Source organism: Elephas maximus, chromosome 24, assembly GCF_024166365.1.
Source record: "Elephas maximus indicus isolate mEleMax1 chromosome 24, mEleMax1 primary haplotype, whole genome shotgun sequence".
NCBI lineage: Eukaryota > Metazoa > Chordata > Mammalia > Proboscidea > Elephantidae > Elephas > Elephas maximus.
In genome coordinates, this window is record NC_064842.1 from 3858407 (window position 1) to 4435122 (window position 576716).

General features: G+C 40.2%; 1 protein-coding gene across 4 annotated transcripts; it reads left to right on the forward strand.

Moving 5' to 3' along the window:
• The first annotated feature begins 99487 nt into the window (after positions 1-99487).
• KCNK2 (potassium two pore domain channel subfamily K member 2) lies at positions 99488-336659 on the forward strand. 4 transcript variants are annotated; one of them, XM_049868568.1, is made up of 8 exons: positions 199470-199579; positions 202916-203226; positions 238077-238194; positions 281372-281532; positions 284503-284689; positions 294614-294753; positions 332962-333313; positions 334408-336659. In XM_049868568.1, exons 1-7 carry the CDS (start codon positions 199534-199536, stop codon positions 333277-333279), a joined length of 1281 nt encoding a protein of 426 aa, XP_049724525.1. In that variant the 5' UTR covers positions 199470-199533; the 3' UTR covers positions 333280-333313; positions 334408-336659. The 4 variants fall into 4 exon arrangements, with proteins under 4 accessions (XP_049724526.1, XP_049724527.1, XP_049724525.1 ...); XM_049868569.1 differs by lacking the exons at positions 199470-199579; positions 334408-336659 and adding an exon at positions 99488-99586 and having other exon boundaries at positions 332962-333381; XM_049868570.1 differs by lacking the exons at positions 199470-199579; positions 334408-336659 and adding an exon at positions 199270-199457 and having other exon boundaries at positions 332962-333381.
• Positions 336660-576716: the final 240057 nt, after the last annotated feature.

Consider the following 576716-nt stretch of genomic DNA (forward strand, 5'->3'; position numbering starts at 1 on the left):
ACCGACCAATGGAAGAGAAGAGAAGTATCTAAAAAAGAGTATTACAGAAGAGTAAGACTTGTTTACCGTCTCCAACAAAGAGAAATTAGAGATGGGTTTAAATTGCAGGTTTTGATTAGTAGTAGGAGTGTCTGGATGGCACAAATGTTAAGTTCTCTGCTATTAACCAAAAACGTTGGCGGTTTGAATCCACTCAGAGGTGCCTTGAAGTCAAGTCCTAGTGGTCTGCTTCCAAAACCGCTGAAAACTCGACGGAATGCACTTCTACTCTGAAACACACGGGGTCGCCTTAACCGCAGCTGGCTTGGTTTTAAACAGTAGTAGAGAGTTTTTCCAACTTTGAAGTTGCAAAATACAGATACAGATTCACCAGAGAAGATTGCATGCTGATTCATTTACTCCATGTTTGTTGGGTGTTATGGGTGAGGCACTGGGTAGGCACTGGGGACGCAGGAATGGAGGAGAGACAGGGCCACTGGCTTTATTCACCTTACAGTCTTGCAGGGGTGACACGATCTTCCTGGATGTCCTAATGACTAGGACGGAGGAGGTCTCCAAGGAATTATTACTTGAGGTTCTGAGGCCTCACCTGGTTAAATCTAGAAGAGGAATTGCCTTGTTCCCTGAGGAACAAGGCAGTATTTTTAAAGTGTAGGCAAGGACAACCATTTTTTCTAGGTACATCAAGGTCTGTGGGCAGCACTCCCCTTCCTGCTGCCTCAGACTCTTAGGAAAGTTTTAAAAGGGAGCTCAACATCAGCGTTAGGACGAAAAACTTGCCTTCTGGGGTGATTAGACAGAAGTTTCACTTCTCCTGCATCCACGTGCCCCTGGGCTGAGGAAATTTAGCGAAGATCTGAGAAAGGGGATGGCAGAGAAGAAAAGGGGTCAAAGCTTGAGAGAGGTGAAGGGCCAAGGAGGGAGGGCTCTCTGCAGAGGTCCATGTGCGGGAGGGTGTATTTTGCAAGCGGACGGGTGTGTGCTCTGAATCTGCCTGTGACGTTTAGCCCTTGGCGAGACAGGAACACTCATCGTGAGTGCTCTTCCACATTCCCGATTTCAGGGAGGTGTCTACTGGCAAGTTGTTCATTTCATGCTTCTCAAATCATAACGCTTGGGAGGCTGCAGTGACTTTGTAAGCTCGCTCCTGTCCACTTGCTGGGCCTCCTGAACGCTCACGTGCAGACTGAGTCCAACTCAAGTCCTCAAACCCTGTCTTCCTGCTCAGGGACTAAGTCTGCTCTCACTCGGTGCACATTTTCAATTCACTGGGCTCCTTCCTCGTCTCTTGTGACCAGACCCTTACTTGTAATGGGGTCCCTGTCTTAATACTTGCCTAGTACCTTCGTTCCTTCGCTCCTGAGTTCCTTTCCTCCTGTCCTTTTAGAGAGACAGTTCCCGAGACTGGTCATTATTTTCTCCTGCTAGGTCTCCTTGATGCTAACTGTATCTCGCTGGAGGTTTATCTGTTGGGGCAGCCCCCAACCTCCTACTCAGTCTCACCGATCTGCAGTGCACCCTGTATTTCTCAGTCTCACCGATCTGCAGTGCACCCTGTATTTCTCAGTCTCACCGATCTGCAATGCACCCTGTATTTCTGTCCTTGTTTGGTAATGGTGGATGTAGAGGATCATCTTTAACTCATCAGAGCCCCTTCGTTTTTTATACTCAGTTGGTAATGCCACCGTTTGTGGCGTGTTGGTGTCCTGGGAATATTGCCTATGATTGGTGCTTGCTGCCTATGTAAATCCTGACATTGGAAGTTGTTGGTACTGGTCTGATGAGCTGTTTCCTAAGCTTACCTCTTACAGCCGCAGAAGACAATGGGAGAGAGGAATGCTAGTTGCACATGTTAGGTATAAATTGGGAGATGACATACTGTCCTTAGTATTAAGAACAGTGTGATGGCAGGGGACACTGCTGGACCCCATGGTCTGCTCCCCCCTGAACTCTGTGAGGAGAGAGTCTTCCATCCCCCATCTGCCTGGAGTCCTGAGGCTGCTGTCCTGAGACTTAGCCTGCCCCTGGGAGTCCCCGCCCTTACACAATTCGAAGGTCCAATCTTCTTCTTTTATTGTTTTGCTCCCAGTAATTAGAGGTGAAAGGAAGATGCCCAAGGATGCAGGTTTTTGTTCTCTGCTCCCCTAACTGGTCTTGGGGGCAAACTTTCTCTTTTGGAAGAAGGAGAAAGAAACTTTATAGTTTTGAAATGCAAACCCAATTTACTTCGCTTGCTGAAAAACTGCTGTAATACTTCTCTTTCCTGTCCCAACACGCCCTCCTGTGGCCTCCTGATGGCAGTTTTCTTGCTTGTATTTTGGACAGTGATATATCAGCGTAGGTGTTTTATGTTATTCATCCATTCATTCGTTTAAAACCCTAAGGCACTTCAGAAGTCACTTGCAATGTTACTTGCATTGTGAATGTGAACAGCGAAATAAGATACAGTCCTTGGTTTGAAGGGGGGCAACTGACCGATGACCTAGTAGGTGGTGTAGCGTGACACGGAACCTATGGCAAAAATACCTATAGAATGCGGTCCAGGCAAAAAGAGGAGGGGCAAATGCCGTCACTGAATTTCCCCTCAGGTGAGTCTGGAAAGTCCCCTAAGTCCACCCCAAACCATTGAACCCTGGCTCCAACACTGGGGCTTGGGCAGGCTTGCTTTTCCTAGTGAAGCCCCTGGGTGCCTCTTGGACTTATCATTCTCGTCCACAAAACTGCAAAGAAACAATGACTCCAAAGTGTTTAGTTATCTTCAGCTTGAAGCTTTACTTAATTACTCAGTGCCATCGAGTCGATATTAGGTTTTGTCAATTTATCGTAATCTCAAGCAAATGCCGGTAAACATCATGTTGTTGTTGTTGGGCGCCTCGGCGTCTGTTCCGACTCACGGCCACTCCGTGTGTTACAGAGGGGGCTGCCTGTGCTGTTGTTGTTGTTGGGCGCCTTGGCGTCTGTTCCGACTCACGGCCACTCCGTGTGTTACAGAGGGGCCTGCCTGTGCTGTTGCTGTCGTTGGGCGCCTCGGCGTCTGTTCTAATTCAGGGCCACCCCGTGTGTTACACAGGGGCTGCCTGTGCTGTTGTTGTTGTTGGACCTGCCTGTGCTGTTGTTGTTGTTGGGCCTGCCTGTGCTGTTGTTGTTGTTGGGCCTGCCTGTGCTGTTGTTGTTGTTGGGTGCCTCGGTGTCTGTTCCGACTCACGGCCACTCCGTGTGTTACAGAGGGGGCTGCCTGTGCTGTTGTTGTTGTTGGGCCTGCCTGTGCTGTTGTTGTTGTTGGGTGCCTCGGTGTCTGTTCCGACTCACGGCCACTCCGTGTGTTACAGAGGGGGCTGCCTGTGCTGTTGTTGTTGTTGGACCTGCCTGTGCTGTTGTTGTTGTTGGGCCTGCCTGTGCTGTTGTTGTTGTTGGGTGCCTCGGCATCTGTTCCGACTCACGGCCACTCTGTGTGTTACAGAGGGGGCTGCCTGTGCAGGCGCTTCTTGGCTGTGGTCTTTGGGGGTGCAGATCACCAGGTCTTTCTCTCGCGGAGCCGCTGGGTGTGTTTGAACTGCCCACCCTTCAGTTATCAGCTGAGTGCTTAATCACTGTGCTACCAGAGCTCCTTAGAAAACATCATAGTAAACTGGATAAGCAAATTTTGTTTTTTTTTTTTTTTTGCTCTGAACTAACGAAAAATTGAAAGCTGTAAAGAGGAAGCTTAGAAGTTTAAAACTGGGCGTTGCTGCGTACTTAGACTTCATCAGTTTGAAAACAAGTATGCTTCACTGCTATTTAAAAGCAGAAATAAAAACCTTAATTTTAAGAAACTAGCACTGAGTATGTTTTGAGACTGGACATATGGCTTCGTTTCCAGCATCTCGGCAATCGGGCCTCTAAGGGCTGGCTGGAGATGCAGGCAGTGACAGCTACTCTACCGCAATGAATTTTCAAGCATTGACTACGGTGCTACATGATGTTATTAGTCATCAGAAAGAAAGCCCCACTCCGAGACTGGAAAATGGGTCATATTTTCAAACATCTAATGCATTTGGCCTCATATTTTTCTGTGAGTTAGAACCTTTAGAAAGATAAAACTAAGGTAGTCATAAATGACTGTCAGTGACCCCACGATAAAACATTGTCGATTAAGAGCAAACTCACCTTGAAGAAATTTCACAGTGTTTGTCAGCAGCCCAGTTGCCCAAAGAGAGGCACTGTTGACTGATTTGGAAGAGTGGTTTGGTAGAGAAGTTTAATACTGTTATTAAAATGCTATCATCTCATTTAATTGTCACACCATCTATGTAGCACAGGTTGTCTTATCCTGTTTAGTAAATGAAGAACTCAAGAGAAAATGATATCAGGTGTCTTGTAGTCTCAGACAACTGGCCAGGGGCAGAACTGGGATTTGAACTTACCAACTCCATGCAGTTCCATTAGACCTCACTACGGTCATACCAAAAATACTGTAGGGTCTTTGAGAACAATGATTATTTTTAGCATTGATGTTCCGTCTTGTACCAAATACTATTCTGGGAGTGGATGGTTTGATTTTCCCAACTGTTAGCACTACTTTCTAGAGAAGTGTAAGTTATTATACCAAACCAAAGCCAAAATATGAAACTATCACAACCCACTCTTTGGCATTCTGTGCTCTTAGACTAAAGTGCTCTCGAGAACTGCGAAGTGTCAAGTCAACCCTCCACAGTTTCATGGAGGCTGGTAGAAGATACAAGACTCCTAGTCCAGGGACAAAGGATGGTTTATTACTCAAGGCAGTAGCAGTAGCAGTAGCCAGAGTATTGGCATTTTTGGTGCCCAAGCTACAATTCCTACAGTTAATGGAAAGAGGGATAGATAACTCCTTTACACGTAGTGGGCTGCATTCCAGGAGGGAACCCTGAGCTTAGAAAACTCAAATCTTTTGGAGTGGGCAGTAGGCATGCCTGCCCTTTGCTCTGGAGGGAGGCACTATTTCTATCTTCCAAAGTTGTTCACTGTACGTACAGACATCCTTGAAAAGATAGTACAGGACAAAGGGCAGTTCGGTAGCTTGTAAGACATGCTGAAAAAATAAGAGGTCCATGGGGAATTGTCTCCTAATACATGTAGTTCTTTACATGTTTACATGATAAGGTCATTCTAACTTCTGCAGCTTCATTACACCAACCTCACTCGCTATGCCTCAGGTACTCTGGTCCTTTGTCAGTTCCTGAGGCAGAATTGACTTGATGGCAATGGGTTTGAGTTGTGCCATGCTTCTTTCCTTCACAGTCCTTTCACATGGTTTCTGTTTGCCCTGAAATGACCAACCTCCACCCTCAACTCCTTATTTTCCAGGTCTCAATTTTAAGCCTCATTTTCTCATGGAAACCTCTGTCCTCTCACCAGCCCCCCAATGCCTTGAATGGCCTAAGATTTTATGTCACTTGTTTGGAAACCCTGGTGGCGTAGTGATTAAGTGCTGCGGCTGCTAACCAAAGGGTCGGCAGTTTGAATCCGCCAGGTGCTTCTTGGAAACTATGTGGGGCAGTTCTGCTCTGTCCTATAGGGTCACTATGAGTTGGAATCAACTCAATGGTGCTGGGTTTGCTGTTTTGTTTTTCGTAAACAGCTGCCTTCTCAAAGTAGAGTCAACCTTAGTGAGACAGATGTAGTAATGTCTTCAGGGCCTTCACTTGCTGATGTGGTATGACTCAAAATGAAAAGTAACAGCAGCAAATATCCATTAGTAACTGGAATGTAAAATGAACAAAGTATGAATCAAGAAAAATTGGAGCCTATAAACCCTCAATGCAATGGATTGGCACAATAGCCGTGAGAATGGATTCAAACATACTAACAATCTTGAATATGGCACAGGGCCAGGAAACATTTCATTCTGTTATACATACAGTCACAGCTGGCTCAATGGCAACAACAGCAACAACAACAAAGCTAACAGGTAATCCTGGCACAGCTTCATAGATGCTGGCGGAAGACAAGAGATTCCCGGGTCAGAGAGGTCTTTATTACTCTCGACCCCACAGACACCAGAGCTTCATGTTCTCATCAGTTGCCCACGTTCTTAAAGTCTCACAGGGGTGAAGCACAGAAGCTCAGATGGATGCTGCACATACAGTGGTCTGCATCACAGCTGAGGAACACCAAGCTTGAGAAAACCCAATCATCTAAAGAAGATGGTTAACAAAGCTTTACCCTGGAGGGAGATGGTATCTTTATTGTACTGGCCAGGAAACAAATCTTCCCTACGCCCCAGACGGATGTATTATCTCCATCATCCGAGGTTGTTTCTTATGTAAACATCCTTGAAAAGATATCCTGGAACAAAAACAGATGCAAGAGGTGCAGAAACATAGCAGGCCCTCAGAGAACGGTCTCCCAACACACCATGCCCCCAAAACTCATCTAGGTTATGGTAGTTCTCCTTGTTAAAAATTTTTATGAAATTCTGTTCTTTTTGATAGCAGTTGTTAGAATTATATTTAATGGACTATTAGTGTAATTATTCATTCAATTTCTGCCTTTCCCACCAGATTTTAAGTTCCATGTGACCAGAGACTATATTTTGTATCCTGAACACCCAACTGTATAAAGCATGTAAGAGGTGTTCCTCAGAAGCTTGCTGAATGATGAGTGAACATGATCAGGTCCTCCCTAGTGACTTGAAGCCTCCTTCAGGAAGCCTTCCCAGATTTGCTGGTTATGAGTGGTGTCCTGTAAGCTCCTGCCGTAGCCTGTGTGTGCTCCTATTCTAGCACTCACAGCACAGTTGAAATGTTGTCCCTGTTTCTCTGAGTTGTTAGACCCTGAGTTTCTCCACAGCAGAATCCGGTTTATCCCCTGCGGCTGGAGCCATTCTTTGCACAGAGTGGCCGCTTAATGAATCCGTCCTTATGACTATGCAGACCTCATTCCACATTAGGACCACCTCTTCGAGCAAACTTCTGCGGCTCATTCACTAACATCCTGAGAGAGAAGGGATAAAAGAGTCAATGTCTAAAATTACACCATTGTGATTCAGGGTTGGGACCAAAGTGGAGAAGTGGGTAGTTTATTTGGACAGCAGCAATTACTGAGATTGGGGTTATCAAACCTTTAACCAAATAAACACGATCAATGGTTTCAGCTGTTTTATTTTTCTTTTATATATGATACTTTTAGAGAAAAGATTACCACTGTGATATTCAGGATGTTAAATTGAAACTGCTTTTGTTTAACTGGGTGGTAGCATAGCTTAGTTGAAAGTGCTTGGCTTTTGAATCAGAAAAACCAGGTAGCAGTCCCTGGATGGGACAGCTGCTGACCAAAAGGTTGGAGGTTTTAGCCCTCCCAGAGACACCTTGGAAGAAAGGCCTGGCAATCTACTTCCAAAAAAATCAGCCATTGAAAGCCCTGTGGAGTATAATTCTACTCTCACGGGCCATGCATCAAAATTGACTTGACAGCAACAGGTTTTTTCGTTGTTTTTTTTGCTTCATCTTGGCTTCTTGTTGTGTGTCATTGAGTCAATGCTGACTCAAAGCGAGCCTATAGGATGAGTCGAACTGCCCCATAGGGTTTCCTAGGCTGTAATCTTGTGGAAGCAGATTGCCACATCTTTCTCCTATGGAGAGGCTGGTGATTTCAAGCTGTCAACTTTTTGGTTAGCAGCCCAGGACTTAACCACTGCACCACCAGGGCTCCTTAATCGTGGCTTAGTCATTATGAATTCAGACTATAACTCTTCTGTTTTCTCAGTTCAGAAATGGTGATTATTATATCCATGTCATTGTGCCAAGAAATGGACTTTTGTTAATTGTTTTGTAAACTCAAAATCTATGACTTTTTTTGTTTTTTAATGTTTGGTGAATTCTCCGTTCCATAAGGGTTTTTTTTTTTTTTTTTTTTTTTTTTGATGAGGGGGAAATGACAAGACCTTCTTCCCCTAAAGAGCTGGAGGTGGCCTTTACACTATGGCTCAGGCACATGGCAAAGGGTCTGCAGTCAGGCTCATGTACTCCAGTTTTGAGTCTGCAGACAATGACACAACAGAGGAGCTCATGCCCTCTCTGCCTCTCCTCCCCCTTTCTGTCAACATGGGCAGCAGCCATGATTGCAAGGCTTAGTTCTTGGCATAGAAATGACAGCAAGCATAGGGTTCAGCACCCGATGGTGGCTCGTCACGTCACTCCTGCAGCATGGTTTGGGCATTGCTCCTGGAAACTCGGCCTCGAGCCCAGCTCACCAGCATACCCAGTGACTCTGGGAACTGCCCGTTATCTTTAATTGCACACCCTGCCTAGTCCTCAGAGTCAGCTTCTGTTGCTTAGATCTGAAATCCTCAAGTGGTATAGTTCCTAGTGGATGTACAGGGCCCAGCATGTGTCCAACGGGTTTGGCAAATGACAGTCAGGCCGAGAAGCTCAGGTCAAGGCTGGGTAGAGAGGCTTCATCAAGTCCTGAGTCTGCACCCTTCAGCGCCCGATGCTGTGAGCGCTGCACACAACTCTAGGTTCAGAAAGTGAGAACAAGACAATCTTCTATGATTCGGGCAAACATATATGTCCCTCCCTTTGACTTCGTTGCTTCAGGTATTTGATCTGGCTTAAATGCAGAGAAGTAACTCTTTATTGTTCACTTGCCAGTGGAGCTTCAGCTAAGGGTGCTCGGTAAGCATGCAATGCTGCTCCCTACAAAGCCAGGTGTAGCCGGTTTGGGGGACACACCAGTCACCCATCGAAATGGAAGCATTTACAAAGCCCTTGAATTACCAAACATTTGGCACCAGATTCTGGCATTATTTTGCCATCCTGCATTTTTTGACGGAAATGTTTATGTTCTTTGGTCATAGCATTAAAACTTTATATGCAGAGTTAACCTTTAATCTTGCTTTTAAAGACTTTTTAAATTCCCTAATACCACAAAGAATAATAAACTATAAAAACATCCTATACAAATGGGTTGCAGAGAAGTAGAGGTGTAAAAAATGAGGGACAACGTGTCTTTTAAAGGAGCCCTGGTGGTCCAGTGGTTAAGCACTTGGCTGATAACTACAAGGTTGGTGGTTCGAACTCATTAGCCACTCCACAGAAGAAAGATGTAGCAGCCTGCTTCAGCAAAGATTACAACCCAGGGAACCCTACAGGACAGTTCTACTCTGTCCTATAGGGCTGTCATGATTAGGAATTCACTCAATGGCCGTGGGTTTGGTTTTCTGTTTTTGTCTTTTAATGCACTGGGCTTGGAGTTATGGGGCACTGATTTCTCTTCCCTCAACTCACCCCCTTCCCAGGGGTCTGATGGCTAGCAGGAGGCTTGCAGCCTTCAGGCCTTAGTTTCCCCATCTGTGAGAGCTGGTGATAATAGCTATGTCACGGGGCTGCAGTGAGGACAGCACAGCCCAGGGTGTCCTCTGAATCTGAAACTATTTTGACATCATTGAGAGTGAATTATTGGCCAAATACTTCGCATGATGAAGGAGAAATGCCAGGTTCTTCTGAAGGGCAATTAATGTAGACCCTCAGGAATTTGCTTTTTTTGCTTTTGGTATTTTCTCATTATCTTAAAGAATGTACCAAAAGCTATTGTTTCCCGTTATTATGGAGAGAGGTCTTTTCTCACAGGGGTGGCAGGATCAGCTCAAAAGAGAGAGAAAATTCAGACTGTGATGAGCTGGGGCTGTACAGGCCAGGTTTTTATTTAGGGGGAGGAGAAGATGGCTTGGGGATTGTGGTCCTGGAAGGGGGAGGAACTGCTAGTTACTTAGGTCTCTGTTTCCTGCTCCCGACAGGCAACCTACAAATGCAGTATACAGGGTGCTTGGCTTGCGTTTCCCCAGGCACACATGAGGGAACAATTTGCTACTGTCCTTATGATCACTGAGGGTCTAAACCTACACGTGCATGGGCTGAGAGGAAGCATTAAAGGGATGAGAGCAGTTTTAAAGACCTGCCCCTTTGAGTCTGAACGGTTGATAGACGTGAGTGCCAAGCAGAATGTCTTGCAGTCGGGGATTCGTACGTGCTTTGATGTATTGCCAGAGCTGTTTGTAGGGTTCATCACTGTTGTGGCGTTGGCCTGAAGCCTTTGCTTGACATGGGTCAGTTGCCAGGCCCTCCTGCCAGGCGGCTTGGGTGGTTAGTGCTGTCTCCCAGCATTGAGGCAGCTTTGTCACGGCAGTGCCTTAATGCGCCCTTAAGTCATTGCTTTGCCTGCCACGATTTTGCTCAGGCTCTTTCAATTTTCCTGACAATACTTTGTCAAAGCTATTCTATTGCTGGGGAGCGAGGTTCTTCTCCTTCTGCCTGGAATTTTAATAAAAGCAAAAGTTGTTTAAAAGAACATCAAGGGAAGCCTTGCTCAACAGAACCTGGCATAAATCTTCAGGTATGTAGTTAGTACCTCAGGTGGAAGTATTGCAAAATACTGTCTACTATTTGTTGTTAGGTGTCATCGAGTCGGTTCCGACTCATAGCGACCCTATGCACAACAGAATGAAACACTGCCCGGTCCTGTGCCATCCTTACAATCGTTGTTATGCTTGAGCTGATCGTTGCAGCCCCTGTGTCAATCTACCTCATTGAGGGTCTTCCTCTTTTCTGCTGACCCTGTACTCTGCCAAGCATGATGTCCTCCTCCAGGGACTCATCCCTCCTAACAACATGTCCAAAGTATGTAAGATGCAGCCTCGCCATCCTTGCCTCTAAGGAGCATTCTGGCTGCACTTCTTGTAAGACATATTTGTTCTTTCTTTTGGCAGTCCATGGTATATTCAATATTCTTCACGAACACCACAATTCAAAGGCGTCAACTCTTCTCCGGTCTTCCTTATTCATTGTCCAGCTTTCACATGCATATGATGTGATTGAAAATACCATGGCTTGGGTCAGGCGCGCCTTAGTCTTCAGGGTGACATCTTTGCTTTTGAGCACTTTAAAGAGGTCCTTTGCAGCAGATTTGCCCAATGCAATGCGTCTTTTGATTTCTTGACTGCTGCTTTCCTTTCTGTTGATTGTGGATCCAAGTGAAATGAAATCCTTGACAGCTTCAATCTTTTTTCCGTTTATCATGATGTTGCTCATTGGTCCAGTTGTGAGGATTTTTGTTTTCTTTATGTTGAGGTGTAATCCATACTGAGGGCTGTGGTCTTTGATCTTCATTATTAAGTGCTTCAAGTCCTCTTCACTTTCACAAGCAAGGTTGTATTATGTGCATAACGCAGGTTGTTAATGTGTCTTCCTCCAATCCTGATGTCCCATTCTTCTTCATATAGTCCAGCTTCTCGGATTATTTGTTCAGCATACAGATTAAATAGGCATGGTGAAAGAATACAACCCTGACGCACATCTTTCCTGACTTGAAACCAACCAGTATCCCCTTGTTCTGTCCGAACAATTGCCTCTTGATCTATGTAAAGGTCCCTCATTAGCACAACTAAGTATTCTGGAATTCCCATTCTTCGCAATGTTATCCATAGTTTGTTATGATCCACACAGTGAAATGCCTTTGCGTGCTCAATAAAACACAGGTAAACATCCTTCTGGTATTCTCTGCTTTCAGCCAGGATCCATCTGACATCAGCAATGATATCCCTGGTTCCACGTCCTCTTCTGGAACCAGCCTGAATTTCTGGCAGTTCCCTGTCGATATACTGCTTCAGCCATTTTTGAATGATCTTCAGCAAAAGTTTGCTTGCCTGTGATATTAATGATATTGTTCTATAATTTCCACATTTGGTTGGATCACCTTTCTTGCGAATAGGCATAAATATGGATCTCTTCCAGTCAGTTAGCCAGGAAGCTGTCTTCCATATTTCTTGGGATAGATGAGTGAGTACCCCCAGTGCTGCATCTGTTTGTTGAAACATCTCAATTGATATTCCATCAATTCCTGGACCCTTGTTTTTCACCAATGCCTTCAGAGCAGCTTGGACTTCTTCCTTCAGCACCATCGGTTCCTGATCACATGCCACCTCTTGAAATGGTTGAATATCAACTAATTCTTTTTGGTATAATGACTCTGTGTATTCCTTCCATCTTCTTTTTTTTTTTTTCAAATGTTCTTTTTTTTTTTTTAATTAACTTTTATTAAGCTTCAAGTGAACGTTTACAAATCCAATCAGTCTGTCACATATAAGTTTACATACATCTCACTCCCTACTCCCACTTGCTCTCCCCCTCTTGAGTCAGCCCTTTCAGTCTCTCCTTTCCTGACAATTTTGCCGGCTTCTCTCTCTCTCTATCCTTCCATCCCCCCTCCAGACAAGAGCTGCCAACACACTCTCAAGTGACCACCTGATTTAATTAGCTCACTCTTCATCAGTGTCTCTCTCCCACCCGCTGACCAGTCCCTTTCATGTCTGATGAGTTGTCTTCGGGGATGGTTCCTGTCCTGTGCCAACAGAAGGTCTGGGGAGCATGGCCGCCGGGATTCCTCTAGTCTCAGTCAGACCATTAAGTATGGTCTTTTTATGAGAATTTGGGGTCTGCATCCCACTGATCTCCTGCTCCCTCAGGGGTCCTCTGCTGTGCTCCCTGACAGGGCAGTCATCGATTGTGGCCGGGCACCAACTAGTTCTTCTGGTCTCAGGATGATGTAGGTCTCTGGTTCATGTGGCCCTTTCTGTTTCTTGGGCTCTTAGTTGTCGTGTGGCCTTGGTGTTCTTCATTTTCCTTTGCTCCAGGTGGGTTGAGACCAATGGATGCATCTTAGATGGCCGCTTGTTAGCATTTAAGACCCCAGACGCCACATTTCAAAGTGGGATGCAGAATGATTTCATAATAGAATTATTTTGCCAATTGACTTAGAAGTCCCCGCAAACCATGTTCCCCAGACCCCCGCCCTTGCTCCGCTGACCTTTGAAGCATTCATTTTATCCCGGAAACTTCTTTGCTTTTGGTCCAGTCCAACTGAGCTGACCTTCCATGTATTGAGTGTTGTCTTTCCCTTCACCTAAAGCAGTTCTTGTCTACTGATTAATCAATAAAAAACCCTCTCCCACCCTCCCTATCTCCCCTCCTCGTAACCACAAAAGTATGTGTTCTTCTCAGGTTTACTATTCCTCAAGATCTTATAATAGTGGTCTTATACAATATTTGTCCTTTTGCCTCTGACTAATTTCGCTCAGCATAATGCCTTCCAGGTTTCTCCATGTTATGAAATGTTTCACAGATTCGTCACTGTTCTTTATCGATGCGTAGTATTCCATTGTGTGAATATACCACAATTTTTTTACCCATTCATCCGTTGATGGACACCGTGGTTGCTTCCAACTTTTTGCTATTGTAAACAGAGCTGCAATAAACACGGGTGTGCATATATCTGTTTGTATGAAGGCTCTTGTATCTCTAGGGTATATTCCCAGGAGTGGGATTTCTGGGTTGTATGGTAGTTCTATTTCTAACTGTTTAAGATAACGCCAGATAGATTTCCAAAGTGGTTGTATCATTTTACAATCCCACCAGCAGTGTATGAGAGTTCCAATCTCTCCGCAGCCTCTCCAACATTTATTATTTTGTGTTTTTTGCATTAATGCCAGCCTTGCTGGTGTGAGATGGAATCTCATAGTAGTTTTAATTTGCATTTCTCTAATGGCTAATGATCGTGAGCATTTTCTCATGTATCTGCTGGCTGCCTGAATATCTTCTTTAGTGAAATGTGTGTTCATATCCTTTGCCCACTTTTTGATTGGGTTGTTTGTCTTTTTGTGGTTGAGTTTTGACAGAATCATGTAGATTTTAGAGATCAGGCGCTGGTCGGAGATGTCATAGCCGAAAATTCTTTCCCAATCTGTAGGTGGTCTTTTTACTCTTTTGGTGAAGTCTTTAGATGAGCATAGGTGTTTGATTTTTAGGAGCTCCCAGTTATCTGGTTTCTCTTCATCATTTTTGGTCATGTTTTGTATTCTGTTTATACCTTGTATTAGGGCTCCTAGGGTTGTCCCAATTTTTTCTTCCATGATCTTTATCGTTTTAGTCTTTATATTTAGGTCTTTGATCCACTTGGAGTTAGTTTTTGTGCATGGTGTAAGGTATGGGTCCTGTTTTTCGTTTTTTTGCAAATGGATATCCAGTTATGCCAGCACCATTTGTTAAAAAGACTATCTTTTCCCCAATTAATTGACACTGGTCCTTTGTCAAACATCAGCTGCTCATACGTGGATGGATCTATGTCTGGGTTCTCAATTCTGTTCCATTGGTCTATGTGCCTGTTGTTGTACCAGTACCAGGCTGTTTTGACTACTGTGGCTGTATAATAGGTTCTGAAATCAGGTAAAGTGAGGCCTCCCACTTTCTTCTTCTTTTTCAGTAGTGCTTTGCTTATCCGGGGCTTCTTTTCCTTCCATATGAAATTGGTGATTTGTTTCTCTATCCCTGTAAAATATGACATTGGAATTTGGATCGGAAGTGCGTTAAATGTATAGATGGCTTTTGGTAGAATAGACATTTTTACTATGCTAAGTCTTCCTATCCATGAGCAAGGTATGTTTTTCCACTTAAGTATGTCCTTTTGAATTTCTTGTAGTAGAGCTTTGTAGTTTTCTTTGTATAGGTCTTTTACATCCTTGGTAAGATTTATTCCTAAGTATCTTATCTTCTTGGGGGCTACTGTGAATGGTATTGATTTGGTTATTTCTTCTTCGGTGTTCTTTTTGTTGATGTAGAGGAATCCAAGTGATTTTTGTATGTTTATTTTATAACCTGAGACTCTGCCAAACTCTTCTATTAGTTTCAGTAGTTTTCTGGAGGATTCCTTAGGGTTTTCTGTGTATATAATCATGTCATCTGCAAATAGTGATAACTTTACTTCTTCCTTGCCAATCCGGATACCTTTTATTTCTTTGTCTAGCCTAATTGCCCTGGCTAGGACTTCCAGCACGATGTTGAATAAGAGCGGTGATAAAGGGCATCCTTGTCTGGTTCCCGTTCTCAGTGGAAATGCTTTCAGGTTCTCTCCATTTAGAGTGATATTGGCTGTTGGCTTTGCATAGATGCCCTTTATTATGTTGAGGAATTTTCCTTCAATTCCTATTTTGGTAAGAGTTTTTATCATAAATGGGTGTTGAACTTTGTCAAATGCCTTTTCTGCATCAATTGATAAGATCATGTGGTTTTTGTCTTTTGTTTTATTTATGTGATGGATTACATTAATGGTTTTTCTGATATTAAACCAGCCTTGCATACCTGGTATAAATCCCACTTGATCAGGGTGAATTATTTTTTTGATGTGTTGTTGGATTCTATTGGCTAGAATTTAGTTGAGGATTTTTGCATCAATGTTCATGAGGGATATAGGTCTATAATTTTCTTTTTTTGTAATGTCTTTACCTGGTTTTGGTATCAGGGAGATGGTGGCTTCATAGAATGAGTTGGGTAGTATTCCGTCTTTTTCTATGCTTTGGAATACCTTCAGAGGTAGTGGTGTTAACTCTTCTCTGAAAGTTTGGTAGAACTCTGCAGTGAAGCCGTCTGGGCCAGGGCTTTTTTTTTTGTTGGGAGTTTTTTGATTACCGTTTCAATCTCTTTTTTTGTTATGGGTCTATTTAGTTGTTCTACTTCTGAATGTGTTAGTTTAGGTAGGTAGTGTTTTTCCAGGAATTCATCCATTTCTTCTAGGTTTTCAAATTTGTTAGAGTACAATTTTTCATAATAATCTGAAATGATTCTTTTAATTTCATTTGGTTCTGTTGTGATGTGGTCCTTCTCGTTTCTTATTCGGGTTATTTGTTTCCTTTCCTGTATTTCTTTAGTCAGTCTAGCCAATGGTTTATCAATTTTGTTAATTTTTTCAAAGAACCAGCTTTTGGCTTTGTTAATTCTTTCAATTGTTTTTCTGTTCTCTAATTCATTTAGTTCAGCTCTAATTTTTATTATTTGTTTTCTTCTGGTGCCTGATGGATTCTTTTGTTGCTCACTTTCTATTTGTTCAAGTTGTAGGGACAGTTCTCTGATTTTGGCTCTTTCTTCTTTTTGTATGTGTGCATTTATCGATACAAATTGGCCTCTGAGCACTGCTTTTGCTGTGTCCCAGAGGTTTTGATAGGAAGTATTTTCATTCTCGTTGCTTTCTATGAATTTCCTTATTCCCTCCTTGATGTCTTCTATAACCCAGTCTTTTTTCAGGAGGGTATTGTTCATTTTCCAAGTATTTGATTTCTTTTCCCTAGTTTTTCTGTTATTGATCTCTAGTTTTATTGCCTTGTGGTCTGAGAAGATGCTTTGTAATATTTTGATGTTTTGGATTCTGCAAAGGTTTGTTTTATGACCTAATATGTGGTCTTTTCTAGAGAATGTTCCATGTGCACTAGAAAAAAAAGTATATTTTGTAGCAGTTGGGTGGAGAGTTCTGTATAAGTCAATGAGGTCAAGGTGGTTGATTGTTGTAATTAGATCTTCTGTGTCTCTATTGAGCTTCTTACTGGATGTCCTGTCCTTCTCCGAAAGTGGTGTGTTGAAGTCTCCTACTATATTTGTGGAGGTATCTATCTCACTTTTCAATTCTGTTAAAATTTGATTTATGTATCTTGCAGCCCTGTCATTGGGTGCATAAATATTTAATATGGTTATGTCTTCCTGATCAATTGTCCCTTTTGTCATTATATAGTGTCCTTCTTTATCCTTTGTGGCGGATTTACGTCTAAAGTCTATTTTGTCAGAAATTAATATTGCTACTCCTCTTCTTTTTTGCTTATTGTTTGCTTGATATATTTTTTCCATACTTTGAGTTTTAGTTTGTTTGTGTCTCTAAGTCTAAGGTGTGTCTCTTGTAGGCAGCATATAGATGGATCGTGTTTCTTTATCCAGTCTGTGACTCTCTGTCTCTTTATTGGTGCATTTAGTCCATTTACATTCAGCGTAATTATAGATAAATAAGTTTTTAGTGCTGTCATTTTGATGCCTTTTTATGTGTGTTGTTGACAATTTCATTTTTCCATATACTTTTTTGTGCTGAGGCATTTTTCTTAGTAAATTGTGAGATCCCCATTTTCATAGTGTTTGACTTTGTGTTAGTTGAGTCGTTACGTTTTTCTTGGCTTTTATCTTGAGTTATAGAGTTGTTATACCTTTTTGTGGTTACCTTATCATTTACCCCTATTTTTCTAAGTAAAAACCTAACTTGTGTTGCTCTATATCGCCTTGTATCACTCTCCATATGGCAGTTCAATGCCTCCTGTATTTAGTCCCTCTTTTTGATTATTGTGATCTTTTACCTATTGACTTCCATGATTCCCTGTTATGTGTATTTTTTTTTTAATTAATCTTAATTTGTTTGTTTTTGTGATTTCCCTATTTGAGTTGATATCAGGACGTTCTGTTTTGTGACCTTGTGTTGTGCTGATATCTGATATTATTGGTTCTCTGACCAAACAATATCCTTTAGTATTTCTGGTAGCTTTGGTTTGGTTTTTGCAAATTCTCTAAACTTGTGTTTGTCTGTAAATATCTTAATTTCGCCTTCATATTTCAGAGAGAGTTTTGCTGGATATATGATCCTTGGTTGGCAGTTTTTCTCCTTCAGTGTTGTGTATATGTCGTCCCATTCCCTTCTCGCCTGCATGGTTTCTGCTGAGTAGTCTGAACTTATTCTTATTGATTCTCCCTTGAAGGAAACCTTTCTTTTCTTCCTGGCTGCTTTTAAAATTTTCTGTTTATCTTTGGTTTTGGTGAGTTTGATGATAATATGTCTTGGTGTTTTTCTTTTTGGATCAATCTTAAATGGGGTTCGATGAGCATCCTGGATAGATATCCTTCCGTCTTTCATGATGTCAGGGAAGTTTTCTGTCAGGAGTTCTTCAACTATTTTCTCTGTGTTTTCTGTCCCCCCTCCCTGTTCTGGGACTCCAATCACGCGCAAGTTATCCTTCTTGATAGAGTCCCACATGATTCTTAGGGTTTCTTCATTTTTTTTAATTCTTTTATCTGATTTTTTTTCAGCTATGTTGGTATTGATTCCCTGGTCCTCCAGATGTCCCAGTCTGCATTCTAATTGCTCGAGTCTGCTCCTCTGACTTCCTATTGCGTTGTCTAATTCTGTAATTTTATTGTTAATCTTTTGGATTTCTACATGCTGTCTCTCTATGGATTCTTGCAACTTATTAATTTTTCCACTATGTTCCTGAATAATCTTTTTGAGTTCTTCAACAGTTTTATCAGTGTGTTCCTTGGCTTTTTCTGCAGTTTGCCTTATTTCGTTTGTGATGTCTCGAAGCATTCTGTAAATTAGTTTTTTATATTCTGTATCTGATAATTCCAGGATTGTATCTTCATTTGGAGAAGATTTTGATTCTTTTGTTTGGGGGGTTGGAGAAGCTGTCATGGTCTGCTTCTTTAAGTGGTTTGATATGGATTGTTGTCTCCGAGCCATCACTGGGAAACTAGTTTTTCCAGAAAATCCACTAAAAAAAAAATGCAGTCAGATCCCTATCAGAGTTCTCCCTCTGGCTCAGGCTATTCGGATGTTAATGATGCTGCCTGGGGAGGGTGGGGGAGGGAACAGAGAGATAGGAGAGTAGCACCTTAGAATATATCCAGAGTTGCTTGTCTTGCTTGGAATGACTATTATATCTGAGATTCCCGCAGGGCGCGTCGCCTATGTGTGCTGGGTGTGTGGAGGTTGCCCCCGGGGGGTCTGGCCCGCTGGAGTCAAGGTCAGATCCTCCGCTTCCAGCCCCACGCCCAGCGTCAAGGCTCCCCTACTGGGACGGTGCACTCTCGACTCCAAAATCAGTCGCTGCCTCCCGGGGACTTCTCGTCCCTCCAGCCGCGTTGCCGTGCCGCCTCTATAAACCCGTTGGGCCGTCTCCCGGGGTTAGTTCAGGTGGGTGGAGCAGCTCCCCGTGCTTGTGCCGTGACCAAGTGTCACGGCTGGGACGCTGTTCTCCCCGCTCCAATACCATTCGCTGCCTCCCGGGGACTTCTCCTACCGGCTGCGTCCCACGCCGCCCGCGCGGCACAACTGGGCCCCCTCCCGGGGTTAGTCCAGGGGGGTGGAGCTGCTCTCCGTGTTTATGCCGTACCTGCGTCCAGTCCAAATCCCGGCGGGATGGTTCCCTGGCTGGGACGCTGCTCTCCCCGTTCCAAGACCAGTCACTGCCTCCCGGGGACTTCTCCCACTGGCTGCATCCCATGCCGCCCGCGGAACCGGCTGGTCCCACTCCTGGGGTTAGTTCAGGCGGGTGGAGCAGGTCTCTGTGCTTGTGCTATACCTGACTGGTACGCTGGCTCCAGGCTCTGAAAACAATTGCTGCTTCCCCGTATTAGTTCGTTCTCCGTCTCTCAATCTGTGTTTGTTGTTCAGGGTTCGTAGATTGTTATGTATGTGATCGATTCACTTGTTTTTCCGTGTCTTTGTTGTAAGAGGGATCCGAGGTAGCGTCTGCCTAGTCCGCCATCTTGGCTCCGCCTCCCCTTCCATCTTCTTTTGATGCTTCCTGCGTCACTTAATATCTTCCCCATGGAATCCTTCACTATTGCAACTCGAGGCTTGAATTTTTTCTTCAGTTCTTTCAGCTTGAGAAATGCTGAATGTGTTTTTCTCTTTTGGTTTTCCATCTCCAGCTCTTTGCACATGTCATTATAATACTTTACTTTGTCTTCTCGAGATGGTCTTTGAAATCTTCTGTTCAGTTGTTTTGCTTCATCAATTCTTCCTCTTGCTTTAGCTGCTCGATGCTCAAGACCAAGTTTCAGAGTCTCCTCTGACATCCATCTTGGTCTTTTCTTTCTTTCCTGTCTTTTCAGTGACCTCTTGCTTTCTTCATGGATGACGTCCTTGATGTCATTCCACAACTCGTCTGGTCTGTGGTCACTAGTGTTCAATGCATCAAATCTATTCTTGAGATGGTCTCTAAATTCAGGTGGGATATACTCAGGGTCATATTTTGGCTCTTGTGGACTTGCTCTGATTTTCTTCATTTTCAGCTTGAACTTGCATATGAGCAATTGATGGTCTGTTCCACAGTCTACCATTTACAGACCCCTAATTTGATTAACAAGGGAGCCCTGGTGGCGCAGTGGTTAAGAGCTCATCTGCTCACCACTAGGTCAGCAGTTTGAATCCACCAACCTCTCCTTGGAAACCCTATGGGACAACTCTACTCTGTCGTATAGGGTCGCTATGAGTAAGAATCATCTGGACGACAAGGATTTTGTTTTTTTCTTAACTTGATTAGTTGAGTCCCTGGGTGGTGCAAACAGCTGATGTGCTCGGCTAATAGCCAAAAGTTTGGAGGTTTGAGTCCACTGACAGGCACCTCAGAAGAAAGGTCTGGTGATCTTTTTCTGAAAAATCAGCTTCTGAAAACCCTAGGGAACACAGTTCTACTCTGACACATATGCCGTTGCCATGAGTTGGAATTGACTTGTTGGCAGCTGGTATTGGTTGGGTCACCCAACTAGCATGGGTGCCTTCTTTTGCTTGTGAAGCAGGGGCTCCTCTAGGAGCCCTCCATCAACGTCAGGCTCCCTGAGAATGTCTTCTGGTTCCTGGGCCTTCAGATATAGTTTAGATACTTCTATCCAGATGCTCAGTCATGGACAACACACCTGCTTAAAGATCTTATTCTTACACTCCTTTCTTATGGCTGTAACACTGGACTACCAACTTCCTCTGTCCCTTCTGGAAAACTTGTATCTCCTACTCCTTCAACCAAATTTCCTTGTCCTAATCAGCAGAACTTCTTGCATACAAGGTCATAAAATTTAACTGGGTGTTTGAAACTTATTTTACAAGCAGATATTGATTCTAATTTAGCTGCAAGTAAGTTCCTACCCATTTCTCCCCCAAATTTTATTGTTGTTTCCCTGAAAGAGATGGCTGGGATTTAAGAGAAGACTACAGGCTTTGGAATCAGACAACCTGGATTTGATTCCCAGATGTGTTTCTTATGAGCTTGCCAACATGGGCCTGATGAATTTCTCTGAGCCTCAGTTTTTTCACACCAAAAAATGGGGATAATATTTTCTATCCCACGGGATTGCTTTGAGGATTAAATGGAAAAAAATGATTGGAAATCACTCAACATGTCATAGGCACTCAAGAAATACGAGTTTCTTTCTCATCATGTTTGAAATGATTGCCTCAATCTGTCATCCTTAGGGATGACTCTACCATCTATTTTCTGTAGGTCATGCCAAACAAGATAGCTCTAAATTATATACAGAACACTCCAGCAGTACTGTTCAGTGAGAAGCTAACAAGTCTTGTTAATTAACTAGATTCCCTGTTAACCCTGTGTGTTTGCAGAACACAACAAGTGACAGAAATTAGGAAACCATTGTCATAATACCTGAAATGAAAAGGTAATTACAGGGCCTGCACTGTGGCCCTGTGTGTGGAATGTTCTCAGTCACAGGTACCTCATTTTCCTGTGATCACTAGTGAATGGTTTGCATATTTTCTCTGAACACACCTAGACACTTAATTACCAAAGAGAGATTAAATGATTAGATCTCTTGTTTGAATGAGCTGGAAGATTCTAAAGATCAGAAGATTCCAAATTTTTGAACTTCCTGTTAATGAAGCTTTTGTTAAATAAACATCCATTTAGCAATTGTAGCCACTGCTTCGTTTAGAACATGGCGATCAGTGTCCAAAGGTGGCCTTTGACTCTTTGATAATTAATTTCAGGGCCACATTAGAAAACACCCAGAAGCTTCTAATCAGGGAGTAACAACTAATTACATCCAAGAATTGATAAAAACTTCTAGCCTCATTGAACCTCAAACTATATATCTTTCTGATTTAAATTAGAACCTTAACTATTTGGTTATAATTTCCAGTAACTTGGGATTAAAATATGAGTGAGAGGAAGGTAATTGGTGACGAAACAAAGCTGAGTCAGGACAATCAGTGATGCGTCGATACGCCATCATTTTTGATTCCGAAGAGAGTCAACTTACACGTATAGTCACGAGTTTTCTTCTTTCTGAAATGGCTTCATTGGGGTTTGTTTATTATCCTTCCAGTCGATTGGAAAAGACATTAGAAGACACCAAAGTTGTGCCTCAAGATTTAACGTAGTGACAATTACACTTTATGTGGAGTCTCGGTGGAAAACATCCATTCCTCTGATCCTTTTATTAGGCTGGTTCTGGAGTATGTTTCTTAATTCTGCATCCTGCTGCTTTTACCTGGTGGATCCTGCTGCTTTTACCTGGTGGATCCTGGGGAGACTGATTCACTTACAGCTCATTCTTGACTGTCTAGATCCAAGCATCTTACTTACTAACTTTAGTAAAGATACCAATTCTTAATTTGGTTGGCTGTCACTTCTGTGGTTTTCTTTGTGTTTTGCAGAGTTTCTTGTGTTAGATCCAATAACAGCTAACATTGTTGTTAGACGCAGTTGAGTTGATTCCGACTCATAGAGACCCCATGTACAACAGAATGAAACATGTCCAGTCTTGTGCCATCCTCACAATCGTGGAGGGTCTCATTGAGGGGCTTCCTCTTTTTCCCTGACTCTCTACTTTACCTAGCATGCAGTCTTTCTCCAGGGACCAATCCCTACTGACAACATGTGCAAAGTATGTGAGACATAGTTTCGCCATCCTCACTTCTAAGGAACATTGTGGTTGTACTTCCAAGACAGATTTGTTCTTTCTTTTGGCACATGGTGTATTCAATATTCTTTGCCAACACCACAATTCAAAGGTGTCAATTCTTCTTCAGTCTTCCTTATTCATTGTCGAGCTTTCACATGCATATGAGGTGATTGAAAACACCATGGCTTGGGTCAGGCACACCTTAGTCTTCAAGGTGACAGCTTTGCTTTTCAACATTTTCCCTGGCCCCAATATTTGAAGACCAGAGTTAGTAAAAATGATAAGTGTTGGTATAGGACTCAGAAGCCTAGTAGAGACTCTACAAAGAATAATTTCATTTCCTGTTTGACTACTTTTCATTCCTCCTCCTCCTCTGGTGGAGATAGTAGTGCCTGTATCAGGCCAAGGGAGGAAGGAGGAGAATAAGAAAATGACCAGGGCTGTGTGTGCATTGAACAATCAATGTCTAAAGGGTGGAGGGTTAACTAGCAATTATATGCACCTTGGGTCCTCAAGCCAAATTTTGCCCAGGAGATTCTACCAGCCTTTCACATAGCAATGACTTTGCCACCAACCCTCAAGTACTACAAAAGCTATTTGGACTTAGGGTGTCTTAGAAATGATTGGAGACAGCGAACATGGCTGTACAAGGATGGCTGAATTAAAGCACCTTGAAAACAATCTTGTGACTTGCTTAAACACTTGTGCCAAGAAGGAGTCTGGAGGCTCTGGACTGACTGCTACCGGTATCGAGATAGACTCCAGAGAATTAGTTTAACTAAATGTTTCGGATGACTAGGCCTTTTTGGCTCTTAAGCACCCAGCTAGGGTCTTATTTTTGTGAAAGTCTCATCCCAAATGCAGTCAGGCAATGAGTAACTGGAAATAGAGTCTTAATGAAGAAGCTAATCCTGAAAAGCTACCTTCTTGAAAAGTAGCAAATTAGATCCAAGCTGGGCAGCAGAATAGAAGCACTGGTGATGCAGTGGTTAAGTGCTCAGAAGCTAACCAAAATGTCAGTGGTTTGAACCTACCAGTTGCTCCTCGGGAGAAAGATGTGGCAGTCGGCTTCCACATCTCCGAGATTACAGCCCTGGAAACCCTATGGGACAGTCCTACTCTGTCCTATAGGGTCACTATGAGTCAAAATTGATTTGATGGCAATGGACTTGTGTATTTTTTGGGCAGCAGAAAGCAAAAATTGCCTGTGTCAATTTAACTTTAATTATAGAGTCTTATGCCATGATTCTGAAAGTCAGGAATCTTTCTGTGGAATTCATAGCAGTGGGAAACTTTAAGCATCTCAGATGTACTGAAGAGAACTAAGACATGGATAATGAAAAAAGGAGCTGGAAGACCTGATTTATGGGGGAAGATGAAAGGAATTTAACATGGATGACTTGGCTAAGTGAAGAACATAGCTCCTTTGATTAATAACTATGCTTTTTTGAAGTGCGTAAGAACTGAGAAAAAAATCAGTAAGTTTTTGGGTGTGGAAACATGAATAATGGAATGAATTAAGTACAGGAAAAGAGGCTGAATATAAAGTGTAAAACATCTCTTTCTGGGTTTTTCAGAGGTAACTCTTGGGGTACTTTTAATATATTGTCTTATAAAATGAGTAAGTTGTTAATATTTCCAAGATTTTTCCTTCAAACAAAAGAGACAAAAGCTCCAAAGGGCTTTAAAAGGTGAATTTTGTTTGCCTGTAGGGAAGCAGAGAAAGACAGTGGCCAGGGTGTTGATCCCTGCTTGTTCAGAATGGCCTGAACACACATGATTACATCTTACAAGGCAACTAGTTTCTTTTGGAAGTTGGAAAAGTCTGGAGTTAAAAAAAACTAATCTAATGTCAGCAAGATTACGTTAGGGGCTCGGCTGTCAAGGCAGAGACCATAACTACACCTGAGGTGGGGGAAGGGGGCCTCGGGGATTCTAGGCAGGATGGTACAGTGGTTAAATACATGGACTTGGGTGCTGGTCAACCGCGGTTTGAAATTCAGGGTGAGTGTTTACCACTTGTTTAACCTGGGGCAAATGCCTAATCTTCCTAAGCCTCAGTTTTCTTTTCTGTGACATGGGGCAGCTCCTAGGGTTATTGCGAGGGTTATAGCAAAGACCATATCTACAGGTCACATCCTGATGCATAGTAAGTACCCAGAAAATCTTAGTAATTACTGTTATTGTTCCCTCTGCCCTCTGCCCCGACCCCTTCGCCAGCACTTTGGCTCCTTCCACAGGGGATGGTCAGTGACGGGTCACTACAGGGAGAGGTGAAGGAGGACGGGGGAGATACGGTTATTGTCCCCGAGAAGGCACGGGTTGTTTCGCATCTCTGTATATTTTAAACCATGTCTTACACTAAAATTTGAAAACTCTGAAATGTCTAAATCATAATATTTTAATACACGTTCAATTTTATTATATTTTCCTATGTGCAATAGCTACTTCGTTCCTCTTTTTTCCCGTGTCTTAATTTTCTAGTTTTATTTGTATTCTTCCTCTGACTGATTTTTAAAATTCTAACTGATATTTATTACAATATTGTGGTTCCTGGTCTCCTGATAAAAACCAGTTGCTGTCAAGTGGATTCTGACTCATGATGACCACAGATGTGTCAGGGTGGTTGTGCCTCATAGCTTTTTTAAAAAATAATTTTTATTGTGCTTTAAGTGAAACTTTACAAATCAAGTCAGTCTCTCCCACAAAAACTTACATACACCTTCCTACATACTCCCAATTGCTCTCTGCCTAATGAGACAGCCCGCTCTCTCCCTCCACTCTCTTTTCGTGTCCATTTCGCCACCTTCTAACCCCCTCCACCCCCTCATCTCCCCTCCAGGCAGGAGAGGCCAACATAGTCTCAAGTGTCCACCTGATCCAAGAAGCTCACTCCTCACCAGCATCCCTCTCCAACCCACCATCCAGTCCAATCCATGTCTGAAGAGTTGGCTTCGGGAATGGTTTCTGTCCTGGGCCAACAGAAGGTGTGGGGGCCATGACCACCTGGGTCCTTCCAGTCTCAGTCAGACCATTAAGTCTGGTCTTTTTATGAGAATTTGGGGTCTGCATCCCACTGCCCTCCTGCTCCCTCAGGGGTTCTCTGTTGTATTCCCTGTCAGGGCAGTCATCGGCTGTAGCCTGGCACCATCTAGCTCTTCTGGTCTCAGACCGATGTGGTCTCTGGTTTATGTGGTCCTTTCTGTCTCTTGGGCTCGTAATTACCTTGTGTCCTGGGTGTTCTTCACTCTCCTTTGATCCAGGTGGGTTGATACCAACTGATCCATCTTAGACGGCCACTTGCTAATGTTTAAGACCCCAGATGCCACTCTCCAAGGTGGGATGCAGAGTGTTGTCTTAATAGATTTTATTATGCCAATTGACTTAGATGTCCCCTGAAACCATGGTCCCCAAACACCCGCCCCTGCTAAGCTGGCCTTGGAAGCATTCATTTTATTCTGGAAAATTCTTTGCTTTTGGTTTAGTCTAGTTGTGCTGACCTCGCCTGTATTGTGTGTTGCCTTTCCCGTCACCTAAAGTAGTTCTTATCTACTATCTAATTAGTGAATACCCATCTCCCACTCTCCCTCCCTCCCCCATCTCGTAACCATCAAAGAATATTTTCTTCTCTGTTTAAACTATTTCTTGAGTTCTTATAATAGTGGTCTTATACAATATTTGTCCTTTTGCAACTGACTAATTTCACTCTGCATAATGCCTTCCAGATTCCTCCATGTTATGAAATGTTGCACAGATTTATCCCTGTTTTAATCGATGCGTAGTATTCCATTGTGTGAATATACCATAATTTATTTATTCTTTCACGTGTTGATGGGCACCTTGGTTGCTTCCATCTTTTTGCTATTGTAAACAGTGCTGCAATGAATATGGGTGTGCATATATCTGTTTGTGTAAAGGCTCTTATCTGTCTAGGATATATCCCAAGGAGTGGGATTGCTGGATCCTACGGTAGTTCTATTTCTAGCTTTTGAAGGAACCGCCAAATTGATTTCCAAAGTGGTCGTACCATTTTACATTCCCACCAGCAGTATATAAGTGTTCCTGTCTCTCACAGACTCTCCAACATTTATTGCTTTGTGTTTTTTGGAATAATGCCAGCCTTGTCGGAGTGAGATGAAATCTCATTGTAGTTTTGATTTGCATTTCTCTAATGGCTAATGATCGTGAGCATTTCCTCATGTATCTGTTAGGTACCTGAATGTCTTCTTTAGTGAAGTGCCTGTTCATATCTTTTGCCCATTTTTTAAGTGGGTTATTTGTCTTTTTGTAGTTGAATTTTTTCAGTATCATGTAGATTTTAGAGATCAGGGACTATCGGAAATGTCATAGCTAAAAACTTTTTCCCAGTCTATAGGTAATCTTTTTACTCTTTTGGTGACGTCTTTGGATGAGCATAGGTGTTTGATTTTAGGAGCTCCCAGTGATCTAGTTTTTCTTCTGCATTGTTAGTAATATTTTATGTACTGTTTATGCCATATATTAGGGCTCCTAACGTTGTCCCTATTTTTTCTTCCATGATCTTTATTGTTTTAGATTTTATGTTTAGGTCTTTGATCCATTTTGAGCTCATTTTTGTGCATGGAGGGAGGTACGGGTCTTGTTTCATTTTTTTTGCAGATGGATATCCAGTTATGCAAGCACCATTTGTTAAAAAGACTGTCTTTTCCCCCATTTAACTGCATTGGGGCCTTTGTCAAAGATCAACTGCTCATATGTGGATGGATTTATGTTTGGATTCTCAATTCTGTTCCATTGATCTATGTATCTGTTGTTGTACCAGTACCAGGCTGTTTTGACTACTGTGGCAGTATAATAGGTTCTAAAATCAGGTAGAGTAAGGTCTTCCACTTTGTTCTTCTTTTTCAGTAATGCTTTACTTAAATCCAGGGCCTCTTTCCCTTCTATTTGAAGTTGGTAATTTGTTTCTCCATCTCATTAAAGAATGTTGTTGGAATTTGAATTGGAATGGCATTAAATGTATAGATTGCTTTTGGTAGAATAGACATTTTTATAATGTTAAGTCTTCCTACCCTTGAGCAAGGTATGTTTTTCTACTTATGTAGGTCTCTTTTGGCTTCTTGCAGAAGTGTTTTGTAGTTTTCTTTGTATAAGTCTTTTACATCTCTGGTAAGATTTATTTCTGAGTATTTTATCTTCTTGGGGGCTACTGTAAATGGTATTGATTTGGTGATTTCCTCTTCAATGTTCTTAGTGTAGGGGAATCCAACTGATTATCGTATGTTTATCTTGTATCCCGGTACTCTGCTGTACTATTAGTTTCAGTAGTTTTCTTGAAGATTCCTTCGGGTTTTCTGTGTATGAGATCATGTCATCTGCAAATAGAGATAATTTTACTTCTTCCTTGTCAATCTGGATGTCTTTTATTTCTTTGTCTACCCTAAATGGTCTGCCTAGGACCTCCAGCACAATGTTGAATAAGAGCGGTGATAAAGGGAATCCTTGTCTGGTTCCCAGTCTCAAGGGGAATGCTTTCAGCCTCTCTCCATTTAAGATGATGTTGTCTATTGGCTTTGTATAAATGACCTTTATTATGTTGAGGAATTTTCCTTCTATTCCTATTTTGCTGAGAGTTTTTATCATGAATGGGTGTTGAACTTTGTCAAATGCCTTTTCTGCATCCATTGATAAAATCATGTGATTCTTGTCTTTTTTTTATTTATGTGATGGATTACATTAATTGTTTTTCTAATGTTAACCATCCGTGCATACCTGCTATGAATTCCACTTGGTCATGGTGAATTATTTTTTTGATATGTTGTTGAGTTCTATTGGCTAGAATTTTGTTGAGGATTTTTGCACTTAAGTTCATGAGGGATATAGGTCTGTAATTTTCTATTTTGTGGTGTCTTTACCTGGTTTTGGTATCCGGGATATGGTGGCTTCACAGAATGAGTTTGGTAGTATTTCGTCCTTTTCTATCCTCTGAAATACCTTGAATAGTGGTGGTGTTAAATTCTCTCTGAAAGTTTTGTAGAACTCTGCAGTGAAGCTGTCCGGGCCAGGGCTTTTTTTTTTGTTGTTGTTGGAAGTTTTTTGATTACATTTTCAATCTCTTCTTTTGTTATGGGTCTATTTATTCGTTCTACTTCTGTTTGTGTTAGTTTAGGTAAGTAGCGTGTTTGTAGGAATTCATCCATTTCTTCTAGGTTTTCAAATTTGCTAGAGTACAATTTTTCATAGTAATCTGACATGATTCTTTTAATTTCAGTTGGGTCTTTTGTAATATTGCCCATCTCATTTCTTATTTGGGTTATTTGCTTCCTGTCCTGTTTTTCTTTTGTCAGTTTGTCCAACGGTTTATCAATTTTGTTGATTTTTTCAAAGAACCAGCTTTTGGTCTCATTAATTCCTTCAATTGTTTTTCTGTTTTCTTTTTCATTTAGTTCGGCTTTATTTCATTGTTTTCTTCTGATGCCTGAGGGCCTCTTTTGTTGCTTTCTTTCTATTGTTCAAGATGCAGGGATAATTCTTTGATTTTGGCCCTTTCTTTTTTTTGTATGTGTGCATTTATTGATATAAATTGACCTCTGAGCACTGCTTTCACTGTGGCCCAAAGTTTCTGATAGCGAGTGTTTTCATTCTCATTGGATTCTATGAATTTCTTTATTCCATCCTTAATGTCTTCTATAATCCAGTCTTTTTTGAACAGGGTATTGTTCAGTTTCCAAGTGTTTGATTTCTTTTCCCTGCTTATTCTGTCATTGATTTCCACCTTTATGGCCTTATGGTCAGAGAGGATGCTTTGAAATATTTCAATGTTTTGGATTCTGCTCAGACTTGCTTTATGATCTAATATGTGGTCTGTTCTAGAGAATGTTCAATGTGCACTAGAAAAGAAAGTATACTTGGCTGCAGTTGAGTGAAGTGTTCTGAATATGTCTATGAGGTCAAGTTGGTTTACAGTGGCATTTAGATCTTCTGTGTCTTTATTGAGCTTCTTTCTGGATGTCCTGTCCTTCACTGAAAGTGGTGTGTTGAAGTCTCCTACTATTATTGTGGAGCTGTCTGTCTCACTTTTCAATGCTGATAGAGTTTGTTTTATGTATCTTGCAGCCCTGTCATTGGGTGCATAAATATTTAATACATGAGGATATAATATATATATCCTCATGGTATACCCGTTAAAAAAATCCGTTGCCGTCGAGTCCGACTCATAGCAACCTCATGGTATATTGTCCCTTTAATCATTATATAGTGTCCTTCCTTATCCTTTATGATGGATTTAACTTTAAAGTCTGTTTTGTCAGAAATTAATATTGCCACTCCTGCTCTTTTTTGGTTGTTGTTTGCTTGATATATTTTTTTTCATCCTTTGAGTTTTAGTTTGTTTGTGTCTCTAAATCTAAGGTGTGTCTCTTGTAGGCAGCCTATAGACGGATCGTGTTTTTTAATCCATTCTGCCACTCTCTGTCTCTTTATTGGTGCATTTAGTCCATTTACATTCAGGGTAATTATGGATAGGTATGAATTTAGTGCTATCATTTTGATGTCTTTTTTTGTGTGTTGTTGACAGTTTCTTTTTTGCCACTTAATTTTATGTGTTGAGTAGATTATCTTTATATATTGTCCTTTCCTCATATATGTTGTTGTTGATTTTTCTGCTGAGTCTCTATTTTTTTCTTGTATTTTATTTTGATGAGTAGGATAGTTTGTCTCCTTTGTGGTTACTTTATTATTTACTCCTATTTTTCTAAATTTAAACCTAACTTTTATTTCTTTGTATTTCCTTATCTTCCTCTCCATATGGAAGATCTATGACTACATTTCTTAGTCCCTCTTTTTTATTTTAATGTTGTCTTCTGGTACATAATAACATCACTTTTACCCTGTTTTGAGCGTGTTTTTATCTTGCTTTGTTTTTTTGATTTCCCTGCCTGTGTTGACTTCTGATTGCTCTGCCTAGTGTTCTAGTCTTGAGTTGATATGTAATATTATTGATTTGCTAACCAAAGAACTCTTTTTAGTATTTCTTGTAGTTTTGGTTTTTACAAATTCCGTAAACTTCTGTTATCTGGAAATGTCCTGATTTCACCTTCATATTTAAGAGACAGTTTTGCTCTATATATGACTCTTGGCTGGCAATTTTTTTCCTTCAATTTTTTAAACATGTCATCCCATTGCCTTCTTGCTTGCATGGTTTCTGGCGAGAAGTCCGAGTTTATTCTTATTGGCTCTCCATTGTAGGTGACTTTTTGTTTGTCGCTACTTGCTCTTAAAATTCTCTCTTTATCTTTAGTTTTGGCAAGTTTGATTATAATATGTCTTGGTGACTTTTTTTTAAATCTACCTTATGTGGAGTTCGATGAGCATCTTGGACAGATATCTTCTCATCTTTCACAATATCAGGGAGGTTTTCTGCCAAGAAATTCTCACCAATTCTCTCTGAATTTTCTGTTATCCCTCCCTGTTCTGGTACTCCTATCACTCGTAGGTTATTTCTCTTGATAGAATCCCACATGATTCTTAAGGTTTCTTCATTTTTTTTAATTCTTTTGTCTGATTTTTCTTCAAATATATTAGTGCCAAGTAATTTATCTTCAAGTTCAGAAATTCTAGCTTCCACTTGCTCAATTCTGCTCCTCTGACTTTCTCTTCAGTTGTATAGTCCTATAATTTTATTGTTAATCTTATGAATTTCTGAAAGCTGTCTGTCTATGAATTTTTCCAGCTTATTAAATTTTTCATTATGTTCCTGAATAATCTTTCTAATTTCTTCAATTGCTTCATCTGTGTGTTCCTTGTCTTGTTCTGCATATTGCTTCTTTTCCTTCCTGATGTCTTGAAAAGTTCTGCATATAACCTTTTGTCTTCTGCTTCTGCTAATTCCAGGAATGCACTTTCATCTAAAAGATCCCTGGATTCTCTGTTATGAGAGCTTATTGAGGTGATCATGGTCTGTTTCTTTATGTGACTTGATATTGACTGTTGTCTCCAAGCCATGTATAAGTTATTGTATTAGTTTATTTTATGTTTGCTTACTGTGTCATAGCTTCTTGCTTTGTTTTGTTTTGATATGCCCAGATGGGTTGCTTGAGTGAGCTATCGTGATTATTTTCACCTTTGGTGCTCTGGTGCCCTGTCCCCCGCTGGCTAGAGCTATTATCAGGTATATCAATCTAGGAGTCCATTCACTTTTCTTGTATGAATTTGGCTCAGGTGTCCAGGTAGCTGATCATCAAGTGTGTGGTATAGGCTGTGTCTTAGAGGGGCAGGGGTGATTGGTGTATGTACCATATCTGGTTGCAGCAGGGAGTCACTCTCTGTACAAAGCAGGGGGCTGAGAATCATCCCCCACGTGTCTCTGAGGAAAGCGTGTCCCTGATCCCTAGAGTGTACATGTGGGTGGGTTCTGCAGACAGACCATGGGCACCCAATGTTTTTGGTTATAAGGACTGGGAAGTATCAGTTATCCTTGGACCCCTGTCGCAAGTGGCTGGGTGACCTGAGTGGAGCTACCAGTCCTCAGGCCCCTGATGTGGGTAGGTGAGGACCCTGTTTAATAGACAAAGTAATGTCAAACATCAAACACCCAACTCTTTGCCACACTGCTGAAACAGTTGAGGTCTGCTAACAAGGGCCTCTTCTCCTGAGATAGGCCCGCACAGGTCCATGTGGAGGGGAATGGTACTCAAAGTCCACGACTGTTTATGCCTGGACAGGGGCCGCTTCCGTCCTGAGCTCCCCTGGTTAGTGGAGCAGGCAAATTATCTTTTCCCCCAACTGCAAATTTTTCCATTCTCCAAGTCCAGGAGGATGGCTCTAGGTGCTCAACATGGCCTATCTCAGGCCCAGGGAATTCAGCTGCTGAAGCCAGCTTGGGGGTGGGGATGGGGCTCAGTAAAATATACGCACGTACTTAGCTTTTGCCGAAAGCGCTGTTCTTCTCAGGTTCCGGAGGTGTGAGTAGTCTGTGTGGCTGGCTGCTTCTCCCTGAGGAAACTGTGGCTGAACACTAGTATCAGCCCACTGCCGCTGCTCCAGGAATGGTGCCTGAGGGCTCCCCACGATTCAGGTCCAGTAACTCCTCCCCACTTCTGAACTGTCTCTTCTGCCCCCCACCCCTCAGATCCTTTTCTAAGCTTGTCTTTGATGCTCAGGGCTCCTAGCTTGTCATAAATATACTTGTTTCACTTATTTTTTTCAGGTCTTTTTTGTAAAGAGTGCTCACCGGCAGCACCTGTCTGTTCCGCCATCTTGGGTCTGCCTCCCGCTTCATAGGATTTTCAATGGCTGATTTTTTTTTTTCAGAAGTAGATCACCAGGCCTTTCTTCTGAGGTGCCTCTGGGTAGACTCCAACCTCCAACCATTTGGTTACCAACTGAGGGTTTTAACCATTTGCACCCCCCAAGGACTCCATTATAAGCTATCTCAAATCCTTTGTGGAAGAAGACAGGATATAACCAAATTAAATATATATATATAGTTGAAAAACTTATGAAACAGAAATTATATATGTTATTTAGGAATATATACTCATATTGTTAAAGAAATTCATGTCAATGAAAAATTACAAAGTATGGTTGCTGATTACCCCTGGGTTCGAGAGAGAGGAGAGTTTGAGAAGGATAATCAAGAGGGCTTTGGCTCTCCTGGTAACCTTTGGAATGGATATAGGGAAATCAGTAGGGTGCAAGCTTGTGTAAAATGACATAATCTCCACTCTGCTTGATCCTGAGAAAATGGGAGTAAAGATTGAATAATAGGACCGATATGATAAATCAAGGTGCTGAGAATTCTACACACAGTTGGCTTCACTGCATGTGTCGCTCGTGACTTGGTTCTCTTCTCCTGAGTTTGTACCTTCTGTTTCTTGCTGGTCTGAATATTTTCTGTCATCATTTTATTTTCTGCGAACTGGTTATATATACAAGGGTTCTATTAACAGCTTTGGCGTCTAAAGTTCTCCATACCCCATGCTTTACAAGCATCGTCTGATCCAGTCATTCCTTAAATTTCTTTATTTCCTCATCCTAAAATCTTCATGGATTCTTTACTCACAATCAGAACAGAATCAGCTAAATTGAAAGCCCAGCCTCTCCAGGAAGGCTATGAGGTCAAAGAATGGACTGGCTGAGCTGTCCTGCCTGGGTTGTAAGGTCATGACTCTGGGTGAGGAAAGCCTAGAAGAGGAACAATTGGAAATTAGAAAATAAAGATCTTGGGTGAAGCAGATACAGAACAGGAAGAGATATCAAGAACACAAGATGGAAGCAGTTTGCCAAGCCAAATGGGATACGTGGGCCAAAGGAATTAAGTTTGGTAAACCAGTAAACGTTAGAAGTCTAAGTGATGTGAGGAAGTCAGATGAGAGGCCGAAGCTTAGAGAGCAGACATTATGTGTCACATAGACAGTGACTGGCAGAGCTGGCCTCCACTCTAGGTGCCTCTTATACCATAGCTCCTGTCCATGACCACTGTGTTATGAACCTGTGTGCGGCTTTCATAAGTAGCCCTGGTGGCACAACACTTAAATGCTTGTCTGTTAACGGAAAGCCTGGCTGTTTGAACCCACCCAGTGGCTTTGCTGGAGAAAGACCTAGCAATCTGCTTGTGTAAAGATTACAGCCAAGAAAACCCTGTGGGGCAGTTCTATGAGTCAAATTTGACTCAGTGACGCCCAACACCAATTTCGTGGCTACTTTTATTAAGGTGTGCTCAGGTGTACATTCCTTCACCTGTCTATAGAAATCTAGTTTTTATCTCAAGCTTCTATTGTGTTGATGCAGACATTTTAATTTAGTCATTACCAGGGAAACTCAGTCACATGGAAGTTTGCTGTCTGTCACGTCAGGATTGAGGCTCTATGTGCCCTTCTTTTCCCTGGAATTCAGGCTGTACCTGGAAGACTGTGAAAATACTGGAGAGATGTTTATTTCATGCTTTGGATTTGTCTTGGTCACCTGCTGGAGTCCATTCATCTGACCCTCTGGCTTGTCGCCACCATAGTGGCACCTGTGGTATTACAATAGCATTCTCAGTGGAACCCCTGCTGGCCTGGCCACTCCGCAGTCTCTGCCACGGTGCACGCTGGAATTCCCCTGCAGCCCACCCACCTGCACTGCCACTTTCAGCCCACTGCTGTGCCCAGCCTGGGGAGGGCCTCTGGGGCTCAAGGACTCTCCTGGGTGGCCCCCTTTCTGCTCCCTGGTGGTCCCATCACGTGGGCATAGTGAACTGCTTTTCAGGAACTCCGCCTTAAAATTGAGGCCCCTGTCTCCCCAACTTTGGGTGCAAAAACTACATTAGACAGCTGGGGCATTGTAGAGTCCCATGGTTGCTGAGCCTGAGGAAGTTAGTGGGTGGAACACAGCCTTCCTAAGTGCCTGTTCATAGTTAGCTCTCGTGGTTGGTCTCTGCTGTTGTCTTCAGGGTCTTGTCTTCTCCAGCCCACGTCGTTCTCCACCGAAACTGCTGCGGGGGTGGAGAACTGAATCAGGGTGACAGCATCTACCTCCTAATCCTTCCGTCTTATTTGTGGATCTGAGATTTGTGAACGTACTTGTCCAGTTTTCCCTTTATGAAACTCCCCTCATGCAAAACGGCCTTCTGGTGGAGGGAGGAGGTGGTGAAAGAACAAACCAATTAGAGCTGGCTTATTATTTCCTAACTTCTGTGAAATCATTACACCTTGTCAGAGGCATCTTTTTGAGGGACATTTTCCGGGGATTTAGACTGTTATTTTGTAGAGGTGGTGTTGAAAAGTTGCCCGAAATACTTAGGACATCACATGTTTAGCAAAAGTTACTTAATTTGCTATTCTGCTATTGCTTCAGGAATCCTGACATTTTAGGCAGATTAAAAGGAGTAATTATGTAACTTATAAAATTACCAAGTACTGTGGCAGTTCATGAAACACCTAAGCTAAGCACATCTCAGGGCAGGTGTTGCAAATTCAAGGGTAAGGGTAATTTGGCGTTGGCGTGGGTTCCTAGTTAGATGGGCTTTTGCAATTCACACCATCAGTCATTCCTGTTTGCACAGGAAAATGTCCTGTTACAACAATCTTCAAGGAATTGTCCAGATTCTTTTGTTATGCTAAACTGTTTCTATCCTGGACTCTCTCCTCATGGCTACATCTAAGCGGGAACCAAACTGTATCTCCGGAATATTTGTCATGGCTTTCCATCCTCATTATTACTGCCTTAATCCGGACCTTAATTCTCTCTTTTCTGGAATACTGTAAAAGCCTCCAGGTTTCTTCTGCGTCATTCAGTCTATCCTGCTTACACCGGGTATTTATGAAACACCAACCTGATCTTTATTCTCCGCGTTAAAGTTTTTGCTCCCTGCCTGCTGCTTACAGAGGAAACTACCAAGCCCTGAGCAAGGTGCACAGGGCACTGTGCAACCTGCCTCCAGTCCAGGTAAGCATTCATTCGCTTGCTCATTCAACAGATTTTTATCGAATGTTTTGTGGAAATACGTACAATATAAACCTGCAGTTTTTACTCTGGCGTGGCTTGGGGTGTGAGTGAGGAGTAGGCAAGAAGGAGAAAGACAAGAACAGCAACTATTACACACGCTGTCATTGACGCCACAGCAACAGGGTCTGGGTAGTGGACCACACAGAAGGTGCGATGGAAGTGTTGGCCACGTCCTGCCGGGAACCCAGGAAATGCCCGTCTTCTGTTACCGCTTCTCTCCTTCCCCAGCCCACCCTTTAATTCAGCCATTACACAAGCCCAGTCTTTCGCCTGTGCCAGATTATGAGATTTTTTCTTTTATTGTGGTAAAATATATATAACAAAACATTTTCACATGTACAATTCAGTGACTATTCACGTTCCTGGCATTGTGCAACCATCACCAACATCGGTTTCCAAACTGTTTCACCATTATTAACAGAAACTCAGTGGCCCCTAAGCAATGCCTTCCCCGTTCCCCGTCCTCCCGTGCTTGCTAACCACTAATACTTTGGCCTCTATGTATTCGTCCATTACGTTGTTGTTAGGTGCCTTTGACTCGGTTCCGACTCATAACGACCCTACACACAACAGAATGAAACACTGCCTGGTCTTGCGACTTCCTCATAATCGTTGCTGTTTGAGCCAGTTGTTGCAGCCACTGTATCAGGCCATTCTGTTGAAGGTCTTCTTCTTTTTCGCTGACCCTCTTCCTTACCAAGCATGATGTCCTTCACCTACACCACAATTCAAACGCATTAATTCTTCTTCGGTCTTCCTAATTCACTGTCCAGCTTTCACAGGCATATGAGGCGATTGAAAACACCGTGGCTTCAGTCAGGCACACCTTGGTTTTCAAGGGGACATCTTTGCTTTTCAACACTTTAAAGAGGTCCTTTGCAGCAGATTTGCCCAATGCAATGTGTCATTTGATTTCTCGACTGCTGCTTCCATGGGTGTTGATTGTGGATCCAAGTAAAATGAAATCCTTTACAATGTCAATCTTTTCTCCGTTTATCATGATGTTGCTTATTGGTCCAGCTGTGAGCATTTTTGTTTTCTTTATGTTGAGGCGTAATCCATACTGAAGGCTGTGATCCTTGATCTTCATCAGTAAGTGCTTCAAGTCCTCTTCACTTTCAGCAAGCAATGTTGTGTCATCTGCATAACTGCGTAATGAGTCTTCCTCTACTCCTGATGCCTTGTAGTCCATTTTCATGGATTACTTGCTCAGCATACAGATTGAAGAGGTATGGTGAAAGGATACAACCCTGACACACATCTTTTCTGACTTTAACCCATGCAGTGTCCCCTTGTTCTGTTCAAACAACTGTCTCTTGATCTATGTAGAAGTTCCTCATGAACACAAGTGTTCTGGAATTCCCATTCTTTGCAATGTTATCCATAATTTGTTATGATCTACACAGTTGAATGCCTTTGCCTAGTCAATAAAACACAGGTAAACATCCTTCTGGTATTCTTTGCTTTCAGCCAGGATCCATCTGACATCAGCAATGATATCCTTGGTTCCACGTCCTCTTCTGAATCTGGCTTGAACTTCTGGCAATTCCCTGTCGATATACTGTTGCAGCCACTTTTGAATGATCTTCAGCAAAATTTTACTTGGATGTGACATTAATGATATTGTTTGATAATTTCTGCATTAGTTTGGATCACCTTTCTTGGGAATAGGCAAAAGTATGCATATCTTTCAGTTAGTTGGCCAGGTAGCTGTCTTCTATATTTCTTGGCCTAGGCAAGTACGCACTTCGAGTGCTGCATCCGTTAGTTGACACATCTCAATTGGTATTCTGTCAATTCCTGGAGGCTTATTTTTTGCCAGTGCCTTCAGTACAGTTTGGACTTCTTCCTTCAGCACCATCAGTTCCTGATCATACGCTACCTCCTGAAATTGTTGAACATCGACTAATTCTTTTTGGTGTAAGACCCTGTGTATTCCTTCCACCTTCTTTTGAAGCTTCCTGCATCATTTAATATTTTCCCCAGAGAATCCTTCAATATTACAACTTGAGGCTTGGATTTTTTCTTCAGTTCTTTCAACTTGAGAAATGCCAAATATGTTCTTCCCTTTTGGTTTTCTATCTCCAGCTCTTTGCACGTCATTATAATACTTTACTTGTCTATTCTAGATTATTTTGTATAAGTGGGATCATATAATATTTGTCCTTTTGTGTTTGACTTATTTCACTGAGCATGATATTCTAGAGGCTCACCCATGTTAAGGCATGTATCAGAACTTCATTTCTCTTTGTGGCTGAATAATCCATTCTATGCATATACCATGGTTCCTGGATGGTGCAAAAGTCTGCAGTTGTCTACTGATCTAAATGTCAGCTGTTCAGATCCACCAGATGGTGCCGTGGGAGAAAGGCCTGGTGATCTGCTTCTGTAAAGATGCAGCCCTATGGAGTAGTTCTACTCTGTAACACATGGGGTCATCATGAGTTGTAGCCAACTTGATGACAACGAGTTTGGTTTGGGTTTGTATGCATATACCACATTTTGTTTATGCAGTCATCTATTGGTGGACGTTAGCGTGTCTAGATTATGAGTTTCGGAATGAGCAGGCTCATCTTTCTCATCTCTCTATTCCCAGAGTTGCCTAACACAATACTTGGCACATTGTGACACCCAGTAACTCTTGGTTGAATTAGGACATTGCATTGAAATTTACTAGAAATATACTGAAGTTTGGAACTATATTGTTATTGAACAGTGTTCACTGCAATGGCATTTGTTAAGGCAATAATAAATTTATCATTTGTCTGTAGTCCACCCTTGGGTTTTGGTTTAGTCCACCCTTGGGTTTTTGGTTTAGAATCTTTTTTCCCCCTCCATTTTGAAGCATTGGTGAAAAAAAAAAAAAAATGTATAATTCAGCTATTCATACTCAATACCCAGACTCTGTACTTAGCCCTCTCAAGACGTGGGCTTCTGAAATTCTTAGAAGACACACCTAGTTATAAGAGTGAACTTAAGGTGATAGAGCAAACGCGGTCACTTAAAGCACTGAGGAGCTATGAATTAAGAAGTCAGACTGGTCATAGAAAGCTTTATGGAGAGGGTAAGCTTCAAGCCTGATTTTGGAAGACAGGATAGGTGAAGACTGATGCATAGAAGCAAGAGAGAGAATATTCGGGAAGGCAGCCTGTGTGGAAAGGCAAGAGCTGAGTATACCTAAAGCCAAACCAAACCCATTGCCAGGGACTACATCCCGACTCATGGCGACCCTACAGGACAGAGTAGAACTACTCCGTAGGTTCTCTAAGGAGCTGCTGGTGGATTTGAGCTGCTGACCTTTTGGTTAGCTGCTGAGCTCTTAACCACCGAGCCACCAGGGCTTTGAGAACTGAGTATAGGACATGAGAAATGGCTTGATTAGAATATAGTGAGGAGAACGTTTACTATAAAAACTAAGTGCTTAGGGTGCTTGCTTATTTATTTTTTTAAGATTCTACTTTGTGTGTATTTCTTGATTGCCTGGATTAATGGCAGGAGGTTAAAAAGAAAGCAAGAAAGCTGAAGTTCAGAGAGAATCCCCTTGAATAGTACATTAAATTCATTTTAATTGCATAACATTCCTTGTTTTGAAGCAGACTTTTATTATAAGGTGGTACCAAACCCACTGCCGTCGAGTCGATTTCCATTCATAGCGACCCTATAGGACAGAGTAGAACTGCCCCATAGAGTTTCCAAGGAGCGTCTGGCGGATTTGAACTGCCGACCTCTTGGTTAGCAGCTGTAGCACTTAACCACTACGCTACCGGGGTACAGTGGGCCGTTATTTTTATTTTTTTTTAAATAATTAATTTTATTTTTTTAGTTGTTGCTGAAAATATACTCAGCAAAACATACACAGCTGCAACAATTTCTGCTTGTACAGTACAGTGACATTGATTACATTCTTCAAATTGTGCAGCCATTCTCCTCCTCCTTTTCTGAACTATTTCCCACCTGTTAAGACCAGCTCACCGCCCCTAAGCTTCCTATCTCATCTTTGGGGTTGGCATTTCAGTTTAATCCCATACTTGACAGCGTTGGGTTTTTGGGTTTTAGATCTTCAAAAGAGCACAATGCTCAGGTAGACGTTCTTTACCGCTTAGGTTAAAATATTGTTCTTTGACTGCCCAGCTGCCCTCCCTTCTTCAGTCCCCTAGCAGTCCCCTTTCTCTTGGCAACTTCTCCAGTCTCCATTCCCACCACATGTTCCTGGCTGACATTTCACCTCATTGGTAGCTCATCCATCTGGGCAAAGGAGTGAGTGTCTGACCAAGCTGGGCTAGTCCTTCCCAAGGTCTTTTCAAGTTGGACTAAGGGAAGATGGGAATCCCTTTGGTGATGAGTGAAGCTGTGAGAGAGAAGGCAAGGATAAGTAAAGGGTCATTTCCCATCTTCTAAGGAAAGCGGCCCTGAAAGGAGGAAGCTGGAACTCCAGAGAGAGGCAGATGTAAGGCAGAGGGGAGTTCTGCTAATGTTCTAGGCCCTCTGCAGTTTTCTCTAAGTCCGGCTGTGGCCTCGAGTTTGCTGTATGCATCCTGACTCCTTGGCCAGAAAATCTCCCTTTGCCGTTTGAGGTTCTTTTGGGTTTCTGTAAGTTGCAGAAGCTGATCTGGCGAGTTTAATGAGTTAAGATGCAGAAAATCATAAAGCGCTCTCATGTCACTGTGAGGACACTCTCACGGGAGCTAGCTGACTTCCACTCTCCACTACCCTCACTATTGATTCAGAAGAACCCCTGTTTTTCGAATAGTCTAGATTAGAACACCACTCCCTCAGCTTCTGAGAATGAAGTGTCCTTGAGGGTCACCTTCTCCTGCCGAGCTCTGAGTGTCCAGCCTCCAACTTTCTCAGGGTGGTGAAGAAGGCTTTACCCAGTAACCAGGTATTCACGTGCATCAGAGTAGAACCGCACGCCATAGAGTTTTCAATGGCAGATTTTTCAAAACTAGATTGCCAGGTCTTTCTTCGGAGGTGTCTCTGGGTATACTCGAACCTCCAAACTTTAGGCTAGCAGCCCAGCACATCAGGTGCTTGCACCACCCAGGGATTCTGAAGGCTTTGGGGGGGATAAAAGGATCTTTTTCCTGAGCTCAGAGTCTGATAGTGTCTTGTTCCTTTTGGTGCATCTGGCGTTCTCCTGGGGGAGATGGGCCCTGTAGTGGTCAGATTGTTGTCATATTTCATCTGTTTTCTTTTGGGAAAGGTTGAGCCCTCTCCTTTGTTTTGTGATGTCTGGGGGCACTGTGTTCATGTGATTTTTGGCAAGTTAGTTTGACCACGGATTCCTCAAAGTGTCTTTCTCTGAGGCAATAGAATGTGTGCTGAAGACTCATTTTAAAAATTAATAAAAGTTTTTTTGGGGGGGGCCTATATTGGTTAAGATATAATTATTTATCAGAATGATTATATTATTGCTGGACTCTTTTGAAGCAGAAGCAAAACACTAAAAAAAAAAAAAAATCTGCAACTGTAAATATTGCCATTTAAGAAAACAAAGATTTTGAGAATCTCTTTAAGATTCGAATCACTTACCATCTTTGCAGTCAAACCTTTTGTTTAGTAGGGTCTAATGCAGAGCATCTTTTTTTTTTTTTTTTAATTTTTATTGTGCTTTAAGTGAAAGTTTACAGACCAAGTCAGTCTCTCATACAAAAACTTATATACACCTTGCTATTTGCTCCTAGGTGCTCTCGTTCTAATGGGACAGGACACACCTTCCCTCCACTCTCTATTTTTGTGTCCATTCGGCCAGCTTCTGACCCCCTCTGCCCTCTCATCTCTTCTCCAGACAGGAGATGCCAACATAGTCTCATGTGTCTACTTGATCCAAGAATCTACTTGATCCACTCTTTCCCAGTATCATTTTCTATCCCATAGTCCAGTCCAATCCCTCTCTGAAGAGTTGGCTTTGGGAATGGTTCCTGTCTTGGGCCAATGGAAGGTCTGGGGACAATGACCTTTGGAGTCCTTCTAGTCTCAGACCATTAAGTCTGGTCTTTTTATGAGAATTTGGGGTCTGCATCCTACTGCTCTCCTGCTCCCTCAGGGGTTCTTTTCTGTGTTCCCTGTCAGGGCAGTTATCGGTTGTAGCCAGGCACCATCTTGTTCTTCTGGTCTCAGGCTGATGTAGTCTCTGGTTTATGTGGCTCTTTCTGTCTCTTGGGTTCATAATTACCTTGTGTCTCCGGTGTTCTTCATTCTCCTTTGGTCCAGATGGGTTGAGACCAATTGACGCATCTTGGATGGCCGCTTGCTAGCGTTTAAGACCCCAGATGCCACTCACCAAAGTGGGATGCAGAATGTTTTCTTAATAGATTTTATTATGCCAATTGACTTAGATGTCCCCTGAAACCATGGTCCCTAAACCCCTGCCCCTGCTATGCTGGCTTTCGAAGTGTTCAGTTTATTCAGGCAACTTCTTTGCTTTTGGTTTAGTCCAGTTGTGCTGACCTGTCCTGTATTGTGTGTTGTTTTTCCCTTCACCTAAAATAGTTCTTAACTACTATCTAATTAGTAAATACCCCTCCCCCCCATTCCCTCCCTACTCTCGTAACCATCAAAGAATATTTTCTTCTTTGTCTAAACTATTTTTTGAGTTCTTATAATAGTGGTCTCATATGATATTTGTCCTCTTTAGTGCAGAGCATCTTGCTGGGATTTGGGGAGACCAAGATGAACATATTTCTCAATTTCTAGGGAATTAGAATTGTGGACAGATATCAGGGCACATACTGGTATAGCTAGACTGTCCCCAGGCTAGACAGAGATGGGGAGGGGAAAAGAAAAGGTTCACAAACATGATAAAAAACAAACACCAAAAGCAGCAAAATTTCTCTGGCTTATCTACTATGTATGGTCTGACTTACCATTCCCACCTCAGATCTCTCCCGAGTGCCGGAAGCTCTGAGGGAGCACTGCACTTGTGTTAACCCACGTGGATCTTTTGTCTACTGAGTGTCCAGAGTCCTTCATCATGCTTTTCCAGGGAAGGTCTCCTGGCCACCCTGGCAGCCCACCATGATCTCTCTCTTGCTTTAGCTTCTTCGGGGTGTCTCTTGCCAGCATGGATCCGAAATGTCCTCCTCTCTACACGTAGGTGGGCCTGGCTTCCTAAACAGCCTTTGCACTTCTCATGGGCCCTTTCCTCCTGGGTGGCAGCTGTGTCCACTTGCTGCAATGGCCTACTGACTGGGCTGTATAGCAGCATCATTGTGTGATCAGCGTCTCACAGAGAGCTAAAGGAAGCAGCCCTTTTATTTATTTACCTTATAAGCTTCAAGTTCTGAGGCTTTCTGTCGAGTTCTGCTGGAGTTACTGGGTAGGGATGGTGATGGGCCAGCAGACTATGGAAACAGCACACGTTATATGGAACTTAAAACTACCCTCCTCCCACAGGTTGACCCACTGGGCTTGGATCAAGCGTGTGAACATTCAATCTTTCTTTGCCAACAATGAATTATTTCCATAAGGTGTTCCTTTGTTTTCTATGCAAATAGAAATGTATTTAAAGCACAAAGAACAGTGCCTGGAAAGTCATACGTGCTCAAAAACTGATAGGAATTGAAAGTTTAAATAGAGTGGATGAGGCATGTAGGGTGAAGGAAGTATTCCGGTAGTTCTTTTTTGGAGCTTCCCACTGCTGCTGAGTGGGTGAAAATGACTGAGGACCACTTTTTGCTTTGTGCCTCACAAGGGGAGGAAAAAATTCAGATGGAAAAATAAATGAGGAAAATGGATTCTTGTACTCCTTACAACCTCTTATCTGATGTATTGAGCACTTTAATTTCTCAGCATGATGCTGTCACACACAGGACGTGGCCAGACCAGCTCAGGGCTGGGAGAGAAGACTCCATTGCTCTCATCCAAGGCTCTTATATGTTCTAAGATAATCTGACCATATAACGGTAATGCCAGAACATCTAGTTGAGCTATTTGAGTTTAAAAAGCTATTAATAAACAAAGGAGCCCTGGTGGTGCAGCGGTTAAAGTGCTGGGCTGCTAACTGAAAGGTTGGCGGTTTGAACCCACCAGCCACTCTGAGGGAGAAAAGACCTGGCAATCTGCTCTCGTAAAGGTTACGGCCTCGGAAACCCTATGGGGCAGTTCTACCCTGCCCTACAGGATTGCTGTGAGTCGGAATGGACTGGACGGCAATGGGTGTTAATAAACAGGGCTCTTATGCTCCCCCACCATAAAACACCCCACCATAAAACACCAGTTTGTAAATGCCGAGCTTTATTTGCTCCAGGTTTGTCTCGTTACTTATTTGTGGCAGGAGAGACTTCACTGACTGACCTGACTCTGGCTTTGGATCTGTTTCCCTTCTAATCGGTTTAAACTCAAAATCGATTGTGGTACCCTATAAACCATGTCTCTGAAGCAAAGCCGCCGATTTACCCCGGGAGGACAAAACAAAGCAACACCTGCAGTTCTCTCCAGTTGAGCTTCCTCACACAGAAGCCTTCAGACAAGCCCCAGGCGCGGTCTCACCTGAGTTGTCTTTGGAGCCATGACAAAGTCAAATGAGCAGGATCGGAAATATGTCTGGTATTTGTCTGAATCTGTTTGGTTCTGAGCGTCTCTTGGCTGAGAATGCAAACTCATCACGGAAAGTCTATGGCAGACAAGCAGAGAACTACCAGTGGGCCTGGGGTACTGAGTTACAGTTGAAACAACCAAACCCTTGATGAAAGCGTGGGTATCCTGTAAACGCCAAAAGGGTTAAAAACAAGAAGTGGGAAAAAGAATTATTCAGGATAGGTTAACCATCTGCAAATGAGATAAATTGCAAAGATGGTTAAAAAGAAGAACAGTACACAAATATTGGGCAATGATCCAGGCAGTTATCTTGTCTGACCTGCATGAGGTAGAAGCAGTGGGGTTTGATTATAGGAGGAGGCTTGATGGATTCCCTGCCAGTGGGTCCCTTTCCCTCTGAATTACCAGCAAATAAATAAACTAGCTCCGATAATGACGAAATGCAGCAAGGAGTCGCTGAATTTGTATGCCTTCTGGTTTGTAATGTGGCTTCTTGACCTTTTTCCTGAGGTGAACACCTGAGTACCATTGTATTCTGGTTCATGGATTAAACGTCTCTTTGCAGCTTAATCTCATAATCTCATTGCAGTTGAAAGACCCCAATGAGTACCTGGAGGGCGTGGCCCACATTGTGCTCCTCACAGAGCCTCCAGTGCCCGGCCAAGGCTGGGACACAAAAGGTGCTCCATGAATACAGTGACGGGAATGGGAACTAACCAATGTCCCTTCTTTTTGCCCAGACATGCTTTCAGCCCATTTCCCCGAGTCTCCTTTAGGTCATTTCCTCTTCCACCACAATGAACTACCTGTGACACCCAGGAAACACAAAGTGAGGAGACACAAAGCCAAGGACTTTGATTCCCAAAAGCACTCCCCTGCTAACACGAGCTATTTCACGTATCTGATGAGAGACCCCAAATCAGTCTGGCACCGCCGTGACGGTAATTGGCAGGCTAATAAACGGCGTTTCGCCTGGTAAATCACAGAGGGCTGGGCGTGTTTTTCACACCCTGACAGCTTTAAGTTCCTACCTGACAGCGGTCTGTCAGACTGCAGCAAGAAAGGGCCTCAGGGAGGCTCAATGCTACTCTGTGCAATTGCAGCTGAATGTAAAAAGTGGTCTCGATTTTATTGCTTGAAAGTGGTCTTTCTCACTGGGCCTGGAACCTGAGATATCGTCATTGTCCCAGTGTGTTGGAAAGGCAGATGTCTGGGATTTAGTCCCTTTCAGTTACAGTTTTCACTCAGCTACTAATCCAAAGGTTGGTGGTTTGAATCCCCTCAGCAGCACCAGGGAGGAAAGGCCTGGCAATCTACTTCCCTAAGATCACAGCCATTGAAAAGCCTGTGGAATGAAGTTCTATTCTGACACACGCGGGGCCGCCGTGAGTCAGAATCAGCTCGATGGCAATGGGCTGTTGGGTCAGTTGCAGGAAGCTGGATTGTCCCTAAACATTTTCGAGCACCGGGAAAACCTTCCAAAAATGCACAGACCTAAGGATCAGAAAGACAGTTTCCGGGTGTTTGAAAGCAAGCGATTATCAGTGAGTCAATGAGCCTTCATTGATAAAAAGTGAGGGTAACACTGTTTCACAGGAGTGTTGTGAGAGTGGAGACAATACATGCGACTGGAATTTATGAAAAGGGACTTATTACTGCAGAGAAGTGGCTCTCAGCTGGGGTCATTTTGTACCCTTCCCGCTGCCTACCCCAGGACATCTGACAATGTCTAGAGACATTTTGGGTTGTCATGTCACCTCTACCATTGAAAGCTGTCTGTGCTGGGATGTGTAAGGGACCTGCTCTCAGGCTTGCTGTGCTTATGGGGTCAACTTGTTGGCAGGGTTTGCTCATGACTACCACTTTACTGGCATACATACCCCAAACAACACCCTTCAAGGAGAGTGGCTGTGAGTCTTCTGATTTACTCAGTCACTTTTTTTATTCTGACCCCATCCCTTCCTCCCTCTCTCCCTCCCTTCCTTTCCTGCACTGGACTGAGCTCTCCACATACAGCAGGGTACAGGAGAGATTAGAGAGGAAGCTTTGGAGAAATGTCTGTCTTCTCTAGATTCTCACCCCTTCAGCACTACCCAGTGTTCTAGGACGTTGTTGTTGCTGTTGGCTGCCATCGTGTTGTTTCTGACTCACAGCGACCTTATGCATAACAGAAGGAAACATTGCCCAGTCCTGTGCCATCTTCATGATCGTTGGCAGGTTTGAGTCCATTGCTGTGGCTCTGGTGCCAATCTATCTCATTGAGAGGAGCCCTGGTGGCGCAGTGATTGAGTGCTGGAATCCTAACCAAAAGGTCGGTGGTTTGAACCCACCAGCCGCTCTTTGGGAGAAAGATGTGGCAGTCTGCTCCCATAAAGATTGTTGCCGACAGCCTTGGCGACCCGGTGGAGCAGTTCTGCTCTGATGGTCGCTGTGAGTCAGAATAGACTTGACAGCAGTTGGCTTGGTTACCGGTTTCGGTATCTCACCGAGGGTTTCCCTCACTTTCACTGACCTGCTGCTTTACCCCCATGGTCTCCTTTTCTGGTGATTGGGGTTTCCTGATCATGTGTCCGGAGTAAGCAAGACAAAGCCTCCCGGTCATTGCTTCTAAGGTGCGCTCTGGCTGTATTTCTTCTAAGACTGTTGTAGTGTGGCTCCTGCCAGCAGCATCGGCATTGCCTGGAAACTTGTTAGAACAGTGAGCTCTCAGGCCCCATCCCAGACCTCCTGAATCAGAAACTCTGGGAACAGGACTCAGCAATGTGTGCCCTTAGCAAGCCCTCCAGGGGATTTGACGCATGCTCCAGAGTGAGGCTGTACCGACAGTGTCTTCAGTTCTCTTTTTTGCTGTCAGCATAGTCACTTATGTCCACAGGGACTCTCCAGTATCTCAGTCTTCGAGTCCTGCCACAGGGTGACAGAGCTATCATTTCACTAAAACGCCCTTCAGCTTCTTCACTATGGAGAATTCCGCAATAGTTTCACAGATAGGGTGATGGAAGCTGGATTCTCTAATTATCCTTTTGTTGTGGATTGAATTGTGTCTCCTGAAAATGGGTGTCAACTTCATTAAGCCATAATTCCCTGTATTGAGTGGTTGTCCACCATTTTGTGATCTGATGTCATTATCCTGTGTGTTGTAAATCCTCACCTTTATGATGTTAATGAGGTGGGACACAATCTTCAGGATTAGGTTGTATCTTGAGTCAATGTCTTTTGAGATATAGAAGATAGAAGGGAGCAGAGAGGAAACGGACCTCATGCCACCAAACAAGAACAGCCAGGAGCATAGCACATCCTTGGGACCTGCAGTCTCTGCTCAGAAAAGCCCCTAGATCCAGGGGAAGATTGATAACAAGGACCTTCCCCTAGAGCCATCAGAGAAAGAAAGCCTTCTCTTGGAGCTGGCACCCTGATTTCAGAGTTCTAGATGGTGAGAAATAAACTTGTTTGTTAAAGCCACCCACGTGTGGTATTTCTGTTATAGCAGCACTAGATAACTAAGACACCTTTCGTCTCATTGAGAGCATTGGCTATTTCTTCCCCCGGAAATTATTTTTCTCTGGTTGAGATAGGAGCATCCAGTTGCAATGATAAATGTCCTATTGTGTTCTGGTTAGACTCTAAGTTCCAAATTCTTGTAGTTGCAGACAAAAGGAAGAGGGGTGGAGCCTTCTTAGCTGCTTTAGATAAACAATGATCCTTATAACTTAGACTCGTAAAATATTTTCAGTGTACAGAACCCTTTTTACATCCTGAAACATTATTTTCCTCACCTGTAACGTGGTGATAAGTATACTTAGCTAATTTTTGGGAGTCCCTGGGTGGTGCAAAGAGTTAATGTGCCCAGATACTAACTGAAAGGTTGGAGGTTTGCATCTCTCCAGAGGCAGCTCTGAAGAAAGGCCTCGTGATTGACTTCCAAAAAATCAACCATTGATAACCCTATGGAACGCAGTTCTACCCTGACCCACGTGGGGTCACTGTGAGTCAGAATTGACTCTATGGCAGCTGGTTTTAATACGGTTTTTAAAACAACCCTGTGAGTTTGGTTTCCCATTCCTCAAATGGGAAACTGAGGTTCAAGTCATGTGATGCAAGACGTCAGTGCCGGAAAGAGTAGCTATCAGAGGTAACTTGGGCCTGGTTCTCTCTACCTGATTGTCGTTTCGTTGGGTGCTGTCGAGCTGGCTCTGATTCATGGCGACCTCATGTGTTACAGAGTGGAACTGCTCCATAGGCTGTGATCTTAATGGAAGCAGATTGCCAGGCCTTTTCTTCCGTGGTACTGCTGGGTGGGTTTGAACTGCCAACCTTTAGGTTAGCAGTCGAGGGCAAACTGTTTGTGCCACCTGTTATCATTAAAAAACTAAGACAAGGAGGCGGGGCCAAGATGGCGGACTAGGTGGACGCTACCGCGGATCCCTCTTGCAACAAAGACTCGGAAAAACAAGTGAATCGATCACATACATAATCTACGAACTCTGAACAACAAACACAGACTTAGAGATGGAAAACGAACAAATACGGGCAGACAGCGATCGTTTGCAGAACTAGGAGCCAGTGTACCAGGCAGGTGACTTTTGGAGCCCGATCTGGGGCAGAGCCCAGGGGGGCAGACGGCACAGACAAGGGGCCCAGCCCTACCCCCCGAACCCATCCTGGGAGGGAGTCTAGCTGGTTGGCGCGGGCGGCGGAGCGGCACAGCCAGAGGGAGAAGCACCCGGGAGGCAGTGATTGATCTTGGAGCGGGGAGAGCAGCGTCCCAGCTGGGGAGCCGTCCGCCGGGAGTTTGGCAGGAAGCGGGCGTGGCGCAAGCGTGGGGATCAGCTATATTTCCCTAAAGCGACCCCGGGGCGGGGCCCGCATGTTCGTGAGGGGGACGGCCACCCAGTTCGCGCATGCGGCGCGGTGCACCAGAGGGAGAAATCCCCGGGAGGAAGTGACTGGTCTTGGAGCGGGGAGAGCAGTGTCCCAGCCGGGGAGCCATCTGCTGGGATTTTGGTGAAAGCAGGCGGGGTGGGAGCGCGGGGATCAGTTATATTCCCCTGAATTGACCCAGGGGGCGTGCCCACCTGGTCGTGCGGGCGACGCCCACCCAGTTCGCGCGAGCAGTGTGGTGCACTGGAGGGAGAAGTCCCTGGGAGGAAATGACTGGTCTTGGAGCAGGGAAAGCAGCGTCCCAGCCGGGGAGCCATCCCGCCGGGATTTTGGCGGACGGGGGCGGAACGTGAACGCGGAAATCAGCTCTATATTCTGTGGTGCTACACTCCTAGCTGTCTGATCCCTCCCCCATGCTCCCCAGGCGGCTCCATTAACATCCGAATACCTTGAGCCAGAGGGAGAATTCAGATAGGGATCTGACTGCATTTTTTTTTTAGCTGACTACTTGGAAAATCTAGTTTCCCAGTGATGGCTCGGAGACAGCAGTCCATATCAAACCACATAAAGAAACAGACCATGACAGCTTCTCCAACCCCCCAAACAAAAGAATCAAAATCTTTCCCAAATGAAGATACAATCCTGGAATTATCAGATACAGAATATAAAAAACTAATTTACAGAATGCTTAAAGATATCACAAATGAAATTAGGATAAATGCAGAAAAAGCCAAGGAACACACTGATAAAACTGTTGAAGAACTCAAAAAGATTATTCAAGAACATAGTGGAAAAATTAATAAGTTGCAAGAATCCATAGAGAGACAGCATGTAGAAATCCAAAAGATAAACAATAAAATTACAGAATTAGACAATGCAATAGAAAGTCAGAGGAGCAGACTCGAGCAATTAGAATGTAGACTGGGACTTCTGGAGGATCAGGGAATCAACACCAACATAGCTGAAAAAAAAAATCAGATAAAAGAATTTAAAAAAATGAAGAAACCCTAAGAATCATGTGGGACTCTATCAAGAAGGATAACCTGCGGGTGATTGGAGTCCCAGAACAGGGAGGGGGGACAGAAAACACAGAGAAAATAGTTGAAGAACTCCTGACAGAAAACTTCCCTGACATCATGAAAGACGAAAGGATATCTATCCAAGATGCTCATCGAACCCCATTTAAGATTGATCCAAAAAGAAAAACACCAAGACATATCATCATCAAACTTGCCAAAACCAAAGACAAACAGAAAATTTTAAAAGCAGCCAGGGAGAAAAGAAAGGTTTCCTTCAAGGGAGAATCAATAAGAATAAGTTCAGACTACTCAGCAGAAACCATGCAGGCAAGAAGGGAATGGGACGACATATACAGAACACTGAAGGAGAAAAACTGCCAACCAAGGATCATATATCCAGCAAAACTCTCTCTGAAATATGAAGGCGAAATTAAGATATTTACAGACAAACACAAGTTTAGAGAATTTGCAAAAACTAAACCAAGACTGCAAGAAATGCTAAAGGAGATTGTTTGGCCTGATGACCAATAATATCAGGTACCAGCACAATACAAGGTCACAAAACAGAACGTCCTGATATCAACGCAACTCAAATAGGGAAATCAGAAAAACAAACAAATTAAGATTAATTCTAAAAAATAAATAAACAAAATAATACACATAACAGGGAATCATGGAAATCAATAGATAAACGATCACAATAATCAAAAAGAGGGACTAAATATAGGAGGCATTGAACTGACAGATGGAGAGTGATACAAAGCGATATGGAATGATACAAGTTAGGTTTTTACTTAGAAAAATAGGGGTAAATAATAAGGTAACCACAAAAAGGAATATCAATTCCATAACTCAAGAAAAAAGCCAAGAAAAACGTAACGACTCAACAAACATAAAGTTAAACATTATGAAAATGAGGATCTCACAATCTACTAAGAAAAATGTCTCAGCACAAAAAAGCATGTGGAAAAATGAAATTGTCAACAACACACATGAAAAGGCATCAAAATGACAGCACTAAAAACTTACTTATCTATAATTACGCTGAATGTAAATGGACTAAATGCACCAATAAAGAGACAGAGAGTCACAGACTGGATAAAGAAACACGATCCATCTATATGCTGCCTACAAGAGACACACCTTAGACTTAGAGACACAAACAAACTAAAACTCAAAGGATGGAAAAAAATATATCAAGCAAACAATAAGCAAAAAAGAAGAGGAGTAGCAATATTAATTTCTGACAAAATAGACTTTAGACTTAAATCCACCACAAAGGATAAAGAAGGACACTATATAATGATAAAAGGGACAATTGATCAGGAAAACATAACCATATTAAATATTTATGCACCCAATGACAGGGCTGCAAGATACATAAATCAAATTTTAACAGAATTGAAAAGTGAGATAGACACCTCCACATTTATAGTAGGAGACTTCAACACACCACTTTGGAGAAGGACAGGACATCCAGTAAGAAGCTCAACAGAGACAGGGAAGACCTACTTACAACAATCAACCAACTTGACCTCATTGACTTATACAGAACTCTCCACCCAACTGCTGCAAAATATACTTTTTTTTCTAGTGCACATGGAACATTCTCTAGAATAGACCACATATTAGGTCATAAAACAAATCTTTCCAGAATCCAAAACATCGAAATATTACAAAGCATCTTCTCAGACCACAAGGCAATGAAGCTAGAAATCAATAACAGAAAAACTAGGGAAAAGAAATCAAATACTTGGAAAATGAACAATACCCTCCTGAAAAAAGACTGGGTTATAGAAGACATCAAGGAGGGAATAAGGAAATTCTTAGAAAGCAACGAGAATGAAAATACTTCCTATCAAAACCTCTGGGACACAGCAAAAGCAGTGCTCAGAGGCCAATTTGTATTGATAAATGCACACATACAAAAAGAAGAAAGAGCCAAAATCAGAGAACTGTCCCTACAACTTGAACAAATAGAAAGTGAGCAACAAAAGAACCCATCAGGCACCAGAAGCAAACAAATAATAAAAATTAGAGCTGAACTAAGTGAATTAGAGAACAGAAAAACAACTGAAAGAATTAACAAAGCCAAAAGCTGGTTCTTTGAAAAAATTAACAAAATTGATAAACCATTGGCTAGACTGACTAAAGAAAAACAGGAAAGGAAACAAATAACCCGAATAAGAAACGAGAAGGACCACATCACAACAGAGCCAAATGAAATTAAAAGAATCATTTCAGATTACTACGTAAAATTGTACTCTAACAAATTTGAAAAGCTAGAAGAAATGGATAAATTCTTGGAAAAATACTACCTACCTAAACTAACACATTCAGAAGTAGAACAACTAAATAGACCCATAACAAAAAAAGAGATTGAAACGGTAATCAAAAAACTCCCAACAAAAAAAAGCCCTGGCCCAGACGGCTTCACTGCAGAGTTCTACCAAACCTTCAGAGAAGACTTAACACCATTACTACCGAAGGTATTTCAAAGCATAGGAAAAGACGGAATACTACCCAATACATTCTATGAAGCTACCACCTCCCTGATACCAAAACCAGGTAAAGACATTACAAAAAAAGAAAATTTTAGACCTATATCCTTCATGAACATAGATGCAAAAATCCTCAACAAAATTCTAGCCAATAGAATCCAACAACACATCAAAAAAATAATTCACCCTGATCAAGTGGGATTTATACCAGGTATGCAAGGCTGGTTTGAATATCAGAAAAACCATTAATGTAATCCATCACATAAATAAAACAAAAGACAAAAACCACATGATCTTATCAATAGATGCAGAAAAGGCATTTGACAAAGTTCAACACCCATTTATGATAAAAACTCTTACCAAAATAGGAATTGAAGGAAAATTCCTCAACATAATAAAGGGCATCTATGCAAAGCCAACAGCCAATGGAGAGAACCTGAAAGCATTTCCCTTGAGAACGGGAACCAGACAAGGATGCCCTTTATCACCGCTCTTATTCAACATCGTACTTGAAGTCCTAGCCAGGGCAATTATGCTAGACAAAGAAATAAAGGGTATCCAGATTGGCAAGGAGGAAGTAAAGCTATCACTATTTGCAGATGACATGATCGTATACATGGAAAACCCTAAGGAATCCTCCAGAAAACTACTGAAACTAATAGAAGACTTTGGAAGAGTCTCAGGTTATAAAATAAACATACAAAAATCACTTGGATTCCTCTCCATCAACAAAAAGAACACCGAAGAGGAAATAACCAAATCAATACCATTCACAGTAGCCCCCAAGAAGATAAGATACTTAGGAATAAATCTTACCAAGGATGTAAAAGACCTATACAAAGAAAACTACAAAGCTCTGCTACAAGAAATTCAAAAGGACATACTTAAGTGGAAAAACATACCCTGCTCATGGATAGGAAGACTTAACATAGTAAAAATGTCTATTCTACCAAAAGCCATCTATACATATAACGTACTTCCAATCCAAATACCAATGTCATATTTTAAGGGGATAGAGAAACAAATCACTAATTTCATGTGGAAGGGAAAGAACCCCCGGATAAGCAAAGCATTACTGAAAAAGAAGAAGAAAGTGGGAGGCCTCACTCTACCTGATTTCAGAACCTATTATACAGCCACAGTAGTCAAAACAGCCTGGTACTGGTACAACAACAGGCACATAGACCAATGGAACAGAATTGAGAACCCAGATATAAATCCATCCACGTACGAGCAGCTGATATTTGACAAAGGACCAGTGTCAGTCAATTGGGAAATGATAGTCTTTTTAACAAATGGTGCTGGCATAACTGGATATCCATTTGCAAAAGAATGAAACAGGACCCATACCTCACACCATGCACAAAAACTAACTCCAAGGGGATCAAAGACCTAAACATAAAGACCAAAACGATAAAGATCATGGAAGAAAAAATAGGGACATCCCTAGGAGCCCTAATACAGGGCATAAACAGAATACAAAACATTACCAAAAATGATGAAGAGAAACCAGATAACTGGGAGCTCCTAAAAATCAAACACCTATGCTCATCTAAAGACTTCACCAAAAGAGTAAAAAGACCACCTACAGACTGGGAAAGAATTTTCAGCTATGACATCTCCGACCAGCGCCTGATCTCTAAAATCTACATGATTCTGTCAAAACTCAACCACAAAAAGACAAACAACCCAATCAAGAAGTGGGCAAAGGATATGAACACACATTTCACTAAAGAAGATATTCAGGCAGCCAACAGATACATGAGAAAATGCTCCCGATCATTAGCCATTAGAGAAATGCAAATTAAAACTACTATGAACTTCCATCTCACACCAACTAGGCTGGCATTAATGCAAAAAACACAAAATAATAAATGTTGGAGAGGCTGCGGAGAGATTGGAACTCTCATACACTGCTGGTGGGAATGTAAAATGGTACAACCACTTTGGAAATCCATCTGGCGTTATCTTAAACAGTTAGAAATAGAACCACCATACAACCCAGAAATCCCACTCCTCGGAATATACCCTAGAGATACAAGAGCCTTCACACAAACAGATATATGCACACCCATGTTTATTGCAGCTCTGTTTACAATAGCAAAAAGTTGGAAGCAACCAAGATGTCCGTCAACGGATGAATGGGTAAATAAATTGTGGTATATTCACACAATGGAATACTACGCATTAATAAAGAACAGTGACGAATCTCTGAAACATTTCATAACATGGAGGAATCTGGAAGACATTATGCTGAGCGAAATTAGTCAGAGGCAAAAGGACAAATATTGTATAAGACCACTATTATAAGATCTTGAGAAATAGAAAAAACGGAGAAGAACACATACTTTTGTGGTTACAAAGGGGGGCGGGAGGGAGGGAGGGAGGGAGAGGGGTTTTTTTTGATCAATCAGTAGATAAGAACTGCTTTGGGTGAAGGGAAAGACAACACTCAACACAAGGAAGGTCAGCCTAATTGGACTGGACTAAAAGCAAAGAGGTTTCCGGGATAAAATGAAAGCTTCAAAGGTCAGCGGAGCAGGGGCCGGGGTCTGGGGAAATTGGTTTGAGGGGACTTCTAAGTCAATGGGCAAAATAATTCTATTATGAAAACATTCTGCATCCCACTTTGAATTGTGGCACCTGGGGTCCTAAATGCCAACAAGCGGCCATCTAAGATACATCAGTTGGTCTCAACCCACTTGGAGCAAAGGCAAAGGAAGAACACCAAGGTCACATGACAACTAAGAACCCAAGAGACAGAAAGGGACACATGAACCAGAGACCTACATTATCCTGAGACCAGAAGAACTAGTTGGTGCCCGGCCACAATCGATGTCTGCCCTGTCAGGGAGCACAACAGACAACTCCTGAGGGAGCAGGAGACCAATGGGATACAGACTCCAAATTCTCATAAAAAGACCAGACCTAATGGTATGACTGCGACTAGAGGAATCCCAGAGACAATGCTCCCCAGAACTTCTGATGGCACAGGACAGGAACCATCCCTGAAGACAACTCATCAGGCATGAAAAGGACTGGTCAGTGTGGGGGAGAGAGATGCTGATGAAGAGTGAGCTAATTAAATCAGGTGGACACTGGAGAGTGTGTTGGCAACTCTTGACTGGAGGGGGGATGGGAAGATAGAGAGAGAGGGAAGATGGCAAAATTGGCACGAAACGAGAGACTGAAAGGGCTGACTCAATAGGGGGAGAGCAAGTGGGAGAAGGGAGTAAGATGTATGTAAACCTACACGTGACAGACTGATTGGAATGGTAAATGTTCACTTGAAGCTTAATAAAAACTAAAAAAAAAAAAAAAAAAACTAAGACAAAACCCCATTCATCCCTGCGATTTAGTTTTTAATGCTGACTCGGGCCTGTCTGGTCATCCAGTGCTCTCCCCGATGACCTGTTTGGGAAGCAGAGTGTGCCTCTTTCCTGTTCCCTCTGCTGATCTCCGGTGCACTCTGAAGGGGCCCCGCCTTCCATTCTCTTCTGCAGACGTGTAGACGGGAGAAGACAGAATTCTCTCTCTGCCTCACTACGGCTTAAACCAAACCAAACCAGTTGCCCTGAGCTGATTCTGCCTCATGACAACCCCAGGTGTGTGGAGTCAAACTGTTCTGTGGGGGTTTTCATAGCTGTGACCTTTTGGGAGCAGGTTGCCAGGCCTTTCTTCTGAGGCACCCCTGGATCAGTTCAAACTGCCAATCTTTTGGCTAACTGTCAAGCACTTAGTTGTTTGTGCATATAAAAGAAGAGTTGTGACCAGAAAAAAACAAAACACCAACGGCATAGTCCGAGCCACCAGTGGTAGGACTTTGGAGACTGGAGATACACAGCTCCTCAAGACCCTGGAGAAGGTGACTCTTTCTGTAATGGCTGAGTGTCTTCATAAAAGAGCCTGAGGACCTTCTAGGGAAGACGGGCTTTGTCCACAGTTTGGACCAGGGTTCCTATATTCGAATGATGAACACCGCCTGCTGCAAAAACTGCGGATGACGCTCCCAACAATTACAAAAAATGTACCAAGATACACTCATTTACAAGACTTCGCAGGACACCAGAAAGTGACTGAAACTTCTGTGGAGCAGTTGAGTAGGAAAGAGTGATGTTGTGGTAAGGGGTTTACTTTTGTGTGTGTGTGTGTGCCTTTGTAAAGCCCCACAAATGTAGCAGGGAGAGGATTTTGAATGATGTGTAGGCATGTCAGGTCGTCTTGGAGAAAACATAAACTTCTGGGAGGCTTGGAAATAGAGATGGAATTTTCCTAGGCTCTCTTAAGGAGAAATGGGTGCCAAGATATAGGGTATAATTAGAATTTGTTAAAGTGTATTCCCGGCAACCACCTATTTAATTAGGTCTTTTGTGTCTTATTTTTTCCTCCTTTTCAAGGTGAGAGTCAATTGTTTGGCATCTTTTAGCTTTACTTTAAGGCAAATCTTTCTAAAATAAACATGTGTCCTTGGCTGATACAACGAAATATGAGATGAAATTCACAGCAATACCTGAAAACCACATTAAGTCTATATAGATTCGTGCTTTCTCTCGGGGACCACTCCGAATGCACGCATACTGTGTTCTCAGAGAAATGAATTAGATTGTCATTTGTGACTGACAACAATTTGTCTCTGTTCTTTAAAATGACTTCTCTCTCTATAAGAGGAATTTACTCAAAATACCATATTGACTCCATTCGCATGAAAAGCACAGTGACGAGGACCCTACAGACTGGAAGTGACATTTATGTGAATGAAATTAAATTGAACTTTTAGAAGATTTTTTATGTATTTTAATCATTGACTATGAAGTGAATAAAGTTTTTGAAATGTTCAAACCATTCTATTGTTGCTAAATTAAAATACGGCACTAAAGGTGTGAGCTGGTTTCTGTCCTTCTTCCAGGGCCAGCTAGGCAAAGAAAGGACCAGGTCCTGCCAACTGAAGTAAGCTTGAATAGACCTAGCAGGTGTGAGTTTCACAGCTAGACCTGGACTCTCGGGTTAGCTTTGATTGAAGATGTCAACCAGCGTGGCTCCCAAGCAGAAGGTTTGCAGTCTTGACTCATTAATGACTGCTTGAGTAGCAGTCCATGGTCACTTCCAGGGAGACAGGGGGAGGGGATATTGGACAAGACTGACCACCCTCCTGCCTTGGATTATGGGACCAGTGTCTCTAAATTTCTTTCATGACACCCTTCCCCACAATGATGTCAATTTGAGATAATTATATACCCTTCTGTCTACTTATGGGAACCCTGGTGGCATAGTAGATAAGTGCTATGGCTGCTAACCAAAAGGTTGACAGTTTGAATCCACCAGGCACTCCTTGGGAACTCTATGGGGCAGGTTTACTCTGTCCTGTAGGGTTGGTATGAGTTGGAATCAACTCGAAGGCAACGGGTTTGGTTTTTTGGGTTTTCTACTTATATTGTCAATTTCTACTATAAACACAGAGAGAATCCTATGGTATGAATTATATGCAAATTAATTGGAACTTATTTTCATCCTACCTTGCACTTTCCAACCTCCCTGAATTAATCCTGTGTTTTCAGTCACTTTAACTCAGGGACCCCAAGCTCACATCCTATAATAAAATAAAAAAAAAACTTCCTCGCTGGAGTGAACCTCGGTTATCCACGTCTGTCCTTGTCATGCTAAGAATGTCTTCCTGTTTTGATTTCTTATAGTTGACAGTTGGCCTGTTTTTTTAAGAGTGTTTAATGATTTAATTCCTGCTGCATTCTCAACACTTGATTTTCTGCTTCTCTGGCAATGATTCTTCCCTCTGCCCATTAGGATTTGATCTCTTAGGTTTTTCAGCCTTAAAGTCATCTCACTAGGGTGCTGTTTGTTTCCAGATCCCAGGTGGATGAACGACTTGGACACCGTAGTTTCCTCTGACCTCTGAGAACTGCCACCTGGCCCTGCCGTGTTTGGTTCTGAAAGCATAAGTTCTTGTTGTCTTTGTGGCAGTATGGTGATGTAACTCAAGCCCCAAATAAATCACGACAGTAACAAAAGAGATGGGCTAGGATTTTACAGGTAATATCCGATTTAACTTTCACTGTTTGGAGGCAGACTGGGCACCTGTGCTTGTTTCCCCTCTTTTCTGTGAGCCCATTATGATGAGAGCAGAGAATTCAAAAAAAAAAAAAAGGTATAAATCAAAGATTGAAAATTAGAAAACCAAAGGCTGGATCTTGCTTGGGGATATATCTCGATTGGCCTATAGAATATTAAAAACTATTATTTGCTAATGTTTGAAAACTGACTAATTCTCATTAAAGTTCTTACTTCTGGCTTATTTTGGAAAAATCAAAGATTTGGCAACCCTTGTACTGCCTTGCTCACAGGTCAGCAATTGGCTGGGGGTAAATAATGGTTGCCCATTTAGATGGATAATAAGTCTTCAACATTCTGCTACACAGTTATTTTTTCTACCTGATTCTGGTAGTCTTTGATTTTGTATTCTTTATAAAAAATCCATAACAGAAAGGGAAAAGCAGAGGGGAATCAACCGATTTGAGATTTCAACACATTCCTAGAAGATTGAAAGTGAACAGAAGGAAGCCACATGCTAAAATGCTCAGGAATGGAACCAGCAGGACCCTTGTGAGACTTTGGAGTCCGGTCAGCAGGTAAAGGAATGTGGAAGGGAGCCTGGAGATGAGAACAAAGGGTGGATTTGAATGTCTGTTTTGGGGCAGTCAACCTCTCTCCCCAAAACCATTACAGTAAGTAGATGTCTTCACTCAGGTCCCAAACTGGGCTTCTCTTCAATTTTTCCTCAAAAAAAGTTAAATGCACTACTCAGGGGGAATTGGAGTAGCTTCTATGTATGCCTAGGCTCCAGGGCAATGCCCCCCTCTTCTGGCATAAGGAACGGGAAGGCCAGCCTGAGAACCAGCTCTGGGCTCTCAGCTGCTCACAGTCACAGAACTTCAAGGCAGCCATTTTTGGCCTTGCTCTTAAATATGAATCAACAGTCAAGGATCGCCACCTACTTTTAAAAAGCTTACAAAATGAAGGAGATATAAAGGTAAATGTGTGAAACCTAGTCTGAGAATAAGTAGATAATTCATGGTAAAAACAAACAAAAAACCCAAAACACAGCATTAGTATTATCAAAGAGATTAATGAATAATGCATTCTTTAAAAAAAAAAAGGAAAATCAAAGAGCAAGAAAAACAACTTAAAAATTAAACGTGATTTATACAAAAGTAAAAAACAGCATCAGTAGATAGATTTTTTAAAAAAATCGACAAAAAAGTAAAAAGCATACAGAGATTAAAAATATAGTAAAAAAGAAAAGATACACGGTACAAAGAACAGTCTTGAGCTTTAATATCAAACTCACTGGAATTCCAGTAAAGCGGAACAGAGCAAAGTAGAGGAAATTATGAAAGAAAGAATGTTGTTGTTGTTAGGTGCCGTTGAGTTGGTTCCGAGTCATAGCGACCTTATGTATAACAGAATGAAATACCGCCCGGTTCTGTGCCACCTTCACAATCATTGGTATGCTTGAGCCCATTGTTGCAGCCACCATGTCAATCCGTCTCGTCCAGGGTCTTCCTCTTTTTAGCTGGCTATCTGTCTTACAGAGCGTAATGTTCTTCTCCAGGGACGGGTCCCTCTTGATAACATGTTCAAAGTATGCGAGATGAAGTCTCGTCATCCTTGCTTCTAGGGAGTGTTCTGGCTGTACTTCTTCCAAGATAGACTCGTTAGTTCTTCTGGCAGTCCATGGTTGTTATGGATTGAATTATGTCCCCTCTAAATGTGTGTATCAACTTGGTTAGGCCATAATTCCCAGTTTTGTGGGGCTGTCCTCCATTTTGTGCTTGTAATGTTTTGTTGAGAGGATTAGGGTGGGATTGTAACACCACCCTTACTCAGGTCACCTCCCTGATCCAAAGTAAAGGGAGCTTCCCTGGGGTGTGGCTTGTACCACCTTTTATTTCTCAAGAGATAAAAGGAAAGGGAAGCAAGCAGAGAGTTGGGGACCTCATACCACCAAAAAAGAAGAACGGGGAGCGGAGCATGTCTTTTAGACTCAGGGTTCTTGTGCAAAGATGCTCCTAGTCCAGGGGAAAGTCGATGAGAAAGACTTCCCTCCAGAGCTGACAGAGAAAGAAAGCCTTCCCCTGGAGCTGACACCCTGAATTTGGACTTTCAGTCTACTTTACTGGGAAAAAATAAACTTCTCTTTGTTAAAACCATCCACTTGTGGTATTTCTGTTATCACAGCACTAGATGACGAAGACAATGGTACATTCAATATTCTTCACCAACACCATAATTCAAAGGCATCAATTCTTCTTTGGTCTTCCATATTCATTGTCCAACTTTGGCAATGCATATGAGGCAAATGGAAAGACCATGGTCTGGGTCAGATGCACTTTAGACCTCAAAGTGACATCTTTGCTTTTCAACGGTTTAAAGAGATCTTTTGCAGCAGATTTGCCCAGTTGATATATGTCGTTTGATTTCTTGACTACTGTTTCCATGGATGTTGATTATAGATCCAAGTAAAATGAAATCCTTCATAACTGGAACCTTTTCTCCCTTTATTATGATGTTGTTTATTGGTCCAGTTGTGAGGATTTTTGTTTTATGTTGAGGTGTAATCCATACTGAAGGCTGTAGTCTTCGATCTTCATCAGTCCTCTTCACTTCAAGTCCTGTTCACTTTCAGCAAGGAAGGTTGTATTATCTGTGTATTGCAGGTTGTTAATGATTCTTCCTCCAATCCTGATGACCCGTTCTTCATTTTATAGTCTAGTTTCTCAGATCACTTGCTCAGTGTATTGACTGAATAATTAAGGTGAAAGGATATAATCCTGCTGCACACCTTTCCTGACTTTAAATCACACGATATACCTGTTGTGTTCAAACAACTGCCTCATGGCCCATGTACAGGTTCTTCATGAGCACAATTAAGTGTTCTAGAATTCCCATTCTTCAAAATGTCATCCATAATTTGTTATGATCCTCGTAGTCAAATGCCTTTGCATAGTCAATAAAACACGGGTAAACATCTTTCTGGTATTCTTTGCTTTCAGCCAGGATCCATATGACATCAGCAATGATATCCCCAGTTCCACGTCCTCTTCTGAATCCAGCACAAATTTCCAGCAGTTTCTTGTTGATATTCTGCTACAACCGTTTTTGAATTATCTTCAACAAAAATGTGACACCATTGCGCTTCAATTTGCCATTTCCAGCATAGCTGACCATACGATTATCTGATTCAAAATGGTCAATACAAGTCCATTTCAGCTCACTCGTACTTAGAACATTGATCTGTATGTGTTTCATTTCATTTTTGACGACTTCCAATTTCCCTAGATTCACACTTTATACGGGAAACCCTGGTGGTGTAGTGGTTAAGTGCTATGGCTGCTAACCAAAAGGTCGGCAGTTCAAATCCACCAGGTGCTCCTTGGAAACTCTACAGGGCAGTTCTACTCTGTCCTATAGGGTCGCTATGAGTCAGAATCGACTTGACGGCAGTGGGTTTGGTTTTGGTTTTTTTGACACTTTATACATTCCACATTCTGATTATTAAAGGATGTTTGTAGCTGTTTCTTCTCATTTTGAGTCTTGCTACATCAGCAAATGAAGGTCCTGAAAGTTTTTCTCCATCCACGCCATTAACGTCAACTCTATTTTGAGAGGCAGCTCTTCCCTAGTCATATTTTGAGTGTCTTCCAACCTAAGGGTCTCATCTTCTGGCACCATACCAGACAATGTTCCACTGCTATTCATAAGACTGTCACTGGCCAGTTTTTTTCAGACATAGACTGCCTGGTCCTTCTTACTTGTCTTAGTGTGGAAGCTCTGCTGTAACCTGTCCACCATGTGTGGCCCTGCTGACATTTGAATACTGGTGACATAGCTTCCAGCATAACAGCAACAAGCACGCCACCGTAGCACTACAAGCCGAAAGGTGCATAGTGGAAAAGAAATAATAGAAGGCAATTTCTCAGGACTAAAGAATGACATGAGTCATTAAATTGAAAGGGGCCCATTGAGGGCCATATATAGTGAATGTCTCTTCAATATAGGTGTGAGGGGCAGTTAGGAAGTGAAAGCTGCTTGAGCTTTACGGAATTCCTCACTTTTGTGTCTAGTCGGTTGGATACCAGGTAAATTATACTATCTTATCTCTTGCATGCTTTTACACACTCTCTGATATACTTGGAACCCTTGCAGTGCAGTGGTTAAGAGCTCAGCTGCTAATCAAAATGTTGGCAGTTCGAATCTACCAGCCGTTCCTTGGAAACCCTATGGGGCAGTTCTACTCTCTCCTATAGGTCTTCTATGAGTTGGAATCGACTCTGCGGCAATGGATTTTTGGTTATGCTATAATGTGATCCTATATTTTGTGTGATAGTATATTTTTTGGGCCCCAGTCTTTGTGTTATGGTGTGTTATACTGTTAATTTCAGAAAAACATATGTGCAATAGGTCTAAGAACAAAACTGGGCAATGTTTTGTTCTGTTTTACATTAAGTTCCCATGAGTCGGGGCCACTTCAATGGCAACTAACAACAGCAATAAATGTTCTAGAAAGCCATCCAAACACTTTGAGGGACAGGGTAGCTGAGACTGGGGCCTGAGGACTATAGTTTCGGGGGCCATCTAGGTCAATTGGCATAACAAAGTTTAAGAAAATGTTCTTCATTCCTCTTTGGTGAATGGCATCTGGGATTTTAAAAGCTTGGAAGTGGCTATCTAAGGTGCATCAATTGGTCCCAACCCACTTGGAGCAAAAGGGAATGAAGAAAACCAAAGACATTAGGAAAATATTAGCCCAGAAGACTTAAGGACCACATAAACGAGAGACTCTACCAGCCTGAGACCAGAAGAACTACATGGTGCCTGGCTACCACCAATGACCACCCTGACAGGGAACACAACAGACAGTCCCAGATGGAGCGAGAGAAAAGTGTGGAGGAGAACTCGAATTCACTTAAAAAGTTGAGACTTAATGGTCTGACAGAGACAGGTGGAACCCTTGAAGCCATGGCCTCCAGATGCTCTGTTAAACAAGAAGTGAAACGAGTCCTGAAGACCACACTTCAGACAAAGAGTAGACTGGACTGTAAAAGAAAATAATACATGTGAGGAGTGTGCTTGTTAGTTCAATCAGACACACAAGACTAAATGTGTGACTCCTGTCCGGAGGCAGGGTGAGAAGGCAGGAAGGGACAGGAGCTGGTTGAATAAACACAGGGAACCCGGAGTAGAAAGGGGGAGTGTGTTGTCACATTGTAGGAATTGCAACTAATGTCACAAAACAATGTGCGTAGACATTTTTTTTAAAAAAATTATTGTGCCTTAAGTGCAACTTTACAAATCAAGTCAGTCTCTCACACAAAAAATTATATACACCTTGCTACATACTCCCAATTTCTGAGACAGCCCACTCCCCCCTCCACTTTCTCTTTTCGTGTCCATTTCACCAGCTTCTAACCCCGTTTACGTGCTCATCTCCGCTCCAGGCAGGAGATGCCAACATAGTCTCAAGTGTCCACCTGATCCAAGAAGCTCACTCCTCACCAGCATCCCTCTCCAACCCATTGTCCAGTCCAAACCCTGTCTGAAGAGTTGGCTTTGGGAATGGTTCCTGTCCTGGGCCAACAGAAGGTGGGGGGGCCATGACCACCAGGGTCCTTCCAGTCTCAGTCAGACCATTAAGTCTGGTCTTTTTAGGAGAATTTGGGGTCTGCATCCTGCTCCCTCAGGGGTTCTGTGTTGTGTTCCCTGTCAGGGCAGTCATTGGTTGTAGCTGGGCACCATCCAGCTCTTCTGGTCTCAGGCTGATGTAGTCTCTGGTTTATGTGGCCCTTTCTGTCTCTTGGGCTCGTAATTACCTTGCATCCTTGGTGCTCTTCATTCTCCTTTGATCCAGGTGGGTTGAGACCAATTGATGCATCTTAGATGGCCGCTTGCTAGCGTTTAAGACCCCAGATGCCTCTTTCCAAGGTGGGATGCAGAATGTTTTCTTAATAGATTTTATTATGCCAATTGACTAAGATGTCCCTGAAACCATGGTCCCCAAACCCCTGCCCCTGCTACGCTGGCCTTCAAAGCATTGAGTTTAATCAGGAAACTTCTTTGCTTTTGGTTTAGTCTAGTTGTGCTGACCTCGCCTGTATTGTGTGTAGTCTTTCCCGTCACCTAAAGTAGTTCTTATCTGCTATCTAATTAGTAAATACCCCCTCCCACCCTCCTCTCTCTCGTAACCATCAAAGAATATTTTCTTCTCTGTTTAAACTATTTCTTGAGTTCTTATAATAGTGGTCTTATACAATATTTGTCCTTTTGCAACTGACTAATTTCACTCAGCATAATGCCTTCCAGGTTCCTCCATGTTATGAAATGTTGCACAGATTCATCATTGTTCTTTATCGATGCATAGTATTCCATTGTGTGAATATACCATAATTTGTTTATCCATTCATCCATTGATGGGCACTTTGGTTGCTTCCATCTTTTTGCTATTGTGAACAGTGCTGCAATGAGCATGGGTGTGCATGTATCTGTTAGTGTTAAGGCTCTTATTTCTCTAGGATATAATCCGAGGAGTGGGATTTCTGGGTTGTATGGTAGTTCTATTTCTAACTGTTTAAGATAACGCCAGATAGATTTCCAAAGTGGTTGTACCATTTTACATTCCCACCAGCAGTGTAGAAGTGTTTCAATCTCTCCGCAGCCTCTCCAACATTTATTGTTTTGTGTTTTTTGGATTAATGCCAGCCTTGTTAGAGTGAGATGAAATCTCATTGTGGTTTTGATTTGCATTTCTCTAATGGCTAAGTATCCTGAGCATTTCCTCATGTGTCTGTTAGCTACCTGAATGTCTTCTTTACTGAAGTGTCTGTTCATATCTTTTGCCCATTTTTTAATTGGGTTGTTTGTCTTTTTGTAGTTGAGTTTTTGCAGTATTATGTAGATTTTAGAGATCAGGCGCTGATCAGAAATGTCATAGCTAAAAACTTCTTCCCAGTCTGTAGGTAGTCTTTTTAGTCTTTTGGTGAAGTCTTTGGATGAGCATAGGTGTTTGATTTTTAGGAGCTCCCAGTTATCTAGTTTTTCTTCTGCATTCTTTATAATGTTTTATATACTGTTTATGCCATGTATTATGGCTCCTAATGTTGTCCCTATTTTTTCTTCCATGATCTTTATTGTTTTGGATTTTTTATTTAGGTCTTTGATCCATTTTAAGCTCATTTTTGTGCATGGAGTGAGGTGTGGGTCTTGTTTCATTTTTTTTGCAGATAGATATCCAGTTAAGCCAGCACCATTTGTTAAAAAGACTGTCTTTTCCCCCTTTTAACTGTTTTGGGGCCTTTGTCAAATATCAACCGCTCATATGTGGATGGATTTATGTCTGGATTCTCAATTCTCTTCCATTGGTCTATGTACCTGTTATTGTACCTGTACCAGGCTGTTTTGACTACTATGGTGGTATAACAGGTTCTAAAATCAGGTAGAGTAAGGCCTCCCACTTTATTTTTCTTTTTCAGTAATGCTTTTCTTATCCAGGGCCTCTTTCTCTTCCCTATGAAGTTGGTGATTTGTTTCTCCATCTCATTAAAGAACGTTGTTGGAATTTGGATCGGAGTTGCATTAAATGTATAGATTGCTTTTGGTAGAATAGACATTTTTAATGTTATGTCTTCCTATCCATGAGCAAGGTATGTTTTTCTACTTATGTAGGTCTCTTTTGGTTTCTTGCAGAAATGTATTGTGGTTTTCTTTGTATAAGCCTTTTACATCTCTGGTAAGATTTATTCCTGAGTATTTTATCTTCTTGGGGGCTACTGTAATTGGTATTGATTTGGTGATTTCCTCTTCAATGTTTTTGTTAGTGTAGAGGAATCCAACTGATTTTTGTATGTTTATCTTGTATCCCGATATTCTGCTGAACTCTTCTATTAGTTTCAGTAGTTTTCTTGAGGATTCCTTTGGGTTTTCTGTGTATAAGATCATGTCGTCTGCAAACAGAGATAATTTTACCTCTTCCTTACCAATTTAGATGCCTTTTATTTCTTTAGCCTAATTGCTGTGGCTAGAACCTCCTGGTGGCATAGTGGTTAAGTGCTATGGTTGCTGACCAAAGGGTCAGCAGTTCGAATCTGCCAGGTGCTACTTGAAAACTCGATGGGGCAGTTCTACTCTGTCCTATAGTGTCGCTATGAGTAAGAATCAACTTGACACCACTGGGTGGGTTTTAGGGCCTCCAGCACACTGTGGAATAAGAGCGGTGATAAAGGGCGTCCTTGTCTGGTTCCTGAGCTCAAGGGAAATGCTTTCAGCCTCTCTCCATATAAGCTGATGTTGGCTATCGGCTTTATATAAATGCCCTTTATTATGTTGAGGAATTTTCCTTCTATTCCTATTTTGCTGAGAGCTTTTTTTTTTTTTATCATGAATGAGTGTTAGACTTTGTCAAATGCCTTTTCTTCATCAATTGATAAAATCATGTGATTCTTGTCTTTTTTTTAATTTATGTAATGGATTACATTAATTGCTTTTCTAATGTTGAACCATCCCTGCATACCTGGTATGAATCCCACTTGGTCATGGTCAATTATTTTTTTGATATGTTCTTGAATTCTATCGGCTAGAATTTTGTTGAGGATTTTTGCATCTAAGTTCTTGAGGGATATAGGTCTGTAATTTTCTTTCTTCTTTTTTTTTTTTTAATAACTTTTATTAAGCTTCAAGTGAACGTTTACAAATCCAATCAGTCTGTCACATATAAGTTTACATACATCTCACTCCCTACTCCCACTTGCTCTCCCCTTCTTGAGTCAGCCCTTTCAGTCTCTCCTTTCTTGACAATTTTGCCGGCTTCCCTCTCTCTCTATCCTCCCATCCCCCTTCCAGACAAGAGTTGCCAACACAATCTCAAGTGTCCACCTTATATAATTAGCTCACTCTTCATCAGCGTCTCTCTCCCACCCGCTGACCAGTCCCTTTCATGTCTGATGAGTTGTCTTCGGGGATAGTTCCTGTCCTGTGCCAACAGAAGGTCTGGGGAGCATGGCCGCCGGGATTCCTCTAGTCTCAGTCAGACCATTAAGTTTGGTCTTTTTATGAGAATTTGGGGTCTGTATCCCACTGATCTCCTGCTCCCTCAGGGGTCCTCTGCTGTGCTCCCTGTCAGGGCAGTCATCGATTGTGGCCGGGCACCAACTAGTTCTTCTGGTCTCAGGATGATGTAGGTCTCTGGTTCATGTGGCCCTTTCTGTTTCTTGGGCTCTTAGTTGTCGTGTGGCCTTGGTGTTCTTCATTTCCCTTTGCTCCAGGTGGGTTGAGACCAATTGATGCATCTTAGATGGCCGCTTGTTAACATTTAAGACCCCAGATGCCACATTTCAAAGTGGGATGCAGAATGATTTCATAATAGAATTATTTTGCCAATTGACTTAGAAGTCCCCGCAAACCATGTTCCCCAGACCCCCGCCCTTGCTCCGCTGACCTTTGAAGCATTCATTTTATCCCGGAAACTTCTTTGCTTTTGGTCCAGTCCAATTGAGCTGACCTTCCATGTATTGAGTGTTGTCTTTCCCTTCACCTAAAGCAGTTCTTATCTACTGATTAATCAATAAAAAACCCTCTCCCACTCTCCCTCCCTCCCCCCCTCGTAACCACAAAAGTATGTGTTCTTCTCAGGTTTACTATTTCTCAAGATCTTATAATAGTGGTCTTATACAATATTTGTCCTTTTGCCTCTGACTAATTTCGCTCAGCATAATGCCTTCCAGATTCCTCCATGTTATGAAATGTTTCAGAGATTCGTCACTGTTCTTTATCGATGCGTAGTATTCCATTGTGTGAATATACCACAATTTATTTACCCATTCATCCGTTGATGGACACCTTGGTTGCTTCCAACTTTTTGCTATTGTAAACAGAGCTGCAATAAACATGGGTGTGCATATATCTGTTTGTGTGAAGGCTCTTATTTCTCTAGGGTATATTCCGAGGAGTGGGATTTCTGGGTTGTATGGTAGTTCTATTTCTAACTGTTTAAGATAACGCCAGATAGATTTCCAAAGTGGTTGTACCATTTTACATTCCCACCAGCAGTGTATGAGAGTTCCAATCTCTCCGCAGCCTCTCCAACATTTATTATTTTGTGTTTTTTGCATTAATGCCAGTCTTGCTGGTGTGAGATGGAATCTCATCGTAGTTTTAATTTGCATTTCTCTAATGGCTAATGATCGGGAGCATTTTCTCATGTATCTGTTGGCTGCCTGAATATCTTCTTTAGTGAAATGTGTGTTCATATCCTTTGCCCACTTCTTGATTGGGTTGTTTGTCTTTTTGTGGTTGAGTTTTGACAGAATCATGTAGATTTTAGAGATCAGGCGCTGGTCGGAGATGTCATACCTGAAAATTCTTTCCCAATCTGTAGGTGGTCTTTTTACTCTTTTGGAGAAGTCTTTAGATGAGCATAGGTGTTTGATTTTTAGGAGCTCCCAGTTATCGGGTTTCTCTTCATCATTTTTGGTAATGTTTTGTATTCTGTTTATACCTTGTATTAGGGCTCCTAGGGTTGTCCCAATTTTTTCTTCCATGATCTTTATTGTTTTAGTCTTTGATCCACTTGGAGTTAGTTTTTGTGCATGGTGTGAGGTATGGGTCCTGTTTCATTTTTTTGCAAATGGATATCCAGTTATGCCAGCACCATTTGTTAAAAAGGCTGTCTTTTCCCCAGTTAATTGACACTGGTCCTTTGTCAAATATCAGCTGCTCATACGTGGATGGATCTATGTCTGGGTTCTCAATTCTGTTCCATTGGTCTATGTGTCTGTTGTTGTACCAATACCAGGCTGTTTTGACTACTGTGGCTGTATAATAGGTTCTGAAGTCAGGTAAGGTGAGGCCTCCCACTTTCTTCTTCTTTTTCAGTAGTGCTTTGCTTATCCGGGGCTTTTTTCCCTTCCATATGAAATTGGTGATTTGTTTCTCTATCCCCTTAAAATATGACATTGGAATTTGGATCGGAAGTGCGTTAAATGTATAGATGGCTTTTGGTAGAATAGACATTTTTACTATGTTAAGTCTTCCTATCCATGAGCAAGGTATGTTTTTCCACTTAAGTATGTCCTTTTGAATTTCTTGTAGTAGAGCTTTGTAGTTTTCTTTGTATAGGTCTTTTACATCCTTGGTAAGATTTATTCCTAAGTATCTTATCTTCTTGGGGGCTACCGTGAATGGTATTGATTTGGTTATTTCCTCTTCGGTGTTCTTTTTGTTGATGTAGAGGAATCCAAGTGATTTTTGTATGTTTATTTTATAACCTGAGACTCTGCCAAACTCTTCTATTAGTTTCAGTAGTTTTCTGGAGGATTCCTTAGGGTTTTCTGTGTATATAATCATGTCATCTGCAAATAGTGATAACTTTACTTCTTCCTTGCCAATCCGGATACCTTTTATTTCTTTGTCTAGCCTAATTGCCCTGGCTAGGACTTCTAGCACGATGTTGAATAAGAGCGGTGATAAAGGGCATCCTTGTCTGGTTCCCGTTCTCAAGGGAAATGCTTTCAGGTTCTCTCCATTTAGAGTGATATTGGCTGTTGGCTTTGCATAGATGCCCTTTATTATGTTAAGGAATTTTCCTTCAATTCCTATTTTGGTAAGAGTTTTTATCATAAATGGGTGTTGAACTTTGTCAAATGCCTTTTCTGCATCAATTGATAAGATCATGTGGTTTTTGTCTTTTGTTTTATTTATGTGATGGATTACATTAATGGTTTTTCTGATATTAAACCAGCCTTGCATACCTGGTATAAATCCCACTTGATCAGGGTGAATTATTTTTTTGATGTGTTGTTGGATTCTATTGGCTAGAATTTAGTTGAGGATTTTTGCATCAATGTTCATGAGGGATATAGGTCTATAATTTTCTTTTTTTGTAATGTCTTTACCTGGTTTTGGTATCAGGGAGATGGTGGCTTCATAGAATGAGTTGGGTAGTATTTCGTCATTTTCTATGCCTTGAAATACCTTCAGAAGTAGTGGTGTTAACTCTTCTCTGAAAGTTTGGTAGAACTCTGCAGTGAAGCCGTCCGGGCCAGGGCTTTTTTTTTTGTTGGGAGTTTTTTGATTACCGTTTCAATCTCTTTTTTTGTTATGGGTCTATTTAGTTGTTCTACTTCTGAATGTGTTAGTTTAGGTAGGTAGTGTTTTTCCAGGAATTCATCCATTTCTTCTAGGTTTTCAAATTTGTTAGAGTACAATTTTTCATAATAATCTGAAATGATTCTTTTAATTTCATTTGGTTCTGTTGTGATGTGGTCCTTCTCGTTTCTTATTCGGGTTATTTGTTTCCTTTCCTGTATTTCTTTAGTCAGTCTAGCCAATGGTTTATCAATTTTGTTAATTTTTTCAAAGAACCAGCTTTTGGCTTTGTTAATTCTTTCAATTGTTTTTCTGTTCTCTAATTCATTTAGTTCAGCTCTAATTTTTATTGTTTGTTTGCTTCTGGTGCCTGATGGATTCTTTTGTTGCTCACTTTCTATTTGTTCAAGTTGTAGGGACAGTTCTCTGATTTTGGCTCTTTCTTCTTTTTGTATGTGTGCATTTATCGATACAAATTGGCCTCTGAGCACTGCTTTTGCTGTGTCCCAGAGGTTTTGATAGGAAGTATTTTCATTCTCGTTGCTTTCTATGAATTTCCTTATTCCCTCCTTGATGTCTTCTATAACCCAGTCTTTTTTCAGGAGGGTATTGTTCATTTTCCAAGTATTTGATTTCTTTTCCCTAGTTTTTCTGTTATTGATTTCTAGCTTCATTGCCTTGTGGTCTGAGAAGATGCTTTGTAATATTTCGATGTTTTGGATTCTGGAAAGATTTGTTTTATGCCCTAATATGTGGTCTAGTCTAGAGAATGTTCTATGTGCGCTAGAAAAAAAGTATATTTTGCAGCAGTTGGGTGGAGAGTTCTGTATAAGTCAATGAGGTCAAGTTGGTTGATTGTTGTAAGTAGGTCTTCCCTGTCTCTGTTGAGCTTCTTACTGGATGTCCTGTCCTTCTCTGAAAGTGGTGTGTTGAAGTCTCCTACTATATATGTGGAGGTGTCTATCTCACTTTTCAATTCTGTTAAAATTTGATTTATGTATCTTGCAGCCCTGTCATTAGGTGCATAAATATTTAATATGGTTATGTCTTCCTGATCAATTGTCCCTTTTATCATTATATAGTGTCCTTCTTTATCCTTTGTGGCGGATTTAAGTCTAAAGTCTATTTTGTCAGAAATTAATATTGCTACTCCTCTTCTTTTTTGCTTATTGTTTGCTTGATATATTTTTTTCCATCCTTTGAGTTTTAGTTTGTTTGTATCTCTAAGTCTAAGGTGTGTCTCTTGTAGGCAGCATATAGATGGATCGTGTTTTTTTTATCCAGTCCGTGACTCTCTGTCTCTTTATTGGTGCATTTAGTCCATTTACACTCAGCGTAATTATAGATAAGTAAGTTTTTAGTGCTGTCATTTTGATGCCTTTTCATGTGTGTTGTTGGCCATTTCATTTTTCCACATGCTTTTTTGTGCTGAGACGTTTTTCTTAGTAGCTTGTGAGATCCTCATTTTCATAATGTTTAACTTTATGTTTGTTGAGTCGTTACGTTTTTCTTGGCTTTTTTCTTGAGTTATGGAATTGATATTCCTTTTTGTGGTTACCTTTTTATTTACCCCTATTTTTCTAAGTAAAAACCTAACTTGTATCCTTCTATTTCGCCTGTATCACTCTCCATCTGTCAGTTCAATGCCTCCTATATTTAGTCCCTCTTTTTGATTATTTTGATCGTTTATCTATTGATTTCCATGATTTCCTATTGTGTGTATTATTTTGTTTATTTATTTATTTTTTAGAATTAGTCTTAATTTGTTTGTTTTTGTGCTTTCCCTGTTTGAGTTGCGTTGATATCAGGACGTTCTGTTTTGTGACCTTGTATTGTGCTGGTACCTGATATTATTGGTCATCCGGCCAAACAATCTCCTTTAGCATTTCTTGCAGTCTTGGTTTAGTTTTTGCAAATTCTCTAAACTTGTGTTTATCTGTAAACATCTTAATTTCTCCTTCATATTTCAGAGAGAGTTTTGCTGGATATATGATCCTTGGTTGGCAGTTTTTCTCGTTCAGTGCTCTGTATATGTCGTCCCATTCCCTTCTTGCCTGCATGGTTTCTGCTGAGTAGTCTGAACTTATTCTTATTGATTCTCCCTTGAAGGAAACCTTTCTTTTCTCCCTGGCTGCTTTTAAAATTTTCTGTTTGTCTTTGGTTTTGGCAAGTTTGATGATGATATGTCTTGGTGTTTTTCTTTTTGGATCAATCTTAAATGGGGTTCGATGAGCATCTTGGATAGATATCCTTTCGTCTTTCATGATGTCAGGGAAGTTTTGTGTCAGGAGTTCTTCAACTATTTTCTCTGTGTTTTCTGTCCCCCCTCCCTGTTCTGGGACTCCAATCACTCGCAAGTTATCCTTCTTGATAGAGTCCCACATGATTCTTAGGGTTTCTTCATTTTTTTTAATTCTTTTATCTGATTTTTTTTCAGCTATGTTGGTGTTGTTTCCCTGGTCCTCCAGAAGTCCCAGTCTACATTCTAATTGCTCGAGTCTGCTCCTCTGACTTTCTATTGCGTTGTCTAATTCTGTAATTTTATTGTTAATCTTTTGGATTTCTACATGCTGTCTCTCTATGGATTCTTGCAACTTGTTAATTTTTCCACTATGTTCTTGAATAATCTTTTTGAGTTCTTCAACAGTTTTATCAGTGTGTTCCTTGGCTTTTTCTGCATTTATCCTAATTTCATTTGTGATATCTTTAAGCACTCTGTAAATTAGTTTTTTATATTCTGTATCTGATAATTCCAGGATTGTATCTTCATTTGGGAAAGATTTTGATTCTTTTGTTTGGGGGGTTGGAGAAGCTGTCATGGTCTGTTTCTTTATGTGGTTTGATATGGACTGCTGTCTCCGAGCCATCACTGGGAAACTAGATTTTCCAAGTAGTCAGCTAAAAAAAAAATGCAGTCAGATCCCTATCTGAATTCTCCCTCTGGCTCCAGGTATTCGGATGTTAATGGGGTCGCCTGGGGAGGGTGGGGGAGGGATCTGAGAGCTAGGAGTGTAGCACCACAGAATATAGAGCTGAACACCACGTTCACGCTCCGCCCCCGTTCACCAAAATCCGGGCTGGACAGGTCCCTGGCTAGGACACTGCTTTCCTTGCTCGGAAACCAGTCACTTCCTCCTGGGGACTTCCTCCGGTGCGCGGCACCGCTTGTGGGCACTGGGTGGGCGTTTCCCGCACGAACGGGTGGGCCCGCCCCCAGGGTCTATTCAGGTGATTATAATTGGGTCCCGCGGTCACGCCCCGCCTGTGCGCGCGCCCAAATCCCAGCGGGATGACTTCCGGGTTGAGACGCTGCTTTCCCCGTTCGGGAACCAGTCACTTCCTCCCGGGGACTTCTCCTTCCGGAATGCCACACCTCTCGCGCGAACTGGGTTGGCGTCACCTGCACGGCCAGGTGGGCCCGCCCCCTGGGTCAATTCAGGGCAATAAAAATGGACTCCGCGCTCACGCCCCGCTCGTGCACGCGCCCAAGTCCCGGCAGGACGGCACCCCGTCTGGGACGCTACTTTCTGCGCTTCGGGACCAATCACTTCCTCCCGGGGACTTCTCCTTCCGGTGTGCCACACCTCTCGTGCAAACTGGGAGGGCTTCACTCGCACGACCAGGTGGTCCCGCCCCCTGGGTCAATTCAGGGTAATAAAAATGGACCCTGCGCTCATGCCCCGCCCGCGCGTGCGCGCGCGCCCAGATCCCAGCGGAATGGCTCCCCGTCTGGGATGCTGCTTTCCCTGCTTTGAGACCAGACACTTCCGGGGATTTCTCCCTCTGGTGTGCCATGCCACACGCGCGGACTGGGTGTGCGTCCTCCCGCACGAACGTGTGGGCCCCGCCCTGGGGTCACTTTAGGGAAATATAGTTGACCCCCCCCCCGCTCGCGCCCCGTCGGCTTCTCGCCTAACTCCCGGCCAGACGGCACCCCAGCTGGGACGCTGTTCTCCCCCCTCCCAGATCAGTCACTGCCTCCTGGGTGCTTCTCCCTCCGGCTGCGCCCCTACGCCGCCCGCGCCAACCTGCTAGACTTCCTCCCGGGATGGGTTCGGGGGGGAAGGGGTGGGCCCCCTTTCTGTGCCGTCTGCCCCCCTGGGCTCTGCCCCAGATCGGGCTCCGAAGGTCACCTGCCTGGTGCGCTGGCTCCTGGTTCTGAAAACAGTCGCTGTCTGCCCGTATTTGTTTGTTTTCCGTCTCTAAGTCTGTGCTTATTGTTCAGAGTTCGTAGATTGTTATGTATGTGATCGATTCCCTTGTTTTTCCGAGTCTTTGTTGCAAGAGGGATCCGCGGTAGCGTCCACCTAGTCCGCCATCTTGGCCCCGGATCCTCTATTCTAGTGATTAATTTTTAAACATTATTTTAAAAATTCTGTAAAATTGGTGTCAATTTGGCATAGACCAGGCTTTAGTTGATTTCAAATTTTAAAAGCCACAAGCTTAACGCACCCTTTTTGAGAACATTAATTCCACCTTGCACTACTCAGTGGTTTGCTTCTCTCAGGATGAGCAGCATCAACATCACTTGGAAACTTGTTAAAAACCCTGCATTCTTAGACCCCACCCTGATCTGCCCAAACACAAGTTCTGGGGATAAGGTCTAGGAATGTGTCTTAACAAGTCCTCCAGGTAATTATGATGCAGGCTAAGGTTTGGGTGCCACTGTTGTAACCAAGAGGTCCCTACAGCCAAGAAAACCATATGGAGCTCAGTTCTACTCTGTAACACATGGGTCTTCATGAGTTGGAATCAACTCAATGGCAACTTGTGAGCCTTGTAGGCCTCCCCATTGGTAGCTGTTTCCTCATTTGCATCCCTAAGTCCTTGGCTTGGGGTAGGGATGAAGGGTTGTTCTCCTCACTCCTTGTTGCCTCTTACAGGCCATTTACTTTCCTTTCTTAAAGCACTCACACACAAACACACACACATGCATGCACACAAATGTGCCATCAAACCAGATTTACCACCCATTACACCTTCTTATCACCATCATCCTTTATCTTCTGCCCTATGTACAGACAAGGTGAGAGTTTTCACATCTTAAAGCACAAAAGATAAATAAAAATCCTCTCTTGAACTCTCTTCCTCTTCTAGCCACTGCTCCATTTCTCACCTTCTTTTTACAGCAGAACTTAAAATAATTCTCTAAATATTCTCCTTCCTTTCTCTTTTAAATCCACTAAATCAGGCTTTGGCTGACACCACTCCCCTAAAACTGCTCATATCAAGGTCACCTTCACTTTGCTAAATCCAATGAGCAATTTTAGTCCTCGTCAACCTAACCTGTCAACAGCATTTGACAGCTCAGCACACCTACCTCCTCAAAATACTTTCTTTGCTCAGTTTCAGGTCACCACACTCTCTTGCTTTTTTTTCTCCGCTTCTTTTCCTTTGCTAATTTTATTTCATATATCCAACTGTTGAACAGTTGCCTATTCCATCTATGCACATTCCTGCACTTTTTTTTCTAGTCTCATGGCTTTAAATACCATCTATATTCTTATTCTAGACCCAACTGCTACCCTGAACTCTAGAGTTCAAACCTATATCCAGATGTCTTCTCACCAAATCCATTTTTCTGATTAACAGACATCTCAGGTAAAGATGTCCAAAACTTAGCTACTAATATTGCCTCCCAGATCTCCTTCTTTACAGGCTTTCCTATTCCAGCTGGTAGAAACCCTATTCTCTGAATTTCTTTAGTCAAAAACTTTGCGTTATCCTTGACAAATCTTTCTTATTCCACATCTAATGCAACAGCAAACTTCGTTGGCTTTACTTTCAATATCCATCCATCATTTGACTACTTACCACCCCTTCTCCATCACCTATCTGTCAGTTTGTCCTACTGTGGTGGCCTACATGTTGATGTTGCTGTGATGCTGGAAGCTATGTCATGGTATTTCAAATATCAGCAAGGTCATCCACAGTGGGCAGGCTTCAGCGGAGCTTCCAGAGTAAGACAGACTGGGAAGAAAGGCCTGGTGATGTACTTCCAAAAATTAACCAACGAAAACCCTATGGATCACAACAGAATATTGTCTGATATAATGCTAGAAGATGAGCCCCCTAAGTTGGAAGTCATTCGCAATACACAGTGACCCAACAATGGATTTGAGCATACCAATGATCTTGAAGATAGAACAGGGCTGGGCAATGTTTAGGTCTGCTGTACATGAGGTTTGCCATGAATCAGAGCCAAATCAATGGCAACCGACAATTACAACATCCCCTTTCCTGCTACCATCTTGGTATTCGTGCCCTTAAGTCATTAATCAAGGTGACAATTACCCCACCTCACATTTTAATTTTCTCCTCTACGGTTTCTATCTCTCTTCCATACTTTATTTTCCTCTCCTTATAACTGAGCGATATAACATATGGTCTCTTATATTTATTTGGGTTGTTTATTGCCTCTCCTCTGCACTAGAATACAAACTATGAAAGTGGGAATCTGTGTCTCTTTTGCCATGTCCCAGCAACCACAGCAGTGCCTGGCACGTGGTAGGTGCTTCATACCTATTTAAAAGTCAATGTTATTGGAAAAATCCATGATGAATAAAACACTAAAATTTTAAATAAAGACAAGATCAGTATTACTGATTTTCACTTGCCCAGGCTCTAATATGGCTCTGCTCAGAACTGGTTGTATCTTTTGGCACCGGGTAGCTGTACGTTAAGTGAATGAGTAAATGAAGACTAGCAAAGGTGGTGGGGTAAGAGGTGCCTGTTATCTCAGAGACCTTGCTCATTGTCTGGCCTCCATCGCAGCAGCAGCCAATGTGCACTGAGTTGTGCCAAGCACTGATCGAAGTGTATCCTGTATATATGAGCTCATATAAGCCTTTCAGAAACCCTGGTGTGTAGTGGTTAAGTGCTACAGCTGCTAACCAAAGGGTTGGCAGCTTGAATTCGCCAGGCGCTCCTTGGAAACTCTATGGGGCTGTTCTACTCTGTCCTATAGGGTTGCTATGAGTTGGAACCGACTCGATGGCAGTGGGTTTTTTTTTTTTTTTGGTATAAGCATTTCACAAACCCTAGGAGTAGGTATCATTGCTATCACTCCCATTTTACAGTTGAGGAAAAGGAGGTCCTGAGAGATCAAATGACTTGTCTGAATTCACGTGCTAGTCAGTGATAGTGGCTTCACCAGTTCTTCTGTGGATAAGTCTGATGCATCTACAAGGCACCGGGAGAAATTCCAGGAAAAGTGAATCTAAGCAAATTCCTTTGACTGTTATAGAGCAAGTTCACACGGACACCAAAATAAATCATGAAAACATAGGAAAAAACAGATGTCACGATCCAAACATTGAGCTGGAGAAACTAATGTGGAATTATTTTATGAAGCATGTCAAACATATGGAACAAGTTATAAAGCAGGGCCATTACAGTTAAAAAAAAAAAAAAGTACCATTGGCTTCAGGAACCAGGGTGTAAGTAGACTTAGTGGAGGTGAGAAGAAAATGAAGAAAAGGGAGGAATCATCCTGCCCTCTGCAACATCAGAGAGTGCTTACTCTGCTGGTTTTCTTATCATTATGAACCTTTTAAAATGATCCTTCCCAGTAAGAACTGAATTATGACCCCCTTAAGGGACCCCCTTAGCAATTCACTAAGCTCTAAATGGCTTTGTACAGAAAGGAGAGAATCACAGGTGGATCACTTGCTAGAGGTTATTTGCAAGTCTATTTATAGCGAATGCCATTGGCTGCAGACTCCCTAATTTGGAATTTACACTAAATGGGCTTCGTTGAGGTTTATTCTCTGAATAAAGATTTGCCATTCAAAATGTAAAGGAAGTTTTCAGGGACTAACGTTAAGTTGTTTAATAGACTATAATCTCTGTACCCTTTATAGGAACATGGGCTTCCCTTGTTTTGTGAAATAGTGGAAGTTTATTGCATTTTATGAATGTTCGTAATAACATATGTAAAGGTCTTTCAGAAACACTTTAAGAGTTGAGCAAAGGTAAGAGGACTTTCATATGTGGAGTCTATATTTTAAAAACAAATTACTTGAGTAGTGACATAAATTTGGCCAGGCCTTCTGGCGAAAATTTTCAATTTCCCTCTTCCCATCTCAAACATTGCCCACAGAAGCATTCTCAACTTGAACCGTGGATCCACAGACTTGCCTTCCAGGGCACCCTAGCTATCAGACCTGGCAGCTCAACCTTTTTTTTTTTTTTTTTTTAAATTAGACTAGAAAATAGATGTGTTCTTTCCTGGGCTTCTGGTGGAGATTTGTATTCTAACGTGACTTTCTTTAAAATGTGTTACAGTCAAGTCAGATTTTCCTTTATTCTCCTTTTACTTTTACATGAATTTCTGGAACCCTTCAAAATTCCAGAGAGGACTGACTGACAGCCCTGCTTAGTAGTTTTTACAAGACCTTATGACTGCTTTTCCACTGGCACCATTTTGTTCTGTGTGTTCTTGAGAAGTGGAAACTCGGCTCATGTGATTTTGGGGTGTGCAAGGAGCAACCCCTGAGACCCAAGTCCCTAAAAGCACACGTGTAAATAACTGAGGCATTTTAAAGTGTTCATTTACAAAGGGTGCATGGACCCCCAAATGCCATTTTCTCAGTATAACAAGCAAACTGATTTGGTATCTCTCAACAGGAAAATAAGAACCGAACCAGGGAGAGCTGAGACTTGTAAATTAATACCAGGTTTCTTTGGTATTTCTTCAACTAGGCATATGACTCCAAGACAAAGCGCTGGATTTATAATACTGGCTCTGGTAGGCAAGATCATATAAATTACCATCTTAAGTTATGGGCTATAAGATAAGAGGGCCGGGGAATTTTCATGGCAAAGTCACTAAAATCCCCCTGCTATAAATGAGTGGTGTGACCTTCTTGGAGTGGCTCCTGCCCCGGAGGGTCAAAGGGCCAGTCTCTTTACCCCAGACATATCACGTTAGCCTTTATTCCAGTCTTTACCCTCGTGGCTTTCTCAGCTGGACAGCCCTTGACCAACAATTCTAAGATGACTCCTCTGCAAAAATATTGTCGTGGTGGCTTTCTTCTCTAATCCTTCTGCTTGACAAGTGCTGAAAGGTTGTGATCGAGATTAGATTACAGGCTTCAACCAAAGGCTGCGTAGGTCATGGGTCACTCTTCATTGTTTTGAAAGGCTATGAGTGGATATTAAATTATTCCTCACCCACCAGCAGGGATCATCCAAGGAGAAATGGTCTGATTTCTGAAAATGATCCATAGATCTGATAAATCAAATGATACTGATCTGACTCAGTGGTATGGGACTGTTGTTATGGTTAGCTCTGTTGAGTTGGCACCACCTCGTAGCAACTTTATGTCCAACAGAACGAATGTTTGTCTGGCCTGCGCCATCTCCATGATTGTTGGTATGTTCTAGTCCATTTTTGGAACCACTGTGTGTTTAGACTGCCTTCCAACCCAGGGGCTTATCTTCCAGTACTATGTCATGCCATATTCTGTTGTGATCCATAGTGTTTTGTTTATATATATACATAAAAACCAAACCATACCCATTGCCATCGAGTCAATTCCTACTCATAGGTGACCCTATAGGACAGAGTAGAATGGACCCATAGAGTTTCCAAGGAGCTCCTGGTAGATTCGAACTGCTGACCTTTTGGTTAGCATAGCTCTTCACTACACCACCAAGGTTTCCATGTACATATATAATTTATTTTTGTTGTTGTTACTGAGAATACACACAGCAGAGCATACATCATTCAATAATTTCTACACATACGATTCAATGACACTGATTACATTCTTCAAGTTGTGCAACCATTATTACCCTTCTTTTCTGAGTAGTTCCTCCCCCATTAAAATAAACATGACTGCCCTCTAAGGCTCCTATCTAATCTTTCAAGTTGCTGTTGTCAATTTGATCCCATATAGACAGTTCTTAAAAGAGCATAAGGCTCAAGGCAGACCTTTTTTACTAGTCAAGCTAAAATATTGTTTGGTTTTAAAAAGACTTCAGGGAATATTTTTGATTTAAGGTTTAAAGATGATCTCAGGGCAATATTTTGAGGGGTTCATCCACCACCCATGGATCCAGAAAATCTGGATTTCATGAGAATTTGAATTTCTTTTCTGCATTTTCCCCCATTTGATAAGGATTCTTCTGTGGAATCTTAGATCAAAATGTTCAGTAACGGTAGTTGGGCACTACCCAGTTCTTCTGGTTTCTTAGCAAAGGAGGCAGTTGTTCATGAAGGCAATTAGCCACACATTCCCTGCCCTCCTCCTAGTCCTAACTTTCCTTCTTCCTCTGTTGCTCCAGGTGAATAGATACCAATTGTTGTGCCTTGGATGGCCACTTGCAAGCTTTTAAGATCCTAGGCACTACGCAACGAAGTAGGAGGTAGAACAGAAGCACTAAACATGTCATTAGTCCGATTAACTGGAATGCCCCATGAAAACATGACATTAAGCCCACAAACCAAGGATCCGAATCCCATGAGGGGTTTGGTTTTACATAGGTAGCCTCAGCAGCTACTCTTTTTTAAAATTTTTGCCATTTTTTAAAATATATCACACAACTTTTGCCAATTCGGCTATTTATAGGTGTACAACTTATTGGCATCTCTTACAATAATTGACTGTACAACCCTACCCCTTTATCAATGTGATTTTTTCATCATCATAAACCAAAACTCAGTACTCCGTGAGAAATAACACCCACTTTCCCTCTCCCTCCCGCCCCAGGTATCTCAAATCAACTTTGATCTCTATGCTTTTGCCTGTTATTGTCTTTTTATGTAAGTGAGGTCATACAATATTTGTCCTTTTGTGATTGACTTATTTCACTTAACATAACGTCTTCAAACTCCATCCATACTGTAGCATGTATCAGGACTTCATTTCTCCTGCTGGGTGAGTAGTATTCCACTGTATGTATGCACCAGGTTTTGTTTATCCATTCTTGATGGGCATTTAGGTTGTTTCCACCTTTTGGCTGTTGTGAATTGTGCTGCAATAAAGATTGGTGTACAAGTCTCTATTTGAGTCTTTGTTTTCAAGCCTTTTGGGTGTATACCGGGGAGTGGAATTGCTGGGTCATGTGATAGTTTTACTTGTAGTTTTTCGAGGAGCCACCACACTATTTACCACAACAGCTGCACCATTTTGCATTCCAAGCAATGGTTAAGGGTTCCAATTTCCCCAGATCCTCGCCAACATTTGTTATTGTTGTTTTTCTTTTTTTTTTAAATCTTCCCATCCTGTTCTTGTTGTTAGGTGTCATTGAGTTGGTTCTGACTCATAATGACCCTATGTACAACAGAATGAAACACTGCCTGGTCTTGTGCCATCCTCACCATTTTTGCTATGTATGAGCTCATTGGTTTAGCTGCTGTGTCAATCCATCTCATCGAGGGTCTTCCTCTTTTTCCCTGAGCCTCTACATAAACAAGCATGATGTCCTTCTCCAGGAACTAGTCACTCCTGATGACAGGTCTAAAGTATGTGAGATGAAGTCTCTCTCCAAGGAGCACTCTGGCTGTACTTCTTCCAAGACAGACTTGTTCGTTCTTCTGGCAGCCCATGGTATATTCAATATTCTTTGCCAACACCATAAATCAAAGGCATCAATTCATCTTTGGTCTTCCTTATTCATTGTTCAGATTTTGAATGCATATGATACTATTGCAAATACCACGGCTTGGGTCAGGTGCACCTTAGTTCTCAAAGTGGTATCTTTGGTCTTTAGCACTTTAAAAGGTCTTTTGTAGCAGATTTGCCCAAGGTAATATGCCCTTTGATTTTTTGACTGCACTTCCATGGGCTTTGGTTGTGGATCCAAGTAAAATGAAATCCTTGACAAATTTAATCTTTTCTTCGTTTATCGTAATGTTGCTTGCTGGTCCAGTTGTGAGGGTTTTTGTTTTCTTTATGTTGAGGTGTAATCCATGCTTCATCAGTAAGTTCTTCAAGTCCTCTTTGCTTCCCACAAGTAAGGCTGTGTCATCTGTATATCCCAGATTGTTAATGAGTCTTCCTCCAACCCTGTTGTTGAGTTCTTCTTCATATAGTCCAGCTACTCGGATTATTTGTTCAGCATACAGATCAAGTAAGTATGGTGAAAGGATACAACCCTGATGTAAACCTTTCCTAATTTTAAATCATACAGTACGAATTGTTCTGTTTGAATGACTGCCTCTTGTTCTATGTACAGATTCCATAAGAGCACAATTAGGTGTTCTGAAATTCCCATTCTTTGCAATGTTATCCATAATTTGTTATGATCCACAAAGTTGATTGCCTTTGCATAGTCAATAAAACACAGGTAAACATCTTTCGGGTTTTTAAACATCTTTCTGGTATTCTCTGCTGTGATCCAAGATTCATCTGACATCAGCAATGATATCCCCCATTCCATGTTCTCTTCTGAATCTGGCTTGAATTTCTGGCAGTTCCCTATCAATATGCTGCTGCAACCACTTTTGAATGATCTTTAGCAAAATTTTACTTGCGTGTGTTATGAATGATATTGTTTGATAATTTCCATATTCTATTGAGTCATTTTCTTTGGAATGGGCATAAATATGGATCTCAGCCAGGTAGCCATCTTCCAAATTTCTTGGCATAGACAAGCAGCACCCCCAGTGCTGCATCTGTTTGTTGAAGCATCTCAGTTGGTATTCTGTCAATTCCTGGAGTCTAGTTTTTTGCCAATGCCTTCAGGGGCAGCTTGAATTTCTTTCTTCAGTACCATCAGTTCTTGATCAAATACTACCTCCTGAAATGGTTGAATGTGTCGACCCGTGATTTTTAGTACAGTGACTCTGTATTTTCCTTCCATTTTCTTTTCCTGCTTCGTTCAATGTTCTTCCATCTTTTTCTTCTGCTTTCTTTGTCATTCAATATTTTGCCCATAGAATCCTTCAAAATTGTAACTCAAGGTTTAAATTTTTTCTTTAGTTCTTTCCTCTTGAGAAATGTCAAGTGTGTTCCTCCCTTTTGGTTTTCTGTTTCTGTGTCCAGGTCTTTGCACATGTAATTCTAATACTTTGTCTTCTCTAGCCGCCCTTTGAAATCTTTTGCTCAGCTCTTTTACTTCATCATTTCTTTTGTTTTCTTTAGCTATTCTATGTTTAAAACCAAGTTTCAGAGTTTCTCCTGACATTCATTTTGGTCTTTTCTTCCTTCCCTGTCTTTTTAATGTTCTTTTTGCTTTCTTCATGTATGATGTCCTTGATATCATTCCATATCTCGTCTGGTCTTTGGTCTTCAGTGTGTCAAATCTATTTTTGAGGTGGTCTCTAAATTCAGGTGGGATATACTCAAGGTTGTATTTTGGTTCTTGTGGACTTGTTTTAATTTTCTTCAGCTTCAGCTTGAACTTGCATATGAACGATTTATGGTTTGTTCCACAGTCAGCCCCTGGCTTTGTTCTGACTGATCATACTGAGCTTCTCCATTGTTTCCTTCCACAGAGGTAGTTGATTTCATTTATGTGTATTCCATACATAGAGGTCTGTGTTTATAGTCGCTGTTTATGCTGTTGAAAAAAGGTATTTGCAATGAATAAGTCATTGGTCTTGCAAAATTCTATCATGCAATCTCCATTGTTGTTTCTATCACCGTATTTTCCAACTACTGATCCTTCTTTGTTTCCAGCTTTCCTATTCCAATCACCAGTAATTATCAATGCATCTTGATTGCATCTTTGATCGATTTCAGACTGCCAAAGTTGGTAAGAATCTTCAATATCTTCATCTTTGCATTAGTGTTTTGTGCATAAATTTGAATAGTAGTCATATTAACTGGTCTTTCTTTTTTAAAAAATAATTTTTATTGTGCTTTAAGTGAAAGTTTACAAATCAAGTCAGCCTCTCATACAAAAACCCATATACACCTTGCTACACACTCCCAATTACTCTCCCCCTAATGAGACAGCCCGCTCTCTCCCTCCACTCTGTCTTTTTGCATCCATTTTGCCAGCTTCTAACCCCCTCCACTCTCTCATCTCCCCTCCAGGCAAGAGATGCCAACATAGTCTCAAGTGTCCACCTGATCCAAGAAGCTCACTCCTCACCAGCATCCCTCTCCAACCTATTGTCCAGTCCAATCCATGTCTGAAGAGTTGGCTTTGGGAATGGTTCCTGTCCTGGACCAACAGAAGGTCTGGGGGCCATGGCCACTGGGGTCCTTCTAGTCTCAGTCAGACCATTAAGTCTGGTCTTTTTATGAGAATTTGAGGTCTGCATCCCACTGCTCTCCTGCACCATCAGGGGTTCTCTGTTGTGTTCCCTGTCAGGGCAGTCATTGGTTGTAGCCGGGTGCCATCTAGTTCTTCTGGTCTCAGGATGATGTAGTCACTGGTTCATGTGGCCCTTTCTGTCTCTTGGGCTCATAACCACCTTGTGTCCTTGGTGTTCTTCATTCTCCTTTGATCCAGGTGGGTTGAGACCAATTGATGCATCTTAGATAGCTTCTTGCTAGCGTTTAAGACCCCAGATGCCACTCTTCAAAGTGGGATGCAGAATGTTTTCTTAATACATTTTATTATGCCAATTGACCTCCAGCACAGTGTTGAATAAGAGTAGTGATAAAGGGCATCCTTGACAGGTTCCTGATCTCATTGGGAATGCTTTCAGGCTCTCTCCATTTAGGGTGATGTTGGCTGTTGGCTTTGTATAAATGCCCTTTATTATGCTGAGGACTTTTCCTTCTATTCTTATTTTGCTGAGAGTTTTTATCACGAATGAGTGTTGAACTTTGTCAAATGCCTCTTCTGCGTCAATTGATAAAATCATGTGATTCTTGTCTTTTGTTTTATTTATGTGGTGGATTACATTAATTGTTTTTCTTATGTTGAACCATCCCTGCATAATACCTGGTATGAATCCCACTTGATCATGGTGAATTATTTTTTTGATATGTTGTTGAATTCTATTGGCTAGAATTTTGTTGAGGATTTTTGCACCTAAGTTCATGAGGGATATAGGTCTATAATTTTCTTTTCTTGTGGTGTCTTTACCTGGTTTTGGTATCAGTGATATGGTGGCTTCATTGAATGATTTTGATAGTATCCCGTCCTTTTCTATGCTCTGAATTACCTTTAGTAGTAGTGATGTTAACTCTTCTCTGAAAGGTTGGTAGAACTCTGCAGTGAAGCCCTCTGGGCCAGGGCTTTTTTTTTGTTGGGAGTTTTTTGATTACCTTTTCAATCTCTTCTTTTGTTATGGGTCTATTTCATTGTTCTACCTCTGTTTGTGTTAGTTTAGGAAGGTAGTGTGTTTCTAGGAATTCATCCATTTCTTCTAGGTTTTCAAATTTGTTTGAGTATAGTTTTTCATAGTAATCTGATATGAGTCTTTTAATTTCAGTTGGTTCTGTTGTAATATCACCCCTCTCATTTCTTACTCAGTTTATTTGCTTCCTGTCCTGTTTTTCTTTTGTCTGTTTGGCCAGTGGTTTATCAATTTTGTTGATTTTTCCAAAAAACCAGCTTTTGGTCTTGTTAATTCTTTCAATTGTTTTTCTGTTTTTTATTTCATTTAGTTTGGCACTAATTTTGATTTTTTGTTTTCTTCTGGTGCCTGCGGGTTTCTTTTGTTGCTCTCTTTCTATTTGTTCAAGTTGTAGGGATAATTCTTTGATTTTGGCCCTTTCTTCTTTTTGGATGTGTGCATTTATTGAAATAAATTGGCCTCTGAGCACCGCTTTTGCTGTGTCCCAAAGGTTCTGATAGGAAGTGTTTTTATTCTCATTGGATTCTATGCATTTCTTTATTCCATCCTTAATGTCTCCTATAATCCAGTCTTTTTCTGAGCAGGGTATTGTTCAGTTTCCAAGTGTTTGATTTCTTTTCCCTGCTTTTCCTGTTATTGATTTCCACGTTTATGGCCTTATGGTCAGAGAAGGTGCTTTCTAATATTTCAATGTTTTGGATTCTGCTAAGGCTTGCTTTATGACCTAATATGTGATCTATTCTAGAGAATGTTCCATGTGCACTAGAAAAGAAAGTATACTTGGTTTCTGTTGGGTGGAGTGTTCTGTATATGTCTATGAGGTCAAGTTGGTTGATTTTGGCATTTAGATCTTCCGTGTCTTTACTGAGTTTTTTCTGGATGTCCTGTCCTTCACTAAAAGCGGTGTGCTGAAGTCTCCTACTATTATTGTGGAGCTATTTCACTTTTCAATGCTGACAGAGTTTGTTTTATGTATCTTGCAGCCCTGCCATTGGGTGCATAAATATTTAATATGGCTATATCTTCTTGGTGTATCGTCCCTTTAATGATTATATAATGTCCTTTCTTATCCTTTCTGATGGAATTAACTTTAAAGTCTATGTTGTCAGAAGTTAATATTGCCACTCCCTGCTCTGTTTTAATTGTTGTTTGCTTGATATATTTTTTTCCATCCTTTGAGTTTTAGTTTGTGTCTCTAAGTCTAACATGTGTCTTTTGTAGGCAGCATATAGATGGATCTTGTTTTTTAATCCATTCTGCCACTCTCTGTCTCTTTTTTGGTGTATTTAGTCCTTTTACATTCAGCATCATTATGGGTAGGTATGAATTTAGTGCTATCATTTTGATGTCTTTTTTTGTGTGTTGACAGTTTCTTTTTCCCACTTGATTTTACGCGCTGAATAGGTTTTCTTTATATATTGCCCTTTCCTCATATTTGTTGTTGTTGATTTTGTTTCTGCTGAGTCTGTATTTTTCCCTTGTATTTTATTTTGATGAGTAGCCTAGTTTGCCTCCTTTGTGGTTACCTTATTATTTACCCCTATTTTTCTAAATTTAAAACTATTATTTCTTTGTATAGCCGTATCTTTCTCTCCATATGGAAGTTGTATGATTACATTTCTTTGTCCCACTTTATTTTTTTAATGTCGTCTTCTGTTATATAATAATATCGCCGTTACCCCATGTTCAGCTTTTTGTTTTGTTTTGTTTTTAAATCTTGCTTTGTTTTTTTTGATTTCCCTGCCTGGGTTGACTTTTGGTTCCTCTGCCCAGTGTTCTCGTCTTAGGTTGATATCTGATATTATTGATTTTCTAACCAGAGAACTCCCTTTAGTATTTCTTGTAGTTTTGGTTTGGTTTTTACGAATTCCCTCAACTTGTGTTTATCTGGAAATGTCTTAATTTCACCTTCATATTTAAGAGACAGTTTTGATGCATATATGATTCTTGGCAGGCAATTTTTTTCCTTCAGTTTTTTAAATATATCATCCCATTGCCTTCTTGCCTGCATGGTTTCTGCCGAGTAGTCTGAGCTTATTCTTATTGGCTCTCCTTTGTAGGTGACTTTTCATTTATCCCTCTCTGCTCTTATAATTCTCTCTTTAACTTTGGTTTTGACAAGCTTGATTATAATATGTCTTGGTGACTTTCTTTTAAGATCTACCTTATGTGGAGTTCAATGAGGATCTTGGATAGATATCTTCTCATCTTTCACAATATCAGGGAAGTTTTCTGCCAACAAATCTTCAACACTTTTCTCTGTATTTTCTGTTATCCCTCCCTGTTCTGGTACTCCAATCCCTTGTAGGTTATTTCTCTTGATAGACTCCCACATGATTCTTAAGGTTTCTTCATTTTTTAAAATTCTTTTATCTGATTTTTTTTTCAAATATATTAGTGCCAAGTGATTTATCTTCGACTTCAGAAATTCTAGCTTCTACTTGCTCAATTCTGCTCCTCTGACTTTCTATTGAGTTATTAATTCTGTAATTTTGTTGTTAATCTTCTGTATTTCTGATTGCTGTCTGTCTATGGATTTTTCCAGCTTATTAAACTTTTCATTTTACTTGGGTCCACAATCAACAGCCATGGAAGCAGGAGTCAAGAAATCAAAAGACACATTGCATTGGGCAAATCTGCTGCAAAGGGCCTCTTTAAAGTGTTGAAGAGCAAAGATGTCACCCTGAAGGCTAAGGTGCACCTGACCCAAGCCATGGTTTTTTCAATGACATCATATGCATGTGAAAGCTGGACAATCAATAAGGAAGACCGAAAAAGAGTTGACGCCTTTGAATTGTGGTGTTGGCGAAGAATATTGAATATACCACGGACTGCCAAAAGAACGAACAAATCTGTCTTGGAGGAAGTGGGCCAGAATGCTCCTTAGAGGCAAGGATGGCGAGACTGCGTCTTACATACTTTGGACATCTTGTCAGGAGGGGTGAGTCCCTCGAGAAGGACATCCTGCTTGGCAAAGTACAGGATCAGCGGAAAAGAGGAAGACACTCAACGAGGTGGATTGACACAGTGGCTGCACCAATGAGCTCAAGCATAAAAACGATTGTAAGGATGGCACAGGACTGGGTGGTGTTTCGTTCTATTGTGCATAGGGTTGCTATGAGTTGGAACCGACTCAACGGCACCTAACAACAACATTAAACTTTTCATTATGTTCCTGAATAATCTTTCTAATTACTTCAATTGCTTTATCCGTATGTTCCTTGGCTTATTCTGCGTATTACCTCATTTCCTTCCTGATGTCTTGAAGGGTTTTGTATATTAAACTTTTGTATTCTGCATCTGGTAATTCCAGGAATGCACTTTCTTCTAGAAGATCCCTGGATTGTTTGTTTTGAGAGCCTGTTGACGTGATCATGATCTGTTTCTTTATGTGACATGATATTGACTATTCTCTCTGAGCCATCTATAAGTTATTGTATTAGTTTATGCTTGCTTACACATAGCTGCTTGCTTTGTTTTGTTTTGGTATACCCCTATGGGTTGCTTGAGTGAGCTAGCTTGATTATTTTCGCCTTTGGAGCTCTGGTGTCCTGTCCCCAGCTGGCTAGAGCTATTACCAGGTATATCAGTCTAGGAGTTCATTCAGTTTTCTTGTATGAATTCAGCTCAGGTTTCCAGGTAGCTGATATCAAGTGTGTGGTACAGGCTCTGTCCTACAGTCTTAGAGGGGCAGGGGTGATAGGCGTGTATACTGGTATCTGATTGCAGTAGGGGGTCGTGCTCTGAATAAGGCAGGGGGCTGAGAACTGACCCCCAAGTATCTTTGAGGGAAACACGTCTCTGTTCTCTAAAGCATGCTGGTGGATGAGTTCTGCAGAGGGACCATGGGCACCCAAAGTTTTTGGTTGTAAGGACTGGGAGGTACTAGTTATCTTTGGACCCCTGTTGTGGGTGGCTATGTGCCTTGAGTGGAGCTACCAGTCCTTAGGCCCCTGATGTGGGTGGGTGGGGACCTTGTTTAATAGGCCAAGCAATGTCAAACGTCCAACACCCACCTCTGCACTGCACAGCTGAAATGGCTGGAGTTTGCCAACAAGGGCTTATTCTCCCAAAATAGGCCCACACATGTCCGTGCAGAAGGGAAAGGTGCTCAAAGTCAATGGACGTTTATGCCTGGACAGGAGCCGCTTCTGTCCTGAGCTCCCCCAGATTATGGAGTCAGCAAATTATCTTTTCCCCCCCAGTTGCAAATTTTTTCCTTCCCCAAGGCCAGGAGAACGGCTCCAGGTGCTCACCAGGGTCTTTCTCAGGCCCAGGGATTCAGCCACTGAAGCTGGCTTGGGGGTGGGGGGGGCGGTGCGGTAAAATTTACGCAAGTACTTAGCTTTTGCCGAGAGTGCCCTTCTCCTTGGGTGAGTGGGCTGTGGCTGGCTGCTTCTCCCTGAGGAAACTGTGGCCGAATGCTGGGACCAGCCTGCTGTCTCCACCGCCGCTCCGGGGAATGGTGCCTGAGGGCTCCCCTTGATTCAGGGCCGGTAACTCCTCTCCACTTCTGAATGGCCTCTTCCTCCCCCTACCCCTCAGTTTGTTGTCTAAGCTTGCCTTTGATGCTCAGGGCTCCCAGCTTGTCACAAATATACTCATTTCACTTGTTTTTTTGGGTCTTTGTTGTAAAGAGGGCTCAACGGAAGCGTCTGTCTATTCCGCCATCTTGGCTCTGCCTCTAACTGGCCTTTCTTGCAGGCATGTGGATATTATCCTATCACTGACAGCGTTGTACTATTTGTGCCAGCCATACTAGTGGAAGTAAAATGGTATATCATTGTGGTTTTGATTTGCATCTCTCTGATGGCTAATGACGTTGAATCGCTTTTCATGTGTTTGGTGGCCATTAGAATGTCCTCTTTGGTGAAATGTCTATTCAAGTCCTTTGCCCATTTTATGTTTGGGTTATTTTTTGTTGTTGTTCAGTTGTTGAAGTTTTAGATGTATTTTGACTATTGGATTCTTAACAGATACATGGTTTCCAAAGATATTTTCCCAGTTAGTATCTTGTCTTTTCACTTTTTGGGGAAAGTCTTTTAATGAACAAAAGTTTTCCATTTTATTAGGTCCCATTTATTTATTTTCATTTCATGTTGTTTGTGCTTTTGTTATTTTATTAGATAATCCATTGTTAAAAGCTAGGCCCAACAGCATTACCCCTGCTTGTTCTTCAAAGAATTATATGGTTTTAGTTTTCACATTTAGGTCTTTAATCCATTTTTAATTTGCTTTTGTATACGGTGGAGGCAGATATGCTATTTCATTTTTCAGCATGTAGAAATCCAATTTTCCAAACACCATTTACAGAAGGGACTCTTCTTTCATTGTTGAATGGAATTAGCACCCTTGTCAAAAAATCATTTGACCATAGATGTGTGGGTTTATTTCTGGACTCTCAATTCTATTCCATTTGTCTGTGTGGCTATTGTTATACCAGTATCAGGCTATATGATTACGGTAGCTGTATAATATGTTTTAAAATTTGGAAGTGTGAGCTCTCCTACTTTGTTCTTCTTTTTCAATATTGCATAGGGTTTTCATGGCTAATTTTCAGAGGTACACCTGTATTGGTCTGGAAGCTCTGCTGAAAGCTGTCTACCAGAGATGAATCTCCTGATATTTGAAATATCAGTGACATAGCTTCCATAATCATAGCAACATTCAAGCCACTACAGTATGACAAATTGACGGTGGCAGAATACTTGTCTACCATTCCATAAATTAATATGCATGTCTTTATTTAGAACCAAGCAATGAGATTGATGAAACAAATTCATTAAATAAGTCTGCTGTGCTTTGCTAGGTTAAGAGTGTATACTACATATGCCATTAAAAATTTACCTTATCATCTACCCAATATTTCATAAAATAGCACACATAAAAAGAGCTGTCAAGTTGACATTTATTTAAAAATATCTCTGCTGTTAGCAACCCAACTGAAGCAGAGCTTCAGTTTCAGGCCACGCAACATTTAAGAGAAAAAATATTTGAAGTTAAAAGTTATATGTCTTCAAAGTATTCACCATACAGTCATTCACCACATAATGACCACTCATGCAATGTCCAACTGCATATATGTCCATGGTCCCATAAAGGTTATAATAGTGCTCAGAAATCCCCATTGGACAAGGGACATAGGGGAAGTAACCAGACATAGCAAATGCAACAGTTTCCCACTCACATGTGTATCTCATGTTTCTTGTATACAAAACAGTTTTGCTGCCAGGCTTACAATGGCACAGTATGTGTATAACCTATAATACATATGTCTTGATAGTCATAGTAAATGCCTGTGTTACTGGCTTATGGATGTACTGTACTGTACTTTCTATTGTTAATTTAATGTGAATGTTTCCTACTTACAAATAAAAAGTTTACTGTATAACAGTGTATGCTTTCACTCATAGGCTGCAGTATCCAATCTCATATATCATGCATCTCTTGAGTGTTGTAACGTTATCCCTCTGTTTAATTTTCTTTTGAAAATATTACCATCAAGTGCACTATGGCTCCCAAACAGCAAAACCAGTGCTAGTGATAGAAGTAGCAAGAGGCAAGGGAGAAGTAGCAATTTGGAAGTGAAATAAAAGGTTATTAAGCAACACGAAGGTGGAAAATCAGTGAATGCTATTGCTCAAGGTTTAGGGATGTCCGTTTGCTGAGTATATGATGGGGGTTCGCATGATGACCAAATCACATAACGTCTTTACTTTGCAGAACGTATCGTGGATGTTAAACGACGCATGACTGTATATGTACACACACATGCACACATGCACAAATAGGTAGGTAGGTAGGTAGATAGGTAGATAGATAGAGAGAAAGGGAGAAAGGAGGGAATACGAAATTCTGCTTTCCTAAAAGATCAGTGTTCTTACTGTTCATTTCCCAAAGTTTATGGCTGATATTTTACAAAGTACATACTTATTAGTTTGTGTAAAGCTTTTTTTCACTAGCAAAGAACAAAACCATATTTAAAATATTAACAAAACAAACTTCTGTGGTTTCTGTCATTCATAAATTGTTTATATTTAAGATCTTGTTTCATAATGTCACCATATAGTAGTTAAGGGTATAATGTGGTATGATGTTTTGTAAGGGACAGCAATGGAAAATAAATTATTACAGATATCATATATAATATATATTGATACATAACTCTAACTCTAAAACTCTATCTATCTATCTATCTATCTATCTATCTGTCTGTCTGTCTGTCTGTCTGTCTGTCTGTCTGTCTGTCTATCTATCTATCTATCTATCATCTTTCTATCTATCTATCTAATCTATCTATCTACCATGTTGTTTGTTGTTAGGTGCTGTTGAGTCCATTCCAACTCATAGCGACTCCATGCACAGCAGAACAAAACACTGCCCAGTCCTGCACCATCCTTACAATGATTGTTATTCTTGAGCCCATTGTTGCAGCCATTGTGTCAGTCCATCTCGTTGAGGCTGTTCCTCTTTTTTGCTGACCCTCCACTTTAGCAAGCCTGATGTCCTTCTCCAGGGACTGATGCCTCCTGACAACATGTCCAAAGTATGTAAGACACAGTCTCACCATTCTTGCTTCTAAGGAGCATTCTGGTTGTGCTTCTTCCAAGACAGATTTGTTCATTCTTTTGGCAGTCCATGGTATATTCAGTATTCTTCACCAATACCACAATTCAAAGGCGTCAATTCTTTGGTCTTCCTTATTCATTGTCCAGCTTTCACATGCATATGAGGTGATTGAAAACACCATGGCTTGGGTCAGGCGCACCTTAGTCCTCAAGGTGATAACTTTGCTTTTTAACACTTTAAAGAGGTCTTCTGCAGCAGATTTGTCCAATGCAATGTGTCTTCTGATCTCTTGACCGCAGCTTCCATGGGTGTTAATTGTGAATCCAAGTAAAATGAAATCTTTAATAATCTCAATCTTTTCTCCGTTTATCATGATGTTATATAAAACTGCATATATATATATATATATATATATATATATATATATATATATATATATATATATATTTAGCTTTGGAAACCCTGGTGGCATAGTAGTTAAGAGCTATGGCTGCTAACCAAAAGGTCGGCAGTTCAAATCCACCAGGCACTCCTTGGAAACCCTATGCGGAAGTTCTACTCTGTCCTATAGGGTCGCTATGAGTCAGAATCGACTCAACGGCAACGGGTTCAGTTTTTTTTATATTTAGCTATATATAAAACTCTCTATATATGTATAGGAACCCTGGTGGTGCAGTGGTTAAAGAGCTTGGCTGCTAACCAGAAGGTAGGTAGCTCAAATCCACCAGCTGCTTCTTGGAAACCCTATGGGGCAATTCTATTCAATAGTAATGGGTTTGACTTTGTTTTTTTACATATGTGTGTAATTATTCACACACATATACATACGTGGATCATGGATGTCTTGCCATGGGTTCCCTTGAAAAGAGAACTTGGCACAAGGCTTAAGTGCTAATGCTTCACTGGGAGGAGAATCCCAGGGTAACAAGCGTGAGGGAAAAAGGAAATAAGGCAGGGAGAAACAGGGAGCAAATGCAGATAATGTGTTATCCTCTGGTCACTGCTTCACAAACAGCCACAAAGAGACAAAACCATTCTCTTAGCTGTGCACCTGCTTGGCTGTGTGCAGTGCTGTTTGGACAGATGTTATGGCAAAATACAGCCCACACAAGGGAGAGTGAGGTGAAATTTATTTCCCAGCACCCTCTGAGAGGTAAGAGTCCTAGTGGTACAGTAGTTAAGCAGTCGACTGCTAACCAAAAGCTTTGTGGTTTGAACCCACCAGGTGCTCCTCTGGAGAAAGATGTGGCAGCCTGCTTCTGTAAAGATTGCGACATTGGAAACCCTGTGGGACAGTTCTACTCTGTCCTATACAGTCCTTTTTAGTCCAAATTGACTTGATGGCATTGAATTTTTATACACAGATCCTTTGTAGTGCTCCTACCCCCCACTGACTGGGCTTGACCTTGTATCTTGCATTGGCCAATGTGATTTTAACAAATTAACCCAAGTAGAGGCTTTAAAAAGCACTTATACTTTTCCACGTCTTCCCTTGTTTCTTCTCTGATTGCCTTTAGAACACGCTCAAGCTAGCTGAGAACACGTCTGGGCTACTCTGTTAGAAGGATATGAAAGACATGTACAAGTGAGAGACACAAGGAAGAGAACTTGATTATTCCCACTGAGGCTATCCCATACCAGGCTATAGTCACCTGCCCCCTAAACATGCCAAAGAGCTCAGCCAAGATCAGTAGAGCCACCTACCCAACACACAGCTGATTACATGAATGAGCCCAGCTGAGACCAGAACCGCCACTGAGTTCTTGAGTAGGCTAATGATACGGTGTCCAATTAGTGAGATTTTGGAGGTATTTATGACATATTTTTCTCACGAGAAATGAACCTATAGGAAGGGCTTCAGCAGTCACTCACTTAATGATATGCCAAGAAAATGTTATTATATTTGCAAGTTGCTCAGGAGTAAAGGAAAGAAAATAATTGAAGGGTTGCTTCGGGGTAGGTTGTGTCGATTTGGGAGAATGTAAACATGTCTCATCTAAAAATTGAACATGTTCTGGGGACATTCAAGCCCAATGTTTGTTTTCAAACCTGTGATGCCTTTGGATTACGGTACCGGTGAAGAATATTGAATGTACCATGGACTGCCAAAAGAACGAGCAAATTTGTCTTGAAAGAAGTACAGCCAGAGTGCTCCTTGGAAGCGAGGATGGCAAGGCTTCATCTCATATACTTTGGACATGTTATCAGAAGGGACCAGTCCTGGAGAAGGACTTCATGCTTGTTAAAGTGGAGGGTCAGCGAAAGGGAAGAAAACCCTCAACGAGATGAATGGACACAGTGGCTGAAACAATGGGCTCAGGCATAACGATGATCATGCGGATGGTGCAGGACCACGCAGTGTTTCGTTCTGTTGCACCCAGGGTCACTGTGAGTTGGAGCCGACTCGATGGCACCTAACAACAACAAGGGGGATCTTGGGCTGGCATACAGAAAATTTTCACAACAAACAATTGCATTCACTGTTACTCTGAGATCTCTGTGCAGAAATACGTGTGAAAATAAGTGCATCAGGGACCTCAGAAAGTTGGGCAGGGCATTTTAGTTGCTTATCTGAGCCACGCAACTTCAAAATCTGGGATGGAAACCTCCTAAGAATAACCATCCTCACGAAATTTCTGATCCCTCTTGTTTCTGGCAGAATTTAAAATTCTGAGGAAATGGTTCATGTCGCAAGACTTCTGTGTGGTGCTAGCCAGCACCAGGAAGGAGAGTGATCCAGGAAGGGAACACCAACCCAGTGTGGCTGCATGTTTTCACGCCTTTGAAAAGGTTTTGGTTTGGCTCAAACCAAGGAGGAGCACTTGGGGTTTTTATTTTGTGCCAACTCATTCAAATACCATTCACCTGACTCACGCAGTTTCGAATGTCAGGAGGCAACAAGGGAGGGAAGAAATCTGAAATATTCCTGATGTTCAAACATATTTTGAACAAGACTCCTGCTTGCTGGGAGAAAGAGCAGAATACGAAATACACCCCTGAGCAAGACGCACTTCCACAGCCTTTGCTGGTGAGGGGCGGAGGGGGGAGTGGCAGTGCTATTGGTTTAACAGTCCATTCGTGGTGTGTCAGTAACACAGGTGACACTGAGTGAACAAGACGCAGTTCTTCCCTTTAGAGAGCTCACCAGGTCAAGGCAGGCAGACACACCTGGACCAAATGACTGCCTGTCAGAGCTAAGTAACGCACGTCACCGGTGTTTTGGGGGATGACCTTGCCGTTGCACTCCATCTCACCATTGCTGACAGCACTGCCTGGGATGACCTGCCACCTGTTGTCTGCTTGGCAAATTCCAATTTCTCCCTCAAAAACTGGCTCAGACACCACCTTCCCTTGATCTTGCCAAATCCGATTAACTCTGCTCATCCCTGCTATGTCTCTACTTTGTACACATTTATATTATTTCATTTAACACTAAAAATGTGTGCTTAGGATAGTGCCTGGTTTACAGTAGGTGTTCCTAAGTGAAAAGGGATTGTACATACCCTTCTCTATTGACTCTTCCCTTTCTGAAACACTTGAGTCTTCAGTCATTGTTAACCTCGGCCTCACCTCTCAGCCCCTGCTAAGCAAGCCTGTGCCATTTCCAGAGCAACTCTGGTTCTGGCAGCTTTTGCACACCTACCACCTCCTCTAGGGCCCTCTCTTAGCCCTCTCACATGCAAATATCAGAGTCAGCAAAGACTCAAGTGTTGGTACTTTTCCATCGACTGGTCTAATCCTGAGATGCTAATTTAAAGGGTTTTTTTCTGTCAACTTCTGGACTTCAGCACCATTTACAGAACGGAAATACTTGAGGTCTGACCTTATGGTCATTTCAAGGTGACATGCCTGTATTTATCCATATTTAGACTTGAAATACAGAATCTGCTCCATGAAGTAAAACAGGATAAGGATAATCGGATTTAGTTTATTTTTCAGGTTGTCAGTGGTGGGGTCCTTCCCCAGATTCTAGTATGAGAAGGTACTGATGAGGCAAAGGCCCGGGTTCACATCTCCGTCTTGTTCAGTTGGCATTATTCTTCTTCATGGACCTGGTTTTTCATTCCCCTTAATTTCGGCCAAGTCTCCTACAAATTAGTGCAATTGTGCAAAGGGGTGTCCAAGAAAAAGGGCGTAGGAAGGGTTCTGTGAAACCCACTTCTGCTTCTGGAAAAGAAAGCGACAGTTTGTGTGCTATTGCTGTGGTGTGTGTGCACGTGCATGAGTGTGTGCACCTGTGTGTGCATGTGTGTGTGTGTGTGTGTGCATTTGTGCGTGCATGGCAGGGACATCACGGCCAGTTTTTGCATATGCACAGATACATATGTCTGTCTAGTTGTCCAGCGTTCACCGTTTCAGTAAGATGGAAGGATTATGTTACTTAAACACTGGTATTTAATGCACGTTATCACATTTATTATCATAGCAAGACCAGATGTTTAAAATTTGGGCTAGAAATTCCATAATACGGATTGCATTAGCTCAGGGTCACCCTCCCACCTAACACTCGCTGCTCAGCTGTGTTTTGTTATGGCTCTAATAGAGCAATAATGTGTTTCCACAAGCCTCAGTCTGGGATTAGATGACATGTGGGCTAATTCTGGTGAGTTGAGCAGACTGGTAGGGGGTTACACAAATCAGAGCAATTTGCTTTCCCAACACTAAGGGAATATGTGAAGAATTATTGCTGATAGTTAAGGCATCTCCGTTGCCCTCTCACTGGCTCTCACTCGCTCTCATTCTTGCCTGCTCTCTCTCCTTCCCTCTCCTCTTCTCTTACTCTCTCATTCATTCTTTCTCATTTGCTCCTTTATTTAAAATCTGTTGTCATTTTACTATCTCCAAATGTTCCCCAAACTTCTTCCAGAAACCGAATCTACCCTTCTAATCACTTTCTTATCTCAGCAAAAGCCTTTCTTACATTGCTCCTGTGCTGATAAAGTTAAAACAATCAAGCTAAGAAAACCGATAGCATTCCTGATTTTAAAAATCATCGTCAATGCAATTTAGACAAGATTGAAGAAAAAAAAAAAAGGCAGACAGAAAGAAAAGCCTGGGTGGAACCATGCCAGCAATTCATCTGTTTGCATTAATAGGTTCCAGCAATGGTACTGCAGGCACGGAAAGCATGTGTACCCCTGCACTTAGCAAGCACGTGAGCTTAAAAATAAACTTTGACAATGGAGAGCTCCTCGTCCTCTTAGGAATGGAAAACATTAGGTACTTCAAAGCGTACTAAGCCTGATTTTCCAGTATAGTTGGGATACTGTTACTGTGGCAATTGGGAGCATCTTTAGGCTGCACACAGCACGTAGATGCTTCGTGGGTAGATAGTCCTGGAGCCACAAACCAGAGAGGATGAATGATGCTGGTAATTTCGATGTGCTCATTCATAAGGAAGAAACTTCCGTCCTAGGTTTCCTGGAGCAGCTGGGATATGGCACCTCACTTTAATTCGGGGGTTTCTTCCTGACCCCAAAACGAAGAATCGGAGTGGAGAACTCACTTGCACGCAGCAGCGTTTGTTCATTTTTAGTGTTTCTGGACAGGAAATTGATCTACAGGGTAACCTTTCCCACAAAAAAGGAAAAAGTATGGGACGATGGCTTGTTAGTACAAGTGACTCTGTCTCGGAAATTACGGACAAGAAACTGTGGAAGAAGAAGGGCATTAAAGATCAAAGGCACGATGACTCCTGATGAACACATCACCGAATGATGAACCCACGAGCAAAGAGAAACTTCTACTGTAAGTACCTTCGCAGTAATCAAGTATCTTATTTGCTTTTGAAATTTCTGGAGTGTGCTGAGTAGATTTCCAAGCGTAAGTTTGAAGTACGAGGTCTTCATTATAGACAAGTCTATAATTAAACTCACTGGGTGGCTCCAACAGGGGATTAGTTCCTGGAATTTCTTCCGTGACCTCGCAACACTGAGATAACTGCACGTTAACTCAGGCACGTTTTATGCAATAGGTTTGTTATGTCAGGCTTTTCTTGTGTAATATATTATCCTGACAATGCAACGTATGCATCTATCAAGTCCAGCGCGTTTGGATTCTGGTAATTTAAACTACATTCACTTTGGTTTCCTATTGCGGTTAATCTTGCAATTTGTTCAGATATAGATTCACATATATTATTTAGAACTTACTGAGAGAATATTAGCGACTTCCTGGGTGAATCACGGGAGAAAGATGTGGCAGCCTGCTTCTGTAAATATTTATAGCCTTGGAAACCCCATGCGGCAATTCTACTCTGTCCTTTAGGGTCGCTATGAGTCAGAATCAACTCTACAGCAGTGAGTTTTTTTTTTTTTTTTGGTTAGGGAAGAGATGGGTAAGAATCCTAAAAATGGGGGGGGGGGGGGAAGGTATGATAGTTTATATCTTGGGAACTAAGACCTAGACTCTTTTTACATTTCCATAGTTTATTTGGTAAATGGTTTTGCTTGAAAATTATTTAGATGTTTCTATATGACTGGCCACCCCATAGAAATATTGTTGTGGTCTTGGACGTGTAAATCAAGCTCATCAAAACATAACCCTATTTAAATACTGAATATAGTGTAATCCACCTGTAATGCCTGGCACGTAGCACACATTTAATAGATATATTCTGAGTGTTGGAATAAATGCTGGTGTTGTGTAATGGGGCAGATATCCTGATTGCACATTAGTCATTTTACATCAGGATTTTACTCTATGAATTTATCCATAAGTTCCTTTAAATTCTGTTTAACAAAGAACAGTATAGTAATGGGGTTACCTTAAATATTTTTTCTCCATTAGAAATTAAAAAACAAAAAGCAAAATTTCTAATTAATTGCTATTCTTGGTTGTTCTTCTCTTCAAATACAGAAGCTTGTGCAACTTACTATTTATTTGCAGGGGTATCTTCAAGTTTTTGGAGCAGTAGAGTATGTAAGTAATAGATGTCACCTTATTGTCAATAAAATATGGAATGTCTAGGTGCTAGCATGTGGCATTGGGACTTAGAATTTGCATTTTTGGGACCCCCCTCCACTGAGGATTGAAGGGTAGGCCAAGACATTGGCCAAGTGGTCAGTAGGGGAGGTTGTTTTTCAAGTGTAAGGGGCATAAAAATAAGCTAAGAGGCCAGTAGATGAAGAGACACTTGGAGTCAAATTCAGTGCGTCTGGAGTGACAGAGAAGCAGTAGAAGAAAGGGGGATTGAAGTGGAGTGGGAGAGAGCTGGAGAGGCAGGACAACTCACTATGGGTGGACCTCCATCTGATGTGATGCCAGATAGCACTGTTGCAGCATTCTTTATTGATTTATTTTTCTAGACCACTTGGGATAGCTAGTAATTAAACTGGTTATGCATACTTCTGCTAGAACAAGTAGGAATCAAGAATGTTGTCATGAGATTTCATTGCATTAAACATGGTAATGGGATCCATTGGGTAGGACCTGACAGAAGCTGTAACTAAGCAATGATCATCATTAATGTAAAATAGTTCTGAAGGATCATATAAAAACATTTAAGTGGCTAATCTTAAATGATTCCATTAACAGTTCAGCGCAGGCTTCTACGTAAAGGTGTATTTTACAGGTAAATTATCCAGCCAGATCTATCAGAATGCAATGCTAATTAAAGTAGGATATGCCATAGGAATCATTTGGAAGTTCTTTTAAGAATCAGAAGGGTGGTTGGTAGCATTGGCATGAACACGTTTTCAGGCTAACGTCATCTGGGTTTATTATGCAGAATTCTGGGACTTCAGTCAAGAAGTGCTGCAGCATTACAGAAGCCTTAAGTCTTTCTTTTTAAAGAAAGGAGAGACATTTGATTATAATAATGGGGCTAAGTAAATAATATAGGGTACAGTTGTTTAGATTTTGAAGGGTAATCTTAAAAAAGGAAACCCTGGTGTCATAGTGGTTAAGTTCTACAACTGCTAACCAAAGGGTCGGCAGTTCAGATCCACCAGGTGCTCCTTGGAAACTCTATGGGGCAGTTCTACTCTGTCCTATAGGGTCGCCGTGAGTTGGAATCGACTCGACGGCGCTGGGTCTGGGTTAATCTTAAAAGTGAAAAATATAGGTTTAGGCCCTCAGCATGTAGTTATTGATGACTAATGATAGCCCTGGTGACTCAACAATTAAGTGCTCAGCTGCTGACTAAAAGGTCAGCAGTTCAAATCCACCAGCAACTCCTTGAAAACCCTATGGGGCAGTTCTACTCTGTTATATAGTGCCTCTATTAGTCGGAATCGACTCGATGGCAATAAGTTTGGCTTGTTTTTTTAAAATTATAAGTAGAATTTTTATGACACATTACGTAGGTTTTATCTAGTTAGTTGTTGATCATCAGAAAATATTATAGCCAGAGCTGTTCAAAGATTTGCTGCACCGAGAGGAATGGGTTTTCGGTCACTGGTGGTGTGATGCAGATGAGGGGCTTCAGCAGAGAGCCAAAGGCAAGCCATTTGAGCCAGATAGACCTGTGTTGGGATCCCAGGTTCCCCACATGACCTTGAGCAAATTACTTAAGCTCTAAGCCTTTGGTTCCTCATCTATAAAATGGGCTTAATAATTCTTTCCTCTTAGAATTGTCGTAAAGATGAAATGAGACAGTTTACATCAGCTTCATGACATACAGCAAGTTTGTGATAAGATGGTTGAAAGACATGGCCTCTAGGGACCTTTCTAACTTTGAGATTCTAATATTTCTAGCTGTGTACTGCAATTTAAATTTCTCTACTGTGCTGAATGCTACCCAAATATATAACTAAATAGAAATTCTATGTTCCACCCAGTGAGCTCCTAATTGTAAAGCAAAGCTACAATAAATACAAGAAAAGAATGAGTAAGATCATCAGGGTGAGTGAATGGAAAATAATGGTGGGTTGATTTTTAAGATGTCTTAGATGTCTTCACCACCACACACCATTAGTTGCCCTTGTGTTGACTCTCACTCATGGTGACACTGTGTGTTATAGGGTAGAACTTCTTCATAAGGCTTTCTGGGCTGTAGTCTTTATGGAAGCAGATTGCCAGGACCAACGGGTGTGTTCAAACTGCCAACTTTTTGGTTAGTCATTGTCGTTAGTTGCCGTCAAGTCGATTCCAACTAATGCTGACCTCATGTGAGCAGAATAGAACTGCTCTATAGAAGTGCTCAGAAACCCTGGTGGAGTAGTGGTTAAGTGCCAGGGCTGCTAAGAGGCCAGCACTTCAATCCACCAGGTGCTCCTTGGAAACCCTATGGGACAATTCTACTCTGTACTATAGAGTCTCTATGAGTCAGAATCAACTCCACTGCAAAGAGTTATAGAAGTGCTGTGGTTGAGTATTAACTGTTTGCATCATTTAGATTGAGCACAAACCATTTCTGCTTCCCAAGGACCTTACCTGTTAACCCGTTGCCGTTGAGTCGATTCTGACTCATAGTGACCCTATAGGACAGAGTAGCACTGCCCTACAGAGTTTCTGAGGAGTGCCTGGTGGATTCGAACTGCCGACGTTTTGATTAGCAGCCATACCTCTTAACCACTATGCCACCAGGGTTTCCAAAAAAATACGGAATGGACCTTAGGTGGTCTAAATCAATTTTATTGAGCATTCTACAGTCCGTGATTATTAAGACACTGGGAACCTTGGTTTGGCCATTGTCAATCATGTCGTCCTTTCATCTTTCATATATATCCTTTCTCTAATTGTCTTTGGTAACGCACTGTAGCCAGGAAAGTCATTCTCAGTAGAATTTTTTTTTTTAAGCTTTAGGGCTGAAAGTGTTCATCTTCTAAGTGTTCTCTATGCTTTCTTTCTATGGCATCTGCCAAAGTCAAAGTTTTACATGGGTGGTGTATTTTGACACAGTCACTTGTGCCTAGCACAGGTCCAAACCACTTGGACAGGACCATCACTCTTATGCTACTGCTTCAACTGACTTCAGTGCTGTTTACACACCACAGACATGAAATAACAATCTACCTGTTAGATTTCCTATCTGGAAAATCACTATGTCTTTGGGAGAGTTTTGATGGTGGCTATTAAAGAAAATATTATCATGGATTGAATTGTGTCCCTCCAAAATATGTGTTTACTTGGTTAGGCCACGATTCCCAGTATTGTGTGGTTGTCCTCCATTTTGAGATTTTCTTATGTGTTATAAATCATAATCTCTGCCTGTGGTTAAAGAGGATTAGGGTGGGATGTAACACCCTTGCTCAGGTCACATCCCTGATCCAATGTAAAGGGAGTTTCCCTGGGGTGTGGCCTGTACCACCTTTTATCTCTCAAGAGATAAAAACAAAAAGGAAGGGACTTCATACCACCAAGGAAGCAGTACTGGGAGCGGAGTGTCCTTTGGACCCGGGGTCCCTGCATGGAGAAGCTCCTAGTCCAGGGGAAGATTGATGAGAAGGCCGACAAAGAGAAAAAGCCTTCTCCTGGGCCTGCTGCTCTGAATTTGGACTTTTAGCCTACTTTACTGTGAGGAAATAAACTTCTCTTTGTTAAAGCCATCCACTTGTGGTATTTCTGTTATAGCAGCACTAGATGACTAAGACAATGATCTTGTATTTATATCATGCTTTGTCCTTTTCAAAACATTTCCACATATATTATTTCATTTTTCTCTCCCTTGAAGTAGAGAGAGAAACTACATTCACCCCACTTGCCGCGTAATACTGATGATAATCCCAGAAGTTAAGCAGACTTGTCTAACGAGAAGACTGGGTATGAATACTTTGAGTCTAGTACAACTTGCCTGCCAGTTTTATGACCATCTTAGATTTTTATCCAGAAATATGATTCGTCTGCTTCTCTCATGCTTTAAGAGGGACTTTAATCTTGAACACTAATTAATACTTTCTTGGTATTGTGCCATCCACAGAGGTTGGACCAACAGGGCACACACACACACACACACACACACACACAAAATAGAATGCCACTGGGTTCAACCTCAGTTGAGAACACAGGAAAACTTGACTTTCTGGAATGATCTTCCTGGGTGCTGCGAACGGTTAAGTATTCAGGTGCTAACTGCAAGGCTGGCTATTCAAATCCACCCAGAGGGACTTTGGAAGAAAATTCTGGTGATCTCCTTCCAAAAAATCAGCCACTGAAAACCCTGTGGAGCACAGTTCTACTCTGACACGCATGGGGTGGCCATGAGTAGGAATCAACTCAGCTGGATGGCAATTTTTTTTCTTTCGTCTTCTCTAAACTCCAAGAAACTAAAGGGGTCCATATTTACTCACTTATTTATTTTACAAAGGAATCATGGCCACAAATGTGTTCTTGGCTACCTCCCTGGCTGCAACGGCATGCAGCCAGACAACTGTATTTTCTGCTGCTGTGAAATCTCCCTGCAGACTTGAGATTTACGAGGCTCATTATTGACTAGGGGTTCTCAAAATTGAGGCACAGAAACTAAGTCATGCAGGAGCCAGGCAGGGGCAGTGTATAAGCCAGTCTGGGTGCAAAGTAATAGGGACAGGCAAGTGTAATGGTCAACAAGACAGTGCATGACCAATCCACAGGGTGCATTGCTTGGCCCAGCCTCCCGTTACCTGTGGGAACATGGGCTCAGTGTAGCCGCATATACTCATTTTGCACAGACACTGGAGATCCATATTTTCAAATAAAATCTCTGAATTTCAAAGTCTTGCAAAGTGATTATAAAATAAATGAATGAGTGTGTAGTCCAAATTAAGTTCATCTGTAGCTGGATCTGGCTTGTGAGCTGTTTGGATGCTATGCTAGAAATACTCAACAAAATAGTTGGATGAACCTCACTGAGGTGTATTCACCTAATAGGTTAACATAGAATGTTTGAGAATCATCAGTCTACAACTATATACAAACATGGTTGAATCTCACAGAGTAGTTACTGAAATTAGCAAGATTCAAAAGACTATATGATTCCACTTCTATAAATTCTCCAACAAGCACAGCTCATCTGTGCAGTTTAAAGTCAAGATAGTGGAGACCCTTGGGAAAGGTGAAAGGCTGAGAGGAGGAAGGTGGAGGCTGTTTGGGGGCTGCTTATATTGAGTTTCTTGACATGGTTGCTGGTCACAGTTTGTGAAAATTCATCAAGTTGTAGCTTGGTATGTGAGATTTTTTGAATGTATCATTCTTCCATGTAAAGTTTAAGAAGAAGTTGGACCACCACCTGGCAAGGGAACTGTTTCAGTTATAACGGTATTTTGTTGTTTTCGTTACGTGCTGTTGAGTCAGCTCCAACGCATGGTGACCTTATGCATAAGAGAAAAAAATGTTGCCATGATCACTGGTATGTTTGAGTCCATTGTTGCAGCTACTGTGTCAATCCATCTCATTAAGGGTCTCCCTTGTTTTCACTGTGACTCTACCAAAGATACGGGAGCTTTATATACATATATATGTACATATATACAGTCTTTGGCATAAGCCTAGAAACATTTGATTAAAGTCTATCTAATAATACACGTACATCTGGGGAGAGAACTGAATAGCAGGAAATTCTTATTTAACAAGTGGCCCTGCCATTGGGTGCTGCAAACAGTATGTCCTTAACTGGGCTGTATTTCTCCCAGGCAGGTGGAGGCAGAGCATGGGAGGGGCATGCAGAGTGGCTAATTCTAGCGACTGTGCATCACAGCGTGCATTGACTCCTGCAGTTGCAGCTCTCTCCTGGATGTCTCCCAGAACAAGCAGGGGCTGAAACCTGTCATAGAGAACACCTGGAATTCTGGGGCAGGAGGGCTTCATTCTGGGGTGCTTGGCTGCCACGTTCACCACAGCATGAGCAGCAGCTTTTCTCGGATGCCATGTTTCCGCTGGCTAGCCCCTTGGAATTTCTTGGACCTACCTTCTTACCCCTTTTTAAGCCTAGCCTTTGGTTTATTCTGTGGGCCTCTTTTTTTTTTTTTTTTTTTTAAAGTTCCCTTTTGCTTAAAACTGTCATAATCTTTGTTGCTTGGGAATAAAATTCCAATATAGAAATGGGTTCTGGAGGTAAGAAGAGGGAGGCTTTTATCCCTTAGCATTCCATAATGGGGAGTGACACCCATTTTAAGATTATATATGATGGGTGATACCTCCAAATATGGGTGCTAACAGGACAGCATGTGTATGGTTTCAAGACAGCCACAACATAGAGGATATCCACTACTGTTGGCTAGCAGGCCAAATGCAGCAAGGGTCGTCCTGGAGACAAACCTGCAGCGGGATCTGAAGATGAAGGTTTGCTTTCATCCACGATGAGGAGGATGTAAATCAATCCAGAGGCTGCAAAGGTGCATAGATGTAATCAGGGATGGATTATCCAGTGGGCAAGGTAAGCATGGTGCTTACCTGCACACCAGGTCCTCTATAGTGTGAAATTGCTCAGTACAGATTAGTCAGTAAGCACAAGTAAGCCCATGCTTCCCTTGCTTACTGAGTCATCTGCACCTGTCAGGGACTGTAAATTTGAAAAGAGGCTTTGATTCTGTAGGAAGGTGCTGTGGGATTGGGAGAGAGACAGATGCCAGCCATACCTCGTAGCAGAATCTTTGATGTGGTGAAACCATGTGAAGTTGTTCACTACAAATGATCTGGTGAGCAAGAAGAGGAGTGTGCTTGCCTGGCCTGTTGGAAAATCTGCCCCTGGATACAGTCATTGTTGCCGTTGTTGGGTGCCGGTGATCCTGACTCACAGTGACCCCATGTCACAGAGCAGAACTGCCCTATAAGGCTTTCTCGGCTATTATGTTTATGGAAGCTGATTACCAGGTCTTTCTCCCACAAAGCTGCTGGGTGAGTCTGAAACACCAATCTTTTGGTTAACAGTCAATTACTCAACTGTTTGTACCACCAGGGCTCCTTGATACAATCATTATATCTAGATACCCAATGACTACATAAATCAACAAAGTTGCAGAAGGTAAAACTAGCTGGACCATTCCTCAAAGGCTGGTAAACTAACTGTTACAGGTACAGGGTTTGAAGTTCAGGGTATGGTATTTTTTATTTCGGTCTAGTAAATAGGGCGTCTTTCTTAGTTTGACTGAAGGCTTTATCCAGCAGGAACCACAGTTCACAGGTGCAGGAGAAACAGGGAAAACCATATAGCAGCAAGGTCCATATATCTCACATAAGTTGTCCACTAAGCGATTTAGAAATGAAATATGTTGATGCTTTTTATATCAGTTGCTTCATACGTGCAATATTGTTTTAGCTCAATTCCTAAGTTTTTTTTTGTTTGTTTGTTTCCCATTCACAAGCTTAATATTGCCACACATTCCATACAATGCTTCTGTTTGGTGGCATCTCATGAAAATGTAAGGTTAAAGAGGAGCTCATTGAATAGAGGACTCAGATGCATTTTGAATTTAACAGACAGCATCTTAGAGAAGACTTTGCTCTGCAAAAGCATTGCTCAGACTATGATGCTTGTCATTTCTCTCTCCTGTGAGAGAAAAAAGACTCTCAGGTTAGATTAAACACAGCAGAGCTAACACAGGGGCTATTAGGGGAAAGAAGAATAGCAAGTCAATTCTGACCTACGGCAAACCCATGTGCAGAGGAGAGCTGTGCTCCATAGGGTTTTCAAGGCTGTGACCGTTCAGAATGAGGTTGCCAGGACTTTCTTCCAAGGTGCCTTGGGGTGAATTTGAACCACCAACCTTTTGGTTAGTAGTCGAGTGCTTAACCTTTTGTGCCACCCAGGGACTCCCAGAGGTGCTATTACAAGGCATTAAATACTGTGATACCTGAGTATTTTTTTTCCATTATGCTGTTTTTATTCTTTTGAAACCCGAGATAAGAGGTCAAGGTGAATTGAACAGCAATGTGCAAAAACAACCAGCAGCTTTTCAGGCTCTGGCTTTTTCACGTTCTGAACAGTGCAAGCCTGAAAAAGTTCTGGTTCCTTTTTCTTCAATTTTAAAGGTTTGTTTTATATTTGAGAAAGGTATGCAATCCTCACTTCTGCAGGGTTAGATAGTCTGCTCAAGGAAAGGAGAGTTCATGTTTTTAAAAATGTGTTTTAGAGGAGGCGGGGCCAAGATGGCTGACTAGGTAGCAGCTACCTCGGATCCCTCTTGCAACAAAGACTCGGATAAACAAGTGAATCAATCACATACATGACAATCTACGAACCCTGACCATCAAACACAGATCTAAGGAGTTGACCTGAGTGACAGAGACTGAGAATGAGCAAACACAGGGAAGCAATGACTGTTTTTGGAGCCTGGAGCCAGCATCCCAGTCAGAAAACCTTGGCGCCGGGCTTTGGACTGGGCACAGGGGAGCTAAGCACGGCATCCTGAAACGGTGCAAACACGGGACGCAGCCCTAGCCCCCAGAAGTGACCTTGGGGAAAGCCCAGCCAGTGCATGCAGGCAGCGCAGCGACGCTGCTGACAGGAGAAGTCACCTGGAGGCAGCGACTGGTTTTGGAGCCCGGAGTGCAGCGTCCCAGCCGGGGAACCTTGGCGCTGGGGTTTGGACTGGGAGCGGAGGAAACGACCACAGCTTCTGAGACAGCACAAGCACAGGACGCGGGCCTCACCCTCAGGGGCAATCTTGATCCAGCCAACGCACACAGGCTACATGCCCCTCGGGAATCTCAGATAAAACAGTCATCACCAAGCAAGATAAGTAACTTTGTCTATATTCCTGGGTGCTACTCTCTCCTATCTATCTGATCCCCCACCTTTCCCAGGCAGCGACATTAACATTGGAATTTCCTGGGCCAGGGAGTGAAGTGCTCTGCATTTTTTTTTTTTTTTGTCTTTTCCTAACCCATTCTCCTGGCCTGAGAGAAGCAGCTACAAAAAACCCAGGGACCAAAAATCCTTCCCTGACTTCCCGAAATTGGACTAAAAATACAGAACCAGCTCCAGCCAAGCATATGAGATCCACAGTCTTGGGCTTTCATCCCTACAGGGAACAAGGTGGCTATTATAATGCAAAGGCAATTCTGATAGGGATCTGACTGTAATTCTTTTAGTGGATTACTGGAAAGACAAGTTTCCCAGGTCTGATATCTCTACCTATTAAACAGAGCCCTCACTGACCCACAACGGGGAACTGAGGGCTGACGCTCCACCCAAACAACCTAGCCTCCTGCCATAGGGTTCTAAAGATAGTGACATCTACCAATCTGTAGAGGTACGTGCATTGGGTGCCTAAGGTACAGCTGCAGAGCCCACCCACCAAAGTGCTTTAGGAATAGAGACACACCTAACTCACTGGCACTTGGGAAAGCCTGTCAGCATCCTGACCCACCTGGAATGTAAACCCCAGCTGCTACTAGAATCTGGTGCACACAACTATCACGACTACTCCTCTAAGTGAATAGATGACAGTCTACACCACACACTTGGTGACCTCAAATCAGATTCTACTCAAGAATAGTGAATGGACTCTTAGGCTTATATATCTGGTAACAGCCCAAACCACCTGGTAATAGGACATAAGTGATTCAAAGGCAACAACGATCAAGACAGCGTAATCTAGTAGCCCATCTACGTACATTGAAAGAAAACAAAACAAGATAAGACTCAGTGAGCAAATATAAAATAAATCATTACAATAATTTATAGATGCCTTGGAGACAGCAGTCGATATCAAACCACATAAAGAAGCAGACCATGATTGCTTCTACAACTCCCCAAATTAAAGAATCAAAATCTTTCCCAAATGAAGATACAATCCTGGAATTGCCAGATGCAGAATATAAAAAACTAATTTACAGAATGCTTCAAGACATCAGGGATGACCTCAAAAATGAAGTAAGGCAATCTACAGAAAAAGCCAAGGAACACACTGATAAAGCAGTTGAAGAAATCAAAAAGATTATTCAAGAGCATAGTGGAAAAATTAATAAGCTACAAGAATCCATAGAGAGACAGCATTCAGAAATCCAAAAGATTAACAGTAAAATTACAGAATTAGACAACTCAGTAGGAAGTCAGAGGAGCAGAATCGAGCAATGGGAATTGCAGAGTGGGGGAGGGGGAGGATAAGGCAATTGACACCAATATAGCTGAAGAAAATTCAGATAAAAGAATTAAAAAAATGAAGGAACCCTAAGAATCATGTGGGACTCCATCAAGAAGAATAACTTGCATGTGATTGGAGTTCCAGAACACGGAGGGATAACAGAAAATACAGAGAGAATAGTTGAAGATCTTTTGGCAGAAAACTTCCCTGACATCATGAAAGATGAAAGGATATCCATCCAAGATGCTCATCGAACTCCATATAAGACTGATCCAAAAAGAAAATCACCAAGACATATTATCATCAAACTTGCCAAAACCAAAGATAAAGAGAAAATTTTAAAAGCAGCCAGGGATAAAAGAAAGGTCTCCTACAAAGGAGAATCAATAAGTTCAGACTACTCAGCAGAAACCATGCAGGCAAGAAGGCAATGGGATGACATATATAGAGCACTGAAGGAGAAAAAATGCCAGCCAAGGATCATATATCCAGCAAAACTCTCTCTCAAATATGAAGGTGAAATTAAAACATTTACAGATAAACACAAACTTAGAGAATTTGCAAAAACCAAACCAAAGCTATAAGAAATACTAAAGGAAATTGTTTGATCAGAAAATCAATAACATCAGATACCAACACAACACAAGGTCACAGAACAGAACATCCTGATATCAACTCAAATAAGGAAATCACAAAAACAAATTAAGATTAATTTTAAAAAGAACAAAAAGTTCAAAACAGGGAATCATTGAAGACATTACGTAAAAGATCACAATAATCAAAAAGAGGGACTAAATACAGGAGGCATAGAACTGCCATATGGAGAGGAAAACAAGGCAATATAGGACGATACAAGTTAGGTTTTTACTTAGAAAAATAGGGGTAAATATTAAGGTAACCACAAAGAGGTCTAACAATTCCATAACTCAAAATAAAAACCAAGAAAAACATAATGACTCAACAACCATAATTTCAACTACTATGAAAATGAGGAACACACAATTTACGAAGAAAAACATCTCAGCACAAAAAAGTAAGTGGAAAAATGAAATTGTCAACAACACACACAAAAAGGCATCAAAATGACAGCACTAAACACATACTTATCTATAATTACACTGAATGTAAGTGGACTAAATGCACCAATAAAGAGACAGAGAGTCTCAGACTGGATAAAGAAACATGATCCGTCTATATGCTGCCTCCAAGAGACACACCTTAGACTTAGAGACACAAAAAAACTAAAACTCAAAGGATGGAAAAAAATATATCAAGCAAACAACAATCAAAAAGGGGCAGGAGTAGCAATATTAATTTCTGACAAAATAGAATTTAAAGTTAAATCCACCACAAAGGATAAAGAAAGACACTACATAATGATTAAAGGAACAATTGACCAGGAAGATATAACCATATTAAATATTTATGCACCCAATGACAGGGCTGCAAGATACATAAAACAAACCTTAACAGAACTGAAAAGTGAGATAGACACCTCCACAATTATAGTAGGAGACTTCAATACACCACTTTTGGAGAAAGATAGGACTTCCAGTAAGAAGCTCAATAGAGACACGGAAGACCTAATTGCTACAATCAACCAACTTGACCTCATAGACTTATACAGAACACTCCACCCAACAGCTGCAAAGTATACTTTTTTTTCTAGTGCACATGGAACATTCTCTAGATCACATATTAGGTCATAAAACAAACCTTTGCAGAATCCAAAACATTGAAATATTACAAAGCATCTTCTCAGACCACAAGGCCATAAAAGTAGAAATCAGTAAGAGAAAAATCAGGGAAAAGAAATCAAATACGTGGAAACTGAACAATGCCCTGCTAAAAAAAGACTGGGTTATAGAAGACATTGGGGAGGGAATAAAGAAATTCATAGAATGCAACGAGAATGAAAACACTTCCTATCAAAACCTCTGGGACACAGGAAAAGCAGTGCTCAGAGGTCAATTTATATCAATAAATGCACACATACATAAAGAAGAAAGAGCCAAAATCAGAGAACTGTCCCTACAACTTGAACAAATAGAAAGCGAGCAACAAAAGAATCCATCAGGCACCAGAAGAAAACAAATAATAAAAATTAGAGCTGAACTAAATGAATTAGAGAACAGAAAAACAATTGAAAGAATTAACAAAGCCAAAAGCTGGTTCTTTGAAAAAATTAACAAAATTGATAAACCATTGGCCAGACTGACTGAAGAAATACAGGAAAGGAAACAAATAACCCAAATAAGAAACAAGATGGGCCATATCACAACAGACCCAACTGAAATTAAAAGAATTGTATCAGATTATTATGAAAAATTGTACTCTAACAAATTTGCAAACCTAGAAGAAATGGATGAATTCCTAGAAAAACACTACCTACCTAAACTAACACAATCAGAAGTAGAACTAAATAGACCCATAACAAAAAAAGAGATTGAAAAGGTAATCAAAAAACTCTCAACAAAAAAAAAACCCTGGCCCGGATGGCTTCACTGCAGAGTTCTAAAAAACTTTCAGAGAAGAGTTAACACCACTACTACTAAAGGTATTTCAAAGCATAGAAAATGATGGAATACTACCTAACTCATTCTATGAAGCAACCATATCCCTGATACCAAAACCAGGTAAAAAAAAAAAAAAAAAGGTAAAGACATCACAAAAAAAGAAAATTACAGACCTATATCCCTCATGAATATAGATGCAAAAATCCTCAACAAAATTCAAGCCAATAGAATTCAACAACATATCAAAAAAAATAATCCACCATGACCAAGTGGGATTTATACCAGGTATGCAAGGTTTTTATGCAAGGTTGGTTTAATATTAGAAAAACCATTAATGTAATCCACCATATAAATAAAACAAAAGACAAAAACCACATGATCTTATCAATTGATGCAGAAAAGGCATTTGACAAAGTCCAACACCCATTCATGATAAAAACTCTCAGCAAAATAGGAATTGAAGGAAAATTCCTCAACATAATAAAGGGCATCTATACAAAGCCACCAGCCAACATCACCCTAAATGGAGAGAGCCTGAAAGCATTTCCCCTGAGAACGGGAACCAGACAAGGATGCCCTGTATCACTGCTCTTATTCAACATTGTGCTAGAGGTCCTAGCCAGAGCAATTAGGCTAGACAAAGAAATAAAGGGCATCCAGATTGGCAAGGAAGAAGTAAAATTATCTCTATTTGCAGATGACATGATCTTATACACAGAAAACCCTAAGGAATCCTCCAGAAAACTACTGAAACTAATAGAAGAGTTTGGCAGAGTCTCAGGTTACAAGGTAAACATACAAAAATCACTTGGATTCCTCTACATCAACAAAAAGAACATTGAAGAGGAAATAACCAAATCAATACCATTCACAGTAGCCCCCAAGAAGATAAAATACTTAGGAATAAATCTTACCAAAGACTTAAAAGACCTATACAAAGAAAACTACACAGTACTAGTGCAAGAAACTAAAAGTGACCTACGTAAGTGGAAAAACATACCTTCCTCATGGATAGGAAGACTTAACATAGTAAAAATGTCTATTCTACCAAAAGCCATCTATACATACAATGCATTTCTCATCCAAATTCCAATGACATTTTTTAAAGTGATGGAGAAACAAATCACCAACTTCATATGCAAGGGAAAGAAGCCCTGGATAAGTAAAGCATTACTGAAAAAGAAGAATAAAGTGGGAGGCCTCACTCTACCTGATTTTAGAACCTATTATACAGCCACAGTAGTCAAAACAGCCTGGTACTGGTACAACAACAGGCACATAGACCAATGGAACAGAATTGGGAACCCAGGTATAAATCCATCCACATATGAGCAGCTGATATTTGACAAAGGCCCAGTGTCAGTTAATTGGGGAAAAGATAGTCTCTTTAACAAATGGTGCTGGCATAACTGGATATCCATTTGCAAAAAAATGAAACAGGACCCATACCTCACACCATGCACAAAAACTAACTCCAAGTGGATCAAAGACCTAAACATAAAGGCTAAAACGATAAAGATCATGGAAGAAAAAATAGGGACAACCCTAGGAGCCCTAATACAAGGCATAAACAGAATACAAAACATTACTAAAAATGACGAAGAGAAACCAGATAACTGGGAGCTTCTAAAAATCAAACACTTATGCTCATCTAAGGACTTCACCAAAAGAGTAAAAAGAACACCTACAGACTGGGAAAAAATTTTCAGCTATGACATCTCTGACCAGCGCCTGATCTCTAAAATCTATATGATTCTGTTAAAACTCAACCACAAAAAGACAAACAACCCAATCAAAAAGTAGGCAAAGGATATGAACATGCACTTTACTAATGAAGATATTCAGGCAGCTAACATACAGATACATGAGAAAATGCTCTCGATCATTAGCCATTAGAGAAATGCAAATTAAAACTACGATGAGATTCCATCTCACTCCAACAAGGCTGGCATTAATCCAGAAACACAAAATAATAAATGTTGGAGAGGCTGTGGAGAGACTGGAACTCTTATACACTGCTGGTGGGAATATAAAATGGTACAACCACTTTGGAAATCTATCTGGCGTTTCCTTAAAAGTTTAGAAATAGAACTACCATACAACCTAGAAATCCCACTCCTCGGAATATATCCTAGAGAAATAAGAGCCTTTACATGAACAGATATATGCATACCCATGTTTATTGCAGCTCTGTTTACAATAGCAAAAAGCTGGAAGCAACCAAGGTGTCCATCAATGGATGAATGGTTAAATAAATTATGGTATATTCACACAATGGAATACTACGCATCGATAAAGAACAGTGACGAATCTGTGAAACATTTCATAACATGGAGGAACCTGGAAGGCGTTATGCTGAGTGAAATTAGTCAGAGGCAAAAGGACAAATATTGTATAAGACCACTATTATAAGATCTTGAGAAATAGTATAAACTGAGAAGAACACATTCTTTTGTGGTTACGAGGGGGGGAGGAAGGGAGGGTGGGAGACGGTTATTTACTGATTAGTTAGTAGATAAGAACTACTTTAGGTAAAGGGAAGGACAATACTCAATACAGGGAAGGGCAGCTCAACTGGACTGGACCAAAAGCAAAGAAGTTTCTGGGATAAACTGAATGCTTCGAAGGTCAGCGAAGCAAGGGCGGGGGTTTGGGGACTATGGCTTAAGGGGACTTCTAAGTCAATTGGCAAAATAATTCTATTATGAAAACATTCTGCATCCCACTTTGAAGTGTTGTGTCTGGGGTCTTAAATGCTAACAAGCGGCCATCTAAGATGCATCAATTGGTCTCAACCCACCTGGATCAAAGGAGAATGAAGAACACCAAGGTCACACGATAACTATGACCCCAAAACAGAAAGGGCCACATGAACTAGAGACTTACATCATCCTGAGACCAGAAGAACTAGATGGTGCCTGGCCACAACCGATGACTGCCCTAACAGGGAGCACAACAGAGAACCCCTGAGGGAGCAGGAGAACAGTGGGATGCAGACCCCAAATTCTCATAAAAAGACCAGACTTAATGGTCTGACTGAGACTAGAAGAATCCCGGAGGTCATGGTCCCCAAACCTTCTGTTGGCCCAGGACAGGAACCATTCCCGAAGATAACTCATCAGACATGGAAGGGACTGGACAATGGGTTGGAGAGAGATGGTGATGAAGAGTGAGCTACTTGTATCCGGTGGACACTTGAGACTGTATTGGCATCTCCTGTCTGGAGGGGAGATGGGAGGGTAGAGAGGGTTAGAAACTGGCAAAACCGTCATGAAAGGAGAGACTGGAAGGAGGGAGTGCGCTGACTCATTAGGGGGAGAGTAAATGGGAGTATGTAGTAAGGTGTACATAAGCTTATATGTGACAGACTGACTTGATTTGTAAACTTTCACTTAAATCACAATAAAAATTATTTTAAAACAATGTGTTTTAAATTATCTTTACATCTACATCAAGTAAAATTCACTAATTTTTGTGTGTATAGTTGTGTGTCACCACCAGTCTACCAGTTTGTTGTGTTGTGGTGACTTGCATGTTGCTATGATGCTGGAAGCTATGCCACTGGTATTTCAAATACTAGCAGGGTCACCCGTGGTGGACAGGTTTTAGCAGAGCTTCCAGACTGAGATGAGGAAGAAAGGCCTGGCAATCTGTTTCCAAAATTAGCCAATGTAAACCCAGTGGATCAAAACAGAATATTATATCTGATATAGTGCTGGAAGATGAGCCCCCCTAGGTTAGAAGGCAACATGAATTTAAGCACACTGGTAATTATGAGAATGATGCAGGGCTGGGCAGCATCTTCTGTTGTAGGTGGGGTTAGCCTGAGTCAGAGCCAACTTGATGGCAATTAACAACAACATAGTTTTGTGAGTGTTGATAAATGTATAGAATCTTGTAACCACCACCACAATCAGGTTACAGAGGAGTCCCTTCACCTCCCAAAATTTTCTCATGCTGACCCTTTATAGTCAAAACCTCCCCCATCCCTAATTGCTGGGGCTATTGACCTGTTCTCTATTCCTAAAGGTTTGCATTTTCCATAATACCGTATGGATTAAATCAAATGATTTCCAACTTCTAAATTTTCGTTTCTTTCGCTTAGCAGACTGCTTTTGCAATTGGCCCCCGTTGTTGCATGTTGTCAGTAGTCTGTTTGTGTCCATTGCTGAGCAGAACTTCACTGTAATGACGTACCAGCGTTTGTTTACCCACCTACCGTTGGAGAACACTCGTCTCTGTAATGGCGTACCAGCATTTGTTTACCCACCTACCGTTGGAGAACACTCGTCTCTGTAATGGCGTACCAGCATTTGTTTACCTACCTACCTTTGGAGAACACTCGTTTCTTCACGGTGTCTTGGCGATTACAAATAATGCTGCTTAAATACACTGTAATGTACACACTTTTTTTTTTTTTTAACGTGTTTTTATTTCTCCAGCATAAATACCTAGTAGGGGGTTGACAGATCATAAGGTAAATTGTTGTTTAGCTTTATAAAAAACTGCCAGACTGCTTCTCAGAGTGGCTTTGCGTTTTCACCAGCCATGTTTGAAAGTTCTAGTTACTCCATGTCCTTGCCAGCACTTGGTATTTTCAGGTTATTTATTTATTTTTGGTTTTGTTTTTGGTTTTTAGCTGATCTAATAGGTGTGTAATGGTAGCTCATTGTCTCACATGTGGAGCATCTTTACATGTGCTTATTAGCAATCTGTGTATTGTCCCTTGTGACATGTTCATTCAAATCTCTTGTCCTTTTTTTTTCTTTTAAAATACTGGATGTTTGTTGACTTTTTTTTTTTTTTTTTTATAATAACTTTTATTAAGCTTCAAGTGAACGTTTACAAATCCAATCAGTCTGTCACATATAAGTTTACATACATCTCACTCCCTACTCCCACTTACTCTCCCCGTCTTGAGTCAGCCCTTTCAGTCTCTCCTTTCTTGACAATTTTGCCGGCTTCCCTCTCTCTCTATCCTCCCATCCCCCCTCCAGACAAGAGTTGCCAACACAATCTCAAGTGTACACCTGATATAATTAGCTCACTCTTCATCAGCGTCTCTCTCCCACCCGCTGACCAGTCCCTTTCATGTCTGATGAGTTGTCTTCAGGGATGGTTCCTGTCCTGTGTCAACAGAAGGTCTGGAGAGCATGACCGCCGGGATTCCTCCAGTCTCAGTCAGACCATTAAGTTTGGTCTTCTTATGAGAATTTGGGGTCTGCATCCCACTGCTCTCCTGCTCCCTCAGGGGTCCTCTGCTGAGCTCCCTGTCAGGGCAGTCATCGATTGTGGCCGGGCACCAACTAGTTCTTCTGGTCTCAGGATGATGTAGGTCTCTGGTTCATGTGGCCCTTTCTGTCTCTTGGGCTCTTAGTTGTCATGTGGGCTTGGTGTTCTTCATTTTCCTTTGCTCCAGGTGGGTTGAGACCAATTGCTGCATCTTAGATGGCTGCTTGTTAGCATTTAAGACCCCTGACGCCACATTTCAAAGTGGGATGCAGAATGATTTCATAATAGAATTATTTTGCCAATTGACTTAGAAGTCCCCGCAAACCATGTTCCCCAGACCCCCGCGCTTGCTCCGCTGAGCTTTGAAGCATTCATTTTATCCCGGAAACTTCTTTGCTTTTGGTCCAGTCCAATTGAGCTGACCTTCCATGTATTGAGTGTTGTCTTTCCCTTCACCTAAAGCAGTTCTTATCTACTGATTAATCAATAAAAAAACCCTCTCCCACCCTCCCTCCCTCCCCCCCTCGTAACCACAAAAGTATGTGTTCTTCTCAGGTTTACTATTTCTCAAGATCTTATAATAGTGGTCTTATACAGTATTTGTCCTTTTGCCTCTGACTCATTTCGCTCAGCATAATGCCTTCCAGGTTCCTCCATGTTATGAAATGTTTCAGAGATTCGTCACTGTTCTTTATCGATGCGTAGTATTCCATTGTGTGAATATACCACAATTTATTTACCCATTCATCCGTTGATGGACACCTTGGTTGCTTCCAACTTTTTGCTATTGTAAACAGAGCTGCAATAAACATGGGTGTGCATATATCTGTTTGTATGAAGGCTCTTGTATCTCTAGGGTATATTCCGAGGAGTGGGATTTCTGGGTTGTATGGTAGTTCTATTTCTAACTGTTTAAGATAACGCCAGATAGATTTCCAAAGTGGTTGTACCATTTTACATTCCCACCAGCAGTGTATGAGAGTTCCAATCTCTCCGCAGCCTCTCCAACATTTATTATTTTGTGTTTTTTGGATTAATGCCAGCCTTGCTGGTGTGAGATGGAATCTCATCGTAGTTTTAATTTGCATTTCTCTAATGGCTAATGATCGAGAGCATTTTCTCATGTATCTGTTGGCTGCCTGAATATCTTCTTTAGAGAAATGTGTGTTCATATCCTTTGCCCACTTCTTGATTGGGTTGTTTGTCTTTTTGTGGTTGAGTTTTGACAGAATCATGTAGATTTTAGAGATCAGGCGCTGGTCGGAGATGTCATAGCTGAAAATTCTTTCCCAATCTGTAGGTGGTCTTTTTACTCTTTTGGTGAAGTCTTTAGATGAGCATAGGTGTTTGATTTTTAGGAGCTCCCAATTATCGGGTTTCTCTTCATCATTTTTGGTAATGTTTTGTATTCTGTTTATACCTTGTATTAGGGCTCCTAGGGTTGTCCCAATTTTTTCTTCCATGATCTTTATCGTTTTAGTCTTTATGTTTAGGTCTTTGATCCACTTGGAGTTAGTTTTTGTGCATGGTGTGAGGTATGGGTCCTGTTTCATTTTTTTGCAAATGGATATCCAGTTATGCCAGCACCATTTGTTAAAAAGGCTGTCTTTTCCCCAGTTAATTGACACTGGTCCTTTGTCAAATATCAGCTGCTCATACGTGGATGGATCTATGTCTGGGTTCTCAATTCTGTTCCATTGGTCTATGTGTCTGTTGTTGTACCAATACCAGGCTGTTTTGACTACTGTGGCTGTATAATAGGTTCTGAAGTCAGGTAAGGTGAGGCCTCCCACTTTCTTCTTCTTTTTCAGTAGTGCTTTGCTTATCCGGGGCTTTTTTCCCTTCCATATGAAATTGGTGATTTGTTTCTCTATCCCCTTAAAATATGACATTGGAATTTGGATCGGAAGTGCGTTAAATGTATAGATGGCTTTTGGTAGAATAGACATTTTTACTATGTTAAGTCTTCCTATCCATGAGCAAGGTATGTTTTTCCACTTAAGTATGTCCTTTTGAATTTCTTGTAGTAGAGCTTTGTAGTTTTCTTTGTATAGGTCTTTTACATCCTTGGTAAGATTTATTCCTAAGTATCTTATCTTCTTGGGGGCTACCGTGAATGGTATTGATTTGGTTATTTCCTCTTCGGTGTTCTTTTTGTTGATGTAGAGGAATCCAAGTGATTTTTGTATGTTTATTTTATAACCTGAGACTCTGCCAAACTCTTCTATTAGTTTCAGTAGTTTTCTGGAGGATTCCTTAGGGTTTTCTGTGTATATAATCATGTCATCTGCAAATAGTGATAACTTTACTTCTTCCTTGCCAATCCGGATACCTTTTATTTCTTTGTCTAGCCTGATTGCCCTGGCTAAGACTTCCAACACGATGTTGAATAAGAGCGGTGATAAAGGGCATCCTTGTCTGGTTCCCGTTCTCAAGGGAAATGCTTTCAGGTTCTCTCCATTTAGAGTGATATTGGCTGTTGGCTTTGCATAGATGCCCTTTATTATGTTGAGGAATTTTCCTTCAATTCCTATTTTGGTAAGAGTTTTTATCATAAATGGGTGTTGGACTTTGTCAAATGCCTTTTCTGCATCAATTGATAAGATCATGTGGTTTTTGTCTTTTGTTTTATTTATGTGATGGATTACATTAATGGTTTTTCTGATATTAAACCAGCCTTGCATACCTGGTATAAATCCCACTTGATCAGGGTGAATTATTTTTTTGATGTGTTGTTGGATTCTATTGGCTAGAATTTTGTTGAGGATTTTTGCATCAATGTTCATGAGGGATATAGGTCTATAATTTTCTTTTTTTGTAATGTCTTTACCTGGTTTTGGTATCAGGGAGATGGTGGCTTCATAGAATGAGTTGGGTAGTATTCCGTCATTTTCTATGCTTTGGAATACCTTTAGTAGTAGTGGTGTTAACTCTTCTCTGAAAATTTGGTAGAACTCTGCAGTGAAGCCGTCCGGGCCAGGACTTTTTTTTGTTGGGAGTTTTTTGATTACCGTTTCAATCTCTTTTTTTGTTATGGGTCTATTTAGTTGTTCTGCTTCTGAATGTGTTAGTTTAGGTAGGTAGTGTTTTTCCAGGAATTCATCCATTTCTTCTAGGTTTTCAAATTTGTTAGAGTACAATTTTTCATAATAATCTGAAATGATTCTTTTAATTTCATTTGGTTCTGTTGTGATGTGGTCCTTCTCATTTCTTATTCGGGTTATTTGTTTCCTTTCCTGTATTTCTTTAGTCAGTCTAGCCAATGGTTTATCAATTTTGTTAATTTTTTCAAAGAACCAGCTTTTGGCTTTGTTAATTCTTTCAATTGTTTTTCTGTTCTCTAATTCATTTAGTTCAGCTCTAATTTTTATTATTTGTTTTCTTCTGGTGCCTGATGGATTCTTTTGTTGCTCACTTTCCATTTGTTCAAGTTGTAGGGACAGTTCTCTGATTTTGGCTCTTTCTTCTTTTTGTATGTGTGCATTTATTGATATAAATTGACCTCTGAGCACTGCTTTTGCTGTGTCCCAGAGGTTTTGATAGGAAGTATTTTCATTCTCGTTGCTGTCTATGAATTTCCTTATTCCCTCCTTGATGTCTTCTATAACCCAGTCTTTTTTCAGGAGGGTATTGTTCATTTTCCAAGTATTTGATTTCTTTTCCCTCGTTCTTCTGTTATTGATCTCTAGTTTTATTGCCTTGTGGTCTGAGAAGATGCTTTGTAATATTTCGATGTTTTGGACTCTGCAAAGGTTTGTTTTATGACCTAATATGTGGTCTATTCTAGAGAATGTTCCATGTGCGCTAGAAAAAAAAGTATATTTTGTAGCAGTTGGGTGGAGAGTTCTGTATAAGTCAATGAGGTCAAGTTGGTTGATTGTTGTAATTAGATCTTCCGTGTCTCTGTTGAGCTTCTTACTGGATGTCCTGTCCTTCTCCGAAAGGGGTGTGTTGAAGTCTCCTACTATAATTGTGGAGGTATCTATCTCGCTTTTCAGTTCTGTTAAAATTTGATTTATATATCTTGCAGCCCTGTCATTGGGTGCGTAAATATTTAATATGGTTATGTCTTCCTGATCAATTGTCCCTTTTATCATTATATAGTGTCCTTCTTTATCCTTTGTGGTGGATTTAAGTCTAAAGTCTATTTTGTCAGAAATTAATATTGCTACTCCTCTTCTTTTTTGCTTATTGTTTGCTTGATATACTTTTTTCCCTCCTTTGAGTTTTAGTTTGTTTGTGTCTCTAAGTCTAAGGTGTGTCTCTTGTAGGCAGCATATAGATGGATCGTGTTTCTTTATCCAGTCTGTGACTCTCTGTCTCTTTATTGGTGCATTTAGTCCATTTACATTCAGGGTAATTATAGATAAATAAGTTTTTAGTGCTGTCATTTTGATGCCTTTTTATGTGTGTTGTTGACAATTTCATTTTTCCACATACTTGTTTGTGCTGAGGCGTTTTTCTTAGTAAATTGTGAGATCCTCACTTTCATAGTGTTTGACTTTATGTTAGTTGAGTCGTTACGTTTTTCTTGGTTTTTGTCTTGAGTTATAGAGTTGTTATACCTTTTTGTGGTTACCTCATTATATACCCCTATTTTTCTAAGTAAAAACCTAACTTGTATTGTTCTATATCGCCTTGTATCACTCTCCATATGGCAGTTCAATGCCTCCTGTATTTAGTCCCTCTTTTTGATTATTGTGATCTTTTACCTATTGACTTCCATGATTCCCTGTTATGTGTATTTTTTTTTTAATTAATCTTAATTTGTTTGTTTTTGTGATTTCCCTATTTGAGTTGATATCAGGACGTTCTGTTTTGTGACCTTGTGTTGTGCTGATATCTGCTATTATTGGTTCTCTGACCAAACAATATCCTTTAGTATTTCTTGTAGCTTTGGTTTGGTTTTTGCAAATTCTCTAAACTTGTGTTTGTCTGTAAATATCTTAATTTCGCCTTCATATTTCAGAGAGAGTTTTGCTGGATATATGATCCTTGGTTGGCAGTTCTTCTCCTTCAGTGTTCTGTATATGTCGTCCCATTCCCTTCTTGCCTGCATGGTTTCTGCTGAGTAGTCAGAACATATTCTTATTGATTCTCCCTTGAAGGAAACCTTTCTTTTCTCCCTGGCTGCTTTTAAAATTTTCTGTTTATCTTTGGTTTTGGTGAGTTTGATGATAATATGTCTTGGTGTTTTTCTTTTTGGATCAATCTTAAATGGGGTTCGATGAGCATCTTGGATAGATATCCTTTCGTTTTTCATGATGTCAGGGAAGTTTTCTGTCAGAAGTTCTTCAACTATTTTCTCTGTGTTTTCTGTCCCCCCTCCCTGTTCTGGGACTCCAATCACCCGCAGGTTATCCTTCTTGATAGAGTCCCACATGATTCTTAGGGTTTCTTCATTTTTTTTAATTCTTTTATCTGATTTTTTTTCAGCTATGTTGGTGTTGATTCCCTGGTCCTCCAGATGTCCCAGTCTGCATTCTAATTGCTCGAGTCTGCTCCTCTGACTTCCTAGTGTGTTGTCTAATTCTGTTATTTTATTGTTAATCTTTTGGATTTCTACATGTTGTCTCTCTATGGATTCTTGCAACTTATTAATTTTTCCAGTATGTTCTTGAATAATCTTTTTGAGTTCTTCAACAGTTTTATCAGTGTGTTCCTTGGCTTTTTCTGCAGATATCCTAATTTCATTTGTGATATCATTAAGCATTCTGTAAATTAGTTTTTTATATTCTGTATCTGATAATTCCAAAATTGTATCTTCATTTGGGAAAGATTTTGATTCTTTTGTTTGGGGAGTTGGAGAAGCTGTCACGGTCTGCTTCTTTAAGTGGTTTGATATGGATTGTTGTCTCCGAGCCATCACTGGGAAACTAGTTTTTCCAGAAAATCCGCTAAAAAAAAAACTGCAGTCAGATCCCTATCAGAGTTCTCCCTCTGGCTCAGGCTATTCAGATGTTAATGAAGCCGCCTGGGGAGGGTGGGGGAGGGAACAGAGAGATAGGAGAGTAGCACCTCAGAATATAGCCAGAGTTGCTTGTCTTGCTTGGAAAGACTATTATATCTGAGATTCCCGCGGGCGCGTCGCCTATGTGTGCTGTCTGTGTGGAGATTGCCCCCGGGGGGTCTGGCCCGCTGGAGTCACGGTCAGATCCTCCGCTTCCAGCCCCACGCCCAGCGTCAAGGCTCCCCTACTGGGACGGTGCACTCTCGACTCCAAAATCAGTCGCTGCCTCCCGGGGACTTCTCGTCCCTCCAGCCGCGTGGCCGTGCCGCCCCCGTGAACCAGGTGGGCCCCCTCCCGGGGTTAGTTCAGATGGGTGGAGTAGCTCCCCGTGCTTGTGCCGCGACCGAGTGTCCCGGCTGGAACGCTGTTCTCCCCGCTCCAATACCAGTCGCTGCCTCCCGGGGACTTCTACCGGCTGCGTCCCACGCCGCCCGCGCGACCCGGATGGTCACCTTCCCGGGGTTAGTTCAGGGGGTGGAGCAACTCTCCGTGTTTATGGCGTACCTGCGTGCAGTCCAAATCCCTGTGGGACGGTTCCCCGGCTCGGGTGCTGCTCTTTCTGCTCCAAGATCAGTCACTGCCTCCCGGGGACTTCTCCTAACGGCTGCGTCCCACGCCGCCCGTGGAACCGGCTAGTCCCCCTCCCGGGGTTAGTTCAGGGGGGTGGAGCAGGTCTCTGTGCTTGTGCCGTACCTGACTGGTATGCTGGCTCCAGGCTCTGGAAACAATCGCTGCTTCCCCGTATTAGTTCGTTCTCCGTCTCTAAATCTGTGTTTGTTGTTCAGGGTTCGTAGATTGTTATGTATGTGATCGATTCACTTGTTTTTCCGTGTCTTTGTTGTAAGAGGGATCCGAGGTAGCGTCTGCCTAGTCCGCCATCTTGGCTCCGCCTCCGTTTGTTGACTTTTGAGAGTTCTTTTAAAACTATGGATACAAGTCTTTTGTTGGATTTATGATTTGCAAATGTTTTCTGTAGCTTTTTTTGTTTTTCATTCTCATAACATCTTTTATAGAGTTAGAATTTTACTTCTGAAGAAGTACAATTGACCAGTATTTCTTTATGAACCACATTCTTGGTGTCCTTTTTAAGGATTATTTCCTTAACCCCAAATCATAAAGATTTTCTCCTATATTTCCTATTTCCAGAAGATTGATAATTTTATGTTTTACATCCAATATCCACTTTGAGTTATTTTTACATAATGTGTGAGGTGTGGATCAAGATATATATATTTTTTGCATATGAATGTTCAATTGTTTCAGTGTCGTTTGTTGAAAAGAATATCCTTACCTATAGAATTGCCTTTGAACTTCTGTTAAAAATCAGTTGACTGTAATTCTATAGGTCTATTTCAAGACTTTACTTCATTCCATTAATTTATGTGTGTATACTTGACTGAGGGAGCCCTAGCAGGGAAATCGTTAAGTGCTTGGCTGTTAACTGGAACGTTGGCGGTTCCAACCCTCCAGTGGCTCCTGGGAAGAAAAAAACTGGCAATCTGCTCCAATGAAGATTAACCAAAAACCAAACCTGTTTCCACTGAGTCGATTTTGACTCATAGTGACCCTGTAGGGCAGAGTAGAACTGCCCCATACGGTTTCCAAGGAGCACCTGGTGAATTTGAACTGCCAGGCCTTTGCTTGGCAGCCGTAACTCTTAACCACTGAGTTGCTACCAGGGTTTCCCCAATGAAGGTTAGAGCCTAGGGCAGTGATGAGTTGGAATTGACTTGATGGCATGTAACAATAACGTACTTTCACTAATACCATACTGACTGCTGATTAGTATAGCTTTATAGTAAGTCATGAAATCAGGTATTGTGAGTCCTTTTTGAAAGTTGTTTTCGATATCATATGCCTTTACATATAAGCTTTGGAATCAGTTTGACAGTACCTACAAAAATTGTGCTTAAATTTTGATTAGGGTAGTGCTAAAACTATAGATTAATTTGGGGCACATTGACATCTTAAAAATATCAAGCCTTCTAATCCACTTATTTAGCTGTCCTTTGTTTTTTCTCACCAGTGTTTTGTAGTGTTCAGCATACAGATTCCACACATTTTTTTGTTAGATTTATACCTAAATATTGCATTGTTTTGGAGCTATTGTAAATGATTCTTTAAAAAAGTTATATTTCCAATTTCTCATTGTTAGTATCTAGATATGTAAGAGTTTAAAAATATGTGTATGTGGGGAAATTTGTTAAGCTCATTTCTTAGTTCTAGGATTTTTTTTCTGTAAAAGCTTTAGGTTTTCTAGGTGCATAATCATGTCGTCTGTGAATAATGACTGTTTTATTTCTTCATTTCCAATCTGTGTGCCTTTTATTTCCTTTTCTTGCTTTATTGCACTGGCTAAGGCTTTCAGTACATGTTGCATAGGACTGGTGAGAGTAAATATCTTTGCCTTGTTCCTAGTTTTAGGCAGAAAGTATTTATTCTTCATCATTGAAGATAATGTTAGCGATAGCTTTTTGTAGATGTCCTTTATTAGGTTATGAAAAACCAAACCAAATCAAACCTGTTGCCGTCGAGTTGATTCTGACTCAGCGACCCTATAGGAGGACATCAGGTTATGAAAGTTCCCTTCTATTCTTAGTTTGATGAGAGTTGTTATCATGAGTAGATTTGAATTTTTTAAAATGCTTTTTCTGCATCTACTGTTGTGATTGTATGTATGTGTGTGTGTGTTTTTCTTTAGTCTGTTAATAGGGTGAATTTTAATGGATGAATTTTGAATGTTGAACCAGTCTTGCATTTCTGGGATGAACTCCACTTGGCTGTGAGGTATTACCTTTTTTATGCATTGTCGGGTTCAATATGCTAATATTTTGTAGAGGACTTTTGCGTATATGTTCATGAGAAATATTGCTTTGGCTTCAGAGCAATGCTAGCCTCGTAAAATAACAAAAGTGCTCCTTTCTTAGCCTCTCAGACGGTGCTGATGTTAATTATAAACTGTTATTTTAAAATTAACACACAGGAAGGAGTTGATCAGGTAGCCATGATGCTGCTCCGTGTAAAGAGTGAGAATCCAGAAATGTGTAATAAATAAAACAACTGGAACACACAGCTAATAAAATTTAATAAGTCTGTCTCATAAAATTGACTGTTCAGACTTGTAATGCAAATATGATGTGAGTTAGTAAACCACATCCAGCCAGGAACACCATTCATTCCCACATCCCTGTCATGAGGTTATATTTATACAAGGAGCCCATCTGGTAATTTTTCCATGAACTGATAAGAGCGTGTTCCCTTGTTCTTTCTATGGCCATCCTGAACAGTGTAATAGACAAGTTCTCAGAGAGATAAAATTTCCAGGGCTGGCGGAAACCCACAATTATCTCCCTGCCCTGCTAATGATACAGATGTAGGTGGCTTTGATGGTATTGTGATACCAAGTGTAAGAATATCAGCTAAAGAAAGAGTTGTAAACTCTGAAACTAGAGCAATGTGGACTAATATAGTCATCTTCAACCTTTGTCTTTCAGCCACAATGTGAGAAGTCAGTAGGGCGTGCTGTGGCGGTTATAGTGCCTGGTTTGCGCTTGCCAGTTGGCAATCTTAGATTAGTCAGTAAATTTCTCATTGTATACTGTAAACGTAATTAAAGTTCCTTTCCAATTTCCTTCTTATCTCTAGTTTCCCAAGTGTGAATTCTCTGGTTTGTTGGGATTTGAGTTTCTGGGATGTCTTTAATATATCGAACTCCCTCATGGTATGTCCTCAAATTTCTCTTTGCCAGGGATAATTTCTTGCAGCAGTCTTTTGTGTGCTCTGGACTCTGGTGGTGTCTTTATGGGCTGTTTTCTTTGGTGGACTAAGTTCATGTCCTATGGGACTCACTGGTTCTGAACTGCTTTTCATGTCTTCTTCTCAGCTTGAGATTTCTAAGAATGCAGACTCACACTTAAACCACACAGACTCCAGGAATCTTTGGAAGGTAACTCTGAATCCATTCATGACCTGGGGTTGGGTTGTTCATTTCTTGATGATGCATCCCATGGTTACATGGTGGAAATTTTTTCCTCTCTGTTAAAAGTCCTAGCAACAGAGGGCTGTGCTCCCATTGGCATTTTACTCAAGGAGCTTCAATCATTTCTCACCACCATAGGTTTTTTCTTAATTTATATCACCTGGAGATTTAGCTTTGTTGCTTTAGAACTTAGTAAATTCCAACAGAGATACTTAATGTACTGCTGGATTACCAGAAATTAGGAGAGATCCAAAGGGAAAACATTAAAGCAAAGAAAAGTAAGACTGTAAGATGAACCCAGAATTCTGAGCAAATATAAACATGAAGGTTGTCCTGGAGGCAAATACAAACACCAGTGCTAGAAGGGTAAATCCTCATCTCCCTCTGAACCGGAAACTCCTTCATTAAACTGAGACATTGAAAGACCTAAGCACCCTGACTTCTCTGTGCAGGAAAACATTGCTAGTTTAGGCCCTCAGGATTAAGTGTAAACAAGTGTGAGCTTCCAATCAAAATCTACCAAATGCCAAAGGAAACAAACCGTATGATCAAGAGTCAATAGGGGAAACAATGAGGAACCAACAGAACATCAAAGGACTTGAGACCTTGGAATGAGACAATATTTAAAATAATTCTATATGAAATATTTCACAATATAAAATGGAATAAAAATGAGTAAGGATTAAAAGTCTATGAAAAATTAACAGACACGTTTGAAAAAGAATCAAAACATATTTTAGCAATTAAAAAATATGATCATTGAAACACAAAACTCAAAGGACCACTCAAACACTGAATAGAAGACCAATGAACAGGAAGATAAGTATAAGGAAATTGTTCATAGAGCGTTCAGCACAGGGAGACAAAGGGATGAAAAATACAAGAGATAAAAGATACGGAGAGTACAATAAGAACTCACAACATGTATCTAACTGGAGCTTTATTTTGGGGGAATAAAGAAAAGGTACGATTCAAAGAAATGATGACAGAGAATTTTCCACAAATAATGAATGCCATGAAACAGAGGTATGTAAAACATCAAGCAGGTTTGTAAAAAGGAAACTACATTTGCCTATATCGTATGTAAAACATCAAAGGTAAATTAAATAGAAGATCTTAAAAGCAGCCAGAGTAAAAAGACAGATTACTTACAAAGGATTGATAATTAGTCTGATAGCTAGTTTCTATATAAATAAATTTAAGAACTTCAATGAAATGAATGATAAATGTATAAAACTAACTATACAAAAGGCACATCGCCTTGGGCAAATTGGCAGCAGGGGGTCTCTTTAAAGTGTTAAAAAGCAAAGATGTCACCTTGAGAACTAAGGTGTGCCTGACTGAAGCCATGGTGTTTTCAGTCACCTCACACATATGTGAAACCTGGACAATGAATAAGGAAGACCAAGAAGAACTGATGCCTTTGAATTGGGGTGTTGGTGAAGAATATTGAATATACCATGGATCGCCAAAGGAACAAACAGATCTGTCTTGGAAGAATTACAACCAGAATGCTCGTTAGAAGCAAGGATGGCGAGACTGCGTCTCACATACTTTGGACATGTTATCGGGAGGGACCAGTTGCTGGAGAAGGACATCATGCTTGGCAGAGTACAGGGTCAGGGAAAAAGGGAAGACCCTCAAGGAGATGGACTGACACAGTGGTTGCAACGATGGGCTCGAGCAGAGCATGTAAATTCTACCAGTACCTTAAGGAAGAGAAACAATTCTGACAAAATATAATATATTCAAAATACTTTTTATGAAGTGAGATCACAGGGATACCAGTCACATAAATTAAAAAAAAAAAAGAAAAACCTACAGAAAAATCTTACTTACAGACTTAAAAGTCCTAAATAAAATATCAGCAAAGAGAATATAGCAGCAAAGAAAGAAAATAGAATAAATGGAATTTGTTATAGGGATGCAAAGATTGTTCAAAATTAGGAAAGCTATTTAATATAATTTACCATATCAGTACATGAAAGGAGAAAAACAACATAGTTATGTCAAAAGCCGTTGATAATAATTACATCCATTCTTGATTTAAAAACATAAACTCTTAATAAAATCAGGTTGGATGTATATGTCTTGAGTATTTAAAAATATATCTCAAATCAAAAGTCAACATCATGCTTAATGGGAAACATTGAAGCATTACCATGAAGGGTGGGACTAAGACAAGATGTCACCATCACCACTATAATTTAGTGTCCATCTTAACGTCCGGGTAAATTTGATACTGGTCTGAATGTAGCAGCCAATGCGCCTAGATAAAAAAAAAAGAAATGAAAGGCATACAAATGGGAAGGAGGCAGTAAAATTTTTGTTACTTTATGATGATATTATTATGTACATAGAAACCTTAAGAGAATTAATCAAATAACTGTAGCAAATAAAAAGAAAAAACCACCAAGGTGGCTGGATACAAAATTAAGGTATCAAAATCAGCAGCCTTCAAGTATATGTAAAATCACCAATTATAAGATATAGTGAGAAAAAAGACTGTGTTTATAACAACAACAAAAGGGATAAAATCTGTAGTAAAAAAATGTAACTATCAGTGTGCAAAATTCATATTAAGAAAATTGTTCAGAATAACCAAGGGACATAAAAGAACATTTGAACAAATGGAAAGGAAAGTCATTTTCTTGGGTAGATACCATCTTTCTATGTTAACATATAAATTTATCATACTCCTCATAAAAATAGCAAAAAGATTTTTTAAAATCTAGGCACTTTTTTTTTTTTAGGCACACTGATTCTAACATTCTTATAGAAAAAAAAAAAATAAGCACAAAATAATAGCCAGGAAATTATTTAAAAATATGACAAAAAAGATAATAAAACATTCTATAAAGCTATAGTAATTAAAACAATGATGTATAACTGCCTGAATAGACCTATGAATAGTACAGGCTATAAAATCCAGAAATAGATCCAAATACGCGTGAGAACTTAGTATATAATAAAAGTGTCATTTCAAATCCGTGAGAAGAGATGGAGGATTAATAGATGTCTGTGATAACTGAGCAACAATTTAAAAAAATGAAAGACTATTCCCTGCATTATGGCTTCTACCACATAAACACAGACGGATGAAAGATTTAGGCAAATAAAAAATAACACCCAAGGTGGGGAGTTTTTCTAAGCATGAATCGAAAACCACAAACAAAACTGCAAAGATTAATAAATTTGATTACCTGAAAATATTTTGGAAGACAACACCATAAAAAGACAAATGACAAAATGGGCTATGTATTTACAAATTATATCATGGAACACGAAGCTAATTTCTGTATATAATTATGTATATAAATTAGCTAAATATATAATACATATGAATATATCCAGAGTGCCCACAAATTGACGTTAAAATGCCTGGCCTAAGTAGAAGAATGCACAAAGGATGCACCTAAACACACACACATGAAGTCAAAGTAAAAGTAAATACGAATGGCTTTTGAACATAACACCAGAAGAAAGATAAAGTACATAATGGATCACGTGTGGAAGGTTATTATGAACAAAGCCTAAAAATAACTTAGAACACTTCCATTTACATCCTGTAAACCAGCACTCTGTTCTACGGTGAGCTAACTGCAAGTGAGAGCAGGAGGTGTAATAGGTCCCAGTAGAAAGTGGAAACGGGTCAGAAGAATTAATACATTTGAACTGTAGTTATGGTGAAGAATATCGAATATATCATGGACTGTCAAAAGAATGAACAAATCAATTTTAGAAGAAATGCAACCAGTGTTTGTTACAAGTGAGAATGGTGAGACTTCGACTTGCTTACTTTGGCCATATCATCAGGAAAGACCAATCACTAGAAAAGGACACCATGTTTGGTAAGGTTGTTGTTAGGTGCCATCGAGTTGGTTCCGACTCATAGCGAACCTATGCACAAAAGAACGAAACACTGCCTGGTCCTGCGCCATCCTTATAATCGTTGTTAGGCTTGAGCTCATTGTTGCAGCCACTGTGTCAATCCACCTCGTTGAGGGTCTTCCTCTTTTTCGCTGACCCTGTACTGTGCCAAGCATGATGTCCTTCTCCAGGGACTGATCCCTCCTGACGACATGTCCAAAGTATGTAAGACGCAGTTTCGCCATCCTTGCCTCTAAGGAGCATTCTGGCCGCACTTCTTCCAAGACAGATTTATTTGTTCTTTTAGCAGTCCGTGGTATATTCAATATTCTTCGTCAACACCACAGTTCAAAGGCATCAATTCTTCTTCAGTCTTCCTTATTCATTGTCCAGCTTTCACACGTGTATGATGCGATTGAAAATACCATGGCTTGGGTCAGGCACACCTTAGTCTTTAAGGTGACATCTTTGCTCTTCAACACTTTAAAGAGGTCCTTTGCAGATTTGCCTAATGCAATGGGTCTTTTGATTTCTTGACTGCTGCTTCCATGGCCGTTGATTGTGGATCCAAGTAAAATGAAATCCCTGACAACCTCAATCTTTTCTCCGTTTATCATGATGTTGCTCATTGGTCCCGTTGTGAGGATTTTTGTTTTCTTTATGTTGAGATGCAAACCATACTGAAGGCTATGGTCTTTGATCTTCGCTAATAAGTGCTTCAAGTTCTCTTCACTTTCAGCAAGCAAGGTTGTGTCATCTGCATAATGCAGGTTGTTAATGAGTCTTCCTCCAATCCTGATGCCCTGTTCTTCTTCATATGATCCAGCTTCTCGGATTATTTGCTCAGCATAGAGATTGAATAGGTGTGGTGAAAGAATACAACCCTGGCACACACCTTTCCTGACTTTAAACCATTCAGTATCCCCTTGTTCAGTCCGAACAACTGCCTCTTAATCTATGTAAAGGTTCCTCACGAGCACAATTAACTGTTCTGGAAATCCCATGCTTTGCAATGTTATCTATAATTCGTTATGACCCACACAGTCAAATGCCTTTGCATAGTCAATAGAACACAGGTAAACATCCTTCTGGTATTCTCTGCTTTCAACCAGGATCCATCTGACATCAGCAATAATATCCCTGGTTCCACGCCCTCTTCTGAAACTGGCCTGAATTTCTGGCAGTTCCCTGTCGATATACTGCTGAAGCCATTTTTGAATGACCTTCAGCAAAATTTTGCTTGCGTGTGATATGAATAATATTGTTCCATAGTTTCCACATTCAGTTGGATCACCTTTCTTGGGAATAGGCATAAATATGGATCTCTTCCAGTCAGTTGGCCAGGGCAAGAAAAATGAGGGAAACCATCCATGAGAGGCACTCATGCAGTAGCCACAAAAACAGACTCACCACTGATCATGAAGATAACGCAGGACTGGGCAACATTCTTTTCTTTGTAAACCATAAAAAAACAAAAACCCATTGCTGTTGAGTTGATTCCAATTCATAGTGACCCTATAAGACAGAGTAGAACAGCCCCGTAGCGCTTCCTCGTGGATTTGAACTGCCGACATTTTGGTCAGCAGCCATAGCTCTTTGGTCACCATAAATCAGAGCAAACTTGACAACAACCAATGACAAAAGCAATAGCACCTGGCACAAAGCTCTAACCTTTGGAAGAGATGGAACAGAAGGGGAAAATAACATTCCAGGCAGGGAAAAGAGCAAGAAAAGCAAAATATTGTAGGTACTAGCTTTCATAGCATACTTTAATTTTCCTTTATAGTGAAAAAAGTAGTTATATAATTTTATTTATGAGACTTGTTTTTGTAATCTAAGGTCTCTGTTGGGTATCAGATATTTAGTGGGTTTAAAAAATACAAAGTCTGTGTTGGATAAAGCAAAGGGAAGAAATGGCTCATCTGATTGTTCTGTAAACACCACAAACCCCAAATAGTTAACAGTATTTCCTGAAAAGCATGGCAGACCAATCTGAGAACAGTAGATGAAACTGGGAGGGGTTTTACCCAATCCAGGAGTGCAAGGGGCTCTTGGTGAGGTCTTAAGGAACTAGAGCAATCTAGACCCAAAGAACTCACCAAACCAATGAGCCAGGAACCATATTGTTCGTAATGCTGTTATCTTGAGATTCTTTTGCGTGTAATGTGGGATAAAGCAAATGAGTAATTATGGCTTATCCTATCATTCCCTGTGACCTCGGGACTCAAGATTCTTGAAAGAGAGAAAAATGAGATACAGATGAATGTAGAAGTTAACTCAAAACTTTTCAGTTCTGAATTTTAATTGGAACTATTGATATTAACTTGTGAAGTATTTTATATACGTAATATATTTCTACATAATCCATATAGAGACAAATTGTGTATATGTGATCAAAAACATATATGATAGAGTAGGTGTGTAATACATTGTATATGATGTAGATATATTCCCTAGCAGTGTCCACTGGAAAGGCCTAGAAAAAATTACCAATCGCCCAGTAGCAATGACAATCCTTAGCACCCAAACTATGGTTTTCCCACTTAAAAAAAAAAAGGCATCTTTGAGAAATGGATGATTCCAGGTGTGGGGAAGGAAATATACAAGATGAACATGGAGTACCTTATCGTGCCAGATGGTGAGGAAGGTGCCAAGACTAGTAATGTCGTGTCAGAAGGATTATGGAACCAAAAAGAAAGTCTACTATTAGCTAAAAATGGGACCATTTGGGCAGCATAATAATTACAATGAACTGAAACCCAACAAATACTTAAATCCTTGAGTTTCTAATAATACGAAAGAAATTAAGTGGAGATTCAGGGAAGGCCTCTCTAAAAGTGAAATTTAAGGTGAGATTTAAAGTAGCAAAGAGCCAGTGAAGAAGAGCGGAGCAGATACACGCACTGGCCCAGTGACTGGGAGTGCTCAGCCCTGTGGCTGGGAAACAGTGAGTAAAACACAGAAGAGCTCAAGATGAGGCTGGAGAAATAAGCAGGGCCCATCACTCAGGACTGTATAGTCATACTGAGGGCTTGGTCTTTCATTCTACAAGCCACGGGAACTTATTGAAAATTTTTATGCAGGCAAGGGACATGACCAGGCTTTTGTTTTCAAAAGATCATTCTGGTTGCTACATGGACGATGGGTTGGCGGAGTCAAGAGCAGACTCAGAAAGAGTTAAGAGGCTGCTGCAGGTGACAGAAGATGCTAGTGTGGTCTGGGAAGCACACGTGGCGTGCAATTCCCTCTTAACATGTTTTTTTTCTCTTTTTTAAAGCCATCTAAGAAATTCCTTGTGATTTCTCGAGTAATTTTTATAACCTGCTATGTCCTATGTCTCTGTGAGCCGGAATTGACTTGCTGGTAACGGGTTTGGTGTTTGGTTTACGCCCTAAGTACCCGATAAAATGAGCCCTCTTGTCCTTAGTCCACTGATATCAGTAACTGCATGTGGTATACTTTTCCATAACAGAACCAGACTCCATGTAATCTTCATATTTATACTCAAGCAATTAGGACGCCCTTTTCATAGACTATCTGTACAGTAGAGTGACATCTCTTTGCTTCATAAATCTTGTGAATGGATAAAATTACTTCATTAGAAAATTACTTACTCTAAGGGTTTATTTTACCATTTCTGAAGCAAAGCAAAACCTTCCAAAAAGAAAGGGTGGGGGGAGGTTGCAATAATGGACTTTATACTTCTTAACTAGAGTGGCCCAAACAGTTAAGTACTTGACTGCTAGCAAAACGGTTGGTGGTTCAAACCCACCCAGAGGCACCTTGGAAGACAGGCTTGGTGAGCTACCTCTGAAAGGTCACAGCCTTGAAAACCTTACGGAGCAGTTATACTCTGCACACATGAGATCACCGTGAGTTGGAAGTGACTCGATGGCAACTAATAACAGCATATATAAAGAAAAACAACAAGTATTTGTATGTAAAAAGGAGCTATTTCTTCCCTTGAAAAACACTCAGAAACTAAGATGTCCAGTATGACAAAGTCATTTTTTTTAATAGCTGGTGCCAATTAGTTGCTGCACCTGCTCTGATATTCAGTGCCAATATGCTAAAGTTTGTTAAATATTTAAAAATCACTCTGCTCGTAAGTATTAAAATAATATTTCCAATTCTCATTTGGAATATGTTTTAATTAACACATCTTCTATATGGTTGGAATCAGATGAGGATAGGTAGCATTCAGAGACACCACATAAAATTATTTTTGTTTTTGAGGGAAGATTGTTAAAGAGACTTACAGGTATCTCCTAGGGTGTCTCTTCTTGCGTTCTTTATTATTCAGTATGTTTGGTTATTCCCCACGGAGAACGCTCCAGCTGGCTTGCCTCTCGTATTTGCTTGTCTTCCTTTTTTGAGACAATATTATTGTATCATTTTTTAAAAAAAGAGACCACAATTTCTTCACCATATCATATCAAGAAAAAAAAAATCAGGAGAATTTAGTTCAGGGGTCATCAGGGATTTATTGGTCAAATTTCATAGTATTGAACGTCCCTTGTTGAATGTGTGTGCCTTTACCTTTTCTGCCAACCCTTGGGTAGTTTGCTAGGTACCCTTCGGAGCTGTGATGTTTTAGATAACTTTGACGGAGATATGACTTCATTCTTTAAGGGCTAGTTTTGTGCTGTGACCTCAATAATGTTTGGGACCACATCTACCGAAAAAGTATCAAACTTGGAAATATTGTCAATAATGAAAGATAAGGTGTGATTACAAAGAAGTTGAGACTGCTTTTCTTGACTGGCTTGAAAATTGGTTAAAATCTACTGACAACACTTATTTTCACGTGGGTCCCATATACCTCCTCAGAAGCCAACCTTAAAAGAGGGATTCCAAAATATTTTCCGTATCAGAATCTTGACATCTCAGTGGTTTTCCGATGTGATTATTGAAGGCTAGTACTCATTTGAGTTTGTGTATTCTAGAAAATTTTCTTTGTGCTTTATTCTATAATTCCACTACATATTCTCAGGAAAAATTATTAGGATTAAAGAATCTGCAATTTACATGTCATATATGGGATTGTTGCTGTTGTGTGCTGCCAAGTCAATTCTCACTCATAATGATCCTATAGGATAGAGGAGAAATGCCCCACAGGGTTTTCTAAGCTGTGAACTTATACCGGAACAGATCACCAGGTTTCTTCTTCTGTGGTTGGGGGGTTGGAACCAAATACCTTTTCGGTTAGCAACCAAGCCCTTAATCATTGTGCAACCAGGCCTCCTTATATGTGTGGTACTATCTTCTAATTTCATTTTATAAGTCTCCTGGTCTGTCTAATTCTTATCTTCTAATTTAATCAAATGCTTCAGTAGTTATGGGAAGATTTAATCATAAACAATTTAAATGATTCCAACTTTTTTTTTTAATCACAGAATGTGTGATCATTAATGTGTGTCAACTTGGCTGGGCCATGATTCTCAGGGACTTGGCACTTATGATGTAGTTTGGCAGTCGTTTGATGATGTGATCACATCTGTGAAGAGATTTGATATAATGTGATCACTTCCATGATGGGATCTGCTGTGACTAGCCAGTCAGTTGAAAGGGAGTTTCCTTGGGAGTGTGGCCTGCATCAAATATAAGTGGAATTTCTGGCAAGGTTCCTGGGCTTCTGCTCACTCTGGATCCTGCAGCTGGCTCCTGTTCATCTGACCTCTGGTTCTTGGGACCTGAGCCAGCAGCTTACCTGCCGTCTTGCCTGCCCATCTTGGGATTCATCGCTCTTTGCAGCCTGTGAGCAAGATCCCTGCTGATCTTGGCTTCGCCAGCCCTGGGGCTATGTGAATCAGGAGAAGCCGCCAGCCTGACCCATGGATTTGGGACGTTCCAGCGTCTACAACTGTGTGAGCCATTTCCTTGATATAATTCTGTCTCTGTATAATTTATATGCTTTACTGGTTTTGCTTCTCTAGAGAACCCAGCCTGAGACAGAATGTATATTTTTATTGATGGATGATAGTTGGATATTGGATTTTAAGAACTTTTTTTTTTAACAGTCATCTATCTTCGGACAGTGAAAAATTATGCTTGCAGCAATTTTATGAATGCTTACAATTCTCACACTCCAAACTCATATGTTTAAGAATATAATTTGATTTTCCTGTAATGAACTTGACTTGACCTAGGGTGGAAACAGGGTATAGGGCCCCTTCTTAGGAATTCAGGAGGATCTAATCTCTCTTTCACTCCCTGATGTTCCTTGTATTTTTCAGGGCAGATAATCTTTATCTTTTCTGAAATGGAAAAGCAAAGGACAAAAAAAAAAAAAACCTGATTTCACACATTGTAATTTTTCTGACTTTAATGTTTATATGAGGAGTTTGGCTTTTGAAACTCAAAAGCAAGTGATTTACTTTTGTTCTTCCCCTTTTCTCCCCTGAGGCTGTAAGTCTGAAAGTGGCTTTCTCCACTGTTGTACAGTCGCTTGAATAAAATAAGATTGCTAGGAGTGAAAAGAGAAACAACTCAATTACAGCATCTAAGCACTGATAGTATGCCTGTGAACACAAAGCTTCCCACAGTTTACAGATTCTGAAATTAAAGGAGGTGACCCTAAAATATAACTCTTCACTTTTAATGGTCCCATTACTACTGTAAAACAGCCTTATAAATCCTTTCCGAATTAACGATCTTGCGTTTTAGGAACTTTAAGATTTAGTTCGTTTTTTGTTGTTGTTGTTTTTCCTTGTATGGTTGATGAGGAAGGAAATTTATTCCTGGACATAAACCAGCTCTTTGCGTCCAGACAGCCATCTATTACACAGACATCTTCCTGTGTCCTGCTATCTGACAGAGGACGACTGTTAGATTCTCTAGCAACAACATGCCAGCTCAGCGACCCTGGAATGAACTGCCTTTTGAAATCTCCCCTCCAGCCACAAGTATGTCACTTCAGTATTATTTTATAGCTTGAATCAGGTTACACTGAAGCATTTAGAGAATGGAAAGATGACAAGATTTTACTTTAAATGACTTCACAGCAATCATTATCTGTAGTTGAGTACCCTGGTTAGGGGGCTGCCACGTTATAAACAGATTTGACATCTAGGAATGCTCTAGCTGAAGTCTGCTAGGCCAGCGAGTGTCTTTTAATAAGCAATGAATTCCTAGATTTGTTTTGACATCTATTCTTCCTAATAATGGGAGTGACACAGAGAAACTGTAAATTTAAGAAATACATTTTAGTGTGCTAAACCCTCTATTTCCAGGTGAGAACATTTGGATAAGAGAGGCGGCTCAAAGCTCTGTGATTCAGGTGCAGTGGTTACATTTGACCGCAGATATCTCTACTCTAAATTTTACATTATGTTTGTTTTGTTTTGTCTCCCCTTCACTGTACCACACTCTTCCATCTTTATTCTTTTAAAGAACAATTTATTGTCTCACAGTTTTGGAGGCTAAGAGTCCTAATTCAGGGTGCCAGCAGGGCGATGTTCTCTTTTCTAGGAGAAGACCATTCTATTTCCCTTTCAGCTTCAAGAAGCTCTAGGCGTTTCTTGGCACTCCTTGGCTCGTAGACTGATTCTCACATGGTGTCTTGCGCCTGTTACACCATGCTCTTTTGATGTTCTTGTCATTCAGATCCAAAGAGAAGAAGGGCTCAATTTACACCCCAGCTCTAGGGATTTTCTCAATCAGTTCCAGGAAAATCCAGCAGGGTGGAGAAATAAGGCTGCTGCAAGAAGAAGGGAGGGGAAAGGAAAAATGGCTCCACTGTAGATGAGGGTATTAATTTTGCTCCTGGCAGAGTAGATGGGGCACGAGCTTCTTGAGTCAGGGATGGCATCCTGAATGGGACCAGTGCTTCTGACAGGCACAGCCCTGCCCTGACATTCTGTTGACTCACTGGAACCACCAGGCATCTGTGGAACAGAAGTGACAAGAGCTACACGCACTACAAAAATCTGTGGGGTGGGGCAGTGTTTGGTCTAGCAAGTCCAGACTGGAACCAAGGCCAGGATGTGTCAGCTCTCCACACTGCATCCATCGCAGCTTCTCATAGCATTAGCTCACAATTTTAAGTTCGCAGATTTGCTCAGTGTTGCAAGTGCCCAGCCCACTTGCCCAGTGAACAGTATGCTCCTTCTTCCGGCATTCAAGCTACCCAGGCCTATGTAATCTTCCAGGTTTGTCAACACTGCTTCCATACACAGCTGTTGCTCTAGCCCAGATTCCTTAACCAAGGTGCTTTGAAGATGTCTTGCATTTTCTACTTCAAGCTTTTCTCATGCTAGTTCTCTGAGCTCTCAGATTCTTACCTATGTATTAAAGGCCGCCTCCTTCATAAAGCTTTTCATGCCTGGAATTCCCACTGAACAAATATTGCTTCAATATGCAAAGATCCCCAGATGAGAAACACACACACAAAATTCAGTGATTCATAATTGATAAGCAGCCTGGCTGCCTATCAAAAATGATCGATAAAAACAAAGCTAATTGCCCTCACCGTTGCCTTCATGTTCATCCCTGCCCCCATAGCTAACGAACTTAATAACCTACAGACTAGACTTCCACACCTTTCTTTTTCCTCAAATAAACATACATATCCATTGGAGTTTACTTATTTATTTTTACTGAAATAGGATCATATTACACACATTACATTTCAACTTGTGTATTTAGCTTAATGATATATCCTGGATATAAACTGGTTAGAGCCAATATGTCTAGTGACTCAGAGCCAGGGCTTCAAGACCACACTGCCTGGATTCAACTCCTAGCCCTGAAGCAAAATAATCGTGTAACTTTAGGAAAGTTAGTTAACCCTTAGTTTTCTTACTTGTTCAATAGATATAATAATAGTGTCTACCTCATGGGGTTTTGTGAAGGTTAAAGAAGTTAATATATAGAAAGTACTTAGGACACCAAACTCAACAAATGTGATTTACTATACATTCTTGTATAAATACATAACAATTCACGTGACATAATTTAGTATATATTTTGAATATATAGGTAAGGATAACATATGTGTATTATTGTATATTGCCTATGCAAGCTAGAAGATAGTAATCTACTGGTTTCTATGAATATGCACATAAACTTATATATTACACTCATAATGCTTTCCTTCAGTGTAATCCTTTCTTTCCTTGTATTGCCCTCTCCCTTTCTTCTCCCTTCCATATTTGCCTCTCCTATCCCAACTTAAGGAGTATAAACATTAGTGAGTGTAAGCTCTTTCAACCAGTGTAGCCTTACATGTATTCTTCTCTCTCGTTCCTCATGATTGCCTAAGCACGTCTCACGTATATACATATAATACACTTGTCTGTATATGTGAGTGAGTGTTCTACATGTGACAAGGACATGAATTTTGGGGGGCCAAAGGATGGAATGTCATGAGTTGAATTGCGTCCCCAAAAATACGTGTCAACTTGGCTAGGTCATGATTCCCGGTATTGTGTGATTGTCCATTTTGTCATCTGACATGATTTTCTTGTGTGTGATAAATTTTACCTCTATGATGTTGATAAGATGGAATTAGCGGTAGTTACATTAATGAGACAGGACTCAATCTATAAGATTGGATTTTGTCTTGAGACAATCTCTTTTGAAATATTAAAGAGAGGAGCAAGCAGAGAGACATGAGGACCTCATACCACCAAGAAATAAGAGCCAGGAGAATAGCATGTCCTTTGGACCTGGGGTCCTTGTGCTGAGAAGCTCTTCAACCAGGGAAGGATTGATGACAAGGACCTTCGCCCAGAGCTGACAGAGAGAGAAAGCCTTCCTATGCTTTACAAACATGGAACCATATTCAGCACTCTGTTAAAAAAAAATTGCGTCTTATTTTTCTCACTCAGTAACACTCTTAGAAATCCTTCTAGGTCAGCAGGTGTGGCTGAATAATATTATGTTCTGTGAATTACTATAATTTAATCCTTTGTGTATACATTTTTGCCACTACAAACGAATGCTACTATAAACATTGGAAGACGTATTTCCTTGCTTACTGGTGGACGAACTTTATAGGATATATGTTCAGGACAGGAATTGCTAGGTCAAAGGTTTATATATTTTTAATTTTATTAAATGTTGCCAGCTGGCTTCTAAAGAAACGGTAACAATTTACACATCTACCAGCAATGTGTGAAGTACCTTTTCCGTGTACGCCACCAGCAGAATCATCACTATTTAAAATTGTTGCCAGTTTGATAATTGTGAAGTGACGGTTCACTGTGACTTCCGTTACCATTTCTCTATTAGTGAATTTGAAAAAAGCATTTACACTTATTTTTTGGCCATTTGGATTGATTTGCTAGTCTGTGAATTGTCTATTTATATCTTTTGCTCATTTTTCTATTAGGTTGTTATCTGTTTCTTGTCAATTTTTAAAGCTCTTTTCATGTAATTACAACTTTAAACCATTATCTGTCATCTGCACTGCAAACATGTTTTCTAAATCTACTGTCTGTTTACTCTCTTTATTTATAGTGTCCGCTGCCACGCAAAAATTCTTTATTAGATTTCATCTAGGCCTTTCGGGGAAGACCTAGTAAAATATTGATATTATATTTAACACTTTATCCACCTGAAATTTATTTTAGATGGAATTATTTCTTTATGTTTTTTTCCCGATTGGACAGTTTGGGGAGAACTTTTGTTAAATAGATCATTTTTTTTCCTCCCTATTATGGACTGCATTGTGTGCTCCCAAAATATGTGTTGAAATCCTAACCCCTGTACCTGTAAATCGGGCTTTCCTCTTGTTATGCTAATGAGGCAGTACCGGAGTAGGGTGGAACCAAGATCTAATTAGCTCTGAGAAGAGCAGGATAGGCACCGCCAGACACACATGGGGAAGACAGAGCCCAAGTAATGCCAGGGAACTCATGGGGCTACTGACAAGGAAGGATGTCTCTCTAGAGCCCTACTCTGCGTGTACACGTTTTGTTTTGGAATAAATATTGATTTACAGATAAGTTGCCAAGATAGTACAAAGAGTTCTCCTATTGCCTATATCTGTTGTTCAGCTTCCTACTGTTAACATCTTACATAACCACGTGTTATGGATTGAATTGTGTCCCCCCAAAATATCTGTCAACTTAGCTGAGCCATGAGTTCCAGTATTGTGTGATTGTCCACCATTTTATGTGATTTCCCTATATGTTGTAAAGCCTATCACTATGATGAAATGAGATGGATTAGTGGCAGTTATATTGATGAGATATACAAGATTAGATAGCGTCTCTTAAGCCAATCTGTTTTGAGATATAAAAGAGAGAAGTGAACATAGAGACATGAGGACTTCATACCACCAAGAAAGCAGTGCTGGGAGCAGAGCGCATCCTTTGGACCTGAGGTTTCTGCACTGAGATGCTCCCAGACCAAGTGAAGACTGATAACAAGGACCTTCCTCCAGAGCTGACAGAGAGAGAAAGCCTTCGCCTGGATCTGGCACCCTGAATTCGGACTTCTAGCCTACTGGACTGTGAGAGAATAAATGTCTCTTTGTTAAAGCCATCCACTTGTGGTATTTCTGTTATAGCAGCACTAGATGAGTAAGACACCATGGTATACTTGTTAAAACAAAAAAATAACGTTGGTACAATACTATTAACTAAATTGCTGACTTTTTCAGATTTTATCATTTATTCCCACCAGCAGTGTTACCGCCAACATTGATACGTTATTATATCAACAATTGACCCAACATTGATATATTATTATAAGCTGAAGTCCATATTTTGTTAGGTTTCTTTAGTTTTTATCTAATGTCCTTTTTCTGTCCCAGGATCAAATCCAAGGGACCACATCTTCATTTAGTCTCTATGTCTCCACCATCTTCTGTGATGTGTGGCAGTTTCTTAGTCTTTTCTTGTTTTGCACGACCCTGATGGCTTTGAAGAATATTACTGGTCAAGTGTTCCATAGGATATTTCTGAATCTGAGTTTGTCTGATGTTTGCTTATGATTAGGCTGGAGTTTGGGGGAAGAGTATCACATAGGTGCTGTTTCTTTCCTGTCACATGGTATCTGAGGGCACATGATATTAATATGACGTATCATTGGTGATGTTAACCTTGTTGACCATGCTTATCACATGGTTTTTCACCATGAAGTTACTGTTTTCCCTTTCAATACTCTATTTTTTTTTTGGTAGCAATTCACTAAGTTGATCTCACACTCGATGGGAGGAGAATTGAGCTCAATCTCCTGGGTGGAAAACTATCTATGTATATTATTCAAAATTTTCTGTAAGATTTTGTTCCTTAGCCCTCAATTATTTATTTGTTTAATCATTTAATTATGTCTATATGGACTCATGGATATTTTCTGTTGATTATAACCCAATAATACTATTCTTATTATTATCATCCTGGTTTGGTTTAGTTTACTTTTGCTCAAATTGCTACAGCTTTTGCTAGTAGGAGCTTTTCCAGCTTGGCTCCTGTGTTCTTTTGACGAACTCCATTCTTCTCCTGTATGTTTTTTTTTTTTTTTTTTCCTTTTCTTTCTTTCTTTTCACTTTCTCTCTGGTACTGCCAGATGCTCAAGGCTCGTCTTATATTTTTCCTGATCTAACTGTAGAATCTGCCATTTCTGTAAGGAGTTCTGGTTCATTTTATTGGAAAACAGTATTAGATACCAAGATTTGGGAATTGGGAATGTGCTTTGCTATGGGGTTGTCACTGCTCCTTGGCAGAGCAAGGATATGTATGTATGTATGTATGTAGTGCTCAGCTGCTAACCAAAAGGTCAGCAGTTTGAATCCACCAGGCGCTCCTTGGAAACTGTATGGGGCAGTTCTCTCTCCTATAGGGTCGCTATGAATTGGAATTGACTTGACGGCAAGGGGTTTGGTGTGTATGTATGTATACTAACTCATGTGTAAACATATATCAATTTTTATATCTGTACCTTTCTGAAAGGAGTCCTGGTAGTGTAGTGGTTAAGCACTCGGCTGCTAACCAGAAGGTCAGTGGTTCAAACCCACCAGCTGCTCTGTAGGAGAAAGGTGTGGTGGTCTGCTTCTGTAAAGATTGCCAGCCTTGGAAACCCTATGGGACAGTTCTTCTCTGTCCTATAGAATCGCTGTGATTTGGAATCAACTCAACAGCTACTGGTTTGATTTTATACCTTTCTGTATATTTTTTCCCTAAATTTTATTTATTTCATTGTTCTTTTGAGAATAAACACAGCAAAACACACACCAATTCAACAGCTTCTACGTGTACAATTTAGTGACATTGATTGATCACATTCTTAGAGTTATACAATTCTCACCCTTCTTTTCTGAGTTGTTCCTCCCTCATTAACATAAACTCTCTGCCCCTAAAGTTCCCATCTAATCTTTTGAGTTGCTGTTGTCAATTTTACCCCATATAGATAGTTCTTATATTTCTTGGAAACCCTGGTGGCATAGTGGTTAAGTGCTACAGCTGCTAACCAAGAGGTCAGCAGTTCGAATCCACCAGGTTCTCCTTGGAAACTCTATGGTGCAGTTCTACTCTATCCTACAGGGTTGCTATGAGTCGGAATTGACTCGACAGCAGTGGGTTTGGTTTTATAGATAGTTCTTAAAAGAGCATAATGTGCAAGGTGGGCCCCCCCCCCCTTTTTTTAACTAATTATGCTAAACTATTGTTTGGGTTTAAGATGACTTCAGGGGATATTTTTGGTTTAAGGTTTAAAGATTATCTGTCTCAAGACAATAGTTTCAGGGGTTCATCCACCCTCCATGGCTCCAGAAAATCTAGAGTCCATGAGAATTTAAAATTCTGTTCTGCATTTTATTCCTTTTGACCAAGATTCTTTTATGGGCTTTTTTATCAAAATGTCGAGTAATGGTAACCAGGCACCATCAAGTTCTGGTCTCTTGGCAAAGGAGGCAGTTGTTCATGGATGCAATTAGCCACACATTCCATATCCTCCTTCTATTCCTGGCTTTTCTTCTTCCTCTGTGGCTCCAGGTGAGTAGAGAGCAGTTGTTGTGCCTTGGGTGGCTGCTTGCAAGCTTTTAAGACCCCAGGCATAACACAATGAACTAGGAGGCAGAACAGAAGCACTGAACACATTATTAGGTCAGTTAACAGGGAATCTCATGAAACCATGACCCGAAACCTCCAAACCAAGGAACCAACTCCCATGAGATGTTTGGTTGTATATGAGCAGCCTCAGCAGCTACTCTTTTTTTTTTTTGTCAATGTTACAAATATACCTATCACACAACTTTTGCCAATTCAACTTTTTACAGGTGTACAACTTATTGTCAGTAGTTACAATAATTAACCGTGGAACCCTTAGTCAATGCAAATATTCCATCACTATTAACCCGCCTTTCCCCCCTCCCTCCAGCCCCCGTTAACCACTGATAAACTTTGCTCTCTATACATTTGCCTGTTCTTGTCTTTTTGTGTAAGTGAGGTCATACAATAGTTGTCCTTTGTGATTGGCTTATTTCACTCGGCATAATGTTTTCAAACTCCATTCATACTGTAGCATGTGTCAGGACTTTGTTTCTCCTGTTGGCTGAATAGTATTCCATTTCATGTTTGTACCGGATTTTGTTCATCCATTCATCTATGGATGAGCATTTAGGCTGTTTCTGGCTTTTGGCTATTGTTAACAGAGCTGCAGTGCACATTGGAGTACAAGTCTCTTTTTGAGTCTCTGCTTTCAAGTCATTTGGGTCAATGCCTAGGGGTGGAATTGGTAGTTCTATTTTTCGTTTTTTGTGGAATCAGCACACTGTTATATATATGTTCTGTATGTGTTTTAAACATGCACAAATTCACACTGACACTTCTGATTCTAATCCAATGTCTTGGGGGCTCAGTTTAGTCTCCCCAACCACTTACTTATTTGTAACTTCTTTCTCTGTTAGTGAGAAATCTGGTTCTGATCATCTACAATTTATACTTATTTGTTCAGCTCTCTAATATATATGACTCGATGGCAGTGGGTTAATATATATGTAGTTATAGAGTTGCTACCCTCTACCCCTTTGAGAAACAAATTACCAAGACTTCTCCTCTATTTTCTGAAAGAGCTATGTAAGGCTAAATTATTTCCTCTTTAAAGAGATTTAAATCTCTGATAGAATTCACCAGTGTCTAGAGCTTTCTTTATTGGAATGTTTTAAATTAGAAATTCAATCATTCAACTGTTAATTATTAGTACTATCAATAAATTTGATTACTGTTATCAATAATTCATAACAAATATTAATATCATAACATGATTAAGATTTTAATGTAATTAATATGGACAGAGTCTATTTTTCCTTAGTCACTTTTATTAATTTGTGTCATTCAAAGAATTTGTCAAATTTCATCTAAGTTATCAGATTTTTTTTTTTTATCATATTTATGGTTGTTAAGTTTTTCATAATGCCCTTGTCTTTTTAGGATTTGTAGAATCCATATTCATCTCTTTCATTCCTAATATTGTTCATTTGTGTTTTCTCTCTCCTTGTGAGGAATTCTAGTTCCCCAGTCTCCTGTGTTCTAATCTGGGCAAGTGGGGGTTGTAAAGAAAATTCAGCCCACTTGTTTATCTCCACCTTATCTCCTTAGAGGCCAGAGACTGTGGATCTCACTAAGGACATGAGAGACCCACCCACCCCCTCCAGGGATCCAAGGACCTCCGAAGGCCAAGCCTTTCCCAGGACCCACCTCATTCAGTTCCTTGCTCTAGGACTTGTCTGTGTTGCCCATGTGCTTCGGCCAGCCCCACGTGGAGGAGGCTGACAGCTCTTTGCTCGTGTCCTCCAGGTATACTTTGTCAGTTGGCTCCAGCAGCTGCTGAGCCTCATGAGATGAATAGTTGCATTAAGAGTTGAGAACAGATAGAGGTGGGATGTGCTGAGATGACTGTTGTTTTTCTGTGCCATCGAGTGGATTCCAACTCTTAAAGAACCTGTATAACAGAGTAGAACTGCCCCTTAGGGTCTCCCAGGCTGCAATCTTTACACAAGCAGATCACCAGGTCTTTTCTCCTGCAGAGCTGCTAGTGGGTTTGAACCTCCAGCCTTTTAGTTAGCAGCCAGCACTTAATCATTGCCCCACCAGGGCGCCTTGCTAAAATGATAACCCCTTTCATTTCAGTTGGAAACCCTGGTGGTGTAGTGGTTAAAGAGCTACGGCTGCTAACCCAAGGTCAGCAGTTTGAATCTACCAGGCGCTCCTTGGAAACTCTATGGGGCAGTTCTACTATGTTCTATAGGGTTGCTGTGAATTGGAATCGACTTGATGGCAACAGGTTTTTTTTTTTTTGGCTCATTTTGGGGAGACCTGGTGGCATAGTGGTTAAGATCTTGGCTGCTAACCAAAAAGTCAGCAGTTGGAATTCACCAGCCACTCCTTGGAAATCATATGGGGCAGTTTTACCCTGCCCTATAGGGTTAGTATGAGTCAGAATTGACTTGATGGTAAAGAGTTTTTTTTTTTTTTCCATGCAGGGTTCAAACTGTATTCTTTAAATTTAAACCAGTGAGCATTACCTATACAGCTTTTTCTAAAGATTCACACAGTGTTTCTAATAGGGCAGACAAGCCCCAGAGTCATTTCTGATATTTATTATGCTTATTCCACATATCTGATTTTTTTTCTAAAGAGTTTGCAAGGGGCACTGAAACACAGTCAGTGGATTGCCTGTACTCCTGAAACAGGGAACTCTCTTCCGTCATCTTTCAGTAAATTTTCGGGAAATGTTCTTCATTTACAATGTTTAATCAAGAGGCTTGGTTATCTGAAATCCTCTCTATTTGACCCTTCTTTAAACGACATTGAATCCACTGAAAATTATTCTCTTCCATGTACTTCTGCTTTCTGAATGCCACTTTATTTCCTTCTGTTTCTCTTCTCTCTCTTCTGTTATAGGGTCATTTACATGAAAATGCCATTTTAAGATGGTTTATCAATATGTTATGATTATTTTCACCTGCTGCAGAGAATACACTACTACATCTTTTGTTGTTGCCATGGAAACAATTATGCTATGAAAAGGAGAGAATAAAGATTTCCGTTTAAGGTAGAACTTAGTTTGGGCAGATAATGCTGAACAAATGAAAGATGCTCGCTATCTGTACCTGAGGGAGAAGATATAAGTTAGATAGTAATTAGTTGCTTTGTTTTAAGAATATCAGTAAGAATATGAAATCCAGTTTACAGTCGTTTGTGTGAGTTTTGCCTGTACAATCACAAAGCTAAAAAGAACGTCTTCTGTGTCTTATTGGTCTTTCACCTTTGTCAACTGTGTCAGGCCACAAAAATACCCTAACATGGATATACTCCTATTTTAACCAGATAATCCCTAACTTAGAATGCAGTTCTTCCAGAAAGAAACTCCATCTGTTCATAAAGCTTCTCCAGGGCTCCTAAGAACAAAATTAGTAATCTTGAAAGATGAAGGGAGAGCGTGACGAGCTATTTATTACAGAAGTCACTGACTTACATCGTAGTTTCCCTAGTGTTTCCACTTGGGAGGTTCTTTTTTTCAGTTTTCCGATAAAACTCATTCATAGATGTTATGTTTCTAAGTAGAAATAAATCATCGTCAAAGACTGTGGTATTGGATATTGAAGAGAAGTAATTCGAAGGTAAACTATTTTGTAAATGGATAGAGGAACTCAATTTAAAAATGAATGCAAATAAAGAAAATCTAATCTGAAGAGGAGGCAGGGTAGGGGAAATTTATGACTTCAGAATATTTGTTAAAATTATTGTTGGAAAAAGAAACACAATGCTATCTCATGGACTATTTAAAAAATCTCTATACGTTCTCTTGCTGCAAATGTTTTTCTCATTTTAGGCTGTGGATAGTTCAGTGCTTGGATCTTTGCCATCACATACAATTTGCTTTCTAATAATTTATTATTTACCCTTTGGAGAACTCATCTACTCTAAGCCTCCTGAGATCTGGGTGATTTGATCAAAGGAGGAATGAACGAAGGTTTTTTCTACTATTGTTTATTGCCTTTCAGGACAGTTGATTTTCTGCAGTGTATTGCAATTAACTGGGGACAGCAATCTGGCTGGGCCATTTTGAAGAACCTGTGCAATGTCATTCTGTGGGCAGTTTTGGAAATGGGGGAGCAGAAACACGGTGTGATGGAAGGAGCTCTGAGCCGAGTGTTTAATATATTCCAGTTCCTGTGCTAAGTATTTTCAATTACAGAACAGTAACGCGTTGGTGAACGTCATAAATTTTGGAGCCAGACTGCCTGGGGCTGAATGTGAACTCCCTACTTACTGCTATGGGATGTTGGTCCAGTTGTTTAATCTGTCTCTGCCTTAATATGTCCATAAGTATTAAGAAAATAATAATCTCTCCACTTTAGAGGCTTGCTTCAAGGCAGAGAATCAGTGCTATGACCTTTAATTCTTTAAAAAAAAAGTCTATAAAAGTTATTATTACTTTCATTTTACAGATGATGGAAGAGATAGTTTGAGAGGTTGCATAAGTTGCCCTAGGTCACACTTAGTTCAATGGAGATATTGGAATCTGAGCCTAGGCCTGTTTGACTGTAAAGAGGAGATTCTTTATGGTATCAGATGTGGCTCTGCTTGTAAGTAACTGTGTGATATTGGGAAAGATAGTTCACCCCTCAGAGCCTCAATTCACACAACCACATGATTGATGAGGGTGCCGGGCTTAATATAAACAATGAGATCTACTCAATTAATGGAAGGAACTACTTTATGAAGTAGGGAAGTCGCTGTCACTAGAAGTGAAGACTACCTCATTGAACTGGCATGATAGAGCGTTGAAGCACTTTGGGACTTTAGCTACAGCATGGCCCCTTGCCAGCTATGACAACTTGGTCAAACCAGTTCTTTTTTTTTTTTTTAATCTCTAATTGAGATTTAGCTATCTGTCAAAGTTTCTGTGTTCACCAGCACTACACCAAACCTGTTTCCATAAAGCTGACCGCATCTGTTACAGAGTAGAACTGAGCTCCATAGGGTTTCCTTGGCTTTAAGCTTTACAGAAGCAGATTGTCACACCTTTTTTTCTGTGTTGCCGCTGGGAGGGCTTGAACTGCCAACCTTTAGGTGAGTAGTCAAATGCAAACAGTTCATGCCACCCAGGGACCTCAGCACTATACCAAGTGATAATAATATCCATCAGACATGCCAACCTCTCAGGGCTGTTTGGGGTTCAAATACAACATGCTACATGAATGCTGAGTGAACAGCGCCTGTGCTTTGCAGACCTGAAGGATTGGTGTTCTGTGGGGACCACGCCCAATCTCTCCCTGACTCAGGCAGCCAAGCAAAACAGGCTCAAGGAGGCCGCTACAGTCTGCAACCTCTGACCCAGGGCTCCGTTTCCCTTTAAGATTTGCATTCTTGTGTTTTACTCCTTCACTTCATCTACCATCTCACTTCTAGCTGAAGTAAGAAAAACCATCAAATTTTCAATGGCAGTTCTCAGTGTTTCAGAAACCAAATATTCCTTTAGCAGAACACACCTGCCTTTACTCAGTCCATGCTGTTACACTTGTGAAGCTTAAGGAACTCATTCTGCCACTGCCTGGAGGTTTACTTTAGGTAAATCACTTTTGCTCACTAAGCTGTAGCTTCTGACCTGTAAACTGAGGCTAATAGGGGCCACTTCCAGAAGCTGTAACAGGAATTAAGTGTGGTAGCATACCTAAAGTGCTCAGCAGAGTGCCTGGCTTGTTGTATGGGCTTGGAAATTTTCTGTGGTTCATGCTGTCTCTACCGTTAACTGGAAACTCAAGAAAATCATACGGAGTTAGATTTTGATATGGTTATTTTGCTGAAAATATTGAGTTTTTAAACTCATATTTGCTCTCAAAACTGTGTGTATACATGCCTGGAGAGATACTCAGAATTAAGACATTATTCCTGCCATTGATGATTTTTAGATGAATCAAGATGTTTACAAACTCTATTTTAAGGTATATAACTTAATCCTGAAGGAGCACAGCCTGGTAAATATGGATTTGTCATAGTGCATCAATTGGGGGCTATGCAGAGGTATGCAACACAAAAGGCCCTTGTTCTGCAGGAGTTCATGGTTCCACAGACATTCAGGCAGAGAGCTATGGACAGGACACGGGGCAAGGGAACAGTACTGATCAAAATCATCTAATTACATTTATGGGCTTGTCTTGTCCAACTGAAAATGAAACCTGTTGCATTGAGTCTATTTCGACTCTCAGAGACCCTGTAGGGCAGAGTAGAACTGCTCTATAGGGTTTCCAAGACTGTAAACTTTAAGGAAGCAGGCTGCTGCATCTTTCTCCCACAGAGTGGCTGGTGGGTCCAAACTGCTGACCTTTCGATTAGCAGTCAAACACTTTAACCATTGTACCACCAGGGCTCCTTGCGGCTTGCCCATAGTCGGTGTTTTCATTGGAGGTGCTGAGTTAGGAAACTGGGTGGGGAAAGAAACTTGAGAAGGTTTCCATAGGAGCTGAGGTTTCATAAAATGGGTTAGTAATGGAGTCAAAAGGGCCTGTTGTTTTGTAGAGACAAAGACCACATCTGGTCTAAAATATCACCTTGGGAAGGGGCATCAGCCCAAATGAACTGAGCAGACAAAGGGAAGTTAGAGTAAGTTTGCCAAAGAGTAAGACCAGGAGAGTAGAAAGTACAAGCACATTATCTTTACATTGCATTTTTTAAAAAGTTTCTCTCACTAGCACTATTGTTTGACAGTTACTCATGGTGCTAAACTTAGTCACTGTTTACTTCTCCCTCTTTTATCAGATTCTGCCTCTTCTTTCAAATGCTCTTGGATCTTAAATAGATTTTACTCAATATTATTCTCTCATGAATTCATGACTCATTTTGTCCTTTGCTATATGGACTAACCTATAGAAAAAATTTCCCAAAACAACTGTTTTTAAATCCCATTTACTTTCTCTGAATTTACAATGGCTCCCACTGACCTACTGGACAAAATACAGACCTCCTTCACTCTAGGGTCCCTCCTTGAAGATAATCTTATTTCTCACTGTGTAACAAGTACTTACCAAGCACCCACGAAGTATCACATACTCCCCTAGATATGGAGGATCGTGCCGTAAAGCAGTATGTGTTCTCACAGGGCTAACTAACCATCAGTATTTGCATCAAAACGTGTTTCAGTGCAGTGTTTCTCAGAGAACAGTCAGCAAAGCACCAGTCCCATGAGATGATTTAGGGGAGGATAAAGGGTACTATATATTAATAAATTCCAGAAATAACATAAACATTATTCTCTTAGTAGTTTCTAAAACTTATTAGCTCTGAGAATTCTTATGATAAAGAAATCTGTTAATCATCATTTAACCTAGAATTTCCCAGATTTATTTGAACAATGCCTGTTAATATCCTAAAACACACACTGGAAAGGCTCGTTGTTGTCAGCTGCCATCGAGTTGGCTCCAACTCATAACGACCTCGTGTATAACAGAAGGAAACATTGCCCAGTGGTCCTGAGCCATTTTCATGATTGCCGCCATGTCTGAGTCCACTGTTTTGGCCACTGTGTCAATCTGTCTCACTGAGGGCCTCTGTTGACCCTCCACTTTCCCTACCATGATGTCCTTTTCTAGCAATTGGTCTAGAACTGGTCTAAAACCATTTCCAATTGGTCAATTCTAAGACCAATTGGAAAGTGTACATGGGATTTTTTTAGTCAGGAGATCTGAGTTTAAATGCCAGTTTGCGGAGTCTCAACTTTCTTAATTATAAAATGTGGATAATAATATCTACATCATAAGGTTGAACATTAGAAGTAATAATTTCTTGGGAAAATTAACCCACCAGTTGATTTAATTAATTGATTAAATGATTACCACCTATTGCCATGATCACACAGTGACACATTTCAGGATGGAACACTGGGACTAAAAATGGACAAAATTTGATGTGGAGATATGAAAATCATAAGCGTGGGGGAATGCCTTAGGCCATAATTAGGGTTCCTAATCGGCAAAAATGATGTTCTATTGTTAGGTATTGGGGGTGAGTTAGTGTGTGTTTGTGAGAGTGCATGTGTGAATGATGATTATGGTTTGGGAAGAGTTTCTTACTCGGCAGCTAAAAATAAACCTGGGATTAGCCAAAGTATGAGGCAGTAATTACTCCTACCAATAAAATAACCCTTAGTGGTCTCATGAAACCCAGCAATGGTCTGCAGAAGTAATTCGTTTGGGCCTTTGTGCCATTAATTATGTCCCTGTATGAGCTGCTGGAGGGATCTAATCTCTTTTCTGAATGTGACGATTTTTCTTTGCAAACTAAAATTCAAAGAGAACTGTAATCTTGCTTGTTGCTCTTCATCAAAGGATGACCTTGTGAGTAATGCTTGAGATAAGGATTTTTAAGGATTATGCATATCTTGGCTTTTTCTAAATGCATATAAAACAACTCAAAATATGCACATAACCTTTGCTTAATTTGCTAGACAGCATTTGAAAATTCTGTCCTTGAATTATCTGAAAGCTCTGTACTTCAGTTATTGTGTACGGTTTGCCCTTGAATAATTCTTTTTTAATTAAAAAAAATGCCCTTGAATAGTTATCCAAGGTAGTCTATGTATTCCCAATACGTTTTCCTAGTACTCACTTCACCTATAAATAAACTTTTCCATTGCATTGTCCCTGTTTTTACCACACTAACATGTGTGACTTCTGCAAATGTGCTCATGTGTGTTCTATGAATATGTCCCTGTATGCTAATATTGGTACAGTTGGTAATTACCCTGCTAAAGGACCCACCACTGGCAAAACAGGACATCTATGATTTTATAAAAACATTTCCAGAATGAATTAAGTGGAATTCTACACTTTTTTTGTGGGATGAATTATTCATATTAGTAGTTCAAATAATCATGAGAAAACCTGGTGTAGCAATGAATTGGTTACAAGACAAGAGTGATTTAAAAATATTTAGATCTTAAGCCATACTCAGGCTTATAAATCCTAGGCTATAGGCAGGAAAATAGAACTTAATGAAATTGTCTTCTGGGATGAATAGAAATCCCTGTTGGAACAAATGGTCTTGATCTGGAAAATATGATTTGAGAAATACAACAGCTCTGTATTTTAGACAGAATGGTGTCTTAGTCATCTAAGATAAGAAAATTATAAGCACAGGGAAATACTTATAATTGAAATATCACAAGTGGATGCCTTCAACAAACAGGAGTTTATTTCCTCACAGTCTAGGAGGCTAGAAGTCTGAATTCAGGGCATCAGCTCCAGGAAAAGGCTTTTTCTCTCTGTTGGCTCTGGAGGAAGTTCCTTGTTATCAATCGTCCCCTGGTCTAGGAGCTTCTCAGCACAAGGATCACAGGTTCAAAGGACACGCTCTGTTCCTGGTGCTTCTTTCTTGGTGGTACGAGGTCCCCCACTGTCTGCTCCCTTCATTCACCTTTTATCTTTTGTAAGATAAAAGGTGATGTAGGCCACACCCCAGGGAAACTCCCTTCACATTGGATCAGGGATGTGACCTGAGTAAGGGTGTTACATCCCACCCTAATCCTCTTTAACATAACCCAATCTTGCCTCATTAACTACAGGCAGAGATTAGGGTTTACAACACTTAGGAAAATTACTTCAATCACGAAATGGAGGACAACACAATACCAGGAATCATGGCCTAAGGAAGTTGACACATATTTTTGGGGGACACAATTAAATCCTTAACAGATGGCTATTAGCATAAAAAGTATGCTTAAAGGATGAAATATATACATATTCATGGATTTTAATTTTTAGTGTTAGATTAATACTTTCCAGGTGTATGGATTTGGTTGGGGACTATATTCGACTAAGGTCAAATTTGATCTTAGTATGTAAGAATATGGAACTTAAGGAGACTACATTCTTTGATGTTAGAATATGCATTCTGATGCTTGTGCTTTCGACTTTGAAAGATCACAGGTAAGTCACCAGGTGTCCAATGGTCAGGAGAAGGCTGTCCGTATGGTAAACAGATGCAGGTTTGGTTGAATTACTATCACATTTATAGGCTCAGATACCTTTTTTCCATCTGTTTAAACTTGTATCCTCTTATACAAACAAAATTTTATGTCCTTCTTTTATATTTCTAAAAATTTAGAAGTAACATGACTTTGAGTAATGGTAATATTAAAAGAAAAATATTTTACATTGAAGGAAATATTTCTTGACATTACCATGTGATATAAATTTGAGCACTGACTTTACTTGCTTGTCACAAGCTTTTTTATCCAAGAAAGTATTGACATTTCAGAGAAGGTAGGTCAATTTCAGTGTTAAGCTTGCACAAAAGAGAAATTAATATCTATGAATATGGAATAATAACTTAAGTATACCCCTTGTTTGGACAGGCTAAACTATTCTTACAGTTATTTGCTAGAAATTGTCTAAGATAATCAAGTCCAGCCTAATTTAAAAACCTCTTTTTAGACAGTGCCTGGAAAAGATTGAAAATCATTAAGGACATGGTTCCTTTTAAGATTCAAAGAGGGAAATTGTAGCATCTCAAAAGGAAAATATTGCCTGAGTTCATCCTGAGGAAAGATTAAATGTAATTTAACGATCTCCTAGTAAATATTTTTCACAGAAGATGGCAAATATGGTAGCCCCAATTCTCCAAATAATAGTGGGTTTTATATAATATTAATAAAAATAATAACCTTATTGAACATTTACCATTATCGTGATTGTGTAACCTTTGTACTAAGAATTTAGCATTAATTTTGAAAGATACAGAACTTTGGCTTTTTTGAATTTTCTAATTTCATTCCCCCCAAATTTGAATGAAGTAGTTAGGATTATTATTCTTATTTTAGAGATGAGACTTTGAGAGGCTTGGGAAATGAGACTTAGATTAAGTGACTTGCCCAAGGTTATGGATCTAGAAAATGATAGACCCTAGACTGAATCCCTAAGTCCTTAATATCAAGCAAAACTTCCTGCTATACAGTCTCAATCCTGCTTAAAAACGATGTTGGATTTTGCTCCCTCTGTGCATTAAAATTTCAAGTATCTTTGGAAAGTTTGCCAATCTCCTCTGAACAGTATTTTTTATGTTTTGAAATTATGCAACTTTTCCCTTTGCCTCAACAAGGAAGAAACTACAGTATATATCTCACAAATCTGATCTCATGTCTTCTTTAACAATCTCCACGTAAAGTGAAGCACCAATTGAGATGTTTCAACAAATGAACGCAGGGCTGGAAGTGCTCACTTGTCTATGCCAAGAAATTTGGAAGACAACTACCTGGCCAACCTACTGAAAGAGATCCATATTTATGCCTATTCCCAAGAAAGGTGATCCAACCAAATGTGGAAATTATTGAACAATATCATTAATATCACACTCAAGTACACTTTTTCTGAAGACCATTCAAAAGTGGCTGCAGCAGTATATGGACAGGGAACTGCCAGAAATTCAAGCAAGATTCAGAAGGGGATGTGGAACCAGGGATATCATTGCTGATATCAGATGGATCCTGGCTGAAAGCAGAGAATACCAAAAGGATGTTTACCAGTGTTTTATGGGCTATGCAAAGGCATTTGACTGTGTGGATCATAACAAATTATGGACAACACTGTGAAGAATGAGAATTCCAGAACAATTAATCGTGTTCATGAGAAACCTGTACATAAAGCAAGAGACAGTCATTTGAACAGAACAAGGGGATACTGCACGGTTTAAAGTCAGGAAAGGTGTGTGTCAGGGTTGTATCTTTTCACTATACTGATTCAATCTCTATGCTGAGCAGATAATCTGAGAAGCTGGACTATATGAAGAAGAACCAGCACTGGAGGAATGGGTAATACCCTGTGCTATGTAGATGACACAACCTTGTTTGCTGAAAGTGAAGAGGACTTGAAGCACTTACTGGTGAAGATCAAAGACTGCAGGCTTCAGTATGGATTATACCTTAACATAAAGAAAACAAACAAACAAAAAAGTGCATTGCATTGGTCAAATCTACTGCAAAAAGACCTCTTTAAAGTGTTGAAAAGCAAAGCTGTCACTCTGAGGGCTAAGGTGTGCCTGACCCAAGCCATGGTATTTTCAATTGCCTCACAAGCATGCGAAAGCTGGACAATGAATAAGGAAGACAGAAGAACTGATGCCTTTGAATTGTGGTGTTGGTGAAGAATATTGAATATACCATGGACTGCCAGAAGAATGAACAAACCTGTCTTGGAGGAAGTACAACTAGAATGCCCTTAGAAGCAAAGATGGTGAGACTACGTCTTGCATACTTTGGACATGTTATCAGGAGGGCTCAGTCCCTGGAGAAGGACATCATGCTTGGTAAAGTAGAGGGTCAGTGAAAAAGAGGAAGACCTCAATGAGATGGACTGACACAGTGGCTGCAACAACGGGCTCAAGCATAACAAGGACTGTGAGGATGGCACAGGACAGGGCAGTGTTTCGTTGTTGTACAGAGGATCACTATGAGTTGGAACCGACTTGACGGCATCTAACAAAAACAACAGAGGTTGGGTCATCTCTCAATCTCAGCGTAAAACAACTCTGTGAACACTGATACTGAGAAGTGAACATGGGAGATGTCAGCCAATGGATGGGAGAAATGTCAATCATGCCATAGTCCTGTAAGCAAAATTTTAATTTTGTTTCTTTAAATATCTACTTCTTAGACTTGGTACTCATCATCACTTGACATTGCTTGAGGTCAGACCTAAATGAATACACTTTGATGATATTTTTTATTTTCTGCTTCCAGGAATAGGGGGATCTCCCACACTAGGATAGATAAAAATAAAAGTTTTATGTTTTAACTAAACCTTTTATTTTGAAATAATCATAGATTCACATTCAATGTAACAGGTAAGATTTTTCCGCCTAATGGTAACATCCTGCAAAACTAATAGTACAATATCACAGTTGGGGTATTGGTGTTGATATGATCCACCCATCTTACTCAGATTTCCCCAGTTTTACTTAAATTTGTGTGTGTGTGTGTACTAAGTTCTGTACAATTTTGTTGCCTTTGTAGCTTAGTGTATCCATGACCAAAGTCAAGGATCTTTAGTATTACCCTTTTATAACTCCACCAGTACCAACCTTCCTCCTACTGAACCATTCCCCTGTCTTCCTTCCCTCTGGCCCCAGGCTTCTGTCCCTAACCCCTGGTAACCTCTAATCTGCTTTCCTGCTGTAAATTTTAATCTTTTCAAAATGTTGTATAAATGGACTCATGCTGTATGTAAACTGTTGGGGCATCTTTCACTCAGCATAATTCCCTGGAGATCCGTCCAAATGTTCATATATGAATACTCCATTCTGTTTTATTGCTGGTAATAGTTCATGGTGGATGTACCAGTTTGTTTAGCCATTCACTCATTGAAGAGCATCTGGGTTATTTCCAGTTCCTGTTTATTACTAATAAATCTTTGGAGCCTTTGGGTGATACAAAAGGTTAACAGGCTTTGATGCTAACTGAAAAGTTGGGAGTTTGAGTGCACTCAGAGACACCTCAGAAGGGAGAACCGGTGACTATTTCTGAAAAATCAGCTGCTGAAAATTCTAAGGAGCTCAGTTGTACTCTGATGCACATGGGGTCTCCATGAGTCAGAATCAACTAGATGGCAACTGGATTTAATAAAGGTGCTATGAACATTCACATATAGGTTTTTGTGTGCAAGTATGTTTTCGTTTCTCTGATGTTCAAGAGTGCAATTGATGGGTCATATGATAATTGCATGCTTTGTTTTATACGAAACTGTCAAACTGTTTTCCAGAGTGGTTGTACCACTTTACATCCCACCAGCAGTGATCCATTTTTCTCCACTTCCTAGCCAGCATTTGATGTTGTCACTAATTTTTATTTTAGCCATTCTAATAAGTGTGTCACTGTGATTCAGTGATGATGGCAATGAGTTTGATTTTTTTTTTTTAATTTGGTAGTAAGTGCGTAGTGATGTCTCACTGTAGTTTTAATTGGCATTTCCCTCACGGTTAATAACATGAAACGTCTTTTCCTGTACTTCTTTGCCATCTGTATATCCTCTTTGGTTTGCTCATCTTCTAATTGGATTTTTTTTACTGTTGAATTTTGGGAGATTTTTAAATATTCTATGTACTAGTCTGTTGTTGGGTGTGTGGTTTGCAAATACTTTTTTCCCACGCTCTAGGTTGTCTTCTCATCCTCTTGGCAGGGTTTTTTGTTTTTCTTTTTTGGAGTGAAAATTTTTAATTTTGATGAGGCCAAACTTATTAATTTTACTTTTTATGGATTATGTTTTTGGTGCAAGTCTAAGAACTTTGCCTTAGCCCAAGGTCATGAAGATTTCTCCTATTTTCTAATTTTACTTTTAAATCCATGATTCATTTTGAGTTTGTGTTTTTTTAAGGTGTGAGTTTTAGGTCAAGATTTTTTTTTTTTTGGCCTCTAGATACCCAATTGCTCCAGCACCAGTTGATAAAATGTCCATACTTCCTCCATTGAATCGCTTTTAACCCCTTCATCAAACATCACGTTTGGTACATTTACATGGGTCTATTTCTGGGTCCTCTGTTCTATTCTATTGATCTCTACGTGTTTATTCTGCCAATGTCTTCATTACTATAGCTATACTGTTGTTGTTGTGTGCAGTCCAGTAGATTCTGACTCATAGCAACCCTACATGACAGAGCAGAACTGCCCCATAGGGTTTCCAAGGCTGTAATCTTTACAGGAGCAGATCACCAGGTCTTTCCTCCCAGGAAGCCACTGGGTAGGTTTGAACCACTGGCCTTTCAGTTAGCAGCTGAGTACTTAACCATTGTGCCACCAGGGCTCCTTATAGCTAGATATGTAATAGATTCCTGAGATAGCTTTAGCTATTCTAGAGCCTGTGCCTTTCCGTATGAATTTTAGAATAAGCTTGTCTGTATCCACCGAAATCTTGTTGGGGGGTTTTATAGAAATTTTAGATCAATTTGGGGACAAGTAACATCTTTACAATGTTGAGTCTTCTCATCCATGAACATCCATTTTTGAAGCCTTTTTTTTTCATGTTTTTAATCAGCATTTTTTACTTTTCCACATAGAGATCCTATATATAATTTAAAAATTTTAACCCAAATATTTCATTTTCTTTGGAGCAATTATAAACGGTACTTTCATTTCAGTTTTTACATGTTAATATATAGAAATATGGTTGATATTTGTGTGTTGGGGAGTTTTTTTTTTGAAGTTGTTCATAGCTCGAAAATCCCTTAGTACTACATTGTAGCTAGGCATTAATTAGTTCATTCAACACATATTTTTGGGGAGTCTTTTATGTGCCAAGAATTTTTCTAGTTGATGGGGACCTAACAGTGAACAAAATAAAGTTCCTATACTTCTCGAACTTACATTCTAGTGGAAAGGGGTGAAGGGGAGAGAAGACAGAAAGAGACAACAGGTCAATTAAAAAATATATATATTTATAATGTGTCAGATGGTGGTAAGTATAAATTGTGAATAGTACTGCAGATTGAGGATACGATGACCATATAATTTATCTTCCAACTGAGCACTTTTGAGGATGAAAGATGGCACTAACCAAACGGCATACAAGAACAAAAGATGTAAACTGGACTCTGCCCAGCAAACTGAGATGTATGTCCATGGAGAGTGCTGATTTGGGCTGGGGGTTGCTGTCATTAATGCCCCCTAGACAAAATCCACCAGGAACACACCAGTAGTTGAACAAAGTTGAATTTATCAGCTTGTTGCAATGAGGGAGCACACACACTGTAGGAAACTGTGGGATGTCTCAGTAAGAGTCTGTGAAGAGGGGCTCATTATTGGACTTGAGGTCGTGTTAGTGATTTTGGGAAAGTTTCTTGGTAACACGGTTTTGCTCTTAACTTGGTATTGCCTGGAAGTCAAGACAATTCTACGATTGCCTGAATAATCTTAATAATTTCTGTGGAGAAGGTGGGGGAGGTGAAATGAGGCTAAAACTGTAATTGGTAAGGAAAGGGCAGTCACTTCTATTAGCAGAAGCAACGAGAATCCTTACTCATTTTGCAGTTTCAACAGCGCTCTCATTTCATTTTTTGTCGATATGCAGACACGATTACAGAGTGGTATTCTTTTTGTCTTCACCTATCACATCGCAGAGTAGCCTTACCTGGTGTTGGTGGTCTAAGAAATTGTGTATACTCCGAAGGAGAATACCATGTGCTCCTTGTTAGAGCCAGGACAGTTCCATGCTGGGGGCAGCTTTTTCTTCCTTAGTCTTTTACCTTAAGTGGTCAGGGACAGGCCTTCTGACAAGAGAACACTTGACCAGAGGGCTGAAGGAAGTAAGGCACGAGCCCTGGGGAATCGGGCCAGTGTTCAGGTTCCAGAAGCAGCAGGGGCAAGTGCTCTGACATGGGCATGTGCTTGGCATGCTTGGGAACAGAAGGAAGGCCAGCGTGTGGTTGGAGGGAAGTGTGTTTGAGACGCAAGTGTTAGGAAATCATGTGGAGAAGGCAATAGTAGCCCAGGTCATAGGGGTCTTGCAGGCAATTGTTATGGCTTTTGCTTTATCTCTGAGTAAGAAGAGAAACCTTTGGATGGTTTTGAGTAAATTTAGTAATATAGAGATCCTACCCTATTTTAAAATAAGGGATATGCTCACCTTCAAACAGAAACCCCTTATTATTTATAATGTTGAGTTATTCATTCATTCAACAAATATTTATTAAGTACCTACTATGTTCCAGGCCGTGGTGGTATAGGAGTAAACTAGACAGACAAGGTACCTCCTACTTATATTTCAGTATGTGGTACAGGGAAAAATGAATAAGTAATATGATTTTAAAAAGAGATGATAGATATACCCACACTGAAATTAATGCAGTGTAATGCTGGTGGCACAGTGGTTAAGAGCTACAGTGAGTTATGGCTGTTAACCAAAAGATTGGCAGTTCCAATCCACCAGCCACTCCTTGGAAACCCTATGGGGCAGTTCTACTCTGTCCTATAGGGTCACTATGAGTCCAGGCAACTTAACGGCAACAGGTTTAATGAAATGTAGAATGCTGAGGTAGAGGAATTACTGACAAAGGGTGGTCTGGGAAGAACTCCCTGAGAAATAATATTTGAACAAACCCTTAGATACTATAAAGGAGGCAGCATTCCAAGGAGGGTATGTATAATGAACCTGCCATGTTTGAAAAATGGTGTAAAAACCAGTGAAACCAGAGAATTATAAGGGGGGCATGCTAGAAGGTGAGATGGTGAGCAGTTCTTGGTGTAAAGAGAAGCCATTGGTGGGTTTTAAGAAGAGGAATGGTATAATCTGACTGAGGTTTTCAAAAATCACACAGACTATAGAGTGGAAAATGGACTGAAGGCAATTGGAGTGACCCAGGTGAGACATGATGGAGCTTGAGCTGGGCCACGTGGTGGGTGTGTAGGAGGTGTTTAAATTCAGGATAAATTTTGGAATTTTTCCTGGAATTTCCAAGCTTTAAGGACTTGTTAGACTCAGTGATTCTCAACAAGGACCAAGTTTTCCCTCCAGGGGACTTTGACAATATATGGTGATATTTTGGGTTGTCACAACTCAGGGGAGGGAGAATGCTAAGGGTAAAACCAAAAACCGAACCCGTTGCCATCTAGTCAATTCTGACTCATAGCAACCCTATAGGGATTCTAAGGAGTGGCTGGTGGATTCGAACTGCCCACCTTTGGGTTGGCAGTTGGTCTCTTAACCACTGTGCCACCAGGGCTCCATGCTAAGGGTATCTAGGGGTAAATTCTAGAGATCCTGCTAAGCCTACATGCCTACATTGCATCCTACAATGCCCAGGGCTACTCCCACAGCAAGAAATTCTGCCATTATGGTGGTTAAGGTTGTATGTCAACTTGGCTGGGCCGCGATTCTCTGTAGTTTGGCAGTTATGTAATGATGTAATCACTTCTATGATGAGATCTAATATTATGTATTCCCCTCCATGATAAGATCTGCTATGAGCAGCCAATTCACTGAAAGGGAGTTGGCTTGGGGGTGTGGACTGAATCCGATATATATGGACTTTCTGGCAAAGCTCTCTGGCTTTTGCTCTGCTCTGGATCCTGCATTTGGCTCATTATCATCTGACCTCCAGTTCTTGGAACCTGAACCAGCAGCCTGTCATCTTACCTGCTGATCTTGGATTCATCAGACTCCGCAGCCTGTGAGCCAGAATCCTGCCATCTGATCTGCCAATCTTGTGTTGGTCAATGCCTGCAGCTACATGAATCAAGAGAAGCTTCCATTTGATGCCTGACCCATGGACTTGGGACTTCCCAGCCTCTACAACTTCATGACCCATTTCGTTGATACAAAGCTCTTTCTTTCTCTCTCTCTCTTTATACACACTCTTCACCAATTTTGCTTCCCCAAAAAAAAAAAAAAAAATTTTTTTTTTTTTTAGAGAACCCAGCCTAAGACACCTGTCCAAAATGTCAATAACCTTGGATTGGATGCTTGGGAGAGGGATCAATAATGATTCCTAGGTTTTTGGCAACAGCAATAGGAGAGTGGTGTTTATTAGCCTTTGATTTTGTGTTCTGAGAGAATGGCAGAGGAGGAGTTTTGCATAGTGACTATGGCTTATAATTAATTAACATACTATAAATATGATGCTAATTGTATTGCTCTGGTTTTTTGCAGGTACTAGATTCCCGTTTTCTCCTTTTTGTGAGTGGTAGTTATGTCAAAGTCTGCGAGTAGATGCAGGAGATGAGCAATAGGTGACGTGTTTCTCCCAAACCCAGAGGGATGCAGCCTTCTCACGTCTTTATCTGCAGAGTTTTCTGGTGTTTGTATTTCTAGGTTCAGCCATTTAACAATGGACTTGAGTCTCCCATCTATAAAATGGTAGCAAGTTGAGGAACCATTCTTAAAGCCAACCCTTCAGACAGGGATTGGACTGGATTATAAGACAGAAGATGATGCTGATGAGGAGTGAGCTTTTTGGCTCAAGTAGACACATGAGGCTATGTGGGAAGCTCCTGTCTGGAGGGAAGCTGAGAAGGCAGAGGGGGACAGGAGCTGGCTGAAAGGACATGGAGAATACAGGGTGGAGAGGAGGAGTGTGCTGTCTTATTAGGGGGAGAGCAGCTAGGAGTACATAGCAAGGTGTATAAAGTTTTTGTACGAGAGACTGACTTGATTTGTAAGCTTTCACTTAAACCACAATAATTTTTTTTTAAAAATGGTAGCAAGTTGAGCAAATCTGTGGCAAGACATGAAAACTAAACTCCTCTCAGGCAAATGGATGTTACCTGGACTTCTCCTGGGGTATAGTGACAACTAAGATCTTTCCTGGACATTCTGGGTTGCAGACGGGGGAGTATTAAATGTCAGTTACTCAAATAACAAATAAGTGAGAGCCTGGTAGGACATGAGGTGGACACTGGAAAATTTTTTGAATGAATGATGAATGAATGAATGAACAAGTGATAAGAAAGAAAGTAGAAAAGGCAGGTTATACCAGACTGTGGAACACGCTAAAGATACGAGTTATCGAAGGTTTTTGCGAACAGATAATTTACCTGAAAAAGTGGTATTTCTATGTTTGAACTCAAATCACAATAGTAGTAGGGAAATTTTAGAAAACAGAAAATTTTAAAAAATAAGAAAGAATGTTTTCTGTGTTGTATTTCTAGTTTATAAAGTTAGGAAAAGCATTAGATGTTTGTGAGCTAAGCATAAGCCTTAGCCGTTGTACTTTGATTTTGTTGTACTGTGATTTCTCAAAGCTGCCTTTTCTCACTTAATCAAAAAGCCCTCTGCCTTAAATAAATGATAGCATGGACTGAGAGCTGCAAGTATATTTTCTGAGCTTTGCTATTTCTGTAAGTAACAATTCTATGATTAAAGAAATCTCTGGTGGCTGAGATTTTCTTTAAACCTGAGTTGTACATGTCGTTTCTTGGTAGAGAGAGATTGGATAGTTAAAAACCAAAAAATCAAAGCCGTTGCCATCGAGTCGATTCTGACTCGTAGTGACCCTAGAGGACAGAGTAGAACAGCCCCTAAAGTTTCCAAGGAGCACCTGGCAGGTTTGAACTGCTGACCTTTTGGTTAGCAGCCATAGCTTTTAGCCACTGCTCTACCAGGGCTTCCACCAGATAGTTAGGAGGCTATTAAAGGGAGTTTTGAGTTTTTCTCCTTCAAGTCAGACACACAGCTCCTTTTAAACCTTAGCCCTGAGGGTCGAAGTCCCCAGGCAAATTTGAAAAACTGTGGAGAGGTCTCAAAGGCAGCTTTGTTTTCGACAGCATCCCGGCACCAGGAACGCATAATTCATTACATGAGTATAAAGGTGCTATATTCTGTTGAGTGTGACTTAGCTTCCCCAGACAGGTACCAAATGCATGTTTGAAATGGTCGATTCTCCTTGAGGCCAGATGGCAGGCTTACCAGTGTTGTGGGACTTGCTGGGGACAGGGGGGCACCAACATGAACTTATAGTGCTCCCCCCGCCCCACTGGAAGGCAAAGCCTGCAAGTTCTGTGTCAAGGTAGCCAGTGGGTCTTTCTATAAATAGCAAGTGATAATGCAAACCATAGAAATATGTGGAGACAAGGGAAGTGCCTGACTGGGCATATTTTTCAAGGCGTAAGAGAGGGTTTTTGACATTTTCCCACACAAACCTATCAAGACTTGCCCAGAAAGACTATTCTCAGTGCACATGGAATTTAAATTGCTTTTCGTTTTCTCCTAACATGTTCTTGCCACAAGGTCCATTTTCACTTGTCTTTACCAAATACTATCAATGTCCCTAAAACCCTATCTTAAAGCACTAATATGAATAACGGTCATAGAATTAAAATTCCGTGGTAATTTGATTGGATGAATTGCTTATTTAAGTATATTACATGAATATCATAATTCATCATGAAATATGGAATATGTGAGAATTCTCAAAAGCTTTGACCTTGAATAATTACTTCATGTTTGTTATAAAATATGGCACACCATCTCCTAATATGTGTTACCATTATTTCTGAGTAAACAGCAGATCAAGAGCTGAGACTGTCAGCGTATGGGTGTCCCTACACCACCTCAGACAAGTGTCCTATATTCCCAGTCGCTAGGTATCCTTGGGCCCTGGTGGCGCAGTGGTTAACCTTTTGGCTGCTAACCAGAAGGTTGGCAGTTGGAATCCACCAGCCGCTCCTTGGGAACTCTATTGGGCAGTTCTACTCTATCCTATAGGGTCACTATGAGTCTGAATCGATTAGAAGGCAATGGGTTTAGATATCCTCACTACATTCCAGAGAGAATAAGGCACATGTCTCTTCCTCAGGAATATGAGCTAAGAAGCTATGAAGAAGGATTTAAAAGTGAATACTCCACTGTTGGTTGGTTTTAAGTAAGACGCCACAAGGCATTCCCAAAGAACCCTTCTGTGTTTACAAGTATGCTCTCAGGAGCTTGCAGGCAGCAGAGAAAAAAGACATGGTCTTCTAGTTGCTATTTGAAAAGCTTTGATTTTATTCTGAGGATGTAAAATAGGCCCCCAAATTCCCTCTGCAGTTTCCTGTCTTCTTTTGAGTTTCATTTTTCCCCCACTTGAAAGAACAGAGACAAGCTTTCTAGCCTTCCTTCTTTTCAAACTTTCCTCCCGCCTTTCAGTCATTGCAGTCTAAACCCATTACCTTCTGGCTGGATCTCCGTATCTGGCAGGAGTGTGTGTTGGGCCTATAGTAGGAACTCTTGTTACTTGCCACTGATCTTCTGATCTGTACGAAGAATAGTTAAAATCAGTTAATATGGAAATCTAAATTCAGTGATCATGAATTGCACCATCCCTGAAGGACTCCTGTCTGCGAACCACTGCAGACTTTTCTTTCATGTACAATGACTTGCAGTTTGCAAATCCTAAAGCATACATTTAAAGCCAAAGGCCACCTCAAAGATGAATTGTTCTGTGTTTTACTGTCTTTAAATGGGTCATGTTACCTGAAGGAGTGGCTTGTAATGTAAAGATACTAAGAAACGCAGGAAGCTAGGCCCGTAAAGATATCTAGAATGGCTTGTTATATAGCAGCTGTATTTACTACTTGTGTTTATCAAAAGTGCTGGCTAAAGATGAAGTTTTAATGCAATGACTTTCCAAAGGTCTGCTTTGAAAGAAGCAGCAGAGGGGATAAGGCAATGCTACCTGGCAGTTATGTCAATATTTTAATGTATAAAACATTTGCACAGAAGCAGCACCCACACTGTGCTTGTCACACAGAAGTACTGGGAGCAGAAGCTCAGACAGCTGCCGAGTCCAAGAGGCTCAGGTCTGACTCCTGGAGACATATTATCTATTCCAAAGGCTTAACTGCCTCACCAACAGAATAGGAATAATATTAGTAATTATCTCAAATGTTTTTTGCAAAGCTTAGCACACGCCTAGTTCATAGTGCTGGGGCACTGGTGGTTCAGTGGAAGAACTCTTGCCTTCCATACCAGAGACCCCAGTTTGATCCTTGGCCAGTGCACTTCACGGGCAGCCACTACCCATCTGTTAGTGGAGGCTTGTGTTCTGCTATGATACTTAGAGCAGGTTTCAGCAGAGCTTCCAGACCAAGACAGACAAGGAAGAAAGGCCTGGCAATCTACATCCGAAAATCAGCCAATGAAAACCATATAGATTGCAATGTTCTGATCCACAGTTGATGACAGAAATGGCACAGGACCAGAGAGCATTTCATTCTGTTGTGCATGGGGTCGCCATGAGTCGGGCCAACTCTCCAGCAGCCAAAAGCAATAGCTCGGAGTAAGAGCTATATTAAGCTACTACTTACCTCTATCATTTCTTTTTAATTTTTTTACACAGCTGCTCATTTCCCAGCCTGCCCTTAAGCATTCTCTAGCTATATATATATTATGTAGTTGGATCATCCAATAGCCAGATTAAGCCCATGCTTGGTGGACAAGCAAACCAGAGGCACAATTGTTTTTGGAGCGAAGTTGAAATATGCATATTTAAGCAAAGAAGCAATTATGAAATAATCATAATTTTCTTGGACTTTCTCCCTTTCTGTGACTATCTAGCCTGAGTCATCACCAGCGAGCAGCCAGATTTCTATAAAAACGTCTGCTTCCTCCGTGGCCTCCTTCCATTTGTTTCCAAACGTAAAACCGCTCCCCTATTAACCACCTCCACGGGCTTAGCTTTGCGCTGGGAATAAAATCCACCCCCCCTTTCCTTGTTTACAAAGCCCTCCATCATCTCCCACATCCACCTCTTCAACTGCAGGCCAGTTTTCTTCTCACCACCTCCCTCCAGCCACACCGAGGAGGGTCCATCTCTGTTCCTGGCTGTGCCATCGAGTCGCCTCCGGCTCAGAGCGATCCTGTTACCACAGAACAAAACACCGCCCGGCCTTGTGCCATGGTTTCTTGAACTTGCGAAATTTTGTTTTTTCACCTTTAGGGCTTTTCAAACGGCTATTTCTTTCTTTTCTTATCTTCGCATGCCAGGCTCCTTCTTGTCATTCTGATTTTAGCTTAAAATCACTCCTCTGAGAGGCTTTCTCTCGCCACTCTACTAAAAGTCACCCAATATCTGGGACCTCTTTACACTGCTTTATTTCACTGCCTGAGCACTTCTTGCTTCCTCTTTTCTGGCTGGTGTGTGTGTATGTGTGTGTTTAAGTATATGTGTCTCCTTCTTCGCCCCTAGAATGTCAGCTCCAGGAGAGCCAAGGCCCTCTCTGCTGGCTTCCCAAATCTTTCCCAGTGCTGAGAGCTGTGTTCAGCACACAGGAGGAAATCAATGAATACTTTGGTAAATGCTGTTGAATTAAGACTCAGCCTCTGAATACAGAAACTTTGCTAATGTCTGAAATAGTTAACAGGTCATCAGCATTCGCATTCTAGTCAGGCCAAAATTTCAGAAAGCTTCCCCACCTCTCTCCTAATTTGATAAATTAATAAAAAGCACAATACGCCACACCGATGGTGATAAAAATAATGTGTGATACTATTTAGAAAAAAGATTAGTATGATTTTCTTTTCTTTTTTTATTCTCAATGTACAAACAGCTCTCCCGAGTCAGTCTGAGGCATCCATCTGCCTTGAGAAGCAGTAGGGATCAGGATAGTTACGAAAAGAAAAAACAGGGCTTCACCAGCCAGGCCTGGTGAAGCTAGATCACCAAATTTTATATATGGGATTTTATATATATATAATGTTCACTGTCCAGTTTTTACATGCATATGAGGTGACTGAAAATACCATGGCTCACTCAGCCCTCAAAATAATACCTTTGCTTTTTTTTTTTTTAAGAGATCTTTGGTAGCAGATTTGCCCAATGCAATGCATCTTTTGATTTCCTGACTGCTGCTTCCATGGGTCTTGATTGTGGATCCAAGTAAAATAAAATGCTTGACAACTTCAATCTTTTCTCCATTTATCATGATGTTGCTCATTGGTCCAGTTGTGAGGATTTTTGTTTTCTTTATGTTGAGGTGTAATCCATACTGAAGGCTGTCGTCTTTGAACTTCATCAGGAAGTTCTTCAAGTCCTCTTCACTTTCAGCAAGCAAGGTTGTGTCATCTGCATATCGCAGGTTGTTAAAGAGTCTTCCTTCAATCCTGATGCCCCGTTCTTCTTCGTATAGTCCAGCTTCTCGGATTATTTGTTCAGCATACAGATTGAATAAGTGTGGTGAAAGGATACAACTCTGATGCACACCTTTCCTGATTTTAGACCACACAGTATCTTCTTATATAAGTATACACAGATATAGGTATAAATATATGCATTTATTTATTTCTGAATAGGTTTACTAATTATAGAGGTTATAAATACTCAGAAGTTTTGGACCTCACAGCAGCACAACAGTATATTAAAATAAATAAGTTTAATACAGAATTGGGACCATGTTGTGTATTGTTTTAACCTTCCTTTTAAAATTTGACATTCTTCTGCCTAAGTTGAATATTTTGTGCATAATTTTACTCTGTCCCATGCTCAGTTTCTAAACACTTTCAAATTCATTTCATCGTCCTGAGAACATTTTCAAAAACAGCTTTTAATGTATGCATAGTATTCAACAACGAATATATATTATGCTTTATTTGTGCACTGCCCTAATAATGGACAATAAACTTATGAAAACATTTTTTCTATCATAAATAATTCTGTTTATACATAGCAGTTTGTATAAATTACCCAGTTCGTCAACAAATGGTGACATATTAACTAGTGCATGTGAGACGGTAAGTTCAGTATTGAGTCGTCGTCTGTCACTGCCTATTACCATCTTCAAAAACATGGCCTTTATTTTTTGTCAAAATGTTTTCAAGCCTCTGTATTCAGCTTCCATGTAAAAAGACTGAGTTTTGGTGTCCCTTAAATTTTGAAAATAATTAGGTAGAAATATGAGTCTCTCCAGCACTTACATAGTTTACTTTTCAAATTAAGTTTCAACACCCCTGACGTAATGGTCATATATGTTCAGAAACACTTCATATGACCATTAAATGTTCGTATGTTTAAAAAGGAAAAGAAAAAATCTTTAACCAAAGAACGAGTATTTTCATCGTTTTATTTGTGTGGAATTTTTGTGATTCAAAAATCATTCATGCAGCTTCTAAAAAACTTAATACAGTCTGTCACATATGCAAACGCTGTTGTGTGTTTAAAATTAATCAATTTACCAGCACGTGATCTTGGGGCCTTCATATAAAAATATTTTGAATTTGTTTGGGTAACTCAATGGGATTTAAAAGGAAAGTGAATTTCTTTAAAAATATTCCACAAGTATTATTTCTCTCTAATAGAAACTGTGTGGTCCTTTCAATCAGTCCTGGGACTACTGTGGCTAAGCCTGAGACACCATGGCGCAGGCTGCTTCTCGGAGAGAGGATTACTTAGGAAATAGTCAGCGGGGAGACAGGATAGAGAAGGAATTATTAGGGGCTTTTATTTGTTTTATTTTAAACAGGAAACAATCTTGAAGTTGTAGAAGCTTTAGTTAAACACTGACTTTACACTCTCAAAGTTATTGGTACGTTAGACAGTTTAAGTAATTTTTCAGCATAATGATAGACGCCTCCAACCTGTGGCACCATATTATGATCGTAACGGTAGCATTCTCCCTTTCTGCTCTAGCCAGTGCATGGCTTTCATTCAATACTACACAGGTCTCTGACAGAGTTAATTGTCTAGGCCTGTTCTGAAGGCTAGAAATTACTCTCAGGGAATAAAAGCAATATGTTGGAAGCCAAAGACACAGATAAGAGTATGGGCTTAAATTTAAAAATAAGAGATGAATATTGGGTAACAAAGACAGCCAGTATTGATTTGAATATCTACAATTTTTTTTTTTTTTAAAGTACCACTTCAGATCAGCTTAAACTCCTTGAAATCTACACAAGACATATGGTCAACTCATAAGCCAAGCTTGCTGAACCATGTGGCCAATACCTTAGTTATTCTACAACATCAGGTATTCACGTGTTGGTAGAATGCACCAGAAAATGAACATGGTGTCCGGTTTCAAAAACCAGGGAAGACCAATTGCTAGAAAAGGACATCATGGTTGGTAAAGTAGAGGATCAGGGAAACCCTCAATGAGATGGATTGACACAATAGCCTGAACAGGGGACTCACACAAAAACATCACAAAGGTCATGAAGAAGGCTCAGGACCAGGCAGCGTTTCATGCTGTTATACCTAAAGTCGCCCTGACTTAACAGCAACTAGCAACAAGAGGAAGGCAGGACAAACCTTGAAAATCAACAAGAACCCTAAGTCTGAAATATGTAATAAAATCATTAAATCAGCATTTACGATAACTAGAGGTGGAATGGGCTGGTGTTTATTTTATCAGTGTTAAGAAATATTTTGCTGGGCAAATTCGTTGTACAAATAAAATCCCAGAAGGTTTGTCTAAACCAAAGGTCTACTTTAGAACTTTTTGGTATTTTTAAAAAATAAATTTCACTGATTCCGAGTGCATTTTTTTACTCTTCAAACATTCATTAGGACATCTACTATTGAACAGTTGGGCACCGATCAGATGTTTTTGGATATAAGATATGCAAGATATAGGCCCTGATTTCCAGGGAGGATGGGCACACTAGAAAACCAGTGAGTACAGTACAGTTGGGACATGAATCAGAAAAGGAGGAACACAGTACAGAAGAATCAGGAGTTGGGAAAGGCCCTATGAGAGGAGAAGCGTGAAGGAAGGTAATGCTAAATCTTGGGAGGAGTCTTGAAGGATGAACGGAAGTGAATCAGATGCATTTGGGTCAAGGAGCAAGAACATGTGCAAAGGAGTGGAAGCATAGGGGAGCTTGCCTGGTTAGGGGAACTGTTAGCTGTAGAAAGGCTGAGACTTGGGAAGCTGGAGTGGCCAGGTAGAATATGGGCATGCATTTGACCATGCAATTGAAGAGTTATATTTCTTGCTAACAGCCTGAATTTTATCCTGAAGCCTATGGGAAGCCATTAGAAGGGTTTCAGCAGATTGTGCTATTATCAGATTCGTATTCTGACCATACATGGGGTGGAGATTGGAAATACACATGGCCCAAGGAAGGGCACTGTCTAGGAGACTCCTTCAGTAATCCAGGTGAAAAATGACTAGGTAACTGGTCCATCCTGCTTAGCCAATCCCCATCCACATCTCCAGGTATGCTTGCATCTTGGATTTTCTACTTGATGTATCATGAAGGCTACTTTTTCTGCCTCTTCAGAGATTAACTGTGCTAATGATAACTTTTTTTTTTTTAATGATAACTACTATCTATTGAGCTCCTTATAATGTGCCAGATACAATTCTCAACGCTTTACGTGTAATAACTTATGTAATCCTAATAACAGCCCTGTGAGGAAAGTGCTATTATTATCTCCATTTTACAGAAAGGAAAGACAGGATCAAAAAGGTCACAAAGCCAGAAAGTAACAGAAACTGGATTCAAAGTCAGTTTTTAACAAATTTGCCATACTGTCTCTTTGCTCACACTACTGTCTTCAATAACAAAATGCTTTGGATAATTACTTTCCCTCTCCTTTTTCCTGATTACTGCTCACAGCTTTACTTTGATTTTGTTTTGTCCTGAGATTTTATTCACCCAAACTCAATAGTGTTCCAGTTTCTGCTCCTATCCTCCACTCTGGCCCAGTCCTGGATTGACCCCTCATTGTTATTGTTGTGATTAGTTGCAGTAGAGTTAGCTCCAACTCACGGTGACCCCCCCTCACACACAACAGAACAAAACTCTGCCCAGTCCCGCGTCGTCCTCACCCTCGCTGCTATGTTCAACTCCATTGTTGCTGGCACTGTGTATTTTGAGTGCCTTCCAACCTAGGGGGCTCATCTCCTAGCACTATATCAGACAATGTTCTGTTGTGATTTCCACTGGCTGATTTTCAGAAGGAGACCACCAGTTGTTTCCTCCTACTCTGTTTTAGTCTGGAAGCTCTGCCAAAACCAGTCTACCGTAGGTGACCTTGCTGCTATTTGAAACACTGATGGCATAACTTCCAGCATTGTAATCAATACACAAGCCACGTAAGTATGACCAACTGAGATACGAACGACAGCCTAGTGGTGGGACTGGCCTCTCAGCTGGTGTTTGTCCTTTTTTCCCTCTGCCTCCAATCTAAGTAGTAGGATGGAGAAGAAAGGCTGATGTTTACAACTATTTAGGAGTGAGGATTTGTGGAATTCATTGACCACATGCATGTATTGGGTTAGGGAGAGGACAGGCACAAGGCTGAATTTAAGATTTTAGATTTCTGTCTTTGGCAACTCATTGTCGCTGCCACCATTACCTGAGACAGAGAATCAGAAGCAGGTGTGCATTATGGCTATTTGCAGAGGGAAAAAAGGGAATGGAGGGTTTCTCTTTCACATATTTTATCTTACAAAACTTGCTGGATTTCTAAATGGTTATTATATAAATGAAGGCATAGATCTGGAATACAGTTACATAACACAGTTCAGTGATTTAGGGAGTCTTCTGTGTGAACACGCTCTGTGGTTAGTGTCAGTTGTTTAATATATTTGAAGACAATGCGTGTGTGTTTTTTGTTGTTTGATTTTTATTCTAGTCAAAGTAATTAAAGAGCATGATTTTAAGTCACATAATTCTAAAGTCCTGTAATAAAACTCTAGCTCACCTGCCTCAATTCTGTTCCTCTGAATTGGGTCACTGACAACACTAACTTCTAAAGAATATGTTTATATAGCTATCTTGATTTTTATGTTTTAGATATTATTTACTGACTTCCTACTGTAGAACATAAAAATTCTTTATAGTTCTCTCTCTCCACCACTTCCATTGCTCATACTCAAAATGTAGTTACATTACAATTATTGGTTGAGCTGATATATACAGTGTTTACATTATTATGATTAAAAAATATTCATAGCAGACTCGATGTGAGCCAGTACTTCCCATCTAGTACTACTTTGCCTTTTCCTTGAAATTAATAATTGCCTCATACTTTTATTTGCTCAGTTTTCTATGTGCCTATCACTAAGTTGGAAACCCTGGTGGCATAGCGGTTAAGCGCTACAGCTGCTAACCAAAGGGTCGGCAGTTCAAATCCGCCAGATGCTCCTTGGAAACTCTATGGGGCAGTTCTACTCTGTTCTATAGGGTCGCTATGAGTTGGAATCGACTCAACGGCACTGGGTTTGGTTTGGTTTTTTGGTATCACTAATTTGTCTTTCAAGTCTTCGATGGAAACATAAATCTTCTCTCAGTGCATCACCCGTGAGGTAATCTGTCAAGTTCATTTTGATGGGCAGGCATTTCTCCAGCCCTCTTTACACTGGCTCTGACTCAGACCGTTTGTTCTCTAAGCCTGCCAGATATCTGAAGTCCTTTTACCTTATCCTGTGAATTGTTTTTGCCTCACTTCTGTATCCTGGGTCCCATGGCTTCCAATATCTTGTTCTGCTTCATAGCTTTGCTGGAGCAGATCATCCAGCAGCCATCTGAAAAAAAGTCCGTAAGACTGGGCAGTCTGCAGTGTGCCCTGAATGCTAATGACAGGCATGCTTTCTGATGTCCATCTTCTGACTTGATCAGAAGAGCCCATGATGATTGTTAAATGTTTTCAACGTCATTTCAGCATGGAACGTAACTATTTTGAGAATTTGCATGTCTAAAAATAACTCAAACATACCAACGATCATGAAAGATGTTGTAGGACTGGACAACGTTTCATTCTTTTATACACAAGGTATAAATCAGAGCCGACTTAACCACAACTAACAACAACAGAAATAACCCTATTCTATACTTGCATTTGATTAATAGTTTGGCTAGGTATAGAATTCTAAATGTGGACATCATTTTTTACTCAGTATTTTGAAATCATTGCTAAATTGCCTTCAATTTCTAGTGCTAGTATCTGGGGCCCAGTATCATTCTAAGTCCTAGTTTTTTGTATGTGAGCTGTATTTTGTCTCCTGAAATTTTATGGATCTTCTTTTTATCTTCACTGTTCGGACCACTTTTGTCTTTTTCAACTTTTGGGCTGTATACTCTGTGGGTCTTTTTAGTTTGGTGACTCTTAGTCTTTAGTCTTGGACATTTTTCATGTATTATTTCTCTGATAATTTTCTCTGTTAAAATGTTATGTATTTTCTTTTTCTGGAACTACTATTATTTTATCACTAGAACGTCTCAACTAGTCCTTTACCTTATATTTTCTTCCTAGTCTTTAAAAAAAAATTTTTTTTTTCTTTGTGGTAAGTTTGTTGTTGTTACGTTTTCTGTATTAGATCCTCCAATTTATCTGCTTAAACTTCTCTTCAATTTTTTTTTATTTCTGTTACCCAAATTGTAATTTTCAACAGTTTCTTTTTGTTCTCTGAATGTTCCTCTTTTATAACCTCCTGTTCCTTTGTTTATGCAGTATCTTCTCTTATCTCTGAGCATAACAGATAACTGTTTATTATATAGTTTCTTTTAAGTTTTATTTTGTTCCCTGAATTGTCTGTGTTTGTCTGAGATTTTTGCTTTTCTATTATTTTGATCTTTCTTGAGTTAAAGGCTACCACTTTTGACTAATGACCCCTAAAAAAAAAACCATTGCTGTCAAGTCGACTCATAGTGACCCTATAGGACAGAATAGAACTGCTCCATAGAGTTCCCAAGGAGTGCCTGGTGGATTCAAACTGCCAACCTTTTGCTTAGCAGCCATAGCTCTTAACCACTATGCCACCATGGTTTCCAATGACCCCTGGTGGTCCATTTATATTTAACAGAACTAAGTAGCAGTGTGGGTGTATATGGTGGGGAGATCTTGTTGAGCGGTGGATTTCTGAGTGGTAGATTTACTATAGGTGATCAGGCAGGCAGTAAGCTATAGAGCTTTTATCTTGGGTCTATCATCTTCTGCAGAGAGGAATTATCTAAATCCTATGGAGGCAGCTTAAGCCTGGATGTCAGCACTCTGGAAGCCAAGCAAAGGAAGAGATCATTTCTTTAAACTACCTTAAAAGTAGAACTGAGTCTTCTTTAACTTGATTTCAATTTCCTCCCACTTGTTTAGATTAGTGAGACTTCTCTTCATGAACAGTTACTAAACATCTGGACCAGTCCTATAAATTATCTGGTTGTCACTGAATATGTTAACATGTATATAGGGTTCTAAAAATCTTCCTTGCACATGATTATATTACTTAACTTGCCACAATAACTGAAATTTATACCATTAGAATCAATGAAGGAAGCCTCCCTTCAACCCACTTACACTGCCTGAAAGAGCAATTATCAGATGGTATCAGCTCTTCATCTCTCACCCTTTGAAAATTCTGTTCTGTGTGGGCAGAGCAAATCACTTTTGATTGGGAGAAGAATTGTTTGTTGTTCTTAGGTGCCGTCGAGTTGCTTCTGACTTGTAGCAACCCTATGTACTATAGAACTAAACACTTTCCAGTCATGCGCCATCCTCACAATCCTTGTTATACTTGAGCCCATTGTTGCAGCCACTGTGTCAATCCATTTCGTTGAGGGTCTTCCTCTTTTCCACTGACCCTGTACTTTGCCAAGCATGATGTCCTTCTCCAGAGGCTGATCCCTCCTGATAACATGTCCAAAGTATGTAAGACTCAATCTCACCATCCTTGCTTGTAAGGAACATTCTGGTTGCACTTCGTCCAAGACAGGTTTGTTTGTTCTTTTGGCAGTCCATGGTATCTTCGATATTCTTCTCCAACAGGACAGTTCAAAGGTGTCTTCCTCTGCTTCTTTATTCATTGTCCAGCTTTCACATGCATATGAGGTGATTGAAAATACCATGGCTTTGGTCAGGTGACAGTCTTCAAGGTGACATCTTTGCTTTTCAACACGTTAAAGAGGTCTTTTGCAGCAGATTTTCCTAATGCAAGAAAAGGCTGGAAGACTTTTCAATATTTTAAAAGTTGCATGTGCAGCTAGTAAAGGTGATTGTGATAAAGGATTTGTTGTGTTGCAAGTAGGGGTTGGTCAATGGTTTTGAAGTAAGGGAAAATTTACATAACATTCAAAGACAAGTATGAGTTGTCCTTAAGTCAGACATTCATAAACCGGTGACTTACTGAAATTAACTAGCAAGTCTCTCGTTCTAAGTTGCGGCTTCGTTTTCATAGGGTTATGCCACTTTATTGGGTGGCAAAATGTGGACATTTATCAGCAGTCTGTGGACTCAATTGGTCTAGCTATTAACAGGTTCTATGTCTTTGCAAGAAAAGTTGGGAGGAAAAGAGGCAAGGATTCCTCCTCGGAAATGTCAAAAGAGAAATTCACTTCTCCTTCCTTGCCAGTGTTCTAAACTGAGGTTGCAATCGATGACCATAGGACTGTTTTTAATGTGGATATTTATATTAGCGTGCATGGCTCAAGCCTTGCCTGTTATTTCTGACCCCTGCCTCTTATTAAGCTCAGATTTTTTCTTTGACAGTGGAGAGGGCTGACCAGAGTAGTCTGACAAAGTGTAAAAAGGCATGAAAGAGACTCTTTGCCCATCTCTCTTTGCCTCATCTTCATTTGCGCAATTTCAGGCCAAGTATTAGATTTTGGAGAATAAATATTCTGACTCTAAATTAGATCAGGGAAAATTGTTCAGTCTGAAAAATCTCTGCATGTGTCAACTCAGATAAACCTTGATAACATCACATCGAGTAAAAAAAAAAAAGATGAGAAGTATTCATATGATACCATTGATGTAAATTGTAAAATATTTATGGCTACATACGTATATTGGAAAGATATATTCACAAGCAGGATGAACACCATCTGCAGAAGAATGGTCATTTGTGGGGAGAGAGGAAGAGGGAGGGAATGGGGGTGGGCTGGGATGAATTGGGACTGTGACTGTATAGACTTTTCCGTAAAAAGGAGAATATATGTCTGAACTACATATAACAAATGTTCAACCCATTTAAAGTCTGGGTTTATATTACTTTCAGTTTTTTTAATGTACTTTCGAAATATTTAATAATTAAATACCCCCACGCATGTCAATTTGTCGTACTGTGGGAATTTGTGTTTTGCTGTGATGCTGGAAGCTATGCCACCGGTATTCAAATACCATCAGGGCCACCCACGGCAGACAGGCTTTAGCTAAGCTTCCAGACTAAGACAGAATAGGAAGAAGGACCTCGTGATCTATATCTGAAGAGAATTAGCCAATGAAAACCTAATGAATAGCAGCAAAACACTGTCCGATACAGTACCAGAAGACGAGCCCCTCAGGTTGAAAGGCACTCAAAAGATGACTGGGGAAGAGCTGCCTCCTCAAAGTAGAGTCAATCTTAATGACATGAATGGAATCAAGCTTTCAGGACCTTCATTTGCTGATGTGGCAAAACTCAAAATGAGAAGAAACAGCTGCAAACATCCATTAATAATCAGAACATGGAATGTACGAAGTATGAACCTAGGAAAGCTGGATATCATTAAAAATGAAATGGAATGTATAAAGATCAATATCCTAGGCATTAGTGAGCTGAAATGGACTGGTATTTGTCATTTTGAATCGGACAATCAAATGGTCTGCTGGGATTGACAACTTGAAGAGAAATGGCATTCTATTCATCCTCGAAAAGAACATTTCAAGATCTATCCTGAAGTACAATGCTGTCAGTGATAGGATAATATCCATATGCCTACAAGGAAGATCAGTTAATACAGCTATTATTCAAATTTACATACCAAACACTAAGACCAAAGATGAAGAAATTGAATATTTTTACCAACTTCTGCAGTTCTGAAATTCATCAAACATGCAATCAGGATGAATTAATAATTATTGGTGATTGGAATGTGAAAGTCAGAAACAAAGAATAAGGATTGGTAGATGGAAAAAATGGCCTGGGTGATAGAAACGATGCCAGAGATCTCATGATTCAATTTTGCAAGACCAACAGCTTCTTCATTGCAAATACCTTTTTTCACCAACATAAACAGTGACTATACACACTGACCTCGCCAGATGGAACACACAGGAATAAAATTGACTACATCTGTGGAAAGAGATGATGGAAAAGCTCAATATCATCAGCCAGAACAAGTCCAGCGGCCAACTGCAGATCAGACCATCAATCACTCATATGCAAGTTCAAGTTGGATCTGAAGTAAATTGGAACAAGTCCATGAGAGCCAATGTACTACCTTGAGTATATCCCACCTGAATTTAGAAACCACCTTGAAGAATAGATCTGATGCGTTGAACACTAATGACTGAAGACCAGATGACTTGTGGAATGACATCAAGGACATCGTACGTGAAGAAAGCAAGAGGTCATTTAAAAGACAGGAGATAAAGACAAGACCTAAAAAGATGTCAGAAGAGACTCTGAGAGTTGCTCTTGAACATCGAATAGCTAAAGCAAAAGTAAAAAAAAAAAGATGAAGTAAAAAACTGAACAGAAGATTTCAAAGGGCAGCTGGAAAAGATAAAGTATAATGATGACATATGCAAAGACCTGGAGATGGAAAACCGAAAGGGAAGAACACACTTGGCATGTATCAAGCTGAAAGAACTGAAGAAAAAATTCAAGCCTTGAGTTTCAATAGTGAAGGAGTCTATGGGGAAAATATTAAATGATATGGGAAGCATCAAAGGAAGATGGATGGAATACACAGAGTCACTGTACCAAAAAGAATCTGTTGATGTTCAGCCATTTCAGGAGGCAGCATATGATCAGGAACCAAGGGTACCAAAAGAAGAAGTCCAAGCTGTACTGAAGGCACTGGAGAAAAGCAAGGCTCTGGGAACTGACAGAATACTAGTTGGGATGTTTCAAGAAACACATGCAGCACTGGAAGTGCTGACTCATCCATGCCAAGAAATCTGGAAGACAGCTACCTGGCCTACTGACTGGAAGAGATCCATATTTATGCCTATTACAAAAAAAGGTGATCCAACTGAATGAAGAAATTATCAAGCAGTTTATCATTAATATCACATGCGAGCAAAATTTTCCTGAAGATCATCCAGAAGTGGCTGCAGCAGTATATTGACAGGGAACTGTCAGAAATTCAAGTCGGATTTAGAAGAGGATGTGGAACCACGGATATCATTGCTGATGTCAGATGGATCCTGGCTGAAAGCAAAGAACTACCAGAAAGATGTTTACCTGTTTTTTTTTTTTTTTCTTTGACTGTGCTAAGGCATTCAACTGTGTGGATCATAACAAATTACAGATAATGTTTTGGAGAACGGGAATTCCAGAACACTTAATTGTGCTCATGAGGAATCTGCACATGGATCAAGAGGCAGTTGTTCAAACGGAACGAAGGGATACTGAGTGGATTAAAGTCAGGAAAGTTGTGCATTTTCAGGGTTGCAACCTTTTACCATACCTATTCAATTTGTATGCTGAGCAAATAATCCAAGAAGCTGGACTATATGAAGAAGAACAGGGCATCAGGATTGGAGGAAGGCTCATTAACAACCTTCATTATGCAGATGACACAACTTTGCTTGCTGAAAGTGAAGAGGACTTGAAGCACTTACTGATGAAGATCAAAGACCACAGCCTTTGGTATGGACTACACCTCAGCATAAAGAAAACAAAAATCCTCACAACTGGACCAATAAACAGCATCATGATAAACGGAGAGAAGATTCAGGTTGTCAAGGATTTCATTTTATTGGATGCACAATCAACGCCCATAGAAGCAGCAGTCAAGAAATCAAAAGAGGTGTTGCATTGGGCAAATTGGCTTCAAAAGACGTCTTTAAAGTTTTGAAAAGCAAAGATGTCACCTTGAGGACTAAAGTGCACCTGACCCAAGCCATGGTGTTTTTAATCGCCTCAAATGGATCAGAAAGCTGGACAATGAATAAGGAAGACCAAAAAAGAATTGATGCCTTTGAATTGTGGTGTTGGCAAAGAATACTGAGTATACTATGGACTGCGAAAAGAATGCACAAATCTGTCTTGGAAGAAGTACAAACAGAATGCTCCTCAGAAGCAAGGATGGCGAGACTGAGTCTTACATACTTTGGGCATGTTATCAGGAGGGATCAGTCTCTGGAGAAGGACATCATGCCTGTAAAGTGGAGGGTCAGTGAAAGAGAGGAAGACCCTTAACGAGATGGACTGACACAGTGGCTGCAACAATGGGCTCAAGCATAACAACGATTGTGAGGATGGCACAGGATTGGGCAATGTTTTGTTCTGTCGTACATGGGGTTGCTATGAGTTGGAACTGACTTGAGGGCACCTAACAACAACAATAATTAAACGTTTACAAAATCTGTGTATACAAATCAATATATAAGAAAAGTCTTGAGGCTCCTGAAACAGTTCAGCTCATTTCGATGGCATGCTACCTACCTCAAGGAACTTGCAGTTAAGAAGAAAAGGAGGATTTGACAAATACCCTCAACAAAATGTAGATATCACAATCATGATATATTAACAGTTATGTTAACATGCTTTGTTGTTGTTGTTAGGTGTCCTCGAGTCAGTTCCGACTCACAGTGATCCTATGCACAACAGAGCTAAACGCTGCCTGGTCCTGAGCCATCCTTACAATCATTGTTAGGCTTGAGCTCATTGTTGCAGCCACTGTGTCAATCCACCTCGTTGAGGGTCTTCCTCTTTTTCGCTGACCCTGTACTGTGCCAAGCATGATGTCCTTCTCCAGGGACTGATCCCTCCTGACAACATGTCCAAAGTATGTAAGATGCAGTTTCACCATCCTTGCTTCTAAGGAGCATTTTGATTGTACTTCTTTCAAGACAGATTTGTTCATTCTTCTGGCAGTCCATGGTATATTCAATATTCTTCGCCAGCACCACAATTCAAAGGCATCAATTCTTCTTCGGTCTTCCTTATTCATTGTCCAGCTTTCACATGCATATGATGTGATTGAAAATACCATAGCCTGGGTCAGGCACACCTTAGTCTTCAAGGTGACATCTTTGCTCTTCAACACTTTAAAGAGGTCCTTTGCAGCAGATTTACCCAATGCAATGCATTTTTTGGCTTCTTGACTGCTGCTTCCATGGGTCTTGACTGTGGATCCAAGTAAAATGAAATCCTTGACAACTTCAATCTTTTCTCCGTTTATCATGATGTTGCTCATTGGTCCAGTTGTGAGGATTTTTGTTTTCTTTATGTTGAGGTGCAAGCCATACTGAAGGCTGTGGTCTTTGATCTTCATCAGTAAGTGCTTCAAGTCCTCTTCACTTTCAGCAAGCAAGGTTGTGTCATCTGCATAATGCAGGTTGTTAAAGAGTCTTCCTCCAATCCTGATGCCCCTTCTTCTTCGTATAGTCCAGCTTCTCGGATTATTTGCTCAGCATACAGATTGAATAGGTATGGTGAAAGGATACAACCCTGACGCACACCTTTCCTGACTTTAAAGCAGTCAGTATCCCCTATGCTAACAGTTCCTAAATAAAATGATTGACTCTATTTCCTAGATAAATTTTGAGGAAATCTAGGTCAGATTGAAACCCATTGCCTTCCAGTCATTCAGACTCCTAGCATCCCTATAGAACAGAGTAGAACTGCCCCCACAGGGTTTCCAAGGAGTGGCTGGTGGATTTGAACTGCCCACCTTTCGATTAGCTGCTGAGCTCTTAACCACTGCACCACCAGACAAAAAATTTATACTTATCAAATTAAAAAACAATTTACTTTCATATGTATTTACTATCTTGAAGTAATTGCTAACAAAATATTCTCAAAGAGAGGTCCTCACAATGTAATTGGTAAATGCTCCCATGTTGTTTATTTAAATAAATGTCTGTCGTATACCTTAGAAGATGTTTCCTATATGGTCCCTTCCCAGCTGTCTTTATAATTACTTTGTTTTTTCAAGGAAAGTTTGCTTTTCCAGATAGATAATGAACTCTTTACCAAGAGGGTTGTCTAGTTTTCACATTTTTATCTCCCACTCTCTGAAAATTTTTGCAGTCTTAGATAAATAATAATGATGGTTAATATTTATTGAATGCCTTCTATGTGTTATGGAAACATAGTAAATGGGTACATAATGCCAGACTCAGTATTTGGGGCCAGGGTAATGGGGGCACCAGGGAATATGTCCTGGAGTTGGAGAAGAACTGCACTTCCCAAAATATGCGAATACCGTATATGAAGAAGAAAATATATGAAAAGAGTGGAGACGACATCCATCACATCAGGCAAAAACCCCAACTACAGTTAATTACCAAGAAGTTTGGCAGTAAGGCATTTTGAAATTTGCAGAATGTGCCACTGGCTTACTCTCTTGAGAAAATATCAATGGAAAAACACTAATCAATTTTTTTTCCCCCCACCCAACCTTCATCCAAAGAAAACCAACACAAAGCTTAGCATTCCGCTCTTGGGGTTGATGGAGAAACAGAAAAGAAAGCAGGTTTATTCTATTCATAGTTGTGCTTGGTGGCTACAGATTTCCATTAACAACTGTTGAAAATAGAACAGTAAATATTTGACATCTCCATTTTAATTAAAGTGAGTATAATACGATACTGGGATGATAGGGACAAGAGAGATTGCCGATAAATCTGCAGAGGAGACAGGTACAATATGGGTCACAGCAGCAAACACACATCACACCTGCTAGCTCAATCGAAATCTCCCTTCCCGGGACCACTGTTGTTTTTTCCTGTTATTGGCATACATTGGTCGTCTTAGCAGCCAACAATTCAGGGTTAACAAAAGTTTTACTTTAACTCAAACTCGTTTATGAAAAAGAAGACTCTTACCTGTTTCCAGAAAACAATGTTGACAACAACTGAAAGAGGGGAAGAAAGTCCAGAAGCAGGTAAAGCTATGCGGCTGCTGAGGATGTAGACAGTATGGTCAACACAATGAGTTTAAGGGAAACAGTCAAAAATGTCAGCTCACAGCCAAGGGGAAACCTGAGTCTGTGCACGCTAAAGGGTACGGCATCACATCTGTAATGGAGAGGACATACCTTAGGTCTGTATCTGGGCTCCCAATGCAGCCAGGTGAACCCACTGACTGTCTTCCTTCCCAGCCAAACTGGCTCACACCCATAGGCTGTTTGTTGGCTGCATTGTTCTAAGGACTTCTCCCATAGAAAGGAGTGTGGGAAAGGCTTCCCACCCGGGGAAGGAGCTGCCTGAGTTGTACAGTCTTCTTCTTTCTGGAATAGCATGGCTGAAATCTGACTCTCTCTTTTGCAGACTTGATTGCTTGATTACTTCCTGGATCTCAATTGCTCATTTGGATCCTAGGAGCCAACTTCCAGGTGTCTGCTAAGCAAAACTCCAGAAGGCAATAGGTCCCTTCGCTTTTGTTTTCATTTCTTATCTCAGACCCAGTTTCCCTCCCTCTTTCCATGGTTCAGTGCTGTTGCTGGTAATAATAATAATAATAGCAACTCATTTATTGAGTTCTCACTCATAATTCAGGCACTGTTTTAAGCATTTTTCATGTATTAACTCTTTAAGTCTCATTCAGAAGTTGAAGTTGCTGTTGTTTTCATCACCATTTTATAGATAAGAAAAGTAAGGCACTACTGGTAAGCGGATGGGCAAGGATTTAAATCTAGGCATCCCATAATCTTCACCAACAGAATATGCTATCTCTCTTGTGTGAATCTGCTTGATACTAGAACTGCTTTAGATATTGGAGAACATGGAAGAAATACAGTGACTCTTAATGTACCGAAAAGTATCTTGATGTGAATTAAATGTTTTTTGATGATAAATGCCACAGTTGCAATGAATCCCTTCTTTGATCATAAGAACTGGTGATTTTGTGTGTGTGGGGTAGTGGTCTTTTCTTCATACCCATTCGAGAAACACTTGAATACTTACTATGTGTTCTATGGAATTAAATTTAAAAAATTCAGATGAGATTCTGTCCTCTGGGAGCTTTTATCTAGTAGAGGAAGACAGACATATGGACAAATACACACAAGGCTAAAAGGTGCTACCAATGCTCATCGGGGCACACAGACAATTGTGATCACATTAATCAGAGATAAAGAACAGGGTACAACAGGGAACAAATGAATTAGGTTAAAGAACAGGGAGAGTCAGAGAACAGGGAGAGTGAAAAGGAGAGAAAACCTCAATGAGATGGATTGACACCGTAGCTGGAACAATGAACTCAAACATACCGACCGTCATGAAGATGTCACGGGACTGGGCAACATGTTGTTCTGTCACATAAGGTCATCAGGAGTCAGAGCAGACGCAACGGCAACAACAATAAAGAACAGCAAAGGCGTCACAGAGGAGGACACGCAGAAGTCAACTGACCAGATTAAATTAGTTTTCTAATTATAATTTTTATCTTCTAGTGTGTGAAGAAGCAGATTTCACAGGGATTTGGGGGCCAGCCTTAGCTTTCCTCATCATGTCTTGTTCTTATTCAAACGATAGTTGAATGGATTATGTAGAACTGAAGTTTTTATTCCACTTCCCGTGGGTCCTCTGACAGCCCGGAAGTACCTGTGCATAATTGGCTATGTTGGCCCCAGTGTTCTGTCGACATGTCTTTGATTCTCGAGGTCTGAGCAAACTTGTGGAGATTGTGACAATCCTGAATCAACGTTTTGCCCTCAGTCGTTACCTAATAATGCACATTATCTCCTGGAAGGCTTTGTAGACATGATGGATGGGACAGTCTGTGTCTTCTTAGGCAAGGTCAGAAGTGTCCTCTATAACAGCAACCCTTAGAACAATTCGGATGTGATCTCCAAGCTGAAAGCTGAACCAACCTAAGAGCGTTCCTTGGTAGCTAACCTGTATCTCTTGGGCTATAGCTGTGGGCTGTTGCAAGGGTAGAGACAGACCCCCACATGAAACACGTAGCCATGTGGCAGAAGTAAGCAGGTGCAAACCTGAAGCCTGACAGAAAGGTGTAATTGAGGCAATTCCATCAGAAGTGAGTAGCACCATCTTATAGGAGAATAAATGACAACTTTCCAGATTTATTCTTCCCATGGAGGGAGATAAGCTGGGGAATCCTCAGAAAGAGTGAGGTACTTCATCAAATTTGCAGACTGGTGGGTGTTTGGGCACCCAATCTTGGGTGGATGAGGGTTGCTTCTTCTGTAATATAGCACAGTCCCTGAGCTCCAGGAAGGAGGAGCTAATGCAGTAGAAGGTAGTTCCCATGCATGGCCTAGCAGGGGAGTAAGCATCGGTGAAGGGTGACAGCAGAATCAGGATTAAACCCCAAAAAACCAAATCTGTTGCCATTGAATCCATTCCGAGTCATAGCGACCTCCGTAGGACAGAGTAGAAGTGCCCAATAAGGTTTCCAAGGCGTGGCTGGTGGATTTGGACTGCCAATCCTTTGATTGGCAGCTGAGCTCTTAACCACTGTGCCACTAGGGTTCCAGAATCAGGATTAGGGTGGCTGTAACTGAAATGAGATCTTTCCACACTTAGGCCAGTCCAGTGAATAGAATCATTGCATCTTATTGCAGACGTGGCCTCACAGAGCATCCGATGTTACCTTAACACACGGCTTGCAGTCAGGTGGTCCCAGGACCATGTGCTGTCTGCAGGTGCATTTTGCTTGCCTCGCACATTGTTTATTTTAGAAAGTTGAATTAATTGCCCCATTTTAAAACAAGAAAATTTCTTCTAAAACTATTTGGACAGCTGGCTTCTCTTGAAAACCTGGATAAGCTAATACTATGTCCTGTCAGGGCAGTATCAGCTAAAGCTGACTAGACTATCTTCTTCAGCTCAATGGACCCAAATCGCACATGTATGTTACCTGCCAGGCATGCAGACATTTGAGATTCAGAGCCCTGATTTACTGCAGGATTCTTGCAATAACACCTCTTAAAAACGGGGCTTTCATTCATTTAACAAGTATCAACTTTGGGCCTACTGTGTACAAGATAGCTGAGGAACAAGATGACAAGGCCCCTTCACTCTTGGAACTCGTTTAGACCCACAGGCAGTTATTAACTGTTTGAACAAGTAGTTTAATGACAACTGTGATGGGGTGATGAAGGGGGAGCACGAAGTGAGAGCACGTGTGTGTGGGTGGTCTGGTCCTGTTTGGAGTCAGGAAGGTTTGAGGGTGAACAGACGTTACTTCCCAGTGATGAAGAGACAGGTGCAGTCTAGGCTGGAAGCACTGGTCAATATGAAGGCGAGAAGAAGTAGGGTGCATTCAAGAAACTGGAAGAACCTAGCTCGTGGCTGAACACAGAGAGGCAATTGCAGGCCTGGTGAGGTGGTCCCTGTATGTTGTTCCTGTGTGCTGTCAAGTCCATTCCGACTCATAGCGACCCTATAAGACAGAGTAGAACTGCTCCATAGGACTTCTTAATCTTTATGGGAGCAGACTGCCAAGTCTTTTCACCCAAGGGGCCTGTTATGGATTGAACTGTGTCACCCCAAAATGTGTTGTCAATTTGGCTAGGCCATGACTCCCAATGTTGTGTGGATGTCCTCTATTTTGTGATCTGATGTAATCTTCCTATGTGTGGTAAATCCTAATCTCTGCCTGTGGTTAATGAGGCAAGATTAGGTTATGTTAAAGAGGATTAGGGTGGGATGCAACACCCTTACTCAGGTCACAGCCCTGATCTGCTGTAAGGAGAGTTTTCCTGGGGTGTGGCCTGCATCAGTTCTTATTTTGCAAGAGATGAAAGGAGAAAGAAGCAAGCAGAGAGATGGGGGCCTCATGCCATCAAGAAAGACATGCCAGGAGCAGAGAGCATCCTTTGGACTTGGGGTGCTGAGAAGCTCTTAGACCAGGGGGAGATTGATGACAAGGACTTTCCTCCAGAACTGACAGAGAAAGAAAGCATTCCTCAGGAGCAGGCACCCTGAATTTGGACTTCTAGGCTCCTAGACTGGGAGAGAGTAAATTTCTGTTAAAGCCACCTGCACATGGTATTTCTGTTATAGCAGCACTAGACTGCTAAGACGAGGCCCTGTGTTGCTCTGTATTCACTTACTTGAGTCCCTGGGTAGTGCAAACAGTAATGCTAACTGAAAACTGGGAAGTTTGAGTTCATCCAGAGGAGCCTTGGAAGAAATGCCTGGCAGTCTACTTCCAAAACATCAGCCAGTGAAAACCCTATGGAGCTCAGTTCTACTCTGACATACATGCGGTCTCCATGGATCCGAAGCAACTCCACGGCAACTGGAAAAAAACCTACTACTAGCTAAGTTATTTAGGGAAGTTACTTAGATTCTCTGAGGGTAATAACAGTACTTACCTCATAAGGTTGCTACGAGGATTAAATGTGATAATAAGTGAAATATTACATACATATTATTAATATTAGTATGTCAATGCCTGGCATATAGTAAGCACTCCGTATACTTTACCTATTGTTCTAATTCCTTTTGTTATTACTACCATTGACAGGGAAAGTAGAACAGAGCCTGGGATGCCCTTAGTATTTTGGTCTCAGTCCTGAAGGTGACAGGAAGCTAGTGCATGGTTTTAGTCAAGGCATTGACATAAGCAGATTTTCTTTTAAAAGGGCCCATCTGGCTGACGTGTAAAGGATGGACTGGAGACCTGTCACGGTGGGTGAGAGGACACTGGGGATTGCTGACGAAGGCAGCGGTAGTCACAACCCTGTCTTGACCACTTTGGAGAATTTGGAGAGATCACTCAACCATTCTAACAGATTTGGAAAAATCCACAAAAAGCTGTTTCCTTCTAGATTTAGGGTCTCTTTCTAGACAAACATGGCCTAGGGTGATACATGGGTTTTTAACTCAATTATTCCATAAATTTACTGAGTGGCCTTGGGGAAGCTTTATATGTACTCATTTAATCATAGAAACAAACAAAAAAAATGTGTAAGAAAAAGTTAGATTCTGTACATGATGCAATCAACGTCTTTACTTACTGAACACGCTCAGGAATATGTTTACAAGGTCCCTAATACATTCTCTATTTGCTTTTTTATTACATTTATTCTTTCAACTTCACTTTGGAAAATAAATTGGATGACTCGTTCTTTGCAGAGCTATACTTATTGCTATCAGAATTTGGTGGCCTCAGGTGAAGGTAAAATGCTGGGCTGGCAAATGTTCACAGCGAATGTAAACTTTAAATGAAGTACTGGTCGTGCTGAGAATTCATTAGATGATGAGAACTACCAAAATCATTGCAAGGGTTTATGGCCAATTTTAATAAAAAGCATAACACTTGATATAATTAGTTTGCTTAAATTTGGAAGACTTAAAAAATTATCGAATGAATTCATCGTCAGTAGAGGGTTTACCTGTGATGCCAGAGGGGAAAAGGTAAAAGTCTAGATTCATATGAGCTACCTGCTCATTTTTCTGTGATAGTTTATGATACCCAGGGAAAACGGACTCCTGGAGCCGAATTTCCTGTCTATAAACCAAACAAATTCTAACGTTTTCTGAATTCACTCTCTCAGAGTACCATTTTGTAAGAATTTCTTTCCTTTATAGTGCCCTTATTCAATATCTTACTCCCAGCTGGGCAAAAAGCTGTATATAAATATTAGCTTATTTTTAATCAATGACATTTGTTGCGTATATACTGATTAAACACCCATGCAAGAGACAGGTGTTTTGATTTAAATGAAATTTTCCAAACTAAAAAGAAATTGTGTGGGTTTAAGAACTACCACTGTAAAAAAGAAATTTTGTTTACGTTAAAAAAACTTATCTTTATATTTTTTGTGAGTATGTGTGTTACAAAGTAAGCAAATCCACAAAGCTATTAATAAAAATATTGCTGAATGTTATACATTTAAGGTAACTTTTATTTTATGAAATGAATCTGTTGATTTTGACGAATTTTGCAGAGTTTTTTTTTTTTTGGCAAAATAACATTTTACATTTTTCATGGTGAGATGATTTAATCTGAAAACCTCTCAGTAACTCAATGGCATACTGAACAGACAAGGTGGCGAGTCTTTCTTTCTTTAGCACCCTAGCTCCGTGATGACAGGGATTCGGTGCATCGTCTTCTCTGTATTGTCAAATACCAGAAAAAATGCCTTCCTGGGACACAATGGTGCTTAATAAATATTGTTTGAATGAATGAATCAATGTATTAATTGAACTGTAAATGGCATAAAACGTTTAGCTGGTGTGTTGAGTTGAATTGTGTCCCCCAGAAAGTTATGCTGCAGTACTAACCCCTGGTACCTGGGAATGTGCCCTTCCTTGGAAATAGGCTGTTTGCAGGTGTGATCAAATTACGATGAGGTCACGGTGGAGTAAGGTGGGACCTAATCCAATGATTGGTGTTCTTATAAGAAGAGGGAAATTTCAGCTCAGGGCAAGGAGGGAGAACGCCACGTGGCAACGGAGACAGAGATTAGAGTGATCAATTTACAACAGAGGAATGGCAAGGGTTGCTGGCATCCACCAGAAGCTGGGAAGAGGCAAGAGAGAAGACTCCACTAGAGCCTGCAGAGAGAGCATGCCCTTGCCAACAACGTGATTTTGGACTTCCGGTCTCCAGAACTTTGAGATAATCAATACACTTACAATAAATTTCTGTGGTTTTAATCCACGATGTCTGTTGTCACAGCCGTCAAAGGAAAACCAATACAGGTTGTGTTGCAAATAGAAAGACTTCTCACTGAGCAGTTTTGAGACTGAGAGCAGACGTTGAGTAGAGGTTAATATGTGCCAGGACCTGCCATGATCTACCAGCTGTGTTGGCAGAGGACCCAAGGAGTCATCTAGCCCAGCTTCTCACCATTGTATAAACCGCCTCCCTGACGGCGTGCTATCAGCACCAGGTGCCTGATGGTGGAACACATTGCCTCAATTCAAGACTCTGCATTGGTTTTGGATAATAATATGTCGTTGGGCAAGTTTGCCTTTCAGTTCCTCAGTCTTCGTATCTTAAAGTAGGGCTAAAAATAGTATTTAGTTTTGGGGGAGAACTAAATTAGTTAATACATATAATGTGTCTAGACAGTTCCTGGCACATAAAACCCACTCAATAAATGTTAATTATTTTTCTAACAAGTCATTAATTAATTTGAACGTTGTCAGTTTATTATCTCTCAAAGAGGCAACTTCATTTTTAAGAAGTCTGATTGATAGAAAATGTTTTTTACATTAAGCTTAAGTCTGCTTGCTATGATCTACCAGTTGTTCCTAGTTCTGCCTTCCATTTACAATAAGTTTAATGTTTTTTCCATTAAGCCTCCTACTACTCAAATATTTTAAAACAGTTCATCTCCCTGACCCTGAATCCTTCTCGCTTCCTCACTTACCCCTTCTCCTAAACATGTCTTCTCTTTTTGGCCAAATTCCCAATTGTGCTCAACCACTTCTTCCGTGTCATCCTTCCTTGTATTGGGTATCCGTCTCTGAGCAATCACCTCTTTATCAAAATTATTCTTGCAACATAGCACTCAGAACTGGCCGCAGTTGTCCAGTTGTGTTTTAGCCAGCTGCGGGGCTATCGTTGTTGCTAGCTGCCATCAGGTAGTCCCCTGACTAATCACAGCCCCACGCACATCTGAATGAAACACCGCACAGTCCTGTGCCATCCCCGTGATCAGTATAGATCAGACGGTTGTGATCCATAGGTTTTCATTGGCCGATTTTCAGAGGTAAATTGCCAGACCTTTCTTCCTAGTCTGTCTTAGTCTGGTAACTCAACTGAAACCTGTTCAGTATCATAGCAACATGCCCGCCTCCAGCGGCTGTGCATGACGTACATTGGCCAGGAATCGAACCTGTGTCTCCCACGTGGAAGGCAAGGACTTTACTCCTGAACCACAGTGCCTCACTTTGTAGGGCTATTAGCACTTGCATTTTAGAGATTTCTTAAAGTAGTCTAAGGCATGGCTGATATTCAACATAACAACAACTTGTGGGGTGGGGGGAGTGGGACGATGTCCCACAAGAAAGAATGCAGGGATGCTGGCCCTAGTGCTGAAGTAGCGGCCTGGAGGCCCATTGCTGTGCCAGGTGTTAATCTTACATTTCTTGATGATGGGGAGTTGGGGGAGTTACCCCAAATGGGAGGAGCCGGACCATTGAGGGGCACTGGAGATAGGCAGGGCCTGGGGATATAGCTATTTACTAGACTATAGAAAAAAAAAAAGAAGTAGTGTAGAATTTTAATGAGCTATACAGCCTGATCTTAGCCGTCCTTAGCTTTTGTAGCTTTTTTTTTTTTTTTTTTCAATTGCTTTGTATTTAGACATAATTGGGGACTTCAGTCGAGTTACCTGTGGAAGCTGACTGGCTGAGGCTGTAGTCTCAAATTAGTTCTCTGACCTTACAGGTTTCTCTAGTCAATCTACTTTAATTTAATTAGTTCAACCCAATTACTCAACACAATGTGAAGATCCTTATAGACCTTTATTAACCAATTTCATGAGCCTTGTGTACCCAACTATAATTCTACTTAGGAAATTTAGTGAGAAATATAACTGTCAAACAAAGTAGAAATTTATATTTGTTAATCAATTTAGCTTCACCTCATTTGAAAATCCATATGGGGGCCAAAATTTAATCAGAAGTTTGCTTGGCAAGCATGTAATTGGATGACCTTAATTGCTTGTACTGTTAGGCTTGATGATCCATGCACCCTACTCCAACAGAGGCCTGTATCCAAATCTTGAACCAGTATACTTCCTCTGGTCCAGTGGTTCTTATCTTCTGAGTCCAATTTTAATGTTACATCTTTAGACGGGCCTTCTCTGACCCTTGGAAGAGCCCTGGTGGCACAGTGGTTAAGTGCTACAGCTGTTAACTAAAAGGTCAGCTGTTTGAATTTACCAGCTGCTCCTTAAAAACCCTATGGGGCAGTTCTACTCTGCCCTATAGGGTCACTACGAGTCAGAATCAGCTCCATGGCAATGGGTTCTCTGACCCCCCAGGATTGAATACTCTTATAGTAATCAATACCTTCTCTTTACGGCACTTATCAAAATTCTAATTTTATATTTGTTAAATACCTTCCCTTTCTAGACCATAAACTTCATGAAGACAGTAACCTTGCTATAGCCATAGATCACATGTTAGGCATCTAGTAGGCACTCAGTAAATATTCAGTGAATGTAATTCATTCTTTCTGATCTTATATCATGCCCTTATATTACTCAGATGATTAAATAGACATCACAATTCATTATAGACTTGAGTGTTTTGGGTGGTGTTGTTTGGTCAGGAGTCTACTGGTTCATATGATTAGGTCAAAGGAAGCCCAGGAGAGTACAAAATTATTTCAAGGACCTACAATGTTGAACACACCTATGTTCTCTCATTTTGATTCTTACAAAAGTCTCCGGTGAGTTAGGTGTATTACCCCTGCTTTGCAGCTGAGGAAACAGATGGCTAGAGAGATCAAGTGACTCTGTAAACACATGGTTCAGAAATGGTAGAGACAGGATACGTGCAGAGGTCTCTGTGACTCCAAAATTCCAGGTCCTGATGGAATTATGGGAAAAGACAGTGATGTGCTGTGGCATTTTGAGTAGGCCAAGGTCAAAAAGCAAAATAAACATGAAAGTGAAGCCTCATATATGTCATGCTGCTAGTTGGAGTAGAACAACAGTTCTGAAAATGTAAGAAGGACAGCATTATAGAATTTGGGGGAGCTAAATCTTTTTACTGTATATTTCAGATTTTCCTGCCCACTAAAATAAAGCTAAGGGCCATTGAGCAATCTTGCAGCATGAAAGAAACAGACCCAACCTAACCTTCCTATTATACTGTGATGGGACTTAAATGACTTATAAGAGCCGCCTCCTCAAAGTAGATTTGACCTTAATGACATGGACAGAGTCAAGCTTTCAGGATCTTCATTTGCTGATGTGGCACGACTCAAAATGAGAAGAAACAGCTGCAAACATCCATTAATAATCGGAACCTAGAATGCACGAAGTATGAATCCAGGAAAATCGGAAATCATCAAAAATGAAATGGAATGCATAAACATCGATATCCTAGGCATTAGTGAGCTGAAATGGACTGGTATTGGCCATTTTGAATTGGACAATCATATGGTCTACTATGCTGGGAATGACAACTTGAAGAGGAATAGCGTTACGTTCATTGTCAAAAAGAACATTTCAAGGTCTATCCTGAAGTACAGCACTGTTAGTGATAGGATAATATCCATACCCCTACAAAGAAGACCAGTTAATATGACTATTATTCAAATTTACACACCAACCTCTAGGGCCAAAGATGAAGAAATTGAAGATCTTTACCAGCTTCTGCAGTCTGAAATTCATCAAACATGCAATCAAGAGGCATTAATGATTACTGGTGACTGGAATGTGAAAGTTGGAAACAAAGAAGGATCAGTAGTTGGAAAATATGGCCTTGGTGATAGAAATGATGCTGGAAATTGCATGGTAGAATTTTGTAAGACTAACCACTTGATTGCAAATAGCTTTTTTCAATGACATAAATGGCGAGTATACATGTGGACCTCACTGGATGGAATACATAGGAATCAAATTGGCTACATCCGCAGAAAGAGATGATGGAGGAGCTAAATATCATCATCAGTCAGAACAAGGCCAAGGACTGACTGCTGAACAGACCATCGACTGTTCATATGCAAGTTCAAGTTGAAGCTTAAGAAATTCAGCCTTGAGTTGCAATATTGAAGGATTCTTTTTTTTTTTTTTTATGGGCAACATATTGAACGACACAGGAAGCATCAAAAGAAGATGGAAGGAATACACAGAGTTACTATACCAAAAGGAATTGGTCGACGTTCAACCATTTCAGGAGGTAGCATATGATCAAGAACCGACAGTATTGAAAGAAGTCCAAGCTGCACTGAAGACATTGGCGACAAACAAGGCTCCAAGAATTGACGTAATATCAATTAAGATGTTTCAACAAACGGATGCAATGCTGGAAGCACTCACTCATTTACGCCAAGAAATTTGGAAGACAGCTACCTGGCCAGCTGACTGGAAGAGATTCATATTTGTACAAAGAAAGGTGACCCAACAGAATGTGGAAATTATTAAACAACATCATTAATATCACACACAAGTAAAATTTTGCTAAAAATAATTCAAAAATGGCTGCAGCCATATCTCAGCAGGGAACTGCCAGAAATTCAAGCCAGATTTAGAAGAGGACGTGGAATAAGGGGTATCACTGCTGATGTCAGATGGATCCTGGCTGAAAGCAGAGAACACCAGAAAGATGTTTACCTGTGTTTTATTGACTATGCAAAGGCATTTGACTGGGTGGATCATAACAAATAAGAGATAACATTCAGAAGAATGGAAATTCCGGATTAGAACTGACTTGACAGCACCTAACAACAACCTGTGACCTGGTTCTTGCCAATGAGACATAAGAAGGGTCTTCTGAGTGGGCTTCTGATAAGGATTTTCCAACTCCCCTTTCTGCCTCAAGACTAGATCATCAACTCTTAACTCCCGCCTGAGTTTCCAGCCTGCTGGCCTGTCTTACGGATTTTGGACTTGCCACCTCCACAGTGGATTGAGCCAATTTACTAAACTAAATCTCTTTATTTATAATCGGTTCTTTTTCTCTAGAGAACCCTGACTGACGCACTGCCTCAGCAGGTGAAGTTGAGGGAGGGTTGGGGAATGTCTGTGAGGCAAAGTGATAGCACCCAGGATGTTCTGGAATGAAAAAGAGAGGCCAGGTCATCAAGCACACTGTTTGAGAGCTAGAAGTTTGAGGGGGCAGCAATGGGGGCTGGCTTGGGTGTTGGGTCTAGGAAGAAAGGCTGGTGATCTACTTCCGGAAATCAGCCCAGGAAATCTCTACGGATCACAGTGGTCAGATTCCCAACAAATCATGGCGATGGCACAGGGCTGTGTGATGGCAGCTAATAACCAGGTTGTTCAGAAAGGAGTTAAGATGGGGAATGAGTCAGTTTCCTATTTTAGAAAGAATATCCAACTGCACTATTGTTAAGACCAGAAGTTGAGGAAAATGTGTTTAAATTCCAGCAGGGAGGCTGTTAGGAAGATATTTTTAATGGGGGAAAGAGGTGCCTAATCTATTCTGGAATTAAAAAAGTAATTTGGTACTTTTATCATCGATGGTCACTGTCTTGCAAAAGGTTTACAACGTTGTTTTTACAATCAGGAAGCTTTCTGCTGTCAATTACCTCCTTAGGTCCTCACCTCTATAGCTTTCATTAGAAGTTCTCTCTGTAACTGGAAAAATACTCCAATTTGGCCAAGCAGCAGTTATGAAAGCAAGCTCTCTCAGACAGTGGTGGGCTGGAAGGGTGGACCAGGTCAGCAGGGCAGTCCTGCTGCGAAAAAGAGAAGAGAGAGTTCACTCTGGGAGAAGGGACTGAAGTTCTGATACCTCAAGGGTGTCCTGAGAGGACTTGCCTATTATAACAGCAGCTTCGAATCTACTTGCTTTCTTCCCCTCCTGTTCCCTTCATGCTGTCATAGCAACGCCGTCTTAGGGCTTGGGCGGATCTGGTATCGCCAAGAGAGGATCTCGATGGTGCGGAAGAAGGAACAGGGGCAGGGCGTCAAGTCCAGACTGAGGTCCCAGGTCTTCCACCCCACTGCTCCTACCAAGAACACTTTTCAGCTTTTGTCCCCAGCAAAGGGGGCTGGCCCCGAGAGCCCAACCGGTTTTTCTTTCAGTCCTTCTGTATTTCTTGAATTTCTTCACGTTGGCCCCGTGTACGCTCCCCATCCTTCTGGTATTGGACGTTTGGCTGACCAGAGCTCCCCGCCCAGGTCAAGCACCCCTGGAGCTGGTGTAGGGTTGCCGGGGGCTCCATAACCCGGTCCCAGGCGTGGTAGGAGCCAGCGTTCTCCTTACCTCCCCAGGGGTCTCAGTACACCAACGGGGGCATTTCCCTCTACAACCCTGGGGGATCACGAGGGAGGGGAGGACGCCCAAGTGCAGGGGTCCGGGACCTGCGTCCCGGCTCCGGGTTCCACACCCCTTAGGTCCACCAGGCAGAGCAGGGATGGAGCTCAGTGCGGTAGGCACGTCCGATAGAGAGGGTGAGGACACGGGGGCTGGTGGCGGCAGGCTGAGCGAGGAAGAGCGGCAGCAGGCGAGCCCAAAGGGCTGTGCCCCCCGGGGGAGGCGGACCCGGAGGAACTTTGGGGGCCGCCGGCGAAGCCTGGGCTAGAAGGGGTGCGGAGAGGCGAGCCGGGCGACGCGGCCGGGAGCGGGGAGGAGGCGGGAGGAGGGAGTTCCGAGACGAGGGGCAGCCGCCGGCGGAGGAGCCAGAGGGGCGAGCCCGCAGGGAGAGGCGCGGCGGGCGGGCGGGCGGACGGCCGCAGGCAGGAGGGCGCGGGGCGCGCGGACCGTGCCACCCACCCGCGCGGCGCGGATCGCTGAGCGAGGGGAGACACAAAGACATGCGAAGAGGGGCTGAGCCAGCCTCGCGCACAAAGACGCCGGGGCGCACGGCCGCTCGGGCTGCACCCACCGCCCCCGCGCCGCGCCGGGGCCCGGCGACCGAGGAGCCCGGGGCCGAGCGCGCGGCGGCGGCGGCGGCGGCGGCGGGCGGGACCCCGGGCGCCCCAGCTCTCCGGGTGACCCGGGCCCGGCCGCAGGCGCGCGCGGGGGCGGCGGCGCCGGAGCCCGACTTGGCCTCGGCCTCGCCCTCTGCCCGGCCCGCCGGTGTCCCCTCCTTCCCGCGATCTCGTTTCTTCTCACGCTCCCCCCACCGCCCGCGTCCGGCCCCGCTCTCCCCACCTTGTAAAACAAAGCCGGGGAAAATGCCTGCCCGTGCACTTCGGAGCGCGCAGCCGGTCTCCGAATAAGAAGTGAGTACAATGGCGTGTCTGTAAAAAGAGCTTCAAGTCCGTCCTTTTCCAAAACATTGTGAATGCTGCATGCCTCATGCTTCCCAGCGCCTCGCGGGAGAGACCTGGCTGTAGAGCAGGAGGTGAGACCCCCGGCTCCCCCTGCGGTTCCCGCTCCGCGCCCTCCCGCCGCAGCCTGTCCCCGGAGGGCTGCAAACTCTCCGCTCCAAGCCAGCCGGCGTTTTCCACCTTCGCTTCCCATCTAAGGTGTTGGCTTAAAATCTGCGTTTGGAGGCAAACCCATCCCCCGATCCTCTCCTGGCCGCTTCGTCTCTTTTCCGCCCTGCTTGGGGTTTTTGCATCTGCCTTGGGTATGTGTTTGGAACACCTGGGGCGAGTTTCCCACAGAGGAGGAGGGCCAGCCCTGAGGAGTAGCCGACACAGGACGCACGGTGACCCTGATCACACTTGTTGCCCGTGGTGAGCTAGGACGGGCAGTGGTGCTGAAAAAAGCTCCTTGCTTTCTCCCGGACCCGGTCGCCAGGCGCGGCTCGGAGCCGGCGAGGTTGGGAGGCCAGAATTAAGAAACTGATGTGCTTGCTGCCTGGAGCTCTGGTGGCGCAGTGGTTAAGCGCTTGTCTGAGAGCCTAAAGGCTGGCAGTTGGAACCCACCGGCTGCTCCACGGGCGCAAGATGTGGCAGTCTGCTTCCTTAACGATTTACAGTCTTGGAAACCCTAGGGGGGCAGTTCTGTTCTGCCCTATAGGGTCACTATGAGTCGACATTGACTCCAGGGCAGTGGGGTTGGTGTCTTGGTTTTTTGTGGTGTGCTGGGGGCGGCGGGGGGTGGGTAGTTGTGGGTAGTGAAGGTGTACAGTGTGTGTGGAAGAGACCAATCTTCAGTCCTTTTTCTAAGGAGCTCTCTCCGTGATCATACCTCAAACGAGGTGGAGATGGAAACCCAGAGGGTTCCCGTATTAGACTGAGAGGAAAGGCTGTAGTGTTTTTATTTTGTTATTTCACTAGACTTTTTTTTTTTTTTGCCCACTCTGCCTGCCAAACGTGCATTATGTGTATTTCAGTGAGTTAAAAAACTAAGGTAATATTTTAAAAGAATTAAATCTTGCCAGGAAATGCAATATAGATTACATGATGGAAATGTATATATATAAACCTGTCCTCTTTTCCCCAAAGCATATAATATACAATGATAATACCTTAGCTTGGGATTAGGATTTGGGCGCATCGGGGCAAACCGTTTGGGGTTTCCTGTTCTACAGACTAGAAACCACCGATGTGGAAAATCAGAAACGTAAGAGCAGGGAGGTGCAGATGAGAGATGTGAAAGCTTTCCTCAGAGAGAGAACTTGGAGCTTCTATGTCGTTTTCTCTTATTCATTCCAAACATGGCTTGTTTTTAGATTATGACTTTAATTTTTCCCTCAGATTCACTCAGCAGCTTGGGGTGGGGTGGGGGAGTCTGCAGATGACAGTGAGTTAAGGGTTATCAGCACTTCTGTTATGAAAGGGCAAAACAACAGCAACAACAAAAGGCTGATGTTAGCATTGCGCACGGTGCTACTTCTGAGTGAGGTTGCTTCATAAACCTTGTGTTTTAAAGGTGGCTGCCAGCTTCGGCTTTCTCCGGAGCAGATGGCTGTGTATCAGGAGGGCACTGTGTGCATACCTGTGTGTCCTAGGCTGAACCATAAGAAACTGCTGTCACGAGCAACACTTGTGCGGAATCTCCACTAAAGCCATGGGAACGCTAAGCTCATCAGAGCTCTGACTTCATCTCTTCAGTCAAACCCCTTTGCTGTGAGGAGCCCCCTGTCATCTGCTATCATGTGGCAGCACTGTTAGGTCTAGGGCTTCAAAGAGCTTTGTTTGCAAAGCTTCATTTTCATGGCTAACCAGAGATTTATAAACTGAAATCGTGGTAGTCCTGCACTTAGCTCACGTGGGAGTCAGGAGGGCAGAGGAGGTAGCCATGTGAAAATTAACACACTTTATTCTCTTCTCGTCCTCAAGCAATCTCAGGAGTCCTGGTGGCACAATGGTTAAGAGCTCAGGCTGATAGCCAAAAGGTCAGCAGTTTGAATCCAGCAGCTGCTCCTTGGAAACCCTATGGGGCAGCTCTACTCTGTCCTGTAAGGTTGCTATGAGTTGGCATTGACTCGACGGCAATGGGTTTTTTTTTTTTTTTTTTTGGCAGGGTATTTGGGTGCAATTCCACGGGTATTTCTTACATAGTTACCTAACAGTGTCTTTTTTATCAGGTTATTATTTGATAAAACCTATACTATATGCTACAGTAATTTTACTTGTATTTATAGCAGTTACTGGACTTTAGACTGACTGTACTTGGTTGAGCTGTTGGTTTTGTGGTGGCCTATTTTTTGGTCATTCTCTAAACCCTTTCGGTTCAATATTGTCATTGCAGTAGAACGTTCTGTAGTAGATGGCTTATTTTTTCCTTAGCGGATGGAGTCCAGCATCTCTTATATTTTCTAAAAAGAAATCCATTAATGGTATTTTTGAACAGTTGAGATGAATAATAAATGGATTTCGAGTCACCTCAGAGTATATGGGGATTTGTAAGAGAACATATAAAACCACCCTAAAGGAGCAATTTGCTTTGCACAGAGCACGCAGGGTCTAAGGTGTGAGCCAAGGTTTCACGTTTTGTTTTATTTGTAATTGTTCATTGTCGAAATGGAAGGACTTGTCTGTTGTTGGCTGTACCTAGGACTGTTGTCACAATGTGTAGCAATAACTTTTATTTTTTAAACATATCAGAGATTGAATAATGAAATATAATGAAGCGTTAATCACAAACCCACTATGGAGGATAAGCAAAAAGAAATGATTTGGCCATTTGGTGGTGTATTTATCCTTCATGCTTTATCAGAGAATTACTGCGGAGTTCTTTTATGTAACAATATTTGGATCACAAATTCATGTATAATACAATTCCCTTTTTTTAATGAATTTTTAAGCAAAAATAGAGAATCTTTATATTGGTTGCTTGTGGTGTAAAGTGTAAAGTTCCTGAGAACAGGGTAAACCCTGAGCATTCTTCATGAGTATTCGAATATCTAGTTTAGTGCCATCAACTCTTAGAAGTTTAGTAAGTATTTATTGACTAGCATGGTGGACAGATATAAAAAGAGTGACCCATTTTTTAGAAATTAGGAAAACCTCAGGCATTTTTTTTTTTTTTTTAAGTTTCTTGGTCCGCCTCCTGTTTTCCTCTTCCCATCTGGAACCCAACTAGCAGCAGAGAGTCAAGTCCCAGCCCTCTCTGCCTTCATTCCATATATGTGGTCCTGGGTGAGATCCAGAAAGAGCTGGCTTAGCTTCTGGAGCTTCATTCAGGAGAGCAGGAGAGCAAGTGGTGTTAAGGCAGCCTTTGCTGACCTCCAACCAGTGCCTCTCTCATCTCGTCCAACCTAACCCTCCTTCTCTTTTGTTGCCAGTGGCGGCACCCGACTTGTTGGATCCTAAATCTGCTGCTCAGAACTCCAAACCAAGGCTCTCATTTTCCACGAAACCCACAGTGCTTGCTTCCCGGGTGGAGAGTGACACGACCATTAATGTCATGAAATGGAAGACGGTCTCCACGATTTTCCTGGTGGTTGTTCTCTATCTAATCATTGGAGCCACCGTGTTCAAAGCATTGGAGCAACCTCATGAGATTTCGCAGAGAACCACCATCGTGATCCAGAAACAAACGTTCATATCCGAACACTCCTGTGTCAACTCCACCGAGCTGGACGAGCTCATCCAGGTAATGGCACAGGTGGAGTTGTTACTCCATTTCCTCTTGGGAGAAAGAGTAAATGTAGGAGCCAGCTTGAACATAGCGCAGCTCTCGTGTGCTGCTAGGGTTCGACTCCATCTCCCCTCTCAGCAAACACCTGCTTATCCCTGGTTTCTTTGTCTCCTGCTTTTGTTCCCCCTTTTCTCACTTTTGCCATCTTTTCTTTTCTTTCTCTTTTACTTCTCTCTGCTCCTGCTCCTTCTCACCTTCTTCTGCTCCTGCCTGACTGTTTTACTGTAGCCAGGTACACTCATGGGCATGGGCTTACCTTGCTGGACGCCCTCATGGGTAGGATGACTATGGCCCCCTGAGAAGACCTTCGCTGTAGGAAATGGGAGGAGAACGAGAGGCAGGAAAGTGTGTTCACCTGGGCAGTGGGCATCATAAGACAGGAAAGATGACCTTGCAGCAGTGGGTACTTCTTATAATTAAGAAGTTGTAGCTCACTTAATTTGTATAACGAAGGAATAACTGTTGTAAATGCCTTTTTTGAGGTCTAGAGTGAAGTGATTAAGTTTTGCTCCTCTAAACTCCAACTAAAAGCAATTTACTACGACACAGAAAAATAAAGCTTTTGAATAAAAACTAATTTAGTTTTAATTTACTCTATAATAGCAAAATAGTAAGCTTCTGGAAAAATATTTTGCTGTAAAAGTTGAGCCAAAAATGATTTAAAGTTTCAGTTAGGCTCTTTAGAGAGGCTATATTTTTGTTGTAGATTTTCTTTGCCTGAGACTGTTCATTGGCCAAACCAAGAACCTTGTTCGAGAAGAAAGCCCAGAATTTTCTTACAGGGAGAGATTTATTTGGTTGTTTAAAATGTTTTACTCATATTTTCCTGTAGATCCTACTTTTCTTACCTGGTTTAAGTCAAATTGGATTGAAAAATTATCTGCAGGTTATCTTTTGAGCATGTCCTTCCTCATTTCATATATATTTTTACAGCATTTGAAGAAGTTGGGATACTAGATGGAAGGAAGAGCTTATTATTAGTTTTGATCCAATTTCTTGTTCTGATACCTTTACTGTTTTTCTTGTCATCAGTCCCCAAATGCTACCTCTGTCCTTTCTAGTCCTCAGTCTGTTCTCTGAGTCCCACTTAGTTCTTACCCCATTCAGAGACTTCTGCATCTCACCCATTTGACTTACATTTTGAAAAGGGTCCTTGCGTACTTACAGACTGATCTCTCTACCACTCTTAGATGATAGTGGTATTCGTGGTATTGACAGTGGAACTGTCAGCTATTATTGTCGTCCCAGCCACCCTACTCCCCATTGCAACATAAGATCGCTCTTACTCTTTCTTAGTGCCACGTGATCCTAAGAGGAACTAAAAACGCTGCAGAATCTCCACTTCCCTTGAGTTTTAGAAGAAGAACTCTTGGCTGCCTTGGTGGAGGCAGCCTGGCATAGAGCAAATGCAGAAATTTTGGAATCAGATCAAACGTATTTCAAACTCCACCGGAGTACTTTACTAGAGGTGTCATCTGGAACAAGTAATTTTTTCTCTCTAAGACTTAAACGATCTATCTGGATGAGGAAGGAATAACTATCAGTGGGGCTGTTAAGTGCTTGACCACTAACCGAAAGGTTGGAGGTTCAAACCCATCCAGAGGTGCCTTGGAAGAAATGCCTGGTGATATGCTTCCAAAGGTTACAGCCCTGAAAACCCTGTGGAGCCCCGTACTACTGTGCAATCCGTGGGGTCGCCGTGACAGCAGCTGGCTTGGTTTTTTTGTTTGGGGTTGTTGTGACGAGTAAAGAGATATTACATGTTAGGCAATTAGGTGCTCAAAAAGTGTTAGGTTTTTTTTTTTCCCCCTCCCTTACCCCTTTATTAGATCCCTCGTGGTGCAGTAGCTAAGAGCTATGGCTGCTAACCAAGAGGTCAGCAGCTCGAGTCCACCAGCTGCTCCTTGGAAACCCTATGGAGCAGCTCTCCTCTCTCATATAGGCTAGCTGTAAGTCAGAATTGACTCGACGGCAGCTTTTTTTTTTTTTTTTTTTTTGTAAATCCTTTTATTAGGTTGTAGCCTCTGCGGCAGGTAGTAGCGTTCTTATTATCTACAGTGAGACGGTTGGTCTTGGGCAGGAAGAAAAAACAAAGCAAAGCAAAGCCAAGCAAAAATCAATACACAACCTGCAGGGTCAGGATAATACTGGAGGAAACCTGTGTGAATTATGGAAATGGTCTCCCTGTTCAGCACTACCAGATTTATTCAGATCTCTGAAAACAACTTGCAGGTCAAGGCAGGTGGGAGGAACCTGGAGGTGAATACTGATCATTTTTGCTACGTTGTTTTTGGAGTGCACACAACAGCACTCGAATGTGACGTAGCTTTTCTTCTCTCTGGTCCGCAGGGCAAAATCCTCTTCAACTTTATCAGTGTTCACTGCTGACTGAGTGTGTTTGCTTCTTAAACACCGTTTTTATGCTCATTCAGTATTTTTCAATGCAGAGTTTGCCCATTATTTATTGTGATATCCCTCATGTTCAGAACACTATGGTTTTAGTAATTATTTTTTTCTCCTTGAATTTAATTTTTCTTGATAAGAGAAATCTTTATATGGCATGACTTCAAGGATCAAGATGAGTGTATAAACAGGGAGGAAGGACAGTGAGCCCATCATCATGTGTTAGAATTACATTTCGGCCATATGACGCAGAAATTTCCAAGGGTCTCCTCCAGATTTATTTTCCCATTGACTCTCTCTTTGCAACCTTGTGGATCTGCACACTGGGCAGTAATGTCACATTATTAGGGTAAGGAAATGAAGACACAGGAAGTCCCAATGACTTACCCCATACACAGCACCGTGAGAATGAGAATTCAGGTCTTCGACGTCTTAGTCTGACTTTGTTCCCAGGAGTCTCTGCTGTTTCAGGGCTCAGCTTCTTTAGAGTACAGTCTTAGTCTTGGTGGAAAAGGAAATCCAGATTCCTTCCTTGAAGGGTGGGGAAGGAGAAGAGTGTGGGTGGTCAGAACATGAGGCCCCGTGGCAGGTGCAGTTAATCAAATCGGCTCCAGGCCCCAGATTATTAATTACACCTCTGGGTGGGCTATGGTAACCTGATTCCATGCTGTGGTTGCGTCAGAGGGTGGATGGGGACAAGAAGAAAGGTGGAGAAAGGAGTATTAAGACACATGAGAGCAATGACTTCCTCTGTTATAGACTCACAGCTTGTGTGTAGGCTGGGAGTGCTCTTTCTGATACCAGCTTTGCAGGATGAGATTAATGAAGGGCAGAGTATCAAGACAGAGAGACCTTGACGGGGTGTGGGTGTTTTGAGCTGTATGATTTTCAACTCCCGTTACATTTAATTTAGTGTGATGTCATGCAGAAAAGATACATAAACACTTTTAAGTTTTAAGATTTATGAATACTATTAACAATAAATCCAAAACTAAACCCACTGCCGTTGAGTCAATTCCAACCCATAACGACTCTGTAGGGCAGAGTGGAACTGCTCTATAGGGCCTCTAAGGCCATAAATCTTTAGAGAACCAGACTATCAAATCTTTCTCCCATGGAGCAGGTGGTGGGTTCCAACTGCCAACGTTTCAGTTAGCAGCCGAGCTCTTAACCACCGTGCCACCAGGGCTCCTTTACCATTAACAATATATAAAAAAAATAGTTAATATTTATTGAAGAAGCCCTGGTGGTATGATGGTTGAGCGCTCAGCTGCTAACTGAAAGGTTGGCAGTTCAAACGTACCAGCCGCTTCTCAGGAGAACAGACCTGATGATTTGCTCCTATAAAGATTAAACCCAAACCCAAACCACTGCCATTGAGTTGATTGCCCATGAAACCCAGTGGTAGTTCTGCTGTGTCCTATAGGATTGCTATGAGTCAGAATTGACCCAATGGCACATAACAGTAGCAACAAGATTTACTGAGTGCTTATTATGTGCAAATTGATGCCTTTGAATTACGGTGTTGGTGAAGAATATTGAATATACCATGGACTGCCAAAAGGATGAACAAATCTGTCTTGGAAGAAGTCCAGCCAGAGTACTCCTTACAAGTGAGGATGGTGAGACTTCATTTCACATACTTTGGACATGTTATCAGGAGGGACCAGTCACTGGAGAAGGACAACACCTTTGGTAAAGTAGAGGATCAGTGAAAAAGACAAAGACCCTCAACGAGATGGATTGACACAGTGGGTGCAACAGTGGGCTCAAACATAGCAACAATTGTGAGCATGGCGTAGCACCAGTCAGCATTTCATTCTCATTGTATATAGGGTCGCTATGAGTTGGAACCGACTCTACGATACCTAACAATACTATGTGCAAGGCACTTTTCTAACCGTTTGCATGTATTAGCTCCTCTAATTCTCTTTAAATAACCCTCTGAGGTAGGTGTCTGTCTTATCTGTATTTAACTTAAGTGGAAATTGGGGCAGAGGGAAGTTACATGCAGTAGTAGGTCTGTTATTCAAATTCCAGAGTTTATACTCTGAGCTCCTACATATACTGCCTCTATAAAATTGGTAATAAACACTTTCTGTAAAGTTCCTCACCATTCTATGCATTAGGATATACGAAATATTAAATTCCATTCCTCCGTACATGGTGATATATTTAATGTACTTCTCTCTCCAACATGGAGGGTATATAACCTGAATTCTAATATTCTTCCTGGAGATTAGGATCTTAGAGGTGTTCTGTGAGTCGGCAGAGAGGCAGAGTTAGATTAGACACACCTGGTTATTTCTGTGTTTGCTGGACAATTAAAAAGATAGGACAAAATTTATGATTTCACCATTGATAATGAAAATACCTTTCTAGCATTTGACATTTGTTTTCTAAATCAAGCCACATGCCAACATGACGTAGACACAGAAGGCATTCTTTCTGTTTTTGGAGTGAAGAAACTGACACATGTTTGTACAAGGTCATCCTGTGGCCTTTGATCTAGATCCTTTGTGGTTTTTGCTAAGGGCGTTATTTTCTTTTTGCACTGTTCCTTCTTCTCACTTTGATTTTTACCAGTTCATTCAGTGGTGGTTATTGAGCACCTCCGATTGTTGCCTTCTGTGCCTGAGTCCCTGGGTGGTGCAGACAGCTAACATGCTTGGCTGCTAGTTGAAAAGTTAGAGGTTCGAGTCCACCCAGAGGTGCCTCGAAAGAAACGTCTGGTGATCCACTTCCAAAAAATCGGCCAGTGAAAACTCAGTGGAGCTGACACACGTGGGGTCACCGTGAGTCGGAGTCGACCCAGCAGCCACTGGTGGTGGCAGTGTTGGTGCTCTGTACTCAGCTAAATAAGATGGTGAAAAAAGCACGGCTTATCCTACGTGCTTCGAGTCAACCGGAGCTATGTGCGTAGTTACTACACGGCTATACTACGGTTACAGTACGGTTACACTACAGTTACACTACGGTTACGGTACGGTTATACTACGGTCACACTACGGTTACGGTACGGTTACAGTACGGTTACACTACGGTTACGGTACAGTTACAATACGGTTACGGTACGGTTACACTACGGTCACACTACGGTCACGGTATGGTTACACTATGGTCACACTACGGTCACACTACGGTCACAGTACGGTCACACTACGGTCACACTGCGGTCACAGTACGGTTATAATATGGTTACAATATGGCTACAACGTGGTTACAATGTGGTTACAACATGGTTACAACGTGGTTACACTATGGTTGCAATATGGTTACACTACAGTTACACTATTGTTCCAATACAGTCACACTATGATTACAGTACGGTAACACTGCAGTTACACCATGGTTACAATATAATTACTGTAGAAGTGCTTAAATGTTAGAAGAAGAAAGTTAATTCCTTATTGAGAATTGGGAAGACACAGCAGAAGTGACAGAAAAATTGGATTTTAAGGGCTGAATCAGAATGCTCTAGGGGGAGATAAGGGGTCAGCAGACATTCCAGGCAGAACTGGTGTGGCGTGGACCAGCCACTGGAATTGTCCGGGTGCGAGGGGTAGACCATGGCCTGTTCCACACCTGGGAAGGTGGCCTTTACGCTGGCCCTGTTCTCTTCCACCTGGAGTGGATGTGCCTTTAAGGGCACTCGGCAATATATCAGTGATACCTGGAGCTACAGGATAAATACATAAACATACCTTCCAAGGGTGCCAATGATAGTAGAGTTTTTTTTTTCCCAAAAGCATTATTTTATATTAATAATCATTCATTCATTAGTAATCATTCTAATAATCATTAATTCAAGAAATTATTTATTGAGTGTCTTCTGTGTGTCATTGTCCTGGGCACCTCGATAATGGGAGAATAATAAAAAAGATGAAAATTCTTGCCCTCGGAGAGCATACATTCTACCAGGGGAAGACAGTGTGTTAGAGAGTAAGAGGTCTGAGGAGAAAGAACAAAGCAGTGAAGTGCGAGAGGCTGTGTCTGGTGGTGGTGGTGATTCAGTGTAGACAAGACCACTAGGAAAGCTTCACTGATGCGGTGCGTTTCCAGTAAAGGGAGTGGGGGGACTAGCTAAGTGACTGTTTTGGGGGTAACACTCAGGCAGCAAGTTGTTCTACCTGGCTTGTAGAAGAAAACAAGGATGCTGGGAGGGAGTGAAGGAGATGATATCAGGCAGGTAAAGGGGCAGGTCATGTAGGGCCTTGTCAGTCAGAGTAAGGAGTTTGGTTCAGAAGCATGTCCTGCTCCAACTTAAGTCTCAACGGGATCACTCTGACTCTGATGGAAATAGACTTCAGGAGGCCCCAGGCAGACACAGAGCACATCTAGGAGGCTGTTGAGATAACTGTGACGAGAGACGGTGGCTTGAACCAGGATGGGGGCAGTGGCGTTGTGCAATATGGTCAGATTCTGGATATATTTCAGAAGGAGAGTCAATGGGATTTATTGATGGACAAGATGTGCTGTGTAAGGGAGACGAGTCAAGGATAACACCAGGGTTTTTGTCCTAAGGAGCTAAGAGAATAGAGCTCCCTTTTTCCAAGATGGGGAGGAGTAGGGGAGGGACTGGTTTTAGAAGATATTGTCAAGAGCCTCATTTTGAATATTGCACTAATAGTGGCAGCCTGTGTTAAATTCCTAAGGAAGATTCACGGTACCCATTCCGATAGTGCTTACAAACCTACAGTTTATTGCAAGAACGTGAGGCAGTGTAGGAACAGCAGTCTTGTAAGCTTAGACATCACAGGCAAGACTGCACAGACATGGGTCCGGAGAAGCCAAGCCCACATTCCAGTTGTCCACCTTCTCCAAGGCAATAGTGGGACACATTTCTCTCTTGGATCAAGAACTACCTCTGAACCAGGGAGCTTCAAATGGGGGTTTGGCTGGGATTTCTTACACCCTGCTAGTCACATAGGCGTAGTTTTGCTGCATAAGCAGTCCCAGTGACAGAGCTCTCTGCACGTCTCAGGAGAACAAGTGCAGATCACCAGTCCCACTGTTATCAACAAACAATGCTGACAAGCTGGTACTAACCTCCTGGAACTCCTAAGGTCATGGCTACGAAGCGGCATTCTTAATCAGTATGCTGCCTACCTTTACGTGGGAACAGTGCTGTTCAAGTACTTCAGCAGAACAGGTTAGGCCAATTCCTAGACTCTGTAATTAACCTTTACAGCAGAGACTTAGTAAATTGGAGATACTTGTCAGATCATTTAAGTAGAAACTTTAAGTAGGAAGCTGGAAATGTGAGTTTGGAGTTCTGGAGAGGGGCCCAGGCTGATACATTTGGAAGTCATCATTACACAAAACCTAAACCAGGTGCCATTTAGTTGATTCTGACGCATGACGACCCTGCGTGTATTAGAGTAGAACTGTGCTTCCTAGGGTTTTCAGTGGCGAATTTTTTGGAAGTAGACCACCAGGACTGTCTTCTGAGGGGCCTCTGGGTGGATTCAAACTTCCAACCTTTCAGTTAGCAGCAGAGCACATTAACTGTTTGCACCACACAGGGACTCCTGTCGTTACAGAGAAGATGTTTCAGGCCAAGAGACTGGATGAGGTCACCCTGGGAGTGAGCGTGGACTGAGAAGAACAGAGATTTACGCAAGATGCCATGAGCACTTGCATGTAGAGGTCAATAAGGAATAGAATCCAGAATTCTTGGGAATATTTGATTTACTATTTTGAGGGTATTTCTTGTGTTTTAGTGAGCAGCATGGCTATGCCTCTAGACCTCCTAAGGTTTCCTCTTTCTTTGCCTTTAGCTGCACTTTAAAATAAATGTGTAAGAAGTGTGTGTTCAGCCGTGGGAAACCATCGAAGGTATTGGGGAGACCATTTGTGTTCAGATTATGACTCTTTTAATGGTGAATGCAATGGTTTACCTTGTGAAGAGGTGGCTTAGAGCTGACTGTATGTGATAGTGATATTGTCGTTGTTGTTTCTGTGTGCCATCGAGCCGGTTCTGACCTGTAGTGAGCCTGTAGGACAGAGCAGAACTGCCCCATAGGGTTTCCAAGGAGTGGCTGGTGGATTCAAACTGCTGACCTTTTCATTAGCAGCCTGAGCTCTAGAGAGTGATACCACATGATCCTATTAACAATGTTTTGGTGGCTTTCTTTTTAATTTGTATGAACACCCAGGTATATAAGTATTTGGCCTCAGTCTTAGAAAGAGTATAATCATCTCCTATCTGTTTAATTATGGATGTGATAACATGTTATCCAGAAAGCATCTAAGGGAGGCTGCTTTTCTGACAAATGGTTTTACTCTTCTTGTTCAACTTGTGCAACTTTTGGGATCTACTGTCGATTCTAGGGACACAGCTTTGACAAAAAATAGCTTACTAAGTGTCCAAACTTTCCATAAGTACATTATATACTTTTGGTTAAGGTATTGTGCCTGAAAAAAACACTTTTAAGCAGTATAGTGTGTAAACTTCTTGGACGAATATTAACCTGTTAGTTGGGATTATTTTACTGGATTATATAGCTGCTACCCAAAAGGCAGAATCCTTGGATGGTGCAAAGGATTAAGCGCTCAACTACCTGCCAAAAGGTTGGTGGTTCAAATCCACCTAGAAGTGCCTCAGAAGACGAACCTGGTGATCTGCTTCCAAAAAGGACACAGCCTTGAAAACCCTATGGAGCAGTTCTACTCTCTACACATGGGGTCGCCATGAGTCAGAAAGACCTCGATAACAACTAACAACCACAACCTAAAAGGCTGGATTTTGACGGTGAGGATTACTTGGGAGCTCTGTCTTGAGAGTTACAAGAAGGAATTAGGCTACTGAAGGGGGAAATAGAAGTCCTAAAGAAAACCTTGTGAATTTCCAGTTTTCCTAGGACTCTTCTGTGCCCATTTTTCCTAGTGGACTAACCCATGATTGACTCCACTTCTCACCCATACTTTTATACTATCTTGGCTTTCAGAACGAAAGGGTTGAAAGGGAAATGCTTGGTCAGGTTTCAGTCCATCAACTAACAATTGAGATGTTTTCATGTACTGTTTCCAAATAATGTTACGGCTTTAAACAGTACAACAGGTCGTCAGAAAATCACATCACCTCCAAAGGACTTATGAGGATTCACTAGTTAATACTAGCTAAAAAATTCAGAAAAGAAGTGCTATGTATCAATAAAATATCACTCAAATTGATGTGATTAAAAAAGAATGTTATTTAAAAATAATAGCTAGGAAGATAGTTTGTAGCTAGAATGGTTATTCTGCATATACATTGTAATACATTTTAAAATAATTTTTGACTGACAATTTATTCTAAGCTAAAACAAGCCTTGAATATTAAGCTCTGTCAAATAGAAGGTGTTAGACTGAGGTCTGACCCAGGTGGCTTGGTTGGTAGTAATTATCAGAATGGCTCTCAAGCTGTTAGAGCTGTACGTTCCATGTTTGTATTTTATCACGTTTTATGAAGTTTTATACTTTAATGTTGTCGAATCGGTGCCAACTCATAGTGCCCCTATGTGAGTCAGAGTAGAACTGTGCTCCATAGGGTTTTCAGTAACTGATTTCTCAGAAGTAGATTGTTTTTGTTGTTGTTAGACGTTGTCGAGTCAGTTCCGACTCATAGCGACCTTATGTACAATATGTACAATAGAACAAAACACTGCCCTGTCCTGTACCATCTTCACCGTCATTGCTATGTTTGAGCCCATTGTTGCAGCCACTGTGTCAATCCATCTCTTCGAGGGTCTTCCTCTTTGTTGCTGACCCTCTGCTTTACCAAGCATGATGTCCTTCTCCAGGGACTGGTCCCTCTTGATAAGATGTCCAAAGTATGTGAGACGAAGTCTCGCCATCCTCACTTCCAAGGAGCGTTCTGGCGGGATTTCTTCCAAGACAGATTGTGATTCTTCTGGCAGTCCGTGGTATATTCAATATTCTTTACTAACACCGTAATTCAAAGACATCAGTTCTTCTTTGGGCTTCCCTATTCATTGTCCAGCTTTCCCATGTACATAAGGTGATTGAGAATACCATGGCTTGGGTCGGGTGCACTCTTGTCCTCAAGGTGACATCTTTGCTTTTCAACACTTTAAAGAGGTCTTTTGCAGCGGATTTGCCCAACACAATGCGTCATTTGATTTCTTGACTGTTGCTTGCATGGGTACATTAAATGTATATTATACACTTTAAGGTACATTATATTTTTTTAATTCCTACATCCCTTAGACATGGATATTTTAATTCACATTTGTAAAGTGAGGAAACTAGAACACAGATAGGTTCACTGCCTTACAGGTCAGAAAAAGGCCACATGCACCTCAATCAGGTTCTTCCTTGTGACCCCAGCTACAGTGGCCGCCTCTCAAACGTACAGGAATGCGTGCGCCACAATACCTGGTGACGGGATTGTCAGTAAATACTGGGTCATAGCTGCACCTGCTTAGAAGCACTTTTATATATAGTCTCTGTTTGCTCATATTAAAAAAAAAAAACCATTGACTGTGGAGTTGACTCTGACTCACGGTGACCCCGTGTGCGTCAGAGTAGAACTGGGCTCCATATTGTTTCCAGTGGCTGATTTTTTGGAATTTGATTGCCAGGCCTTTCTTCTGAGGCAACTCTGAGTGGGCTGAAACCTCCAACTTTTTGGTTAGCAGCCGGGTGTGTTAAGCTGTAGGGTCACTATGAGTCAGAATCAACTCAACTGTAACGGGTTTGGTTTTTTGGTTTTTAGGGACTCCTTGGTCAGGAGACAGACAGGCTATTCACCGTAGAATCACCCTTTTGCAAATGAGGAAAGTGAGGCCCAGTGTGGTTAACCCAAGGCCACTCAGCCATTTTTTAGCGAGAGGTGCAGAAAGGGCTTTAGAACCGTGCGACTGCAGTTCAGGTGACTCTAGAGCTTGTCTCTGCTCTACCAGAATGCCACTTTGGGAGCTACATTGTTTTGTGTTTTCTTGCTCTGGGCTTCTCTTTTCTCCAACTCTGTAAACCAAACCAGATTATGACCTTTGCATGTAGGACACACACTCTAAATTTTATGTTGCTGATGGATTAGAAACCCAGTAAACCCTGCTTAAGGTGTCTGTGTGCTCTGTGGTGTGCTAGCAAAGACCAGCCCCAGAAGACACGGCAGGTCTGTAGATGCATGGTAACAATACTGGAGCACAGTTACAAGGCCACAAATGGGAGACTCAAGTAGTATGCTAAAGCTCACGTGGCTGGGTGCTGGTCGTGCTGAGGCTTACCAAGGTGAGGTAGGACAGGGAGGGCTGTTACAGCCAGAGGACTCTTACCCAGAAGGAACAGGCCGGCCTGCATGGAAAGAGGAAGAACACAGGAGGGAAACAGTTGCAAGACCACACTCATTTGTTGCTCGGCCTGTAGGATTATACTTTTACCCTTGTCTTGTTTTCTAACATTAACAAAGATAATAGTAGTTGCCTGTTGTGCAAAATTCAAATTGATGTATAAAGAAGAAGGAAAGCGTCTGAATTCTTTCACCCAGAGATGTCCAAGGCCTCATATATATATGTGTATATATACATATATAGATATGGCAAGGGGCGTGTGTATTTTCATACATAAGTTAATCACACACTCACACACACTGTTTTTATATATACATATACACATATACATAAACACAGACAGTAAAACCTGTGAAAACCGGAACCTGTGTAAGGCAGAAACCTGTCAGAGAAGGAAGACTCAAAATATTTTCCGCTAATAGAGAGGATAGAAAAGTGGTAAGACTGCACCCTGTCAAAGACGGAACACTTTTGAGACCCAGAAAAACAAAGCAGTCCTGTCGAATTTGGCTCTCACAGATTTCACTGTGTATATATATATATATATATATGCTCACAGTCGTTATGTTTGAGCCCATTGTTGCAGCCACTGTGTCAACTCATCTGGTTGAGGGTCTGCCTCTTTTTCGCTGACCTTCTACAAAGAATGACGTCCTTCTCCAGGGACTGGTCCCTCCTGAGAACATGTCCAAAGTAAGTGAGATGAAGTCTTGCCATCCTTGCTTCTAAGGAGCATTCTGGCTGTACTTCTTCAGAACAGATTTGTTCATTCTTCCGGCAGTCCACAGCATATTCACTATTCTTTGCCAACACCATAATTCAAAGGCATCAATTCTTCTTTGTTCTTCCTTATCCTATATATATATATATATAATATATGTATATATTTCCACCTGTAATTTTACACACGTGGGATCACACGTTTATGCCATTTTGTTGTCTCCATTTTTCACTCACCACTGTAGAGCATGTTGCGGGAGTATTCCAAGTCTTGGGTTTAGATATGCTTTATAAGCGTTTTGATGTAGGGGATCTGGCAGAGTTTCTAACTCAGATCCCATTGTGGGGACTGCGGTTTGGACTGGAGCTTGGAAAATCTCACCCAGCGACTCTATGGATCCATATACAACAAGGGCCATTTTAAATTCACATAGGTTTTGATAGACAATACAGACAAACTGATTTAACCAAATTTTTAAGGAAATGGGATATGCATCGTAACCAAAGTATTGACCAGAGTTCCTTCAAAGAGACAGGTTCCCCGTTAGATTTGTGATGCCGTTGGATACAGAAACCCTTGATTTCACAGTGTTAGTACTGCATAAAGTGGGGCCTATTTGCGTCATTCTAGGCCATCCTTTCTTTACCATACAATTTCTAATCTAAAATTTCATCGTCACAGCTAGTGCTTTGCTGCGTGTACTTTTGAGGATGGTTCCTGGATCAGTAGAGGAATTGGTAACAAGATAGAAAGCTCAGTGCCTGAATGGAATACAAGGCTGTTTTCACATGAATAACAAACCCAAGATCAGCTGGGAAGGGAGGGGCTTCTACCTAAAAGTGCGTTTATAGAGAATTATATCAGCATTACTGAGAATGGTTATCTCACCCTGTGGATAATAGTAAAATTTAATCCATCGCATTCGTATATAAACTAAAAATATGATTACTGGAAGAACAATGGCTTAGTGAGGTATACGAGAAGACTGTAGACACGTTTGGTTGTGGAGAAGTAACGGTCGTTACGCTGACGGCCACAGCTTTCTTTTCAGGCTCGGCTTCACAGACTGTTCCTTTCCTCGCTCTCTCTCCCCCTCCACCTCCCCCCTGTCCTCCCTTCCCCTCCTTTCCTCTTTTCCTTCATTTGGTTTTTCTTTTTCTTATTCTGAAACAGCTATTCCGTTATTGGCCATCTCTTCCCTGTCAGGGTGAATGTTAATCAAGATAAGTTTTTTTTTTTTTTTGGCAGCATCTGAAATTACATAACTTTATTGCCCTCTGCTACCTTTCTGACTTCTTTCCTTACAGTTTTAGTTCTGGATTTAAAACCAAGACTGTGATTTTTTTTAACTTCAGACAGTGTTCGCTAATGGATGGTGGCAGATGAACTTAAGGAAAGTTCTCTAGAAGTTATCTTTTCCTTTGTGATATTTGTTGGAACTGTGAAGGTTATTCTGTAATTCTTTTAAAGTGAAACTTAGAGTTTGAGGGCAAGTAAAACAGATTTAAATTTCCTTATGATCCTTTGGTCAAATTGGTTCATTTTCTCGACCAGTAAAGAACAGAGAAAGAGAATACTCTTGTCCCAGCCATAGCACTGCATAAGAGAGGAACTTCTGGGAAATGAATGGTGAATCCATTCAACCGTTCAACTGGGGCCCTCTACTCTGAACTGGTAGGCATGGCCTATGGCCCCGTTCACTCGTATGTTATCATTGATTAAATATCCACATAGGCAAGGCCATACCCATAAGTAAGGGAGGGGGACGATCTTCTTCATCCCCTTCAGCTGTTTCCCTGCCTTTCGCTTGTGTGAACATCTGAATAAGTTGGCTCCATCGAGAACAGGAGTGCACGTAGCTGACTCAGATTTCTACTGTTAACAGTGAGTGGTACCAACGGGCATTTCAAACAGCCATAGTTCCCTTCATAAAAGCAGCCTTAACACGGAGGATCCATCCTGAGCATCGTGACATGGTGAAAAATCTGCTGTGCTTCTAGTATTTATAAACTTAATTTATCTAAACTGTGTGAATTTAACTGCCTTTCAGCCTATCCCTTCTTTTGAGATAAATGGTTCACTTTCCACTGAATAAAGTTATTCTTTTCATTTGATCTTTTATAAAATTATCTCCTTTAAATTTTAAGCCATTTATCTAGTGAATTTTGCGAACAGAGCCATGTAATTCCCTGCTAAAGGTAGAGATACTGTCTTTCTTGTCTTTGTATCTTCTGCAGCATTTAGAGTTCCTTCTTGCTCAATCCTTTATGCTTTTGTAATCCACAGTCTTCGTGTCTTGGGTCTTTGCCTTTCTAGTACTCTGGTTTTCTAATCTATTCCTTGGCAGTTCTAGTGTCCCTTGATTATTTTAGTTGTCCATTTCTGAGCTACATACAACTCAGTGAAAACTTTGAAAAGTGCCAGTTAGAGCTGTGGGAAGCTTTCCATAAGAGGAGGGGTCATAATTTAGTAAACGAGTGGATTTCTGTTTTTTTTTTTTTTTCCAGTTTTATTTCTGCTACCCCTCTGGTGATGTCTAGTGTTTTGAAGGTTGGCATTGTTGAATGAAGTCCTCAGGTGAAGATTGCTGGTGGCTTTTGAACCTTCGTTGAGGTTACTGAAGTCACTGTTTGAAAAGTGTAGCATGGGTGATTTTCTCCCGAATTCATTAGTTTTCACTTGACGAGAATGAATCTCAACTCTCATTTGTGTGCCTGTTCACCCTGGTTTGTGAAATTTTTTAAATTTAATTGAACTGTTGGATATTTCACAGTCTTAAAGATCATGCTGGTATTTCCAGACTTTGATATTTCTCTGGTCAGTGTTAAAACATCCCAGAACAGATATCTAGATTTACAATGATTCTTTGAGATATGTATTTATTAGATCTACATTTTTAAATGATAAAATGCTTTCTTTTATATCTCTGTCTCTTACAACTAGTCAGTTTTTTTTCAACCTTTAGTCACAATCTTCTTTTATATTCTTTTTATATTTTGTGAATTTATTTTTCTCTGTGTCTTTAGTTACCCCCTTATAATCGCTATTTGATCGATGAAGCTTAGAGAATAGGTCTCTATTGTAGTGCTATTTTATTTTTCCTTGTGATTAGTTAGACTTGTGTATGAGTTCAGTCATGTTATACCATTTATACTTTGTATGATTTTACTCTGTTTTGCACTGGTTTTTTCTCAGAAAAACTCAGGCTTATGTAGAATTCCACTGTTATGTGTAAGCTCCAGAGATCAGGCTAGTGTGGCGCAGTGGCTAAGCACTTGGCTGCTGACCAAAAGGTCGGCAGTTCAGATCCACCAGCTGCTCCCTGGAAACCCTATGGGAGAGTTCTCCTCTGTCCCATGGAGTCGCTATGACTCAGCATTGACTTGATGGCATCGGGTTTTTGGGTAGTGTAAAGGGTTAATGCACTTGGCTGGTGGCTGAAAGGTTGATGGTTCAAGTCCACCCAGAGTCTCCTTCGAAGAAAGGCCAGGCAAAGTGTTTCCAAAACATCAGCCATTGAAAACCCTGTGGAGCAGAGCTCTACTCTGCTACATATGGGGTCGCCATGAGTTGAAATTGACTCAATGGGAACTGTTTTAGCTTTTTGCATATTTTGTTTTGTACTGGGAATAAAGAAGGTCTTATTTGCCTTCATGTAGCCATGAAGGTGCTTAAAATTATGTTCTTTAATAGGAATGATTATTTTATGCACGTTAAAAGACCAAGACCTATGTTTCGTTCCTTTGGCAAGGAAGAAGCCAGTGAATGTGGCAGAGGTCTCGTTAGCCTTGCCTTTAAGCTCATTTTGGTGATTTTTCTTTTTTTTAGATAAAATAAAATATACAGTGCCAATTGCATGACAACCCATAAAGAAACTGGAAGATTTCTGGGTGCCGTTCTTACCTTCCTAGAGAATAGTGCACTGGAGATTGGTAGTGGTTCTTAGAACATCTGTTTTTGTACCGCCTCTCAGAAGGGGGTTGAGGATGCTGCTGCTTTCCATTACTCCCAGCCCACACACAGATCACCAACTGCGTAACAAAGAGGGAGATCAGTATTCCCAGTTGTTGTTAGGTGCCATGGAGTCCATTGCCATATATAGCGACCCTATTTATAGGATGGAGTAGAACTGTCCCATAAGATTTCCTAGGCTGAAATCTTTATGAGAGCAGATTGCCAGGTTTTTCTCCCGCAGAGCTGCTGAATGAGTGTGAGCTGTCAACCTTTCACTTAGTAGCTGAGCGCCTAACTGTTTGGTCTACCAGAGCATCTTCCCAGTTATTACCAAGTAAAATTTTGGTAGACAAACTTACATTGAGTCATCAGTCAAAAGAACTATCACTCATATATATGAAAAAAACATTGATTTTCAGTATAGTTTTGTGAATATAAATTTCTTAGACATTTCAATACAAACTGAATATCCTGAATTCTCTTTCTGAGTTCTGATTCAGAAACATCTTTGCATTTATCATGTTCAGGTAGCATGCTAGCTGTGGTAGAGACCTGCAGTAAGATAGTTGGTGTGAAGATCTACTTATGTAAAGCGAACTGTAGTTAAAATGCACATTCATTTATTCATCCTGCATTTAATAGTTTTTGAATGGCGTTTTTCTAAGTGTGGGACATGGCACCAAACTGAGAGAGCCCTGCTGACGTGGAGCTGCTAATCTAGTGGGGAGGGATGAAAAGTAAATAAATAAGCACATGACCAAGATAGTTCTGGGAAATGCTGATGTTCTCTGAGACAGAACAATGGCCTTGTGAGAGGGAATGATGGCGGCGGGCTACTCTAGTTGAGCTGTGGACAGAAACGTTTACATGACATTTGAGATGAGATTTGAGTGCAGAAAAGTCAGTCATGTCAAGATCTGTGGGAAAGTATTCCAGGCAGAGAAAATAGCAAATCAAAGGTTAGAACATACTTGGTGCGTTCTAAATCAAAAGAAAAACCAAACCCATTCCTGCCAAGTCAATTCCTACTCGTAGCAACCCTACAGGACAGAGGAGAACTGCCTTGTAGGGTTTTCAAGGAGCAGCTGGTGGATTCAGAGTACCGACCTTTTGGTTAGGAGCCACAGCTCTTAACCACTAGGACCCATAAAAAGGCTGATGTAGCTGGAATGTTATGGGTCAGGACACCTGTACAGGATGCAGTGAGAGAGGTGGCAGGCTAAGGCCTTATAGGGCACGTAGTGAAAGGAATTCCTTTGTGTGGCCTTTTGTCTTGGTTCTTTGGAAAAACAGCTTTAGAGATTTTCCCCCTAAGTCCTGAGGAGTTACCTTTGCCCTAGTTTCCACCCCAGAGGGTTTGTTTCTTTTGTCCAGGTTGATTCCACATTTTCTGGGTAAGCTGTAAACAACATGGTTTGATACTTTTTGTCTGGTCCTGGGCTACAGCCTGCCTTGTGATTGCTATGCTCCTTGCGGGAATTGGTCAATATACTGTGTAAATTAAGTGACTATAGGGTATGCAAATGAAGTTACTATGGCTTACTATGCAAATCAGGTGTCTGTGGCCTACTGAGAGGAGATTGGTCAGTTCTAGGAAAGCCATGCCTTGAAATTGACAAGAAGTTTTTGTATGTATGCAGTCAACCCCACAGATGTTTTTTCAGACAAAAGGCAAGAAGAAGCAGGAAGGAGAAAAGGCAAGAGAGGAGAAGGGGAGAGAAAGAAGGCAAAGAACCTCCGAAAAGAGCTGTAACATGGGTTAAGGGCTATAATACCAAAGACAGTGAGTGGCCCAGAAGGAATCCAGCATCAGAGCGGGCAACCACAGGTCTGGAATGGGTCCTATGGCAGAATCAGTGGTAACAGACAATAGGGCTGAGAGGAGGCCTGTCCTGAGGGGGCCAAGAGGAGTCCTGCTTGGCCAAGAGGAGCTAAGAGAGCTGTCCTGCACTGGAGAAGGGAGACTTTGCCTACAAGATTCCTGATCTTGATCCCAAGTTGTACCCTGTTGCTACTTTAATAAACCACGTAACTGTAAATATGGTCTGTGAGTTCCTTGTGGCCACCGCAATGGATTACTGAACCCAGAAGAGAAGTAGAGAGTGCCGTGGGAGGAAAGGCTGGTGTCAGAATTGGAAAGCAGAAGTATGTTCGACCACTACCTCATGGGAATCAGCTTTTTGCTGATGGTGATTTTTATTATCTTCCATGAATTTAGACAAGTTCTGATGTTACTACTAGTTGGCATTTTACAGGGTGTGATAATGGTCTAGATTTTAAGTGCAATGGAAGCCAACAAATAGAAAATTGTAGAAGGATACAAACAATTACATCATAATTGTGTTAGGGAAATAATGGTAAATTGTTAGAGGGATTAGAGTGAATGCAATTGGAAAGATTAGGTGAAAAAATTTTAATGACAGTTGGTTTTGAGAAGAATTTTGAGAAGGAAACCCAGGAGGGGATATGGTGAGATGGGGCTACCTCGGAGAGGAGAGGACACAGTGTTTCAGGAGGAGATACTAAAGAATGATGATACAGGTAATGTGTGTCCATCTGGGAAAGATGGAAGAGAGGAGATGGCAGGATGGCGGGTGATGGGTCTCAAGCCTGAACTAGATACGAATTCAATTCAATGAGTCTAAGACACCTTACAAAAAAGCTTAGTTTTATGAGCGTAGATATCACTAGATGGTTTTTTGCATGGGATCTGTGTAGCAGAAACCTTTATTTTTATTTCCTTACAGTAAATTCTGATAACATGTTTTAGGTTAGAAGATGTATATTTCACTGTCTTTCTGAAGTGATTTTTTCTTTGAAATCCTCCACAAGATTAGTGTTTGTGGGCATGTTACAGGTCACACGGTACCAAAAATGATTGTGTAATTGCTTTTTTCTTAATATAGGTTTCCCTTTTCCTTCTGGTTAACAAGTTCCGAAGCTTCACACAACTTTTCATTTCTGGAAGACGTTTTATTAGATGATGATATTTGGCTCTTGGTTTGAGCAGGCCTAAAAATCTATTTCATGATGTTAATTTTAAATAATTTGGCTTAATTAAAATTTTAAATGATGCTATTTTATAATGATGATATAATCCCTGAGGCATATTTTTCTTGGACATCTGTACAGTGCTATTATGCAAATAAGCATCTTTTGACAGGATGGGAACACCTTTATTCTCCATTACTCAGTGTGTCATGACCTTGTTATTTTCTGATCTAGACAGAGAGAGAGTGTGTGTATCTGTGTGTGTTTTCCCTGAGATTCTTCCCTGATGCAGGATTAAATTGCTTCACATAACCTTCTTGATAGGGAACTAATGAGGTGTCCTTCTTCTTGAGGAGGAAGAAAAAATAAGTTGATTTTATATATAAACCAAACTAGGACGTGCCTCTTCAAGTCTAAAAGAAAATGCAAAGAACAAGCAAAACGGTAACTGTATCTGAAAGGCTGGCAGTTATACAAAAAAAAAAGCGTCAACAAATTTTTATGTAATGTATTTTAAATTGATTGGATATAGCATCTTTAGAAGTAATCTTGCTGAATTTTGGACTTGGAATCTCTAACAGATATTGCCTAGTCAAACTCTTTCATCGTAGAACTAAGAAAATAAATAGTCCAATCATTCTCCTAAGAGCATGCTACTCTTTAGTGAAGAGCATCTACTAGTGACAGACAAAGACTGGATCTCTGACTATCAACTCTTCAAATTTTTCCCACTAGTTTCTCCTTTTTCCTTTTTGTTGTTTCTTTCCCTTGTAAGTATCAATGTCTTTCTAGAATCAGAGCCAGCCGTTCTAACACTTTTTATTTTTTTGAAGTAAGTAATCAATGTGTGTTATGCTTTAGCTGCTAGAGCTACCATTTGCCTTGAACTCTGTAGAGAATGTGACCCGTTGGTTTGCATTGATCATCTTGGTTTTCTCGCTGCCATTGCTTGCTGCCTCTCTTGTATTGCTGAATGAACCTCTCAGAATTTCAGTATTACAGGGCGTTCTGTTGACACAGGTTGGCCTGTGGGAAATAGGACACAGGAGGACAAAAGCAGAAACTTCCAATGGAGAAGCCAGGTAGGAGACAGTGATGGCCTGATTCAGAACAGAAACAGTGGACGTGAAGAGATGTGGTCAGATTTGGGATATTCTGAAGGTCAAGCTAACCAGATTTGATATGAGTTGTGAGAGAAAGAAGTCAGGGCTGATACATGAGGAACTGGGAAAATAAAATTGTCACTCAGTGAAATGGAAACACCTCTAGGGGAGCGGGTTTTGGGAGATCAGGAGCTTCATTTTGGCATGTGGTTGATTTGAGTTGCCTTTAAGACATCCAAGAAGAGGAGAGGTCCAGGATGAAGATACAAACCTAGGAATTATCAGCATGTTTGTTGTTGTTGAGTTGGTCCCCAATACATGGCAATCCCATGCGTAAGGGAACAAAATGTTTCTCAGTCCTGCACTGTCCCCAGGATCAGTTATGGATAAGACTGTTGTGATCCATAGGGTTTTCACTGGCTGATTATTGGTAGTAGATCACGAGGCCTTTCTTTCTTGTCCGTCTTAGTGTGGAATCATCACAGAAGCCAGTTTGGCATCACAGTAACATGCCAGCCTCCACTGATAAATGAGTGGTGGCTGCGCATAAGGTGCGTTGGTTGGGAACTGAACCTGGGTCTCCCACGTGGAAGGCAAAAATTCTACCACGGAACCACCCATGACTCTGTTCTTCTCCGTACATCCTCTCTCCTAGGAGATTTCATTCTGCACTTTAATCTCCTGGGAATGAGGATGGATGGAGAAGTGCCATGGGCTCAGAGGTGAGGGGGATAAGAAGGAGCAGTCGGGGGGTGGGGGTGGAGAGTTAGAGAGCTTGGTGTGCTATGAGCCAAGCGAAGAAAGTGTTGCAAGTAAAGAGAGCTCGGCTGCTTAAGGAGTCAAACACTGTTTAAGAAGCTTAACTCCCTATTCCTTGGCTTGTAACATACAATTAGTACTCTATTCTCCGAAGCCATGATAATGATCTTATGCATACTTAGAAAACAGTGAACACAGAATATACCACAAATAATTATTGACCAGTCAACCTTATATTAGACACATAACTGGCTGCATCTGACACAAATGTGTAAGACAAAGCCTGATTAATATTTGGGATACATTGTAATCACGTGGGTGAGATAAACAAGATGTTCACGCATCTTCAAACTTATGAATGTATTCCTTTAAAAAATTCATTTTTAAATAGATTTATCATTTGGAACTTTCAAACTGTTCTCAAGTAGGAATAAAATTGTAGATGATAACTATGTCCATAGCCAGGCACCTACAACTATAATACAGCTAAACTATAACCCCAAGATCCAAAACTAGTCTGCCGGATTAGTTTATTATTGTTTTTACTTATTTTGACCTAGTGATCCCCTTAACCTCTCTAGGCCTCAGCTTTCGTGAAAAAAAAAAATACTCTGCATCAGATGCCTGTTCAGTGACACCGAATGGGTAGTGGTCACTAGGTTAATTTTGGCAGTGGTGAAGCACCTCAGGCCTTGCCCTGCTGGTTCCAAATAGTGACTTAAAGGGAGGTGGCTGTCCAGAGAGCACTCAACAGATGCACCAAACCACAACCAAACCAGTTGATGTCAAGTTGACTCTGGCTCGTGGCGACCCCATGTGTGTCAGAGTAGAACTGTATTTTGTAGAGTTTTCAATGGCTGATGTTTTGGGAAGTAGATCCCTAGTCTTTTCTTCCAAGGTACATCTGGGTGGGTTTGAGCAGCCAAGTGTATTAACCATTTGCACCATCCGGCAGGTGATTAAAAATGAAAAAGTGAGTGCGATTCAGGTGTGCTCAGTCATCGCCAAATGCTGGCATTCTTCTCCTTCCACGCCTCCCGCGGACCCCCCAGAACCGCACGCCCCCCGTGGACCCCAAGGAACCGCATACCTCCCATGGACCCCCCCCCCATGAACTTCAGGCTACTTTACTGACTTGTCCTTCTTTCCCCTCATCCAGTCTAAACATTCCTCCCTCCTTCCACCAGCATAGACGTGCTCTGGGGTTGTCGGCTTTAGGGGACAGGTGGAGTGGTGGTCACTAAGAATCCTTGACCCAACTTGGTGTCCCTCCAGGCATCAGACCCCACCCTCCACTGGAGACTGCCCTGGCCACCACACCTTCACATTCCTGCCCTGTGAGCAGCGAAGACAGTCTTGTCCCACGCGTATCACCTGCCCTTTGGGGGCTTCCTCCATTTCCTAGGTTGCTGCACTCTGATCTGCTCTTGGGATTGGTGTTCTTGTGTGACTGAAGAAGTACAATGCACTGTATGAGTGACCGATGTGGACATCACCGGAGCAGGTGCCTGTCTTGCCGGCAGTGCTGATGGCTGCGGAGTGACGCTCTCAGGTCAGCCTGAGAGAAGCCCGAGGGAAGGGTTTAATTGCGTTTTTGTAGAGTAACTGCTGGACAGATGTCAGAGGGTAGCTATGTCGTTCCATTTGGCTTAAAAACTGCAAGAAACCCTATTAGGTTCTTGTTTCTCAAAAGAAAAAAAAAAAAAAAGATGGATTTCAACTAGTTTAATATTTGCTTTACCTGGTGAGTGCATGGGTGTGTAATTGAGAAAGGGGAGCACTTAGGGAAAAGCTAAGCAGCTAAGACATGGTGAGTATGAATCACTACATTTTGGGAAATTATTCATAGATTATTTTTGCCGCCTTGATTTTGTGACATTGAGCCAAGAAATATAAACATACTAAGCAGTTTTGCAAGGCTTCCCTTTTTCTGCATAATGTTAGCAAGTCATCAGTAAACTCACTGCGCACCGTGTGAAGGAATCTTACCCGGAACCTGAAAGCAGAGGCATGGCTTGTAGGCTCGTTCACGGCAGGGAGCCAGCTCAGTTGAAGAGAGAGGGATGCACACGTTTCACAGGGCCTAGAACGAAGGGCTGTCTAGCGGAACAGTGTCCGAAGGTCTTGGTGTGTGACGTTTCACCTTGTCGACGACTGATTGGTGTCGCAGGGAGTTTTATGTGTTCGAAATACAAATTGCGTCAGTGGCTGTTTAGTTGACTGTACGTGTGCGTAGAGTTGAGATTTCCAATCCTTGCAGGGATTTTTTTAGTTACATATTCATGAAGGGCAGGAAAAAAATTTGTTTATAAAACCTATAATAATAAAAAGAAGTTAGCTTTCTGTGGGAACTTGAATCATTTCCTTAACTTTTTCCCTCTGATTACTTTTTTATGGGTATATATAAGGCATTGCTTTGCTTTAAACTTCTATCTGTTATGGAAATACAGGCTTAAGTGGACTAGAAAATCAAATGAATAGGCATCAATGACATCCTACTGGAAAAATCTAAAAGAATTTCCAAATTGGGGAACTTTATGGATTAAGATAATTGAGAGGAATATACCCTTTGGTCCTTTTTGACCTATTTCTTCTCATCGGGTTTAGAATAGCAGGCCTTAAAAACACAGCGCGTGCATAAACGTTGTTTAGCCTGGTATGCCTTAGGGAAAACGGTGTAAAAATATTGTCTTAGGTGCTGTGTCTCCCTGATCTCAGTCTTCTGCCTACTCAAATCTATTTTAAGGATAACCTCTTTTTAGAAGAACTTAGATAAATGGAGTGACTGTAGCTTGTATTAAGTGCCTGTCTTCTTCTTCTAGAACTGTCTCTTCTTTTTAGAAGAACTTCTTAGATAAATAGAGTGACTGTAGCTTGTATGAACTGCCTATCTTACTCTGCTAGAGCTAGCTCTTCTTTTTAGGGAAACAGCCTTCACCTTCTACCCTTCTACTTGCCCTTTTTCTTCTCTCTGACTTCTCCCTCTATCTTTTTGTTTTCTTTTATTAATCTTTTCCCCAACTTATACTAAGATAGGAGTCCCTGGGTGGTCCAGTTAACTCCCTCAGTTGCTAACTGAGAGGTTGGAGGTTCAAGTCCACCCCGAGGGTCCTCAGAAGAAAGACCTAGTGATCTACTTTTGACAAATCGGCCACTGAAAACCCTGTGGTGGACAGTTCCACTCTGACACACGTGGGGTCACCATGAGTCTGCGTTGACTTGACGGCAGTTGGTTTTTATGCTGAAATGGGGTGAAAGGAAACCAGAAAGATAGAGACTGACATTCCCATAGAATAATAACACCCCATACAATAATATAGACTCTAGGAAAAGTCATGGAAAAGTGCACAATGAGGGGTGGACAAGTTTCAGTGGGCTTCTCTCATGTCTGCTTTTTTCTGGCTCCTTCAGAGTTACGAGGACCCTAGGGTCTTGACCATGTCTCATCTTTTGTAAGCACCACAGTGCTCACTTCTCCTATGGCTCAAAGTAACATAGAATTTGAACGTTTCAAGTTCAGTCCTTGTTTGAGGTGTAACTCTTCTCTATAACAACTTTGCTGATGGACATTTAGCCTCTGCTTGGATGTCATTATACAAAAGCATTCAGTGATAGAGGAACCATTATGTAAACTATGGTACATGTAGCTACTCTGTGAGAGATGGTGGTAATTTGAAGTGATGGTTATAAAGACTTCAAAATGCCTTGGAATGTGCTTACGTGGCGTGAAAATATTGGAAGGCAGATTTTATGATTGTTGTTGTTGTGTGCTGTTGAGTCAGTTCTGACTCATAGCTATCCTACAGAGCAGGGTAGAACTGCTCCATAGGGTTTCCTAGGCTGTGATTTTTATGGGGGCAGATTGCCAGGTCTTTTCTCCCGCAGGGCTGCTGGGTAGCTTTGAACCACCAACCTCTGGGTTAGCTTTCAAGTGCTTAACGCTCGATCCACCAGGGCTCCTGATTTTATGATTACAACTACTAATGAAGATTGAATATACTAATGTTACTAAAAGATAGTTTTAGGGACTGTGAGTGATTTTTGTCTCTTTTTTAGTCTTCATTTTCCAAATGTATGATATGTGTATTACTTTCATGATTTAAAAAGTCTTCCTAAATGGAAATAACCAGGAAAGGCAACCTAATACCCAGCAGAATGTCTCTTGCTTCCTGCCATTGTTGATAACATCCACCTCCAACCCCTCTCTGTTCTTCCTTGCTTGAGATTTTAAGCGTTTGTTTCCACCAATAGGAAATAAATTTACACTTTCAAAAGAGCAAGAAAAACCTATACACTTCATTAGTCTGTATAAAAATAGCTGTGGCATGCTGTGCCAAATCTCTAAATAGAAGGAAAGGAGTGGAAAGGCAAGCCAGATACTTACTTTTAGATTTGTTCACTCAAGTCTGATGCATGGAATAAGAATTGTTTTGATCTTTCAAAAAAGGATGCACCTTTATGAAAAATTTCTAATGTGTGCTCACATCTTGGTTGTGCATTACTTAGAAAGACACTCGAGGGTTTTGAAAGCCTTTTAAGAAAACATGAAATGCATTTTGACTCAAACTGGTTCCAACAAAAACAATAGACTAAAAACATTATTGCATATTAACTTTCTCACTTAAAAGATATGCTCTGGGGAAATCTTGAAAGCATACTTCTTTACCAGAGTCTAAATATAGTATAATTTAATCATCTGTGTTCTGTATAAAATATGCGAATGTATCACTTAATTTTTTCCCCTCCATATGAAATCAGAAATATATTTAAACAATTAAAAAATATGATTTATGTTAGGAAAAGAAGACAATCTGCCTCGGCTGTGTGATTTAAAAAGCTCAGGTAACAAATAAACAGGATTATCTCATCAAGACATATCAATATCATTTAATTGTGGATTTCCATCTTCATATGCTATAGAATCTCTGCAAAACTAAGTTACATTTAATATCCCAAGTTCACTTACCAAACTGGAAGCTAGACTGTAAATAAGGAATATTGGATATCGAATGACGAGTATAAATTTACTCTAATAAAATTTAATTGTTTTAAATATTAGCTGATATACTTAGATTTCTCAAATATATGCAAAAATTGAACTCAAGTTTCCATGTTTTCTCAGAATGATGTTCTCAGCAGGTATTGAGTTTAACTTAATCTAAAAAAGACTGTATGCTTCACAGTAGAAGAGAATCAAGATCATAAGTTTAGTTTGCTATTAATACTTGCCTGCTTATTGGAATTACTTTTAATTCTGCGGTAATAAATATCACACTGCAATGAAATTTAGCATGCAATTATACATTGCTTTGTCGTTAGGTGCCATGGAGTCGGTTCCAACTCATAGCGACCCTATGCACAACAGAACGAAACACTGCCTGGTCCTGCGCCATCCTTACAATCATTGTTATGCTTGAGCCCATTGTTGCAGCCACTGTGTCAATCCACCTCGTTGAGGGTCTTCCTCTTTTCCACTGGCCCTGTACTTTGCCAAGCGTATGTCCTTCTCCAGGGACTGATCCCTCCTGACAACATGTCCAAAGTATGTAAGATGCAGTCTTGCCATCCTTGCTCCTAAGGAGCATTCTGGTTGTACTTCTTGTAAGACAGATTTATTCGTTCTTCTGGCAGTCCATGGTATATTCAATATTCTTCCCCAACGCCACAATTCAAAGGCATCAATTCTTTGATCTTCCTTATTCATTGTCCAGCTTTGACATGCATATGATGTGATTGAAAATAACATGGCTTGGGTCAGGCGCACCGTAGTCTTCAAGGTCACATCTTTGCTCTTCAACACCTTAAAGAGGTCCTTTGCAGCAGATTTACCCAATGCAATGAGCCTTTTGATTTCTTGACTGCTGCTTCCATGGCTGTTGATTGTGGATCCAAGTAAAATGCAATCCTTGACAACTTCAGCCTTTTCTCCATTTATCATGATGTTGCTCATTGGTCCAGTTGTGAGGATTTTTGTTTTTCTTTATGTTGAAGTGTAATCCATACCGAAGACTGTGGTTTTTAATCTTCATTAATAAGTGGTTCAAGTCCTCTTCACTTTCAGCAAGCAAGGTTGTGTTATCTGCATAATGCAGGTTGTTAACGAGTCTTCCTCCAATCCTGATGCCCCGTTCTTCTTCATATAGTCCGTTTTCTCGGATTATTGGCTCAGCATACAGATTGAATAGGTATGGTGAAAGAATACAACCCTGACGCACACCTTTCCGGATTTTAAACCAATCAATATCCCCTTGTTCTGTCCGAACAACCACCTCTTGATCTATGTAAAGGTTCCTCATGAGCACAATTAAGTGCTCTGGAATTCTCATTCTTTGCAACATTATCCATAATTTGTTATGTCAATAAAACACAGGTAAACATCCTTCTGGTGTTCTCTGCTTTCAGCCAGGATCCATCTGACATCAGCAGTGATATCCCTGGTTCCATGTCCTCTTCTGAAACCAGCCTGAATTTCTGGCAGTTCCCTGTTGATATACTGCTGCAGCCGTTTTTGAATGATCTTCAGCAAAATTTTGCTTGCATGTGATATTAATGATATTGTTCCATGATTTCCACATTTGGTTGGATCACCTTTCTTGGAATAGGCATAAATATGGATCTCTTCCAGTCAGTTGGCCAGGAAGTTGTCTTCCATATTTCTTGGCATAGATGAAACCCTGCTGGTGTAGTGGTTAAGTGCTACGACTGTTAACCAAAGGGTTGGCAGTTCGAATCCGCCAGGTGCTCCTTGGAAACTCTATGGGACAGTTCTACTGTCTTATGGGGCCGCCATGAGTTGGAATCGACTCGACGGCACTGGGTTTGGTTTATACATTGCTTATGGAAACACAAATGCCGTTCTTTTGTACATTGCTATGAAATTGCAATTTTTGTAGGCCAAAATTGCTCGAATATTGGCAATTTTTTATGGTTTAACCTAGTGTGACCATTAGCCGAGAGCTACTTTGGAATGTTCTTGAGGAGTACGTAACAAACTGCTTGCTCCTTTGTGGATTATCAGCAGTACCAAATTGTACTCTGACAGAAATGTCATTTCATGAGAGGAGAGGAAGCCAGTGGCACTGAAGTTTTTCCGGAATACCAAGAAAGGAAAAAAAGTGAGGAAGAGGAGTCCAGTTCCTGGTTCTTACTCTCAGTGGTGTGAAGGACGTGCTTTTTAAATTCACAATAAATCTCTATGCTCCTACTGCTTGGATGAAACTAATTTAGCAATTATAATGGCCCAAGAAGTAGCCCCAGTGATTGACTCCTAACCTTACAGCAGTGACTAACATCTTACTAAAGTTAGAGGAGGGGTTTCTTATGTAAATAATGCCCATAAATAACATTTCATATTTGTATATGGCCAGTAAAGTTAAAAAAAAAAAATTCAGATCCACAGCTGTTCCTGTTGACTCAGACATACCCACCGAGGCTGCCGAGGCTCCACCAGCGCTGTGTGAATTCTGGGCCTGAGTTACAGCCATCTTGAGGTACTGGTTTTATTAGTAGAACCTTCCAAGGCAATGTGCATCCACCCTCCGATATTAGGTAGTCGTGACACTGACACGTAGCCAGAGTGGTAAGAATGGGATGCATCAGCCTTTGACAACAATACTCATAAATGAGGGCATTTTTGTGAAGCAGTGATAAATGATCATGACACATACCAGGATATTTTCTCAAAAGGTACTTTGGCAATAAGAGCACTATTTATTATTTTGCCTTCCTTATTATGCATTCTTCAGGCTTTTCAAACTGATCCTGCTTACATGGTTTACGTGTTCAGATGCAGCGTTATGAAGGTGTAATTAGGTTCCTTCTTTAATTAAAGACTAGCCTCTCTCAGGATAAAACTAGTCCCCCCGCAAGGGAATAGTGTCAAATAAAGAACTATAATTGTACCTAACAGAAATTTGGCAAGAGAATACTTAGGTTACTCCTTGAGAAACTATAATTTTACAGATGTCAGTATAATTATAAGTGGATTTGGCCATTGTGTCAATTTATTGGAAATAATGTCCTTTTCAAAAGGAGAAAAAATGAGAGCCATTTGAATTATCCAGTTAACAAAAGTTGTCATTGAACCAGTTATACATACATCATTCGTGTACCAGCAGTTCAGGACTTTTTTATATCACTTAAATTTTTTCAAGTTAGCAATGTGTGCTTAGTTTTAGGATTATAGATGTGGTGACATATTTTAAAAGAAATCCCGATTATAGTATTAGAATTCCTGGGTGGTACTAAACATTAAACATCGAGCACCCGACTACTAGCAGAAAGGTTGGCGGATCAAACCTGCCCAGAGGTGCTTTGGAGGAGTGCCCTGGCGATCTGCTTCTGAAAGGTCACAGCCACTGAAAACCCCATGGAGCAATTCCGCTCTGCACACCTGGAGTCACGGGAGTCAGAATCGACTCGAAGGCAACTAATGACAACAAGGAAGCATATTTTAATAAAATCCTGATGCTGATATTAACAGAAGGGTAATTGGGGAAAACATTCAGAACGTTCTGTATTGTTCTGATGAACGCGAGCATGTGGCCTCTGAGTAGAGGGGGAACAACGTGAAATCAGAACTTCTGGTGTCACTTGTATTTTGCCATCCACAATTTTATCTACTCCGAAAATGATACTTTTAGGCCCTGCTGAGGTTGTTCCATGTCTAATATCTTTTCCTTCAAAAAAAAAAAAATTCAAGTACGTTATACACATGAAAAAGTCGTCCTCTGGCATTAGACCCAAGAGAACATTTTTTGATTGTCGGTTTTTGCCTTGAATTCCAAGTCTGTGCAAGTCTAATACGACTACAAGCAAGTGTGTCGTATCAGTGTTTGATGTTAAAGCTGAATATAATTCCAAATTCACAGTAGGACTCTGTGAACTTTGGTTCTAAAGCCATTGTCATGGAAACCAAGATTTTCCATAATTTCCTTAATGTGTAATTACCCTTATCACTTCTAAGAGCACAAGCCTACTTGGGATCTGTTTCTTAAGTTTAAGCCCATGGCCTTTAATTGAACCACATATCCAACTTCTTTTCCTTAGCATTCATTCTATGCTTGTCTATAAACTGAAGAGAAAAATTGAGGTGAATCCAACTAAGATTATCTTTTACTAGTTCTTCGTGTGTTTTAAGTTTGGAAGCCCTTCCTAATCAACACTTTAGGTTATCGAATATTAAGATGAAAGCCATAGGATTCCCACATTCTCTTTATCTTATGTTTTTAAACAATTCAGCTTATTTCATAAGTTGTCAACGCAAGGTAATTGTCCACAGAAGTTGCCTTTAGTGTGAAAAGTGATTTTTTATTATGGATGAGATGGTACTTTAGGTACATAATATGGTGCGTTCAGGAGCGTTTCTCGTGAAGGTATTGGTTAAGGGCTCTGATGGCTGAATTGGTGTTGAAATTGCAGAGATTCTTAGATGCTATGCCAGTGCATTGACAGAGCATATCAAGGACATCCAGTTTCCTGCGGATGTTAACCAAAAAATCTTGCACAGAAATATAAAACGAATTTACAAGAATATCCCAGAGAAAGGACCTCATGGTAGACTCATTCTCATAGTGATGTGACATGCTTCTAGCTCCATCTCAAGCCTCTGTTGCAATAATCACAGCTCTGTGATAACTATTTACAGCCCACACATTGCCAGACACTACTGTTTTCTGATTATAGGTCTGTATTTGCTTTTTTCAAATTTAAATAATTTGTGTATCTTATCCAAATGTCTGGGTAACAGTGTACTTCACATTGACAAGCAAAGAACAGGCTGAAATGATGGTGGAGGACAGACTGTTAGAGGAAGTAGATTGCTTCTAGTCAGTATAATAAAACCTTACTTAATGGGGTGGACTCTAAAGACTCGTTTTTATCTTTTCCCATCTATAACTATATCACTCATGTTTTTACTTTGCTGTTGTCTGCCTATTGCCTAGCACCATAGGCCCTTGGTAAATATTTTTCGAATAAATGAATGTGTTGAAGAAATGTTTGGAAAATATACAAGTATACTTCGGATGTAGTTATAGTCTGTCTAAATCCCTCCTCCGATTTTACCTGGATGCATTGATTTTTTTCCTGAGAGTTATGAAGCTGGGGATTACTGGGTCTGTGCCTACAACATTCATGTGGACATGGGCCAGCGTGGTGTCTCCATGTTTGTTAACAGTGAAGTTGATCCTCCCAGAGTAACTAGATAAGAGCAGAATTATTATAATATCGATCTTTGAGATTTATGTGGCATTGATTTGTTTTCCAGCTATATAGCCTATGAATTCACTAGAGTTATTGGAAACCGATAACTTTTTATTTGCTTTATGCTAAAAGTGTCATTTTGTATTTCTTTACTTATTACATCTTTTGCATGCTTACTGCTCTCAAACTATTTCCAAAGACATTTTTACAATTTTAGTTTTTTAAAATTTTATTTATAGTCCTTTCTGTTTGTTGGTTCTCTTAATTTATTTAACTAAAAACCATTTTCTTGCAAACAGTCAATATATTTAATGATAAAATACTCAAGCTATTGAGGATTTTATGTGGCAAAAATGAAGACATTGGCTATCATTAGTTTTTTTTAATATTGCTCTAGGAATACTGGCCAGTACAATAAGACGGAAACCCTTGTGGCGTAGCGGCTAAGTGCTATGGCAGCTAACCAAATGGTCGGCAGTTCAAGTCCACCAGGTGCTCCTCGGAAACCCTATGGGGTGTTGCATAGGGTCGCTATGAGTCGGAATCGACTCGATAGCACGGTTTTTTTTTTTTTTTTTTTTTTACAATAAGATATGAAAAGTAGTAAAACACGGCTATTGGGAGATGTGGCAATAAAATGTCATCATTTTAAACCATAAGCTTGCTTACCTCAGTTTTTCGGGTGGAGAACACAGTCAAACAAGACAATATAAATAGAGTTCAGATTAGCGCAGTGTTTCTGTAAATGTGGTTCCCAAGACCCTTTCAGAGATTTGATGAGGTCAGAGCTATCTTCTTAACAATACTAAGATGTTCTTGCCTTTTGCACTCTAGTTGTCCCCTGAGTGTACAGTGGAGTTTTCGAGAGGCCACATGATATGATATTGCAGTAGATTGAATGCACTAGTGTGTGTGAGAATCTAGCTATCTTGTATTAAGCCAGACGTTACAGATATTTACAAAATTATAAAACAGTGCCTCTCCTCTCACTAAATATTTTGTTTATTTTGGAAAACATAATTATTTTCCATAAAAGTAGATTATTTATGTTAAAACATAATAGATTTATTTTTTTACATGAATTATTCACTAATCATTAAAAATGTTTATAAATTCAAACAAATATAATAAATTTAGGTAGTTATAACCTACATAGGAACCCTGATGGCACAGCGGTTAATAGCTCAGGCTGTTAACCAAAAGGTCGGCAGTTCAAATCTACCACCTGCTTCTTGGAAACCCCATGGGGCAGTTCTACTCTGTGGTATAGGGTCTCTGTGAGTCAAAATCAAGTTGACGGCATCAAGTTTATAGGTAATAACCTCCATAAACAAAAACTTTTTGAGGTCTTCGATAATTTTTAAGACTATGAAGAGGTTTTGAGATCAAAAGTTTGAGAAATGCTGGTACAGAGAATGGGCAGTATACATGGTTAAGAGCTACAGCTGCGAACCAAAAGGTCAGCAGTTTGAATCCACCAGGCACTCCTTGGAAACCCTATGGGGCAGTTCTACTTTGTCTTATAGCGTCGCTATGAGTTGAATGGACTCAATGGCAATGGGTTTGGTTTTGGTAAACCATAATGATAACCAGTTATAATTGAAAATGGAAGAAATACTTTACGTAACATAGCCTCACAGACCTATATAAAATGTATAATAATACTCTATTTTGGGATATAAAAGAGGACCCAACACATGGAGATTTATACAGTGTTCTTTCATGGGAAGTTTGACAGTTGTAATGGTGTCCATTTTTCTTAATGAATGTATAGATTTCACATATTTTCCACCAATGGGAATATATTAAACCTATGGAAATGAAAATTTCCATAACATTTAACTAAGCAGCAGTAATGGCTTCTCTTCCATGGCTCCTTGGTGATCTTCATGTGGCATGGCATCTGTCTTCCCCTACCTCTGCTTGGTTGCTTCCTTGCTTAATCTGCCCCGTTTATATCTCAAAAGAGATTGACTCGAGACACACCCTACACTAATACTGTCTCATTAACCTAACAAAGAAAACTCATTCTCAAATGGAATTTTATAGGGGTTAGGATTTACAGCACATATTTTTGGGGGACACAATTCAATTCGTAACAATGCTTTTCTATAGGTTTCCAACTTTTTTTGCAGTGAGCATGTATCACTGGCAATGTAAGTAAAATCAATACAGTTCAATGAACTTTATGCACAGCTATTAAAGATTTAATTTCTAGATTAAGACAAACATACCGTAATAGCTTAGAAATGAGATTTTGATATAACTCTTCAACTCGGATTGCCTCTCTTTCAACCTGACAGTTACTTCCTGGGGAAGTACCTCTTCTTCAGAGTATAGTCAGCTACCCTTTGCCAATGAGCTGTGTCACTTTAAACAAGCCACTTTGCCTCTCCGGATCTTTAATTTTCTCATCTATCAAATGAAGTTCCTTCCAATAATAAAATCTGAAAACTAAGTGATAAAGAATCCTAAAACTCTGTTTTCAAAAGAAACATCTCCTCCCACAATCTGTATCTCTCTTTTTTACTACACATTTTTTTTTTCCTAGCATATTCTCTTCTTATGCTTTTTTGCTTCCCAGTATCCCTCCACCCACCCCAAAGTCTGATGATCTCACCCCCTTGGTAAAATTGTATAATCCTCAAAGAAGAGATTATAAGGTCATCTTCTGTCCATTTCCCAGAACCTCCTGAGGCAGCGTCCAGATCCTAGTGGTCCCTAGATAAATATTGCTTACTGATTGTCATCTAAAAGTCTTGGGAGATTCTTATCATCATAGAATATGTAGAGGACTGTAGAGAGTCCAAGAATCTAGACAGAAATGGGCTGAGTTAATCTTGATACTGAACTTCAGTTGCTCTTGCCTCTTCATCCTAGCCCAGTTTACTAGACCTTATTGATATATGGTCTTTACAGTTAGATACAACCCAGACATAGATGCATATGTTTTTAAAATTTGAAATCATACTTTTTTTTTTGATGAAGGTACTATTTATTATTTAAAATGTTGTGTGTTATCTGCAATTTTAACTCCGTGGTACTGACTAGAGAATAATTACTGTATTTAGCTGTTAATTCAGTAAAAAAAAAATAAATAAATATGTTAGTGGATGGTGATATGAATGCATATTGGTACAACACTGTGAGATTTATGTGGATCCATCCATTGATGTAAAATACGATTTTCTTATAATTTAACTGTTACTAAATCATTGGTATAAAATCCTAATGTATAATGTATACTTTAAATGGAAAAGCTAAGCTTTAGAGCCAGTTCTCTTAGTCTGAGCAGTCACTTCTGGGGTGGAATGAAAGCTGTTTGATGCCTCCGTGTGATTCATGTGTACTGATGATTTCTTTTTAAACTTGCAGCAAATAGTGGCAGCAATAAATGCAGGGATTATACCTTTAGGAAACACCTCCAATCAAATCAGTCACTGGGATTTGGGAAGTTCCTTCTTCTTTGCTGGCACTGTTATTACAACCATCGGTAGGAGACAACTTATTTTGTTTTTTATTTTAGTAAAGTTTGTGAGCTAAAATTCATTTGTTTGATTTTTTTTTAACAGTTGGTCAAAATGGTCTACTTAAGCTAGAAAACTAGATTTTAGTAAATTAGTTTTGAAGTGGGGTTTTAAAGGCATGAACAAAGGGATGATGGAAATGAACTTGTTATTGTTTCAGAATATTTACTTAAATTTAAGATATATGTGAAGCTCTAGAGCAGTGCAGTTGAGCTATCTGATTAATGATAGGAATGTCAAGAAATGGGTTGAAGTAGACGCTTTACTGGGCAAGTGGCTTTTAATTTTGCTTTTTTTTTTTGATTCTTTATTGTAGCAGGAAAGAGTTTGAGTACAATTTTAATATTCCTTTCATGAAGTTTTCATTTGATGTCATTTCTTTTCCAATTTGTGAATTTTAACTCTACATTTCAACAGGCTGTGCCTCTTCTTAATGTGCTTGTCTGCTGTGATTATTTCAGGTCTTGGCTTTTATACACTGTATTTTTCTAGTAATGTGTGAAAATGTTAACACTGAAATGTGAGGATGAAAACAAAAAGGAATAAAACTTTAGGCCCTTGCTGTTTTGCCTTTTAATCATTTCATTTGTTATAAAGTTAGCAAGGGTCACAGATGGGACACGGTCTTGTTTTCCAGCCACACATACGCTCAGCACCTCTTAGGCAGCAGAATGCCCAAGAGCTCTCCAGACGATATAAATGCAGCTCCTTAGTTGAAAACCATGCTTGCAGTGCCGTGGGGGTTGGGAAGGGTTCCAGCTGTCCTCAGGAGCCCTGGTGGGCATGGTGGTGTAAACGGTTATGCGCTGGACTGCTAGCTGAAAGGTTGGCAGTTTGAGCCCACCCAACCACTCTGCAGGAGAAAGACCTGGCGATCTGCTCCCATAAAGATTACAGCCTAGAAAGCTCCACGGGGCGGTTCTGCTCTGTCACACGGGGTCGCTATGAGTCGGAACTGACTCAGTAGCTCCTGATAACAACACACAGCTGCCCTGCCCCATGAAAGGAGGTGACTTTAAAGTATTTCTCTTGAGCAAGGAAAGGAAACTGGCCCATCACAGTTGGGGAGGAATTTCAGGAGGCAGAAAGATACGTGTAAAGGGAAGCTCTTCTCCACGAAAGCTCAGGATGAGATTTCCTCTCATGGGTCTAATTTCTGGTTATGGGAAATGAATCAGTGTCCTACAAGTTTCAATTTTATTCTCCAGTGTCCCTGATATATTATGAAATGTGTAGTTTTCAAATCCGTACTTTATATCAAAGTCTTAAGTAAGAGAACATGAACAATATATGGATGGAATATTATTTGAAAGTCTTCCTGTGAAAGAAATTTTAGGGTCCTGTCATTATATGAATTTGCTGTGGTGCTTCTTTGTGCTGGGTCACTTACCAGTGAAATACCTTAGCTTGTTGATTTTGCCTCAATTAAGAGGTCAAGGAATTGTGTTTACTCTTCCATTTCCTTCAGCTGCGTCAAAAATTTTTGTGTGGCTGTGAATATTTGGAAGAATGGCAGCCTTGATTTCTAACCATAATAACAGGTTAACTTGGAGGCTTAGACATCTTGGTCATTTCTACTATGGAAATAACTATTTATTGTGTAAACTACTTAGAGCCTGAATGGAAAAAAAAGCTCACAGACTAAGCGAGAATGGTTTGTTTCTGCCTGAAGAAAACTCAGAAGTCCAAGTTATAACTCATCGTGACCACCACTAAATTGTTTTGCAAGGGACTCAGTCATTATACAGACTTACCGTTGCATCGTATGTTTATAAACAGTCTCATTTTTTGAATCCCCAAATTCAGTAAGTTTTGCAGACATATACTTCAATGCGTGAAAAAAACTAAACCATTATTACCAGCTTTACCCCAAATTATAGCCATTAAGCACAGTGGCAGATGATTTAGGTTCTTAGGTAGCTGCCCGAAAGCCCAAATCTCTTACTGTTGCATCTCTGGCTTCAGCCTTTGGTGGATTCAGTCATTCTGGGTCACCCCCATGGGGACCTTTTACTCTGTGGTCTTCTGCTCCTGTATCAAGGCCATCTCCTGACTTTGGACTAGATCATGGTCTAGGACAGGGTAAAATATCTATCCTCTTTCATAAATGTGTATTTGACATCCTAATAATTTTTCTATGAAATACAAAATATAATATCACTACTACTAATCATTATATAAGCTTTGAAGTGGTTTTTAGCAATCATAGAAATTGAAAGTTCCAGCACTAGCTGCATTGCATGAGTCATTTAAAAATAGAACTTGAGAGAGTTTCGGAAAAATAATTGCAGTGGCTTTTATAGGGTGTCTGGTACAGGCAGTGCTTCACGGAGTAGGATTGGTTGCAGTTGTTCGAGACTTGTCTGTTCAGTTTTATAGATTTGTCTTTGAAGCCAAAGCAGCCCTTACATTCATTGTAAATAGGCCCAAGGTAAATTTGGTTAGGCAAAATAGTCAGAAAATTAAAATTTAAGACCTAATTTCAGAGAATCCCTTCATAGCCCTACAAATTCTTCCCCAAATCATGCCCTCCACACGCTTCCCAAATCCCGTTCTCCACTGGCACAGACTGACACTCATCCTTGACTGTTCTCTTTCTCTTGAGAACACCTAATTTCTAGTCCATCAGCCAATCCTGTTGACTCTGCCTTTAAAATAGACCCGGGGCTTAACCACTGCTCGCCCATTTGAACTGCTGCCATTTTGGTTCACGTCAGCATCATCTCATGTCAGGATCATTGCACAAATCTTCTGTTCAGAACTCTGAGCAGGACTTGGAGCAAAAGCCATGGTCCACCACCTGTCTCTCCTAGTAAGATACACATTCTGTGAGGTTTGGGTTTTTGCAATATTCCCAATGCTGGCAGGTGCTTAATAAACATTTTTTTTTAATTAAAAATAAATAGGCATTCTAAATGGTATGGACTGTGGCTTATTGGAAATTACATAACACTAAATTGATACCTGTGATACCTTAGCTTTTTCAGCAGATTACATTACTAAATTTTTTGGTTTGGTTTCACTTATTTATTCAACAAGTAATACAACACTATGTACCTGCCAATGCAATGGTAAGAGATGTATACCTTGACCCTAAGTTGCTCACAGACCAACCCAGGAGACTAATGGGCAAGTAACTATTTACAACACACTGTGCCATGCACTATGGGTTAAGAGTAGTTAATGGGAACAAATAGGAGGGACAGTTAATATAGATATCGAGGTAGTGGTGGGTGAGGAAGGGGCAAAGAATATGTCCTTTTCCTTAGCAGGTGTCATCCCAGTGGAGACTGGAAAGAGAGTTAGGAATTTAGCAGGTGGATGAAGGTGGAAAGGAAGCATACTGGGCATCAGGAGCACATGTGGGAAAACTAAAGGGTAAGAGGCAGAATGGCCTGTTTGGGAATTATAAGTTGTCTAGACAGTTGTTTGTAGTTGAAGGCATTCACCCGCAGGACCTTGTAAATCTAGCCAACAGAAGTGGCTTCTGGTGGATCAGCACTAGTTCTAATGGCTGCCAGGAATATAAAGGAAATAAGGACACAGATCCTGATTGCAGTCAAATTTGGGAGACAGAATTTACACATATGAAATAACTACAGAATAACAGGAAAATGTCTCATATGATCACATGTTATATGGAACAATGAACGTTTAAGTGCTGTAAGAATACAGAAAACGGAAAGAGCAGTATGGGCTGGAACAGGGAGGAAAGGGTTAACTGGAGAAGTTGAATTTGAACTGTATTTTAAAGAAAATGTATTGATTTAGATTGGTGGGGGTGAGGTAGTAAGCCGTCCAGTCTGTGGCATGGATAAGCAACAGTACAGAGAGGAGTGAGCTTGATTAATCTGGGGGCCAGAAAGTAAGTATTTGAGTATTTGATTAGACCAGAGGAATTGTTTAAGGAAGTCGTGGGAAATATCGCTGACTGATGTAGATGGGAAGAATGCAGTGTAACGTAATACGATCTTAGAGGATTTGGAACTACTATAATGGGATAGAACGTGGGTTTTTGGAAAGTGAAGTGACAGGTTAAGGTGACATTAGAGGATACATGTCTCAGTGAGAGGTAAGTAGGGGCTGGCAGCTGTGAGAGCAGTTAGGAGGACACTGTAGCCATTGGCGGTGGAGCGTGCGGGGCAAGAGGGATGGGAGTATTGACGGGGATTATTGGAGTTGGTGTTGAAAGACGAATTTAAGAAAAAATGTTGAAATGTTTAGATGGAAAAATCCACAGGCCTTGGCAACGAATGAGTTCCCTGGGTGGTATAAATGGTTTGCAATCAGCTACTAACCTAAAAGTTGGCGATTGGAATCCACCCAGCAGGGCCATGGAAGGAAGTCCTGGTGATTAGGGCCAAGAGGGCCCTACGGAGCAGTTCTGCGCTGTGACTCGTGGGATCCCAGGAGTTGGAATCGACTCGACGGCAACGGGATTTTTTTTTGGTTTGGTGACTAATAGAATGAAGAGGGAGGAGCCACATGTTGAAAGAAAAGTGAACGTTTCTGCAGCAGCTTGTCGTTCGTAGACCACGCTAGCAGAGCTTGTGAAGAAGAGGAAGTTACAAAATGGCCAAGATTTTATCCATTGTGTCGCATTAGGACCACCACTTATCCGTCAGTTTGTCCCACTGTGGTAGCTGGCACGTTGCTGTGATGCTGGAAGCTCCACCACCAGTAGCTCAAACACCAACAAGGTCACCGATAGTGGAGAGATTTCAGCAGGGCTTCTAAAAAAATCAAAAAAAAAACAAAACAAAAAAAATTTTTTTTTAGTTTTTCCAGACTAAGGTAGACGGGGAAGAAAGGCCTGGTCATCTACTTTTGCAAATGAGTGAATGAAAACCCTATGAGACCTCGTCAAAACGCTATCACAACAGAACACCATCTGCTATAGTGCTGGAAGCCACTCATAATGCACCGTGGCTGCGACAATGGCCTCGAGTACACCAATGATCACGAAGATGGTAGAGGACCGGGAAGGATTTTGTTCTGTCTGCGCCACCTAGACAGCAACTAACAATATTAGGAAATTTCCTCTTGGTAGCATTTTTTCCTTCAGTGTTTGTTGGTTCACTCTTTCCTTCAGTGAGACTAGAGACACGAGCCGAATAGTCTCCTCCGGGAAGTCACACTGGGATCCAAGAGAATGACGACAAATCAGCACATTAATAAATGAGAACGTTGAAGACTGTAACAAATGCTGCAAAAGAAGTTCACGGAGTGTGATGATAAGGTAGATGATGAAGCCAGAGCAAAGGGTGGGAGGCGTTCCTTAGAAGGCTAATTTGAGAAGAACTCTCTCAGGAGGTGATGCTTAAGCTGAAACCACGGAGAAAAAGAATTCAGCTGTGTAAAGAAGGGCGGAAAGAGGGCTTCAGGCAGAGGGCACTGCAATGGCAAAGATTCTGGCATGTTCAAGGAATCCTGGAGGAAGGGGGGCTGGAGGAAGAGGTGAGGTCGGCCAGACGGAGCACGTAGGACTTAGTGACGTCTCTAAGTTCACGGGAAGCCACTGGAAGGTTGAAGCGGAAGAGAGGCATGGTCTGACTCTAGCTGCCGTTGGGAGGGCAGAAGTGGACGCAGGAAGACCAGTGAAGGGGTCCGTGCGTTAATCCATGTGAGAGAAGACTTTGGCTTGAGCTAGGGAGGTTAAGAAGTGGTCGGGTCTGTGATTAAAAAAAAAAAAAAAAATTTTACGGATGGAGTTATACTTATCTCTTAGAAGAGTGCCATAGGAGGGTAGTGTTTTAAATTTTAAGTTACTTTAAAGTTAATAAAAAATCATTTAAACTCTAAGTAAGGCCATGGGCAAAACTGGCCTCATGAACAACTCTATTCTGTTTTGAGTTTAAAGACTAGGATAAAATGAAAGATCGTTTTATTACCCAAAGGCATTAAAATATAATAAAGTTTTTCCCAATGTAGAGTAAGCTGGAATGCCAGGGTCTGGATCTGCCTAGCTTTGTTACTCATTCATCATGATTTCTGAGCGTCAGACTGTGAATAACAAGGACTTCACGATGCTGTGTAGTGAGTAAGAGTTAAACTCCGTGTTCACTCTAACAGAAGCTCTTACGGAAGACGTTTCTTTGGAGTAACATTTCTTACACTTACAAAGGATTGTTTTGTTTATTTGTTTGTTTTGCTTTTTACCACTTGGGTGTAGAGACTGAATTCGGTTATTTAGTTAGTGTGCTTAGTTTTTCTATATTTTGAACCAGCCATAAAACCCATTGCCTCTGAGTCAATACCAACTCTTAGTGACCCTACAGGACAGAGTAGAACTGCCCCATAGGGTTTCCAAGGAGCAGCTGTTGGATTTGAACTGCCGACCTTTTGGTTAGCAGCCGAGCTCTCAACCATTGAGCCACCAGGGCTCGGAACGAGCCATAGGAGCTTTGGATTTGTTTTTACCTAGATGGAATTGCTAAAGGTGTTATGATAATGATCTCAGATTTACTCCAGACAGTATTTCACCCATTCGGCATGATGTCTAATTAAATGGTTAGGAAAACAACAAAATGCCAAAAAAAAAAAAAAAGAGAAAGGTTTGGAGTAATTTCAGGAAGCAGTTCCAGATAAAAGGGTGAGGGGGACCTTGGCAACATAGAGGGTTTCCTGAAGCCTGTAACCCTGTTATGCGTTTGCAGCAGGAATCTAGTACGTATTTGTTGGATGTGTTAGGAAACTTTAACTTAAAGGGTGAGGGAAAATTGTAAAAGAGTATTTTCTGTTCAACTTTGTGACCTCATGAAGCTACCTCCTGATCTTGGAAATAACGGACTTGAAGCCATGATGTAGAATTTGACAATAAGCATTTTCCCAGGGGATGATGTCCTTCCAGCTTTGGGTGTTGGGTATTATTAATTTACTCCACTCATAACTCCGTAGCATTTCACTAGTCCCTTGGCTGCTCCCAGGGAACTGTGTATTGAATTTTCGAAGCCCATTTCCAAGGAAAGTTATGGTGCTTTCAGGCAGCTGAAAAGGCAGATGATCTCACAAGGTGACTTCCAGCTCCAAGTCTACAATCTCATTGCATTTTTCATTATGCCACCTTGTTAAAGTGGATGATTATTTTTCCAAAATATGTAATTCTGCTATTGTTATAGCATTGGAAGTTGAAATTGAAAAAAATTATTTTGGATCTTTGATTCTCTGTTACTCTCCAATCCATTAAATTAATGAAAATAAGACCCATCTCAAGTTATTAGCATCCATTTCCTATCCTTCAAAATCTTCATGTAGGCTTTGCTTATTTTCTAAATTAAAGTGCATTTTCTCCGAGAAAATATCTTATTAATGATAATGGTATTTAAGGAAGCAGTCTGAAGTACAGAATTATATTTGATTGGTAATAAAGCTGAATTGCTGAGCAAATAGTGGTACGGACTCCAGGACAATGGTGAAACACATTAGTCACCTTCTCTTCTTACATGTGCTACATCAGCCCAGAACAGGTTCAGTGGAGTGTACCTTGTTTTCACAGCCCTGTGCTGGTTGGGAGGAGATTCGGGAGCTATAGGGGTGTGATCTTTGCAGGAGTGAGACAGGCTGTTGTTTTGGCAGGAGGAGAACAGAGAGGGAGATAACAGCTCTAAGAGGAACTGGCGGCTCAGCGAGAGGAGGCCTGGATGTTGGGTAGCGGGTTGAGTACTAACACGCCAGTCACACATATCTCAGATGTGTTCAAGTCAAGAATTGCTTGTACTCTGAAACAAAACACACTTGCACGTATTTGAGCATACTTCAAAAAGTTTCCGATAACATATTTTTAATCTTCTGAAAAGCAATCACTGTTGTGATCTTGAAATTGCCCAAAAATTGGAAGTAAAGAATTGACATGAAATCCAGGCCCTGAATAAAGACAGAATGTACTTTTTCTTTTCTTTCTTCCCTGCCAACCGCTGAAATCCAGTGCTCTTGCCCTAGATTACAGATTTTATAGAGCATCTGACCCACCACCAGAAATACCAAGTACTGCTCTGAATGTGATTAAAGCTAAGTGAGATGATTATCAGAGAAAATAGTTTTTATAAGTGTCACAGGTATTTCATTTGATAAGGAAGGAATGTACTAACATTTGTCTGGGCTCGTCTACCTTCAGCTAGTAATTATGCTACATATTTGTTTTCCTCCCAATCCCTTTAAAGGAATTTCTTTAAGGCTTGTGCAGTTTTACTGTTGGAAACTTGGCGTTGTTATTTCTGTGGTGCTGTAAATATAGCATGATGTTTACCAAAGAATCCCTGCCCCAGACGAGGTTCATGCTTAAGGATTGTCATTTCTGTGCACACGAAGTACAATGCAGGCGTGACTCATTTTACATGGAAAGGAATTTCACGCAGCCAGCTCTTGGTTCTAACATAGCAATGGGGAGGGCTAGTGACAATTTGAACAACGGAAAGTCACAGGTCATCAAAATAAATGAACATTAATTACTATTCTTAAACTTCTTCCCCGTCCAATTTATTTTTACAACAAAAACAATAAACATGTGGCCAGGCTTACTGGATGTGTTGTGTCTGTATCCTGGAAGCTTCTGTTTCCCTTGATTGGAAATGCTAACCAAGAGTGAAATTCCCAAAGGCAAACACAAGAGAAGGAAAAAGGAAAGAAGGGATATGCAATAAGTCAGAATCTGCCTAACTACTGTTTGAAGAATGTATGTTTTAGTGGCTAATTTCAGTGCCTTTCAGTAACTTAATGAATGCAAAAATATCGATGTTTAAGTGTAACAGACTGTTCATATGGCCTCTTAATTAGTATTATACTGTAGCTATCATGTGCTGTACGTATTCAAGTAGACACTTAGCCTGGTTTTACTTACGCAGCTTAGAATGAAAACATTTCTACCTTTTCTTTTCTTTTTCTCCTAAGGAATGATAAATAGAAGGAACTTCATACTTTGTTTCAGAGAATCGAAGTTCAGGTATTGTCTTTGACACTAGCTGGGGTTGTGATTGACCAAATCACAGTTCTTCCATAATCCTTAATTTTCTCATTGGCCAAAAGGACTAGTATTTCCCATAATCAGAGCTGGCATGAAGTTCTAATAAAATTACTTTATTTAAAATAGTTTGTGCACTGAACAACAGTATTCTAATTTAAATTAAGCCAATATTCTTTTTTTTTTTCACCCGTTTCTTTACGTAATTAATGTTTACAAAGAAAGGAAATCCATCGTTTCTTAAAACTTGAACCCAGACTTTTTAATTCTTATAATATATGCAATGCTTACCTTCATGCGCCTTATTCTGTCTAGCAGAATTTGAATGTATAACATTAAGTCCCAAACCCCTTACTCCCGCAATACTGTCTCAGACTTCATTAATTTCTTTATCTAATTAATTTTCATTTTTATTTAATGAAATGGATTGGTTATTTTAATGCTATATAGATAATCCAAATATGATCATCATATTATACAGCCTCGAGGTGTTAACATTAGATACCGAGTATGAAGAATTAATATTTGTACAGACCTGTTTTCTATATAATTTTTTAAATCTATGCCTCTGTGTTCGTTTGGATGTGCTAAGAGATGTTCTGTAACAAGCAAACCCCAACTCTTGGTTGCTTTACAGAATAAAAAGCCATTTCTTGTTCACACCGCATGCTCAGTGTGGATAGACAGCAGGCCTCTGCTCGCTCGGCCTGCTCAGAGACCTCCACAGAGCTCAGGTCTCCTCCAAGTCCTTCCACGATCATGCGGCTCAGGGAGGGAGCGTGGCTGATGGAGCTTTCTGAAAAGCTTTATTATTTTCATTTGCGTGACATCGGCTACGTCAACTTCAGGAGTATTTAGTGATAGCCCTACTGGCTGCTGTAGTCTCTTTTTACATAAACATAATGATGAATAACCAAAAAAAAAAAAAAACCCAATTGCCGTTCTGACTCATGGTGACCCTGTGTGTGTCAGAGTAGAACTGTGCTCCACAGGGTTTTCAGTGGCTGATTTTGGGGAAGTAGATTTTTTTAGATTGCCAAGCCTTTCTTCTGAGGGACCTCTGGGTGGACTTGAGCCACCAACCGTTTGGTTTGCAGCTGAGCACGTTAACCGTTTGCACCATCCCAACCAAAAAAACCAAACCAGTTGGCGGTGGAGTCGATTCTGCCTCATGGCCCCCCATACGCGGCAGAGTAGACTGTGCTCTACCCCGGGAATCCGCGATAGTGGATACCCTTCCTTAACGTTATTCAAAATCCAAGATGAACGTTATGATAAAAAATCGATTTTATATTTTAGCTTGCTTTTCCAAACTATGTCTCCCAAGCTCCCTCACTGCAGTAAGATTTTGTATTTTTCACGTGTAATACAGGCACCTGAAGTGCTTTCGAAGGGGTTTTTTGTTTCAGAAAGACTTCCAAATAAGAGTTTGAAGTGCAAATGTCTCTAAATAAAAATATATAAGGTCCTAAACATAGTTTTTTTGGGCAGAGATTTTGCTGTTATTGGTGACATTGTTTAGGGATTCCATAGCTTTTAGGGCATTGTAGCAGTTGCTACTTAATAAGATCAAAGCTGTGATGATAAAAAAAAAATTCAAATTGTTTAGGAAAATAAATGGAAAGACACAATTTGCATGTGGCATGTTGGCCGAACAATGAAGGGTCAGCAAACTGCTTGTCTGTGTCACAGTTGTTTGTGTGTTGCCTTTAGCTGCCTTTGCAGACTAATGACAGAGCTGAGTAGTTGCAGCAAAGACCCTGTGGTCTGCAAAGCTGAATGTATTTACTATCTGACCCTTTACAGAAAAAGATTGCCAACCACTGGCCTAATAGAGCATAAGGCAAGGAAAAAGAATACAGTTTATACACAGAAGACCTGGATTTCAGTTTTGATCCTAACACTGACTCCACTGTGTGATTCTGAACAGACCATTTAACTTTTCTGAGTTAATTTTGCTCCTTATGTGAGCAGTCTAAATGACTTCATAATAAGTGAGCAATAATAATTATGGTTGGTGTAATGGAAAAGACCCAATTGTAAATCTTATTTCATAAATGCTGTGTGTTTTGCCTTTCTGTGATGTTTCCTGGTTGTCTTTTAGAAGTATTTGCTGGAAGTCAGAAGGTGTGCAGTGCAAATTGCCTTTCAGAATTCATGGGAACTGTAAGGGCAGTTGAATCAAGACAGCTTAAAAGAGATGTTTTGCTTTTGTCAATATAAAAAGGAAATCATTTGCTTTTACATGGTTACAGCGGACATGCAAATAGTGAAGAATTAATGGTATGCTCACTTAAAATCAAATGCTATACATTTCCATTGAAAAACTTTAATAAGGAGATCTCTTACCCTGTACAGAATCAACCCCTGCTACCATTCTCTTGTTATCATTCTAGCATGAATGTGTGTGTGTGTGTAGTATAAATAGGCAGATAGATATGCCAATATGTATGTGTATTATTTGTGTATATACATTCCTGTATTACAGAAATGAGAGCTGTTCAGGACCTGGCTAACTCCAGATAGTAACAGGTCTTGGGAATTTTTTTCTTATCATTTTCTGAAGATTCGTTTTATTATTTTAGCAGCTACGTAGTATTACATTTTAAGGATATGTTATAATTTTTGAATCCTCTCTTGATGATCATTAATTATTTCCCATTACAAACAGTGCTGCATTGAGTATTAAATGTTGTGTGTATGTGTTTCCAGGATTTCATTCATCCAATACCACTTCTTAGCCGTCCTTTTGCTATGCATTTTTTAAAAATCATGATTGTGATTCTGTTTGACTTATAAAATTGTATGAATAAGATGAATCTTTTCTCACATATGTTAATATGTGATTAATGTAATAGGAAAATGCAGAATGTATACAAAGGCAAATAACCAGATATAATAACCATGTTCCCTTATGCTGATTTTCCTATGTATGCTTGACATAGATGATATATTATAATCACTTTTTTTTTTTTTTAAGGATATTTGACAAACTGGTATCCATGGTTCTTATAGATAGATGTTTTGAGTTTTATGGCATATGATATATGCCATCGAACGACATATTAGTTTTTCAGATCAGAATATAAAAATAAAATAATGACTAAGACCTTTTTGATATGAATTTTGAGAAAATCATTACTTAGTTTCTTTGTCATTTATAATGGCTACTGATTACACTGTGCCACTTCTATAAAGAAAAAAAAAGTTTCATTTACTTATTCTCTGGGCAGGTTGATCTAGCCATTAAATTATTGTGTCATTCAAACATAAGATCCAAAATGTGCCACTTAAACTGAGGGGAAAAAAATATGAAATGTGTAATACCATATAAATGTCCTGTTATGCTGAGGATTTATCTCAGATTAGCATAGGTAATCCTCATGTCACTTTTTTCAGTAAAGATATAGGGCTGGAATAAATATTTGCATATTCGTGAGTGCTTTTCCCTTGCTTGCACACATGAAAAGATAGTTTGGTTGGGTATAAAATTCTGGGATCACGATTTTTTCTCATCAAAACTCTATAGCTATTTCTTTATTGTCTTTTGCCATGTACTGCTACACAGGAGAAATTTGATACTAGCCTGATTTTCCTTCCTTTATAAGTAACCTCTTCTCCTTAACTGGCTTTTTAAGAGATTTTCTTTTATTCTTTTTCTTCTTTCATTTATTTTGTTTGGAAGTTGTTGAGTTCTTCTGTTGTGCATACTCAGTTCTTGTTAAAACCAAAACCAAACCCATTACCATCGAGTTGATTCTGACTTATAGTGATCCTACTGGACAGAGTAGAACTGTCCCATAGGGTTTCCAAGGAGTGTCTGGTGGATTCAAACTCTCAACCTTTTGGTTAGCAGCTGTAGCACTTAACCACTATACCACCAGGGTGAAAGTTTTATTTAATTATTATAGCTTTGATTATCTAGTGATTCTGTTTTCCCACCTTCAGGGAGATTGACAATTTTTGGTGTTGTTTTTCTATTCTCTGTTCTCTATCCACTTTGTCTCCCTTTACTTTTCCTGTAATCCTGGGAAATCTTTTGTGTTCTATAAGCTGCATCATTGATTTGAATTCTATTATTTCAGTTCTTGTCCTTAATTATCTTGAATGCCATTTTAATTTTGCAGTTGCACATTTAATTTCTTTTCAATCTTATGTATCCATCTTTTTTTTTTCTTTATTTACATTTGTCTCTTGATCCCAATCAGTGCATTCTTTGTTGGCTTTGGCCTCCAAATTCATAGATACATTGTTTTATTCTCTCCTGTTCTGGTTGCCAGACATCTCCTGGGTCCAGCAGTGTACCATTTTCAGAGACATGCTCTTCCTTTTTATTTATGCATTCATTCACTTAGAAAATATTTACTAAACTCCTGTTGAGTGGTTTCTAGATACTGGGAATACATCATAATAAAATGTATAAAAAAATCTGGTGAGAGATTTCAAATAATATAGAAATTAATTATATAACATGTTAGATGTTAATTATATACCCTTGGGGGAAAAATAGGCCAAGAAAATAGGCTAGACTTGGGAATTACAAATTTTAAAAGTCTAAAAGATGACATTTTCCAGTTTTCTATATTGTTTGTTTGCACTTTGGATTTGTGCTTTTAGCCTGTGGACATAGAGTAGGTGTGGGAGCCTTAAAATTTCCTCCTGCTTATTCTCTAAGAGGCTAAACACAGTAGCAGAATAGCACAGGTGGTCCACCAGTTAGTACAACGCAGTCTACCTTCTTCTGCTGAGTGGGAAATCCTCCCCTCCTCTCTCTGTATAAGCACTGAATTGTTATAGAAACAACGAAATACATTTTCTAGCCATGGTTTGGAGCTTTTTTTTTTTTTTTTAAATTGTACTTTAGATGAAGGTTTACAGAACAAACTAGTTTCTCATTCATTAAACAGGACACATACTGTTTTGTGACATTGGTTAACAACCCCCCAACATGTCAACACTCTCCCTTCTCATCCTTGGGTTCCCTATTACCAGCTTTCCTGTCCCCTCTTGGCTTCTAGTCCTTGCCCCTGGGCTGGTGTGCCCCATTAGTCTCTTTATGTTTTATGGGCCTGTCCAATCTTTGGGTAAAGGGTGAACCTCAGGAATGACTTCATTACTGAGCTGTAAGTGTGTCCAGGGGCCCATACTCTCAGGATTTCTCCAGTCTCTGTCAGGTCAGCAAGTCTAGTCTTTCTTTTTGAGTTAGAAATTTATTCTCCATTTTTCTCCAGCTCTGTCCGGGACCCTCTATTGTGATCCCTGTCAGAGCAGTCGGTGGTCATAGCCAGGCACCATCTAGTTGTACTGGACTCAGTCTGGTGGAGACCGTGGTAGATGGGGTCCATTAGTCCTTTGGACTACTCTTTCCCTTTTGTCTTTAGTTTTCTTCATTCTCCCTTGCTCCCAAAGGGTTGAGACCAGGGGCGTAGCCTAGATGGCTGCTCAGTGGCTTTTAGGGCCTGCTCTTGGGGGTAGTTTTATTAATTTCTTGATAAAGTCCTGAATTCCTGGATTAAAGTTTTGTAATAGACTAAATTTAGCGTAAAGGGCTTAATCTGAGGTAGTCTTGATATCTGGTTACAGAATAGAGAAAAACGAAATATTGAATCAAGGGCAAGGGCAGGCCTTATCATAATTGTCTGTTTTTTTTTTTTTTTTAGTGCTTCAAGATCAAATGAGATTGGGTATAAGTAATTAAATTGTAAGAATGTAGCATGGTATGCAATCGTTTTTCACACTTCCCTTTAAAAAAAAAAAAAAGGAATACTTCCTTTAAATTAAAAGACGAATTTGTAGCATATAAACTGGGTGAGTGGGTCTGTTTTTGCATGCACATGTCTGTGTGTGCTGAGGTTTTGTTAAAATACTTATTCCAGAGTATTACTTTGAGGATTAAATGAGAAAATAGATCCAAAGTGCTTAGCGTACCACAGTCCTCTGCTCAGAGTAGATTTTCCATCAGTGTTAAGTGCCTTTTACACATCTTTTCAGTTCAGATTGAGTGATGGACCTTCTCCTAACCATCTTCTTCCAACCCTAAACTTAGAGCACAGACTCTGCAATCTGTGGGGAATCGGGGAAAATTAACTCTAGGCGACAAAGCAAATTGCCCTCACAAAGCAGCATTATCCATTACGTAGGACAGAACCAATAAGAAGATTAAGAATGTCTGATCAATAAATTGCCAACAGTTATTGGATAGATTAGTTGTGGTTTTAGGTGCTTCTTTGCTTGACAGAAATAAATAAGAGGTTTAGATTGGTAAAATCTATAAAATTTAAGAGACTTTGAGAGGCCAGGAAAATTATGGCATCAGACTGAAAGATTTATCTTTTGTATGGTCTCTTGTGTAATAGTAGAATAATAGCAAACAAATATAGTATTTAGTATGTGTCAGGTGCTGTTTTAAGTATATTCGTGCATATTAACAAATTGCATCCTTACAGCAACTCTATAAGGTAATGGCTGTTAGTATCCCCATTTTTGGGTAAGCTAACTTAGGTACGGAGAGGTTAAACAATACCTCTAAGTCACATATCTAGTACAAGGCATGGCAGGGGTCTTAAACCCAAAGGACCTGGCTGTGGTGTAAGTAGTCATAACCTTCGAACTTTCTTCCAGGTGAGGCAGACCTATATTGCAGAGTATGTGTTCAGGTCTGTCTTACCGGGCCGAAAAGTAAGTACAGTGAACTGAGGAGGCCTGTACATCTCTCCCTCCTAATGTTTAGAAAACTTCATTCTAGGATCCCACCTTCCTAGGTGCAGGGGCTAGACCACTGCCTTTGGAAAATTTAAAAGTAATTTGCATAAAATCTGGAGAGAGAAAGCCATAGGAATGTATTACCGAAGTATTCTCCAACGCTGTTTTTACTTGTAAATATTGAATTAAGCAAAGTATCCCCTCCTTTACCATGTGTGAGAAAAGCCTGTATGATATTTCCGCTGAAATGGCATTGCTTCTTTGATATTGAGGGTATAGTTTTTAAACATGGAAGTGTATACCCTATGGTGTATCTAAAAAAAAAAGATACAGAAATAATTAAATTACCTCAAAGATATTTGTCTGCATCGAAGAATGCATGGAAATCTAATTTTGTATCAGAGACTAGATGTTGGTAGATGTTATGTTTAAACTGAGTTTAACGGATGCCCCTTAATGCTCTGGGTGTTGTGTCCATTTGTCTGACGGCCCAGTCTCAGCTCTCATCGCTCAAGCTTGTACCTGCAGTGTCATGTATCTTTCGGGTAGTTTGGCTGTCACAGGCCCCCTCTCTCTCCTGTCTGAAGCTGTCGGTAGTTGATGATTTGAATTACTGCCCCAAGGTAATAGCCAAGGCAAGGATAGTTCCTTACGCACTAATTTAAAATAAAATTATATTGAATACAGTCAACAGGTGAAAACTTTGCATTTTTCTCTTCAGTCTGTGCTGCCTAATTGCTACCAGTGCCTCTGTGTTATGCTGGCCTCAGTTTTCACATTTGTATGGTAACGATGGGGTTAGAATTCTCTAGGCCAGTTCAACTCTTACATTTCATGGTTTGTTTAAAAACATTTAAGTGTCTTTTTCCCTCTATTCCTGGCACTTCCAGTAGAATACAGAAAAATAACAGAGCGTCACAGACGAGACACTGCTTGGCAGCCCCATGAGAGATGTCAGGGCAGTTTTTCCCGAATCACAGGCTTTGCTGTAATAAGATTACTGTGTTTGCCACTTGCTAATGAAGGGTGGCCGACTCTGACAGCCATCAGGGCCTGCTCGGCTGTGATAATGAGAGGTGAGCGGCAGCAATTTACAGCATTTGATACCAGGGATTATCCAATTGGATATCAAGTGGCTGCATTTGTACTGTCGTATAATCTGGAAAGTAAAGATCGTGAAAAGAAAATGTGGGCTCAAAACACGTCTCATGGGACGAAGGGCCATCAGCAGTAGCATTGCCGTCATTACCACTGTTGTTTTGTCAGCAGCAGGCATTTATCAAGGCCAGTGGCAGCGCCCGAGTCGTGCTCTGTGACTTTAGCTGACGTTTTGCAGTGCTTCATGTGCGTTATCTCACATGACCTTTTACGGATGGGGAAACTGAGGCAAGGGGTGGTGTAGTCACTTTCTCAGTGACAGAGCAGTATTGCTAGGATGCAGACTCAGACGTCTGGGCGCTAGAGCCTGCTACGCTGCCTTCAGAATATGGGAAAATAAATTTCAGTGACTCTCTTTGCAGTTGAGGAAAATCATTTCAAATCACAGGCTTCCTTGGCAATTCAGATTTTAATGTCCACCAAGACCCAACTTTCTAAAACTAATTTTTTTTTACATTTTGCATTTATTTTTGTCCAGGATTAGTTTTAGAGCAGTTTGATAACAGAAATTGTGTAGTTTTATCATTTTACTGCTTATGTGTAGTTTTATTTGTGTTTTATGGTTTACTGTTTGATGCCAAGCCTTGATCAGAAGTCGATTGTACTGAAGTTCCTGTAGCAAAATTCCTTTAACAATAATCTTTCAAATGTGGTTTCCAGGAAATGCATTTTAATACAACTTTGGATTCCCTTTCAATCTGGTGAAAATTATTCAAATTCAAAGATTCCCATTTCTTTGATGCTATTGGATCAATTTTTCCCTCTTGGAATAAGAGAAGAGAGAACCAGATTATATGAGCACATGAATTTACAGCCGTTTACAGAAATATTATGTCTTTGCACCTTGAACAGATCTCTGTTTGTTAGCTTGAGCTTCAGAGAGAAAGCTGGCAGAAACTTGGTGGCCATGCTGTAGCAGAAATTCACACCTTTGAACTCAAATCCAGAGCAGTGAGATACTCTCACTGTGGAAGGCATGTGGGGACCGAGAAGGACTTCTCCCACGTCATGCTCACTCCGGGCCATGCTCAGGAGGGAAATGGTGGGAGAAGCACTGTTGTTACTTGCCATTCCGACTCATGGCAACCGTGTGTGTGCAGAGTAGAACTGTGCTTCGTAGGGCTTTCAAGGGCTGATTTTTCACTACTAGATCTCCCGGCCTTTCTTTTGAGGTGCCTCTGGGTGGTTTTAAACCACCAACCTTTCAGTTATTAGTTTAACACTTAACCATGGGTGGTAACCAGGGACCCTGGAAGAATCACTAGTGCTATTTAAATCTGCTGTCTGACCTGTGTTCTCTCTTGCACAGTCTCTCTCCTGCCCCCTGTACCAAGCACATATTCCCATAAGTGAAGAGAGGCTAGGAGGCAGTTCTAATGTGTTAAAGAACAACTAGGGAAGTGAGAAAACACAATGCACAGAGATTATTAGTATTTTGTTGTTGCTGTTGCTGGCAGAATTCCTCTGTAAGGGAAATTCTGCTCAACTCTGGCTGCGGTTGTAAGTTACAAAGGTGTATCTTGTAGTAAAAAGTGTTTGGTAGAAGTTAGCTCAAAAAGCAACTTAAAAATACTTCCTATAAATTTGCACACTTACAACTGTAATATAAAATTTTATGTAAGTTGCAACTAAAAATAGCAAGGGAGCCATCTTGTGAAATACTATTTGAACTGCAGGCTCAGGGTTTCTGGGCCAAGAGGGAGTTAAAATAAAAATAAAAACAGCCCTTTGATTTAGTGACTTTACTTGATGCGTCTAATTTGACACACTCTGCATTCTTCCATGTCTGAATAAACCCACGGCCATCGAGTTGGTCCTGGATCATAGCGACCTTGTAGGACAGAGTAGAACTGCCCCATAGGGTTTCCAGGCCTGTAAATCTTTACGGAAACAGACTGCCAGGTCTTTCTCTCACAGAGCGGCTGGTAGTTTCCAGCTGCCACAGTCTGAATAGATAAAACGGTAATTATTTGGAGAATGGCATACCCAGGTATGGATCTATACTCTGGTTATATAATGGAGGGGAACTCTGGTTCGTGGAAAAGTGTAGCGTTGGTCCCAAATACTTGCTCTGACCAACTGAGTTCATGGTTTAAATTTCAGTCTTAGCATTTAGTAACTGTTTCACCATTGGCTCACTTCAGCAAAGCTCAGTTTCCGCCTTCAAGGAATGGGGATGATTAGCTGTACTTAATCGTCATAGGGTTGTTGTGGAGGTTGAGTCAGGTACACGTATAAAGGGATTAGCCCCGCACCTGGCATGTGTAGAGAAAGTTTTCAATAGAAATAACGTTAGCTATTTTTTTCACTGTTGTTGATGAAAATAAGAGATGGCTCTGTAGTAAGGCCACAGCCGGCCTGGAAGATACGCTGATCCGGGAAGCTCTGAGCACGAAGGCGTGGAGGCCGCTCTACCCTGACGCTGATGACGCCTAAGCTTCACGGCTGCCCATCTGCATGTCCTGCTTCCTAACTGTGTATTCTTTTTCCTAAAGAAGCTCCCCAAGTACGTAGCTTTAGACTGACTTGTTTCTGTCACAGGAATCTACAGCAGACTCACTTCTATTGATTTTTAAAAAATGTGTATGTGCAGCCCTCTTCCCTGTTCCCTTTCTCCACGTGGGGAACAATAATTTAGTTGTTCTGGGATGGAACCCGAGCATGTGTAATTTTTTATGTTTCATACAAATTCTGATGTGCACTCATGGTTTGAACCAATGATATAGAACAGTGTAGAGCTTTGGGAAAGTTCTGAAATGAATATAGTTTTTATCAACCAACCAAGCAACCAAGCAACCAACCAGTCAATCAACCAACCAATCAACCAGTTGCCTTCAAGTTGATATCAGGACACTGTTTAATTTTCTCTTAATTAGACTCAGAATTTTCTGAAACCATGTTCTTTCTTTGGTGTTTGGTTAGGTTCTTACTTTATACTGCATAGTTATGCTTTTGACTAGCTTTTTGTAGACAACAAAATAGATGTGATTGTCTTCTCACTTTGATTTCTGAAACCTTGCTGTTTTTCTCAGGTTGCTAATTGAGCGCACCTTGAATTTAGTTGTTCTGTTTCTCCCCATCCCACCTATAGCCTTCTACTCCCACACCCTACAATATTAATGTTGTTTTTCTGCATCTAAAATAATTTAAATTGTTTTACTATTAAATAATATTTTAATTGTCACTTTTAGGGGTTATTTTACTTTATTTTATTACAATTTTGTATGAATCAGGGATTCCACTGTCTCTATCCTGAATAAAATTAAAAGCAGCATAAAGAATCAGAACAGCAGAACTGTCTGCATTTAATCATGTCTGTTTAATTTTATTTTAAATAATTTAAAGGAAACCCTGGTGGCATAGTGGTTAAATGCTACAGCTGCTAACCCAAAGGTCAGTAGTTCAAATCCGCCAGGTGCTCCTTGGAAACTCTATGGGGGCAGTTCTACTCTGTCCTATAGGGTCGCTGTGCGTCGGAATCGCCTCGACGGCAGTGGGTTTGGTTGGGTTTTGGTTTTATTTAATTAAAATATGATGTATTAATAAATATTCACAGAAAATTATTCCCAATTGAATATATTTTCTTGAACATAGCTGTGAGCAAGATACCTAAATTTTTGTTTCAAAAATGATTCAACCATATTTCTGCTCCCAAGAAATTTATGATCAGGAAGAGAGACAAGAGCATGTAACTAAAAGTCAAGAATTCATGTTAGAATAGCCCACACTTTGCCCCAGGAAGCACACAGTGCTGTGTATGTCAGGAGGAGCCCTGGTGGCACAGTGCTTAAGAGCTACAGCTGCTAACCAAAAGGTTGGCAGTTCGAATCTACCAGCTACTCCTTGGAAACCCTGTGGGGCAGTTTCTACTCCATCCTGTATGTTCGCTTTGAGTACAAATTGCCATGATGGTGATGGGTTTATATGTTAAGCAGCCCTGGTTGCACAGTGGTTAAGCACTCAGCTGCTAACCCAAAGGTTGGAGGTTTGAACCCTCCAGCCACTCCGTGTGAGAAAGCTGTCAGCTTCTGCAAAGATTATTGTTGTTGTTAGGTAAATATTACAGCCTTGGAAACCCTATAGGGAAGTCTTCTCTGTCACATTTGGTCACTGTGAGCGGAAATCAACTCAACAGCACACAACGACAGCAACATGTATGCTGAAAGAAGACAAGAGTGCACAGCTGGTTGAAAGGGCTCGCAAGGGCTGTGTGCTGGAAGCAGTATGTGGGAGCCCGTAAAGAACACAGAGGATTTGAACATCACAACTGAGGGGCCACGGTTGTTCCAGGCAGTAAGAACAAAGAGCATAACAAGTGTAAGGCATCAGAAAGTTCACATTATTGTTTTCAACAGGTAGCGATGAGCCTGGTGTTAGTGAGATGCAGGGCCAGGGACATAAGGACTGGTGGTTTGTACTTAAGGAGCTCTCACTTAGTCTGCAAGCTGCAGGTGTCAGATGGAAGCTGTGCGTTAGGGACAGTCGGCTCTGATGAGATGAATTTGAATGAGAAGAGACCACAATCAGGTTAGCATGCTTCATCGTCCCTCCAAAAGAGTAACCAATTTGAGGTCTTGCTGTAGTGGCCAAGAGACTGGTAAGAAGCAGGAAAAGAGAGGAGAAAGGTTGTGATGATGATGGGGGTCTGCCTCACTGCCTACAAAGCCATATGGCTTTTAAGAAATGGAGACATGGAGACTGGGGAGCTCTGGTCTTGTGGGGGAGCCCTGGTGGTGCAGTGGTTAAAGGCTCACCTTCTAACCAAGAGGTCAGCAGTTTGAATCTACCAGCTGCTCCATGGAAACCCTAGGGGCCAGCTCTACTCTGTCCTGTAGGATCGCTATGAGTTGAAATCAGCTCAACAGCATTGGGTTCAATGGGTTTGACCTTGTGGTGACTGTTGATGTTTTAAACATGGTGGTGGTGAGGCATGGGTGTTGGGCTGATGAAAAGGTTGAAGTGTTGTGCAGAGGACTCAGGGTTCAGACCCTCCTCAGCGCCGCTGTCAGTGGGGACGTGGAGGCTGGAGAAGGCACAGTCTTCTATAAAAAGATGCTCCATGAAGAAAATGTTTGTAAGACAATCCATGAGCTATAAAGAAAAGGGTGGCCAAAAGAGAAGGGCAGGGCAGAGTGGTTACCACCATAGCCCTTTTTTAGCACATGTTTTCTCCTTAATTTTTTTTTAGTGTCATGTGTTTTCAGTATTGGAATGTGTGCTAATTGAGCGTGTTTAAATTTTTGGTTGGTACTATGGACTTTGAGAAATAGGATCTGGTAATACAAGCCACCAATGAGGTGAGTGGCACTGTGGCTCCACCAATCTGTGATGAGACAGTATACAATGAGAGCTATGTGGATAACTTAGTGTGGCGCCTTTCTGTTAGGTTACAAGGGGAACCTCTGGTTTTCCAAATATGACACAGGAAAACCAAAACAAACCCGTGAGGGCTCCCTAACAATCACCCAGGAAAGCCATAATTATGTTTACAAGCCTTATCCTGCAGAAATAAAAGGAAAAAAGGCAAAAGTTGACAAAACTAACACATCCAGGAAGCATCACCTGATAGAATTCTCAACCTACACAACAACGAGGCTCCAACTCTGGTCTCCTGAGCTTCATGCATGTCAAAAGGGGCCCACCTGGACACTAAATGCATTAGAACCATAATAACGCCTTACCTCTGAGGTCCAAAGGCATAAAAAAGTGGCTCGTATACCATTAATCCAGTAGTAACGAGAGAGATAACTATCTACTAGTCATTCCGTAAACACAAACTCTGCATTACTGTAGGGAGGAATATTACCAAGAGGGAATTAGGAGACGTACTATTCAGGAGTCAAATCAATAAATAGAACCAAAAAAACCCAGTTGTCGTTGAGCTTATTCTGACTCATGGTGACCCCTGAGTTTCAGACTAGAACTGTGCTCCATAGGGTTTTCATGGCTGTGACCTTTCAGAAGGACATCACCACGCCTTTCTTCTGAGATGCCTCTGGGGGGATTTGAACCACCAACCCTTCAGTCAGCAGCTGAGCACTTAACCATTTGTGCCACCCAGTTACTCCCAATAAACAGGAACTGCAGGTGAAACCTATGTGCAGAAGAGACTTCAAGGGATACAAGCAAGTCAGGAGAGGCAGACCTTCAGGGAGCATGTTTTCATAACCCATCAAACTAAACAGCAGCTGGAGAACTTTTCAGGTCCAAGCTCTGACATGTTCGTTACCAGGTACTTAGGAAAACCTCAACACTCAGAATGACGAACTGCCAGTGTAGAGTTAGAGAGATTAGGATGAAGGAAAGAAGCTGCAGTAGCACAATGGTTGGAGCGCTCAGCTGCTAACCAGAAGGTCAGTGGCTCTAACCCACCAGCTGCTCTGCAAGGAAAGATGCGGCAGTCTGTTTCCATAAAGGTTTACAGCCTTGGAAACCTTGTAGGACAGTCCCTCTGTCTACTCCGTAGACTGTCCTAGAGGGTCACTATGAGCTGGGGTTGACTCAACAGCAGTGGCTTTGGTTTTTTACGGGTTTAATCTAAGTGGTGATGGATCCTCAGAGATAAGCCGGGTGAAGAGTGGTGGGGTAGGGGAGCATACATTTGAGACCAAGGAAGAAACGTAATCCGACAGGACCAAGAGAGAAGTAGTTTAGTTCAGCTAACTTGTTTGTATCTTTTATCTGCCTAGTACTTATTCTCACGTAATGTATAGGGCAGATTTTTTTCCATCCAAAATAGTAACCAATTTCCTCAGCACTGTTCGTTGAATAATCATTCTATTTCCAAATTACCTGTGATGCTCCTTTTAATAAGAATTAAAAAATGTGCTATTCTTGACCTTATCCTATTTTCTGTTCTGTTTCTTTCTGTTCCGTTTCATCCCACCCTATACTAGCCCAAGCCATTCTCCAAAGTTCCTGCATATGTCTTGACAAGATTATTTCCAGGTGTTTTATGTTTCTTTTAATCATGTTGGAGCCTGGTGGCACTGTGGTTAAGGAATTGGCTGCTAACCAAAACCCTGGCAGTTTGAATCCACTAGCTGCTCCTTAGAAACCCCACAGGGGGGTTCTCTGTCCTGTAGGGTCACTATGAATTGGAATCAACACGAAGGCAATGGAGTTTTAATATTGTTCGTAGGGTATTTTTCCATTGTACATTTCCAATTAGTGCTCACACATTGTAAGACTGTTGGTTTCTGCATGTTTGTCATACATTCAGGTAGTTACTGGGCTTTTCTGAATCCTACGATTATCAGTGTTCTCTTGTATTTGCTGGGTGTTTAGTTATTTTCCACAAGTAATGTATTTGTCTTCTCCTTTATAGTAAATACACCTCTTATTTGTCTTGGCATCGCATTTGCTGGAACTTTCAGAATAATATTAAACAGTAGTATTAAAATAGATAGTCCTTTTTTTTTTCAAGGGAATTCTTCCAGTTGTATTTTTATGTTAGCATGATATTAAATGTTTTGAGAAAGATACTCTTTGTCATGATAAGACAATAATTTTTATTTCTAGCTTTTTAAAGGGCTATCACTGGTACAGAACATTGTCCAATATCTTGTCGATGCATAAATTTAATGTAATTATAGAATTTCTTACTCTTTTTTTTTTTACTATTGTGCAATATCTCAAACCTGTCGAATTGTCTGGAGAGAGTGTTATTGCACACAGTCACCGACCCACGCACCTTTATCAAATCTTAGCACTGCCTTAGGGTGTTTTCATTGTTTTATTGTTAAGTAAAACACAGTACAGAAGGGTGAAGCCACTTCATCACCCCCAATCCCATTGGGTAGCTAAATGTGCGCTCCCTTCACTGACTCCTTGACCTTCTCCTCAACTTGGGCGGATACCCATGTTTCCAGAAATGTTTGGGTCTCTTTTGTTTTTGTTGGTCTGGCCCTCCTTCTACACTACCAAAACCACAGAAACAAAAACCAACTCTGTCAATTCCAACTCATGGTGACCCCATGTATTACAGAGTAGACTCTGCTTCATAGGGTTTTCTCAGCTGTAAGCTTTACAGAAGCAGATTGCCAGGCCTTTCTCCCTCAACACTGCTAGGTAGATTCAAACAGTCAACCTTTCAGTTATTTGTCCAACATAAACCATTTGCTCCACCCAGGGACCTTTTCCAATACCACGTTGTCTTAATCATGTCACTTTAAAATAGGTATAAAAAACCCAAACCCAAACCCATTGCTGTCGAGTCGATTCCGACTCATAGTGACCCTGTGGGACAGAGTAGAACTGCCCCATCGGGTTTCCAAGGAGCGCCAGGTGGATTTGAACTGCATACCTTTCGGTTAGCAGCTGAATCCTTAACCACTGCACCACCTGGGTTTCCACAGTAAGTGTAGTCAGTCTTTACATGACGTAGGCAAATTCTCTCGTCATATTCTTTTTTTATTTTTCCCAAAAATTTCTTAGCTATTACTGGTCTTTTACCTTTTTATATAGTTTTTAGTAATAAGTTCATCAAGTTTCACTGAAAACCCTTTGGAAAGATTTATTGAAATTGTATTAGATTTAGGTATTAATTTGTTAAAAATTGATGCCTTTACATCTCTTCAGGTCTTCTATGTCATTCAATAATATTTTCTAATTTTATCTATAAAGTGTGTATTATTTATGATATTTATTCTCAGATGCCTTAATTGTTATTGAGTTTTTGTGTTCTTTTTTTTGATAACATTTTCTAATTGTTTATTTCTGGGATATAGAAATGTGATGTGACCAAACACTGGCCCAAAGTGCCTGGTTCGAATCCCAGCTCTGCCACTTTACTAGCTGTGTGATCTTGGGAAAATTATTTAACCTCTCTGTGCCTCAGTTTCCTGACCTGAAAAATGAAGAAAATAGTACCTGCCTCATTATGATTATTGTGAGAATTAAGTGAATTAATATGTTTCAAAAGATCCCTGGTGATGCAGTGGTTAAGCACTGGGTTACTAATCAAAAAATTGGTGGTTCGAACCCACCAGCCACTCTGAGAGAAGAAGATGTAACAATCTACTTCTGTAAAGATTATAGCCTTGGAAACCCTATGGAGCCGTTCTGCCCTGTCCTACAGGGTCGCTATGAGTTGAAATCGACTTGATGGCAACCACAACAGGATTAAGCACCAAACCAAAACCACTGCCATCAAGCCAATTCGTAGCAACCCTATAGGACAGAGTAGAACTGCCCTGTAGGGTTTCCAAGGAACATCTGATGGATTTGAATTGCCGACCTTTTGGTTAGCAGCTGTGGTTCTTAACCACTATGCCACCAGGGTTTCATTGGTGCTTAATAAGCACATATAAATATTTGTTATTATTATTGTTGTTTTCTTGACTTTGAATCCAGAAAACTTTTTCTTAACTTTATTATATAGACAAGCATCTCATCCCCAAAATAATAATAGCTTTAACATTTACTATCTTGTTTTATACCTTTCTTTTTCTAATCCTATAGCATTGACCCCCATTACAATATTATAGAGAAGCCATGATGATGGATTTATTTGTTTTGTCCCTCATTTTAATGACGGCACTCAGAAATTTCACCATTAAGTATATGTTAAAAAAAGTATATATATGTTAGCTATTAATTTTTTGATAAAACCAAGTTAATAAAATTTTCTTTCACTTTTAATTTGCGAAATGTTCTCTCATCAATGAGTGATCGATTTTGTTGAATTATTTTTCTGCACCCTTGTAACCATTCATAGGTTCTAATAGGCCTTGCGTCTTGGCTGCTAACCTAAAAGTTGGTGGTTTGAACCCACCCAGCCACACTGCAGAAGGAAATGCCTGGCGATCTACTTCTGTTAAGATTATAGCCAAGACAACCCTGTGCAGCAGTTCTACTCTGTGACACGTGGGGTCCCGTTGGTCCGAGTTGACTCAACGGCAGCTAACAAAAACAGGCCTGGCGTGGTCAGGCTTCCTCAGGTTCCACAACTCTCCCCATGTCACCAAAGCTACACTGTCTTCCTCAATCTTCCTCAACACATGCTGGGCCTGCTGCCTCAGTGCCTTTGCACGGGCTGATCCCTCTCATCCCCCAGGTATTTTCATGGCCCACTTCCTCATCTCTTTTACATCTTTGCTCAAGTATCTCCTTCTCAGTGAAGTCCGTGCTGACTAGTCATTTAAAATTATAATCCTTACCTCCTATATTCCTAACCTTACTCCTCCTTCTCTGTTTTTCTCTTATAGAATATATTGATTTCTAATTATTATAATTTATTTATTTTCTTTACTCTCACCTTCTTCACCAAAAAGAATGTTAAAAGCCAAAACCAAACCTGTTGCTGTCAAGTCGATTCAGACTCATCATAGTGACCCTGTAGGACAGAGTAGAACTGCTCCACAGAGTTTCCAAGGAGCACCCGGTAGATTTGAACTGCCGACCTTTTGGTTAGCAGCGGTAGCACTTAACCACTACACCACCAGGGTTTCCAAAAGAATATTAGCTCCATTCAGAGAAGACTTTTATATTTTCTTTACTTTTTGTATCTATATTGGTTAGCTCATTGTAGGTGTTCAAAAAATATATCAGAAATAAATTGGATGAATGAATCTATTGGGATAATAATGGTGATCGTTTTTGTTCTGTGAATGTAATATGTCATACTAACTGATTTTCTAATGTTCAATAGATATAGATATGCCATTTAAAAAAATAATTTTGTCAATTTTTGCTTAATATTTTACAAAGTTATGGTGCTGCATAGATTATTATTATATCATTTTTTTAATTACTTATTTTACTATTAGCCATTCTCATTTGAGTATGAATGTATTTAACCTTAAATTTTGATTGCTATTAATATTATCAAACTGACCTTCTTTGGGTTAGAACTTACTGACAAATCTTTTTCCAGCACTTTATTTTCAATATATGTGTGATTTTTATATACCTTAATAATCTCTTTGTCTTTAATCTATTTACATTAATTATGATTATTGATATATTTGAACTATTTGCTACCATTTTTTAGAGGTTTTCCTTATTTTTTAACTTATATTTTAGCTAATAATTTTTATTTCTGGCATTTTAGCTAAACAATACTTATTAAATAGTCTGACTTTTTTCTTTTTCTGTGCCCACTTCTATTTCTTCTGTGCTGTGTTTTCTTTCTGGGTTCTCTTCTTACTAAAGTACACATTTCCAAAGCACATCAGTCTAGTGATTTTAGTGAGAGTTCCCTGAGCGATAAGGTTTCTTGGACTTTGTACGACTGAAAATTGCTAACGTGTAACCCTCGCTCTTCTTTGATAATTTAGCTAATTATAAAATTCCAGGATAGTGGTTTTGTTGCCTCAGCACTTTGAAGATGTTAATTGCTCTGTTATTGTTCTGTGACTGTTGTAGCTCATGTGCTGTTCCTTTCTACGTAATCTCTTCTCTCCTTCTATTCAACTACTTTTTAGATTTTATCTTTATCCTTATGTTCTTCAGTTTCTCTACGATGTGTCTTCATATGGATTTATATTTATTTCAGTATGAGTCCTCAAGTGTTTAGTTCTGGAAAATGCACAGCTAACAGTATTTCAAATATTGTTTCCCTGCTCTTCAGTCCGTATTCTTCTTCCGGAACTCACATGATTGTTGGAGCCTCATCCTCCAGGTCTCTTAAGTAGTCCTGCATGTTTTTATTTTAAGTCCCTTTTCCTTTCTGCATTGGGCTTTGTGTGAATTTGTCAGTACTGTCTTCAGATTCACTAATTCTTCCTTCATTTTTATCAGTCAAAAAAGTTTTTTTTTTTTTATTTCATCTGTTTCTTAAAAAATTTTTTATTATGTTTCATTTCAAATATTTTTTCCTCTGATTTTTATGCCTTTTCATTGCATAATTTTAGTAAAAATTTTGGTTTTTTCTCTGAATATTCTAATATACCTCTTAAAATTTCATTGAGGTTGTCCCATGAAATTATTTTCATTTGGAGTAATTTCCTATTCTAGAAGTTGTGTTTAACTATCTTTCTTAGCATTTGATTTATTCATGAACTTTTTGTTTACAGACTCATGTTCAGTGGAAAGTTCTTAGATTCACTGTCTCCTTCACTCTTATTTTCCTCCTCACTCCTCATTTATCCTGGAATCCATGCAGAATTTCCTGATAGAGTCCACTCAAACATTTTTGTCCCGCGGTGGAGTCATTTCTAGGCCATCCTTGGGTCTGTTCTACCGTCCATGCATACATGCTACGTGTTAAGAGCAGCCGTGTTCTCTGCGTAGCCGTGGCTTTTGCATAGACCTGACTTCATGATAAATGATGGCAGAGGTTGAGGAGATGAGACAGATGACACTGCCAGAAGATGTGAGACTCATACACCAGGACTGACAGTCAAGAAATGCAAAATTATCTTCCCCTCTGCTTCCCAGTTGGCTTGCTCTTCTGTTTTAGAGATCAAAGTAAATATGGGTAGCGTAGGAGGAACAATTTGAAAAAAGGGGAAGAGAGTGGTTGCACAACTTGAAGAATGTAGTCAGTGTCACTGAATTGTATATGCAGACATTATTGAATTGGTATATGTTCTGCTGTGTATGTTTTCAACAGCAACGACAACAAAATAAATTATTTAAAAAAGAAAAAGGAAACACAGACCCAACATTATGCTAACCCAGCTTTTTAAGTCAGTGGTTTAATGGGAATGTTTCTCATATATATTCTGTCTTCCTCAATTTTGGGGGTAGCAAATCTTTGTCCAGATGTGTGCCTTCACTACTGTTTTAAAGAAAAGTTAGTGGATAGCATATTTAGCTGATTTTCTTTATAATTTCGAAGTTTTTGGAGTAGTGTTTCCTTCATCCCTTTGTGCAGTTTCTGGAGCAGTGTTTGGCAAACGGTATTCACTGAACATATTTACTTGAACGGAAATAATAATAACTCTTTGTTGTGATGATATTTCAGTTATTTTTTCCAGTGTATAGTTTGGTACTTTATGAATTAGAATTCGTCAGAGTAAACTAGTATGCATTCTTTTTCTTATTAAATTTTCTCTCTATGGAATTGGGGTAATAGAGTCCTCCCTTCTAAATCTGTGGTCAGACTTACTCAGGTGGTTTTTAAATGCATTTTACTCTAGAAGGGTCTATATAAATGCAATATATATATATTATTGCTTGTATCATTCCTTTTGTCAGTAAACGTAATCATAAACTGCTGCCTCTACTTTGAAAGCTGGCTAAAAGATTCAACATTTTCATGAACTGTCTATTGTCAAGTAGAACTCTTAATTCCAAAGTAAGTAAGCTGAAGCCAAAATGTCCAAATAGCTTAACTGTGTTACTTAATCTCAGTAAGTCTAATACAAAGGGTAGGAAGGCTGCTCTTATCCAGAAGTGTTGCTTGTTACAAGCGTAGCCTGCCATTTTTCCACAGAAGTGAATTTGTATGTAAAAGTTAGCCATTCGACAAGCTTTCAGTAAATATCCCATGCGCACATAACTGATATATTTTGGATTTACAGGTTTATAATTATGGATACTTGAAATTTCCAAGTAACTACTTGTGCTATGCAGGTGACACAACTTTGCTTGCTGAAAGTGAAAAGGACTTGAAGCACTTACTGATGAAGGCAAAGACCACAGCCTTCAGTATGGATTACACCTCGACATAAAGAAAACAAAAATCCTCACAACTGGACCAATGAGCAACATCATGAGAAACAGAGAAAAGATTGAAGTTGTCAAGGACCTCATTTTACTTGGATCCACAATCAACACCCATGGAAGCAGCAGTCAAGAAATCAAAAGATGCATTGCGTTGGGCAGATCTGCTGCAAAGGACCTCTTTAAAGTGTTGAAAAGCAAAGATGTCACCTTGAAGACTAAGGTGTGCCTGACCTAAGCCATGGTATTTTCACTAGCATCATATGCATGTCAAAGCTGGACAATGAATAAGGAAGACCGAAGAAGAATTGATGCCTCTGAATTGTGTTGTTGGCGAAGAATATTGAATATATCATGGACTGCCAAACGGACGAACAAATCTGTCTTGGAAGAAGTACAACCAGAATGCTCCTTAGAAGCAAGGTTGGAGAGACTGCATCTTACATACTTTGGACATGTTGTCAGGAGGAATCAGTCCCTGGAGAAGGACATCATGCTTGGTAAAGTACAGGGTCAGCGGAAAAGAGGAAGACCCTCAACGAGGTGGATTGACTCAGTGGCTGCAATAATGAGCTCAACCGTAGCAATGATTGTAAGGATGGCGAAGGACCGAGCAGTGTTTAATTCTGTTGTGCATAGGGTCGCTATGAGTTGGAACTGACTGGACAGCACCTAATAACAACAACAATGTATATTCTTAAGCAACAATCCAACCTTTAAATAACTGTGGTTTGAGGCTAAATTAGGAGAACATCTCTAGGAAGCAAATGCAAATGTATAATGGACTCAGGTCATCTTCAGCTTTGAATAACTCAAAAATGAAAGGGAATTTTTGCTCTTTGATTAAGAAGAGGTATGATGGGACCAGAAACAAGGGTGTCTGGATCTTTACTCACAACAAAGTGTTTGCTTTTTGCTTAATGTTTGTACTATTCTTTTGACATACTGCATCATTGTCTATCTTTGTGCAGCCATATTTATCCTTCTTTTTTTTTGATGGTTCTGTCCCAGGAGTATGCTAGAAAATTATTATCCTGTCTTTTCTTCATGTTTTATGATCCTATTTTTTAAATACGTATTTAATTATTTGATCCATCTGATACTATTTAATGTAAATTATGAGATTAGGGACATGATTTAGTTCCGAGTAGCTTGCTACTTATCCCATCGCCATATATTAAATAACCAACTCCTTTCATATTTACGTGTCATATTTATCAAATATTAAATTCATTTACATGCCTGAGTCCCTTTCTGTGCTTTCTATTTTTTTATTAATATGATCGATTTTTTTACATAGTGTTAATTATTAAAACTATAAAATATTTATTGACTATTTTTATTCATTTTATTCCAGATGAGTTTTAGAACCATTTCATTAAGTTATTTTTAAAAACCTATGGAATTTTGATTGCAAACATAGTATATTAATTATCTTGTAGATAATTTTATAAAAATAAGACTTTTCCACATAGGAACTTATTATTTCTCTATATGTTTTTCTTTTTCTTTATTGTCTTTCTAAAGTACTGTTAAGTTTTTTGGGATCAAATGCCAGTCAGTCAGTCAAAAAATATTTATTGATTGCCAGGTATGCATCAATTAATAATGTAGAACTTATGCAAGGTTCTGAAGTTATAATAGTAAAAAGAAATTAAAAAAATAATAATAATAGACTAGGCTCTACACTCATGAAACTCATAGCCAAGAGGGGAAGGTAGGCATGAAGTGGGTTGTAGCAAATAATTAAGTACAAGTATGTACAGTGCTTTCAGGGGTTGTTATTTGTTTAAAGGAGCCTTGGTAAAGGAACGCTGGGCCAGCATACAGATTACAGCCTTGGAAACCCTGTGGGGCAGTTCTGTCCTACACTGTCTCTATGAGTTGAATAAACTTGACTGCACACGGCAACATTATTATTTATTTAAGGTCCCTAGGTGGCACAAATGGTTTGTGCTCAATCCTAACCTAAAGCTTGGTGGTTTGAACCCACTTAGCAGTATTGTGGAAGAAGAGGCCTGGTGATCTACTTCCCTGAATATTATAGCCAAGAGAAAAAAAAAACCCTATGGAGAAGTTCTACACAGTAACACATGAGTCAGAATCAACTTGATGGCAACTAACAACAACACCATTATTTATTTAGCATAATAATTTGTGATTTAAAAAAAATTGCCTGTCTACTTAGGACTGTTCAGATTGGGGTGATATATGGGTGTCCTTCTGCTATATGATTCACAGAGAGGCTTACAGTGACCATCCATGGAGGGTCCTTGCCTGGAAGTGAAGCCAAGAAGAGATGGTCGTTCTTCCTGGTGATGCAAGTGGCAAGGTCTGGCCCACCAGCATTGGCTTCCATCTAGCCCTGTGGTACAGACCACCTATAGTCTTTCAAACCTTGTGTCTAATCAGTGGTGTGTTGCTAAATGTTTAGCAGTTAGCTGGTTGGAGGAAAAATAAATAAAAGCCCTACCTTGTAGCGTTTGCTGATATTCTGTGGTGTAAACATTCCCACTGTAGCTGATTTCAAGCTACCAATGTGAAGTCAGTCAACTTTCAAAATTCCTGCAAATTTAACAATCAGCCTCAGAACCAACTTCAGTATACCATCAAACCCCTTTACTCCCACCCCTCCAGGTCCTGTCCTTTGGCCTCTGCCCTACCCCACCTCCTCCAAGGTCATGCCCCATCGGTCTTCTCTATTCTCCCAAGCTCCTTGGAAGCTGGTTTGGCTGCCTCTCCTCTCACTCTCTTGTTAACGCATACGTTATGCCATAAACTGAAAGCTTTGCTTTCCTCGGGGGAGGCATTTTGAGCGAGAACACCTTCGTTTAAGAGGCCAAGAACAACGGCTTAATGCTGCTCCTTTTTCATCTTGCTGTTAAAGTCCTATTTCACCTTGAGGCAATGGAGATGTTGTTGACCAACTAAGGAAAGAGTCAGGAAGTCCAGACAATCCAAAGATTAATACTTCAAAAGCCTAGCATGCTGTATGCTTGTTAGTCAGCAGATGCTTTTCATCTGAGGTCCATAGATCCATTAACAATATCGAGCCATTTAACCAGTGTCTGTCTTCATTGGTTAGAACACGTGATAAATCTGTGGAGGGAAGTCTAGTTTTATAGAGGAGAGAGGAAAAAAACATGAGGGGCCGTCCCTTAAACAGCCCCTTGATTCTCTCACCCTGGGAAATTTTTGGGGGAGCTCGGGGCACACCTTCCATGTCAGAATACTGCCAGGTCACTTTTTTGTGCACTGGGGGCTGGTACTCAGTGAGGGATGCCATCTTTGAGGCACGTATTCTGCCTTGGAGTTCAGCATAATGGCAGATGCGGAAATATCTGAAAGGTGAAGCAGCGGATATTCAGAGAAGAATTATACCAGGATTCCTCATTCCTGCTCCGTTCGGTCTCCTTTGTGTTAACTCTGTCATGAAGATAATGAAAAAGGGTGCAGAGATGCCCCAGGGACTTGCCTCCACTTTGTGACCAATGACAGGTGGATTGGCTTTCCTTCCATCTAGAATTCTCTTTGGACTTTGGGCCATTTCTTGGGTGATGTAAACAAGGTTGCCTGAGGAAATCCTCTGTCGATTTTTCCGAAGGTGTTTCAGAGCGGCCTGTAGGCTGAATCTGAATCACTGATTGATGAAAACTTAGAGCTTTGTTTCTTATGCCCTTTGAACTTGCATGAGGTAGATATCGTGAGCCCTCACGATAGCTAGGCTTTTTTTTTTCCTCTGTCTTTTTGTCATTTAAAGAAAAAGCCTTTTTCATAACAGTGCTACAGTCAGAATTAAAAAAAAAAAAAGTAAAAGCTGTATCTTTTATTTCTCTTCCTTGCTCTTTTCTGGAGGCAGGTTACTTCTTAAACATGTGACTTTAAAGACATTTGCCCTCTTATGCAAACGCAGAGAATGGGATGCAGTAGGTTAACTCTAAGGAGTCCCTGGGCCATGTAATAGTTAAGCATTGGACTGCTAACTGAAAGGTTGGCAGTTCACACCCTGAGGTGCCTTGGAAGACAGGCCTGGCAATCTGCTTCTGAAAGGTCACAGCCTTGAAAACCCTGTGAAACAGTTCCATTCTGTACACATGTGGTCGCCATGAGTCGGAATGAACTTGATGGCAACTAACAACAATAAGTATAACTTAGATGCCTGTGCTATCTCAGGCCATGTAGCTACTCATCTGGAGAAGGCAATGATGGAGAGTATTAAATCTTAGCAAGACTCCCTGGGGAAATCAGAAAGCCCACGTCAAAATAGCCCGCCTTGCTGACTTGGCAAGGCTGGTCCTCTGCTTACTAATGTAAGGACAAATGGGCTTGAAGCTGGTAAGCTCCATTCTTGAATGGTGTGTAGAAATGGCGCACCATCCCCAATAGGTCAACCTAAACATTCTCCAACTTTTTAACCTTGGAATGTTCTTTTACTTCTTCAGATTGCCTTGATACAAGACTTCTGGGCCTTTATCATGTTTGCCCTGGATGGATCCTTTCTATCCATTGCTCTGACATGTAGCATTCCAAGCATTAGTAGATAAGTTCATTGATTCTTTACATCAGACCACATGGTCTCCTTAGTCTTGGAGTGTTAGCCGTGAAGGCTCTAGGTCCTGATTTGAGGCTCTTTCCCTTCCCCAGGGCTCTCAGCCCCTCCTCATCATCTGAGCAGAACATGTAAAAACTTCTGTGTCCCTTACAACCCATGGAGGTTTCTGAATCCACGTCCCACTGAGAGGACAGTGGGTGGACAAGACGTGCTCTCTCGTCCTCTGATACTTTGTTCCCCACCAGAATCTGCTGGGGACAGAAGGAGCTGATTATGGCTTTTTAATTTTTTTTACTTCTTCTTTGTGAAATGGAAAGACAAGTTTATTTATATATCTATATATAAATATATATAGTGTATTAGATGAAAGTTTACAGAGCAAATTAGTTTCTCTTTAAACAGTTAATAAACGAATTGTTTTATGACATTGATTGCCAACCCTGTGATGTGTCTACACTCTCCCCTTCTTTGCCCCAGTTTTCCTGTTTCCATTTGTCTGGTTTTCCTGTCTCTTCCTGCCTTCTCTTCTTTGCTTTTGGGCTGGTGTGCCCATGAGTCTCATATGCATGAATTGAACTACAAAGCCCATTCCTCACGTGTGTTATTGTTGGCCCTATAGACCTGTCTAATCTTAGGCTGAAGGGTGAATCTCAAGAGGGACTTCAGTACTGAGTTAAAAGGGTGCCCAGAGGCTATACACTCAGGGTTAATATATTTTTTAAAAGAGTATTACTCTTTTAAAAAATACACTTTTAGTGTATTTTTAAATTAATGTTATGTCATTTGCTATTCTATTATTTAATCTGCTTTCATGTTTTCTGTCATTATTTTGTTATTTTACAGATACCACAACTAGTGGCTTATGTAGGTTTGATTATCAGAATATTCGTATACTCTCCAAGTGTCTCCCTATAAATGTCTTATTAATTAAAAAAGAAGAAAGAGTAACTGGAGAAACCTAGTGGACATGCCTTAACCAAGTACCATATTTTTATGCAAAGAATGCATTTCTTCTGTTTGTTTGCCAACCACACCCTCCCCCTGCGAGGTATTTTCATAAGCGTGCTGTGCTAATTTAGCCAGTATCATTTATGTGATATTCCTGACCGAAAAGAACAACTTGAATGTAGTCGTAAGGACATATTATACAATTCAAATTGAGGAACATTTTACAAAACAACTGACCTGTATATTTCAAAAAGAAGTCCCTGGGTGACACACATAGTTAACGCGGTTGACTGCTAACTGAAAGAAAGGTTGGATGTTCGAATCCGCCCAAAGTTGCCTCAGATGAAAGACCTGGTAATCCACTTCCGAAAGATCACAACCACTGAAAACCCTGTGGAGCACAGCCTACTCTGATATGCATGGCGCGACCATGAGTGAGTTGGAGTCAACTTGATGGCAGCTGGGACTAGCATTCTTCAGAATTGTCAAAGTCAAGAAGCACAAAGAAAGGCTTAGGAACTATTCCAGATTACAGGGGACTAAAGAGATATGCCAATGAAATGCAGCGTATAATTTTAGTTTGGATCTTGGAACAGGAAAAAAGTGTTATAGTGGACACTAACAGGGCAATTGGCAAAATTTGAAAATAGACTAAAGATGAGATGATAGTACTTTATCAATGTTAACTTTTCTGAATTTGGTAATCGTAAGGTGGTTATTTAAAGGAATGTCACTTTTTCTTAGGAAATACACACCCAAGAGTTTAGGAATAAAAGGGCAAGATGTCTGCAGTTTACTCTCAAATAGTCAGAAAAAAAAAATATGTATGTGTAGAGAGAATTATGAAGTAAAGAGGAAGCAAAACCTATTGCCATCAAGTTGCTTCGGACTCATAGTGACCCTATAGGACAGAGTAGAACTCATTCATAGGGTTTCCAAGGCTGTAAACCTTTATGGAAGCAGACTGCCACATCTGTCTCCCGCTGAGCAGCTGGTGGGTTCAAACTGCTGACCTTTCAGTTAGCAGCTGAGTGCTTTAACCACTGTGCCACCAGAGCTCCTTCACAGTGGAACGATGTTAACAATTAGTGAACCTGGGAGAAGCACATACATGAGTTCTTTGTACAATTCTTGTAACCTTTCTGTAAGTTTAAAATGGTTTGAAAATATAAGGTTAACAAAAGAAAAAAAGGAAAGGAAAACAAAGAAAAGGAAAAACCAAACACGCTCCAGAGCTCAGGCCTAGCGTGTGTCTTCTCCTCTCATTAATCCACTAAACAGTTATCGCTGGTATACGTTGGTGACCAATCTGTTGTTGTATCAGTGGAGATTTTTCAGTGGTTATCTTATTTAACTTCATCAGTCTCTGCTCTATGAAGCACGCTTCTCTTGTGATCTTCCTGAAAACACACTGCATGGTAAGGATCAGCATGAATCCAATCCCCAAAATGTGGATATCGATCCAGTCCTCACATTACCACTTCTCCATCCTCGTCACCAGCTGCCCCTATGGCACACTCTCTCTGTCTGACCCTTTCCATCTGGAGCTACGTCAGAGCTCATAAATTAAAAGGACACCATCCTTCAGACTGCCAGGAAGGCAGACCACAGCTGCAAGTTGGACGTCAACCCTCTGACCTGCTGAACACAAATTAGGGACTGGTTTCCCACTACCCATTCAGGATGCCAGCCACAAGCTCAGGAGTCCACATGACATCCTTAATTTCTGACTTGCTGGCTCCTACTACCTTTTCAGGTTCGATAATTCACTGGCAAGACTCACAGAATTTATGAAGAGTGTACTATACTTTGGATACTATGCTTATGACTACAGATTTATCATAGCCAAAAAGGATTGAAATGAATAGACGCACAGGGCAAGATCTGGGAGGGCTCCCAATGCTAAGCTTCCATGTTCCCAGAGGCACGCTGCCCTCCTGGGAGGGGATGTTCTCGTCAACCAGGAAGCTCTTTGAGCCTCCGTGTTCAGGGCTTTTATTAGCCAGCCCTGCATGATAGGCTAAATCATGCCTCCTAGGGCTAATTGATGTTGACGTTCTAAGCGAGTCTTTTCTGGTCTGGCCAGCCTCCACTCACCAGCACAAATTCTCAGGTGTGGCCTGCAAGCCCCAGACCAAGGCATCTCAATTACAGAGTTATTTCTCCAAAGCCAAGGATAAAGGCTACCTTACTATAGGGTCGCTATGAGTTGGAATTGACTCGACAGCAGAGGATTTGGTTTAGTTTGGTTTACTTAGGGGAAAACTAGGTCGTTTACCCCCCCACACCATCCTTTATCCTTTCACAGCATGTCCTTGAGGGCTGTCCTTCTCTCCTCACTTTAAATGTTGGTGATCCTTGAGGTTTTATACTAAATTCTCTTCTCTTTTGAGTCCACACATCTTCCCGAGTTTTCATCCACTGTCTAATTTGTATTTCCAGTGCAGGTTACTGTTTGGGGTTTCAGATCCATACATGCAACATGCAGTAGATTTCTTCTTGGGTTCCCCCATTGGCATACATCATTATGATCCTTACCTCCTTCTGCCCCAACCTTGCTCCCTAACTCTGCTCTTTTTATGAGTCAGGTGACAGCACCTAACAAAAACAAGAACATCTCAAAGAAGTTCTGCCACGATCTACCACATTGCCCTTGCCAGAACCTGGGCATCATCCTCGATACTGCTGCTTCTTGACTCTGACAAGCATCCTCCTCTCTGTGGCCAGAGTGAACATCCAAATTGCCAAATGTGTTCCTGTCATCCCAGCTCGAAAGTCCTGTAGTGTCTCACTTAGCTGGCACGAGGCCCTCACTCTTTAGCATGGACGTGATTCTTCACCACGCACCCTCAGTTTACCTTTCCTCCTTTATCTGCTGCCACTCTCACGCACCCTCTTCTCCATTCATCTGAAATACTTTTAGTTTCCCAAAGGTGCTAAGTTCTCTTTTTTCCTCCAAGACTTTACACCTGTGGTCCTGCAGTCTTGTTACAAACCCTGCTTCTCCTTTACATGGCCAACCCCTACTCAGTCTCCAGATCACAGTGTGGGTTTCCTACATGGAGCCTATCTCACCTTCCGAAATCCATATGCACCACAAGCATCCTGTGCTTTCTGTAACGAGCATACAGACGGATGGGTCAGTGTCAAGTCTGTGTTCCTCACTGCGTTGTAAGCTCTGTGAGAGCCTGGGTGAGACCTGTTGTCTTAGTTATCTAGTGCTGCTATGACAGAAATACCACAAGTGAATGGCTTCAACAAACAGAAGTTTGTTCTCTCACAGTCTAGTAGGCTAGAAGTCCAAAATCAGGGTGCCATCTCCAGGTGAAGGCTTTGTCTCTCTGTCAGGTCTGGAGGAAGGTTCTTGTCATCAATCTTCCTCTGGTTGAGGAGCTTCTCAGTGCAAGGACCCCAGGTCTAAAGGACGTGGGATTCTACTGGCTCTTGTTTATTGGTGGTATGAGGTCCCCATGTCTCTCTGCTTGTTCCTCTGTTTTATATTTTAGAAGTGATTGGCTGAAGACACAATCCAATCTTGTAGATTGAGTCCTGTCTCATTAACATAATTGCTGCTAATCCCATCTCATCAACGTCGTAGAGATAGGATTTACAACACATAGGAAAATCACATCAGATGACAAAATGGTGGACCATCACACATACAATCATGGCCTAGCCAAGTTGACACACATATTTTTGGGGGACATGACTCAATCCATGACACCTACCTACTTCACAGTTGCATCCCCAGTGCTTAGCATCAAAACCAAAACCAAACCCATTGCCATCAAGTTGATTCCAACTCATAGCAACTTTATAGGACAGAGTAGAACTGCCTCATAAGGTTTCCAAGGAGTGACTGGTGGATTCAAACTGCTGACCTTTTGGCTAGCAGCCAAACTCCTAACCATACCTGGCAAATAGTATATGCTCAATCAACATTTTTGAATACATGAATGCGTACTGAAACCTGTGGTAAATCATTACATGTATGATTCGTGTGTTGAGTCATTCCTAAGAACTTGTCATTTTAAGGAATCCTAGAAGACAGATGTTCCAAAATTTTAAGTACTACAGGTGATTATATGGCCTCTGCCTGCTTCTTGCAGACATTTACTCTGTTTTGGCTGTAGTTATTTTAGCATGAGCGTACTTCTTATAGCTTGCATCTTCTACTTCTGTTCTTTGCCTTGAATCAAACTAAGTCTGTTCCCTATTCCATGTTTTAATCATCTGGATGGATGAAATCCATTAGTTTGCCTCCCTCCACTCTCAGTTCTTTCTTTTTTTTTAGCATAAATACCCCTGAGCCTTCCAAGTTGCATTCCTCTGTAAGTGCTATTTTGCCAATGTCCCTTTAAAAATGGCACCCACAATTTGACAGAGCGTTTCGAATATAGTGCAGAGCATAGAGTACCCATGACCTCATTACTGTCTCATTATTAGTTTGTGCATTGATAGGGCTCAACACATTGCTCCTGTAATCATTGCTCCTGCCATTATTGCTACCAGTAGTAGTTATAATAATTACCATTGCACCAAACATGTCGAGCACATATAGTAAAATAGAATTGTGTTAAGAACCTTCCTGTAGTTCTACTGTCATAAGCCCATTGCCATTGAGTTGAAGTCCAACTCACAGCGATCCTATAGGACATAGGGATCCCAAGGCTATAATCTTTACTGAAGCAGACTCCCACATCTTTCTCCCATGGAGCGGCTGATGAGTTCAAACCACTGGTGTTTTGGTTGACAGCCGAGCACTTAACCATTGTGCCATGAGGGCTCCTTTCTGCATCACATAGGATCGTTATGAGTCAGAATCGTCTAAACGGCACGTAACAACAATGAATGTGTAGTGATATCTGGTTGTTACTTTAATTTGCAATTCCCTAATGATATATGATCTCCATATCTGCTTTGGTGAAGTATCTGTTCATACCTTTTGTCCATTTTGTATTTGGGCTGTTTGTTGGCTGTTGGCTTTCTTGTTGTTGAGTTTTAAGAGCTGTTTGTTATTTTGGATACAAGTCCTTTATCAGAAGTGCATTTTACAAATATTTTCTCCCCGTCTATGGCTTGTCATTCCATTCTCTTGAAGAGTGTCTTTTGCAGAACAGAAGTTTAAATTTTAATGAAGTTCACCTGACCGATTTTTTCTTTTGTGAAGCTCTTACTGTTTTTTTTTTTTTTTGTCCTGACTGAGACCACTTTCAATCAGAGAATTTTAGATTTTAAGTGAAATGCTTTTAAAAATTATAATGTTTATATGTCTTACTGTAATTCTGGAAGTTTTTATTAGACAATCAGTATAACAAACTAAAAAAAGTTGGTAAATCCACAGATTTTAAAGGCTCTAAAGTTAGAAGCAGAAGTGGGCTGCGGACACTCAGCCTGTAAATTAATCCCAGTTCTGTGGACCACTAATTGTAACATTCACAGTAGTTGTCTCTAGTGTTTGCCGTCAGAAAAAGCTGTGAATACAAGCTTTTCAAACACAGAGTTATGTTACAGATATTCCCAAAATGGGCAGTGGGCCTGAGATACAGGGAACACTACGGTTAACTGTTGGCTGCTATGAGGAATTGAGGATCCTGCTCTCAGACACTATGTGAAATACACACATACACAAAGACCCTATCGAATGTCAGTCCCCTTTTGCCTTGCAACACAACTGCTTCAATCAGGTCTCCTTTAACCAGAATCTGCATACGTTGTCAGAGAAACCACGATTCTCGTTGAGGCTAGAAAGATGTATTTCAGATGCAAGTATTTATCAATCTAGTATTTTATTGTGCATTCAAATATAAAAATATGGCCAGGAGCCATCAAACACTTGAAGAATTCACTAAAAATCCTGAATAGATGAATTGACAAGCAGTGCACAGCAAACTGACTACATGTTTGAAGAGAAGGAGAAGGAGAAAAGCGGAAATGTCATGGGAAGAAAAATCTGAGGGTTAAAAGAAATATTGTCCCACCGCACACACACACACACACACACACACCACATACATATATATGCTCTCTTTGTATCTAACAGAGTAACTGTGTTCTTTTCAAACAACCAGGAAACAAATGCAAAAATTGGCCTTCAGAAAGTCACAAAGAAAATCTCAATAGATTCTAAAAAGTAAAATTTGTACAGGTCATAGTCTTTGCCTTTAATAATCATAAACTGAAAAGTAACAACAAAAACCTAATCCCAAAATATCTATCTGCATTCTTGACTAAGAGAAGAAATTAAAACTAAAATTCAGAAATACTTTAGTATGAAGGACAGAGGAAGGATTATACGTCAAAAGAGGGGCTCTGTGCCCTTCTGGAAGGCATGCATTCTCTACCCCATGTATGTGTGTTGATATCACTTCTGTTATCAAAAAAAAAATAAAGTCAGTGAAGTTGTACTGGTAGAATCGTAACTAGTATATATCCTTACATAAATATCCTCACATGAAACTGGAAGACCTTCAAAACCTTCTGAACTTTAAAAATAATTCACTTAATGATTTTTAAGTTTTTAACAGTTTTTTTATTTGTTTTGTTAAATAGTTGAATAAAGTCAAGAATTAAAAGTTACTACTAAAATTTAATCTTTAAATAACTTAAGCGTATTTGAATACTTTTAAAATAAGGCAATCTGCTCTTCTAACTAAATGGCAGTAAAAGCTTTCTAAGTCAACAGGATCATCAGTACAGAGATAGAAGTGTACTTATTGAAAACATTGATTTTATTGTGTGTGTTAGCTCCTCTGTTTTCATTATCTTATCAAACTGTGATTGGAACATTACCTATTCTTTGTGTCTTACTGAAACTTTTTCTTAAATATTAACATTTTATATCAAAATATATTAACCCCCCCAAAACAAAAAAAAAGTTACCTTTGAGTTGATTCCGACTCATAGCAACCCTGTAGGACAGCGTAGAGCTGCCCCATAGGGTTTCCAAGAAGTGGTTGGTGGATTCGAACTGCTGACATTTTTGGTTAGCAGCCGAATGCTTAACTACCGTGCCACCAAGCTTCCCAAAATACATTGAAAAAAAAAAAAATTTTTTTTTTGTAAGAGGCTACATAATACAAAAGCAATCTTAACTAGTTGAAAATTGTAATTGATATCTTATGATATTTGGGAATTTCTGAATCAGACTTGAGGTTGCATCCTTCAAGCTATTATTCATCGTTGCTCAACTGATTGTTTTTTGTGTGTGTGCTAGGGTTTGGAAACATCTCACCACGTACAGAAGGAGGAAAAATATTCTGTATCATCTATGCCTTACTGGGAATACCCCTCTTTGGCTTTTTGTTGGCCGGAGTTGGAGACCAACTAGGGACCATATTTGGAAAAGGAATTGCAAAAGTAGAAGATACATTTATTGTGAGTATGAGAAAATTTGAACAGCATATGTTTATGGGTTAATTTTTAGAAATATTAAAACTTTTATATAAGCTCAGGTACAGTTAGAGATTCACTTCTTGGGTTTCATAACAATTTATAGATACCTCTAGTTAAAAAAAAAAATTTTTTCTAGTATGTAACTCACTGTATCATAATTATTTTTATATTTATCTCAATAAATATGTCAATGCATTAGAAAACTCCACAAAAATGTGGGAAAAAAACACACAAATCAGACAGTCTTAAGTTCAAATTCCAGGTATATTGTCTACTAGGTATTTTCTCTTGTTTTCCTCTCAAACCTCCATTGTTTTCATTTATAAAACCAGAATAATGATACTGACTGTGAGGACTTCCTCTGAAGGTGAGACGTGATCTAAGTCAAAGCTTAACATAGTAAATGACAGACAAAATTTTATTATTTAAAAAAATCGCTTTGCTCCTCTTGTTTGTTGCTTGTGGCATTGTAAATTTATGTCGCCTTTTTGGAAAGGATGTAATAGTACACAGCAAGCACAACATAGGTGATCATATAACTCAATTCAGTAATGACAATGATAGGAATTAATCTATAAGGATGTATGTAATTCAGCAGAACCAGAAGTAGTTTCAATGAAGATGTTCATGGTTGTACTGTATTAACACTCAATAGCAAAAATAAATGAAAAGACAATGCTTTTATTAGAGTTTTAAGTGAAATAAAAAAATAATAATACCACCATGATTACAAGCTTGTGTTGTTAAAGAAAACTATGGGGGAAAAATGATTGTGTTAGGGGGTGGATTATGAATGACTTAGTACTACAATCACCACTATTACAAATAGATTTTATTTATTATTCAGTATTTTATTTTTTTACAAAAATCAACAGAATGTTTTACACTTTTTTGATAAAATAAGACCATTGAATATTGTTTCTTCAATTTAAATTAAATCCCTGCTTTACCATTAATTATGTTTCAGATTTCAGATCAAAGTTAGCTCTCAAATATTTTTACTATAGACTGGTGTAAGGCACGGTTAGTCCAAAATGGGAGATTTTTGGTTTCTTTTGTTATTATGCTTGTCTTACATTGGTATTAAAATTATCTTGCATTGTTATCAGTTGAGAGGGTGGATTAGCGGTAGGAACGTGGTAACTGAATTGTTCATTCATTCCACACGTTGAGTGCCTGCTGCGTGCTGGGTATGTTTCTCGTGTTACATATATGTCAGTACATGAAACAGACAAGCTCCATGCTCTTGGGGAGATTACATTCCAGCGGCCAAGATTCAGCCCTCCTTACCGAGCGCTATCCTGTGAACTTAACAAACATGCCCTCATTTAACTCTCATGTACCTGGGAAGGACAGTGGAGTCGTGGAACTCTTATTTTTGCTTCCTACAACCCATGTTTTCATTTATGCAAACCAAGCTGAGTGGCAGTGTAAACAAAGGGCTGGGGTGGGAAGCCTATGTTTCCATAGACCTTTATCTCTAAAAATGTTCAGGCACTAAGATTCAGTGATGTTGATGTGGTGGGGAATATGCCCTATGATTTTCACAATAGTCCAGTCAGAGATTAAACTATATGGCTGCTAACTCTATGGGCAGTTCTACGGTCATCTAGGATCGCTATGAGTCAGAATCCCCTCGACAGCACACAACAACAACCTCAAATAAAACAATTGCCATTGAGTTATTTCAGCTCATGACGACCCCATGTGTGTCAGAGTAGAACTATGCCCCATAGTGTTTTCAGTGGCTGATCACCAGGCCCTTATTGAAGTATCTCTGGGTAGACTTCAACCTCTCCAGCCTTTTGGTTAGCAGCCAAACACATTAACCATTTGCTCCAGCCAGGGACTTCTAACCCCAAAGAAAGAACTGGAAATAAAGTGCAGTGTACACAAACTTCACTTAATACTTTACACCATGGAGATTCCTGATTGGTAAAGGAGGTGGGAAAGTATGGATAAGCTGATGAGAGCTGAAGTTCTGGGTTTTGAAGATGTGTCATTGCCTATGTATCTTGTAGCTTCCTTGGTCCTTGGTGTATACCTTAAGGCCACAGAACAGAGTGACAATATATTTGGCTCATACGGGAATCAAATTATGGGTGTGAAATCTGTTAGCGTTGTACTCTAGTCAGTTGAATTAATGATAGGAAAAAGTCTTCATGAAATTTATAATTTTATGAGTATCAAAGGTAAATATTTAGTCCTTGATTCAATCTTGGAAACCCTGGTGGCATAGTGGTTAAGAGCTGCGGCTGCTAACCAAAAGGTCAGCAGTTCAAATCCACCAGGCACACCTTGGAAACCCTATGAGGCAGTTCTCCTCTGTCCTACAGGGTTGCTGTGAGTTGAAATCCACTTGTCGGCAACGGGTTTGGATTCCATCTTGTCTATTTTTAAATATTTCTAGATTGTGTTTGGCCCACAATCCATTTTATGCCTATCCCATACCACTGCCGTCAAGTCGATTCTGACTCATAGTGACCCTATAGGGCAGAGTAGAACTGCCCCATAGAATTTTCAAGGAGCTCCTTGTGGATTCGAACTGCTGACCTCTTGGTTAGAAGCTGTAGCATTTAAACATTACGCCACCAGGGTTTCTTTTATGCCTATAATAGAATAGAAATATTTCAAAAGCAGTGCAGTCAGCAAATAATGGTTCTGTAAGTCTGAAGGAGCATTCTTAGCAAATGTAATTTACTTTTGGAAGTGTTAAGGCTATGTAAGGACGGAGTTTCATCATTATTAGTGTGGATTGTGTTGAGTAATTTATGTTATACCCAGTTTTTTTGTAAGCAAAGACAATTAAAAATTAAACATAAAAAGGAATAAAATACACAAAGTAAATTAACTTGCTAATTTACTGGTAACAGTGTAGGTTAGTTTTTAGGCACACCAGCAGTCAATGAATCTCTGTTTCTCTCTGCCTGTCTCTCTCTGTCTCATGCCTAGAAGTGGAACGTTAGTCAGACCAAGATTCGCATCATCTCAACCATCATATTTATACTGTTCGGCTGCGTGCTCTTTGTTGCTCTGCCCGCGATCATATTCAAGCATATAGAAGGCTGGAGTGCCCTGGACGCCATTTACTTTGTGGTTATTACTTTAACAACCATCGGATTTGGTGACTACGTTGCAGGTAAGGCTTTCCTGGCACTGGCGCTGCTCTCCTGACCCATGTTCCTGGGTTTGCAGCACGACACAGCTGCGGAGGCAAAAACACTTATCCTGGGATAGTGGAGGCGGGCAAAAGGGTAGAGCTGGGCATTTATTTTTTATTCTTTGCAAGAAATTTCAATTGCTGTTTGTGCAGAATTTTGCATTCCCACTCTGATTTCAGAAACCAAATATCTACCTCTTGATTCCCCTCTCTTCCACCACCTAACAATGATACAAGAATTCAGGTTCAGCTTACCCTTGCTCTTTCTGCTTAGGTCCTTCCATACCTTAGTGGTGAAAAACAGCTGGAAACTTCTGAAAGTTTTCTTGGCTACCCAAAACCTTCTTCTGTCCATGCTGTTCACCTCATTTACTTTTCAGTTCTCAGGATGGTGTCTTCGACCTTACCTAGAGTATCGACTCGACGGCACTGGGTCACTCACTGGGTCAGAGTATCTACATTGTTCTGTTCACATTTTTTGCTTTTTTTTCTACAAATGTTATTTCAACTGCTTTTTGCTTTATTGTTATATCTCCTAGGTCTTAGGTCCATTTATCATTTCAACACTCTCTCACGGTTGTATTATCCAACTATCATTATTGTTGAAACTATAATTATAAATAAATTACAATAACTGTGGTGCAGGTGAGTATGGTAATGCCCCATCATGGACCATTTGGGCTAGCTTTATAAAATCTAAATCGTTATTAAAAAAAATTTTTTTTTGACGTATTGGAAAAACCTGCTAAACATTATGGTAGTTATTAGTTGCTGTCAAGTCAATTTTGATTCCTGGGGACCCCACATGTTACAGAGTAGAACTGCTTCATACAGTTTTTTGGATGTAATCTTAATGGAAGCAAATGGCCAGGCCTTTTTGTCCGTGGTACCTTCAAAGACTTTGAACCTTCGACCTTTAGGTTAGCAGTTGAGTGCCAGCCTAGACATTATAGTAGGATTGTGGTATTAAACTCTTAGAATAAACTTGCAAGCGTAATTCAGTTTTACACTTTCTGAACGTTAACTGTTCTTCCTTGACCCAGATTTCTGATTTGAATATTTTCAGAAAGGAAAATGAGATGTACAATTGCTTAAGATCTCAGAGAAAGCTGATAATCCCTCTTTATTAAGTTGTCAATTCCATTTTAACTCGGCAAGCCCTCCTACGTGCTATCCTTGAAGATGAGGATGTGTTCGTGAGAAAAGTTTTGCTTTATGTAAAAAGTCCTCTGCGCACATCTGTGTATGGGACAGAGGACCTGGACAGAGGGGGGATCCTTTGCTGGAGGTCTTTGGAGTGAGAATGCGGACGAGGCGGCAGATGTGGCAAAGCCTGGCCAGGAAATGTGTGCCCTTTGCAAGGTTCTTTGGAAAAGTAGAAATTTAAAAGAATCTTGGAAAATAATTGCCTTTTAAAGTTCCATGGAGAACACAAATTAGCCTTTGCTTCTGTGTGCTTTGTGATTTTGACTCTAAAACCAAATGAAACCCATTGCCATCAAGTCGATTTCGACTCATACATAGTAAAGTACTTTTTACTTTTCATGGGTCATAATGTTCGTGACGCAACATATTCGGGCATAATGAACTTCGAGTTCATAAGTAAATACCCATTTAGGTTTGCCTGCACAGAACTGTTTTACCACCGGTAATGTGGAATCTAAAACATTTCAGAGACCACTGTCCTGGACAAACAGGCACAATGCTCAGGCCTCTCTGTCAGTGAGACTGAATATAGGGGCTCAGCCTTCAGTAATTTCTCCCCAGGAAGATATCGCTTAGAACATTTTAATTTTGTATGTATATTTATGGAAGGGACATTTCTGAGTGGCTGGTTGGTTACCTCAGTGATGGGGTCAGCTCCTCTCTCTACCTTTTTTCCTGTTGGCCCATTTTGTCCTTTCCCTAGTCCTCCATGTGCTAGGGCTGAAAGGACCTGGGAAGTCAGAGGTCAGAGGCTAGCTCAGCCAGTGCATCTCACCTGCAAATAAACAGGCCTCTTGGCTAGGAGTGCAGCTCACAGAGTGACACCTTCCTTACAGGGTGGGAAGAGAGAAAGGACATTATTTCCCAAATTGGCACTTACTTGATTTTTATCAATGCCTATTTTTTTTTTTTTTTTATAATATAGGAGTCCCTGGGTGGCACAGAAGGTTAAACACTAGACTACTGGTTCCAAGGTTGGTGGTTCAAACCCACCTAGCAGCACCTCAGGAGACAGGCCTGACGATCTGCTTCCAAAAGGTCACAGCCTTGAAAACCCTATGGACCAGGTTCTACTGTGCACACATAGGGTCGCCATGAGTCCACATCTACCAGACGGCAACCGACAACAACAACAACAATGATTTGTAATGTAGATAATATAATATGATGTGGATACGGAGCCCTGGGTGCACAGTGGCTAAGAGCTACGGCTGCAGACCAAAAGACCGGCAGTTCAAGTCCGCCAGCTGCTCCTTGGAAACGCTGTGGGGCAGTTCTACTCTTGAATATAATTTGGATATAATGTGATATAATGTGGAGTCCCTGTGTGGTGCAAACGGTTAAAAGGCTGTGCTGCTAACTGAAAGATCGGCGGTACGAACCCACCCAGAGACTCCTCAGAAGACAGACCTGGCAGTCTACTTCCAAAAACTCAGCCATTGAAAACCCTATAGAGCATACTTCTACTCTGACACACATGAGGTCGCCATGAGTCAGAATCAACTCGATGACAACTGTTTTTTTTAAAAAATAATGATTTATATTCAGATTTGTAGAGTTAATGGCAGTGTTGCGTTTGAGACTTAATTGTTGATTGCCTATGTTCTGTTTCTCACCCTCTGTCACTTTATTTTCCCTTTGACAAGAAGTCCAGGGTGACGTCATTAAACCATGCCTGTCGCACAGACTGAGAGCTAAAGCATCCCTTCCTCGTTAAAATCTAAGAAATAGTATTAGTTACACAGAAAGGAGGGAAAGACTGCCTTCTAGTACTTACGCAGGCTTGGTTTTAGAACTTGCCTTCCAGGTCCGTGACTTTAAAAAATAAAAAATCATTTGGTGATTCTTCAAAATTGAGAAAAGTCAAATAATTGTCCAATTTAACACAAGTAAAAAAAAAATTTTTTTTCAAGTTTGGTGGCTCCTCCCGCACGTAATGTTATGGTTATGGTTAGAGCGGGTCAGAAAAGCCAAGCACCGCATTTCCATTGCTTGTTTTGAAGCTGCCCATATAAGTCCTTAAAAAACTCCTTTTCATAAGGCAGATTAGTTCATGAGAGGTAACATAAGCACGTGAAAGCCAGATGAAAATTTATGGTTTCACAGAGCAGTGTCCTCAGATTACCTAGGTTTATAATAATAAAAAAAAAATAGCCCAAATTTCAAATGTTCTGAGAAATCCTCATGGTTGATCTTATGAAAACACATTTTCCATATGAATGTAAGTTTATTCAGCCATCCAAATACATCTTCTTGGAATTTTGATTAGTGAAATTTAGTGTATTTGGATGAATAGTGAAATTCCTTCATCTCCCATGTAGTTATTGAATGCTCCTGGGTTAATCAGGCTTCATGCTTCGTGTCTTGTGACCCCTCTGTATAGAAAATGTAATTTGGGACTTTCCCAGGTCAAATTCCTCTTCATCTGGTACATTTACTGTCACAAAAATTTTTATAACTTTTCATAGCCCTATGTTCATTTGCCATCATATTTTTTTCTTTCGATTTGGCAAAAATATCTGTAGATCTCATTTTGAGAATTAAGTTTTCTTGGAACTGTGTTTAAAAAGCCATTAATGGAAATGCAATATTTAATAACCAAACTATTGCTTTCCCTAATCCCTGAAAATATGACTCATGCAGTGAAGTGCTCAGAGCCTGCTTAACTAAAAAGAATTCTGTCATGAGAACATATAAATCTCTATGTAAGAACCAGGGCAAATTTTTTGTTCAAAACAGGTTGTTCTAGTAGGGAACTTCTAGAAAACGGTTCCTGATATTGCCTAAGAGCTTTATAACTATGTCGGAGGCCAGTTATTAAAATCCCTGTCTTGAGTTGATCACTGAGTCCAATTTTGCCAGGAATTACACAGATGACAGGGAGAACACCTGAAGCGGAGTGAGCTGTACTGTGGAACAGCCTCTGCTACCACTTCCACCTCAAGGGCCCAGAAAAATGGCTGCTTTTGGAAAGGGAGGGTTTGAGTGATTGGTAACGAGATGTGTTGGAGTCATCCATCATTCATTCATTTACTCACTCACATGTTTAGTGAGCACATAGTGTATGTTCAGTAGTGTGCTTAGCACCTAGTGATAATAATTGCCCTACTTCCTCTTCCTGTGGGACCAGGTACCCAGTTGCCGTTAAGTCGAACCTGACTCGTGGTGGCCCCATGTGTGTCGGAGCAGAACTGTGCTCTGTAGGGTTTTCAGTGGCTGGTTTTTCAGAAGTAGGTCACCAGGCCTTTCTTCTGAGGCACCTCTGGGTGGACTCTAACCTCCAACGTTTCTGTTAGCAGCTGAGCATGTTAACTATTTGCACCACCCAGGGATTCCACGAAACCCAGGAGCAACAATTCTTTTTCTCTTTTTGGTGGTGGTTCTCTTGTTTTGTAATATGGGAAGAATCAAGGGACCTGGTCACCCCTTACAGTGGTTAAGAAATTAGCTGCTAACAAAAAGGTTGGCAGTTTGAATCCACTGGCTGCTCCTCGGAAACCCTATGTGGCAGTTCTGCTCTGTCCTGTAGGGTCACTATGAGTTGGAATCAACTCAACGGCAATGGGTTTGATTTTTTGGTTGGTCACCCCTTAATTTAGCCAGTGACTCTCAGAGAACTCACAAAGCAGTTGACAATTCTCTGTGTGATTAATTAAATGGAATTGCACTCAGTTTGTTGCAGAGTCCTAGAGACTGTGGACAAATCGAGAATGTATTTAACTTCTAGGGTTCAGGATGGAAATAAAGAAGCATTGTAGAAACACACTGAGAAAAAAATGAGGAGGAAAACATTCAGTGATTGATAGTTAGGCCTAGTGAGGCAGGCACTAAATTGCATTACAACTAGTGAAAAAGGCTCTAAATTGCTCTGTATTGAGATTTGAAAGTAATTTTTTGGGAAAACAATTTTGTGCATCTTATGTACTGTAGATTTCTGTCTTTCTTTGACCATGAGACTATGTTTGCTCCAATGACACCTTTCCTAATTGTAGACTAAGGACCGAGAAGGAAATGGTCAATGCCTTGAATATCAAAATAAAAACTTCCCAAATATGGGTCCAAACGCAAAAAGTTTTAGTTATAATTTTTGGCCTTGTATTTTTTCTGACTTGGTTGCATATACATGAGAAGTTCAGTGAGCTCTTGCTTAGTACTAAAATCATATTTCCATTTGCAAAAAAGAAAACAGGGTTGACAGCATCGTTGGAAGAACCTGTCTGTTCCTGAAGCACTGAGACAACATCTCCCTCAGTTAAATTACTTTACTATAAAAAAAAAAAAGAAAAATATTCTAAAGCAGATGATAAGGATTTTTTTTTCTTTTATATTAAGGCAAGATATTTTTAATTAGTAAAAGTAAGGTCAAAAGAACAAAATTTAAAAAATTGAAACCAATATTTGAGATCTAAACTAAAATGTTTATAAACCAATGCAAAGAACATTTTTTTTAAGAACAAAATTTTATGTCTAGATCTATAGTCTATAATAATTTATTATAGAAAACCAGAGAAGGTGCATGGATTTGATAACCTTAGTCCAGAATGGCCAGGAGTTAAAAACTGAACTTCCGTGGGGGAGGCAGGAGAAGCCTAGACTCAAGCTCTTTAGTGCAGGAAGAGGGACAACTGCTGGGTGAGGGCAGAAGCAGGGTGGGGAGGCTACTGTTAAAACAGGGGTCACTAGTAGTTGGAAGCAACTTGACAGCAATGGGTTTTTTTGGTTTTAGGCCTATATGGCTTCTAGGCAAGAACCTTGTGGGTAAGAGGCCCTCCTTGTTTGACTCCAGTCCCCAGTTAAATATCTACCATGCTCTCTCTCCAGTTACCATCAAGTTGACTCAGACTCATGGTGACCCCACCTGTGTCAGAACAGAGTTGTGTTCCATAGGATGTATCAGTGGCTGATTTTTCAGAAGTAAAATACCAGGCCTTTCTAAACAGAGGCGCCTCTCGGTGGACTGAAACCTCCAACCTTTCCGTTAGCAGCCGTTAACCGTTTGTGTGTACCGGGGACTCCGAAATAAGCATAGAGGCCAGGTTATGTAGGGCAACCAGGGCCAGAATGAAAGAGCCTTCCAGGACGTAAATAAGGTGCCTGCCATGGTCTCACAGCTGTTCTGGTTGCCCTCCTCCACCTCCAGGAAGGACTATTTGGGACCAGATAAGAACTTCCTTAATGCCAGGTAAAGGGATCCTTACCATCCGAACACTCAGAAAACCCATCTGGGGAGAGAATGGAATCCTAGCCATAATGCCAGCCTGAACCTTCTCCAAGTGACATTTTTAGTAGCTTACTCTGCTGGATTGGATCAGGCCAGCTGATGTCCTCAGAGGTCCAAGAGAGATGGCAGCTTGTAAGAGAGGCTGTCACAGAGCATATAAGAACAAGAGTCAAGACAATTAGACTTAAGTTAACTACTCGGAAGTATTTATAATTTCCTGCAGCCTTGCCGTCTCCACCCCTCTTTGCTGTTTTCATTACCACCTGTCTGCTCTCCTGTAATGATGAGCTGGGAAGCTCTTAAAGGACTTGTGTGCCTATTTTCAGTGGTGACAAAGGAACAAAGCAGTGGGGTGACTATTGGTGCCAGGTCAGTAAGGACCCCTGCGGAGGGAGTGGGTGGTAGCACCCTGCAAGCAATATCTGTGGTGTCTGTGGAAAGAGAAAGTGGGTGGTGGGGTGGAGGTGGGGGAGGGGTGTGTAGGGAGTCCATCCAGCACAGAGAGACCACCCTAGGTCCTCAGTAAGCAAGAGGCCATATACGTGTTCTCTAAATATACTTAGACTGAAATTAATGCTTATAATGGCAAAATTTTTAAAAATGTTTCTTAATTTAAAAATAAAACTAACAGCTCTTTTTAGCAAGTTACCCTAACATTGCAGGGATTTTAATTTGGATAAAATTCATGAATCAAGCGAATTGACTAATGTGGAAATTAATTCATTAATCTTAGATTTCAAAGAGTAAATAGGATCTGTGAGTTGTTTGATGATGTTCTTGTTTGCATTAATTTTTCCTACATCCTTTGACTGGGGATATTTCATCTCAAGGGCTGCAATTAAGAATGGGAAAACACTTTTTTTCCTGGGCTTGGAATCCACTAACACTTGTGGTTTGAACATTTTACCCACATATAGACCTTTTAGTGATTAAGCTAATTTTCTCTTTTCAAACTGTGACATTCTGTTTATAAGAAGGAAGACTTAGAAAAAGTCATCTTGAGCATGAACTAACTCTTCTAAAATCAACATCTTGGTGAACTTATGCGTTAAGTGAGTCACAGTTACTTGGATGAAGATTTTCTGGTTTTGAAAGAAAAAGTACTTGGACAAAAATGTCATTTTAGTTTCATGGAAATGGAAACATTTGAAAAATGGAATTTGCCAGCAAGCCTATCATATGACAGGTTTCCGCAGACGTTTCTTAAGTCACTTCTGTGAATTTGTAGAGCCACGTCTTACCCGTCACGGGATACGTTAGCTTCCATACCCCTTCCCCGAAGTGACTCTTTAAAATGTTGCATGAGGTAAAATATTGTTACAATAACATTGAAAATAATATGATTCATTTTGTAAACTGTATTCTTAAAATTATTGTTTTTCCCCAAAGAAAGCTGCATTTGTTCCTATTTATATTATTAACCTGATAGAAAAATGTTCTCTTTTTACTCTGATCCTTTCATATTTGAAAATATGGTAACTCAAAGTCTAATGGAGCAATGGAGAAAGTTGTGGCAGACGGCTTCCGTAAAGATTTGCTGTGAGTCAGAATCAACCTGATGGCAGTGGGCTTTTTTTTTTTTCTTTTTTTGAATGTTGTACTCAGTCCCTGAATGGGGGAAGCAGTTAGAGCACTCACTGTCTAATCAAAAGGTTGGAGTTTCAAACCACCTAGAGGTGCCTTGGAAGAAAGGCCTGGTGGTCTGCATCTGAAAAATCAGCCCCTGAAAACCCGATGGAGCACAGTTCTACTTTGACATATGTGGGGACGCCATGAGTTGGAATTGACTCCGTAGCAACTGGACTGGATAAGGTTACACTCAAAATTTTATGTTTGAGTTTTAATACATACTTGCTACTTTTTGTTTTGCGTTACTTACTAACGGCTAGTCTGAACACATGGATTGAATTTTTGTGAACTGAGTGATGCCATGACTCCTGTCTGAGTCCTACCATCTGTACGCTGTTGACTGTGAAACCTTCATCTCCTGCTCTGCCTTGTTGTTAGCTCTGTGTTTCAGGATCCTGCTGGGATCTCCACCTCTTCTTATCTGAGGCACTTCAAAACTGTCGTGTCTCGCTTTGAACTACTTTTTCTTAGTCACTGTTCTTCTTCTGAGTACCCTCTTCAGTTATTGGCATCATCTCCCAGACGAGGGTCTGTGGCCACCATAGAGCTCTTTCTTACACTTATCACACCAACTGTTTGGGCTTCAATCCCTGATGATTCTGCCTCTGAAATGTCTTCTTTCCATTCTTGTCCTAACTTGACCCAATAATTTCTTAGCTAATTCAGCTAGGGTCTGAACTGAAAAGGGAAGCTGAGATTTCCAAAGGATTCAGTTGGTCTGTGGAGTGAGATTTGTCATCCACCACACACGTTGGCATCAGAAGGGAGCGATCTTAGTTTCCCTGGCCTGTTATCCACAATCAGCGCAGTGAGCAGGGTCAGCTAGATGGAACCCGAACAATGCAGTACCCCATTATGGTTCATTGTCTACGCAAGGGGGTCTTTCAGGCTACATTTTGAATTTCTTAAGAGAGGGACTCAATAGCGACACTATAGGATAGAGTAGAACTGCCCCATAGAGTTTCCAAGGAGCAACTGATGGATTCAAATTGCCGACCTTTTGGTTAGCAGCTGAGCTCTTAACCACTGCGCCACCAGTGCCCTGGGACTTAGTAAGTGCCCCATAAATATGTGCAGGATATAGGTTGTATTGGAATGTATACAGATCCTCATTGGTGTACTTACTGTACCAAATAGGTGGAGACGTAACTCAGGGAATAAAGAAAAAGAGCTTTTTTGTGAATTTTTTTTCTTGAAGCTAAGAATTTTAACTTATGACAAACATGGGAATTTTTCTGCGAAATCAGAGAACAATGGCAGTGTCATCTGTAAATTACTCTTTGTTCTGAGTTAGACTAATCGAGACATAATCTCTGGCACTTGTTATCAATTCTTTACATTGATACCTTTAAAATAGGAACTGGATCTAGGGTTGCCCACTTTCTGTTCAGTTTGGCATGGAATCGATTGGTTGCGATGTATTTTTGACAGTAAGGTGAATATAGCAAGTTAAATGCATACCTAAAAGGTGTAGTCTCTACCTTCTGCCTGTTAAAATAGAGGCAGAAAAAAAGACTGGTACAGGTGGAATAGTTAATGTACCAGAGTATTGAAACAGATTAAAATAAATGAAAAAGACACACAGTGAGGAAAAATCACTGTCACCTGAGGAAATAAAGAAAAGCTTTATTAAGAAGAACTTATTTAACTGTTTCTTGAAAACCAGGAAACCAATTACGTGAGTGGAAAGGCAGGAATTCTCTATGAAGAAAATAACATGGATCGGTTAACGAGAATATTAGATTTCTGTGTTCTGCAAGTCAATATTCCGTTGATAATTTTAGCAAATACCTATATTGTCTACTTTTATAAATGTGAAGTTATTTTACTTTTTCTTTTCCTTACAGGTGGATCAGATATTGAATATCTAGACTTCTACAAGCCGGTGGTGTGGTTTTGGATCCTTGTCGGGCTTGCCTACTTTGCTGCTGTTCTGAGCATGATTGGTGACTGGCTCCGAGTGATATCCAAAAAGACGAAGGAAGAGGTGAGCATTAAGAAGGTTCAGAAACACTTCTATTCAGATAATTCAGTAACGGTTATTTTTAACCACTCATATTTACCTTTGGCTATGAATTTGCCCTATGAGGCTATGGGAAGATAATGAGTTATAAATTCATTCACTTAACAAATATTTACTAAGCAGCTTTTATGTGCCGGAGGCTGTGGTAATCCTGAAGATTATTTGTAACTAAAAAGGATCAAATTAAAATATTTTCTTCAGTTTTTCCCATTTTTTTTTTGTCAAGAGTACAAAGCGAATTTTATTCTGTAAAGAAAAATATAATAGAAAACATTTGTATCACGATATCAGTAGCATCATATAAAGGATGTCCTACTATTGTTTTTTGCTTACTATATTCACTTTGTTTTTTTATATCCACTTATTTCCATTTTACATATGTCTCATGTCTCATGTATGTATAACTGCATATACACATACGTAAGCACACACATACATGTTCTGTGTATGCATTGTGGCTAATTTCCCAGTGTACAGATTTTAGCTTTTTCACAGAGATGTCCTTCAACTTAACAGATGTAGACATGAACGCTAGAATTTGGTACATTAAATTATGGACCTTTTGAAAATTAATCTTCATTTTTAATTTTCATAGTTTGAAAATTAAATTTTCATTTCATAACTACAGGTCCAGAAGAATTATTAATTTGAGTGTGATAGAGTAGTGTTTTATTATAAATTCCTTTGTTTTTTCCTTCTGGATTTTACCTTACTTTACTAATTGTCTCAGAGAAGAACATATCTCTGAAACCTGCTGCTATATTGCCCCACGGTCTCCCTTTAAATATTCCTGCCATTTCATTTTCTGCTGTTCGTGGCCAGGAGATACTAGTGTTAAAATATTTGATTGCAACGATGAGCATATACCCAAGTGAAATAAGACAGGAAATGATCAAATTTAAATTTCTCTCTACAAGCAAATATTGATTTTTTTTTTAGTTTTATTTGAACTCTTCAGGTCATATAATTTTTTATCACCATCTGAGGTACCTATGATAACTAGGAAGAGCGTAAGTTATCCAACGCTTCCCTTCACAGCTACCGTAGTTCTCAATTGGGAATTCACCTGTTGAATCTGTACACATTAATCTGCATCTTAGTTGCACAGTAGAACCAAAATATTTTTATTATAAACAAATCAGCAATATAATATGCTTTAAGATTCTAGTTTAAATATTGTGAAACACTTTGCTTTGAACAGGTCTTCAGCTCTTTCACCTGAATCTCAGGCTCCTTTTGTGTGTGTCTGTGAATTACCGTTATTCCAACCTCATGTACACCTTTAAGGATCTTGAAATGCTATATTCCTTTCCTAGGGCTTCCATAACACATTACCACGAACTTGGTTATTTAAAATGGTAGAAACGCATTCTCTCACGGTTCTAGAGGCCAGAAATTTGGAATCAAGGGGTCAGCAAGGTACACCCCCTCCAGAGGCTCTAGGGGAGAACCCTGCCTCCTCTTCCAACTTCCCGTGGCTCCAGGCATTCCTTGGCTTGTGACTTCATAACTCTAGTATTTGCCTCCATCTTCCCGTAGTTTTCTCATCTTATCCCTGTCTCCCCTCTCCATGTCTCTAATAAGGACATTTGTCATCCTGGGGCTACTTGGATAATCTAGGATGATCTCAGCTAGAAGTCATTAAGTCAGTCACATCACAAAGACCTGTTCTTCTTAATGAGATTATATCCACAGGTTCCGGAGGCCAGAACGTGGAGACACTGTTGAGGGTGCAGGGCTATTATTTAAACCACCTTGGATGCTAAGAGAAAAAAGGACACAGTGGCTAGGAAACATTTTGGGTAACATAGTTAAAAGTAAAAGCTCGAACACTGAACCATAAACAAATTAAAAAAAAAAAAAACACAAGCATTTATTTCTTATATAAAATAAAATGTAACAGAATATATCTCATATATTTAAGAAAATTATTGTTTTGTAAAACTTTATATGTATATATATGTGTGTGTGTGTGTGTGTGTGTGTGTGTGTGTGTGTGTACAGATATACACACACACATCAAGCCAAAACCAAACCGGTAGCTGCGGAGTAGATTCCAACTCATAGCAACCCTACAGGACAGAGTAGAACTGCCCCATAGGGTTTCCAGGGCTGTAAATCTTTATGGGAACAGAGTGCCACACGTTTCTCCCGCTGAGTGGCTGGTGGGTTCCAGTTGCCGACCTTTCCATTAGCAACAGAGTGGTTAACCACTGCGCCACCAGGGCTCCTTTTCATACACACACAAACGCATATGTATATTAAATATAAGATACATATGTGGACACACACACACGACCATTTCAATGTGGATCGTAGTAAGACTTTAATGTGGGTCACTAAGGCCCACAGAGAGCATGGGACAGTTTTCTCTCTTTAGGAAATTGGTATAAAAAATTAAAGTGTAAACATCTTTATTATTAAGAGCCAGAACTTTTTGTGATAGGACTAGCTGATACAACGCATTGGCACGTTATTTCCAGATTAATCACCAATTTTTTCAAATAAATTTAAATTTCTACGTTAACTGACTCATTTAATACGAAAAACCAGCTCAGGTGCCTACTCACGGGTGATCTTGATGACTCCCAACCAAAAGCATGAAATGCGTTACTGTTTTTGTGCTAATTAAGCACTGAAAAGTGATAAACTTTTTTTTTCCACCACGAGTTTTTTGGCTTCTACATAGTATTTTGGATGACACATACTGTCTAGTGACTGTGTGTAGGAAATTGACATACTCACGATTCTGTGAACAAAGATTTATATAAACCCACTGGAGCCGCAGCTGCTCCGAACGGTTGAGCCCATTGAAATGTGACTGTCAGCTTGAGCAGACCTGTGTTTTCTGATTTACAATGCAATTTAGGGAAATAACAACATGGGGTCACAAATTCAAAAAAGAATATGAAGAAAGGGAACAGTAATTTATAGTTTATCTACATAGTACCAGGGCCAAGTTTTTACAAAAGAAGTACTGCCAAAATTTGTACAAAAACCCAAACCGTTGCCATCTAGTCAGCTCCAACTCATAGCGACCTTACAGGGCAGAGTAGAACTGCCCCACAGAGTTTCCGAGCAGTGCCTGGTAGATTCGAATTGCTGCCCTTTTGGATAGCAGCTGTAGCTCTTAACCATTCATTATGCTACCAGGGTTTCCAAAATTTGTATAGCAGTAGAAGAAAGGCTATTAGATCATTTTGGTTTTGAAGTAACTCACCGAAGGCTATAATTAGACAAAAACCGACTAAATATATTCTAGTTGTCATCTTCTTTAGATTAACCAATGGTGGGTGACTGTATAATTCGTATTCCTTACCCTTCTGTACCATAACTAATCCAGATATTCCAAGTTTTAAAAACTCAGAGTTCAGAAGCAAAGAGATTATTTCTAGTTTTCATTTTAAATGATTGAAAATGCTAACTATTTTTTACAACTGAGAATCCTTGCTGTTCAAAAATGTAACTAGTACCACCCCCCCCCCAAAAAAAAAACAAAACCCAGTGTCGTTGAGTCGATTCCGACTCATAGAGACCCTATAGGACAGAGCAGAACTACCCAATAGAGTTTCCAAGGAGCACCTGGTGGATTCAAATTGCCGACCTCTTGGTTAGCAGCCGTAGCACTTAACCACTACGCCACCAGGGTTTCCATAACTAGTACTGAGTATCAAAAACTGCAAAATAAAATATAGCTTCAAATTTCTAAATGATAATACTAGAACACATGCTTTCCCTCAATGGGGAGATTTCGGCTGTTACTAAATCCAAGTCTTATACTATTTTTCAAAAACAAATCTTCTTAAACCATGTTGTTCAAGTATGAATTCATGTTGTTGTTGTTGTTAGGTGCTGTCGAGTTGATCCAACTCATAGCGACCCTATGCACAACACAACAAAACACTGCCTGGTCCTGCACCATCCTTACCATGGTTGTTATGCTTGAGCCCATTGTTGCAGCCACTGTGTCAGTCCCCCTCATCGAGGGTCATCCTCTTTTCTGCTGACCCTCTACTTTACCAAGCGTGAGGTCCTTCTTGAGGGACTGATCCCTCCTGACAACATGTCCAAAGTATGTAAGACGCAGTCTCGCCATCCTTGCTTCTAAGGAGCATTCTGGTTGTACTTCTTCTGAGACAGATTTGTTCTTTTGGCAGCCCATGGTATATGCAGTGTTCGTCTCCAACACCACAATTTAAAGGCATCAGTTCTTCTTTCTTCCTTCTTCCTTATTCATTGTCAAGCTTTCACATGCATGTGATGCAATTGAAAATACCATGGCTTGGGTCAGGCACACCTTAGTCATCAAGGTGACATCATTGCTTTTCGACACTTTAAAGAGGTCCTTTGCAGCAGATTTGCCCAATGAAATGCATCTTTTGATTTCTTGACTGCTGCTTCCATGGCTGTTGACTGTGGATCCAAGTAAAATGAAATCCTTGACAACTTCAATCTTTTCTCCATTTATCATGATGTTGCTCATTGGTCCAGTTGTGAGGATTTTTCTTTTCTTTATGTTGAGGTGCAATCCATACTGAGGGCTGTGGTCTTTGATCTTCAATAGTAAGTGCTTCAAGTCCTCTTCACTTTCAGCAAGCAAGGTTGTGTCATCTGCATAACACAGGTTGTTAATGAGTCTTCCTCCAATCCTGATGCCCCATTCTTCTTCATATAGTCCAGCTTCTCGAATTATTTGCTCAGCATACAGATTGAATAGGTATGGCGAAAGAATACAACCCTGACGCACACCTTTCCTGACTTTAAACCAATCAGTATCCCCTTGTTCTGTCCAAACAACTGCCTCTTGATCTATGTAAAGATTCCTCATGAGCACAATTAAGTGTTCTGGAATTCCCATTCTTTGCAGTGTTATCCATAGTTTGTTACAATCCACACAGTCGAATGCCTTTGCATAGCCAATAAAACACAGGTAAACATCCTTCTGGTATTCTCTGCTTTCAGCCAGGATCCATCTGACATCAGCAATGATATCCCTGGTTCCACGTCCTCTTCTGAAACCAGCTTGAATTTCTGGCAGTTCCCTGTCGATATACTGCTGCAGCCTTTTTTGAATGATCTTCAGCAAAATTTTGCTTGAGTGTGATATTAACGATATTGTTCAATAATTTCTGCTTTCAGTTGAATCACCTTTTTTGGGAATAGGCATAAATATGGATCTCTTCCAGTCAGTTGGCCAGGAAGCTGTCTTCCATATTTCTTGGCATAGACGAGTGAATGCTTGAGCACTGCATCCATTTGTTGAAACATCTCAATTGATATTCCATCAATTCCTGGAGCCTTGTTTTTCGCCAATGCCTTCAGTGCAGCTTGGACTTTTCCGTCAGTACCATCAGTTCCTGATCATATGCTACCTCTTGAAGTGGTTGAATGTCAACTAAGTCTTTTTGGTATAATGACTCTGTGTATTCCTTCCATCTTCTTTTGATACTTCCTGTGTCATTTAATATATTCCCCATAAAATCCTTCACTATTGCAACTCAAGGCTTGAATTTTTTCTTCAGTTCTTTCAGCTTGAGAAGCACCGAGCGTGTTCTTCCCTTTTGGTTTTCCATCTCCAGCTCTTTACACGTGTCATTATGATACTTAATCTTCTTGCGCTGCCCTTTGAAATCTTCTGTTCAGTTCTTTTACTTCATCGTTTCTTCCTTTTGCTTTAGCTGCTCGACATTGGAGAGCAAGTTTCAGAGTCTGCTCTGACATCCGTCTTGGTCTTTTGTTTCTTTCCTGTCTTTTCAATGACCTCTTGCTTTCTTTATGTATGATGTCCTTGATGTCATTCCACTACTTGTCTGGTCTTTGGTCATTAGTGTTCAGCGCATCAAATCCATTCTTGAGATGGTCTCTAAATTCAGGTGGGATATACTGAAAGTCATATTTTGGCTCTTGTGGACTTGCCCTGATTTTCTTCAGTTTCAGCTTGAACTCGCATAGGAGCAATTGATGGTCTGTTCCACAGTCGGCCCTTGGCCTTGTTCTGACTAATGATATTGAGCTTTTTCACAGATGTAGTCAATTTGATTCCTGTATGTTCCATCTTGTGAGGTCCATGCGTATAGTCGCCATTTATATTGGTGAGAAAAGGTATTTGCAATGAAGAAGTTGTTGGTGGTGCAAAATTCTATCATTCAATCTGCAGCATTTTTTCTGTTACCAAAGCCATATTTTCCAACTGCTGATCCTTCTTGGTTGTTTCCAACTTTCGCATTCCAATCACCAGTAATTATCGATGCATCCTGATTGCATGTTCAGTCAATTTCAGAGTGCAGCAGCTGATAAAAATCTTCGGTGTCTAATCTTTGGCCTTAATGATTGGTGGGTAAATTTGAGTACTAATCATATTAACTGGTCTTCCTTGTAGGTTTATGGATATTATCCTATCACTGACAGCGTTGTACTTCAGGATACATGTTGAAATGTTTTGACGATGAGTGCAACACCATTCCTCTTCAACTTGTCATTCCCAGCATAGTAGACTATATGATTGTCCAATTCAAAATGGCCAATACCAGTCCATTTCAGCTCACTAATGCCTAGAATATCGATGTTTATGTGTTCCATTTCATTTTTGACGATTTCTAATTTTCCTAGATTCGAATTTTGTACATTCCAGGTTCTGATTATTAATGGATGTTTGCAATCTGTTTCTTCTCATTTTGAGTCATGCCACATCAGCAAACGAAGGTCCTGAAAGCTTGACTCCATCCAATTCATTAATATCGACTCTACTTTGAGAAGGCAGCTCTTTCCCTGTTATCTTTTGAGTGCCTTCCAACCTGGGGGGCTCATCTTCCAACACTATATCAGACAATATGAACATATAGATGTGATCATATGTGGCCTTATGTCCTTCCTGTTTTTTTATGTTAAAGCATATTCTGGTTCCAATGAAGAATAATTTGAATGGAAATATTATGTTTGGAAGTAAGGTAAAATAGATTGTTTTTCATGAACGTGCTGAAATAAAACATCTTGGTATAGCTCATCCCTCTGAAATATTTGAAGAGGGAATCGTTCGTGGAAACAACACTGTACTGTTTCAGAAGTACCATGTATAATTTCAGTTGATCTGCATTCCTCAAGGAAGACAATAATGAACTCAGTAATTTTTCCCTGGAGACGTAAGATTTTCTGTGGTAGTGTTTTATTTGTTTCATGGTTTTTGTAAACTGAAAGAGAGCAGACACGTGTCTAGCAGTAAGGAGTGGTGTGACTACTTTTTCAATGAAAAACATTTTTTCTATATATTCTGTCTTGAGGAGATGATGTTTTCATTTAGAAAATAAAGATTATTTACATATTATGCATAACATGACAATACTCATTTCTGAGGCTGGTGCAGTAAAAATAAGAAGTGACCCCAAATTCAGAAGGTGAAATCCATGCCTACTTGGTAAACAAACAGAATAGTATGTCCCCCGTTACACACAGGTGGAATTTAGTTTCTTACTCTTTACAGTTCTTGCATCTAAAAGACCCCACGGTCTCATTGACAACATTTGGAATGTCCCTGTCCCCGGTGGCAGATAAACATTGCTGCAGTCCCCACCGTCACATGCCAGTGTAGCTGGCCACCGTGAGTGGAGGCCAAGCAAAGCTTCTTTCCCACTGTTGTTTCTTTCAACTCTGGGGATGTTAATGCATGTAGTGAAGCTTACTTCAGTAAGCTGGCATTGTACCGTATCAAGAAAATGCACTTTGATTGGGAAGTTCTGATACCAAGACCCTTTGAAAGACTATCCCTGGAACTTATATTTGGCCCCGGCATTGTGAAGGGACCTGAGAATATCGAAGGACACAGTTTTCTTCTGCTGGCCACCAGTGGCAGCATTTGGTCTCCTCCCAACCTCACTCGGGTGGCAATGCCTCCCTTCAGTGAAAGAGCTGTGACTTGAAGACTTTACCTTGACCATGTTGTTGTTTTTGGTAATGTTGACTCAGTTTTCAACTCATAGCGGCTGCATGTGACAGAATAGAACTGCCCCACAGGGCTTTCTAGGCTTTAATCTGTATAGGGAAACCCTGGTGACATAGTGGTTAAGAGCTATGGCTGCTTACCAAAAGTTCAGCAGTTCAAATCCCCCAGGTGCTCCTTGGAAACCCTATGGGGCAGTTCTACTCTGGCCTATTAGGTTGCTATGAGTTGGCATTGACTCGATGGCAAAGAGTTTGGTTTTGGTTTTGGTTAATCTTTACAGGAGCAAACCACCAGCTCTTTCTCCCATGGAGCCACTGGGTGGATTTGAACCACCAACCTTTCAGTTGGTACTTGTGTGCTTAACTGTTAAGGCATCAGGACTTCTGACCTTGACTATACATGGACAAGTAAAGAGCAGTACAGCCTGGGCCCTGGAGATATTGCAGTACTTTATCATTATTTTTTATGGGAAAAGTGCTTTTAATATGAAGAGTTCCATATGCCATTTGAAATAGTTTGGACTTTATTCTGAAAAGCTTAGGGAACTATTGAAGAATTTTAAGTAAGTAGAGTGACATGGCGAAGGTGGATTAGAAGCAAGCAAAACTGGGTGCAGGGGAATCAGCTATGAGAAATTATTGCAGGATTCCAGGTAATGTAGAATGAAGGCCCTATGATGACAGTGGGCTAGAGGTGAAAGTATGGGCTTCAGAAGTATTTGCGAGAGAGAATGGATAGGATTTGGCATTCCATCAGCTGTGGGTAGTAAAGGAAAGGAAAGGGAGCAAGACATCCATGATTTGAGCTTTGGATGGGATTAAGGAACACAGGAAAACAAGAGATTTTGACTAGGTGGCAGGAACGAGATCGTTTCATTTTGGACATGTGATCTGTGGGCCTGTTGGACATGTAGGTGGTAAACTCACATCTAGATTATTGGGTATACAAGCATGGAACGTAGGAAGGATGGAAGATGGAGAGAGACTTTGGGGCATCACGATTACGTAAACGGTGAGGAAAGTTGTCAGTACAGATGAATTCACCTAATGAAGATTTGTTGAGTAAGTAAACAATAGAGCTAAAAACGGAACCCTGAGTAGCACCTTAATTTCAAAGGCTGAATGTAGATATTATAAAGGACCATTTAGCAAAAAAGGAAACAAAAGTTGCCATCTTGTTGATTCCAACTCATAGCAACCCTGTAGGACAGAGTAGAACAGACAGTCACATCTTCCTTCTGCAGGGCGTGGCTGGTGGGTTCAAACTTCTGACCTTTTAGTTAGCAGCCTGTCACTTAACCACTGTGCTGCTAGCTCTCCTATTCAGCAAATAATGCCAACAAATTGATTCATGGCTGGGTCTAGAGGAAGGACAATGGAGTTGAGGGTTTGGAGAGAGGATAATTAAAGTGATGGATCAGATTGGTTAAAGATGATAAAAAAAAGTGAAGAAAAAGACCCTAATAAAAGGCTGACCCAATAACATAAAATAGACAAATTAAGTGACTATATTTCCCTGTGAGGTTGTGCTCCAGGGGTGCCACTCCTACAGAAAACATTGTAAATATCGCCTCCTGGAATGGTACCACACAGTAGGTATATACTAGGATTGTTCTTTGGGGACATCAAGTGCAATCCCAAAGGACGGCATTCACATTGTATTTTATGAAAATGGGAGCCTCTGGAGCATAACTGGGGCTCTGGTGGCACAGTGCTTAAGCGATTGGCTGCTAACCAAAAGGTCAGCAGTTCAAATGCACTAGCTGCTCCTGGGAAACCCTGTGGGGCTGTTCCACTCTGTCCTGTAGGGTCGCTATGAGTCAGAATTGACTTGACAGCAATGGGTTTGGTTTGGTTTATGGAGCACAACTAATGGAAAACTACATGAACTGTGTTCTTTGGTGTTGAGCAAAGTAGCAGCAGCCCCGATTACTAGGCAGGTATTTTTGGGGATACATATGCAGTAAATACACACAAATTTGTGTGAATGAGTGCACACACGTGTATATATGTTGAGTGTATAGATATATGTTTAAATATATATATATACACATATCTATATCCATGTACATATATACATGTTGATATCATATATGTGTGTATACATGTAGATAGCCATGTATGTATATACATATAGATATACATGTACGTATATGAATGTAGATATCCATGTTCATATATACATGTAGATAACCATGTATATATGTACATATAGATATCCATGTAGGTATATACATGCAGATATCCATGTATGTGTATACATGTAGATATCCAGGTACCTGTATACATGTAGCTATCCATGTACGTGTACACGTATAGATATCCATGTACCTGTATACATGTAGATATCCATGTATGTATATACAGGTAGATATCCATGTACCTATATACATATATGTACACATATAAATGTATAGAGAGACAGAATGGGAGATGGGAAGAGGGAAAGGGAGGGCAGAGAGAGGGAGAGTTGAATTACATACCTGCTTTCCTTTCCAAAGAAAAGATGGAGAGCTGTCACGTACTCTGTCCATCTTAAAATTGCTTAAATATTAATTGCCAGAGGTGCTAGGAGGAGGTGCAAATAATTCATAAGCTAAGGGGTCAGAAAAGTCTTTGCAAAAGAAATAAGTAAAATTTTAAAAGGTAGGGGGTTGGGATGGAGGGGTGATGTTCTGTGTCAGTAGAACAGCTTGTCAAAAGCAGAGAAGTACGAAAGCACAGAGTACTGGAAGGGGGGCAGAATTTAATCCATAGACTGGCAAAGAGGATTTTTGCAGAGGCATACTGAAAACTAAGCTGTGTACATGGGTTTGTAGGATTGTGGAGAGCCTTAAACGTGAGATTGCAGATTTGGGGTTTCCCTACACTATAGATGGCGGTGGGGTGGGCATGAGCTGTGGAATGATGATGTTAGAGTGGCAGGGAAGGGACAGGACTGGAGAAAAAGGAGAAAAGCATGGAGACCGGCTAGGAGATTATTTAAACAAACAATTCATTACTAAATCAAACGTTCGTTCATTCCACAGCATTTTCTGATCTTTACTATGGGCTCTGGCTACTGGCTAAAGAGTCAGCCTTCGTCTGTGGTAGTTTAAGGCCGATGTCTTTATAGAGAGTATTCCATGGGTGATAGGTTCCCTTAATAATCTTTGTAATTGTTTGCTTTTACTTTTCTTCTTCTAGGGATGGGAAAAAAGGAGTAGTTTTTTACAATAAACCACTTAGTCTTTGTTACAGATCAATTCTCTTCTGTTTTTTCTCCACTTTCTTCCATCCGTCCCTCTGCTCTTCCTTTCTCCCTCCCATCCCCTTCCCTCCCCTTCCTTTCTCTTTCCTTCCTCTCCCTTCCTTTTTGTTACCTTCCCTTCCATTCCATTCCCTTCCTTTCTCTTCCCTCTTTCTTTCTCTCTTTCTTCAGACTGTTATCAGACTTTGTAGTTATTTTAATTTCTAACATAATAGGGGTATGGTACTCTTTAGTACAATTTTTTTTTTGTATTGATTTTCTTATACTTTTGTTGAGTTACTGAAGTAATTATAAATTACTACTTGAATTTGGACTGTGGGTATACAGTGATCTTAAGACTTCTCGGGTTCCCATTTTAATGCATATGACTCCTCTTAGGCTAAGGAGTAACTAAAATAGAGATATGCAGTGTCATGATGGGCTATTAAACATTGGGAAAAGATAAAGAGTCCATCTCTTCTACCTTATGGCAGAGTGTCCCTCACTATACTGTGGGCAGAAGATCAGAGAAATCAGACTTTGGAACTCATCTGCTGGTCCATAGTTGGCTTTACCAAGTGATATCCAAGGAGAAAATCCCTTCTCTTTACAGCCCAGCATCAGCTCCCCACGTTATCTGTGTTTTCAACAGGCCTTTGGAAAGGGGAAGAAAAATAAAAGAATAACAGTGTAAGAACTAAATTATGCTTTCTGGCAACAGTGACTGTCACGAGACAGAATGTGTCTAATTCATAAATGAATTTTATGGACAGTAATTTCTGTAGATCCAGGACCCCTAATTATATCTCCTCCCCTTCCTTCTCTACCACCACGGTCACTACCACCTTTTCCTCTCATACGTGGGCAATTTCGACATATTAAAAATAAGTTCCCGAATCAGACCCATCTGTTACTACCCAGCAACAGAAAAGGGCTTTGTGAACTTAGCTTTTTCACTGACTGTTATAGTACAGATAAGTGAAATCTGGAAACTGAAAGTTTCCATGTTCTTTTAAATGAATAGAAAAAATTTGTATGACTTCTAAAAAAATGTGTGGGCTTTGGAGTCACATAAAACTGAGATTTGATTCTATCTCAAATATTCAGTGGCTCTGAAAACTTCATCAAGATAACGAATCTCTCCAAGTCTCCACTTTCTTGTAAAGTGAAGGTCACAGCACCCTCGTCGTGAGGTGCCTGTGATGATTCCAGGCATAGAGTTATGCTAAAAGGCCTGCTGAATCCTAGTTCTTTTCCTCGTGAGTTTCCAACAAAATTGGTATCAAGTTGTCACCCTAAGTGAAATAATCACGTAAAGCTCTAAGACGAGCTTCTATATATCATCCATGTTCTGTATAAAGCTTAAAATGCCATGAATACTTACATGTCCAAATATCTTACCTGGTTGAAATAATAAGTAAACACAAAGGGTAAACAAGAAAATATCAAGGGTATGTGTATTTGCATATTGCTAGAATTTACTCACAAAACAAGAAAATCAGAATAGTTACCAAATAAAAAACCAAATCCACTGCTCTTGAGTCGATTCTGACTCACGGTGACTCCATGTGTTACACAGTAGAATTGCTCCATGGGATTTCCTTAGGTATAATCTTTTCAGAAGCAGACTGCCAGGCCTTTCTTCAGTGGTGCGCCTGGGTGGGTTCAGATCACCAACCTTAGGTCAGTAGTTGAGGGCAAACCATTTGCATCACTCAGGACCTTATAGAATAGCTGAACCCGAACCTGCTGCCGTCAAGTTGATTTTGACTCATAGGACCCTATAGAATAGCAAGAGGGAGGAAAAAACTGGTATAGGAATTTCCAGTATGTATTGTGTTCTATGAACTCAAAAGCTAGCTCCTACATAAATGTTTCTTAAATCTGCTCATCGATCACTATTATCTTCATTCTTTTCTTGAATTTGAGCAACAGATTTTCCAGTTTTCTGCTAGAATTCTTTTGGAGTCTCCTTTTATTAAACTGAGAGGCAGTAGCTCAGTTGTTACCTGAAAAAAGGAAAAATCATGCAGGAAGATCCCTTTGCTTGCTTTTTGTTTATTTTAGGTTAACCCTCACTATTTATAAATTGTAACTTCTTTGTGCTTCAAGCATTTCCAGACTGTCATCTGATAATGGAAATTCAGGGTAATTTTTTCTGTTCATTTGGACATAACAGGAAAATAAGTCACTAGTTTTTGGCCTCACGGCACTCCACAAGCAATTTTGTCTTCCTTAGCTAGAGAGCACATTACGGGGTTTAGTGCATCGAGCTATAATGGTGCCTGTCTTTTTGTTTTAAGGCTGCCTGTTTTAAGACTGTCCTTTTGTTCTGAGGATTTGTGTTAGGAAAAGTGGCCACCGTGAACTCTGCTTTCAGAATTGGTTTTTGGACTTCCTCCGTCAAAGCAAAGTATTGTGCTTGCCCATATTCGAAGCTAAAATCAATCACATTTCACATACAAAAAATCAAACCTGTGTTTGCTGAGAACAAAAGCGAGTGTGTTTTCAAAGATGGACCAACAAAATGAATTTGTTTTTAATTCCTCATTATATATGGCCCTTTCCAAATAAATATTGGTTCATACGTGGCCTGTTAGGGTTAGAGTACAGGGGATACTTTGAAATTTAATTAGAGATTTGATCAACTTTTTTCCCCATCTTTTATTATTATTATTATTATTGTGCTTTAGGTGAAAGTTTACAGAACAAACTACTTTTTCATCAAACAGTTAGTACCCACATTGTTGTATGACATTGGTTAACAACCCCACGACATGTCAACAGTCTCCCCTTCTCAGCCCTAGGTTCGCTATTACCAGCTTTCCTGTTCCCCCTGCCTTCCAGTCTCTGCCCCAGGGCTGGTGCACCCCTTTAGTCTTGTTTTGTTCAAGGGGCCTGTTCAGTCTTTGGCTGAAGGGTGAACCTCAGGAGTGACCTCATTACTGAGCTGAAAGAGTGCCTGGCCATACTCTCAGGGTTTCTCCAGTCTCTGTCAGGTCAGCATGTCTGCTATTTCTTCTTGAGTTAGAATTTTGCTCTCCATTTTTCTCCAGCTCTGTCCAGGACCCTCTATTGTGATCCCTGTCAGAGTAGTCAGTGGTGGTAGCCAGGCACCATCTAATTATACTGGACTCAGTCTGGTGGAGGCCGTGGTAGATGTGGTCTATTAGTGTTTTGGACTAATCTTTCCCTTGTATCTTTAGTTTTCTTCATTATTCCTTACTCCCAAAGGGATGAGACCAGTGGAATATTCTAGATGGCTGCTCATAGGCTTTTAAGGCCCCAGACGCTACTCACCAAAGTAGAACCTAGAACATTTTCTTTATAAACTATGTCAGCCCAGCAGTTCGGTCCCTCAGGGAGTTTGGATGTCTATGGAGCTACGAACTTGCCTTGTACAGGTTGTGCTGGCTTCCCTGGTACTGTGTAGTGTCTGACCCTTCAGAGATCAACTTTTGCAACAAAACACGGTGATCTGTTTAGTGATCGGTGCGTGGCACCCTAATTGTAGCAAGTGAATTTAGCCCTTCCTGCCCCAAACTTGATTTAAAGCAAAAGAATGGGTTCCAATTAATGGTGTGTGTGTGTGTATGTGTGTGTGTGTGTACTCTCTCATTTCAGAACAAGGAAGAACCCTTGTTCTTCCTCCAGAAAATACGGTCATCATCAGTGCTATTCGTGACATATTTTCGTTTTTCTCCGCACCCAGACACCTGTTAGGATGACTCTTCCTCTGCTCCCTGTGACTAGCGAGTCACCTGAACAGCTCTGGCCAATGCGTGTGGGCAGAACTGATGTGGGCAGAACAGGTAGAGGGTTCAGCTGCGACTGTAAGCCCCTTCCGAGCTTCCTTGCTCTGGCATGTGGACCATAAATCATGGGTGCTGTGTCAGCCGGGATCCCTGAATAAGTATAGGAACAGAGGCTCCTGGCCGACTTGTGGACATGCAGCAGGAGCCACGTGCTTTAAGCTACTCGGATAAAGGGACTGTTTGTTCTATTTTACAATCTCTTCTATGCTAAGTCAGTAAGGCACTATCTTAGGCTGTTATAGTCTTAGTCTTAGTGCTGCTATAACAGAAATACCATAAGTGGCTGGCTCTAACAAAGAGAAGTGTATTTTCTCACAGTCTACTAAGCTAGAAGTCCAAATTCGGGGCGTCAGCTCCAGGGGAAGGCTTTCTCTCGCTGCCGGCTGTGGAGGAAGGTCCTTGTGGTCAACCTTCCCCTGGACTAGAAGCTTCTCTGCACAGGAACCCCGGGCCCAAAGCACATGCTCTCCTCCTGGTGCATCTTGCTTGGTGGTGTGACATCCCCAACTCTCTGCTAGCTTCCCTTTCCTTTATCTCTTGTAAGATAAAGGGGGACGTGGCCTGAGCAAGAAGGGTGTTACGTCCCACACTAATCCTCTTTAACCACAGCAGAGATTATGATTTAGAGGACATAGAAAAATCAGAAAATGGGGGACAACCACACATGGCCTAACCAAGTTGATACATATTTTGGGGGGGGGACAGAATTCAACCCATTACAGGCACCGTAAACATTGTTGGTTTAATTTAAATAAAAGGATAAAGATAATAATAATCTGGGAGATTTAAACTTTCTGTGCCATGCTCACGTTGGGTGAGTTGCATATTAGTTTCCAAACCCCTGACAGCCTGAGGTCTATCGTCCGCACTTGCCTTATTTAGGGTTTTCTAGTGGTTTTGCCAGGGAGGCGGTGGGAGAATTCTTGCCTTCCGTGCAGGAGACCCTGAGTCCCGCCCGGCACACCTCCTGCGCAGCCACCGCTGGTCTGTCAGTGGACCCTTGTGTGTTGCCATGACGCTGAACAGGTTTCAGCGGAGCTTCCAGACTAAGGTGGACTAGGAAGGAAGGTCTCGTGATCTACTTCTGAACAGTAGTCAGTGGAAACCCTAAGAATCACAATGGCCCAATCTACAACCGATCATGAGGCTGAAGCAAGACTGGGAAGTATTTAGTTCTGTTGTCATGCGGTAGCCAGGAGTTGGGAGCAGACTCCAGGGCAGCTTATAACCAGGGTTTTGTTAGAAGCATCGGGGTAAAAGTTGAAGTAAAATAGAACAACCTGCTTTGTTTTAGGAAATGGTAAGTGGGCTGGCTTTAAATTCCATGGAGACTAGATATTCATGTTCCTATAAAAGGGTAGTTTCTGCTCCAGGCCTCACTGTATCTGTGTCTCTGATTCTATACACTCATTCAGGATTAGGCCCAATGATATTGAATCTGTTTATTTTTAGACTTCCTGTAGGAAGGAATCCTAAACTGAACTTAGGTTTCATAAAACCAATGCATAATACCAAAGTAATTACAAATGTAAAAGAGCAGGATATCCTTATATATAATATTATTTTGAGATTTTTAGGTTTAATTTTATGAAATAATTTATATTAAACTATTTCTGAACTTAAAAAATCACAGTTCCATATGTTTCAACCTAACATTCTAAGGATTTGTTGTTGTTGTTAGGCGCCATTAAGTCCATTCCCAGTCATAGCAATCCTTTATACAACAGAATGAAACACTGCGCAGTCCTGCACCATCCTCGCGATCATTGTTACACTTGAGCCCTTTGTTGCAGCCACTGTGTCAGTCCATCTTATTTAAGGTCTTCTTCTTTTTCATTGGCCCTCTACTTCTCCAGGGACTGATCCCTCCTGATAACATCTCCAAAGTATGTGACAGGTAGTTTCGCCATCCTTGCTTCTAAGGAGCATTCTGGTTGTACTTCTTCCAAGACAGATTTGTTCATTCTTTTGGCAGTCCATGGTATATTCAGGGTTCTTTGCCAACACCACAATTCAAAGGCACCACTTCTTTTTTGGTCTTCCTTGTTCATTGTCCAGCTTTCTCATGCATATGAGGCTATTAAAAACACCATGGCTTGGGTCGGGTGCACTTTAGTCCTCAAGGTGACATCTTTGCTTTCCAATACTTTAAAGAGGTCTTTTGAAGCCAATTTGCCCAATGCAACATGCCTTTTGATTTCTTGACTGCTGCTTCTGTGGCGGTTGATTGTGGATCCAAGTAAAATGAAATGCTTGACAACCTGAATCTTTTCTCCATTTATCATGATGTTGCTTATTGATCCAGTTGTGAGGATTTTTACTTTCTTTATGTTCAGGTGTAATCCATACTGAAGGCTGTAGTCTCTGATCTTCATCAAATCCTCTTCACTTTCAGCAAGCAAGGTTGTGTCATCTGCATATCACAGGTTATTAATGAGTCTTCTTCCAATTCTGATGCCCCATTCTTCTTCATATAGTCCAGCTTCTCCGATTACTTGTTCGGCATATAGACTGAATAGGTACGGTGAAAGAATACAACCTCGATGCACACCTTTCCTGACTTTAAACCATGCGGTATCCCCTTGTTCTGTTCCATCTCTGATGGAGCCCCAGTAGCACAGTGGTTAAAGTGTTCAGCTGCTGACCAAAAGGTCTGCGGTCCAAACCCACCAGCGGCTTCCTGCAGAAAGATGCGGCAGTCTGCTTCTGTAAAGACTTACAGCCTTGGAAACCCGTGGGGCAGTTCTCCTCTGTCCTGTAGGGTCGCTAAGAGTCAGAATCAACTCGGCAGCAGTGAGTTTGGGTTTTTTTTGATCATTCCGGGTGAGTTTATTCTATTGTGCCTTCCCTGTCTCGAGTGCAGAGAACAAACCAGCACAAGACCAGCTGATATAATAATAACATCTATGAATGTATAAGGAGTCCTGGTGGCTTGGCTGCTTACTGAAAGGTTGGCAGTTCGAACCCACTAGCCGATCTGTGGGAGAAAAGACCTGGTGATCTGCCCCTGTAAATATTATGACCTAGGAAACCCTATAGCGCAGTTCTACTCTGATATAGGGTCCCTGTAAGTCAGAAAGGATCCCTGGTGATGCAGTGGCTAAAGTACTCAGCTGCTGACCTAGAGGTTGGTGGTTCGAACCTACCAGCTTCTCTGCAGGAGAAAGATGTGGCAGCCTGCGTCCACAAAAATCTACAGCGTTGGAAACCCCGTGGGGAAGTTTTACTCTGTCCTGTAAGGTCGCTATGAGTCAGAATTTACTCCATGGGAGTGAGTTTGTTTTTGTCTTGTTTTGTTTTTTAATGAGTCGAAATCAACTCAACAGCACACGACAATAGCGTAAACGTATAACCAGTAACTGACCAGTTGCCATCGAATCGATTCCGACTCCTGGCAACCCCCCATGTGTCTGAGCAGAACTGTGCTCCACAGGGTTTTCAATGGCTGATTTTTCAGAAGTAGATCACCAGTCCTTTCTTCTGAGGTGCCTCTGGGTGTACTTGATCCTCCAGCCTTTTGGTTAGCAGCCAAGTGTGTTAACTGGTTTCATCACCCGGAGACTATACATATATACTCTCTCCCCAGTGGAGATAACCTTTTAAATTATTTAACGTGACATTAGATATATAAATCTGAAGCAGTACACTTCAGTTACTTCCTCAGGTACAGGTGTCCCCAGGAACGATGAATAGGCACTTGACTTGTATGCCTGTGGTTAAACAAACAGAAATACTTGCCAAAGTAGTCGCTTTCCTAATGCAGGAGGTATTACTGTAGAGATAAACTCTAGTTCCCATTCAGAATATCAGGGGGCTTACAATCACTGAAATGTTTATTTTTTTCATCTTGTATCTGTTTATCCCTGCTACATACACTTCATAACCACTCTGGTTCTTCTGTTTTCATAACCTCTGTACATCAAAAAGGACTTAAGTATCTTCCGAGCAAAATGTTTTGTGTGGACTATTGACCTAAAAAAAAAAAAAAAAAAAGCTATGAAGAAAAGCAAGCTTATTGGCAAATCTTACCATACAAAGGAATCCATCTCCACAATTGGAGACTATGGGTATAAATATGGTGATATTTTTCATGAGATTTTTCACGAATGCCAAAGATTGTGATGTGTTGGTGGCTTCTTCAATTTTTGTGATGCACATCACTGAGAAGCTAAGTCCATTATTGAGTGAATTTTGTGCCATCTCTGTATATGTTCATGTTGTACATATTCGTGTGTGTGTGTGTATGTGTGTGTATTCCCAACTTTACTCCTATTTGTGTCACTTCTAGGAGCCCTGTGGCGCGGTAGTTAAAGCACTTGGTTGCTAATGAAACGGTTGGTGGTTTGAACCCACCAGCTCTTCCACGGGAGAAAGATCTGGCAGCCTGCTTCCGTAAAAATTAGAGCCTTGGGAACCCTGTGGGGCAGTTCTCTTCTGTCTGTAAGGTTGCTATGAGTCAGAATCAACTCAACAGCAATGGGTGTGGTTTTGGTTTGGTTTGTACTATGCTTTCAGAACCTGTTAGACAGACTTTGGCTAAATACAAGCTCAGTTTAGAGACTACTGTGTGTGATCGATTCATAATTCTGAATGAACAAGCAGGGCAGCAAGGACATAGATCAGCAGAGCAGGCTAAGACTTGCTTTGCAATTGAAGCCACATGGACTGCAGACTTTGTCATAAGTGTGAATTCACCAAAAGGCAGTGTAGTGTAAGGCTGAGTATGGGAGAAACAAGGATTTAGCTGCAAAGAGTTTCTGATCTGCAAACTGGGGACTATTATGCCACACAAAAGATGTTTGCCAACCCAGAGCACAAATGGCTTCCCTTTCCAAGAAAACTCATTTATTTATTTGTTCATCAAGCATGCGTTGGTTGCCTGTGGTGTGTCAGACATCTTACCAGGTATTGGGAATACATATATGCAAAAAGTCAGCGTGCCTTCAAAAACAGTTAATTTCAAAAAGAACATATTTCTTCTCCTTTGGAACTTAGCAGGAAGGTTCTTTTTGGAGATGGTGTGTCTGAGATTCTGTTGGATCCACTTAGGGGTTCTGCATAGTGGCTTTGGGAAAGGAGTACTTCCATTCCCTCTCCTACAACAGTTTTACGTAGGAGAAGAGCCTTGGGAAGCATGGCACTTAAATGCTAACCTAGATGTTTTATCTTCGTGCTCCATTAATGACTACATGTAAAATAAAATCTGTGTGCTTCTTTTTTTGGGGGCGGGGGGAAGTTTGGGGGTGGTTGTGCCTGATTGGAATAAAAGTTTTTTTTTTTTTTATTGTGCTGTGTAGAGGCTATGAAAAATGAAAAATTTTATGTGGTTTTACATCCCAGATAGGTAAAGATTTTGTTATCTTGCATTTCACCAGTGGGAAAGCCCGGGAGGTTCAGGCAGGTTTTGTTTTTCTTTTTGTGGTGGGAAAAGGAGACCATCATTCATCGTTTTTTGAAGGAAGCCTGATGAAAAATTGCCAAGTTAGCACACTCTTCTAATTTTAAATAAGTAGATTAAGTCTTACAAAAAACTTCCTCCTATTTTACAAGCATTGTAAGCTATGGGATTATTACCCTCAGTGAGATGGACTGACACAGTGGCTGCAATAATGGGCTCAAACATCGCAATGATTGTGAGGATGGCACAGAACCAGGCAGTATTTCATTGTATTGTACATCGGGTCACTGTGAGTCGGAACTGACTCGATGGCACCTAACAACAGAGTTATTAGAAATGATAATTATTTTAAAATGGAAATAAGCTAAACCTGAATTTCATAAAATAGTACTTCCTTCAAATAAACAGAAAAAGTATTAGAAATTTAAATTTGAAATTGCCTCTAGATTCCTTACTATGCTAAACAGACTCTAAGCTCCTATTATCAAGTGTAGGTTCTGTAAGTTGAAAGCACTTAATGAAAGTGTCTTTCAAAAAGTTCTTGGGAGATGTTGAAGTGCTAGAAGTTGATAATTTGACATTCTGTTTTTAACCCATTTAACTCCTGTTGTCTATGTATGGGGTCTTTGCATAAATACATCCAGAGACAATTTTAGGTTTCATATTCCTGTATCATTGCCTTTTTGAAACTGGTCACAGTTACAAATATTTTCCATTTGTCCACACTTAGGGTCTATGAATAGCATCATATTTTTGTGTTTACTAAGGTTCTCAGGTATTTTGTCTCATGAAGCAATATAGGTATGGATTTTACACTTAGGCAAACTAGCAGTTTGAAGAGCTTTGTAAACTAGACAAAAAGAAATTGGTTAGTTCTTTCGTCTTTTCTCCTTTTTTTCCCCCTCTGGAAGTTCCCACCTTCTATTACTCAAAAGTTACAAGCAACGAACTTTTATATCTGAACAAAAGGAAGACAAGAAGGCTAGTGAGAACTTTGCTATGGTGCCCAAAGATGTTAAAATCAGACCTAGGGAAAGGTTCCATCTCACTTCACCCTCTCTAAGCATTGGTTTAATGTCAGAGACAATGAAGTCGAGTTTACTTCCCAGACTTCAGTCGATATCAAATCAATAACAAAAGATAATCCCAGCAAGGTACCCAGAGAGGCATTTGGCCTGATCCTTGCTTCTCCACTGCCTTTTCTCTCCTTCCTGGTTATTCCTCCTCCTCTAGCACTTGATGTAACATCAGTTAACCAGTTGCTATCTGGTCAGTTCTAACTCATGGCAACCCCACGCATTACCCAAGTGGTGCAAACGCTTAACAAGTTCAGCTGCTAACTGAAAGGTTCACAGTTCGAGTCCACCCAGAGGTGCCTAGAAGAAAGAGCTGGTGATCTACTTCCAAAAAGTCAGTCATGGAAAACCCTGTGGAGCAGTTCAAGTCTGACACGTGTGGGTCGCCATGATGTAATACAGGCTTCATAAAATGGCCAGACCCAGGCTATAATAGAAACTCATTATGACACAGCTCTCTGTTAAATGGATACAGACAAAAATAGCTCAGTCATGTTCTCCAAAGCATACCGTGATGTAATCCGTTCCATGTATGAAAGCCGGCCCGCCCGAGAAGATCAGCACTGGGCACGAAGGGATGCCCTCGCATTGTCTTCCTTGGCAGAGACCTTTTCTTTTCATGTAGTATAAGCGGATGCACTGGGCAGCGCCGATTGCCACAGGCGAGGGGGCGTGTGTCCACCAAGCTCCCTTCCTGGTACCGAGTAGAAGCATTCGTTGAAGCTGTGCTGACGTACAGCTCCTTGACTCCCTTTCACAAAGGAGTCTTCCTGTGTTTTATCCTTGCAGTCAGGGGTATGTTCTCCACTAAATTCTGCATTCACAAGCCCTCAGTGGACACAGCTGGGGAGACTGAGCACTGCAGACCTCAGGGCTAGCCTTGGCACTCCACTAGGGTGGGGGCTACCCACGCCTTGCTGTCACATTCTCAGCATTTCTGTTCCCTCTTTATTTTCTGTCTGCTCTGTTTCTTAGGCAGCCTCACTACACTTCAACCAGGCTAACTGAAATACAGAGGCACACCTATAAGACAGCATGTCACCACACAGCGAGCAGCATCTCTGTGGAGCTCATTTGGCGGCGCTAAACTCAGCCGGGGAAAGGCAGCTGTGAACACTTGCTCAGTGTGCAGCGAACACTTCGTCGAGTCGGTTCCCACTCGCGGCAACCCTATGTACAACAAAACAAACACTTTCCAGTTCTGCTCCATCCTCATAATTGTTGCTGTGTCACTGTGCAGCCACTGTGTCAGTCCATCTCACTGAGGGTCCTCCTCTTTTTCACTGACCCTCTACTTTACCAAGCATAATGTCCTTCTACAGGGACTGGTCCCTCCAGATAACATGTCCAAAGTATGTGAGAGGAAGTCTTGCCATCCTTGCTCTGAGGAGAATTCTGGCTCTACTTCTTCTAAGACAGATCTGTTTGTTCTTCTGGCAGTCCGTGGTATAGTCAGTATTCTTTGCCAAAACTACAATTCAAAAGTGTCAGTTCTTCAGTCTTCCTTATTCATTGTCCAGCTTTTGCATGCATATGAGGCAATTGAAAATATCATTTTTCTTACACATTCAAAAAAGGATGAGAGCACGATTCTTTTTCATTGTATTTAAAGATGGTGATCAAAGGGCATTCTCCGTCCAATAGAAATATTATATATATAACATATTTTATATATGCATATATAATAGAAATATAAGGCACAAATGCAAGGCACATATGTAATTTAAAGTTTTCTAGTGGCCTCATTAAAAAAAAAAAAAAAGGAAAATCTGATGGCATAGAGGTTAAGTGCTATGGCTGCTAACTAAAAGGTTGACAGTTTGAATCCACCGGGCCCTCCTTGGAAACTCTATGAGGCAGTTCTCCTCTGTCCTAGAGGGTCACTATGAGTTGGAATCAACTTGATGGCAACAGGGTTTGGTTTGGGTTTTTCATTTAAAAAGTGAAAAAGAAAAAACAGGTAAAATTAATTTTAGTAATATATTTTATTTAACCCAATATATCAAAATTATTGTCATTTTGAAATGTAAATATTGGATCATGTAAAAAGTATTATGAATGAGACACTTTACATCTTATTTCTTATTATGTTTTCATAATCTGGTATATAGAGACCAAATGAGCAACACCTGCCCAAAAGCAAAGAAGAGAAGGCAGGAAGGGGCAAGAAAACTAGACGAGCCAGGGTGGAAAGGGGGAGAGTACTGACACATCCCGGGGATTGCAACAAATGTCACAAAATAATTCGTATAAATTTTTGAATGAGAAATTAATTTGTGCTATGAACTTTTACCTAAAGCATAATAAAGTTAAAAAAAAAATCTATATACATAGTATACTGGAGCACATCTCGGATCGAACCAGCCACATTTTAAGTGCTCAGCAGCCACAATGGCCGGTGGCCCCTGGCATGGACTGCACACCTGTACTAGCACCGGGGCTGGTGGTCACCTGTCTTTACAAAAGAGCCGCTGCTTTTGTGCAAATGATGGAGATTGTGCTTGTCCTCCTAGATGTTTTACTGTCCTTAGATGATATTATCTTAAGGAGTTAGGAGAAAAAGACAAACTGCAAAAACAGTAACGTAGTATGTGCAAATTCGCATTGCTTACTCTTTCCCCAATCTGAAGCAATTCTTAGGGAATATCTGTGGGCTTCGTATTTCTGTTGCTGCCTCTGCCTCTCATCCAGTGTCAGAGTGAACAGCCATGCGTGGGTCTTCAGTGACTTTAGAGGATTTTTGCAAAAGCTGAACCACACCCACACCCGTGCAATTGTACATGAGAAAGTTTACAAGAGAAGAATTGGGAGTTTTCCTTGATCTTCTTAGACCTATGGGATATTTTTCCCGTATACCATTATGCCAAGTTTAAATTTTTTAACTTTTTTTTTAAACCAATAAAGCCTATATTCAGTGATCAATGTGTTAACCCAGAAAACAGCAGCAACAAAGAACAAAGTGAAAACTTGTTTTCTCATGTCTTTATTGCTCACGTCTCACCTTTTTCACTCTCAAACTCTCCAGCAGCTCATGTCTAACTCGCACTGACACAGATCTGACAAAGCATCCGAAAACAGACCGGTTGGACCCTGGAAGCCTAAATAATGTTTCCCTTGACTTTCATAGAAAAAAGAGTACTTTCCAACATGCTTACATTTCATGAATACAAACTGAATTGAATGGGTTCAAGTTTTAAAATAATCACCTCCAGTTTACCTACTTAACTGGATTTTTGACCATTGGTATATTTGATTTAACTATTACTATAGGTTTAGGGCATATAGGCTTTTGTTTTTAAGCAGTTAATTTTATCTACACAATTTAGTTTTTTTAAAACTCTGTTGGGTGGCCTTGCGATGGGTGCCAGAGTGCAAATGTGAAGAAGGCACACGTCCAGCCCTGGCCTGGCGGTGGCCCGTATTCCTGGAGTGCACATAAAGTGCCCTTTTGGGGTAAGTTAGCTACTGCTAAATATAGGCTTCCTGAATAAGTTTTGAAACATGATTGAATGTTTGATTTTATCGAAGTATACAACGGTCACACTTTATAGGGAAAGCCTTTAAGGTTAGAACCTACCCCCTCATTCAGGCGTTACTTTAGACTTGGTATTTTATGCACAGCTACACACCTTAAGAACTTAAACTAACAAATGATTACTACCCATCACTATAGCCCTCCTCACCAGACAGTAGTATTCACAGTGTTTCCACATTAAATAGCTGGTTACTATAACTCAATCATATTAAGGACCCCTGGTGGCACCATGGTTAAGAGCTCGGCTGCTAACCAAAAGGTCAGCAGTTCGAATCTACCAGTCGCTCCTTGGAAACCTTACGGAGCAGCTGTACTTTATCCTATAGAGTTTCTATGAGTTGCGATGGCAACTGGCTTGGTTTTCTTTTTTTCGGCGGGGGGGGGGGGAATCATATTAAAGTGTGTGGAATTTTATTAAAAGTACATAAATTATTTTATATTGTTCTATATTTTTCCATGCCCCCATTTTTACAACAAGGAAAATGATATTGTGTAAGAATTTCCCCCTCAAAAAGAAAAATGTTACAGAGTCGGGTGAGCCCCATAAAATGGATTGTTAAAGGAATCCAAACACCAGGCCAGTAAGGAGAATTCCCAGCACATCCAGCCGCTCTTCGACAGGGACAAAAACGAGAAGTTGCGCTCACTCCACCACAAGTGTCTGTCTGGCTTTGCAGCCCCACCTCATCACGAAGGCAGTCAGCATTGTATGTAACACTTTGAAAATTTTAGAAGATTCTATTTAAGCTTATGGTGTTAGTATTTTTCTTGACATTGTTTTTATTAAAAACTGTTGTATGTAGTCCTCACACAAAGATGTTAATGTGTGTGCTATTAAGAATTGTGGAGAAATTGTTCACTAAAAAAAGCAGCTTAGATAAAGGAAACCATATGAATATTACATATACTTTCCTGAAAACCAGGAAAAAAAAAAAATCATGTACTGTTTTGTCAAGATAATGGGGCATGCAAGTAATCCTTTTAGTTTTTTTTTAAGTGGTAAAGAGAGTAATTTGAATTGTTCTTTTAACAGCACAGTTCAACAATGCAATGAAATGTCAATACTTCAGAAAATGAATTAATGATAATTGTTAGGAATTATAGTCCAGGCAACCTCAGAAATTGGAATGCAAAGTAAGCTTACCATTCTCTGTACCGATTTAACCACAGGGATGTTCTCAACCCAGCTCGCTTCTTTTAGTATTTAACTTTCCTCAAAACATTAAGGTGTATGAGCATCTGAGGACTGAGAACCATAAATTAAAACCCCACTGTCGTAAGGAACAGGAAAGTGCATTGGTCAAAGGTGAGAAAAACCTTTTTAGTTTTATTCTTGGTGGAGAAGATGACTCAGTGGTCATCAAATCCTAAATGTTTAGCTTTGCTTCGGGTGCTTTTGAAGGCGTCCCTTGGGGCCAAGTTTCTCTGCTTGTTACTCTGCCCACATCCAAACAATGATGATATCCACACATAAATAGAATTATTTTAAGAAATGTTGAAGCTCTTGCAAGTATTATCCAATACTTAAGTTGACTGTTGGCCATTGGAAAAACCTCGCAAGATACAAAGTTTCAGAGAAACATTCCCAACCAGTTATGAGTCTGGGAAAGGAACTGGGTTACCTATAAAAGTGACTGTTAGTCCTCGTTAGTAAAATGAGAAAAGAAAGTGAAGTCACTTAGGTAGGATAAGATCTGGAAGGAGGAAAATGACTAGAATATGATTGTAGGATGCAAAAAAAATGGTCTTTTACCTGAAATGAAAGTCCCTGGGTGGTGCAGGCAGTTAAGTGCTTAGCCACTCGTTGAGAAGTTAGCAGTTTGTATCCACCCAGAGGCACCTTGGGAGAAAGCCCTGACAATCTCCTTTGAAAAGGTCACAGTCATTGAAAACCCTACTGAGCACAGTTCTACCCTGAAACACGTGGGGTCGCCATGGATAGGAGTCAGCCTGATTGCAGCTGGTTTGGTTTGGGGTTGGTACCTGACTTAAGAACCATAAGGGAGTAATTCAGAGGATAAGACTGGTGGACGGGGCTTTAAGAGAAACAAAGTTTGAATTCTCTCTCACCACAGAAGGCTGGCAGAGCTGCTGTCACTGAGTGTTCAAATCATACCACGAATTTCCACTCTAAGGTAGCTAACCACAAATAATTGGAACAATGCTGCTGCCGTTTGTTTTTAGAAATGGACAATATAAAATATTAGAAAATTTAGATTTTTATTCCTCTCTTCATGTCTAGACACCAAAACTCCATAAAAAGAATAGAGAAGTCTCAAAGATAACAGGTAGTTGACAAACGTAAAAGCGATGCTGTCGGGTGTGTAGCTCAATCAGAGAACCTAAACTGGAGAGACAGAGGAGGGTTTAAGAGATGTTCAGGGGACCAAGCTTTGGGTGGCTCTGAATGTAAAAGTGAAATAGAGAGTTATGGTCAATGAACAAATAATTTAGGTCAGAGTTATTCTAAATTTGGGGGTGTCTTTGGCTGGAATCTCTAGAGAGGCAAAACTAGTAAAGCATATAACTATATATACAGATTTATATTAAGGAAATTGCTCACGTGGTTGCAGAGGCTGGAACATCCCAAATCCATAGGTCAGGCTGGAAGCTTCACCTGATTCATGTAGCCTCAGGGGCTGGCAAACCCAAGGCAGACAGCAAGGCTGTAGCTCACAGACTGCGAAGATCGACAGATCCCAAGATTGGTAGGCAGGATGCCAGGTAAGCTGCTAGCTCCAGTCCCAAGAACCGGAGGTCAGATGAACAGGAGCCAGCTGCAGGATGCAGTGCCCACAAGCCTTGCCAGAGAGTTCACTTATATTCAAGGTAGGCCACACCCCCAAGAAAACTCCCTTTCAGCTGATTTGCTGCTCACAGCAGATCCCATCATGGAGGTAATCAGGTTATTATATGTGACTACCAGAGTACACCATAACTGCCAAACCACTGAGAATCATGGCCCAGCCAAGTTGACACATAACCTTAATGATCACAGGGGGATTTTTCCAGGTTCATATAGACAAATTACATAGCAGATTTAAAATTCTTAAAAAATGGCCTACCTTTTGATAATTATTTGTTTTACTTTATGGAAAACAGAACTGACGCGATAGCCTTACCTTTTAATTGTGGAATCTACTTTGCAGTAGCTAAGATTCAACAGTGACATTCCAGGTAACCATGGCTGGTGGGGGCAGTTACTTCTGCCATGGAGAGAAAACGTATGTAGGTGGAAGTCACCCTGGAAGCCATATCTCTTATCAAAAGTAGAGTAAGATCATATGTCTTCCTGCCACAGAAGCCTGGCTCAGAAACGGATCAGAGGACAAATGAAAGTATAAGAAAGTTTGCTCCTCACAAATTAGCTTTGCTTTCTGAGAAAAACATTTTGCAAAACTGTTGAGAGGAAAACGATCTCCTTAGAAACGGCAGTTGACAAAGACCATGCATTTAAAAACTGATTTTGTTTAATTTTTCAAGCTAAGAAAACTGAACATTGTCTTGAGGTTATGTTACACTGTTAGAAGAAATGACTGTTCCAATGAAGATTACCCCAGGCTAGAGATAACGAGAGTTTCAGAAGATAAATAATTAAAAATATAAGAAAATCAAGACAGGGAATTGCCCTTTCTTCACACCTAGGTATTCAGTAAAGTAGAATGAATTATAGTTTGGTAAAGTGTAGCCAGGCAGCCTTTGGTTCTGTTGTACATAGGGTTTGTCTGAGTCGGAACCAACTCAATGACATCTAACAACAGCAACAAACGGTGTAGAGCTCTGATTCGGCAAGATAGACTCATTCTCAATTAATCTTTTTTTTTTTTTAAATAATGTTAAAGAATCCTTCAAGGTATTATTTTACTTTGAAATCTGGAAGAGAAAGACTCTGGGTGACCACCACAGCCAGCGCTGACACGTAGATGGTACTGGGTAAATGAATAGCAGTAAGTAGATCTCACCCTCCCCAGGTCTCTTCAGAGCTGAGTGTGCCATACACTGCATCTGGGCAGCTAGTGTAATGACACCAGAAAGGCAAGTTTTAAACGGAAAAACAAAAACTCCTCAATTTTCGTACCTCATAAAAGCTGGGTCCAAGCCCAAGGCCTTGTATGTAGTAGATAATCAATGGGTGATTGTTGAAATTCAGTTTCCATTTTTACATACTTTTAATATCTTTATGTTGTTGTTGTTAGTTGCTGTCAAGTTGATTCTAATTCATGGCAGCCACATGTGTTACAGAGAAGAACTACTTCACAGAGTTTTCTTGCCTGTAATCTTAACAGAAGTGGATTTCCAGGCCTTTTCTCCAAATTACCACTGGGTGGGTTTGAACTCACAACCTTTAGGCTAGTAGTCGAGCACAAACCATTTGTGCCACCAAGGGACCTATCTTTGCCTACACCCATTCATTATTTTGGGTGTAATCAGAACGTAGACCAGGATGTAGATATAATTTTGTTTTCTTTTTCGATTTGCCTACTAGAATCATAATAGTAAACAATAGTCTCTATGGCTGATTTGTGGAGTGCTGATGGTTTGGTGGAAGAATTATTGTCTTCCATGCAGAAGACCTGGGCTTGACTCCTGGCCAAGGAACCTCACGCACAGCCATCAGCCATCTGTCAGTGAAGGTTGTGTGTTGCTGTGGTGCTGAAGAGGTTTCAGTGGAACTTCCAGACACAGCTGGACTGGGAAGAACGGCCTGGGGATCTACTTCCAAAAATCAGCCAGTGGAAACCCTAGGGACCACAGCAGTCTGATCTGCAGCCAATCACGGGGATGACACAGGACTGGACATTGTTTAGTCCTCATGCTATTAAAAAGTAGTGCTCAGAGAATATCTCATTACAGACTTACTTTTTCCTTTGGTGGAAATTTTTGCCCAGAATAAATTAGTATTAGTTATTGAGTTTATCTAAGAATGTAAATATTTTAGTGATTATTAAAATTGCTTTACAAGGTGCTTTCTCTTCAGTCTGTACCAGCACACACTGAGATAGAATTTATGCAAGATCAGCTTCAAATGAGAACTCCCGAGTGTGTTTGTGCGGGAAGAGGGCAGTGCCAGGCAGATGTCCCCAGTTAGAAACCACGCGGTTGTCTAGTTTATTCAGATTACCGTGCTGTGTAACTTCATGCGGAGAAGACATAAACAGAATGCACCGTCTCTGTCATTAAGCTTGCCATCGAGTTTGGGAGACTAAACTTGTTTCATTAAATTACTATTCTCAGAGCAGAGCCTGCGATGCAGCAACGTGGAGTTGGTGGGAAGGAAAGGGAGCATGATGGGAAATAGGACAGTGATCCTTACCCTCAAGGAGTCAGCCATATAGTTGGTTGATTGGAGTCAGTGGAGTGATAAGTACTCCATGTGGTTACAAATGAGCTTACTGTAAGTGTTGTAAATTGCAAGCTTCTAGAACAGTGAACTTTCACACTATATAGGCCATCTTATCGGTCTTATGTGATTTAGCAAAATTGTCCTGAAAGAGCTGGAGTACAGTGAGTTCTTTTTTTTTTAAACCATATTGCTACAATTTCAAGGACCTTCTTGGCATTATCTGAGGTACTTTAGAGACCCTGAGGACCGTAGGTTTGGAACCACTATTGGTGGGAAGGGTGAATATTGGGCCTCTGTAATCAAAGGGAACTCGTTACCTTGAAAATCTATTAGGTGCTTGTCTTAGTCTTCTAGTGCTACTATAACAGAAATACCACATGTGGATGGCTTTAACAAAGAGAAGTTGATTGTCTCACAATCCAGTAGGCTAGAAGTCCAAGTTCAGGGTGCCGGCTCCAGGGGAAGACTTTCTCTCTCTGTCGGCTCTGGAGGAAGGTCCTTGTCATCAGTCTTCCTTTGGTCTGGGAGCAGCTCAGCTCAGGACCCTCGAGTCCAAAGGACACGCTCTGCTCCCGACACTGCTTTCTTGGTGGTAAGAGGTCCCCATGTCTCTCTGCTCGCATCTCTCTTTTATATCTCAAAAGAGATTGGCTTAAGACACTACCTAATCTTGTAGACCTCATCAATATAATTGGTGATAGTCCATTTTATTACACCATAGTGATAGGATTTACAGCACACAGGAAAATCACACAATACTGAGAATCATGGCCCAGCTAAGTTGACAGATATTTGGGGGGAACACAATTCAATCCATGACAGTGCTTAGTTGGGGAACACAATTCAATCCATGACAGTGCTTAGTTGGGGAACACAATTCAATCCATGACAGTGCTTAGTTGGGGAACACAATTCAATCCATGACAGTGCTTAATAAATGTTTTGAGTTGGTGATGGAGATGTTAGCAGTTCTCCGAAAGTGCAATTCCGCTAGCCCTTCTCTAGCTTTAAAGGTTGAAAATTCCATCAAGGACGTGAAGAGCAGGTTCTGGAACACCTGTGGACAGGTATTTCCTGCAAGTGGTGGGAGGGGCCAAAACGGCTTCATAGTCCTCAGGGTTAGGAGACTGGTAAGTGGAAGAATATGGCAGGGAGAAGGGAGAGAAAAGGAAAGCTGACTTAAAGGAGCTGTGCAACAGGTATCCGGTCCTTCCCATTGAGGCCAAGATTCAATAGCATCAGAGGCTTCTTGGAATAAAGAGGAGGCTCTACATAGACTAAAAAGTTTGTGGAAATATATTCTGAACTTTTCCTATGAATAGACCTAGCTGTGAATAAATTTTATTCATTGGCTACATCTTCCTGCTGAGAGGAACGGGATTAATCCAACAGAGTTGGTCAGGAAGCAGATCTTTTTACTTGAGCACGCAGTGAAAACATGATTGATTTTCTGGCATTCATTCATTCATTTGTTTAGCAAGTACTTATTGAATGCCCAGTCTGTATACTCCTCTAGGTGCTGGGAATACTGAGCAGAAGGTGGCAGATATTTTCCCTCTACTGCCAGGAAGCCAGGATAGCAATGAAGCCAGTAATTATAATACATGGGGATGAGAGTGATACTAGGGAAGTAGAGAGTGCGATAGGTAAAAATAACAGATGATCCTTGTGTTAGTTTCCTAGAACTGCCATAACAAGTACCCAAAAATGGGTGGCTTAAAACAACACAGTTCTGGAGGAAAGAAGTCCAAATTTAGGGTGTCAGCAGAGCCATTCCCTCTCCAAAGGCTCTAGGATAAGGTCTTTCTTTGTCTTTCCCAGCTTCTGGTAGCCTCAGGCTACAGCAGTGTAACTCCAATCTCTGCCTCCATCTTCATAGGCTGTCCTCTCTGTGTCTCTACACTTGTGCCTCTTCTCCGCTTTCTATAAAGACACCACTTATGTTGGATTAGGACCTACCCCACTCCAGTACGGCCTTACGTTAATTTAACTGATAACATCTTTAAAGACCCTATTTCCAAACAAGATCATGTACACAGGTACTCGGGCCTAGGACTTCAACATGTCTTTTGCGGGGAATACAACTCAATCCATTACAACCCTAATGTAGCCCAAGAGAATTTCTAATTTAATATAAGTAGTTACTATCTCAGGGTTGGCAGTTCCAATCCACCAGGCGTTCCTTGGAAACTCTATGGGGCAGTTCTACTCTGTCCTATGAGGTCGCTATGAGTCGGAATCAACTCAACGGCACTGGGTTCTGGGATCTCAGGTGTTGTTAGGTGCCATTGAGTTGGCCATGGAATATGCATGTTGCTTCCTGCCCTTGCTCGTGATATACTGGTTAAACCAGCCTGCCTCTTCCTGTCTCTTCTCTCTCTCACTCATGCATAGGTACAGTTCCTGCAGTGCTTCTTCCATCTGTCCTCCTTCATTAGTTCCTTATCCTTCTGCAGCCCCCCTTCTCTTTTAACATTAATAAACTACTACTAATGTTATTCACTGATGTTTCCAACCACTAGATCACCAAAATCTTTTTGTTTGTTTTAGTCACTTCTAATGAAAACCTTCCTAAACTGAAAACCATACCTTTCCTTCTCTCTTATACCCTTGTCTGCAGTTTCACTTGAGTTGAGGGCCGGTGAACATCTTTGTGAATAGAAGTGGTTTACCCACCTTTCTTGTCTATGGGACTCTCGGTGACTCTACTAAATGACCCAGACGAGGTGTCGTTTCATTTTTTTGTTTCTTTATTGACGGTGATGGGGATGAGTTCTTGTGTAAATCTGAAAAATGACTTTTCTTTCTCGTTTCTTACTATCCTGTCAGCTCTCATGCCACGTGATTATCGGTCTATCTTTTCATAGTTCTGCATTCCTTTCCTTCTTTACAAATCAGATCACCTGGGCTGCAAGGACTGTGTGAAAGTTGAGATAGTTGGAATCCCAGTGAAGGGCTCTTCCTTGAGTCAACTGCATGAGCTGCAGAAACACCCATTGTGATCCTTTAGGAGCTGATTTTGCTCATGTTTTGGTTCTTAGCTTTGCTCCTCTTAAGTGAAGTAGGTTGCTAGGTGCTATCGAGTTGGTTCCAACTCATAGTGACCCTGTGTACAACAGAACAAAACACTGCCCAGTCCTGCACTATCCTCACAATTGTTGTTGTGCTTGAGCCCATTATTGTGGCCACTGTGTCAATTCATCTCATTGAGGGTCTTTGCCTTTTTCACTGACCCTCTGCTTTACAAAGCGTGATGTCCTCCAGGGACTGGTGATAACATGTCCAAAGTATGTGAGACATAGTCTCACCATCCTTGCTTCTAAGGAGCATTCTGGCTGTACTTCTTCCAAGACATATTTGTTCATTCTTCTGGCAGTCCATGGTGTATTCAGTATTCTTCCAAGGAGCACTCTGGCTGTGCTAAGTTATAAGGAACAAATATTATATTTGACTAAAGTGCAGAAATTTTTTTTAATAAAAACCCAGTGAAACAGACTTTTTAATCTGGAAGGAGTCGTTTTAATTGTCTAGATCATTACAAGCATTAACATTTCAATGCAGAGAAATTTTACTTATATAAATGAGATATTCTTAGAATCTTAGCTTTGAATTTCTTTGAAAAGAAAAAGCACCTTCTGGGTTCAAATATACACTTTCATCACCACTAAAAGATAAATGTCTGTACTTTAGGACACTGTGTGTTATTTGAAGAATAAGAAATACATCATCATAAACAATTCTATACGGTTAAAATAGTTTTTAAAAAGGAATGGGAGTAATTCTTCTTTGTTTGATTGCCTTAGTTTGATTGTATTTGTATCTGTGTGTATCTGTGTGAAAGACAGATTCTTTTTTCCTTTTTTTTTGTTCTTATTGTCAAGCTTTGAACGAGCAGTTTTGTCCCTAAGTCTAATAGCATCAAGTGTACTAGAAAGTAGAGGGCACAGGAAAGAGGAAAAAGATACCATTATTGGTTTAGATGAGTCAACCTAGTACATATTTATGAGTCAGCTTTCATTTTTTCCAGCATGTTTGTATAATTAAGGCAATGGACCCTCAACCTAATGTACTCTGCCATCCGGTGGGTTTTCATGTAATATGGATTTGCCTGGCAGCCCTTCAGAGATGTTTAGTTCTTACAAAGCTAAGATTTTCCTGGGGAGGCAGAATAATGTGCTAGACCTGACCAGCCACATTGGAATCCCAACTCTCCCACACGATCACTGTCTGTGTTAAGGCAATTTTTTTTTTTTTTTTACCTCTCTGTCCTCAGTTTCTTTTTTGTAAAATGGAGGTGTAATAGGATCCTCCTCATAGAGTTGTCATAAGCATTAAATAAGTTAAAAGTTTTTACAGAGCAATGCCTAGCACGTGGTAACTACTGTACACTCACAGAAAATGGTACGCAATCCCATGATACAGACCTGTGTTAACAGCGAGAGCCCTTTTTATCATGATAAATGTTTTTGGAGTTCTACTATGAATTCATTATTGTATTTTACTGTATTACTCTAACTTTTAATAATCATAATTTTTTAGCAATTTAACTGTAAGTGTAACTAATAAGTTCCATTTGTCTGATAATAAATGTAAACGTGAGTACTTTCTTGCCTTGGCCTTCTTCTGGCTGATGCAATGCAGCAGTGTACCTAGCCAGGGTGACTGTTCAGCCCGTGTTTATTATGTTTGCCTTCAAGGTGCTCAAAGCACACGCTGCCTTAAACATGTCTATAACTTAGGGTTTGGGCAAACCACGGCCCTTCTGCTGAGATGTACAGAACTGAGCAGTGCTGCTGTTGGATGCTTGCTTAGAGAATGTGAACTGTATTTCGGGGAGACTACTCTATTTGGTGATTTTTCTACCACTTATTCCTATATGTGGTAGTCTCCTTTAAGCTCTCAAAGTACCCTTGGCTGGTGCTCTTGAGTTGATTCTGACTCACAGCAACCCCATGTGACAGAGTAGAACTGCCCCATAGGGTTTTCTTGGCTGTAATTTTATGGGAACAGATCTCCAGGTCTTTCTTCTGTGGAGCCGCTGTGGGAGTTCCAACCACCAACCTTTTGGTTAGCATCCAAGGGCTTCGCCTTTGAGTCTGCAGAGTTTCTTCTCTTGGAATTAGCAACTGCTAATTTGTAATTGTATAGTCCTTTATAGTTTAATAATATTTATGCCTATATCTATTAATTTCACTTCTTTCTCTTGTAAAATAGGTTATTATTACCTATTTTATAGATAAGTAATGGGAAGCTCAAAAAGATTAAATATAAATGATACAGCTAGAATGCAAGCCTTCTCCCACCCCCAACCCCCAGTTTCCTGACAATTTCCATTGGTTACTGTAGCCCTTGCTATCTCCAGAGGTTACCTTTCACCCTTTGGGATGCACTAGAGAAATTTGACAAAAAATATGTCCACAACATTGGGTAAGAATCCCAGCCTCTGGGAGAGATGTAGTGTAATTAAAGATTAGAAATTAAAGAAGTTTATGGACTCAGATAAGTCAGAGCTTTTCTTGCATTTTGCCTTTGCCTAACTTGTAGGAATCACTAATTTGTAGAAGCCCGTGCCTAGACAGAAAGCTTTGTGTGTGTGCCATTAGGCAACCCGAGAGATCATGGTGACTTTGTGCAACTTACTTCTCAAGAAACTTCAGATTGAGTCCAAGGGAGGTTTCCAGTCTTTGCTGAATTTATCATAACCACTTAAGTTTCAAATTTCAATAGAGAGACGATTAGAATGTTTGAAGAACTTTCTACCCGGGTGTCAATACTCAGGTGCTTCTTTGCCATGAAAAGGCAGAGATTACCTGAATGTGCAGAAAGAGCAAACAGTGTGGCTACTGGGAACCCTACTGAGTCTGAAAACCATGGGGATCAGAGAAAAATTTCGGTGTCTACAAAAACTGAAAATGTTCACTCATTTGACTCAATGGCTCCATTTTTGATAACATTTATACTTTTGCAAAGATACAGTTATAAGAATATTCACAGAAGTATTATTTTAATAGCAAAAAAAAAAGGAACCTACCCAAATATCTATCAATAGGAGAATATTTAAATTATTTCATGTCCATACATCCTGTGGAATGTTCATCAGCTGATACAAACTACAAGGTAGGATAATGGAAACTAACATGGAAAGACAGCTAAACCTGGTTAAGTGGAAAAAGCAATTTGCAAAACTATGTTTAATATAAAACCACTTTTACAAAAATATTAATGATGATCATAATGAAGGAGGAAGAAAATCAGTTGAGTCTCCGTAGAGAGAGATAAAAAATGATTGGAGGTGTATGTGCTGTCCTATTGCTGACGGCCACTATTGAGGTCTGAGATGACAGTGAACATGCATTTTCAATAATACATATATTCATTTAGCAGGTATTTATTGAAAGACTTCTACATGGCAGGTACTGTTCTAGGTGCTGAGGATACTCAAAAAGTTTACCTTCTAGTTGGAGGGGATAGGAAATAGATTTTTCTTTAATAGATAGAAATTAAGAATTTCTATCTACTAAAAATGGAGCCCTGGTTGCGCAGTAGTTAAGAGCTTGGCTGCTAACCAAAATTTCAGCAGTTCGAATCCATCAGCCCCTCCTTGGAAACCCTATGGGGCAGTTCTACTCTGTCCTATGGCGTCACTGAGTCAGAATAGACTCGACAGCAATGCGTTTTGTTGTTGTTGTTAATGAATAAAGTATGGGCCCTTCTCCCAAAAACTTAGTTTAAACAGTAAGACAGACAAGTAAACAGAAAACATAAACTGTGGAAGCGTTTATTTATAATAAAAGAGTGTATGGAATTTGTAGGGAGTCAATTCTCAGTAACCCCATGTTTGTTACCACTGATCAGCACTGCCTATGCTTTTTAATCTGAGAGTCTACCCCGCTCCCCCTCAAAAAAAAAAAAAAAAACCCACAGAATTTAGCATTGAACAATCACTTTTATGTCTAAGTATAGTTGAACATTGTCCCTTACAGGAATAAGTGTCTCCAAGTTAAATTGCTATAAATTTAGCACCTCCTTCTCTGCAGGTTTCCTCTCAGTTGCCTCATGGCTAAGGAATGCTTGATCTTGCCAGTTATGTGTGCCACAACGTTCTCATTTTTCCAGCTTTACTTTTTTCAGAGCCAGACTCAGATAACAAGCAATTATTTTTTGTTAGGGCGATATAAATAAATAAAAGAACTTTTAAAATGAAAAGTAGATCATCCGATGTGTGTGTATGCATGACCATGGATGCGTGAGGAAGCGTTGACCTGCTGTGTGTCACCCTCCAAAGATCCTTAAACAGTGGCCATTCTGTGTTTATGTAAACACACACGTGTGCACGCGTGCACAGCTGGTATCTATGGCTACCCACGTATTTGTAAGAAGCTGTTTAAACATGCATACATACATGTACCCTCTTCTGGTTCTAATCTTCAGTGTAAAAATTTAGACAACATTAGTTATATTTCCACATCAGAGTTGAAAACAGCAATCAGCAGAGCTGTGGTTTTTTGCTTGCCTGGGAAGGGATTATAGCTGCACCATCCTGCGTGTATCCCTTGGGGAAGAGGCCTGTTTCACAGCTGAGGAAATGGCCACTCAGAGAGTTGTGTGCCTTAATTGATTCTTATAAACAGTAATTAAGAAACTATGCCTTGGACTCATTCGCTCCCCAGCTGACCTCAGAATAGACTTTCCAGTTCTCATTTCTTTGCTCTCCCTGAAAATAGAAACAAAATATTTTATTGTTTATTCAGGACACAAATGAAATGAACGAAAGATAAGCCACAGAGAACATTCACCGCCGTGTTGGTGTCTCTTTCTTTCCTCTGCATGTGTGCTCCAGGTGGGAGAATTCAGGGCTCATGCCGCTGAGTGGACAGCCAATGTCACAGCCGAATTCAAAGAGACCAGGAGGCGGCTAAGCGTGGAGATTTATGACAAATTCCAGCGTGCCACCTCCATTAAACGGAAACTCTCAGCAGAACTAGCCGGAAACAACAATCAAGAGCTGACTCCTTGTAGGAGGACCCTGTCCGTGAACCACCTGACCAGCGAGAGGGATGTCTTGCCTCCCTTACTGAAGACTGAAAGTATTTATCTGAATGGTTTGACACCACATTGTGCTGGTGAAGAGATTGCTGTTATTGAGAACATTAAATAGCTCTGTCTTTGAAGAGCCTTAGGCATAGCCATAGGTGAGGACTTCCTTATGTTCTTTATGACTGTTGCTGGTAGCATTTCTTAAACTGTGCATGAGCTCAAAGCGGGGGGGGCGGGGGGGAAACAAATAGATAACACCCATCATGGTCATCTACCATCAAGAGAATTTGGAATTCTGAGCCAGCACTCTCTTTTCCATGATGCTTGTTGAATGGCCCACTGCCTTGGACAAGTGGGAAACAAGCAACGTCTGATGCCTTTTCGTGCCCAGACTGTTTTCCCCTCTTTTTTCCTAATGTGCCAAAAGGCCTCCGAATGAGTTATAATTGTTTCTGGTAATGATGTAGCTTTGAGGGATCAGCCCTTAACTTTTCAGGGTCTACCTAACTGAGCCTAGATGTATGGACCATTTATGGACCATTTATGGATGACAACATTTCTTTTTGTGAATGGCAAGAAATTCTTATGCATCCTTTTACCTAAGAAATTTCTGTCAGTGCCTTATTTTATGAAGAAACAGAACCTCCCTAGCTAATGTGTGGTTCTCCTTCCCCACTCCACCCCTAGGCTCACTTCTGCAGTCCCAGTACTCCCATTTCAGTACCACACCCTGTAGGAAAGAGTGTGTAAAATGACTGAAGTGAGGATGCCTGAAGAACGAATAGATGCCAGGTTAGAGGGACATTGAAGCAGCCCTCAGAAACCATAGCGTTAAAGGCACTGCAGAGAAACGAGGTGCAATGATGGCCCCTCTGAGTATTTACTTGACTCAGGTACCAATGGTACATAAATACCGTGTAATTATTACCAGGCCTGTTACATTGGCTGCTCCCCAGTTTTTCCTGGCAGTAGTTGGAATTTATTTACCATTTAGTAATAAAGATACATTTTTTTAAAAGACGGAAGAAGAAAATCCATGCATATAAATGATCTGACAGAAGAAAGCTGTTAAAAATGGTTGTTACTGAAGATGATTTGTGACAGTTGGTATAAATGGCCATGCTGATGAAAAGAAGATAGCAAACGATGTTACAAGCACTTGCTAATAAACATTCTACTGCCAGCATCTATTTGCTTTTTGATGTACAAGAGGCTGATGTGACTTTTTTCCTTGTGTGACTTTTGCCAGAGAAGGGAGGTGAGGCGGCCTTGGCCTTCTGCAGTCGTTCCTCTGGATTTGGGACTGAGTGTGAGAGCAGTTGAAACTGGGATCACTGTGACTTTGTACATGGAGGAGAAATGCGGATTGCGGGCGAAACTCATCTCTGCCGTTAGAGAAAAAATTAGAGAAAAAGAGGTTATAGCACAATTTAAACCTGGAGAGGTTTTGTTTTTCTTTTTAGATAGAAAAGGCTGACGAGCATTTTTAGTTTAATTTTATAGCCTGTAATTCTTTGGATGTTTCCAAGATTCAGAAGAAATTCAGTAAAAGCACCCAGTAGATTGCTGCCTTTTCCTTTATTTTCATACTTAGGTCTGTTGAACATTGTATGTATGATTTTTAAAATATGGAAAGAAAAATGATTTCCCAAAATATAATTGTAAAACTGATTTCTCTCTCTTTCTTTTGGTATCTGAATAAGCAGCATTCAGATTAAAGTCCTAAAAAGCAAGCCCATGAGTATCATATAAATAAATAAATAAATAAATAAATGCTTATTTTCCAAAATTTAAATTTAAGCTAGAAATGTAAATATTCAGTTAACTTGTTGAAGGTACTTTTATAAATTAAAAAAAAAAAAAATCTAACCAAAATTTTAGAAAGCCAGGCTCTTTTAGAAAGAAAGCTACACCCATTTCCTCAGCACCTGCTCTGAAAGCTCACATGGTGGGCTGCACCATGCGTAAACTGTGAATTGTATTGACGAATAAAGTTTGTACTTAAAGCCAGCATTTTCTGAGTCTCCTGCTTGTTGCCGAGAATTTAGATCTGACTCTGACTAAACAGAGCGCCAGGATGTCATTTTCATTCTGTGCTTTTTATGGCTTCTTCGTTAGCAATTTCAAGGAAGATTTTGATGCGCTATTCCTGCCCTCTTGATAAACGTGTGGAATGTTCTTAATGGTGGCTGCTAATCAAAAGCAAACATCCTACAATTCTGTTTTGAAATATGACCTTTAAAATAGCGTATAAACATAAGATTGTGTCTAGTAAATTATATCTATATCCAGTTTTATCACTGTTAGATTTGTCTTGACAATGAAGTGGACTGAATGCTGAACACAGGCACCTGAAGGTTATCTGTCGTAAGAAGAAAATCAGGCATTTCAGTAATATTGAAGCCTAAAGAAGGAAATTGCAAACCCGTCTTCTAAACCCCATATTGCAAATATTTGGACAATATACCTTGTCAGTAACCAAAACCAAACCAAATCCACTGCCATCGAGTCGATTCCGACTCATAGCGACCCTATAGGACAGAGTAGAGCTGCCCCATAGTGTTTCCAAGGAGCAGCTGGTGGATTTGAACTGCCGACCTTTTGGTAAGCAGCCATAGCTTTCAGCCACAGTGCCACCAGAGCTCCACCTTGTCAGTAGCTTACGTAAATTTATTTATTCATCTCTAAGCACCTCAGTAAGGAGTCCTGGTGGCACGGTGGTTAAGCATTCGGCTGCTAACAAAAAGGTCAGCAGTTCAAATCCACCAGCTGAGCCTTGGAAACCCTATAGGGCAGTTCTACTCTGTCCTATAGCATCACTATGATTCAGAATTTACTCAACAGCAGTGGGTTTGGTTTTGTTTTCTCAAGCTTTATTTAATTTTTGCAGAGAGAATATGGATAAAAAATTTTATATAGTCTACAATTTTCTAGTGAGTTTATTTCTTCATTGGACCAGTTTAAAAGTGAGTAGCTTTACCCGGAAGTATATTGGGAGGAAAATTAAGTGCTAGAACTAGCAAGGATCAGGAATAACCTGATATGTGTTCTTAGACAAGGATCCTAGGCAATGCTCTCTATCCACCTTACAACTACTAAATATTAACGTGGATCCTCGGAGTTCTTTCACTTTTTTATGTAAATCCATATACTTAGCTACATAGTTCATTTCATGCACTTTTCCCCCTACATTTTACTTCTCCAATACAGAAAAAGGTAAAACTGCTGAAGCGAAGAAGGAGTTGAATAAGTTGCCGTTTCCCCTTCAAAAAATAAAATGAGATTAGCGTGTTGGGCTTTGTTTATTTCTCAAGTTGTAAGGGATGCCTGGCGTATAAGAAAGAGTAAATTACACCTACCTGTGTCAAAAATAGGTAGAATTCGTTGATTCTTGAAGCTAGAAATCCAAAGAAACTAAAAGAAATTTTAGATATAACACCAAAAAAAAAAAAAAAAAGTTTAGACATTCTGAAGACTTGAGATAATTGTTTATGCCTAAGAACTGGAGGTCTAGGTCAAATTTTGTTTTTGTTTCTTAATTTTTTTCCCTTTTAGTAAAATAATAACTTTTTAGTGGTGTGAGTTCCTTATTAAAGTGTGATTCTAAAATTGCTTTTGTATAAAGTGTAAGATGTCTCTGAATACTCAACCCTATTAAAATTATGGTTCATTATCGTATGAATTTTGCTACAGCTTGTGTTTACTCAATGTCTTATTATTGACAAACATACCAGCTTGCACATCCTCATGTGGCCAGTGCCATGGTGGCATGGTGTAAAGATGATAACTTTTGATAGAAACTTTTGGGGTCACTTTTTGTGGTTAAACTAATAAGGGGGAAACTTTCACAAGCGCTGGGCGATTCCTTTAATCCCACGCCAATTCAATGATTTATACCCCTTTTGTTTCACATATGGTGACTTTCTCATCCATGTTTTAACTGTCGTTGTTAGTTGTCTTGGGTCAGCTCCAACTCATGGCGACCTTCTGTATAACAGAATGAAATGTTGCCTGGTTCTGTGCCACGTTCATGATCATTGGTATATTTCAATTTCTCTTCCCTAAAAAACAGGGATCAGTTCAATGGACCAGGAATTTTGACTCCCCTCTTTTGTTTTAACTCAGTACCATTTCTTTACTAAACTCCCTATTTTACTGTTTCTAAAGCCATTTATTATTTTCCTAGTATTAGTACTATACAGTACTTTTCTGTATCATGCTTGTCTCAATTTATAGGTATTTTTTTTTCTTTTTATTGGGCGTTCCTTTCCAGAGTATTTTTGTACATTTACCAAAATCTCACCGCCTAGTCTTTAGTCTGTTTCCACTGTCCCTTAGACTTGAATTTCTCTCTGTGCCCTAGATCCATCTAGCCGTCATTGAACATCTCCACTTCTCAGAGGCATCTCAACATATCCAAGACCAGTTGCATAACCTTTCCTCAGATCTGGCCCTCTTCATCACAAGGCTTTGCTATCTGGAATGCTCACTCTTCTCTTGTTCCTCAAGCTTTTTCTGCCTAACAAACTCCTACTTAACCTTTAGAACCCACCTCGGGTATCACTTTTTCTGATAAGCTTTCCCTGACACTAGGTCAAGTGCCTCAGTAATATGACCTCATAAAGCCTTGTTAATTCCCCTCAGTTCATGGTTGGTATTTGTCACTATTCTTATTTGATTAATATCTACCTTTCCTGTTAGAATGTAATTCATTTGTTTTAGCTGACTGTTTTATTCCCAGAGCCTAGGAAAGTACATATAGTAGGTGCTCAATACATATATGATGAATAAATGTGTGCAGATAAAAACATAGGTTTAACTGTTACAACCATCTGAAGAGGAGCCCTTGTGGCCCAACAGTTAAGTGCTCAGCTGCTAACCAAAAGGCTGATGGTTCGAACCCACCAGCTGCTCTGTGAGACAAAGACCTGGCGATCGACCTAGTGATCTGCTTCCATAAGAAAGAAAACACTACGGGTCAGTTGTACTGTGTCACATGAGGTCTCTGTGAGTCGGAATCAATTCGATGGCACCTATCAACAACAACCGTCTGAAGTATCCTTGTGAGTAAGTATCCTAAATTTTCTCAGCTCCACAAATAAATTTACCAGTCCTACTGGCTTAGTAGTAAATGTGATACAAAGAGCAGTTATTTCCCCTATTAACTAAATAACAAGCTGGTACTAGTGTGTGTGTATATATATATATATATATCGTTTATATTTATATATAAATGTATATATGTATTTTCAACTTGAGGGACTGATAGTTTCTCATTATACATACACAGTTATGCCTTATAAGCAAGGGTTCCGTTTTAATTTCCAAATTTTGACTTGTGAGAGATGCTAGCAAAGCTTTTCAATTATAATTTATTTAAAAATTTACTTTAAAACTTATTTTCTAATTCTGTTAAACAGATGCCTTTTACTACTAGAAAGCTAAAGGCACATTTACTATCTTTCAGACTTAAGAAAATTGATGATGAGTCTTTGAAGAAATCCTTTATTTAGCACACCTTGTACCGTATCCAGGAGTGAATGTTAGCTACTTACGTGGCATAATTTTAAAATTATCCCATAGAATAAACCTTAGTTTCTGTTTAGTTGATGCCTGACTTTGGTGGATGATGCTGCTTTTCACACTATACAATTAGAAGAGTTTCTGGGTGATTTTTATTATTCTATACACTATGTTTAAAAAACACTTAGATTTTTAAAATTGTTGACATTAGACTGGATATTTCTGGATTTTTTCTTTAAAAAAATTTAAGCAAGCATCACTAAGTGGTGCTATCTGATCCAGATTCAGTTTTTGCCATCACCTAAGTCCTTCAGGGTTGGGAAGATCCGGTATCAAGACATCTAACTAATCTATTTTGTTTCTCAGTCAATCGGGCACAGCAATTCAGTTTACACACGTACTCAAAAAGATTAATATTGCCAAGGTCTAGATACATACAAAGGAGCCCTGGTAGGGCATTGGTTAAGCTCTAGGCTGCTAACCAAAAGGTCAGTGGTTCAAACCCACCAGTGACTCCACTGGAGAAAGATGTGACGGTCTGCTTCTGTAGAGATTACAGCCTTGGAAACCCTATGGTACAGTTCTACTCTGTCCTATAGGACCACTATAAGTCCAAATCGACTCGAAGGCCATGGGTTTAGATATATACAAGGGTAGCCAAGTGTATGAATCTCTTCAGTGACTAGATGGTATGAATAAACAAAACACTATTGCTCTGCTCATGGTTTACATTAAAAAAAAAATGCTGTCAAGTTGGTACCAACACACAGTGACCTTACAGGACAGAGCAGAACTGCCCCGTAGGGCTTCCGAGGCTGTAATCTCTATGGAAGCAGACTGCCACATCCTTCTCCCACAGAGCGATTGGTGGGTTTGAACCACCGACCTTTCCATTAACAGCCAAGTGCTTAACCACTGCACTACCAGGGCTCCTTATGGTTTACCTAGCCAACAATTATCAAGAGCCTTTTATACGCCAAACACTAGAAAACTGAGTTAGAAAAACGTCTGCTTTCTAGAAGATGGCAAGCCATTAGAAAAACAAAAACAACTAAAATATAATTGATATATATTACAAAGGGGCATGCAAAGTACTGAGAGTACTGTGAGTACCGTGAGGAAGGAAGAACTATCGCCTTGACTTGCAAAAGGCTTTATAAAGAAACTCACATTGAATTGCATCCTGGAGGACCTGTAAAATTTCATCAGATTTAAGAGATAAGAATGAGCCAAAACATGGCGCAATTAGACACCATACAGTAATTTTGTGTGGGTTGAAAAGGAAGTACACAGTGTTACTCCAAAATGGTGAGGAACACAAAGGCTGGAGTCATCGGATCTGGGTCTGTACCTCTGCCCTGCCACGTCCTTGGTATGTGACTTCAGGCAAGGCCTTTGTTTTTCAACATCTCTGTCTCACTTCCCTCCTATTAAAACGGGCAGAACAGTGCTTTCCAATCCTTAGGATTGTTTTGGGGTTTAATGAACTCGTCCGTGTAAATCGTTTAGTGCAACCCCTGGAACATTCCAAGGGCTCAATAAATATTTGCTAATTATGGTATAAATACTACAACTAATAACAATAAAAAGCAAAATAAGCAAACCAGTTGCCATAGACTCGATTCCAACTCCTAGCAGCCCTCTGGGACAGGGTGGATCTGTCCCGTAGGGTTTCCAGGTAGCAGCTCGTGGATTTGAACTGCGGACCTCGTGGCCAGCAGCCAAGCTCCTAACCAGTTCTCCACCATGGCTCCGGATAGGGAACGGGTAAACAACAGTAGAGGAGGCTGGAAGGATTGATTGGTGCCAGACAGTGACGGGTTTGAGCTGCCAGGTGTTGAGGTGGTCAATTAAGACAATGAGCCAAACTGGAAGTCCCAGTCAAGGCTTGATGCACTTACTGTGACAGTGCAGTCAGGAAGAGGAAGAGAAAGGCACCAGCTCCCCAGTGTTCCATTTTCCCCATGGAATGGCACTGAGTGAGGGCCAGATGACAGGAAGTGCAGATGGGGAGAACTGTCTCGGTGCTGAGAGCCCTGCACAAGCGCACCTGCCTTTTTATAGACCCAGGGACCCTGGAGGAGGGAGAGGGGAAGGGATGGAAGTGGAAAAGTACTGGATCAGGATGGCTAAAAGCACCACTCCCGAGGCATTTCCGAGCCACGTCAATAAGGAGATATAGGTGGAGGTGCCTCGGGAGTGCCTCAACCTACAACCCCAACGAGGAGGTCTAGAATGGAGGCGCATGGCCTAGGGATGCAGATGTGCATATAAGCATGGCTGGCCACTGGGGCAAGGGGGCCCGAATCCTTGACTGCAACTCCCTTCAGAGAACAACAGCGCACTGGCTGTGCACCAATGCTAGTGTTGGAGGGCAGCTCCCTAATGAGGTCTGCTAAGGAAGCCTTGTGATTCCCTATGGTTGGGCCTAAGAGATCATATATAGGATTCATCCTGAAGCCGGGCTCCTCAGAAGGAACCGTTATGCCTTTCTGAGAAGGCTGGAGTTCTCAATGGAAAGTCATATCATTTTAATAGGGAGAAGTGTGAATAGATTTACTCTGGCAGTCAGGTGGGATAGATGCTCAGGGAGGAGATGATGCACATGTGAGGAAGTCAGAGAAACCCTACAGCAGTCCCTGAAAGAGGGATTCAGGTCCGAACCAGGCCAGGGGTGCTGGGTGGATGCTGGTGCCTTCAGTGAGGATTAGGAACACAGGGGTAGGAAGAAGAGGGAGAAGATTTGAGGATGAGACTGATGTTTTTGAATCCAAGATGCCTGTGGGACCACCATGATGAAAGTCCTCAACTAGAAGTTAGAATATTCCAGTGTGTTCAGGTCAGGGACCCAAGGCAGAGAAAAGAACGTGGGACTGGCTGACATCAGGAGGGTTTCACATCACTAATGAAAACTTGAAGTCCCCATAGTCAATATCATGAAATAAAAAGCTTCTTTTAAACACTAACCCAATTCTGAATGACATTTAGGTAAGGTGCCCTTTACTCTAAATAGCAGCCCGCTCGTGCATGGTGTGTGTACGTTAAGCCTTATTTCATTCTAAAATTAACCCACTTTGAATTGTCTATGTAGGTTACATGTGTTTCATTGAAAGTAAAAAAATAAATAAATTAAAAAAAAACCTCATGAATTAAATAAGGAAGTCTTAAAACCTAAATGCTAATTAAGCATTACTTGTGGGCTGACGTTACATTAATTACTGTATACACTTTCTTTGTGGTAAATAGTTTTCATCAGCAAAGCATGTATATGTACGTGTGTGTGTGTGTGTGTACTTTTCCTCAGCCCTGAGCTATTTCATTTTATTGTTGTTGTTGTTAAGTGCCGTCGAGTTGGTTCCGACTCATAGCAACCCCTATGCACAACAGAACGAAACACTGCCTGGTCTTGCACCATCCTTACAATCGTTGTTATGCTTGACCCCATTGTTGCAGCCACTGTGTCAATCCACCTCTTTGAGGGTCTTCCTCTTTTCCACTGACCCTGTACTTTGCCAAGCATGATGTCCTTCTCCAGAGACTGATCCCTCCTGACAACATTTCCAAAGTGTGTAAGACGCAGTCTCACCATCCTTCTAAGGAGCATTCTGGTTGTACTTCTTCTAAGACAGATTTGTTCGTTCTTTTGGCAGTCCATGATATATTCAATATTCTTTACAACACCACAATTCAAAGGCATCAACTCTTCTTCGGTCTTCCTTATTCATTGTCCAGCTTCCACATGCATATGATGTGATTGAAAATACCATGGCTTGGGTCAGGCACACCTTAGCCTTCAAGGTGACATCTTTGCTCTTCAACACTTTAAAGAGGCCCTTTGCAGCAGATTTACCCAAAGCAATGCATCTTTTGATTTTTTGACTGCTGCTTCCATGGCTGTTGATTGCGGATCCAAGTAAAATGAAATCCTTGACAACTTCAGTCTTTTCTCCATTTATCATGATGTTGCTCATTGGTCCAGTTGTGAGGATTTTTCTTTTCTTTATGTTGAGGTGCAACCCATACTGAAGGCTGTGGTCTTTGATCTTCAATAGTAAGTGCTTCAAGTCCTCTTCACTTTCAACAAGTGAGGTTGTGTCATCTGCATAATGCAGGTTGTTAGTGAGTCTTCCTCCAATCCTGATGCCCTGTTCTTCTGCATATAGTCCAGCTTCTCAGATTATTTGCTCAGCATACCGATTGAATAGGTGTGGTGAAAGAAGACAACCCTGATGCACACCTTTCCTGGCTTTAAACCAATCAGTGTCCCCTTGTTCTGTCCGAACAACTGCCTCTTGATCTATGTAAAGACTCCTTATGAGCACAATTAAGTGTTCTGGAATTCCCATTATTCACAATGTTACCCATAATTTGTTATGATCCACACAGTTGAATGCCTTTGCATAGTCAATAAAACACAGGTAAACATCCTTCTGGTATTCTCTGCTTTCAGCCAGGATCCATCTAACATTAATAAAAAGGTTCTGTTAATTTTAATGTATGTTCTCAGGACATCTTCTCTTCCTGAAAAGAAGAGAAATAGAATTAATTCATGTATTTAAAAAAAAAGGAAAATAGAAAAGAAAACATACATGACAACCCTGGGGGACACTGATGGTTCCTGAGTCAGATGCCCTCTGCTGTCTCCATCTAGTAGACCAGCGTCCCTGTCCCCATCTGCTCTGAGTGTTGAATGCTAACAGTTCATAGCTGCCTCTTCTCTGGAGACCTTCCCTCTGCAGAACAGGCACCGCCTCACTGGGAGGTTGCCTGCTGCCGCCCTATTGTGAGCACAGCCCACAGCCAATGACTGATGCGGGGGTAACAACAGGCAAACCTTTTTAGCTCCAGGGGGCACTAATTCTGTGGTATAACTGATGCTCCAGGGCTCCCTGTGGGATCAGGATGAGGCTAGACTCCAGCTAAGACAGCCTGCTTACTTAGTGTCTTCTCCACCTTTTCCTGTTTCCCTCACTCTCTTTCTCCTGAACGCACCCACCCTCCAACATCGTAAGCACCTAAATCCTTGTCTCAGGCTCTGCTTTGAAGATAACTTTAGAAGCTCCATATGTGAACAGAAGGTCAAGTTCAGGGTGGGCAGAAACAAACAAAAAAAATTGTTTTATACCAAGCTGATGAGCCGCTTACATGGCCTTTAGTCCCTGGGAGACCAAAGTGAAAAGAGAAATTTTGTCAGTGACTCAGTTCTCATTGTGCATGATCAGAAAGTGTATCCATGTCTTACGGAAACAAAGCCTCTCCAGGATCAAGTTCTAAATATAATATTTCATTAGAAGTAAACAAAAAAATTCTTAAGAATTAAATAAATAAGTCTTAAAACCTAGATGTTAATTACTTGTATATTAATTAATTGTATATGGGGTTTCATACAGGTGACAGAGAGTGGTACAAGGGAAATATCCACAATGTCTGTATGAAAAATATACAGTGGTTTTCACAAGACTGATCTTTATATTATTTCTAGATAGAAAATAATGGTATAATATCAATTTTAGCTTAGTGAAAATACTTCTTTTCCATTGGTCAAAATAATATGGTCTAAGTGCATATCTTTCTTGTATCTGGCTTCATAAAGTTTTGAATTTCTTTAGCAGGGTTTTACAAATTTCAGTGTTTGTGAGAATAACCAGGAGTTTATTTATGACAATATGGCTTCTGGCTAGATGTGAGTTTCTCAACCTCTGCACTATTGACATTTTGGACCAAATAATACTTTGTTGTTGGGGGTTCACCTGTGCATCGTAAGGTTTTTGTCAGCATCATTACCCAGTACATGCCAGTCGGCGTTGTTAGTTGCTGTCAAGTCATTCTGACACATAGCCACCCTGCATAGAACAGAACGGAACACTGCCCCATCTTGCACCATCCTCACAATCTTTGCTATGTTTGAGTCCATCGTTGCAGCCCACTGTGTCAGTCCATCTCATTGAGGGTTTTCCTCTTTTTCAGTGACCCTCTACTTTACCAAGCGTGATGTCCTTCTCCAGGGACTGGTCCCTCCTGATAACATGCCCAAGGTACATAAGATGAAGTCTTGCCATCCTCACTTACAAGGAGCACTCTTCTTCCAAGACAGATTTGTCCATTCTTCTGGCAGTCCATGGTATATTCAGTAGCACCCCCTAAGTTCTGACAAACAAAAATACCTCCAGACATTTCCAAATGTCCCCCAGGGGGATGAAATTATTCCTCATCCAAACCACTGAATAAATAATTATATGTGTTATAGTGAAGAGTACCATAATATGTACCAAAGGGAAATAACACACTCCAGGAAAAGAACTAAGTGGACACCTAATTAAGCATATGCAGCTGAGAGATACTCAAAAACTAGGCAACACTGTTAGAGATACAGAATTTGTTCAGGTCCAATAGTTGTATAGGACGAGGAAGTGAAACCAGATGAACAAGGAGAGCCAGCTAAGTTGCCTGCCGTTCCTTCTGCGTTAACTGACTCAATTCAAGTGCTGCACAGGGAGCTCCCTTGATTCGGTTTAGGTTAACTGGATTTAAAGCCTTTCTTGACAGCGTAGTGAATTCTTACACTGCCCCATCCGTGGGCAGCCATTATAACTAAGCGAAGTGGTCAGATAGTAAGCAATTCTGTCGACTATGCTTGCTGTAAGCCTGCCTTAGCTAAATCTGCATTTCAGAGCTTAGCGGCTGTCAAGGATTGAATTGTATCCCTCAAAATTATCTGTCAACTTGGCCAGGATAATTCCCAGTATTGCATGATTATCTGAAACTTTTGTCATCTGATGTGATTTTCCTATGGGCTTTAAATCCTATCTCTGTGATGTCAATGAGATGGACTGAGTGGCAGTTATGTTAATGAGGCAGGGCTCAGTCTACAAGATTAGATTGTGTTTTTAGCCAGTCTGTTTTGAGATATAAAAGAGAGAAGTGAGCAGACAGACTTGGGGACCTCAAACCACCAAGAAACAAGAGCCAGGAGAATGGTGCATCCTTTGGATCTGGGCCGAGAAGCTCCTAGTCCTGGGAAGCTTGATGACAAGGACCTTCCTCCAGAGCCAACAGAGAAAGAAAGACTTCCCTGGAGCTGACACCCTGAATTTGGACTTCTAGCTTACTAGACTATGAGAGAATAAATTTCTCTTTGTTAAAGCCATGTATTTGTGGTATTTCTGTTACAGCAACACTAGATAACTAAGACAGTGGCCTAGGAATAAGCCTTTCTTAAAACTTCCTTTTACCTGTAACCTAAAATTTTTGAGAGTACTGTAATTCCTTGGTAGGTCTTTCCTCACCCACTTCATCTCTGAATAAGAAGCCTGCCGCAATGGTATAGTTTTCCTTGAGAAGGTCTTACTATCATCTGAGCAGCAAATTCCTTCAGCGAAAGAAGGCTCTTTGAGTTTCAGCGGAGGAAACAAAATACTTGTTTTCTGCTAATTTGTGAATATTTTCCCCATTAAAAAAAAAAAAAAAAAATGGCAAGGCTGAATTATAGAGGCTTAATGTTTACAAATGGATAATTCCTTATAACCAGCCATGGAACACAACCAACATCACAACGAGGGATCCTAATTTCATTAATTATTTTGGCAGTGGCTCTTAGCAGAAAAATATCTACTTAATTAGGTCCTGATAATTTTCTGCCAATTAGGTTTAGAAATTCCCTTTGTTCAATGCAAGAAATACACTGATGATCAAAGATTGAGAATGCTTTTGACATCTACACCCTGTTTATCCAAGGACTTTTCCCAATTTCTGTAAATTGATGGCTCTGAAGTTTTGACTTAACTAGGTCAATCTGACTTTTTGTTGGTCTCACTGTAAAGTATCAAAGCTCTATGTCAGCCTTTCCTGAAATTGTTCAGTAGAACGCTACCCTTCATGATGCTTTGGGAAAAAAGGAATGTTCTGTAGTCAAACAAATTTGGGATACTGTGAATCGACTCGACGGCACTGGGTTTTTTTTGGGTGTAGTATATGAACAAAACCAAACCCATATAGAGTTGATTCCAACTCAAAGTGACCCTATAGGAAAGAGTAGAATACCCCATGGGGTTTCCAAGGCTTTAATCTTTACAGATGCAGACTACACCTTAAAGATTCACAAAAAAACAATAGCAAGCTAGAAGGCTTTGAGAAGTCCTACACTAAAGAATCTGTATTAGTTAAATTGCAGCTGAAAACAACAAACATTGACTATGTCACAAAGTGTCTAAGAATGAGGAATCAGGGAACTGCTTGGCTGGATGGCTCTGTTTCAGGGTTTCTCATGAGGTTGCAGTCAAGATGTTGGCCAGAGCTGCAGTCATATGAAGGCTTGACTAGGGCAGGAGGATCTACTTCAACGATGGCTCACCCAGATGGCTGTTGGCAGGAGGCCTCAGTTCTTTACCACATACACCTCTCCACAGCACTGGCTGAGTATCCTCAGGGCATGCCAGCTGGCTTCCCCAGCTGAGAGACAAACAGCAAGCAGGAAGCCACAGGGCTTTTTATGATCTAATATCTAAAGTCAAGCACTGTTACTTCCATTTTTAATTCAATTCATTAGAAGCGAATCACTAAGCCAAGCCGACACTCAAAGAGAAAGGCATTAAGCTCCACATTTCAGAGGGAGTGTCGAAGAGTTTGTGGACATATTTTAAAACACTACAAAATCCAATTATTTAACCCATCATTAAAAAATGCTTTTGACCCCAGAAGCCTTTCCCACATAATACATATTAATATAGTTAATAGTCTTGTAGAATGGAACTTAATTGGGGAAATGCTGTTTTTTTCACTCAAGGAAATGCAGTCAATGAAACAGTATAAAATTTGTATGTTGTTGTTGTTAGGTGCTGTCGAGTCAGTTCTGAACAAAACACTGCCCAGTCCTGCACCATCCTCACAATCTTTGTTATGCTTGAGCCCATTGTTGCAGCCGCGGTGTCAATCCATCTTCTTGAGGGTCTTCCTCTTTTTCACTGACCCGCTACTTTATCAAGCATGATGTCGTTCTCCAGGGACTGGCCTCTCCTGATAACATGTCCAAAGTGTGAGACACAGTCTCGCCATCCTTGCTTCTAAAGAGCATTCTGGCTGTACTTCTTCCAATACAGGTTTGTTCATTCTTCTGGTAGTCCATGGTATATTCAATATTCTTCACCAACATCATAATTCAAAGGCATAAATTCTTTGGTCTTCCAAAATTTGTATATATATTGGTAATTTTACAAAGTATCATCCTTGGTTTCTTCATTCTAAATTTTATACCTTGCATTTTTTTTATATATTTCCATAGAGAAATTAGTTAATTCTAATCCTGAAAAATAGTTATATAAATATAAAAAGCTCTACTCATTCCTCGAATAACACTTATAATGCTTATTTTATGTATACGCTATGTACAGCATGCTATAGTTGAAGGCACTCTTGTTGTTTAAATACCATCCTAGACCAAAAGATTTATCCCACTTCACATAGAATGATAACAACTTCCATAAGGATAAAGTGATGATAATGGCCTCTGGGAACATTCCCTTAGACAGTTGTCGAGAATTTGTAAGTATAAGGATCAAGACAGAAGTAGACATAGACACAGAATTGTTAGATACTGAGAGCCTCAATTAAATGAACTAAACCTTATTCTACATTTTTGGCTTCAGATGGGAGTTCAAACTTTTTAACATGTGAGCTAATAAAAATAATTTTTAGGCAGATTATTTCTTCTCAGATAGTGCATAACCCATTCTGCATACTTACATGAGTAAATCTTATAAAACAAAGAAAAAATACATTACTATAATTATAGGTTATATTGGTTTTTTTTTTAATAACTTTTATTAAGCTTCAAGTGAACGTTTACAAATCCAATCAGTCTGTCACATATAAGTTTACATACATCTCACTCCCTACTCCCACTTGCTGTCCCCCTCTTGAGTCAGCCCTTTCAGTCTCTCCTTTCTTGACAATTTTGCCTGCTTCCCTCTCTCTCTATCCTCCCATCCCCCCTCCAGACAAGAGTTGCCAACACAATCTCAAGTGTCCACCTGATATAATTACCTCACTCTTCATCAGCGTCTCTCTCCCACCTGCTGACCAGTCCCTTTCATTTCTGATGAGTTGTCTTCGGGGATGGTTCCTGTCCTGTGCCAACAGAAGGTCTGGGGAGCATGGCCGCCGGGATTCCTCCAGTCTCAGTCAGACCATTAAGTTTGGTCTTTTTATGAGAATTTGGGGTCTGTATCCCACTGATCTCCTGCTCCCTCAGGGGTCCTCTGCTGTGCTCCCTGTCAGAGCAGTCATCGATTGTGGCTGGGCACCAACTACTTCTTCTGGTCTCAGGATGATGTAGGTCTCTGGTTCATGTGGCCCTTTCTGTCTCTTGGGCTCTTAGTTGTCGTGTGGCCTTGGTGTTCTTCATTCTCCTTTGCTCCAGGTGGGTTGAGACCAATTGCTGCATCTTAGATGGCCGCTTGTTAGCATTTAAGACCCCAGACGCCACATTTCAAAGTGGGATGCAGAATGATTTCATAATAGAATTATTTTGCCAATTGACTTAGAAGTCCCCTTAAACCATGTTCCCCAGACCCCCGCCCTTGCTCCGCTGACCTTTGAAGCATTCATTTTATCCCGGAAACTTCTTTGCTTTTGGTCCAGTCCAATTGAGCTGACCTTCCATGTATTGAGTGTTGTCTTTCCCTTCACCTAAAGCAGTTCTTGTCTACTGATTAATCAATAAAAAACCCTCTCCCACCCTCCCTCCCTCCCCCCCTCGTAACCACAAAAGTATGTGTTCTTCTCAGGTTTACTATTTCTCAAGATCTTATAATAGTGGTCTTATACAATATTTGTCCTTTTGCCTCTGACTAATTTCTCTCAGCATAATGCCTTCCAGGTTCCTCCATGTTATGAAATGTTTCACAGATTGGTCACTGTTCTTTATCGATGCGTAGTATTCCATTGTGTGAATATACCACAATTTATTTACCCATTCATCCGTTGATGGACACCTTGGTTGCTTCCAACTTTTTGCTATTGTAAACAGAGCTGCAATAAACATGGGTGTGCATATATCTGTTTGTGTGAAGGCTCTTGTATCTCTAGGGTATATTCCGAGGAGTGGGATTTCTGGGTTGTATGGTAGTTCTATTTCTAACTGTTTAAGATAACGCCAGATAGATTTCCAAAGTGGTTGTACCATTTTACATTCCCACCAGCAGTGTATGAGAGTTCCAATCTCTCCACAGCCTCTCCAACATTTATTATTTTGTTTTTTTTGGATTAATGCCAGTCTTGCTGGTGTGAGATGGAATCTCATAGTAGTTTTAATTTGCATTTCTCTAATGGCTAATGATCGGGAGCATTTTCTCATGTATCTGTTGGCTGCCTGAATATCTTCTTTAGTGAAATGTGTGTTCATATCCTTTGCCCACTTCTTGATTGGGTTGTTTGTCTTTTTGTGGTTGAGTTTTGACAGAATCATGTAGATTTTAGAGATCAGGCGCTGGTCGGAGATGTCATACCTGAAAATTCTTTCCCAATCTGTAGGTGGTCTTTTTACTCTTTTGGAGAAGTCTTTAGATGAGCATAGGTGTTTGATTTTTAGGAGCTCCCAGTTATCGGGTTTCTCTTCATCATTTTTGGTAATGTTTTGTATTCTGTTTATACCTTGTATTAGGGCTCCTAGGGTTGTCCCAATTTTTTCTTCCATGATCTTTATCGTTTTAGTCTTTATGTTTAGGTCTTTGATCCACTTGGAGTTAGTTTTTGTGCATGGTGTGAGGTATGGGTCCTGTTTCATTTTTTTGCAAAGGGATATCCAGTTATGCCAGCACCATTTGTTAAAAAGGCTATCTTTTCCCCAGTTAATTGACACTGGTCCTTTGTCAAATATCAGCTGCTCATACGTGGATGGATCTATGTCTGGGTTCTCGACTCTGTTCCATTGGTCTATGTGTCTGTTGTTGTACCAATACCAGGCTGTTTTGACTACTGTGGCTGTATAATAGGTTCTGAAGTCAGGTAAGGTGAGGCCTCCCACTTTCTTCTTCTTTTTCAGTAATGCTTTGCTTATCCGGGGCTTCTTTCCCTTCCATATGAAATTGGTGATTTGTTTCTCTATCCCCTTAAAATATGACATCGGAATTTGGATCGGAAGTGCGTTAAATGTATAGATGGCTTTTGGTAGAATAGACATTTTTACTATGTTAAGTCTTCCTATCCATGAGCAGGGTATGTTTTTCCACTTAAGCATGTCCTTTTGAATTTTTTGTAGTAGAGCTTTGTAGTTTTCTTTGTATAGGTCTTTTACATCCTTGGTAAGATTTATTCCTAAGTATCTTATCTTCTTGGGGGCTACTGTGAATGGTATTGATTTGGTTATTTCCTCTTCGGTGTTCTTTTCGTTGATGTAGAGGAATCCAAGTGATTTTTGTATGTTTATTTTATAACCTGAGACTCTGCCAAACTCTTCTATTAGTTTCAGTAGTTTTCTTGAGGATTCCTTAGGGTTTTCTGTGTATATAATCATGTCATCTGCAAATAGTGATAACTTTACTTCTTCCTTGCCAATCCGGATACCTTTTATTTCTTTGTCTAGCCTAATTGCCCTGGCTAAGACTTCCAACACGATGTTGAATAAGAGCGGTGATAAAGGGCATCCTTGTCTGGTTCCCGTTCTCAAGGGAAATGCTTTCAGGTTCTCTCCATTTAGAGTGATATTGGCTGTTGGCTTTGCATAGATGCCCTTTATTATGTTGAGGAATTTTCCTTCAATTCCTATTTTGGTAAGAGTTTTTATCATGAATGGGTGTTGGACTTTGTCAAATGCCTTTTCTGCATCAATTGGTAAGATCATGTGGTTTTTGTCTTTTGTTTTATTAATGTGATGGATTACATTAATGGTTTTTCTGATATTAAACCAGCCTTGCATACCTGGTATAAATCCCACTTGATCAGGGTGAATTATTTTTTTGATGTGTTGTTGGATTCTATTGGCTAGAATTTTGTTGAGGATTTTTGCATCAATGTTCATGAGGGATATAGGTCTATAATTTTCTTTTTTTGTAATGTCTTTACCTGATTTTGGTATCAGGGAGATGGTGGCTTCATAGAGTGAGTTGGGTAGTATTCCGTCATTTTCTATGCTTTGGCATACCTTTAGTAGTTAGTAGTGGTGTTAACTCTTCTCTGAAAGTTTGGTAGAACTCTGCAGTGAAGCCGTCCGGGCCAGGGCTTTTTTTTGTTGGGAGTTTTTTGATTACCGTTTCAATCTCTTTTTTTGTTATGGGTCTATTTAGTTGTTCTACTTCTGAATGTGTTAGTTTAGGTAGGTAGTGTTTTTCCAGGAATTCATCCATTTCTTCTAGGTTTTCAAATTTGTTAGAGTACAATTTTTCATAATAATCTGAAATGATTCTTTTAATTTCATTTGGTTCTGTTGTGATGTGGTCCTTCTCATTTCTTATTCGGGTTATTTGTTTCCTTTCCTGTATTTCTTTAGTCAGTCTAGCCAATGGTTTATCAATTTTGTTAATTTTTTCAAAGAACCAGCTTTTGGCTTTGTTAATTCTTTCAATTGTTTTTCTGTTCTCTAATTCATTTAGTTCAGCTCTAATTTTTATTATTTGTTTTCTTCTGGTGCCTGATGGATTCTTTTGTTCCTCAGTTTCTATTTGTTCAAGTTGTAGGGACAGTTCTCTGATTTTGGCTCTTTCTTCTTTTTGTATGTGTGCATTTATTGATATAAATTGGCCTCTGAGCACTGCTTTTGCTGTGTCCCAGAGGTTTTGATAGGAAGTATTTTCATTCTCGTTGCTTTCTATGAATTTCCTTATTCCCTCCTTGATGTCTTCTATAACCCAGTCTTTTTTCAGGAGGGTATTGTTCATTTTCCAAGTATTTGATTTCTTTTCCCTAGTTTTTCTGTTATTGATCTCTAGTTTTATTGCCTTGTGGTCTGAGAAGATGCTTTGTAATATTTCGATGTTTTGGACTCTGCAAAGGTTTGTTTTATGACCTAATATGTGGTCTATTCTAGAGAATGTTCCATGTGCGCTAGAAAAAAAAGTATATTTTGTAGCAGTTGGGTGGAGAGTTCTGTATAAGTCAATGAGGTCAAGTTGGTTGATTGTTGTAATTAGATCTTCCGTGTCTCTGTTGAGCTTCTTACTGGATGTCCTGTCCTTCTCCGAAAGTGGTGTGTTGAAGTCTCCTACTATAATTGTGGAGGTATCTATCTCGCTTTTCAATTCTGTTAAAATTTGATTTATGTATCTTGCAGCCCTGTCATTGGGTGCATAAATATTTAATATGGTTATGTCTTCCTGATCAATTGTCCCTTTTATCATTATATAGTGTCCTTCTTTATCCTTTGTGGTGGATTTAAGTCTAAAGTCTATTTTGTCAGAAATTAATATTGCTACTCCTCTTCTTTTTTGCTTATTGTTTGCTTGATATACTTTTTTCCATCCTTTGAGTTTTAGTTTGTTTGTGTCTCTAAGTCTAAGGTGTGTCTCTTGTAGGCAGCATATAGATGGATCATGTTTCTTTATCCAGTCTGTGACTCTCTATCTCTTTATTGGTGCATTTAGTCCATTTACATTCAGGGTAATTATAGATAAGTAAGTTTTTAGTGCTGTCATTTTGATGCCTTTTTATGTGTGTTGTTAACAATTTCATTTTTCCACATACTTTTTTGTGCTGAGGCGTTTTTCTTAGTAAATTGTGAGATCCTCATTTTCATAGTGTTTGACTTTATGTTAGTTGAGTCGTTACGTTTTTCTTGGTTTTTATCTTGAGTTATAGAGTTGTTATACCTTTTTGTGGTTACCTTATTATTTACCCCTATTTTTCTAAGTAAAAACCTAACTTGTATTGTTCTATATCGCCTTGTATCACTCTCCATCTGGCAGTTCAATGCCTTCTGTATTTAGTCCCTCTTTTTGATTATTGTGATCTTTTACCTATTGACTTCCATGATTCCCTGTTATGTGTATTTTTTTTTTTTAATTAATCTTAATTTGTTTTTGTGCTTTCCCTATTTGAGTTGATATCAGGACGTTCTGTTTTGTGACCTTGTGTTGTGCTGATATCTGATATTATTGGTTCTCTGACCAAACAATATCCTTTAGTATTTCTTGTAGCTTTGGTTTGGTTTTTGCAAATTCTCTAAACTTGTGTTTGTCTGTAAATATCTTAATTTCGCCTTCATATTTCAGAGAGAGTTTTGCTGGATATATGATCCTTGGCTGGCAGTTTTTCTCCTTCAGTGTTGTGTATATGTCGTCCCATTCCCTTCTTGCCTGCATGGTTTCTGCTGAGTAGTCAGAACATATTCTTACTGATTCTCCCTTGAAGGAAACCTTTCTTTTTTCCCTGGCTGCTTTTAAAATTTTCTGTTTATCTTTGGTTTTGGTGAGTTTGATGATAATATGTCTTGGTGTTTTTCTTTTTGTATCAATCTTAAATGGGGTTCGATGAGCATCTTGGATAGATATCCTTTCGTCTTTCATGATGTCAGGGAAGTTTTCTGTCAGAAGTTCTTCAACTATTTTCTCTGTGTTTTCTGTCCCCCCTCCCTGTTCTGGGACTCCAATCACCCGCAGGTTATCCTTCTTGATAGAGTCCCACATAATTCTTAGGGTTTCTTCATTTTTTTTTATTCTTTTATCTGATTTTTTTTCAGCTATGTTGGTGTTGATTCCCTGGTCCTCCAGATGTCCCAGTCTGCAATCTAATTGTTCGAGTCTGCTCCTCTGACTTCCTAGTGCGTTGTCTGATTCTGTAATTTTATTGTTAATCTTTTGGATTTCTACATGTTGTCTCTCTATGGATTCTTGCAACTTATTAATTTTTCCAGTATGTTCTTGAATAATCTTTTTGAGTTCTTCAACAGTTTTATCAGTGTGTTCCTTGGCTTTTTCTGCAGTTATCCTAATTTCATTTGTGATATCATTAAGCATTCTGTAAATTAGTTTTTTATATTCTGTATCTGATAATTCCAAGATTGTATCTTCATTTGGGAAAGATTTTGATTCTTTTGTTTGGGGGGTTGGAGAAGCTGTCATGGTCTGCTTCTTTAAGTGGTTTGATATGGATTGTTGTCTCCGAGCCATCACTGGGAAACTAGGTTTTCCAGAAAATCCGCTAAAAAAAAATGCAGTCAGATCCCTATCAGAGTTCTCCCTCTGGCTCAGGCTATTCAGATGTTAATGAAGCCGCCTGGGGAGGGTGGGGGAGGGAACAGAGAGATAGGAGAGTAGCACCTCAGAATATAGCCAGAGTTGCTTGTCTTGCTTGGAATGACTATTATATCTGAGATTCCCGCGGGCGCGTCGCCTATGCGTGCTGGCTGTGTGGAGATTGCCCCCGGGGGGTCTGGCCCGCTGGAGTCACAGTCAGATCCTCCGCTTCCAGCCCCACGCCCAGCGTCAAGGCTCCCCTACTGGGACGGTGCACTCTTGACTCCAAAATCAGTCGCTGCCTCCCGGGGACTTCTCGTCCCTCCAGCCGCGTGGCTGTGCTGCCCCCGAGTACCAGTTGGGCCTCCTCCCGGGGTTAGTTCAGATGGGTGGAGCAGCTCTCCGTGCTTCTGCCGTGACTGAGTGTCCCAGCTGGGACGCTGTTCTCCCTGCTCCAATACCAGTTGCTGCCTCCCGGGGACTTCTCCTACCGGCTGAGTCCCATGCCGCCCGCGTGACCCGGCTGGTCCCCTTCCCAGGGTTAGTTCAGGGGGGTGGAGCAACTGTCTGTGTTTATGCCGTACCTGCGTCCAGTCTAAATCCCTGCTGGATGGTTCCCCGGCTCGGATGCTGCTCTTTCTGCTCCAAGACCAGTCACTGCCTCCCGGGGACTTCTCCTACCGGCTGCATCCCACGCCGCCCGCGGAACTGGCTGGTCCCCCTTCCGGGGTTAGTTCAGGGGGGTGGGGCAGCTCTCTGTGCTTGTGCAGTACCTGACTGGTACGCTGGCTCCAGGCTCTGGAAACAATCGCTGCTTCCCCGTATTAGTTTGTTCTCCATCTCTAAATCTGTGTTTGTTGTTCAGGGTTTGTAGATTGTTATGTATGTGATCGATTCACTTGTTTTTCCGTGTCTTTGTTGTAAGAGGGATCCGAGGTAGCGTCTGCCTAGTCCGCCATCTTGGCTCCGCCCCCGGTTATATTGGTTTTTGATAAGAGAGATACATTCCATCACACTGAATATTTAAATATGCCTTTATTACATAGCATGTGATTATTTTATGCTGAGAAAATATTTTTGCATATGAATATCTTTAAACCTATCTACAATTTCTTTTTCTGTCAGTCCCTCATGCGTCTGTCAGTTTGTCATGCTGTGGGGGCTTGCATGTTGCTGTGATGCTGGAAGCTATGCCACCAGTATTCAAACACCAGCAGGGTCACCCATGGTGGACAGGTTTCAGCTGAGCTTCTAGATTAAAATGGACTAGGAAGAAGGACCCAGTGATCTACTTCTGAAAAGAATTAGCCAGTGAAAACCCTATGAATATCAGCGGAACATTGTCTGATATAGTGACTGAAGATGAGCCCCTCAGGTTGGAAGGCACTCAAAAGACAACTGGGGAAGAACTGCCTCCTCAAAGTAGAGTCACCTTTAATGATGTGGATGGAGTCAAGCTTTCTGGACCTTCGTTTGCTGATGTGCCACAACTCAAACTGGGAAGAAACAGCTGCAAACATCTATTAATACTCGGAACGTGGAATATTTTCAGTATGGATCTAGGAAAACTGAAAATCATTAGAAATGAAATGGAATGCATAAACATCAATATCCTAGGCATTAGTGAGCTGAAATGGACTGATATTGGCCATTTTAAATCAGACCATCACATGGACTACTATGCTGGGAATGACAAATTAAAGAGGAATGGCTTTGCATTCATTGTCCAAAAGAACATTTCAAGATCTATCCTGAAGTACACCGCTGTCAGTGATAGGATAATATCCATATGCCTACAAGGAAGACCAGTTAGTATGATTATTATTCCAACTTATGCACCAAACACTAAGGCCAAAGATGAAGAAATTGAAGATTTTTAACAACTTCTTGCAGTCTGAAATTGATCCAACATGCATCCAGGATGCCTTGATAATTACTGGTGATTGGAATATGAAAGTTGAAAACAAAGAAGAGGGATTGGTAGTTGGAAATATGGCCTAGGTGATAGAAATGATGCCAGAGATCGAATGATAGAACTTTGCAAGAACAATGATTTCTTCATTGCAAATACCTTCTTTCACCAACATAAACAGTGACCATACACAAGGACCTCGCCAAATGGAATACACGGGAATCAACTCGACTACATCTGTGGAAAGAGACAATGGAGAAGCTCAATATCATTAGTTAGAAAAGGCCAGGGGCCGATTGTGGAACAGACCATCAATTACTCATATGCAAGTTCAAGTTGAAACTGAAGAAAATCAGAACAAGTCAACGAGAGCCAAAGTAAGACCTTGAGTATATCCCATCTAAATTTAGAGACCATCTCAAGAATAGATTTGATGGGTTCAACATTAATGACTGAAGACTAGGCAAGTTGTGGAATGACATCAAGGACATAATATATGAAGAAAGCAAAGGGTCATTTAAAATATAGGAAAGAAAGAAAAGACTAAAATGGATGTCAGAAGAGACTCTGAAACTTGCTCTTGGATGTCGAGTAGCTAAAGCAAAAGGAAGAAATGATGAAGTAAAAGAGTTGAATAGAAGATTTCAAAGGCCGGTGGCTTGAGAAGACAAAGTAAAGTATTATAATGACATGTGCAAAGGTGTGGAGGTAGAAAACCAAAAGGGAAGAAAATGCTCAGCATTTCTTAAGCTGAAAGAGCTGAAGAAAAAATTCAAGGCTTCGGTTGCAATATTGAAGGATTCTACTGGGAAAATACTAAATGATGTAGTAAGCATCAAAAGAAGATGGAAGAAATACACAGAGTTACTATACCAAAAAAAATTGGTCAGTGTTCAACCATTTCAGGAAGTAGCATATAATCAGGAACCAATGGTTCTGAAGGAAGAAGTCCAAGCTGCGCTGAAGGCACTGACGAAAAACAAGGCTCCAGGAATTGACGGAATACCAACTGAGATGTTTTAACAAACAGATGCAGCGCTGGAAGTATTCACTTGTCTATGCCAAGAAATTTGGAAGACAGCTTCCTGGCCAACTGACTGGAAGAGATCCATATTTATATCTATTCCCAAGAAAGGTGATCCAACCGAATGTGGAAATTATAGAACAATATCATTTCTATCACACACAAGTAAAATTTTGCTGAAAATCATTTAAAAGCTACTGCAGCAGTATATCGACAGAGAGTTGCCAGAAATTCAAGCCAGATTCAGACCAGGATGTGGAACCAGAGATATCATTGCTGATGTCAGATGGATCCTGGCTGAAAGCAGAGAATACCAGGAAGATGTTTGCCTATGCTTTATTGACTATGCAAAGGCATTCGACTGTGTGGATCATAACAAATTATGGGTAACATTGGGAATTCCAGAACACTTAATTGTGCTCATGAGGAATCTGTACATAGATCAAGAAGCAGTCTTTAGAACAGAACAAGGGGACACTGAATGGTTGTGTGTCAGGATTGTATCCTTTCACCATACCTGTTCCATTTGTATGCTGAGCAAATAATCTGAGAAGCTGGACTATATGAAGAACAGGGCATCAGCATTGGAGGAAGACTCATTAACAACCTGCGTTATGCAGATGATACAACCTTGCTTGCAGAACATGAAGAGGACTTGAAGCACTTACTAATGAAGATCAAAGACCACAGCCTTCAGTATGCACCTTAACATAAAGAAAACAAAAATCCTCACAACAGAATCAATAAGGAACATCATGATAAACAGAGAAAAAGGTTGAAGTTGTCAAGGACTTCATTTTACTTGGACCTACCATCAACACCCATAGAAGCAGCAGGCAAGAAATCAAATGATGCATTGCATTGGACAAATCTGCTGCAAAAGACCTCTTTAAAGTGTTAAAAGGCAAAGACATCACCTTGAAGACTAAGGTATGCCTGACCCAAACCATGGTGTTTTCAATGCCTCATATGCATGTGAAAGCTGGACAATGAATAAGGGAGACCAAAGAAGAATTGACACCTTTGAATTGTGGTGCTGGCAAAGAACATTAAATATACCACGGACTGCAAAAAAGAATGAACAAATCTGTTTTGGAAGAAGTACAACCAGAATGCTCTTTAGAAGCAAGGATGGTGAGACTACATCTCACATACTTTGGACATATTATCAGGAGGGATCAGTCCCTGGAGAAGAACATCATGCTTGGTAAAGTAGAGGGTCAGCAAAAAATAGGAAGCCCCTCAAAGAGATGGACTGACAAAGTGGCTGGAACAACGGGCCGAAGATAACAAGGATTGTGAGGATGGCGCAAGACTGGGCGCTGTTTTGTTCTATTTTACATAGGGTCGCTATGAGTCAGAACTGACTCGAAGGCACCTAACACAACAATTTAACAAAAAAGCAATTGGCGGATTGTTGCCCTTTAAAATTTTTTGAAGAGATTAGTATGCATCATAAGCACAAACTGGCAAACCTATTATAGATTCAGATATTGCATGTCACGCTCTGCTCTTCTCCAGATTTTCAGTGAATATGTGGCAAGATTAAAGATGATTAGCTTAATCTTCGCGTGCATGGCTTTGCTCACTTGGGAAGGAGTAGTGGTAATGAGAGTATAAAAGCTCCTTTTTGCCAAACAGTTGCCCTCTATTTCCTGGGCACAGTCATTTTACAAATGATCATGGCCAGTCATTTTGCAAATGTTTCCTTGAAATAATTAAGAAATAATGTGAGAGAATATTGATGGTTCAATAAAAACCAGAAGTTAAAAGGTTATGACAGAAGCACTAATTTCTTACAATAATCACACTTCAGAGAGTCTATAAATTCATCACCCCATATTCTAATGTACTGTACCCTCATATATCATACCAAAGATTCAAACAGATGACTGCTCCAAGCTCTCAGGACTTATCATCCCTGAGTCTTATGTAAATGCCATTCCCATTTATTTGAGAACAAATAAAAATTGCTTTTGCTGGTTGTCACTCATAAAGCTTTAAGGGAAGTATACTCTACTCCAATATCACTTTTGAAATAATGCTATACCAGCTTTTAAATGCAATTTCATTAAGACATGCGCAGAGAATACAAGATATAAAATGGTATATGCTGTCAGAGATAGACACTGCTAGATTTGGAGGTTAGAGCTCATTTGGTTCAAGGTTCACAGAAAGCCTCATGGAAGAGCTAGCATGTGAGATGTGAATAGCAAGGGTGATGGGATTTTGAAATTAAGGAAGAGTTGTAAGTCTTTGGAGTTGTTTCACTCCTCTTGCTTTCTCCTCCTCTACATCCATGGTTCATCATGTCAGGTTGTATCTATCTCCTAACTAGTGCATTAGTGTCAGAGTTTGGGTTCTCTGAGAATCAGACACAAAAATAGGATTATATATGCAAAAGTTGTATTTGGGGAAATGTTTACGAAGTATAAATGGAGAAGGAGCAGAAGTAGTCAAAGGGAGCCTTCAGATTGCTGTGCATATCTGATACCTGTGAAAGGAGGGAAGGAAGGAAAGATTAGACAGGAACATTCTCAGATCATAAGTCAGTTCTGAGAAAGTTCTGGCCAGACTGTTGAGAAATCCCCATCCAAAGTTGGCCATTAGAGGAATCAGCCCCACAGCAGGCAGGAATAGCCTTGTTCTAGTACTTGTGCTCTGCTCCCCTTGACTGGGAACAGCTTGGAAGAAGCATGGCTTTTCATGAGTGCCACAGTGGACTCCAAGGTATGGCAGCTAGAGGCTACCAATCAGTTCCCTACAGCAGATTCACTAGAAGTGAAATCTGAGCAGGACAGTTCTAAGGCCACCACAGTTCATTTCTCCACACAAAGTTGGAGAGTAGTTCCTCCATGGTTCCCGTGGGCCTTTATTCCTGAAAGGAGACTGAGAACAAGTTCGGTAGTAGGATGCCCTAAAAGCCCTCATTGCTGCGATTGGTTTGGGGGCTGAAACTGGCACTCATTGCCTGTTTAATCCACTATTCATGTTAAATTCTCTTCACTGTCAGCAGGCCTTGGAGGCTTATCTGATGATGTGACCCAAACCTTTATTCTTGAAGGGTCTGATTCATTGGTACTCTCATACCCATTTCAGTCTGCATTGTTGCTTGTGTTCTTCAGAGGTACAATTAGGCAAGTGAAAACCAAAAGACCGAGTGAATCACTTGGGCACCTCACCCCTTCCCCTACGCCTCCACCGTGTAAAAGCGGCTCTATGTCCTTTCGCTGATAAGGATCAGCCATGCCTGCCAAGATGGTACCTCCTCTTCTTACTTCCTGAAGAGTAGACTCAAGGAATTCAAAGTGCCCTGGCTATAGCCAAAGCTTATCATCCAATGGGACCCTTGTTGTGTTCCTTGGCAAGGGCATGCCCCCTTTGGAGACTAGAATCTGCAACCCTGCATAGCTCAGCTATAGGAAGCAGAAAGCTCCCCAGTGAGTCATTGGGAATGATGGGAAATGGCAGCATACCTTCCATCCCTTAGTTCCCAGACCCATGTATCCCTTCTGTTGGGGACACAGAACCACATAGAGGTCTCTAATTTAATCCATATACTGTATTCTTAAAAGGCAGTGCCTCATTCTTAAAAACTATTACCTCCAAGCTGGTACTTTGACTGTGTTTCTGTGTTTTCAGTAGTCATTTCAATAATTTATGAGGCCATCTGCTTCTGATGGCTTGGTACATTACAAAAGTGGATCCCATGGTCAGAAGCCCACTTCTGCTCCTCCTTCACTGTGAAGTGCATTCTGTGATCAGATGTTATGTTGTGTAGTATCTCATGCCTGTGGATTAGGCACTCCATACCTCCCTGGATAGTGGTACTTTCTGAGGTTGTGTGGACAGGAAAGGCAAACCCATACCCAGAGTAGTTTTCTATCCCTGTGAGGACAACTGCTGACTCTTCCAAGTTGGAGGAGACTGGATATAGTCAACCCACCACCAAGTGGCAAGCTAGTCTTCTTGAGGAATAGTGCCACATTAAAGCCCTGGTGGCGCAGTGGTTAAGAGCTTGGCTGCTAATCAGAAAGTCAGCAGTTGGAATCCACCAGCTGCTCCTTGGAAACCCTATGGAGCAATTCTACTCTGTCTTATAGGGTCGCTATGAGTTGGAGTCGAGTCGACGACAATGAGTTAGTGCCACATCAGAGGCTCAGTGTTGATCTCTGTTGCTGGGAGTCTGGCCATTCAGAGGCAGCTATCATCAGCTAGATTGACTGAGTAGGAGCCCCTGAACCAAAGCTGCATTGGACAGGAATGGTCTGGTCCTATTATCCCTATCGTATTAGTTGTTGGCTGGCATGAACAATGGGGTGGATCCAAAGGTGCCTAAGCTGGAAGTAGTCAATTCACTATAAACTTCATATAAGGTTATCTTGAAGGAGATCTGAAGAAGGGAGTACTTCTGTGGCCAGAGCAGGCAGTTTACCCCACATACACTGGGGAATGTAAAGGTGTGGACAAGAAGATAAACACGAATATGTATGTCATATGCTTCCTTGTTCCTTGGTTTAGATGGCTTTTACCGATACATGGTGCTCTGTCTCTCAGCACTGACAGTCTCCCCACCCCACCCCCATATAGCCTATGAGAGAGATTGTCTATTTCAACAGCCTCTAGTGGCCTGAAAGGCTTTCCAGAATTTGATCCGTTTTGATTTGACCAGATCTCCACTGATTGTGATTGACTCGAATGTAGTTAATACGGACACTTGTGCCCCATCCATAAAGAAATCCAGAACTCTCTCACTTTTTTTTTTCAACCTGACCTCAGTCCTATTCCATATTGACTCATGTCTTGTCATCTGTGATCAAAAGTGTATTCAGAACAAAGGGAACAACTTGGTAAGGCTGAAGGGAACAAGTGAGAGATAAAATGTTAAAGGTAAGTTGAGGCTAGATCATTGACACCCTGAGGTCTTTTGAGCGTCATTTTATTTTCAAATTGTCACGGAATATTAAGTTTTTAGTGAAAAAGAATATTACACCACATCAAGAAACCTTCACTGCACCTCCCTGTGAAAAACACAAGTAGAAATGATGTCTCCTATTCTTTAAAAGAACAATTAATTTTTTAAAACAGCATTAATTATGAAAAAAGTACTCATCTTTTCATTACTTACTGTTCTTTTAAAGCCCACCTGGGTGAAAACCTCTGCGTGATCCTTTGTAAGATTTTGCTTCTGCTACAAAGCATCCTTTCTGCTGTTAAACATATTCTATTTGATCTCATTACCCAACTGAGTGAATGGAATTGTTTACCTTTCATGTCCCAGGGAACTAGATTATTAGATAAGAAAAAAAGTATACATGTTAAGACCAATGCAGAGGAAAGGAAGGCTCTGGAATAGCCCCAGGGTGATGCTGAATATAAACCAAATATACCAAGAAACCTTCCATTACTTTTTAAATGAGTCTATATGTCTAATGACTGTGAAACTGGATTAGATATAATCATCTCAAATAAGTTGGTATAATTCTAGCATGTTCGATTACATCTGTTCAGAAGCCATATGTCTTTCTTTCATCAATTAAAGGTAGTAAGGAGAAGCTTTAATTAGTGCCAGCCCTTTGAGAAAGAAGAATATAAAGATTGATAAGCCTGGAATTTCAAGATCTCAGTGGCCCCCAAATATGTTTCTTATTGGTCTCCCAAAGGTGCTATCTCTTGAAAACCTGATTAGAAGTAAAAATATATTTTCAAAAGAGGCGTAAATAGTAGCTATGTTTACAAAGTCATCTCACTTCTGGGATGTTATCCCAATGAAATAATCTTAAGGAAGGAAAAAGTCTGTAAATACAGAGATAATTTAGAAGTGTTGCTTATGTCACTAGAGTTTACTTAAGTCATGATTAGCTAACGGGAACTAACATGTTCACATCATTATTAAAAGCATGAAATTCTTGAGGTCTTTCCCCACTGTCTGGTAAACAATCTTCCCTGAGGTATTTCTAGGAGCTCTAGAGGTCTCTCCCGTGTGCTCACTAACAAGTCTTCACCCCCTGGACGTCATTGTGGCTCTGTGTCTCTCACCTCCATCATTGCCAAACCTGTTGCCATCGAGTCCACTCCGAATCACAGTGACCCTCTAGGACAGAGAAGAACTGCTCCACAAGGTTTCCAAGGATGTCATCTTTGCAGAAGCAGACTGCCAAATCTTTCTCCCACAGAGCAGCTGGTGGGTTCAAACCACAGACCTTTCAGTTAGCAGCTGAGCGCTTGACCTCTGTGCCACCAGGGCTCCTTGTCTCTCACCAGACACTGCCACCTCCCCTGAGGTGTTACCACATGAAACCCTTCAGTGGCATCTGTGACTCCTCCATTGCTTAAGTGCCCCTGTGTTTGGCAAAATGATGGAGAATATCCCAAAGCAATTTTGTGGCGTGATCTCACTATTTTGATGCGAAATTTAGTTAAAAAATGATTTTGGTTGTTACCTGCAGCCCTTTTGCCTTCGAGATAAAGAAATGAGCCCATGTGTCTGGATGAGCTTCTGAGAGGCAGCCTCAACTCTGGACCAAAAATCAGTATTTCTTTCTGATCCAGACATTGCGTTGCTGTGCTAAAAGTACCACGACTGGGCCTGTCCTCCAGGTCCTCCGCCCAGAATAGACAGGTTTCTTTTCAGTCGCAGAAGATCCATCTGCGAGATGTGCCTGAAAAAAAAAAAAACAGTTGCCATTGAGTTGATTCCAACTGGTGTCAAACCCATGGGTATGTCAGAGTGGAACTGTGCTCCACTGGATTTTCAACAGCTGATTTTCAAAAGTAGATGGATAGACCTTTCTTCTGAGAGCATCTGGGTGCACTCGAACCAGCAACCTTTCGGTTAGCAGTTGACTGCATTGACTGCTTGCACTACCCAGGGACTCCATTAAGATGTGCCTAGAACTATCGAAATTTCAGATGAGGCTCAATGTTGCGTCTCTGCTACGTGCTTATTAGCTAAAAATTAGGAACAGAGTTCTCAGTAGGAGAGAAATTCAAACAAATGTGATCTGAATCTTAAAAAGTTTAAATATTAAAAGATTGCAAATACATGGGAAAATAGGAAATGTACAGACGGATATTATGTATAAAAAGTACAATTCCTATACATGTTTTTATATGGCTAATGGTTATAGAGTAATGTGATAAGATAAAGAGGTGCAGAGTGTTGTATTTTTTGGATGATATTTTTTTACCAAAAACTTTATTTAGCAATCACATCTTATATACCTAGTGATTGTCTTAATAAACATGAATGAAAAAAAAAAACAAGTATTAGAATTGTGCATTTCCCCAAAATTATGGTATGCAGCAAGGAGAAGCATATATACAACCCACTGACATTTACAAAACTCATGAAAAGGATCCAGTAAGATCCCAGGGGAGAAGGAGAGCAGACAGAAATTCTGACAGAAGTCTGAAAGTATTTCAAAACCAGAGAATGAGGGCTGGCTGAGGCAGGATGCCATAATGGGAACTGGCCCATAGGGATCTCCACTTACAGGGGAAGACAGCAGGGAAGAGGATTTGATTGTGGGAAAAAAAAGGAAAAACCCGTTGCCATCGAGTCAATTCCAATTAATTCATAGTGACCTTATCTATAGGACAGAGTAGAACTGCCCCATAGGGTTTCCAAGTAGTGGCTGGTGGATTCAAAACCCAGTGACCCAATGCCATCGAGTCAATTCCAACTCATAGCATCCCTATAGGACAGAGTAGAACTGCCCCATAGGGTTTCCAAGGAGCACGTGGCGGGTTCGAACTGGAAACTCTACAGGGCAGTTCTACTCTGTCCTATAGGGTTGCTATGAGTCGGAATCGACTCGACAGCAGTGGGTGGATTCAAGAGGGTATTAAAGAACAAAACCAATTGCCATTGAGTAGATTCTGACTCATGGCGAACCCATGAGTGCAGAGTAGAACTGCTCCATAGGTTTTTCAAGGCTGTGAACTTTCGGAAGCAGATCTCCAGGTCTGTCTTCCAAGGCACCTCTGGGTGTGTTCGAAACAGCCTTTTGGTTAGTAGTTGAGCACTTAAACATTTACCCCACCCAGAAAGGGCACGTTAGTCCCTTTTTTATTTTGTTTTGGGCTGACCGTGCCTGCAATACTTGTTTCTTCCTGGATTGTGATAATGTACTGGCCAGGGGCCTAATACAGAAACTAAAGCAAACTTTTAAGCTTACGTTGATTTTTGTGCTTGCTGTGAACTCATTTAAACCCTCAGAGTTGCTCAGCGCCTTGACTCATCTCCCTTTAAACACCTGGGTGTTCATTACAGCTGAGCAGCATGTGGGATTTATGTGATTGTAGCTAATAGGTGGCTTTAGAGCCACCGCAGAGACCTGGCTTAAGTCATTCTCGCCAATAAAAGTTCAGATAAGAAGCAAGTTCCTAGTAGTCTATCTGCTTAACTGAAAAAACAGATCTTTGCTCACTGAATCCCAGGGTTATGAGGTTTTCTTAAGTCTTTCTGAAATTTTAATGAAAAACCTAAGGCTGGTCCAAGGCTGCTGAAGGGAAGAGTTGGCAAGCTGAAAATAAGCTCAGAAGTTGAACACCGGGATCCTATCTCAAAGTGAGAGGAACTGTTTCTGTCAGTCTGCTGTGCAGTGACCTGAAGAGCTGAGTCTACTTGGTAACCGTTTCTGAAATCTTGTCCAGAGAATAGAGCTGAGATCGGCTGGCTCTCCTGTGTATAAGTCACTGATCACTAAGAATAGCAGATGCTTATATTAGAGGCATTCGAAGAGGAAAGGGAAAAGATCTTGCACAATACTGGTCCGCTGATAAGTGTCCAGAGCCCTCGTGGCACAGTTCAAATTCACCGTCAGTTCCTCGGAAACCTTATGGAGCACTTTTACTCTCTCCAATAGGGCTACTGTGAGTTGGAATCAACTCAAAAGCAACAGGTTTGCTTTTTTTTGTTGTTGTTGAATGTATGTCCAGTGATGGCCCAAGATGGAATATCTCCTAATCTAATCGTAGAGAATATATTTTTACTTACTTGGGAGCTCAAATGTAATTTATATAATCATATTTTCTTAAAGTGTTGAAGACAGGTAATTTTGTTTTACTTTATCCATCTACAATGAGCAGTGCTTTAAGACTGTTTCACATGGAGTGTATGTTTGGGGGGCAAGTTAAGGAGGCGGTGGAGAGGAGATGATTTACCAGACACGTTTTTCTTTAAGCAACAGGGCAGGAGAAAGGACGCTTACAAATTTGTAAATTTTGTTAGACTTAAGAGGCTTTGAAAGGGGTCTGTGCCAGGATATGTTACCCCAAAATACTTTCTGGATTGACTATTTCCAGCTTACAAATAAGCATCCCATTCTACAGATCAAGATCCTTGTAAGCCATAGCCTGGGTGTCTTGCCTCTTCTCATTCAGGATTACATCCTCATCATTATAATAGCTACCATCAAGGTAATAAAAAAAAAATAGCTACTATTTAATGCCCAAAATGCACTAGAGGAACCAGATACCAAGGACAAATTGGTCAGACCCCACAGTCACTGGTTTTCCCACTATGCTAAGCTGTATCCCAGAAAGCCCTACTGCCTGTAGTCTTGGGTTTCCCATGTTAAGTCTTGGCTTTAGTGGGTGCCAGCAATAACTTTTCCTATAAAAATGGCTCAGGAGGTCCTTCCATGGAGAAACACCCAGTTCTCTCCTAAACCAAGATTCCTGGTCTTTTAGTAAACCACAGCCCTGATGTCGGAAGGTAGCTCCTGCATTTCCAGACGACCTTTGTTCCACATTCTCTGCTGAATCTGGCTTGAATTTCCAGGAGTTCCCTGTCAGTCCATGTACTGCTGCGATTGCTTTTCAATTATCTTCAGCAAAATTTTATTTGTGTGTGAAATTAAAAATATTGTTTGACAATTTCTGCATTCCATTGGATCACTTTTCTTTGGAATGGACACAAATGTGGATCTCTTCCAGTTGGTTGGCCAGGTAGCTGTCTTCCAAATTTCTGGGCATAGAGGAGTGAGCATTTCCAGCGTTGCATTGTTCGCTGAAACATCTCACCTAGTATTTCATCAATTCCCAGAGCCTTGGTTTTTGCCAATGCCTTCAGTGCAGCTTGAACTTCTTCCTTTAGTACAATTAGTTCTTGATTATATGCTATCTTCTGAAGTGGTTGAACATTAACCAATTCTTTTTGGCCAAGTGACTCTGGGTATTCCTTGCATCTTCTTTTTATGCTCCCTGCTCCATTCAATTTTTTGCCTATAGAATTCTTCAGCAACTGGAGGTTTGAATTTTTCCTTCAATTCTTTCAGCTTGAGAAATGCCACCACTTGTCTGTCAGTTTATTGTACTGTGATGGATTGCACGTTGCTGTGATGCTGGAAGCTATACCACTAGTATTTCAGATACTAGCGGGGTCATCCATGGTGGACAAGTTTTAGCAGAGCTTCCAGACAAAGACAGACTGGAAAGAAGGACCTGGTGATCTACTTCTGAAAAAACTGGCCAGTGAAAACCTTATTAATAGCAGGGGGACACTGTCTGATATAGTGCCAGGAAATGAGCCCCTCAAGTTGGAAGGCACCAGAATACAACTGGAGAAAATCTGCCTCCTTAAAGTAGAATTGACCTTAATGACACAGATGGAGTGAAGCTTTCAGAACCTTCATTTGCCGATGTGGCATGACTCAAAATGAGAAGAAACAGCTGCAAACACCAGTTAGTAATTAGACTGTGGAATATAGGAAGTATAAATCAAGGAAAATTGTTGTTATTGTTAGGTGCCGTCGAGTCGGCTTTGACTCATAGCTACCCTATGTAGGACAGAATGAAACAGTGCACGGTCCTGTGCCATCCTCACAATCATTGTTATGCTTGAATTCTTTGTTGTAGCCACTGTGTCAGTCCATTTCCTTTAAGGTCTTCCTCTTTTTTGTTGACCCTCTACTTTACCAAGCATGATGTCCTTCTCCAGGGACTGATGCCTCCTGATAACACGTCCAAAGTATGTGAGACATAGTCTCACCATCCTTCTTCTAAGGAGCATTCTGGCTGTACTGCTTCCAAGACAGATTTGTTCATTCTTTTGGCAGTCCATGGTGTATTTAATATTGTTCACCAGCACCACAATTCAAAGGCATCAATCCTTCTTTGGTCTTCCTTACTTACTGTCCAGATTTTGCATGGATATGAGATGATTGAAAACACTATGGCTTGGATCAGGCACACCTTAGCCTTCAAGATGACATCATTGCCTTTTAACACTTTAAAGAGATCTTTTGCAACACATTCGCCCAATGCAATGTGTCATTTGATTTCTTGACTGCTGCTTCCATGGGTATTGATTGTGAAGCAAAGGGAAATTGGAAGTTGTCAAAAATGAAATGGAGCATTTGAAGATCAATATTCTCAGCATTAGTGAGCTGAAATGGACTGGCGTTAGCCATTTTGAATTGGACAATCATATGGTCTACTATTCTAGGAATGAAGAATTGAAGAGGAATGGCATTGCATTCACCATCAAAAAGAACATTTCAGGATCTACCCTGAAGGACAACACTGTCAGTGATAGGATAACATCCATACACCTACAAGGAAGACCAGTTAATATAACCATTATTCAAATTTATGAACCAAGTACTAATGCCAAAGATGAAGAAACTGAAGTTTTTACCAACTTCTGCAATCTGAAATTGATCAAACATGCAAGCAAGATGCATTGATAATTACTGGTGATTTGAATGTGAAAGTTGGAAATAAAGATTGGTAGTTGGAAAATATGGCCTTGGTGATAGAATATGTATATGATATCCCAAATACTGATGTTTAATCAATGCCTATTAAATTGAGTGGAAGTAAATTGAGTGGGCAATTACTATTTCCTTTAGTCTAAGAAATTTGTCCAGTGATAATCTTTGCTGAGATTTGACGCATTGGATGTTGGCACAGAAAAATAGGTACTCTGGTTGAACTGGAGCCCTGGTGACACAGTGGTTAGGAGCTTGCTGCTAACCAAAAAGTCAGCAGTTCAATTCCACCAGCCACTCCTTGGAAACCTTGTGGGGAAGTTCTACTCTGTCCTGTAGGGTCACTATAAGTCGGAATTGACTTGACAGCAACGGGTTTTAGGTTTTTGGAGGTTGAACTTGAAAAGAACTATTCATGGTGGAATTTAAAAAATGCTGTACCATTAGTTCTAGTCCTAATCATACCACTACCTGACTGTGAGATGACAAGCTAGCTGATCCTCAGTTTACCCATCTTGCAAATACAGGAACAAACCCATTGCCATTGAGTCGACTCTGACTCGTAGTGACCCTATAGAACAGAATAAGGTCACCATAAGGTTTCCACGGAGCAGCTGGTGGATTTGAGCTCCTGACCTTTTGGTTAGCAGCTGAGCTCTTAATAACCACTGCACCACCAGGGCTCCAAATAGAGGACTGAGACTGAATAATCCCTTTAAGATCCATTTCAGATAGTATTATGCCTTCAAGTTTAAGACACCTTGCTTTGTAATCTCCCGAGTCCTAAAAATCCTTCTGCCATGTTGAGAAGTAGGATGGGAATGAAAAAGGGCCAAGAACAGACCGGTTAAGTCCTGTAGAGACGGTAAGTGGCGGGAACTCATATTGCCAGTGGAGAAGACGTGCGCCCCGTTTACCCTAACGCCACACAAATCATTTACTTTCATTTTCAACCTTACTTCAAGCTAGCAAGGTATTTCCACACAAGGTCATGAGAAAATAGTCCAGGGCCCCACAGGCGTTAATCTTTGGGACAAACCGTGTTGGGCATTTGTTGTGTGGCATTTCATTCAGTGGGAGTGTATGCATGTTTGGCAAGTCTTAGCTGTCGCTTTCCTACAGAAGATCTTTAGAAAGCATGCTGGCATGCTGCCAAGTGGAGTATTTGTTCTTCTTATTCCCCATACAGTAGCTATTTATCTGTCTCCAAGGCAATTCTCGCTGTAACGTCTCAGAAGCAGATGAGAAGCTTGGAGCCAGGAAGGACAGCAGGCACAAGTGGACCCCGTGATCCTCTGGCTGTCGGGGAAGACCTCTGCCAGGAACAAGACAGCTGAGAGACTTTAATACTCACTAAAGAAAGATGCAAAGGCTAGTCGGTTCTTGAGGATTAAAACATAATCTTTTTCCAAAGTGTTTACACTACAACTAAATATGTTTAATATTCACAGTGAGGCATTTGCTTTGCTTATAATAATTATTACATGACAGTTGCTTGAATTTTGAAATCTTGCATTTCCAGTGGAGACCAACCTCAGCAATTACACTGAGCCTGGTTATCAACTTTGTAGGAAGTGCATTTTGATTGTCATTTTCTCAGTGTCTTAATATATTTTACAAGGTTCCAAAAGCACTGAAGATGCTTACAATAAAAGATATATATAATAGAAAAATAAGATTATAATCAAAATTCAAAATCACATAGAAAAAGTTTATATATTAAGTTGTCAATGTATGTAGTCTTACTTCTATGACCAATTTTTTATGCATTTATAAATCAGCTGCCTGGGGAGGTGGGTATGTGTTTAATTTGTTTGTTTCCCTCCATACCAAGAGGGAATCACTTCAGCTTTATTGAGCACATATATATGAGGCACCCTCAAGGGCTTTATATTATAAATATTGACATTTAGTCATTTCAAGAAGCCAAGAAGGTGGATTTTATTATTCTCATTTTTCATATAAGAAAAACTATAACATAGTCACACCAAATAATTTACTTAAGGTTATACAAAAATAAATGAGAGATCTGAGGTTTTAACCCAAGTTTCCTTGGATATAAAACCCATGCTTCTTTCACTACCACATGGATTCCAGACAGAATATAAGTTTTGAGCATCGAGATAAGAATCAAATCTGTGCAGGCTAAGTAGTCGTAGGAGCCCTGGGAGTGTCGTGGTTCTGAGTTATAGTAGCCAACCAAAAGGTTAGCAGCTGGAATCCACCAGCCACTCACTGGAAACCCTATGGGGCAGTTCTACTCTGTTCTAATAGGGTCACTATGAGTCTGAATTGCATTGACAGCAATGGATTTTTTTTTTTAACTAGTCATAGGCTAATGACAGTTATATTTTCCAGGTTTTATTCCTCATTAATTGGATGTATATATATTTTATAAATTTATCTGAAATTTAGACTTCTTAAATATAGAAAGAAGAGAATCAGGAAAGAAGAGATTTAGGGGTATACATTGGTGAGATTTTTTTTTTTTTTAATGTCCCTCCCTACTTCTATTTTGGTGCTAATTGGCCAGTTTTCTGGAATTGATCCTGCCACAGATGACCCTTAATTTCTCCTTATCACACAGATATACACTACTCTAAACTCCCCCTCGTGGCTTCCTGGAACCCGTCCACTTTTGCATACCCAAACACTCTGAGTAAACCCAGTGCTAAGCATATCTTGTGAACCAACCTAAGTATAAAATTTATGGGTGGCAGAGCTGCAGATACTTCAAGTGTTCCACGGTTGGGTTTCTATGTGCCACCATTAGCAACTGTGTTGAATTCCTTTGGGGAATACATGTCACCTTCTATGAGTATAAGGGGTGGCCACCATCATTTTGTTCCCTGCGTTGTACTTGGTGACCACCGTTGGTGGCAACAGTAGCAACAAAAAATGAAGAGTAAATTTTAGGAGAAGTTATGAGTCGCACATTTGAGGTAGGAGGGTGTATGCAGAAGACAGGAACTCCCTTTCTCATGACTCATCTTGCTCTTTATAAATAAGATGTTCAGTTAAGGAAGAATGTACTGTAAGCTCTCCACTGGAGAGCAGAATTAATAAATAGTGATCAATTTTTGAGACTACTTACATCTTGAATGAAACCACTACTTTCTAGTAATTCCTCAGGGATGACGTCCAGCTTCCTGTTCATCATCAGGGGAGTTTGCCTTTATTTTGTTATTCTAAACAAGATTGGAAAGACCACACATTAAAATTTTTATAGATACTCCTGTTGTTGTTGTTCTTAGGTGCCATCGAGTTGATTCCCATTCATAGCGACCCTATGCACAACAAAACGAAACACTGCCTGGTCCTGTGCCATCCTTACAATCATTGTTATGCTTCAGCTTATTGTTACGGCCACTGTGCCAGTCCACTCCATTGAGGGTCTTCCTCTTTTCCGCTGACCCTGTACCCTGCCAAGCATGATGTCTTTCTCCAGGGACTGATCCCTCCTACAACATGTCCAAAGTATGTAAGACACAGTCTCGCCACCCTTGCTTTTAAGGAGCATTCTGGTTGCATTTCTTCTAAGACAGATTTATTTGTTCTTCTGGCAGTCCATGGTATATTCAATATTCTTCGCCAACACCACAATGCAAAGGCATCAACTCTTCTTCAGTCTTCCTTATTCATTGTCCAGCTTTGACATGCATATAATGTGATTGAAAATACCATGGCTTGGGTCAGGCACACCTTAGTCTTCAAGGTCACATCTTTGCTTTTCAATGCTTTGAAGAAGTCCTTTGCAGCAGATTTACCCAATGCAAAGCGTCTTTTGATTTCTTGACTGCTGCTTCCATGGCTGTTGTTTGTGGATCCAAGTAAAATGAAATCCTTGACAACTTCAGTCTTTTCTCCATTTATCATGATGCTGCTCATTGGTCCAGTTGTGAGGATTTTTGTTTCCTTTATGTTGAGGTGCAGTCCATACTGAAGGCTGTGGTCTTTGATCTTCATTAGTAAGTGCTTCAAGTTCTCTTCACTTTAAGCAAGCAAAGTTGTGTCATCTGCACAATGCAGGTTGTTAATGAGTCTTCCTCCAATCCTGATGCCCCGTTCTTCTTCATATAGTCTAGCTTCTCGGATTATTTGCTCAGCATACGGATTGAATAGGTATGGTGAAAGAAGACAACCCTGACGCACACCTTTCGTGGCTTTAAACCAATAGGTATCCCCTTGTTCTGTCTGAACAACCACCTCTTGATCTATGTAAAGGTTCCTCATAAGCACAATTAAGTGTTCTGGAATTCCTATAACCATGAAATTATTATTATTATTATAATTTCATGGTTATAACCATGAAACCCCCACATGTCTGTCAGTTGGTCGTACTGTGGGGGCTAGCATGCTGCTGTGATGCTGGAAGCTATTCTACTGGTATTCAGATACCAGCAGGGTCATCCATGGAGGAGAGCTTTCAGCTGAGCTTCCAGACTAAGACAGACTAGGAAGAAGGAGCTGGCACTCTACTTCTGAAGAGTATTAGCTAGTGAAAACCTTATGAATAGCAGTGGAAAACTGTCTGATATAGTGCTGGAATATGAGCCCCCCAGGGAGGAAGGCACTCAAAAGATAACTAGGGAAGACCTGCCTCCTCAAAGTAGAGTTGACCTTAATGACGTGTATGGAGTAAAGCTTTCGGGACTTTCATTTGCTTATGTGGCATGACTCAAAATGAGAAGAAACAGCTGCAAACATCTATTAATAATTGGAACCTGGAATGTACAAAGTATGCACCTAGGAAAATTAGAAATCATCAAAAATGAAATGGAACGCATAAACATCAATATCCTAAGCATTAGTAAGCTGAAATGACTGGTATTGGCCATTTTGAATCAGACAATCATATAGTCTATTATCCTGGGAATGACATCTTGAAGAGGAATGGTGTTGCAGTCATCATCAAAAAGAACATTTCAGGATGTATCCTGAAGTACAATGTTGTCAGTGATAGGATAATATCCATACGCTTACAAGGAAGACCAGTTAATACGACTATTATTCAAATATATGCACCAACCACTAGGGCCAAAGATGAAGAAATGGAAGATTTTTATCAACTGCTGCAGTCTGAAATGGATCGAACATGCAATCAAGATGTATTGATAATTACTGGTGATTGAAATGCAAAAGTTGGAAACAAAGAAGAAGGATCAGTAGTTGGAAAATATGGCCTTGGGGATAGAAACAATGCTGGAGATCAAATGATAGAATTTTCAAGACCAATGACTTCTTCATTGCAAATACCTTTTTTGACCAACATAAACGGCAACTATACACATGGACCTCACCAGATGGAACACACAGAAATAAAATTGACTACATCTGTGGAAAGAGATGATGGAAAATCTCAATATCATCAGTCAGAACAAGGCCAGGGGCCGGCTGTGGAACAGACCATCAATTGCTCATATGCAAGTTGAAGGTGAAACTGAAGAAAATCAGACCAAGTCCATGAGAGCCAAAATATAACCTTGAGTATATCCCACCTGAATTTAGAGACCATATGAAGAATAGATTTGATGCATTGAACACTGGTGACTGAAGACCAGACAAGTTGTGAAATGACATCAAAGACATCGTACATGAAGAAAGCAAGAGGTCACTGAAAAGGCAGGAAAGAAAGAAAAGACCCAGATGGATGTTGGAGGAGACTCTGAAACTTGCTCTCAAACATCGAGCAGCTACAGCAAAAGAAAGAAATGATGAAGTAAAAGAACTGAACAGAAGATTTCAAAGGGTAGCTTGAGAAGACAAAGTAAAGTATTATAACGACATATGCAAAGAGGTGGAAATGGAAAACCAAAAGAGAAGAACAGGCTCAGTGTTTCTCAAGCTGAAAGAACTGAAGAAAAAATTCAAGCCTCGAGTTGCAATAGTGAAGGATTCTATGGGGAAAATATTAAATGACACAGGAAGCATCAAAAGAAGATGGAAGGAATACAGAGTCATCATACCAAAAGGAATTGGTTGACATTCAACGATTTCAAGAGGTGGCATATGATCAGGAACCGGTGGTACTGAAGGGAGAAGTCCAAGCTGCTCTGAAGGCATTGGCGAAAAACAAGGCTCCGGGAATTGATGGAATATCAATTGAGATGTTTCAACAAACAGATGCAGTGCTGGAGGTGCTCATTCATCTATGCCAAGAAATTTGGAAGACAGCTTCCTGGCCAACTGACTGGAAGACATCCATATTTATGCCTATTCCCAAGAAAGGTGATCCAGCAGAATGTGGAAATTATAGAACAATATCATTAATATCACACACAAGCAAAATTTTGCTGAAGATCATTCAAAAATGGCTACAGCAGTATATCAACAGAGAACTGCCAGAAATTCAGGCTGATTTCAGAAGAGGACGTGGAACTGGGATATCATTGCTGATGTCAGATGGATCCTGGCTGAAAGCAGAGAATACCAGAAGGATGTTTACCTGTGTTTTATTGACTATGCAAAGACATTCGACTGTGTGGATCATAACAAATTATGGGTAATCTTGCAAGGAATGGGAATTCCAGAACACTTAATTGTGCTCATAAGGAGTCTTTACATAGATCAAGAGGCAGTCGTTTAGACAGAACAAGGGGATACTGATTGGTTTAAATTCAGGAAAGGTGTGCATCAGGGTTGTATTTTTTCACCATACCTATTCAATCTGTATGCTGAACAAATAGTATGAGAAGCTGGAGTATATGGAGAAGAACAGGGCATCAGGATTGGAGGAAGACTCATTAACAACCTGCATTATGCAGATGACACAACTTTGCTTGTGAAAGTGAAGAGGACTTGAAGCACTTACTATTGAAGATCAAAGACTACAGCCTTCAGTATGGATTGCACCTCAACATAAAGAAAAGAAAAATCCTCACAACTGGACCAATGAGCAGCATCATGATAAATGGAGAAAAGATCAAAGTTGTCAAGGATTTCATTTTACTTGGATCCACAATCAACAGCCATGGAAGCAGCAGTCAAGAAATCAAAAGACGCATTGCATTGGGCAAATCTGCTGCAAAGGACCTCTTTAAAGTGTCGAAAAGCAATGATGTCACCTTGATGACTAAGGTGTGCCTGACCCAAGCCATGGTATTTTCAATTGCATCATATGCATGTGAAAGCTTGACAATGAATAAGGAAGAAGGAAGAAAGAAGAACTGATGCCTTTAAATTGTGGTGTTGGAGACGAACACTGCATATACCATGGACTGCCAAAAGAACAAACAAATCTGTCTCAGAAGAAGTACAACCAGAATGCTCCTTAGAAGCAAGGATGGCGAGACTGCGTCTTACACACTTTGAACATGTTGTCAGGAGGGATCAGTCCCTGGAGAAGGACAACACGCTTGGCAGAGTACAGGGTCAGCAGAAAAGAGGAAGGCCCTCAATGAGGTGGATTGACACAGTGGCTACAACAATGACATCAAGCATAACAACGATTGTAAGGATGGCGCAGGACCGGGCTGTGTTTCATTCTGTTGTGCATAGGGTTACTGTGAGTCGAAGCTGACTTCACTGCACCTAACAACAACAACAACATAACCGTGAAAATGGCCTGTGAAATGAAAGGCATAGAATTTTCCCCCGAAAGAAAATCCAACCAGAATGACGGATATTCGGAGGTGGTGATTTCTTGTTGATCTGATTTTGCTATAAATTCTCTACACTGTGTTGTTAGGTGCCCTCGGGTTGGCTCTGACTCATAGCAACACCACATACAACAGAACAAAACACTGCCTGGTCCTGTGGCATCCTCACAATCCTTGCTATGTTTGAGCCCATTGTTGCAGCCACTGTCAGTCCATCTCACTGAGAGTCTTCCTCTTTTTCGCTGACCCTCTACTTTACCAAGCATGATGTCCTTCTCCAGGGACTAGTCTCTCCTGATAACATGTCCAAAGTATGTGGGACAAAATCTCACCATCCTGTCTTGTAAGGAGTATTTTTGTTGTACTTCCTCCAAGACTGGTTTGTTCATTCTCCTGCAGCCTGTGGTATATTCAATATCCTTCATCAACACTGTAATTCAAAGCCTCGATTCTTCTTCAGTCTTCCTTATTCATTGTGTAGCTTTTTCGCGTGCATGAAAAAAAAAAAAAATGGAACATTTCATGGCTTGGGTCAGGTGCGCTTTACGCCTCAGACTGACTTCTTTGCTTTTTAACATTTGAGAGAGGCCTTTTGCAGAAAATTTTTCTGAAAGTCATGCATTATGAGTTCTTGACTGCTGCTTCCCTGGGCCTTGATCCTCTATTCTTAGTGTAATTTGAGCAGGAGCCAATTATAGATCTTGTTATTTCAGTTTCTGTACTTATATCTGGTTCTGTGACTATAAAATATTATGATTGTGATAAAAATGTTGTGAAAGTAAAAGGAAGAAGGAATAAATAGCAGTCATTCTGGAGTTCCTCCATTGAAGGGTAGTTTCTGAAGAATAAAAAGGGTCATAAGTGGGTCTCCCTCTGGGTTCAATAAACAATGCCAGAGATTGGTGTTATTTTTTGCCATTGTTTTCTTAAATTTATCACCTCAAAGAGAAAGGAAATTGATTATATATACTTCTCATGTTTGAATGTATTATTATAACTTAATCTAAGACTATCAAAAATCATACTTTAAATAGGGACTAAAATGAACTATATAACTCTGATATCTTATTTCAATGTTTTCACCAATAGTCGCTCACTTTCAGCATTTTGGAACGCCTCAACCCCTTACTGTCAGCATATGCTCAGATGTCCAAGTTTTCCGACGAGTCCTCTTTTCCAGTTATGTTTGCCCTGAGGTCTGAGTCTGGAAGATCAGCTGGCTGATGTCCCTTCCTTCGTCTCTAATTTGTCTTACTGTTCTTCTCCCCAAAGCTGTCTGCATCCTTTAGGTGTCTCACTTGCTGCTGGGTATTTCCTGCCCTGGCAGGTGCCCTTTTCCAGTGCTTCCTCCCAGATGTTAGGGGACTTTTACATGCTTGGTTTGGAGTTTTTCTTACAAATATGTGATAGGAGTGTGCGTTTCTTAAAATGCCATTGCTTTATGTCAAAGAATAAATAAGATTCAAGTAACAATTAAGTTTCTTCTAGCTTATTCCCAAGGGAGAATCTGAAACTCTGAGTAACTAATTACAGGTGACTCTAGGCTAGGTTCTGTTGATAGAAAGGTTATGTTGTTAATGTGCTATTTAGGCAGAAAAGGTGGGAACAGCTGAATTTATAGAACAGTAAGCATATTTACTAAATGTACATTACTAACTGAACTAAATATTACAGAAATTAAACTTTTTGTGATCTAGAAATGAATTAAAGAACAAATAAAGGAGTTTAAAAATCCTGTGATTTATGAGTTGTCTCTATTGTTTGTATGAAAAAGTCAGCTTCAATACAATTGGGAATACTTTAGGCTTGTTATGTTGCAATTTTCCTTTTTTATGGGTTGTTATGCTCCCTCCAAAAACTGCTGAAGTCCTAAACTCTGTACCTGTTGATGTGACTCTGTTTGAGTCATGTTTATAAGCTCATATCTGAATAAGGTGGGACCTAGATGTAATCCTTATTGAGTGGTCTCTTACCAAAAAGGGAAAACAGAGAGAACCACATTCAGGGAAGAAAGACACTATGTGGTGGTGGAGGCAGAACCTTCTCCAAGCCGAGGAATGCCAAGAATTGCTGGCAGTTACTAGAAGCTGTACTGAACAGGATTACCGTGGCAACAACCTTGTCATTCCTTTTGGGTGGGATTTTGACTTAGAGGAATTCAGTCATAATCTCACAGATGGTAGCTTCGCCCCATTGGCTCCTCAGCCAAACCCATACACCAAATGTCTGAACCTGCGTTTCGTCTCGTACTGACAATCAACATCCATGGAAGAAGCAGTCAGGAAATCAAACGATGTATTGCCTTGGGAAAATCTGATGCAAGAGACCTCATTAAAGTGTTAAAAAGCAAAGATGTCACCTTGAAGACTAAGGTGCACCTGATTCAAGCCATTGCATTTTCAATAGCCTCATATGTATGTGAAAGCTGGACAATGAATAGGGAAGACCAAAGAAGAGTTGATGCCTTTGAAGAGTTGATGCCTTTGTTTGCAAAGAATATTAAATATACCATGGACTGCCAAAAGAATAAACAAATCTGTCTTGGAAGAAGTACAACCAGAATGCTCCTTAGAAGCAAACATGGCGAGATTTCATCTCACATACTTTGGACATGTTATGGAGGGACCAGTCCCTGGAAAAGGACACCGTGGCGCAACAATGGGCTTAAGCATAGCAAGGATTGTGAGGATGGCGCAAGACTGGGCAGTGTTTTGTTCTGTTGTGCTTAGGGTCACTATGAGTTGGAACCAACTCGACAGCACCTGACAACAACAACCAGAAGCTGAAAGAGACAAAGATGGAACCTCCTCCAGAGCCTATGCCCCGATATGGACTTCTGGCCTCCAAAAAGGTGAGACAATAAATTTTTGTCTTTAAAGTCACCCGCTTGTGGTATTTTTCGTGGCAGCCCTAGGAAGTTAAGGCACCAGTCTTCAATTTGCAGTGGCTGTCCATTACTTTTGTCTGTCCTGAACCCTTTCCAGCCTTGCTCTGATGACAGCTCCCCAAGTTTCTTTGGAGAAATTCCCTTCTCCCATTCCTTGTGACTCCATTGATGCCTGCAGTTTGAATACCCATCCTGCTGACCACAGTGACTGGCTTCCTGTCAACGTCCCTCTGCAAACTTTTTCGTGCCAGAAGAATCTTGTAGGCCATTTCTTTCCTTTCTTGATGTGTTATTATGAACTTTTTACTCAGCCATAGACTGTTCCAAAGGTGGTCTTGCTGGCTATGACAGAAACAGAGTTTTTTATTCCTTTGAAGACTCAAATAATTTCTAATGCTGGACATGAAACAATCCACTTGAGTTCTGGTATTGTTCTAAACCCATAGTTTTATTACCATTACCACTTTTCAATCTTTTACTTACACCCTGTGCTGTGTTCCCCATACTCTTGTCAAGTTTTTTAATAACGAGTGTCCACTACAGTGAATCCAAGGTTTGATCCATAGCAGCTCCAGGCCAGCTGCACACACCAAGGCACTCTGGTTTCAGTTGGTGGAACAGGGCAAAACCTTGAAACTATTTAATCAAAACCTGTTTGCCACAAACCTTCTCTTGCCATCCAGAGGGGATTAATTTCTTAAGAAATTGATTATCTGTGGAACCTGGGTGGAAAGCTACCAGAAACTTTACATCAAAATTTTGAAAGTTATTTAATTTACTGAACTCACGTACCACTAGCCAAGGTGAATCTCTGTACACCCTACCATGCAACCTTGACTTCACAATGTCCCTCTAGCATTTTAAGGATCACCCTCTTTCATGCTGAATCAAATCTCACTCCCTTGTACCAAAAGTCCAGGAGCCGGAGAGTAATGGTGGAAGTTTCCTCTTGGCTCAGTTCTAGGTGGATAATTTAACCTGAGTTGCAAATGATACTAGACTTGAGGTCAATTTTCACACAGTAGCTCCAAAAGTGTGACCAGATAATGTGGTACCAACTGCCTCTCATCGCAACTAACTTACATCCAGAAGAAATACCAAATGTCCAAAATGGATGAAGAAGCAACTTAAATCCTTACTGCAAACTCGTTTTTAAAGAGCCAAAGAGAGGGCTTTTATATCATGCCATGCCGCAAAATACCATAAAGCCTCTCATCCATCTATCTCCTCAAGGGTCTTTTTATCACAGCCTGACAGCTACCCTCCAATTCTTGGCCTCTTCCAACTCTCCTAATATCTCCCAGTATGGTTCTCCCTCTTTCTTTGCTTCTCTGACCCATTTTCTTTCTCTTCTTTAATAGTTTTCTACCCTTCAAACAAGAAATCTATGTAAACATTCTAAGGCCATATAATAATAAGATGTCCATTTAAGAGACAAAAACAAAACCAGAGAGAATTTAATATAAATTATTAAGGAAACAAAGGAGTAAACTAAGAGTATAAAATATAAAAAATACATATATATTAAATTTTTTCAGATATAAGAAAATTGGAAATCATCAAAAATGAAAGGGAACACATAAACTTTGATATCGTAGGCATTAGTGAGCTGAAATGGACTGGTATTGGCCAATTTGAATCAATCATATAGTCTACTATGCTAGGAATGACAACTTGAAGAGCAATGGCATTGCATTCATCGTCAAAAAGAACATTTCAAGATCTATCCTGAAGTACAACACTGTCAGTAATAGGATAATATCCATACACCTACAAGGAAGACCAGTTAATACGACTGTTATTCAAATTTATGCACCAACTACTAAGGCCAAAGATGAAGAAATAGAGGATTTTATCAGCTTCTGCAGTCTGAAATGGATCAAGCTTGCAATCAGGATGTGTTGATAATCACTGGTGATTGGAATGTGAAAGTTGGAAACAAAGAAGAAGGATAGGTAGTTGAAAAACATGGCCTTGGTGATAGAAACAGAGCCGGAGATCAAATGATAGAATTCTGAAAGACCAACGACTCCTTCATTGCAAATACCTTCTTTCAGCAACATAAATGGCGACTATCCATGTGGACCTCGCCAGATGAACGAACACACAGGAATCAAATTGACTACATCTGTGGAAAGAGGCGATGGAAAAGCTCAATATCATCAGTCAGAACAAGGTAAAGGGCTGACTGTGGAACAGACCATCAATTGTTCATATGCAAGTTCAAGCTGAAACTGAAGAAAATTAGAGCAAGTTCATGAGAACCAAAATATGAACTTGAATATATCCCACCTGAAATTAGGGACTATCTGAAGAATAGATTTGACCCATTGAACACTACTGACTGAAGACCAGATGAGCTGTGGAATGACATCAAGGACATCATACATGAAGAAAGCATAACAACAATTGTTAAGGATGGTGCAGGACAGGGCAGTGTTTTGTTCTGTTGTGCATAGGGTCACTATGAGTCGGAAGCAACTCAACAGCACCTAACAACAACAACAGTGCCTGTCAGGAAACCCTGGCGGCATAGTGGTTAAGAGTTCAGCTACTAACCAAAAGGTCAGTAGTTCAACTCCAGCAGGTGCTCCTTGGAAACCCTGCAGGGCAGTTGTACTCTATTCTATAACGTTGCTATGAGTTGGAATCTACTCGATGGCAATGGGCAACTGGTAGTGCCTATCAATAGCAGAGCCTAACAGAGATCAGCTAGCAAAGCAGACATGTGGTTTGCAGAGTCTGTCCCCAACATCACAAAGCGAAGAGACAATGAATGGCTTAATAACCAGCACAGGCTTCTTCTAGTTCTGCTCTTATCCCTATTAGCTTTAGAAAGCCACGGTAGATACCTGCTTAGAAGGCAGATGAAGGAATAAAAACTGTATTATCATGGTATTCTAATATATTTTAAACTAATTCAATAAAACCATGTTGATCCCTATTCTAAAAGTATTTGGCATTGTTGACAACTCCCTCTTATTCTCTTGACCTTGTGGCATCACTGTCCTTTGGCTTTTCTGTAATTTCTGACTGTTCCATTTCAGGCTCATTTTGCAGGATTATGGCTTCACCTTCTTTTTTCCAAATTTGCCCTTGCTCCTGTACTCACCATTCAGTAAATAGATTTAAGTTCCACACAGTCACTCAAGCTAGAAATTGAAGAGTCACTGTAAAGTCTGCACTGTATCTAGCCTGCCGCTTCAAATGGCATAAGAACCTGGGAGTTTTACTCCCTATTCATCTCTCAGATGTTTCCTCACCCCACCCATTTTGCCCCTAACTTTATTCAGGCCCTCATCACCACTCAGCCTCCTCCTGATTTGATCAGGCTCTTCTTTTTCCTCTCTGTCTTTATTGTGCTTTAAATGAAAGCTTATAATTCAAGTCAGTTTCTCATACAAAAATTTATACACACATTGTTATGTGACCCTAGTTGCTCTTTCTACAATGTGACACCACACTCCTCCTCTCCAACCTGTACTTCCCATGTCCACTCAACCAGCTCCTGTCCCCTTCTGCCTTCTCATCTCGCTTCCAGACAGGAACTGCCCACATAGTCTTATGTGTCTACTTGAGCTAAGAAGCACACTCCTCACCAGTATCATTTTATGTCTATAGTCCAGTCTAATCTTTGTCTGAAGAGTTGGCTTTGGGAATGGTTTTAGTTTTGGGCTAACAGAAAGTCTGGGGGCCATGTCCTCTGGGATCCCTCCAGTCTCAGTCAGACCATTAAGTCTGGTCTTTTTACTGGAATTTGAGTTCTGCATCCCACTTTTCTCCTGCTCTAACAGGGGTTCTCTGTTGTGTTCCCTGTCAGAGAAGTCATTGGTGGTAGCACGGCACCATCTAGATCTTCCGGTCTCAGGCTGATGGAGTCTCTGGTTTATGTGGCCCTTTCTGTCTCTTGGGCTCTTATTTTCCTTGTGTCTTTGGTGTTCTTCATTCTCCTTTTCTCCAGGTGGGTTGAAACCAATTGATGCATCTTAGATGACTGCTAGCTTTTAAGAACCCAGATGCCACTTGCGAAAGGGGGATGCAGAACATTTTCTTAATACACTTTGTTATGCCAATTGACTTAGATGTCCTCTGAAACCATGATCACCAGACCTCCCCCCACTCCACTACTCTGTCCCCAGAAGCATTTGGTTGTATTCAGGAAACTTCCTAGCTTTTGGTTTAGTCTACTTGGGCTGACGTCCCCTGTATTGTGTGTTGATCTTCCCTTTACCTAAAATAATTCTTGTCTGCTATTTAATTAGTGAATACCCCTCACCCTCCCTCCCCACCTTCATAACCATCAAAGAATGTTTCCTTCTGTTTTGAAACTTTTTCTTGAGTTTTTGTAATAGTTATCTCAGACAATATTTGTCCTTTTCCAACTAATTTCACTGAGCATGATACCTTCCAGATTTCTCCATGTTATGAGATGTTTCGTGGATTCATCATTGTTCTTTATCTTTGTGTTGCATTCCATTGTGTGAATATACCATAATTTATTTATCCATTAATCCATTGATGGGCACCTTGGTTGTTTCCATCTTTTTGCTACTGTAAACAGTGCTGCAATGAACATGGGTGTGTGTGCATGTATCTACTTGTGTGAGAGCTCTTATTTCTTGAGAGTATATTCCAAGGAGCGGGGTTGCTGGATCATATGGTACTTCTATTTCTAGCTTTTTAAGGAAACACCAAATCGATCTCCAAAGTGGTTGTACCATTTTACTTTTCCACCAGCAGTGTATAAGTGTTCCAGTTTTTCCACAGCCTCTCCAACATTTATTATTTTGTGTTTTTGGATTAATGCTAGCCTTGCTGGGGCAAGGAAACCCTGGCGGTGTAGTAGTTAAGTGCTACGGCTGCTAACCAAAGGGTCAGTGATCGTGAGCATTTCTTCATGTATCTGTTAGCCACTTGAATGTCTTCTTTGGTGAAGTACCTGTTCATATCCTTTACCCATTTTCTAACTGGATTATTTGTCTTTTTGTTGTTGAGGTTTTGCAGTATCTTGTAGATTTTAGAGATTAGACGCTGATGGGATTTGTTGCAGTCAAAAATGTTTTCCCAGTCTGTAGGTTGTCTTTTTACTCTTTTGGTGAAATCTTTGGATGAACATAAGTGTTTGATTTTTAGGAGCTCTCAGTTACCTAGTTTCTCTTCTGGTGTCTGTACATTGTTAGTAATGTTTTGTATACTGTTTATGCCATGTATTAAGTCTCCTAGTGTCCCTATTTTTTCTTCCATGATCTATATCATTTTATATTTTATATTTAGGTCTTTGATCCATTTTGTGTTAGTTTTTGTAGATGGGCCCTTTTAATCCATTCACCACACTTCTCTGCTTAAACTCCTTCAATAATCCCTTAAGTAAAAAGTTCCATTACTTCCACCCAGAGGTTTGTATCACCAGAGGTACTTTAAAAAATGCAGATCTTGAACCCCACCACTGGAGACCCCATTTTAAATTGGTCTAGAAATGCACCCAGTATTTTATACTATTTAAAAGTTCTTCACTTGATCCTAATGTTTACCCAGGGTGGCAAACTGATGGTTTAACCTTAGTCCCCAATGCTGTTTATAATCTGCCCATGTGTATTTCTCTAGCCCCATCTCCAAAGACTTTCTCTCAACACATGATGTGCTTTTCTCATAACGTACGACTTGCTTTCTTGCTTCAAATGCCCTCCTCACACCTACTGTTCCTTAAAAATTCCTGATCATTCTTTAAGATTCAACATAGGCACTAATCTGGAAAGGGATTATTCTCAACTCCTACAGGTGTATCATGAGCTGCTAAGAGCACAGATTTCAGAGTCAGAACGTTTTAATCTCAACTCTCCCACCTAATAGCTATGTGACCTTGGGCAAGTTGACTAGGCTGTCAAAATCTTAAAACCTCAGCCGTAAAATGGGAATAATATCTATCTCAGAGGGTGCGTACACCATATAAATAAAGTAATATATTTGAACTGCCTAGCATAGTGCCTGGCAGTAAATATTATCAAGTAATCACCATCAGCATACACCTTATTTCGCTTATCTTTCATTTTGTGTCACAATACTTAATACAGCAGGTGACGCATTGTAGGTACTAAATAAAATGCCTGTTGAATGTCAGTGGTACACACTATACCCACTTTTTTTAAAAAAAAATAATATTTAGTGAGCATTATTTATATGTCAGGCATTGTTCTAGCCACTGGGGAGAATCTGGTGGCCTCTATACACCACTAAATAGAGTATATGGAGTGTTTGCAAGAAGAAAGGGTGGAAGGAAAGGAAGAGCAGAGCGAAAGAAGGAGGGAGGGAAAAAGAACGGAAGACAGCCTCTGAGCTGCCTGCCCCTCCTTCATAACTTCTTTACTTTTCATGGCGTTTTTAAAGAAAATCTATGCAATCTCCAAAGACCTCTTCCAGTTATCACCCTCTCCACAAAGTCGTCACCAATATGCTAGTTGGAATCAATCATTCCCCGGTGAATATGTGATCATTGCACTTGGCATCTGGTTAACACCCACCACCTTCACCTCCCGCTGGAGACAGCTGGTCTACCTCTCACGTCTCCAGCAGACTGTGAACTCTTTGAGGGCAGAAGCAATATCTCTGCGTCTTTCATAATAAGCAGCCTAATTCAATACACACAATGGTTACCCAACAACTGATTTTTGGGTGGCAGCCTTATTACCCAGGGTTTATTTTATCCCTCTCTGTACTGGCATTTACTGAAATATTTGTACCACAGTCAACAGCATCGTCATCATCGCAAAGCCATAAACATTGTAGACATTGTAAAAAAGGTGACTTTTTTTTTTCTTTACACCGACTAGGAAAAAACACAATGGCAAGACCACTTATCTCTGAAACTTCTGCAGTGAAGGTAGAAAAATGCCATAAAAAAAAAACAAAACACATATTTCTGAAACCTCAATTTCCTGTGAGTCATCCTTGGGGAAAAGCAATATGAAAAGAATCAACGCAGATTCCAGATGGAAAGACTCCTTGAAACACCCTCAGAGTTGCATGAGGATGTCTTCTGAAATCAATTGTTCATGATTTATTAAGCTATACTGGGCCTGGAGGAGAAACGTGTGACCTAGCCTGGTCTCGCTCTCTCTCCAACTCCCGTTATCTCAAGTCCTCGCTGTAAATTTGCCTAAATAAGCAGTATTTGGTGGCGTTTGCAGAATGCAACAACTATTACTTGGCAGCTTCTTTAACTCACTTGCTTTAACAGGAATAAGTGTTCAGCCTTATTTTTTATTAAGTGAATCAATTACATACTACCAGCATACTACCAAGAGGCAATGCAGCACGGAGATTAGGAGCATGGGGTCTGGAGTGAAATTTCCTGGGGTCGAATGCTAACTCCAGTATTTATGAACTCTGTGACCATGAACTGGTTACTTAACCTGTTTGTGCCTCAGTTTCCTAATCTTACCTGTCTTCTAATATGTGTCTGCAGCATTAACATGTGTCAAGCTGGTAAAACAGGATATGAACACACAATAAGTCATAGATATCATATTAAAATTATCCCATTCCTTCCTTTCCTCCCTGCTTCCTCCCTCCCTCCCTCCCTTCCTTTCTTCTTTCTCTCTCTCCCTCTCTTTCTTCCATTCTTCATTTTTTCTTCATTTCCACCTTTTAGCAAATATTATTGAAGAACCATTTTATGCCACCACCACCCATCTGTCCATTTGTCCTACTGTGGTAGCTTGTGTGTTGCTGGTGTGTCGTTTTCAAATACCAGCAAGGTCACCCACGGTGAACAAATTTCAGTGGAGCTTCCAGATTAAGACTGACTAGGAAGAAAGGCCTGACCATCTACTGAAAATTCTCCAATAAAACCTTATGGATCACAACAGGACATTGTCTGACTCACTAGCTTTGGACACATCATCAGGAGGGAACAATCACTGGAGGACATCATGTTTGGTGAAACAGAGGGCCAGTGAGGGAGCAGGAGACGCTGGATGAGATGGGCTGGCACAAAAGCTACAGCAATGGAATCCAACATGCCAGTGATTGGGAGGATGACGCAGGACCTGTCGTTGTTCACTCCGTTGTATATAAGGTCACCACGGGTCAGAGGTAACTCGACAGCAACTATCTATCTATCCATTGTATGCCCAGCACTCCTCTATGTGCTAGGAAAAAGAAGAGAACAGAAAACTTCATTTCATGAGGGACAGTCTTTTTTCATCAGGAGAAGCTTGAAAATAAACAAATAGATCTACAGCATGAAACAGAAGTGTGATGACTGAGATGTACTCTGAAGGAAAATAAGGCAAAGTAAAGTGAAGATGAGACTATTGCAAGTACAAAAAGGAATGATAATATATGGGACCTTGAACTAGACCAAAAGGGATAGCTGTTTTAGGATTAATGGTATTTTTTTAATGTGTGCATGCTACTTTAGAACTTACTCCAAGACAGTGCTCATCCAAACTTCTGTACTTTGCTTTGTCAACTTGTGTTTGTCTCTCAGGTATTTGGAAGCCCAGACTGACATAGAATACAGCTGGCAAGGAAGAAGGGGCACCTGAGGGCTTGATATACACTCTAGAATCTACAGGGAATCCACAAAGCCTGGAAAGCAATGATGGAGGGCAGTTCAGGTTGTGCAATATTAGAGAGGCCCTGAGTAAGTAATAATAGTGGTAGTATCATCTTACAAATTATGAAACTAAGACTTAGGCAGGGTAAGTGACTAGCCTTGGTTTCATAATCTGTAAAATGGGGATATTAATATCCACCTCATGGGGTTGTTGGAGGGATTAAGCCGATGGATAGAAGCAAAGGATGGGAGATTTAAATTTAGCACAGTCAGGCTCCAAAGTCTAGGGTATCTCCACCAGCTAACACCTCTGATCCCAGCAGACAGGTTAACAGTGGCATTAAGGAAGTCTTGCTTCAAGGGTGAGAGTCCTTGAGGATGGATAATGCATGCTGTCTTAGAGACGGAGGGGCTGTCAAGAAAGGAGAAGTTTCTCAAACTGGAGTAACTAATAAACTAACAAAAAACCCAGTGCTTTCAAGTCAGCTCTGACTCGTGGTCGCCCCACGTGTGTCGGAGCAGGACGGTGCTCTGTAGGGTTTTCAGTGGCTGATGTCTCAGAAGTAGATCACCAGGCCTTTCTTCCAAATAGCCCCTGGGTAGACTTGAACCTCCAGCGTTTCTGTCAGCAGCCAAGCACTTAACTATTTTCACCACCCAGGGACCCTGGAGTAACTGAAAAAAAAAAAAAAACACTGAAGTGCCTGGTAATTAAGTAAAATGGAAACTTGAGTGGAGGGGGAAGAGATTCCAGAATATGAGTATAGGATGGTAGCTTATTAAAAAGATCAAGACAGAGCCCAGTTATTACAAATGAGTCACAGGTTGATATAAAATTGACAGCAAATTTTACCTCCTGACTCAACGGGAAATTAAAAAAAAAAGCCCATTGCCATCGAGTCAATTCTGACTCATAGCAACCCTGTAGAACAGAATAGAACTGCCCCATAGAGTTTCCAAGGAGCACCTGGTGGATTCGAACTGCCAACTTCTTGGTTAACAGCCATAGCTCTTAACCACTACACTACCAGGGTTTCCATCAGGAAATCTATAGATGAGGATGGATTCAGTTATTGTGTTTAGGATGTAGCTAAGATACATGGGAAGCAAAGAACTGGCGGGTTATGATGACATTGAAAAAATATGTAGGTCATAGATGCACCGTTATTGTTGATTATGAGTTAATATCCTTAATCCCCAATCTTTAGAATTCCTGATCCTTAATCTTTAAATAGTAATGGCTTCTTTTGTTTGTTTGTTTTGGTAAACTTCTGTTTTATTAGGTGCAAAACTTCAGAGGTAGACATGTTACAGTAGAAAGCACACAGGTTTTAAAGTTGGAACTTGAGTTTTTATTTTATTTCCAAATCAATGTGACCTTCCAAACCAAAACCAAACCCAGTGCCGTCGAGTCGATTCCGACTCATAGCGACCCTATAGGACAAAGTAGAACCGCCCCATAGAGTCTCCAAGGAGCGCCTGGCAGATTCAAACTGCCGACCCTTTGGTTAGCAGCTGTAGCACTTAACCACTACGCACCAAGGTTTCCAGTGTGACCTTAGACTAGTTACTTCATTTTTCTCAGATTCCACAATTACAAAATGGGCACTATTCCTGTTCTATATTTTTTTACATTAAGATAATGTTAATAAAAAATTTATATTAAGATAATGTAAATTAACACACTTCAAGTGTGCAAGATATGGGTGATATTTTTGTGTTCCTCTAAAGCTGCAAGTAAAATTTTACCAAACAAGTTCTATATATTAGCACATTTCATACTTTGAGTTCGAGTTATTTAGGGTAATTGTGGTGATTCTTCAGCCAAATTTAAACTCTTGTAAAGTGAATACTTGCTTCTCTGCTTCATCTATTTATAACTTAAATTTCACATGTTGGCTTTGCTCAATTTTTAAAAAAACAGCATCTTGAGCCCAGGTGATTGAAATACTTCAGCCGAGTTAACGTGAGTGGAAGGCCACCTCTGTCAGAATACTTCTGAAAGCTGCTCCTATAGGAGATCATGGGGAGAACCTGACAGTTGAGTGTTGAAGGCTCCTTGGATTCTTCTGCTGGTGGCAATATGAAGTGAGTAGACTTCAGAGGTGGTCCTAGCTGCAGATGGAAACTCTCAAGAGCCCACTGCAACTGCAGAACAGAGGGCAGCTGTATTGTGCAGCTGACCATAGCTCACTTGGGGGAGAGGCAGGAAAGGTTAAGAACATGGCAGAAAGAATCTGACTTTTATATGGGTCCAGCTATGGAACATTATGCAAGTATTCGCTTTCTTCTTTCTCCACAAGTATAAATATTCTTTAATGAATTCTGCCATTATGAACCCGATTATTTTTCACTTTAAAAAGGCCCTGGGATGGGGAGAGATGTTTGGTTCTCTACTTTGATTGCCTAGAGGCTTGGGACTTAAATGGACCTCGGTAATGTGAAGAGGAAGAGTTAGGTAGACAGATGTAATGCTCTCAATGCTCTGAGTAAGTGAAGGAGCTAGAGGACCCGGGCCGTGTTGATAATGATGGTCGTGCCTTTCCAAGAGTGAGAAACTCACCACGGCTCTGTAAGGTAGGAGAGCCCGCTCAGTTACCTCACGGACTAGGTCACTTCATCCATCTAGTAGCTATTTACCTAAATTTTAGAAAACATGCATAAGAAGAAAAAGGTATTTCTAGAGTATAAATCTTGAAATTGAATCAACTCAGTAGGAACTAAAACAGCAACAATAATGTGATAGTAAACGCCCCGGGCTGCTGGTACATGAAGCTAAACAGTCCGTGAGATAAAATCTTCGAGTTCTCCTAGACTTCACTTAAACTGTCAGTTTTATTTAGCAGAATTTTCTAGGTTTGGCAGCAGATAGCAATCTTGCACATATCCACAGAAACATCAGAAATGCCCACAATATTATTCTTTCCCTGATCTAAATTCCACCCAAATTAAAACCAGGGATGCAGTTTTCTTCCAACCAAAATTAACTTTGCAACTGTGTTGTCCAGATGTACAACATCTTTGACAGTTTGTTTATGGATTGTACACAAGTACTGCTTTGGAAAACAGAGAAGCTGTTGTTTTGGCAGTTGACTGACAAAGCACTTGGGGTAGTTGTTTGTGGAACCTTTACTGGAAATCTGAACATCTGACTGACTCACACGATGGCTTTGTGTGGTTCTTCTATCAATCTGCCAGTATTCTCCTAAGCCTTCAGAATCTTTTACACAACTTAGCTTGCTATCATGTTCTATTAAGATACAGCAGTGGTTTAGGAGAGTATGTGTGGCATTTCAAATTCTAGACTCCAAGAATGATGTGTCCAAGTTAAGTCATTATGATTTTGGCATTGCTCTGAACGTCAATGATTTTCTTGCAGAAGAGAGGAGAAGAGATGTGTCTTTTTTCCACTGTTTCTTCTCTGTTGATGAATTTGGATACTACATCCAAAGTTATTTAGAGTCATCTTGCTATTTTGCCACAGGTAATATCTTCAATGATATACGAAAAAAAAAATTACAACCTGGTTATATCTTCATAACGTCCTATGCTCTAGTAAAATTAGTCTTTAAAAAAAGTCAAATTGAGTCTGTATCATGGGCAGAAAAAAATGTAAGAGTGTTATTATCTGCCGCTGTTCTTAGTTGCCAAGTCATCTCCAACTCATGGTGGCCTTATGTACAACAGAATGAAACATTGCCCAGTCCTGTGCCATCTTCATGATCTTTGATTTGTTTGAGCCCATTGTTGCGGTATTGTGTCAATCCATCTCACCGAGGATTTCCCTTGTTTTCACTGACCCTCTACTTTACCAAACGTAACATCCTTTTCTAGTGATTGGTCTTTCCTGATGACATGCCTAAAGTAAGCAAGACAAAGTTTTGCCATTCTTCCTTCCAAGGAGCATTCTGGTTGTATTTCTTATAAGACTAATTTGTTCATCCTTCTGGCTGTCCATGGTATATTCAATACTCTTTGCCAGCACCACAATTCAAATACATCATTTCTTCTTCTAGCTTCTGTTTTTATTGTCCAACTTTTGCATACATGTGATGTGATTGAAAAGATCGTGGCTTGGGTCAGGTGCACGTTAGTTATCAAAGTGACATCTTTGCTTTTTAGAACTTTTTAAGACGGTCTTTTGCAACAGATTGCCCAGTGCAATGTTTTTGTTGTTTTTAGTTGCCGTTAAGTCGATTCCAACTCATAGCGACCCCATGTGTACCGAGTGGAATTGCTTCACAGGGTTTTCAAGGCTGTGAGATTTCAGAAGCAAATTGACAAGCCTGTCTCCTGAGGTACCTTTGGGTGGGCTGGAACCACCAAACTTTTGGCTAATAGTCGAGAATTTAACTGTTTGTACCACCCAGGGACACCCCCCCACCCCATGGTAAAATGAGATCCTTTACGTCGTCTTTTTCTTTGGTTCTTTGGAAAAACAGCTGGGAAAATTTTTCCAAGCCCTAAGAAGTTACCTTTGCCCTAGTTTTACACCCCAGAGAGTTTGTTACATTTCCTGGGTAAGCTGTAAATAACTTGGTTAGAAACTTTTTGACTAGTCCTGGGCTGCATCCTGCCCTATGATTGGTATGCAGTCTGCAGGAATTGGTCAACAGACTGTGCAAATGAGGTAACTATAGCCTACTATGCAAACGAAGTGTCTGTGTCCTACCAGGAGGGGATTGGTCAGTTTGTGGCCCCCGCTCGGTAGGACCATGTCTTGAAATTGACAAGGAGTTGTATATAAATGCAGTCAACCCCACAGAGGTTTTTCAGACAGAGAGAAGCAGGAGGAGAAACAGTGGAAAGAAGCAGAAGGAAGAAAGAGGAGAGAAGCAGAAAGAGAGAGGAGTCAGGGGAGCTTCTTAAACAGCTGTAACACAGGTCAAGGGATATAACACCGAAAACAGCGAGAGGCCCCAAAGGAGCCCACCACCCAAGTTGGTGGTGATGGATGGCAGGGCCAACAGGAACCTATTCTGAGGGAGCCAAGAGGATCATGTCCTCAGGGGCCAAGAGGAGGTCTGCATGGCCAAGAGGATCTGAGAGAGCTGTCCTGTGCTGAAGAAGGGAGACTTTGCCTAGATGTTTCCTGATCCTAATCCTGAGTTGTACCCTGTTACTTCCTTAATAAATCACTTTGACCGTAAGTATGGTCTGTGAGTTCTGTGTGGCCATTGTAATGGATTATAAGACCCAGAAGAGAAGTAGAAAGTGCCATGGGAGGGACGGCTAGTCTCAGAATTGGTAAAAAGATTGGAGGTATGTCTGACCTCAGCATTCTAGGAATCAGCTTTGGGCTGATCCTGGTCATTATTCCCATGAAGTTAGACAGGTTCTAACACTACCACTACTCTCACCATTTTACACCCCCAATGCAATACAGTGTTTGGTTTCTTGGCTGCTGTTGTATAGGTGTTGATTGTTGATCTTAGTAGAATGAAATCCTTGCAACTTCATTTTTCCTCCATTTATCGCCATAATTTTTTTTTTTTTTTCCTGTGTATTGGACCAGTTGTGAAGATTTTCATTTTCTTTATGTTCAGGCTTTCTTCATACTGGACTAGTCTTTGATCTTCATCAGTAAGCCTTACCTTCAAGTTGTCTTCACTTTCAGCAAGTGAGGCTGTGTCATCTGTATATTGCAGGTTGTTAATGAGTCTTCCTTCAACCCTGATGCCATGATACTGTGTTCTTCTTCATATAGGCTGGCTTCTTGGATTATTCCACATAGAGATTGAATAAGTAAGGTGAAAGGATACAACTCTGCCACACACCTTTTCCAATTTTGAACCACGTGGTATCCCCTGGTCAAATGACAGACTCTTGATCTATGTATAAGTTCTGCATGAGCACAATTAAATGCTCTCAAATTCCCATTTTCTTAAATTATCCATAATTTTTTATGCTCTACACAGTCAAATGCCTTTGCATAGTTGATAAAACCCAGGTAAACATCCTTCTGGTATTCTCTGCTTTTAGCCAAGATCCATCTGACCTCAGCATTGATATCCTTTATTCCACATCCTCTTCTGAATCTGTTTGAAGCTTCTGGCAGTTCCCTGTCGATGTACAGCTGCTATAATGTTTTAATTATCTTCATCAAAATTTTACTAGCGTGTGATACTAATGATGCTGTTCAATAATTTCTGCATCCATTTGATTATTTTTCTTTAAAGTGGGTACAAATATAATACATCCAAAAGTTTTATTTAAAACTATTTGCTTGCTTTGTCATGTATAGACCATTTAGACTCTTAATTGTTTCAGTTACTGGTGTCAGAATTTCAATATGGAATTAATGTCATTTCACCTTAAACAATATAAGGTATATAGCATCCATTCTTTATAAGGCACAGCCTCTGTCCTTGGGGAATTTACAAGGTAAGATCTGACTAACAAGGTAGAAAAATACCTATAAAATAATAGAGTAAGAGTTATGAATGAGCTCAAAATAGGCAAAGGCTGAAACAAACAAAAATATGATACTTCTACTTCAAAAACTTTTAGAGTCATTGATACAATGGAAGTCAAACCTTCTGGGTATGTGGGAGCTGAACCGTTCATCTGACGAACTGCTATTGCTAGAAGTCGTGACGTGTGTAGGCAGGTTTGAGTTCAGTAGTGCATGTGATTCATGAGCCCTGGTGGCGCAGTGCTTAAGAGCTTGATTGGTAACCAAGAGATCAGCAATTCAAATTCACCAGCTGCTCCTTGGAAACCCTACGGGGCAGTTCTACTCTGTCCTATAGGGTCACTAGGAGTCAGAACAACTCAATGGTGAGGTTTTTTTTTTTTTTTCCTCCTTAGGCTTATTCCCAGAACAGCACAATGGGTGGTTCAATACCATTGCGGTAGATCTAAGGTTTAGTTACCATTCGGTATGTGGAGCACCTGTAGACAGGTTAAAGGATGGACGTTTAGTGACAGCCTTTAAAAACCACCCATCATCTACTCAGTGCCCCCTTCCAGCTGGACAGTCAGCATGGTGAGAGCACATTTCAACAAGGCCAAGTAGGTCCCATCTGGGTGGGCCAGCCCTTGAAATTTCCTAAAAGTTGGCCTGCCAGATCACAGCTGTTGACATTACACTTTGTGCAATTCTTTGGCTTTCCTCCAAGAAACAGTTAAGGCTCTGAGATGAGAGGAAATTTCCAGATAATTCAGATGCATCTTTGTCTGTATCTCACAGGGTGCGTAAGTCTAATTGTACTTGTGAACCCAAGTCCTGAAGGTTTAGCCAATTCATGTGTATTTATCTGGGAGGTAGATAATGAGTAAGAATTAAGTCTCCACTATTCTTTTTTTTTTTTTTTTTAGTCTTTTTAAATATTTTATTTTGTTGTTCAGAATATACATGACAAAACATGCACCAATTCAACAGTTTCTACATATACAATTAAGTGACATTGGTTACAGTTTTCGATTTGTGCAACCGTTCTCACCCTCGTTTTCTGAGTCGTTCCTCCTCATTAACATAAATCCATTGCCCCCTAAGTTTCCTATCATATCTTTCGAGTTGTTGTTGTTAATTTGATCCTGTATAGATAGATCTTAAAAGAGCATAATGCTCAAGGCAGACATTCTTTACTAGTTAAGCTAAGCTATTGTTTGGTTTTAAGAAGACTCCAGGAGATATTTTTGGTTTAAGGTTTGAAGATTATCTCAGAGCAATACTTTTGGGGTTCAACCAGCCTCCATGGCTCCAGAAAGTCTAGAATCCATGAAAACTTGAAATTCTGTTCTGTATTTCCCTCTTTTGATCAGGATTCTTCTGTAGAATCTTTGATGGAAATGTTCAGTAATTGTTGCTGGGCACCATTCAGTTCTTCTGGTCTCATGGCAAAGGAGGCAGTTGTTCAGAAGCAATTAGCCATACATTCCATTTCCTCCCCCTATTCCTGACTCTCCTTCCTCTGTTGCTCCAGATGAGTAAGACCAATGGTTTTACCTTGAATATTTGCTTGCAAGCTTTTAAGACCCCAGGCACTACTCAACAATTAGGAGGCAGAACAGAAGTGCTAAATATGAGATGAGGAAAATTAACAGGCATGCCCCATGAAACCATGACCCTAAACTTCCAAATTAAGGAAAAAAATCCTATGAGATGTTTGGTTGTAGATAAGCAACTTCAACAGCTACTCCTTTTTGTCATCATTGTAAATATATCTATCACAACTTTTGTCAGTTCAACTTTTTACAGGTGTATAACTTATCACAGCAATTAAGTTTATCAGCTGGACAACTCTATCACTGTTGTTTTCAGGCGCAGTTGAGTTGGGTCCCACTCATAGCAACCCCATGCACAACAGAACAAAACACTGCCAGGTCCTGCGCCGCCCTTACAACTGCTGCCATGCTTGAGCCCATTGGTGCAGCCACTGTGTCAATCAGTCTTGTTGAAGGTCTTCCTCTTTTTCGATGACCCTCTACTTTACGAAGACTGATGTCCTTATCCAGGGACTGATTCCTCCTGATAACATGTCCAAAGTATGTGAGACGTAGTCTTGCCATCTTTGCTTCTGAGGAGCACCCTGGTTGTATTTCTTCCAGATTTGTTCGTTCTTTTGAGAGTACTTATTATATTCAGTATTCTTTGCCAACACCACAGTTCAAAGGTGTCAATTCTTTTTCGGTCTCTTTATTCATTGTCCAACTTCTGCATGCATAGGAGGTGATTGAAAACACCGTGGTGTGGGTCAGCACACCTTAGTCCTCAAGGTGGCATTTTTGCTTTTTGACACTTTGAGTAGATCTCTTGAAGCCTATTTGCCCAGTGCAATGTGTCTTTTGATTCTTGGCTACTACTTCCATGGGTGTTGATGGTGGATCCAAGTAAAATGAAATCCTTGACAATCTCAATCTTTTCTCCGTTTATCATGATGTAGCTCACTGGTCCAGTTGTGAGGATTTTTGTTTTACCTTGAGGTGTAATCCATACTGAAGGCTATGGTCTTTGATCTTCATCAGCAAGTGCTTCAAGTCCTTCTCACTTTCAGCAAGCAAGGTTGTGTCATCTGCATAATGCAGGTTGTTAATGAGTCGTCTTTTTCCAATCCTGATGCCTGGTTCTTCATATAGTCCAGCTTCTAGGATTATTTGCTCAGCACAGAGATTGAATAGGTATGGTGAAAGAATACAACCTTGATGCACGCCTTTCCTGACTTTAAACCATTCAGTATCCCCTTGTTCTGTTGGAACAACTGCCTCTTGATCCACGTACAGATTCCTCATGAGCAAAATCAAGTGTTCTGGAATTCCTATTCTTCACAACATTATCCATAATTTGTTATGATCTACACGGTCAAATATCTTAGCATAGTCAATAAAACACAGGGAAACATTTTTCTGGTGTTCTCTGCTTTCAACCAGGATGAATCTGACATCAACAACGATATCCCTGGTTCCCCATCATTTCCTAAACCCAGCGTGAATTTCTGGCAGTTCCCTGTAGACATACTGCTGCAGCCACTTTTGAATGATCTTCAGCAAAATTTTGTTTGCATGTGATATTAATGCTATTGTTCAATAATTTCCGCATTTGATTGGATCACCTTTCTTGGGAATAGGCTAAATATGGATCTCTTCCAGTCAGTTGGCCAGGTAGCTGTCTTCCATATCTGTTGGCATAGACAAGTGAGCACTTCCAGTGCTGCATCCATTTGTTGAAACATCTCAATTGGTATTCCATCTATTCTTGGAGTCTTGTTTTTTGTGAATGCCTTCAGTGCAGCCTAGACTTCTTCCTTCAGCACCATCAGTGCCTGATCATATGTTACCTCCTGAAACGGTTGAATGTCAACCAAAATTTCTTTTGGTATAATGTATCTATGTATTCCTTCCATCTCCTTTTGATGCTTCCTGCATCATTTAATATTTTCCCTGTAGAATCCTTCAATATTGCAACTTGAGGCTTGAATTTTTTCTTCATTTCTTTCAGCTTGAGAAATGCTAACAGTGTTCTTCCCTTTTGGTTTTCTATCTTCAGCTCTTTGCACATGTCATTATAATATTTCCCTTTGTCTTCTTTAGCCGCCCTTTGGAATCTTCTGCTCAGCTTTTTTACTTCATCATTTTTTCCTTTTACTTTAGCTACTCGATGTTCAAGAGCAGGTTTCAGATTCTCTTCTGATACTCATTTAGGTTGTTTCTTTCTCTCCTGTCTTTTTAATGACGTCTTGCTTTCTTCATGTATGATGTCCTTGATGTCATTCTATAACTCGTCTGGTCTTTACAGTCATTTGTGTTCAACGCATCAAATCTATTCTTGAGATGGTCTCTAAATTCAGGTGGGATATATTCAAGGTCGTACTTTGGTTCTTATCGACATGTTCTAATTTTCTTCAGTTACAACTTGAACTTGCATGTGAGTAATTGGTGGTCTGACCCACAGTCAGCCCCTGGCCTTGTTCTGACTGATGATACTGAGCTTTTTCATCTTCTCTTTACACAGATGTATTTGATTTGATTCCTATGTATTCCATCTGGCGAGGTCCATGTGTATAGTCACTGTTTATGTTGGTGAAAAAAGGTATTTGCAATGAAGAAGTTTGTCTTGCAAAATTCAATTATGCCATCTCCAGCATTGTTTCTATCACCAAAGCTACATTTTCCAACTGCCAATCCTTCTTTGTTTCCAACTTTCCGATTTCAATCACTAGTAATTATCAGTGCATCCTGATTCATTGTTCAATTTCAGACTGCAGAAGTTGGTAAAAATCTTCAATTTCTTCATCTTTAGCCTTAGTGGTTAGTTCATAAATTTGAATAATAGTCCTGTTAACTGGTCTTCCTTGTAGGAGTATGGATATTATCCTATCACTGACAGTGTTGTACTTCAGGATACATATTGAAATGTTCTGACGATGACTGCAACACCATTCCTTTTCAAGTTGTCATTCCCAGCATAGTACACTATATGATTTGTCCGATTCAAAATGGCCAGTACCAGTCCATTTCAGCTCACTGAGGCCTAGGGTATCGATGTGTATGCATTTCATTTCATTTTTGACTATTTCCACTTTCTCTAGATTCATACTTCGTACATTCCTGGTTCTGATTATTAATTGATATTTACAGCTGTTTCTTCTCATTTTGAGTCTTGACACATCAGCAAATGAAGGTATTAAAAGCTTAACTCTACTCACATCATTAAGTTCAACTCTACTTTGAGGAGACAGTTCTTCCCCAGTCCTATTTTGAGTGCCTTCCAACCTGTGGACTCATCTTATGGCACTGTATCAGACAGTGTTCCGCTGCTAGTAATAAGGTTATCACTGGCTAATTCTTTTCATAAGTAGACTACCGAGTCCTTCTTCCTAGTCAGTCTTAGTCTGGAAGCTCAGCTCAAACCTGTCCTCCATGGGTGACCCCACTGGTATTTGAATACCGGTGGCATAGCTTGCAGCATTACAGCAACACACAGGCATTCACAGTAGGACAAATTCACAAGCCCCCATGCATCTGTCAGTTTGTCGTACCATGGGGCTTGTGTGTTTCTGTGAACTCTACCCTTAATCAATGTGATTTTTTCCATCACTACAAATGAAAACTCAGTACTCCATAAACAATAACCCCCCTTTCCCCTTCCTTCCATCCTGGGGTAACCACTAATAAACTTTGGTCTCTATACATTTTACTCGTCTTGTCTTTTTATATAATGAGGTCATACAATATTTGTCCTTTTTATTTCACTCTGCATGATGTCTTTGAGCTCTATCCATATTTTAGCAAGTATCAAGACTTTATTTACCTTATTGGCTGAGCAGTATTCCGTTGTATGTGTGTACCACATTTTGTTTTTCCATTCATCTGTCGATAGGCATTTGGGTTGTTTCCACCTTTTGGCTATTGTGACTAGTGCTGCAACAAACATTGGTGTACAAGTCTGTTTGAGTCTCTGGGTGATGGTTAAGATTGTGTGTCCACTTTGCTGGGCCACGATTCTCAATATTTTGGCAGTTGATAGTGTTTTGATCATTTCCCTGTTGAGATTTGATATGTAATCACCCCCATGATGGGATCTGCTGTGACTAGTCAATCAGTTGAAATGGAGTTCCTTGGTCATGTGGCCCATATCCAGATATAAGTGGACATTCTGGCTTTTGCCTGCTCTGGATCCTGCAGTTGGCTCCTGTACAACTGACCTCTGGTTCTTGGGACTTGAGCTAGCAGTTTACTTGTGGTCTTGCCTGCCAATCTTGGGATTCACTGATCTTCACAGACTGTGAGAAGAGCCCTGCTGTCCGTCCTGCCAGTCTTGGTTTCACCAGCCCCTGCAGCTACATGGATCAGAAGAAGCTCCTATATGACCTGTGAACTTGGGATGTTCCAGCCTCTACAAGCGCATGAGCCATTTCCTTGATCTCTCTCTCTCTATATATATATTTATGGAAGCCTGGTGGCATATTGGTTAAGAGCTACAGCTGCTAACCAAAAGGTCAGCAGTACAAATCCACCTGGTGCTCCTTGGAAACCCTATGGAGCAGTTCTACTCTGTCCTATAGCATTGCTATAAGTCAGAATCCCCTCGAGGGCAACAGGTTTTTTTGTTTGTTTTTTAAATATATTTATAAACTTTACTGGCTTTGCTTCTCTAGAGAACCCAGCCTAAGACACTCTGCTCTCAAGTCTTTTGGACATATACTTAAGGGCGGACATATACATTGCTGGGCCATATGGTAGTTCTATTTTTAGTTTTTTGAAGAACTACTGCACTGTTTTCCATAGTTGCTATACCGTTTTACATTCCCACCAGTAATGGCAGGCATTTCCACATGAAGAAAAATGAAATAGGATCCATGCCTCACACCATAACAAATACAAAATGGGTTAAGGACTTAAATGTGTAAACAAGCAGAGACAATGCTTTTAGGCCTAGCTTTCAACAATGGATTATCTAATATAATAACAAAAGCACAAACAGCAATAGACAAAATAAATAAATGGTACCTCAGAAAAATTAAAATTTTTGTTCATCAAAAGACTACAAAAAAAGTGAAAAGACATGCTACTGACTGGAAAAATATCTTTAGAAAACATATATCCGATAAGAATCTAATAACCAAATACATATAAAACTTAGCTTAGAAACAAAAAGACAAATAACCCAATCATAAAATAGAAGAAGGACTTAAATATTTTACCAAAGAGGATATTCAAATGGCCACCAAACACATGAAAAGATGTTCAACATCATTAGCCATAAAATCTAACCAAACGTGTTGCCATCGAATTGATTCCAACTCATAGTATTAGCCATCAGAGGGGTGCAAATCAAAACCACAGTGAGATACCATTTCATTCCCACTGACAGCTCAGCTGCTAACCAAAAGGTTGGCAGTTCAAATCCACTAGCCATTCACTGGAAACCCTACGGGACAGTCCTACTCTGTCCTATAGGGTCGCTACGAGTCAGAATCGACTTGAAAGCAATGGGTTTGGTTTGTTTCTTTGTTTTAGGATGGCTAAGATTAAAAAAAAAAAAAGCAAAAACAGAAAATATCAAATGTTGCCAAGGTTATGAGGAAATTGGAACCGTTATCTGTTGTTTTCACTATTCTTAATATACTATTAATCTGTTCCTTTTGGAGATCTGAGTTCAAGTCTAGTTCAGCCACTTATCTATGAATCACTTACCTGTAAATCGCTTAACATTCTGATCTTCATTCATATCACTAACACAATTGACACAATTTACTAGTTTCTGAATGAAATACTTGAAAGAATATTATTAATCTAATATGATAAAACCCACTGCCATCGAGTTGATTCCGACTCATAGCAACCCTATAGAACAGAGTAGAATGCCCCATACGGTTTCCAAGAAGCATCTGATGGATTCAAACTGCTGAGCTTTTGGTTAGCAGCTGTAGCTTTTAATCACTACGCCACCAGGGTTTCCAGTGTAATAGTCACTATTAAAAAAAACACACTCTAGTTGTATAAGTAGCACTCTAGATGCAAAAGTATTATGATATTAAATATTTTATTTCACTTAAATTGAATGATCAATTTATCTAACACATGTTGATTTTCTGTTAGTATGCCCTCCATTCTACTTCAATATATTGGCCAATCTCTTTTATCATAATCAAGTTTATACATATATATATAATATATATATTTTAATGTTTAGACATAACATATAATGAAAGTAACCTCAAAGTATTCTATAGACAAAAATCTTTCCTCAGTCCTGTGGGCTCATGACGCTTATAATTAAGTCCTTAATTTTAAACCTATGTGTCTCCCTAGAACAATGGTTCTCAAAGTGCAGTCCTTGGGCTGGTCTTATCTAGGAACTTGTGCAAAATCTCATGCTTTTCCTCCCTCCCCCTCCCCCTGACGTACTTACTAAATCAGAAACTTTGAGATGGGGGCCATTATAATAATCTGTATTTTAGCAATCTTTCCAGATTACTTTGATCCATGTTAAAGCCGGAAATCTGCTGCCCTAGATTATGAACTTCATGAGAAAGAGACTGTGTGTCTTTTGTTCAGACTAAATCCCCAGTGCCTAGAATAGTGTTTACATTTGTTAAATAAGTACTCATTGAATAAAAGAAGGAATAAATTACTTGCTCACAAATAGCAAAGAAAAAAGTAGGAGGGATAACAGATATAGTGGATGGTAGTGTTAGAATCTAAGCTGATCCCAAAGGATGGTTTGAGTGATGCAGTGGGAATAAATTTAACAAGAATAAACAGATTCTTACATTTGAATAAGGAAAAGAAGTGCTCCTGCATCAGTACATGCTAGGAAGATATGACTTGTAAGCAGTATGTAAAAAAGAATTGGATTTTAATTGAAAATGCATTTGATGAGCCATAGTAGGTATAGTTGGAAAAGAAAGATGTTCATATAATCTCAAGAAAAGCCTGGCAATCTGCTTTGGAAAATCAGCAAATGAAAAAACCCTGAGGATCGCAAAGGTCTGATCTACAACAAATCGAGGGGATGGCACAGGACCAGGCAGTGTTTCATCCCACTGGGCATGAGTTCACCATGAGTCGGGGGCTGACTTCATAGCAGCTGACAATCACACAGGGAGTCTCAATCTGCATTATAGGAAGTATGATAGTCTATCTTGAACAAGGCAAATACCGATCCTGCTTGTACTGGCCAGACCTCATTTGAACCATTATGTTCATTTCCGAGGAGAGACACACTCAAAGCGTTAAAAGAAAAATAATGTATTAACCCATTTATTTACTAGTTTAAAAAAAAATAAAAATGAAAATGCTAGTTGCTGGGAGTGGGTATACAAGGATGAGTAAAATACAGCCACAAATTCTAAGGAGCTAGCACATGACAGGAACCAGGGCTCTAGGACAGCAGTAGCAAGCTTGGGTGCCTGCAGTAAGAGAGTTCTCACCAGGCCAAAAGGGAGGCTTGGCTAATAGGCTCTGCGGGTCAGGGAAGCAATAACTCTTAAATATATCTCCTTTCAGATACAGCTTAAAAAATTGGAAATGTCTACGTTGGAGAAGAGTAGGCAAGTAATAGCTGTCATAAAATATTTGAACTGCTATTGTAAGGAGGAAGGTTATGCTTCTGTCTTCAAATGTGCAGAGTTGTAGATAAGACCAATGGGTGTAACTCTGAGGAGATAGAAAGTTTGATATAAAAAAGAACTTTCTAAAGTCAAAGCTATCAAACGATGGAAGAAATTTCTTGGGAAAAAGGGAGCAAATGCTAGAGACTACTAAAAAACACTTTAGCTTTGGAAGAGGGTTGGAGTACATAACTTTTATAGCTCTTTTTTACTCTGAGATTCTCTAATTTATTGTGATTCTAGTTAGGAGGGAGAACAAAATATTTTGCTTGAACTCTTTTCCTTTTTATTCTAAAGGCAAAGTTCTTTTCAATTCCCTTAGATTTTATTTTCACTACTTGTCCATCAGTTTGTCATACTGTAGTGGCTTGCTAGTTGCTAATATGCTGGAAGATATGCCACCAGCATTTCAAATACCAGCAGGGTCACTCATGGTGGATGGGCCAGGAAGAATGATCTGGCTACCTGCTTGTGAAAAATTGGCCAGTGACAACCTATGAATAGCAGAGGAATATTGTCTGACGTGGTGCCAGATGAGCTTCTCAGGTTGGAAGGCACTCAAAATGCAACGGGGGAAGAGCTGCCTCCTCAAAGTAGAGCCAACCTTAATGATGTGGATGGAGTCAAACTTTCAGGATCTTCATTTGCTGACGTGGCATGACTCAAAATGGAAAGAAATGGCTGCAAAAATCCACTGGTAATTGGAATGTGGAATGTAAAAAGCATGAATCTAGGAAAACTGGTAGTCATCAAAAATTAAATGGAATACTTGAAGATCGATATTCAAGGCATTAGTGAGCTGAAATGGACTGGCATTGCCATTTTGAATCAGACGATCATAAGGTCTGCTATGCCAGGAATGCAACTTGAGGAGGAATAATGTCATATTCATTGTCAAAAAGAACATTTCAAGATCTATCCTGAAGTTCAACGCTGTCAGTGATATGCCTACAGGGAAGACCAGTTAATACAATTATTTTCAAATTTGTGCACCAATCACTAAGGCCAAAGATGAAGAACTGAAGATTTTTATCAACTTCTACAATCTGAAATTGATCAAACATGCAATCAAGATGCATTGATAATTACTGGTGATTGGAATGTGAAAGCTAGAAACAAAGAAGAAGGGTCAGTAGATGGAAAATATGGTTAGTATTAGAAAAAATGCCAGAGATTGCATGATAGAATTTCGTAAGACCAGCAAACTGTTTTTGGAAATACCTTTTTTCAATAACATAAATGGTGACTATATGTGTGGACTTTGCCAGGTGGAATGGACAGGAATCAAATCGACTACATCTGTGGAAAGAGACGATACAGAAACGCAATAGCATCAGACAAGGTAGGGCCAGTGGCCAACTGCAGAACAGACAATCAGTTGCTCATATGCAAGTTCAAGTCGAAGCTGAAGAAAATGCAAACAAGTCCACAAGAGTCAAAATACAAACTTGAGTGTATCCCACCTGGATTTAGAGACCATCTCAAGAACAAATTTGACTCATTAAACACTAATGATGAAAGACCAGACAAGTTGTGGTATGATATCAAGGATATCACACATGAAGAAAGCAAAAGATCATTAAAAAGACAGGAAAGAAAGAAAAGACCAAAATGGATGTTAGAAGGGACTCTGAAACATGCCCTTGAATGTACAATAGATAAAGTGAACAGAAGAAGTGAAATAAAATTGCTGAACAGAAGATTTCAAAGGCTGGCTCCAGAAGACAAAGTAATATAATGAATATTGGATTTAGAAAACCAAAGGGAAGAACATGGTCGGCATTTCTCAAGCTGAAAGAACTGAAGAAAAAAATTCAAGCCTTAAACTTCAATGTTGGAAGATTCTATAGGCGAAATGTTAAAAGATGCGGGAAGCATCAAAAGAAGATGGAAGGGATACACAGAGTCCTGTAACAAAAAAAAACTGGTCAACGTTCAACCATTTCAGGAAGTAGCATACGATCAAGAAGTGATGGTATTGAAGGACGAAGTTCAAGCTGCCCTAAAGACACTGGTAGCAAACAAGGCTTCAGGAATTGAAGGAATACCAATTGAGATGTTTCCACAAATGGATGCGACACTGGAAGCACTCACTTGTCTGTGCTAAGAAATCTGGAAGACAGATACCTGGCCAGCCGATTGGAAGAGATGCATAATTGGGCCCATTCCAAAGAAAGGTGATCCAACCGAATGTGGAAATTATCAAACAATATCATTAATATTACATGCAAGTAAAATTTAGCTGAAGATAATTCAAAAACGTTTGCAGCAGCACATCGACAGGGAGCTATCAGAAATTCAAGCTGGATTCAGACTAGGATGTGAAATGAGGGATATCATTGCTGATGTCAGATGGATCCTGGCTGAAAGCAGAGAATAACAAAAAGATTTACCTGGGTTTTATTGACTATGCAAATACATTCACCTGTGTGAATCATAGCGAATTATGGAGAACATTGTGAAGAATGGGAATTGCAGAACACTTAATTTTGCTCATGAGGAACCTGTGTATAGATTAAGAGGCAACTGTTTGAACAGAGCTCAGGGATACTGCATGGTTTAAAATCAGGAAGGGTGTGAGTCAGAGTTGTACCCTTTCACCATACTTATTCAGCCTGTATGCTGAGCAAATAATTTGAGATGCTGAACTATATGAAGAAGAACAGGACATCAGGACTGGAGGAAGATTCACGAACAACCTGCATTATGCAGATGACACAACTTTGCTTGCTGAAAGCAAAGAGGATTTGAAGCACTTACTGACGAAGATCAAAGATCATAGCCTTCAGTATGGATTGCATCTCAACATAAAGAAAACAAAAATCCTCACAGCTGTACCAATAAGCAACCTCAGAATAATGTAGAAAATACTGAATTTGTCAAGGATCTCATTGTTTTGGGGGTCTGCATCAACACATATAGAAGCAGCATTCAAGAAATCAAAGGATGCATTGCATTGGGCAAATCTACTGCAAAAGACCTCTTTAAAGTGTTAAAAGGCGAAGATGTCACTTTGAGTACTAAGGTGCACCTGACCCAGGCCATGGTGTTTTCAGTTGCCTCATATGCATGGGAAAGCTGGACAGTGAATAAGGAAGACTGAAGAAGAATTGACTCCTTTGAATTATGGCGTCGGCGAAGAATAGTGAATATACCATGGACTTCCAGAAGAAAAAACAAATTTGTCTTGGAGGAAGTACAACCAGAATGCCCCTTAGAAGCCAGGATGGTGAGATTTCATCTCGCATACTTTGGACATGTTGTCAGGAGGTATCAGTCCCTGGAGAAGAACATCATGCTTGGTAAAGCATAGGGTCAATGAAAAAGAGGAAGACCCTCAACAAGATGGATTGACACAGTGGCTGCAACAATGGGCTTAAATAACAATGATTGTGAGGCTGACTCAGGACCGGGCAGTGTTTCGTTCTGCTGTACATAGAGTTGCTATGAGTCAGAATGAACTCGATGGCACCTAACAACAACACAAACAGGTTTTATTTTCCTGGAAGTCTCTTGACAGTGCTGCAGAGTTATTGGTTAAATATAACCTAAGGGAGATAGCATGTCTGAGTCTATCTTTTCTGCTACTGTGCCAGTTTAACTCACTGAGGGCCTCCCACATTCTCATCAGTGCTTTGCTTCATCAAACACAATATCCTCCTCCAGAAGCTGATATTCCTGATGACCTGTTGAAGAATGTTCTGTTGTGATCCACAAGGTTTTCATTGGCTAATTTTTGGGAATAGATTGCCAGGCTTTTCTTCCTAGTCAATCTTGGTTTGGAAGCTGCACTGAAACCTGTCCATCAAGTATGACCCTGCTGGTATTTGAAATATTTGTGGCATAGCCTCCAGCATCATGGCGACACTCAAGCCTTCACAGTATGACAAAATGACAGATGTGTGGTTGTGTGGTCCATTATGAGGAACATAATGTCTGGTTGTTACTCTTCTTGTGATGTGAGCAGCCATTGATGGTCATTTTCACGTGTGTAAATTTGTATATGATGTGTTTTTTACAAGGAAATGGTGAGAATTTCCCAGCACCTCAATTAATCTCCCCCCAAGTGTTTGTCAGTTTGTCGTACTGTGCTTGCGTGTTGCTGTGATGCTGGAAGCTATGCCACCAGTATTCAGATTCCAGCAGCGTCACCCATGGAGTTTAGGCTTCAGCTGAGCTTCCAGGCTAAGACAGACTAGGAAGAAGGAACCGGCAGTCTACTTCTGAAAAGCATTTGCCAGTGAAAACCTTATGAATAGCAGCAGAATATTGTCTGATACAGTGCTGGAAGATGAGCACCTCAGGTTGGAATGTACTCAAAAGACAACTGGGGAAGAGCTGCCTCCTCAAAGAAGAGTCGACCGTAATGACTTGGATGGAGTCAAGCTTTCAGGACCTTCATTTGCTAAAGTGGCATGACTCAAAATGAGAAGAAACAGCTGCAAACATCCATTAATAATTGGAACCTGATGTATGAAGTATGAATCTAGGAAAATTGGACATCGTCAAAAATGAAATGGTATGCATAAACATTGATTTCCTAGGCATTGGTGAGCTGAAATGACTGGTATTGGCCATTTTGAATCAGATAATCATATAGCCTGCTATGTTGGGAATGACAACTTAAAGAGGAATGGTGTTGCATTCATCATCAAAAAAACATTTAAAGATCTATCCTGAAGTGCAATGCTGTCAGTGATAGGATAATATCCATACTCCTTTTTTTACAAGGAAGACCAGTTAATACAACTATTATTCAAATTTATGCACCAACCACTAGGGCCAAAGATGAAGAAATACAAAATTTTTATCAGCTGCTGCAGTCTAAAATTGCTTTAACATGCAATCAGGATGCATTGATAATCACTGGTAATTGGAATGGGGAAGTTGGAAACAAAGTAGAAGGATTGGTAGTTGGAAAGTATGGCCCTGGTGAGAGAAACAATGCCAGGGATTGAATGATAGAATTTTGCAAGACCAATGACTTTTTCATTTCAAATACCTTCTCTCACCAACATAAATGATGATTATACATGGGTATCTCACCAGATGGAATACATAGGAATCAAACTGACTACATCTGTGGGAAGAAACAATGGAAAAGCTCAATATTATCAGTCAGAACAAGGCCAGGGGCGGACTATGGAGCAGACCATCAATTGCTCATATACAAGTTCAAGCTGAAACAAGAAAATCAAAACAAATCTACAAGAGGCAAAATATGACCTTGAGTACATCCCACCTGAATTTAGAGACCATCTCAAGAATGGGTTTTATGCATTGAACACTTGTGACTGAAGACCAGATGAGTTTTGGAACGACATCATACATGAAGAAAGCAAGAGGTCATTGAAAAGACAAGAAAGAAAGAAAAGACCAAGATAGATGTCAGAGGAGATTCTGACACTTGCTCACAAAGGATGAGTAGCTAAAGCAAAAGGAAGAAATGATGAAGTAAAAGCACTGAACAGAAGATTTCAAAGGGCAGCTTTAGAAGAGAAAGTAAAGTATTATAATGGCACTTGCAAAGAGCTGGAGATATAAAACCAAAAGAGAAGAACGTGCTCGGCATTTCTCATGCTGAAAGAACTGAATAAAAAATTCAAGTCTCAAGTTGCAATAGTGAAGGATTCTATGGGGAAAATATTAAATGACACAGGAACCATCAAAAGAAGATGGAAGGAATACAAAGAATCATTATACCAAAAAGAATTAGTTGATGTTCAACTATTTCAAGAGGTAGCATATGATCAGGAACCGATGGTACTGAAGGAAAAAATCCAAGCTGCACTGAAGGCATTGGCAAAAAACAAGACTCCAGGAATTGATGAGCTACCCATTGAGATGTTTCAACAAACAGATGCAGCGCTGGAGGTGCTCAGTCATCTATGCCAAGAAGTGTGGAAGACAACTTCCTGGCCAACTGACTGGAAGAGATCCATATTTATGCCTATTCCAACTGAATGCAGAAATTATAGAACAATATCATTAATATCACACTCAAGCAAAATTTTGCTGAAGATCATTCAAAAATGGCTGCAGCAGTATGTCGACAGGGGACTACCAGAAATTCAGGCTGGTTTCAGAAGAGGACGTGGAATCAAGGATATGGTCGTTGATGTCAGATGATCCTAGCTGAAAGCAGAGAATACCAGAAGGATGTGTACCTGTGTTTTATTAACTATGCAAAGGCATTCTACTGTGTGGATCATAACAAATTATGGATAACATTGCGAAGAATGGGAATTCCAGAACACTTAATTGTGCCTATGAGGAATCTTTACATAGATCAAGAGCCATCTATGTAAAGATGGACAGAACAATGGGACACTGACTGGTTTAAAGTCAGGAAAGGTGTATGCCAGTGTTTTATCCTTTCACCATACCTATTCAATCTACATACCGAGCAAATAATCTGAGAAGCTGGAATATATAAAGAAGAATGGGGCATCAGGATTGGAGTAAGACTCATTAACAACCTGCGTTATGCAGATGACACAACCTTGGTTGCTGAAAGTGAGGAGGACTTGAAGCACTTACTAATGAAGATCAAAGACCACAGCCTTCAGTATGGATTGCACCTCAACATAAAGAAAACAAACATCCTCACAACTGGACCAATGAGCAACATCATAATAAATGCAGATAAGATTGAAGTTGCCAAGGATTTCATTTTACTTGGATCCACAATCAACAGCCATGGAAGCAGCAGCCAAGAAATCAAAGTATTTCACTGGGTAAATCTACTGCAAAGGACCTCTTTAAAGTGTTGAAAATCAAAGATGTCACCTTGAAGACTAAGGTGCCCCTGACCCAAGCCATGGTATTTTCAGTTGCCTCATATTCATGTGAAATCTGGACAATGAATAAGAAAGACCAAAGAAGAATTGACACCTTTGAATTGTGGTATTGGCGAAGAACGAACAAATCTGTCTTGGAAGAAGTACAACCAGAATGCTCCTTAGAAGCAAGGATGGTGAGACTGTGTCTTACATACTTTGGACATGTTGTCAGGAGGAATCAGTCCCTGGAGAAGGACATCATGCTTGGCAAAGTACAGGGTCAGAGGAAAAGAGGAAGGCGCTCAATGAGGTGGATTGACACAGTGGCTTCAACAATGAGCTCAAGCATAACAACGATTGTAAGGATGGTGCACGACCAGGCAGTGTTTCATTCTGTTGTGCATAGGGTCACTATGAGTTGGAACCGACTTGACAGCACCTAATAACAACAACAATTAATCTCTGGGAGCATTGAAAGAGATATTGATGACCTCAGCATTCCCCTGTTTATCTCTTATGACATATCTTGCCTCCTCAAATATTTAACAAATAAATGAAGAATAATATAAGAAATAATCTAAGGGTAACAAAAAAAAGCTTTCAGTTATTTGAATTATACACAATAAGTGCAGTTTCACAAAGTTTATTTACCTTTAAGTATTTGTTTCTCCCTTCCATTTCATCAATTTTAAAAATAATGTGTTCTTGTAAATAAACATTTACCATTTGTTTCTAATTCAAAACCTACTTTTTCTAGGGCCATTATAGGCAGTAACTATTCTTGCTACTTCTTTTTTTTTTTTTGCCGTGCTCAAGCTACCCTGCTGGGTTTTTTAGGTAATTAATAGACTCAGTCATCACTTTGAAAATAACGAGTTTTTATTTCATGTCCAACATTTTGTTTTCAAACACAATTTTACTTAAAATTTCATTTTTATACATGATTTTAACAAAGTTTAATATTTTATATGTTCATAAGAAGAGAACTGTAAAGATGTGACGTATTTCTTTTTCCTTTTTTTCACTACTAATATGCTTGTTACTCCCCACATGTCTGTTAGTTTGTCGTACTGTGGGGGCTTGCACGTTGCTGTGATGCTGGAAGCTATGCCACTGGTATTCAGATACCAGCAGGGTCACCCATGGACGACAGGTTTCAGCTGAGCATCCACACTAAGAAAGATTAGGAAGAAGGACCCAGGGGTCTACTTCTGAAAAGAATTAGCCAGTGAAAACCTCATGAATAGCCGCGAAACACTGTCTGATACAGTGCGGGAAAATGAGCCCCTCAAGTTAGAAGGCACTCAAAAGATGACTGGGGAAGAGTTGCCTCCTCAAAGTACAGTTGACCTTAATGATGTGGATGGAGTCAAGCTTTTGGGACCTTCATCTGCTGATGTGGCACAACTCAAAATGAGAATAAACAGCTGCAAACACCCATTAATAATCAGAAACTTAAATGTACGAAGTACGAATCTAGGAAAATTGGAAGCCATCAAAAATGAAATGGAACACTGAAGATCGATATCCAAGGCATTAGTGAGCTGAAATGGACTGGTATTGGTCATTTTGAATTAGGCAATCATGTAGTCTACTACGCCAGGAATGACAACTTGAAGAGGAATGGTGTTGCATTCATCGTCAAAAAGAACATTTCAAGATCTATCCTGAAGTACAACACTGTCAGTGACAGGATAATATCCATATGCCTACAAGGAAGGCCAGTTAATACAATTATTATTCAAATTTATGCACAAACCACTAAGGGTAAAGATGAAGAAACTGGAGATTTTTATCAGCTTCTGCAGCCTGAAATTGATCAAACATGCAAATCAGGATGCATTGATAATTACTGGTGATTGGAACGGGGAAGTTGGAAACAAAAAAGAAGGATCAGTAGTTGGAAAATACGGTCTTGGTGATAGAAACGATGCCGGAGTTCAAATGATAGAATTTTACAGGACCAACGACTACATTGCAAATACCTTTTTTCACCAACACAAACAGCAACTATACACACGGACCTCACCAGATGGAATACACAGGAATCAAATTGACTACACCCATGGAAAGAGACAATGGAAAAGCTCAATATCATCAGTCAGAACAAGGCCAGGTGCTGACTGTGAAGCAGGCCATCATTTGCTCATATGCAAGTTCAAGCTAAAATTGAGGAAAATCAGAACAAGTCCATAAGAGCCCAAATATGACCTTGAGTATATCCCACCTGAATTTAGAGACCATCTCAAGGATAGATTTGACTTGTTAAACACTAATGACTGAAGACCATTTGAGTTGTGGTATGACATCAAGGACATCATACATGAAGAAAGCAAGAGGTCATTGAAAAGACAAGAAAGAAAGAAAAGAGCAAGATGGATATCAGAGGAGACTCTGAAACTTGCTCTCGAACGTTGACCTGCTAAAGCAAAAGGAAGAAATGATGAAGTAAAAGAACTGAACAGAAGATTTCTAAGGGCAGCTGGAGAAGACAAAGGAAAATATTATGATGATATGTGCAAACAGCTGAAGATAGAAAACCAAAAGGGAAGAACATGCTTAGCATTTCTCAAGCTGAAAGAACTGAAGAAAAAATTCAAGTCTTGAGTTGCAGTAGTGAAGAATTCTATGGGGAAAATATTAAACAACACAGGAAGCATCAAAAGAAGACAGAAGGAATACACAGAGTCTTTATACCAAAAAGAATTAGTCGACATTCAACAATTTCAGGAGGTAGTATATGATCAGGAACTGATGGTACTGAAGGAAGAAGTCATTGGTGAAAAACAAGACTTCAGGAATTCACAGAATATCAATTGAGATATTTCAACAAAGGGATGCAGTGCTGGAAGTGCTCACTCTCCTATGCCAAGAAATACGGAAGACAGCTACCTGGCCAACCGACTGGAAAAGATCCATATTTATGCCTATTTCCAAGAAAGGTGATCCAACAGAATGCCGAAATTATCGAACAATGTCATTAATATCACAGGCAAGCAAAATTTTGCTGAAGATCATTCAAAAGTGGCTGCAGCAGTATATCGACAGGAAACTGCCAGAAATTCAGGCTGGATTCAGAAGAGGACGTGGAACCAGGGATGTCATTGCTGATGTCAGATGGATCCTGGCTGAAAGCAGAGAATACCAGAAGAATGTTTACCTGTGTTTTATTGACTATGCTAAGGCATTTGACTGTGTGGATCTTGACAAATTATGGATAACATTGCAAAAAATGGGAATTCCAGAACACTTAACTGTGCTCATGAGGAATTTGTACATAGATCAAGAAGCAATTGTTCAGACAGAACAAGGGGATTCTGCGTGGTTTAAAGTCAGGAAAGGTGTGCATCAGGGTTGTACCCTTTCACCATACCTATTCAATCTGTATGCTGAGCAAATAATCCGAGAAGCTGGACTACATGAAGAAGAACGGAGCATCAGGATTGGAGCAAGACTCATTAACAACCTGCCTTATGCAGATGACACAACCTACTTGCTGAAAGTGAACAGGACTTGAAGCACTTACTAATGAAGATCAAAGACCAGAGCCTTCAGTATGGATTACACCTCAACACAAAGAAAACAAAAATCCTCACAACTGGACCAATAAGCCACATCATGATAAACGGAGAAAAGATTGAAACTCTCAAGTATTTCATTTTACTTGAGTCCACAATCAACACCCATGGAAGCAGCAGTCAAGAAATCAAAAGATGCATTTCATTGGGCAAATCTGCTGCAAAGGACCTCTTTAAAGTGTTGAAAAGCAAAGATGTCACCTTGAAGGCTGAGGTGCACCTGAACCAAGCCATGGTATTTTAAATCACATCGTATGCGTGCGAGCACTGGACAATGAATACGGAAGACCAAAGAATTGACGCCTTTGAATTGTGGTATTGAAGAATATTGAATATGCCACAGGCTGCCAAAAGAAGGAACAAATCTGTTCTTGGAAAAAGTACAACCAGAATGCTCCTTAGAAGCAAGAACGGCTAGACTGGGTCTTACACGCTTTGGACGTGTTATCAGGAGGGATCAGTGCCTGGAGAAGGACATCATGCTCGGTAAAGTATAGGGTCAGTGGAAAAGAGGAAGACCCTCAATGAGATGGATTGACACAGTGGCTAGAACAATGGGCTCAAGCACAGCAATGCTTGTGAAGATGGCGCAGGACCAGGCGGTGTTTCGTTCTGTGGTACCTAAGGTCGCTGTGAGTCGGAAGTGACTCGACAGCAGCTAACATCAGCAACAGCATGTTTGTTGTGTATCTGGCTTACCCTCATGTAAAATACCCCTTCCATTTACCTTTGTGCATTTCTTTTATTTGCTTCTGATCTCTGGATACGAAAAGGAGACATGCTTTTAGGTTTCTGTGCTGTCATGGATGGAGCTTTGAAGGAAAACACGTTCTTTCCAGTCTCTTTTCTTCCGTGGTTCTACAGTCAGACTAAAACTGCTGGTAAGAAGCGCATGAGCTAGCATGATAAGCCCTGGAAAAATAAGGCTGTTTTTTCTTAATCATTTGAGAAGTGGCCAAGGTTTCTAAAATTAAAGGAACAGAGAAATCAAATAAACTCCAGAAAATATTTATGTTTGGAAACAATTTCTTAAAAAAATATTAATGCAGTATTGCTCTTTTTTAAATTGATCTTTCTCTCTAATCTGGCTATGTTTTATAGTAAAAAGAAAAAAGAATAACTAGACCATGTAGTGACCTTTAGAAAGGTCTCTTCACCTCCTGTAACCTTTTTAATTTGTAAATGTACTTTTTCAGGAGGGTTGGGAGTGGGGAGGTTTTTTCCATGAGGTGTGAGAGAAGGAAAAATTCTAAAGAAACCAAGCAGATTAAAGACGCCTAGTTATATCATGTCAGGGAGAGCCCAAATAGGAAACATCATCAGGAGAATGGCCAGATGGTCTGGATAATGACACTGTATATACCCAAAGAAAACCACAGCTGTTTATAAGTGCATCTGTTGACAAATGTTCATTTTGAATAGAAACCTACTCCAATGAACCAATGAGAATATTTAATTGAAGTTTAGTATGAAAGCAGAAGAAATTTAATAATAGAACAGAACTTAAAAGAACAATCAGCTTCCTGCTAAGCACGCACCCTGGTTCTTTGGATGTATTTTTATTGTATACTAGTGGGGGCTAATCGTAACCAAATGTGTGTGTATTCCATATAGTTGGTCTGAACATCATATTTGGGTCCCATGTGGTAAAGAGTTTTCCATTTGAAACCTTAATTACTCCTATGCATGTGTGTGAGAGGACAGGATGTATATATCTATGGAAAATAACCGGGCTCTGAGTTGCATCCTGATTCCCAAGGAATAACTCATACCCGCAGGAAGCCATTGACTTCTGTCTTCCCTCTAAAATAATAAAATACTCTCATTGGCCTTACAGAAGCAGAGCCACATGTTGTTTCTTAGAATTCACAAAATTCTTCAGCACTTAGGGATGTAATGGTTTTTTTAGGAAAGGTCTGTTCCCATGATCCCTAACTCCTTCCTGTACATAGACCAGACAGACCTGCCAATGCTCCACCATAAACAAAAAATTCTAGAGCTGAAAGATTGTCTGAAGACCCTTTGATTCAGTCCCCATGATTCTAGCCAGGTGAATATCACGAGATAGATGACTGATGTAGCTACAAATGCAATCACAGTGAGCACACAACATATCTTTACTCAACCAACTTTCCCACGAGGGAGTAAAATATTACATTATTTAAACAACATATTTATGTGATTTCCTATACAATCCAACAAAATAAAACATTAATATAGTAGGAAAAATATAATAAGTTACTACTTTTCTGCTTAGATTTTTATCCTACTCAGAGATGAGTTTTTGTTGCTGTTATCCTTTCTGTACAAATATAGCATAGGCTCCTTTGCTTGTGTTTGTTGATTGTCCACACTGTGTGCATCACTAACCTCCTACCTCAAAAACTTTTCCATCACTTGACTGCTCTGTAAAAATATTCTCTCCATGAATGTCAACAAACTGGTGATCAATTTTTGCAATGGAAACTTTTTCATATTTAAACACCGAGTAATTGCACACACATTTTCTGGAGATCACACATCTAAGGCAGCAGCCATTTTTAAGCAGGGGTTCTCTAAGTCACAAATGGTTACAGCAGACTCCCTTCACAGAGTATGTTTACCAAAGTAATGCTAAATTGTTAACAAAATACCCACAGTTTGTGCAAAGGTTTTATTCACAGATTTTGTAAGATTAATTTTTTAATGAACTTCATTTTCAATAGATTGGGACACAAATTCTACCAACTACCTATGTAGGTTCTTCTTGATTTTTTCCACACTTAATTTCTCAGTGTTTCTCAGGCTTGCTAAACTCCCTTGCTATAATTCTTAAGCTCCCACCCTTACAGTACTCAGGATAGTTGAAGGACATCTTGTTTTATTATTAATTTGATAGTTGATGTATATATTTCTTCTTCAGGTCACTCAAAACCAACATCATTAATTTTGCCATAGAACACTCACATATGGTTTTTGTTTCTTAATGTGTTTGGAGGAAAATTTTGCCATTGGATTAGTCTTCCCTTGGTATGGTACAATGGATCACTTTTATATGACCTTTCTCACCGTGGTTTTGTAACTCCCACCAAATGATTGTGTGGGATTATGCAAATAAGGTGTCTGTGGCCCACCAAAGGGATTGGCAGCTTACTGATAACGCAAATAAGATGCATGATGTCCTTGTGGGGGTGGGGCCATGCAAATAAGGTGCATGAAACCTTAACAAGGGGATTGGTCAGTTTTGCCACCTGGCTGGGCTTCAAATGAGCCATCCCAGAGGAGGAAAGGGGGGACATAACTACCACCAAGAAGAAGAGAGGGAAGTGGAGTGCGTCCTTTGGACCTGGGGTCCCTGCACTGAGAACCTTCTAGACTCAGGAGGCAGAGAACGCTGTAACACTGGAGATGGTGCTAGAGGATGAAAAGCAATAGCCGAGAAATAGCAACAGCAGAACCAGGAGACAGACTGAGACAGTGCAGGGTCTCCCAGCCCACGGAGCAAGCTGATTACAGTGGGTATGCTGACCCATGGAGTGATAGAGCTGAGCACATTTTGGCAGGAGGTACTTGTTGACAGAGGTAGGCAAAAGAGCTGAGTGCCTTTGAGCCAAGGCTTACTTGTGGAGTGGGGTGCCTCCAGGCACTCATCAGCAGAGCTAAAGAGCTTTGTAACACCTTACCAAACACGATGTCCTTTTTAGCGATTGGTTTTTCCTGTCCAAAGCAAGCAAGCTGAAATATCCTTTAATGCCTGCGTCTGCCCCCCTGACACACACCCTGAATAAACATCACCTTTGTAACACTTGCTTGAGTAAGACAGAGGCTGGCTGAGGAGCCAAGGGGCCAAGAGGCTGAAGGTCCAAGGGCTAGGGAGAGTCCTGCTTGCGTGTACAGTGAGAAGAGGCTGTCCTGATCAAAGAACTGTATCCTGAGTCTTCCCTGATCCTGAATTGTAACCTGGTACTTCCCTAATAAACTCCACATCTGTGAGTGTGGTCTATGCATTCTGTGTGGCCATTGCAAGGAATTATCTTACCCAACAGAGAAGTAGAGAGTGCCATGGGAGAGATGACTGGTGTCAGAATTGATAAAAAGGTTGGAGAGAGGAGGTATGTCTGACCTCCGATTCATAGGAATCAGTCTTGGGCTGTTGATCTTGATTCTCCTTCCCCCTTGTGAAGTTAGAGGAGGTCAGATGCCCTATTGCACTGCCATTTTTACACTTGGCCTTTCAGGTTTTCTCGGGTGTGAGTTGCAGGTCTAGAAATGTTAGCTTTAGTCAAAATAGAAACCCTTAATGTAACGTTGATTCTTCTAAGTAACTAATTAAATTTATTTGCATACAAAAGGTGATCAAGTCATTTCAGAGCTACATATGTGGACTCATGCCTAATACATGTCATTCTGACCGTAGGATAGGTTATCTGTGGACGTTTCCTCACATGGAAGTCTTTGCCTCAGTTAATGCTGGAAGCATTAGCCAATAACTCAGATTACTGTCAACAATTTACAACAATTCATAGTATTTCATTGCTCTTAGAGTCTCGCAATGGCAATGACCACAGTCTCCACTCTTTCTTAACATTTGGTGTCTTTAATTCCACCTGGAACTCCTTTTCTCAAGAAAGTCACTTGGCATGTTTGCCCCTTTGATAACTACTGGAAGCCAAAACTGTAATTTTAATTGGAGAAGTGAAAATTTCAGTGATCCATCTGGCTTTCTTGTCTACATGATGCCAAACATCTGGATATCTGGGATGCCTCCAGATGATTGACTGAATTTTTAATTTTCAACCAACATTTCTGACATCATGGAAACAGAGCATCAGGCTTTGTTTACACAGTGGCCCAAAGCCAATTACTAAAGAGTAAACTGGTGCCTACTCACATGAGCTGCCCTGTCTGATAAGAGGAAACATCTGCTATTAGTTATTTCTTCACTCCGTACCTTAAGAAAATTGTGGGGAGTGTGGGGGGAGGTGAGTGATAGCAAGAGGTGAGATCAGAGATAAAAAGAGGCAGTAGATCTTGAAAGACCTTCAAAACTGTGTTAAGAATTTTGGACTTTAAGCTGAAGGAACAGAGAGCCATTGGAGTGTTATAAGCAGGGAATTGATGTGTTCCCACCTGATTTTAGAAACAATCACTCTGGCTAAAGGAAACCAACTTGACAGGAGTTATTGTAACTGGAGGTATTAAATTGTCTATAAAAAGTCTATTGCTATAATTCAGTTGAGAAATCTATGATGGTCTGAACTACAGTATTAGCAGTAATGCTGGAGAAATAGTGAAGGCTTTTGAACAGAGTGGGACTGATCGGAAATACACCACAGGAAAATTAAAATGTCAGTGATACATAGGACAGAGTAGAGAGGAAAACAATTGGAATCTGAAAGACTGGTTAGAAGAAAATTATAATAAATTAGATGAGAAGTAAGGACCTGAACAAGGGTAATGGTGCGGGAATGGAAAAGTGAAAATAGGTATGAAAGAGGTTAAAAAAAAAAAAAAAGTTAAACTGCTTGGGATTGAAAAGCATCTTGCATGAAGAATAATGTTGTTGTCAGTTGCCGACGAGTCGGTTTCAGCTCGTAGCGACCATAGTACAATGGAAGGAAACACTGCGCGGTCCTGCACCATCCTCACAATCATTGTTGTGCTTGAGCCCATTGTTGCAGCCACTGTGTCAATCCAGTTCCTTTAGGATATTCCTCTTTTTCGCTGACCCTCTACTTTACCAAGCATAATGTTCTTCTCCAGGAACTGATCCCTCCTGATAGCATGTCCACAGTATGTGACACAGTCTCACCATCCTTGCTTCTAAGGAGCACTCTGGTTACACTTCTTCTGAGGCATATTTGCTCATTCTTTTGGCAGTCCATGTTATATTCAATATTCTGAAGGATAACGATAAAGGTGCATTCTAAGACTAGTGAAGTTTCAAGCCAGTGTGACGGAGAAGAAAATACCAAGGGAAGAAATAGTGAAATGAGGAAGTTTAGCTTTGATGAAGGTGAGTTCGCCTTGAGATGTCATCTAGAGACAGTTCAGCAGAGATATTTCAGTAAGCGGTTTTAAAACATGGAACTGGAACTTATGGGTGAGGTTGGGGCCAGATATGAAGATTTAATACCAGGAGAGTGATTTAAAACCAGAAGAGTGAATGAAACTTCCAAAGAAAGAAGAGTATGGAATACCTACTCTTATGTCACAGAAAAGAGAAGATGAGATAAATTAGGGGCTGAAGAAAGAATAATCCTAAAGAAAGATAGGAGAAAAGTAAGAAAGTGCAAAGTGTCACACAAGCCATGTGGTAGATCCCTTGTGCCTGTGCCCCTCCACCACTTATGTTTCCTGGCATAAAACTCTTCAGATCTTTCCTACTCACCTGAACTACCTGTATGTAAAGGCTAAGGACATTCTTGAACTGAGATGAAATAATTTTTTCTCAAACACCTGACTGGCCCTGGGTCTTGAAAACGAATTATTTTGACTGTGGATTGGCCTATGATGCTAGCTCCCCCACATCTCTTTCTATCTGCGATTTGTGGTGCATGGGTGAGTTCTCTGCTTTACCACTTACCTCCTAGTTCCTTGGGTTCATCTGCTCTCTTCATTCTCCTTGTGTCTTCACCCTAGTAGTTTCAACCATACATTGATAGTTGTTGCTCTTTGGATTGAGCCCCAACAAAACTCCATTCTGGCTGTTTAGATATCTCTACCTTTTTCTCTGAATTAAGAGTGTCTATCATCCTGAACACACTGGTAGATTCACATTCTTGATGCCAATTCATTAATCAGCAATTACCCTATTTCTGATGCTTTGCTGGCTTCCAGTGGCCACTGGCTCCATTACCCCTGTTAGAATACAAAATCAACATCTTTACTTCTGAATATATTTAGTCTAGACCCCAAGGGATGAGAAAACTTCTAGATAATGGCAATCATTAAGTCCAATACTATAGACAGTTTGAAAAAGATACTAGAGAAGAGATTATTTGATTTGGTAATTAATAATGGATATTTAAAGAAAATAGAGTATTGATAGAAGAAAAAAAGCTTTAAGGAGATAAGGAAGGATGGGTTTCTCCATTTTCAAAAACTACATATAAATAAACCATGAGTCTAATCCCACGAATGGCAACCCCATGTAAACAAATAATTTCTAAGGATCAACATAAAGCTGGTTCCTGTGAGGCAGAGGTTAAAGATGCCCCAATGTCCAACTTTTCCAAGCTGCTGTACCACTCCATCATCTCTAACATCAACTACTCTTGCTCCCCTCAGTACTCTCTCTCCTGTCTTCAGGTTTCCTAATTCACCACAACGTCTCATAGAACTCACAAACCATATAAAGGAAACGGCTCTCAAGGTTGTGGAGGTTGGCAAGTCCCAAATTCGTGGGTCAGGTGTAGGCTTCTCCCTGGTCCTCAGTCTCTGCCCACAGACACTCAGCTCTCTCACTCTGTGGGCAAGGAAGCCCACTGCACAGTCTCCTACCAGCCTCTCCCTCCTTGGTGGTGGTGGGCTCTTCTCTCTGTTCTGAAACTGGATCTCTTTTAAGGCAAAACTGACCAATCCACTTAATGGGCTACAATTATCTCATTTGCACATCCCCACTCAATCACCTGGGTAGGAGTTACAAGACCATAGCAAGAAAGGCCATATTAAGCAATTCATTACACTACACCATGTGTGTCAGAGTAGAACTATGCTCCACGGGGTTTTCAAAAGTGACTGGTTTTTCAGAAGTAGATCAGCATGCCTTTTTTTCTGAGATGCCTCTCGGTGGACTTGAACCTCCAACCTTTTAGTTAGTACGTGAGCATATTAACCATTTGCACCACCCAGGGACTCCAAATCTAGATTTAAAAAAAAAGAAAAAACCCAACCCTGTTGGCATCAAGTTGATTCTGACTCATAGTGACCCTATACAAGCAAGTGCTCATTTAAGCATCTTATTTAACATCTTGTATAAAAGATTCTGTAATGAAAAATTCAGCCTCGGTCTCTCTCTTTGTTTCTGTCTCTCTCTGTCTTGCTACATGGGTCCTCACTGCCAATGCACACTGAGTGCTGAGGGTACAATTCGTACTCTTGGCGAGAAGAGTTCCCTGCTGTGCAGTTTTTAACTTTTTCATTGCTCCTCATATTCAACAACTTTTTAGAAAGTCATTCCTGTCAGTATCAAATCCTCCCCAGCTGTTCCTGCCAGACATTTATTTGGGGCACCAACACAGACACAAACCAAACATAGCTATGGGAAAATAAAATGAATTTATAGCAGGCTGTATTCAATAAATGAGGAGCAAAGCTGGAGTTTTCCTGCCCTCTCAAAGCACTAACAATATTACTACAAGCACAAAAAGGACAAGCTTGAGAACAAATTCTCCCCTCTGTCTTGGCCATGCCACATTCCACTAGCATCCTGGAATGTGAAAACTTGGTTTGTGGGCAAAACCCAACCCAACTGACAATAAGAAAATCTCTGATCCAGAACACTTGAAATGTCCATGGGAGGTCGTTTTCAACTTCTGGTTGTCTTTGGGTGTGTGAAAAGACAGGGTTGTGTTGAAAATATCCAAAGCTTTGAAACAGCCTCTTACGAAATAGTCTAGTGAGAAATATGAGCACAGCTACTGTCCAAGCTGAAAGTCTGTGCTTAAACCTCATAAAACAGAGGGTCTTGGCATTAGTGCATTTTAGAAGATAATATAAGCAGTTTGGCAAGGTGTGGTTGGTCATCAATAGCAGATATCTTGTGTGGTCAACCCTACGTCCTATTCTTTTTTCCTTGAGGGAAAAGCGCCCCTTTCCCCATAGAACTGGAAGATCACCCTACTCCAACGCCATGGTAAATCCTGACTGGTGAAAACAAGTCAACGGGTTTTTCTCCTTGCTGGTGATGAGTATAAGGAAAGGATGTCACTCATCTGTCAGTTTGTCATATGGTGGTGGTTTTCATGTTGCTGTGATGCAGGATGCCATGCCACTGGTGTTTAAATATAAGCAGCGTCACCCAGGTGGACTGGTTTTAGCAGTGCTTCCAGACTAAGACAAAGTAGGAAGAAGGACCTGGCAATCTACTTTAAAAAAAAAAAAAAATTTGGCCACTGAAAACCACATGAATAGCAGCATTGTCTGATATAGTGCCAGACGATGACCCCCTCAGGTTGGAAGGCACAAAATATGACTGGGAAAAATCTTCCTCCTCAAAGTAGAGTCTACCTTAATTATGTGGATGGAGTCAAGCTTTCAGGACCTTTATTTCTGATGTGACACGACTCAAAATGAGAAGAAACAGCTGCAAATATACATTAATAATCAGAACATGGAATGTACAAAGTATGAGTCTAGGAAAATTGGAAGTTGTCAAAAATTAAATGGAATGCATAAAGATTGGTATCTTAGGCATTAATGAGCTGAATGGACTGCTATTGGCCATTCTGAATCAGACAATCACATGGTGTACTGTCCCAGGAATGAGAAATTGAAGAGGAATGGAGTGGCATTTAGAGTCAAAAAGAACATTTCAAGATCTATCCTGAAACACAACATTGTCAGTGCTAGGATAATACCCACATACCTACAAGAAAGACCAGTTAATACAATTACTATTCAAATTTATGCTGCACCCACCGAGGGCAAAGATGAAGAAATTAAAATTTTTTACCAATTTCTGCAGCCTGAAATTGACCAAACATGCAATCAGCATGCATTGATAATTACTGGTGATTAGAAAGGAAAAGTTGGAAACAAAGAAAAAGGATTGGTAGTCAAAAATATGGTCTTGGTGATAGAAATGACAGAGATCACATGACAGAATTTTGCAAGACCAAGGACTTATTCATTGCAAATACTTTTTTTTCGACAACATAAACTGTGACTATACATGTGGGCCTCACCAGATGGAATACACAGGAATGAAATTGATTACATCTGTAGAAAGAGACAATGGAGAAGCTCAGTATCATCAGGCCAGGGGCTGACTGTGGAACAATCAATTGTTTATATGCGAGTTCAAGTCAAAGCTGAAGAAAATTAAAACAAGGCCACAAGAGCCAAGTTACAACCTTGAGTATACTATATCTCACCTGAATTTAGAGACCATCTCAAGACGTGTTGAACACTAATGACCAAAGACCAGATGAGTTGTGCAAGGACTTCATACATGAAGAAAGCAAAAGGTCATTAAAAAGACAGGAAAGAAAGCAAAGACCAAAACGGATGTCAAAAGAGACTATGAAAATTGCTCTTGAACATAAAGTAGCTAAAATGAATGGAAGAAACGATCAAATAAAAGAGCTGAACAGATTTTAAAGGGCAGCTCGAGAAGACAAAGTAAAATATTATCATGGCATGTGCAAAGATCTGGAATTAGAAAACCAAAAGGAAATAACACACTTGGCATTTCTCAAACAGAAAGAACTGAAGAAAAAATCTAGGTCTCAAGTTGGAATAGTGAGGGATTCTATGAGCAAAATATTGAACAATGTAGGATACATCAGAAGAAGATGGAAGGAATACACAGAGTCACTGTGCCAAAAAAAGCTAATCAGTGTTCACCCATTTCAGGAGGCAGCATAAGATCAAGAATCGAAGATATTGAAGGAAGAAATCCAAGCTGCAGTGAAAAAAAGGCAGTGGCAAAAAAACAAAGCTCTAGGAACTGACGGAATACCAACTGAGATGTTTCAACAAATGGATGCAACTCTGAAAGCCCTCGCTTGTCTATGCCAAGAAATTTGAAAGACAGCTAACTGGCCAACTAACTGGAAAAAAAAAAAAAGAGATCCATAATTGTGCCCATTCCAAAGAAGGGTGAATCAACAGAATGTGGAAATTATCAAACATTATTAATGTCACATGTAAGTTAAATTTTCCAGAAGATAATTCAAAAATGGTTGCAGCAGTACATCCAAGGGGAACTGCTGGAAATTCAAGCCAGATTCAAAAGAGGATGTGAAACAAGGAGTACCATTGCTGATGTCAGATGGATCTTAGCAGAAAGCAGAGAATAACAGAAAGAGATTTACTTGTGTTTTACAGACAATGCAAAGGCATTTGACTGTGTGTATCATAACAAATTATGGATTACATTGCAAAGAATGGGAATCCCAGAATGCTTAATTGTGCTCATCAGAAAACTGTACATAGACCAAGAGGAAATTGTTACAACAGAGCAGAGAGATACTGCATGTTTTAAAATCAGGAAGCATATGCATCAAGGTTATATCCTTTCACCATACCTATTCAATCTGTATGCTGAGCAAATAATCCTAGAATCTGGGCTATACGAAGGAGAAAGCAGCATCAGGATTGGAGGAAGATTCATTAACCACCTCTGATATGCAGATGACACAACCCTGCTTGCTGAAATAGAAGAGAATGTCAAGTACTTACTGATGAAGATCAAAGACTACAGCTTTCTGTATGGATTACATCTCAAAATAAAGAAAATAAAAATCTTTGTGACTGGATCGATAAAGAACATCACGATAAACAGAGAAAAGTTTGAATTTATCAAGGGTTCCATTTTACTTGGAGCCACAATCAATGCCCATGGAAGCAGCAGTCGAGAAATCAAAAGACTTATTGCATTGGGCAAATCTACTGCAAAAGACTTATTTAGTGTTAAAAAACAAAGATGTCAGTTTGAGAACTAAGGTGAGCCTGACCCAAGTCATGGTATTTTCAATCGCCTCATATGCATGTGAAGCTGGACAATGAATAAGGAAGACTGAAGAAGAACTGGTGCTTTTGAGTTATGATGTTGGCAAAGAATACTGAATATACCATGGACTGCCAAGAAAAAGAACAAAACTGTCTTGAAAGTAGTACAGCCATAGTGCTCCTTGTTTTAAAGAGAGGTCAGTCCCTGGAAAAGGACATCGTTCTTCGTAAGTAGACAAACCACCCAGTGCCGTCGAGTCGCTAAGTAGAGGGTCTTGAGATGGATGGAGATAGAGGTCCAATGAGATGGATTGACACGGTGGCTGTAACAATGGGCTCAAACATAGCAAAAATTGTGAGGATGGCACCGGACTGGGGGGCGTTTCATTCTGTTGTATATAAGGTCGCTATAAGTCAGAATCAACTCAATGGTACCTAACAACAACATATGACCCAGTTCTTGCCAATGAGACATAAGATGAAGTCTTCTGAATGGGCTTCTGAGAAAAATTTCCCAACTCCTCTTTTGCCTCTGGAATTTGCTGGACCAGATGTGACGCCTCTTCCAACCATGAGGATAGCTGGTCTAAGGGCAAATCTCTGAGTAGAGGAATAAAAGGACCATGTGTCCCTGACAGTTTTCTTGAGCCACTGAATCCAGTTTTGCTGAGGCACACCTGACTGCCAACAGTCAATTCTGCAAGGTTTACATTCTTTCTCTTATTTATTGAATCAGATACTTTTTAATTGCAAACAGGTGCATTTTGACTGATTCAGGGTCTAAGATTTTAATATCTGTCATTAAAGGGATACAATTTTTTTTTAATGATGTGGATTGTAGAATCTAAAATTTCTTCATATTTGAAAGCAGAAATACTAACTCAGGATAGCTTTAATGTTTCACATGAAAGAGCCATAAGAGCAAGGTACTTAATATCATTCTCTTAAAACCAAAAACCAAACCAAACCCAGTGCCGTCGAGTCGATTCCAACTCATAGCGACCCTATTCTCTTAAGCTCACCCCCAAATAATAATTTCTATATTACAAATACCATTATGTGTCAGGCACTAGGCTAGGAAGGAGCCACGGTAGCACAAGGTTAAGCCCTCGGCTGTTAACTGAAAGCCTGGCAGTTTGAACCAGCGGCTCCAGGATAGAAAGACCTGGTGATCTTTTCCTGTAAAGATTACAATCTAGAAAACTCTATGGAGTAGTTCTACTCTGTCACAATGGTTTGCTATGATTCGGAATCAACTCGTTGGCACCCAACAACAACAATACCATGTTAGGTGTTTTCAGGTATTTTATCTCTGTTGTTTCTCTTATTAGTATTATATGGTAAAAAAAAAAAAAATCAATAATTCCCAGTTTTCAGATGAGGACCACAGACACTAAGCAATTCATATAGGACACACAGTGAGAATAATAATAATTTATTCTGTGCTTACCATATTTTAGGTATTTTCTAAGCACTTAATATGTATGGAAACCCTGCTGGCATAGTGGTTAAGAGCTACGGTTGCTAACCAAAGGGTCAGCAGTCCAAATCCACCAGGCGCTCCTTGTAAACTCTATGGGGCAGTAGTACTCTGTCCTATGGGGTCCCTATGAGTTGGAATCAACTGAAAAGCAATGAGTTTGGGTTACATGTTTAGCATTAACTTATTAATCCTTATGGAAGCTCTATTACAAAGATGCAATTATTTTCCATGTTTAGCAGATAAAGAAGCTGAAGTCCAGGAAATATAACTAAATTTCTCCAAGTTCCATAGCTCCTAAGTGGCGAGGTAGGCTGCAGATGTTCTGAGAGTAGCTGCAGAGCGTACTCCTCCACTACTTCCCTGGGCACTGGAGCAGTGAGTCAGAGTTACATCCATGTCTGTTGAAATTCTAAGCATATGTTTTTTCCTCTATGTCTGGTAAAAAAAAAAAAAAGGATGTCAAAATGCATTTTGGCTTCCTGCTCTATTTTAGGAGCCCTGGGGACACAGAAGTTAAGAGCTATGGCTGTTAATCAAAAGATTGGCATTTGAAGTGGGATGCAGACCTCAAATTCTCATAAAAAGACCAGACTTAATGGTCCAACTGAGACTACAGGGACCCTGATTGTCATGGTCCCCGGACCATCTGTTAAGCCCAAGACAGGAACCATTCCTGAAGCCACCTCTTCAGACCGGGATTGGACTGGACAATAAGAAAATGGTCCTGGTGAAGAGTAATCTTCTTGGCTCAAGTAGACACAGGAGACTATGTGGGCAGCTCCTGTCTGGAAGCGAGATGAGAAGGCAGAGGGGAACAGCAGCTGCTTGAATGGTCATGGGAAATACAAGGTGGAGAGGAGGAGTGAGCTGTCTCGTTAGGGGGAGAGCAGCTAGGGATACATACCAAGGTGTATATAAGTTTTTGTATGAGAGACTGACTTGAATTGTAAACTTTCACTTAAAGCCCAATTAAAAAAAAAACAAAAACAGGTCTGCAGTTTGAATCCACCAGCCACTTCTTGAAAACCCAATAGGGCAGTTTTACTCTGTCCTACAGGGTCACTATGAGTCAACTTGATGGCAGCATATTTTTGTTTGTTTTTGGCTGTTTTAGAGACTCAGAGTGAAAATAAAACTCAAAAAAAAAAAAAGTTTGATGACATGAGTGAGACATACACTCTGATTTGGCAGGTAGGTTTTTCCCTCTTGGACTCTAGAGATGCTTCTGTTGGGTCTTAGAGAACTGCAAGGAAAGAATAGGCTTAGGAACAAGCCATTGTCATACACAGATGAAAGAGAGTCCTGGTCCTTGCACAGCTAGTAAGCCAGAGTGATGCAGACAAATGAGGCCCCACATTCTTGCAAATGCAAGAATTCATAGTGACGATTCAGACTGTGAAAGTTACCAGAAGTCCCCCAGCATCAACAACATATCCAAAAAAAAAAAAAAAAGGATATGCAAATAGCGCAGTATAGTAATCTAACTCACTTTGTCTTGCTCGAGTCCTTATTAATTGACGGTCAAAATGAATATGGAGTTCCTGGGTGGTATAAACACTTAATGTGCTCAGCTGCTAACCAAAAGGTTGGAGGTTTGAGTCCACCCAGGGACTCCTCAAGAGAAAGACCCGGTGAGCCACTTCCACTTCCGAATAACCAGCCATTAAATCCCCTGTGGAGCACAGTCGTACTCTGACGTACCTGAAGTTGCCGTGAGTCAGAAACAGCTTGGTGGCAACTGGTTTTGGTTAAATTGAATACAATGTGCAATCATGTTCTTATCTTTTGTTTTTTTCCTTGCATTCAACAAACATTTACTATGAAGCTGACTCAGCTAAACTCTGCTGGAGATGCAGCCCCCAATAGCTTTCCCTCACACTTGGGAATATTCCTTTTTTTTTTTTTGATCTGCAAGGATTTCACCACTCCTACCTCTCTCACTGGGTGCTGGGTAACCTCTCTCATTATGGAGCCCTGGTGGCGCAGTGGTTAAGAGCTCAGCTGTTAACTGAAAGGTTGGCAGTTCAAATCTACCAGGCACTCCTTGGAAACGCTGTGGAGCAGTTCTACTCTGTCCTATAGGGTTGCTTTGAGTTTGAATTGACTCGATGGCAAGGGGCTTGGGCTTGACCTCTCTCCTGGGTCAGAACTGACTCGATGGCAACGGGTTTGGTTTTTGTTTTTTGTTTTTTTTGAGCTCTCTCATCTCATTTCCTAATATGTCTGTTCTTGCTCACTCTGCCCAGCCACACAGCTCTCCCTGAGTCTGTGGAACTTGTCAAACAAACTTCATTCTCAGAGGGCTTGCTCTGTGCTCTTTCCATCCAGATCACACCTACTTCCGATATTCACGTGGTCCACTCCCACACTTCAGTCAAATGTCACCCCCTTTGTCACTATCCTCTCACTCTACCTTATTTTGTTTTATTTATTATGTATTTATTTATTTTTTACTGAGTCTCCCCACCCCTACTCAATTCTTACATGGGTTTTGTTTTGTTCACAGCTGTATTCTTAGCACCTATGATAGTGACTGACACATATTTAGCACTCAGTAGACTTTTTTTTTAAAAAAAACAAAAGAAAAGATGGCACCATCCAGAGGTTCACACCCCAGCATTCATCATTTCATACAAGTGAAGAGTTTAACAATTTTGGAACTGAAGCTGACAATTTTTTATTATATAACAGAACATAGTAATCTTCTATTATATAAATATAAACCTGGGAATGTATTAGAAAATAGCCTTTTTCCACTTTTGTATCTGATCATAGATCAATTATAAAATTTTTAAAACTCCAGCTTTAAAAATCTGCAAGCATTCTCTTGATTTTTGATGTGGAAATTGCTGGTCTTTATACTGTTGGTTAGTTAGGTCTTCCGTAGTAATAGTGAGAGACCTGTAACACAATGACTAATCTGAGATGGTAGCACTAGCAGAAATCTAGAGCGAGCAAGGAAGAGTATGTTCTCAATCCCATGTCACTCCTAAAATCAACTTAAATGAATTTTGCAATAACCTTGGCATTTGGAAATGTGGATTGTGTGAACAACTTCTACCCAAGAAAATCAGTACACTCTGTTTTTGTGCTGAGCATGGGGCTGGCCTGAAAATTGGTGCCAAAACCAGATGTTTGACTCTGGAAAAAGGGCATTCCACACATTCATCAAGAACACTTCTTGGCAAATCCAAGTCAATGGTACAGGACACATGTGTCTCCATGGTCAATAGTGCAGAAACCACATTGGTTATATTTGGGAAGCATTGTAAAATCTGACTTATTTATAGAAATGTCTATGAACTATGCAGTTATTTTTAGCAAGAAAGAGTAGGAATTGTTTAGTGCAGATGCATAAGCAGTCTTGCAAACAAAATGATTGATTGTAATGCAAGTCACACTTTCAGACATCATCTGATAGCTTCACCATCAAGGGCTTACCATATATAGCACAAAACCAAGATCAAGCATTGTACAAAAAGACCTAATAAGCATGGATCTTGATCTTGGAAAAAATGCATACAGTCAGAGAAGAATGAAAAGGCTCATGCTTGTAGTGAAATCAAATGAGAAATGTGGCTACACTTCTTTTTGTGGCCATCAGTACACAGCATGAACCCTTCTGGATCTATCTTTGCTCCTGTCATTGACCTTCATGGGTTGGGATGACTGGATTCTTCAGTGTTAGTCCATTGCCTCCTCTGTAGCATAAGGAAAGCACTCTATTGGTAAGGAACAAGGAAACCAGGTCCTTGAAATGTAATTTCTTACAAAATATTTGAAGACTTGAAATATACATGTTGAAAAAATCAACTCCTAATTCAAAGTGCTATATCATTAAGCCCTAAATAGAAACCCACCCACCCTTTCCCCACAGATACATATAACCAAAACCCAAAACCAAACCTGTTGCCATCAAGTTGATTCTGACCCATAGCCACCTTATGGGACAGAGCAGAGCTGCCCCATTGGGTTTCTGAGAAACAGATGGTGGATTTGAATTACTGACCTTTTAGCTTGCAGCCAAACACTTAACCACTGGTGACAACAGGGCTCCCAGATGTATAAACACACAAAAAGAGATAAGAATTCAAAGGAGGAAAAGGTCACTGTAGAAGAAAAAAAAAAATCTGCCTTCTTGGGGAAAGTAGGTTTTGAGATGAGCCTCAAAGACTGGGTAGAATGTAAAGAATATAGGAAAGAAAATTTTATGATGGAGGGAGGTGGTATGAACAAATAATATATGTTTTGTGACACAATGGAGAGGTTCTTTAAGAGTCCTAGTGACACAGTGGTTGAGTGCGGCTGTTAACCAAAATGTTGGAACCCACCAGCGGTTGAGTGCGGCTGTTAACCAAAATGTTGGAACCCACCAGCCCCTTCACAGGAGAAAGATCTGGCAGTCTGCTTCCATAAAGATTTACAGCCTTTAAAACCCTCTGGGGCACTTCTACTCTGTCCTATAGGGTCTCTGTGAGTCAGAATTGATTTAATGGCAGTGGGTTTTTGGTTTGACAGAGGAGTTTTAACCTGAAGAGCTGGTAGGAATAGGTCAATATGAGAGTCCTGGCCAAAATAAAATACAGATTCTGTATTAGTTTCCCAGGGCTGCAGTGACAAAATACCACAATTCAGGTGCCTTTAGAGAGCAGGAATTTATTGTCTTACAGTTCTCAAGTGTAGAAACCCAAATCAGGGTATCAGCCCTGCCTATTCCCTCTGAGGGCCCTGAGGGAGGAAGTGTTCCATGCTTCTCTCCTAGTTCTGGTGACTGCGGGCAATCTTTGGCATTCCTTTGCTACTTATGGGCTTGTCTTCCCATACTGCCTTACCGCCCCTGCCCCGTGTGTGATTCTATCTCTGTGTCTGTCCTTCTCTTTTTTAAGATACTAGTTATGTAGGCTCTCCGCAGGAGAAAGATATAGCAATCTGCTCTCAAAAGATTACAGCCTTGGAAACCCCATGGGGCAGTTCTACCCTGTCTTATAGTGTTGCTATGAGTTGGAATTGACTCAACGGCAAGGGGTTAGTCATATAGGATTAAGACCCACCCAACTCCAGTATGATATCATTAACTTCCCTGATAATATTGTCACAGAAGAACTTTATTTCCCCAAACAAGATCATATTACAGGGGTTAGGACTTTCATATATCTTTTAGGGGGACACCATTGAATCCATAATAGATTATCTCACTTGTTTATTCCCACTGGGTCTTCAGAACCTAGAATAGTACCTGACATGTAGTAGACACTCAGTAAATATTTACTGAATTAGAAATACACAAACAAACCTGGATTGGGTTGACTATGGTATTAGTACTGAAGAGGAATCACAAAGTACCAAAACACTGAGCTGAAATCAAGGGGAGAGGGTGAGCCATTTGAGACATGACCAAAACGCTGTTGTGGTGCTATTCTTCTTTACCAAGCTCCAACATGTGAAGAGCTTGGGAGTTGTCACTCTTATCATTAAAACATGAAAATAAACTATAATGAACTGAAAATCAGTGAGATTTCTTGAACCTGTCAGAGAATTGAGGTCACAGGGCAAACCACAACCTCAAAAATTGGAGAGGCAGGCACAAACAGAGACTCTCAGTTTGCCTGAAGCAGAAGTTGCAGACAAGTGAAATGGTAGGAACATTTAAATGCTAATTTTGATGATTTGCTGGAGACTGAGAATGAGAAACTATCATGGGAATGAGAAACTCCTGAGGGCCTCAGTTTTATGGGATTCCCCACACTTTATGGATTTTATCTTCAGGAACCCATCAGATTCTCAAAGGGAAGTACAAGAAAAATCCTTTCATGTTTTTGGCAGGAGAAAGGAAAGTAGCTATTTTGAAATATGCCCAGAGCATCCTCCGTAACAAAGGCCTACACTACAGGGAAAGGACTTTACCAGAGCCTTATACCACCTGCGGAAAGGGCAGTTACCCAACTCTAGCCCCTTCTAGACTTCTTGTCTCACCTACGAAAGGGCAAGGCTAAGAAATACTTCCAGAGCCTAAGGACTCAGGTTCACTAAAATTCTGAGATTTAATCATTTGACAACAGGACACTTGCCCTCCACCACACCATGCCAACAAGGCTTCAGTATAGTAACAATAGGCTATAGCTGAGAGGGTGACAAGATGCAGACTCCATTATGGGGACCCAAAGAAAACAAGGGAGACAAAAACAAGGAAATCAGGGAAATTTGAAGCCTCAGGCATCTACAGTTATATTAAATATTAATTATAATTACTGGTGATTGGAAGGTGAAAGTTGGAAACAAAGAAGAAGGGTTGGTAGTTGGAAACTATGGCCTTGGTGATAGAAACCACGCCAGAGATAGCATGATAGAATTTTGCAAAACCAATGACTTCTTCATTGCAAACATCTTTCTCCAGCAACATAAATGGTGACTATACATGTGGACCTCACCAGATGGAATACACAGGAATCAAACTGACTATATCTGTGGAAAAAAAGATGATGGAGAAGCTCAATATCACTGGTCAGAACAAGGCCAAGGGCCGACTACGGAACAGACCATCAATTATTCATGCAAGTTCAAGTTAAACCTGAAGAAAATTAAAACAAGTCTACAAGAGCCAAAGTGATAGCCAGTGTAGCCAGGAGCTGCTTGTCCATTAGCAAACAAAACCTTAAGTGATAGCACTGGGTGAGGCTCAACTGGGAGCTGCTCTGATCAAGCAGGACCTGCCCCTCCTGTCCATTGTCCTCAGGGCTCTGCATGTGTCTCAAGCCAGTCAAACCCAGCTTACTAGCCTACATACCAAAGAAAAAATGCAATTTGTCTTACTGTGCCTGCATGCCATGATAACCTACGTAGTCCATAATGATTGTATGTACTTCCTTGTGAGACATGTATAAAAGCTTCTGCCTCCCTTTGTTCAGGGAGCTTGATTTGAGGTATATACCTCCTTGCTCCTTGTCTGTGCATTTGTAATAAATGCTTTTCCTCTCTCCTCACCTCAGTGTGTCTTTATTGATGAAAAGCCCCACAGAGCAGAACCTGCTTTGGGTAACAAAAGTACATATCCCACCTGAATTTAGAGACCACCTGAGGAATAGATTTGACGCACTGGACACCAATGACTGAAGACCAGAAGAATTGTGGAATGACATCAAAGACATCATCCATGAAGTAAGCAAGAGATCATTAAAAAGACAGGAAAAAAAAAAAGACCAAAATGGATGTCGGAAGAGACTCTGAAACTTGCTCTTAAACATAGAGTAGCTAAAGGAAATAGGAGAAATGATAAAAGAGTTGAACAGATTTCAAAGTGCAGCTCAATAAGACAAAGTATTAAAATGAAATGTGCAAAGATCGGGAGGTACAAAACCAAAAGGGAAGAACATACTCGGCATTTCTCAAACTGAAAGAACTGAAGAAAAAATTTAAGCCTCAAGTTGCTCTATTGAAGGATTCTATGGGGAAAATATTGAATAACGCAGAAGGCATGAAAAGAAGATGGAAGGAACACACAGAGTCATTGTACCAAAAGAATTGGTCGATACTCAACCATCTCAGGAGGTAGCATACGATCAAGAACTAATGATATTGAAGGAAGAAATCCAAGCTGCAGTTAAGGCATTGGTGAAAAATAAGGCTCCAGGAATTGACTTAATACCAATTGAGATGTTTCAACAAATGGATAAAATTCCGGAAACACTCACTAGTCTATGCCAAGAAATTTGGAAGACAGCTACCTGGCCAACGGACTGGAAGAAATTCATATTCACACCCATTCAAAAGCAAGGTGATCCAATAGAATGCAAAAATTATTGAACAATGTCATTAATATAGCACACAAGCAAAATTTTGCTGAAGATAATTAAAAAACGATTACAGCAGTACATCGACAGGGAACTGCCAGAAATTCAAGTGGGATTCAGAAAATGATGTAGAACAAAGAACATCATTGCTGATGTCAGTGCATGTAGGCTGAAAGCAGAGAATACCAGAAAGATGTTTACTTGTGTTTTATTGACTGCGCAAAGGCATTTGACTGTGTGGATCACAACAAATTATGGATACCATTGCAAAGAATGGGTATTCCAGAACACTTAATTGTGCTCACGAGGAAATTGTACATAGACCAAGAGGTAGTTGTTTGACTAGAACAAGGGGATACTACTGGTTTAAAATCAGGAAAAGTGCATCAGGGCTGTGTCCTTTCACTATACTTATTCAATCTGTATGCTGAGCAAATAATCCGAGAAGAAGAACAAGGCATCAGGATTGGAGGAAGACTCATTAACAACCCGCATTATGCAGGTGACACAACCTGGCTTGCTGAAAGTGAAGAGGACTTGAAGTACTTACTGATGAAGATCAAAGACTACAGCCTTCAGTATGGCTTACACCTCAAAGTGAAAATGCTAGGTGGGTGAAGAAATAGAAAGGCTTGATTGCCAAGATGACCAAACATCATTCGGATCTTTGATGTTACTGTTGTTGTTGAGGCCGTGGCGTGGATTTGGCTAATAGTGACCCAATGTGGCAGAGTGGAACTGCCCCATAAGATTTTCTTGGCTGTAATCTTTATAAAAGCAGATCACCAAGACATTCTCCTATGGAGCTGCTGTGTGGGTTTGAACTGCCAAGCTTTAGATTATCAGCCAAGCACTTAAGTATTGAGCCATCAAACCAAAAAACACCAAACCTGTCGGCATCAATTCTGACATGTAGCAACCCTACAGGACAAGTAGAACTGCCCCCTAGGGTCTCCGAGGAGTGGCTGGTGGGTTTGAATTGCCAGCCTTTTGATTAGACGCCCAGCTCTTAACCACTATGCAGCCAGGGCTTCTTACCAAAAAAAAAAAAAAAATCACTGCCATCACATGAATCCTGACTCATAGTGACCCTATAGGATGGCATAGAACTGCCCCCTAGGGCTTCCAAGGAGTGGCTGGTGGATGTGAACTGCCAATCTTTTGCTTAACATCCTGAGCTCTTAACCCCTGTGCCAACAGGGCTCCAGAGGTATATAGATTAAGTAAGTTTTGATACTGAATAAAAGAGAGGGATGAGTGAGCATTATAAAGTCTTCACTGTTTACAAACGTTAACTATGAACTAAGTTCACGCTAAAGACTTAAAGGTAATTAAAGTTCCTTTGCGACTTGGAAGTGGATGATTTTCATCACAACCTCAGCACCAGGAGGATAGATCACGCACTAGAAAAGACCTGTGGGGTCACCAGAAGCCACTCAGACTATCCGAGAGTCCTCAAGTGCAAATCCAAGAACTCTTTCTCTACCCACCCAGACTGCCATCATTATCAACTGCCAATATTTACTGAAAGCCATTATATTCCTAGTTAAACTCTAGGCACTTTGAGAATTCTCATAGCAAGAAGATGGCCTGATTTTTGCCTTCAAAGACAACACATAGCACTAATGAAAACATTTCCTTTTGATTTGGGCCCAATTGCTAAAGTTCTATGTTTGAATACATGGTGTCTTTTAAGAAGCAAAGCATGAAACCAGAGACCGAGCCACACTTTTGGAAGGGCAGAATCTATGATCATTGTCGAGCTTTCCAGAAACATCTGGAATTTGAGTTCCTGTTTTCATTACTCTGGAAAGCAATAGCCTCCCTCCTGACGTTCACCTCCAGTTGACCTTATTGTAACATGGCTTAACAGGATCCCCAGATTTGTCTGTGAAGGAACACCCGAAACAATGCCTGCGTCATTTTACGATCCCCCTTGTCCGGAGTCATTCTGCCTTGGAAATGAGATGGGAATGACTGTGAAGATGTAATTACGCTTCACTTACTTAAATGTTTTGTTTCACTTACTGTAGGTGCTGACTTTTGACTATTTTTCCTAGAACTAAGCTCTTCAAAAGTTTCCAGATACTTTATAAATGCTATCTTATATCTTCCTTAACGCTTTTTTATCTCTCAACTAATTTCGAGGTAAATAGTAAAAAAAACTTGTAATTAGGTCAACTTTTCACTTTTTGTTTTTGGTTTAATTCTTTAAGAACGCTTGATTTTAACAATGTGCGAATCCCATTGACCAAGTGAACACTTTAGAAGGTTTCTGGACTGAACCATTATCACAATAACTTCCTCAACAGCTTTAGCTACCAGATCAGCATCCCGGTTACTCCAGCGCCACATAAGATGAAATGCAAAGAGAGAGAAAGGTATAGGAAGAACAAATGGTTGTGACATTTACATTCTATGGCAACAAATTGTGGAGTTACTTAGTTTTCTCTCAAGGCTCTAGCGTGTATAAAAAACCTGCTACAGCTGAGTCAATTCCAATACACAGTGCCCCTAGAGGACAGAGTAGAGCTGCCCCCGAAGGATTTCCAAGGCCATAAATCTTTACAGAAGCAAATTGCTACATCTTTCTCCTGTGGAGTGCCTGGTGGATTCAAACCACCAATCTTCTGGTTAGCAGCAAAGCTCTTAACTACTTCACCACCAGGGCTCTTCCTCTTGTGTACGTATATATATAATGTGTACGTAGAGGGGAAAAATTAAAAATTATGAACATGTGAATGCCTAAAAAATTCAATGAGTCTCTTCTTTACTCCCTTGACTAATAGTCTGGTCAATTAAACAACTCAAAATGCGATAAAGGCGAGACAACCAAATACTCAGATTCTGAAGAAAACGACAGAACCATCCACTTGCTGAAGTGCTAGCTAGAGAGGAACATGGAATGGGTGCTGGAAGTTGACAACAATATTTACCATGTTAGACCTCATGAGCAGGTACAATTCATGGACAATAGCAACTATGTTTTATGCCACTTATTTCTTTTCTCCCCTTTCTCTCCATGCTTCCTTATATGAAGAATACCAGCAGCAACAACGTTCAGGTTTCTGCTGAGATTATGAATTGGTCGACAGAACTCTTCACAGCATGGCAAATGATGAAACGTTTTACTTTTCCTGTGATAAAGACATTGATTTTTCACTTAGACGATGAACAAGAGTAGATGTTAATGAAATAAGGATTTTTTTTTTTTTTTTACCCCATCCAGTCCATTTTCACCCTGTTTTCTAATCTGGGAAACTCAACTGCATGAACCACGTCAGTGGACTTGGTGCCATCTGACTTCCGATTGCATTTGACCACCTGGGAGCCCTGGTAGGGGAGGGGAAGGAGATAGAAGAACAAGGTCAGGGTTCCCTTCCTATGAGGCCTGACAAGCTGACTGTGTTCTCTGACACAGGTCATCGCTTTCCTTAAGATGGCTAACTTCACGTGACTCTTGGCTTCCAGGCCGCAATTCCCACTCTTGACCCTTGTTCTCACAGGAAAGGTGGCAGCTTTGCTATTGCATTGATTGTTTTGGTTTCCCTGCACTCACCTTTGTAAATGGCTCCTGTGAACAAACTCTCCTTTAATTATTCTGAGTGTGGTATCTGTTTCCTGCAGGAATCTGACTGATACAGTGTTTTTTTAATTAATTCTTTTCTTCCGAAGAGCTAAAAGCCAAAGAGAGAAGGAGAAATGACCCCTAATATGGATATGAGATTGAAATATTAAGCATGACTAAAATTGCCCTAAACCATTTGCTGTTGAGTTGATTTCAACTCATGGTTACCGTGACCTTATGTTTGTCAGAGTAAAGCTGTGCTCCGTAGGGTTTTCAATGGCTGATCACCAGGCCTTTCTTCCAAGGTGCCTCTGGGTGGACTCAAACATCTAATCATTGGTTAGCAGCTGAGCATGTTAACTGTTCGCACCACTCAAAAACAAAAACCAGACCTGTTGCTGTCAAGTCCATTCTGACTCATAGTGACTCAATAGCACAGAGTAGAACTGCCCCATAGAGTTTCCAAAGAGCACCTGGTGGATTCAAACTGCCAAATTTTTGGTTAGCAGCCGTAGCTCTTAATCACTATGCCACCAGGGTTTCCACCACTCAGGGACTCCAAAATTGCCCTAGACTTCATAATAATTGAAAGTGAGTGAAAATCAATGGAATCTGTCTACGGGATTATTGAATACAGTAAAGTGAAAGTCAACAGGAACTGGTTAAAAATAGTCATTGGCAAAAAGAGCTAAAATCATTTGTGGATAATCAACAACTACCCTGGTTACACCAGGTATCCTAAATGCTCTATGAAGTTTTTTTTTTTTTTTTCCAAAGAGGCACAACCCAACATAAACAAAAGGAATTCCAAATGTCCTTTTATCCCTCAAACATAATGAAGGAATGTCCAGTTTGTAAGGCACAGCAACACTTTTCAAAATCCTTTTTGCTCTTCCCCCAATTCCTGACCCTCCACACTCATAGCTGCTTTGAATCCTTTCAACATTGCAGAATGCCCCCAAATTCTAGTCAATTCTTTAGACTTTTCACAACTTTCCTATCTTTTGTCCTTCTTAGCTCTTCAGTACATACAAAAACCCAAATGTCTCTGGATTTTTTAAATCTTTTTCTTTGCTTCATAAATTCTCCACATTATAAGAGACAGAGAAAGTGAGAGAAAGACTAACCCAACAAGCAAGCAAGTCTAAGAACTGCTGTCTTCCATCCTTTTTTGTCCGTTCTCTTTGCTCTGCATTACCAAAACAAAACAAGAATGAGAAAAAAAAAAAAAAAAACCTGAGAAATTGTCAAAAACAAAACTCACTTAAAAAGTAAAGGAGATGACAAATGAGGAGCTCAGTGGTTAAGGACGTCAGGGGAAGCTCTGCTCTTCAGCATGCCTGTTTCCTTCACGCAGGAGGCTTAGAACAGTGCCCAAGCAAATAGCATTACAACAGTATATCCCAGCTCGTTTGATGCCCTGTGTGAAGGATAGAAGCAACTATTTTTGAAACTGAAGTTTTCGAACCTAAAAGTGTGGACTGGGAGAATCCTCCCTTGGAAAGATAGGCTGATTAGAAGACAGTTGCACAATTTCCTGTGTCATATTCTCCACTATTTAGAAAGTCACCTGATTGAATGATCAGTGGATTTCCTAACACAGTGTGTGCAGACGTGGACAGTAAGCCTCCTAAGCCCACGGACATTCAGCCCTCTGCTGTGCACGGCAGAGGCTCCTGCATGCCTTCTGCTGTTTTGGTCTCCTCCTAGACTCGGTTTTTTGGCTACTGCCCTTTCTCAATTACCTTCTAAGTGTTAGTCATGGTGTAAAATGTGCTACGTACAGTATCTTATATCTAAAACAGCTTTTTTGAGTAGAACTCACTTAGATGAATTTAAAAACTCTTTAAAAATGTTTTTCATTATGCTCTATTTCCCTGAAATACCAAATTACTGCTTGTGGCTCAACCAAAATGGTTTCTCAGGAATATTATTTCTTCTTTGCAGGATTCCTTTTTATTGAGTCCCAGGCTGATGGTGAGTCACTGCTTTCTCCCAGCAGCCCTTGCTCTGCTGCATTGTTAGAAAGCATGCTTTACGGTACTTGCAATTTCCAAAAGGCAGTAAAGCTTTCGTTTTGGCCTCTAGTTGTCTTCATAACCTCACACCTGGCTTCTTGAATTAAAAAAAAGGGAAAAAAAGTGATACGTACTTGGGAAATTGCAGCAAATTGTAAGGTATGATTCAACCTTTCCTTTTCCCAACAGAGGCCCTCTCTGTAATCTGTAGCGAGGTCTCCTGGGGAGTCTTTCCAATAGCATTATGGAAAACAGGCCACACAAGGATTAGACCGCAATAGAAAGAGCCTGGTGGTAAAGAGCCTTCCACTAAACTGCAAAAGGACAAAGACACTTTAATTAAAACAACTTTGAAACACTCCCAGCTCCTCTACATTGGACTTGTCAACAAAGAGGTGTTTAGTGAGCTGCTCTGCAGAAGGGTGTACAAGAGCATCCAAACACTTGAAAGGTTATGAGAGAAAATCTGGTCTCCAACTTACAGAACTGCTCCCAATCCGATGGTTTACAATAGCAGATAAACTATCCAGTGGGTCTTGATTTCTTTTCCCCTTCTCAGAATGGATCCATCATCTTTACCTTGGTGCATCAGCTAGCTTTTGCTAAATAACAAACCACACCAAAACTTAGTGGATGAGCCATCTGCCATATTTTACACAAATAATGCACACGTTATATGATTTTTCACAACCCCCTCACACGTTATTCTCCTAGATGTGCTATGCGTGTTATACATGTGGGCACGTTATTTGTGGAAATACGGTATTTATCACTATGCACAGCTCTGCGTGTCAACAATTCTGGCTGGAACTCACCTGAACGATTCTGCCAGTCTAGTTCACTCATGTATCTACAGTTGGTGGTCAGCCCCTTGGTAGGCTGCAAGCTGGCTGATGGTTGGCTGGAGGAGTTCAAGTCTCCTCCGTGTGCTCTCTCAATCTTCAGGTGGCTAGCCCAGGCATATTCATGTGTTGGCAATATTCAAGAACAGCAAGAGGTCATGCCCCCGCATGTAAGCTGCCAGTCTCTTCTGTGTCATATTTTCCACTGTCCTGTTGGTCAAAACAAGTTATATGGCCAAGCCCAGAGTCAGCGTGGGAGAGTATTGACAAAGGGCATGGTTACAAAGAAGAATGAACAAATTGAGGCCATTACTGCATTCAATTCTCAACACATAGTCTTTTTACTTATGTCTTCTACAATAGGAAACCCTGGTTGGCTTAGTGGTTAAGAGCTATGTCTGCTAATCAAAAGGTCAGCAGTTCAAATCTACCAGGCACTCCTTGGACACCCTGTGAGGCAGTTCTACTCTGTCTTATAGGGTCATGAGTCAGAATCGACTCAAAGGCAACGGGTTTGGTTTTTTTGTTTTTTCTATAATAGGGCCTTTCGGACAGTGAATTGCCCCTATGTGTCACTTTTATGAATGTCACAACATAAAATGTCTGAATGATTAGCTCATCATGATTTCTGTCCTAGGACACCTTGAACTTATGCTGTGAAGAAGTTAATCAGAGCCAGCAGCTTCTCACAAGATTCCAGAGGATTAAGTTTAATCTAACATAGGCACCAATGCTAACAAAACCAAGAGTTAAAAATTAGCCAAATAGGCTTTGATGTTTGCATTTGCCAGCAAAATGCACACACACACTCACGAAAAGAATCTAAGTTTGATGGTACCTCAATCCCTCCTATCCCCCCTACCTCTTCAAATAACCTTATCACTCAACTGAATTTACCTGCTATTTTGATCAAATCAAACCCAGACAAATTTGGCACCAAATGAAAATGGGAAATCAACTGCCACCTACACTCCCTAACTCAAGTCTTGCCAAGAAAAAAAATGGACTTTTCAAACGCATTGTTTTAGCGTTCAAAGCTACTTTCAATGGTAGTAATACAACACCCACCCCCACTACCCCATCCTATCCAAAACCTCAAAAGAGACAGCAGAAGGTATCCTGCTACTTACCTCACATAACCCCAAATTGCTATTCATACACACGAAAGGGCTACTTTAGAATATTGCTTCAATGTCTTGAATTCAAACTAGTGGCTTCATTTTGTATAATTTTTTGTCTTCAGAGAGTCAGGTCCTTCCTAAACTGAAGATATGTTTCTCCTTCATAGGAAATGTTCACAAAGAATCCTGGCAGGTCCATCTACCTCTCAGTATTGTTTGTCTTTTGGAGAATTTTTCATTCCATAAAAATATTGCAGAGAAAACTTTGCCCTCTCAAGTTTACTAAAATAATTTTGTTTTAGTAGAAGCAATTATGGAGTCTCTGGGTGGCACAAAAGGTTAAGCCAAAAGGTTGTCACTTTGAACCTGCCCAGAGGTGCCTCAAATGACAGTCCTGCTGATCAGCTTCTGAAAGGCCACAGCCATTGAAAACCCTAATGAGCAATTCTACCCTGCACATATGGAGTCACAGGAGTCAGAATCAAATCTATGGCAAATAACAGAAACCTGAGCAATTGTAATGTATTTAGATAATTGATGAAATGATACAGTTAAAATGCATATAGCCACTACTAATTCTGTGACTTCAAGATCTTCTTCAATTACAGCATGTCTAAAAAATAAGAATTATTACTCAAAATACATGTGTTGATTATCTACTCATGTAAGGTAGCAGATGAATCAAGTTCTGTCCTTAATCACTAGCTTAAAGTCAAGCCGAGGGGAGGTCCAAAAGTCAGGAAAACACATAAAAACTAATTAGAATGATGGTGAGGTCTATGCAGAACAACACAGTGACCGAGAGAGAGAATAACAAGGGTGTCTTCCTTCAAACAGAGTCAGAAAAAAGTTCTTTGAGGGTAAACAAGCAAGCTGAGAATGAAGAATCAGCAGGACCTAAATATAGTGAAGAGTGGTAGAATTAGCCTTCTTGAGTAAACAGCACGTGCAAAGAGAAAAGAGTGCTCTGTGGTCAAGGAGCTGGGAAAAACCTGTTGTGCCACGCGCAGAGTGAGAAAGTACGGAGCGTTTGGCTGAGGCTATCTCAAGCAGAGCAGTCAATGTTGTTACAGAGTTTGGGTTGTCATCTAAGTGAAATGATAAGACACTGGATGGTTTTAAGCTGGGAGAGATGAGATCTGATTAGTATTTCTAAAGGATCTCTCTTGCTGCTGTGCTGAAAAATATAGGAGATGAAAGAGTGGACTCATGGAGACAAGTGAGGAGACTTGTAAGAGTGGAGGCAAGAGATGATGCGGCTTTATTTAGGATGTAGCAATGGAGGTGAAGAAAAGTGGACAGATTTGTACATACTTTGGAGGCAGTCAAATCACTTAGGGGTGAATTAATTAGGGGGTGGTGGTGAATTAAAGAGATGACTCAAGGAGGACATCTACATTTTGGGCTTGAGAAACTTGTAAGCGGTGGCAACATTCTAAGACGGGGAAGAGTAAGGGGAAGAGTGATGGAGGAACTGGCTGGTGGTAGAAGAACCCAAGCTTTCAGTTTTGAACATGTCATTTTTGAGACAGCTTTAAGACATGCAAATTTACTTCTCAAGTTGACAGATATAATGTCTAGCACTCAAACAAAAACTCAGTTATAAATATGGAAATATGTATATACATAAGCATACATATAATATGTGTATAAATTCTGGTGATTTATACATATATACACACACAGACACATATATCCATATATAATATATATATACATATATATGTATACCCCACATACATGCTAATGATATCTATACATAGACATGTATATGTGTTTGTGTGTGTATATATATGTATATGCATATGTATATGTATGTAAACCCATTGCTGGCAACCTGATTCTGACTCGTAAGAACCCTATAGGACAGAGTACAGCTACCCCAGAGGATTTCCAAGGCTGTAATCTTTTATAGAGGCAGACTGCTACACCTTTCTCCCACAGAGTCGCTGGTGTGTTCAAGCTGTCGACCTTTTAATTAACAGGTGAGTGTTTAAGAACTGTACCACAAGGGCTCCATATATATGTATAAGTGTATGTATATATGTATATGTGTGTGTGTGTGACATCAGCATATACATGGTAATAAAGACATATGAATATTAATTAAGCCAAGATAGTTCATAGTGTTCTTTTCAAATCATCTATTTTTATTTGAGTTTTGTCTAATTGTTTAATTCATTGCTGGTTGCTGACATTACACTCTCCTGCTACAATTGTAGAATTGTCTACTATTCCATGTAATTTTGTCAATTTTTGCCTCATATGTTTTGAAGCTGTCTTATTTGGCGTATACATGTTTATGATTGTCATGTCTTCCTGACAAACTGACACATTATTATTATAAAATTCCTTATTCATATCTGGCAATATGCTTTTTCTTGAAACCTCTTTTTTTCTGATGTTAATATAGCCACTTTAGCCTTCTTATCCTTAATATTTGTTTGACATATCATTTTTTCGACTAGTTACTGTCATTCTATCTGTGTCTTTACATTTAAAGTGCCTCTCTTATGGATAGCATATTGTGCGGTCTTTAAATTTTAACTGTTTTGATTATATCTGCCTTTTAATCTGAGTGTTTAGCCTATTAATATTTATGTAATAATTTGTCCTGTTTTCTTCTTCTGTTCTTGATTTCTTGTCTTCTTTTGGTATATTTAATTTTTTTTATTATTCCATTTTTTAATTTATTCATTAGATTTTTAGTAGTACATATATATTTTTTTAATGAGGGGATTGAATTGTGCGTGTGTGTGTGTGTGTGTGCGCGCGCTTTGGGTGAAGGTTTACAGAGCAAATCAGATTCCCTCTCATTTGATATACAAATTGTTCCACGACACTGGTTGCAATCCCCACAACGTGTCAGCATTGCCCCCATTACCATCCTGTCCCGGCCAGTTCTCCTGTCCCTTCTCGCCTTCTCATCTTTGTTTTTGGGCAGATGTTGTCCTTTTGGTCTAACGTAGATGCTTGTTCTAATGCGCACTTTCCTCACATGTGTTATTGTTTATTTGAAGGCCTGTCTATTATTTGGCTGAAAGGTGATCTCTGGGAACGGGTTCAATTTCAAGTTAGAAGGGTATCTAAGGGCCATAGTCTTGGGGGTTCCTCCAGTCTCTCTCAGACCAGTAAACCTAGTCTTTTCATAAATTCAAATTTTGTTGTACATATATTTTCCCCCACTCTAACCGGGACCTTCTACTGTGATCCTGGTCAGGGTGGTCAGTAGTGGTAGCGGGACACCATCTAGTTCTTCCGATCTTAGGCTGGTGGAGGCTGTGGTTTCTGTGGTCAGTTAGTCTTTTGGACTAATTGTTTCCTTGAGTCTTTAATTTTCTTCCCTCTCCTTTGCTCTGGATGGAAAGAGACCAATAGTTTTATCTTAGATGGCTGCTCACAATCTTTTAAGATTTCAGGTACTACTCACCAAAGCAGGATATAGAATGTTTTCTTTATGAACTACGTTATGCCAGTTGACCTGAACGTTCCCCTGAGACTATGGTCCTTAGCTTTCAAGCCCAGTAATTCAGGGCAATGGATTTTGTAATAGCCTTACTAGTATGAAACAAAACTAAGTATTTGCTTCCTTCTTTTGCTTTCCAGTGTGGAACAAGATTTAAACTTGCCTCCTAAGCTTAAAGAATGAAGACTAAATGAGCTGTGCCTACTTTTTCTCATCATAAGAAGTCTTTATTTAGTGGTGTTTGTGTAGCCTGGCTAACAGTTTTATTCTCCATGAAATCCAAGCATATATTTTTATTGCAGTTTAAGCCACTAGTAGCAAAAGAGGTAATAATATAAGAAAATTTGAATGAGCACAGAAATCTTTGCTAATTAACAAGGACAGCAGGATAAACAATGTGAAAGGTAAGTAAGTTCATGCTATTATTCTCAGAGTTCCCTCATTCAGTTCAAGGAAGGAATTTCTTAAAAGCTGATTAAATATTTTAGAAATAAAACATACACATAGTAGAAGCACTACAGACTTTTTCAAGTTAACTTGGCACCAAAAAAACAAACACGTCTTATGCTGGAGCAGTAATACAAGTTAAGATGAATTTGTTAGGCCCAATTCATCTTTCTCTTTATTTCCTTGCCATAACAATGAGGTCATCTCTCTGTAGATGGTTCAGTTGCAAGTAGGACTATGAATTAACTCTTTTGGATCCATGAGTACCGTTGTTCCAAAATGTTTACTGCCATTAGAAGGAATGGTGTTTTATGTTTTCTTTAGTTTTATTTTTCACATTGTTGTACTACTCAGCAATAAAGGGTTAAACAACTGGTACACACAACAACATGGATGGATAACAAAAGCATTCTGCTTAGTGGTAGAATCCAATCACAAATGACCCCATACTATATGATTCCATTTATATAAATTTCTAGAAAAGACAAAGCTATAGTGATAGAAGTCGGGTCAGTGGTTTTCAGGGAGGGAGGGGATTAACTAAAAGGTCCATGATGAACTTTTTGTGATGGGAGCCATGTTCTACATCGTGATGTGGTGATTACCCAACAGTTGTCAAACTCATCAATTACACACTTACAGTTGATAAATGTTATTGTACGTAAACTCTTAAAAAACTGACAAAACTGTTAAAAACAAAAAATTCCAGTTCAAATTTTTTCTAAAACAAAAATTCCATAAAGTTTATGATAAAATTCTCATGAAAAATAAAGGCTATATAAAGACTGAGGTGAAAGTACTACATACTCTGTATACTTATTTGAGTGTGCTGCAGTGCTAGAATCTGAAAAGCATGGTAAATATTTTACTTATGAAAAATGAGAACTCTGACCCTTGAGAAATCGAGGCTGCCTAGATGTTAAACTAGGCTCTTTCAACATTTTGACTAAATTGCTTATTAAATTGTACATACACAACACTCAATCAAATTTTTCTGTATTTCAAATGAATTAGAATTAATCAATCCAATCTTTATTGTAAATATAGTACACACACCCTGTAACGGTAGCTCCTACTTCTTCATACGAACGAAGGCAGAAGGCCCAGTTTGCTGGATGTGACATGCTCCTGTGTTAACCTCTCTCCTTTCACATTGTTTTCATTATTTTAATAGTATCATTGTCTTCAAGAGTTGTCATGTTATCAGACACTAATCAATCCAGACACACTCATGCTTCTTTTTAAGCTTTGCAAGATGATTCCAACCTTCATTGATTCGTCTTGTTCTCTAAATACCTACAGCAAATGGGATTCTTTTACTATATAAGCTAGCTCCTTGTTATATAAGGTCTTCATGGTGGTGGTAATTAGAAATAGGGGAGTAGGTATTGGGAAGATAGGAAGGGGATTTTGCAAGGAAAGCTTGGAAAAGGGAAAATTGTTGAGGCAAATTATTTTACCCGAGGGCCTTGTACCTGTATTCCTTCCCGTTAGAGAGCCTCCAGGGGAGAACTAGGACAGGGCTAATAAACCCAGAGCACCATGCTGTGCTTTGCTGGGCTCAGGGCTAATCTTGGGCAGAGTTACTGTCTCTGCCTTGGGAAAATGCTTGCAGAAATGGAGATTTTTAAGCTAACCAGAGCTTGTTCTACATCAAGCATCTAAGTATCACTCTATTTTCAGTTGTAATACTAAGAGGTTGGAGCCAACATTGCACTTTCACTATTTTTTTTTTTTCTATGTACTATTCTTATCTTTTGATTGGAAGCTTCTTTGAGTCAAAATTCTTCCAGGGCTGTTTATATTTCTGCAATGCCTTGACTATATGGAACACCAAACAGTCATCAATAATTGCTTTTTTACCGCTGTAGCCTTGAAATAGCAAAAATTTCTGGCCCCTTTTTTTATGTATGGATTCGATTGGTGATAACCAACAAATGCTGTCACCCAATCTGGTGATATCATCTGTTAGAAATTTCAAAAAGTGGATTTTTTTCCCTTTGTCCTAGTAATTTTACTTCAAGAAATGTATCCTAATTAAAGAGTAAAACAAACAAACAAACAAACAAAAACCCCACTGCTGTCAAGTCAATTCTGCCTCATAGCGACCCAATGGACAGAGTAGAACTGCCCCATAGGGCTTCCACGACTTAAATCTTTACAGAAGCCGTCTGCCACATCTTTCTCCCATGGAGCTGCTGGTGGGTTTAAACCGCTGACCTTTCGGTTGGCAACCAAGCGCTTTAACCACTGCGCAACCAGGGCTCCTTGTAAAGAGTATGCAAAAATATTTAGCTAAATAGAAGAAGGAGGAGGAGGAGAAAAAAGGGAGAAGGGAGGAAGGACATGAAGGGTACCAATTTGCAGAGATTTATAGTTTCATGATTCAGATTCTTAGGACTTTTTTCACTACAATGCTTCCATGTTTTATATCAACTAGCTGATTCAACATACGGAATCATACGTTCCCTGTCTCATAATTTCCATTTCACAACAAACATTCTTTATCCTTAAATAAATGACACAGGAAATAAACCTTTCTTTTCAGAGAAAACTACTTAAAAATGCACCATGCCAGATGTTATGGACAATGCCTTTTGAGAATAATTGTGGCCTCCATTTAAAACTATTATGTTGAAGGATTATACACAGTTATCTGGTTGCCAAGAACCATTGAAAATATCACATCTGGGTCAGCTTCTCAAAGAAAATCTTGTTTGTCTGATCACAGACCACCCTGCATCTTGGCTAATGTCCACCCATTCACCATCAGTCAGTGGGGACTGGGTGAAGGACTGCGAATGGTTTAGTGCAAATCACACTATGGGTATGTAACTTTAATAATTGTATGCTCTTCTAACAAGGATATGAAGCATTATATTTGTAAATTGTTATTGTTGAGACAAAAATTTCAATATGGTATGAAGAAAAAAAAAAAAAACAACTTCCAAATTCATAGATCTCAGAGCTGTCCAGGAGGATAGCCGTTGCTCTGGATATAGAACACATTTGGATTTAGGATCAGTAACTATGTGTTCAGGGCTTTACATTGTCTTCTCTCAAAAGCTTTGATAAAATTAGTTTTGTTGGTCTGAATAGGAGCATAGTGGCAGACAGAGAAATAGTCTCTGAAAACTGCTGCTCCTCTGCCTTTCGGATGGTATCGTTGCTGCTGTTTTGTTCAAAAAGGTAAACTTACAGCAGAAAATATCTTCTTCTCTATTTTCTAGAAAGTATGTTCAGAATCTGTACTCAGTCAGAATTTACTGCGTAGAGTTCTCAAGAGAAAAACAACTTCTAAAGGGCGTGTTTAGAGAAAAAGCTATTTCATTAACCCCAATTTTTGTTAAAGTAATAAATCCAGAGGCTAATTCAAATCTGATCTTTTTTCAAACTCATGAGAGTAATAATAACCTCAATGATCATCACCATGTCACATCTGTCAGGAATTGTCTCTCAAGGATGGTGTGGTTAGGCCAAGCAGAGAGAAATTAAGACAAACTCATTGGTGACGTTGGATACCACACGTTTCAGCCAAAGGGACTTTCTGACCCAGATTATTTGTGGGATAAAATTATCTGAAATATGTTAAAGAATCAAATTGGCAACATAGAAAATGGAATTGAGGGCTGCCTTCACAAACAGAACCAACTTTCAAAGGAATTTTCAAAATGGTGCTGCAAAATCCGAACATGCCAATTCATTCACTGATTTAGCTAGAGTGCACAGCTCTATTTGCAGGTACAGTGGATGCTTTTATTTGCAAATTTTGACTTTTGGGGGGAAAAACATGACCAAACACATTTAAAAAGTCGTAGTGACAGAATCTTATAACCAGAAATCAATCCTCTTACTTAATAAATGGTGGAACTGATATCGGATTGTTACCTGTGGTGTCTAACGTCACCTAGCTGTTGTCGTTAGGTGCTGTCAGGTTGGTTCCAACTCATAGCGACCCTACGTAACACAGAACGAGACACCTCCCGGTCCTGCCTCATCTTCACAATCCTTACACTCGAGCCCATTTTTGCAGCCACGGTGTCAATCCGTCTCTTTGAGGGACTTCCTCATTTTCATTGACCTTCTACTTTACCAAGCATGATGCCCTTCTCCAGGGATTAATCCCTCCTGATAACAAGGGCCAAGAATGTGAGACATAGTCTTTCCATCCGTGCTACTGAGGAGCATTCTGGCTGTACACCTTCCAAGACAGATTTGTTTGTTCTTTTTGCAGTTCATGGTATATTCAATAGTCTTTGCCACCACCGTAATTCAAAGGCATCAATTCTTTTTTGGTCTTCCTTATTCATTGTCCAGCTTTCCCATGCATATGAGGTGATTGAAAACACCATGGCTTGGGTCAGACGCACCTTATTCTTCAAGGTGACATCTTTGCTTTTCAACACTTGAAAGAAGTCTTTTATAGCAGATTTGCCCAATGCAATGCATTGTTTGATTTCTTGACTGCTGCTTCCATGGGTGTTGATAGTGGATCCAAGTAAAATGAAATCCTTGACAACTTCAATCTTTTCTCCATTTATCATGATGCTGTTTATTGGTCCAGTTGTGAGGATTTTTGTTTTCTTCACGTTGAGGTACAATCCATATTAAAAGCTGTGGACTTTGAGCTTCATCAGTAAGTGCTTCAAGTCCTCTTCACTTTCAGCAAGTAAGATTGTGTCATCTGCATATTTCTGGTTGTTAATGAGTCTTCCTCCAATCCTGATGCCTCATTCTTCTTCGTATAGTCCAGCTTCTCAGATTATTTGCTCAGCATACAGATGGAATAGGTATGGTGAAAGGATACAACCCTGATGCACACCTTTCCTGACTTATTGTAATTTTCTTCAGTTTCAACTTGAACTTGCATATGAATAATTGATGGTCTGTTCCACAGTTGGCCCCGGCCTTGTTCTGACTGAAAATATTGAGTTTTCCCATCACCTCTTTCCACAGACGTAGTCGATTTGATCCCAGCGTATTCCATCTGGTGAGGTCCATGTGTATAGTTGCCGTTTATGTTGGTAAAAAAAGGTATTTGCAGTGAAGAAGTCATTTGTCTTGCAAAATTCAGTCATGAGATCTCCAGCATCATTTCTATCACCAAGACCATATTTTCCAACTACTGATCATTTTTCTTTGTTTCCAACATTTGTGTTCCACCCACCAGTAATTATCAATGCCAGTGGCAAAGTCACAGCTGAATCCAGTTCAGCTGACCTGCAGTCACTTTTCTTTCTCCTATTTGATCATTCATCCTTCAACATATATTTTTTGACAGTCACTGATATAAGCACAGAAGATACAACAAAGAAAAATATGATTATTTTCTCTGTTCTCATAGATTTTGTATTCTGTTAGAATAGAATGGTGTAAGATTAAAAATAAGCAAATAAAAATTAACAAACCAGCTTATTTCAGAAAGTTATAATTGCAATAAATAAAATAAAATAGAGTAATGGTATAGCAAATGATTAACATAGATACTTGAGAGCAAGGAAGGTATCCTTGAAGGGGTGATATGTTAGGTGATATGTGGATAATAAGAAGGAACTAACCATGTAAAATCAGGTGGAAATGTACCCCAGGAGGAGGAAAAAGAAAATACAGAGCTGTGGGGAATGAAGGAAGTTCATGTGTTTGAAAGGTCAAAGTGGCTAGACAGTAATGAATGAAAGAAAGCATGCTACAAGATGAAGCCAGAGAGTAAAGCAGGGCTACATTGTATAAGGCACTTGTTGTCATGGCAAAAAAAAAAAAAAAAAAAATCAAATTTTATTTAAGTGCATGAAAATTCTCAGTGTTGGATAATTGATTTATGGCTTACAAAAAGCACTCTGGATACTGTGTTAAGAATAAGTTTCATAAAAGTGGAAGCAAAGAAACCAGTTGGGGTTGCTGTTATGGATTGAATTGTGTCCTCCAAAAAGATATATTGAAGCCCTAACCTCTGTACCTGTGAATGTAACCATGTTTGGACGTAGGGTTTTCATTTTATCAGTTAAGGTAAATGAGGTCATACTGAAGTAGGGTGAGTCCTGATCCTAATCCTTTATGAGTGGTGTCTTATGAAAGGTAAGAACAAATACAGAAAAAGAGAGACACACACAGAGGGAGGAGAGATGCCATGAAAAGACAGAGGCAGATGCATCCAGAAGCAGCAAGAAAGTGATAAGGATTGCCGGCAGCTAGGAGAAACGAGGAGAGAGGCATGGAACAGGTTCTCTCTCAAAGCCCCCAGAAGAAATCAACACTGCTGATACCCTGATTTGGACTTCAAGCCACCAGAGCTGTGAGAAATTAAATTGCAATTTTCTAACATCACCCACTTTGTGATATTTCATTATGGCAGCCCTGGGGAGCTAAGACAGGTGCTATGGTAGTAAAATCCAAGTAAGAGATGATGGTCATTTGGTCATTGGGATAGGTTTCAAAATGGTGGAGCATATTGCCATATTGGAAGTGGGATTTTCATTGCTACATAGTATTTGCTGTCAACGTTGCAAATAGTAGTTGTTTCATATTTTGCCCTTTTAAGAACAGCAAGTGCTTCATCTATGCTTTATTCCCCATAGTTATTTTTTCATTCAATAGATCACATCCTTATTGTTTTTGGTATGTGCCATTTGTTATCGAGTCAAGTCTGACTCATAGCAACCCCATGTGACAAAGTAGAACTGCTTCATAGGGTTTTTTACGCTGTAATGCTTATGGGAACAGACCACCAGGTCTTTCTCCCACAGAACTGCCAACCTTTGTGATAGCGGCTACGTGCTTAACCATTGCACCACCATGGCTTCTACATCTTTTTTATTACAATGGAATATTCATTATTAAGATTGCCACTGGTGAGAGAAAATGGAAAATAAGCTAACGCTGAGTGCCATTGATGTGTTAGAAAGCTTACATATCAGTGCCTTAGCTAATCCATACAGGATCCTCAAATAGCAGCAGGTCTTCTTTTTTGCGGATGAGGACACTGCAATTCAGATGAGTCAAAAAGCTGGTTGAGGTTACACAGCTAGTAGTTAGAAACCACACTTTGAAATCATATGTATGTGCTTACCAATAAATCTCACTGACTCAACAGGTTGATCTTCAAAATACATCATTGTTGTGCTCAACTGTTGACGCAAATCACTCAATAACTTAATGCGCAAGTCAAAGGACAGACTTTAAGACCCAAATATTTGCTCTATATTAGAGATTGGGAGACCTGGGATATGATATTGAATGTTTTTTAAAATACTGTCATTTTTGATAGGCTGGAGAGTTTGAGCATTTGTATATACAGCCTTGGCCAAGGCTTCTGTTTTTCGGGAAGAATTGGTGTTTTCTTTTTGCACCTTTATTACCACAACTCTTTCCTCTGAATAAATATGGAAAACTAAAGAGAAAAATTTGATTCATCTGGCATAGAAATAGACCATTCTCAAGACACACTGGGGAAATAATTATGCATAAGATGTCGGCTTGGAGACCTGTTCTTTAAGATTGTGATGACACCTGTTCTATTACCTGACCACTACACAGGTATACCTTCACCTGCATTGACTGGGTGCCTACTCTATGCCAGCTACTGTTGGAGTTTGGGGGGAAACTGGTTTTTATTTCGTTACCTCCACCCCACTCACTGCAGGAGTAAGCTGTGAAGTGTGGGGTTGGATTTGTCCAGTTCCTGTTTCTCTGTATTGCATTCACTAGACAACGTTTAGGCTTTTTGCTTAGCTTTGATTTAGAAGACAGGCAGAAACAAGTAGAAAGGAATTAGGACAAACCCATTGGTATTACTCTTGGAAATGTCATATCTTCTAGGTCTTTGTGAGCCAGCCTGCTTAGACAAGAGAGTACAGATAAAGAATAAAAAGTCAGGCTCATTCACTCCCACATTCAGATGGGGGTCTAGTCTTAAACACTTGGCTGATCTCTCACACGTGGACTCCTCTGCCGTAGATGGGGTATTCCCCCCCCAGTTACTCAAATGATTATAATGTTTCCAAATGATCATTAATACTACAGAATATGTGTAAACTGATTCCCAGTATAGGATTTCCAGCTGAGAAGTTGGAGAGTACACCCCACCAAAAAAAAAAACCTTTGTTTCATTTAGCTTAGTTTTAAAAGGCAAAAATGCTTTGGACACAAAATTAGCCATCTGAGCTCTAAGGATAATTTTTTCTTTTTTTAATTTTTATTGTGCTTTAAGTGAAAGGTTACAAATCAAGTCAGCCTCTCCCGCAAAAGCTTAGATACACCCGCAAAAACTTAGATACACCTTGCTATATACTCCCACTTGCTCTACCCTTAATGAGACAACCAGCTCCCTCCCTCCACTCTCTCTTTTCATGTCCATTTCACCAGCTTCTAACCCCTCTATGCTCTCATCTCCTCTCCAGGGAGGAGATGCCAACATAGTTTCAAGTGTCCACCTGATCCAAGAAGCTCACTCCTCACCAGCATCCCTCTCCAACCCATTGTCCAGTCCAATCCCTGTCTGAAGAGTTGGCTTTGGGAATGGTTCCTGTCCTAGGCCAACAGAAGATCTGGGGCCATGACAACTGGGCACCTTCTAGTCTCAGTCAGACCATTAAGACTAATCTTTTTACGAGAATTTGAGGTCTGCATCCCACTGCTCTCCTGCTCCCTCAGAGGTTCAGGGGTTCTCTGTTGTGTCCCCTGTCAGGGCAGTCATTGGCTGTAGCCAGGTACCATCTAGCTCTTCTGGTCTCAGGCTGATGGAGTCTCTGGTTTATGTGGCCCCTTCTGTCTCTTGGGCTCGAAATTACCTTGTGTCCTTGGTATCCTTCATTGTCCTTTGATCCAGGTTGGTTGAGAGCAATTGATGCATCTTAGATGGTTGCTTGCTAGTGTTTAAGACCCGGGATGCCACTCTTCAAAGTGGGATGCAGAATGTATTCTTAATAGATTTTACTATGCCAATTGACTTAGATGTCCCTGAAACCATATTCCCCAAACCCCCTCCCCTGCTACGCTGGCCTTCGAAGCATTCAATTTATTCCAGAAACTTCTTTGCTTTTGGTTAAGTCCAGTTGTGCTGACCTCTCCTGTATTGTGTGTTGCCTTTCCCATCACCTAAAGTAGTTCTTATCTACTATCTAATTAGTGAATACCCATCTCCCACCCTTCCTCCCTCCCCCCTCTCATAACCATCAAAGAATATTTTCTTCTCTGTTTAAACTATTTCTCGAGTTCTTATAATAGTGGTCTTATGCAATATTTGTCCTTTTGCAACTGACTAATTTCACTCAGCATAATGCCTTCCAATTTGATTTCTGTGTGTTCCATCTGGCGAGGGCCATGTGTATAGTCGCGGTTTATGCTGGTCAAAGAAGGTATTTGCAATGAAGAAGTCGTTGGTCTTGCAAAATTCTATCCTTCCATCTCTGGCATTGTTTCTGTCACCAAGGCCATATTTTCCAACTACTGATCCTTATTCTGTGTTTCCAACTTTCGCATTCCAATTGCCAGTAATTATCAATGCATCTTGATTGCATATTCAATCAATTTCAGACTGCAGCAGCTGATAAAGATCTTCTATTTCTTCATTTTGGGCCCTAGTGGTTGGTGTGTAAATTTGAATAACAGTTGTATTAACTGGTCTTCCTTGTAGGCGTATGGATATTATCCTATCACTGACAATGTTGTACTTCAGGATAGATCTTGAAACATTCTTTTTGATGACGAATGCAACACCATTCCTCTTCGAGTTGTCATTCCCAGCATGGTAGACTATATGATTGTCCAATTCAACATGGCCAATACCAGTCCATTTCAGCTCACTAATGCCTAGGATATCGATGTTTATGAGTTCCATTATATTTTTGATGATTTCCAATTTTCCTAGATTCATACTTCGTACATTCCAGGTTCCGATTATTAATGGATGTTTGCAGCTGTTTCTTCTCATTTTGAGTCATGCCACATCAGCAAATGAAGGTCCTGAAAGCTTTACTCCATCCGGTCATTAAGGTCGACTTTACTTTGAGGAGGCAGCTCTTCCCCAGTCATCTTTTGAGTGCCTTCCAACCTGGGGGGGCTCATCTTCCAGCACTATATCAGACAATGTTCCACTGCTATTCATAAGGTTTTCACTGGCTAATGCTTTTCAGAAGTAGACTGCCGAGTCCTTCTTCCTAATCTGTCTTAGTCTGGTAGCTCAGCTGAAACCTGTCCTCCATGGGTGCCCCTGCTGGTATCTGAATACTGGTGGCATAGCTTCCAGCATCACAGCAACACACAAGCCCCCACAGTACAGGTGTGCATCAGGGTTGTATTCTTTCACCATATCTATTCAATCTGTATGCTGAACAAATAATATGAGAAGCTGGACTATATGAAGAAGAACGGGGCATCAGGATTGGAGGAAGACTCATTAACAACCTGGGTTATGCAGATGACACAACCCTGCTTGTTGAAAGTGAAGAGGATTTGAAGCACTTACTAATGAAGATCAAAGACCACAGCCTTGAGTAGGATTACACCTCAACATAAAGAAAACAAAAATCCTCACAACTGGACCAATGAGCAACATCATGATAAACAAAGAAAAGATTGAAGTTGTCAAGGATTTCATTTTACTTGGATCCACAATCAACAGCGATGGAAGCAGCTGTCAAGAAATCAAAAGACTCATTGCATTGGGCAAATCTGCTGCAAAGGACCTCTTCAAAGCGTTGAAGAGCAAAGATGTCACCCTGAAGACTAAGGTGCACCTGACCCAAGCCATTTTATTTTCAATCACATCATATGCGTGTGAAAGCTGGACAATGAATAAGGAAGACCGAAGAAGAATTGGCGCCTTCGAATTGTGGTGTTGGCGAAGAATATTGAGTATACCATGGACTGCTAAAACAACGAATGAATCTCTCTTGGAAGAAGTGCAGCCAGAATGCTCCTTAGAGGCAAGGATGGTGAGGCTGCGTCTTAGATACTTTGGACATATTGTCAGGAGGGATCAGTCCCTGGAGAAGGACATCATGCTTGGCAGAGTACAGGGTCAGCAGAAAAAAGGAAGACCCTCAACAAGGTGGATTGACACAGTGGCTGCAACAATGAGCTCAAGTATAACCACGATTGTAAGGATGGCGCAGGACCGGGCAGTGTTCAGTTCTGTTGTGAATAGGGTCGCTATGAGTCGGAACCAACTCGACGGCATCTAACAACAACAACAACAATGCCTTCCAGATTCCTCCACGTTATAAAATGTTTCATGGATTCATCACTGTTCTTTATCAATGCGTAGTATTCCATTGTGTGAATATACCATAATTTATCCTTTCATCCGTTGATGGGCACCTTGGTTGCTTTCATATTTTTGCTATTGTAAACAGTGCTGCAATAAACATGGGTGTGCATATATCTGTTCGTGTAAAGGCTCATTTCTCTAGGATATACTCTAAGCAGTGGGATTGCTGGATGGTATGGTAGTTCTATTTCTAGCTTTTTAAGGAAGTGCCAAATTGATTTCCAAAGTGGTTGTACCATTTGATAGTCCCACCAGCAGTATAGAAGTGTTCCAATCTCTCCACAGCCTCTCCAACGTTTATTGTTTTGTGTTTTTTGGATTAATGCCAGCCTTGTTGGAGTGAGATGAAATCTCATTGTAGTTTTGATTTGCATTTCTCTAATGGCTAATGATCGTGAGCATTTCCTCATGTATCTGTTAGCTACCTGAATGTCTTCTTTAGTGAAGTGTCTGTTCATATCTTTTACCCATTTTTAAATGGGTTATTTGTCTTTTTGTAGTTGAGTTTTTGCATTATCATGTAGATTTTAGAGATCAGGTGCTGATCGGAAATGTCATAGCTAAAAGCTTTTTCCCAGTCTGTAGGTAATCTTTTTATTCTTTTGGTGAAGTCTTTGGATGACCATAGATGTTTGATTTTTAGGAGCTCCCAGTTATCCAGCTTTTCTTCTGCATTGTTAGTAATGTTTTGTATACTGTTTATGCCATGTATTAGGGCTCCTAACGTTGTCCCTATTTTTTCTTCCATGATCTTTACCATTTTAGATTTTATATTTAGGTCTTTGATCCATTTTGAGCTCATTTTTGTGCGTGGAGTGAGGTATGGGTCTTGTTTCATTTTTTTGCAGATGGATATCCAGTTATGTCAGCACCATTTGTTAAAAAGACTGTCTTTTCCCCATTTAACTGTTTCAGGGTCTTTGTCAAACATCAATTGTCTGGATTCTCAATTCCGTTCCATTGGTCTATGTATCTGTTGTTGTACGAATACCAGGCTGTTTTGACTACTGTGGCAGTATAATAAGCTCTAAAATCAGATAGAGTAAGGCCTCCCACTTTGTTCTTCTTTTTCAATAATGCTTTACTTATCTGGGGCCTCTTTCCCTTCCACATGAAGTTGGTGATTTGTTTCTCCATCTCATTAAAGAATGTTATCAGAATTTGGATCAGAATTGCAAAAAAATCTATAGATTGCTTTTGGTAGAACAGCCATTTTTATAATGTTAAGTCTTCCTATGCATGAGCAAGGTATGTTTTTCCACTTATGTAGGTCTCTTTTGGATTCTTGCAGAAGTGTTTTGTAGTTTTCTTTGTGTACATCTTTTACATCTCTGGTAAGATTTATTCCTAAGTATTTTACCTCCTTTACGGTTACTGTAAATGGTATTGATTTGGTGATTTGCTCTTCAATATTTTTTTTTGTTGGCATAGAGGAATCCAACTGATTTTTGTATGTTTATCTTGTATCCCGATACTCTGCTGAACTCTTCTATTAGTTTCAGTAGTTTTCTGGAGGATTCCTTAGGATTTTCTGTGTATAAGATCATGTCATCTACAAACAGAGATGATTTTACTTCTTCCTTACCAATCTGAATGCCCTTTATTTGTTTATCTAGCCTAACTGCTCTGGCTAGGACCTCCAGCACAATGCTGAATAAGAGCGGTGATAAAGAGCATCCTTGTCTGGTTCCCGATCTCAAGGGGGATGCTTTCAGCCTCTCTCCATTTAGGATGATGTCGGCTATTGGCTTTGTATGCCCCTTTATTATGTTCAGGAGTTTTCCTTCTATTCCTATTTTGCTGAGAGTTTTTATCACGAATGAGTGTTGAACTTTGTCAAATGCCTTTTCTAGATCAATTGATAAAATCATGTGATTCTTGTCTTTTGTTTTATTTATGTGATGGATTACATTAATTGTTTTTCTAATGTTGAAACATCCATGCATACCTGGTATGAATCCCACTTGGTCATGGGGAATTATTTTTTTTGATATGTTGTTGAAAACTATTGGCTATAATTTTGTTGAGGATTTTTGCATCTAAGTTCATGAGGGATGTAGTTCTGTAATTTTCTTTTTTAGTGGTGTCTTTACCTGGTTTTGGTATCAGGGATATGGTCGCTTCATAGAATGAGTTTGGGAGTATTCTGTCCTTTTCTATGCTCTGAAATACCTTTAGTAGTATCGGTGTTAACTTTTCTCAGAAAGTTTGGTAGAGCTCTGCAGTGAAGCCGTCCGGGCCAGGGCTTTTTTTTTGTTGGGAGTTTTTTGATTACCTTTTCCATCTCTTCTTTTGTTATGGGTCTATTTAGTTGTTCTACCTCTGTTTGTGTTTGTTTTCCTCTGTTTGTGTTAGTTTAGGTAGCTAGCGTGTTTCTAGGAATTCATCCATTTCTTCTAGGTTTTCAAATTTGTTAGAGTACAATTTTTCATAGTAATCTGATATGATTCTTTTAATTTCAGTTGGGTCTGTTGTAATATCACCCATCTCATTTCTTATTCAGGTTCTTTGCTTCCTCTCCTGTTTTTCTTTTGTCAGTTTGGCCAATGGCATATCAATTTTGTTGATTTTTTTCAAAGAACCAACTTTTGGTCTTGTTAATTTTTTCAAATGTTTTTCTGTTTTCTATTCCATTTAGTTCTACTCTAATTTTTATTATTTGCTTTCTTCTGGTGCCTGAGGGTTTCTTTTGTTGCTCGCTTCCTATTTGTTCAAGTTGTAGGGATAATTCTTTGATTTTGGCCCTTTCTTCTTTTTGGATGTGTGCATTTATTGATATAAATTGACTTCTGAGCACCGCTTTTGCTGTGTCCCAAAGGTTCTGATAGGAAGTGTTTTCATTCTCATTGGATTCTGTGAATTCTTTTATTCCGTCCTTAATGTCTTCTACAATCCAGTCTTTTTTGAGCAGGGTACTGTTCAGTTTCCAAGTGTTTGATTTCTTTTCCTTGGTTTTCCTGTTATTGATTTCCACTTTTATGGTCTTATGGTCAGAGAAGATGCTTTGTAATATTTCAATGTTTTGGATTCTGCTAAGGCTTGCTTTATGACCTAATACGTGGTCTATTCTAGAGAATGTTCCCTGTGCACTAGAAAAGATAGTAGACTTGGTTGCTGTTGGGTGGAGTGTTCTGTGTATGTCTATGAGGTCAGGTTGGTTTATTGTGGCATTTGGATCTTCCATGTCTTTATTGAGCTTCTTTCTAGATGTCCTGTCCGTCACTGAAAGCGGTGTGTTGAAGTCTCCTACTATTATTGTGGAGCTGTCTATCTCACTTTTCAATGCTGATAGAATTTGTTTTATATATCTTGCAGCCCTGCCAGTGGGTGCATAAATATTTAGTATGGTTATATCTTCTTGGTGTATTGTCTCTTTAATCAATACATAGTGTACTTCCTTATCCTTTATGAAGGATTTAACTTTAAAGTCTGTTTTGTCAGAAATTAATATTGCCACTTCTGCTCTTTTTTGATTGTTGTTTGCTTGATATATTTCTTTCCGTCCTTTGAGTTTTAGTTTGTTTGTGTCTCTAAGTCTAAGGTGTGTCCCTTGTAGGCAGCACATAGACGGATCTTGTTTTTTAATCCATTCTGCCACTCTCTGTCGCTTTATTGGTGCATTTAGTCCATTTACACTCAGGGTAGTTATGGATAGGTATTTTTTTTTTTTTATGAATTTAGTGCTATCATTTTGATGTCTTTTTTTGTGTGTTGTTGACAGTTTCTTTTTCCCACTTAATTTTATGTGCTGAGTAGATTATATATTATTGTTGATTTTGTTTCTGCTGAGTCTCTATTTTTTTTCTTGTATTTTATTTTGATGTGTAGGATAGTTTGTCTCCTTTGTGGTTACCTTTTTATTTACCCCTATTTTTCTAAATTTGAACCTAACTTTTATTTCTTTGTATTGCCTTATTTTCCTCTCCATATGGAAGATCTATAACTACATTTCTTAGCCCCTCTTTATTGTTTTAATGTTGTCTTCTTTTACATAATAACATCGCTGTTACCCGGTTTTGAGCTTTTTTTTTTTTTTAATCTTGCTTTGTTTTTTTGATTTCCTGTCTGGGTTGACTTCTGGTTGCTCTGCCCAGTGTTCTAGTCTTGGGTTGATACCTGATATTATTGATTTTCTAACCAAAGAACTCCCTTTAGTATTTCTTGTAGTTTTGGTTTGGTTTTTACAAATTCCCTAATAACTTCTGTTTATTTGGAAATGTCCTAATTTCACCTTCATATTTAAGAAACAGTTTTGCTAGATATATGCTTCTTGGCTGGGCAATTTTTTCCTTCAATTTTTTAAGTAAGCCACCCCATTGCCTTCTTGCTTGCATGGTTTCTGCTGAGTAGTCCGAGCTTATTCTTATTGGCTCTCCATTGTAGGGACTTTTCCTTTATCTCTAGCTGCTCTTAAAATTTTCTCTTTATATTTGGTTTTGGCAAGTTTGATTATAATATGTCTTGTTGACTTTCTTTTAACATCTACTTTACGTGGAGTTCGATGAGCACCTTGGGTAGGTATCTTCTCATCTTTCACGATCTCAGGGAAATTTTCTGCCAACAAATCTTTAACAATTCTCTCTGTATTTTCTATTATCTCCCCTTGTTCTGGTACTCCAGTCACTCGTAGGTTATTCCTTTTGATAGAGCCCCACATGACTCTTAAGTTTTCTTAATTTTTTTTTAATTCTTTATCTGATTTTTCATCAAATATATTAGTGCCAAGTGATGTATCTTCAAGTTCAGAAATTCTGGCTTCTACTTGTTCAATTCTGCTCCTCTGACTTTCTATTGAGTTGTCTACTTCTGTAATTTTATTGTTAATCTTCTGAATTTCTGATTGCTGTCTGTCTATGGCTTTTTCCAGCTTATTAAATTTATCATTATGTTCGTGAATAATCTTTTTAATTTCTTCAGTTGCTTTATCTGTGTGTTCCTTTTTTTGTTCTGCATATTGCCTCATTTCCTTCCTGATGTCTTGAAGGGTTCTGTATATTAATCTTTTGTATTCTGCCTCTGTTAATTCCAGGAATGTGCTTTCATCTAGAAGATCCCTGAATTCTTTGTTTTGAGAGCTTGTTGAGGTGATCATGGTCTGTTTCTTTGTGTGATTTGATATTGACTATTGTCTCTGAGCCATCTGTAAGTTATTGTGTTAGTTTATGTTTGCTTTTTGTGTCATAGCTTCTTGCTTTGTTTTGTTTTGATATGTCCACAGGGGTTCTTTGAGTGAGCTAGCTTGATTATTTTCACCTTTGGAGCTCTGATGTCCTATCCCCAGATGGCTAGAGCTGTTATCAGTTTTATCAGTCTAGGAGTCCATTCACTTTTCTTGTAAGAATTCAGCTCAGGTGTCCAGGTAGGTGATCATCAAGTGTGTGGTACAGGCTCTGTCCTACAGTCTTAGAGGGGCAGGGATGATTGGTGTAGGTACCTGTATCTGGTTGCAGCAGGGTGTCACACTCTGAACAAGGCTTAGGGCTGAGAATCTTCCCCCGCCCCCGTCTCTGAGGAAAATGGGCTCCTGATCCCTAGAGAGCACAGGTGGGTGGGTTCTGTAGAAGGACCATGGGTACCCAGTGTTTTTGGTTGTGAGGACTGGGAGGTACCAGTTTTCCTTGGACCCCTGTCACAGGTGGCTGGGTGACCTGAGTGGAGGTACCAGTCCTTAGGCCCTTGATGTGGGCAGGTGAGGACCCTGTTTAATAGGCAAAACAATGTCAAACATAAAATACCCAGCTCTCCGCTGCACAGCTGAAATGGTTGGAGTCTGCCAATAAGGGCCTATTTTCCCGAAATAAGCCCACACAGGTCCATGCAGAGGGGAGAGGCACTCAAAATCCACAGACCATTTATGCCTGGACAGGAGCTGCTTCTGTCCTGAACTCCCCCAGTTAGTGGAGCTGGCAAATTATCTTTCCTCCAATTGCAAATTTTTTCCTTCTCCAAGGCCGGGAGGATGGTTCTAGGCTCTCAACAATGCCTATCTCAGGCCCAGGGAATTCAGCTACTGTAGCCGGCTTGGGGGCGTGGGGACGCAGTAAAATTATACTCAAGTACTTAGCTTTTGCCAAGAGCAGCGTTCTCCTCACGTTCCAGAGGTGTGAGTGGACTGTGTAGCTGGCTGCTTCTCCCTGAGGAAACTTTGGCCTAACGCTAGTACCAGCCCATCTCCACCGCCGTTGCTCCAGGAATGGTGCCTGAGGGCTCCCCGCAATTCAGGACCGGTAACTCCTCTCTGCCTCTGAACTGTGTCTGCCTCTTCCTGCCTCTCTGTTTATTTTTAAAGCTTGCCTTTGATGCTCATGGCTACCAGCTTGTCATAAATATACTTGTTTCACTTGTTTGTTCAGGTCTTTGTTGTAAAGAGGGCTAGTCGGAAGCATCCATCTATTCTGCTATCTTGGCTCCACCTCCTCTAAGGATAATTTTTTATAAAAATAAAATAAAATACAGTTCTAGTTGAAAAAATTCCAGGGAACTCCTAAGTGGACCTGTTTCGTAAGTCAGGACAAAAATAAACCCAAACCAAACCATTAACCCATTGCCATCAGAATGACAGGGGCGGGGGGGAGGGGGAGGTGGGAGAAGGGGAGGGCAGGGGTAGGGTGGCCTTTCACATTTTGAAACCACAGTATTGTACAAACATTGGTGTTGGGGTAATTTACATTAGTGTTCCTCAAGATAATTACCAAATAGGGACATGAATTATTTTCCAGTTGACTGGCTCTCAGACTTTCGGATTTTACAGACCACTGAAACTTTTTTTTTTTAAACTGGGAACACCAATAAAGGATTTCCATATTGTTATATTGCATTGTGCTTGATTAAACTGTAATAGCTCTCCGAGAGTTTTATTTCAAGTCACTTAAAGTCTGTCTTATATTCCAATGAGCATGAATGGACTTGAAAGCCTAGAATTTTAAGGTCAGCCCAATACAATTTTGCCTTTAACTTTTACTCAGATATAGTAGTGTATAGTAAATATGTGCTATTTTTGTCTGCCCAGTAACCCCTTCTTTTTCATCTAGTCATGGTACCCATGTTTTTTCTGGAGAACCCATTTTGTGTGGTGTGGTTGAAACTGACTGCTAACTATCTGGTGACTCCGGCCACAGTAATTTAAGGACGAGCAAGTGACCCAAACTGAACCTGTCAGAGTCTTCCCTGAAACTTTCATGTCAAAGTTATAGGGTAAAAAAAATCAAAATACAAACTTGTTCTTTACATTGAGAAAGAAGGCTGGAAAGAAGAGAATGTTGGGTGGCAGGTAGCTATTTTTTTAATCACGTGGAGAGGTTTGCTGCATAGGTCAAAAGAGATATAATATCCTGATATTGTTTTAAGCCCTTGTTTTCAGATGACTGAAATCAGACCCATTCCTGGACTTTTCAGCTATATAAAGCCAATAGTCTCTTTCTTGATTAAGACAGTTTGAACTGTTTCTGCAATTGAAAGAATTCTAACTAATCACAGTCCATTTTATTAAGTGGTAGTAAAGGTATAAGCAGAGTGTCACTGGAATATGAAGGAGAGCACAATGCAGCTCAGACGGACCAAGAAGAGCTGTTGAAAGGATGTAGCAGATGTACACAATCTTAAAAAAAAAAAAAAGAAGAAGAGTTTTCTAAAAAGAGCGAATTAGGTCAAGAAGATCAAGTAGATCAAACAGCATACCTAAAAACATGGGACTATGAAGGAGCACAGTACAGCAGGTTCTGGGACCTAGAACACATACATTAATGGGGTTGTAGATATTTTCTCCCAGGCTGTAGCTTGTCTTTTTATACTCTTAACAGAGTCATTCACAGACCAAATTAAATTGTAAAAGTTTTTAATTTTGACGAAGTTTAACCTATCAGTTTTTCCTTTTATGGATTGCACTTTTGCTGTCAAGTCTAAGAACTCATTGCCCAGCCCTAGATTCTGGAGATTTTCCCCTTTGATTTTTTTTCCTAAATATTTCATAGTTTTAGATTTGTATGGGATGCATGTCGAGTTAATTTTTGTAGAAGGTATGAGATTAGCTTGAGGCTCATTTTTTTGCTCATGTATGTCCACTGGTTCCATCATTGTTGAAAAGTCTACCTTACCCCTACTGAGCAGTGTTTGCTCCTTTGTCAGAAATCAGTTGTACATATTTACGTAGGTCTATTTCTGGGTTATCTATTTTATTCCACTGATCTATGTGCCTTTTCCTCTGTCAATATCACTCAGTATTGATCACTGTAAGTGTATGGTAAGTCTTAATTTTGAGTAGACTGGTTTCTTCCAGTCTATTCTTTTTTTTTTTTGGAAAATTGTTTTAGCTATTCTAGTTCCTCTACTTTTCCATAATCATTTTAAAAAATTTTGTGTGTATCTACAGAAGTCTTGCTGGAATTTTGATAGGAACTGAATTAAACCTATAGATCAAATTGGGGAGAACTGACATCTTTACTGTATCAGTCTTCCAGTTCATGAATATGGTATGCCTTTCCATTATTTAGATTGTCTTTGACTTACTGCGTCAACATTGTGTGCTTTTCAGCATACAAATACTATGTATGTTATGTTAGATTTACACGTGTGTACATTTTCAAGTGATTGTTAAGGGTACTGTGTTTTTTTATTTCCACATTTTCGGTATCAGTTTTCCTCACCTGTTGGTGTAAAGGAGAATTAAAGTTCCCATAAAGTTTATGATTTTTTTTTTTTTAGCTCTAGGAAACATTTGTAGGACTTTCATTTACAAAAAGTTTAGACTTATTCTGTGGTGTTTTAAAGGACAGAGCTAGTTATAAGAAGACTGGTTTTAGCTCACCATATGGAGGAACTTTCTGATACATATAATTGTCCAACAATGGGACTGTCTGCCTCAAATATAATAGCCTCCTTGTTACTTCAAGATTCAAAAAAGCTGAGCATGGGTCCAGGAAGTTTTCAAGAGTGTTCTTGCATATACAAGAATGTTGGAATAGTTGACCTCAAAGTTTATTTTTAAATCCAAGATGGCACCCAATTCTGTGGAACAGAAATTGACTGTTCTCTATATGGAGCAACTTATACCACCTGCCCCTCAGCTGGCTGATGAGTAAATACTTTTTGACTTATTATCTGAGAGTTGGGGTTTGTCAGTTTCTTCATTCTCTATAACAGGACAAGACTGTTTTCCAATTTGGGGAAACTCAAAACCTATGAGGGACTCCTACAGTACGGGACAGATGCTAGCAGGGGACTACCAAGGTTCCACGATCAATTTCATTCCTCCAGAGATGAGACTCAAGAGACCTCTATCCTTGTCTGTATTGCTCTGTTAGCATTCTTCCTGGTTGAATGGAATAATGCCTCCTCTACTTATTTCATAAGATTTTTGTCTGAGTGAAATAAATCCTTTTAGAAGTGAAAAATCCTATATAAATATGGCATTACTCAACACCACCATTATTAAAATATATTCAGGTGAGTGTCATTCCTGTGCTAGTAGATATTTCAGTTTGACAAACACAAGAAAATGAATCAGCCCTGAAGATCATTGATATCCATTAATAGCAGATCATTTTGCCATCCATCGATTGCCTTCATCTGTGAAAGCCTTTCCAAAAATCATCATTTCAACCCAAAACACAGTTGCTGTCAAGTTTATTCCAACTCATGGGGATCCCACGTGGGTCAGAGTAGAACCGTGTTCCATAGGGTTTTCAATGCTAATTTTTTTGGAAGTAGATTGCCAGGCTCTTCTTCTGAGGTGCCTCTGTGGACTCAAATCTCCAATATTTTGCTTAGCAGTTGAGTGCAGTAACTGTTTGCACCACCCAGGGACTCTCATCATTTCAAAGGACTAGGGAATTGCAGTCAAGGAGTGAGGTGAGAATTCATTAAGCATTCTTTGTAGAAGGTCACATAATTAAATTAAGTATAAATGACTTAAATTAATCTAACCTAGAATTGCAGGGGCAAAGAATGTAAACAGTGTCATACCAATAAGTTTCATTCAACTCAATCATCTAATGTTTTTGTTTACCTTTTAGAAAATTATCTGACCAGGTTTTTCATTTTTTGACAAATTATTTTGACTTCATGGAAAGTTCTGTTCTAGTAAGCGTGACTGGTAATTATGGGGAGAGGGGGCTTGCAGTTCTCTGTTAAATGATCTGTATGTTATCTCACCTTAGGACAAGGAAAAAGGAACATAGTTGTCAGCAAAATAGTTTTTAATTGATTTCCCCCTTTAAAAAAGAAAAGTGAAAGTCACAACAATCATATTAGAGTTAAATGCTTATTGTGTTTTGGTTTAAAATGCACCATAACTCAAAGATAACTTTGTAGTAGATAACCAGATTCTTAAGGATGATTAATTATGTCACCCTAAGTGAAAAAAAACTTGAGACAATAGTAATAAGACCCTTACTGAATTGATTGGCTCTTGGCAGAAAATAATGGAATACACTTGGAGGTGGACACAACTAAGAGAAGACTTCTGGACAAAACAAATTGAGGAGGAATGAGCAGTGGTGCTGGGGTACAGAAAAGCCCTTGTGGAAGCATGACCTTCAAGCAGGCAGTGGGACCTTGCTTGTGAAAATGATGCTTCTGAAACCCAACTTCACCCTCATGGCTTCCCAAATAAGAGTAAGACAAGCAGCCCAATACGAAAGGTCAGCAATGGTAAAGGGTTGGTCCCAGATGTGTCATGAACATCACGGTCATCATCAGCCATGGCTATTGTGAAATACATTGCCTAGACAACGAGGCTATCAGCCAGGTGTACCAAAGTAGGAGAGAGAGGTAACAAGACATTGATAATTAGTGTAGTTGCTTTTTCTTCCTTTTTTTTTTTTTTTGTGCATGACATTCAGGTTTTTCTTTCCTCTTGTTTCTTTCCCTCCCTCTTTCCTTCCTTCCTTCCTTATTTATTTCTTTCTTCCTTACTTTGCTTCTCCTTCCCTTTTTTCTTCATCTTCATCGTCACCTTCTTTCTTCATGACACAATATTGAGTGAACAATGGTGGTAGACTAGAGACCATTTGATGAGCTGGTCCTTATATTTAAAGCCATTGCTCAATACTTCTATTGACAACAAAACAAAGAGAATTATCTACATAGACCGGATGACTATGTAGAAAATTGGTTAATATTTTATCATGTAGGAAATCCGTAGATATTATAATTTTGGCACTAATACAACCTTTTTTTTACTTTATTATGCCAGTATGAAATTCTACAGACATGGCTTATTTTAAGTGAAATAGATTAAAGGCTTAAATTACCAGGAGACCCCACACTTTCAAACATTTCCAAAGCTGGAATTTATTTTTCAAACAAAACACTAGTATGTCAAAAACTTGATAATTTAACCAAAATTGTAGTTTGGGTTTCTATGAATTTTTTTAACCTCTATTATGGATTGGGAGCCCTGGTGGCTCAGTGGTTAAGAACTGTTCTGTTGACGAAAAGGTCAGCAGTTCAGATCCGCCAGCCACTCCTTTGAAACCCTGTAGGGCAGTTCTAATCTATCTTCTACGGTCCCTTTGGGTCAGAATCAACTCCATAGCTATGGGTTTGGTTTTTGGGTTATGGATTGAATTTCTTTCCCTCAAAATACTTGTTGAAGTTCTAACCCCTGGTACCTGTGAACACGACCTTGTTTGGAAAAAGGGTCTTTCTTTTTCAATTAACATGAGGTCATACTGGAATAGAGTGGTTCCTCATCCCAAGTGGTGTCCTTATAAGAGAGGACCAGAGACACAGAGACACAGAGAAAATATAAAGACAGAGAAAGGTGGCCATGATAAGATGCACCTACAGCCAATGAATGCCTGGGGCTACCAGAACTTGATCGAGACAAGAAAGAGCCTTCCCCTAGAGATTTCAGAGGGAACATGGCCCAGACAACCATTTATTTGGACTTCTACCCTCCCAAAGAGGGGCCCTGGTGGTGCAATGGTTAGGCGCTCAGCTGCTAACTGAGATGTCGTGGTTCAAACCCACCAGCTGCTCCTCGGGAGAAAGATGTGCCAGTCTGCTTAGGTAGAGATTACAGCCTTGGAAACCTTATGGAGCAGTTCTATTCCATCCTATAGGGTTACTATGAATCGGAACGGACTCAATCTGGCAATGAATTCTTCAGGTTTTGGTTACCTTACCTAACTGTGAGACAATAAACTTCTGTTGTTTAAACCTTCCCACTTTGTGGTATTTGTTAGGCAGCTCTAGAAAATTAACACAACCACCAAGTGCTCAGCTAACTCACATAGTTATTTTTTGAGGCATGGATAGAAAATATGAGGCTACATACATATACCCACCAAATCAGTGGTTACTTTGGAGGTGCGGATCTCACCCCTTAAGCTGTCAGAAGGGGTGACATCAAAATGACCCAGGGTCTGCAGCAGCGGTGGTGGCACTGTGTGGGGGGGGGGAGTGGGAGGAGCCAGTGCCACTGGGGGAGGGGCTGCCAAGGCAGTGGTGTCACTAGGGTTGGTGTTGCCCAGTGCAGAACTCATCACCCTTCCCCCGTCACCCACCAGTCAGGGTGGCCAGGCCACAGCACTTGCCACTGGGCAGAGAAGAGGGTCTCCACCTTGGCCAGTGGGGGAGCAGACAAGCTGCAGGAGGCAGGGCTGAGAGGGGCAGCCGGGCTGCTCTATCCACTGAGGGGCCATTCACCGCCTGGCCCTGCTCATCCTGGGCAGGGGGTGGGGGGCTGTAACTGCACTGGGTGGCACCGACCCCAGTGATGCCACTGCACCAAGTTAGTCTCATTTGTTGATAGGCTGAATATAATGAGCAATTATGTGAGGCAATTATTTTGCCAAATGTGGAAAGACAGAAAAAAAGAAGTTCCTTCATTTTAATTTCTTGCTTAATTATCAAGGTAACTATTGAAATTAAAGTTAATTTTTTTCTTAAGAAAGCCTACAAGAAATATAAAATGGTAAGACCAAGTGATATAAACCAAGATAAAATGCAAAATAATAAGAAAAAAGTAATATGTAAAAAAATAAAAACTAGAGTAGAAAAGAAAAACATAATAATAAATAAAATAAATGTTAAAGAGTAGAAAATTTTAGGATATAGGATAAAACAAATTAAGAGACTAATTATCAATGAAAATTAGCTAAAAGAATCTAGAAGGATAAATTCAAATTTAAGAATAAATTATCAATAAAATAAAAGAATAAATATAGAACAAGACAAAAATAAGCTAAAAATTTTTAATTTTTTCCAGAAGCGATTTAAAGTGACATTCCAAAGCAGAAAAAGCAAGGGGATACATCCAAATGATCAACCTAGTTCCCTTGGCCTGAGGCAGAAACAAAGAGAGACAGGCCTTTCATTTCATTTTAGAACTGTCCTTGGGGTTCCTTTCTGGTCATTCCGAATAGATGCCTCCAGCAGGTAGCTGCATCATAGAAAGAACCCTGTTCTTCTGAACTATGTATTTGAACTTGAAGACATGTTCTTGTTAGCAATAAGGAAAATGAGGCCCAGTGTGATAGAGTGATTAAGTCTTTGCAAACCCCCTTTGAGACAAAGACATTTGTTAACCATGAACTAGCTCAGAGTTTATCTAATGCAAAGAATGTAACTTTCTTTTCCCTGACAGATAACCCTTGGAATTCCCTGAATAACTGAGGTACCTTTTATCATTTTAAAACCTCTGGACTAGACCAAAAGATTTGTGTAAATGAATGCCCCTCCCCCTGGAGCCCACCAACTGATCTCAGTAAGGTTGGTGGGGGGGGGTGGGAGGGCATGGTTCAATCAACCAGGATAAGATTAGCCAATTGCTGACTCTCTATTCTATTCCCTCCTCTTCCCCTTAAAAGCTTCGGTGCAACTACACTGCACTGAGCCATTTGTTTGTTTTTTTTTTTAAGAAACAAAATGGACACTGGTTGGGTATACGCATATAGAATAACTATAAAAATAAATCCTATGTTTTAATTTCTTTGTGTTTTGATTATTTTTTTAAACATTTTCAGCTAAAGACAAACAGTCTCCAAGACTACATGGGGGCATGGAGTCTCCACAATGATAACAAGAGGTACATCCAGAGAGGCAGTTGGACAATTTCCCACATCAAACTGGTAGCCCACACTGTGGCTTGCTCAAAAGAAATGCACTAGAAACAATTTTTTATAGAATCTTAAACAATCCACATTACATATGCACTGCAACACACCATACCCCTAAAACCACGCAAGGTCTAAACCTAATTAGACTTCTCAAACATAAAACACAAAGGCTCAGTCCCATTCTTTGTCAAGGCTAGTATCATTTCCAGTGTGCGTTTTTTTAAAACCATACCCAAACCCAGTGCTGTCGAGTCTATTCTGATTCATAGCGACCCTATAGGACAGAGTAGAACTGCCCCATGGAGTTTCCAAGGAGTGCCTGGTGGGTTCGAACTGCCAAGCTTTTGGTTAGCAGTCGTAGCACTGAACCAGTACGCCACCAGGGTTTCCTTTAAAACTATAGAGTTGTAGAAAGGGCTCCAGCTGTTCTAATTTTTAGATCTCATGAAGTACACATTTCCCAACAGCTAAAATTGACTAAGTTATATGCTTCTAATTGGAATTGATTACTAAACATGATCATAACATAACAGACATGCAATAAAATCAATTATAGTAATCGACTTTGCTGTCAATATTTACTAATTTCCTGCTACCCTCTTAAGTCAGTTATTTCCAACTGTGAGATTGCACTGAGAAGACATTTTATAGGAATTTGTTATTTTGATTCTAAAAATTTATAATTTGTTCTTTTTGTTATCTCCAACAAGACATTTTCTACTTCAACATTGCTTTTTCTTTCCTATAGGCATCAAAAAGCAACACCTTGATCAAATACCTTAGGGAGAAAAACCAAAAACCAAAACCATTGCCTTTGAGTCGATTCCAACTCACGGTGACAGAAAAGACAAAGGAATTATCTAAGCATACAGGGCAGTTTGCCTGAACTCAGTTAAAAACTGGTTGAACTTCAGGAGTTACTTAGAGAGAGGTGGCGCTGGACAGACAGCAGAGGGGAATTTTTACTCTATAATTTTTATGTTTTTAATTAACTATTCAAGCATGAAATTAACTATTTTTAAATAGTTTAAATTTAATCAAATAACCTCTTTTGACATATCCCAAGGTTTTCCTTGACTTTTCTGAATTGTAGTAGCCAAGGCCCAGTCAAAGGACCAGTGACTGGAACATCAGCTGTCAGTCAAGATGCTGGAGGGTCAGTGCCCCATTGAAAAAAACACCAAAACAGTCCTACATTTGGAATGATTGATGCCGGTAACCAGCAACTGACTTGACTCAAATAAACACCAAGTAATTTATTACTGGATGGAACTCAACCTGCTTGGGAATTGGTTTTAGTTCTTGTTTTTTAAATATTTTATTTGTCAGCATTTCTTTTCATTTGTTGTTACTAGCCCTGGTGGCATAGTGGTTAAGAGCTCAACTACCAACCAAAAGGTCGGCAGTTCAAATCTGCTGCTCCCTGGAAACTCTATGGGGCAGTTGTACTCTGTCCCGTAGGGTTGCTATGAGTAGGAACCGACTTGACGGCAGCTAACAACAACAACAGCACGTTTTGTAATCGTTTTCTGGCATCAACCACGCAGGCTAACCAGTGAGCAAGGTACGAAAGGGCTTACTTGTGTTTACTTACTAATCTGTAGTGTGCAATTTCACATGGGTTTCAGCACATCTTTGATAACAGACATGCACACCACATCTTTGATGTGGTGAAAAAACAGATGAAATTATGCACTACAGGTTAGTAAGTAAGCACCGGTAAGCCTGTGAGTAAGCATACCTTGCTTACTGGGTAATCCGTCCCTGGAAGGACATCAGTTCCATGTCCCCATTTTGCAGAGAAAGAAAGCATGGAGACAGAAAGGTATTTAATCCTGCTCATATGATATATTGAGATTAATTTTAGGGATATATTAAAAAGGCTAGAATATGTATTCCCTGATATTTCACTGGATTTGGCTCAAAGCCCATTAAGAACAAGTATCTTAAAAATAAACTTTCATTAGTGTGGCGTCTGGGGTCTTAAATGCTAACAAGCGGCCATCTAAGATGCATCAATTGATCTCAACCCACCTGGATCAAAGGAGAATGAAGAACACCAAGGTCACACGATAACTACGAGCCCAAGAGATAGAAAGGGCCACATGAACCAGAGACTTACATCATCCTGAGACCAGAAGAACTAGATGGTGCCCGGCCACAACCGATGACTGCCCTGACAGGGAATACAGCAGAGAACCCCTGAGGGAGCAAGAGAACAGTGGGATGCAGACCCCAAATTCTCATAAAAAGACCAGACTTAACGGTCTGACTGAGACTAGAAGAATCCCAGTGGTCATGGTCCCCAAACCTTCTGTTGGCCCAGGACAGGAACCATTCCCGAAGACAACTCATCAGACATGAAAGGGACTGGACAGTGGGTAGGAGAGAGATGCTGAAGCAGAGTGAGCTACTTGTATCAGGTGGACACTTGAGACTGTGTTGGCATCTCCTGTCTGGAGGGGAGATGGGAGGGTAGAGAGGGTTAGAAACTGGCAAAAGTTCACGAAAGGAGAGACTGGAGGGAGGGAGCAGGCTGACTCATTAGGGGGAGGGTAAATGGGAGTATGTAGTAAGGTGTATATAGGCTTATATGTGACAGACTGACATGATTTGTAAACTTTCACTTAAAGCACAATGAAAATTATTAAAAAAAAATAAACTTTCATTAACATAGACTTTTCATTGCTTTTTCAAAGCACAGAAGCCCCCAGTAAATGTTAGGCTACGTCATTTTTTTTTCTTTCCCTCTGGTGGTATTTTGGTGCCTCGTGTCACCTCTTCCATACCAGTTTGTCCTTAATTACCGCCAAGTTAAAAATAAAGAATGCTTCCTGAACTGCCAGAATTAGCAATGCCATTTTATAATGAATTCAGCTGCTGCTTGAGTAAACAACTGTTTTCCTTCCATATTTCATGTGGAATACAAATGCTGCTGTTTTCTTGATGGTAACAGTCAGTTTCTGGCAGGCATACGATTCATACAGAGCAGTGAAAAAACAACTTGGCAGCTGCTTTTTTGATTGTATCATATTGTCTGAGCCTCTTCCTTGTATCTTTGCCTCTTTGAAGAGATAGCGTGCATGTTAAACAGAGCCCACTGAGAGCAAATTACAAGGCCCTCATCTGGGAGTCTAGATCTCTTCTTTCTTGGTCTGCCACTACTTTATGAAAGGGCATATGAAAAATTGCAAATGATCTCTGCAGGAAAAAATACCTGTCTTCAGTGAGTTTGTTCGCTGCACTGCTTTTAATTTGTGAATGTTTTGTTTTATAAAATTCTCCAGTTGTTATTGTGAATTTCATATGCATTGCCCTGGAAAAAAGCTGTAAATCCATGGAGGTTTCTTGTCATTGAGAAAGAAATAAAGTCATAGCTTTTAGAGCTGAAACACTCTTTAAAAATTATGCAGCCCAAATCTCTCATTTTACAGAGTTTATAAAGAGATCCTGAGACGCGAAAGGTCCTACCTGTTGTTAGATGCCAACCAGTCAGCTCCGACTCATACCAGCCCTATGTATAAAAAAAAATATATATATATACTTGTAGTCTATTGTTGATACTGTATTGTTTTGATTTATAAATATTTTCTTTTATAAAATTCTTAAATTGCTGTTAGGGATTTTATTTGCATTGTCTCAGAAAATCCATCAACTCTTTGGTTATTTCCTTATCTGCTTTCTACTTTTGCTGAGGAACTTAGCACATTGACTTGCATGCAACTGATGCCCAATACTGGCTTTTACCAACTGCTTCCAATCGGTAAAGGCAATCAATCCAATTCTCTAACTTCACTCCTTTTCTCCAAATTTCCCCAGAAAGTGTACTGATGAGCCATTTTGAGCCAAGAGGAGAAAGAAGGCAAACTAAGAACAAAAACAGCCAACATCCTTCATATAATTAATTTTTCAAAAGTAAATTCATAATCCCTCATAAATATCCTAATCATGAGAGGTTAAATGTCTCCTGCCTCCATTTAACTTAGAGGTAAAGTTACATGAGAAAAATTTATCCCAGAGGGCATTAGAGCATTAGCCTGGTATCCTCTAACTGGCATGTTCTTTCCCAGGCTGGAGACATGGACACTGGGATCCTTCTCTACCCTAGGAATGTCAGGAGTTCTCTGTAAGGAGTGCTCTGAACTTTTCCTACCTGTTGAAGCTCCCCAAATTTCTAGCCTGTAGATGGTGTGCAAGCAAAGCCAATTTAGGCCCTGTTTCTATAGCCTACTACTACTCAGGTGTTCTAGGCACTTTGCTGCTCACCTTTGGTCAGCAGTTCAGAACCACCAGCCACTCTGTGAGAGAAAGATATGGCCGTCTGCTTCAGTAAAGATTACAGCCTTGGAAACTCTATGGGGCAGTTCCACTCTGTCCTATAGGGTTGCTATGAGCCAGAATCCACTCAACAGAAATGGGTTGAGCTATTATTATTATTACTCAGGCACCATCGATAGAACAGAGCCCCTATTGTTGAAAGGAGTCCTGGTGGTGTAGTGGTTAAGTGCTCAGCTGCTAATAGAAAGTCTGGCCTTTAGAGCCCATGCAGGGGTTCTCTGGAGAAAGACCTAGAGATCTGTTCCCTTAAAGGTTATAACTTAGAAAACCCTATAAAGTAGTTCTAATCTATCACATGGGACCTCTGTGAGTAGAAATCAACTTGATGGCATCTAACAGAAATAATTGTTGAAGTTTTGTGTAGCTATTCAGCAGGACTTTATTGGCCTAGTGAATGCATACCATCCTTTTGACTAAGTGGTTATGTGGGCCTTTCTGAATTCAAATCATTAATTCTACTGTAATAACATACAACAGGACTATTTGTCTGAAATCTCAGTAACAAGGGATCTGTTTAGGAATAATCAATCACAACAACAACAAAACAACCCACTGCCATCGAGTCGATTCCAACTCATAGCGACCCTAGGACAGGGTAGAACTGCCCCATAGAGTTTCCAAGAAGCACCTGGTGGATTCGAACCGCTGACCCTTTGGTTAGCAGCCGTAGCACTTAACCATTACGCCAACAACAAATCACAAAATGGAGGACAATTACATCAGATCACAAAAATGGAGAACACCATAAACTATTGGGAATCATTAAAAAAGCAAACCAAACCTAGTGCCATTGAGTCGAATCCGACTCATAGTGACCCTATAGGACAGTGTAGAACTGCCCATTAGAGTTTCCAAGGAGTGCCTGGTGGATTCAAACTGCAGACCCTTTGGTTAGCAGCCGTAGGACTTAACCACTACGCCACCAGGGTTTCCAATCAATCGCATCATGGGTAAATTAAACATGAAAATTTACTAAAAAATGAAGCTCATTATATGTATCGTTCTGGTTTTAGCTAATTGTTCATTATTCACTAATTCATTTAACAAAAACATCTTAAGTGTCTTTTATGCATCTAAAACTGTTCCAAATACTTGGAGAAGGATAAAGATTAAAAATATAGGGTCCCTGATTCAGGGTACCTAGAAAGTTTTTGAAAGGCACACAGAAGATGAAGGGCCCCTGGGATATGGATCATAGATGAGAACTTTGTGGAAGGAGAGCTAACAGTGGAGATTAAGTCAGTGTCTTCATTTTGTAACTACAGGTGAGCCACATCATAGGTGGAAGAGTTAGGTTGTGAAGAAAGGTAGAAAGTACAAATAGTCAAAATTATCCTCAAAAGTCATTAGGATGGTGCCTTGTTGGAGACCACCTTATCATCCTTTTGATAGGCCCAACACACTTGTTTTCTTCAAACTTTGAGCACCAGATGGGGTAGAAACCATGTCTCATGAAACAAAAAAACATCTTTAAACCGTATAATCAAATTGGTAAAATACACTAACAGAGGCAGCTACTGAGACCAAAGAGAGACCTGTAGAGTCATACCTTGGGAGAGAGATGTGGCTGTCTGCTTCCATAAAGATTTACAGCCTTGGAAACCCTATGGGGCAGTTCTACTCTGTCCTAAAAGGTCACTATGAGTTGGAATGGACTCAGTGGCAATGAGTTTTAATGGTTATATTCACATATCCTATCTCAGACTTATGTCTGGGCTTTTGTTCTTTGAGCAACTTGGAGGACAGAAATTTTAGCATGATCGATTTTTTTTTTTTTAATTGAATGTATGGAGTTGAATTCTCATCAATTAAATGTAATATAACGCAACTTCACTTCTCTTATCACCTTTTTTCACTCATTCATGTCCTCCAACCGTGTCCACATCCACTTCTGTCTTCAGTCTTCTTTCTTTCCTTCCCTCCCTCCCTCTCTCTCATCTATACATTGTAGGGATTTGCCATTCATTCTATTGTTCAATATTGAGCTGTAAGTAGTATGCCATCTTAAGAGTCCAGCCTGTTTTGGCTCCTGCTGGTTTTTCTATAACTGTAGCTGTTGCTGTTTATTTGGCTTTAATTCTGCAAATGTTAGCTGAATATCCTCACTCCAGGTACTGTGCGTGATAAGTACTGAGAACACCAAGACAAACAGAACCAGACTGCTGGATTTGAGAAGTTTTCAGTCCAGAGGCAGTATTTTCAGTGTAATTACTTTTTCTTGCTCTCTTTTATTTCTTCAGATTTTTCACAATTTGCATCTCACCATATGGAGCTAGGCTTCCCCTCCTGCCACAAAGTTGCCATGTTCACTGCACTGTTTTTTACACTGTCTCTCAAACACAGGCTCCAGGTCACCCAGACTTCTAACAGACATTCTCCAACCCTATACGCACCTCACTCCAACCCAGAAAGTCAACCACCTGGCAGCAGGGTCAGTGACCTCTTTGTTTTCTTCCTTTCTAGTCACATCATCAATTTGCCTACTGTGGATGCGGACGTCACTGTCCTTGGATACACAGTCCTTTACAGTGTAGTTGTCCTGTTGCACGGTGTGCTGCTGCATAATGGAAGTGGCTGTTTATCCATTCCCAGGGATTTGCATGGAGCAGACCTAGCTTTCTGGCTGAGGACCACTAGAAGGACCATCCCCACGGGAGATTTTAAAACCCTGAATCTCAGATGCTTTATTTTCCCTGTTTTTACTTCAAAGCCTTTCCTCTCCTGTAGCTAAAACACAACATTGACTCTTCTTCAAAAGATACCAGTTCACACTGAGCTGCAGTAGTTCCAGATTTGTTTTTGAAAGAGCTTTCTGTGTGCTGGGAATTACAGATGTCAGCCTGAGGGGAGTTAAGGTGACTCCCTTGGCCTCTTGTAGATGCAACCAGGCACTGAGAGTAACTCTTGCACAAGCCTCATCAAAGGAACTCTGTCTTTCTTGATCAAGGAACAAAACTAGTGGTATTCTGACTGAAAAAAAAGAAAAAAAGCATCAAATATTCAGGAGTAATTACTAAGGGTTTTTTCTTGAGGTAGCTGCAAAATGCATAAGCCCGTTTAGAAGCCTTGCGTGTATCAATCAAATAACTAAAGGGAAGCATAGTGTCAGCTCTACAAGACAAGAATCTTTATCTGTCTTCCTCATTGCTGTATCCCCAGCACCTAGAGCAGTGTCTGGTACACTAAATGTTTGATGAAAGAATAAATAAATGAATGAACCCTTTCTTTGGGCATAACTAAAAGTGAGAAATGTCCAAATAAAGCCAAAATGATCTATGAATGAAGTTCTACACCAAATACCAGAGGAATGCAGTGGCTGCTCCTTGGGTGGACATCAGGGCTTTGAACTGGTTGGTCAAGTTCAAACCCCTGCTGAGAATCTGCATTTCTAACAAGTTGCCATGTGATACTAACTGCTGCTGGCCAGGGACCCATTCTGAGAACCACTAGTACAGCCACCTGTTGCCTTGCCAACTGAGTTGATTCCAACTCACAGCGACCCTATAGGACACAGTAGGCCTCCCCTGTAGGGTTTCCAACGCTCTAATCTTCATGGAAGCACACTGCCACATCTATCTCCTGTGGAGCCACTAGTGGGTTCTAACCGCCAACCTTTCCGTTAGCAGCTGAGCACTTAACCACTGTGCCACCAGTGATTCTCAAAACTTATTATACATACGAATCATCTGCGGACCTTGTTAAAATGCAGATTCTGATTCAGTATATCATGCAAATTCTCAGCATGGGTTCAAACCTGAATGAACCAGTTGGAAGCCCTAGTGAAAATCTAGTGTATACGCCAAGGACGCTAAAGGAAAAAAAAAAAATCCTGTGAAGTTGGAGAAGAACCTTTCTTTGACTTTGGGGTGAACTTCTCAAAGTGGTGATAAGTCGGAATTGGCTCAGGTTTGGGGTTAGTAGCTCGAGAGAGTCTCTTTGGATGCGGAAACTCTTCTGTTTCACTGGTTGGTGGGGAAAAATAATAAGTCACATAAAATCAAGTAAGGAATTCAGTCCTTCCTCAAGATTAAGACAGGCCCGTCTTTATCCTCAGTCTGAGGAATGAGTTGCTATTTATTCCAAGCCCTCACAGTTTTGTTTCTTTATTGCCTTACTCTGGTGGCTCTCAGCGTAGGCAGCACAAGAGAATCACCTGGAACTTCTTAAAAATACCCATATCCTGAAGGGTGAGTCCCATCCCCTTTTTGATGTCATTCTGATGTGTATTGCCAGGTGATTCTAATGGGTATCCAGGGCTGAGAAATTCTGCCCTGCCCCATATTTTGCCCAAGGTGTATTTTTCTACTTTACCATAGAGATTACAGTAATTTTTCTTATTTCAACATTTTTATGTACGTGCCCCTTTCCCTTTCCTCTGTGTGGATGTCTGCATTCTTTAGTGGTCTCTGTGAATCTACCATCTGATTACTACTTTGCTACGTGACTTTCGGACTCTTTGCAAAACATTTAAAAACAGCCATTTCAAAAGTACTCCAAAGTGTTACTTAAACACATAAGTATATGCAATGTAGATATATCCAATTTTACTCTATTTTGGTTCAGAAAATGACTATCCCAACAAAAAAGTCAACAAGTGGCCCTTTAAACAATAAACAGTGCTGAGATCACTTTGTTGTAATGTTAGCAAATCTGGAAGAGGAGAGAAATCATAGTTTTATCTTCAAATGTCTCCTTTTTAAATTCTCTTTCCTAAAAAAAACAAAACGAAATCTGTACACTCAAAAAAGGTTCTCAGGTCAAAGCATTGTAGGTACCTAATTCTTTGACTATAAAGGAGAGTTATATTTTCACACACACACAAAAAAAATTGTTCTCTTTTATACAAATAATTTAACTTATCTGTGGCTTGACTTTTCCTAAGAAATGAAAAGTATAGACTATTGTAGCCCTAATATTCCATAATCTGTGGCTGAAAATTGTTACCTTTATAGGATTTTGTGCTTTCAAAAGCATATAAAGAACAGAATAGGAATTTCCAAAGTCAAAAGGTACTTCAGACCAGCTTACTCTTGATTAAACTAAAGAAGTTTCTTTATATTTCCTACATTTCATTTGAAACTCTATAACCCATTGGAACCATTGCTGTCTAGTTGATTCTGACTCATAGTAACCCTATAGCAGAAAAAAAAAAAAAAAAAAAAAACATTGCCATCTAGTTGATTCCGGCTCATAGCAACCCTACAGGACAGAGTAGAACTGCCCCACAGAATTTCCAAGGAGCTCCTGGTGGATTCAAACTGCCAACCTTTTGGTTAGCAGCTGTAGCTCTTAACCACTACACCACCAGAGTCTCCATACCGACTCCAGAGCAGTATTTATCTTTGGAAGGAAGCTTTTGATCTTAGACTTGCCAATCTGCTGTTGTTATTCAAAGGATGAGTTTAATAATAGGTACACATTTATGAGATCTGAACTACTTCTTCCTCTGTATTTTGGATGAACGTGTGCTCTGAAATTGTTATGGCACATTTTAGGATATCTCAGCCCATAGATTTTTCAAGAAAATACTTTTTTGGCCAATCATTTATTAAAGGACAACTAAAATTAAACTCTAAGGAACAAAGGCATTAGTTGGAAAAATTTCTGAGACTTGAGTCAAGATGAAATTATTAACAGGCATTATTAAGAGAGACACCCACGAAAAACACACTGGAAATTCAACAAATATAAAAACCTAAAGCCTGGCAGCAAGACTCTTACCATTTTTCAAGAGAAAATAAATTCTTTTATGACATGGATTAGTTCCCCAGTTAGGCCTACAGAATGAGACAGTTCTCTACACGATTTTATTTAAAAGCTTTATCCACAAGTGTAACAGAAAAATGCAAATAGCAAATGTGAAGAATTGAGTCCTTTGGTTGGGGGGAAGAGGGAAGGAGTTGATGAACATCTTGTGAGGACAAATTTAGTAAACTGAGTGCAGTGCGATGAATACTTTGTGCTCAGCTTCTTGGTTGGCATACCGTAGCCATTTAGGGGGGTACTATGATGACAAATGCACACCTACAATTTTAAAGGAGGTTTAGTTGTTCATAAACAGTCTTCCACCAATAGCAAATTGTGTTTTTAACGTATTTTCCCCTAACTTACTCAAAGGCAAAGGAGGTGGACTAAACGTTAGCAATTTTAAAATAAATATGCATGATTTATTATTGACCATCTACAAACTCCAGTCTCATGTACCCAACTCTTTGCTCAACATCCTCACTTGCATGCATGCTATATTTTTATTCAAATAATATGTGCCTTCTACATTTGTTTACCAGTTGCAGCCTCCTACCACAAGGTATTTTCACAGGCATGTTATGCTAATTTTCTAACAGCAACATGTAAAAAAAAAATGGTATAGTGGCTCTTATGCAAACGCTTCTCATAGGGAGGGCGTGGCTGGCAAACCAACATAGAAGGCAAGTGTTATCTGCATAAAAAATGGTAATTAAAAAAAATAGACATCTTAAAATTGACGTGTTCTAAAACTCAACCTCTGATCTTCCTTCATAAGTTTACCTTCTTCCAGTCTTCTTCATTTCAGTTAATGGCAGTTACAGCTTTCCAATTGCTTAGAACAAAACCCTGGAGTTATTCTCAGCTCTTCTTTTTCTCACTCGACATTCACTCATCTGCCTTATACAGATGACACAACCTTGCTTGCTGAAAGTAAAGAGAACTTGAAGCACTTACTGATGAATATCAAAGACCACAGACTTCAGTATGGATTACACCTCATGTGTGTGGGAAAGCTGGACAACGAATAAGGAAGACTGAAGAAGAATTGACACCTTTGAATTTTGGTTTTGACAAAGAATATCGAATACACCATGGGCTGCTAAAAGAACGAACAAATCTGTCTTGGACGAAGTACGACCAGAATGCTCCTTAGAAGCAAGGATGGCAAAACTACATCTAACATACTTGGGACATGTTATCAGGTGGGATCATTCCCTGAAGAAGGACATCATGCTTGGTAAAGTAGAGGGTCAGGGAAAAGAAGGAAGACTCTAAACAAGGTGGGTTGACACAGTGGCTGCAACAATGAACTCAAGCATAACAATTGTGAGAGTGGAGCAAGACTGGGAAGTGTTTGGCTGTTGTACATAGGGTCACTATGAGTGGGAAGAGACTCAACAGCACCTAACAACAGCAACCACAATACATCCGATCAGGCAGTAAATCCTTTTTAATCTACCTAATCTTTAGATCTACCCTTAAATATACCAGAATTTGACCATCTCTCACCACCTTCACTATTATTAACACTGGAATTCAAGCTACTCTATTCGCTTACCTAAATTACTGCAGTAACCTTCTAACTGTTTTTTCTGCTTTTGCCCATGCCCTTGACCTCATTGTAAGGGATTCTCAACACATCAGTGCAAGTGATCCTGCTAAACTGTAAGTCAGACAAAGTCTCTCCTTTGCTTTCCACTGCTCTTGGAATTAAAGTCGTTACGTTGGCTTATAAGGCCCTACAACATCTAGCCCCATGCTGTCTCTCTGAGTTCATCTCCTACCACTCTCCCCTTTTTTCTCTCCTCTCCAGTGACACTGACCTTCTGGAGTTCTTCAGATATGTTAAGTAAGCTCCTCCTACAGAAATTATACATTTGCTGTTCCCTCTGCAAGCTAAGCTCTTTATTCTGATGTCTGCATGGCTTCTTCCTTACCTCCTTCTAGTTCTTGTTCTAGTGTCATTTTTCCAGGTAGGCCTTTCCTGACCACCACATATAAAATTATGTACATCTCAACATCCAACCCCGTGCATCTGTCAAATATCCATATTTGTGCCCATTTCAAAAAAAGGTGATCCAACAGAATGCGGAAATTATCAAAAAATACCATTAATATTACACACAAGAAAATTTTGCTGAAGATCATTCAAAAGTGGCTGCAGCAGTATATCAACAAGGAACTGCCAGAAATTCAAACCAGATTCAGGAGAGGATGTGGAACCAGCGATATTATTGCTGGTGTCAGATGGGTCTTGGCTGAAAGCAGAGAATACCACAAAGGTGTTTACCTGTGTTTTATTGACTACGCAAAGGTATTCAACTGTGTGGATCTTAGCAAATTATGGATAATATTGAGAATAATGGGAACTCCAGAACACTGAGTTGTGCTCATAAAGAATCTGTACATAAACCAAGAGGCAGTTGTTCGAATAGAACAAGGGATACTGTGTGGTTTAAAGTCAGGAAAGGTGTACTTCAGGGATGTATTCTTTCAGCATACTTGTTCATTCTTTATGCTGAGCAAATGATCCGAGAAGCTGGACTACATGAAGAAGAATGGGGCATCAGGATTGGAGGAAGACTCTTTAACAATCTGCAATATGCAGTTGATACAACCTTGCTTGCTGAAAGCGAAGAGGACTTGAAGCTCCTACAGATGAAACTCAAAGATGACAGCCTTAAATATGGATTACACCTTAACATAAAGAAAATAAAAATCTTCAGAACTGGATCAATAGGCAATGTCATGATAAATAGAGTAACTATTGAAGTTGTCAAGAATTTCATTTTACTTGGATCCACAATCAACACCCATGAAAGCAGTGGTCAAGAAATTGAATGATATATTGCATTGGGAAAATCTGCTGTTAAAAAGCAAAGATGTTCTTTTAATGACTAAGGTCCACTTGACCCAAGCCATGGTGTTTTCAGTCACCTCACATGCATGCGAAAGCTGGACTTTGAATAAGGAAGAGCAATAACTAATTGATGCCTTTGAATTGTGGTGGTGGCAAAGAATATTGAATATACCATGGACTGCTGAAAGAACAAAAAAAAAGCTGTCTTGGAAGAAGTAAAGCCAGAATGATCCTTAGAAACCAGGATGGCAAGACTTTGTCTCACATAATTTTAACATGTTATCAGGAGAGACCAGTCCCTGGAGAAGGACATCATGCTTGGTAAAGTAGAGGGTGAGAGAGAAAGAGGAAGACCCTCAGCAAGATGAATTGACACAGTGGCTGCAACAGTGGGCTCAAGCATAACAATGATTGTGAGAATGGTTCTGGATTGAGCAGTGTTTGTTTCTGTTGTACACAGGGTCACTATGAGTCAGAACCGACTCAACGGTACCTAACAACAACACTCAAGACTCCCTAACTATCTTCACAGTTTTATTTTCCCACAGAATCAACCACCATCCAATGAACTATATATGTGTGTATGTGTGCATAGATATTCGTTTATTGTCCGTCTCCTTCTACTGGAATGCAAACTCCATGATGGCAGGGATTTCTACTCTTGTCTCATTGCCATATGCCTAGTCTAGAATGGTGCCTAGCACCTAGTAGATCCCCAATAAACATCTGTTGCACTAATACGTGAACATATTAGAGTGTTGCATTCAATTTCATATCTTTGTGATAACCTAAAAAATCAAATGCATTGCTGTTGAGTCAATTCCAACTCATAGTGACTCATAGTGACCCTATAACACACAGTAGAACTGCTCCATAGAGTTTCCAAGGAGCGTCTGGCATATTCAAACTGCTTTCGGTTAGCAGCCATAGCTCTTAACCACTGCACCACCAGGTTTTCCACCTTTTGTGATAGTCTTATTGCATTCCCCTCTTTTTCGGACCACGCCAACTAATATCTCATTTCCTTTGGTTGCGTGATCACATCTTCCTTAATTTCTTATTTTTTATGGTGTATTTTTCCTTTAAGCTTTTTGTTTGCATATTTTAAATTCAGTCATGTATTTGGTCATATTTGGTCTACTACATGCTTACATTTTTCTCATATTTTCTGTTGTTTTTAAACTAAAAAAAAAAGGTTTTGTTCTTCTCCTACTTTCATCTTGTATTACCTTCATATGCAGATCCTGCATTGGTGGTTTGTATTTAATGCCTCATCCTTGAATGAGGTAAGGTGCTTTTGAACCCACTCTTTGCAGGAGGGTCTGGTGGAGGAGGAAAAGGCCTCTCCTTAGGACCCAGAGTTTTCTGTGTGAGGGAGTCTTTACTTCTCCCTGGATCACTGGGATTAGGGCTGCAGAGCTGACCACACTGCCCTCGCTCTCACATTCCTGCCTCACCAGACACCGCTTCCTGAAAATATGGCTTGCCTGAATGGTTCTTTGTTTACCAACCTACATTCTGAGCATTGTGCAACTCAATTGTCAAGTCCAGCGAGGGCCCTGCTATCAGCCCACCTGCTCTTTCCCAGTGCTGCTAATGAGGGATTAATAGAAGCCTTGCTAGCACAGTGGTTAAGAGCTCAGCTCCTGACCAACAGGTCAGCAGTTTGAATCCACCAGCATCTCCTTAGAAACCCTATAGGGCAGTTCTACTCTGTCCTATTGGTTCACTTTGAGTTGGAATCCACTCGACAGCAATGGGTTTGGTTTTTTTTGTTTTGTGACCCAAGTGGCTTTTTTTTTTTAAACTGCTCTATGCTGGCTTGGATTTAGATCTGCAGCCACGTGCATTTTCTCTCCGTATCTTCGCACAGCCCACCTTCAATGATTTTGGCAGATTGTCCTCTAATTCTGTGATTTAAAGTTTCCTGTTTCTCTTAGTTTTGTTACAGATGGAATTCTGCAGCAAAATATATCTGTATGTTAACAACTGTTGAATTGAAGTAGTGGGTATGTACGATATCATATGTTATTCTAATACCTTTTTGAGTGTTTCAAATATTTTATAATTAAATCGACTTTAACTAGAAGCCCTTTAACTTTAATCCTTGGACACCTGGGGTGCAGTGGTTAAGAGCTCACCTGCTAACCAAAAGGTCAGCAGTTCGAATCCACCAGCCCCTCCTTGGAAACCCTGTGGGGAAGTTCTACTCTGTCCTATAGGGTCACTATAAGTTGGAATTGACTTGACAACAATGGGTTTTGGGCTATGAAGGTAGACGTTCACAGTTAGCCAAAGGGCTGCTGTATCTGTTCCTATCTAAACTCGTCATCTGTGTAGCCTGTCCGAGTGAAAAGGAAAGGACAAAAATTGGTGAAATTATGGACACATGACAATAACCTGGTTCTCATCTCCAAGCCATTATGTAGGCCATTCTTATGAGTTACAGTATGAAAATCTGTGCCTATAAATTATTAAATTCCGTGGGTCTTTTCCTATGGTTGCATCTGTAGTTCCATGGTTCTGAAGGTTTATAAGACTGGGGTGTAAAACTAGAATTTCAACTTATTAATTTAAAATAACCCTTCTTCTATTATTATAGTTCTTTATGGGCAGTGGATTGCTTATGCCCAGTTACCAGAGAGAACAGCGTGAGGAACTGCATGTTTACCTGCAAGTTTCTTGGTGAACAATGGATAAGAACAAGCAGAGCTAGAATACTCAATGGTTAATCAAGCCGAGCTAAGGTAGTGATATATTTATCACCACAGTAGATATTGGCTTCTAATGGAACCAGAATACTCACGGGCCAAGTCTTCTTCTATCTCTGGACCTTGCTTCTATTGACCCTGCCAACGTTCAGTTTCTGAATATCCACTTCCTAATGTGGATAGATTCACCTTCTGACTGAATCTTTATTTAGATGTACTGGTGGGGTTATAACTGACTTTTAGGGGTCTTGGAGATCTTCTGCCTTTTTTTTTTTTTTAATTCTTTTTGTATTAGACTTTTTTTATCCTATTCCTTTTCTTTCTAAATTTTGTTATTGAGAAGATAGGAATGGCACGTCACATATCTCTTCTGTGATTAACAGGAGGTAATCATACTGGTGAAACGGCAGCCTACAGTCTTACACCACTTGTATTGGGGGAGAATATATTGAGGCATTCCTCAAAAACCGACAAATGTTTATAAAGTACAATGAATCAGTTTGCTCCCCTTACTCTATCCCTTATTCTCTGTCTCCTTGGTCTGCTTATTTTTCTTCATAGTACTTTTCACTACTCAATATTATGTACTTGTTTGTTTTTCTGCAGTCTTTCTCACCCACTAAACTAGAAGATATTTTACATGGTGGTAGGAATTTGGTTCCTTTTTTTAATACTGTATCATCTCTAGCACTTAGTGTCTGACACAGTCGATGCTCCTTAATTGTATACAGTTCCTTAAATAAGTGAACTGCAAAATGAGATACAAGTAGTTTTAAGAAATGAGATGAATTATGGACTTCGGAATAGGATCATTTTCAGGGATCATTAAATCAGCATCTCAAAATGCAGCTACTGCTGTAACTTTCGTTTTATATCCCTTAAAACATCCCATGTTATATTGGTTTTAATTTTTGCTTATCCTGTCCCTTGAACCATGCCCTGAGCCCCATTATGGTAACAGGTGAAAAAAAGGGTCTTATTTTCATTCAGACCACACCAGGTCCATTTCTGATCTTAAGCTAAGCATGCTATTTTTGTTATTGAAAATTTAAATTTACTATTTCTGCTTCATATATGTCCCTCTCTTTCAGGGCTTGGGGAACTGGGAAAGAACTAGAATGTTTGTAGATACTAATCACACCAAACAACTGTCAAATTGAAATGCAAAACTTACATTCCTTAATTATCTGGTTAAGACAGCAACTCAAGATAGTGGACACTAATGAAAGGGATCAGTGAAATAAATAATCAAAAGCCGAGAATAAACTAGGCATTTATTTTATTGTTTATTAAATGTGCCTTAAATATTACAGCACTCAAATTTGGGTTCCTTTAATGTTTTAGAGTTTCACAAATATTAGATCAATCAAGATAATTTAACCAAATTCAGCACTAAATTTACAATTTTAGAAGAAATGCATTCTATGCCCATCCTTACAATTAGTTAAGTAAAGAAAAAAGAGAATAAAGACACAGATTAGCGGATGGTTAGTCGTTTCACCTATACAGAACTAAAGATAGCAGCTCTACAGATTGCTGACTCTCTGTCACAACATGCCGTTCAGAGGCGTCATGTCAAACCTAACCAGAAGGACAGTTTCCCATTGACCCTACAAGCAGCCAGCAATCTGACCTGCTAATACTTTGGAGACCACCCAGCATAAACTATTTTGACTTTATTCTACTTGAGAACACTTGTCTCCAAGGGAATCAGTCATCAGCTGCAGCCTGGTCTAGAACCAGTGGGGAGCCTGGCTAAGAAACCATCAAACGTATACTTTTTTGTTTCTGTTTTTTGTTGTTGTTTTTATCTTTATCTCCTCCTTTGACACCTCTCCATCTCTGTCTTACCTGTCCTCAGTTTACTGTGTCATCTGATGTGCTTCGTTAATACCTAAATAACGGCAAGGGTCATCCAGAAACATAGTCTCCCAGGAGATAGAGGATGCATAGTTGGGTTCCCTCTTGGAAATTCTGGCTCGTCAGTCACTTTACCGTACAATTTTTTCTCTCAATATTGAGTATGACCCTGGTGCAGATCAGGTCCCCGTCTCATTGTGCAGACCCTACGTTTTCCAGAGTAGCTAGCTCACTCCCAATTCCCTGTACCACTAAAAAAAAAAAACTAAATACAGTGGGGATTTATATTTATAATTTAGACACAGTTAGTAGAAGCAGGACACCCATGTGCGTTGATTCAAATCACTGAAGACTGACAGCACTGTCTGATTGTATTTGTACTTAAAATTGATTGAAAGGACACGATAATTATTTTACAGAATTTTATAAAAAGAATGAATTCAATTTTAATCATCATGTATTATTTACTAAATTAAATATTAATTCAACTAGGTTTCCAATTGCCAGTAACACCACTTATTTTAAGGCTTTTTCTTTTCTTGACTATGTTTAGGAAATGTCACAAAATTGTCATCATTTCTATCATTTCTGTTTAAAAAATCAATAAATAATTTAGGAAAAATCTGTCAATCCAACTATTTCCTGTGACATACACAATCAGAAAATTGATTGAATGTTGGTTTTGCTTTTCTCTTGGGGGTTACATTCTCTTCCTCTATCTCCTTTTGTTTAAAGCTTGCTTTGAAGGGTTGTGCTACCCCAAGTTTTCATCCATCATTTTTATTCTTGTTTTTACAATTGTTCCCCCAATGTTTAGCTCTTACCAGGTACACCTCATGGAATTACATTTTTTATTATTATTATTTATATGTATTTCTCTCCCAGCAGACTTTGAAGGTAGCCCTTTGAAAGAAGAAAGACGATTTTCCTCATGTTCCTGTTCCCAGTGCCGACCATAACGCCTAGAATTTATCGTGAACTCAGCGTTTTCTCGGCACAGAGAAATTTTTATACAAATGTTGCAGCTCATGTAACAGGTGGGAGTACACTTTCAATGTCAGGACCACATCTTCCTGCCTAACCTGGTGCATTGAACAGCCAATGCCTAAGGAAGAGTTCCTCTGATTTCTCATATTTTGGTTTATTTGAACTACAAAAGTCCTTTAAGATAATGTAAGTCTTTGAAAATGTTACAAATAACATGTATTTATTATAACTAAAACCTAGCCCTTTTTAATGTTAAAATTTCTATACATGTTCGGTAAAGAATGGTAATAAAATAGTAAAAAAAAAAAAAAAAAGAAAGAAAGAAAGTTATGACTATGAGCCTAAGAGGTCAATAGAGACGGCTATGACTATAGGAACGGTGTGCTCCTAAACAAGCTGAACTTTAGCCAATAAAAATCCCTGATGGAGAAGCATGTATGTTATTAGCCCCAATTCCAATGCTGGCAGGAGGATATGCGTTGTATACAACTTTCTCCTGTCTTACTTTAGAAACATTGCTGTTAGTTGTCTTCTATAAATTATGTTAGATGTGAATTTAATACTGATGAATAAACTTCACTACACTTCAATGTATCAATATTAAGCTCAACATATTGCACTATAGACATGACAAGTTAATTTTTAGGTCTCTTTCTTATCCATGTTTATAATCACTATACGCTTCCACTTATTTGAAGTCATATATTCTTAACATTCTCAGTTACAGTCTCATATATCATTAATTGTTTAATTTACATTGATTTTCCTTTAGCTTAATAAATTAACTTACTATGCAATTTTCAAAATAGACTAAGAATTGTAATTTTATTGACTAGATAAACTCAATATTCAAATCAAAGCATATACCATTTTTCATTTGTTTAAAACTGCATCACAAAAATGACATTAAAATAAAGTTTTAAATGACAATACCAAGTCAATTTAATTTTCAAAGAGTGTTAAATCAGATTGATGCTTTCCTAAACACTTTAACATTTAGACTATTTTGAAGATCAAATTACATAGATGTGTTTCTTTAATGGGCATTAAATTTACGCTTAGAGCTTCCTGATTGTAGAACTCTAGGGATTTAAAGGGTCCTTATTTTTTTTTTTTATTAGTCAGGGACAGAGGCGATCTCTTAGAGTGGAATTCTCTCTCTGGCATTCTGCAAACTTCTGGCCCTATATCTGGAAGGGGAGCCTTTCTCTGAAGCTTGTGTAAGTTTCCCCTTACAGGTTAGCGTCAAACAGGCACCCTTCTGTTTAGGACCTGATGCGGCAGTCTTGAAGAATGGGAATGGTGCCATATCTCTAGTCTTTGATCTCAGAGATCTAGTTGCCTGCTCTGATGGGCCTTGATGTTGTTGTTAGGTGCCATCGAGTCAGCTCTGACTCCTAGAGGCCCTGTGTACGACAGAACAAAACACTGCCCAGTCCTGCACCATCCTCACAATCGTTATGCTTGAGCCCATTGTTGCAGCCACTGTGTCAACCCACCTTGTGGAGGGCCTTCCTCTTTTTTGCTGACCCTCTACTTTACCAAGCATGCTGTCCTTCTCCAGGGACTCCTGATAATATGTCCAAAATATGTGAGACCAAGTCTCAGGATCCTCATTTCCAAGGAGCACTCTGGCTGTACTTTTTCCAGGACAGACTTGTTCTTGATGGACCTTAAAAAACACCAATTTTAAGTGTCTCTATTTCTACTAATCACCTCCACTTTTTAAATAAATTGTTTTCACTGCTAATTCTTGTTTATTCAATGTTAGGTTATCTCTAAACTTTCTACTTTAAGAGATAAGAGATAGATGACTTAAAATTGTCCCCTACAAGTATGTCAGTGCGATGTCTCTTGTCTTTAACTATTTCTTGTTTCACTGAATAGACAGTCACATCCCTTACAGAGTTATAGAATTTTCCATAAGAAATTATTTTAGTTATCACCTTATACAAGACTTGTTTCATTAGACTGAGACTCCAAGAGCAATTCAAATTAACTGAGAATTATAATAAGGAGTAATTTGACATACACAGTTATACGTCAAGTCTGAGTAAGTGGGAAGGGCGAGCTCTGCCTCTTCCATCACTTTGTCCAGACGACCTTGGTGCGTAGGCATATGCATGAGTTTTCTTCCCTGCCTTCCCTCTGCCAACGCCACAGTCTAGTCCACAGGGAACTTTTATTCGGATAACTGCATACAGCTGCTAGTATTAATTACTCCAAAACACAAGCCTGCTTTATATCATTTTCCTATTTAAAGTTTTTCCTTAAAACTCAGCATGACTTGTAAGCTATTATATTTTTCTGTGAGGAAGTTAAGGACCAGAGAGGTTAAATAACTTTCCTAAGAACATACAGCTAACAAAAGAGCAGAGAGTCAGGATTCAAAGTCAGCTCTGAAAATAAATCTGTGTTGAGGGCTTGTAACGTGATCGGAGGCAGCTGAAGGCAAGGAACTCAAACTTTCCAATTTTTATGTGGTATCTGCCACATGGGAGGCACTTTGCCAAGTCTGGTGCTGTAAAAATAAGGGAAATCCCAGTGCCAGCGCACCACGAGGAAGGGGTGGAGGAACGTCTTAGCCTTGCCTCACCTAATTTTCTTCCCTATTCATCCAGGAGACTCTATTGTGTGTAAGTCAAGACGTTTTCCTATGAAACGGTGAGGTTTCTCTTGTCATTTCTGACAGCGGCAGAGGAGCACGGTGGGTAAGAATGTGGGTTCCAGTTTCCAAAGATCTGGGTTCTAGCTCCAGGTGTCTATGGTGTGGCTGTGAAGATTAAAAGTGATAAAACACCAAAATCAAACCCAGTGCCGTCGAGTCAATTCCAACTCATAGCGACCCTATAGGACAGAGTAGAACTGCCCCATAGAGTTTCCAAGGAGCGCCTGGTGGATTCGAACTGCTGACTCTTTGGTTAGCAGCCGTAGCACTTAACCACTACACCACCCGGGTTCCCATTAAAAGTGATAATTCATGTAAAATGTTTAGTCCAGTTCCGGCAGATAAGTTTTCATTCCACAGTGGCGTTGTTCTTGTTGGTTGCTCTTGGGTCGATTTTCAGTTTATAGCAATGCTATAGGGTAGAGTGGAACTGCCCCCTAGGGTTTTCTAGGCTGCAAATTTTACTGGAGCAGATCGGCTAGTCTTTTTCCCAAGAAGCCACTGGGTGGGTTCAAAGGACAACGTTTTGATTGGCAGCCAAGCTCTTAACCATTGCATTACCAAGGCTCCTTATTCATTTCAGAGTAGCTACTGTTTAAAAAAAAAAAAAAAAATTATTATTATTATTTTTTTTACTGTTAAATGGTTTTTGTTTATCCATCTTCCCACTGGACTGTAGGGTTCCGAAATGTAAGCAACTGTATCTTTAACATGAGGCAATTCAGTGAATATTAATTGGACAAATGGCATGAATTATGATCCTCTTAATAAGTACAAAACATACATAGGCAGGCTCCTAAAAGGATAAAACTATTTGAGTAGTTCCATTGGATATAAACATCAAAACCACTTTGGGGAGCTTTTTAAAAATATAAATTTATGGACTCATCCTCAGAGGTTCTAATTCACTAGGTCAAGGGTAGGCCCCAGAATGCTGTATTTTTTTCAAGTTTCCAATTGAAGTTTTCAACATCATGTAAGGTTGAATTGTTCTAGATTGCCCAAATATGTATCTTCTTCCTGCAAGCACTGGGCAGCACTGTTCTAGTAAAGTGGCGCACAGAGAAATGTACCACAATTCCTGGGTTCAGCTGCCTTGCAATTTGGTTAAGAAGACAAAGTTAGCAAATATTCAACAACTAGAGAACAACTGCTAAATCGCATGCTACTGATGATAGACAGCACACATGTTCCAGAGATATGAGGTCATAATGGAAATTGGAGAAGGTTCAATTTGCATGGGCCTGTAAACAGGTGATTATGAGAAAACTGAATTAGGGAAGACCCAAATTGAGCTGATCATGTGAAGAGTGAGAAAATCACCATGAATAGAATGAAGAGGCATAGATTCAAGCATAGTGGAACATCAATATAGGTCATAGCCCGGGGAAAGATCCTGGAAACTCTCAAAGGAAAACTATTCTAGGAATGAGGCAACAGAATAAGAAAGATGAATTGAAGGATGGAGAGACTGGGAGCAGGAAGGCCAGCTTTGGATGTGTGTGTCTGTTTTAATCATTTCAAGCAAGAAGTGATCAAAGCATAGTCTTATGATAATGGATATGGAAATGGAAAGGAAAGAAAGAGTACCAGAGATATTACAAAGGACAACAACTAAGGATGAAAGGAAGATTAAAAACAAAGGTAACTTCAAAGTTTCCAGAAGACTAAAAGCAGCTGGCTGTGACCTATTGCCTTCATGTGGCCGCCCCCACCAGCCCTCCCTGAGCTTCACAATGCTGGTGGACAGACTGTATTATATCACTGTGTTGTCAGCAATCTCACGGGCCTTTTAATGGTCTGGTTCTTTTTAATTGTCAGTACTATCCAGTTTAGATGGGTCTTCTAATTTTTTAATGCCTTATAATTTAAGTTTAGGGTCGCCTTTTTAATACCTAAAAGAACTAGCAGGAGTTACTCCCCTTGGATTGCAGAACAGAGCAGTAGACCCAGAAGGCAATACAACTTCTCTGTTTTATGTCAATGAGCGGGTGAACATAAATGTTTAACTCTGGAGTAACCAATTATGCTCCTTAACTGAAATTTCGATTCAGCCCTTCTACAGCACCATTCTGCCACATACCCATAAAGGATGTTTTCGAACTCTCCCCTGTTCACACTGACCTCCGATGAATAATTTTCCTATAATGGAAAGTTGGAGGGAGGATCTCAGAAGCTCAAGGTGTGCTGTGATGTTCCTCACTTGTGGCACTCTATGCCCACAAGGTATTCTGTAGGGCGCATGTTTCATCGAATTCCCCAACCATTCCTGCCAATTTCAGTGCGTTTCAGCTAGCCATCTATGACTCACCATTCGCTTGATTATTCCCCGTTCTGTTTACATCATTCAACAACATTTCTTGAAGTAATAGCCTGCACTAAATCTTTGCAATAATAATACCAACGAAATTGCAATTTAGGCACCTGCAATAGCAGTGACAACAGAGATACTCTGCAAGTTAGCAGATGAACACGGCAGAGACATCTGTTAACCTGCATACAACTACATTTTGTAAATTTTAAATCACTTGCTGTGTAAGTAGGTACACGTCGCAAACACTGTTTTCTTTGAATACCTAGCATCTCTCCCCTGACCCTTTTTGTAGGACCTCAATTTGCTCAGCTGTCTACTCTCATCCATACACTTCAGAGGAGACTGATTGGTCTAAACAACTTCTGCCCCATAAAATGTTCTGTAATGATGGAAACCTTCTACATCTGTGCTGTCTAACATGGTAGCCGGAAGCCATGTCTCTTCTTGAGAATTTGAAATGTTTTAGGGCAACTGAGGAACTGATTTTTAAATTTTATTTTGGAATTTAAATAGCTACATGTGGAGGATAGATAACATATTAGATAACATAGAAAATCAATGATGATGTTCTCTTATTCCCCTTGCAAATGATGGATCTAAATACACATGGTTGCAAGACAACGCTGACCAATGAAATGAAAGTGAAAGTCTATAGAAGGCCTTCTAAGAAAATTTAAGTACACTTACACAAACCGACAATACCAAATGTGAGCAAGTATATGGAGCACCTACAACTCTCATGCATAGCTGATAGAAAATTAAATTGAAATAATTATTTGGGGGGAAAAATGTTGTCATTACCTTGTAAAGTTGAATTGTTCATACCTCAAGACTGAGCAAGACCCTAGGTTTTTACTTTAGAGAAACTCTTGGGCACATGCATCATGAGACACAAAAAGAATATTTATAACAGCATTATTTACAATTGAAAAAAATAGAAATAATCATAAAAATCAAAAGAAGACTCAATAGGTACATTGTGGAACACTCATGGCAACCATATAGGACAGGATAGAACTGTTCCATAGGGTTACCAGGGAGTGGCTGGTGGATTCAAACTGCCAACCTTTTGGTTAGCAACTGACCTCTTAACCACTGCACCACCAGGGCTCCTTATTGAACAATGTCACTCTTAAATATGACCTCCACAGGGCCAGGATTTCTGTCTGGTTTCCTCACTGCTAATCTACATGCCCTAAAATATTGCCTGGAACATAGTAGGTGCTCAAAATATTAATTTAATCAATTGTTTAATAAATAAATCTTTGCACCTTAGAATGTTTTCCTAATTAGAGGGAGCTTAATTGGAAAGCTAATGAAGCTTAAGCTTCACCACCACTCATTGCATGAGTCTTCCCAAGGTTTGGTAAGTTCTTCTTCAGGGAACAGGGAAGAAAATGACAGTTCCAGCCACAAACAGAAGGCCTGAAACCCTGACCCAATAGAAGGTATACCATCTGCACCCTAGTTGTCCTGGGACTGCAGACAGGGTCTGTCATCTGCCAGCACTATCTCCGCACCTACCTGCCCCACACAACAACTGGAGCTCACTGGGTATCCAGACTCTACCCATGACCCAAGTAGAGAGTTCTGAACTAGGTGCTGTTCATCCAGTTTCCTGTTTTGGGTGGGGCAGGGAAAGGGTATAGTCCAAATCTAATAGCTCTGTAATGGTTAAGATTGTGTGTCATCTTGGCTGGGCCATGATTCTTAGTGTATTGGCAGTTGTATACTGTTGTGATAACTTCCCTGTTGAGATGTGATATGGGATCATGCCCATGATGGAATCTGCTGTGACTAGACAATCAGTTGAAAGGGAGTTTCCTCGTGTGTGTGGCATGCATCAAATACAAGCAGACATTCTGGCAAGGCTTGAGGCCGATTTCCTCATGATGGATCCTGCAGCTTGCTCCTGTTCACCTGACTTCCAGTTCTTGGGACTTGAGGTAGCAGCTTCCCTATGGTCTTGCCTGCTGATCATGGAATTTATTAATCTTCGCAGCCTGTGAGCAGGAGCTCTGTTCTCTGACCTGTCAATTTTGGGTTCACGTGAATCAGGAGAAGCCTCTATCCTGACCCACAGACTTTCCTTGATATAAATCTCTCTCTCTCTCTCTCTCTCTCTATATATATATATATATATTTATATGCTTTACTGGTTTTGCTTCTGTAGAGAACACGGACTAAGACATGTACCTTGCCTCCCTAACATCACCTCAATGAAGGTGGAGTTGTAGGGATGATAAGGACATAACTGAGATGATCAAACCACTGAGGCAGTGGCCTTCAAGGACCACACGGTGTGAAATCAAAGAGCTGGAGTTCTCCTGGGCCTTACACATTGGCAAGAAATACCACCAAGCAAGAAACTGCAGAGGAATTTAGAGCTATGCCATTACCAATAATGAGTTTCGAGGCTAAAATTAACATTTCTGAACCATTAACAATAAAATATACATCTAGCAACCATACTAGAGAGAAACAGATTCTAAAACATTACAAAGCTTTGTCACAGGAAGAGGCAATCACAAAGCCCGCCAAAGTAGAAAAAAAGTATGAAAGAGATACGTCAGTCAGTTAATAAATTGTAAGCACGATAATATGTTTTGTATGAATTTCTGTTGTTTGGATTTTGTTTTCACCTTTTTAAAAAATTGATTTGTTATTTATTTTCTTATTCTAAATAACTATCCATTTTCATAAAAAGTTTGCATTCCTAATTTTGTGTCATTTTATTAAAAGAGGACTTTCAATAGTGTAGCTATGAGTTGGAATAGATTCAAAGGTAATGGGTTTGGTTTTTGGTTTTTCAATATTGGGTACACTTAAACCACCAAAAATCTGTATCTGCTCCAGCTTAGTATAGATTCTTCAAAGAACAAAAGAAATATTGGTAAGGTTTTTGAAACAGTCGCAAGGTTCCTCCTAGAAAATAGAAACGAATGTATTGTCCTATCAACCATTATCAGAGTACCTGTCTCACTATACCCTAGAAACATTGATGAGTTTGATCCTTTTGTTGCAAATTTGCCATACCAAATGGTACTGTATGGTTTGTTTTGATTTGCATTGTTTTAATTTCTTGTGATAGTGAACACTTTTTCAAATGTTAATAGCATTTTTATCTCTGCTATAACCTGTATAGTCATGATTTTTACCTATTTTTGAACATTTGATGAATTTTGTATCATTTTGTAAGAACTCTGTGTATTGAAGATATTAACAATTATGTTTATTGCAAGTAATTTCTCCCATCTCATTGGGTAATTAGTAAACTATTGGCGATATTACCCAACCCGCACTATTTTCCTTTGATGCAAATGCCCAGTGGCATAGAATAATCACTTACCTTGTGGCTTAGGTAATCTGAATTCTGGCATAGTTTTTGACACTGGCTGAGTGTGACCTTAAGCACGTTAATCAACTTCTCTAACCAAATTTTCCTCATTTGTAAAAGCAAATGTTTAATAGATGACTCTAAAATACTTTGCAACTCTAAAATCTTGACACCTTTTAAGTAATACACACACACACACACTCACACACACACCTGTTGCTGTTGAGGAGATTCCAAGTCATAGCAACCCTATAGGACTGGGTAGAACTGCCCCGTAGGGTCTCCAAAGAGTGGCTGGTGGAAGGATTTGAACTGCCAACCTTTTAGTTGCAGCCATAGCTTGCTGTATGCAGCTCTTAACCACTGTGCTGCCAGGGCCCCAGAGAGTTTGATTTAAGTAACATAGTAGACATTTATTGTGTGTTCAGATTCCTAGACACCTTGGAAGACCCTCCCTATAACCTTCATGAAATTAATAATATATTTTCTTCTCTAAAAAAGGATGCTGTAATATGTTTATCGTATTCCAATAACCCTAGTTGCATTTATAGAACTCTCTACACTTTTCTTCTGCTGTAAAAGAGCTCTTTTAAAGCGTTCAGAAGCAAAGATGTCACCTTGAGGACTAAGGTGCACCTGACTCAAGCCATGGTATTTTCAATCACTTCATATGCATGCAAAAGCTGCTGAATAATAAATAAGGAAGACTGAAGAATTTCTGCATCTGAATTACAGTGCTGGCAATATACCCTGAACTGCCAGAATGAACAAATCTGTCTTGAAAGAAGTTGTCTTAGGCTGGGCTCTCTACAGATGCAAAACCAGTAAAAACTATAAATATATATATAGAGAGAGAGATTTATATCAAGGAAACAGCTCCTCCAACTGTAGATGCTGGAAAGTCCCAAGTCTGTGGATCAGAATAGAGGTGTTTCATGATTCACACAGCCGCAGCAGCTGGCGCAGCCAAGATCGGTAGGTTGGAGAGCAGGACTCTTGCTCACGGGCTGTGAAGATCAATGAATCCCAAGATGGGCAGGTAAGCTGCTAGCTCAAGTCCCAAGAACCGGAGGTTAGACAAACAAGAGGCAGCTGCAGGATCCAGAGCAAGTCAAAAACCTTGACAAGGCAAGCAGGAAGGAAGTAGGTGGTAGAGGGCAGAGAGATGAAGCCCGAGGAAGTGGTGAGCCACCACAGACCCTGGCCCTGCTGGTACCATTCAGCAGATTCCATCGGGGGGCGATCACATATCAAATTTCAACCAGGAAGTGATCACAACACTATACAAGTGCAAAACACTGAGATTCATGGCCTGGCCAAGTTGACACACAGTCTTAACCATCACAGAATTACAGCCAGAATGCTCCTTAGAAGCGAGGATCGTGAGACGTAGTCTGGCTTTCTTTGGACATGTTATCAGGAGGGGCCAGTCCCTGGAGAAGGACACCCTGTTTGGTAAAATAGAAGGTCAGAAAAAATGAGGGAGACCCTCAACGAGAGGGATTGACACAGTGTATCCAACGATGGGCTCAAACATAGCAACGACTATAAGGATGGCACAGGACAGGGCAGTGTTTCTTTCTGTTGTACACAGGGTCACTATGAGTTGGAACCAACTCAATGGCACCTAACAACGACAACACTTTCCTTAGAGTGCTTTAGAATGTCGTGGCTTTTCAAAGCTGTAAGAATCTTGGAGAGCATACTCTGCAACCATCTCATTTGCAAATAAGAGAATGCTGGCTCAGGACGATCAAGCAGATTTCAGAAGGTGCCTCACCAATGACCTCAGATTATAACCTGGGGCCTGTGGTTCCTAGTGCAGCGTTAATTTCACCATACCACATTGCCTCTGCTCTGGATCTTTACCATTCTCTTGATTAGGATAAATGCCTTTAATGTTTATTTTTTTACCATTACATAGAAAAATTTTTATTATTAAAAAAAAATTTAATGTCCTGTTCTATGTAAAGGTTTCCAAAATACTGTGCCAAAACCTGTTGCCCTTGAGTTGATTCTGACTCACAGTGACCCTACTGGACAGAGTAGAACTGTCCCGTGGGGTTTCCAAGGTTGTAATCTTTATGGAAACAGGCTGCCACATCTCCCTCCCACGGAGTAACTACTGGATTCAAGCTACCCACCTGTCTGCTTGCAGCTGAGCACTTAACCACAACACCTAAATACTGTGCAGTGTGTAGTTATATAGACCTGACACATCTATAAAGAACCCACACTCTGAAAGCAACTGGTTCATTTTTAGTTTATTTCTTGATGTATAAGCCTACCTTTCCCAATCCTAACTTGATTCTGTGGGAAACTCCAGGTCAGGCTTTGTTTTTCTGTTTAGACAAACATCTAGGCACTTGAGTATCTAATATCTGAATCTGAGCCCTCAAGAACAATTGTGGCCCACTATAGAGGAAGAGGAGCCCTGGTGGCACAGTGGTTAAGAGCTCTGCTGCTAACCAAAAGGTCAGTAGTTTGAATCCACCAGCCCCTCTTTGGAAACCCTATGGGGCAGTTCTGCTCTGTCCTATAGTGTCACTATGAGTCAGAATCAACTTGACAGCAATGGGTTTCGGGTTATAAAGGTAGATGTTCACAGTTAGCCAAAGGGCTCCTATGTTGCTTCTAGTTAAACTCTAGTCACCTGTGCAGCCTGAGAGAAAATAGGAAAGGACAAAAAATAGAGCTCAAGGACAGATGGTCCAAGGGGGCAACTGTTGTAGGATTGGATGTGGAGAATGAAAAACATGCATCCTGTCCAAAAAGAGATCAGTTTGGTGAAAGAACACACAAATAAAACTACAATTAAGTAATGACATGAGTATTCTGATACAGTAACAACAATGACAATAACTATAGACCATGTGCTAATGTGTTTAAAAATTTAGATAAAGTTCATGTAAACAAGATGACCACTGAATTGCAAATATTACTAAAGGGTTAGAGAGCAGAAGCATGCATACAGTTCAGTGAAGTTAATCCATTGAGAACTTCCCAGATGAGTGGTCCCAGGTGAAATAAGACTTTTGAAGAAGGAAATAGACATGAATTGGCAGAGAGGCTGGATGAGAAGGACAGCAGTTTCCAGACAAGATAACTTGTTTGACTGAACTGTATTTTGCAGGTAGCCATAATGAAATGAAGGAGAAAATAGAAGGATAACTTCTCTTTTTCTCTTATAGTCATATCCTAGGAAATGAGAGCATCTACTTAGATGACTTCATTCACATTTGTCCAACATCTTAAATAGCAAGTTCAAATATCGGTAAAGAGCACCTATTTAATTCGTGCACCTATGGGTGCTGCGACTTATTTTGGAATAAAAATTTGCTTTGAGACTTGAGGTTCTTCAAAATCTGTGAAGTAAAGCCAAAACGTACACTTTGGGTTTCACTAAATTTATTTAGACAAGAAAACATGTCCTTTGGGAGATCTCTTCATCACGGAAACTATTAGTTTAACATAATAAACAGAACAGTTAAAAACCCTTCAAATGAGTTGAAATAATAAAAAAAAAAAAATTGCAAAATCACATTTTTGAAGCCTCACTATTGAATTCAAAAAACTTTCCAAAACTGTTTGCTTTAATCTTCTTCCCAGCACCATGGTGACAATGTGGACTGATTTGTGAGCATGAGGAAATTGCAACTATGACACAGTGGTTAAGCATTTGCCTACTAACCAAAAATATCGACAGTTTGAATTCACCAGCTGCTCCTTGGAAACTCTATGGGGCAGTTCTTCTCTGTCCTATAGGGTCAATATCAGCTGCTTTTTTTTTTTTTTTTTAACTAGGGAAGCTGGGAAACTGGAACATTATTTAAATTTCAAGAGCGGTAAGGGAACATGAATGCTGGGCTCCCATGAGTGATATAAGGCATACCACCCATAAAGGTAAAGCAATTAGACAGCCCCTCATCACAAAAACATAGATTTATGTGTACGTCAACATAAATGAATACGTACACAGAGAACACAGAAAACAGAACATAGTGAAATTATCAATGAAATAAGTTTGTTAGCCAGAAATCCTAAGAAACTTTTTAACAAGTTACTCATCCTTTTCTCATTCCCTGACTCCCTCTTCAGAATAGTATTCTTCCACCCAAAGACTTCTTGAAGATTATGTCATTCGTCTATATAATCTTCAATTTCCCATTTCTGTGTCATCTATCAGCTCCCTTCTATCTACCAAGTCCACCATACCTGGCTCAGTATGTTCTTTTCCATCCACAATTCTTGCCATATCTTAAATTTTAACTTCCTCTTGACCCATCCAATGGTGTGGTCACTCAGTTCATCCACTTTTATATATGCATGAACTTGTCCCTCTACTCTATACATCATGGAAAGTCAAAGGTCATGCCCTGGACTTGATCATTAACTGGACATGCTCCACCTCTACAACCTTCATTTTAGATCCCTCACTTTCTGATCACTCTTCAGTGCTCGGTCTTCTCACTCAATATATTTTCTGTTCTCTGTCTACACAGGGGCCTACAATCATTTGACCTTCCTACATTCTTCTCCTATTTGATTTTGTTTCCCCTGAGTTTGTGCTTGGTGGTTCATTATTGTATTAGTCTCTTGTTAATATCTTCAAATCTCTTGATGAACTGTCCTTCTGTAGAGCAAACTTTGAAGTCTAAATGAATCAAAGTACCGACCTTTTCATCACCTATGTGGCTGAATGCTGCTAAAAAATAACATAAAAGATACACAAACTAGTGCTTCCGTTAATTGACAATATACAATCTAAGTGGGGACCTCAAGTGTCCCTGGAAATTCTCTTGTGTTTATTTTTTCAACTCTCAATACTCTCTTTCTCCACTGTTTCCAATTTTCTGTACTCAGGTCAAGCCCCTGATCCAACCACTTGCTTCCTCACTCTCAGCAAAAGCTTTACTTCCTATTTTCCAAAGAAAATAGAAGCCTGCAGAAGGGAATTCATTCAGCATTCAGCTTCCAATCACCCTTAAACTTACTTCAGTTCATACCCATATATCTGTTACATTAAAACAAATGTCCATCTTCGTATTTAAAGTTAATCCATTCTTCTATACTCTAGTCCTATGCAGGCACCATGAGCCTTTCTTTTTTTTTTTTTTTAATGCATTCCTTGGATTTCCTTGAACTCCAATCCCTTCCTCTCTCTCTCTCTATCAAAAAATCTCTCTCAAACCCATGTTCTCCTTTGGATATATTGTTTGTCCTCTACAAACTTTTGAAAGGGTTTTCAATACTTTGTGTCTTCGCTTCTTTACTTCCAATTTAGCCATTGCAATCTGGCTTCTTTTCACATCGTTCCACAGAAACAAGTCTCAACAAGTTCTCCTAGGAGGTCATCTTTAATGCTAAATTCAATAGAAGCATTTTATTCATTTTCCGGTTTAATATCCCAGCATCTTTTGTTGCTGTTGATTTCTTCTTTTTTAAAACACTTTTTTTCCCTTACCTTCCAGTAAAGTCTGAGAATCACTTGCATGATTTTCTTCCTAATTTCTGAAAGCTTCTTAATGGTTCCTTATGTCTTTTTATCTTTGCCTGATTTTGAGGGCTCTTAGCCCAATCCGTCTTTCTTTTCACTCAGTGACCCTTCTTGAGTGGCTCATATACTTCCATGGTTTATGTTAACTTACACATGGTATTATCCAAAATCCCAGATCTCTCCCTTCACTGGGACCTATATATCCAACTTTCCATTGGGTATCTCCACTTGAATGTTTTATATATGCTTCAATTTTCAACATGTTCAAAACTGAACACATGACATTTCTACCAGAACCTTCTTTTCCTCTTGTATTCTCTAGCCCCATATGAACAGAACTACTATTAGTTGTCTAGTTGCCTATGCAATAAATCTAGACAATATCCTTAGTGGACTTTATGCTTTACTATCTGCATCCACTCCATTATCAAAACCAGTTAATCACATATCTGAAAATTTTCTCAAATCCATACACTGCCTCTATACCCATTGACACTACCCTAATTCAAGTTACCATCACATCTTTCTTGGATTATCCTGACAAGCTCATATCTGAGCTTCTCATTCTAGTCTTGGGCCCCTTCAATCTGCTTTTCATGCAGCAACAAAAGTAAATTTTCTAAAATTTAAAACTAATGATGCCATTTGTTTGCTTAAAACCATTCAATGACTCCTGATTACCCTTGGGATAAAGTTTCAACTCCATAATACAATGTTTAAGACTTTTTATAATATTTGACTCTTGATAATCTTTCTATGATCATTCAGTCTCTATGCCCTATTAACTATACTCCAGCCAATGTTAACTATTTTTATTTCCTCAAATTCACCAAGCTCTCCCTCATCCCCAGATCTTTGTGAATGTTAGTCTGTCAAGAAAACTCTTTCTCTTTCCTCTTCATCTGACTGTCTTCAAGTCATTCTTTAGGTATCAATTTTATAAAAAACCTTTATTGATGACCTCAAATCTGGCTTATTTTCTCCTTCTATAGGACTCAGTGCACCCCACAAGTGCACTTCTCACAAGTGCATTCATCCCATTTTATTATAATTGTTTATTAACTTACCCAGCCTATCCCACTTGATTCAAGTTCCTTGAAACAAGGAGAGAGTGAATTTTATTCACTGCTATTTCAACTGCTAGCATGATTGTTTTTATATAATTGTTCAGTGAATGGGTGAACAAATACATAAATAAATAAATAAAAATACTCTACTATTCGATCCTGGAGCCCTGGTGGTGCAATGGTTAAAGAGTTTGATTGGTAACCAAAAGGTCAGCAGTTCGAATCCACCAGCTGCTCCTTGGAAACCCTATGGGGCGGTTCTACTCTGTCCTCTAGGGTCACTATGAGTCAGAATCAACTAAACAGCAATGAGTATTTTGTCCTAGGAACGCTAGAGTTCCTTCTGATGATAGTTGCACCTATGCCAACATCATAAAATTTCCTTTTTGCAATGAAATCAAAGCTTGAGAAGAGAAATCATAAATATAAATGGTGGCAAGAACTAGGTTGCTGTTGCTGTTAGGTGCTGTTGAGTCAGTTCTGACTCATAGTGTCCCTACTCACAACAGAACGAAACACTGCCTGGTCCTGCACCATCCTCACAATCGTTGCTATGCTTGAGCCCATTGTTGCAGCCGTTGAGTCGATCCATCTCATTAAGGGTCTTTCTCTTTTTCAATGGCCCTCTACCAAGCATGGTGTCCTTTACCAGGGACTGATCCCTCCTGATAACATGTCCAAAGTATGTGAGACGCAGTCTCACCATCCTTGCTTCAAGGGAATTTTCTGGTTATACTTCTTCCAAGACAGATTGGTTCATTCTTTTGGCAGTCTGTGGTACATTCAATATTCTTTGTCAACACCACAATTCAAAGGCGTCAACTTTTCTTCAGTCTTCCTTATTCATTGTGCAGCTTTCACATGCATGCAGGCAGGAGCTAGGTAGGAGGTGCAAAGGAATGCAACCTACTAGGTAGGGCTACAGAAAGAAAAAGAGTGGATTCTTTGTCTAAAGGAGGTAGTCACTACTCAGTCCTAGTTAATTTCATAACCGAATTATTTTTTATTTGTAATTTTTTGATGATGTAATTTTTTTCACTAATGGAATGCATGCTGAGTCATTGAGTATAGATAATTTTTTGTTATATAAGATGGATTTTTATGAATAATATGTGGTACATATATGTACCAGTGGGCTCCAGGTGGTGGAATAGGCAGAATGAGGCAGGAAAAAATCATTCTATCTTAGCAATATTATTTTATTGAGTGGAACTTCTGGAAACATGGGGTAACACATAAAGGCACCCTGCACTGGCTGCACGTGACTGTTGTTCAAGTCTGCTGCTCCTTAGTGCTGCGTTCTCTGCTTCATCTCCCTGTTCCCTTGACAGGCAAATGCTTTCCAGCCCGTTGGAGCTAGTCGTCACTTGGCTCCCCACTGACTCTTGGCTTGTTCATGACAAGAAAGGAGGATCTTCCTCTTGTTTTGATTTCCCAGCCCACAGTAAGCTGCCTAATGAGAGCGACCCTGAAGAATAGTTGGTCACATCTGCTCCCACTGTTACAGTTATATATTATGAAGCTGTTTACAGTCAAGGTCAATAAGGAAATAAGAAGATAAGTCCTTGACAATTGCACTTAACATACATGGAGTGTGTCAAAGACACTACAACGCATGCTTACACTGTATTGCACCTGAAAATAACTTACTCACTTGAATATTACCTAATCCCGAAAACCTCACCTTCCCAACAAAATAGAGGAAATAGTAAATATACTTACAAGCCTTATTTCTCTGCACAAAAGACCAAAGAAATAGAAGTTTTTACACAATCACTCCTCCAGGATGCAGCACCTCACGCAATAACCTCTCAACCCAGCAATATGGCACCAATGAATTTGCTTCTGTTTTACGCAGTTACAAGTCCCCACCTTGAGGCCAGCAGGTACTATGAATGGTAAGCCTCCCCAGAAACCTTAAAGAGGTGAAAAATATTAGCGGTACCTACATGTACCAGTAGTGGTGAAAGAGTTCATTGCTATCTGGAAATTAGTGCCCAGTGTGCCTAGCTCTTCTTGTGTTTTACAAAGAATCAAGAAATCAGGTCTTTACATAAAATCCCCATATTTCTGGCACTGGTTTTAAAATGTGCAGGCAAAAAATATATATATTTGCAACACAGATTCATCCCTTGGGACACAATTTCTGACTCTTCTAAAACCATGATATCAAAAGAAGAAAGACCTCTAGAAAACTGTATTTTATGTAGGTCTCCCTTCCACGCAGAGATGGGTTTTGAGATGATGATATTGATGAAACGCATTCAAATACAATGCTCTTATTTCGTCTCAGCTCTTTCACAGCAGAAACAAGAACATATCTGTACCATTGTACGTGGGCATTCTCATTTGTACCATTTATATATGATGGGGAAATAATTATAAAGGTGCTGCTATACACATTCAACTTCTGAATCTTTTCAAAACTTTCTCCTTCTGATCATCGTTGCTAGTCTATTCCTTCTTGGCTTCTATTTTAGGTTATTGTTAATTTCTAATGATTTTGCTATTATACTCCATTATTCATCTTTACCTGTTCCTTTTGTACCTCTTTGCCAGCTGTTTTTTCTTCTTTCCTTTCCTTCCTTCCTTTCTTCCTTCTTTCCTTCCTTCTCTCCTTCCTTCCTTCTTTCCTTCCTTCCTTCCTCCCTCCCTCCCTCCCTCCCTCCTTCCCTTCCTCCTTCTCTCCCTCCCTCCCTCCTTCCTTCTTTCCTTCCTTTCTTTTTTGGATAATATGAAGGCAAGCAGTTAAGAATTTTGGCAGAACGTGTGCGTGTGTGAGTGCACGTGCGAGTGTTTGTAGGTGCACAGGCAAAGAAAGACGAATGGACAGAGCAGCCAGAAAGTCAGTAATAGAGATCACAAGGTCACAGGTGTCCTCTAATATTGAGAAATATTCCACTATAATATTACATTTCTAGTATCATACACCCCCATCATTCAGATGCCATTATACCAGAATACAAATGTGTATGAAAAACTCTCATTTTGGAGTCATATCTGAGGGAAAAAACAATGATCTCATTCTCTCTAATTTCTCTTTAAATAAAATTCACCTGGGCACCCAGAAGACATTGGGCCCAATTATTTCTGATATCTCCAGGCTGCTCTACCGTATGCTATAAAATAACAGGTAATTTGAGCAAAGCTTTTATGTCATTTTCAAAGGACCAGTAGATATTTTTGAATAAAGAAAAGAAGTGCAGCCTCTGTTTCAAAGAGAATTAATGGAAAATTAAGTTTTGAAACAATTGGGAAAAAATACTCAGTGTTAAAATACTACACCTAGCTTTCATTCCACGAACCATTAAAATTGGATCCTTAGAGACAGATAGATGATAGATGCATTATTTTATTTTTATTTCTCTGAACTGATACTACCCAAGAAGTATAAATAAAGAAGACCTCTTGCTGTTTACTTATTATTACCTAGTATTTTGCCTTGAGCATTGGAATTATCAGAGTCTACACTAAGCAAATTGTTAAGATGTAACTTTGGTGTTTTCCTCCCTTCAAGCTGGTGTTTTCCTCCCCTCAATCTTACAGTAACTAACATGAATGCTTACTACTTGCCAGGCATGGTGCTAAGTGCTTTACACTCATTATTTATTTAATCATCATACTAGCCCTGTACCACTGGTTCTATAATTATCTTTAAAAAAAAAAAATGAGGAAATTGAAGCTTAGAGAACTTAAGTAATTGTTCAAGATTACAAAAAAGTGGCAAATCCAGGATTTAAATTTGGGCGGTCAAATGTCATGTCTTCTCTCTCAGTCTTTCCTCTCCTGTTTGAAAGCCTTCCTCTCCCTGCCGTCTCTCCATCTCTCCTTTGCACCCTGATGCTGGGGTCCTATTTGCTCAGCCAATGTCTTCAGTGCAGCTTGGACTTCTTCCTTCAGTACCATCGGTTCTTCATCACATGCTACCTCCTGAAATGGTTGAATGTCAAGCAATTCTTTTTGGTACAATGACTCTGTGTATTCCTTCCATCTGCTTTTGATGCTTCCTGTATCGTTCAATATTTTCCCCATAAAGTCCTTCAGTATTGCAACTTGAAGCTTGAATTTTTTCCTTCAGTTTTTTCAGCTCGAGAAATGCCCAGAGTGTTCTTTCCTTTTGGTTTCCTAACTCCAGATCTTTGCACATGTCATTATAATGCTTTGCTTTGTCTTCTCTAGCTATCCTTTGAAATCTTCTGTTCAGTTTTTTTACTCATCATTTCTTCTTTTAGCTTTAGCTACTAGGCATTCAAGAGCAAGTTTCAGAGTCTCTTCTGAAATCCATTCTGGTCTTTTCTTTATTTCCTGTCTTTTTAATGACCTTCTGCTCTCTTTATGTGTGATGTCCTTGATGTCATCCCACAACTCTTCTGGTCTTTGGTCATTAGTGTTCAATGCATCAAGTCTGTTCTTGAGATTGTCTCCAAATTCTGGGGGATATACTCAAGGTTGTACTCTGGCTCTCTTAGACTTTTTTTTTTTTTTAGATGTTCTTCAGCTTCTACTTGAAATTACATATGAGCAACTGATGGTTTGTTCTGAAGACAACTCCTGGCCTTGTTCTGACGGATGATATTGAGTTTCCCCATCGTTTTCTTTCCTCGCATGTAGTAGATTTTCTTTCTGTGTATTCCACTCTGTGAGGTCCAAGTCACTGTTTATATTGTTGAAAAAATGTATTCACAATGAATAAGCCATTTAAAAAAAACATTGCCATCAAGTCTATTTCAACTCACAGTGATCCTATATAATAAGCCATTGGTCTTGCAAAATTCTCTCATGGGATCTCCAGCATCATTTTTATCCTCAAGGTCATATTTTCCAACAATGATCCTTCTTCTTTGTTTCAGACTTTCACATTCTGATCACCAATATTTATCAGTGCACCCTGATTGCATATTTGATCAATTTCAGACTGCAGAAGTTGGTAAAAATCTTCAATTTCTTCACCTTGGTCATTAGTGGTACAGTGACTCTATAAAGATTAGAAAGAAAAGGTAAAAATTGTCTTTTTTCAGCAATAAAACAATCCGGTACCAAAAAGTCCTCAGGAATCTACAAAAATTTTACCAGAACTAATAAACGAAAATAGAAAATTCTCAGGATACAGGGCCAATAAACAAAAATCAATTGTTTCTACATACAAGCAATGAATACTTGGAATTTGAGATAAAAATACTATTTACAATAGCATCAAAAATATGAAATATTTAAAAATAAATTCAACAAAATATAAATAAGACCAATATGCTGAATATTATAAAACATACTATGATAAATTAAAGAAGACTGAATAAAAAGAAAAGCTATACTATCTTCTTGGATTGGAAAACTGAATATTACTAAAATGTCAATTTTCCCTAAAATGATCTATAGATTTAAGGCCATCCCAATCAGAATTCCACAGGTATTTTTATAAAAATTCAAAAATCTTATTTTTCAAAAGGTTAAAGAAATTCAAACAAGCCTATCAAATTTTATTTCAACTGGGATTTGAGGACTTTTAGAAATAACTGTTATTTTAATTCCCAAATAGGACATTATTGAGTAGGAAGACTAGAAGATAATATCCAAAAATAAATGTGCTTTATCGTTAACTAATGGTCTGTCCTTAGATAATTTAATTAACCTCATACTCTGCAATTTCCTTATCTACTGAATACCTAACTTCTGCACTTCACATGCCTTTGTAGTGATAAACGAGATTAAACTTCCATTATTGAAAATCAAAGATTTCAAATTCAAATTCTTAAGAGGGCTGGGCAAGCATAAGTGCATAAAGCGAGAAAAACAGGAGCTGTAGAGAACTTCCAGGCCATCTAAAGTGGGCCGGACTTGCTATTTCTGCTCTGAATCCACCAACTACTGTTGTGGAACAACTCACATGCTAGAAACGAGAGACCTGTATTGCCAGGCCATCCAAGTTCTCAAGAAAAATAGAAATCTGGATTTTTATATAAAGTATCCCATTTAAAAATGTTGGCAACCAATTCAAAATAGTTAAATCTAGCGTGAGTCTACAAAACATGCCTTTGGCTGCATGCAGTCTGTGGGCCCCAATTTGTTCCCATTGCTATGAACTCTCATACAAATGTTGGGTATTATTAATAGTCATGCCAAACACACCAGTGGCTCTAAGTCATAGCAGAATACGATTTATAGAATACTTTGGATGTTTAGAGGAAAAGCAATAGCTAAAGAGATTGGCATATGAGCCTGGATTTGAAAAACCAGTGGTATTTTGAAGAAAATTAGACTGACTTCTCATTGCCAGGAAATTTCCTAGTTGGATCTACAAATATTTTGCCTGTGACTTTCAATTGGCTAAGCAGGTTCTAAGCAAGGGAATTGCTGTACTGGGGGAGTTATTTACCCTTGATTGAACAAATTTCTCTACTGAAACATAGCCATATGTACATCTTATTTATATTCAGCTGACTTATATTTTCAAGGGTGAGGAAAATTACTGACACCACCCATTTCAACTCTTCCTTTTCTGTTAAGTACAGATAGCTAAGTACGTAGTATCTTAATCTCTGTACTTATGTAACTTCTGTTAATTTTTGCCCTGTACCTAATGCTGTCTTATTGATGGTTGTATGTAAGTTTTGTTCTCTTCTATGGTGTTATGATCATTTAGTGGGATGATTTCCTACTTATATTCTAGATGCTAGTATAATTTTTTTTTGCCTTATTCTTTTTTATAAGAAGTACATCATACATGTTGATAAATAAATTTGACCAATCTAGAAGCCATCACTCAGTTAAGGAAGATAAATTAAATAACAAAAATCACTAATCCATTCATTCCAACCACCATTTAATAAATAACAAATGAGCAGTTGCCATGTATAAAACAAGTGACTAACTCTTTACTTTCTACAGCCTCCTTATGAAATGAAAAGAAAGCATAAGGGAGAAAAATGGGAAAGAGAGAGAGAGGAAGAAAGTCAAGTTTTCTCCAAATTTTCAAAAAAAGGAAATTCAAAAATGGCTCTTCAGTGAGTTGTATTTTATATCAAGCAAGTAGAAAATTTGAGTCTAGAATATGATCTAGCATATAAATTTACAATGGAAACTATAATCTTTTGCCATATTCATCAGATTTATTGCCTCTTTGAAATGAAAATAGAAACACTGAAAGAAGCTCACTGAACAGAGAAAACAGATTATTTTATCATCATATTTCTACTTCTGCTACCATTTGCAGGAAGAAGTCTTAGATTAAATTTGAATAGCTTCAAGTATTGAATTTCAACTCCAGTACCAAGTAATCGGATAGCTACTGTTTTCTTAAAAAAAAAAAAAAAAAAACCTACCGAGAGACCCCTTTTAGTGCAGTTGAGTTTGATGTGCTAAATCTCACCCATAAAGAAGTGTAGTGCTAGCATGGCTTAAGGTTCATCTCAGAAGACTAGGCTGTAAGCCAGTGAGTTACAAAAAAAAAAAAAAAACCATTACCATCGAGTCAATTCACACTGACCCTAAATGACAGAGTAGAACTATGCCGTAGGGTTTCCAAGGAGTGCCTGGTAGATGCGAACTGCCAACCTTTTGATTAGCAGCTGTAGCTCTTAACCACTAAGCCACCAAGGTTTCCAGGAAAGAGATTTTACTACTTGGAATGTCTACAGGTGGCATTTCCCCAAGCCTCTCGTTTGTAGTTAGATATTCCTTAGGCACCCTCGGTCCGTGCTGTGATCTCCTCTTGCCTTGGCAGCGTGGGAAGTTATGAAGGCCAAGGTGGAGGGAAATATAAATGAGAAGAAATAAAGCAGAAGATGCTAAGAAATTTGGCTATTAAAGTTAAAATGAAAAATCTTAAGATATTGAAGACTGAGAAGCAAGAGCAAGAGATGGGAAAAAGCAAAAGTACTCCAAAGATGCCCAGGACATTTCATTCTTAAGTCATTAAAAAGAGAAAATATATTAAGCATTTGTTGAAGTGTCTTTTCTCTAAAATCATCCAAAATGTTTATAAAACAGTGTAGATACAAAATGAAGAAATGTTTTAGTTGGTCTGGAAATATTAGCCTTTGGGGAGGAATTATTTGAAGTTACCTTATTTAAGCTCCTTAAGCTTTAGGTATGAAAACTCACACCCCTTAAAGTCAGTGACTTGCCCACGGTAACTCAGGTGAACAGCAGCTGAGCCAGGACTAGAAGCCTCATCTTCTGAGACTGGTCTTCTACTCCCCTCCAAGGTCATCGTAATCGCGATGCTTAGTGAGTCTTTAGTGGCTGTCAGATGATGATACCAATAAGTCAGATAAAATAAAAATTAGTCTCAAGAAGGAAATCTTTACTGAGGAATTACGAAGGCAATAATGGCAATTACCAACAATAACAAATGTTCCTGCAGAGTCCCTGGATGGTGCAAATGTGCTCAGTTGCTAACGAAAAGGTTAGAGGTTCGAGTCCACTCAGATGCACCTCAGAAGAACAACCTGGTGATCTACTTCTGAAAAACCAACCATTGAAAACCCTGTGGAGCACAGTTCTACTCTGACACACATGGGGTCGCCATGACTGGAAATCAACTCAATGGCAACTGTTTTGTTTTTTTGGTGATGTTCTTACTTCTTTAAAAGCATTTTATTTCAAATTTCAATAATATCTTACAGCTAGAAATATATGTGCCACAAATTCGAGTTAATGAAAGGACGTCCTCACATTTTGTTGTTTCCGGAGAAACCCACTTTCCTTTTTGCTTCTCACAATGCAGAAACTGCCTTGCCATTGTTTATATTTCTGGAGATAGAAAGGGAACTCAATTGGCTGAGGTGCTTATCTTTATTAACTTTTCCTCACACTGATCAATGACCCTTGAGTAATTAATTCTCAGATTCTATCTTCTGCAAATGAGTTAAGATATTAAGGGTTTTGCTGAAGTACTTTTGCACACAATATTTTGTGATGACTCAGCTTCAACTAGCCTTTACTGAGACTGCACTGGGTTCTGGGTAATAAAAGGCAGGCACCGTGTTCAATGCCTTTCTATGCATTAGCTCATTTTGTTTTCTGAACCTCTGGGCGCACTTTGCACATACCGTATCTTTACGCAAATCATCCATGTCTTCTATGTTTGTTTGCCAGCCTCGCTCTCGTCCCGTGAGATATTTTCATAAGTACCTCTATGCCAGTTGTTTTACATGAGTACAAATGTGGTGTATTTTACTGAATTATATGCCCATAATCAAGAGCTCTGCATCCCAATGTATTTTCTTTGTCAGCCTCTTAAGATCCTTTCAACCTCAAGTTCTCAGTACAGAATGGACTTAAAATTACCTTTATTCTTCATTTTATTTGGCAGATGGTTTATTTGAAGTGGTATAAAATTGAGAGAAACATATATAAACAAATGGTGTATAAAAGCAAAACATTAAAATCTGACACTCAGCCTTGTTTCTTACCAGCTCTGGGTCCTTGAGAAAATTGCCTTAGTTTTCCCATGTATAAAATTGATCTAACAATTTTCTTTCCTGCCTCATAGGCAGGTTTTGAAGCACAAATACAATGGTGATAATACCCACTATTCCAAGACAAAATATATAATGTTCTCATTAGGATGCATAAATGAATTTAATTATTATCAAGAGTGTTGATAACTCTGAAAAATTCTGTGCATGTTTTATAGCAGGAATCATAATTTGATCAATTTGTAGCCCTTAAGGTTGAAATCGGATCTTATCACTAAATTTCATTTCTTAATCATTCATGGTCATAAAAGTTAACTTTCTTGTGCAAGAGTTTTGAAATGGCCTAATTACTGCCAGAATCACCAGGAAAGCATGCTGGCCTACAAGCCGCTTCGTGGTGTAAAGAATTACAATGAGAGTCACACCATCACTCTGTATTTTTTTCCATAAATTTAAAATAATACTCTCGAGACTAATAATCACATTCTTCTTGCTCATAGGAGAAAGTGTCCGGCTGAATACAAGCTCAAGCGTGTTGAACTGGCTCTTTGAGGACGCATCATACCGTTCTCATGCTTAAATGCACATTCCGTAGTTTACGTACAGAAAATATTTAACCATTATTTTACCATCACTAATTCTATGATGACGTATTACATTGGGCAAATCTGCTACAAAAGACCTCTTTAAGGTGTTAAAAAGCAAATATATCATCTTGAGGACTAAGGTGCGCCTGACCCAACCTATGGTGTTTTCAGTCACCTCATTTGCATGCAAAAGCTGGACAATGAATAAGGAAGAAGAAAGAAGAATTGATGTATTTGAAATATGGTGTTGTCGAAGAATATTAAATGTGCTGTAGAGTGCCAGAAGAATAACAAAGCTGTCCTGGAAGAAGTACAGCTAGATTGTTCCTTTGAAGCGAGGATGGCGAGACTTCATCTCACATATTTTGGACATGTTATCAAGAGGGACTAGTCCCTGGAGAAGGGCATCATGCTTGGTAAAGTAGGAGGTCAGCAGAAAAGAAGACCCTCCATGAGGTGGATTGACACAGTGACTGCAATGATGAATTCAAACATGACCACAATTGTGAGGATGGCTCACAACCGGGCAGTGTTTTGTTCTGTTGTACATAGGGCCGCCAAAGAGTCAGAACCAACTCAACGGTGCCTAACGACGACAATCCATAATGTAACACAAGCATCAAAACAGCCTGATAAACATGGAGAAAACTGATAGGGATTCAGTACGCTGCATACTTTTATCTGTTTGTGATAATTTCCTCATAGACTTTTAGTACTGGTAATAGCTGTTATGTGAACTAGTTTCTGTCTATGGACTACTCATTTATAGTCTGTATTAGCTAGGGAAGTCTATTTGCTGTAATGAATAGACCTCAAAATAATGGCTCAAACACAATAGTTTATTTATTTTTTAGTAATGCTGGAATAAAATTACTGGACCTGGGAACACACTGATGAGGTTGACCTTTTTCATGCAGCTATTCAGGGACTAGGCCAATAGAGACTCTGCCATCTCAATGCATGGATTGCAAGGTCATACTGGGGCCCTTCCATTTCAGAGAGCTGGAAAGAGGAAAGACAAGAATGAGCACGCATAGAAGATTTTTATGGGCCAGGGCCAGTAGTTGAGTATTCTACTCACATTTTTTCAGTTCGTATAATGTAAAACCCAGCCATATTGCCGTATTTAATTGCAAAGGGGGCTGGGAAATGTACTCTACCTGTGTGCCCAGAAAGAGCAAAGAAACATGGATTTTAGTGAACAGCTGCAGTCCATGCATACTAGTACCTCCCACACAGAGATTATCCAGAATAAAATTTTTTGATAAATAGGCTAAATTCGTTTTACACTTCCTGACCTATGTCATCCAATAACTACTGATTGGACATCCATTGAATATGTTTCCTCTAGACAAAGTGCAGAAGAACCAAGCCCAACAAGCTAAATTTACATCTAGAGAACTAGGAGTAACAGAAAGTTTATGTTCCCACCTGGTTTTATGTTTTCTCTCCAAAAGCAAACTTTGAACTCCAGACTTTGAAAAATGAAAAAGATCTCTACAGGATTCTTGTTCTATCAAAAATGGCATGACCTTTTGTAAAGAAATTTTTGTGTTCTTGGCCATGGGCTTGGCCAGGACATTTTAAGTGCTTTTGTGTGAGGGAGAAGGGATTGTATATGAGGCCACAATGTTTGGTTGATGCAGGAATTCTTTTTTCACTATGGAATAAAGCAGTGTACAGTATTTTAAATGTACATAGTAAGGGTCATATGAGTACTAATGAAATGAAAGTTGCAAGAAATTATATTATGATTTGTGAATCATTAATACTCTCTATTCTGTTCCATCAACTAAAAAAAAAAAAAAGTACTGGTCACAATTTATGACCCATTTTTGGGTCGCAACTGAAGTTTGAAAAACTCTAGTGTAAAGAACAGAGCAAGGGTTTGGGATTTGTACAGACTCAGACTCTAGCACTGTAATGAGCTAATTAATCTACTTTTAGCTTTAGATATTTTCATCTGTAAAATTAACCTGTTTCTTATTGGGCAGTATCATGAATTGAATGAAAATTAATTTGTAATGGAGCTCGTGCATGTGATAGACTCACCAACGTTGGCCTCCTAAGTACAAGGTTTTAAGTACAGGTAGCCTCTGATTTATGATGTATTCCCATTACAATGAACCAAACTTAAGACTGTCTTTTTTTTTTTGTACATTTACAGCATGTAATTTGCTGATGTTACCACTCACAGATGTTCAACTTTACGATTTACTGTTCCAAACACTGCCATATAGGTTTAGTTTTCTAAACTAAATCAGGGCCTTCAGTTGCTTGAAAAAGGGGCCCACACATTGATCACTTTGCTAAAGTCAATAAGCAGTGAGATATTTCTGAGAAATAGACAAAGAAAAGGACCATGGAGACAATGCTCACTAATCTGCTGACTAGAAATGCCATACCCAATGCCGGGGTAATACAGATGATCCAGAAACTTCTGCAAATACAGTTACTACCCCAAATGATAAGACACCAATGTTATCCAACTCTCCTTTATTGTCAATTTTTATGATTTGTGTATTTTTTATGAATGTATGTATTGAAATATATCTTTAATTTTATATGTAATGTTTCCTACCCCTAAAGTCAAGAAAGATACTGATAATAAAAGGCAATAATAATGAAAACTAAAAAAAAAAAAAAAAAATGAGGCGTTTCGCTTACATCAGAACTGACCTACCGTGGAGTCGTTGCAACAGAACTCCCTTGTAAGTTGGGGACTACCAGTGCCTGTTGTTGTTGTTGTTGTTGTGAGTGGATTCTGACTCATAACGAGCCTGTGTACAACAGAATGAAACACTGCCCAGTCCTGAACCATCTTCACAACTATTGCTAGGCTTGAGCCCATTGTTGCACCCACTGGGTCGATCCATCTACTTGAGGATCTTCCTTTTTTTCACTGACCTTCTACTTTACCAATCAGGCTGTCTCTCTCCAGGGACTAATCCTTCCTGATAACATGTCCAAAGTATGTGAGACCAAGTCTCACCATCCTCGCTCCTAAGGAGCATCCTGATTGTACTTCTTCCAAGACAGATTTGTTCGTTCTTTTGGCAGTCCATGGTATATTCAATATTCTTCACCAACACCGCAATTCAGAGGTGTCAATTCTTCTTCAGTATTCCTTATTCATTGTCCAGCTTTCACACACATATGAGACCATCGAAAACACCATGGCTCAGGTCGGGCGCACCTTACTCCTCATGGTGACACCTTTGCTTTTCAACACTTTAAAGAGATCTCTTGCAGCCGATTTGCCCAATGCAATGTGTCTTCTGATTTCTTGACTGCTCCTTCCATAAGTGCAGATTATGGATCCAAGTAAAATGAAATCCTTTACAACCTGAATTTTTTCTCTGTTTATCATGATGTGGCTTATTGGCCCAGTTGTAAGTATTTTTGTTTTCTTTATGTTGAGGTGTAATCCATACTGAAGGCTGTGGTCTTTGATCTTCATCAGTAACTGCTTCAAGTCCTCTTCACTTTCAGCAAACAGGGTTGTGTTATCTGCATAATGCAGGTTGTTAATGAGTCTTCCTCCAGTTCTGATGCCTTGTTCTTTTACATATAGTCCAGCTTCTTGGATTACTTGCTCAGTATACAAATTGAATTGATATGGTGAAAGGACAAAACTTTCCTGACTTTTAAACATACAGTATCCTCTTGTTCTGTTCAAATAACTGCCTCTTGGTCTAAGTACAGGTTCCTCATCAGCACAATTAAGTGTTCTGGAATTCCCATTCTCCAAAATGTTATCCATAATTTGTTATGATCCACACAGTCGAAAGTCTTAGCCTACTCAATAAAATGCTGGTAAACACCTTTCTGGTATTCTCTGCTTTCAGCCAGGATCTATCTGACATCAGGAATGATATCCCTGGTTCCAAGTCCTCTTCTGAATCTGGTTTGAATTTCTGGCAGGTCCCTGTCAATGTACTGCTGTGGCCACTTTTGAATGATCTTCAGCAAAATTTTGCTTGCATGTGATATCAATGATATTGTTTGATAATTTCCATATTTGGTTGGATCAACTTTCTTGGGAATAGGCATTAATATGGATCTCTTCCGGCTGGTTAACCAGGTAGCTGTGTTCCAAATTTCTTGGCATAGACGAGTGAGCACTTCCAGTGCTGCATCCCTTTGTTGAAACATCTCAATTGTTTTTCCGTCAATCCCTGAAGCCTTGTTTTTCGCCATACCGTCAGTGCAGCTTGGACTTGTTCTTTCAGTACCATCAGTTCCTCATCACATGGTACCTCCTGAAATGGTTGACTGTCAACCAATTCTTTTCTGTATAGTGACTCTGCGTTCCTTCCATCTTCTTTTGACACGTTTAGTATTTTCTCCTTAGAATCCTTCAATATTACAACTCGAGACTTGAATTTTTTATTTATTTCTTTCAGCTTGAGAAATGCTAACCGTGTTCTTCCCTTTTGGTATTCTATCTCCAGGTCTTTGCACATGTCATCAGAATATGTTACTTTGCCTTCTTGAGCCACCCTTTGAAATCTTCTGTTCAGCTCTTTTACTTCATCATTTTTTCCTTTTGCTTTGGCTATTGGACAATCAAAAGCAAGTTTCAGAGTATCCTCTGTTATCCATTTAGCTCTTTTCTTTCTCCTTTGTCTTTTTAATGACCTCTTCTTGCTTCCTTCATGTATGATGTCATTGATGCCATTCCACAACTCGTCTGGTCTTTGGCCGTTACGTTCAATGTGTCAAATCTATTCTTGAGATGGTCTCTAAATTCACATGGGATATATTCAAGGTCTTACTTTGGCTCTCAAGGACTTGTTCTAATTTTCTTCAGCTTCAACTTGAATTTGCATATGAGTAATTGATGGTCTGATCCACAGTCGGGCCATGGCCTTATTCTGACTGATGATTTTGAGCTTTTCCATCAGCTCTTTCCACAGACTTAGTCAATTTGATTTCTGTGTATTCCATCTTGCAGGGTCCATGTGTATAGTTGCCATTTATGTTGGTAAAAAAAGGTATTTGCAATGAAGAAGTCATTGGTCTTGCAAAATTCTATCATTTGATCTCCAGCATCATTTCTATTGCCAAGGCCATATTTTCCAACTACTGATCCTTCTTTTTTTCCAACTTTCACATTCCCATCAGCAGTGATTATCAGTTCATCCTGATTACATGTTCAATGAATTTCAGGCTGCAGAAGTTGGCAAAAATCTTCAATCTTTATCTTTGGCCTTAGCATTTGGTGCTTAAATTTGAATAATAATTATATTAATTGGTCTTCCCTGTAGGCATATGGATATTACCCTATCACTGACAGCATTGTACTTCAGAATAGATCTGAAATGTTCTTTTTTGATGATGAACGCAACTCCATTCCTCTTCAAGTTGTCATTCCTGCCATAGTAGATAAATTATTGTCCAATTCAAAATGACCAACACCAGTCCCTTTCAGCTCACTAATGCCTAGAATATCGATGTTTATGCATTCTATTTCATTTTTGCCCCCATCTTTCTGTCAGTTTGTTATATATGGAGCCTTGTGTGTTGTTGTGATGCTGGAAGCTATGCCACTGGTATTCAGATACCAGCAGGGTCACCCTTGGAGGAAAGGTTTCAGCTGAGCTTCCAGATTAAGACAGACTAGGAAGAAGGACCCAGCAGTCTACTTCTGAAAAGCATTAGCCAGGGAAAGCCGTATGAATAGCAGCAGAACATTGTCTGACATAGTGCTGGAAGATGAGCTCCTCAGGTTGGAAGGCACTCAGAAGATGACTGGGGAAGAGCTACTTCCTCAAAGTAGAGTCGACCTTAGAGACGTGGATGGAGTAGAGCTTTTGGGGCTTTCATTTGTTGATGTGGCATGACTCAAAATGAGAAGAAACAGCTGCAAACATCCATTAATAACTGAAACCTGGAATGTACAAAGTATGAATTGGAAATCATCAAAAATGAAATGGAATGCATAAACATCGATATCCTAGGCATTAGTGAGCTGAAATGGACTGGTATTGGCCATTTTGAATCAGGCAATCATATAGTCTACTAGGCTGGGAATGACAATTTGAAGAGGAATGGTGTTGCATTTATCATCAAAAAGAACATTTCAAGATCTATCCTGAAGTACATAGCTGTCAGTGATAGGATAATACCCATATGCCTACAAGGAAGACCAGTTAATATGACTATTATTCAGATCTACCCACCAACCACTAAGGCGAAAGATGAATAAGCTGAAGATTTTTTTCAGCTCCTGCAGTCTGAAATTGATCGAACGTGCAACCAGGATGCATTGATAATTACTGGTGATTGGAATGTGAAAGCTAGAATCAAAGAAAAAGGATTGGTAGTTGGAAAAATATGGCCTTGGTGATAGAAACTATGCCAGAGATCGAATGATAGAATTTTGCAAGACCAAAAACTTCTTCACTACAAATACCCTTTTTTACCAACATAAAAGGGGACTATACACATGGACCTCACCAGATGGAACACACAGGAATCAAACGACTACATCTGTAGAAAGAGACAATTGAAAAGCTCGATATCATCAGTCAGAACAAGGCCAGAGGCCGACTATGGAACAGACCATCAATTGCTCATATACAAGTTCAAGCTGAAACCGAAGAAAATCAGAGCAAGTCCATGAAAGCCAAAATATGAACTTGAGTATATCACATGTGAATTTAGAGGCCATCTCAAGAATAGATTTGACTCTTTGAACGCTAAGGACTGGTGACCAGACGAGTTGTGAAATGACATCAAACATGAAGAAAGCAAGAGGTCATTGAAAACACAGGAAAGAAAGAAAAGAGCAAGATGGACATCAGTGGAGACTCTGAAACTTGCTCTTGAACATAGAGCAGATAAAGCAAAAGGAAGAAATGATGAAGTAAAAGAACTGAACTGAAGATTTGAAAGGGCAGCTCAAAAAGGCAAAGTAAAGTATTATAATGACATGTACAAAGAGCTGGAGATAGAAAACCAAAAGGGAAGAACATGCTCAGAATTTCTCAAGCTGAAAGAACCGAAGTAAAGATTCAAGCCTAGAGTTGCAATAGTGAAGGATTCTATGGGGAAAACATTAAGGGATGTAGGAAGCATCAAAAGAAGATGGAAGGAATACAGAGTCACTATACCAAAAAGAATTGGATGTTGCTCAATCATTTCAGGAGGTACCATATGATCAGGAACTGATGGTACTGAAGGAAGAAGTCCAAGCTGCACTGAAGGCATTGGCAAAAAAACAAGACTCCAGGAATAGAGGGAATATCAATTGAGATGTTTCAACAAACAGAGGCAACACTGGAAGTGCTCTCTCCTGTATTCCAAGAAATTTGGAAGAAGTTACCTGGCCAACTGACTGGAAAAGACCCATATTTATGCCTATTTCCAAGAAAGGTGGCCCAACCAAATGTGGAAATTATTAAAAAATATCATTAATATCCCCCACAAGCAAAATTTTGCTGAAGATCATTCAAAAGTGGCTACAGCAGTATATCAACAGGGAACTGCCAGAAATTCAGGCTCAATTCGGAAGAGGACGTGGAACCAGGGATATCATTGATGATGTCAGGTGGATCCTGGCTGAAAGCAGAGAATACCAGAAAGATGTTTACCTGTGTTTTATTGACTATGCAAAGGCATTCGACTGTGTGGATCATAACAAATTATGGATAACATTGCGAAGAATGGGAATTCCAGAACACTTACTTGTGCTCATGAGGAACCTTTACATAGATCAAGAGGCAGTTGTTCAGACAGAACAAGGGGATACTGAGTGGTTTAAAGTCAGAAAAGATGTGCGTCAAGGTTGTTTCCTTCACCACACTTATTGAATCCATATGCTAAGCAAATAATCCAAGAAGTTGGTCTATAGGAAGCAGAACGGGGCATCAGGATTGGAGGAAGACTCATTAATGATCTGCGTTATGCAGATGACACAACCTTTGTTGCTGAAAGTGAAGAGAGCTTGAAGCACTTACTGATGAAGATCAAAGCCCACAGCCTTCAGTATGGATCACACCTCAACATAAAGAAAACAAAAATCCTCACAACTGGACCTATAAACAACATCATGATAAAAGGAGAAAAGATTGAAATTCTCAAGGATTTCATTTTACTTGGATCCACGATCAACTCCCATGGAAGCAGCAGTCAAGAAATCAAAAAATGCATTGCATTGGATAAATCTGCTGCAAAGGACCTCTTCAAAGTGTTGAAGAGCAAAGATGTCACCCTGAAGACTAAGGTGCGCCTGACCCAAGCCATGGTATTTTCAATCACATCATATGCATGTGAAAGTTGGATGATGAATAAGGAAGACTGAAGAATTGTCGCCTTTGAATTGTGGTGTTGGCGAAGAATATTGAATGTACCACAGACTGCCAAAAGAACAAATAAATCAGTCTTAGAAGAAGTACAACCAGAATGGTCCTTAGGAGCAAGGATGGCCATGCTACATCTCACATACCTTGGACATGTTGTCAGGAGGGATCAGTCCCTGGAGAAGGGCATCATGGTTGGTAAAGTAGAGGGCCAGTGAAAAAGAGGAAGACCCTCATCTGGATGAATTGACACCATGGCTGTAGCAATGGGCTCAAGCATATCAAGGATTGTAAGGGTGGAGCAGGACTGGCCAGTGTTCCATTCTGTGGTACGTACAGTCACTATGAGTTGGAACCGATTCGACGGCACCTAAAAACAACATTGAATTTACCAAGATTTCCAGTTTTCCTAGATTCATACTTCATACATTTCATCTTCTGATTATTAATGGTGGTTTGCAGCTGTTTCTTCTCATTTTGAGTCGTGCCACATTGGCAAGTGAAGGTCTCAAAACTTGACTCTACTTTGAGGATCCTGTACTAGGCTCTTCTTATGGTCTCATCTTTTTAGTTTTTTCTCTTTGTTTCTACATTTTTTTACTGTATTAGTAATAAGGTGTCATGGATTGAATTGTATCCCCCCAAAATATGTGCCAACTTGGCTAAGCCATGATTCCCAGTATTGAGTGATTTTCTACCATTTTGTCATTTGATGTGTTTTCCTAAGTCTTATATATCCTACCCCTGTGATGTTAATGAGATGGGATTAGTGGCAGTTATGTTAATGATGCAGGACTCGATCTACAAGTTAGATTGTGTATTAAGTCAGTCTCTTCTGAGATATAAAAGAGAGAAACCAGGAGAGACCTGGGGATCTTGTACCACCAAGAAAGCAGTGCTGGGAGCAGAGTGTATCCTTTGGACCTGGGGTTCCTACAAGAAGCTCCTAGACCGTGGGAAGATTTATGACAAGGACCTTCCCCCAGCGCAGACAGAGAGAGAAAGCCTTTCTCTGGAGCTGGTGCTCTGAATTTGGACTTCTAGCCTACTAGACTGTGAGAGAATGAATTTCTCTTTGTTGAAGCCATCCACTTGTGATATTTCTGTTATGGCAGCACTAGAAAACTAAGACATATGGTGTACTTGATATGGAAAGAAAAATTATCACTTAGATCTGAAAACTAAAGATTATGATTGGGCTTGTTGTCAGAATAATTATGACAATGATTGTCTCAATTGTCTCAGTAAGTTTTTCCCTTGAACCTCAAATGTTTTATTCCTGGGCACTGAAAATACTAAATGAATTAGAGAATATGTTAAGTATGTAGTAGTCATTGCTACCATTCACTGGTATTGCAGGTTCTCTTCCATTCAGCCACGTGTCTGGGTTGCATTTTCCTCTCCTCCTTCAAGTGGAGTATGAGTAGAATTGTCATGTGTCACATCCCATTGGAGACCTTTAAAACCAACCAGCAATTTACTCTTTCCTTTACCCAATTCCAATAACCACTGAAGTTCCGTACGGTGGAAGCTCTGTCAATTTCTGTCTCTGAGACTAAGTAGGATTAGAGTCCATGACTTATCTAAAATGGATACATAACATAAACAAGAAATAAACTTTTTTCTAAAACACTGAGAGCTGAACATTGTTTATTACCAAAGCCTAGCCTAGCCCATTTGGACTGAAAAAAAAAAAAATTTTTTTTCTTATTCCTGTAAGTAATATGTGTTCACCTTGCCTAGGGTACATTTTTATACCAATTACCTGAACACCAAACAGAAAAGTAAACCACTCTTATAACTATGATTTTGGCCATAAGTTAGTAATTAAGTCAAGACGACAACCTATGAGATTCTATACCAACTTAACTCATGTATTCATTTTGATTCATAAAGGCATAGCCATTCATTATTAGTTTTCACAGACCATCAATATTTAACATTAACAGATGCAAAACAACTATAGAAGCATGAATAGTCAATAAAGATTTTTTCAATTCATTTAGTAGAATGTAACCTCTAAAAAAATATATAGATGAATTCAGGAGTGAGAACTAAAAATCTAAAAGCTGCCACTAAATTTATTTTTACAGGTTAAGAATATTAAGTATAACTTCCCAGAGATGGTATTTTTAGGTAAGGGTCAGGTAAATACGTGAGAGATAATACGTGTCAAAAAGAAACATACAAACACCTTCGTGAATTCTTCTTGTTTACTTCCACAATCATTCCTCTCCCACAGTGGCATCACTAGGGGATTGCTGGGTGTGTGGACCACACCGGGTGACACTGTCAGAGACGATGATGCCAAAATGACTGTCTGTAAAATTTTGGAGCAGTGTTTCAGCTATAACAACAACAAAAAATTTTCAAAAGCCTGGCTTACATGTACCAATATACCTACAAGGCTAAAACTCTGCTAATTTACTTTTTAAAGCTTCTAACACACTCTGGTGAGAGCGGTCATTATTATCCAATTACAACGATGCCTTGAATCACATGGTTTCATTTGCACATGCTACAAGCACATGCTATTGTTTTCATTGCTGCCAATGTTTTTATACTGGCCAATTTCATCAAATTTTCTGGTGTTTTAGCTACAATATTGTGGTAAGTAGCACAGGGATGACGCCATGAGTTACCGCACTGGGTGACACCAACCTAGTGAGGTCACTGCTCTCCTACCAATAAAGGGTTGGATAATCAAGAATACCGAAAGGATTGAAAATAAGAAATTTTGCCAGTGCCCCAAAAGGCAGCCAGAATTTGAGGTACAAGGAGAACGCAAAAGATAATTAAGCAATATTGGACAGTTACCACTGGTAGAGTGAGATTGTGCGGTAACGACAGCAACGGTACTTACTGGGACATCATTGGCCCATTCCCGAGATGTCCCCCACGACGTGGAGTCATGACGCACCCTACTCCCTGACCTAGTGGGCAGAGAAAAAGCACCCTCCCTACTGACGCTTCTATGGCCACGTATCTAGTGAACATGTATTTATGGCTTATAAGTAGTGTGCTTGGGATTTTTTTTTGAATTCCTCTTGTTCTACAAGTTTTAAAGTATGGATGACTTGAACATGGAGGAGGCAGTATGATTTAGAGAAAGAGCTGAACTACATACAAGTCAGGAATCTGGAGTGCACGTCTTGTGTGATAAATTAGCGAGGTGGTTTGGGCAAGTCGTTTAATCTCTCTGGGCCCCAATTTCTTTCATATTTAAAGCCTAAGCCTAACAGAAGCGTTATTAAGGCTCTTCTCTGGTTTAGGTGAAGGTTGGGGCGACGCAGAGCCTGGCCATTTGACTTACTTGCCTGCAGCCTTTCCCCAGCACTGCCGTTGTTCCTTGAGGTGCCTCTCTGGAACCGCCAAAGACAAACAAGCACACAAAAACCCGGTTGCCGTAGAGTCGGTTCCAGCTCACGGCGACCCTACGTGTGTCAGAGTAGATCTGTGCTCCACAGGGTTTTCAGTGGCTGACTTTTTGAAATTAGATAGCCAGACCTTTTCTCTGAGGCACCTCTGGGTGGACTCGGACCACCAACCTTTCAGCTAACACTTTTTCAGTGCACTTTCACTGTTTGCACAATCCAGGAGCTCCCCTTGGGACCCAAGAGCTTCTCACTACCGAACACAACTCATCTAGAAGCTCCTTACGGTTTTCTCACTTACTAAAATTCTGCAACCTCTTTGAGTTTCTCTGTTGACATTAAGTTCCTGAATATAAACTGAAGTGAATTTTCTGGTGTAGCTGGCAAAACAAATTTGCCTAATTTTTTTAAGCTTTTTCAAACTTTTGAACTTCCCTAAAATTTTTTCCTAGAATTCTATCGCCTTTTTAGCCTCCCTTCACATAACACTTTTACCATTTCCCCCAGGAAAACTCCTGTTCAATCTACAAAGCCCCACTTGGGGATTGCTACCTCCTCTCGTAAGCCTTCCCTGGCCTTTTGCTGACCCTCAAATAAAGTCCTCCACTTTACTTTATTATACTTTACTATTTTAATATACTTGACTACTATGATTTTAGAATCATGTCCAGACTCCTATGATCACATGGACCTTGCTGCCTTGTAACTGTTTCCTTACATAAATGTTTGCCTTCCTCTGCTACGAGTTCCTTAAGGGAAGACCCTGTGTCATACTCATTTCTGTAGCTCTATCTCCAACACCTAACATTGTGTTTAATAGTTGTTATTAGCATGCACTCAAACGAGATTTACTGGGCTGCAGAGAAACTTTGGATATAAAGACACTGGTAATAGTAATGCGCAGAAGCCAACTAAGAGGTGAAATTGAGTTCACGGAAGCCCCATATGGAGTTGAGTTCATTGATCTAACAATACCAGGTTTGAATTCTTCCCTAATAGATTCAACATTGAGGTAATGGGGTGGGAATGGAGGTGGGCTAACGAAAAGATTTTTCTCATTGCTACATGACCCCGCTGGGAAGGATATTTCCCCCTTGTAAAAGTTTTGCTTGATTTATTTCTCTTTATTCTTTTTTTTTTTTTTCTGAGAAATTGAGAGTTCTTATCTGAAGATCAATTATTTTTTTTTTCTGGAGTACCCACCATGAGCTTGAGCATGATGTCCTAGAACAAAATATTCCCTGTTGAGATTTAAGTGAGGAGACACAAACAAGGTCATTTTCAAAACAACTTCAAAACCAGCCTGCCTCCAAGTCTTTTCCCAGAAGCAGGACCCAAAAGCTAAAAAGGAATGATCCGGCTTAAACCGCTAACTCCCTGACTGTAGCTGCCCCTCCTGCACACTTATTGCTCTTTATTAAAATGTGGAATATATTGACTTTTCTCAGGGGGTGAAGCACTACGGGACTATAAAAGTAAGCTATTAGTACTAATTACACCTTGCCTTTCACCTCATGAGCAGAGCAAAGCTCAGATTCAAGAGCCTTGATAGATATGCAGTTTGAGCGCTCTTTATTTTAGCAGCTTATGATTTTTTTTTCAGATTTACCAGCAGAGAAAAAAATCAATTTGTTGAGGATAAGAACACAATAAATTGAAAATATTACAATTGTTAGAGGCTAGAGCAGACCAGTGGCTGAGTTAGTCATCACCCGAAAACAGCAACATCCTGGCAGTGAAATTCAAAGCTTTTAGCAGGAAAGTCCTGATTTGTCCCGGAAACCGATGGGGAATATGATGGATGTAATGCCTTCACGTAAACAGAAAGCCCTACGCGAAGGGGAGGTGGAGGAGGCCTGGTGGATACTGGGAGTGCGGAGACACAAGCAAGTGGACAGTCATTTTCTGATCATCTAATCCCTTCACCAGTACAGACAAAGCTCTGAGTAAGAGGTGTTGTATGACTCATGTATTAAGCTATGGATCCTCCTAGGCCCGTGATTAGAAGATGACTAGGTGGGCTGAAGCGCGATTATAGTCAGAACATCGGGATATGTATTCGGCACTTTTGCTTCACTAAGCTCTAAAGCTACTTTTTAAACTTTCCTATTTAATTAGTTTAATCTGTGCAAAGAGATTCAACTATATCTTATGTCTATACCCCTTATGTTAGTGGGTGAGGGCGCCAGGCCCCTTACTAGGATTGAGCGTGGGTTGTCTCATTTATTCTTCACATCACCCCTGTAGTGTGGGGAACATGATTAGCCCCATTTTTCAGATAACAGAGAGAGTTGTTACGTAATGTATCCAAGTCCACATAGCTAGTGCCTGACGTTAAACTCGGGCACCCTGACCCCAAAGCTGACATTCTGCCAACACTTGCACAATAAAAATTGTTGGCCTTGCTGGTGCCTTTTGAGTGCTACGTGCTCGGTAAATGTACATTTTACAAATAACAAATAAATGAGCAATTACTGAGTATTCCATATCATCTTAAACTGGATGGGAGGATATCAGTTAATGAGAAAATGTTAATATTGTCCTTTTAGAATTACAAGCTATTTGGAGAATCCAGTATTTTAGAGGTGGAAGAAGTCTTTGGTCTGTCACCTAAATCCCTGGCTCTTTCTACTAGGAGAAATTGTTCTATCTTTTTCAAAAAGATCAAATGAGTGTTACCACTTTTATTTGTTCAGTAAGAATAATACATATGTTTCTTGTAAAATATTTAGAAAATGCTATAAGAAATTACATGTTATTACCTGCCATTAAGTCAGCCTCCCACTCGTGGCAGTGGCAATGCCAAGCCCAGTGGAAAGAGGCTGCCTGGCCCTGCACCATCTCCATCACCAATTTCAGATTGGAACGTTGTGATCCGTAGGGCTTTCATTGGCTGATTTTTGTTTCATTTTTTATCATTTATTTTATTTTGCCGTTGATGGTGGTGAGAATATATACAGCTGAACCCACATCAGTTGGATAGTTTCCACATGTACAATTTGGTGACATTGATTACATTCTTCTAGTTGTACAGCCGTCCTCCTTTTCTGAGTTGTTCCTCCCCTATTAACATAAACTTCCTGCCCACTAAGTGTCCTATCAAATCTTTAGAGTTACTTTGATCCCATATAGACAGATCTTAAAAAAGCACAATGCTGAAGACATTCTTTACTGGTTAAGCTAAACTATTGTTTGGTTTCAAGAAGACTTTATGGGATATTTTGGGGTTACGGTTTAAAGATTATTTCAGGACAATAGTTTCAGGGATACCATAAAGACTTTTGAGAACTCAAGATTCATCATTTTTTTATGAGTCAGACCCAAGAAGAGAAATAACCTCAGACACAAAGAGAAGGAAGGCAGTAGTTAAGAGTTGAAGAGCTCTCATGTTTCAAATCTGTCTTTGTTTATTACAAGCAATGCTAACTTCGTTGGCTGATTTATGGAAGTAGATCGTCAGGCCTTTCTTCCAAGAAAATATATAGAAAATTAATATTACCCATTATTTCTCTACCCATGGACACAGCACACATACTCCAGATAAGGGCTTAGAGAATACAAATTTATTCATGGCTCTGCTGCCAACTACTTGAAAAAGCACAAAAACACTGTCCCTCACCTTGGTTCGTCTCATTCAGCTGAGAAATGGGAAAGACGATGCAGGCCTTGTAGGAATTCCTAAGGAACTTGTGAAATGAACATTAGGGAAAATACGTTTGATCAGTGCTCAGAGCATCTTCCAAGAGGCAATAAAACAAATGGTTGTAACCACCATGGCTTTGAAACTTACACTACCAGAGTCTTTAAAATATGTTCAAGGGTGAGCCCCCAAATATGACAGCAATCTTCTCAAAACACCATGAAATGGAAATGTAGACAAGGGCATCATTTAAAGTAGGAAAATTTTTACTCTCGGAAAACATGCTAGCCTTCAGTGTGTACATCCAAACTTCTAAAGAGAACCAATAACCAAGCCCAAACTCATTGCCATCAAGTCAATTCTGATTCATAGCAACCTTACAGGGCAAACTAGAACTGCCCCATAGGGTTTCCCAGAAGTGGCTGGTGAGTTCGAACTGCTGACATTTTGGTTAGCAGCACCACTGAGCCACCAGGGCTCCCTAAATAGAACCAGTAGTACAAATAATATTTGGAGAAATCATATTTTCAAGTTTTTGCTGGACTATTTTGAACCATTGCTTCATTTTGCCTTCTGCTTCTGGCAGACAAAAGGTAGCAATTCTCAAATATTTAAGGAAAATCAAAGACCAAATAAATATTAAGTATTAATTCATTTTTCTTTGATTTTGGAAAAGAACGTCATGTTCTGCTTGAAGTCATTAGGCTTGTTCAGCTCCCAGAGCACCAATATCTTGCAGAGAACAGGCAGGAACCACCGCACTGTGGTGGGTCAAAAATAGCCTCAGCTTTGTTAGTTTGAGAATGCCTTCTGCTATGAAAGCTTTTGTGCTTTTAAATGGTTGTTTATTCTGAAAATAACTTACAACTAATGCATATTGATTGAAAACAAATTAAAGGCACCCATGGAACTCAGGCATACTCTTAATGCCAGGGAAGAATTGTAGTTATCGTCTGTGTCCTGTTTATCCTTTGGTCCTTCTTGTCAGAGGAAATCATTATCCAGAAGACGGGTTTGTCGTTGTTGTTAGGTGCCATCGAGTTGATTTTCGACTCATAGTGACTCCATGTGACTGAGTAGAACTTCCCCATAAGTTTTTCTTGGCTGCAATCTTTACGGAAGCAGACTGCCAGGTCTCTATCCTGAGGAGCTCCTGGGTGGGTTCAAACCTCCAGCGTTTGGGTTAGCAGCCAAGTGCTTAACTAATGTGCCACGAGGGCTTCCTGAGTATGTATGGGTTTACAGTACTCGAGTTTGTGCAGGGCTCTGCCACAAACTCAGTGTGAACTCAAGAAAACACTGCTTTTCTTGGTCTCAGTAGAGAAACGGGAGTAATCTGCCATTTAGAATCCCATCTTCCCCACTGAACACAAGGAGGCCATTACATTCAGTCCTCCTTGGGCTGCCTCTTGGAAGCCCCTCCCATGCACATTCTCTAGGCTTTTTCCAGTAGAAGCTGGCAAAATATTACCTTTTCAGTGTTAATCCCTTGGAGTATGCTAGGATCTATTCGCAGCTATGGGTCTAGAGGCAAAGCGTAGTGTTAAGGGGTACATGAAGAGAAAGAGCCTCCTTTGCAAAGGAATTGAGTCATGGGAGGTAATCTCTGGGTTTTCAAGCAAGAAAAAGATAAGAGTCCTCAGACAGTGGAGGGGCAGCTGTTTTGCTAGCGAAGAACACTCATATGGTTTTTAAGGGTTCCAGTTTCATGGATTCATATGAGTACACTCAAATGTCCCTATTCCAATTTCGGTTCTCAAGGTTCTATTCCTTTCCAATTAAAAACCCAACTTTTATAATTGAGACTAGCTGAAGCAGTGAATTTTAATAACATTGCATGGTTCTGCAGCTCACAGGATCAAATTCTGAGCCTGATTTTCAACTGCACCAGTCCTGAATCTACATACTACAGGAGGTAAGAAATTCTTTCCAGGTTATCGATAAAGATCTCTGGTTCTCTGACTAAGCATGGAGCTGAGAGTTTAAAATCCCGAGCTTTGAGTTTTCTTCCTATAAGCTCTCCAGTGAAGTCAGGAGCAGCTAAGGAGCCACATATTTCTTGCAATCATCATTTCTAAAGTAACTTCAGCAAACAGTCGGTCTCCCCTGAAGTCTTGCCTTCAAGAGACAGTTTATCTCAGGCCATAGAAAGTAATAATGTCAGTAATTTTCTCACAACTGCAAGTATATGAGTATCTTATTTTTCTCTGTCATTGAGGTTATTTCCTATTCAAATGCAATCTGATCAATAAATAACAAATCCCAGATTCCCACATTTGAGGGTCTGTGTTCTAGGATCATTATTAGTACCTGGTGCTCGATTAGTCAGGAAAATAGAACTCACTTTAGATTTATCAAGCAGAAAAAGACTTAATGAAGAGAATCGGTTATAAAGGTGTTTGAGGGGCTGGAGGAGCCCTGGTGGTACAGTGGTCAAGTTCTCGGTTGCCAACCAAAAGGTCGGTGGTTTGAAACCACCAGCTGCTCCATGGGAGATGTGGCAGTCTGCTTCCATAAAGATTACAGCACTGGAAACTCTGTGGGGCAGTTCTACTCTGCCCTATAGGGTCTCTGTGGGTAGGAATTGACTGGATGGCAATGTGTTTTGGTTGTGGAGGGGCTGGAAGAGCAAAGTGGAGAAGGGGCTACTTGGAGATAGAGTGCTGCTGTTGCTTCTCCACCAGAATCTGAGTGGACTCCAGAGGGGCTGAGGGTGCTGTTGTTGCAGTAAAAACGCATGACTTCAGCTGAATAGGAACCCAGGCGTCCATATCACTGCTGAGAAGCCATGTTCCAGGGCCACCTCAGCTGTCCTAGAGCACCAATAGAAGCTGGCGGGCAGAGGAGTATCTTCCCTTCTTTCCACTTTCCAGTTCTTCCTTAATGCCTTCTGTCATCAGGACCCAACAAGAAGTCTTAGAAATAGGGACTCTGTTTGCAGGTTTCCATGCTTCTTCCCATCCCACCCCTGGGCAATGTGGTTGAAATAAAGCTACTCGACAAGAGACCAGTACCTAAAAACACAGCAGAAATTCTGTTCATATGTGTTAGCTCACTTCCTTCCCTCTACCACAGTCATGATGGACATGCTACAAACGTGCCCATCTTCTTCTTTCTGGCAGTCCTTTTTGCCCATGGCAAGGCATGATAGAAATTAAGAGAAGAGGAAGAAAGAGAAGAACAAGTTAACCAAGTTGTATGCATGTATAAGATTCTCTGCTATTTTTCAACTGATGACATTTTTATTCAAATGTATGCCTATAAAAAAACAGGGTATTCTTTATCAGCAGCATGAGTACAAGGCCTAGATAGGCACCTTTGATGAGGACTATTTCTTGGTTATCCACTGAAGCATATTCTTCTGTTAAGTTGTATTTTGTGACAGAGAAATGAAGCAAAATGAGTGCTATAATTAACTTTTAAAAAGTGTAAGTCTCTGCTTCAAATTCTGACCATTAAAAATTTTAGTCAGGCAGCCCATATTCTAATTGATTTGACCTCCCACAATTACTGAGAGACTTTACGTCACTTTTTTTGTGCCTGTGTGCCCAAAGCTGAATAATACCTTGATCAATCATATTATGTAAACCCTTCCTTCCTCCAAAACATAGAAATATGATTTATGTGTAGTGATTCACAGAGTAAATAATTTTCTGGTTTGACTGGAAATCGAAGGTCTCTGACTCAGACTTGCCAGAATTTGTGATCAGCTAGGTAGTTTTTAGGTAGGCTCTACAGACGTAAGACTATGTCTTGTGTGTTATGCTAAAAGTGCGTTCTACTCTAGTCGGATGAGATCAAACGGGCCCAAAATCTCCACTCAGACATCATGTGGAGTTTAATTTTTCAAAATTCCACCAACATTTGAAAACAATATTTTTTAATTAAAAAAAAAAAAAGATCTGGCGTTCAAAGTGAAAAAAGTCTGATTCAAAGGCCCTGTTTCTTCCTCTCTCCCATTCTGTGTGTCACACTTTTTATTAACTCTTAGTTAACTCATAAATATTTGTTAAATACCTTCTGTATATCAGGCCCTGTCCCAGATGCTTGGGTTACATCGTTGCACAAAACTGACAAAACTCCCAGATTCTACCCTTGTAAATTTATATTCTAACAGAAGGAAACAGACCATTAATAATGCCTGGTGTTGTAGCTGTTAAGTGCCATCAAGCCGATTTTGACTTATAATGGCCTCATGTGACAGAGAAAATGGCCCATTGAGTTTTCTAGGCTGCAGTCTTTACAGGAGCAGATTGCCACACCTTTCTCCCACAGAGCCACTGGGTGGGTTCAAACTGCCACCCTTTCAGTTAGCAGCTGAGCACTGAAGTATTGTATCAAATGAATATGGTATGTTAAAAGGTTTCAAGTAACGAGGGAGGGGGAAAACAAGGCAAGGAGAGAGGGATTAGGAGCGTTAAATTGTAATATTTATGATTTTAACTACAGTGGGTTCAAAAGGAAGTCTCAGAAATTCAATAAATATTTTCAACTAAATAAAAATGAAAGTATAACTCAGCAAAACGTGCGTGTGGGATATTAAAAAAAGCAAGTTTTTATCTTATGCTATTAGAGAAATAAGAGCAGTTTAATCCTAAAACAAGCAGAAGAAAAGAAATAATAAAAATTAGGCAGAGATTAATGAAATCAAAATAAGAAAATAATAGAGAAAATCAAGGAAACCAGAAGTTAGTTCTACAACAAGATCAATGAAAATGATGAACCTCTAATCAGATTAACCAAGAAAAAAAAAAGGAAGACACAATTACCAACATCAGAAACAAATAAGGAGTCATTACTACTGGTTCCACAGACATTAAAAAAAATAGTAAAGAAATACTCTGAGCTACTCTATGCCCACAAATTTGGTAAATCAGATGAAATGGACCAATTCCTTAAAAGGTACAATCTACCAAAATTTCACATATGGAAAAATATATAATCTGCATAGGTTTATATCTATTAAAGAAATTAAATCAATAATGAATAACCTCCAAGAAAGAAAGCACCAGGCCCAGATGGTTTCACTGGTAAAGTATAACAAACCTTTAAAGAAGAAAAGATAGCAATTCTCTACAATATCTTCCAGAAAATGGAAGCAGAAGGAATATTTCCTAATTCACTCTATGAGGCCAGCATTTCCCTAATACCAAGCTAAACTGTTGGTTGGTGACTTAATTTGCCCTTTCTCCAAGGAGAATTTTAATATGAAAATAAAGATTAGATCATCACTAGTGTGACTGTGTGCTATGGTTGCTAACCAAAGGGTCAGCAGTTCGAATCCGCCAGGCACTCCTTGGAAACTCTATGGGACAGTTCTACTCCATCCTATAGGGTTGCTATGAGTCAGAATCGACTCAAGGGCACTGGGTTTTGGGTGGGTAGTGTGACTGTCACTGTCTGTGGCGCCTATATGCCTTTAAAAAAAACCAAAAAACAAACAAACAAACCCATTTGTCATCGAGCCGATTCTGACTCACAGCAACCCTATAGAACAGAGCAGAACTGCCCCATCAGATTTTTAAGGAGCAAATGGTAGATTTGAACTGCCTACTTTTTGGTTAGTAGCTGAGCTCTTAACCACTGCAGCACCAGGGCTCCACATTATATGCCTTTAAAAAAAATAGACCCCCTTAATCATACCACAAATGTAATCCTGGGCAAAAGTCTGGTCTTTGCTCTGAAGGGCAGGAGAATACGAAGGATCTTAAGCTCATGGAAGTAGTTTCTTGACTTTCTATTTGTTAAAAAGGTTTGAAAATCTTTGGTGCATTCTTGACGAGATGAGAGATGTTTAGTCGGTATTTCTGCAAAGCCAAAACCTAGCATTAACCTGGAAAACCCTGGCCTTGCTTTGACCTTTGGTGCTTTTTATTTGCTCCTGCTTCTCTTTCTTAACCTCCATCTTCTGGGAGCTTCCTGTGTGTGGTCTGGCTCCTCCACCTCCTTTATCCCACCTTCCCTAGTTCCCCTCAGTGCTCATAGTCCTGGTTCTTCTCTGTCTCCCCCATCTGCTGCCACCCACAGCCCTGGCACAGAGAGCATCGCCCAGATGTGCTGTTTCCCTCATATCAAACATCCAGATATTTGGACACCAAATAATGGACTGAATTCCCCGTTTTCCTTCTAAGAGTTTGCCTGTGATTCAGACAGAGCCTCTGTGTTGTCTGGTTCAGCTCTGGGCATTGTCAACTCATCTGTAAAGAAGAATAAAACAGACATGAGAGAGAGAGAATTCAGGGGGCTTGAAGAGATCGTCCTGAACTTGACCTTTGCAGTCAGCTTCACTGAGGTAAGAAACATGTGGGAAATCTATATCTGCACACTGGAATGCCTTTTGTTCGGAATCTTTGAGGGGATGAGGTCAGGGAACAGTTGGTGAACTGTTTCTCCTTTGTAATATGCTAAGAACTTCCATCCCAGGGAAGGGTAGGAGGAGAGAATTCCTCTTTAAAAACCATTAAGAATATCCCTGGGAAAAGCAGAAATTTGAACTAAATGACGTAATGTGATGAAATCCCATCTTTTTTGATGACCAGAAAATCAGGATTACTAGATTCTGAATATGTGCAACGGGCCCCATCATGTCCCTTTTTCATTTTCCAGAGATGCCGCCACCTGTCTTGGGAATGGGAAATAACACTTTCAAATTATCACAGATGAAAATCACAAAGACAATATCATTCGCAAATTAAAAACAAATAATCCTAAAATAGTTTATGCAAGCTTTATGCAACAGGACTCTCGGATAGCAAAATATTTTATTTCCTTAAAATTTGTTGAATTTTGCAATAATAAAATGGGCAACTTATTTTTATCCCTAACCATCCTCCAAAAACCAATGAACCCACAAGGTAACAAACAACCCACAAAATTTCACCTAAAGCACAATTAAAAAAAAAAAAAAAAAAAAAAACCACAAAGCACTAAAATAATTCTCCTTAAAGCCACCTGAGATTTTTTATTATACTGGAGCTGGCTGGGGATTGCAGAAATTATAGCTATTTATAATCCCCAGAAGATTTTCAACTTTTTTCGCTTTGTCTTTAACGCATAAAATAAGCACCTAAGTCCAAAGATCAAATATGGTTCTTCTTCTGTATTTGCCTTCCTTTCTTTGTGAAATTCAAATTTTCAAATGTGTTAATAAAACACAAAAAAGAAAAAAAAAAAACTCACAATGGACTAGCGATCTTGCAAGTATCTCACAGATCCTGTGTATTCTATGTCTGCTTCGTTGGTCTGAATTGTTTTTAAAATATCATCTCAGATCTATTAGATTCTATATAAGCAAAACTGCTTAAGTAAAGTATTTATGATGCTCACACACAGAATTTGTTTCCAACCAGAGCTTCTAAAAAAGTGGTTCTTTTTTAACTTCAGGGCAATGACTTATTTTTTAAAATTATAAGATAATCAAGTACTGAATCGTACAGAAGACCTTGCTTTCAGGTGATTTTATCCGTAGTGTTACGAAAAAAGACCACGAGCTATGTCCCAATCATTTGACTTTTGAATCTGAGGTGAGAAAATCTCTAAACTACACAGATTCCGTTTTTTGTAATCCACTGTAAAAAAAAAAAAAAAAAAAAGTCATGACAATCAATATTCAATCCTCATTGTGCTATACTTTTATCATACAGCTGCAGTAGACATGGTGGACTGCCTCGCTCAGCAGGTAGTTATTCCTAGTTGTGCTTTCTTGCCCCCACGGGTCTGTCATTTTTTGTCATACTGTGGAGGCTTGTGTGTTGCTGTGATGCTGGAAGCTATGCCACCAGTATTCAAATACCAGTGGGGTCACCCGTGGAGAACAGGTTTCAGCTGAGCTTCCAGACTAAGACAGACTAGGAAGAAGGACCCAGCAGTCTACTTCTGAAAAGTATTAGCCAGTGAAAACCTTAGGAATAGCTGCAGAAAATTGTCTGATCCAGTGCTGGAAGATGAGCCCCCCAGATTGGAAGGCACTCAAAAGATGACTAGGGAAGAGCTGCCTCCTCAAAGTAGAGTCGACCTCAATGACGTGGATGGAGTAAAGCTTTTGGGACCTTCATTTGCTGATGTGGCATGACTCAAAATGAGAAGAAACAGCTGCAAACATCCATTAATAACAGGAACTGGGAATGTACGAAGTATAAATCTAGGAAAATTAGAAATCGTCAAAAATGAAATGGAATGCATAAACATCGATATCCTAGGCATTAGTGAGCTGAAATGGACTGGTATTGGCCATTTTGAATCAGGCAATCATATAGTCTACTATGCTGGGAATGACAACTCAAAGAGGGATGGTGTTGCATTCATCATCAAAAAGAACGTTTCAAGATCTATCCTGAAGTACAATGCTGTCAGAAATAGGATAATATCCATACGCATATAAGGGAGACCAGTTAATACGACTCTTATTCAAATTTACACACCAACCACTAGGGCCCAAGATGAAGAAATAGAAGATTTTTATCAGCTGCTGCAGTCTGAAATGGATGGAACATGCAATCAAGATGCATTGATAATTACTGGTGATTGGAATGCGAAAGTTGGAAACAAAGAAGAAGGATCAGTAGTTGGAAAATATGGCCTTGGTGATAGAAACAATCCTGGAGATCGAATGATAGAACAATGACTTCTTCATTGCAAATACCTTCTTTCACCAACATAAACAGCGACTATACACATGGACCTCGCCAGATGGAACACACAGAAATCAAATTGACTACATCTGTGGTAAGAGATGATGGAAAAGCTCAATATCATCAGTCAGAACAAGGCCAGGGGCCGGCCGACTGTGGAACAGACCATCAGTTGCTCATATGCAAGTTGAAGGTGAAACTGAAGAAAATCAGAGCAAGTCCACAAGAGCCAAAATATGACCTTGAGTATATCCCACCTGAATTTAGAGACCATCTCAAGAATAGATTTGATGCATTGAACACTAGTGACCACAGACCAGACGAGTTGTGAAATGATATCAAGGACATCATCCATGAAGAAAGCAAGAGGTCACTGAAAAGGCAGGAAAGAAAGAAAATACCAAGATGGTTGTCAGAGGAGACTCTGAAACTTGCTCTTGAGCGTCGAGCAGCTAAAGTAAAAGGAAGAATTGATGAAGTAAAAGAACCGAACAGAAGATTTCAGAGGGCCTCCCGAGAAGACAAAGTAAAGTGTTATAATGACATGCCCAAAGAGCTGGAGATGGAAAACCAAGAGGGAAGAACACGCTCGGCGTTTCTCAAGCTGAAAGAACTGAAGAAAAAATTCAAGGCTCAAGTTGCAATAGTGAAGGATTTCATGGGGAAAATATTAAACGACACAGGAAGCATCAAAAGAAGATGGAAGGAATACACAGAGTCATTATACCAAAAAGAATTAGTCTATATTCAGCCATTCAAGAGGTGGCACATGATCAGGAACCGATGGTACTGAAGGAAGAAGTCCCAGATGCTCTGAAGGCATTGGTGAAAAACAAGGCTCCAGGAATTGATGGAATATCAGTTGAGATATTTCAACAAATGGATGCAGTGCTCAAGTATTCACTCGTCTATGCCAAGAAATATGGAAGACAGCTTCCTGGCCAATTGACTGGAAGAGATCCATATTTATGCCTATTCCCAAAAAAAGGTGATTCAACCAAAAGCAGAAATTATTGAACAATATCATTAATATCACACTCAAGCAAAATTTTGCTGAAGATCATTCAACAACGGCTGCAGCAGTATATTGGCGGGGAACTGCCAGAAATTCAGGCCGGTTTCAGAAGAGGACGTGGAACCAGGGATATCATTGCTGATGTCAGATGGATCCTGGCTGAAAGCAGAGAATACCAGAAGGATGTTTACCTGTGTTTTATTGACTATGCAAAGGCATTCGACTGTGTGGATCGTAACAAACTATGGATAACATTGCAAAGAATGGGAATTCCAGAACACTTAATTGTGCTCATGAGGAACCTTTACATAGATAAAGAGGCAGTTGTTTGGACAGAACAAGGGGATACTGATTGGTTTAAAGTCAGGAAAGGTGTGCGTCAGGGTTGCATTCTTTCACCATACCGATTCAATCTGTATGCTGAACAAATAATCTGAGAAGCTGGACTATATGAAGAAGAAGGGGGCATCAGGATTTGAGGATGACTCATTAACAACCTGCGTTACGCAGATGACACAACTTTACTTGCTCAAAGTGAAGAGGACTTGAAGCACTTACTAATGAAGATCAAAGACCACAGCCTTCTGTTTGGATTACACCTCAACATAAAGAAAAGAAAAATCCTCACAACTGGACCAATGAGCAACATCATGATAAACGGAGAGAAGATTGAAGTTGTCAAGGATTTCATTTTACTTGGATCCACAATCAACAGCCAGGGAAGCAGCAGTCAAGAAATCAAAAGACGCATTGCATTGGATAAATCTGCTGCAAAGGACCTCTTCAAAGTGTTGTAGAGCAATGATGTCACCCTGAAGATTAAGGTGCACCTGACCCAAGCCATGGTATTTTCAATCACATCATATGCATGTGAAAGCTGGACAATGAATAAGGAAGACCGAAGAGTTGACGCCTCTGAATTGTGGTGTCGGCGAAGAATATTGAATATACCTTGGACTGCCAAAAGAACGAACAAATCTGTCTTGGAAGAAGCACTGCCAGAATGCTCCTCAGAAGCAAGGATGGCGAGACTGTGACTTACATACTTTGGACATGTTATCAGAAGGGATCTGTCTGTGGAGAAGGACATCGTGCTTGGCAGAGTACAGGGTCAGTGGAAAAGAGGAAGACCCTCAACGAGGTAGATTGACACAGTGGCTGCAACAATGAGCTCAAGCATAACGATTGTAAGGATGGTGCAGGACCAGGCAGTGTTTCGTTCTGTTGTGCATAGGGTCGCTATGAGTCAGAACTGACTCGACGGCACCTAACAACAACAGCAACTAACAACATGCTTTCTCGAATTATTTGTTGTTGTTCTTAGTTGCCATGGAATCAGCTTTGACTAATGGTGATCTTATGTACAACAGAACAAAATATTGCCCATCTTCAAAACTGTCTTGAATTACAGACACTGAATGTCTAAAACCAGTATTCCCCATGTCGTTGCTGTTGTTAGGTGCCATCGAGTTGGTTCTGACTCAGAGCAACCCTATGTACAACAAAATGAAATGCTTCCTGGTCCTGTGCCATCCTTGTGTCAATCCACCTCCTTGAAGATCTTCCTCTTTTTCACTGACCTTCTACTTTACCAAGCATAATGTCCTTCTCCAGGCACTAATCCTTCCTGATAACAAGTCCAAAGTATGTAGTCTCACCATCCTTGCTTCTAAGGAGCATCCTGGTTGCACTTCTTCTAAGACAGATTTGTTCGTTCTTTTGGCAGTCCATGGTATATTCAATATTCTTCGCCAACAACACAACTCAAAGGCATCAGTTCTTCTTTGGTCTTCCTTATCCAGTATTTCCATACTCATGGCTAAGTTCTGGAGGTGATTTTGCTTCTGCAACTTAGATCCACTCATGTAAGACTTAGAAACGGAAGTGAGGCAGAGGCAATATCCCTGGTGCTTCAGCAAAGATGGGGACTTTGGCATTTCTGCAATGATATTCCAGGATTGAGTCATTAGCCTTGGGGCTGTGGAAAAGCAGTTGTGGCAGTGCTGGTGATAGCATTCCAGCATCCAGTTGCCAACCGTTTTGGTGTGAAGAGGCTGTTGGAACATTAGGGACAGGAGCCCCCTGATCTTGACTGCAGCTACCACATACTACCCTGGGACTCACCAGCTCTGGAGGCATCTCCTGATCCCTCCATCTCCTGAGGTAGAAGGCAGCTACTACATATTACCCTGGGACTCACCAGCTTTGGAGGCATCTCCTGATCCCTTCACTTCCTGAGGTAAAGGCAGCTGCTTCCTGGGCAAGTCAGTGCAGCTGCTCTATTCCAGGAATCTTTCCTGGAGACTCAGCCTAGAACACATTCCTTCAACCCTTTCAGTAATTTTTTTAAGCACCTAACTCTCTGTAGTAAGCCACTTTTCACTTAAAATTACAAGAGTGGTTCTCTTTCCTCCAACTGGCCCTTGGCTGATTCATAAGCTGAAAAGATAATAGCAGGCGTTAACTAGAGCCCAGCTTCAGTGCCTCTTCCCACTGCCCTCAGTTTATTAGACACCTCTGACTTTAATTAGCGCCGAGCAGAGATGGGACCTCATGATCAGTCATTTTCATACTAGCCTCTCCAATTACTCTGATTGCATTACTGCAGCAAAATGTCAAACTAGCGTTGCAGCATTTAAGTATAGTTTTGAAATACCGTACCAACACTAATATTTTATTTTTAAAGTATTCAGAACTCATAATATTCTTTAAAAACAATGAAACTAAAAATGTAATAGGTTTCAAACAGAAAATCTTACTTAAGGAAAAATGTAAATTAATATGCACAGAAATACTGAACACGCATTCTAATTCTGATTTAACCATTAGATGATAAAGCTAATAGAATAAAGTACTCTCCAAGAACACTGAGCTAAGCATTACATAAAATAAAGATAATTAAATAATAAAAATTATAAAGGAAATGTTATCTCAACTATTTTGAAAAGCAAAATCTTAAAAAACAAAGTGCAATACATAAGCATGCTTTAAGATGTCAGCTTTTTTGTGCAAAATATTTTAGGTTTCGGTTAAATGTTTTTTTCTGATTCTTCGCTTCTAAGGAGAATGTTGAGGAAATAGTGTTACGCAAATCCGCACGTCTCCTTCTGACTCATCTTCCAATCGAGCTATTTCTTTTCTTACAAGGAAATCATGTTGAGCAACTTTTATTGGGGAGAAGAGGTCAGGGACTGCAATCTTTATATCGAGAGCGAGCTGCTGTTCTTGTTTCAAAGAAAGCAAGTTCATTTTGCCTTCTTTTTCTTTAGTTTCACTGTGTATACATGGAGATTCCGGTTTAGATTTACCTGTATAAATTTTAATACTATCATATACCATTTACACTTTGTTTGAGAACTCTTCTAACTAAAATAAAACTTATTATAATAGAAGCTTTGACTTACTCGCAGCTTATTTGAACTGATACAGACTAGAATCTGTCTAAACCTGTATAATTTTTGTCTTTTCAAACACATTTCATGCTCCTTCCTTTAATTTGATCTCAAGATATAAATTACTCAGTTTTCAAGTTTTTTTTAATAAAAAACACGGTTTCATGTCCACAAATACGCAGTCTTCCAAAAACATCACATCCCACCCCCTTCACACGCACACACTCATGTCTGCCTATTCTACTTTTCTGTCACCTTTAATCCCACGCTTTAAACTTCCTAACTCTCAAACAATTGCAGTCTCCTTATTTATTGCAAAATTTGGAGCCTTCTAGGCTCTGTTTTTCTTTGTCATTTCTCATATTCCAAACACTTTTGTCGTCACAGGTGTTTAGCTCCTTTTTCCCCTGTTCCAGGGGAAGAGGTGTCCCGGCTTCTTACCTGCTTCTAGTTCTTTCCCCTCCTGACTCCTGGGTAACTTGTACCATTGATTCTCCAGCACCATCCCTACTTTCCATCATCTCTCACTTTTTTTCTCTCTCTCTCCAATTATGTTCAGCTCTCCCCATAATTTTTTCAGACTGTCCGTGACCTTGTTCTTTCCTTCCCATCTTCTTTTTCTCTTATGGAAGTAGTAATATGGGGATTATGAGCAGATATCTTGGGGCCTGTCTTTCAGGATTTGCAACACTACTCCACCACTGACCTCCAGCAAGTTACTTAATTTGTAAGTATAAAATAGCAATGGTGATATTTTTATTATTAGTTCAATACCATTATTTTTTCTTTTTTTAATAATTTATTTTATTTTGTTGTTGTTGAGAATATACACAGCCAAAAAAACAAAAACCAAACCCATTGCAGTCAACTTGATCCTGACAGGTAGAGACTCTGTAGGACCGAGTAAAACTGCCCCCATAGGATTTCTGAGGCTATAATCTTTACGGAAGCAGGTTGCCTCATCTTTCTCCCACGGAGAGGCTGGTAGGTTAGCACCTTGACCTTTTGGTTAGCAGTGGAGCACTTTCAACCATTGTGCCACCAGGGCTCCGTATACACAGCAGAACATACACCAATTCAACAGTTTCCACTGTGTTGAGTTGGGGTATGTTTTGCTGTGTATAAAATGTACAATTCAGTGACATGCGTTACATTCTGGAAGTTGTGCAATCATTCTCACCCCCCTTTGCCAAATTGTTCCTTCCCCATTAACATGAACTCGCTGCTCCCTAAGTTCCATATCTAATCTTTTGAGTTACTTTTGTCAATTTGATCCCATATAGCTAGTTCTTAACAGAGCACAATTTTCAGGGAGGCATTCTTTACTGATTTAGCTAAACTATTTTTTTTTTTATTGTTTGGTTTTAAGAAGACTTCAGTGGATATTTTTGGTTTAAGGTTTAAAGATTATCTCAGGGCAATAATTTTGGAGGCTTATCCAGCCTCCATGACTCTAGAAAGTCTGGATTCCATGGGAATCTGAAATCCTGTTCCACATTTTTCCACTTTTGATCGGGATTCTCCTATAGAATCTTTCATCAAAACCTTCAGTAATGGTACCCAGGCACCATCCAGATTTTCTGGTCTCATGGCAAAGGAGGCAGTTTTCCATGGAGACAACTAGCCACACATTCCATTTCTTCCTTCTATTCCTGACTCTCCGTCACCTTCTGCTGCTCCAGGAAAAGAGAAACAATTGCTGTACCTTGGATGGCCTCCTGAAAGTTTTTAACACTACACAACAAACTAGGAGGCAGAACAGAAGCACTGAACATGGTACTAGGCCAGTTCACTGGGAATGGCCTTTGAAACCATGACCCTAAACCTCTAAACCAAGAAGACAAAACCCATGAGGGGTTTGGCTATTATTTTTATTTTCCAAAAGGTTGGCCTCATTTTCCCCTCCTTTTTCTTTTGTGGCTTCTCTTCCTCTCCAAGTCCAGAAAGTTTAAAATTTAAAGTCACAACACGGTGTTGTTAGCTGCTGTGGAACCAGCCTTTGACTCAGGGTGACCCCATGCACAATGGAATAAGTGCTGCCCTGTCCTGTGCCATCCACGAGACAGGGTGCAGATTGGACCATTGTGATCCATAGGGTTTTTATTGGCTGATTTTCCAAAATAGGTCACCAGGCTTTTCTTCCTGTTCATCTTAGTCTGGAAGCTCTTCTGAAATCTCTTGAGCATCAGAGCAACACGCAAGCTTCCGCCGACAGATGGCCGGCGGCCGTGCACGAGGTGCCTCGGCCAGGAGTTAAACCCAGGTCTTCCCCATGGAAGGTGAGATTTCTACCACCAAAACACCACTGCCCCATAAGTCACAGCACAAATATGCAAACACAAAACTTTATGTTCTTACAGCTGAATTCAACTTGCTCAAGAATTTAGCTCTCAGAGAAGCAGGAGGAGGGGCTGATTTTGAAGACTGCCCCTGGTGCATCAAATCTCAGTTTAACCTTCCTCTACTTTATGTGTCTAATTACACCTTGGAGAAGAGAAGGAAGTTCAGGTCAGCCTACACCTAGTGAAAGACTTCTTGGTTAAAAAAAAAAAAAGAGTGCATAGCCAATTTAAGACTTAAACTCAGAGAACGAAATCCTTATCTTGCAGCTCAATCATTTTACTGGCAAAGGCAATGAGGTATAGCTCGCGAGGAAATGTTATTTGACCACAATATTATATCTGAAAAAATAATTTCCTTGCGCAACTGCTGTCTGTGTCTTCCTGAAGCCTACATGAGAACAGGAAAAGTACTGTGAAGAGAATCTTATTTAATCAATTTTGTAACTGGATGATTACTCTGTAATAATTTCCATTATATATTATATTAATACTCATCCAGAAGTGTGTATACATATACATACACATTTGCTAAAACAGTAAGCTTAGAATTTTTAGGTAAGTGTAACCTTAGAGCACTGTAGAAACACTAAACCATTTTCCATTACAAATAAAATTAGTAGTTCAAGACTATCCCTGCAGGCACGGACAGCACAAGAAGCCATAGCGTCAAATGTCTTCTCCATAGTATCTGCTAAGCTAACCCACACCAAAAAGGCAGCAAAACGTATTTGGGGAGGGTGAATCCCTGACTCCTCAGTCTTACAGTGGAGCATGAAATCATTAAGGATGCATTTCTCTGACCCTGCTTTTTCTGACGCATCAGATCGTGCCTCTGGGGCTACTGGAGCAATGCCTACAAAACCTGAAATTCAGTGGAAATCACAAAGACCATCCCAGTTAGGTGAGATTTCTCACAAAACTCCATCAAGACTAAATTAGATTGGGGTTCTAGAATGAAGTTATTGTTGTTGTTAGATGCCATCGATTTGATTTTCCACCCATAGCGACCCCATGTGACAGAGGAGAACTGTGTCATGTTGTTTTCTTGGCACACCAGCAGGTCTTTCTCCTGTGGAGCCATTGGGTGGGTTCAGACTGCCGACCTTTTGGTTAACAGCTGATGGCTTAAGAGGGGAAGAAATTAAGCAGATGGTGGATGGAGGATTATTCCTGCTTCAAGAAAAAATGCACTGTGAGGTTTTCTTCCCCCTTTAAGCCAGCCAAGACTCAGACCCTTCCCCCTTCACTCCTTTGGATTGCCTTCTATAAAAAACAGCACTCACAAAGCCAATTATGTTATTTAATTATTTAGATAGCCAACTTCCCTGAACAAAATAACTGTAGCAGGTGCTCAGCCAAAGAGTGCAGCTTATGCGAGAGTGAAGACATGCGGTCCTCTGGGTCACAGTGACAGGGAGCTCAGATGCGAGGACGGGTGCCTACCATAACATCAAGGCAAATTGATGGTCAGCCACTAAACCGCAGCTGACCAAAGACATCATTTTCCAGTTGAATCATGATTATTGCATTTTCCTTTAGGCATTTAAAAAGAAATAAATGTGAAATCATCTACTCATGACAGAAGGATGGGAAATAAATGAACAATCCAGGTACTGAAAAACAATTTGCTTCCTTGATTGTTGGCAAAATAGTATGAGTCGTGCACAAAGTTCTTATGGTTAGTTCTCTGATGGATATTCTGATGAATATGAAAACCTTGACATGGTACACCGATTCTCAAGCTATCCATTAACCACGCCATTTGTGTTCATCTATAGAAACACTAAAATATTTTCCATTACAAATTAAAAATAGGAGTTCAAGACTATCCCTGCAGGCATAGATAACAGAGGTATCAGAAAACATAGCAGATTTTTTTAACATTAAGTATAATATATATACAGGAAAGTGCAAAAATCATTAAGTATACAGCTGGAAGAACTTGGGGACACACCCAGCCAAATCAAGATATAAAACATTACCAGCATTTCAGAAACCTCTTTTGTGCAGCCTTCCATTACTACCAGCTTTAAGGTCATCTAACTTCTATTACCACAGATTCGCTTTCATGGTTCTTCAACTTTAAATAAATGAAATTACACAGAATGTACTGCTATATGTCTGGCTTCTTTCTGTCCATATTATGTCTGGGAGATTCATCCATGTTGTCGCAGTCGTTTTCATTGTTGCATAGCTTCCTTGTGGGGCTATGTCACAATTGATGCATCCATTATCCATTACCATCAGCAGAATTTATCCAGCGCTGTTGTTGAGCATTTGAGTTGCTTGGGGCTACTACAAATAATGGTGCTCTGAGCAGTACAGGTCACCTGGCGCACGTCTGTAAGTTTTTATGCTGGTAATAAAGCTAGGGGTGGGATTGCTGAGTCATAGGTTATGTGATAAAGCTAGGGGTGGGATTGCTGAGTCATAGGTTATGTGTTTCATCGAACAGTTTCCCAAAGTGGTTTTGCAAATTTAAATTCCCACCAATAGTATACAGAATTTCCAGTTGCTCTATATCCTCACCAACTCTTGGCACTGTCCGATTTTTAACTGTTGCCATTCCGGTAGATGTGTAGTAGTATCCTATCATGTTTCACTTAACGTACATTTCCCTGACAGCTGAAGAAGTTAAACACCTTTTTCTTAAATGTTTACTGGCCATTTGTGTATCCTCCTTCGGGACGTTGTGAGTTCACGTGTTTTTCCCATGTATTAATTAGATTGTCCTGTTTTTCTCTTTTTGTTAGAATTAATACTCTGTTGGATAGAAAAAACCAAAACCCAAAGCTGTCAAGTCTGCTGCAACTCATAGTGACCCTTGTTTCACTGTAACTTTTCTTGAAGAGGAATTCTCAAGTTTGATGAAATCAAATTTATACTTTTATTTCATAGTTCTTCCATGTGTTTTCTGCTTGTCAAATAATTATTTAACAAAGCTTTTTCTACCACAAGGTCATAAAAATTTCCCTCTCTTATCTTCAATAAGCTTTCTTGTTTTTCTCTCAAATGGACCTGAAACTGATTTCTGTGGCTGGTATGAGATACAGATGGATGTTCTTTTTTTTTTTTTTTTTTTCTTTCCTTTCCGTATGAATATCCAGTTGTAGCAGTATTTATAAAAGAGACCATCCATTGGAGTGATATTTTTTGTTAATCAGGGGGCCAAATATGTGTGGATCTGTTTCTGAATTACCCACTCTGTCTCACTGGTATATCTGTCCATCCTATACCATACCACACACTTGATTACTGTAGCTTTTAATAAGTCTTGATATCTACTAGTCTAACTCTTCCAGCTTTGTTCTTCAAGATTGCCTTGTCTATTTTCAGTCCTTTGCATTTCCACATAAATTTTAGAATCAGCTTTGTTCCCACTTAAAAAAAAAAAAAAAAAAACTACTAAGGTTTTAATGGGCATTACATTGAATCTATAGATCTAAATGGGCACAAGTAATAAAATAAATAAATAAATAAATAATATTTAACCATTTTACCCTTAATCATAATATGCCATTCTATGTATTTAGGTCTTTTTAATTTCTCGTAGTAATGTTTTCAAATGCTCTGTGTTCTTGCATATCATGCATTAAATTTATTCCTAGGTCTTTGTTCTTTTTAATTTCATTTTAAAAATTAATTTTTAAAATTAGCAAAAGCATTTAAGCTTCATTTTAAATAATTTGTTACCAATATACAGGTTTTTGTTTTTTTTTTTAATATACAGCAGTACCACAGATTTTTGGAGGTTGATTTTATATTTACTGGTGTTTTAAAATTCACTTAGTAATTCTAACAGTTTACCCGTATATTCTTTCAGATTGTCTACATACATAATCATGACAAATGAAAATGATAACAGTTATATTTCTTCTTTGATTTTACATTTGATTTACTTTTCTTACCTTATTCAACTGGCTAGGACTTCTAATACAATGTTGCACAGGCATTGTGGTAGCAAATATCCTTGTCTTCAGTCTCACAGGAAAATCTTTCAATATTTTATCATTACGTAGGATTGTAGATTTTTGTAAATATCCTTTGTTGGATCAAGGAAGAATTTTCTATTTCTAATTTTCTAAGAATTGTATTTGTAGTTACTAACACACATTATCAAATGCTTTTATATGTGTATTGAGATGACCATAAAGTTTTTATTTATTCTCTTAATATGGTGAACTATGTGGTATTCACACATTAAACCAAAAGTTACATTCATGAAATAATGCATTGATCAATGAATAAAGGTATATATATTATATTTGTAATATATCAATAGATATTGTTTGCTACTATTTAATTCAGTATTTTTTCATCTTTGTTTCTGAGATTGTCTCATAGCTTCATCTTCTTGTAATTTTGTCAGATGTTGGTCTCAAGATTCTGCTAGTATGATAAAACAAGCTACAAACTATTTCTTTTTTCTATTTTTTAAAAGAAATATGTATCAAATTAGTCTTATTTCTGTCTTAAGTGTTTGGAGTAATTTACCAATAAAGCTATCTGGGCCTGCAATGTTCTCTGTGGGAGATTTTTAATTATGGATTCGGTTCTTTTATGTGTATAAAATTATTCTGATTTTAAATTTCTTCTGTGTCTGCTTTTCTGTAATGTGTTCTGTGAGTAATTACAACATTTCACCTAAATTTTAAAGTTTATTGGCATAATATGGTTCAAAATATCCTCTTTTCATTTTTTTAAATTTCTGTAGGCCCCATAGTCATATCCTCTTTCGGAATTCCTGATATTGTCAATTTATGCCTTTGTTCTTTTATTTCTGATCAATTTTTCTGGGTTTTTATAATTTTGATAGTTTTAAATTTGTTAAGACTTGATTTATGGGCACTCGAAAATCATTTATATTCTACAGTATTTATGCACAATGTCCCAAATAAGTCAATTAAGAGAAATATTTAAATTTTTTTCAAATCTCCACTGTTCAACTGATTTTTTTGTCTATGTATTTGTTACTGAGAGAAGTATGCTGAAATCTCCAACTCTGATAGTGGATTTCTGGATTTTCATTCCTCTTCTTAGCTCTGTCATTTATTATTACTATATAACTGCCTAATATATTTCAGAGCAATGTTGTCTGAAAACAAATATTTTTCTGTTCAGTTGACCCTTTTATCATTACCAAATATTTTTCCCTGCTATGAGTAATACTTGTTTTACCTTAAAAGTGCTTTCTTCCACATTATTGTCACTAAACCAACTTCATTTTGGTTAATATTTTCATGACACATATTTCCCACCTTTTTTCTCTTCTAACATTTTCGTGTTCTTATATTTAAAATGTGTTTCTTACAAACAGCTAAGAGTGAGATTTGTTTTATAACGCAATTTGAAAAGCTTTGACATTAAATTGTATTAATTGGTCAATTTGTTAATGTGGCTGTAATGAGTTTAAATCTTAGATTTTACTATTTGTTTTTTATTTGACCTGGATGTTTTGTGTGTGTGTGTGTGTTTTATCTTGTCTCTTTTACACTAATGAATTATTGCTTTAATTTTTCAATTGGTACTAACTTTTTAGTGATATGCTTATATCATTCATTAGTGTTTACCCTAGAGTTGACAACAGACATCCTTCAATTAGTAGTATATCTTAAACTAATACTTTTACTTCTTCCTTAATTCCATTTAAGGAGCCCTGGTGGCACAGTGGTTAAGTACTCAGCTGCTAACCCAAAGGTCAGCGATTTGAACTCACAAGCCGCCCCACAGGAGAAAGATGTGGCAGTCTGCTTCCATAAAGATTTACAGCCTTGAGGCAACCAAGGTGCCCCTCAACTGATGAATGGATAAATAAGTTATGGTATATCCCACACAATGGAATACTACGCATCAGTAAAGAACAGTGATGAATTTGTGAAATATTTCATAATATGGAAGAAATTGGAAGGCATTATGCTGAGTGAAATTAGTTGCAAAAGGACAAATATTGTGTAAGACCACTACTATAAGAACTCAAGAAATAGTTTAAACAGAGAAGAAAATATTCTTTGATGGTTATGAGAGGTGGGAGGAAGGGAGGGTGGGAGAGGGGTGTTCACTAATTAGATAGTAGATAAGAACTACTTTATGTGATGGGAAAGACCACACACAATACAGGTGAGGTCAGCACAACTGGACTAAACCAAAAGCTAAGAAGTTTCCTGAATAAACTGAATGCTTTGAAGGCCAGCGTAGCAGGGGCAGGGGTCTGGGGACCATGGTTTCAGGGGACATCTAAGTCAATTGGCATAATAAAATCTATTAAGAAAACATTCTGCATCCCACCTTGGAGAGAGGCATCTGGGGTCTTAAACGTTAGCAAGCGGACATCTAAGATGCATCAGTTGGTCTCAACCCACCTGCATCAAAGGAGAATGAAGAACACCAAGGACACAAGGTAATTACGAGCCAAGAGACAGAAAGGGCCACATAAACCAGACACTACTTCAGCCTGAGACCAGAAGAGCTAGATGGTGCCTGGCTACAACTGATGACTGCCCTGACAGGGAACACAACAGAGGACCCCTGAGGGAGCAGGAGAGCAGTGGGATACACACCCCAAATTCTCCTAAAAAGACCAGACTTAATGGTCTGACTGAGACTAGAAGGAGCCCAGTGATCATGGCCCCCAGACCTTCTGTTGGCCCAGGACAGGAACCATTCCCAAAGCCAACTCTTCAGACAGGGATTGGACTGGACAATGGGTTGGAGAGGGATGCTGGTGAGGAGTGAGCTTCTTGGATTAAGTGGACACTTGAGACTATGTTGGCATCTCCTGCCTGGAGGGGAGATGAGAGGGAAGGAGGGTTAGAAGGTGGCGAAATGGACATGAAAAGAAAGAGTGGAGGGAAGGAGCGGGCTGTCTCATTAGGGGAAGAGCAATTGGGAGTATGTAGCAAGGTGTATATAAGTTTTTGTGTGAAAGGCTGACTTGATTTGTAAACTTTCACTTAAAGCACAGTAAAAATTAAAAAAAAAAAAAAAAGATTTACAGCCTTGGAAACACTATGAGGCAGTTCTGCTCTGTCCTATAGGGTCACTATGAGTTAGAATTGACTTGATGGCAATGGGTTTAATCCCATTTACCCTCCTCCAATACTTGTGTTTTCAAGTATTTAAATTCTATGTTTATATGCAACCCCATAAGACCATGATTAATCTAATCTATTCATAGAAATGTATTCATATGTTTATGATTTCCATTGCTCTTTATCCCTTACTGTATTAAGATGCTTCCGTCTGGGATTATTTTCCCTTTAGTACTTCTTTTATTATGTGTATGCTGATGACACATCCTGTCGTGGCTTTGTATTTTGGGTTTTTTTGTTTTATTTTATTTTCCCTAGATTTTATATTTGTTCATGGTTGGAAGATTGGTCTGATCCAACATATTCCTTTTTCATAGCCAAAATGGAAAATCATTATTTTCTTTTACATAACCTGTAATTTATTTAATATGTGATCTGTTCCCAAACACCTTTAATAGCAATAAATATTTATTAAGAAATAAATTCCATATTTACTTTTGAAAAGAATGCATTTTAGTATTGTACATGAAAACCCAAAAATTGCTAAAAATCAAGAAATACACATAGTTGCTTTTTTTTTTATCAGACCACATAGCAGACATGTAATATCAATGGATCTGAAATCAGAGGTCCTAATTTTGACATTAAATGTAAGTTATAATTTTCTATTTGCTTATGGTATTGTGTTAAACGGAAAACAATAAATGCTTACTTTAAAAATCAGCTGATTGGTTGAATCCCAGTAAAACACCCCGTGCTGTCGAGTCGAATCCGACTCATAGCAACCCTATAGAACAGAGTAGAACTGCCCCCTAGAGTTTCCAAGGAGCACCTGGCGGATTTGAACTGCTTGAATACATAGTATATACAGACATAATAAAAGCAAACCAACGCATAGGTCACAAAATCTGAGCCTTAAATTCCCTACAACTTTTTTGGATGACAGGAGGTGGGTTGCTGTTAAAAACAAATAAAGTAAATGAAATCTACTGAGGCATATAATCTCCTCTGGAAAAGAGGAAAAAATTGGACATGAGCAAGGGGCTCAATCCTATTGGGTGGATTTTCAAGCCATAATTTGCATAATAATCAACCAATCTGTTGCAAGATTGTGGGCCAGCCAATTATTTTGAGGGAGTTACAAGACCATAGCTAAAAAAAAAAAGGACATACAAAAGCAGGTCATTACACTGCAACAGTAGAAATTAACATATTACATATGGAATACACAGTTAAGAAAATTGCATTTATAGTTTACAAAGTGCTTTCCCCTACACTAACTCATTTGAGCCTGGCAATAGCCTGTGAGCAAGGTATTATTTTGAATACTATTATTGATGAGTAAACAGCTATTGACAGTCTACAGGTAGTGAGACCTGAGCTCAGATTCAGATCTCTTACACTTACCCAATCTCTCGATATTTAATAACTACTTATTAATGGCAGGCACTAGCTGCAACAGGCAAAGAATGAAACTGAGTACTGCTCTCATGAAGCTTATGAATCATGAGGAAGGCAGAAAATAAATCAAACTATCACAATACACTGTGATACAGTCTATGATGGGGAAGCAAGGGGTCATAGGAAAGAAAAGAAAGGACCAAAATAAGCCTTACGGTGGAGACGGCAAGGGAAGTTTTTCCAAAGGAAGAAACCTATAAGATGGATAAAATAAAACCTTACAATGAGAGAGTACAGCCTTTGAGAGGAGCTGAAAAGAGCTCATCATAGCTGGAGTATAGAATATCAGTGTCCAGAGACCATGACCAGACTGGGCACTTCAAAGTCTGCATTGTTATATTATGCTATAGAGATAATAAATGAAACTGTCAATGAAGGTATTTGTTCAAGAGATTTATAAGAATGCTAAAAAGGGTATTAAATTGTATTAATGTATTGCAGTTCTCAAAGTAGATTTACCTAATTTCTAATTACACCTACTCCTCACTTATTACTATCTCCTTATCTGATATTTCACATTTACAATAATGAAAAATCTACTATCAACTACTTTGCACACTAACAACATACATCTAGCAGTAACAAATGCCAAGGTGAGAGTAATGCTGGCTGTGATGGTAAGGTTATGTGTCAACTTGTCTGGGCCATAATTCTTAGTGGTTCGGCAGTTATGTAATGATGTAATCATCCTGCATTTTTGTGATCCGATGTGGTCATCCTCCATTTCTGCATAACGCCTACTTTCACATAATGACTTGGTCTTTGGAACCTAACCATATTAATAAGTGAGGAGTGGATGTATAAGCTTTTTGGTTAAAATTTTAAAAGTCTGTTTTACTCAGATGATTTGGACTCCTCTATATAGAGATTAGCAGAGACCTAGTGGAGTTGGCCAAGAATATTGACTATACCACAGACTGCCAGAAGAACAAACAAATCAGTCTTAGAAAAAATGAAACTGGAATGCTCCTTAGAAGCAAGGACAGTGAAATGTCATCGTGCTTACTTTGGACACATCATCAGGGAAGATTAATCGCTAGAAAAAGACAATGTTTAGTAAAGTAGAAGGTCAGAAAAACAAGGGAAACTCTCAGACAGATGGAGTGATGCGATAGCTGCAACAGTGGACTCAAACATACCAACGATCACGAAGATGGCACGAGCCCGGGCGATATTCCATTCTGTTATACACAAGGCCACCACAGGTCGGAGCAGCCAAACAGCAGCCGACAACAACACCAGTGGGTGCTGTGCATACATTTACGGTGTTGCGTTATTGAAATGAGCACCTGGAGTAGGAGGCAGAACATACAGCACGCCCAGAAAGGGGCAGGTGAGGCCCAGGATTACAATCTGCAAGGTCAGAGCCCGCAGCACGTTTCCAGAGCACTGTCCCAATCAGTCAGCTGCAAGTTAACCAACCAGGAATCAGAACTTGAATTCCAGGAGTCAAGGCCGAAGTTGGAAGTCTGAGGGCAGAGCAGTGCACGCAGACCTCACCAGAAGCCAAATGGTGGAACGAGGAAGGCTCTCTGACTTTCTGCCCCTTTCTAAGGAAGCTGAACAACCTCCAGAACATCTGGGTAAGGTGTTTTTGAGAGACTGCTTAAGGCTCAAAAAGGACTCTGGCCTCTTCCAGTCAAGGACTTGGCCTTGGCAAGCAAATCCTGTCTTTACACCAACAGAACAGAGAAAGGTGTTTTTGGACATTTTTCAGTCAGATTACCAACCCAGAGAACTCTTCGGGGAAAACTGTGTTCCTGGGAGCGAAAACTGTCCCTTAATTGTGCATCTTTGGGAAAGCAAAATACTGGACTAAATGGGCCACTTTAACTTGAACTTCATCAAAGCTGAAAATGGAGTTAACAAGCAATGCCTTATGGAAGGAAGATATATATTTTTCCTCAGGCAAAATAAGACGGCATCAGCCAAGTCCATCTTATAAGCCCTCTTTATTTATTTTACTTCACAATCTCTCACCCCTTTCCATACCGCTCACTACGATGTTCCAGGTGCCTCCAGGAAGCTACCAAACCTCTTCTGTCATCATTCTTCCAACCGTATGTGCCACTATCAGTACTTGTATCCCTCATCTCTAAAGACTTAGTCTACATGTAACTTCTGGAATTGATTGCAAACTAACGTATTTCTTAGGCATAACCTATGTGGACACATAAAGGTTTGGAACTATAATTTCAGGTCCTGAAGGTTGTTTTAATAAGTCAAGGTAATAAGTGTTCACGCCAACTGTAATTCAGCCTCTCACACCAGTGACTTGATAAATCCATTCCACAGTCATGCAATGAATGCTTGCGTCTTCAAAGGAATCCACAGAGTTTTTAAAAGGATAGTAAGGCAATGCGAGTGCTGAGATACTAGTATCACCTTTTAATTCTTTCTGAATTGGCTTTCACACCAGAGAGGTTTTATCTGATTGACACCTATATCACCATCCAAATCATTCAATATCATGAACCCAAAATGGTAAAAACAGATGAGTTGACTTGGGCACAACAACCGGTTGATTGATTTGTTTAATTTTCAAGCTTTGTTAAAGTCCTTTTAGTGCCTGTGGGGAGATACCGAGTGCCCATCCATCGGCAGGTTCCGGCCCCCCTGCCCCCCGCACACACAAATAGATGGTATGGTCTGAAGGCCACTGAAAGGCAGCTCAAGGCTAAAGAATTCTCCTAGAGCACGGACATGATTAATTCCTTCTGTCTTCCCTATCAGATTATTCCAGCGTAGAGTATGGAGTCACATGGATTAGATCGGAAGTCTGGCTTTGCCACTTGCTAGTTGTATTTCAAAACTAAAAAAACAAACCTTTTGCTGTCGTGTCAATTCCGACTCATGACAACCCATGTGTTGCAGAGTAGAGCTGAGCTCCATAGGGTTTTCTTGGCTGTAATCTTTATGGAAGCAGATCACTGGAGGCTCTTCCATGGTGCCACTGGGTAGGTTCAAACCACCAACCTTTAGGTTGAGCACAAACTGAATTACTTCACTTCTATAAGTCTCAGTTAGCTCATCTATAAAATAATAAGGATGTTAATAGCTACTTTACAGAATACCAAGTGGATTAAATGAGATATGTGTGAATACTTCCAACAAAGGGTTTGGTACAAAATAGAGACTATTTTTTAGTTCTATTTTTCTGTCAATGCCTGTAATCTATATCCTAATTTCTTTCTCAGTGTGTTCTACATCTGCCTTGCCTTGAATAAAAGAAAGCTCTGCCCAAAGCCATCACACAAGTGTTTATTCCTCGTTGTACCTGCACGGTCAGGTAAGGAGAAAAAGCGATATTTTCCCACCTGCTTCCTAACTCTTCTAAACCTTGTTCTCCTACTTCTGAAAACCCACCTTTCTATAACTTTAACCACTCTCCGAGTTGACTTATTTCCTTCACCTGTGAACGTTTGCAAGCATCTCTTATCTGCAAATAAAAAACTAAACTAACAAGAAAATGTTTCCCATGACATTATGCCCTAATTACACTAACAATCTCCTTCTTGTCTTGAAAGACAAGTAAATTTCTTCTTCCAGGCACTGTGCTAAGACTCATAAATAAAAATGAATATGTCAGAATTCTTTTTTTTTTTAATTTTTATTGTGCTTTAAGTGAAGTTTACAAATCAAGTCAGTCTCTCACACAAAAACTTATATACACCTTGCTACATACTCCCAATTGCTCTTCCCCTAATTAGACAGCCCGCTCCCTCCACTCTCTCTTTTCATGTCCATTTTGCCACCTCCTGACACCCTCTACCCTCTCATCTCCCCTCCAGGCAGGAGATGCCAACATAGTCTCAAGTGTCCACCTGATCCAAAAAGCTCACTCCTCACCAGAATCCCTCTCCAACCCATTGTCCAGTCCAATCCCTGTCTGAAGAGTTGGCTTTGGGAATGGTTCCTGTCCTGGGCCAACAGAAGGTCTGGGGGCCATGATCACTGGGCTCCTTCTAGTCTCAGTCAGACCATTAAGTCTGGTCTTTTTAGGAGAATTTGGGGTGTGAATCCCACTGCTCTCCTGCTCTCTCTGGGGTTCTCTGTTGTGTTCCCTGTCAGGGCAGTCATCAATTGTAGCTGGGCACCATCTAGCTCTTTTGGTCTCAGGCTGATGTAGTCTCTGGTTTATGTGGCCCTTTCTGTCTCTTGGGCTCGTAATTACCTTGTGTCCTTGGTGTTCTTCATTTTCCTTTGATGCAGGTGGGTTGAGACCAACTGATGCATCTTAGATGTCCGCTTGCTAACGTTTAAGACCCCATACGCCTCTCTCCAAGGTGGAATGCCGAGTGTTTCCTTAATAGATTTTATTATGCCAATTGACTTAGATGTCCCCTGAAACCATGGTCCCCAAACCCCCGCCCCTACTATACTGGTCTTCGAAGCATTCAGTTTATTCAGGAAACTTCTTAGCTTTTGGTTTAGTCCAGTTGTGCTGACCTCTCCCGTATTGTGTATTGCCTCTCCCCTCACCTGTGGGTTTTTTTTCTCACCTAAAGTAGTTCTTATCTACTATCTAACTAGTGAACACCCCTCTTCCACCCTCCCTCCCCCCTTCATAACCATCAAAGAATATTTTCTTCTCTGTTTAAACTATTTCTCGAGTTCTTATAATAGTGGTCTTATACAATATTTGTCCTTTTGCAACTGACTAATTTCCCTCAGCATAATGCCTTCCAGGTTCCTCCATGTTATGAAATGTTTCACAGATTCCTCACTGTTCTTCATCGATGCGTAGTATTCCATTGTGTGAATATACCATAATTTATTTATCCATTCATCCGCTGGTGGGCACCTTTGTTGCTTCCATATTCTGCTGTTGTAAACAGTGCTGCAATGAACATGGGTGTGCATATATCTGTTCATGTAAAGGCTCTTATTTCTCTAGGATACATTCCAAGCAGTGGGATTGCTGGGTCATATGGTAGTTCTATTTCCAGCTTTTTAAGGAAGCACCAAATTGATTTCCAAAGTGGTTGTACCATTTTACATTCCCACCAGCAGTGTATAAGTGTTCCTATCTCTCCACAGCCTCTCCAAAAATTATTGTTTTGTGTTTTTTGGATTAATGCCAACCTTGTTAGAGTGAGATGAAATCTCATTGTAGTTTTGATTTGCATTTCTCTAATGGCTAATGATCATGAGCATTCCCTCATGTGTCTGTTAGCTACCTGGATGTCTTCTTTAGTGAAGTGTCTATTCATGTCTATTGCCCATTTTTTAATTGGGTTATTTGTCTTTTTGCAGTTGAGTTTTTGCAGTATTATGTAGATTTTAGAGATCAGGCCCTGATCAGAAATGTCATAGCTAAAACCTTTTTCCCGTCTGTAGGTAATCTTTTTACTCTTTTGGTGAAGTCTTTGGATGACCATAGGTGTTTGATTTTTAGGAGCTCCCAGCTATCTAGTTTTTCTTCTGCATTGTTAGTAATGTTTTGTATACTGTTTATGCCATGTATTAGGGCTCCTAACAATGTCTCTATTTTTTCTTTCATGATTTTTATCGTTTTAGATTTTATATTTAGGTCTTTGATATATTTTGATCCCGTTTTTGTGCATGGAGTGAGGTATGGGTCTTGTTTCATTTTTTTTTTATCCAGTTATGCCAGCACCATTTGTTAAAAACACTGTCTTTTTCCCATTTAACTGGTTTGGGGCCTTTGTCAAATATCACTGTCTTTTTCCCATTTAACTGGTTTGGGGCCTTTGTCAAATATCAACTGTTCATATTTATATCTGGATTCTCAATTATGTTCCATTGGTCCATGTATCTGTTGTTGAACCAGTACCAGGCTGTTTTGACTACTGGGGCTGTACAATAGGCTCTAAAATCAGGTAGAGTAAGGCCTCCCACTTTGTTCTTCTTTTTCAGTAATGCTTTACTTATCCGGGGCCTCTTTCCCTTCCATATAAAATTGGTGATTTGTTTCTCCATCTCATTAAAGAATGTCATTGGAATTTGGATCGGAATTGCATTAAATGTAGAGATCGCTTTTGGTAAAATAGCCATTTTTATAATATTAAGTCTTCCTATCCATAGGCAAGGTATGTTTGTCCACTTACATAAGTCTCTTTTGGTTTCTTGCAGAAGTGCACTGTAGTTTTCTTCATATAAGTCTTTTACATCTCTGGTTATATTTATTCCTAAGTATTTTATCTTCTTCACAGCTACTGTACATGGTATTGATTTGGTGATTTCCTCTTCCATGTTCTTTTTGTTGGTGTAGAGGAATCCAACTGATTTTTGTATGTTTATCTTGTATCCCAATGCTCTGCTGAATTCTTCTATTAGTTTCGGTAGTTTTCTTGAGGAGTCCTTAGGGTTTTCTGTGTATAAGATCATGTCATCTGCAAATAGAGGTAATTTTACTTCTTCCTTGCCAATCTGAATACCTTTTATTTCTTTATCTAGCCTAATTGCTCTGGCTAGGACTTCCAGCACAATGTTGAATAAGAGTGGTGATAAAGGGCATCCTTGTCTTGCTCCCGATCTCAAGGGGAATGCTTTCAGGCTATCTCCATTTAGGGTGATGCTGGATGTAGGCTTAGTATAAATGCCCTTTATTATGTTGAGGAATTTTCCTTCTATTCCTATTTTGCTGAGAGTTTTTTATCATGAATGGGTGTTGAACTTTGTCAAATGCCTTTTCTGCATCAATTGATAAAATCATGTGATTCTTGTCTTTTGTTTTATTTACGTGATGGATTACATTAATTGTTTTTCTAATGTTGAAACATCCCTGCATACCTGGTGTGAATCCCACTTGGTCATGGGGAATTATTTTTTTTGATATGTTGTTGAATTCTCTTGGCTAGAATTTTGTTGAGGGTTTTTGTGTCTGAGTTCACGAGAGATACAGGTCTGTAATTTTCTTTTTTAGTGGTGTCTTTACCTGGTTTTGGTATCAGGGATGTGCTGGCTTCATAGAATGAGTTTGGGAGTATTCTGTCTTTTCCTATGCTCTGAAATACCTTTAGTAGCAGTGGTGTTAACTCTTCTCCGAAAGTTTGGTAGAGCTCTGCAATGAAGCCTTCTGGACCAGGGCTTTTTTTTTTGCTGGGAGTTTTTTGATTACCTTTTCAATCTCTTTTTTTGTTATGGGTCTATTTTTAGTTGTTCTACCTCTGTTTGTGTTAGTTTAGGTAAGTAGTGTATTTCTAGGAATTCATCCATTTCTTCTAGGTTTTCAAATTTGTTAGAGTACAATTTTTCATAGTAATCTGATATGATTCTTTTAATTTCAATTGGGTCTGTTGTACTATCACCCATCTCATTTCTTATTCGGGTTACTTGCTTCCTCTCCTGTTTTTCTTTGGTTGGTTTGGTCAATGTTTTATCAATTTTGTTGATTTTTTTCAAAGAACCAACTTTTGGTCTTGTTAATTCTTTCAATTGTTTTTCTGTTTTCTATTTCATTTAGTTCAGCTCTAATTTTTATTATTTGCTTTCTTCTGGTGCCTGAGGGTTTCTTTTGTTGCTCTCTTTCTATTTGTTCAGGTTGTAGGGATAATTCTTTGATTTTGGCCCTTTCTTCTTTTTGGATGTGTGCATTTATTGGTATAAATTGGACTCTGAGCACTGTTTTCACTGTGTCCCAAAGATTCTGATAGGAAGTGTTTTCATTCTCATTGGATTCTCTGAATTTTTTTATTCCATCCTTAATGTCTTCTATAACCCAGTCTTTTTTGAGCAGGGTATTGTTCAGTTTCCAAGTGTTTGATTTCTTTTCCCTGATTTTTCTGTTATTGATTTCTACTTTTATGGCCTTACGGTCAGAGAAGATTTGTATTGATTTGTAATATTTCAATGTTTTGGATTTTGCTAAGGCTTGCTTTATGACCTAATATGTGGCCTATTCTACAGAATGCCCCATGTGCACTAGAAAAGAAAGTAGACTTGGTTGCTGTTGGGTGGAGTGTTCTGTATATGTCTATGAGGTTAGATTGGTTGATAGTGGCATTTAGATCTTCCGTGTCTTTACTGAGCTTCTTTCTGGATGTCCTATCCTTCACCAAAAGTGGTGTGTTGAAGTCTCCTACTATTATTGTGGAGCCGTGTATCTCACTTTTCAATGCTGATAGAGTTTGTTTTATATATCTTGCAGTCCTGTCACTGGGTGCATAAATATTTAATATTGTTATGTCTTCTTGGTTTATTGTCCCTTTAATCATTATATAGTGTCCCTCCTTATCCTTTATGATGGATTTAACTTTAAAGTCTATTTTGTCAGAAATTAATTTTGCCACTTCTGTCTTTTTAGATTGTTGTTTGCTTGATATATATTTTTTTTCCCATCCTTTGAGTTTTACTTTGTTTGCATCTCTAAGTCTAAGGTGTGTCTCTTGTAGGCAGCATATAGATGGATCGTGTTTTTTAATCCATTCTGCCACTCTCTGTCTCTTTATTGGTGCATTTAGTCCATTTACATTCAGCGTAATTATGGATAAGTATGAATTTAGTGCTATCATTTGGATGTCTTTTTTTGTGTGTTGTTGACAGTTTCTTTTTCCCACCTAATTTTATGTGCTGAGTAGATTATCTTTATATATTGTCCTTTCTTCATATTCATTGTTGATTTTGTTTCTGCTGAGTCTCTATTTTTTTCTTGTATTTTATTTTGATGAGTAGGATAGTTTGTCTCCTTTGTGGTTACCTTATTATTTACCCTTATTTTTCTAAATTTAAACCTAACTTTTATTTCTTTGTATTGCCGTATCTTCCTTTCCATATGGTAGGTCTATGATTCCATTTCTTAGTCCCTGTTTATTGTTTTAATGTTGTCTTCTTTTTTATAATAACATCACTCTTCTCCTGTTTCGAGCTTTTTTTTTTTTAATGTTGCTTTCTTTTTTTGATTTCCCTGTCTGGATTGACTTCTGCTTGCTCTGCCCTGTATTCTAATCTTGGGTTGATACCTGATATTATTGATTTTCTAACCAAAGGACTCCCTTTAGTATTTCTTGTACTTTTGGTTTGGTTTTTACGAATTTCCTAAACTTCTGTTTATCTGGAAATGTTCTAGTTTCACCTTCATATTTAAGAGACAGTTTTGCTGAATATAGGATTCTTGGTTGGCAATTGTTTTTCCTTCAATTTTTTAAATAAGTCACCCCATTGTCTTCTTGCCTGCGTGGTTTCTGCTGAGTGGTCTGAGCTTATTCTTATCGGCTCTCCTTTGTCTGTGACTTTTCATTTGTCCCTAGCTGCTCTTAAATTCTCTCTTTATCTTTGGTTTTGGCAAGTTTGATTATAATATGTCATGGTGACTTTCTTTTAACATCTACCTTATGTGGAGTTCAATGAACATCTTGGATAGATATCTTCTCATCTTTCACAATATCAGGGAAGTTTTCTGCCAACAAATCTTCAACAATTCTCTCTGCGTTTTCTGTTATCCCTCCCTGTTCTGGTACTTCAGTCACTTTTAGGTTATTTCTCTTGATAGAGTCCCATATGACTTTTAAGGTTTCTTCATTTTTTTTTTTTAATTCTTTTATCTGATTTTGCTTCAAATATATTAGTGCCAAGTGATTTATCTTCAAGTTCAGAAATTCTGGCTTCTACTTGCTCAATTCTCCTCCTCTGACTTTCTATTGTGTTGTCTACTTCTGTAATTTTATTGTTAATCTTCTGAATTTCTGATTGCTGTCTGTCTATAGATTTTTCCAGCTTATTAAACTTTTCCTTATGTTCCTGAATAATCTTTCTAATCTCTTCAATTGTTTTATCTGTGTATTCCTTGGCTTGTTCTGCATATTGCTTCATTTCCTTCCTGATGTCTTGAAGGGTTCTGTATATTAATCTTTTTTATTCTGCCTTTGGTAATTCCAGGAATGCACTTTCATCTAGACTATCCCTGGATTTCTTGTTTTGAGAGCTTGTTGAGGTGATCATGGTCTGTTTCTTTACGTGACTTTATATTGACTGTTGTCTTTGAGCCATCTATGAGTTATTGTATTAATTTATGCTTGCTTACTGTGTCATAGCTTCTTATTTTGATATACCCAAATGAGTTGCTTTAGTGAGCTAGCTTGATTATTTTTACCTTTGGAGCTCTGACTTCCTGTCCCCAGATGGCTAGAGCTGTTACCAGGTATATCAGTTTAGGAGTCCATTCACTTTTCTTGTATGAATTCAGCTCGGGTGTCCAGGTAGCTGCTCATCAAGTGTGTGGTACAGGCTCTGTCCTACAGTCTTAGAGGGGCAGTGGTGATTGGTGTATGTGCCAGTATCTGATTGCAGCAGGGGGTCACACTCTGAACAAGGCAGGGGCTAAGAACCAACCCCCAAGTGTCTCTGAGGAAAGTGTGTCCCTGTTCCCTAGAGCATGCAGGTGGGTGGGTTCTACAGACGGACCATGGGCATCTAATGTTTTTGGTTGTAAGGACTGGGAGGTACTAGTTATCCTTGGACCTTGTCATGCATGGCTGCGTGACCTGGGTGGAGCTACCAGTCCGGAGGCCCCTGATGTGGGTAGGTGAAGACCCTATTCAATACACAAAGCAATGACAAACATCAAACACCCACCTGTCCACCACACAGCTGAAAAGGTTGGCGTCTGCCAACAAGGGCCTATTCTCCTGAAATAGGCCCACACAGGTCCATGCAGAGGGGAAAGGTACTCAAAATCCACAGACCATTTATGCCTGGACAGGAGCTGCTTCTGTCCTGAGATCCCCAGTGGAGCTGGCAAATTATCTTTTCCTCCAGTTGCAAATTTTTTCCTTCTCCAAGGCCAGGAGGATGGCTCTAGGTGCTCAGCCGGGCCTATCTCAGGCCCAGGGAATTCAGCCGCTGAAGCTGGATTGGGGCAGGGGTGGAGGGGGGAGCGGTAAAATATACACAAGTACTTAGCTTTTTCTGGGAGCGCCGTTCTTCTCATGTTCTGGAGGTGTGAATAGGCTGCGTGGCTGGCTGCTTCTCCCTGAGGAAACTGTGGCCGAACGCTAGTACCAGACTGCTGCTGCTGCCCTGGGAATGGTGCCTGAGTGTTCTCAGCTTCTGAACTATCTCTTCCTCCCCCTGCCCCTCTGTTCGTTTTGCAAGCTTGCCTTGGATGCTCAGGGCTCCTAGCTTGTCATAAATATACTCGTTTCACTTTGTTTTTTTGGGTCTTTGTTGTAAAGAGGGCTCGTTGGAAGTGTCTGCCTATTCCACCATCTTGGCTCCACCTCCCAGAATTCTTGAAGTTATTCACAGTAGGGAAAAAAGACATAGCTCTATTATAATACTTAGTATGTTATCTTTTGATTCTGTTTCCTCAACTGCAAAAAAGGAAAAATAGAGTTTTGTTTCTTGTTCATGCAAATCTGATGTGGTCTGGCAGCCCTCCACAGATGCCATGGCAGGGGAAAAAAGAGGCTCAGGGTTCTGTGGGATGTTTCGAAGGACTGGTCTGGTACTAGCTTACTTCACAAATGTCCACATTCAATTCACCAGAACTAAGTCACATGGCCCCAACCTGAAGGCAAAGAAAAGGAAGGCTGAAAATGTAACCTTCATGTGTGCCCAGGAAGAGAAAACTAGGGTGAACACACAGCATCATATCTGCTGAACGTTGCTATTAGTATCATCTTTTTAATTACTATTTCCTTCACTAGGATGTAGCTTCCTCAAGGACACGTATTCAACTTCATTTATCTTGTTTTTTCTAGTTCTTTACACCACTTGCCATCACGTCAACTCTGACTCATGGCGACCCCTATGTATGTCAGAGTAGAGCTGTGCTTGATAGGATTTTCAATGGCTGATTTTTTTTTAGAAGTAGGTCATCAAGCCTTTCTTCCAAGGTGCCTCTGGGTGGACTTGACCTCCAATCTATCAGTTAGCAGCTGAGCTCCTTAAGAATTTGCACCACCCAGTTCCTTACACAGCACCCACCATATGGCAAGCACTCAATGTTTGTCAAATGACTGACTGACTCACTGACTGAATGACGTACTCACTAAATGAAAGAATGAATGGATGAATAGATGATTGTCTGAAGTCAACTGCTAGTGGCCAAGACTAGAACCCAGTATCACAGCTTCTAAACAAATACTCCTGTTGGGAAACAATTATCCATAGGCCTCTCACATTCCTTCAGATCTTGCAAGTGAGTCACTGACTCTGCTTTATTCTAGACTATCATTTCAAACATGTTTGTAAAGTGAACAGCCTTAGAAAATAGAGCTAAGAGAAGATTTTCCTACAGCCTCGTAAAATGGAGAAAACATTCTGAAGCAAAGGGCAGGCATGGTTGCTGTGCAGTATAATAAAGATAATGTCTTTCTCAAGAGCAAATGGAAAGCAAGCTTACCGCCCTTTATAAAAGATTCAGGTGTCTTAAGCTCAGAGTTTCTCTCCTATAACGCAACCCATATGCAGATGTCATTTGGCCCTCCTTGCATCACCTTGTGGGAACCACGATTCAGAGAATCAGCACAAAAATACAGTTACTCTAGCTACTGCTATCGCTGTGAGTGATAAATTGGCCTTCATCTCTGATCCAGGAGTCTTGTGTCTTCTGCCAGCATCCACGCAACTATGTCAGGTTAACTTATTAGCTTACAAGTAGTGTAAATTCTCAGATCCTTCACAGTTCTTCACAACTCCTTCCACTAGCAATTTGCATTGCTTTATTTTATGTTCCTTTTGCTTTTAGCTTGGTTTGCTCTTGATGACCTTTGTACATAAAGATAACAATTCAGCTCCAAAAAAAAGTTTTGCGCATCCCTGCTTGTTTTGATCCTTGTTTTGCAGATAAATGTAAAAGCTATTTCCTCTGTTTATTCACACACAAAAAAATTCATTTGTTATCACTGTAAAAAAATATCTTTTGTGCTGTTGACAATTACGTATTTTCAAGATCTAAGAGCTGTCGATGCCATTACTTCCCCCTTGCTACAGTTACAAAGGTTCCTGTCCACAAAAGGCATTAGCAGACGTTGTGATTAGAATGATCTAACATGCAAGAGGCTCTGTTAATACATGGCATGTTCCAAGCAGTTTGGAATGTATCAGAATGTCCTTCCACCTCCCATTTGTTCCGGTGATGAGATCTCTGCTATAGTGCAGGTGTGTTCCTGACATGGTCATCCTTGAAGGGAGCAAGCACTGTGCCAGAAGCCAGTAAAAGCATTTTTCCATTTTCCCATAGGAAAAATCTGATGGAATGGTAAACCGTTTCTAGAGCTATATCAAAGCAATGTATTAATGCATGGATTTGTACTATTCCTTGTTCTCTAAGACGCCCACTAGTTTGTCTTTTGCTACAAATCACCCACTGGAGCAGAACAGTCAGAAAAGAATAAATACATATTTCTAAACCATCAAATGAGTTTTCCATTGGCCACCATTGACAAATTCTCAGTCTCTAAGGAGTTCTTGAAACTCAGCTCTGCAACATTGATTCTCTCAGAATCTTAGTGTGAAGCCTTCTCTGTGGTCTTAACAAGGATGGAAAGATTCAAGCTGGCATCTGACAGAGTAGAAGCAGTATGGTGTTGTGTTCTCAATATCCCTAAAAGCAGAGTGATATTTGTTAGAGTTTTTTTTTTTTTTTTGTCATTGAGAAACAGTTTCCCTCTGCTTAATGGAAGATTTTTAATAGATTAATCTATTTCTTAATTTCTTAAAAAAGCAATTTGTCCTAAAAGAAATTTAATCAAAACAGGGAGAAAGGGTGCTGGGAAGAGTGAGGTTTTCTCAGCTCTTCTTCTAACATCCAGAAGATATAGATAACTGCTCACTTGTTATTATTTTTCTTTGTAACTACAACCCAATACTACTTCTTATTTTATTTTATTGGTGTTCATTTACTTATTCATACAATTAATGCATATTTATTATAGAATAACTAGAATATATAGAAAAGTAAAACTATCACCACTCCAAAATCATTTGTTTATCCTACCACCACAGATGTTGTTGTTAGGTGCTGTCAAGTCGGTTCCAACTCATAGCAACCCTATAGGGCAGGGAAGAACTGTCCCATAGGGTTTCCAAGGAGTAGCTGGTGGATTCAAACTGCCAGCCTTTTGGTTAGCAGCCGAGCTCTTAACCACTATGCCACCAGGGCTCCTACCACACAGATAACTACTGTTATGTACCGGCATAATAGGAGTAATCGAATCTCTACAGAGGTACAGGGTGGCTACAGCTATATATTTTTAAAAATTCCTGGCCTCACCTGAAAACACACCTCTCTACTTTTACACTCCTCTGATTTTTTTCCATTACTTTTCCTTAACATCCTGCCCCTCTTCTATTATCTCTTGACGTAGGGAAATATTGACCCTCTGATTATGTAGGGAAAGTCATTCTCACTGTCATTGTGAGTCCATTCTTGAGTCCAGCTGGCTCAGACATCTGCTCTTCATCATAGACCATCCTGGAGAGGAGAGAACCTGGAGATGGAAGAACCAGGCTCTGTCTTTGCAGTTAAGTGAAATAGATATTTCCCTATCACCTTTAAAAGTTAAAGACTTCTCTCTGCCTGGGTGTTGAAATAGAGAACACAGCCCACCTTAGACAGCTGATTGGAATTCAAGAATTCATTGTCCACCTCATTCCCTCCTGTCTACTATGAACAGACAGGTGCATGCCAGGTGATCTACCAACAACTGTGTCCCACAGGGAGTTTGGTTCAAAGCAGATGGTGGTGCCAAACAGGAGGATGAATAGGTTGAACTGATCTCCTCTGGCCTTTGGGTTGTACTCAGCTACTACTTGTGCTCCCAACATAATTCTCATTCTTTCCGAGGCATATGGGCCTGACTCTAAAATACCTACTTTAGGAACCCCCTTCTTGCTACTCCTCTACTGCACTCCCATTCCTCACCCTTTCTCCATCAGGTGAAATCATTCCATTTGAATGACTGACCCCAAAACCAGGACATCAGTGTGGTTCAGGACAAGCGGAACTAGAGTCAGAACTGCCCTTCACTGTGGTTCTGTGTTTTCCCTCATAGAACATATGGCCATGGATTTGACTAGTTTTAAAAAATAATGCCTCCCAGCCAGGCAGCCCAACTTTCATCATCATCGACCTCTGACAGAAGACACCACCCCCTTTCCTCTCTGTTCCATCTCTTGGTTTTCTTCACTTTCCCAGGCTAACCTTTAGTCTTATTCTTACAAATCAGCAGTAGCAAAGGTAACACTTTGTCCTGCCCCACGCCATCAAAAACTCTTCCTGGAAGCGGTTCCTGTTATGCTGTCAAACACACTGTGCCAGGAATGTAGTGGACAGAAGGAAACCAGTCAGAATGCCGTACGCCAACATCAGCACTCTGGTGCCAATATGACTGCAAAGGCAACATTGCTGTTCTCTCTTACTAGCTCTTGAAAGCAAGGTGGTCACACTCTACGCTTGGATGCTATTGTATGAAAAATGCATTTTAACCAGAAATTCTACCGAGATAACACAATCTTCTCTTTTGAAAATGTGTGATCTATTTTTATTGATGTTTTTCATTGATTCACGCATCACCAACACCTCTATCTATCACCACAAAAACCCACTGCCATCAAATTGATTCTGACGCACAGTGACCCTCTAGGACAGAGCAGAGCTGCCACATAGGGTTTCCAAGGCTGTAATCTTTATGGAAGCAGACTGTCACATCTTTCTCCCTTGGAGCAGCCTAGTGGGTTGGAACCACTGACCTTTCAGTTAGCAGCCGAGCACTTAACCACTGTGTCACCAGGGCTCCAAAATAATTAGGCATCTTTGTACATTGCCTATCTAAAAACAATAATCAGAACTGGTGGAATACCCAAGGGATTTATACAAAAACTCCAAAATGTAGCTGTTGCACATGAATATTGAAAGAGATTCAAAGACGGGCAAGCCCAGATTCCGATTTCAGTTTTGCCACCAATTAGCGCTTAGTCCTTGGGCAAGTTGCAGATTCAATTTCCACATCTGTAAGATGGGGATGGTAGTAATAACCATAACTAACAAGCATGAAGTCCACTCTGTGTTGCAAACACCCTGGGAAGTGTTTTATATCCATCATGCCATTTAATCCTCACAGAAACCCCACAGAGGGCACTATTATTACACACAGTTTACAAAGGAGGATCAAGAGGTTAAGTATCCTCACAAGGTTGATGTGAGGATTAAATGAGATTTAAAAAAACAAACAGATAAACCCATCGCCATCGAGTCAATTCTGACTCATAGCAACACTACAGACAGAGTAGAAATGCTCCCTAGGGTTTCCAAGGAGTGGCTGGTGGAATCAAATTGCCAGCCTTTTGCTTAGCAGCCCAGTGCTTTACCACCGTGCCACCAGGACTCTTAAATGAGTTAAGCCACGGGAAATGTTTCACTCGCTGGTTGGAAACACTTGCTGCTGCTGCTGTTGCTGCTGCTGTTGTCATTGTCATCGTCTTTATTGATCCCTTTCTTAAAGCTGTCCTTTTAATACCTGAGCCCAGTTGTGTACCTATGTCTTGGAGCACATCCTTGCTTCTTGTCCCATCATTTCCCTCCCTCTCTCCCAGCCAACATCCTATACGTTTTTCATTTCTCTTTCTCTATGGAGCCTTCCCTTACCCCACTGGAAGAGAAATGACCAATGTCTGCAAAACAGAAACTATAACTTGTATTCTTCAGCTTTACTGTCTTAAAAAAAAAAAAAAGATACCATCTTTTTTAACTTATTTGATCATATGGGAAATACTTAAACACTTAAGCTGATGTGTTTTATGTTTCTTGATTTAGTAATCTACCAGAAAAACCTCACTTATGCAAAGTTGGCAATGCCCTTGAATTTTGTTTATTTATTTTTTTGAGTACCCAAATTATATAGAATTCAAACATTACAGAAGTAATTAAATTTGAAAAGGAAAGTCTCTTCTCTATAATACACCATGTGGAAATGACCTCTGTTAATAGATTTACAACATATCCTGTATAGTTATATTGTGTATGCATCATCCCAAAGAAACCCAAACCCACTGCCGTTGAGCCGATTCCAACTCATAGCGACCCTATAGGACAGAGTAGAGCTGCCCAATAAAGTTTCCAAGGAGCGCCTGGCGGATTCGAACTGCTGACCTCTTGGTTAGCAGCCACAGCACTTGACCACTACGCCACCAGGGTTTCCATAGGTATTATATATACTATATATCTTTAAATATATATATATAGTTGCTGTTAGTCGATTTGGACTCATGGTGGCCCCGTGAGTGCAGAGTAGAATCGCTCCCTAAGGTTTTCAAGGCAGTGGCCTTTTGGAAGCAGGTCCCCAGGCCTGTCTTCTGAGGCAGCTCTGGGTAGGTTTGAACCACCAAACTGTGGGCTATTACTCAGGTGCTCAACTGTTTTCACCACCTATTATTATTGCTAGTACTTGTTTTTACAACAAACATGTATGTATAAATATACCTCATTCTTTTTAACAACTCTGTAGTACGTTTGTGTGTGCAAATGCACACGTACTATGCAATTCTTATGACTTTCCTCATAGGGCAAGTGTCTCGAGCACATACACACACAATGTTCACACACACACACTCTCAAATGTGACTGTCCCCCATGAGCTTGCCCTGATGCTGGGAAAGTCTACCTTTCCACCTTTGTTACTGAAATGCCTCAGTCAGTAGCTCAGTAATGGCTAACCCTGGATGCACTGGGGAAGGAGGGCAGAAAAGGAAGGTAGAGGTTCCAAGGGAGAAGTCTTCGACATTATCATTGTTTTCTGAGTGCTTTCTTTCTCTAGAACTCTGTTCTCTCTTCCCGGTTGCTGTCTGTGAAATGGCAGGATTGACTTCTTCAATTGTCTTAGCGCAGCACTAGGCAGCTGATGCCACCTCCCATGCTGCCTTGGGGAAGTTTTTCTCAGGCATCACAGCGAGCTGGTAATCCTGGGGACTAGGTGCTGTCTTCTGTAAATGAAAAAGATGCTGCCTCTGTATAGTGTCGCTATGAGTTGGGACTGACAGCACACAATGACAACGTACACCTAAAGTGCAACCTGTGTGTCCCTGGTTCAGAAGGCAGTTATAGCCGGTACTCAAGGAGTGGACCCAGGGGCTTGATCCCAGAGCACTGCGCTCTACCCGAATAGGCTGCTTTGTCTGAGCTCCTTAAATGAGACACCCTTTGTCTCAGCAGGAGCCCTAGAGGCATAGTGGTTAAGAGCTACTGCTGCTAACCAAAAGGTCAGCAGTTCAAATCCACCAGCTGCTCCTTGAAAACCCTGTGGGGTAGTTCTACTCTGTTCTAGAGGGTCGCTATGAGTCAGAATCAACTCAATGGCAATGGGTTTGGTTAACAGGTTATCCCGTACTCTAAGGAGCCCTGGTGGCACCGTGGTTGACATGCTTGGCCAAGAACTGAAAGGTCGGAAGTTCAAATTCACCAGCTGCTCCACAGGAGAAAGATGTGGCAGTCTGCTCCCATAAAGATTACAGTCTTGGAAACCCTATGGGGCAGTTCTACTCTGTTCTATAGGGTTGCTATGAGTTGGAATTGACTCAGTGACAACAGGTTTAGTATTTTTTGGTTTTGTTGCAGTGGGATCACTGAATGGTGGAAATGTCTCTACTGCAGAAGATAAAAGAATAGACCAAAGTCAGGATGCTCAAACTTTATCAGATCTAAGAATCCCCTAGGATGCTTTTCAAAATTGGATTTATATGTCCCAGTCAGATTGGTGCAGGGACCAGGAATCTGCATTTAAAATTGGTTCCTTAGGAGATAATGAGTTAGGCAATTTGTGGACCACACTTGGAGAAACATTAAAGGGTCTGTGCTCAAAAGGAAACAATACTAATACCCTCCGTTAAAAAGTATGATTAGAGACTACAGAAAACGAGATTGGTGAACCAAGAGACATGAAAGCCTACATCCACCCAAATACTTACACACAAATAATCACAGCAGCTTTTTTTTTTTTTTTTCTGATAATAGCCAAAAATTAGAACCAACCCAAATGTCCGTCAACAGGTGAGTGGATAAACTAATAGTGCCATATTGACATAACAGAATACTAAAAAATACTACGCAGCAATAAAAAAGGAACGGACTATTGATGTCACAAAAGCACAGAGGATAACTCTCAAAAATACTATTCTGTGGAAAGAAGTCAAATACAAAAGAACACAGGCTTTTGTTACTCCATTTATATGGAGTCCTGGAACAGGAAAAACCAATGTATAGACACAAAAATTGTATCAGTGGTTGCCTGAGGTCAACTGGGGGGGCACAGCAAAGGGTCTGAGGGGATGTTTGTGGGCGATGAATGAGCTAGATATCTGGATTGGGGTGGCAGTCACGTGGGTTGTTATGCATTTGTCAGCAGTCATCAAAAAATGTACTTAAAATGGGTTCATTTTATTCCATGTAAATTATATTTCAACAAAGTCGAATGTTTTTAAAATGTCTTGGTGGCTGTTATTTCCTTCTTCTCCTGGGCTCTTCTAGTCCTTGTTGTCTATAACTAGACAGAGCAAGTGCTGTTTCATAACTTTTTATTTTTACAAAGATTAGCACAAATATTTTTGTATAACAGTAACTCTCTAAATGTTTGTTGAAAATGGTTTTCCCTGTTTCTGTAGGCCTCCTCACTGTTTCCATGTACCTCCCCTATGACTTTATTTGAGATTGTCTTCAATTCATCAACTCATTCAGGAAGAATTGTCAGCTTTTACATATTCAAGCTTCCCAACCAGGAATATGGTATGTCTCTCTTCTCAAACTTTCTTTTATGTGACTCAGAAAATTTTTCCATTAACTTGAATGTACTGCTAAGTATTTTATATTTCTTAAAGCTGGTGTGAGGAGGCAGTCTTTCAGACAAGCCTGGTGGCCATGTCTTCTCCATTCTCCCTCTGCCAGCATCTTTGGATTTCCAGAATAAACCACCATACTCCCACCTCTGAAGCCTAATGGTTTGTCTAAACTCAGCAAGGTGGAAGAGATATAATGCTGTGCTTGGTCCCAAAGCATCTGACCTCCCTGCTCTTAGGGTGGCCAGGGAGGGAAATTACATTGTGTTTAGTGTAGCGGCTCACATAGATCCTAGTTACTTGACCCACGGAGGGCCCTTCAGCTAGGGTACGAGGTGGAAGTACCTGTAGCATAAATACCCAGCCTACCTAACTGGGCCCACCTGGTCTAGTCAGGGTGTTGATCAGCAGACTCCCCTGAGCCCCTCATAAAATGCCAGGTGGACCAGCTTCCAGAAGGGGGACTGGTGTGTCATGTGACTGGTGTGTCACATGACTGTCTCTTCAGGTCCCTGGTCTACAGTGCATAGCAGGGTGCGCATAGAGGTTTTCCATCTCCACCGGGACAGCTTTGAGCCAGGGGGATCACTTGTTCCTAGCAAGCTGTCCGCTTCTTTTCGTAAGCACTTAAAACTACTTGCCAGGTGCTAATGTGTGTTCAGGCTGTGATCCTAAAATAGAGATATTCATGAAGGAATCACGTTTAGTGATTGATGCTCTGTTTCTGACGGCCTCTTTGCTATCTAGAAATCTGGGCCCACCTGTGAGCACCATGTAGTTTTTGGCATGTTTTCTTACAGATGGTGTCAATTGGTGTTTCTGCTACTCTATTCACGGATTGGTTTCTGCTGGAATGGAGAGAAATTATCGTGTTTATATTTATTGATTATTTTGGGATACCCTAGTTTTCTACACAAATGATAATTTTAATCCCCCCTCTGATATTTGTGCCTTTTACTTGCTTAATGCCAAAACCAAACCTGTTGCCGTCGAGTAGATTCTGACTCACAGCGACCTTGCAGAACAGAGTAGAGCTGCCCCATATGGTTTACAAGAAGCGGCTGGTGGATTTGACTGCAGCTAACTCTTAGGCACTGTGCCACCAGGGCTCCTTACTTGCTTAATAATTAGCTTGAATTTCCAAATTAAATAAAAGTACTAACACCTTTGTCTTGTCCCTGACTATAATAGCAATCAGTGCCTACAGCGTTTGCCATTTAATATTATGTTCACCATGGGTTTAGGGTGTATTTTCCTTACCAAATCAACTTAAGGACTTACGTTGTTCCATTCTACAAAGCCATTTTGTGAGAATTTGGTGTTTTAGAAATATTTCTTGTAAACACCAAGTCAAATTGCATCACTTTCACACTTAAATTGCTCTGGTGCGTTACCATTAAACTGAGGGAAAAAAAAATTCTTTGCCATGGTCTGTGAGATGAGTGCTAGCCCCTGACAAAGGAGCCCTAGTGGTACAACAGAACGAGAGAGGTTGATTACAAAGAGGCAGGAGGTGATTTCCAGGGATGATGAACTTGTTCTCTATCTTAATTACGGTATTGATCAAACATCTGTATGCTTTCCTCGCACTCACAAAATTTTCACTGAAAAGACTGAATGACTGCGTGTAAATTATACCTCAATAAACCTGAGTGAAAAAATAGAAATATTTAGGATGAAAAACTGATACTTAGCTTATCTTATATATTAATGATTCATAATTATAAGAATTATGTTTTGAACATAAAATATAAATATCAAGAGAAAAGCAGGAGTTGTTTGGTTTTGTTTAATTTCTGACTTTAAGTTGTAAATTCCTGTAGTTTCTAGACTGTTCAGTAGCCAGTGCCAAATGTATTTTTACTCTTAGCATTGACTGACATAAAACTCTGAGGATATGGTTTATTTACCTAGGTTCTGAAGAGAAAAATGAAAAATTACTTCAACTGTCTATGACAATAAGTCAGTGTTGCTGGTTTGAGACTCCAAAGATTCCTGTTAATGCTTCCCTTTGTTGGTGCGTGGCTGTAGCCCTGTCCTCTGCTGTATGCGAGTTCTGTCTGTACTTCTGGGCCCACATACACTTATAAGATAGCAATTCTCCCTATAAAGAGCTCTCCAAAGACAGAGTTTCCAGAGCTATTGAGGCTGGATGGACTCCTGAAGCTATTGCCCTGAGATAACCTGGAAACGAGGCTGGATGGACTCCTGAAGCTATTGCCCTGAGACAAACTGGAA

What these genes read in the sequence shown, in the direction of transcription:
- KCNK2 (XM_049868568.1), top strand. Translation starts at nt 199,534, where the DNA reads ATGCTTCCCAGCGCCTCGCGGGAGAGACCTGGCTGTAGAGCAGGAG. An exon ending in AGCTGGACGAGCTCATCCAG is followed by an intron (nt 203,227 to 238,076) that starts GTAATGGCACAG and finishes TTAAACTTGCAG; the next exon opens with CAAATAGTGGCAGCAATAAA. An exon ending in CACTGTTATTACAACCATCG is followed by an intron (nt 238,195 to 281,371) that starts GTAGGAGACAAC and finishes TGTGTGTGCTAG; the next exon opens with GGTTTGGAAACATCTCACCA.